Raw genomic sequence first — 576716 nt, forward strand, 5'->3', positions numbered from 1 at the left:
AAGAGGGTTTTACTTCAATAATAACATATTGAATATATTATTTAGAGTATTCTTCATCGGCATTTGGAACTTTTTTGAATTTTTGAATTATTTATGAATAACATAAAAAAATGTATACTTGCTTAGAAGATGAAGCAAAGCATAATCCGTTAAGAGTATTCCACTGATGTCAGAAAAAGTTGAATTTAGATACAACATCATGAAGTGTAGAGCTTCAGATATGATACTATAAGATTGGGAACTGTCATAATGGAAAATTAATGTCTTACGTAGGACAAAAAATATGGAAAATTCGCCCGTTCTTAATTATGATGTTCTTGCTTCCTCAGTGAGTATATAATTTCTCCGTCCTTTTTCGCTTAAAATATGCTTTTTTGTCATCAGTAACAGATTCAAAATCGCCTTTCAACATTTCTCGTGTTCAATTCATGCGGAGTCAATTTATTTGGCTCTTGAATCCTTTGAAAAGTTTTGAAGCATCCAAAAATAATTAACCATCACTTAACATGACTAGGATAGCAACCATTATTTATAAAATAATATATTCTATTTTTATCCAATCAACATGTTTTATCTAGCGACCATCAAACCAGTGATTTCTTACCAAAATAGAATACTGGCACACTGAGAACTTCGTGAACCAACTGTCATAGAGGAAACTAAGGAATTCGAAACAAGACATGAAGAAATATTCTATTCTCATGTAAACGATGACGCGATATAACATTGACACAACTCTGAAATAGGTCGCAACCAAGAGAACAAAACCATCTTATGAGTTGTAAAGTTCCAGTAACTCTTATATTATTATAGATTAAGTAAGAGCCAATGGGTTTTCCTAGATAAGTACTTAGTTTTAGTCACCGAAACAAACTGTAAGTTACTCAGCAACCTCTAATAATTATATATGAATTACCTTTAAAAAATGTATTGCTCTCGCATCAAAATATTCCAAATAATATATCAAATCTAATAAATATTATGTCAAATAATAATCTAACTGAAATGACAATTTTAAAAAATATTTGTGTACGTTATATACGTGTAAAATACGACAATTTGCCATATACACAGTTAATACGCACCAAGTAGTTCCCCTCTATTGCAAAACCAACCATACGTTGAACAACCTACTCAACAGAAATTAAATTACTTTGAAATTAAGTTCGGAAACTTTATGTCTTCCTCAGACAACAGATTTTTTGCTCGTCGACAATCACTTCTCCCAAACTTTCTGTACGAGAAAAATCCTAAAATTCGAACGGATGCCAAAACGATTTTTAACGAATTTGTAGCCTTTCGAACTAGTATGCTGTTGGAATAAGCAATTCATTCTTGATAAAAGAAATGTGATTTTAACAAGCAATGTTCATATTAGGTGTTGGAGTTGATTCCTAGAATTTTATAGAATGTGTCATAAGTAAGGCTTTTTAAATGGTTAAAAATCAAACAACTAATATATGTTAGATTTTCTATAAGCACTATTTCACTATTAGCTGAGGAGTGCACTATTTTTAAAAACATATAACATTAGGCCACCGTTGGCAAAACCCTAAAAAAGAGTGTAAAGGCAATAAAAGTTAACGGAAAAAAATAGAAATTAGAATAATGTTTGATTAGGTTTTGTAATTCATATTTTTTAATTATACAATGCTATATTAGATAGATATATTGTTCGTCATACTACAAATATAAATTCAACAAAATATCCCTACAGTAGTTCTGATGGCTGAGCAATATGGCCACAAAGTGTAACGTCTTTTTCTCTATCACAGCTTATTCTATACTGAACAACAAACTATCAAATTGTGGAATTGTAATCTAGTATTATATTGGAAATATCAGTATTGGTATACCAATACCAATACCAAGACAGGGCGATGAAAGAGGAAACAACTGTAGGTCAGTATACAATTAATATACTTTAATTGTAGGAAATTGTATTATAGAGTATGAAAGCTTTATGAGCATATATATATATATATATATATATATATATATATATATATATATATATATATATATATATATATATATATATATATATATATATATATATATATATATATATATATATATATATATATATAATTAAATTTGTGCAGTAATGAAATCTAATTTTCTCAAGAAAAATATACATGGGTAATAGCAGAAGAAATTAAGGAGAAATGGAGGGACAAGGAAACACAACAACAAGGAAAGCAGCAGTTAAAAAAGGTTTAAGGCTATTTAATATGGCTAGGTCAATGGAGGTTAAACAAAGTGAATCAATCAGCAATGATTTACACAACAACAAGGAAAGCAGCAGCTAAAAAAGGTTTAATGCGCGTCTGAGCTGCACGGTCTTCAGCAAAAACTGAACAACTCAGAAAACCCTTCTATAATATCCCAGATAAACGCCTCAGAATTGCCAAGATCTTCGTTATCGTTTACTGGACGTCGCTGCTGACATCCCGGACATATTCAACACCTGAAATAATATTTCTTTATATTGTAGACCGTTACTTTGTAGACGTAAAATTCGACATGCCTCAAGGTCTCTACAATGGTGAAAGGGAAAATTATAATAGTCATATTGGTATGTCACAATTGTGTACCAAATTGACTGTTTGACTATTTGATGTGACAAATTTTTACAAAAAAACGCTATGAATTAACTCTAACACTTAATAAGTACAACAACTAAAATTATCATTATCATAACATAACAAATCACAGTTACACAGATAGACAAATAGATCTATATTTCACCCCATAATGTATTCTGTGTTTCCAATACAACACAAAACAATATCCTTGTATAATAGAATGCATTGATATCCACATCTGAATGGAAGCCTTTAACATATATCAGGGGGAACAGTAGCGTTGGTGGTCCCGTTAGACAAACACAAGAAATCATAAATTATATTTTGTTTGTTATGATGCGAGATGGAATAAAGCATTTAAGATTTTATTGATTCCGAAATGAAGGCAATACGATGTAAGACGGGCTAGTAAAATCAGTAGTAGAACACATAGGATATTAAAAATGATTTATTTTCTAGTATAGTTAATAACAAGTAGTAGTTTCTAGTTAGTTAATATAAATTCTTATAATTCATAAATTATTTTTTATTGGTTAAATTCTACTTATTAAGGTGTCTATAAATAGCAAAATAGGAACAAAAATAATAAAAATTAATAGAAATTAGTACATTACTATTAACAGTATAGTGTAACTTAATTTTTTTTACTGAAGTGACTAACCAGGTCTTTAGCTCAGTATGGAATCAGATCTTACTGAAGAGTGGGTCCAAAAACCGACCGCGAAAACCGCTAGAAGTAGCATCTATAATCTATAATATTAGTAATTTTGGAATTGAGGAAAAGTAATTTTAAGGTAGGACTAGGAAACCAAATGATTTCTAGAGCCTCTTTTGAGGTCAGCTTTACATCAATAGAGCTTTATAAAGACAAGTGATAGTCAGGAGGAATACTGAGTGGATCTAGTTAACGCGATGAATGAGACATGGCCCCATCCTTCACTCCGAAGTCCATCGACAGTCATTAGAGTGGACTGCACACGATGAACTCGCTCCAAAGCGTGGGAAAACGCAATAGTCGGCTGGCAAAGTTATGACATCTGTATTTTGGGATGCGCATGGAATAATTTTCATTGACTGCCTTGAAAAAGGAAGGACCATCAACAGTGACCATTACAAAGCGTTATTGGACTGCCTGAAGGACGAAATCGCCAAAAAACGGCAGCATTTGAAGAAAAAGAATGTTCTGCTTCATCAAGACAATGCACCCTGTCACAAGTCAGTAAAAACGATGGCAAAATGGCTTCGAATTGCTTCCTCATCCACCGTATTCCAGACCTGGCTCCCATCGACTATTTCCTGTTCTCATATCTCAAAGAATGCTGAAGAATGGGAAGAAATTTTCGTCAAATGAAGAGGTAATCGCCGAAACTGAGGCCTATTTTAAAGCAAAGGACAAATCGTGCTACAAAAATAATATTGAAAAGTTGAAGGGGTCGCTGTAATCAGTGTATCACCCTTGAAGAGAATTATGTTGAATAAAATAACCTAATTTTGTCAAGAAAATTTCTTTTACAATGGTAATCCGGGGACTTTTCAATTCACCTGCTGTATGGAGAGATCAGAAATATCTAAATGCATTATCAGATGCTAAAAGCAAATGAAATTGTTGCTATAGAGGACTATCGAACAAATTAAATAACGAAAACGGTTGCAAAAAATGATGACATATCGAATTACATATTGTACCAATTTCTTTCAATAAATACGTTTTTGAACTGAACAGTGATTAGAATCACCAAATCAAGCACCAAATGATAGATCAAAACTGAGAGTGACGGTGACTGTAATATTGAAACAAAATACCAGTGAAAATAATAAAATATTTATTTTTCAAAGTAAAATGTCTCTAAAACTGTCTCTATTCAAAAATATATCAAATTGTATGCATATAAGTCTGCGTTTGTGTATATTATTTTATTCATCTTGCATGATACATTTCTGGTGCATTTCTTATTACAATTATCTTCGAAAATATTTCTAAGAAAACAAAACGAGAAAATATTCCCAACGCGAGCGTGGCGCTAGATTTTATTTTCCTCAGTAACAAATCACATTTACTTGCTAAGACATGCGTAGGCTACCGTATAAAAAGTTTACACGTGATGTCGTTTCATCTGTACGTATGCCGTTGATCTATGTTCCCCATATTATATATCTGTATCCATTTTGACTTATGTTGAATAGTAAATTTACATTTATGAATTACTTAATACCTTATTATGTAATACATAGAACTGATATCCTACTATAACGGTTTATTTTGTGCTGTTTTGTATCACCAATAAATGCTGAAATGTGTGAAGTAATTTTCACATCTACCATACTACAGTATTCATTATAAAATAACTCAACAATGTATATTAACATATGCTGTTGGCAATACAATCTGTTTTTGAAATAATTTATAATACTACAGCTGTTCGACAATACGGTATAAATATTTACACGAGGGTTGCTATTTACATTTTTAGTAATATATTTTGCTATTTGTAGAATGTATTATTTTGCTCTAATATCAGTGCATATTCCTTGTATTGGAACTAATTTTCGTAATAATTTTTCCGCTACGCTTTAGGCACCTCTAAAACAGGAGATTTTTTCAAGTTACTGTAAATTACAAAATGTGCCAAAGAAAGCTTTTGTCAATGAAAATCGCCTAACAAAGCTTAGTGCTACCCAGGCTAGATATATAATAGCAACTTTCGCACTAGGTTATTCAATAAGTTCCCAAAAATTAAACATAAGTGTTCAGAAAAGAAGATGAAAATTAATTATGTTATAGTTTTAAAAGTTACTCTATTTTAAAGCGAAATCTCCCACAATATGAATCTCTTTTCATAAAACGTATTTCAAGGATCCTCCTATTTATGATAACCATCATCGGAGAAAGCAGGATTGGTTGGAGTAGAGTACAAGGCCACGGGACGGGTGCTCCTACTGTTGCGATAGTCGCGGATTGAAATCCTGCTGGTACATGGTTGTAAATTTATGTTTGTGTTTATCCAAGAGTGCCAAATCCGAAAACGAAAATCATCTCAGTCACGCCAGTAACCAGGCAGGGTAAGACCGTATGTCTACTGACTTAATGTAGGGGAACGTGGTTTAGAGCTCGTGTTAAGCAGTAGGTCCGGTCCTGATAAACCCTAGTTAGCAAAAAGAAAATATACATTTCTGTACATCGATGATTCCACTAGATCGGGCCAATGCTGAAGTAACCTGCACCTTATCTAAATTCTCACAGCCCAAGTCGTTGACTGTTTTGCAGTTATATTGAACTCGGTGAAGCTACTAAATTAATTAATAACATTCTGAAGCAAGGACATAATATTGAAGGCTAAATGAACAACCCCTTAAAAGAGTAGAATGCAAGAAGTAAAAGAAATTTAATCCTAGGTCTAATCTTGCTAACATCTCCAGTAACAGAGTGTTATAAATTGTCATAAAACATAACACACACCCTATTTATGACTTTTCTATTTGCAATACGAAACTAATCAGTAAAACATATTTTAATAGCATATAGTATATATGGGTTTATAAAAATTAAATATTCGGCAAATGTCTCGCTGCTTCAACTATTAGATTTCGAGTTTGGAGTCTGCTGTAACATTAATATGTGTGTTTGTCTACAGACAATAATATATAATTATAATAATCAACCTTGATTATACAGCGAAGCAAGAGGAGTAATGTATGCTTCTGAATAAATGTTAAGAGCGATCATTTCATTATAGCTAAAGTTCAGAAATTCAGCAGAATTTAAAACCTCATGAAGTTTTTTTTAAATCTTTCTGACAGCATATCCACAGTGACAGACCACGTTAGAGAAATGTTTTAACTTCAGAACGTTCAAACAAGTCAATTTAATGATGACATCTTCAGATGAAAGAGATAATGTTCTTTCAGTTAGCTTTACCCTATTTCCAGATCTCCTTAAACTGAAGAAATTTCTTGCAAATTATGTTTATTAAAGTCAATAGCTGAAAGGAATTAAAAAAAAACATACACTGATATAAATTTCTAAAAAGTTTTGTTAGTAAGAGATGCCCATTGTTATATAGGGCATCATAAGTCGATTAAAATAATTTTAACAGAATTTACCTCTTAATTTTTAGAATAACTCAACGTTTACAACAGGAATTTTTTCTTGTTTAATACATACTATGGGGCAACTAACAAAATCCAAAATGTAGGTTTGCAGAGATTCTGATAGAATGAGTAGGTTCCGAATTTCAATATCTTGTGTAACAATTTTATTTCTCGAGGGAATATCAGTCAGGTAGAGATTGAACAATGCCGATCCTGTGTAGCCCTAAAAGGAAACCCAATCAATTTATCCTTTTCCAGGAAGGGATCTTATCTTCTCTCATAATGCTCTCCCTTTCCAGGCTACAACTTATTATTCAATGTCGCATACACAAAAAGTTAACACAGCAGCCAAGAGATAGTAAAATAGCATGTATGTCTTTTTCCCAAGTATATTCTTATTGTAAAATTGCATATTAATATGATATTAGTTGCACTATAGCAAAAACTCTAGTCCCAGTTACGCTTTCATATCTGATTTAATAAATATATATGTATAGTGTATTTTTGTAGGATAATAAATGATAAAATATCCAATGATAAAAAAAGCAAAATCGTCGCCCTGTAATGGGGACTTTTTATGCCTCGGGAGAAAAGAAATCTAGCAGAAAATTTTCCCAAGAATGATGATCCAATTATCTGGTGCTAACATGATCATCTTATATCCTAAACTAACATAAAACATACCTGAAAATACTCTTATAAAACATATTTTTTGCTATATATTTTGATAATTTGAAGGTTCGGATAAGTTATTTTAATAGCTTTAAAGTTACGTACCTCTAAAAATACTTTCTTTCGTCCTTCTACTGCGTAGCCGAAGGTATATAAAAAGCATTTGAACATATTGAACAATAGAAATAAAGACAGCCTCATTAATTTTTTCACTCAAAAGTTTAAAAGTAACACACTATTGTTTCAAAATCAGTATTGCATTATTTTTCGTTCTAGAAATTTCTGTATTAATGATGAACTTCGCTTAGGTTCTCCAAAAAGGACAATAAAATCTTCAAAAGTCTCTTCGCGATATCACCAAAGAATTAAAAATCGGTCATATAACAATTTGAAGTAAGAGTTTTGATTCATTTAAATGAGACTGAAAAGGAAAAGAAGATTTCATATGAATTAACAGTGAAGAATGTAATGTTTCCTTTTATGAATTACTACTAAAAATGAAACGAAATTGGCTCTCTTCTGTCATACTCTCTATTGATTAGAATTGATCAACAAAAAAAGGCCTTTTAACACGACAATGCTTTATTGCATCCATCTTAATGTCTCGGCAAAAATTGATAGAGATTTTCTGGAAAGTTATGAATGATTTTATGGAAAGTTGTTGGAACCACATATCCAATGCTGAGACCTAGTCCTGTTCGACAACCATTTATTACTGTTTCCGCAAAACTCTTTTAATGGTGTGAAGTGGGCTTTAGAATGACGGATGGTTTTACCAGAGAAATGGTAAAAGGTTATCCATCAAAACGGAACTACTTATTATTCCAAACATATAAGAATGTATATATATTATTACACGTATGTTATTACTTCATATGAAATTACTTTTTCCTCTAAACGATATGATTTTTCCTTTGTACAATATACACTTATATACTTTTGTATGTGTTTTTGTTTTCCCATGCAAGTATCACTGCCACTTGCACCAATGTATCACTGTCACAATTGAGCGACAATTTTGTTTCATTGTCAAATATTTATGGGTGCGTTCGGAAATATATTTTGCAACTGAAAATTCTAAACACTGCTTAAATCTACAAGCCACTGTTATTGAACTGCGATTACAATATATATTATATTAAACATTGAAGATAATTTCTCGGCATTGACCGTTTTATACTTTACCATCATTTATGTTTCAAAATAATCTAGACATTCTTTGATAGGTCCAGCGATTCGATATGTAAAAATCAACTGAAAAATAATTACATATATATGAAGCACGTTATGACTAACTACTAACGGTAATTTGGAATAGTTTTCTCATTACAGTCGAGTATATATTTACAATTACCATTTTTTTATTATTATTTAATTTTTTCACTCAAAAGTTTAAAAGTAACACACTATTGTTTCAAAATCATAATTACCATTAATGTTGAACTTCGCTTAGGTTCTCCAAAAACAATATTTCCAGAAATTTATCAGTTACTACCAGCTCTTAGGCAAAAGCAATATTTTCTTAGCTTGTTATTCTGGAATTTTGTTAATCTATATTAGGATGTTGCCCGATTTCTCAAGCAGAATCAGCTAAATTCGTCGAAATAATTTCGATGGTAGGTTAAATTGGAAACATCATGTTGGACAAAAAGCAGAGCAGATTAGACACAAAGTCAATCAACTGTACTGTTTAGTCGTAAGATCCTCTCAACTTGACCTAAAATGAAAGAGATTGGTTTATCAGTCAATCATAACCTATTTGAATGTATGGGGTGCAAATATAGAGTTGCACTAAAATATCAAACTAACCAGTAATCCACTGAGAGAGATCCAACGCACCCAAAACACAATTCTACGATAAATTACCAATACTTATCACTGCGTAACCAACGAATGGCTGCACGATGACTTCAAAATCAAATGAATACACAAAGTTATCCAAGATTTAAAACCTGGAAGGCCTAAAACATGAAAAAAGGTTGCTAAATCGCGGCAACGTGGAAGCAATACAGCTACTGGACAATACGCATATCAGATTATTGAAGGTATCCAAACCACACAAACTTAACTCTAGCTTAAGTTAACTAATAAACTTTATTTTAATTTGGAAATATATACAGATATATTAATCCCGTACACGCCTTGCTTGTGTATTAGTACGTAATTTGTAAATTAAGTTTATACTAAGCATATCTAATGTATGTAATTAGTAATATATATATATATATATATATATATATATATATATATATATATATATATATATATATATATATATAAATGTAACTAAAATGTAACTTTATATGATCATGTCTTTCTAAATTGAAAAATTATAGCCACCATAACACTTTAATAGTTCCAACAATACGGGAATAACCACAAGTACAAACAAAACATAAAAACCTTAAACAACACTCCATAAAATTCAATTAAATAATTTAATAATATCTTAATTCATTCACTTTCCGTTTTAATATCGTTTCAAATACAAAACTTATAGACTTTAAGGACAAATTTATGTTAAAACATAAAATTACACGTCTGAAGTCTATTTATATACAACAGAAATGGCGTATAATCTGTCGTATTAGAATTGAAACAAGCAGCGTATCGGCAAGGTCTAATGAAAATAGAGCCTAAATTATTTGTTTATATATAATGCGGGGCAAAAGTCCCGCTACCATTTTGATTGCGCGGTATCTTGGCTATGTGATGTTTAGCTCAGTTTCGCTTTATCCATTGTGTTGTGTAGACCTCTAAATTGTATTACGGATAAGTATACGTCACAAAAACGAGCAGAAATATGTCTGGTAAAATTGAAGATTTTTCATCTAAATTAATAATGAGCGATGAAGCCCAATTTCTTCTCAATGGCAACGCCAATAAACAGAACAGTCACTTTTGGGAAACCCAGAATGCTCAATTAATTCATGAAACATCATTGCATCCACTAACAACAACTGTATGGTGTGGTATTCATGCTAGAAACATCATTGATCTCTATTTTTTTGAAAATGACCAAGGTGTTGCAGTTACTGCTGTACCAGGATATGATTCGAAATTTTCTTGTGCCTGAAATGGAAGTGCAAGGACTAGAGAACATGTGGTTTCAGTAAGATGAGGCCACAGCACACATTTTTAAAACCAAAAGTTTATGTGAATAAGCCAGAAACGATTCAACATCTTAAAGACAATATTCTTCACGAAATTGAAGAAATTCAGCCTCAGATGTTGCAAGACGTCATGAAAAATGCCTTAAAGAGTCTAAAAAAGGAAAAAAAATGTCTAAATACACTTTTTATGAAAACCAAACTTACTTATCTTTTCAGTATCTTTGAGTAAAGTTATAAGTAATTAAAATGGCAGCGGGACTTTTGCCCCGCGTTGTATTTTGTGTCGCCCATCTGACAAATTTTCCTGTTTTGTTTGATTTGGGCGTATTACGTTTTGTTTCTTATTTGTAGCGCATATTACACAAAAATTTTGGATCTAGATATTCTTCCTTCGTATAACCTTTAAGCGTTCCAAATTCATCCCTCCTGGTGCTTTCGTTTCACTCAAAAAATGAAGAAAAATTTTCGCTAAGCCGATTAATATATAGCTATCGACCCCAAATAAATTATAAGAAGCTGATTACATTCACAGAACTACTTACCAGATAATTGAAATATAATCCCGCATTATTAGAAAATAATAACTGCCTGCATAATCGAGCCGAATAATTGGAACGTCAGAAACGTCTTCAGATTATCGGACGATCGCTTCAGATAGCGGCACCGTGAAGGGGACCATCTCGGCCTAATAATACCGAAGATAAAACGAAAATTGAATTGAAATCATACGAATTTTCAATTAACTGCCAATCGATTTAGGCTATTTTATTGCCACGGAAAAAGGAACGTTTTTTTTTCTGTCGCCCCTCCTTGCACCATCCCCCTTTCGCGGGAGTTCCATTCTTTCGGGCTCCCGACTATCTCAGACGACGAAATTGATTTGGAAGATGGCAATTTTACTGCGGAAAGTTTCCTAGCGATCGCTGCAAAGGTTTTCCGAGTGGATGCAGACATTTTTCAGTGGGATTTAGGGAAGATATAAAGCGGGGGAAAGTTCGGATGCACCGAAGGAAACTTACGGATACGGATCATGACGATGGCAGAAAATATGAACATCAAATTTTTGTACTTATTGTACTGGCGAAGCTTTAAATATACACGCTGACAGTGAAACGTGTCTAGCGTTATATATGAGTGACTGATTTCAATTTTAAGTGTTAGGATAACACCGTATTAACCGCAATATAGAAGTATTTGGATGTTATATATATTCAATAATAAAATACTGTCACTGTAGCAATCTATATTTTCTTGCAGAACCATTACAACTAATTTGATCTTGTGATGCAAGTTGACCTCAGATTGACCATAAGATCAAATGTGCTCAAACTATGATATTGGATAAATTATATTACTCAAGATTGATGAGATCGAACCACAACAGTCAGATGCCGATTTAGTAAGTTTTATAATATACGCGGACTTTCATGGCTCGTAACTTAAAGAAATTATGAAAAAAATAATACACCGGCAGGCCTAACAAGAGTATCACACGGAAAGAATTGAGGCAACAAACACTGAAAATGTAATTAATACGAAACCAACAGGCGCATATATATATATATATATATATATATATATATATATATATATATATATATATATATATATATATATATATTCACAATTAAAAAAATCGCAACTTAGAAGTATTTGAATGTTATGTATATTCAATAATAAAATATTTTTTAATAAAAAAATTGAACGGACTTCAAAAAATAAATAAGGAACTCACTAAAAATTAATAACTTAATAAATTTTAAAATGAAACATGTACATAATAATCGTTGTAATAACTAAAAAAAAATAAACAAAAACCTTATTTAACCTATCTACTACACGTATTTTCTATTCTACTATATTCACAGAATTTAGCTTAATACCTATCTAAACCTATTTATCTATTTACAATATTATTTTAACTACTACCAACTGATCACCAATCACCAACCAAATTGATACTTGTTGATACCAACTTGAAGTAGGCGACGTGGCCAAATAATAGAAAAATGATGATATAATTTAGTGTTAGTAAACATTTGTCAGATTACCTAGACTACGTACGGGACCCCCGGGCCTGAAGCCCTCCTTATTTTCAATCATTTTTAACTAACTAGACCAGAAAAACCAAACATATTATTCTGACAGGAATCGAATCAGCGACCTCTTATTTGGAGTTGAAAACTTTAACAATTACACCATAAAAGCAATAGTACAGAATATTTCTACAATATCTTATATATTAGAGATAGTGCTTAAACGAACGACTTCCGATTTTTCATCACATCAGCTCAGCAATAACATTATATCCAAATATCTTATTATTTTAGATAAAAAGTATGTGAGAGAGTTCTACGTGCGTTTGAAATTTGAGTAGTTCCATCGATTCCCCCCCTTCCCCCAGCAGATCCTAACTTGGTTCCAATGGGACTACCTCGGAAGTGCACTCTTTCGAATGAAAATAGAAATGTGAAAATCGATCCACAATTGACGAAGAAAACAACGATAAAAAAATAAATAATCGTTTACCATCAAAATTAGTACACGAAATGTTCCATAAATAACAATTCAATCAAGATTAGGAATGTGACACAACCCAACGTAAAAACAATAAATAAAAACTCCGGTCTCCAATCGATTGAACGATAATTAAAATGCATCAAACAAAATAACTAATAAATCTAATACGTTAGTTAATTCAATTGCTTAATCAATATCCTTTCACAACTCGGTTGGAATTCAGTTCACGTCTATTACATAGACATGGGAGATATGATGAGTTGATTTAACAAGGATGTAACATCTCTATAAAAAATGACATTGTGGGCAATATCGAAGCCTTTTATCAGATAATGTCAGTGATTTTGTTTAAAAAATAACGTCAATACCCAAACGCGCAGTCGGATCAGTGTATAGATAAGGGAATCTTAAATAGAAATCATCGATATTAATATTGTATATAGACTATTCATTGATATTAATAAATATACGTTATGGTATAAAAAAATTTTACATTATAGAAGGTAAAAAGATATGTTAATTTAGATCTGAAGTTAACGCATTTACCTATAAATATTTTTTTTTCATTTTATTCTTTATCGTAAAATATCGCTTATAATAATATTTTATTCAAAATAATGTCCATCGATAGCAGCTACTTTTTTCCATATTTCACATAATTTATTCAGGATTTTACCTCGGAAAAACAATGTATCTCCTTAGGCTATTCATTAAACAACCCTTTTTTCGTATTTTCATAAGTGAAGCGCTGATCAGACAACTTACCATATATTGGAACAAGTAGTAATTAGAATGAGCAAAGTCTGGAGAATATGGCGGCTGGAGTAGCTCTTCCGAGTTTAATGTTTTCAAGCGAGTTTTTACCGGTTGTGCAACATGTGGTCGAACATTGTCGACTTTTTGAAATTGGAATTATAGATCCAGTTTTCATCGTCAGTCACAATAGGCCACAGAAAACTGTTCTTTTTTACTTAAAGTGAAACCGCAGTGTCGAAACGATTTGAAATCGATTTTTTAGTGAATTCATTTGGTAATATAAACGTTTTAAAACATTTGATTTATCAACCGCCGACATCTCTGAAAGTTTTTTTGATGGTTTGAGCTGAGTTCTCGTCCAATATTTTCAAGTTTTCAATGTTTCGCCAGTTTCCGCAATTGGGATATAACAAAGCAGCATCACCCTAAGCTTCTAAAAGCTCGATAGACTTCGACGGCAGATTTCTTCAAATAAAATAATAAAATATAAATCTATATTATATACTAAAAATTAAAACCATCCAATTTAACAGGTGTGTTACTATTAGGAAAGGAAAGTGTATAATCCTAGTTAATATATAGTTTTAGTTTAATTATAGAAACAAACTAAATAAATAATTCATTATGTACCAAGCAAATAAATTATATTTAAATTAGAGTAATGAGGTTGTAGCGAAATATATAATATTAGACGTGAATCTAAACGAAATCGACCATGCAATTTTAATTTCGAAGAAAAATCGGATATTCACGGAAGTGTAAAATTGAGAAAACTTCAACATCAGAAAATTAATTGAACATTATATTGAATCAACGAAGTACTGTTACCGTTACACAATATTAATAATATTATATAGTATGTAATTTTAATTTTATTTGTTGATCTCCCTAAAAGGTAATAATATTTCCTTATCGGGTGTCTGAAAATTGAAAAGACATTAATAGAAAATAAAGGTTTTTAACTAAAAAATATAATCATTTAATTCATTAGTAAAGTACCACAGAGGTAGAGCGATACTGTTATTAAAATATCTGTTTTCCGGTAATGACAAAAAAGTGATGCGCGACTTTAACACCATAGTCAAGCGTTATATATTTATAGAACAGAATTAGAAAAAAAGTATTTTAATAAAACAGTAACATTTAAATCAAGCGTTCATTCGCAATCAAGAACAAACGGAATTCAGTTATGGGGATGTTCCGTGAAAACTAATATGAATAAAATACAAGTTTTCCAAAACAAGGTCCTATACAATGCAAGGTACAAGAAGTATTATATGTACATCGAGATACTACCGAAGTGATTATTTACACGGAAACCTTCACATACCGTTCGTCACTCAGGAGGTCAAGTCGCAAGGAGACGTGAGGAGAAACTCCATTCTCATATCAATATCGAACTAATACAACTCTTGTATAATAACATAACAGGCCACAGGCTCAAAAGAATCAAGCCATTTGACATTATCTGCTGTAGTCTAGTACACCAGAGACTAGGATAGATATCCTATCACCTCGCAAGTCAAACTTGAATGGCAGTTTTCAGTCAAGACAATGGCATAAAAGTAAAGCAAAAATTCCCACAATATATACAACGACACTTTTTAATACATATATCGATCACAATAAACTTTCTTCGATATTTTCAGCCAGTTAACACTCGAAATAAATTTAGTAATTCACTTTTAAAAATAAATTATTTGTTCAGTGTTTTTATTCGTTGTAAAAATCGCAAAACCCACTTGAGATTGTACAACACTCTATGAAAAAAAAACAAAAGGCAAAGATGAGAGATATCGTTCATAGTTACAAAACAGTTAAAACAGTTTATTCAAATGATCAATTGTGCGTAGTTATTTAATCACTACATAGTATAAAACAAAGTCGCCTTTTCTGTCCCTATATCCCTATGTGCGCTTAAATCTTTAAAACTACGCAACGGATTTTGATGCGGTTTTTTCAATAGATGGAATGATTCAAGAGGAAGGTTTATATGTATAATACATGCATAATATACTAAGGCAACATTGCTAATTTTAGAGGTTTCTAACGTGATGTCGTAAATTAACCTATTTTTTTAGGCTTATTTAGCAATTAGCAAAAACGCTGCCTAAACCTACGAGTTAGATCAAATTAATGTACTACAGTATTGTACACCATAAAAAGGTCTACAAAAAAGTCCGCGATGGTATATGTTTATCTTTTAGGGATAACCCACATTAACCATTTTTATTGTTTACTTTTTACGTGAGAAAATGGCTTATTTACGAAGCTATTTTAAGCAATACGGCATTAATCCTTATCGAATTAAGTACCTTAAATATAGTGTGCAATTAATATAGATCAATATGGTTCCTTACAGCATGTAAATTAAACAAATATTTTCGGAGATATTACAAATTTAAAATTTGCGTTTAAAAATGTGTAATGTAATAAAAATTGTATGAATTTAGATATTCCAAAGATAGCAGGAAATCTTCATAGTAAGTATAGGGGAAGAGGAATTGTTTTACTCCAAATTTAATGCGTGCAGGCCAAGGGCAGTAATGAATGAACCAAAAATACTGGATCGATTTTAATCATGTTTTCATTGAGTGACATAGGCATATATATTTTATTCCCCATGCAAAGTCGGAGCGGGCCGCTATGTTTTTATATACAACGTTCATATTTTTTCTGTAGTGTATTTAATTTAGTATCAGCATTGCATCCGTGCGAAGCCGGGGAGGGTCGCTAGTTATTTAATAATTTATAAACTCTAAAGAGGCTATTTAATAACTTATGTAGTATTTGTAAAAAAAGTGAATTTTTTAAAACATGTCAAGACTAATTATAAAATATCTAAAGAAGTGTTTAAGAACCATTTACTATTTAGATTTAAATATAAATTTTCGTTATATATTAATAATATGAACTAATTTATATGGAATAACTTATAGAGACAGATTAATAATCAACACGGTTTGATATTATTGAAATTGTGTTGCCATTCAAGTACTTTGCTAATGAAGAATGTTCCCAACAAAGCACTATGATAATGAATAAACCTTTATTGTTACTGAAATGGGGTTGGGTTCAAATGTTTCCTAAAGTTTTGGGTTATGTTGAAAGTAGAAGGGCGGAAAATCAGTTTCGAAACTTTATTATTAGGGTATAATTAAGACATATGGTATTGTGGTTGGGACTTCGATGACGTTATCATTAAATACAGCTTTCAGCTTGTTTTGTTTCAAGTAATGACATGGCTAAATAAACGAATAATTTCCATGAATTAATTAAAATTTCGTACCATAAATGTTATAACCTATCTTTATAATATTTACAAATTTTGAAAATATTAAAAAAGAAACATATTTTCCTGAAAAGTCCCCGGCCTACCATAGAAAAACACTTTTTTTTTGGCAAAATTAGTTCAACATAATTCCCTTCAAGGGTGATACACTGATTTTAGCGACCCTCCAACTTTTAAATAATATTCTTGTAGTACGATTTGTCCTTTGCCTCAAAATAGGCCTCAGTTTCGGCGATCATCTCTTCATTCCAAGAAAATGTCTGCACAGCGAGCATTATTTTGAGATTTGAGAACAAGAAATAGCCGCTGGGGGCCAGATCTGAAGAATACGGTTGATGAGGAACCAATTCGAAGCCATTTTTGCCATCGTTTTCACTCATTTGTGACATTGACTTGGTGAAGCAGCACATTTTCTTCAAATGCGGTAGTTTTTCGTCGATTTCGTCATTCAAACGGTCTAATAACGCTATGTAATAGTCGCTGTTGATAGTCCTTCCTTTTTCAAGATAGTAAATGAAAATTATTAAATGCACATCCCCAAAATACAGACTCCATAACCTTTCCAGCCGACTGTTGCGTTTTCCCACGCTTTGGAACGGGTTCATCGTGTGTAGTCCACTCGAATGACTGTCGATTGGACTTTGAAGTGAAATTATTGAGGCATGTTTCATCCATTGTCACATATCGATGCAAAAACTCAGGTTTATTAGGCTTGATCATCTTCAAACAGTGCTCCGAATCAACAACTCGTCGTTGTTTTTGTTCAAAAGAGAGCACCCACTTTGCACAGAGCCTTCTGATACCCAAATATTCGTGAATGATATGATGTACACGTTCAGTTGATATCTTTGGAGTGTCTGCTATTTCATTCAATTTCAATTTACGGTCATTCAAAATCATTTTGTGGATTTTTTAAATGTTTTCGTCGGTAACAACCTCTTTTGGGCTTCCACTACGTTCACCGTCTTGCTTGATGGTTGATTTTCCTGTCGGCAGACAGCTTTTGCTTCAACTGTATTTTTTCCCTTCAAAAAGCAATATTTTATCAACATGCGAAATTCCTTTTTATCCATTTTTTTCGCAATAACAAAAGTTGCTTCACTCAAAATGCTATAATTCACAAACTAATGGTCCGACAGCTGTCAAATTTATACACGCATATTTTGAGGGTTAGGGCTAACCAATAACATACGGATTTAATGCTAGTGGCGCCATCTATTATTTACATTATTTATTCATTTTTGTTGGGAATAAAAATTTGATCGCTCTTTTCTTATCACATAATTAAAATATTTTTGGTGAAAGTCTAAAACCATCAGTTTTATTCGGAGTATTATAATTTTTTAAGTTCTCCCACTTTTTTTCCACCTTTCTGGAAGCATACCATTACCAAATGGCTTCCCATATTTTATATTTTAAATATATACACAAAAGGACTTAATTTTTGACATGTTCATACTATGCGAAGTGTTGCTTATGCCTCTCATTCACATTCGTTCTAAAGAAGTAGTGATCACAAGAAACCATCTCCTATAAATTCGAAAGAAATGTGGGAAGATTCTATTTAAGCATTTGTGTGCTTTTAATAACATTTTTAATAACCTATCATCGTGATATATTCCAATGTATTTGGTTAATATGGTTAGCTTTCTGTAATTTCCCCGCAAAACTATCATGGATAGATTTGGAGCTATTAAATTAATGTAATTGAATTAAGAGAACTTAACCTAAAAATACTACATAATAGTATTTTCAAAACGATGTCAACGCAATAGGTATGCTGCACTTTTAACTAATCACAATCTAATTGAGTAGATTTTGTGACGACCTTTTTGCCTATTTTGTTATTATTAGATCAACATATACTTTTCATGTCAGTAATAATAATTTTTTAATATTATTTACTAATTTATGAATGGTAATAAAAAATGTCCGCCTATGCTGTCGGTAATTGTAATACTACATCATCTATATAATGTATTATATGAAACTTTTATTATGCTCACTTTTATAGTAACATTTGAAGTAACCATAATTTTTGTTTCGTCGCTCCGAAAATATATTACGTACTAAAACTGTAACAAATTTGATGATTCTATAGGCAATAAATTATTTTGTAGCCAATATACCAGTATATATATTTCTGCTTCATATAAGTTTCCGTATCATAGCCAACTTATAACCGTAATAGGATATATTGTAGTGGTACAGTAAAATATTCCACGGATTCAATAAAACCAGTCGCAATCCAGATTTCTATAAATCATAGCGCATTTGAATTTTATAAATGTTATAATGTATTGATCGAATTATTGAATTAAACGACTTATTATGCTTCAATAAATAATTGATTTACATTTTTGAATACACATGATACATAATTGTTAATTCATTCTATTTATACATATATTTTATATTTATAAGTGTATATTAGTGCACTTTCACTAAAATATTCCTTTTTATATTGCTAATTATTATTTTTGTCTTTTTTTGTTCGTTTTTACTCTTTTTTATCACATGTCTACTGCTTAACATGGGTTTAGAATCACGGTCCTCGGTTTTATGAACTTAGATACTATTCCTGAGGACGTTTGCTCTTCTTCAGCCTGGTTAAAATTGCATGACTGAGATGGTTGTTCATTTTGTTCTTATTTTAATTTTTTACATATGTTTCTTTGCTATAGAAGTTTAATTAAATATGTTGGTAAAAATGCGAAATATCTATGCAAACAAGTGTAAAACAACCTAATTTGTTAAATTCGATAGTATTGACTTATCTCTACCTAATATAACATTTCTCTCCTCTCTCTCTCTCTCTCTCTCTCTCTATCTCTATCTCTCTCTCTCTCTCTCTCTCTCTCTATATATATATATATATATATATATATATATATATATATATATATATAAAATTGGTAAAATATATGACAGGGATGACTCATATATCCGAATAAGTAGAAGTCAGAAGGAGCAAAGTAGCATTTTAATTTTTCTCAGTATATTTTCACCGGTTTTTCAACGTGTGGTCAAGCGTTGTCATGCTGAAGAATAGCATTATTATGTCTTTTCTTATAATATATTCATTAGGTTTCAGCAGCTCATAATATTACTTAGCTATTTAGAACATTATTTGTCTTTAGTGTGATAATTACCATTTTTCAAAAGTTGAAACCAGTATTCACATGTTGAAATCGACATCATGAACATCGTTACTATAAGCTTCACAGGGCATTCGATGACCTACAACAACCTTTTTCTTCAAATAGAAGTAAGTAGAACGTCCCGCAAATACGATCTACTCGGTACAAATTCAGATATTTACAACGCATTGAAAATATGTTTGGTTCACGCTTTGACGAAATGGCGGTTCAACATGAAGTTTGTTACGAATGTACCCAATGCGATTTAATACACAATAACATCATCACTCAAAAAATCATATAAAACTATTTTATAGGACTGATCAACTTAATACATTGATCAAAATTTAGTTTCCAAAACTTTTATTTTAGACATAATTTTAATCGCGAGTCTTGTAAGGATTTACGCAAACCAATAAAAGGACTTTAAAATACCATTGCAATGTCATATGAGCTGTTAAGAGTGTAAAACTATTCTGCAAAGCCACCTATAAAGTGATATCTGTATTTATTCTTATTACCTTTATATATAGCACATTTCGACAAACTAAAATGTAGTGACAAATATATTTGTGATTGCTGTCTTTCAAACCTTCGCAGTCTTCTCGAACTTCATAACATTGGAAACATTTATTACTAATGCCAGATTATAAATTAATTCAATATCACACCCAACTATTAGTAATTGTTTTCAACAAAATTTCATCCCAAATACCAAAATCTAAGTTGTGTTAGAGAAAGAAATAAGAAAGAAATTTGGAGGGTTTAAAACTACACAACAAAACTTAAAACAACAACAAATATTTCTTGTCCCAATATCCTGGAATCATCATTCGCAGGTTATAATTATTGTCCTCGTTGAATCAGAGGATGTCCGATTGTCAATAAGTGGAAAAATGTTATAAACATTAAATAATTTTTTGTTGTTGAAGAAAGCTGGCAGAGTTTCCGAAAATACCTGCCAAAACAGTCCACAATTATCTTTGTCTTCTGTTGAGTAGTTAACAATGTTTTTGGAGATTGTAAGTCGGTTTCGTAATATATATATATATATATATATATATATATATATATATATATATATATTGCAAAAAACGTCAAGCAATTTCATGGTGTTAACACATTGCATCAGGCATTCAAGCGTAGTTGCAGATTTGCATATCGAAAAGTCGTTATGATCGTAATGTAGTACAGAAATCAGCCAGCGTGACTAAAAATTTGGCATTTAAATATAATTTATGAGCTCGAATTATTCGATATCAGTATCTTGGCGCCGCGGCAATTAATACGTCCATTTAAATAATCCGCGTTGGATATTCGGCGCGTGAATTTACGAAAAAAAAAAGTTTATTTATGAGGCATTTTATTCATTATCTAAAGCTGGATACGATATTTTAATTTTGCGTTGATGTGCTGGGATTGATGTATTTTTATATAAGTAATCAAATTTTATTTACAAATCAATATGCATTATTCATTCATTTCAAACTATATATTACATACGTTAATTTGTCTACTGGTTTTATATTTTTGACTGATGAACATATCAGCAATAAATAAAGCAATAGAAGAAGAAATTGTAATATCGTCGACATTCTTTTTATATAGAAACTAGCGACCCGCCCCGGCTTCGCACGGGTGCAATGCTGATACTAAATTAAATACACTACAGAAAAAATATGAACGTTGTATATAAAAACATAGCGGCCCGCTCCGACTTTGCACGGGCATAAAATATATATGCCTATGTCACTCAATGAAAACATGATTAAAATCGATCCAGTATTTTTGGTTCTTTCATTACTGCCCTTGGCCTGCACGAATTAAATTTGGAGTAAAACAATTCCTCTTCCCCTATACTTACTATGAAGATTTCCTGCTATCTTTGGAATATCTAAATTCATACAATTTTTATTACATTACACATTTTTAAACGCAAATTTTAAATTTGTAATCTCCGAAAATATTTGTTTAATTTACATGTTGTAAGGAACCATATTGATCTATATTAATTGCACACTGTATTTAAGGTACTTAATTCGATAAGGATTAATGCCGTATTGCTTAAAATAGCTTCGTAAATAAGCCATTTTCTCACGTAAAAAGTAAACAATAAAAATGGTTAATGTGGGTTATCCCTAAAAGATAAACATATACCATCGTGGACTTTTTTGTAGACCTTTTTATGGTGTACAATACTGTAGTACATTAATTTGATCTAACTCGTAGGGTTAGGCAGCGTTTTTGCTAATTGCTAAATAAGCCTAAAAAAATAGGTTAATTTACGACATCACGTTAGAAACCTCTAAAATTAGCAATATTGCCTTAGTATATTATGCATGTATTATACATATAAACTTTCCTCTTGAATCACTCTATCTATTGAAAAAAACCAAATCAAAATCCGTTGCGTAGTTTTAAAGATTTAAGCGCACATAGGGATATAGGGACAGAAAAGGCGACTTTGTTTTATACTATGTAGTGATACATAAAACGCAGTAACTAAAGCTCTGCTGAAATAAATTATCACGGAAGATCGTAAAAAAAAATTTCAACGGGATCCAGTTAGAGAAAGTACAGGAATTCAAACATTTGGAATCAATAACATAGGAGATGAAAATGACCGATTCTACTAAAGTAATAAGCTGAATGGGTCAGGCTGTTGCCGGTATTAAGACTGTGTGTGTGGAAGACCTAAAAATTACTAAAATTTATATCTCTCGAAACTCCGAACAGTGTTAGGTCTGTAAGCTAAAGGTTTCTCAAATGTTTAAGGCAAAATCTGCTGGTAAAATTGACCGAGACCGGAATGTTTGCAGTCCTCTGGCACTAACACCAACGTGTTTGGTTGAAAGTAGACACTCTAGCTGAGTACCTGCTAAAAGGAATAATACAACAGTATTTTCAGTGGAAGCAAATCGTAGTAAAACTAAGTAACATTCGATGATTTTATTTTGATTATGTCAACGATCCGATCACTTAATCAACCAGAGGAAACTACTGACCGCAATCGGGCATTTTGAATGCACTATAATTCGTTAGCTATTTTCCAAATTGCTTTATAATATATTTGAAAATATTCTTAAGGTATTCTTCAGGCTTATTTATCACATATCCATACAAGTTTGAGATTTTGTTTATTGAGAATTTTTGTTTATACATTTAAAATTATGCTAAAGTAATGAATTAAAATGTAAATTAAATTAACATTAAGAATTTAGGCGCCAACCAGCTAACCACAAAGAGATTCATAAATATTAAATCATGCATGCCATTGATTTGAATTGACACAATATAAATTATTTTATCTCGCATAATTAATAAAAATATAATAGTGTAACACTTAATGAACTAGTGCTATAATAATCTACTGTTGATTGGCTTATTAATATTTATAAATGTGTAGGTATGATTAAAAAAAATTAAAAAACTGTTATTAAAAACAACATTTTTAGGCGGTAATTATCGAATGATATTTAATTTTTAATTTCATGTAATTTTAAATATTTGAATTTAATCAATACTAACGTTAGGACTAAGAAATATTTTAAATTTAACTTTAATTATTGCAACTTTAAATTATAGATAAAAAAATATCTTACAGATTTCATAAGCTGTTTGCCCCCATGTATTTAAACAGATTGGGATATCTCATTCTAAATCTATGTCATATAGGAATACTAATACAGCACTAAAAAATGGCAAAAATACTTTTTCTAAGTTTTTTGTCGGCAAATAGTTTTAAAATAGTTTTATTTTTTATTTAAATCTTTTATAGAATGTTCCAAACTAAATTAAACTTAGACACAAAAATCGTTATCAATATCAAGGCATTTAAGCAAATTATTACTTTCCCATCTACTTGATTATTTACTGATGATTTTTCGTCTTCAGTACCTCAAACTTTAGTTTTTATTTATCTGTTTCTTTATTACATCGTTGCCGACTAAGCTACAATTCAGTCTAACAATAATAAAACGTAACAATAGCTAAAATCTAAGTATATCTAGGAGGACCTATTGGACATACTTAAGAGTACCGGTAGCTGAAGATGTCGGTGTAAGTATTCAGTCCTGTAGTATCTGGGTGTACCTACAATACTTCTCAGGACCTTTATATTACTTTTCGCACATGCAGGTGCCGATGTCCATGCAGGTTTCAATATTTGCTTGTAGAATAGGAATTTATTATGCACTGATAATTATGTTCTTGTTTCAATTAACCAACATATTTTCATATATTTAAACTCCAGTTCTTTCCTTGTCTTTTTTACATGTTCATTACAAGGACCTTGAGTTTTACTACCTTTATACTACTTTTGGAGACAATAGTGGACAAGCAACCTAAAAACTGCAGCACGCAACTAATATTATAAATAAGTGAACTTAGACATGGAGAATAAAAGTCAACGAGAGTATACCAGTATAACAAAACATTGGATAGAGAAAATATTACAAGTTAGTCGACAACGACCAGTAATAATATATTAATAAATAAACAAATTTACCAGACTTATCAGTATATGGAAGACAATCTAAATTATTTGTACATAATAATTTTCTGTTATTCAAGCAGATACTAAAACCTAAACGGACCTATTGAATTTCGTAAAGATATACACGAAGTGATTCAACATAATAAAGTGTTTCAGAACAAAATCCTAAGCAGTATTGTGGAAGCACTCAAATAATATAGGGACAGTCACATACACCAACACCTTCGGATCCCAACTGAAACCAAACTCTGTGATTTTGTGTAGTTGTCTAGTCAAGTGTACTAAATGGTAATAACACTGAAAAGGACTATTAGCTTTTATTTTATTAGACACTGTGAAATTAGAAACAGTGTTATTAGAAACTCAGAAAAGAGCTAACAGGTCTTCCTAGATAAGTACCTAATTTCAAACCATTGTATAGACAAATTATTACAAGTTAGTCGACAACGACCAGTAATAATATATTAATAAATAAACAAATTTACCAGACTTATCAGATATACCTACAATCGTAATTAATATCTTTATATTTATAATAACGTTTCAAGTGCTGTATGTTAATATTAATATCAACCTAATGGATTTTTATTTACGTATTTTACATTCAAAGGAACTTGATACTGTGTAATTGGCAATGAAATACATGTACTTTTGTAGAAGACCTTGCGAAACGGCAAAACATCTCCATACGTATATACAGCGTCTTATCGATGTTTTTAGATTAAATTCGTTCCAGAACATCTCCTAAGGCATCCGATATTCGTTCATATCTAAAATGGATCCGTATATTTTCTTTTCGCAAACATATATTTCCGCGTTGTTTTTTATTAGCAGTTATGTTCTTCCCGAGGCTGATGTTTTATTCAGAGGCCGATCTGCGGGAAAAAAATGCTTTCCCAGATGTCTCGGCCAGTTGTTTAGTCTGGAATGGACGGTTGATTAGTCTGTCGCTACGAGATACGGAGAAAATGAGGGATTTTCGTCGGTTTTACGCCGATAGCCGGCATGTTTAATGTCGAAAACAAAGTAAATGGGGATGTTTTTTCTGTTTGTGTTTCTTAATGGAAATCGATTAACTTACTGATTTCACTCGACAGGATATTTTTATTATGCTTCGGTGCGTTTGATTCTTTTATTTTTAAATATGAGTTCTGTAGAAATACACGGTAGAAAACAGATAAATTAAATTTTGTTTTTGACTAGCTTTCAGGAAAAAATCTATTTTTATATTTGTATTTTCCAGAGAGCCTTATTTATTATACATATTACCATTGGGGAATTATAAACCAAACCAAACTTAGATGCAGTTTGTAATTGAACAGATTTAAAATAAAATGCATGATATTGTATGTAATATCATGAATTTTATCCAAGACGAAAATTTTCTCTAACGCTAGGTAAAAACTAATTTCAGTTTTGCTAAAGCTTTAAAGTTGTATATGTTTGCAAGTGTTTGCTCATCAAACTGTATTAAAAAAGCGTTTGAAAGCTAACAGTTCATAATACATTATAGGTACAACTAATTCATTCACTCACTCATAAATTATTGAGCTTTAAAAAATGAAGATTGGAGAAGGTTATTTTCCTTATATATTTTAATATTCTACATGCACAGACTCATAGAAAAAGTGGTTATTAAGTGAAGACCATTGTCAGAATTGTTTTCTCGTTTTAGTTTGAACAGCGACCTGGACTGGTTCAATTCTTGGGTTTCATATGAAATAAGAGTGAAAAATAAATGAAACTAGTTTCCATTTGGGTATCGTTGCTTAAACTACGCTAATTACGGGAAACTCAGAGATGTTTCACAAGAGAAACTACAGCAATAATTAGTTAGCTTTATTATTAGTATTAAGAGCCAAAAGACTCAAGTTCAGAGGAATCTAAAGAATATCGATAATTATTAACAATATTCATTAATTCAAAGTAGCTACACATAAAGAGATATTTAATATTTACTTTATTGTCTTAACAGTAATGGGAAAACTGAACTTGTATGTCTCTTACAAACAAATCATATTTAGGTGTATATTCTGGCAACGATAATAATAACGAATCTTCAGTATAATAATTAGAATTCAGTCAGGACATAACGTCACTTAATCTTCGTATTTGTCGATAATTTATTCATATTTCTATGTTGGTGTAATGCCATATGTGGAAAATTGTTCAGATTATTTTGTTGAAAATCTTCTGGCTGTCAAAATTTTAAAAATATATGGCATTGACAAATTCCCAGAATGCATTAAACTATTGCTTTTTGAAAGAAAGAAATGTTTGTTTTCCAAAATCGCTTGTTACTAACAAAAGAAATATTCTATTAGAAAGATACTGGACCCATTTATTTCAACATTCTCCTCTTGAAGAACCTCTCGCAATATCAATTTTTCAGCACTTCTATTTCATATATCCAATAGATACCGCTGAAATTAATATTGGATATATTGTTCATTCTTTTGTATTACTTTGCCCCATCTCTCAGATTAGATCATATGAATCCATAAAAGAATAGAATATTATTATACTTGCGGATATAATTGTTTTCTTTTTTTTAAATAAAGATCCTTGATCCTATATATGTCATGTATTTGCTTCGGAAAAACTACACCCTGAAGTTCAAAAACTAATAAATAAAGGAGATTACCACATCTTTTACATAATAATTATATCAAAAATATCGATTAGAAATAATATAAGTAAAGTTAAACTAGACATTGGTATATATTATATGGCTTAAATGCATATTTATCTTCATTGTATACTGGTTTAACAAAGTGCAAATTATATGCTATTGAACCTATATAAACTATTATTTATCTGCACATAACTACAATTTTACTACGCATACCATTATCAAATAGGTAGTTTTGTTATGTAAATAAACGCAACATAGATACCTCTGAAAGTACCAATTATCCATATATCAATGTAGTCTCCTTCTTGTTTAATTGACATATCTGATAAAATACTGACCTAGAATATTCATTATCCATGAAGGGGTATCAAGAACGTTTTCTATTAAAAATCTATGTAAAGATTGTATATTTATGTAACAGTAAAATGCTTAATTACAACTAAGCATCGCATCATTCATTTTACGAAAGGACTGTAAGTTCGAAATCTACCCAGACAATGACATAATAAGTATATGTTTCCAATATTAATTTTTTTAGAATCGGTCTATTCTATATTGTAGTTAGACACCGTATGAACCCTAGTCATTTTTTCACTTTAAAATGGCATGTATGAAGAAAAATTAGTAAAATATATATTATTAAAATTATCCATTATTTTCTGCGGATTTTTCCATATTTTTGGCAATATTCTGTGTCGAAAAAACAATGCTCGTTTAGCAGTAATCCAGTTATCTATAAATTTGTACATTTCTTCGTCATTTTGAACAGGTTGTAATCATAAAGCTCTATGTAAGGTGAGTACGCTGGATGAGGCAGAAGTTACCATTCGAGATGCAACAATGTATAATTTACAACTCTTGCAACGTTATTGCTACTTTTTTTGATGTTAGCAACTAATAGTACACTACACCTTGCTGACTATCAATATCTGTATGGTCATGAATATACAGCTTCGATGTTGGTGCGTTGTGTTTTGCGCTTAGAATTTTCATAGTAGACCCATTTACCATTTCCGGAATTTCTATATATTATGTTGAAATCGATATAGCGATATTTTTCTTCGCTGTCGACCTCCTTACTTAATTCCCATAACATGTATATATTCATCCGGCTTTACAGAATTTTTGCCCTTTCTTGAAATATAGTGTATATTAGATTATATAGTGCGAATTACTTTAAAGTAATATATCGAGTGCTAAAAATACCATTGCCAATTGGTAATATTTTGAAATATTGTTGTACTTTTATATAAAATTCGTAAATAAAATTCTTGCTTACAACTGACATCACACGGAGTAACAAAATTCGTTCAGAATGAGGATTGTCGTAATTATGAATCAACATTCAGGATCAAGTATATCATCATATTGTGATGTGATAACTCGTGATCGCATTCAAGTGGTCGAAGTTCGACCACGATTGGTTAAGTTAATAATATGTCTCAGATAATAAAGAGAATCATTTTTAGTGACAACTGTTTTGACATTACTTTCAACACAAGATTAGAAATATATTTGATATATAATATTAATTAAAGTAATACATATCTGTATATTAAAATTACTATTACAAGTCACTAACCACTTTTAGATTGCATTTTATTAAATCTAATTTCTATTAAGTTTCAATAATCAACAAAGTATCGATAGCTATAAATTACAACAGGACTAATCATTGTTATAAAACTATCGTAACATTATCTTCAGAATTGTAAAAACTTCAGAGCGTCAAATATAAGTAAGTATATATGATATTTCTTATACATTATACATTACAATTATGTAATAACGTTTTAACTGCTGACTTTTCAAAGCTTAGGTCTGGAAATCTTATTACATTAACCATTAAATATGTTATTACTTTTCAATGCTTTAAAACGTTTATAAAATTACTGTTAATAATTCATAGTTTCTTCTATTTGTCTCATGTGCTCCATCTATCTAACTTATTTAGTTCATTTTAACTGCTTATTGCTTATTTTATTACTTTATGTATTGATATAATCTTTATATTTTACCCATATTTATCACCTAATTATATATATATATATATATATATATATATATATATATATATATATATATATATATATATATATATATATATATATAGGGAGTAAATTCTATTTTAAGCAGTTCCCATTATTATTGGTAAATGTTCATGTGAATTTTAAATATTTTCTACCCCTTTTACGCTTCGAATTCTTCTATATGGCTATATGCTACCCCCATTTCAGCAAATGCAAATAAAGATATCCATTACTACCCTTGAAATCATCCAGCATATTGAATTTTATTCGATTTGGGTCTCCGTGAGACCCGATCCATATCAGAAAACAACTCGAAGACCGACCCACAGATACGTCGCAACCGTAAAGGGCGTCATTTGTCCTGTATCTAAACGGACCCCAAACCCGAGACCGAAACCTCAAATAACCGGGAATAGTTCGCAATTAAAGTTCCCCCACCCGCAAGGTAATAAAGCGAAAATTGCCGATGAATTCGACTAACAGCCCGGCCGGCAGGAATGTCGTAAATTCGCGGGAATAGGGGCAACGGTCGCGCGAGAAACGGATATGGGAGACCGGTCTGCCCACTATGGGCGCTAGCGGTCGTATGGGAAGTTTGACACCGACATGGGTGGGTTCGGTCGTCGAGAACGGCGACTGTATCGACATAGAGTAGGGAGCGAAAAGTTCAATTATTTGGATTCTTTGTCCGGTTAATGGTTCGAGGATCGGGTAAATTGAGTGAAAATGTCGCAGATTATAGCACGTACTGGGTGACGACTTATTATTGTTCGTAACGTGGGTCATATATACAATTTTATACTAAAATGCGACAACATTTCAGTCAGTTCGCAAATAGGGTAGACAAATTAAAAGAAAACCAATACAAGATATCATGTCGGAGAATCATTATTTAAAAAAAAATACATTAAAATATGAGGCTATGATGCATACTGGCCACTACACCCTAGTAAACGTGCTCGAGGCGGAACAGCTCTAATAATACGATGGTAACTATTTATATTTCGGAAATTGGCAACACTGTTGTCATGTGAGTACAGCTGGAAAGTACAGTTCAATAGCTCCAAATCTGTCCTTATTAATTTTGCGTTGCGGCGAAATGACAAAACCCTAATCATATCACTTGACGGATGCCGGATTTCTCATGCAGAATCACATAAATACTCCGGAATATATCTCGATGGTAGGTTATATCGGAACCACCATGTTAAACAAGAAGCAGAGCAGATTAGACTCAAGGTCAACTAATTGTACTGGTTAGTCGAAAGATACTCTCAACTTGACCTAAAATCATGAAAATTGGTTTATCAATTTGGACCCATGGAGTGAAAATATGGGGTTGCGTTAATACTTCAAATCAACTAGTAATCTTAGTAAGGGCATGCTTAATGTAAAGAAGTAGCAATAAAGCATTATGTGGGTTCACAAGTGGTCCAAAGCCCACGTTCTATTGTTCTGGCTCATAATGGGTACGGCTCTGCTACACCTTTGTCCCCTAATGATAATCAATTGGCCCCACAAAAACAGTAAAATATCGTTAATTCAGATTGCATCCTAATCAATAAACCTATAACCTGTAATGAATGTATAAATCAATTAATATTTCAAGATGTTTGAATTCCTGCAAGCGTGATGCAAGCAAGTCTGCTTTTTGCTTCAATAAATTCAAATCGCAAAAGAAATCACTCAGTTCACTTTGCGAAATTAAAATAAAATGTTGCTCTTATATCCGAACACATACGCAATAGATCACTATCCCTATGTGGAATTTGTTTCAACAGTGGTAATTTTATACCGTGCTATTATTTGCATTTATAACGACGATACTCATCGAGCAAAAGTAGCAATAATCTATAAGAATTTTATAGTTGACTCTATAACATTGGCAATGAAAATCAAAAGTACATATTTTCAACAAGTGATCACTAGCACAGCATTTTTAACATATTTTTAATTTTGTACCCATGGCTTCTCAAAGTTTACTACCGCAGCATCAAATTATTGCAAATACAAAGTGGTTTGAGTGCATTTGTGATAGCTATTCCACGTTTACTGAGCATATAATATACACAAACGTAACAAGAACAGTTTGAATCGACTTAGCGACATTGTCTCCGCATTTTCACACCTCTCAAAGCACAAAAATTCAGCTGGTCCGCTGGCAGCCAATATAAAAGCACAGTGCTACCTCCAAATGCGAACTCGAAAACTAGAACTAATTTTGACATATGGATTGAAGATGTGAGTTGATGGCATCAAATAACGATAACAATAATTTTCACCTGCGAATTTGTAAACTTGCGTAATCGAACATATGCCACCATATCTCCGGTGGTTAGTGTTATGTCGGCATGTACAGAAATTGAGAATTATCTGTTCCTATAAATATAAAAAGTCGTTTCGTAAAATAATTGTTGAAATTAGGAAAGAAAAGAATGGTCATTTAGGAATTAACACTATGTATCACATTTCCAACAAACTTATGGCAACCATAGGTTAGTCAAATCACAAAGCTGTCCAAAATAGCTCAAGTGTTATATTAGCAGCTAAAAACAGTTATAGTTTATTCTAAGTTATTTTGTACATACGTCATCAAAATTTGTGAAGTCAAAACGTCGTAATGTTGACGCATCAATTCTGAGTTTTAGTGAATTTTGTACATCTAAAAGCTACAGTTAATTACACAGTCACAATAGTTTATAGGTTAGAGCCATAACCTCTATTTAGAATTTAGAAGAATTTAAAATACGTCTGACAACAGGACGACTTTGGCAGGCCCATTCGTTTACGTGTTCGAACCAATAAGACAGCATTGTGTCTCTTTTTAACTAGAATAAAGTGAGAGGGAAAATATTGTCTGATTCTAAAACGAATTTAAAAACTGCGACAGGCAATACATTAACTATCTCGGTGCCCTATCTAAAAAAGAACTTTGAATAAACCATATGTCAATGCTGTTATACTATTTATTTACATAAAATTATTATACTTTTTATACAAAACTTAATAAAAAACTAGAGAATTTATATATCAATACTGTAATGAAACAAGAGAAAGTGGTAAACTATTCGAATGAACTTTGAAATTCTTTTAATTTTCCAGTCATGATACCGCTTATTTCTTATAATAATTTTTTCCCGAAATATCAAGCACGACTTTCAAGTCCCCCTAACATTTAATAAGGCACAGCAACAAACATCAACAAGGTGAGAAAATCACTACAAGTGAGTGGACTAAATTTGAGAAACCTAATATTCTTTTTCAAGTTTTTTTTAACACTTTAAAGTCTCGTTTCTACCAACAAGGATTTATCTGGTCTGGACCTACAATTTAACGTGGACTCCGAACCACGGTCCTCGGCATAAAGCTTACTGACGGACGAGTGACCAAGTTTAGAAATCATCCCAAGAAACATCCGGTCTTACCCAGCCTGGTCACCGGCGTGACTGGGATGATTATTCCTTGTCGGATTTTCCACTGTTGTCTTTAGACATTTACGATTAAAATCATAACCATAATATACATTCGTGTCCCAGCAGGACTCGATCCCACGACTATGGCAACACTAGGACGACCGTTCTGTCGCCTTGACCATATGACTTAATTGTGTATACCCCATATGGAAAAGGTAAGAACTGTGCAGAGTTTTATTAAAGAATAATAAAGAATATATAGTATTAAAGAAAGTTATTTTTAACTCCTTTATTTTCAGGATATATTTTACTAGTTTGGAAAAACAAATAACGTATTAGGCAAATGTTTCTATATATGTTCGCAAAATAATTGTTTAAAAGCAAACCCAAGCGACAACGTAACACAGTTAATTTATATTGTACACATTGGTACGTGTCTAAATTAATATACCGCACGGTGGAAATGATATTTCCTAAACGGAAATGGTAGAAACCAGTCAGGTGTTCAGCTCATCTTACTGACGGTGTATGCATTCAAAATATTTTCCTTACGCATCTAAGTAAGAAATATTTCCTACTAAGTGGTTAAGCAAGCAATTTTTAAGAGGCCATGTTCGTAATATCTAAGATGATACTCCGTTAGTTTTAGTGTGCCTTAAATCTTCGAATGCTATCAAGTGCGCTGGGAAATGTTGTCAAGTACGCATGTACAGTAATGTATATATGGGGAGGTCCTCGATCAATAATAATGATAAAATAATTAGCGCTTAAAGAAGTTAAGAGATTTATTATTTTGAAATTATAAAATAATAGGAAATACTAGTCGTTTTTTAGGTCATAATTATTTTGCACTGGACGAATACCGCAACAGTATTTTTATTGACAGTCATGAATTATTTAATTAATTTAAATGATATATACCAGGTGTAATGGAAAGTCATTACCTATTTTTCAAACAGACGTCGCTAGGTTTAAGTATGTAACTTTAAGTTGACAAACATGTCATTTTATTCTACTGACCTAATCATATTTATATCCTGTATATAATATATATATATATATATATATATATATATATATATATATATATATATATATATATATACACACACATATATATATATATATATATATATATATATACACACACATATATATATATATATATATATATATATACACACACATATATATATATATATATATATATATATATATATATATATATACATATTATAGCCAAGAAACGATTAACGGTGGATTGAAAAAATGGGGAAAATCCAAAAGATGGGAAAATGGATGACACATTCACTGAACGACAGGCAAATAAAAAATCGAAAAATCGTCTGTGAAATACTGTTTCAAAAGTATCACCGGAAGTAATTTCTGCATGGAATAGTGACAGCGTAAGCGTAAAAAATCATGGTTATTACCTGGCGAAGCCAGCCGATCGACTTCAAGAGCAAATCGTTTTAGTTGCAAGACAGTGCTCTGCGCTTGGTGGTGCATTGCGAACTGTTCAAACTTGAGACAATTCATAGTGACTGCTACAAACAACAAATAATCAATTTGAATACTGCATTGATCAAATAGCGCCCAGAATGGACCCGAAGTACCAGTAAAGTGAATTTACAGCACAATCACGCACCGTATCCTAAAGCAAAACCAGCCAAGAAAGCATTAAAAATACTTGGATCGGACATATTATCGAACCCGCCGTACTTTCCAGACCTGGTCCCATTCGAGTATCACCTTTTCGCATCAATAGGACATGCGCTTGCAGAGCAGCACTTTGCCAATTTGAAGTGAAGCGAACAAGTTAAGAAAACAAGTGAAGAAAACTACCCATTTAACCTTATTATAATTTAAACGAAAGCCTTATGTCTAAGCACCTTACTCTTTATACTTCGAAGCCTGACACTAGCGTATTGTGTTTTTTGTAACTTCTCTAGATGAAAGAGTTTCATTTACATACAGAACAAATATCAATATCGTCAAATTTAACCAAGTAATTAACCATTATTTCTCTCTATGCCGTGGATTTTATTGTATTCAATATAAAAACGATGAAAATCTATATAGCCAAACATAGTATTTTATATTATTATCATATAATCATGATGTATCATTCAATGGTAACCATAATCCGAAACCGAAATAACAGTACGATTTAGTAATCTTCTTTCGTGTTTTAAGTGGAAATCTTGGATAACTTCGCAAATCCATTTGATTTCCAGGTCATCGTGCAGTCTAGTCAATGAAAATCAATGTTTTTGGCATAAATCATCTAAAAAATCCAAGCTCTCTGTTCTCTATAACCAGTCTTAACAATAGCGTTTATTTACTATATAACAACATTTACTAAACTGTCAAAAGCAGCATAACTCACATTCAATTAAATGTTTCATAAGGTTAATTTAAGTAGAAGTGTCTCTATGATCATAAAATACGATTATCTATAATCGTGAAATTGTGAATCTGTAAATTCCTTCCAGGGGGCCAACATATCGACAAGAATTATTACGGGAGTATTATGCATCATTTCCGTGAATTGAATTGTCTCAAGCTGTTGGTAACACAAAATATTGTGTTGATATTTGAGGACCAATAGGTCCTCAAATCTATTCATATCATTCTGAAACCACCCTATTCGCATGGTTTAGCTCCTGGCTATTTCCTAACAGTAATTTCAAAGAATAGAAAAAATTTAAAAGTGAATAAAGTAATTTTATCTCAGTCAACTTTAATACTTATTTTTTATATATCTTTAAAACAATTTTTTGATAACATCTTCATTAGATGTGCTTAGTACAATCTTAATTACAAATTAATTTATTATTGCATTTCATTTATACTTGGATTAATTCACAAGCACAACGAGTGCGAGATAAATACATCAATATGTATTTCTCAATTATAAAATTATAATAACTTAAATTATAGTTTACACTAAAGGTATGCACTTTATATAAATTCTTATGGTTTGATTCGCTTCAATCTTCTGATATCCTGAGCATTGTCCAGTAGCTGTATTGCTTCCACGTTATTATGATTTAGTAATCTTCTTTTGTGTTTCAAGGCGAAATCTTGGATAACTTCACAAATCCATTAGATTTCCTGGTCATCGCGCAGTTCTTCGTTCGAATATCGGATACCTACCGATAGGCATTAGTAATTAATCGAAGAATTTTGTTTTGACAGCGTTGGATGACTAGTTGATTTAAATTTTTAGTGCAGCCCCATATTAGGATCCCTTTGATCCAAAGTGGCTTTATCATTGTCTGATAAATCAACCTCTTTGATCTTAGATCAAGTTGAGAATATCTTCCAACTAACCATTATAATTGTTTTTATTTTGGTTCTAATATGTTTTGCTTTCTGTCTAACATGATGTTATATATCTCTAAATATCTAAAATTTAGTAATAGTAATAAGTAAGCAATTTATTGTTCAGTTTTAATTGTCTTTAAAACCTAACATTATACCAAATTCGTAAATGACAGAGAGCGAAATTTATTCAAAAATAATACAACCAGCAGGTATCCGCTTAGAAATAACATTATTTCCATACAATAACGACGGCAGTCAAGATACTAAATAATTCAATTTTGAACCAATTCACTGAAAATAGCAATCATTGTTCGATGGTATCACGAACTAAAGCCGTTGTATATTTCAAATTGACGTATAATTATCATGCCAATTTCTTTATCGTTATTGAAATAGATTTTTATTCGATTGAGGATACCTGCCGTGTTCAAAAATAGGTTAAGTATATTTAAATGACTTTATAGATCCTAAAAGAATGTGAAAAATAATGGAAAATGTTTTAAAGTTGATGGTAGTAGTAGTAAAGTTGAAGGATATATCTATATCGACGCGTGCGCTAACTCATGTTATTCTAAAAGTATATTTTGAAAAGTTTTTAATACTATTTCGAAACTGATATCAATCTCAAGCAACTGGAGCCTTTAAAATCATCGGTGTTCGTCCAGTGATGTTTTGAAACAGCAAATTTTGCGTTTGTACTTCCGACAAGAAAAAAAATGCTTAAATAATTTTTTAAAAATTAATTATATCGTACATTAGATATGCTTAGTTTTGATTTGATGATCTTTTTGATCTTTGGTCAAGATGGGAGTATCCTCCGATTAACCAATACAGCGCTTTGACTTAGTCTGATCTGCTCTATTTCTTGTCTAACTTGAGGTTTCCTGTCATTGAGATGCATGCCAATTGATAAAATTAGGTTTAAATTATTTCACAACTATGCAAAATTGACATACTCGGCTATGTTTTTCAATCTTAGTCCATTTGTGGATCTTGTTAACTGTTTTGCCTTTTTCTATTTATAAATTTCGATGTAAAAAATGAATTTCATCCTGGCCGGTTAATCTTTGATGAAAACATGGTTGAAATTTTATCAAATATAGAAGTAGAATGCCCGTTAAACAGATTTTACCCATTTATGTAACACGGAATACCAAAAGAAGCTCGCTAATGGAGTTTCACATAACCTAAACTTAAACTTATACTTAAAATAATTTAAAGAAAACATAATGAACTCGTTTTCCCTTTGTAAACGAAATAGAGCGAAATATTACGGGCGATGAAAAGCGAACCACGGAGAATTGACGAAAGCACGCATTGCTAAGTGCTCGGCGGTAGTAGAAAAGAACTGCTCAAACTCTACTTTATACTATGAATAACTAATGATATTAAAACAGACAATTAGAAAAAAGGGAATCTACAAGAAATACGTTGTCTCTAATTGACCACTATATTTGTTGTTTCGCCAACATTTGAGATAAATTGTCAGTCGTCCGAGTAGCATTTGTTTCGATTGTTATAAATATTGATATTGTAAATCGCTGGTTTCAAAAGTGGCCTGTGAAAATCACTTAGATCCGTTTTTTTCACTCAGAAGGGTGAGTGAGAAGGTGGGTGTCTATTGAAATGCTCAAACTCTTATACGGTGGATTATTCGTCGATTCTATTCTACGTAAATCAATAACGGACGTGTAACAAAACAACAGAAAATGAGTGTGTTGAAACATTGATAAACAAAGCTATTTAATTTTAAGCAGTGTTAAAATTTTGTGTTATTTTCGGTTATTCCCGTATTGCTAGAACTATAAAAGAGTTTATGGAAGTTTGGATAAATCAAGATTAAGAATAGTATGATCACGTAAAATTACATTTTAAATATTTTATAGAGAGAATAATTTAATGCATCCGCTTGAACGGAAGGTATATACAGCCGTGAAATAAAAATTCAACCTATGCGAAAATTTTATTCCAGCATAGGTTAAAAATTACTTACTAAAATTACTTTAATTTTACTTTATAAACCTAAGATTTGAAAAAGTAATAGTTAATTTAATGATAGTAAACACATTCCTTTAAAACAATTTCTAAATTTTATAAAATAAATTAAAATATAACTGTGTTCCTTATTCTTTTATTATTCAGGCTAGTCAAATATCAATTTTTTATTATTTTTTAATTCATATGTTCTCTGTTTTAATATACAAATTTATAATTAAATATATTTATATTATGATAATTTTTTAATAGACAGACATTTATTATTTTAATCAATGCTATATATCAAATAAATTTCGGATCTTATATTAAAAATACTGTGAAAACAAGTCTTAGAAAATATAATTTTTAAATTATTCCCTTTATTCTATTATTGGAGAAACATGTTTTAGGTAATAAATTGTGGTCGAATTTCAACCACAGGGTGGCCACTAATATGAGTAAAATCGTTTTGGAAAAAACTCATTGTTATAAGCTTAACAAGTATTGTTCGATTTATATATAACATTTATTTTCTTTGACATATATATTCATTATGTAGAATAATTAAACTAAAAATTATTAATAAAACGGATGTATATATATATGCATAAACATAAAGAAAAAGAACTCGAAATATATTAAACTTGTGTTATTTCCATACAATAACTGAAGCGCCCGAGACAATAAATAATTCAGTTGTGACTCAATCCTCAGCATATAGGCAATTACTGTTCGATAATATCAAGAATTTAGGCCCTAGAGTAACAACAAACATTATTATCCGATCAATTTTTGTATAATTATCACAATAAACTTCATTAAATGAATTATACAGATTACAAACTAGGTTACAAATCTTATTTAACACACGTTAGCTAATCTAGATTTATAAATATAAACAACGTTAATAATATTTATAATAAGGGACTATATCTGTTTGGAGTCAATGTAAAGCTTAGATATTCTAAGAGAAAATATTTTCAAAGAATGCATATTAAAACACACAGAAAACCCATAACTTCTCTACCAAGAACAGAAAGAATAAACGAAGAAGAGAAGCTTTACGATATAAAGTTAATCAATTATAATTTGTTATTATATAGTTATAATTTTGATAGCAAACTTGGCCAATGAGTTTACTATTCAATATAGTTTACCTTTCAAATATTTATACTTTCTCTTTACAATAACTAATAGTTAAATTTTTATGAGTTTTCGATTTTGTTATTTTTAGACATAAGATTTTAATTTTCTTAATTAACATTGCTGAGTTATGTCTAACTATAATGGGTGTGTATATTAAACAATTTACAAAATTTCCGGCTTGTTTGGCGCAGTGGTAAAGGCGACAGGATGGTCATTCTACTGTTGAGATAGTCGCGGGTTCGAATCCTGTTGGGGCATGGTCGTTAATTTATGTTTGTGATTGTTTAATACGTGTGGTTAACCTTAGGCAAGAGTGTAAAATCCAACAAAAATGATCCCATTCACGGCAGTAACCGAGCTGGGTAAGACCGGATGCCTTCTGGGGTGATTTCTAAGTTGGTCACTCGCTAGTCACTAGGCTTAATACCGAGCACGGTGGTTCGGAGCCCACATAAAGCTGTAGGTCCAGTCCAAATAAACCGCCGTTGGTAAAAGGAGACTTTAAAATATACAAAAAAACATAATCTAGAATATATCAATATTTAAAATCAAATAAATATAACCACTTAAAACATCAGGCGCAAAATTAATTATTTAATTAATTATAAAAAATTATTTTCACGAAAGAAAAATAACCTTATGGTTTTTCCAATTTCTGTTTTACTCATTTTTCAATTTAACAAAATATTCTGCTTAATTTCGAAAGATATTTTGAACTTCGACTGTCTTGCTTTATTTTAAAACAACATATGGTCAAAATTTTGACAACGTCTTAAAACAATATAACAAAAACAATGTAATTAAAACCAATTCTACGGTTTGCATACCATATATAAGGACTGGCTTAGATTAAAACTGATTTAAAATCGATTTAACGAGATACATCGACTAATTAGTAATCATTATATTACTAATGCATGATAATACCCGTACACAAGTCATTGACTTGAATGTAACATACCAAACCTTACCGAACATGTTACTACAATTATTTCTGCTTTATTGTTTCACCAATGGGAAATATTTTACTTTGTTATAATACAATGTTTTTTATTATACATTATACCGTTCATAGAAATGAAAATATTTAAAATTTACATTATTTTATAATTAAAGCAATAAAATATATTGGTTTTTATTAACATTTTTATAACATAAAATCTCGGGCTCAGTACCGACTTCCAAGTGATCAATTGCTAATAATTAAAATAATATTGTAGATAGATAAACAGATGTAGGTAGGTATTAAGCTAAATTTTGTGTATATAGTAGATGTACAGGTATATAAAATACGTTTAGTAGATAAGTGAAATAAAGTTTTTGTTTATTTTTATTTAGTTATTACTATTATTATGTTAATATTTTATTTTAAAATGTTTTTTTTGTGTTCAAAATCTAAGCTTGATTATTTCGTAATTTTTAGTCTATACTTTATTCATTTTTTGAAGTCGGTTGAATTTTTTTATTAAAAATATTTTATTTTTCTCTTTTTAGTATTATATATTTACTCAATAAACCACGTAGTTATTTTATTTAATATTACAGTGGGTAGGCCAAGTAAAGGTGCAGCCCGAATGAGGAAAAATTGGAATAGAGAAACAATGATAGAGAATAAGGAGCGCTTCAGGCCCTGAGGTCCGCTACCTAGCCTAGATGATTTGATAAATGTTCTAACTAAACAACAATAGAAAGTAATTGTCGACGCTGGGAATCGAACCCGAGATCTCTGTTAGGGAGCTTTAGTCATTACACCATAGAAACTAATGCCTACAGTATTTCTACGAGGTATTATATGCTATGGTTAATGCTTAAAAAGCAAACTGAAAGCCTCTTGTACTCAGCAGTAACTTTATTCACAAAAATATAAGAAAAGTTTGTACATATCTTCGGAATTTGAGCTTTTCCCTCGATTTCCCCTTTATTCAACAGATCATGATTTAGTTCCTATGAACCACCTCGGAAGTGCACTATTTCGAATGAAAAAAGAATTTTGAAAATCGGCGGACAATTGACGGAGAAATCGACGAACATACATTAGCCTACCTACTCCTTTTCTACTAAAATACATCGTACAAATTTCACAATAAAGCTTTACATTTTTAAAAATACTTTAAAACGAAGTTATTTAAGTAAATAATTTAACGCGATTTATAGAATAGAATAATACAAAAATATCTGTTTTAAGAATGTTACTTTACTATTTTCGTTCTTATTTATTCCAAATTAGAAACCTATTACTAATAAAATATATTGATAATATTAAAACTTCGACACTCACATATAACAATATATTATTTACATGCTTAATATTGAAGAACATTGTCCCATGTTCAAACATTTCCTTTTATACAAGTTGATGATATTGAAAACTTTCGTTAAAAATCATATCGCAAGTAAAAAAATCATTCTATTATTTCAGATTAAGAATCAACTGTTATCAAAATATATTAACAATATTTATTAAAAATTTAAATATTCATATGTCTACCGATTACAGCAGAACTTGTGTCATAAATTCAATCAACATTTTATACCTGTGATTTTTTACAATCATCCTGCCTACATAGTATGCGATCAATAATGCCATGTGCTATTGAACTTCATCAACGAAGGGGATATAAATTATTTCGGACGTAACAGATGTTCAAAATACTTTTCAACGAATACGTGATGTGATGAATTAGCTTAATTTTAAATTTGTCAAATTTATTAAAAGTCCTGATAGATTAATATTAGCAACATATTTTCGAGTCATCTGCAGACTCTCTACGAGAATATATTACTGTACAAAAGACGTATGGAAACGGTTTGTACATATTTTGTTGGAACGAACATATAACACAATACCAGAAATTCTTTTTATCAAGAGTTGATAACTTTATTATTAATTTCGAAACAATGTTTAATTAAAAAGAACTTGAAAAGATCTATTTTCAAAAATATTGTCTAATTACTATATTTCCATACAGACATTAGAAGAACCACATCAAAAAATTCCTCCTCTTGTTAAGAAGTTAACTTTGACACCTTGACAAATCATGACTTCTTGGCTGAAAATCCAATCCATGTTCTGGAAAAATTTTCAGACAGTTTAACAGTTGATGTTAAATAAGTCCTTCCAGATGTTTACATTCAATGTGAAATATTCAAAAGGAGGGGAATCAAATTTACATTTGATCATCTAAAAGATTACATTTTTAGGTAATATTTTCTCTTTTATTTTTTTTTTCTATTTCCGATAATTTCTTATTTTTATTTCGATATTATTCGATTTATTTCGATATTTATTAAATATATTACATACTCTTCTTAGATTCAGAGCACATTAACAAGTGATTAAAATTACAAAAACAAAATTACAATTAATGTGTATGTTATTGTATCGTTAAGAGAAGATGATCTCAACACCAATCGTTAACATACAGTAACCGACATCTGCAAGTCACGAAACCATATGTCACTGACTTAATAAGATTCGAAAGGAAGGAACCATGTTGTGTTGAACTGTGACAGTGCTAAAACTCAAGTAAGTGACTATGTTAATGGACAGGAAAACGCCCCACTGGAGTAGGAACGAGAAAAAAAGATATAAAAATGAAAGACTGACGTCTCAGCATCCTATAATTCAATGAGTATATATATTATATTATTTATGATAGGATTTTTCAACTGCATTAAGTCAATAATTCAACTGGACGATTTAGTTTGAGCGACAACTGTTTAATTACTCCATTATTATTCAGTAACTAATTGAACAGCACATTTAAACAATAAAGTTGTATTGTCAAAATGAGTGGAAGTATTGTACCGGTTCCAAGTCAACTCAATAACGTTCGATGACCAAGTTTGGAAAGACCAGTTCAGTAAACGGTCATCCAGCATCCGTATGTAAGAGAGACGATACTAAAATATCGACATCGACCGTGATAGTGTGCGAAATTACTCCACACAATCAATTTTTACCGCGGTGCCTACACAGTTTGATGAATTTTACATAATTGCAAAATGGCCCTTAAGATAACTTAACCATAGATAATGTCTATAGAACAGGACTCCAAATCATTTTTGAAGAATCTACTCCTTGAAATGCATCTACAAAAAGTTGCTATAGATATCGAACGACGTATATATAAGTTATAATTTATAAAAAGGTTTAAAACTGAAAAACTATGATTTTAATTAAAAACTGGCGATACACGATGACACTGAGGGTAAAAACAGATTAATCCGTCTCACTCGTTCACCAGTCAGGTAGTTAAAAAAAACAGATTGCAGTATAATCTCGCCCATATTAGATAATATATCCATCCTAAAGAAATGGCCACAAGGATGTGCGTGGTCGATATTCCGTCTAGATAGCTTACAGTTGTTACAATAATTGTTGCTGAGTATCGATTGTACCTTCGTCTGCCAGTTTTCCTTTGAAGATATTCGAAATGGCACTGTTTCTACCAAATTTTCCATGATGTCCTTCTACGGAATGGTTTTCAAAATTTTGGTGATTCCAGATTTCAATAGTCTACGGCTAAGAGGCTAAGCTACTGCCATCAGTCTTTAGTGGCCATTTTCCCTAAACTGTAAGCTTCTGTTCAAATTTCAGTAGACTTCGCTAACTTGAAGCAAAGTCTTTGGCGGCTTTACACCTTGAGCTGAGCGGCATGTACCTGGAATCCACGGACTACGAGTGTTCTTCAAAGAAATATTCAAAGTTTCTTATTTGAACTAGTTTACAGATAGCGATCGCTGAACATTGCGATACTTTTGTCCGAAATCCACTTAACTACACCAAAGAACGCTTCGAATAAGTTCGGAACGATTGCCAATCCAACGTTATACTGTCTTCTTTTCTTGATAATTAATTCGACACCGGTTAATTGAATGCATTCAAAAAATAATACAATTATCTATGATGAACAGGTTTTTAACAAAAAAAACTATTATTTTACTTAAAAACTGATTTATTTAAGAAATGAAGAGGGGACTGGTTGTATGGTGATATAAAGCGACACTGAGGGTAAAAACAGACCAAGCCACCTGACTCAGTCACCAGTCAGGTAGTTAGAAAAGAGCACTTAAACTTAAAACCAATTCTTCAATACAATATTTCAAATAATCTCATCAGCAGCTCAACAGATATAAATTAAAAAACTGGTGCCAGTGTTGAAGCGATTTCCAGTGATTCATAAAGCTGTCATTGTACACATTAGATGCCAAATGGTAAGCTCATGCTATGTTAGATTTTCATTAACATGGATTTGAACTTCAGGAAAATAACGTCTTTAGTCAATACAACTATACAAATTGTGATATCCTTACTGATGATACTAATTAAAAATATACTGATTACTGCTGATTAAAAATTTAAAAACAGAGAACCGCATAGAATTTTTAGTGTTAACAAGAGAGGGGATTAAGAAATTGTGCGGCAGTGTCAAGTTTAGTCCATTGTAGCGACCGCTACAACCTTTTAGGCCACTACTATTACATCTACAATAAGTTCAAAGGTTGATAAAGCTGATGGATTGGTACCATGCGGTTCCCGGTTATAAAAGACCACCACGATGACGTCTCTCTATCCCAATTCATTTTCTCCCGCCCAGAAAGCGACTCTGTATAAATTTCTAGTCCGTTCAGTCTGCCTTTTCGGAACATAGGAGTGGTACAGGTACATAGGTGTTAAAATCCAAAAAAGCCCGCGCGTTTCTCAGTGCCCCATGGTTTATGAGGAACGTCAACACTCAACACGAATCAGGCATCCTCAGTGTAAGGTTCTTTCTAAGCTCCTTAGAACAGGATAACAACTTGATAAAATCCCTACCCATAGGTCTAACTACGACAATCCCAGTCGTAACCCAGGGTCTCTGTCGCCCGCAAAACACTTCTCTATCCAAAAACCTGAAGCGACATCAGAAAAAGACCATTTGGTTCTAGCTGATCACTCTGGAGTAAGAAAAAAAACACGTATCTCTCTCTTTCTTTTTATCTATCCTTTGTAACAAAACCACTTCCATAGCGCTTCCGTACTTCCTTAACCTAACCTTTTATCCTGTGCATGCTCCCATCGAACACATGCAGTATTCAACACATGAAATAAACAAGTTTTCATTCAGCCGGTGTTTTCCGTTCCCGTGCGAATTCCTTCCACAAAAATAGTAGTGAGTGTTAGATAGACGATAGACGACCGCGTCGACAGCCACATATTCCGACCGACAAGACGAACATTCCTACATCATCAAGAAAAAAGATTGCTAGAAGAATATCGAAAAAAGTGTAACGTCATAAGTTAATTCATAACATTACAATATATTGCATATTATGACAAGATATAATGTAAATATTATTGAAACGATTGAATCTGTTTCCATTTCTTAAAATAATTTACAGGGTAATCAGTAACTTTTTCCCCAATTTGGGAAATTTGATTTGGATTGTTGGGGAATTCGATAAATTAACAATGGCCACGATAGATCTTCTGTATGATTACTATTGGCAGATAATTTTTTGAAATCGCAAATCATAGCCAATAAGACGCAGAGTGAGTTAAAATTCAGTCATATATACGAGACAGGGTCATTAAATGATTTGAATGATATTATATTATAACATAAATCGTTTCAATAAAAAACAAATTCATTAATACCTCACAAAAACTCAATTTCAATATCAACCCGCTCTTGTTGAAAACCCCAATATAATTGGTTGTGATATTTAAATAATAACATGCTGTGTTATTCAGCCAACATCATTTAATAACAGTATTAATTATATGTTAGACTACATAAATTCAAATAATAATTACATGATTAATTAATTATTTGAACCAGTAATTAAAAATATCCCGTCTACAGAAAGATTATAGTTTATTAGACTAAATGATTTGGACAACGTTTTAGTTGTAGGTTATGTTATTTCAGATAATGTATGTGATTAATTAGTTTGTTAAATGGAATTGAAAATATTTCCGTGCTAAGAAGCGATAAAATAATTATTTTATGTCCAGCACTAATTGAAGTAATAAATTAGCTCTCCTCTACTTATAATATTATTATTAATACTATTATTGTGAGAATATATTCTTAAAGGCTCATATTTTACTACTGCAATTGTTCTAAGTTTTCAAAAAGAATATAAGACGCTGTTCGAACATATAATATCATTATGCGAATTTACTTTAAACGGCCAATGAGTATATTACTTCATTTATTTCATTTTAAAGCACTTTCAACTACTTTTTTTGATTACTCTTCGTGAGTCCACAATCTGCCCTATTGGCAATAAGTATTTCTTATGTCTATATTATATATACATGGTATGTAGAAAATCACTTCATTAAGCAATCCTCTGTATAAAATATTATCTTAATTAATTAGTCTTATTCTAAAGCTTATTCTAAAGTCTACATATATCCAGTAATCAGATCAGGTGGTGTTAAACGTTTTAGTCTACGCACTTCACTATCACGTCGCATATTTAGCTGATTAGAGAGTACACTGACACTCTTTCAAAGTACTTCACACAAACACGTTGAATTACACTCGTTATAGGTTCTAGAGGAATATCGCGTTGTATCACTTTATTTGAAATATAGTATGGAGGATCAACAGTGGCACGCAACACCTTATTTTGGAACCGTTGAATGATGGATATATTAGATTTGCTAGCGGTACCCCATAGTTAGATTACATATGCCCAAATGGGCTTGAGTATAGACTCATACAGCAATACCTTGTTATCTAATGATAACTAGGATTTGCGCCCGATGAGCCAATACATTTGATATAATTTTAGTCCCAGTTGTTTACGTTTAGAGAGTATGTGCTTCTTCCAGGTTGGCCATGTCTTCAACCATAATTGCATTTTCTCCAGGTGGGTTTGTAGGTTTATTGATGCTGTGATTGGATCTTCATGGGATGCTAAGTTTGCTGTATCGTCTGCATATGTTGCAACAGTAGTTATTTTTGTTGTGGGCAGATCAGCCGTATACAGAAGATACAATACTGGACCCAGTACACTACCTTGCGGAACTCCTGAATATATGGGATTTAATTCGGTATGTTCATCGCCTTGATTTACAATAAAATGTCTATCAGTGAGATGTGATTTTAGTAACTGATAGTCCGGATGAGGGAGAAGTTTCTTTAGTTTGACCTGCAAGTCCGTATGCCATACTTTGTCAAAAGCCTGAGATATGTCTAGAAAAGCAGCCACTTTCAACTACTGAAGACACACAGACAGGCATTTTATTGTGAAAGAGGGAGACGAATACCCAATATATTCCGGTGTTCCGCAGAGCACTGTTCTTGGCACATTGTTATATCTATTGTATACAGCTGACCTACCGACCTCAACAAACACTACTATTGCAACATATGCTGACGATATAACAGTTTTATCATCACATGAGGATCCAATATCAGCCATAAAAAACCTCCACCTTCATCTTAACAAAATCGAATGTTGGTTATAAAACGTGGCGTATCAAACAAATCAGACAAAATGTACCCATGTGACATTCGCCCTCTGTAGAAGAACTTGTCCCTCAGTAAAAATGAACAATTACGAATTCCCGCAACCAAATAACGTTAAATATCTGGGAGTGCATTTTGATCAAGGTCTGACATGAAAAAAATATATAGTCACAAAACACTAACAGCTTGTGCTTAATTCAGCGCGATACCCCCATAGAACCCATAACGAGTGTGATTCGAAGTGTTAGCGTGAAGTACTCTGAAACACTGTTAGTGCATCCCAATGCACTCCGAACTGCTATGCTGCCGAACAGTTAAACGTGCGTCACGACAGTGAAGGGCGTAGGCTCAAACACAAACTACCATACGAACTGAATAATAGACACATAGACTGAGATATAATAACCCCTAGAATAAGTTATAATAGCCTTTAGAATAAGTTAGGATAGACTTTAAAACAAATTATAAAAGTATCTAGAATAAGATTTAGATTGTAAGTTGTACAGAAGTTGTAAGAAGTGGTCTTCTACATGTCATGATAGTTATATTATATAACGGAAATTATATAACAGGTCAATTAAAAAGTCCCCGGTCTGACACATACATGGTGCTACTAGAATTAAATCCATATGTTTATAAGTTAGACATTGCCTTCAAAAAATGCGGGTATAAATTTGACAGCTGACGGACTATTAATTTGTGAATTATAGCATTTTGTGTGAAGCAACATTTGTTGTAATGGAAAAAATAGATAAAAAAAAATTTCGCATGTTGAATTGTACTGAACCTGTACATCATATTATTCACGAATATTTGGGTAGGAGAAAGCTCTGTGCAGTGGGTGCCGCGCGAGCTCACATTTGACCAAAAACAACAAGTTGATAACTCGGAGCAGTGTTTTAATATGATCAAGCGTAATAAACTCGAGTTTTTGCATCCATGTGTCACAATGGACGAAACATTGCTCCATCATATCACTCTGAAGTCCAATTGACAGTCGTCCGAGTGGACTGCACACGATAAACCCGCCCCTAAAGCGTGGGAAAACGCAACAGTCGGCTGGCAAGGTTATGGCGTCTGTATTTTGAGATGTGCATGGAATAATTTTCATTGACTACCTTTAAAGAGGAAGGACTATCAACAGCGCGCCATTCTGAGGCTGCAACACTTTCCATCCACATGGAAACATGCATTCATCGCAGTTATCCCCAAAAAAGGAGCTAAGTCATCACCTTCTGACTACAGACCTATCAGCCTACTAAGTTCCATTTCCAAGCTGGCTGAAAGAGCAATTCTTTATACCCTCAATGATTTTACGAAGACAAACAATATCATTCCAGATGAGCAATTCGGGTTCCGCGCTAAACATTCAGCCGTTCATCAGGCCCATCGGCTGGCCGCAAAAATCAACTGTGCTTTTAACCGACGTGAAAGACTTGGAGCGGTCTTCTTGGACCTAACCAAAGCCTTTGACAAGGTTTGGCACGAAGGCTTAGTGGCGAAATGCATCCGATTAGGTCTACCTGATGACCTAACAGCTCTTATCAAATCATTTCTGTCAGGACGATCGTTCCAGGTGAAGATTAAAGATATTCTCTCTAGCCGGAAAACCATCGACGCAGGAGTTCCACAAGGCTCCCCACTGGCACCCGCTCTATTTAATATCTTTCTTTCAGATATCCCTAGGAGACCACAAGTTGAGGCTGCTTTTTACGCAGACGACACTGCTTACTTTGCTTCTTCAAGAGTAGCACCGCACATCCGAAGCAGACTCCAAAAACAACTCGATGAGACGGTCCAGTGGTTACATTTCTGGAGGTTGCAGGTCAACCCACAGAAAACCCAGGCCATCTTCTTCCACAAGAAGCGTTTTGCACCGAGCATTTCGCGTCTTAAAATCGAGAACGCAGAAATCCCATGGTCAGAAGAAGCCACCTATCTCGGTCTTGTCTTCCATCGCAAATTTAGGTTTAATTCCCACATTCAAAAGTCCCTCCAAAGGTCAAGGTATTGTAAATTTGCTGTTCCCGCTTATCAACAGAGCCAGCAGGCTTCCTCTATCTATAAAATCTCTCCTGTACAAGATGCTGGTTCGATCAGTCGTCCTATACGGCTCCAGTGTCTATCTAAAATACGTCTCCCCTAGCCAGGTGGAACGTCTCCAAGTGTTTCAAAACAAAATTCTCAGGAGAATTATCAATGCCCCATGGTTCGTCAGGAACAATCAAATTCATAGAGAAACAGACGTCCCCCAAGTTCACGATTTTATATCCGAGGTTTATTCGAGATATTTCTCCACTCTTCGTCTCTCGGACAATAGATGTATTACCGAGCTGGCCGATATTTCAGGCCAATAACTCATTCCGCTCTTCGTAGCCTTATTCTATCACAGCCGACACTACCCCGTCGTGCTCTAACTCCAAATTGTCTCGACCTTCTCCGGCGAGCGATTAACTCATGTACCGCAAGCTGCGTGGTGTGATAACGACGCCACGTCCTTGCCTGGCCCTTGTGCCTCTTAACGGTGTTACCGGTTACGGGCACCCTCCTTACTAACAGTAAGAAGTATCAGTTAGGGTCATTGGATCAGCTGATAGGGTGGGGTTTAGTGGGTAGCCCAGAGGCAGTCTCCACATAACCAGTCCAATTCGCTTATTCCTGCGGGTTTTCCCGACCAGGTATCCGTAACAGGATTCCCCTACCCGGTTCCAGGCCAAAAAAAAAAACTATCAACAGTGACTATTACATAGAGTTATTGTATCATTTGAGGACGAAATAGCCGAAAAACGACCGCTTTTCTAGAAAAAAAGAAAGTGCTGTTTCACCAGGACAATGTAACGTGTCACAAGTTAGTGAAAACCATGACAAAAATCCATAAATTGGGCTTCGAAGTGCTTCCGCATCCACCGTGTTCTCCAGATCTGGCCACCAGCGACTATTCCCTGTTCTCAAATCACAAAAGAATGTTCGCTGAAAAGAAATTTTCGTCGAATGAAGAAGCGATCACCGAAACTGAGGCCTATTTTAAAGCAAAAAAAATTATTCCATTTTTATAATATTTGTAACAGTATATATATTCATATAGAATTCGTCACTGAACACTGACAGAATTCGCTCTCTTTGATGCTCAAATTATTATGGCGGATTATGGCATTTTCTGATAATATTTTAATAAATTCGTTATCAATATTAATCTTAATACGAAAATACAGATATTTTTATAAATACGTTAATCCATTTTAATTAGATTGATTCATGATTAGTGTGACAATCCATTTACCTTTGGCTTGTGGCAACCTGATATCTTTTTATTAACTTATAGTATTGTTAGTAAGTTTCACTGTAAATTTGTGACAAATACAAAGATTTCTATCTCCACATTAGAGTGCATCATTGGCCGAAAATTTATGTTTGTGATTGTTTACAAATGGGATTGGTCAGAACGATTGTTCAATCTCCGGCAAAGAAAATGATTTCTGTCGGGTGAGATGATCTCTAAAGTTGATCAATTGCCAGTCCGTAGGTATAATACCCAGGACCATGGTTCAGAGTCCAAGTTAAGCAGTAACCGAATAACCTACAATTTGTCTTTACAATAACTTAAATCTAGGTATATATCTAGGTATCTTAGTGTCTAATGAAATAATATGTATGTGTAACACTGCTATTTTTCTATTATATGTACCTTACTACACAAGATCAAATGAATTAATACTTCAGAGTATGTGTTCTCTCCAGGTATTATACTTAGATATTGAAATTAGAATGGAACCCGCCTTCATGTCTGCTTGCAATTCTCTTGATTTCCTGAAAGACAGTCCTATAGTATCTGGGTACACTTACAACACTATTCAGGACTTTGTAAGTTTCAACACTTGCTTGTATAATAGAAATATATTAATACTGATTATTATGATTTTCATCCAATTAACCAGTATATTATCGTATATATTTAACTCCAGTTTTTCCTTTTATTTTTTACATATTTCTTCCAATGAAGTTTTGCATCAAGATAGCGTTATTGCTATGTGGAATTATATTATTATTTATAGTTATTAGTGCTTACTTTATACGATTATACAGCACAAATTTACTTTCGTTAATTTTAATTTTCCAGATTTGGGTTCAATTATTTACATTTTCACTTGCCTATTGTAATTTTCGTATGGCTTCTTCGTTATTGTCTCTGACAACAAGAATTGCTGTGTCAGCTGCAAATATAGCCACCGTAATATATTCCATTCATGGTATATCACACGTATAGAGTAGGTAAAGACTATTCGACTGTTTGGCTCTAACCATTCTGGCTGTAATGTAAGATTTTAGTAGTTCAGTGTGTTCTTTTGGTAACATTTTCTGTAGCTTATGAACGAGGCAATCATGTCACTATGGAAGGATTATGCTACATCTAAAAATATAGCTTTTTACCTTAAATATTTAAATAAACGACAATACTTATTATCATATATAATTTGATAAATATAATATAACAGTTTACTGTATATTATAACAATATGACAATAATATATTATTGAAAATATAATAAATATTTATTCAAAATTCATCGGTTGCAGTATATACGTGTACAGTTTCTCAATCGAATATAAGTCCAATCGCAAAATATCTTCAAATACCGTATATGTAATCTCATAATCTAAATCTTCAAAAAAAAAACTTGTTCCATGACTATATGTTATTGTTATGTCAATTCCGTTAACCAAGTTATAACATGTCAAGATTAACCTCGTACAATACAGACATCTAATAACGATCGAACCTTCGATAAAACCGTGATATTTGCATCATAAAACATTTTATTAATATTGTAGCCCAAAAATATTTTAAAAAAAAGTTTCCGTTAAAAGACGTCCCATTTTTTTCATAAAGCAGCGATACAGTATATATATAGTAGTGCAATACAGCAATACAGTATATATATATATATATATATATATATATATATATATATATATATATATATATATATATATATAGTGTAGGTTAGAGAGAGAGAGGGGGGGGAAGAGAGAGAAGTCGAAATATTTTATTTATGTTTATGTTTATGATATATTTACATTTTTTTTCTTATGTTTTGTAATTGTACTATTAAATTTTATATTAATATTTAGAATTATATTTGAATCTCTAATATATCATATAAATAATTCTGAAGTTGCTATATGTAGTATTAAATAGACTGGGTTATTTAATATCTTTATTTATATTATATTGTCATCATTTCTGGGTTACCTCTAAATAATGAATAAGATGAAGGGGAATGGGGAATAAAATAAATTAATAAAGCCATAGGAGTACTGATTCCTGTTCTTTAAATGGGCGATTGTAACACAAGTGACAAACAATGAGGCTAAGGCTCAATAAAGTTTGAAGACACTGAGCTGGAGGCGTTCTTTGATCAAGATTCATGCCAAAGTCAAAAGGAGCTCACCAAAAATCTTGAAAAGAATTTATATTAATAAGGATTTGATATTTCCAAACTTTTCTATACTTATAAATATGCATTTGAAGCCATAATTACATCTGTTCTTGTGCATGATTTTTATTTATAAACAATTCATTCATAAGCAATGTCAAAAATACTTTGAACTAAAGTTTCTACTTTGTAAATAAAGACAAGACAAAAGATGAAAATGTACTCATCTTTTTATATATTTCCATAATAATAATGGTAATGATAAGGATTATGATTTAAATATAGTATATTACATCATATTTTCAATAAGACAAATTGATAATATAGATAGTTTCATTATTTTAATATTTCATTATTTCTAATCTCATTATATGTGAAGTAAATTCTTTTGGCCATGAATATTCCGCTTTGGTCTCCATGTGAATGGGTCTCTTGAACCAACCCATGAAATTATTCGTTTTTAAATGAACCTCACTACACTACACTACACAAGAACAAATGGTTTGATTCTTTAGAGTCAATGTCTTGTTCTAGTATTATCCAAAAATTGTATTACTTCAATATTAACATGAGAATGGAGTCTGTCCTCATGTCCCTTTGAAATTCTCTTGATTTCTGGAGTTATAGTCGGTCGGTGGGCAGCACTTTTTTTTTCTTCAAATGCGGGCGTTTTTCGGCGATTTCGTCCTTCAAATGGTCCAATAACATTATGTAATAGTCGCTGTTGATGGTCCTTCCTTTTTCAAGGTAGTCAATGAGAATTATTCCATGCGCATCTCAAAATACAGACGCCATAACATTGCCAGCCGACTATTGCGTTTTCCCACGCTTTGGAGCGGGTTCATCGTGTGCAGTGCATTTGGATGACTGTCGACTTCGGAGTGAAATGATGGGGCTATATTCATCCGTTGTCAAATATCGACGCCAGAACTCGGGTTAATTATGCTTGATCATCCTCAGACACTGCTCCGAATCATCAACTCGTCGTTGTTTCTGGTACAAAATGAGCTAGCGCGGCACCCACTTTGCATAGAGCTTTCTCATACCCAAATATTCGTGAATAATATAATGTACACGTTCTGTTAATATCTTTAAAGTGTCTGCTATTTCATTCAATTTTAATTTACGGTCATTCGAAATCATTTCGTCGATGTTTTTAATGTTTGCGTTGGTAACAATCTCTTTTGGGCGTCCACTGCGTTCACCGTCTTCGGTACTCATTTCACCACGTCTAAACTTTGCACACCAATCCTTGATGGTTGATTTTCCTGGGTCAGTGTCCGGAAACTCTGCATTAAGCCAAGTTTTTGCTTCAACTGTATTTTTCCCTTAAAAAAGCACTATTTTATCAACACGCGAAACTCCTTTTTATCCATTTTTTTCACAATAACAAAAGTTGCTTCACTGAAAATGCTATAATTCACAAACTAATGATCCGACAGCTGTCAGATTTATACACGCATCTTTTGAGGGTTAGGGCTAACCAAAAAACATATGGATTTAATTCTAGTAGCGCCATCTATGTGTCAGGCCGGGGACTTTTCAATTGTTAGTTTTCAATTTGTATAATTGCAGTATTATTATGTACTGATAAATGTGATTATCTTTCATTAACAAATACATTTTCCTATATTTTAAATCCAGTTCTTTCTTTCTCTTTTTTACATATTCCTTCCAGCGAAGTTTTGCATCAATATTCTTTCCGAGATACAACGTTCTCACTATATATAATGATATGAATGAACTAAATAGCTCACTAATAAATAAAAACTGTTCTTTTATCTAAAGTGTCACTTCTACCAAAATTTCAACGAACCCATCGCATGTAACAGTTAGATTAGATTGCTTAATTGTTATTTATATTGATACTTCCTATTTTCACTAATAAATATCACTTATCAAAATCGCCTAATATGCTGAAAAAATGCTTTTTGAAAAAATCATGTTTTTTCTAATAACAATAATGTTGACTGTCATGTAATATTATCATGAATTATGATTTTAGTTCAGCAGTTTGTTTTTCTCGGAAGCGACTATATTAGAAATTAAGCTTTATTTTTAACATAATTTCTTTTTCCCATAAAACCCATTGTAATTTCTATAATTACCCCACTCCTCAATAAAAGTAAATGTCTCTGATCTTTAAAACGGTAGTCACCCCGCTTAAAAAAACAAAAACTACACGTCGGTATTTTTAAAATACATTTTTTCCCGAAGCCCATGTTTTAGTTTGAACCATTCGAAGGCGAAGAACCTCATAAACCAAACGGTGTTGTTTGCTTTACATTTCTCCGATTTCCAAACAATGTTGTCAAACGTAGAAACTACCGATAGTCGTAGTCGTTAAAATTTCTTACTCTTCAGACGGGACTAATTTTATTTTTCTATTTTCGTATCGGAATGAGTTCATTATCCCGTCGATTTTCGAGCGATTTTGGTTTCGTGACATTGGTACCACAAAAGCTCCTCCCGTGACATTGTGACGAATGACAATTACCGAACTATAAATACACAAGTTGGGCAGAATTCTTCCCTTATTTTACAGTAGCATTAGGCTAAGTTATAGTTTAATTTTCCAAATATTTTAATTTCAAAATCGTGTACAATTATTTTGCATGGATCTGTTATTAAATACACATAGTAAAATCTTCCTTATACTTTTCATTTGTAGTTCACGGGCAAGATGAGTATTGAACAAATGCATCAATGTGTATCTCCCAAATCTAAATTAAGTTAGATTAACGTAATCTAAAGTTCATTTTAACACTTATATTTCATACAAGTTCGTTTGGTTTGGTATAATCTTCTGTTTGTCTTATTCTCCTCTTATTTCCTACGCGTTGTCCAGTAGTTGAATTGCTTACTACTTAGTGTGATTAGAAATGAATGAATAGATTGAAATATTTGTTAATTTCGATGTGACATTAATATCCAATAAAAATATACATATATTATATATACAAAACACATGTTTTCTTTAAATTACAATGCTTTTTTTTATTAAAAATAACTGTTATATATTTCCTGGAGTATACTATAAATAACAATGTTAATTTGTTCTAAAGAGTGAATATGTAGGATTTAAAATGTCATAAAATAAAGCTACAGGATAGATTGGATACGGTAATTTTTTTTGATAACATCTTTATTAGATATGCTTAGTACAATCTTAATTACAAATTAATATATTACTACATTTTATTTGCACTTGAATTAATATACAAGCAAGACCAGTGCGAGATTCATAAATCAATATGTATTCCTCAATTATAAAATTATAATAACTTAAGCTATAATTTACACTATAGGTATACACTTTATATAAGTTCGTGCGGTTTAGTTCGCTTCAATCTTCTGATATCCCGCGCGTTGTCCAGTAGTTGTATTGCTTTCACGTTAGTCTGATTTAGTAATCTTCTTTCGTGTTTTAAGGCGAAATCTTGGATAACTTCGCAAATCCATTTGATTTCCAGATCATCGTGCAGTTCTTCGTTGGTTACGCAGCTATAGGCATTGGTAATTAATCAAAGAATTTTGTTTTGACACCGTTGGATGACTAGTTGATTTGAATTTTTAGTGTAAGCCCATATTTTCACCCCATAGATCCAAATTGGCTTTATGATTGTCTGATAAATCAATCTCTTTAATTTTTGTTTGCGCATTGTCTAACAAGATTTGATAATGGAGAATTTCGATGTCTTTGAAGGATTATTTTGCACCGTTTTGTTGTAACGTATATTTTGTAACCGTATCCAGCACTATACTATTTTTTACAAGTTGTTTTTGGTATCATAGTAATATCTCTTTGATTAGTTAATGATCGGTATTAGATATCTAAATTAATATTAATAAAGATAAAATATTTTTTATTGTTACTTTTGGCCTATAAGCTAGATTCTTCCTTTTATCAATGTTATACAGTTTCTGGTTGAAAATTATCCTTTTATTTATTTAATTTTCCTTATCTTATATTATAAAGTTTCCTTTTCTTTATTTATTTTATATTTAACTTATGCTATTTAATTAAATTGGAAAAGAGGAATACTGAAAATTAAAAACAAATCCATAAACACAAACTTCACAAAAATTCACACAAAGCTTAAAATACAATGTTACCAATTTATTCCAATCACTTTCTATTAAATACACCTTATATTTATACTTTGCTGAAAATGCATGATACTTCGTTAGCTTTTAGCTTCGTTATAGATTTTTTCTTCTGTTGAAATATCTGTAAAATCAGAAAGACATAAGTATAATAACAAATAGACAGAGAACGTATACAAACATAACCATATTTCATTCTTACTATAATGTTCAAATAAGTTCTGTTTCAATATTATTTAACATAAAAATATATCCTTTGTTCCATAGCAACCTACAAAATTTGTGTTATAAAATGATATTTTATTAATAATTCATACCTTATACCAATGTTTTCGCATTATCTGCCGCTAATTTTATGAATGAAATAATTATTTGACCTCAACAAAAAATATGAGTACAAAATTAACCTAGAAATGACCATATCCTCTGTTCCATAACAATCTACAAAATTATAGAGTTATAAAATGATAATATTTTACTAATAATTCATATCTTATACACTTATTTTCGCATTATCAACTGCTAATTTTTTCTATGAAATAATTATATTACCTCAACAAAATTTAAATACAAAATTAACCTAAAAATGAAATCTAACCACAACTAGGACTGTGGTACGGAAGGCGTGGTAGAAAAGGACGCGAGTTATGAAAACTGTCAGGTTAGATTAGAACACGTGCGCATATGCAGTCCTAGCCAATAGAAACTTGTATAGTCACGGATTGCGAGGTCTTTTACTGTCGTCTCTGTGTTACCAGCTAATATGATCTTCTGTTAAAGTTAACATTACAACAAAAAGTCGTCTATCGCCCCATTTAATTTATTGATCGAGCTTACGTGCTAAGTTATAAATTCTCCAACCTCTATTTTCAAACTTTATAATTTCCCACGCGAAAAATACGCCAATGAGAATTTCTAATTTCGTCTGCAGCACGCCCGACCGAAGCAATATTAATATAATTATATGCCCTGTTTCATTAACTATTTTACGCGTAAAATATAGCGTCGGTTTCCATAATTGATTGGTGTGTTGCGGGCTTTATATGAATTATTGCACCAGTTCCTGCTTTCAACTGTAACCCAACTGACGCGGCGATGATGAACTGGTCAGTCCTTTTTTTTGCGAAATAATATCAATCTGCATATTATTAACGCTTGATTTAGAAAGTGGGCAGTAATCGATACCACCGACCGGCAGGTGATTGTAAGTGTTGAATAAGGCGAGATAAAAAAGGAAATCCGCTTTGTTGAATACTGCCGACAGATTTCCTAAAAAAAGTTGTGTGAAGTAGATTAGATTCGAGATCAAATATAACGGTTATACGAAATAAGCTCGTCAGTGAAATTACAGTTTTCACACTCTGAATAATATTCTATACCATAACCAAGTCAATTTTTGGCCGCCCAAATTAAAACAAGCTTACTTATTACTTAACTACTTTTTTTTTTACTAACTCATGCGGTTTAACAAGCTTTAATATACTTGTTATTTACTGGATATCCTCGGCTTTATTTGATTTTAAAACCTGTAATCTGTAACAATATTCACTGTATGGAGATGTTCAATAACACCGCATAAATTAAATGGAAATTGAAGTTTTTTAATAATTTATATATTACAGTGTTACTAGTCTTTGGCAACTAGCCTACAATTTGTCTTAAATCGACAATAGCTTAAATCTGGATATATATCTAAGAGGACACATCGGCCCTATCATAGTCTCTGGTGTAAAAATGATTATGTATTAAGACTGCAGTTTTTTTATTAAATGCACCTCATCACACTACACTACACAAAATGAAGTGGTTTGATTATTCTGTCCTGTTCTGGTGTTATCCAATCTACACATGTCTTCTTGCGATTCTCTTCATTTCTTGAGTAGCAGTCGATTTCTGAAGATCTCGGTGTAAATAATCAGTCCTGTAGTATCTGGGTACACCTATAATACTTCTCAGGACTTTGTTCTGGAAAACTTGTATTGTATTTATGTTACTTTTCGCGGAATATCCCCATAATGGAATTCCCAATGTCAATAAAGGTTTCAATACTTTCTAGTATAAGAGCAATTTCTTATGTATTGATAATTTTAATTTTTGTCCAATTAACCATTACATTTTCATATATTTGAATTCCAGTTCTTCCCTATTGTTTTTAAGTTGTTATTTCCAGTGATGTTTTTTAACAAGATTCGAGATTTGAAATACGTTGCTGCTATATGGAATGATGGTGTTATTTATTATGATTGGTACTTGTGTGGTCTAATTATCCGTGAATCGCACAGCCAAAGATTGACCTTCATTAATTTTTATTATTCAGGTTTAGTTTCTACTATGCAGTACCGCTAGCAAGTCTAATATAGTCATCACACAACGATTCCAAAACAAAGTGTTTCGTACCATTCTCGGTGCTCGTAACCAGTGTAATTCAAAATGTTTTTGTTAGGTACTTTAGAAAAGTGTTAGTGCATTCCAATGTGTTCACTAATCAGCTAAATGTTCGACGTAATAGTGAGGTGCGTATGCAAAAACATTTAACACCGTCCGATTTGGTTATAGGACATATATTGACTTCAGAATAACATTTAGAATAGGATTAGCTAATTAAGATAATATTTTACACAGAAGATCACTTAATGAAGTGATCATAAGAAATGTTGATTGCCCACTAGCCTGATTGTTAACAACAACAACAACAAAAAGTGCTATTATCGTAACTACCGAAAATATATATTTTTTAGGAATATGAGTATTGTTTCTTTATTTCGAATAATGAATAGAAAAGCCATAAAAAATTACAAACACAAAAGGTTTTGTAAAATTGTGTTATGCGGTATTTATAGTGGTGATCACAAGTTAACCACATAATGCCTTGACAAAAACTGAGAGACATTAGCTAAAAAGACCTACCTGTACGCGTGAGGTGAATATATTGGTCTGGTTCCAAAGTGCATTGTTAGAGTTAATTAATTTCTGATTTTCTACGTTCTAATGTCTTGTAAACAAAAGTGGTGAAAGCAGTTTGCAAACATATTTTTTTCAAAAATCATTCATCCTTATAGTGTTGTACTACCAGAATTTGAAAGAACTAATTACCTGGTTTCAATAATAAAACACATCAAACGATATTCAATATAATATAAAGGTTTTCTTGCCAAATATGAGCATAATACATTGTTTTCGTTTAAAATGCAAGTATACAAATTATTAGTTATATTAGAATGTAATTCACAAAACTTTAGTTAATAAAACCTACTACTACTTAAGTCATGAAACCATTTATAAACACGGGCATTAACAGGGGATGTTTCCATAAAACTCCCATAAAAATAAAGATGTGTCTTTCGTTGTTGAGAAGGGTCTCTTTTCGGAAGCTGAAGAATTTTTAATTCGTCGTATCAGATGGAAAAAGGATAACCATTATTTACGACAGGAAAACGTAATTATATACACTTAAAAATAGGGTAGTTATATAATATAGAGAAAGCATTATCCTGCTACAGGATAAAATAGCATACAGACAGTGTTAACAGCATTAAAATTATATTAAACATTTCTTAAATAATAATGTTTCAGTGCTTAGTTTCATCCTTATATGTTTATAACAACAAAAACAACACTACTTGTGAATTAATCACAGTAGTTCAATTCAATTCATCAATTTTTCGTCGTTTCTCCTGAAGCTATCCTTGACAAGTGCCAAGTTTCCATAACAAATTTCATTTCTCAGTAAGATTAAATATTTTTATTTTTATACATATTTTTATGGATTTTATTTAGTTTTATTCATTTATTTGTATTTGTTGATTTTAAAATCATTTTACTAAGCATCCATTATCTGAAGGTCTGTTACAATGGAATTATAAAAGATAAATCCTAATACATGTATATAACCTGAGAATTATAAACAAGCATTTAACAATTAGTATAGGTGCATATATTCACTGGAAAAGCTTACTAAGTCTACTTAAGTATGTTTTTAGAAATCCTTCAAAAAAAGATATGGAAACAATATATCCTTAAACTCCAAACATATTTCTCCAAAGCCAAAATGTTTGTAATCAAACAAGAGAAAATATATTTTACACTAAAACAAAATGAAGAAGTATATTGGGGCTAATTGATTATATATTCCACACCTGTGACATATTTGCTCATGATACTTCTCAGTATATAGCAAGCTACATCACGTTAGACTAAAAGCAAATCAGATTAAATCAGACTCAACATCAAAGCACTATCCTGGTTAGTCGGAAGATACCCCCAACCTGACATAAGATGGCAGTTTTGGTTCTGAAGATCAAGGATTGCTTTATCAGACAATTATAAAAAATATTTGGGTTTATTAAGCTTAAATAAGGAGTTCCACTAAAACAGCAAACCGACTAATAATCAAACCAATTCAAGGTTGAAGCGAACCTAACCTCCAGCATCTATTCTGTATAAATGTTGCTTGCTTATATTGATGCAAGTGTAACAGAACAATAGTAAATTAATTTGTAAGTTAAGACTATACTAAGCATATCTAATTTAATATGTAATAAAAAAAAGTAAGCGACCATATAATATCTATGTATGTTTTTGTTGTTGCATGTTGCAAACTAGCTTTATATGGTAAATAACTAGATTCAAACAAAGGGAATTAAAGTTAATGAAACTAAAGCATGCATACAGTTATGTATAGTAAATCGTTGTATTCATATGTAATGTATATTGGGATGAATCCTGGGATGAAAAAATCCCAAGTGCATTGGTTATATTGATTAATTACATTGCTTAATTTGAAAGGGATATGGATCAATGGAGAATTTTCTGGAAGTAATATAACTGACACCAGCATCCAGGATTCCGGCGGTCATTTATGAAATCGCATTGAATTATCATAAATAGACTCACATGTTAACAATGAAGTGATGCAACTCAGATGATTTTAGAGAACTTAGATGATTTTGGAGTAGGGCGCACACTCAAAAGGATGAAATTTTTTAATTTTGTAATAAATCAATTGAAAAGTCCCCAACCTGACACATAGATGGCGCTACTAGAACTAAATCCATATGTTTTTTAGTTAGCCCTAAACCTCAAAAGATGTGTGTATAAATTTGACACCTGTCTGATTATTAGTTTGTGAATTGTAGCATTTTGAGTGAAACAACTATTGATATTGTGAAACAAACGGATAAAAAGGAATTTTGCATGTTCAAGGATTGGTATGTTAAGTTTAGACGTGATGAAGTGAGCACCGACGACGATGAACGCAGTGTACGCCCAAAAGAGGTTGTTACCGACAAAATCATTTAAAAATACGACAAAATGATTTTAAAAGACCATAAATTGAAATTGAATGAAAACGCAGACACTCTAAATATCAACTGAACCTGTACATCATATCATTTACGAATATTTGGGTATGAGAAAACTTTGTGTAAAGAGGGTGCCGCGTAAGCTCACTTTTAACCAAAACCAACGACGAGTTGATGAATCAGAGCAGTGTTTGAAGATGATCAAGCGTAATAAACCCGAGTTTTTGCATCAGAATATGACAATGGATGATCATTGCTCCATCATTTCACTCCGAAGTCCAATCGACAGTCATCCGAGTGGACTGCACACGATGAACCCGCTGCAAAGCGTGGGAACACGCAACAGTCGGCTGGCAAGGTTATGGCGTCTTTATTTTAGAATGCGCATGGAATAATTTTCATTGACTGCCTTGAAAAAGGAAGGACTATCAACAGCGACTATTATATAGCGTTATTGGACCGTTTGAAGGACGAAATCGCCCAAAAACCGCCGCATTTGAAAAGATAGTGCTACTTCAGCACGACAATGCACCGTGTCACAACTCATTAACGCATAACATTAATCTATCCATCCATCCATTAATCCATCCAATTATAAGTAACCATGTAATTTCCAAAAATACAACAATTTTTATTTAAATATATCAAAATATAACTCATTGTGTATAAAAATTATTCTAACCAACGTATGTTACCATATCCAACAAAATACACAATGACCAAGACTTCACTATATTAAATATATAAAGGAAGATTAAAAATTCAAGAAACGAAACAATAAGCTAAACCAGCACATTTAAAATCATGAATATATATCTAAGCATACGTATTATTACAGTTTAGAATGTCTTCATAAAATTCCCATAAAAATACAGACGTGATTCAGGCTGTTTGGGGTTGGTTGGTTCTTTTTCTGAAGTTTAATAATTTTACAATTGATATTTCAAACAATGCGTAATCATTACACAAAAACTTATACAAAATAATATTTGATTTTTGCTAAATCGGTATTAGAGTAAAATGCTAAGAAGCAATTGGGGACGTTTGATATAAAGATTACAATTAAAATTTTAGATTATTTTGAACTTTATACTTACACATGTCCTCATTGGTTTCTATTTTTGAAGCCAATATCCAGACGTATTTTTAGATCATTACTTCGGTAACCATTTGTATTATAATACAAATTGCGGTAAATTTAAAAGATGTTTTTGGTATTTTGGAATTCTTACCAGATGTGTGAGATAGCTTACCTTCAAATCGTTTACGCACAATGTTCATTGTCCTTACCCAGCCACGTCCTTGTTAAAAATGAGTCAAAAAATTTTTATTATGGTTTTGTGGCGCTAGTCATTAGCAGTATGAAAAAATACGTATGAAAATCCACTCCAAAACAGTAGATTTTTGTCGATTCATTAATACTTGAAATAATGGTCATCACAGGCTGCCAATGCTGACCTATCCTAGGTGAAAAATCTTATATATGATGAGATGCCCGTTTATATCTCGCAATTATGGAGACGACAGTAAAAGGGCATAGCTTCTCGTGCTGATATTAGCCAGAGCAGCACATACGCATTTATTCCAAACTAGGTTTATAGATTTCACAGCCACGTGATGTTGTTTACGGAAATTGTGGTTAGGAAGTAATTTCCAGGTTAATTTTATGGCTTCGTTATTTTAAGTTTATTGAGGTAATACAATTATTTATGATTTAACAGAAAAAATTAGCAGCAGACAATGCGAGAATAAGGGTACAAGGTATACGTTATTAGTAAAAGATTATAATTTTGTAATGTTGGGCTATTTATGTTAAATAATATGAAAACAGAATTTGTTTAAAGATTATACTAAATGTAAGAACGAAAAATGGTCATATTTGTATAGTTTACACCTAAAACACTGATTTTGCAGATGTTTCAAAAGATTAACAAAAAGTAGATGTTTAAATGAAATGTCATGCATTTTTAGGATAATTTAAATATAACATCTAGTTAATAGGTTTTTTCAGCTTATACAACTTTTCAGAGCAAATAACAAATTTTATTGCAATAAATGGAATAAAATAAACAAATATATAACAATAAAAGTAGTACTTTTTACGTTGAAGCTATGTTCATAGAGTAGAATTATTATTGAACTAGCGACCCGCCCCGGCTTCGCACGGGTGCAATGCTGATACTAAATTAAATACACTACAGAAAAAATATGAACGTTGTATATAAAAACATAGCGGCCCGCTCCGACTTTGCACGGGCATAAAATATATATGCCTATGTCACTCAATGAAAACATGATTAAAATCGATCCAGTATTTTTGGTTCATTCATTACTGCCCTTGGCCTGCACGCATTAAATTTGGAGTAAAACAATTCCTCTTCCCCTATTCTTAGTATGAAGATTTCCTGCTATCTTTGGAATATCTAAATTCATACAATTTTTATTACATTACACATTTTTAAACGCAAATTTTAAATTTGTAATATCTCCGAAAATATTTGTTTAATGGACATGCTGTAAGGAACCATATTGATCTATATTAATTGCACACTGTATTTAAGGTACTTAATTCGATAAGGATCAATGCCGTATTGCTTAAAATAGCTTCGTAAATAAGCCATTTTCTCACGTAAAAAGTAAACAATAAAAATGGTTAATGTGGGTTATCCCTAAAAGATAAACATATACCATCGCGGACTTTTTTGTAGACCTTTTTATGGTGTACAATACTGTAGTACATTAATTTGATCTAACTCGTAGGGTTAGGCAGCGTTTTTGCTAATTGCTAAATAAGCTTAAAAAATAGGTTAATTTACGACATCACGTTAGAAACTTCTAAAATTAGCAATGTTGCCTTAGTATATTATGCATGTATTATACATATAAACCTTCCTCTTGAATCACTCTATCTATTGAAAAAAACTGCATCAAAATCCGTTGCGTAGTTTTAAACATTTAAGCGCACATAGGGATATCGGGACAGAAAAGGCGACTTTGTTTTATACTATGTAGTGAAGAATAAAACGATAAAAAATATCAAGATATTAATATATTTTAGAAACACGTATCGACAATGTTTCTGGAAAATGATTTTTTTTATGAGAGCGGCATTTTTACTTGCTTTTTAATGCAATAAACCTAAAAAATATTAACATCTCTTAAAATAATGTTCATGCATTGTTCCTAATATTGTTCAAAGGAAAATATATATCTCGACTCATACAATCTTTTTTTTAAACGTATGGTTATTTTTGGCGGATATATCGATATTTTCCATATTTTTTTAAAAATGTTAAAGATATTATTTTATAAAATATCGTTACACCTAATGCATCTTTAAAATTATCCTTTTGGTGCTTAATTTTAAAGCTTATTTTAATATAAATATTTATCCTTGATGTTGCAGAAAAATATTGATATTTTTTCTTTCCGATATATCGATATATTTCTCTGCGGTCGACATGCCTAGAACAGATATTATTATTATTTAACATGGGCTCTGAACCACGGTCCTCAGCATTAAGCCTCTCGACTGCCGAGTGACCAACTTAGAAATCATCCCATAAGACATCCGGTCTTATCCAGCTTGGTTTCTGTCGTGACTGCGATGGTTATTCTTTGTCGGACTTTCCACTGTTGCCTAAAACATTTAAAATTATAATCCCAAACATAAAGTACATCCATGCCTCAGCAGGATTCGAACCAACAACTATCGCAACAGTATAACGACGGTTCTATCGCCTTGATCACTGCGCCAACAAAACCATTATTATTTTATTTATTTTTTTATTTAAGACATTATTATTTTAATCACAAATTATACAATTTAAAAAATATATATATATAAACCATGAATTACCAATTAAATCAAATATTAAACCACGGATCGATACCCGGTCTTGTAGTTGAAGCTGAATTTTTCATTGTACACTTTTCGTACATTTTTTATTTACAACAAAAGTCGCCCGACATAAATCCACGTCGGTCGCACACCCAACACATCGCCATCGAAAAATTAAAAGACAATTCAATCTCGTCCGCAAACCGAGGGCGCAAAACAAACAAACAGAAAATAAAGCAAAACGTCAGGAGTCGCTCTCGCATCGTCCCCCCAGGAAAACCCCATTACCATATCGATCAGGAATAATGGCCCTTTCCCTAAAACATAGGAATAACGGCGAGGAGGCGGCAACGGCGCGACCATTTACGGCAGGTAGCCGACGCGCTGGGCCCCCCTTTGCTTCGGATGGATTCTCGAGCGCTTCAGTGTACAAAAGTCCGTCGTGATGAGTGTGTCGTCAACGCCACTGTACTGACGCGCGTTTCGGATCCTGACGAAAATTTTCGCGAAAGAAGTCTCGGCTCTGTGACATGGTGCGTTGTGTTATTGTGCTCTTGCAGTGAGGATTTTTAACATTTGTATCAGAACGGATTTGAACATGATGGGTTGCTGGACGAACCTGTTGATTATTGGGTGTTGGTGGTCCAGTGTAATTGCTGGAGGAGGTTCTTCGGGAAGTTTTTACGGTAAGAATCGCGTTCTGCGACGGCGGTGCATGACGGAGGACTCGATGAGTATATTTGCCGCGGTTCTTTGTCTTATCCTTTTCGGAATATATTGTCCGTTGATGTTCGCAGAAGCTTTTATAACTTTGTTAGAGTTTTACAAACTATTTCATAATATAATAATAAGAATGTACAATTTGCGGAAGTAAGAATTTTTAATATATTTTATACTCTCCTTTTACCAACTATGGGTTTATCTGGACTGGGATTAAAGTTTAAAGTGGGCTCTGAACCACGATCCTCAGCATTAAGCCTACCGACTGGCGAGTGACCAACTTTAGAAATCATCCGGTCTTACCCAGCCTGGTTACTGATCACCGCACTGGGATCATTATCCTTGTCGGATTTTGCACTTTTGCCTAAAAACATAAATTTACGACCATACCCAAGCAGGATTCGAATCCACGGCTATCGCAACAGTAGGCGGACCGTCCTATCGCTTTTACCACTGCGCCAGCAAGCCGGCGGAAGTAAGATTGATTTATTTATTGGTGACTTCATTTAGCGTTTGTTGTTAATTGTCGGATTTTATTTTAATTAATGTCTAAAATTAACAATTTATTAATATTGATTAATGTTTGTAAATAACTATAATTGTTTTAGTAAGTTATTATTTTTCGGTAAATAAAATTGGAGGATTTTTTTATCTAAATTAAAAGAAATGTGTAGCTATCTAGAACGATACTAATTAATTCGGAATATTTATAATTGAAAATTTGATTGTTCATTTGTCTAACTGTTAATAACCCGATTTTTATAATTTCTTATTACATTTAATTAATTCACAATCATTTTTTTTGTTATATCTATTTATTTTATCTATTTAATAATATTATTAAGTATTATTTATATTATATAAGTAATAAAATATCAAAAGGGTAATATGTTTAAACCCAGTTAAGGAAATGCTTCTCTTCATTGCTATTTTTTTATTATATCTTACATATGCTTAGTACATCTCAACGTGGGCTCCGAACCACGGTCCTCAGCATTAAGCCTACCGACTGGCGAGTAACCAACTTTAGAAATCATCCCAGAAGACATCCGGTCTTACCCAGCCTGGCGTGACTGCGATCATTTTCTTGTCGGATTTTACACTCTTGCCTAGACAATTACAAACATAAATTTACGACCATGCCCTATCGCAACAGTAGGAGGATCGTCCTATCGCCTTTATCACTGCACCACCAAGCCGGCTAAGGCGAAATCTTGGATCACTTCGTATATCGCTGCGTAGCAACAAGCTTTGCCAATTAATCCCAGAACTTAGCTATGTAGGATTGCTAGCTGGTTTGATCTTTTAGTGCAAACTCATATTTGCGGCTCATAGGTCCAAATCGGCTTTATGATTGACTGATAAACCAATGTCTTTGATTTTAGGCCAAGTTGAGAATATCTGCCGACTAACTAATACAGTTGCTTGACTTTGAATCAATTTTGTTCTGCTTTTTGTCGTGAATGTCATGTTTACAATTTAACCTACTATCGAGATGTATGCCGAGGTATTTAGATGATTCTTCTTGTGGAATTGAACATCTATCAAGTGTTATAATTAGGTTCTTATAATTTCGCTATAACCTGTATTTCCTAGTCTCTAGTCCATTTGTAGACCTTGTTGACTGCTACTTGTACTTTTTCTACAACCTTAGCCAGAGATATATCTTTTGCCATGATCACTCTGTCATCGGCAAATGTTCAAAGTACTATTTTTTTGTTGTTTGGAAAATTTCTAATATATATAACCAATATTACAATATGTTTAACAAAAACAAATCCTCTAATCTGTAGAATGTTGTTAATCATAAAGAAAAAAATTCGTACAATATCTGTAATATTTTATAAGAATATAAAAATATTTTAACAACAAACGAATAATCTAATTTCGAAAAAATAACAAACCTAAAAACTAAACGTTCGCTTTCCTTCTTCGTTCCACGTTATTTGCCACAAGTTTTTCGCTAATATTCAAATTTTAAAACTGAATATTCAGATTGGCTAATGCTTAAAAATATGTATTCACTACATTGACAGTAAATGCATCTACTATCCTAATGCTGTTAAAGTGTTCGTTATCGGTGCGTTATTAACTGAGTTTCCTTTTTACCAACAAGTATTTATCTGAACTGGGTCTACTGATTAACAGGGGCCCCGAATCACGATCCTTGGTGTGAAGACTATCGACTGTCCAGTGATTAACTTTGTCCAACCATCACAAAAGGCATCCGGTTTTACCCAGTCTCGATACTGGCGGGACTGAGGTGGTTATTCTTGTCAGATTTTACAGTGTTGACTGTACACAAACATATAGAGTACATACATGCTTTGCGGGATTCGAACCCTTGACAATCGCAGCAGTCTCCTTAACCTTCACCACTGCGACATCTTGATTTTATTCTGTACCTGTTAATATAGGACTTTATGTCGTGAGAAAAGAATCCCAGCATCAATCTAGTATGACCATCATGTGTTTTCTGCAAGATTACGAGCAGAAATAGATATTTAACAGATGTTACAAGTCAATGTTCGTTTAGCTTTTGATAATTGAATGTTACTTTTTTACATAAAGGAACATATTCTAAATAATTCATTCAACAAATATTATATAGCTCAGTTTATTATGCTTGTGCTTAAATGTATTAAACCACCAATATAATTTGATTTAAATGAGATTCATTGAACTGAGAAATTGATTTACCAGTTAGTTAATGTCACCCGTTAGAATTTCAACTTATCAAAAGAGCATCAAATGCTAGTTTTTTTGATATTCCTGTTAGGTGTCAGTTTGATTTTTATCTGTTCAATATGATTTGGCGCGTTTAGAGCATCGACTTCTTAGTTGGTAATAAAAAACTATTTAATTCATAAATAATAAATTGAATTAAATAAAGTTATATATATTTCTATCAATCATTAATAGTCAATTATAATTATGAATAGAAATATTTATAAATACACACACACGGGCAGATATTTTAAAATTATTAGACCAAATTCATGACGTAATTCACTATACGACAATACAAAATAACTAGATGCCTTCATGAATTACTTTTTGTTAAAATGTGGCAGCTGGTGCCATTCGGAATCTTTTCGGCGAGTGTGAAGCTTTAACAAAGAGGTGATCCAATTACTACTTCATAAAAACTACACAAAAGGTGCAGAAACACATTTTTTCGGAAATATGATTCTTTTCGTGCATAATTTATTTTATTTATTATTCAACATTTCCTATATTTTTTATAAAGAATTTAGTAAGTTTTTAATGATAACAACTTACGTTAACATACGTTCATTCAACCTTCTATTTTTCTTTTCGTTATCCGACAGCTGATGACTCTACCATTCAGGAGCATTCTGGTGGAAAGAGATATATGATGAATGGATTTCGCAGATAGGTCTTTTTATAAAAAGGGATACAGTTTACCCAAAGCAATGTTTGAAATAGAATTTTCAACTAAACCGTTTCGGCGAGTTTATACATGTAATTGTTGTCGACTATTTCTCTCTATTAAAATAAACTAATACTAATTTAGTTAATAGTATCTTTTTGTTAAAATTTCACGACGATTGTTTTGAAAAACATTTTCTCCGTTCTATTTCCGTCATGTAGATGCATGAATTCACGAATAATTTATGGCAGTACGGAGTAGACATTTAGTTATTGGTTCTGAATAAATCATCGGATATTGATAGGACAACGACTATGGGAAATGAGTTTTTTACGCAAAACAGATAGGTCCCGTCGAAAATTGAAATCGATTGATACTGGACAGTTTTTCAGTGAGGGAATAAATTGCATATCATAAATATTGGTAAAAATAGTGCACAATGTCCGGATTGCATGTATTTTATACAGTGTCACTGATGAATTTGTTCTCCCTTCTGTTAACATGAAGAATATTCTATTTTTAAGCTTTTTTAAGCTACTTTTAAGGTTTTAAAATTGCCAGAGATAAATTTATATAGCTCCATCATCATCGTTTGCATCTTATTCCGAACATCGCCGAGTTAATCCGGCAAAGGTCGATTGTTGTTTACTTATCAAGTCGATAATATATACTACAGGGAAATGAACAAGATGTAGTGTATCATTGGTTCGTTTTGTGTATGCGCATATCAATGATCTGCATCAGGTTATGTTTATTATGTGCTACTTATAAGGTTATGTTTTTACGGACCTGTTAATTTATTACATATGGTTGTGAAAATTTGATGAAATTCAAAAGAAATGAATATGAAATGACAATTTTCGGCTCTGATGTCTAAATTCGGTTTTTCATTAATTTTTTTCAAATCAACCAAGTTTTACATCTATGATATTATACATCTCGCTATATAAGTGTAGTTCAATCGCTTGTAAAGTTATTAATATTATTACTTCCGTTCTCATACATTCACTAATGCTGAGTTGACACAGCATCGGATCAGTCAAAATAAAATCAGCAGTAAATACCTGAATATGGTGTGATAAGCTCTTGGGAATCGAATTTGCAATTTGATTGATAATACACCGCCAATTTATTGCATACTACACATAATAAAATGCAATAAAGATGTTTTTTAAATGGTGTGAATAATTTTTTAATTTTTTTTTTTTTGGAATAAATATGTTAATTAAATTTTATTAATGGTCTATAATGCTACTACTCAATCCTAGAAATTTTTGGGTTCAAGCCGGGAGATTAGATAATAAAACAACAACTTTTAATCAAGATCCAAGTACAATACATTCAATTCAGCTTTCCTCTAATTTTTATACTTTTTTCGTAGTACAATTTGTTTTTATTTTCAAAATAAGCTTCAATTCCAACAATTAATTCTTCATTTGAGCCAACACTCTTTTGTTGAAGCATTGTTTTCGCTGAACCTGAAAACAGAGTGTAGACATTGGAAGTTATCTTCATTCAATAACTTTTGGTCACTTTACCGAAGTACATATTACAAAAATTTCTGTATATCCTAATTTTTGGTCGTTTGCAAGTCTTTCTTTTGATTCAGTCGTGGAGTAATGGATCCATATTTCATATATTGTCGCACATCGATGCAAAAATACTATTTATTGGCTTTAAATTGCATCGTTATCTTTAGTTTTGAAGATAACAAAAGAAACTATTTTACGCAAACTACTGCATTTTAAAATTAAATTAATTACGATATTGTCATGAAACCCAACACAAGAGTCATTATAGGCTAGGTTCGGATATATTGAGGTAGCACCTTCTATATGCCAGCCATGGGATTTATTGAGTGATGTGTTATTTGTACACTCGTGTTTCAAGAATATGCTTCCAATAGCATTTGATGACGTTCAATGGAACTTTCCTTAAACAACAAATATGCCCACAAAGGGAGTTTAACATCACGTTAGCCAAAAACAAAAAAAACAGATAAGACTCAAAATCAAAGAGATTGGTTTATCGGTCTGTTATAAAACCTATTTGTAGTTATGGAATTCAAATGTGGGGCTGCACTAAAACATCAGGCCAACTTACGGTATAACCCACCGATGACAAAGCAGACTTATTTGGTTAATTTCCAATGCTATCGCTACGTAACCAGCGAAGAACTATCCGAACTCCTCGAAGTCACGTGGATTTACAAAGTTATCAAAGATTTCACCTTTAAACATGAAATAGGGGTACTAAATTAAAGCAACAAAGAAAAAACATACTGATGTATTTGTCACCCATTCATCCTGCTTGTATATTAATGTAAATATAAGTGAGCAATAATAACAGACTATTAATTTTATAAATTAATATTGTCTAATGATACCTAATGTAGGATGTAACTAATGAAGAAACATTGAGGTTCGGTTAACTTTTAATTTGACATCTTCAAAGTTGAGGAAGAATACACTTTACCAAACCAAACCCAATCCCTCAAAATTAATTCACGTTCAATCTATATACAGTTAGAATTTTTCTCATTTTCTCATTGAAACAACTTTAGCATTCAAGAGATATTAATCCAAATATGTTACTTATTCTAATCTGATAATCCTTAAGAGTAATGTTTACAAATATGAACGCCATATTGAGAATACATATTAGTTATGATCAACACCTAGCTGACAGAGCCCTACCACTTCACAGAGAGGATTATATGGAAAATACCGGTCATGAATAGTAAGTGTATTGTTATGAGAAAAGGATAATATCTCTAATCTAAATAAGTTCTTTTTTGTATCAACGATAGATAGCGCACAAAGGAAAATTGATTTTTTTATTCTCATAATTATTCATGAACAGGAGATCATGATTTGGTCAGTGACATTATTATGTTGATATATGTTGTTGTTTTTGTGGTTATTTTCAGTTTACATTTAAAATAGTTTTATCTCTTAGATAGTGTTTGTGTTATTTTTTATGACCACATGCTCGTTCTTGCAAATATCACAATATCTTTTGTTATTTTACTATAAATTCAATACAGCGTTATAGTATCATTTTTTTAGACTTCTTATAAAGTAATATGAAAAAAAAATATATAAAATAGTTAATTAGTATCTATTAAATTAAAAGTTAGTAGCAATTTTCAGTATATTTATTGTTTTGTGAAGTTCACTAAATATACAAGGTCACACGATTTGGATTTTTTGAGCCTGCGTCTTAGTCCAGTGTTATACAAGAGTTGCAGCACTGGCAGCAAAGTCTTTCCTCATGTCTTATTGCGAAACTCTTAATTTCTTCAATGACATAATCAAATATTAAAGGGATTTTGCGCACAACTTTATTACTATATATCTAAGTTAGCCATGATGATTTAGAATCAAAGCGAAAAATATAGAAAAAAAAAAAAGAAAATCGACGAAGAAATTGTTAGGGTCAGTTTGTTAATAGGCAAACGAATTTTCTTCTTGTGTTAACCTCAAAACTAGTAAAACATTAAACATAGATTATTACTGCACCGTTTGAGTGGAAAAAGTACCCAAGTTGCAAAAGAATACAAGACAAGAAAAGGAGTTAAAAATAAATCACTCTTCCCTGGCTCTTTTCGTGCTTCAAAAAATTAAATTATTTTTGGATTATTCTGTTTAATTTTCGCAGACTTATTGAACTACTAATATTTTTGTTACAGTATCATAAAGAAAAAACAAAACAAATTATATATATTTTGCTAAACACTCTATATATTTTAATACACCATAATATAATTTAAGGTATTAATAAAATGTTAAAATAATAGTTTAGGTTTAAATTTTTAACATTCAATTTCTTATTCGGTATTTAATTACAATACATTCATATATAATTAAATATTACATGAATAATTGTTTATATGTAATTTTAAACTAATTTATTATATGTGAAACTTAATAAATTATACCAAAAAAATAATTGAAGTGAAACTACTTGTATTAAATTATTAAATACCACCTGTTAGTTTTTAAATTACTTTATTAGCTATACCATTATGGTATTAGCTCGTTGCAATTTACTAAATGAATTTTATTTATAAATAAGCGCATATCATTACAACGATGGTCACATTACAAATTCATAATAACAAAAACTGACATAACTAGTATTAATTTAGATGTTTCATTATTCAGACTGACTAATATCACAGATGTGATGATCAAAATGATGGTTATATTATACAAAAATTAATTAAGACATTAAGATTAATGATAACATCTGATTATGCCAGAACGTAGCGATAAAAATCAGACTAACAAGGTTCAGAAAGGGCTGAACTTATTTTTTAAGGGTAATAGCACTACCCAAACTACCTATTACTATCTGATAAATCGTTAAAAGTACTGTTTACAAATATGGTGAATACATTATACAAAATTATTATGTATGGTTATGTATCTATATACCCACAGAAGGATTCTTACCGAAAAACAACCCTGATGAATAATAATAAGGTTTGTCATTGATGGACAAAGGATAATATTGACCAATCTAAACGAGACTTTATGGTGGCATTGATGGAAATTGGAAAGGAATGTGAAAAATTGAAAGTTTTCTTATCTCATATTTATTCATGAATCGTGTCTGTATTGTAGATGTTTGACGGTCTGGGTTTGACTAAAATTTCCTTATTGATTTTGAATAAATACTCTTTGAATATAAATCGGTGATTCTTCGGTAGGTATACTAATTGATGTTGGGTTTTGTTAGGTTTTTATAGATGGTCAAATTATTATTAGTTGTTTTTTTTTCCTGTAAAATATAGATAAAATGATTAGTGTATTATTTCTGAATTATTTATGGTGAATACTTCAGAAAATTCCAAAAACTGTATGTCTTCAAAATGTTGCAAGTATAGAAATGTCTTGAACATTTGTTAAGATATAGGAACAGTGTATCATTAATATATAGATTAACGTTTTTTTTAAGAAATCTTTTTTTTTTCTTTCTTTTGTACTGTATTTTTTTGTAAGTATTTATTTTTAGTACACATATTTATTCTTCTTGCTATGATAAATTTAGATTTTTCTGTTAATAGGGTAGGTGTAATAGAAAATAACAAAAATATTGAATAATAATAATATACTATAAAGAGTTTATTAAAAATAAATTTATTTTAAATTGGGATTACTAAGATTTTACCAGAAATAATTGTTAAGTCACCATGTTAAGTCAAAGACCAATCAGAAACGCTACGAAACATTGACGCCACCTACTGTCCTACAACACTTTTTAACGCTTTTCAATTTTATTTAGATTATTTATCCCATATTTCACAATTAAAACATTGATTTTGTGGTACCAACTGTAAGAAAAGATAAATGAAAAAAAAACTGATTGTCAAGGCAAATAGCCCATAATTTCCAATAATCGATTAGTCGATAATAACTGTACTGTGTGACGGTAATTGAAATAATGATTTTAGAAGAATAATAGAACGATTATTGAATTGAAGTGAGTGAGTATTCCAGACACACTAACCATGGAACGTGGTAGTGTATTGAAGAATATTAAGTAAAAATACTCTCTATATACTAAAAACACTTGGTAAGAAAATTAATAATATTAATTATTAATAAGAAAATGAATAAGTTCACGTAATAACTCTAAAAAGTGTCCAATAATAGCTCAATGGTCATTTGGGAACTGTGAAAATACTATTATTGAAATGCCAATTATCATGTGCACTGTATTTGCTAAAATAAAAATGAAAAGATTTTGAAGAGAATTTGAAGATACAGATGCAAATCTATTTGACAGGGCTATCAAAATATTCATGTTATATAATTGAGAGTAACCACAATGCACAAGGTTCAAATTATATACATTTGATGATGGGTGTTTGATTTTCATAAAAACTAGTAGCTCTATATAATGAAAAGGTGTATCCAGTATAATCCAGTAACAAAATGCACAAAATGTAATTTTGAAGTTCTCTAATAGCCCATTTTAATAATAGCGTTACAATGTTATAAGCATGTGCAACTACAACACTTAAATACTTTATAAAATCCGTGTTTAGATATGCTTTAATATATTAGGTTTTTCTATGAATTATTAAACTAGATCTCTGCTTAGTTTTTCTTTTACTTTACTTGACTTCAGTGATAACATTTGGGTTCATACAACATCTGTATGTAAGTATTGTTCGAATATATTAGAAAATTCTGTTTGCCATAACACACATATCAGGCTTCAAAATCTTGACAAAATCACATTATTCAATCAAATATGTGTCACTTATCTTTAACCTGGTGATGTATAGCTCATGGAACTATTTGAAGTTCAAAAAACCATATATTGGTTCTTCGTAATCGAACCATAGTGGGATTTGATTGACACTTGTTGAAGGCTTGGATTTAATTAACATTATTCTTTCTATTTTGGGAATGGATGGCCGTCCAGTATTGAACAGCAGTGAACGTTCCATAAGTTCAGTTAGAAGCCTATTTTCTTCTGTGTAGTTGGTATTTTAATCGTGTAGAAACATATACTGACTTCATGCACATTTGTAGTAAATCAATCACAGTATATTATATTTTCCATATTATTTGGTAACTGTAAAAAGAACAACATTACTAGGGACTCATATATACAATAAACAAAACAATTGAAACCTAACCTCTAATGTTATAAATAGTGTTATTTACCTCTATATTACCATATTTACACTTAATTAATACATTAATAATTAAGACATAATTAAAAGTATTTAAAATAGTAAATACTTACATTACAATGATCTTATTGCTATGAATAAACTTCCAATGTTCAAAATATACTGGCTAGTTCCCACCTTGTAAGATTTAAACACATTTTTCCGCTTGGAACGAAAATACACAATTTTTTGGAATTTTTACCGATGAATAATAGTATTAGGGGCTCTCACAGCATCGATACACATTAGAATATCTTGTTATAACGCACAAGTATTAAATTAATATATAAATAAAACCTATACCCATGAAAACCGTCGGGTGGAACTAAAACAACTACGTCACACGCAGATTTGGAACGTTTTAGCGCGCATTTAAAATCACAGTATATCAAACGTCAATTTTTGTATCAAATCCTTTTTTTGCAGGAATAACTTTTATTCCGGGTAATGTAAATACATAGAATTGTCATAGAGTAGTTTTTCAAAACTAGTCATCAAAGACTTACTGTAAGTATGACATCTATCCATATTATACAAGTGTTTGATAGCTTGTAAGAAAATATCATTACGAGGTTCTTAAAAATCCCCGTAATCATTGTTAATATCATAGAGTTCGCTGAAAAACAATGGTGGTTCTTTGTGGGGTTAAAATGTTTATTATTTTTAGATTTGTATTGAATATAACGAGCTATGCAGCTGAAAATGTTTGGCAGCCCATTTTATATATTCTCAACGGTTGCCCTTGATTTATACGTTTCGAGTTTCTTTCAGCCCGCTCAAACATCTGGAGGTTTTATTCGTATGCAGCGTACCAAAACAAGGGCTGGAGAGTCTTAAAATGTGAAGTACCCGGTTCCGATAAAGAACCGTTTTATGGTTAGGTCGAAAAGAAAAGGAAAAAAACAATATATTTTAGTGTATTCGGCGATAATAAATCTTATTTCTATTGTTCGGTACGAAAGTGCACATGAATAGCTGATTAGAATCAAGTATATTGAGTGGGGAATATTAAATAGGTGTTTATTATTTTTTAAGGATATTATTTGATATAACCGACATGGCAAATTAATTTTTATGTTGTTTGGGATGTGAGATATTTGCAAATAAGTTGGAGAATAATAGGTAGTTTTCGAGAAGCTGTTAATATTCTTCAGTCATATTTAATATTGTTCAAATTTGATTAATCTTGATATGAATTGATTTAAACATTCCAAGTATTTCTGCACGCCTAATTCTCAGATAATTTATTTTTACCTCTTATCTTAGTTCAACCTGTTCGAACTTGGAGCAAAAATAGGATTGATTCATTAACACTTGAAAAGGTTGTACGTTCCTCAGAAAAATGGGATTTATTTATTTTCTAATTTTTTTACCCTATTTATTATTAAAAAGGGAGACTTATTAGTAGCAGCAATAATAGCAAGTAATGAGTGAACCTTTGACTTTTTAATGGTTGATGTGTATGAATTTTAAAAAACCCTTTTTTTCTATCGCATTTTCGAAGCTTAACCCTTTAACAATTTGCTCTTAAGGAGATTTTTTTTTAATTTAAGTTATTTTCATATTTCATATAAACAATACGTTTTAATTCATATAGTGAACGTATGGTTTTCATATATGTGACGGTGCTATAAAAGCAATATCGCTGATCGATATCATCAGCGTGAAGTGTGGGGGAATTAGAGCTGAGTAATTTATATCGCAGGGGTATTACCTTAAAACACAATTAATCTTGAGAGTAATTGCAAGATATTTTGAGATAATTACTTAGCGGTAATTTATGTGAATGGGTTTTGATAAATAGGTCACCTAGAAACTATAGCGTGTTTAATATTTATCGATCCAAAATTTCAGCCAGACCGAAAATTGTTTTTACGACCTAGTCTTAAAAAGTCATAAATTAATTTGATGACTGTTATTAAATTTTCGAAATTATATTGCAGTCAACTGAAAGAATGAGTTAAATTAAATTACAAAAGTGTACCTATAATACCGAGCGATAGTAATTCAATAATATATCATTATTAACATGCAAATAATATTCATGTTCGTATTATTAACGGTCACGGCAGTGGCGCTTTTATTAATTCTTTTTTAATCCCCGCTAATCTTGATTACTTTGTCAATATTTATACAATTCAATTATACCTGACTAAACTCAAACAATAATTAGCTGAGAAATTAATATTCGCTGCGCGAATAACGATGCTAAATATAGATTATTACAAATATTTATCATTTCTACATAACTAATTTAAAGGTATTTGTGAAATAATCCATAAAAATCTGAAAAAAGTTTTTTTAATGCAATTTATGTTATTTGCAACAATAGAAGGTAAGATCGTTGGAATTTCTACAGTATTCAGCAAATTCTTTTGTGTTAGAGCTGATGTTCCTAAAATAACTGCTGAACTCACTTGAAAATAACTGGTGAAATTGTTCCCAATTCAGCGATTTCTATCGGAATTACTCTACTACTCGGAATTACTACTCTGTTTCGTATGGTACACTATGAGCTGCTAAAAATCGCTTAGACTGGTTAGTTTGATCGGTAGTTAGTTTGGTTATTTTATACCTTTTTGTGAGTTTCTTATTTATATTTTGAAGTCGGTTCAATTTTTTTGTTAAAAAATATTTTATCTGTAGTTACATAGTGAAATATAATTTATCGAAAAGGTGCAGTAAACAGTGTAACATATAAACAAAGTATTATTTCTTTACAAACTAATTAAGCAACAAAATATCCTTCATACAAGCATTGATGACACTAAATTTTAATAAAAAATTAATGTAAAAAATGTAAAATGTATCATCAATTTATATCAAGACTCTAAAACAAGGTAGTGCGAGGTATTGTTAATGCTCCATGGTACATTTTCAACGACAACTGCATAAACCCCTGAAGCATAAGATACAAACTGTCGGTACGTTATGAAGAACTATACTCAAAGACATGAAGACAGGCTCCATCAGAACATCTATGTTAAAGTTGTCCAGTTCCTAGATAGTGATGTTTAGAATATTAAGAAGAGTAAAAATATTTCATCCAGTTCAGTGAAGTTACGCTCAGTGCACGTTAAAAACAAAACAGATGATCAACCCAAAGTGTCTATCGTAGTACTCTGTAATTTTAAAACTGTGGCATTTTAGAATAAAAACAATTAGATTGCCACTAGATTGCTATAATAAATAATAATAAAAAATATGTAAAAATATATCAAAAAAATTGTATTTTATAAACATATCATCACTATTTTATTCAGAGAATTAATATCATATATTAATACGTATCACAGGACAGACCTTCACATGAACGTACGAAAACCATTTTTCTTACGCACCGAATGAATGTGAAAACTAAATTTAGCCACCAAACATCGTTTTCTTCGACTCTTTTTTCTCATTAATCTTAGTTGAACGTAACAGTCACGAATGGTGCAATTCGATTTATCAAGTTAGATATAATTACTTTTTGTTTTTCTTCAAATAACAATAGTAATAACGGTAAAAATACATTTCTCAGAGGCAAGGGCGTCCAACTGAATTATAAAAAACCTATTGATTGGTTTTTCTCTTAGAGAAGCATCCGGTCTAAGTGGTGATGTGTTAGTTTTGATTGGTGATTTCCGACTTCTTTCTGAGAATTAGTACGTGAGTGTTAAACGATAAAGATAGAAATCATTGATTATAGTTCGTGTCTTTGCATTGGTCTACGTATTAGTTTTGTACATAAATATAATATAGTAATATATTGAGTAGTTGATATTTATCAAAAATGATATCATTTTGTTATTCTAGATTTAGGTATGTATCTTAAAGTAATTGAAGTTGCTTTTTAAGTTGTTGTGTCTTTATATTTAAAGATGGTGTTGTTTGTAGTATATACGTCGATGGACAGGCAATATTTATCTCTTCTTTAACCGACTTCAAAGAAGGAAGAGGTTCTATGTTCGACTGTATATATTTTTTTAAATGTATGTTCGCCGATTTCTCCGTCGATTATGGACCGATTTTCAAAATTGTTATTTTATTCGAAAGAGTGCACTTCCGGGGTGGTCCCATTGGAACCAAGTCAGGATCTGTTGGGGGATGGGGGGAAATTTGAAATGTTGTAAGAATTTGAAAGGAACGTACAAAGTTTTCACATATTTTTTTTTAAAAATATTCAGATGTTTGTGTATAATGTCATTGCTGAACTTCGTATAAATACCGTTCACTTTGCTTCTTAGCCACTAACCAGATTATATGAGACGCAGTAGAAATATTGCTGTTTCTGCAGTGTAGTGGTTAGAGCGTTCCGCTGACATGCAGAGATCGTGGGTAGGATTCGCGGCAATGACAGCGACATTTGAACTGAAGCGTTCCTCATTTTCAGTCATTGTTTTTTTATTCCTATTTTTCCTCATACGGACTGCAGCTTTACTTGACCTACCTATTGTAATACTTACTAAAATAGCTGCGTAATTTATTAGCTAAATATATAACACTAAAAAGAGAAAAATGATATATTTTTAAGAAAAGAATTGAATCGACATCAAAAAATAAATAAAGAACTCTCTAAAAGGTAAACAATAATGAAACTTAGATTTTTTACACAAAGAAAATCGTTTTAAACTAAAATATGTACATAATAATCGTTGTAATCACTAAATAAAAATAAACAAACCTTTATTTAACCTATCTACTACACGTATTTTATATTCTACTATATACACACAATTTAGCTTAATACCTACCTAAACTCAACTTAAAATCACCATTTTTAAATGATTGTTTATTAATTTAACCGTTAATTGGGATAAGATATAACAGCATCACCATGAGTAGTTCAAATCAATCGAATTTAACAATTAGGTTATTTATGCGTTTTTTATATTAATATATAGCATTTTTATCAATATTTGCGGACCAATGTACGTGTAAGCTCCTAATATATTTAAAATGCCTAAATTTATTTCTTTTTATTATAATGACTATAACTTAATTTTTAAGAAGGGAAAGGATTGAATATTACTAACGAAAGAAGAACGGACAAAATTAAAATCAATCCATTTACTCATATAACACCTAAATTACAATTAAGGCTTAAATGCTATTTACTTTACTCACATTATTTCTTAACAATACCATTTTCCGCACTAAAAAGAGATTTTATGTATTCAGTCAATAACGTTTTAAACAATTTTTCATTCAATATAGTTACCTAAATAAAATATAATCATGAGATTTCTTCGGAAAATATCACATTTACGTTCCAGAATATATAAAATTATAAATTCATAATTTATTTCATCGTAAACATGGGGTTGAAGCTGACGGTGGCTTTTTGTTATTTTAGAGTCACTGTATTTATTACCGGGACTCAAATAAAATGTGGTGACATCATTGAGCCGTAAATAAAACGATGAATATTGAGGAGGATAAAAGGAAATGTAAAAATTACAAGATAAGAGATATATTGATTCGTTTTATATGTTTACGATGGTGATAAATACACGATTGTAAAATTTTATTATATTTATTATTATTGCTATTACTCTGTTGGTATGGGCACCAAGCTGTCGAGGTTTTTTGTCAAAGTTGTTATCATTATCGATATTTTTCGACAAATATAGACCAATAAAATCGTACAATTGTATTAATACAAGTTTACAGATTGAAAACCGTTCGTATAAATATACTTAACAAAACATGTATCGATATTATTTTATTTAACTAATTTGAATATCTTTTCTCCACAATATTTCTTTAAACTCGAAATATAATCAATTACACATCACCAAATCTGGCGATTAAGAAGGATACCCTATAACATTGTGTATTTTCAGCTAAATACTGAAGAATTGTTGCTTTTTGTATGATACCAGGTAGGGATGCCGAAGAAATATCGATATATCGACATTTTTTGAAAAAAATCGATATTTTTTGACTAATATATCTATATATTTGTAAGCCGATATTTTTTCAAAAAAATTAATTATATTTCTTAAAAATTATGAAAAACCATTCAGTAATTTTTTATAAATTGTTTATATCGGTTATTAAAAATACCAATATATTTTACGAAAAAATATCAATATTTTTTAAAATATCGAAATATCGACATTTTTCTCGATGGCCAATACCCCTAATACTAGGGTTCTTTGCACTTTTAACTTGCCTGTAATTACCAGGTCCATATTTGTATTATTGTTGTCTTTTTTTTGTGTGTTTGAAAGTCTAATGAGAAGATATAACATTGGTACGATATATGGGTCCCATCACTCTTAGGCAGTTATTACCTCTTCTTTTAATGAACATCGTTTTTGATGAACGAATTTTTATCATCAGTTATCAGAAAATCATGAAAATAGAGGTAACACTATTACGAATAAACCCGATGTTAAAAGAATTCAAAATTATATTATTTTCTGTATAATTTTAACTCTATATTGCAGAATTCAGGGGGAGCTATGACCTTAAATCAATTCGTAGTTTAACATACTTTTAGCTATGCGGTTTAGCTATATGAACTGTTGCATTACCTTTGTTGAAACAAAAAAATATTTTGTCTACAACGCGTCCCTTCATAACACAAGAATAAAATTACTTTTGATTCCAACAAACTAACGCTAATAGTTTCTTGACCCATTTCTGGAACCACCTAGTAATTTTTGCAAATATGCCGGCTAATGGAGTATAAACCAATTTACAATTTTTTTAAATTAAATAATCATGTTATATAAATGTTCGTCTATAAATGTTCTTTCTCACACTCATATGCGTTCATCTCTATGTTGAAATCATTTTTTCAGACATTTTTTATTTTTTTAATATCTAGATAATCAATAAGTTAATATAATTTCCACATGATTTTCTCCGAATGTCACAAATTTGTCACAAAAGACAGATAAAACACTTAATTTTTTATTGAATAAATAACTGTGTGTTTTTCGTGCTAACGTAAATTATTCTATTTTTAATAGTTACAATTACAAGTTCCTTTGGCCATAGTATAATTGCATCTTAAATACATTACTATTTTATTTATATTATTTAAAAAAAAGGTTATTATCGATTGTTATTTAATTTGCAATTTAATTAAAAATATGTTTATCTCCATCAAACATAAGTAACAATAATTAAAGGTATTTTAATCCGAATTAGCTACGCTGTAATTACCTATAATGGAAACCCGAATATTCTTCAAAACAGACCTGGCAAATTGATTTTGAATTACTTCCTGGGAATGGACGGTCTCTCGTCGACAACATTAGTTATGGGGCTAAAACTAGTTTGTTAGAGCACCCCCTAATTTGAATGGTTCCAGTTTCTTTTTGTACGAGGCACAACAGATGTGCTCCGTGTTCGGGCATATTGTGTTCGAACAAAGCCGTGTTGTGCCGCCCAAGATCGGAAATACCTAATCATTGAATATTTAACGGCGATGCAAACCAAACAGAACGATATTTTTTTAAGTCTGATGCGACAGTGTGCATATGAATGATTTATTGTGTGTTGGTTAAGCGTTCCGTTAACAAAGATCTGTTTATTTTAGTCACATATGTTATATCATCAGCCTCTTCGGCTCGAAGATATGAGTTAAAACTAATGCTATATTTCTAGATTTATTTCATCCCCTTTGAGAAGCAAATGGCAAAGTTTTTGACACGTTTCTCTAATTCGTTAATGAAATTTTTTTTATAAAATTACTGTAAACAATCAACGCTTTTATTAATGAACTGCCGTAGACAAAGTACCAAAATAAAATGGCTAAAATGGTCCTAAGTGGATAGACAGCATGACATTAGGTTTAATGTTGCCCAGTTTCTTAAAGTGAAGCCTGTAGTATCCTGCTTTAGGGGTTTTTAAAAATATGGAGATACAGATTTTGGTATTAAAATTATCTTTTTGCAAGAGATAGGAACATATCCATATTGTATAAAGGACTTATCGGTCTTTTTAAGAAAACATATTGTTATATCAGTTTAATTTTTGAAATGCGGAAACTATTATGTCGGAAATACCTTATTGATTACGTCTGATATCTAAAAAATTAAAATTTTCTATACAAAAATTATTTACTGGATTTCGAAACAGAGATGAACACGCATGAGTGTGAGGAGACTTTTAGTATAACTAATTTTAATTGATTATTGAATGAACGCAGGTAACATGAATATTACACGCCTATTTGATTAAAGAAGATTGTAAGTTGGTTTGTACCCCATTAGCTTGAATATTTGAAAGAATTAGAGGACATTAGAGCGTTGTTTTCCAAAAAACTAAACAGAATCACCAAATGTGGCCTGAGTCTAGAAATAGGTCAAGAAACTATTAGCATTAGTTTGTTGAAATCAAAAAGAAATTTGTTCTTGTGTTATGAAAGAAGACCTTGTATACAAATTATTTTATGTTTCAATAACGGTAACTCAACTGTTCATACTGCTAATTTATGCTAATCATGTTAAAGCACGGATTATTTTAAGACCATAGCTCCCCCTGAATTCTATACTGCAGAATATTCTATAATGTGATAAAATTATACTGAAAATAAAATAATTTAGTAATAAAGTGTAATTTTGAATTAAAAATCCAGATGTTTATTCGTAAAAGCGTTGGCACCATATATTGTACCCATGTTTAATGACTTCTCATTGAGCTTTCGAACAAAAAAAAAACATATACTATGATGTAGAAATCTGCTAATTTCAGCTAATTTAGAAGTGCAAAAAATCCTGGTATCGTACAAAAGAGATCATTATTTAGCTGAAAATACAATAAGCTATAGGGTAACCTACTTATTTGCCAGATTTAGCAACGTGTAATTGACAATCTTTCGGATTTAAATGAATATTTTCCAGAAAAGTTATTCAAATTAGTTAAATGGAATGTTAGACAATTGTTAGACATTATTTATTGATTTAGTAGTATAGTTTGAGTAGTTACCAGAAAAATACACTGTAATTTTATACTCTGTTGAAACATATTTTAAACCAAGTTATGTCACATTGTAGGAGAAAGCAATCAATTTGTTGGAACACTAGATACGGTTTTCCTGAACCTATAAGGGCTGTAAATGTGAACTGACAAAGAAGAGATAAAAAAATTACAAAAAAGTACTACCGAAATATTCAACTTAATTTATATAAACTTAATATAGTTACTATTAATGTGCGTGATATAGTAAAATTTAATACTAAAAATTAATTTGGGAAAACCAAAACAATGCTAATTTAATTATGGTTTATATTTACATATATGGTAATTAATATTAGAATTACATGTTTTATTTATTTAAATTAAAAATATATATCGGTATTCTGATATAGTGCGTATAAACTAGTTGTGGGTTATATTTTTAATTAATATTTCTTCTGATTCTACCTGTTTCTTCTGCCTGTGATATAATACTTTTCATATTACGTTTATTTAGGTTTTATGTACACCGATAAAAATGCATAACATGTATAAAATTGACATTCATTATTTTTATTATTTGATGTGAAGAAATCGGCGACTTTATATCCCAATTGTCAGTTTTGGTTTTAGTGATTTAAAAATGTAAATTTTAGGTAGATAAAGTTCCTATTCCCTGACTCCAGAAAGTATCATACCTTGGTCTCCAGTTCGACCGCAGGTTGCAATGGTCAGCCCAAATCCAGCACGTTATCTGTAAAGGCAATGGCGTCTACAGTCTACTCTTCCCTCTCCTCTGCAGAAAAAGGAAAAGTCCGTCCATTCTGCGACATCAGCAAAAGACCATTTGGTTCTAGCTGGTCATTCTGAAATAAGAAAGAAAAACTATTTGTAAACTAAAAAATATTTATTGTACCAAATTTCTCAACAACTATATTTTTAATGCGATAAAATTTCATTCAAATAATTGCGAGTTATTAGCTATTTTTCCCATCTTCCAGGCTGCATACTTATTCACCATTTCAATGTTAATTTCCATGTCTTTATTCATTTTTGTTTTCCAAGTTCTTTTTCTGCAACACCAAATTCACCATCCTTAATCTTCTGAACTCACTCCCGACAACTTTTTTCTCTTAAGTCAACAGATCCATTAATTTTTATTATACTATGTATGTACTATATATTACTAATTTTAATAAAATAGTATTATAAGATTTCTCAACGTTATAACGATTTCCTTGTGACTGATTAATTATACCAAAGTATATTTTATACGGTGGCATAAAATGAATTATTCTATGTACTTATCTATGTCTATTATAGTTAAGATAAGCTATTCGGCCGGTGTGGACCACCCTGTGAAGACTAATTATTTTTCGTGGCAAGTTCCTTTTTATCTTTTGTTACCTTGACAAGTATTCATTATATCGAATCAGATTATGACGCCTATAATATTTTAACCCTATTAAAGGCGATGTAATCTGTTTATGGCCATCTTTATTAGAGCAATATTCGAATTATTTATCGTTGCTGTCTTTTCGTCAAATTTAAATAATATTAGGCATTAATTTGTAACAATTCAATTTTTGTTTTACTACGCCTTTATTGGTAGTAAGTGTTCAGACGAGTGAATTTTAGGTTTTGTTTTTACTATTTACATAATTCACAGGCAGTTTATATTAGTTCTTTTCTGCTGATCATTAGTGTTACAAAAGCGATTATAAGATAATGGTTTATAAATTAAGATTATTGATTAATATTTTTTTTATTACTCTTCGTGAGTCCTCAATCTGCCCTATTGGCAATAAGTATTTCTTCTGTCTATACTATATATACATGGCATGTAGAAAATCACTTCATTAAGCAATCTTCTGTATAAAATATATCTTAATTAATTAGTCTTATTCTAATGCTTATTCTAAAGTCTACATATGTCCAGTAATCAGATCAGGTACATTGGGATGCACTGACACTCTTTCGAAGTACTTCACACAAACACGTTGAATTACACTTGTTATAGGTTCTAGAGATATTCCTCTAGAACTATTCTCCGCGTTGTATCAGTTTATTTGAAATATAGTACGGAGCATCAACAATGGCACGCAACACCTTATTTTGGAACCGTTGAATGATGGATATATTAGATTTGCTAGCGGTACCCCATAGTTGAATTCCATATGTCCAAATGGGCTTGAGTATAGACTCATAGAGCAATACCTTGTTATCTAATGATAAGTTGGATTTGCGCCCAATGAGCCAATACATTTGATATAATTTTAGTCCCAGTTGTTCCGTTTAGAGAGTATGTGCTTCTTCCAGGTTAGGCGTCGATCTAAATGCATACCAAGATATTTAACATGCTCTGCTTGGGGGAGTTTACGATGATTGATATTCACTGGTGGACATGTTCTTCTACGCAGGGTAAACGTTATATGCGTGGATTATGATTCATTGGCTTTAATGCGCCATGTCTTCAACCATAATTGTATTTGCTCCGGGTGGGTTTGTAGGTTTATTGATGCTGTGACTGGATCTTCATGGGATGCTAAGATTGCTGTATCGTCTGCATATGTTGCCACAGTAGTTATTTTTGTGGTGGGCAGATCGGCCGTATACAGAAGATACAGTACTAGACCCAGTACACTACCTTGCGGAACTCCTGAATATATGGGATTTAATTCGATATGTTCATCGCCTTGATTTACAATAAAATGTCTGTCAGTGAGATACGATTTTAGTAGCTGATAGTCTATGATGATATGAGGGAGAAGTTTCTTTAGTTTAACCTGCAAGCCCGTATGCCATACTTTGTCAAAAGCCTGAGATATGTCTAGGAAAGCAGCCGAACAATATCTTTTGGCATTTAGGTCAGCGTTTATTTTGTTTACAAGTCTATGCACTTGTGATTAATATTTGTTGCACTATTATTAATTCCAAACCGAGATGTCAATCATTTAAGTTGATTGGAAACTCCATATCAATTTCGAATTCATTTTAAATAATATTATATATAATAAAAATACCTAAAAACAACTATGATATCCATTAATTATTAGCAAAGCAAAACTTATTTGAAGACTATAGCAAAGGTTTTAGTATTATCATACTTGCATATATATCAATTGTTTTATTTACAGATGTTTAGATAATAGATGCATAAATAATACCAGATATTTCTTATAAATCAATAGCTTATTATAAAGTATCTATATTTGCTTTTAACATTTTTAAGCGAAAATGGGCCATGAAGACATATGGAGACAAAGCGAAACAACAAAATGTATTTAGAGTATAAGCATATACTTGATAAAAATTTACTTTACTTTAATTTAATATACATGTTCTTACTGTATGTTGTTTAAAATATATCATATACATGTTATATTAAAATACATTATATTAGATACATTACAATCTCAACTGTTTTCAATAAATCCTACCAACTACTAGTTCTAGTTTGACAAAATATTGAAATTCCATGTATGAATTAATATGCAGTGATAAGACACAATATTCTGTAGCCATATCGTTCAGCTATCGGTTTACAGTTAGCCTCTTTCAGTCCCATTTCTAAAAAAATAAGTTACATAAGGTACAATTAAACATTTCATTTATATTTACTGATTAACAATTTGAAGTTCTTCACTGTTTAACACGGTATATTCAAAACTTAATTTAAGTTTGATTACAGCTTTTATCGATCTACTTGTTGTGATTTTAACCACCAGTGTGCTAGATTCCGAAGTACAGTTCATAACAATAATTGATGGTTTCTCCAAGTTCTTTAACAACACATTTTCAAACCAGAGCAAAAACATGTTATGATTAATTTCTCCATGTAGTCGTCCTTTGAATTGGAAAACACTAACTCTGTTTCAGGAATAAAACAATTCCTGTTTCTAGAATTAAAAGCAATATATCTGCAACTAATTATTGAAAAATATTATGCCTAACAAAACCTAATTAAATGTTATTCTATCACCTATTTCCGTCAACTTTTGGTCTATGTTCCTTTACACTCTTTTTATTAGGGTCTTGCCAAGAATGGTCCAATGTACCATTTTGAAACATCCAGATAGATAGATATACATATTGGACCTTTTCGTGGGTTATCTTTACACCATTTAAATATTTTCTTTCTTAACAGTGTATGCAGGGATAACATACATCCCTCAAGGGACTACATATCCCTAAGTTTTCTATTGATACTTTTCAGAGTTACGGTTTTCCGTGAAATAATTTTATTTAGTTATGTTCATATCGAAAAAACTACTCAGTGCTTTTGTACATTTCATGAATTTGATCTCGAATAGAGCTAACAATATAGTGATCTTGATTCGTCACCCGCTCTTACGTGGATGCCTCATTTTCGATGTTACAACCTCTAATTATTATTAGTATATTGAAGAATTTTATAGGCTAGTGTGGTTACATGTTCGGGCGCATCAGATAGCATTATATCACTTTTTAACTAGAATTTTTTTTTATTTATTACTCTTCGTGAGTCCACAATCTGCCCTATTGGCAATAAGTATTTCTTCTGTTTATATTATATATATATATATATATATATACATGGCATGTAGAAAATCACTTCATTAAGCAATCATCTGTATAAAATATTATCTTAATTAATTAGACTTATTCTAATGCTTATTCTAAACTCTACATATGTCCAGTAATCAGATCAGGTGGTGTTAAACGTTTTAGTCTACGCACTTCACTATCACGTCGCATATTTAGCTGATTAGCGAGTACATTGGGATGCACTGACACTCTTTCGAAGTACTTCACACAAACACGTTGGATTACACTCGTTATAGGTTCTAGAGGAATATCGCGTTGTATCACTTTATTTGAAATATAGTACGGAGCATCAACAATGGCACGCAACACCTTATTTTGGAACCGTTGAATGATGGATATATTAGATTTGCTAGCGGTACCCCATAGTTGAATTCCATATGTCCAAATGGGCTTGAGTATAGACTCATACAGCAATACCTTGTTATCTAATGATAACTTGGATTTGCGCCCAATGAGCCAATACATTTGATATAATTTTAGTCCTAGTTGTTTCCGTTTAGAAAGTATGTGCTTCTTCCAGGTTAGGCGTCGATCTAAATGCATACCAAGATATTTAACATGCTCTGCTTGGGGGAGTTGACGATGATTGATATTTACTGGTGGACATGTTCTTCTACGCAGGGTAAACGTTATATGCGTGGATTTTGATTCATTGGCTTTAATGCGCCATGTCTTCAACCATAATTGAATTTGCTCCAGGTGGGTTTGTAGGTTTATTGATGCTGTGACTGGATCTTCATGGGATGCTAAGATTGCTGTATCGTCTGCATATGTTGCCACAGTAGTTATTTTTGTGGTGGGCAGATCAGCCGTATACAGAAGATACAGTACTGGTTAACTAGAATAAAATAAGAAGGAAGGATACTGTCTGATTTATAAACTGCAATATGCAATACATTCGACATCGCAATGACATGAATTGATTTTGGAGGTATAAAAATGAATTTAAACTGTTTTAACGTAACAGACTCTTCATAAACCATCATATTATTTACAGTCTACTTCAGTTGAATTATTTCACATTAAATATCCTTCCGTCTTCATTTACGGATATTATTACAAGTCACTTTAGATCGTTTAAACACTGCATTAAAGTATCAAGACTTGATAGCTTAATTACTAAATGTAAATTCGGAATAACGAACGATATAATTGATATAATAAGCTTCCTTTGCATCTTGTAACATGCCGACACCGATGCGAGTTGTTTGTTGCGTTCGCTTAGTTGGTGTAGATGATTGCGCGAACTTTGAGCTTTTTTATTAGGTTAAATCTAATTATTTGTTGTTGTATGTGAAACGTGTGCTACAAGTCATTTTTAGTTAGTGGTTTGTTATAATGTTATTATATTCTAGTGGTAGCTATTTTTTAAATATATTTTTGGTTTTAATTGGGTATATATATATATATATATATATATTTGTCGCTGATATTCGTACACATAGATATCATTAGATTGAGTATTCTCTCTGCTTTTTTTTAAATGAGACAGTCTAAGATATCTTTCCGGAATATAATACCAATGTCACATAACTATTCACATGTAATAAAACTATTCACATAACTAATATCATAGAGAGAAAAAACGTAATACTTACACAACAGTTTGGGTTTATTAACAAGCACTCAACATTTGACCAGGCCAATTACAGAATAACAGATGTTATTGAAAAAGTCTACGAAAGTAAAAAAGTATGCTCATCTATATTCTTAGATGTAGGACAAGCCTTCGATAAGGTTTAGCATGAACGCCTTGTTCATAAACTACAGAAAATACTACCAAAACAACACATCGAACTATTAAAATCATACATTACAACCAGAATGTTTAGAGTCAAACAAGAAGAAGCTTACTCTACAATAAAAGAAACTAAAGTAGGTATACCACAAGGAAGTGTACTGGGACCAACGCTTTAACTACTCTACACTTGCGATATACCACAAATGAAGAATATTACGATGCTATTACGATATGCGACGATAGCTGTCGGAGACAATAGTGAAGACGCCTCACGAAAATTACAAAAGGCAAGTGACAATATAAATAATTGGACACAAGCTTGGAAAATAAGAATTAATGAAAGTAAATCTGTACATGTGCAGTTCACCTATAAACATACCGTACAATCACCAATACCATTAAATAACACTCCATAACCTATCATTCCATATAGCAACAACGCTAAATTACTCATAATGAACCTAGATGCAAAATTTCGCTGGAAGAAACATATAAAGAAGAAAAGAAAAGAACTGGAATTTAAATATAGGAAAATGTACTGGCCAATTGAAGGAAAATCGTAATTATCAGTACATAATAAATTGCTGCTATATATATAAGCAAATACTGAAACCTATATGGACATACGGAGTTCAATTATGGGGATGTTCTGCAAAGAGTAACATAAATAAAATACAAATTTTTCATAACTAAGTCCTGAGAGGTATTGCGGGGGTACCCAAATACTACAGGCTGACCTACATCCAAACCCTCAGATACCCACAGTCAGTCAAGGAATCAAGAGAATTGCAAGGGGGCATGAGGAAAAACTCCATTCTTATGAGAATATTGAAATATTGCAGCTCTTGGATACCACCAAAACAGGACATAAACTCAAAGAATCAAACCAGCTGATCTTGTGTAGTGCTGTGTAGTGAGGTGCATATAATAAAAAAATACAGCAGTGACATGTATAAACATTATTTCAGCAGAGACTGAGATAGGGCCGATGGGTTCTCTTAGTTATATACCTAGATTTAAGTTATCATAAAGACAAATTGTAGGTTAGACTGAAACGACTAGTAAAAAAGTAATAATTAAATAATAAAAAAACATAATTAATAATTAGTTTATGATAGTCCTTTACTGTTGGTAATACTAAATTAACCATTCAATTAGACTTATACAATTATACAACAATAAATACTTTAATGAACAAATAAAATAGTTTATAGATAAAAGTCATTTTAAAATTAAACTATGTACAAGGTAAAGTTATATTTTAAGATAATAACGGTTTCCATAGATCAAATAATTTGGGCCGATTTTGAGGCAAGAAAACACATCCCACAATGAATCAGACAATCCCTGAATTCTTCTAATAATTATTTAGTTTCTATATTTTGTTAAAATATGGGAGACCGGCATTGGTTCCTCACAATTGGGACATAGAAGTCTCTTAATTCAAGCCATTATGAAGGAATAGGTAAATTAACAGTGACCAATCAGCAGCCTGTTTAACTTCAGTGATTCGATAATAATAATAACTTTCTAATAATAAGGAACCGATAGTTTTTAGCATAAAGAAACAGTGTTGGATAACAGATATATAAGAGTCTAAATCTGGACAACCATGGCATGGATTTAAATTTGCAACGTTGCCACTTCTTGCAAATTATACGTACATTTGAAGCGTATAATACAAATGGAATCAATTATCTTCATTCATTATTGAAACTCAAGTTAAATTTTTTGGTACTTTTAGGTACTTTTGGTAAAATTTGATATGAAGAACCTTTTATAAACATCTTTCATTTTAGACTAATTTTTAAAAGCAAAAATAGAAAATAAAACAATATCTTATTATTTATCAATATATAGACGTTACAATAACAAACCAAAGTTATAGTTCGTGTAAATTTTTTGTATCTTTGAACAATATAATATATGTTATATATCTAAGTTTACTGTCTATTATTTTAAATTTGTATATCATGTCTAAGTTATTTAACCTTTTATAAACATATTTAATTTTAAGTGACAAAAATAGAAAATAAAACAACATTTAAGATAACAAATGTAACTTATTTACGAAGTTGTTAAATAATGAATATGTTAGAACACAAGCATTAATTCATCTTTAAAATTACTCGATAATATATCTTGCATGCCACTAAAAAAAGTACTAAATAAAAACATAAAATCATTTTCCTTTAAAGCAGAGTAGGTGTCGAGAAACTAAGACTAGTGAAAACAGAGGCTTATATTAACTGTGTCCTGTGTTTTTGACATCATGCTTCAAAATTTGTAGTTGTAATGTTCATATTCATGAATTCAATTTTCCAAAAACAACAATTTAAAATGGTCTTAATATGGCAGATATACTAGATCCCTACAATGTAATTACAACATCAAGGCTTTTAAGAAATTTATGTAAAAGAAATCTAGAAAAATGCAACAGGAAGACCACTGTGTTTACCATTTGTTTACCCCACAGCGCCTGGTTTGGACATTACATCGATTTATTGTTATAAGGATGTTTGTTATTTACTACTATTATTACAAAACCCTCGTCAAAGTTGTGGGGACATAATTTAAAGCTGCACATTTGGTGTTAGAGGTTGTAAATATAAGGGCGCCCCTATAAAACTTTAAAATTATGATTTTAGTTACTATTTGATGGAGATTACTATCAAACGTACGATATACGAGCACTTAAACGTGACAGTTTTATATCTGGTGGTTTGTAAACAATTTATGCTGGCGTATATTGATGATACGTGCAATCTGATTGAATTGTCGGTTGAAATTGTCCATTTACAGGCAGAGAGCTTCGGATTGACCGTAAAATCACAGTCTCATCTGTAAATGCAAACATTGTAGGTACTTAGTTGGAAAATTAAGGCAGCGCCATTTCAAATTGAAGCTACCGACATTTGACGGTTAAATCATGGATGGTTTGATAACTGATTAAGTAGTATTTATGTAAAAGTGAAAGCATATATCTATTAAATAACTAATAAACAATCGAAGAAATGCATTTCATGCTATGGGATAATTATAGTTTAATACAGCTGTGTTAGATTCATTTATTTTATAACCATTACATTCATGAGACTAAGAGTAATATATATATATATATATATATATATATATATATATATATATATATATATATTGCATACGCTTAAAAACATTCAAACAGTTTCTTCGGGCGATAAAAATCGTTGACCACGCAGTTTATTCTTCACGGACGGGAACAAAAAAAAATCATAGGGTGCCAAATCAGGGCCAAACGGCGGATGACCCATCGATTTGATGTTTTGAGTACTCTAATAGTCTCTTGTTTAAGAGCTCGCATTGTCATGATGAAGAACAATCTGGTGTCTCTTGTTTGTTTTCCTTATTTCACCGATTTCTGGCAAACAAATGGTTGTGTACCAATCAGAATTTACTGTGCTACGATCCTCTAGAGGCACTGTTGCAATATGACCAGTTTTCCCGAAGAAACAGGACACCATTTTCTTTGAAGTGCTTCGTACGCGAACAACTTTTGTTGGATTTGGTTCATCTTGGAACCAAACAATAGAACCCATACAATCGACTACTGCTTACTTTCGGGCTCATGTCCGTGATTTGTCGCCTGTCATGATTTTATAAACGTCTTTCGAAGCACCGCGATTAAATTTCTTAAGCATTTCTTGGCACCAATCGACACGAGCCTTTTTTTAAGCGATTGTCAAACTGCGTGGGATCCAACGCGAACATAAGTGTCGCACAGCTAAGTGTTCATGTAAAGTCGTATATATGTTTTCTGGCACAACAGCCGATTTTGGACGACCTTCACGAAACTCGTCGGACAGCGAACTACGACCATGATTGAATTCACTAAACCAGCGATTCACGGTGCCTTGTGATAGAGTTTTATCGCCAAAAGTCAAATTAAGTTGATTGATGCACTCTTGTTGTGATAAACCATGTCAAAATTCGTAAAAAATCATCGCACGAAAATGTTCACGATTCAGTTCCATATATACGATGGTCACTATTTATACAAATTAATTAATATTTATATAAATCATAATAGAAGATTGTTATCGATTGTAATTGTTGCGTTACTGTTAGGTAAATTATAAACTTCTTCTTCAAATTTTTTGTCACGAGTTTAACTAGTAAAAATTGTACCCAATTCTGAATACCCTGAATATTCGAACAAATAAAAGAGCTATATCCGTTGCACTATCATTCGTATAATACCACACGACTAGCGGTTAAATAAACAAGATGGAGGATTCAAGTTGTTTATTTTGGCGAACTAAGAAAACGAGTTCTTATAAGGAGCACATATTTAACATGCTAAATATCCTATTAACTTCATTGCAAATGAGTGTGTATAGATAACATGCGACACCATATCCCTGAAGAATGTTTGATGAAAATAAGCATGCTAAAACCGACCAAAGACGAACTTGTTTATCAGTTGACTCTCACTACTTGGAAGTTTTTTCTTGGCTATCGGTGACTCACATCTCCAGACAGTAAACATTTCAATTACTGCTAATTAACTTTCATAGTCATTAGACAAACGGTGTCAGTTTCTCATCGAAAAAGTAATATATCAATATTTTTGCGAGCTATTTCTCTACTGTCAATTTACAACAGGTTAAAAAAAAGCAGACCAACTCAAATATAACTCAAAATCAAAAAGCTTTACTGGACAGTCGGAAGATACTACCAACGTAATCTAAATTCAAAGAGATTGAGCTATAGTTCTTCGGCTAACTATCAATTCTTATCGCCATGTAACTAACGAAGAACTGCTCTATGACCTCAAAATCAAATGTATCTACGAAGTTGTTCAAGATGTCGTCATAAAACATGAGGGAGGCTAAACAAACCACACCTAATTGTCAATTTTATTTTAATTTGGAAAATACTTACTGATCCCGCACTCGTCTTGCTATGTATTGATGTAAGTACAACAGAATAATAGTGACAAACTAATTTGCAAATTAATATTGTACTAAATATAACAGGTTAATTGAAAAGTTCCCGGCCTGACACATAGATGGCTAGAAGACTAGAATAAATCCATTAGTTAGTTAGCCCTAACTCTGTGTATAAGTTTAACAGCTATCGAATCATTAGTTTGTTAATTATAGCAGTTTAAGTGAAGCATCTTTTGTTATTGTGAAAAAAATGGATAAAAAGGAATTTCGCGTGTTGATAAAATATTGCTTTTTGAAGGGAAAAAACACAGTTGAAGCAAAAACTTGGTTTGACGCCGAGTCTCCGGACACCTCTCCAGGAAAATCAACCATCAAGGATTGGTATGCTAAGTTTAGACGTGGTGAAATGAGCACCGAAGGCGGTGAACGCTGTGGACACCCAAAAGAGGTTGTTACCGACGTAAACATTAAAATAATCTACAAAATGATTTTGAATGACCGTAAATAGAAATTGAATGAAATAGCAGACACTATAAAGATATCAACTGAACATGTACATCATATCATTCACGAATATTTGGGTATGAGATAGCTCTGTGCAAAGTGGGTGCCGCGCCAGCTCACTTTTGACCAAAAACAACGGCGAGTTGATCATTCGGAGCAGTGTTTGAAGATGATGAAGATAAACCCGAGCTTTTGCGTCGATACGAGATGATCGCCGAAATTGAGACCTATTTTGAAGCAAAGGACAAATCATACTACAAAATGATATCGAAAAATCGGAGGGTCGCTATAATCAGTGTGTCGCCCTTGAATTGACTTGTTATAATGTAAGATGTAATCAAAATAAAATACATTTTAATAATTGGTGCATTACCTGACGATTATTTCAAGTGTTTTTTTTATACTATCCACATGTTCCTTAATATGTAACACGGAATTATTAGATAATATATAAAACATACAAAGAAACCTAAATATTACACAAGCTAAAAGCATTATTCGAATGTGTTGCTAATGTATTCTTTCACATTTTGCTTCTCACATTTGTAAATAATTTTACCCTAGATATCGAACTATTAAAGAATTCATGTTATACTAACCTACAGGAAGTTAAATAAGGAGAATAAATAAATATGGGATCTCTACGAACGGTATTGAACGAACCCAACTGCAGATCAACGAGCAAATACAAACTGTGCATTTTTGCCCAAACGTTTTTCTTGAAAACAAACATTAAACCGGTCTGAGGTGAGAAGTTGTTTGTTCCGAACTCATAAATAAACGTTAGATTTCATGGTTTTATTGCCTTTAGTGGCTTGATTTCATCTTTCGCATTTAAGTGATAGTTTTGGATGTAATAGTAATATGATGGAATTTTTAAAAAATTACTATCCTTAATATACTATCTTTAATATCTTAAAGCTTATAAAAAACATTTCAATTATTTTTAATAAACCTTTAAAACTGGTACTTAATTTTAAATATTTATTAAAAATATTTAGAGAACATTTTTTAAGCCCATGTATCAATATTTTTAATTTTTCTTAGAAACATCGATATTTTTCTGAGCGGCCATAATTCAACGTAATCTGAACCTGAAGTCCTAGATTTGGCGAACAGGGCGAATTTTTAACAGTTAGTACTTTCATTCCATGATAATTTAAATGTTTTATTTTTGTTTTGTGTGGGTAATATCGTGCTAATGATAAATATTTTGGATTAATGTATGAGACAAATATAATTTCTAGATTATTAATATACTTCATTTTTACTAAGGGTAAAATTAAAAAAAAAATCCTTATCAATAAGAATTTTTTTATACAAAATTACAACTGAGGACGATGTATTTCCGACCCTTTCTTTTAAATTTAATTATTTAGAATAGTGGAGAAATAAATCTAATATAAAAATAAATCTAATAAAAGTGAATACAAAAATGCTAGGAATATTGAAATTCCTAAATCCGTTTAAATATTTTTTTTTGTTTTTACCGATTTGAGTAATCAGATAATCAGTCAGTGTCTAAATCAGCTATATATAATAAATATTTTAATTAGTTTAATTATATATTTTTTAAAGTCTCCTTTTTAACAACGATTTTTTATCTGGACTGGACCTACTTGTTTAACGTAGCCTCCGAACCACGGTCCTCGACATTAAACCTACCGACTGACGAGTGGCCAACTTAGAGATCATCCCAGAAAAACATATGGTCTTACACAGCCTGGTTATTGGCTGTTATTGTCGAATTTTACACTCTTGCCTAGGACAATCACAAACATAAATTTACGACCATATCCCAGCAAGAACTGGCGAGTATCCCAACAGTAGGTGGACCATCCTGTAGCCTTTACCACTGCGTCAAGCAAACCAAGCTTTATTTTATTATTCAATAATAATAACCCTAAAATTTAAAATATTTTCAGTGATTTTCCATAGACAAGAGTGTGAAATCCTGCAAAAAACAACCAGATAACTTCTTATTAAAGAATTAGTGTATTAGTGTTAGTGCAATGACGCTGTCAAAACAAGGTTCTTCGAATGATTACCAATGCCTATCGCTATGTAACCATTGAAGAACTGCATGATGGCTTGGAAATCAAATGGATTTGTGAAGTTATCCAAGATTTCGCCTTGAAACACGAAAGAGGATTACTAAATCATACTAACGTGGAAGCAATACAACTGATGAATAGCACGCAATATGTCAGGAGATTGAAGTGAACAAAACCATACGAACTTATATAAAGTGTATACATTTAGTGTAAACTATAGCTATAAGTTAATAATTAATAAATAATTTTAATTTTATAATTGAGGAATACATATTGATGTATTTCCTCGCACTCGTCTTGCTTGTTAATTAATCCAAGTACATAGGAAAAGTAATAATAAATTAATTGTAAATTAAGATTGTACTAAGAGTATCTAATAAAGATCTTATAAAAATAATTTACTCCAGTCCATTAACAAATATTTCGAAAATATTAACGAATTCTAGAAATTAAATATATTTCCTTGTGAACGCCTATACAATAGATCCCATCCAAAAACGTCTAGATTCATTTCATTTTGTTATAAAGCAACAGCTGAGCTTCTATTCAGAAAATTCCGCATCGGATAAAAGTTGGCTGCCGAGTTTCAGAGACAGTATTCGACGATCTAATGGGGGATTGTAATAGTTTCTTTCCTTCCTTTTCAAAACGGAAAAGGGTCGTTCAGGAAACGATACGTGAAATAGGTTTCAAACCTATAGCGAGCTTGGAGAATCAATTTTCTAGCTTTGTCGATAATTCCATAACCGATATGGAATTTTTAAATTAAAGTTATTACGACGGGTTAATGAAAATGTACCAAGCTACGATTTAATAACAGGAAAATTACTGCAAAAACTACCTAGAAAGGGATTTATAAAACTCACCAACTTGATCAATACAGCATTTAGATTAAAACATATCCATTATATATGATCCCAAAACCTGGGAAGTCACCAAACGAAATAAAAGCCTGTAGACTTATATCACTGCTGCCAGTAATATTTAAGGTTTTTAAACACTCCTGTTGAAAAGAATAAAACCAATCATAGAGAGATAAAACCTAATACCAACACATCACTTTGAGTTTATTAACAAGCACTCAATAATTGACTAGGTCCACAGAATAACAGATGTTATTGAAAAAGTCTACGAAATTAAAAAAGTATGCTCAGTTATATTCTTAGATGTATCACAAGCCTTCGGTAAGGTTTGGCTTGAAGGCCTTGTTCATAAACTACAGAAAATGCTACCAAAGCTACACACCGAACTATTGAAATCATACATTACAACCAGAATGTTTAGAGTCAAACAAGAAGAAGCTTACTCTACAATAAAAGAAGCTAAAGCAGGTGTACCACAAGGAAGTGTACTGGACCAATGTTTTATCTACTCCACACTTGTGATTTACCACAAATGGAGAATATTACTATGGATACATTTGCTGATGATACTGAGATTATAGCTGTCGGAGACAATAGTGAAGAAGCCTCACGAAAATTACAACAGGCAAGTGACAATATGAATAATTGGACACAAACTTGGAAAATAAGAATTAATGAAAGTAAATCTGTACATGTGTAGTTCACCTATAAACAAGCCGTACAAGCACCAATAACATTAAATAATACTATCATTCTATATAACAACAACGCTAAATATCTCGGAATGAATCTAGATGCAAAACTTCGCCGTAAGGAACATACAAAGAAGAAAAGAGAAGAACTGGAATTGAAATATAGGAAAATGTACTGGCTAACTGGAAGAAAATCGCAATTATCAGTACATAATAAATTGCTATTATATAAGCAAATACTGAAACCTATGTGGACATACAGAATTCAATTATGGAGATGTTCTGCAAAGAGTTAACATAAATAAAATACAAATTTTTCAGAACAAAGTCCTGAGAGGTATTGTGGGCACACCTAAATACCTGCATTGGGACCTTCAGGTACCTCAGTCAGTCAAGAAATCAAGAGAATTCCAAGGGGGCATGAGGAAAAACTCTCATGAAAATATTGAAATATTGCAGCTTTTGGATACCACCAGAGCAGGACATAGACTCAAAATAATCAAACCATCTGATCTTGTGTAGTGTTGTGTAGTGAGGTGCATATAATAAAAAATACAGCAGCGACATGTATAAACATTATTTCACCAGAGACCGAAATAGGGTCTATGGATCCTCCTAGTTATATACCTAGATTTAAGTTATCATAAAGACAAATTGTAGATTAGACGGAAACGGCCAATAATAGTGTATTAGTTAAATAATAAAAATATATTAGAATAACGCTAGTGTCGCTAAAAAGACAATATAGGAACCATTGTAAAGAATCATCAAACCCCGCAGTCACTCCTGTTTGAATTATGCAACGTCAAATGGTTTCGATGCATTTTGTTGGCGTGTATCGACAAAACGAAGAAAAACATCTGCGGAGGGATATCCTTCGGACTCGGCATGTTCGACGACCGATCGATATTTGAATTAAATTGTACATCAAACGATGCACGTTCGCTGGCAACTCGCAGTAAAATTACAGAGATGGAAATGCGTAGCGTCAGATATTTACAAGGAGTGGCGCTATATTAACGGTTACATGAAAACTTATTTGCTCGTAATCTAAATTGAACCTTTACGTTTTTTTTTTCTCTCTCTCTCGTCCAAGTCGGTTTCCGCTATTAGATTATCTAAATATGTATTCGACTTAACAGGGCTGGAGATTAGATACTAATCTTGTAGCCTTTGTTATTTTTATTTGTAGCAGTTGAACAGCTTTGGTTCGAGATGCTATCAGTCTGGTTTACAATGACAAAGAATCGACCGTATCTCTGTCTACAATTCTTCATTGACTTGACATTTACCAAAATAACCATTTTGTAGATGTTTTGTATTTGATTATCAAAAATTGATGGAATATAACATTTGAGAACATTCAGAATTTCATACCAAAAGTTTTTCGTTATGTCACGCTACAACTTGACAACTTTTTCTTAAATTTTCTAATATTTCGAAGAACTAAATTGCGCAGAATATAGAAAAATATATGAATACTTAACAATTATTTAAACTTCACGTGTTCAACATTCTGATAGTGATAAATAGTTTGATACAAATCGTATTGCTCGCAAGACAATAGGGATATCGATATATCGATATATTTGGCCGATATTTTTTTGATCGATATATCGATATTTTCGTTGGCCGATATTTTATTAAAATAATTAAATATATTTTTAAACATTATAAAAAAACCTTTTAGTTATTCTTACTAAATCTTTTAAATTAGTACTTAATTTTATAGGTTTATTAAAAATATCACTATTAGGCTTGATGGCGCAATAGTAAAGGCGACAGGGCGGTCCTCATGCTGTTGAGATAGTAGTGAGTTCGAAACATGCTGGGACAAGAGATCCGAGCAAAATGGTTCCAGACAGATCTGCAACCAGTCATCGCATATTATCCCACCCGCCGTACTCTCCTTGTCCGTACATTGTCCCGTTAGATTTTCATCTTTTCGCAACAATAGGATACGCGCTTGCAGAACAACACTTCGCTAATTTCAAAGATGTTAGAAAATGGCTGGATGAATGGTTTTACTTAAAATACAAACAGTGTTTTTTGGGATAGTATCTATAAATTGCCTGAGAGATGTGTAAGATGAGTAGAATCAAATGGCCTATACTTTGAATAAATACATTTTTCCATTTTCTTGAAAATCATCTAGTTTTTCCTGAAAAAACCGGTAATGACTTTCCAGTACGCCTGGTATTTATTAATTTCTTAGTACATTGACCATTTGATCTTAACTTTTATCCAGTTTTGAGTTTGTTGAGCAAATTTTTTATTCATCGTAGTAAGTTTACCGCAATCACGCCTTTTGTTAAAAGAGCCACTACTACACCTACAACCACTACATTCATTGGTTTCTAGAAATTGATTTGTTTATGAATTTTCTGTTAAAATTTCATTACTCTATGTGATAAAAAATAATTTTATATAAATGTTTATTTCAGTTCGGATTTAATATACATAGCTCAGACTGGACAACTTCTGTCGGGTCAGCTACTATGTTATAATTTTGGAAGTGATTTTTTTGATAAAAAATAACATGAGTTACGCCATTTTTACTATACATAACCATTAAGTTAGTACAGATCACTCAGATCAATCTAACGATTCCTTATCCACCTTCATATATCGACGAAAAGGATTCGTTATTCAGTCTTTTATAGGCAACACAAAAGAGGTTTTTAACATTTACTATATGGGTACCACCAGGCATCGATATAACTATTAAGATAAGAAAACTGCTATTAGGAAAAAGAATTCTTCACTATAGATCGCACCTTAGGTAGGCTCGCAAAGGAAACTGTTACTAATTTTACGCTTTTGACTACCTAACTTTCGTTTATTAATTTCTTGTATTATTATTTTGATTTATACTTTATACTATATCTATTGGAGAAAAAACGAAGTATTAATGTAATCTACTTCTCTACATAGTATTGTTTTATTGAATTATTCAACGTTATTCGGTACATCATATACTTTCTTTGGAAACTTATGATTTTCCCAATTGTCGTTTTTGGTTTCAATAAAGTAAAAGTGATTTTTATATCTATGAGAAAAAATCATCTTGCTAGAAATATGGGTAGGAAAGTACGGAAAAGTATAGACAATGATAGGAATGATTAATATATATTGTATACAGTTTTCTCAATAGATGTCTTGTTAAAGTGAAAATGTTATCAAAATGTATGCAAGAAAGAAAACATAAATGTAGTCTCTTAAAAGTTTTTTTTGTAAATACGTCATCAAGATGTTTAATATATTGCCTGCCGCATATTGTAAATTCGTTTTAGAATCAGACAATATTTTCCTTCTCATTTTATTCTAGTTAAAAAGAGACAGAAATGTTATCAAAATATATGCAAAAAAGAAAACATAAATATAGTCTATTAAAAGTTTTTTTGTAAATACGTTATCAAGATGTTTAATATATTGCCTGCCGCATATTGTAAATTCGTTTTAGACTCAGACAATCTTTCCTTCTCATTTTATACTAGTTAAAAAGGGACATATTGCTGTGTTTTATTAGTTCGAACGCGTAAACGAATGAGCCTATCAAGGTCGTCCGGTTTTCAGACGTTTGCAAAATTCTTGAAAGCAATAGTGACAAGAAGTTATAACCCTAACCTATAAACTATTGCGGCTGTATAATTAAGTGTAGTTTTTAGCTATACTATATTATTTTATTTATTATTATTTTTATTTAGATTAGAATTTTGTTGTACGTCAAAGCCAAAGTGAACTATAGAGTTGATGCGATAACATTGCGACGTTTTGACGTCACACATTTAAATGACCTTTGTACAAAATAACTTTAAATAGATTATATATATATATATATATATATATATATATATATATATATATATATATATATATAACCATTCTACCTGAAACATATAGTTATGTAACGTACATGATTTTCTTCAGTCAATTCTCTAGAACTTTCACAATATATATTCCATATTACAACGTAATACAATATAACGTGTATTTTTGTACGTAGCGGTTTTTCTGTATATCAGATAAGCCCGCTGCAATTTTCTGCAACATAATATTATAGAAAACAATGCCGCAAGCGGCAAACTTTAATAAGATTATGTGTAACATGATTAAAGAACATAAAAGTATATTACCGTACATGCTACGTTTAGACTTTATCTAGGAATTCACTATTAACACAATAAAATCATGATTTTTATTTTAAGTTCTTTTAGTTTAATATGTCAAATTATTATTTGCAAATTATGCTACATATATAACAGTAAATATGGATGGCTAGACATTTCCTGGATGAATATTTACGATTTTTAGGCGCTGCTATCAATGATTTCAACAGGATGGTGACTTTTTTATTTCGGCATTTTCAGATTCGAACGTTCGAAAGAATCAGGCAGTATTATGTCTATTTTTAACCAGAATAAAATGAGAAGGAAAATATCGTCTGATTCTGAAACGAATTTACAATATACGGCAGGCAATACATTAAACGTTTTAATGGCGTATGTACAAAAAAAGTTTGAATGAACTATATGTAATATGCGCTACAAATCAGTAAACTTCAGTAAAACCAAATCGAGTAACCATAAATAGCTATCAGATCAATGACCCAAAATACATACGCAAATATTTTAGACCCCGTTCTCATTGAACATGGCCGACGTACTGTCAGCTCCAATTTTAATACGGTAGTTTATTTCGCCGTGTAATTTTACGTTGTGACGTAAAATCTGGCAGCGCTGTACCGCATTTTTAAATCGAAATCGGAGAAATTCTTACTTTTTGTATTTCCAAAGGTATTAGAATGAAACGTGGGGAAGTTAAAATATTATTAAACGATTGTATTTAATTTTTAGCAGTGTTGTTAAGCAGCTAAGTTAAACAGTTAAGTTTTGTTAAATTTTTAGTTAAATTTTATTAGGGTTCTGGCATTCGGCTCAACAAATTATAATTCATCTTTCTGCCTACTCCAATCTAGAGAAGATATACACAAACAGCTTATGTATTCATTTGTTTTATATCAGTAACAATGTTTTAGTAACGCTTAGTCAACGTCAAGTGGAATTTGATTTGTGTAGGTAGGCCGTGTAACAAATGATAAAAAAAATGCGGGGGAGTCTCTCTTCGACGGCCTTTTAACCAATTGTCCAAGCTCTATGACAACCGGAGATCTCGAAATATAGAAACGCGACACGTTAGAAACAAACGAGGCGTGGTAGGACATTAACGGTTATTCGAGCTTAATCTAAATTGAACGAGATCGGTCTGTTTGTCTTCTATCTCAAAATTGGCCGGGTATCTATCCGGCTTAAGACCGCCGAAGATAAGAAAACTCCTTTCTCACCAATTTCTATTTAAACGTCGAAAAATGTTTGTTATAGATTAACATCTGAAAATACTATCAGCGTCGGACGCTGTTGATTCAAGGGTTACGACAGACTCAAGGGCGTTGTAAATATTTTGATAGTTTTAGAAAGAAATATATATATATATATATATATATATATATATATATATATATATAAATAATATAAATAATTCCCAATGAACTGTCGAAATAATATAATTAGAATGAAATAATATTTGTAAGGGGGTATGGTGTCAAGGAAGGTTTTTTGTGTGTACTTTTTCAAATAAAGCGATTCTACCAAAGTATTGATGCTTGCATGTATTCTGATCATTTTTTTACTAACAGTACCATCTTTATCAACTGCTAAGATGCCTGATAATTCTTTAATAGATTCAGCTGGATTCTCGTCTAATTAGTTATTATATTCGAACTTTTTAGATTTTTCAGATCGTTCTTTGCAACTGACGTCAGTATCACAATTTTTAAATCTTTGAAAACCAAACTGATGGTTGGGATATTTATATAACGGAGAAACGCCATATATAAGTAATTTAAAAATTATGGTAGAAAAATGTTTTCAAATTAATTTTACTAAAACTTTTTTTTGACAATATTTTCAATATAACTTCAGAAATATATTTAATTTGTAACATTAATTACAGTATATGCAAACTATCTTTTTTTTGGTTTTTATGTTTTAAAAGATATATAATTAAATTTAATTTCCATTAAGTTTTAATAACTAACAAAGTATGAATAAATTTAAACTATTACATCACTGAAAATTATAATAAGAGTATCATGAGTAAAATTATTTTCAGAACTGCAATAATGTATTGATAATCATTAAATGAACTATTGACTGTTCAAAACCTAGCTCTATAAAGTAAATAACTTAAATAATTGATAAAGATATTAAAAGGTGTTTAAAATACTACATATAACCATCAAATAATTGCCCTTCCAGTATTGTATGTTGCTCTTTCAGCATTTTGATAGATGCTCTAGCCTTTTTTACGACATTGGAAATATGATTGTGCTATTTTTAAATACTGCAAATAATTGTCAGGATATTTCTGAGCTTTATTTTTTTAATATTCACTTAGATATCACATGAGCATGGACATTTTAAAAAATATACTTTTAATAAAAAATATGTTTCCAAATTTTCTAGAAAATATGTTAAGTTATTGATTAATTAACTACTGCTACGACTTATTTAATATTGCTACTGTTACTATTAGTAGGACTACTGGGAAAATCATTATAATGTTGCGAATTATTGAGCAACTGGTGTTAAACTTTACCACTATTGGCTGCCAAAATCTATTCAGTTTTATCTTCATACGATGTTTTTTTAAAAATATTTGTTCAAATGTCGTACGGATGTGAGTAAACAGTGTGGCTATTTTTCTTATCCACAACACACATCGTTTGGATAGCCTATCGCTGACGATGTCAATATTATGTCACTTCATCAAATAAATTATGCAACATAAAGGAAAACTGTATTTAATTTAAATTTCTTGAAAAAAATGTGTGACTTTGTGTTTGCAATGAATGAATGAATATTTAGAAGGATAGCAATAGAAACAAGATTGTTTGATTCAACGAGCAGAGTAGTTAGTAGTTAATTCTTAAGAGAAACTTAAAACTGATAAAGAAAGATAGAAGTTTATATGGGATTCCTACGTCATCCTAAGAATATTTAGAAAACCAATTGCTTCTGAAAATTGTTATTACATTAATAAACATTTCTACAATTAAATTTGTTCTACAGTCATTTGAAATTTTATAAATAAAACATACTAAATATTAAAATAATGTTGTGCTTTGTTTCACTACTATGAAGAAGCTGGCGAAATAGACCGTGAAAGTATTAGTGATGTTTTTAAGATGTAAAAGGAATGTTGTTCATAGATTACCTTCAAACTAATAAAACAATACAAAGTATTGCCTCTATTTCTGCTCGTTCTTGTGACGTATATTTATCCATAACAAAATTTGGACTTGTACACAACACGATGGTTAAAGCGAAACTAGGCAAACGTCACATAATCAAGATGGCGCGCAATAAAAATGGTAGCGGGACTTTTGCCTCACCTTATCTCTATTAATAATCTTCATCATGTTTTATCTACTGTTAATGAACAGTAGTTAATAAATTGTTTAAGTTTCTACCTTCCCATCGTTCGTAATTGTTCCCCAATTTCCACTCTGTTCACATTCAACTTTTTTGCCAATTGTTTTCGAGATTGTGATGGATTTTCACCTAACTCCTGCTAGTTTGAGTATTCAAACGTGTTCGGCCTACGAGAACATTTGTTCAATGTTAGAACCAATACATTAAAACCTCACACTTAAAAAGATATTAAACTATTTTCATTAAGTGAAGAGGTAAAAGCCCTCAGAAAACCACTACAATGATAAGATTTACAAACTGGAGAGTCATTGAATAAAACTATTGAAATTGAGAGAACCTATACTGAAAATTTCATTTTTATAACTATAAAATCGTTTCTTCGTTTGTGTTTCCATATATATATATATATATATATATATATATATATATACAAAATATTTAATAACCTTAACTTGTAACCAAAATATAATCGATGTCAAATAATATAAATGATTAATATAATTAAAATATTTAACTTTACGTCAAATTTAATAAGGTATTACAACAAACGATGCCATATTGTTTTATTTTATCATTTAATGCCATTCCATAATTCCAACGGTCTACAATCGAATGAGCTTTTAATGTTAATATGATTATTAAATAGTTCAAAGCATCATGGGCCGTATTTACCCCAATTAATTACTAATTATTACATTCGTTATGCCGAGCAGAACTCTCAATGAAATTTATTTAACATCATAACACTGCGTTATGATGATATTTCAAACTAACGAGCGCCAGCTAGTATTTTAAAAAGGTAAAACCGCTTATAATGCAGTTGGTAAATTCACCTGCCGTTTGAACATTGTTTTCAAATATGTTATTACTGGTTATGCGGTGGGTGGTACTGATCTGGATTAAAATCTGAATGGAATCAAATAGATTCATCGACATAAAGAATAATAGTTTGATGGTCTAATTGGCTTACAAATTTATTCAAAGTCGGTCTTGTTGAAGCCCCATGAGGTCTGAACAAAAGGGATTACCGAGATTAATTTAATTTCTCATACCTTTTAACTGTTGGTAATTGAATATATTATCGAATAAAATCAAATAACTGCTTGCGTCCCAAGTGATAAGTACTTTGAGTATATGGTTCTCTTGTAGTGTTGTGGTATCGATACCAATCTAAAAAATAGTCTAGCTGTCAATTATATAACTATGTTAGTTTTAATATCTTGGTTCATCACGATTTGTCTATCAAAAATTTATGTTCAGTTATTTTATTAAAAATAAAAGCGTTTAAAACTACATTTTTTTCTCTGGATATTTTTAGAATATTCACACTTCCTCATAAGAGATATATCCATCTTAGAGCACATTGTATCTAGGTACATATTAGGTTATTATTATCCCAAATCTATGTTTTTATCAGAAGTCCTACTGGAAATTAAATTGAGACATTGGTTTAAAATGCAATCGTTGATTTTTTGTTTATTGACAGTTCTGTGAGTCATTAGTTCTGTATTAAATCACGTAGAAGACAGATAAATGATCTACGACCAATCAAACACAGTTTTGGTTTCATTGATTCTGTTCTAATAATTTCGATGTCAAAGATGTACCGAACCCTGGGAGATCAATTGTCGAAAATGTGGATAATGTTATTCGACTATTATATTAGCACTATTTTTATTGTATATGAGCTAACAATTATATAAAAAAATTTTTGGAAATCCCCCTCCAAAAAAAAAAATAGCCGAATGTATGGGTGCCACAATAGTTTGACCAAAAAACCTCATGGGCCAAATTTCCCTCGGCTTATCACTGCAAAATTACAATAAAATTGATCCAATTTTGAAGGGAATGTTGACTGGCGACGAAAAATGGATCACTTACATCCAGCAAAAATGGTAGCTAAGCCGGAATTATCTGGTAAGAATGATTGCTGAGTATTTAATAGAATTTGTATTTGTGTCTCCTGTCTTAATTCAAGCTTGTACTATCAAAAATTGGATCACTTAAAAAAATAGTAGTCCAGAAATATAGCCATCAAGCGACTGTTCAGATGTTCCGGCAGCTTGGTTGAAAGATATCTTATGAATACACCTTATAGTCCAGACCCATTACCACCTATTTGCTGGTAAACTAGCCTTAACATCGACTTGTAATTATGACAAGCTTTTATGACATATCACAAGTTATCGAACAAAACGGAGCATATTGTATATATTGTTATCCAAAACTAATATATTCGCATTAGTATACGCCTGCTTTATTTCTGTTTAATTAAAAAACAGTTGAATGTGTCATATTTGGACGTTTTTAAAATATCGATATTAATATAGTTGACAACAAGCACTCTGGTGTAAAAATGTAATGGAAGAAAATAAATAAAGAAAATAAAACAGCGTCATAGGATAGATCGGTATCATCGCCTATCGATTATAATTAATGCATCTGTACTTAACATTAAAAAAAACAGTCATTGCAAACTGAAACTCAAAATTATTGAAGAGTTACATTGAAGCCTCCGTATTCACCAGACACTTCTCCTTCAGATTATAGCTTACTCCGATCAATGTTCATTCTGACTGAGCTACACTTTCATTTTTATGGAGATATCTTATAAAAAATAATTAGATAATATATTATATAATAAATAATTAATAAAAATAGAAAACAATTCAGTAATCTCAAAGAACGTATCATTTTTCAGATACTGAAATTAAATATAGCTAACAATATTCATAACATTCTTTAAATATAGTATTATTAAATACTATATTAAATATAGTATAACAATAATTTAAAACGATTTCACATTTGTATATTTTACAATTAAAATTTATAGACAACAATAAAGCAAATAAATACTAATAGCCACAACATTTACAAATACCGTTACATAATTTTTTAATGCGGAAAGATGAATTGAGACAAGGCAGATTAGCTCGGAAACAAGTTTTGATGTCATCTTCGAAGTTCGCGTCGATAAATAAATCGGAGAATCTGTAAAAACCATGAGAGCTTTTAATGGCGTCTATTAATCTAGGCGTTTTCCTCAAAGATCTCGACTGTCAAAATCGAAACTAAGCCCTGAATAAATGGGATGAAGAAGCTCGCAGGAAATCGTTGTTATAAATCAATCAACTACCTCGCTACGGTTTAAAATAGCTACAGGTTTAAAAAGTTGTAATTATAGAATAAAAATGTTAAACAACGCTTCTTTTGAATTGTTCTAATTTTTATTCCTAATAAATTTCTATTTAGTGATATGTCTATGTATATTTTGTAAATACCTTTGATTATTTTAAAAATAAATTTATACTTCTGTAGGAATGTTCGTCGGGTCGGTCAGTCGGTCGAAATGTGTGGCTGCCGCTGCGATTATTTGTCAAAACACTCACTACTATTTTTGGAAGGAATTTGCACGAGAACTGAAAGCACTGGTTGAAGAAATACTGTTTATTTTTGATATTAAATTATACATGTGGTCGACGGGAGAATTGATAGGATATTAGGTTAGGTAGAGGAAGTACGGTAGCGCTGTGGAAGTAGTACTATTACAAGGGGGAGAAAAGAAAAGAGAACGAGACGTCGTCGTGATGGTCTTTTATAGCCTGGAACTGCATGGTACCAATCCACTGGCGTTGCCAACATTTGTACTTGATGAATTGATGGTGGCCTAAAGGGTCGTGGCGGTCCCCACACTTTCATTAATATAAGGGTTTCGGTATTTTTATGCTGGAAATTAAGATGCACTATTAGAACATAAGGTTAATCAAATGAAACCAAATGCATTTTTTATTTGTATATTTAAATACGTATATGCCTATTATAGTGGGGTACATCCCAAAATAGTATAACTATAGATATAAAAAAGACAGCTATGCTGAAGCACAAGATTCATATGTTATATAAGGTGGACTATTATAATTTTTTTTTGCATGGCTATTGTTTATGTATAAGATTACCAAACAAAATAGGAAGTCTCATATAGTGTCAGAAACTAGTAGAGAGTGACAAAATTTTTATATTATGTTTAAAAGTAAAATAATATAAACTATAGATGGTCCACCCTATACATATTATGTTCAATAACTTCAATCTTCATAAGCTACTTTAAACATTAGGAATTAATTAGTTCTTTTTTCTTTTACAGGTAATTATACATTCAAGAGACTCTGGTCATAAGTTTAGTCAACGAATTGTAAGTAAAGACACAAACTCAGACACAAAGAGTAAGTTCTAAAAATGAATTAGTTTTTCTAAAAATACTATATTAATACTATATTATAATACTATATAGGATTTTTTTCCATTGATATTACGGAAGTTTGGACTATTTTAGTTGAACAACAATGTTGTCTTTAATCCATGTTCTATATGATTAGGGATGTTGCCCAAGAAGGTGTCTTGAATATTATGTAGTTGACTTGATTCAATATACCCAAAGCAACAATACCCAATCATCAAGAATGAAGTATTTTTTATTTAAAAAATCCAAACTTTTTTAAATTAAATGTATATAATGTTGGTAATAAATAAAGAAGTTGAAATATAACTTCTTTTAGATAATTAATCTAGGTTCTTTAATTAACATATACATAATATAACATAATAACAATAGGAGGGGAATAAAGAGATATAAAAATAACAATGAAGAAATATTCAAAATATAATCATTCTTGCAATATTACCACATGTACAATTACTTCTTGGTCTAGTTAGTGTTGTAAAGCCTGAATCATATTTACCACAAGTGGAAGGCAAAAATTCGTTTGTTTCTAATGAATATGTAGAAAAACGCATATATAATTTTTAGTTCAATTAGGAAACATCCAAATTTACTTCTTTTGATCATATTTTCCTTTTCAATAGATAAAATTAAAGCATCTGCGATTAAACATGTTTTGTATGTCAATTTAGTTATGCCTACTGACCATAATGAAAGATTTACTGTTTAAATTACAATTAGGAATTGCATCTTGATTAAGGAATGCTCTTCCACATTTGGGTCCATAATTATCTGGTCTAAAATTCAAAGAAACTTAAGAACTTAAGTTCATCATTCCTTACTTTTAAAGTAATTTCTAGGCTAAATTAAGTTCCTTTGGAAAGCCACAACACGGAGCGGGACCTTTTTTGTTCCATTTTCACATTTAAATAAATTTTACCCCGTAACAACTCTGATAATAACGCCATAATAATAAATATGAATAAATTGATCACCATAAATTTTGAAACAATTGTACACAAAAACACAAAGCCGAATATCACCACATTTATCATAGTCTGAGCAAAAACGATAAATTTGTCCATAGTTCTTGCTTTATTACCTTCATCCCTCTAGCAAAGTTTAAACATGGTTACGTCTCCACACATTACAGCTTCCTCTGAATCATCTTGTCATCTTGCGATTATAAGTGCCGAGTTGTTTAGACACAGATGCATACTGCTCTCAATACTTATCTTCTACCTCAAAAGAATTTTTCGATATTCTTCAAGTCATATAGTCATATCATAGTTGTTATCCGTCCTATTTCTAGCACTTTTCGTGTTTGCTCGCAAACCTCATTACCATTTATCTTCAGCCATAGACCTCTTGAAAATACGATGTTAATAATACGATACGATCTATCGACATCTTTTTGGGTCAACAAAATATTTTGTGTAACTTTTAGCAAACATCAGATTAACATCCGAAAAAGTTAAGCAATAGTTTTTTCCATCTTAGGACTTCAAATCCTGGATTTAATAGAGCCAATATCTTCGGAATTACTTCGAGGTAATCTAGCTTGATAATCAAAGTAAGTGACTCAATTTTCACGAGTCATTACCTTTTTCTATCACTAGTTATCGGAAATAGTGTCGGTGCAACGACCAGAAAAAAATGTTTCAATATCGCGTATCCAAATTCCCAGATAAATGTCGATAAAAAATTGGGTAGGGGGTAGAATTAAATCGTGCATCAAACGACCCTGAAAGCCTGATTGTTCTATGGTCGTAAAGCCGAGGACAGACTTTATCAATGATGGAAATGCAACGCGTCTGGCCTAGGTGGGGTTTGGTCAGACGGCATTAACGGTTATATTTGAATTTGTAGGCGCATAATCTAAATTGGATGTTGGTTTTTGGATTTAGGATTAAAATTCTTCTCCACAATCCTGTAAATATACATTGGCGTGTCGCCGCTACAGTGATTTTTAAAAATTGTGAAAGAATACGTTGATTCTTGACTTTCTCGCCTGGCTTAGGTTTCGGTTATTTATTTTCAGATTAATATTTATTATATCAAGCGATAATGCCTGCTGGTATTAATATTAGGTATAAACCTAAGTAACTCTTTATCTGATTTTGATTAATATAATGATTGATTAATATTTTCAAAACGTTTAAAAATTTTATTAATTACTTAAATAGAGTTCGAAAAGTATGAATAAATCAATATAAGTTAAAAATTAACCGACTTCGATTTGAGAAATATATATCTAAATTAAAAATAGAAATTATATAATTATATATTTTGTATAATTATATTTTACATTATATAACTGACTGATACTGGCGTTTTACAAACCTAAACAAAAAAAATATCGTATAAAAATTCGAAAACAAGATACTTTGAGTTATTGTTGATGCTTCACGGTATATTTGTGTGCACAATCTACTTAAGGACCTGAAGGTAGAATTGTTGATAATATTATCAAGTTCTATACCCAAGGACATGAACAGAGGTTCTATCAGCACATTAATTTAAGGTTCTCCAGCTCTTAGATAATAATGGAATAGTCACAAGATTAAGGAGAGTAAAGCCATTTTGATCTAGTTCAGTGCTGATATAAGTAGAAAGAGTGACATAGATGTTAAGTCCAAAGTGTCTGTCGTACAATACGTACATTAGATATGCTAAGTGCTATCTTACTGCTGTACGTGAACTATCAATATATAAGTAAGGCGAGAACAAAAACATCAAAGCGTCTATTCCAGTTAAAAATAAATTAGATTACTTAAGCTAAAGTTAAAAACGTTCCTTATGCATTATATATTTTCGTGTGGTTTGGTTCCTCTTATTCTTCTGAGTTTCTGAGCGTTGTCCAGCAGTTGTGTTGATTCCATATTGCTTTACATAGTGATAAGCTTTAGTAATTAATCTTAAAACTTTGTTTTTCCAGTTTTAAACTGCCACTCTAACGAAAATACTAACCAGAGAAACTCCTCTATATAACTGAAGGCATCCGAAGTCATGACTCAAAGAAGTGTCGATTTATTGAACCAATTTCACAAACGACACTGCTGAAGCCGTTATAATGTAAATATTTATATCTAGGTAAATCATACCTAGACTGTTTCTAGGTAAATATTTCGGAATTGTTATATCTTAGAAAAAAAGTAAAATTTCATGAAATTATTAATCAAACTCCTTCTAATTTCCAATATTAACCAATGCTAGACCGTTCAGTATTGTATCATTTATCTTTAATTAATTAGCATATACATATTAATTCATGTTCAGTGTTGCGTATATTTGTTACATGTGACTGCTTGGGATTGTCTTATTAATTAGTGTAATCAACTGTGTATTGTATGTGCATGTAAGCTTACAGGTACTGCATACTGCATACAGAACAAGCTTCAGAGAAAGATTTGATCCGTGTTCTGATAATCTTTTAAGAAGTATATGTTTAGAAAATATAGAGAAATATATAAAAGGTCTGCATATTTTACATTATATTTAATCTTTAGTATTATAGCATTTTGTTAAGAAGCAGTTAAACATAAAAAACATGTTGCTGTTGATTATAAATGTTTTCTACCAGGCAAATTGTCAACAAGGAATATTATGAACATTATCTAGCTGACCGATAAATCTGGGGTTTTCATAAGGATAAAATCTTCTCAGACGGTACTTGTTTCGACTTTTAATAATTAAAGTAGTAAAATTTCGCAATCACTTTACTCATATTACTCATTTCCGTTGAATTTTTGTCTATACAATAATTCATAGCTAAGTTAGGAAAATATAGTTTATAATTACTGAAATAGTCATTATATTATAGATTAAAGAATTATAATTGCAATACAACTTGACCTAAAGTTAAGGAAATTGATTTCTCAGTAATTTATAAAGCCTTTTTGGACTTACAATGTTTCAATATGGGTTTGCACTAAAACATCAAATCAACTAGTAATCCAGGGATGACAAAAGAAAAGTTCTTAGGCTAATTACCAATACTTAACCCTTCGAATTCAAATGGAAATGCGAAGTTATTCAATTATTCGCCCTAAAATATGAAATAAAGTTACTAAATCAAAACAGCCTAGGAGCAACACAGCTACTTGTTTTGATAAATCGATATTTTTTAGCCGATATTTTTCGATATTTTTTTAGTCGATTCTTTTTCGATATATTTTTCAGTAAAAATTAAATATAATTTTTAATAAACCTTTAAAATTGGTACTTATTATTAATATTTCAGTATATTTATTTTTTCTTAAAAATATATTATCGATATATTTTTTTAACGAAACGAAACGTAAGTAATATTTTTTGAAATATCGATAAATCAAAATATCGATTTTTTTTTCTATGGCCAACACCTCTAGCTTGTAGTAATATATAATAATAAATAATTTTTATAAATTAATTGTAATAAGAATATCTAGTGTAAGATGTAAATTAAACAATCTAAAAACTGTGGTAACAATAGATGGAGAAGTTGTTAATAATAAGAATTTTTTAATCTAAATATATCCCAAGATTTTCAATAATTGGGAATATTTAAGACCTTTACCAATGTGATTTCTTTTCTAAAAAGGGGTAGGACCTGACATGTGGTTATTTATATTCGGTTGATTAATACTCCGTTGAGGGTAATTTATCCACGGCTAATCCCCATTAGAAAATATATATTCGCCGATGAACGTTACATAAAATACTATTTTTAATCCCTGACACTTTTTTTATTTATGGTTTCCTAATTATTCTTAATCAGAAAGGGAACGCAATAATTTTCGTTTTATTAAGGTCTCGATATAGGAGGTTTGTTGTTCACCTCCACTAAAATACCCTAAAAGATTGTTAGTGATATGAGTAGTTATAAAAGGGAACAAAAAACCACGAAAGCTTTGTCTATTAAAAACAGATTTATTAGAACATAATTTATATAATAAGATCATAAAAATGAATGTTATTGCAGCTGCACTTCGGTTTATATTCAAGTTTAATTTTCGGATCTCTTTTCTACAATTATACTATAAAATCTTAAAGTGAGAGAAATTATAGATAACTATAAAATTATTTTAAAAAAATTATAATAATCGGACAATTATAAGATTTAAATTATTTTCTTAATTTTGTAAGTTTGATTTTGTAAAATAATTGAGTTAAAGTTGTTATATTCAACTTAATAGCTCCAAATCTGTCCACGTTAATTTTGCATTGCGACGAAATAATAAAAACTTAATTATATCACTCAATGGATGCCCAATTCCTCAAGTAGAATCAGCTAAATAACTTAAAATCCATCTTGACGGTAGATTAAATTGGAAACAGACAAAAAGCAAAACACATTAGAACCAAAATAAAACGACTATACTGGTTAGTCGCAAGATGCTCTCAACTTGATGTAAAATCAAAGAGGTTGATCTATAATACAATTATAAAGCCAACTCAAAAAAATTCAAATCAACTAGTCACACAACGCTGTCAAAACTAGGTTCTTCGATTGATTACCAATGGCTATCAGTACGTAACCAACGAAGAATTGCACGATGACCTGGAAACCAAATTGATTTCCGAAGTTATCCAAGATTTCGCCTTGAAACACGAAAGAAGATTACTAAATCATACTAACGTGGAAACAATACAACTGCTGGACAGCGCGCAGGATGTCAGGAGATTGAAACGAACAAAACCATACGAACTTATATACAGTGTATACCTTTAGTTTAAACTATAGCTATAAGTTATTATAATTTTATAATTGACGAATACATATTGATGTATTTTCCCGCACTCTTGCTTATGAATTAATCCAATTACATAGGAAAAGTAATAATAAATTAATTGTAAATTAAGATTGTACTAAGCATCTAATAAAGATGTTATAAAAAAGTTGTTACAATTAATTGTTTTTAATACTAAAGTTGCTCATATTTTCTTGAGGTATAGACATAACATTTTTGTTAAAATAACAAATATACCTTTCCCCACTTTCTATTTTTCGCCACCTTGTAGGTTTTATTTAGTAGTATCTTAGTTTCTCCCTAGTTTAATTTTGTTTTGTGCGTGATCCAGATAGACTCTGGAGGCTTAAAATGTTGTCGAAGGTATCCTATATTCGTTTTTTCCTTAAGTTATCATTTGACAAAACCCAGATGTTACGGATTAAGAATGAAATACAAAAAATAATTCAGTTCTAAAGTCTCACTACATCTCAGGTTTTAGTAATCTATAATTACAGATTATAAAATATTCAAAAACAATGCCTCAAAAAATATTTTCTTTATACCACCAACGTTACGTAATTTTTTTCAGTATTACGAAAAATTTTTCTGCTTTTATAAAACGACGCATATTTTTATAACTTTATCTTATTAACATATAACTTTTATCTTATCTATTTATTCGCATCTACACTATCTACAAAGCTTTAATTATATTCGACAGACGACCATTCGAATCTTTCGAATTGTCTGCCATTTTCTGGAACGCCTGGAATTATTTATCTACATTTGTCATCTATATTTAAAAGCTGTTCTTTAGAACTTTTAACTGTCAGAGTTCTTTTTTCCTATTTTTATTGATTAAGCTCAGGAATACAAAACACACGCATAAAATGTAGAAAATACTAATGCCTTAAAGGTTTCTTTAACTATTATGAAATAAATTTATATATAATATAGAATACTCTATATATAATACATAATCTATATATTTATACTAAACCTACTGCTTAACGTCGGTGTCAATGTGGAGAGCTCTTCTAGACCATTGTGATTTAAATTGTACTAGTACATCACATCACTTAACATAACCATCAGTAATAGTAGGCGACGGAAAGCTACTGTTTGTTACCTAGCAATCGAGGAACGATTCGTATGAACGTTCGGCAATTATGAATGTTCCATGATAAGTAATAAACTATTATCTTATGTAAAGAAATATCAAAACAGTTGTTTACATTTATAACTCTCATTTTCAGAAATAGGTATCGCTGATAAATGCAATCATCTAATCTATGTAATATAAAATGACAAATCTTACTGCCATGATATAATCAAAAGGAAAAATAAGCTAGATGGCTGTAATAAAAAATGGTTAGTATGGTTATTAATATGTTACCGGAAATAAAAACAAAAAATTTAGCGCTACGAAACATTGACGTCATTTACGCATTTAAACATTTTACTTGGATCTTATATTTGCATGCAATTAAAAAGAAGTTATGCAACATAAAAAAGTTTTAAATTATATACATTTAATGATGGATGTTTGATTTTCTAAAATTTTTAGCAGCTTTGTAAAACGAAAATCTGTATGTGGTATTATATAAAACTTCCTTGCAATATTTGGGTAGATAAAATGAGCAAATTGTAATTTTAATAATAACAATACAATCTTATATGCATGTACAATTACAATAATTCATCAAGTACTTTGCAAAATATATGTTTAGATATACTTTAACATATTAACTTCTCCTATAAATTCTTAAACTAGATCTCTGCATAGTGTCTTTTACTTTAATTGACTTTTTAGGGTATCTTATATGGCTCGGTGAATGGTCGTAAAAACGAAATGAAACAGTGTTGTTTACATTATGTGACCGTTGTTTATTGAAATTATATAAAAAATTAAAAGTACAAAATAGATGAAACGGATCCAGCGGTGTTATCTGGAGGCGAGGCTTGGGCAGTCGATGGTGGCACCTCTAAACTCAGATACTGAATGATCGAAAATGCCTTTCAATAACATCCCAGATATACGTCTCGGGGTTGCCAGATAATCCTTATCATTTCATAGTTGGCGCTGCCAGCACCTCGTCCGTGTTCAACATCTGGGATTATATTTCTGGGTATTTTGTAGGCAGTTATTCCACGATGTAAAATTCGACATGCGTCAAGGTCGCTACACATGTTTACTCAATAAATTAGGCAGTTATTTTATTTAATATTACATTTTTTTGCAGAAATAACTTTTATTCCAGGTAAAGTAAATACATAGAATTGTTATAAAGTAGTTCTTCTTATATAGTCATCTATCCTATTCAAATATATTCATGTTAATCAACAGTCTGTCTGTCACGGATCTGTCTTGTGTATCGACTTGTAAATAAAGTCACCCCGTCAGTAACATCACCCCCGAACTAGACAAACCCCTTTTCTCCTCGACGATTTTCGCCAGAGAAAAGCTAAAATTACCAAACAAACCTCCGCGCCGGCATAAACACCCGATCCCCGCGGGCGTTCCTCCACGTCCTCGCGTCGACGTGTTTTTAATGGCCCCCCGAATATTTTTACTTCTTTCCTTTCGGGCGTCTGCTACGTGTCAAATACGCCCACGTAGCCGATCCGGCCGATATCCTATCGCCTGGTAGGACCTGGATGTCGTCTTCGTAGATTCTCTCCCGATAAGTGACGGGCCCGCGTGTTATCGGTTGGAGAGAATTTTTTTTGTCTTGAAATGCGACACGGTACCGATTTGGTAGTGTCATTTTTGTCAGAAAGCTGATGCGGAACAGACTAGGAACCTAGTCGACAGTTGAAACGATTTACTGTGGGTTTAATAAAAGAGAATTAAAACCATTTTACAGATAGCAGTAAAAACATATAAGTAATATATTCTATCCAACAAAACGGCCAATGCATATATATATATATATATATATATATATATATATATATATAAATTTTGCTGTTACTATTCTTTGCGCAAACTAATTAGCAAAAAAATATTAGACCTATAAATTAGTTTTAAGGGATTTACAACAGATGATGTTACTGTGTATTAATGGCATTGGGTACCACTTCATATTGAAGGCTTTCGCTTTCAATATGTGTCATCTCATCGAAGTGTGAACAAAATATTTTTTAGTGCGCTGAAAATGTCTGAGTTTGTACAAAATAAATAACATTTGCAATTTGAAGAAATAGGTCATGCTCCATCGATTTCATCATTGGAATACTGATTTCTACAATTTAAAAGTAGTGATTTTGACACCGAAGACATAGAGTGTTCTGAACATCCAACCACATATTGGAAAACCGGTAAAAACTTTAAAATGGAAGTACCTGTTCCAACATATAAATCGTGATTTGTCTGATCAACACTTCACTTCTTATGAAGATACCAAAAAATGGGTTAGTTCGTGGATAGCCTCAAAATATACATAGTTCTTTCAAGATGAAATCCACAAATTGCCTGAGAGATTGAATAGGTAGCTGCTATGGATAGACAATACTTTGAATTAAATGAACAACTTGCGCTTGTTGGATTCTTGCAGATTCGGATATGTAAGGTCTTTATTGCTTATTATTTTACTCAATTAAGAATTTCCACCTATATAAGTAGATAAATAAATCTATATGCTATTAACAATAGCGGAGCTTTTCTAGAATTTGTAAGATTTATTTTATTCTAAGTATTATGAGTCTTGTCGGTACTTAATATAATCTTTACAATCACATTCTATGGATATAAACTTATATGGATATAATTAAAAATATATATTTTTAGATACAAAACTATATATAAAGATATAAGATTTAGCAGTTAACAAAATACTGTTGCAACACTAACCAACCCAACAATACAAACGTTACATTTTTTCCATGATCCTTATTTTTATCTAAAATAATGTTTGTCTTATCTTGCCTTTTATTTAAAATGTATATGACCTGAGAAAAGACATCCGAGTAGTCATATGTTTTTTATGTTTTAATTTCAGTTGCTTCTTCATGTATATATTTCATGTTAGATTAATATCATATTTAATGTGAATTTAAATATGCTTAATTGGACCTATAGGTGTCCACAACCCACACAATTTCTGATCAGTTGTTTTTAGTGAACGTTACCGTCTGTAGCTAACAACGATTTTTCATTAGCATCTAGTAAAATAATTTCAGCTGCATATGTTGTCAAGTATACCTATTGCGGTATGAGATCCGAAGACATTTTATTTGTGTTAAAACCACCTGACCACCGACCATGCAACATTTAACTAAAATACTATCTAAATATATATTTCAAGCTACTTATTAATTTCTTTTAAGTTGTATATATGTTTTAACAGCGTTTTTGTATTCGGTTTTCTTAAGTTCAGTTCGATTCTCTTTCAAATTCTTCATTCCTTCATATATTTTTTTTTCATATAAAAACGTTTTTTTATATTTCATTTTATATGTTATTTTTGCATCATTTTTTAGTTAAGTTTTAGTTGTGTTAAAATGCTAAAGAACTAAAATAAGAAATGAAGATATTTCTTAATTATCAATCGATATATCATTTATATTAGAGTGTATTACACGGTGCATTACAGATAGCAGAGCAGAAATGGATGGAATAGTTCTTTTTATGAAGTTTTCCGTGATAGTTTGTGATCACAGATACTAACGGCATTCCTGTTTCTCATTCAAGATCTTATTTTGTAACCCGTGCAGCTTTTTGATCTTGATCGGTTTGTCGAAATGAGACTATACTTACGAACTGTATAGAAAAATGGAAGATAGCCGGATACACAAAAAATTGAGTCCGTTCATTTACTTGATCTGCATAGAAGAAGGAACAGGGCCGTCCATTTGCCATAACCCTTGGCGGTAGATTGCTGAATTTGATCTGACCATCTTAAATGGTAAAAATAATGTCCAATGTTTGAACTTTTTGTAGCCCAGGAATGAGAATTGTTTCATATAGTAAATTGGTTTCAATAGGGAGTGTGCTTACCGCGGGACATTATCGCTTGGGTTTTTTGTTGATTAATTAGCGGCTTCCAGAAATCATTAAGCAGTATCATCTGCCGTAATCGCGTATTTGTATCTTGAGGTTTATTAGATCAGTAGGAATAGCAAATTTTAATTCCTTGGAAAATAGACCCACAGGTAAAAAGTACGTGCGTATGAAAATGTATCTGTAAAGAAATCATAGTTTAGCCAAAACCATCAAAAATGTAAATTTAGGAGAAGATAAACCCTTAAAATTATTACGCAGCCTGTCCATTAAAAAATTAAGCCCTCAATATCACATAATGTTTAGGTATTTGAGATAACTCGGATACATATTGCTACTAAAAATAGGTTTCTCTAGTTCTCTCGTAAAGAGCGATAAAATACATTTTTTTTGGGTTGGCCCCCATTTTAAAATGCCTCGCAGCGGAAGTTCTCATTTTCAGGTCATCCAATTTATGTTCTCACTAGTTTATTTAACACTTGTAACATATAAAAAGCCGGGAAAGTCAATTAGGTGAGAAACGATCGCATGGTGTCTGGGACATTGACATAAAGAAGTAGGGACGAAATATGAAAGCTTTCAACAGCGGTGCTAACTGAACTCAATATCGGTCCCAAAAGCCCCATATAGAACACAGACTGTTCTAAAAAAACTTACTACGAGTTAAAATTAGCACTGTAAATTTTCATCATTTCATAAATTTTTCGTAATTTGTTGTCAAATAAACTTTAACGTAATGTTATTGTAAAGTTCTGCAGTTAAAAAGCAACTCAAACTAATAACTAGTTCATTATATTTAAGAAGTATACTTGTATTTTAAACATGGCGTTCCTGAAAATATTACGCAACCATTTGAACAAAACTGTTGCAACGAATTAAAATCAGTCTTCTTTAATTAACTTTTCAAGTGTGGTCTACATTTAATACTCGAACCTGATAGCGCTTTGATTACCACACATTATTACTCTTAGAACATCAAAGAGTTTATTTAGTACTATTTAAGCTGGCATATTCAGAATGTCAAAATTAAGACTGATTATGCGTAAAATATATCATAATGTTTCTTTACTGTTTAAAATAATTAATTATGTTCTTGCAAGGAAAATTGTAAGCTATGTTTTTTAATTAAGTTATAATAAGTTAATCAGTTTAATAAGTTAATAAGTCTAAGTTATATAAATACACATAGTACATATATTACAGCTATTTATAATTGCAACTATCCATTCGTTTTTCCTTCATATTGTTAGTCTAGATCTAACATTTCAGACCTACACATAATTCGCATTTGATAGATTAGACGTGAAATCCCACTGTTGTACTCCACATAAAAGCATATTAGTTCACTACTGTTGTGGAGCAGCTGTAGTACATGAGCTAAAAGTTATTTGCTATGAAGTAGCTGTAGACCCACAATGACTTCAACATTGTGGAATGTTGACCATATTTGTCTTCCAAGCAACCCTCGCATTTTGCTGAGACTTCTACAAGGTTCTAGTCGTTTCTTTTAACATGCACTTATACATTTATTATTAAAAATCAACATAATGCGATATTTTAAAAAAGCAATTAAATTCAATATTCTAAAATACTGTTGAAATTATTTCAAAAAGATATGGAAATATGTAGACGAACAAAAACAACTTTTTTAAGCCGTAGACAAATTCAAACAAATCCTACCTTAATGCCTGAAAGCTTGTAAATCTGTCAAGTTGAAATATATTATATCTTCCAAGAGGTTACGAATTTAAAATATATAATAATATAGTTGTTATTAGGAAACTAACTAATGATTAATTAGTTAGAAGGATGTTTGGTAAATGCATACAAACGTAGCGCTTCCTTATTATTCTTTATCTTAGACATAACATGATTTTGGAGAAGTTCAGAGTATTTTGTATTAATTTAATAATGTTTACTTTTTATTTTTTCTATTTCTTGATGGATATTGTGTCGGAAATAGTTCGTTTAGAGAAGATAATTAATTCCATGGCTAAGATGATATGCGTAGAAGAAGAAAAATGTTACAATTAAGCCGGAGTTCTTCCGAAAGCTGATTTTAGCTAATCTCTCTGTATAGCTCCAAAACTTGGACACTGATTATAGTATTCAAGTTTAGGTTCAGGATATTTTATGTCTGTGATGCGACAATTCAGATTATTCACAGATTCGTGAGGCAATATTGGATTGGATTAAGACCATGGAGAGTGACACGAAGAATATATTCGCATTATCTGAGAATTATTGCAACCAATCGTCAGTAATGGACTTGGTTTATAATACTAGAAACAAAATGATAACAACAGCTTGTTGACTGAGGACATATAAATCCTAAAACTTATCAATTACTTATAAGTTTTAGGATTTATTTTGTACAAGATAGTAGTGGCATCTATTAAAAAAATAGAAAAAATTTATACAAAACATACACATATGTATGTATATATATATATATATATATATATATATATATATATATATATATATAGTAAATAGTACTGATAACAAAAATATACATAGGTAATCTGGGTATCGCCTTAATCAATCTAATCATTGAATTTAGTAGCAGGCGTTTATTTCCATATACGCCTATTTTTAAATTGATATTCCATTATTTAAGTTATATTTAGCAACACGACATATCTCTTTCTTGCTACCGTTCCACAAATCGGTATAACAATTTTTAGGGAACGGTATCCATTAGAGAAGCGGAAGTTCTCTTTTTCAATTAGGTGAAAAACGAACTGTACTATTGCTGAGTGAGATCGTAAAAACGCCAGAGGTATATATAAAATATGACGCCTTTTAGATACCCTTCAACAGCTTGAAAACGGAACCTTTTTAATTGATTTCACTGCATTCCTTTACTGAATTCTGTTCGGTATTATGCAGATGTCGGTAAAAATTCTCACGATGCGGACAATAGCACTTAAGGCTAGTAAAAATTAGACGAAAAAACGAGAAGGTGGCGTCAAACTGTATCCCGAAGAGATACTTAAGAAGTGATATATCGGCGTACCCCTCTTATCAGTTTCTAGAATTTTTTTGCGATAAATGAAAAACAAGGAGGTGTAAAAATCTTAAGAGCTTTACAACGTCCATTAATTTGGTTATCTTCATCGTGCTTTTCTACCTGCAGCGTTGGAGCTGACATCAAATGGCGTCAGTATAAATATAACGTATATTAGCGGTTGACAGTAACAGCGCATACTTAGTATTCCCTAGTTGAACTCCTCGCTAAATTTGATAAGCATGCCACCATAGAGATTAGCATCAGCTGTGAAACGGGTACCAACATCTACCTGCCTATTGTCAAAATGTAGGTTTGTAATTAGGATTCTAATCATGAAACAAGACTTAATTAGACTGGCGAAAATTATGTAACTTGCTCGATAATTTCCATAATATTCCTATTTCATGTCTCGTGTATTATGATTTCTAATGAGGTTTTTTTAAAATTCAGAAACATTTTAGAGAAAATAAGAGGTCTGTTAAAAAAAACAAAGGACGGGGAAAATTATAACAAAATTTTATAGTGAAAATCTGTTTTATTTTGGGATAATTTGCATGTTATTCCTACTTCAGACTTCATGTATTATATTTTCTTATTAGGTTTTTTTAAATTTAGAAAATTTATGCGAATAAAGAAAATTATTTTGTGTGAAAATTTTTATAGTGCAAACCTTTTATGTTTTTGTATTCTTACCGTTATTTTTTTATAATATTTATTTTATTCTTTTAATAATTTTTTGGTGTTCCTATTTCTATTACTGTACGTGCAAATTATTTTTAAAAGTTTATTTTGTAAATTTCAATCTGTTCAAATTAACTTACACAATATATTTTTTTCAAAATATTGTCCATCGTTAGTATTTTCTTCGCCTATTCACACAGCAAATGAATTCCGATTCAAGAGTAGAACTTTTTTTAGCCATTTGTGGCAATGTCTGGTGAATACTACAGGTAACACAAAGCTCTTCCTTTCAGCATTTCTACGTGGGATTTTTACATATTTTGAAGCATGTTACAATAAATAACACTTGCAAAACTCACTTAATTTAACTATATAATATTGTAATCCTTACAGAAAATTGTTAATATCTATATATTATAACTAAATTATCAAGGATGCGATGGGATGTTTTAACTTAAGAAATCTTACATTAGTTAGCTAGTGGCATCTTCTTTTGTTGAATTTAAGAAACGTAATGGTACACCTAATATACTAAGTGTAACGAAGAAATCAAAAGATGGAGAGGTATTGAACTAAAGAACTTGCAAAAATAGTCAATAAAACGATTATAATAAAATTTTCTAGAATGAAATAAAAAAACTCGAAACAATCAAGACAGTCAAAAGTGTATTTTTGTAAACAAAACTAAGAAAATAGAGAATTTATTAGAATATATTTAAAATTCTATTACTGATTTTTAGGTTTCATTCTATGAAATTATTTAATATACGAAATAAAAGCAGAACAACGTTCAAAATGACATCATATATTTCCCGCAGTATGCCAATTAGTTATTATAAAAGCTTTCCAACCCTTAATACTCCATTAAATCATAACAGGTAAATTGTTTATTGTAACAACTCCAACTATTTCATCGTATCCCATTTGCAATAGTGCAACTATGAATTTTTCTCTATTTACCATAATAGTGGATCATTAATTACAAATTATCAATAAATTAATTGGCTTCATCACATCTTGGCTACACAGACAAATGAGCAAGTGCATTTTATGTAGCCAACAGAGTTGACCAAGTAAAATGTTTCATTGCCGGCTTGGTTGACGCAGTAGTAAAGGCGACAGGACGGTCCTCCTACTGTTGCGATTGCCACAGGTTCAAATCCTGCTGGGGCATGGTCGTAAATATAGGTTTGTGATTGTTTAATTTTTGTGAAGCTGGTCACTCGCTAGTCGGTAGGCTTAATGCCGAAGACCGTGGTTCGGAGCCCACATTAAACTGTCGGTGCAGTGCAGATAAACTCGTTGGTAAAAAGAAGACTTTTTATAGGATGACTATAAAAAAAGTTTTATTTTCAAATCAACACAAATCGGTAGTATATGTATATTTTTTGCAGAATTGTTTATTTATTTAATATTTAATACTTTTATGACATCAGTGTAAAGAAAGAGGAGTACAAACATTTAATAATAATTTGATTTCTAAAGAAAGAGCCAGACTTTGAAAAACCAAAGAAAATTCAGTATATTCATGACTATATTCCGAAAATTTGAACTGTGAAAATAAAGAAATCTGTACAGATATCCAGAACAACAAGGTTTTATTGTTGAGTGAAGTAATTGATATTGAGCATAACTGCATATTTTTCAACCCATACATATTTTATCTCAAAAAGATCTCCTAGTCTGTTTCCAGGCAGCTGTGCAAAGGCGACCTGATAAGACCCACTAGGAAAATCAATTAAGAGAGGACGGATCTGCTGATAAAACTGCTTCGGCGTCGGCTTGAAAGATTGCACCAATAAATAAAACCAAAGACGTGTAAAACCATGAGAAGTTTTAATAGCCTTCATTAATCTAGTCACCTTCCTCAAAGTCGTACCGTTGTCAAAAAAAAAGTGAACCGACCTAATGAAGAAGAAAAAAGTCGATAGGAATCGACCGAAATAAATCCATCAGTGGGTGCCCCGATACTTCCTAACAAATGGACCGTTTACAGCGCCAGACTCGAATATCTAGACTTGTTTATCGGTCGCAAGTATCTCGCACATGGCGACGGAACTTTCCCTTCGAGGATCAGGATCGAAGTGCTCATAAATACGGGACCAATAAATAATGTCTCGCATTCTGTTAACCAGTTGCTCGCTTCCCTTTAGGCAAAAAGCAACAAATTATGTCTACGGCCCGCGGAGAACTATGGGGCCAGAGCGAGATAGTAGCGAGAGGCCAGAGAAAGACACCCTTCGACGCCTTTAGATCGAGCAGCTGCCGACGCACGTCGGAAAATGCCGACGCATCTATTTTCACTTTTCCACCGCGAGGAAAGATAAATTTCAACTTCGCTTTTCGAGAATTTAATGCTGAGTGCGCTAGTGAAAACCACGTATCGATTACCAGTAGTTATTTTCGCCGAAATTTATGCGGTCTTCGTGCGTCGGCGAAAATGTAAATTTAGTTTTCCGTGGTTCATTCAAGAGTAAAGTAACAGAAACTGACAATAACAACTCCGGTCTAGACACGAAAACAAAATAAGTTTACAAAACATTTATTGAACAAAAAAAATATTGAACTGACTTTAAAAAATAAGGAACTCTAAACTAACTAAAAATTGAAAAATAATCAATGTTAGATTTTTAATACAAAAAAAAATTTTAAAATAAAATATGTGCATAATAATCGTTGTAATAACTAAATAAAAATAAACAGAAAACTTATTTAACCTACCTACTAACATACACTCACAATTTAGCTTAATACCTACCTATACTTATTTATATACTAGCGACCCGCCCCGGCTTCGCACGGGTGCAATGCTGATACTAAATTAAATACACTACAGAAAAAATATGAACGTTGTATATAAAAACATAGCGGCCCGCTCCGACTTTGCACGGGCATAAAATATATATGCCTATGTCACTCAATGAAAACATGATTAAAATTGATCCAGTATTTTTGGTTCATTCATTACTGCCCATGGCCTGCACGCATTAAATTTGGAGTAAAACAATTCCTCTTCCCCTATACTTACTATCAAGATTTCCTGCTATCTTTGGAATATCTAAATTCATACAATTTTTATTACATTACACATTTTTAAACGCAAATTTTAAATTTGTAATATCTCCGAAAATATTTGTTTAATTTACATGCTGTAAGGAACCATAATGATCTATATTAATTGCACACTGTATTTAAGGTACTTAATTCGATAAGGATTAATGCCGTATTGCTTAAAATAGCTTCGTAAATAAGCCATTTTCTCACGTAAAAAGTAAACAATAAAAATGGTTAATGTGGGTTATCCCTAAAAGATAAACATATACCATCGCGGACTTTTTTGTAGACCTTTTTATGGTGTACAATACTGTAGTACATTAATTTGATCTAACTCGTAGGGTTAGGCAGCGTTTTTGCTAATTGCTAAATAAGCCTAAAAAAATTGGTTAATTTACGACATCACGCTAGAAACCTATAAAATTAGCAATGTTGCCTTAGTATATTATGCATGTATTATACATATAAACCTTCCTCTTAAATCACTCTATCTATTCAAAAAAAACCGCATCAAAATCCGTTGCGTAATTTTAAGGATTTAAGCGCACATAGGGATATAGGGACAGAAAAGGCGACTTTGTTTTATACTATGTAGTGATTTACAATATTATTTTAACTACTAGCTACTGAATATTTTAAATTCGGTACCAACCAACTTATCATTTGGTAGTAGTTAAAATATAATAGAAGGCGATAGGTATGGAAAGTACTCTGGGTGCAGCGGAACCCACCATTTGAGATGCAACATTGCATCCTTCATAACTTTTACAACCTGTCGCTGAGCATTCTTATGAAAGAATATGAATTTAAGTTTGTTATCCCTTATTGCTGGTTTTCAGTAGACATCTGAAGTAACGTTTTATTCGATTTTAAAACCTGATGATATTCTAAACCTTTGCTGATCTAACCACATGTACAGCAAAATTGTATGGCCATGAATATTCCACTTCTCTGTTGATATGGATGGTTCTTCTGGACTAACCCATGACTTTTTGCGCTTGGTATTGTCGCAATAGATCCACTTTTCATCGCCAGTTACAATACACCACCGAAAACAATCAATCACCTCACAATACATGTCATTACTTTTTGCATTTTTTCATCGTACATTGGCGGCTGCAAATAAGTGATTAATTAATTGCCAAGCTGTCTAAAAGTTCTTTGAGAAATTGAACTGGATTTTCGCCCATTAAGTCTTGCCAAATCTTATATTGCTCTTATCACCAAAAACCATAATTCATTAGTTTTGCCGCAGTGGGCTTCGGCAGTAGATTTCTTCAAGTCAAACAAAAGGGCTAATTAATATTGAAAATGCAATTTTAACCTTTCGATGACTAGCGTCTGTATACACTGAATAACTCAATATTACCAAATGAAAAACTGTTATTTTATTTAGATAAACCCCAAAACTATCAAATTTAACAGTTAGGTTAGGTTGTTTAACAATTGTTTTTACTCATATTTCCAATTTTTACTGATAGATATAGCGCTACACAAAATATAGGCAAATACCTAATATTTAGGGTCTCTTATCCAAAATCAAATCATTCTTACCCTTAGGAGTGGACATTTTGTTTGTAATTCATTTTTGTGTTCAAAATTGGCACGTTATATCGGAGAAATGCTATCCATAAATTCATCCAATATGAACTATGACTTTTAATTAATTTTGGTACAATTTATTTCAGTTTAAACTCCCATCTATCCTATGTCTGGATATACTCTCGAACTTTTGGAACTGATATACCCTCGATCTTGGAGCCTAATTTCACTAACCTTAATAAATGATAATGAAAATAAAATGAAAATTTTCCACTAATAAATGCTTACCGCCATACTTAATGACCAATCGTGGAATACGATAATTGTCGTCATTTTTATACTAACCTCAAGTAAATGTCTGTTGGTCTGATTCGTATTACGTTATTTCAGAATAGTGTCGAAAGAAATCCATAATATACATAAAAAATTAGAAAAACTAACTATATAAATCACTAATAACAGGTAGTTCTATAATCGTTCATTACTTCTTCACCGTTGAACAATTCACCATTATTTGAATCATATTTATTCGCCACAATATCTTCTTCATATTGTGAGCCACTTTGCGAACATTATATTTCTGCTCATCCAGAGATTCATCTCCTAGTTATACGAAATTCTTGTAGTCTTATGTTTTTTTTTACTTATATTTTTATTTTATTATAATAATTAATTTTCTTAGATCATTTATTTCTTATATTTCAAATTTCTTCTATATACTAAATTCTAAATTTCAATTTTTTATTAAAAAATGGCATCTGGCAATTGGTAGATTAAATTGAAAACTAGTTCTATCAGAACCTGAACAGATCAAACTGAAATTTAAAAAACTGTAACGGGTTGTTGCAAAATACCTCGACTTGACCTGATGCTAAAAAGGTCAATTTATCAGCCAATGTAAGCTTATTTGGACTTATGGTGTCTAAATATATAGTTGCACTAAGTCATCAAACCGACTGGTAATTAAACGCTGCCAAAACAAAGTTCTTCAATTAATTACCCATATTTATCGCTATGTAACTAAGAGTTTAATAAAATATGAAAGAAACCTATTAAGTAATATCGCTGGGATTATTTCAAGCTCAGAAGAAATAACTCAAAAATAATATAACATAAATAAATTGAAGCGTTATGTTTCTAACATGATTTAGCATAAATCACTCAAAATTAGTGTACAGTCCAGTAGTATAAAATCTAAAATCTGATCTTTATCACAGTTAATTGCAGTGACCAATACGACAACAGTTATGTAACAAGTACTCGTTCAACTTTGAGTCTCGGTAGCAGCACCAGTTCGTGTCGTATGGTTCTGAAGAAAGAAAAATGACCGAACCCAAACAACAGTTGAACTAGCGGGAGCGTATGCACCGATTGGAACAAACCGCGATGTGTATCGACGTAATAAATAATTATTTATAATGCAATAGTGTTGTTCCGGAATATTCGGATTAAATTATCGGCGCCATTGACGGTTATTGCTCGCCGTTGCCTCGGGTTCGTATTGGAAACAGCGGGAAACAAATCACTTAGTTAACAAAATCGCTCGGTAATTCTGCGTACACCCACAATGATCTTTAAGAACAAGATCACTACCAGTATTAATCAAAAATCGTTTTCACTTGTTAAGCTTCCTTTTTCATACTACAATTTTGTTCATTCAAATAGTAATTTCTTGCGAATAAACATTTTCCAGTCTTCAGAGAGTATACAGAACAGTATACAGAAAGTAATGTTTATCTTTACGGTTATCAATGAGTTCAATCAATTTATACACAACTTCGTATGATGTAAAAGATTACTTACAAAATCTATTAGTTTTAAAGAATGTTTTTATTTGAAACTTTATTGTGAAAATCGGTACAATGTATGTTGTTTATTGTCCATCTATAGCCACTACTTTTTCTCATCCTTCAGAAAATTTATGGATTCCATCTCGAAAGAACGATGTATCTTTAGAGGTTATCCAGTGTCTGAGAAGAGCTTCACTTCTTATGTCACGATTCATATCAATTAATAATCAGATGGAGGAAGGTCTGAAAATACAGCAGGCGGGGTAACACTTCCAATTTTAAGGTTTCCATGTACATTTTCGCAGGTCTTGCACCATGTAATCAAACGTTGTCATGCTGAAGAATAAAATTATTGTATCTTTTCTCGTATTCGGGCCGTTTTGGCGCATTACTCAGCTCAAACGCATCAATTGAAGTAACATGTTAATTTAAAAGTCCTCGGCCTGACACATAGATAGCGCTACTAAAATTAAATCCATATGTTTTTTTCTCAAAAGATGCGTGGATAAATTTGACAGTTGTCGGATCATTAGTTTGTAAATTATGGCATTTTGAGTGAAGAAATTTTTGTTATTGCGAAAAAAATGGCTAAAAAGGAATTTTGCGAGATGATAAAATATTGCTTTTTGAAGGAAAAAAAATACAGTTGAAGCAAAAATTTGCCTTGATGCCGAGTTTTCGGACACTGTCCCAGGAAAATCAAACATCAAGGCCTGGTATGCTAAGTTTAGACGTGGTACAATGAGCACTCAAAAACAGTGAACGCAGTGGACGCCCAAAAGAGGTTGTTGCCAACTAAAACATTAAAGAAATCCACAATATGATTTTGAATGGCCGTAAATTCAAACTGAATGAAATAGCAGACACTCTAAAGATATCAACTGAACTGAATGTGTATCATATTCACGAATATTTGGGTATGAGAAAGCTCTGTGCCAAGTTTGTGCCGCGCGAGCTCACTTTGAACAAAAAACAACGCAGAGTTAATGATTCGGAGCAGTGTTTGAAGGTGATCAAGCGCAATAAACCCGAGTTTATTGTTGTTGCTTTCCATAACGAATAGTCTGTAGCCTCAGTTGATGTCAAATTCTCTAGGTATTCTTGAATGCCTTGGTTTTGTTCATTTTGAATTAGTTCTTTCAGATCTTTTATTGCCCTATTAAATTTTCTTTTATTCTCTTCAGTCCTTTGCTGTTGCCAATTCCGTCGTAACTTTCTTTTTTCTGCTATCTTTTTCTGTATTGTACATGATATATGTATATTTTTTCTTGGAAATGTTTCATTGTTAGGAGTTGCTGCTTCCTGTATATTTTTTGTAATGTTTATTGCTGCCATTTCTATGTCAGTTTCAGTTTGTAACGGTTAGTTTAGAGAGATGTTTCGGTCCAAGTTTTCTCCAAATGAGGACCAGTTAGTTCTATTATTGCACAGAGAAGGGGGTTTATCTTTGATGGTAATTTTTAAAAAAGTGTTACTATTGTTGATGAATGATCAGAAGACAGGTCACAACATGATTCTGCATGACACTTTTTTGTATCAATATTTTTTGTAATACAGAAATCTATAGTATCTGGCTTTTTATTTCTGTCTGAAGGCCAATGTGTTGGTCCACCAGTAGAGATTTGTAGTAAATTATCTGTCTTTATTGCTTTTAGTAGTTATTTACGTTTTGCGGTTATTATTCTTGAACCCCTCTTTAAATGTTTTGCATTGTAATCTCCTCCGGCTATAAATCTATTACCTAGCGTATTGAATAATTCTTGAAAGTGTTCTGCCTTGTTGTTATGTTGGGGTGGGCAATAAATCGCAGACATTGTTAATGTTCCATGGACTTCCTCTATGGTTATACTGGTGGCTTGCAGATAGTCTTTGCGGAATTTTTCTTTTTCAAAATGCTTTATATCATCTCGAATGATTAAGGCAGTACCTCCATGTGCTTTATCATCAGGGTGATTTGTATGATAAAGTTCATATTTGGGAATTTTCAAATAATGTTTGTCCGTAAAATGTGTTTCGGAAACCATCATAACGTCAATATTTTATTCAGTTACGAATATTTTTAGTTCCCTGGCGTGTTGTTGCAGCCCATTGTTATTCCTACTATTTTCAGTCGCTAGTTTTGTGACTATCAACTGTTTCGACTATTTTCAATCGACAGTTTTCAACGCTAGTATATATATATATATATATATATATATATATATATATATATATATATATATATATATATATTAGAAATATTTACAATATTTTTTGTAATGCAGAAATCTATAGTATCTGAACGCCAATGTGTTGGTTCACCAGTAGAGATATGTTGTAAATTATCTGTCTTTATTGCTTTTAGTAGCTCTCTACTTTTTGCGGTTATTCTTTATTATTTTATATTTTTATTTTATTATATTGCGGACAGTTTTCACCGCTAGTATATATATGTATATATATATATATATATATATATATATATATATATATATATATATATATATATATATATATATATATATATATATATATATATATTAGAAAATGTTATAAAGGTGAAAGCTGACATGTTCTCATTAAGAGCGACATTATTTCACCAATAAACATCAACGTAAATATGTGCCAACCTTAATAATAAATATCATTGTCCAAAAGGCCCCAAACCGTAACCGCGCTCTCCGTATTACCGCCGCCGATGAATAATTGAAGTCATTCGTTAAGAACCCCGTCGCCTCGATGTCAACCCCCTCGTTCCAGACCAGGTAACTTCCAAAAACACGCTTAATCCCGAATGAAAAACGTCCCTACAAGACGTTTCCTGTATCAGCGCGGGCTGATCCCGCCAAATTACCGCTATATTTCCTGTCCGGATTAGAAGGCGGCCGTAGCGTTCCCTCGAAAAGGGATCCCACCGTTGGGAAACGGCATGCGCGCCGAGCGGTAGTCCTTAAACGCGTCATGCTCGAAGGTAATTAAAAGATAACGGTAGAATTTATCTCAACGCCCCACTTTTCAAAAGTTTATGGCTTTTACACTATTTACAGCACTGTTCTTTCCTGTTGCGATGGTTAGCAAACATATATAGTACAAGAAATTGATTATATACTTCCGTTTTAATTATACACATTTGGTTTTATCTCTATATTTGTGTATCATGAAATTATTAAGTGCTTACACGTATTGGGATCTTTTTATCACATTTAATTTTATTGAGGAAGAATGGTACTATACATATTAATCAAAATATTTTCCATCATTTTCCACGTTTCTGGCAACATGTTAGTTTAGACGCGACCCAATAGCGATCCTTTTTGTCACTTAAAACAAATGGTAATTAGAAGCCATGTTTAGTGAGTACACGGGGTTTAACAGAACTTTAAATTCTAGCTGCAACAGTATATCCTTCACCACTCTTGTAATATGTGACCGAACACTGCCATGAGAAGATATTACTTTGCGTCTGTTACTGGCTATTGTTGGTCTTTTATGCAACAAGTATTCACTTTACATCGGTAGATATCTATAGCAACAGTTTCGTTTGGTTTTAAAAGTTCATAATATACTGCACTTCAAAGATGATTAGTGAAATAATCGTAATCACTTTGCGAAAGAAAGTTGCAACAATACTCTTATCAGCCATGTTATGTGAAATAACGATTTGAACACTAATCCTAACCCAAATTTCAAGCTACTACACCTATTAAGCTTGAACCGATGACTGGTTGATGTCACAATATGTTAGTGTTTAAAATATATGAAAAAAGAGAGAAATCCAGCATTCAATATATATATATATATATATATATATATATATATATATATAGAATGTCTAGAATATTATAGCAACGTAGAAGCTCGGAGAAATATTTCTACGAGCTCTTATATTCTGTAGTTAGTGGTTAAAAAGCAAACTGAATGGCTCTTGCCATTCAGCAAATATATATATATATATATATATATATATATATATATATATATATATATATATATATATATATATATATATTCCCGATATATATATATACACTATACTTTACTAGATGAGAAGACTTCACGAGAAGACTTTACTAGGTGATATACAGTGAACATCAATGATCAATTAAGTTTTTTGAGTAATAATCTGTAGGTACACCATTGTACTGTTTCAAAAAAGTCTTCCTAGCTTTTTAATGGCATTTTAATGTACATATAAGAATTTCTGTTATGACTAATATTAATTCTGCATAATAAAGTTCTGTTTACTATTACTTTAGTGAAAAAGTAAATTAATCATTGGGAATTTTAATTCATTTTTAGTATCGGAAATACATTTGGTTTTGTAAATAATCTTCATTATCATTATTTACGTAGTTTTGAGTGAATATTTATTAATTTATACTAGATACTTATATTTTTTAAATTCGAAGTCCATTGTTATTGAAACCGATTAAAATATTGTTATTCAAAGTAGCAATGCCATTTTGCTTGACTACCACTTTTCTGGTACAACTATAATTCCGTTATCTTCTAACATTTCTGAAGGAAATGTTACTTTCACAAGTTTTATATGAAGTCAGCTTTACACATATCATACAAGCGTTGTTCGTGCACTTGCCTCAAGCAGCTATTAGTAGCTGCAGTAAAGTGTCGAATCACTAACTAGAGTAAAACGAGATTTTGTAAGGCTTCTTCACTCAACCAAATTTTTCGCACATTATCATTATTTGTAATATAATTTTCATTGTTTCCAATCATTCGTTTCACAAAGAACTCCATTTCGTTTCATGTGGAACCTAAATATCTAGCTTATATTGATATTCAGTCTTATGTTTTATGATCGATATTTAGATCTGCAGCGATGTAGTGTGATTGAATGAATCATTTGTTCAAATTTCAGAAGTGCAAAAAAAGCAGAATATGATACGACACCAAAGGACTTTTATATCTAACAGATTTATAAGTATTACTAAATATAGGCGACTTCAAAATTATCTATTAAGAAAAAATTAAATTATTTTTGTTTTTATTTATTTATTGAAACAAAGAAACTGAAAAATTAAACAACAGCTATTCGTATTGTTTCAACAAGAATGTTTAAAAATGTAGTGGAACTTGTGTTCCAGTTTTTACATCTTGATAAGATCTACGAAATGATAGGCAGGCATCGAAAACATTAAAGGTAGCCTGATTAAAATTCTGACAAGGAAATGCTGCTGCAACCCAAAAAAGCCGCATGGGAGGAGAATGTTAATGAAACTGTCAAAAAGAGACACCACCGTCTAATCCAATTTATCACCGTATTCATTTGGTAAGCTACACCTTTTTCCACGTGAATTTCCGATTAGCCCCGATACTAATGACTGGTAGTTAGGCCCCATTCAAATTTAAATTTCTACTCGTGTCTTATAAACATAACAGGTCTTATTAAATTTACGGACAACTTTAACGTTGATTGTCCTCATAAATGTTGTTATAGAGGCTCGTAAATTTTTTTCACGCATCTTAGCGGAAAGAGTCAGTCGAGAGACAATATAATTCGACGATCAAACGATGAAGAACTCATTCGCCTAACAGCCCAATAAAAAATTTATGGCCAATAATAAAAGGGCAAGTGCTACAAAGAGTAATTCGAAATATTTGCGGAAGAGTGTTTTTTATGCTGCTCAAAATTCAAACGTTTGTTTTTATATTTTTTCATATAAAAACCAAATCGTTATTCAGACGATAATTTTACTGGTTTTGCGATAATGCTGTTATATTAATTGATGGTTTCAGGTTATTAAACATAATTGGAGGCTGTTAAATATTGATGTGGTTGATTTATTTTTATGATTATCGATAATTGATGAAATTATTACATGGTATAATTAAGTGTCAATAATTTGTAGATGTTAGATGCTTAACGAATTTGTATATAATGGAATAAATACAAATCGTAAAACCACAATATCTACGGGTCTATGGTTCTTAGAATCGAATGTGATTTCGAGATATTCAAAATAGCCAGAAATCTGAAAACAGGACGTCGTAGAACCAAAAAAGAAAGTGATAAAGATTTATTTTGCAATAAACTTTATTAGTTAAGTTAGTTAGTTAACTCTGCACTAATCTATCGATACATGGGTGTAAGCATAAACTCAAAAACTAATGAAAACGCGGCCCAGCACCGTATTCCATCCCACAAGTACAGAACGGAAACCAAATAGCATACTGCTAACGACTTTGAGCACGCCTCACACCTCGGGAAAAGTTCGATAAGACCATAGTTCCCAACAATCGTTCATCATGACTTCGAACCTCGAACTTTTAGAAGGACCCAGGGTCTTCTAAAGAATTATCGGTTAATCTGGAACAAATATTTATCAACCTAGCCTGAGCCAGTAGTTTTTGATTTTGTCAATCAGCCTAGCCCAAAGCTAGTAGTTTTGTCTTGTCAATTAGCCTAGCCTGGACCTGGTAAATTTTCTTTTGTCAATCAGCATAGCTTGGAGCTAGCAAAGCCGATAAAACCATAGTTCGTTCCCGACAGCATATTAAGTTATATGTTTGAAATGTTAATATTAATTAATTTCAAAGAGCATTAATGCGCTCCAATGTACTGGCCAATTAATACTTGCCAATAAATCAGTTAAAAGTGAAACGTTTACCACTATCAGATCTGATTAATAGCAAGTTATAGAATAACATTATAGTAAAATGGTAATAAAAATAGTTGTACGTTAAGAGGACTGTTGCTATAACACCATTTCAGCAGAATAAAATCTAGTATCTTCAGGTCGTTTGCTTCTCGTTAAACTAGCAGAACCATATTATCTTTGTCACTTCTTGTGTTAAAGATTGGTCTGAGTCTGAGCCTGAGTGGAACAACTTCCTTATATAAATTTATTCACATTCTCTTAAAATTAACTCGTGAAGCTTTGAAGTTAATTCTTTCTTACATAACAAATGAAAGTTTATATTTGAGTTTCATGACTACGATTGTATTTCAACCGCAACCTAGAATAGACTATAATAGTAGAACTACTATAATACTATAATAGTATAGTATAGAAGTAGAACTATAATATCTATTTACTTTTATTGTTTTTTTTTTTGAATAAGGGTTTATTGAATTTTAATCCTACTAGCTACTCTTTGTCATTGACATCACCACTTGAAAAATCACTGAAACGCAAATCGACAATTAGAAAACAAAAACAAACAATTAAAAAAGAAACATTTTCAACTTATTTTAAAAACGGCCACAAAACCTTCAAGAATCAGAATATGTCAATGAATTTCAAAAATTTACAGTAGATAATATAAACCAACTCATAATAAACATAACTCCATTTCCATTTAAATTTGATTTTTAATCTCGGTGTATTTTAAACATTTTAATCTCTTTTCTATGTTTATCTTTCGTGGGTATTGAGCGTAGTTGCCTAGGCTATAATTTTTAATCCTTTTCAATTTTTATCTAAACTTCACAAAAATATCAAAATAATGTTCGATTCATTTTCAGAAAGAGTTCAAGTTAGACTGACTTCACTGACTGCTTTTCGACTTTTGCAAGCACAAATACGAATATACGATTCGTAATTGTAATTTCTTCCTTAACGACGCCTAACGTGACACCGATTACCATGGTAACCATTTTCGTAGGAACTTAACGAAATAGAAAAGTATATATTTGTTTCTTGGCTATTTTTCTACCACATATTCTTATTTATAAATCAGCTAGTGATGGACAATAATATATAATAATGTATGTAGTTTCTTATGTAAGTTTTAATTTAAAAAATTTTCTGAACATTAAATCACAATCTTTGGAAATTTTACATTATTCCAATTGGTAATCCAATAGTAAATCTATTATGACAACCCAGTGTTCAAAGGGTCATGGGGACTAGATACGCATCAGTTTCAGCAACAGCCAAAATTAAATACTAATTTCTAACGATATGGATTGTTTTTAATAGGTCATATTAATTGAAATAAAGTATGCCAAAAGAAAAAATTCGGTGTACTTTTGAATCAATCCTAATGATAAAGAATACCTTGCTTTCTCTGAATACAACATTTTAGACAAAGCAGAGCAGATTAAAACATACAAACTAGTATTATTCTTAACTCTAGTTTAAATAGTTTAATATTATTTTAATTTTGGAAATATACACTTATGTATTTGTCATATAGTTTTCTTGCTTGCGATTTGATGCAAAGACAACAGAACAGTAGTAATACATTATTTTGTAAATTAAGATTGGACTAAACTTATTTAATGTATGATATAATTAATTTTTAAAAAATCTCTAAATAAGTTACCACAGTTAGAAAAAACGGTAAAAGTTTATTTTATTTGCATACCCTATATATCAGAGATTTAAGTGACCAAATTAATTTATTGGTCAATCAAACATCTTTACATTATTTATTATAAATATAGAGCTGCATGAAACTATCAAAACGACTTATAACCCAACGTTGCCAAAATAAATTTCTTCAAAATCATACCTTAACTTATAAAACTAGATATAAGATAGAAGAACCAAGCTAAGCTTAAGCTAGCTTTTTTTGCAAATTCATACTTTTGCCAACTTCCTTTGTAGTAAAGGAATATTAAATTTAAATAAATAAAAATGTGTAAATATAAATCAAAATTTAAACAATTAAAATAATCTCTATATATAATATCACCCTATAAAATGAATTAGATATACGTATATAGAAAATACATTCTTAAACTGATTATTATTATAAAGCACTAGACAAGATTCATCCATTAACTGAACAAATAATAATTCACGCTCGAATTTAAATGAAGCCAAATGCGAACGATTCATGTTCAGATTCAAGTAAGTGCAAACATTGGCTTCGCCTTCGAACCAATGTTATATCAAATTTCTAGTCAAAATTGAGTCGAATGTAACGGCTCTATCTGATACTGTAATTCTCTCTGAAATTAATTGAAATATTATTGGAGACGGTGGAAAATTAAACACTAATTGGTGTCGTACCAATCCGTTGCTAAATTGTCGGGAACCAGATGGCATTCAAGTTCAGCTCAAAATCAATTTCAGATTGAAAATTACAGTTCTGTAGCGAATAGCGGATAAATAGCAGTATGACAGATAAATAACTTGTTAGCATTATATTATCCCGCTTGTTATAAACATATATCGTATACAAGTCTGGAAACACTTTATTTTTAGTTGACAAGTTTATTATTTTTACGACCATGCTTATGACAATAAACAACAAAAACATTATTTTGTTATCAATTTTCCCTTCATTTGAATAAAACCAACATACCTTTTTATGATCACAAAGGATTTTCTGTTATTATGTAATTATTACGTTGTTACTAGTCGTTTCCGACAAACCTACAATTTGTCTTTATGATAACGTAAATCTAAGTATATAGCTAGGAGGATCCATCGGTCCTATATCAGTCTCTAGGGATATAATGTTTCTATATGTCACCGCTGTATTTTTTATTATATACACCTCACTACACAAGATCTGATGGTTTCATTCTTTTGAGTCTGTGTCCTGTTCTGGTGGTATTCAAAAGCTGCAATATTTCAATATTATCATGAGAATGAAATCTTTCCTCATGTCCCCTTGCAATTCTCTTGATTTCTTGACTGAATGTGGGTATCTGAATGTTGTTAGTCAGTCCTGTAGTATTTGGGTACTCACGATACTTCTCAGGACTTTGTACTGAAAATTTTGTATATTGTATATGTTACTCATTGCAGAACATCCCCATAATTGAACTCTGTATGTCCATATAGATCTCAGTATTTGCTTAACATATATCATAGCAATTTATGTACTGATATTTATGTACTGATAATTGTGATTTTCTTCAAATTAGCGAATACATTTTCCTATATTTCAATTCCAGTTCTTTTCTTTTCTTCTTTAGATGTTCCTTCCAGCGAAGTTTTGCATCAAGATAGATCAAGATATACATTCCGAGATATTTAGCGTCGTTGCTATATATAATGATAGTATTATTTAATTTTATTGGTTCTTGTATGGTCTGATTGTGGCTGAACTGCATATGCACAGATTTACTTTCTTTAATTTTTATTTGCCAAGCTTGTGTCCGATTATTTATATTGTCACTTGCCTGCTGTAATTTTCGTGTGGCTTATTCACTATTGTCCCGACATTTATAATCACAGTATCATCAGCAAATGTAGCCATCGTAATATTCTCCATTTGGGGTATATCACAAGTGTATATCTTTCATTTATGTTTATTTACCAAGCGTAACCAAAAAAGAACATGATATATTATGTCGATAAAAAACATTTAATTGGTCTGTTTGTCAAATTATTCAAGCATGTTCAACTAATTATATCTGTGCAGTCTATTAATTCCTATTTTCACGCAACTATTGATTATTGATTAATGTATGGTATTATTTGCAGCCATGGAAATCTAATCCAGACATTTGGATCGGCGTACAGGTCCCGAACAAGCGGCATCAAATTAAATTATATATTCCAAATAAATACGGCCACGTTAATAAAACAATTTCAAAGAATTATTGCAGTATACTAACATGATTATTTTGAAACGAAATATTCGAAAATTATTTATTTGAAACTATTAAAATGAGTTCGATAGAGTTTATATTTTTGAAACGGAAAATAATTTTTGTTATCAATAACGCAAGCAATATCAAAGGAATAATCATTGAAGTGAATGATATATTCATTCGAGCAATATATTTCATTATAAGTATGAACATATGTTATGTCTTCCTATATGTTATCCATATCATATATTTATTTTCTTTAAATATTAATATCAGGCCTATACATTAATTTAAAATGATTGTTGTTACTGTATAATAAACGCATCGTGTATATTTGTAACCAACTTCATGTTGAAACCTCTTTGACAGGCGTCACTTTTCAGTTTTTGTCATTTGGTTCAAGTACGAACGAAAAGGTTTTTCAGTGCGTTGAAAATGTTTAAATTTGTACCGAGAAAATGGCATTTACAAGAAGTTTTGCTTTGTAACTTCAATTTAATGAAATGCTTATATGCTTATGTGAAGCAACAACCATGCTCCATTGATTTGAACGTGTGAATACTACTTTCAACGTTTTCAAAGTAGTGGAATTCGGTACCAATGACAAAGAGCATTCTGGACAGCCAAAACAAAATTGACGATGAGAATTTAAAGACATTACTAGATGAAACCATCAATGTAAATCGCTAACGACTATAATAATACGAGCAAAGACACAACAATGTTACTCCTCAGCATAACAACATCAAACAATATAGAGTAAAACCGTTGAAAACATGCTTGGAAACATTAAAATTTGTAACCATCGTATTTTCCAGACCTTGCTCCTTCTAATTACTAATATTTCTAACATGAGTTGTAACTTGTCTGAGCAACGCTTCTCTTCTTATGAAGATACCAAAATTGGGTGAATTCGCTGAAAATATGATAGTTTTTTTCGATGGATTCCGTAAATGCAAATTCCTTCCAAAAAATCGCAGCGGCAGCAACACATTTCGACCGACTGACCGACCCGACGAACATTCCTACAATACTTTTAATTAAATAAACTTCACAATTAAGTAAAGCTTTAAATTTTAAAAAACGCTATAAAACTATTTTATAGCCCTAATATAAGGAGTCAGTACTTATTATTTGTCAGTCTTTTGACTTGTGTCTCCTACCATCGGATGCTAATCACGATATAACTATGTTCTATTTGCTCACCGTTCATACTAAAATAAATCTTATTTAATAGTACAAAAGTATATCAAACATGTATAATCGATAAGTACTCTTGTTTTTCTTTATGTTCGCTATCTCTGTATCATATTCACTATCTATGGATCTATAGATCTTCCCTAGAAGAGAATGTGATTTGGAGGTATTCAAAGTACCCAGAGATATAACGTCGTAATACCAAGAAAAGAAATGATAAAGATTTACTTTGCAATAAACTTTATTGATATCCTTGTGTTTTTAAAACAGTTAAACAGCTATTATTATATATATTAAAGTTATATGTTCAAAAGTGTTAAGTATTTCGAAAGAGTGTTTGTTTGTATGTTTAAGAGGTTTTAGAAGGTTTACTACCATCTCATCTAACTAAGGCCATATGTAGATTTTAGAGTAAGATTTAGAGTAGTATATTTTACACAGGTGGTCCATTTTTTAAGTAATTTTATATATGTCATTTACATTATAGTTACGACAAGAAAGATTTATAGCTCACTGGATAGTTTGTCGAACGACTAAGGATAATAAAGAAGATATAATAGAGTTGTTGCTATAACAACGTTTCGATAAAATAATATATACATCTTCAGGTTTTCCCATTTTTGCTTCTCGTTAAATGAGTAGAACTTTCTGGTATGTTCACTATCACTCTGTAACATTCACTATAGTTGCAATAAGTATCTTGGTAAAAATTGGTTGGAGTTATTCCAACCATCTCTATATATTTTTGAAGACGCTTTATAGCTTTACGTACACGCACATACTGAAATTCAGCGATTCCTTTTTTAGTTTAATTACTATTATAACATCACGCTAGAAAAAAAAAGTAGAGCAGATCAGAGTCAAAAATCAAAGAATTGTACTGGTTAGTCGGAAAATACTCCCAACTTGATCTGAGATTATAGAGGTTGGTTTATCAAACAATTATAAAGCCTATTTAGGCTTATGGGGTAAAAATATAGAGTGGAACGATAACATCAAACCGACACTACAATCCAGCGCTGTCGAAGCAAATGTTCTTTGATTAATTATTAATGCTTATCGCGATGTAACAAACGAAGAATTACAAGATGACATCGAAGATCTTATATTCTTCTTTTGCAAATACTTACTCGGTGGTTTACTCATACGGAACATTTACGATATGTTTTATCGTATTTTGTTTTAAACGATGCAGATTACTTTTTCTAGTAGAACCCTGGGTGGAACACAGCGTATAATGCTTGGCTGGTACATTCTTAGATGTTTTGATTTAATACTTTTTTAAGTTTATTGGTGTTATCGTTGTTACTAAAAGTTAAATGAACTGATTAAGGCAAATGTGGTTCTTCCTAAGTATTCTCACTGCAAATACGGTGTTTTTACGGGCCACACGTAGATGAAACCACGGAAAAGCATTATTATTTTATTAATCGAATAACTGTTTTCTATCTGTACAATCCGTAGTAATGCATTCGAGACGTTTATAACTGATATTTATATGTGGGATGGGGATATTTCCATTATTTGATTAAATAATATCTCACTTGCTTTTATCAAGATAACCTTAAAATTAGCTACTTAAGCCTACAGTTGTGTCTTCACTTAAAAGCTTTCTCTTGTTGTGGCTATTTTTGTTCACTTTTTTTTACAGATAAATATACGGTTATGTTCATTTTTAATCTTCTTTGCAATGGATATATATATATATATATATATATATATATATATATATATATATATATATATATTATATAACTTATATAATTCATATATTTTTAAATGTTGTGGAATTACGATGGTTTTACTGATTATGATATAGTTTTAAGATTTTCCACAGAGTGGTATGTTATTTAGCTAAAAACTAATAACTACTTAAAGAACTGTTGCTTTATCTCAATCCTCACTACAATAAAATGATAAAAATCAATGTAGTTATTTTACATCGATAATGTGAGTAAAAAACATGTTTCATTGTCAAACTCTTTTGATTTCAATTGTAAAAAGATATATTAATGTTTCGCACTTGCTGGTGTCCTGATTCCAGCTTGTCTCTCCGGCAGTTACGTATAAACATTTACGAGACGCTGTCTTTAATAGTTTTCCTTTGTACTTTACGCGCCATTGTAATTCCTTGAACTGATAATAACAGTCGTAATAAGAAAACCCAAGACCGTTGGACACTAATTAAAATATACGGTTGTCGAGCTTAAAAGTCTTTTACACAATAATAAATGATAAGTTGCTTGTAGTGTTGCCAAATCTTTTGTCTTTTCGTTAATCTTTCATAATTAAGCAAAAATGCGATTATATTTAAAACCATATTGTCACTTGGTTTTTATGTCTATAAAACTATTATTTCAAATATTTGAACGTGAATTTCTAGTTTATCTAGTTTTCCTACCAGTAATATTTTCTAACATCGGAATTGCAACAGTAGTATAAGCTGTAATGTTGCCAGATTGGTTGTTTTTTCGTAAATCTTGGTAAAATTGGTAAAAACAAAATGTGGTCATATTTAAAATCATATTGTCCTTTGTCCTTTATTAACCTCTGCGTTAATACAGCTATTATTTCATATTTTTTACGTGTATTGATAGTCTCTCCTAGTATTCCTACTATTTTTTATCATCTGAATTGCGAAGTACTATATAAATTTAAAGAATATTTTATATATAGAATACTAACTGATATGATTACAGAATAGTCTAAATGCGGAAAATATTATTGTAGTAAATAACTAGTAGCAACCTCTCAAAATTGAATTCATTCTTATAAAGCTAAATATTATGAAGCACATGGCTATGTTTCAAAATCACCTCTCAAAATAAAGACGAATGAAAGGTGTTACGGGAAATGGCCAGAAATTTGTTTTACTTACGTATGTTGAAAAGGATTTATGTCGAACCACTGCATAAGCCTCACTAAAAGAAACAAGTGACATTTTTGGCCGTAAAAATATAGTTGAAGCTTTGTCTAGAATATTTTAAGTAAAAGTTTCAGTAAGAATATATTTTACAACAAATATTCGAATACAACTTTACACAAAATATATTTTTTGTTGTATTTAAGCACAATTCACAGAAAATAGATAATTAAAATCTTAAAATACTTTGAAAATGCAAATGTTTTATATGACTAAATTTTCAGTAGTTTTACATAATATGTATATTAATGCTTTTGATAGTTCTTCTAAATATTGATTTGCTTATATGATATACATACAATTATATACAATAATGATATATATACAATTTATATATATATATATATATATATATATATATATATATATAAATCAAAAATTTAATATATTTAAGTAGCAAATGTACATTATATTTCACCAATTATGAAACACAATACCCTTCAATTGACTCCCCTTGATTCCCTTCCATGACACTGGCTCATTTTACCTAATTTACCACTATCCCTATAATTTAGAGCCGATATTGGTGTAAGAGTCCCCGGTATTATATTTCATGCTTCCAATGGTCATGGTATTATCACATATCAGTCTTAATTTTACGTGATACTGTCAGTGAATCAATTTAGAGGAGCGTGCATCCCAGACATATATAATATTATTTGTGGTATTATGATTCTTCTAATTAATATAAATAGATATATTTAATTCTATTAATACAATTTAAATATATAATTTGATCATTGTCTGCTTAATACATAATAGTTTTCCAATAAATATCTCAGAGAAAGTTTTTTTAATTAAGTATATTTTACATTATATATGCGCACCTCAATTTATAAATTAATTTATTATTATTGTTCTGTTATAACAGGTCAGTTTAAAAGTCCCCGGCGGGACACATAGATGGCGCTACTAGAATTAAATCCATATGTTTTTTAGTTAGCCCTAACCTTCAAAAGATGCGTGTATAAATTTGACAGCTTTCGGATCATTATTTTGTGAATTATAGCATTTTGAGTGAAGCAGATTTTGTTATTGTGAAAAAAATGAATGAATTTCGCGAGTTGATAAAATATTGCTTTTTGAAGGGAAAAAATACAGTTGAAGCAAAAACTTGGCTTGATGTCGAATTTCCGGACACTGCCCCAGGAAAATCAACCATCAAGGATTAGTATGTTAAGTTTAGTTGGTGAAACGAGCACCGAAGACGGTGAACACAGTGGACGCCCAAAAGTGATTGTTACCGACGAAAACATTAAAAAAATCAACAAAATGATTTTGAATGACCGTAAATTGAAATTGAATGAAATAGCAGACGCTCTAAAGATATCAACTGAACGTGTATATCATATCATTCACGAATATTTGGGTATTCCAATCCAATCGAATCGACAGTCATCCGAGTGGACTTCACACTATAAACCCTCTTCAAAGCGTGGGAAAAAGCAAAAGTCGGCTGGCAAGGAATAATGTTCATTATCTACCTTGAAAAAGGAAGGACCATCAACAGATATATTGCATATTGTTATTGGACCGCTTGAAGCACGAAATTGCCGAAAAACGGCCGTATTTGAGAAAAGAAAGTACTGCTTCGCCAAGACCCCCCAAAGACTGCAAGTCAGTGAAAACGATGGAAAAAATCCATCCATCCACCATTCTCCAGATCTGACTCCCAGCGACTATTTCCTGTTCTCAGGTCTCAAAAGAATACTCGCTGGGAAGAAATTTTCGTCGAATGAAGAGGTGATCGCCGAAACTGAAGCCTACATTGAAACAAAGGACAAATCGTACTACAAAAATTGTATCGAAAAGTTGGAATTATGTTGAATAAAAAAAAACTAATTTTGCTAAAAAAATGTGTTTTACTATAGTAGGTTATTTAGAATTTGAATGCTCATGATACAAATATAAAGCTCTATTGGTATTTCAATCAGAGTAGAGAAATGTTCTATTAAACGTCCAATCGAGATCTGTTTTTATCGCCGTTAAATCTAATCGGATCGCGTAATTTTTCGATCGTAACAATAGTGCAATTAGTTTTGAAATCCAGACCGATTTTATTACGAACGGTAACGGGCTCACCGTAGCTCTAAAAGGGACAAAAATCTCATTAATTCAAATTTGCCACGTTGCCAAATCGACCGAAACGTCCGGGGCGCGGGGATGACGTACCACCCGGTTCGCAGTCGGTCCTGCAGACTCCTGTAATGGAGTTACCGGCGGTAATGCAGCAATAAATGCCGGCGACTAATGAATTTACGATTGGACAGGTCAATTGGGGCTCCGGCCCCGCCCCGTTGCAGTCGCTAATAAACACGTAGCCGGATGGTAACGAGGCCCTAATGGCGTCCAAGCATGCGAAACGTTGCTGGCGGCAGTTTAATGGACAAAACGGACGAAAAAAAATGTCGCCGAATGCGCGTCGCGACGGTAGTCTATCCACCGGCAAAATGGAAAATCGAAAATAACTACTACTCTGTTTGCACATACATTTTTTTGTTTATGTGGTTTACCTATTTCTGTTAACGTTCAAATTTACATTACATTCATAAATTATTTTTACAATGTTAATAATTTTCTTTTTTATTTTTCAGGTAAGGGGACGGAATTAATATGACAAACCATTACGAGTTGAGTAAGTCTTTTTTCATGATAATTTGTATGGAAATAGAAATAAATCGCCGAAATGTATTTACAGATCTGCTGTACCAAATTGGATAATTCTTTTTCGTTTTGTTCGGTATTGTCAGGACAAGGTTTCTACAAAAGAATTTTTAACAAATTAAAAAAACAATTTTTAATTAGAAATAATTAAAGAAAATAAACAGAAAAGTTTTTACTTTTAAATCTTATAATATGAAGGGATGTTTTAAAATTTAACATGTGCTACTAACTAAATTAAGACACTCAATCAAAGGCAAAAAGAGAAGGAAGAGATTTACAAGTGCAGGAATAAATATTTTAAACAAGTTTATCCATATATACATAAATTAATTTCTATTGAACCTTATAATTTGAGTTTTTCAATACATTATAAAAGGTTCTTGCGGGAAAAAAATTAAGCAAATTGCGCAGAAAATAGGAAAATTTAAACTTCGCGCGTTTGATATTTTTACAGTGACAGTCTGACAAATGTCGTTTAACAGCTGTATCAGTCGGCATGTATGGATGAAAAATATATTTATTAGCTTCCATAGAATAAAGAAACTTAGAGGGGTATCTCCTATATCCCGTGTGAGGGCGCTTACGCATGCGCCGTATGACAGTTAGTTACGGCGGGAAATTTAAAAATGTTTAGCGGGAATTTAAAAAATTTGAGCGGAAAATTTAAAAATGTATAGTAAAAAATTTTAGCAGGAAATTCTTGAAAAATTCTTTTAATTTTACTGGTAAAATAAAAAAATAAATGTATTTAAATATATTTTATTGATATATTACAATTACATTAATTATAATCATAGAGATATCTCCACTACCCAAAACACGTAGTCTACTGATATTATCTTCTCTCTAATATTTAAACCAACATTAAAATAAGATAATATAACTATTAATGGTTCTATTGTGTTATTTTCTAAAATCAACTAAATTAACAACCTACCTAAATTGAGGTACATTTTATCAAATATGACAACTGCAGTTCGGTCTATACAGTCAAGTTTCTGAACTAACCACCAAAATTAGAGGTTACTACTCCATCAGCAAAAAGGAACCTTATTCAATATCTACATTAATGTTCTTCTACAAGGCAAGCAGAAGATCTTCGATAACAGTTTATATCCTCTGCAACTGCATTTTAATAAGGATAAAGCCATTAGTTTTTCATCCAACCTGAAACGACGCTATCAGCCTCAAAAAACTTATGGGATTGTAATATTGCCATTGGGGGCATATTTTCCTTGTCTTGTAGTAAAGGTAAAGAATCTCAATAAATATTGCTTAATTATTTCAATGCAGTAAATCATTACTATTTAACAAAATACTTACTATTTAAATTACAAGTAGGAATCCCCTTTTTCATTACACTAATAAATTAAAATACATAGAATAATCTGAAGTAATTGTCAAATATATATAAAAACACATACCGAAAAACTTGACGTAAATAAACAACACAAATTATATCACCTAAAAATGGCCGTTAACTACTTCTGTTAGAATTCATAATACCGGGGCCCAACGAGAGAGAAACACACATATAGCTGTTGCATTTTTCATTTACATTTGGCCGCGTAACGGGGATTCCGAAAAGCTTAAACGTGGGACCCGGTTTTTCCTTATAACTTTCACTTCTAAATTTCTTTATTCTATGTTAGCTTCTTAGTGTATAGATCATTAAATCTAAACGTTTATCCAGTTTTGAGTTTGTTTGTAAGGGTGAGTTTTTGTTCACACCTTATATTAAACGGTATTCATGGTTATATAGAAACATTAAGGAAATCAATGTTTTTCTTCACTTAAATTTGGTTCTTCAAAATACTGCCATTTAGATGTACCAACTTGGATTGCAGATATATACGAGCAAGCCAAAGTGACGAATCGAAATGTAGTTGAACGGAATCGATGTTAAATGAATAACGCAGAAATGTTGCGCTAAATCCCCATTGCAAGATATTTAGGTTGAAGCCCGTGGATTAATTTGCGCTAGTTGCCAAGTTAGATTCGTGTCTTTGGTAAAACCTCCCGAGCCATTACATTCAGGACTTTCTGGAAATTGTTTTTTCTAATTAATTCTAAGTAAGTCTAGTTTCCTAGCACAACCATTAATTTATTCTAAACACCTATTATTATATGAATTGTAGTATAAAAACGTCTAGGTCTACATTTGGCTATGCCTCCAAAAAGGTTTGTTGGTATTAAGCTGTATTTTCCAGTCTGTAGTCCATTTGTAGATTATGTTGACTGCTATTTGTACTTATTTTACAGCTTTAAACAGAGATAAGGATTTTGTTGTTGAAATATCAGCACTATAGAGCATATACAGGAGTGCTTCCAAGTTACTACCCTGAGGAACTTCAGCCGAAATAGGTTTAAGTGTTGCAAATAGAGACTAAATATTATTGCGAAAAGATATGATTCCAGCAGTCGACAGTAATTCCGCGGTAGAAATTTGCTCATTTTGTAGATTAATCCCAAATGTCATACCCGGTCCTAAAAGCATTTGAGACGTCCAGGAATATTGCAGTACTGTTTCCAGTCTTCGAATGCATTTTCGGCAACCACTGAAGTCATCTATGAAGCACATTGGCTGTTTTATTCGAAGGGCTATATAATATAAAATATTATTATATTATATTATGATATTATTCAGTATGAGTACTTTCCTGTCGACCTATTATGGTGATTTATGTATCATACGAAAAAAACCTGTCCTCCACCCTCCATATAATCAGAACGAATTGACTTAAGGACGAAAATGCTTCATCGCGTCGTGTATATTGAAAATAAATATAATGGCTTTTTGATCAATTTGCCCTCGGTGCTGAATTATCATCCACCCCAATGTTGTGACCTCGTTCTCCCGCACCCGCTCACGCTAGCCGTCTCTCCTCGGGGTAGGTGGAAAATTTGATACGTCGCGTCACGTGTCCCCGACGCGTGACACGTGACGAAAACGAACAAACGGCATTTTGGGGCGATTAAATTCGGCTGCCGTCCCGACCGTTGTCGGGTAATTTATGGATCCCGCGTCTTTTCATCAATCTCCGGTGCCGCTCTTCCAAATTAGCACCGGCGGATTTTGTTCTTCCACCGGTCCCGTCCCAACAAACGTTAATTAATATATCACTTGGGGGGTTTCCGCTGGTGGGAAACATCGATTTCCACATTAAAAGCCCGCGTGTCTCCTTTTCTGTTATTACAACATTCTGCAAACTGTGTTCGGTGTTTCGCAACGTAATCACCTCCCCTCCGTTCCCCCGTTTAATTACGAAATTATAAACGGTAACCCAGTTCGGTGGATGAATTTAACTTTTTTAATTAATTTTTGGGATTGCATCAAATAAATATCAAGCAACCGTTTATCTTGGAGGAGATAAGGGAACCGAAGTTAAGGAATAATAAAAGAAAAATAATGTTGACTTTTCTTTTCACAACTTTCACGATTTCAAAAAAAAAACTGAAAAAACTGAAGATGAATGCAAAAGTTCTCCCTGACTTCTTTTGGAAACATAAGTTTTCAGGTAAAGTATTGTCAATAACGAACTCTTTCGGACAGCTTTTTATTACCATACCATCACGCAACCTAACCTAACTATTAAATTCGATGACTATGACATTTCTCTACATAAAATGACAGTTTAATTTAGTGTATTAGGACTTTAATCATGACACGTTTATTGTATTTTCAACATTAATTACTTTTCTTGATTGATTTGAAGAAACGCGTTACCGAAGTCCATCGAATACTCTTAGAAACTTATGGGGAAGCCGCTCCGTCATATTCAAATTGTCGGCTATGGTTTCGATTATTTAATAATTGTGGTACTGATCAATCAAATGGTCAAAACAAATCAAAAACATTGAATAACAAGAGTTCTCAGACGAAAAGGCAGCTCAAATTCTCAATGAACTTTCAGACGTCTGTATGCGATGGGGATTATTTAAAAGGAAATAAAATGGCTACAACATGAATTGATTGAATCATCGTCGTTTCATTACTTTCCAACACGTGATCATTATTAAGCCAACATAATTATTTCACGACGGTATCGTCATATTGCAAGACAGATGGGAAATAAAACTGAAGAAAAATATTTTGATTAATATAACATGTCAATTGAGTCCCCGGCCTACACATTTTTTTGGCAAAATTAGTTTTTTTTATTCAACATACTTCCCGTCAAGAGTAATACATTCATTATAGCGACCCTCCAATTTTTTGATATTATTTTTATAGTACGATTTATCATTTGCTTCAAAATAGGCCTTAGTTTAGTCAATCACCTCTTCATTCGATGAAAATTTCTTCCCAGCAAGCATTCTTTTGAGATCTAAGGACAGGAAATAGTCGCTGGGGGCAGATCTATATAGACCAATTCATGGATTTTTGACACGGTGCATTATCTTGGTGAAACATTACTTTCTTTTTATTCAAATGCAGCCGTTTTTCGACGATTTCGTCCTTCAAACGGTCCAATAACGCAATGTAATAGTCGCTATTGATGGTTCTTCCTTTTTCAAGTTAGTCAATGAAAATTATTCCATGCGCATCCCAAAATACAGACGCCATAACCTTGCCAGCCGACTGTTGCATTTTCCCACGCTTTGGAGCGCGTTCATCGTGTGCAGTCCACTCAGATGACTGTCGATTGGACTACGGAGTGAAATGATGGGGCCATGTTTCATCCATTGTCACATATCAACGCAAAAACCGGGGTTAATTACGCTTGATCATCTTCAAACACTGCTCCGAATCATCAACTCGTCGTTGTTTTTGGTGAAAAGTGAGTTCTCGCAGTGAATTTGCACAGAGCTTTATCATACCCAAATATTCGTGAATGATATGATGTACACGTTTAGTTGATATATTTAGAAAGTCTGCTATTTCATTCAATTTCAATTTACGGTCATTTAAAATAACTTGGTGGATATTTTTAATGTTTTCGTCGATAACAATCACTTTTGGGCGTCCACTGCGCGACGGTGAGTCTTCGGTGCTCATATCACCAACTAAACTTAACATACTAATCCTTGATGGTTGATTTTCCTGGGGCAGTATCCGGAAACTCGATACCAAGCCAAGTTTTTGCTTCAACTTTATTTTTTCCCTTCAAAAAGCAATATTTTATCAATACACGAAATTTCTTTTTATCCATTTTTTCACAATAACAAAAGTTGCTTCACTCAAAATATTATAATTCACAAACTAATGATCCGAAAACTGTCAAATTTATACACGCATCTTTTGAGGCTTATGGCTAACTAAAAGACATGGATTTAATTCTAGTAGCGCCATCTATGTGTCAGGCCGGGGACTTTTCTATTGACCTGTTATATTGTACCAATTTTAAATCGAATTCAAATCAAATCAAGTCAATAAATGACTTAAAAATGAACAAATGATCAGAATACAGGTAAGCATCTAATAAGAAACTTCTCGTTCCAATCCCCTTTAAACATTTGGATTTTGTTTGGTATAGATAATCCACAACCAAATGAAAGTCTCCATTTCAGTTTTTATTAATCAAAAATGTAAAGTTCATCATTGTTGGAAAAATGAAACAATCTCTTCAAAATTATCATACACACATAGAATATTTCCTATAACTCCCACAAGATTGAAAGATCCCAGATGATTTGAAAATGTTATATTCATAAATTACCCAAAATTTTTCATGTAGCAAGAACCTATTTATTTCTGAAAAACGACAAACTATTTAAACTTGCAACAGTATGTAGCCAAGTGTCAGTATATTGTTATATGATTAACATATCGACTTTATTGTATTGCCTTATGATTAGAATGTATATAACCATAGTGGCATAACAGAGACACATTTTTTCAACAAGATTGAGCCACTTCACTTCCCGCTGGTCATCAATTAATGACCTTCGTAAATTATTTCAGGCCACCAAGTTGTCCAAATTTAATATACACTTGACTTTACTTAAAACTAATACTATTAATTAATATTTTTTATAATCGCATTTTTCAAAAATTTGCTGCATTCAACTTTTTCTTTAATACACTCTTATTCAAGATACGTTACAATATTCCGGTGGAAAGATTTATTTTTGGTCACCTTCTCTGAATGACTTATCAACTATTGCCCACTCAGCTGACGATTTGAATATACATTCAGACGTACAGTAGGAAATAATTTTTAATTTGTTTCAGTTGCTCTAAATATACTTCCGAAAAAAAAAAATTAAACATGATTTTTTTCATTGTTCTTCTAAACTATTTGCGAACATTTTTATATACAACGAAAAAACTGTCGATCTTCGCGTTCATCGCTATAGTACGAAAGTATAACCGATGTTTTAATAGCGCTTATCAAGCCGCTATAAATCTTCAACAATGTTTGCCGCAACAACATTTTTTTCATTATTGCACAATATTACAATTTATTCATTATTCTGAAAATAACAAGCAGTTTCATTAAAAGCATTTACAGTATAAACTAACACTGGGAATACCATGAATTAGTCTTATCATATTGAAATCAGAACGTTTCGAAAAATCACAAATCATACCTAGAAACTGTTATACTATAAAAACTGCATATATGCATATACATTGCTGTTGTCGAAAATACCAACCATATCAAGCTAAAGGTATGAATTTCGAATATTTCGCAGTATTTACTATGTTTTATTCAACAGCTCTCATTGAATTTATAAATATTTACATAACATTATCTAATATAATGTTTTCATTTGAAAAGTCTCAATTTAACCAATACGATGATCGAATTATTGCATATTTCCGACAAAATGTTAAGGAATTCTACAGAAATCAACCCCAAGAAAGGCAAAAGAGTTCTATTAGCAACCTATGATGTTTTGGCTTAATATGATTATAAAATGAGGTAAAAACAGATAATAGCATGTACAAAATTGCAACATTAAGAAAACAAAGCAATGTTAAAATAATATATTTATAATAAAAGCTGTTATTAAAAATTATAGATCGATTCACAGATGGAAAAGTAAGTTTTTGCATTATCTTCGAACTAGACCTTTAAGTATTCCATTAACTCCAAAGGTTTTCATCATCAATCTCTGCTAAGAGTGACTTTTATGAAACTGTAGTTCTCAAAGTTCTTAATAAAGATGATAAATAGAACTCTACTTTATTAAATGTTGAGGCAACTGCGCCTCCGAAGTTAGAAGTGATCAGAAAAGGACTGTAAAGAACTATTAAAAGCAAACTAAATTTCAATTAAAAAATTATACTATATATCAATTAAATTAGTTAAGTCTGCTGAAAAATATTGATGATAATTTAAGATACCGACGCAAATATATTTGATAGTACTACCAAAATATTAATTTTACATAGTTACAAGACAAAAGAATTTAAATTTGATGATGGATGTGATTTTCTTAAACTTGTAGCAGCTCTGTGGAACAAAAAAATGTATACGGTATTGTACCATATTTCCTTTCCGTAAATAAATTGGACAAAATGAAATTTTAAAATTATATTTTAACATTTATACACATGCAATTGCAATCTTTGATCAGGTACTTTACAAAATATATGTTTAAAAGTGTTCTATAAATTAACATATTAAAATCCTACTATGAATTCCTGAAACTAGATTTCTGCTTAGTTCCTTTTATTTTACTGAATTTCATTGACATTTGGTCACTTCATTATCTAAACATAAGTATTGTTTGAAAACTAAATATTTGAAACTTCTGTCTGCCATAACATATATGTACCAATCTGCAAAGACTTGAAAAAATCACATTGTTCAATCAAAATTGTATCACTTATCCTTAACCTTGTTAAATAAGGCTCATCGAGCTATTTGACATACAAGAAACCAGATATTTAATATCAGCTATTTGTAATCTAACCTTGATGGGATTTGATTGCCACTTGTTGAAGACAATATTTAATTAATATTTTTCTTTGTATTTTGAAAATATAAGGTCAGTAGTGGACAGTAGTGAATATTCAGTTAGGAGCCCATTTTTTCCATCTGGTTAGCATGCAAATCTTGCAGGAATATAGGCTGACTTCATGTACATTTCTACGAAATCTATCACATTATATTGAATATAATTTTCCACGTTATTTGGTAACTGGAAAAAGAATAAAATTATTAAGTCTAATACACAATAAACTAAACAAATGATTTCTAACCTTAAATTTTAAAAATAATGGTATTTATGTTGATACAACGTTTAAAAATCATTTTAGACATAATTAAAGATAGCTACAATAATAAATACTTACATTAGGACGATCTTCACAGCAATCAATTACCGATGCTCAAACTAAACCGACTGGTTCGTACCTTTCGTAGATTAAATAAATTTTCTTCTCATTTTTCTGCCTTTATTCTGAAAATACACAACTGGATTGGAGTTTTTACCGATTTATAATTACTTTAGGGAACCTCAAACCATGTCTCTACGTATAACACAAAGTTATTAAAATAATGTATAAACAACACCTGTACCCATACAAAGCACCCATCACTACCAAAATAACTGTCACGCAGAGATTGGAGAGTTTTAGCACGCATTTAATATACATACTAGTTTAAAGGTAAATGTTTTACTAAAATCTATTTTTTCAGAAATAACTTTTATTCCGAGTAAATAATTGTCATAAAACATACATTCAAATTTAATCATCAAGCCTATCCTAAATATTAAAAATAACATATTAATTTATAATATGACATATGAATAATATAACATTTTTATACTTATAAAATTATTGTTTTTGTTGGGAGAACATTGTTGAACTCACTGTAATTATTTTTATCAAGAGTTGAGCGTTTATTATTAAGGAACTGAATATTACATTTTACTTTAAATGTTATTAATCGATAGGCATTATTTTATATATTTCTGGCATCATATGGTTTCTGCATCAGCCGAATGTATTTATTTAAGGCAATATATAATTTGTCTTGTGTTTTGATATGTTCATGTAATATGATATAAGAAACAAGTGGTAATTAAAAGAAATAATATCCAGTGAACATAGGTGGTAGAGCAGGTGAAGACTTGGAACCCTAACCTAAAAACGTCAAAACTTATTTTCACACTTGATATTTTAATTTTTAATCAAAACCCAGCAAAATTCAAATGGAACTTAGAGAAAAATAACCCGAAATAGGGAGTATATTTTTCGGACATAAATTGAAATATATCAGCTCTTGTAAACCCTTTTAAACGGTATTTCTTTCCAAGTCATTCGCACGTTGCCCTAATTTACCGCTTTCACTACCAAATCTAGTTATAATTTCCGTCGTAAAACAGCAACATAATTGCCATATTTTTCCGATGAAATAAAGGAGAAGCGGGATATTTCCGTTAAAGACCAGCCAGAGCCGGCGGAAAATCGCTACCGAACACGGGAAAATCCACGTGGATCGCGGGAATAGCATCCAATTAACGGCAGAGCCGGACTATAAATTTTCGCGAAAATTTAATTACCTCTCGTACTGGTTTCTAATAAGTTCGCCGAGCATCCCTGTTCTTTATCTGGCTACCTAATGGCAGTTTTCATGCTTTGTTTCGGCAAATTTTCATTAGGTATGCGCGCCGAGCCTTTGTAAACGTCGATGTTTTCTACTGATACTGGCCTTGCCGTGCAACTTACGACAATAGAGTAGGAGAGGAATTTATACCACTGTACACTGCGTAATTTAAATATATTTTTAATTTTATTAGTTATTGTTTGAAATTACCTTACATATTATTTTATATTTGCATTACAACAGGTCAATTGAAAAGTCCCCGGCCTACCATAGTAAAACACATTTTTTTTGGCAAAATTAGTTTTTTATTCAACATAATTCCCTTCAAGGATGATACACTGATTCTAGCGACCCTCGTTGCTTCAAAATATGCCTCTGTTTCGGCTATCACCTCTTCATTCGACGAAAATTTCTTCCCAGCGAACATTCTATTGAGATCTGAGAACAGGAAATAGTCGCTGGGGACCAGATCTATAGAATACGGTGGATGAGGAAGCAATTCGAAGCCCAATTCATGGATTTTTGCCATCGTTTTCACTGACTTGTGACACGGTGTATTGTCTTAGTGAAGCGGCTTTCTTTTTCATGAAATGCAGCTGTTTTTCGGCGATTTTGTCACTGAAACGTTTCTATAACACTATATAATAGTCGCTGTTGATGGCCCTTCCTTTTTTAAGGTAGTCAATGAAAATTATTCCATTCGTATCCCAAAATACAGACGCCATAACATTGCCACCCGACTGTTGCGTTTTCCCACGCTTTGGAGTCGGTTCATCGTGTGCAGTCCACTCGGATGACTGTCGATTGGACTTCGGAGTGAAATTATGGAGCCATGATCATCCATTGTCACATATCGACGCAAAAACTCTGGTTTAATACGCTTGATCATCTTCAAACACTGCTACGAATCATCAACTAGTCGTGAGTTTTCTCACACCCAAATATTCGTGAATGATATGGTTACATGTTCAGTTGATATCTTTAGAGTATCTGCAATTTTATTCAATTACGATCATTCAAAATCATTTTGTGGATTTTTTTAATGTGTTCGTCGCTAACAATCTCTTTTGGACGTCCACTGTGCTCATTTCACCACGTCTAAACTTAACATACCAATCTTTGATGGTTGATTTTCCTGGGGCAGGAAACTCGGCATCAAGCCAGGTTTTTGCTTCAACTATATTTTTTCCCTTCAAGAAACAATATTTTATTTAATTAATTAATTTAGTTTTTTATAAGCAACACGCGAAGTTCCTTTTCATCCATTTTTTTCACAATAACAAAAGTTCCTTCACTCAAAATGCTATAATTCACAAATTAATAATCCGACAGCTGTCAAATTTATACACGCATCTTTTTAGCCTTAGGTCTAGCTAAAAAACATATGGATTTAATTCAAGTAGGGCCATCTTATGGTATTAGAATGAGAATAGAAAAAGATAATAAAAAATATAAGTTGTAGTATAAAAAAATGTATTGGTTATACAAAAAGAACTATTCACTATAATCCAAATAAAACACAAATTTTTCAAAACAAAATTAGTGGTGAATCTGGCAGTTAACAAAAGATTTTGAAAGACCTAGACGACAGAAAAGACTTTCAGTATTTCTTAGAAACGAAATTAATACGATAAACTTTACGAAAAAATAAAATTAATCCAATTTAGATCTCACTATTTCTTGATCACATTTTTCTTGAATTTAACTAATGTAAAGTACATAAGTTAAGAATATATTGCAATAGCGTTAAACCATCAAGTCGGCGGTGTCGGCCATACGATAAAAAGAGTATGACGCATGAGTGATCATAGCCACAGTATTATACAAAGTGGCTCTTATTTTTATTAAAAACGCTATTTTACCGCAGAAAAAAGTTGCCTGATACAGTTGCGTGTCGTCGATATATTAAAGTGTTATAATCGTTGTTATTTGTCGCCGTAATGGTTTGTCTCGTTGACACCAGGAGTTGTTTACGTGTCGGAATGTTCCAACTACACCTGAATAATGGAAGGAAACGGTACGGAGCGTTTGTAGTTCTTTTTTTGTTTTGAATGTTACTTTTATCAAAATCATCCTCCGGGGACGCTATTAAGCTCTAATCCTGATCATTTTAACTCGTTTACTTTGTCCGGCTTGTAAACAGACTTTTCTCTGTTAGGTAATACTGGATGTTGCCGAAGTAATAAAATGCTTTAAGTGGTGGTACGTCTCGCTTTGATGGCCTTTGTAATTCTAGTCGGTCTGCACGATGCCATGTAGAAAAGCTGTTTTATATAAACTAAACGCGTGCTATTTACGGTTTGTGTTTCTACATATAAATAAGTTTGTAAAAGGGCATTTAATAAGTTCGCAGAAGTGAAACGAAAATGGAAAAAGAAATTTATATTTGCGATAATATATTATTTCATTATTTATTATAGCAATTTAGTACAATTGACACTAATAAGATATTTATCATGTAGATCAAACGGTTTTACTCTTTTTAATCTTGAGACAAAGCCATCATTATCTAGGAGCTGGAAAATCTCAACATTGATGTGGTGAAGGAGCTCCTATTCATGTCTTTGAGCATAATCCTTGATAATGTTATCGACAACTTCTACCTTCAGGTCCTTATGCAGATTGTCGTTACGAATGTACCATGGAGCATCAACAATACCTCATATAATCTTGTTTTGGAATATTTGTGTGTTAGTTCTATCGCTTTTGCTGGTAAAACCTCAGAGTTGAAGACCGTACGTCTATATTGGTTTCAAGACTTATTCGTAAAGAAAAAGCTTGTTATATACTAATAGGGCTGAGTATCTACCAGTACCTTTTTTTGTTTTAGCTTGAGCTCTTCACATTTTTTCTTAACCCTGTGTCTTCCACCTGAATTTAACATCAAATGTCATGCCAAGATATTTGACTATATTTCCGTACGGAGCCCCATGTTGTTTTTTATAAAGTGGCTTGTGCTTGTTTCAGTTGTTGATTAAATCAATATATACTGCTTCATTTTGATTTATTTTGATGCGCCACTTATCTGTACAGCATCGTATTTCGGCAATAGCTGTTTGTAATTTTCGGTCGATTCAGTGTTGTTATCCCCAATGGCTGGGATTGTACTGTAATCTATAAATGTAGCAACAACATTTTCATTATGTGTAAGCAAGTCCCGAGTGTATAGCAGATAAAGGACTGGTACCAATACATTTCTCTGTGGCACACTTGCTTTTATTTTCATCATGTTAGAAGATATTTGTAAAATTTAATATATATATTTTTAGTTTTATTTTTTCTATTTCTGTTCTTTCAATTTCTACTGAACGTTTTCCATATATAATATATACCGTAAAAATGTCTCTATTTTTGAGTACAATTTAATTGATCTTCAGTATATTTAGTTCAACGATCCTCCAATTCATGCATCTCGGCTGTGATTTTCTCAAAAATCAAAGCTACAGAAACCGGGAAATGTCCAGCAATTTCCGGTTATTAGGCACGAGGACTCGGCGACATAACAGATAGTGAAACTAACTTGAGTTAACACACGACTGGCTGCGGTAGTATAGGGCAAAAGTTATGACTGCAGCGACGGATGAGGTCGTACAGCCAGGGAAAAGGGGAGATTATCGGTGACGCGTTGCTAAGCTCCCAGCATGTCGACCATATCGAGAACAAGCGCATTTTCAGAGAAACTTGAACCGAGTCATTGTTTGTGGAAGGATTGTGGTATGAAGTGTTTGATTTTTGGAGTGTGAGTTTTATATGAATTAATATTTTCGTGAGGAGCTTATTATGGAAAACTTGAAGCCGTTTTACCTGGTTGGGTCAAACAAACTTGAAGTAGACAGTGGATACATAGTACGGACTGGATTAACATCTTGTAAAATGAGTATTTCTTGGAAATGGGGAACCTGCTATTAGGGCAGATCAAAGAAGAAAGCAGGTTTGATGTCCCCTAAATTTTCTGGATTGCTTTCTGGATTTGGGAATGCCTACCGAAACGTCGGTCCAAGTGGAGACCTAGGTGTCTGGATGGTCCTTGTCGGATTTTACACTATTGCCTAGAGATATTTATAGTTACAGTTCCAACATATGGTACATCCATACATTGCGATTCGAACTCATAAGTAAGAATTTAAGGCACTTCCAGTTGCCTTAAACACTGTCAGTTGTATTTTTTCTGACTTATCTACCGAAGACGATTGATATATTTGCAAAAATAATAACATGTGTTTTTTGATCGATTCTTTTTTGAGTAATAAATAATGTGTACAATATATGCAAAATTAAAAACATTTTTCATTACAAAAAATGTGACAGAAACCATCTGAATATGAAATAATTTAACGGGGTTTCTCGTGTCGTTATTTCAACCGAAAATCGGCCTTTCCGAGCGACTATTGTTTAACTGATACCAGCGCGCCTTCAGTCAGGTTGTTTGTCCATTCCAGCCGCAAAAAGCAATTAATTAGCGGGAATTGCGGCGGGCGTAGACGCTTTATTAATTAAAGGTAAGTTTACGGTCGCTGATCTTATCGGCTGTTGATTTAGATTTTTAATTACGGCGCCTATAGCGCTTTTTTTCTCGTGCAGTTTTTCCTCTCCCTGCTATTCGAGTTTATCGATTATTTTGTTTCCAGATTTGTTACTTGATATCCTTTGATATTTTTATATTATAATTATGTATTGTCTAATTTGCTAAACATATTTTAACAGCTTAAGGCTAAGATAAAACTACCTAGCGTAGATTTTTATTGAAAACATTGTATTGAAAATTACGTAGGGACTTGCATGGATGGGTATAAATCATATATGCGCGCTGCACAGACCTATTCATTAAATTATGCTGGTGAAAATCGATTTTCTCAGAATCTCTTGGGATTTACTATAAGCTTTTAGATGGATTACCAATTGTAAACACAGCAATAAAAACTACCGTCAAGAACAAGTAGCAAAACATAACATTTACCAGATCGTAAATATATTTTTACTAAAACACTTTTTTATTAGTTACGCTTAGTACAATCTTAATTATAAATTAATTTGTTACTACTTTTCATTTGTACTCGGATCAATAAACAAGTAAAATGAATGCGTGATAAATCAGCATGTTTTTTGTAAAGGTATTTTAATATAATAACATTATTCCCTTCAAGGGTGATTATTATTCAACATTAATTATAGCGACTCTTCGTCGATCGATTTTTGCCGTCGTTTTCACTAACTTGTGACACGGTGCATTGTCTTGGTGAAGCAGCACTATGTTTCCAAAGGCGGCCGTTTTTCGACGATTTCGTCCTTCAAACGGTCCAGTAACGCTATATAATAGTCGCTGTTGATGGTCCTTCATTTTCAAGGTAGTTAATGAATTTATTCCATGCGCATCCCAAAATACAGACGCTATAACCTTGCCAGCCGATTGTTGCGTTTTCCCACGCTTTGGAGCGGGTTTATCGTGTTCAGTCCACTCGGATGATTATCAATTGGATTTCGGAGTGAAATGCTGGAGCCATGTTTCATCCATTGTCACATATCGACGCAAAAACTCGGGTTTACTACGCTTAATCATCTTCAAACGCCGCTCCGAATCATCAATTCGTCGTTGTTGTTAGTTAAAAGTGAGCTCGCGCGGCACCCACTTTGCACAGAGGTTTCTCATACCCAAATATTCGCGAATGATATGATGTACAGGTTCACTTAATATGTTTAGAGTGTCTGCTATTACATTCAATTTCAATTTACGGTCATTCAAAATCATTTTGTGGATTTTTAAAATGTTTTCGTCGGTAACAGCCTCTTTTGGGCATCCACTGCGTTCACCGTCTTTGGTGCTTATTTCACCACATCTAAACTTAGCATGCCAATCTTAGATGGTTGATTTTCCTATGGCAGTGTGCGGAAACTCGGCGTCATGGCAAGTTTTCGCTTCAACTGTATTTCTCCCTTCAGAAATCAATATTTTATCAACACGCAAAATTAATTATTATCCATTTTTTTCACTATAACGAAAAATTAGCTTCACTCAAAATGTTATAATTCACAAATTAATGATGCGAAAGCTGTATTTTTTGAGGGGTAGGGCTAACTAAAAAACAAGTGGATTTAATTCTAGTAGCGCCATCTATGTGTCAGGCCGGAGACTTTTCAATTGACCTGTTAATTAATAGATCTTTGTTTTGGCAGCTTTAGGTTGCTCGTGCAATTGCTTTTTGATTTTTGGGCAGCCGGTAGAATTGATTAATTTTGAGTCTAGTGTCTTTAAATTCTTGTTTAATGTTATATTCCTAATTTAATCTACCATCGAGATAGATGCTGAAATATTTCTCTGATTCGGTCTGATAAATTGAACCTCTCTGAAGTAATATAATAAGGTATACCTTTTCTTAAAGTTAAGTTTCTTAAATAATTTAGTTAAGGCAGGTACTTTACGCCATCTAAAGAAAGTTTTGGGAAGGAGTTCAATACTACTACGTACATTTTTACTTGCACAATGCAATGATTCTAAACACAGAGCCTATAAATTTATAGATGGAAATTTTCATAGTTCAGATTTAAAATCAATAAAAAATGTATAGAATTAAATGGAACGATATTATCCATTTGACAAAATAGAGATAATAAATTCACGCGTAATAAATAGAGCTAGATATATTAATATTCAAATTGAGGATGTACAAATAGAACATGTAGTGCATTCAAATATCTAAGTATAGAAATCGAAAATAATAGAAGCCTGAAAATGAACAAGTCAAAATTACAAATTCATTACTAAAAAGGAAGTATTAAGTTTCTTAAATTAATTACATCTTAAAAGAGATATACTTAGTAAAATCGTAATTTAAAAATTGATATATTACTACTATTCTGTTGTACTTGCATCAATATACCAGCAAGTGTGGTATACAAATACTTCAGTATGTATTTCTGTTCTATATGTTACATAAGTTCGCGTGGTTTGGTTCGCTTCAATTTTCTGATTTTTTGCGTCTTGCCCAGTAACATAAAGAAAAATGCTTCCACGATGCTATGATTTAGTAAACTTATTTCATGTTTTAAGGCAAAATCCTAGATGAGTTCATAAATCCTTCTGATTTCGAGATCGGTCATTATATAGCTTTTCATTGGTTACGTACCGATAAGCAGTGTTAATTAGTTGAAGAAATTTGTTTTGACAGCGTTGAATAACTACTATTTTATTTTTACTTGATTTTTACATCATGTCATACAAAGAGTAGAGTAGATTAGACTCAAAATCGAGCAAGTGTACCAATTAATTGAAAGATACTTTAAACCTGACCTAAAATCAAAGAGTAGGGTTTGTCTGGCAATCATAAAGCCAATTTATACCTGTGCAAGGCAATTTATAGACCAGCCCTAACATTTGGTTTTGTAAAATAGAGTGTTGTAAAAGCTAAATAAAGTCACAGGTGTAATAAATGTGGGCAGAATGCGAAGTAAAGAAATAAGAAGTTACATCAGTATTGTATCAGAGGAAGAGCTCATAGAATGGAGATAATTCAGTTGGTGCGGACACTTACAGTTCATGAAAGACACAATATAATGAAAAATATAATACATCAATATTGTATCACACGAAGAAATTCATGAAAGACACAAGCCACGCAAGAAAAATAAGGAAATCATTTCTGAGGAGTGGTAAAGCGAAAGAGAGTTTCAGAGAACGTAGTACAAAATTTGTTTTTTTTTTGCAAAGTTATGATATATATATATAAATTCGAACAAAACAATCTGGATATATCTTGTACTCATATATTTATTAATCAAATCCAATTATATAAATTGCTTAAATTGCGTTTATGACTGATACGGTAGTAATTTGGTATTTCTATGAGGACACATTGCAAATGTTCGGTGATAACACCCTTAAATTATGTGAAAACTAGTCTATAAAGCTTCTTTTTTTATGGCCATAGGGAACTGTAATCTCTTAACTACTCTCATCTCTTTTGATTTAATTTCATCTGTCTCCTCTTCGATTTTGCAACATGTGGTTGCCTCGAAGAATTACTTTTGACCGGTTACTGCCGATATTGATGGTCCTTTTACGCTCGATTTTAACAACGGTTGTTTATAGCGGTTAGGAGTAACTGTTTTATTCGGTTGTAATTGCTGATAATAAACTACTCCTTCCTGATACCGCTAAATAGAATGCCTCCAAGGTCTATCGTAAAAATCACTGATTGGTTTGTCGGTCGTTACCGAGACATTTAAGTACTGGAAATTAAAGTTGAGTTAGTTAAATGCGAAAATGGATGGTTTTCACGTAATTGCGATGAAATGTAATTGTCCTAAAATGGATATTTTGAAATATTGCTGTGTGTTTTTCTCAAATTTAGTATAGTAGTATCTGGAATCGCTTTTAAAACCTTCTTCTGTTCGATTTCATTTACGTAATTGACTCAAAAAGTTTGTTCTTGAACTAGTTTATTGAGTTTTGCAGAATAGTTAGAATGGAAACCGCTCTGACCACTATCTATTGGGAAGTGTGTAAAATCTGACTGATGAATCATTTCGGTACAATCACGTCGGTGACCAAACCACGTAGTACCAAAAGCGTCTTGGTCGGTGTTTAGTAGATTTCATGATTTGCCAATCGATAACTGAAGTTCGTGGTTCTGAATCTTAACGTGGATTATTAGTAGCTTCAATTAATTCAAATATTCAGAGTCGACCAGTACTAACACAGTTGGCCTGGTTGGCGCAGTGGTAAAGGCGACAGGACGGGTTCGAATCCTGCTGGGGTATGATCGTAAATTTATGTTTTTTTTATGAAAATGATCCCAATCACGCCATTAACCAGGCTGGTTAAGACCAGATGTCGTCTGTCGGTAGGCTTAATGCCGAGGACCGTGGTTCGGAGCCCACGTTAAACAGTAGGTCCAGTCCAGATAAACCCTCGTTGATAAAAAGGAGACTTTAAAATATTTCAAGTACTGACACAAATCGAATATTGTAGAATCCGGTTCGAGTTTAAAACGAATTTTAGATCTTTACAAAATACATTTGCCAGATTAATGAAAGGACTTTACATAACTTAAATTCACCATATATAATGTTAAACCCAGCAATATCCCACTTGACAAAGAAATTATAAAGGAAGGTGAAATATATTTTTTTGTGCTAAATTAATTCAAATATTCAGAATCGACCAGTACTAACACAGTTGGCCTGGTTGGCGCAGTGGTAAAGGCGATAGTTGTCTGCATGTATTTTGATCAGCGGTATTAATTGGTGGAAATGGTAAGTATCTGCCTGAACAACCTGTTACTACATATATGACAAATTTGATTTTTTAAATATATAATGAATCGAAATCTAACATATACGATGTTAAAAGTGGTAAAGAAACCAGGAAAAAAATCCGAATATCTCATGTCTCATTTTTAACCGACTTCGAAAAAGGAGGAGGTTCTATGTTCGGTTGTGTATTTTTTTTAATGTACATTCGCCAATTTCTCCGTCAATTATGGGCCGAGTTTGAAAATTCTTTTTTTATTCAAATAGTGCCCTTCTGAGATGGTCCCATTGGAAAAGGATCTGTTGGGGGGAAGGGGGGAAATCAAAAGAAAAGCTCAAGTTTCAAAGGCACATAAAAAGTTTTCACATATCTTTTACCTAAAATAATCAGATATTTGGGTATAATGTGATTGCTGAGCTTATGTGATGGAAAATTGGAAGTCGTTCAGCGCAAAAACCATTCAGTTTGCTTTTTATTTTATTTAAAAATTTTTTTTCATGTTAAAAATCAATGTTTGATTATTTTTTTAATTTTTAGTAAATTCCTTATTTATTGTTTGAAGTCGGTTCAATTTTTTTATTAAAAATATTTTATACCTCTATACACTTTTCTCTGTAATATTAATTTGTTTAACAAAATTCTAGCAAAAGTTTGAAATTCCTGTTGGCGTCGTTTACCTCCAGACATACTAATATAAGAAAATATCGTCAAAGAAAACATCTTTCCGTTATAATACGATCCTTGTCTGACGGTAAAAGTATGTCTTTATGACAAGACAGCAATATTTAATCTTTATTACCTCCTAAAATGGTATCGTAAACATTATCGTATTGTTTTCTCGGCTCGTTACGCGTGCTGAGTGTGAAATCTGTCTAGGATGCGCCGAGCTACATAAAGCGAAAACTTCAGCCATTAAACTTAGATGTAAAATAGAAACTAAAGATCTTATAATAATGACTGTATACCATTAAAGGTTGATTTCAAATACCCTTTAAGATTTTACGTTGATGGTTCTATCTTCTTAACCATTTTTCGGATAAAGCCATTATTCTATCGACGTATAACTTGATTTTTTTTGGTGCAAATATCTGTTGACCCCGGTTGACGTCAATTTTAATGCATTACTGTAATTTGGCGAAGACCGAAGCAAATGATGGTACTACGGTACCTATAATAAGTGTTATTATAAAATGTGTTTTTGTAAAAATATTTTTGATAAAAATACTCACTGAAGAATTGATTTCATGCTCGAATAGATAACTTAATTTGTTGGATATATTTTTTAGTGTATTTTGTTGACTGCGGGATTCTACATGTTAAGATTTATAACATATAAGAGCGAAAAAGGGAATGACATTGTAATTTATAATAGAATTTTATGCTGTTCGCTTTTTAGTAAATATCAATTGAGGATTATAGAAAATAGGTGCGTAGGATTGAGTGTAAATGTGAAAATAAGTTTTTGTACATCGGAACATAGAATTGCATGTCAATGACCTTTGTTAAAATATAAACTGAAGCGATTGAAAAAGAATAATGATTCATGAGATCACAATAAATAATTTTAAACTAAAGCTAACAATTATTAAAATTTTATACTGAGTTTATTCAGTTATTTATATAGGATTAAAGAATTTGATAGGGAGCAGAAATTAATTCGGTTCGTTTGTTTGTGATTCGCCATACGTTTACAATATTTAATAAGACGAATGAGCGGATTTTCATTCTTGCCATCGCTGTCTATTATTTTTTCCATTTCTTAGACAATTTTCGAGTCCGTTTTGAGTAAATTTTTAATTTTTACGAAAGAAATAAACCAATGAGGAATATTCCACTTGAAGTGTTGAGTCCGATGTCAACAATTAATCGGTTATAAAATATTTTTTTCTGCTTGGAGCTGTCGTATAATAGCCTAATAATCTTTCTATTTTATCACTTAGCTAGCTACCAGCAGGTTCCTTTTCGACTTCTGTTTTAGTCCATAAGGCACCCAACTGTCTTATTTTGTGAAAAACTCCTACTAACTATAGAGGTACAAAAGCGACTTGTTGCATGCCAAACAATTTTTCAAACTCATCCGGAATCTTCATCGTTTTTGACTTGGATCCTTGATATTTTGATCCTCGAATTCCTCATTTGTAAATTATTTTGGCTTTGTACAAGCAGACTTGTCTTCAGCAATTTTTGGAATCTAATATCGCGTACCAGTTGGAGTGTTGTCATTATTAAACTTTACAAACATTAGTCCTTCAACTGCTCTTGTTTTTGAAACTGAAGTTTTAGCAGCTTTCTAGTCAAACCAAACAGCTATACGTTCCACAAAACGCACAAAATTGACTGAACTGAACCAAACAGCTTCCACAGCATTTTTGATGGAAGTACCATCAATAGATTTTCGCAGAAAACAACGCCTTTTCTGTTGATCTATTTTTAATAAAATGTCGCATTAGTTGAGACTTGAGCAAACGCTTTAGTTGAGAATAGAGTTGAATTCATGATTTGTATAGCTTTGAGCAGCTCATGATAAACAATTCCTTTCTAATCCCGTCAAACACTAAACATAACCTCCATTCGCATCAATGCGGGCTCATGAAGTTTCTCTGAGCTTCGATCGTGACCTTTTTTTATACATTGTTTCTCTACTTGATCCAGTTTTCCTCAGTGGTTTCAGAAATGGCCCGATTTCGTTTGGCTTGAGCAGCGACTCACAAATAGAAACGGACAATATTCCACTTTGCAACTCAAGTATGGAACTTCTTTTTTATCCGGGCCTATATAAAAGGTTCAAAAATGTTATGGCTGATGTCACGATATAAAATAGCCAATCTGACTCCAGATAATTTTAAGTCTTTATTAACTTTATCACCAGTTTTTGGCAAAGGCAAGGTTCATCTTGAATATCGAAATTTCTGAAATGAAAACAAGCAAATATATATTACCTTCAAGAATACTACACAATTTCCAATAAGCTTGTGCTACATTTTTCTCTTTTGAGAAGTAAAAATATAAAATATGACGGAAATCATTTTCTGGAGCAGTATTTCACTATAATATTCGATAATACAGAGCAGTATAATAGAGAATTTTCTATGGAATAAGTGTGACTAGAAGTACATTACTTTAAAACTACATATCAAGAAAAATCGGAAATATTTTTCCTAACCTCATAATTTTTACAGTATCAGCACATTGTGAAATAATCCTAATTACTAATAATTAGATTTGTTTCATTGTATCATATAATTTCGAACTGTTATTTGATCTTTTATACTTACTATTTGTTAGGGACGACATATTAAAGTCTTCTTTAACATATAAAATATCGTATTTGTGACATTGATAGTTTATTGGATTAAAACAAGATGTTGCGCTATATATAGTACATGATAAAACAAATAATCAATGATTTAGATAGGATTGTCTTGTATTGTTATAATATATATTGAAACATACTTTGTTTATATAAATTTTGCATAAGTTCTACATAGACCAAATAGATTCTTGCCTTTTTTATATTATTAATTATTAGGCCTATAAATTAAATTATAAATTTTAATGATGCCATATCGAAAAAGCAATGTATCTTTTGAAGTTAACCACGAATTCGTCCACTTTTTTTTGGTATCTTCATAAGAAGGATTTGTATATGTAGACTTATAAATTGGTTTTAAAAAATAACGTTTATTGTGAAAAATCGGTACACCGTATTTTATTGAAAGTATTGCCCATCGACAGCCGCTACATTTTTCTATCTTTCAGGTAATTTACAGATTACATCTCGATGGAATGACATATATTTTAGGCTATTATTTTAAGACAAATCGACCCATTTTTTTGGTATTTTCATAACTGAAGCGCTGCTAAGATAGGTCGGAAGAAATAGTAATCAGGAGAAGGAACGTTTGGAGACTACGCCGGATGGGTTAACACTTTCTATTTTGAACCGACGTCGAAAAAGGAGGAGGTTCTATATTCGGCTATATATTTTTTTAATGTATGCTCACCGATTCCTCCGTCAATTGTGGGCCGATTTTCAAAATTCATTTTTTATTCGAAAGAGTGCACTTCCGAGGTGGCCCCATTGGAATCAAATCAGAATCTGTTGAGGAGATTGGGTCTCTTAAATCGAGGGAAATTCTCAAATTTCAAAGGCACGTACAAAGTTTCCACATATTTTATATCTAAAATAATCAGATATTTATGTATAATTTTATTGCTGAGCTGATGTGACGGAAAATCTGAAGTCGTTCTGTGCAAAATCCATTCAGTTTACTCTTTAAGCAATAACTAACTATAGCATATAATAACTCGTAGTAATATTGTAAGCAGCTGCTTCTATAATGTAATGGTTAAAGCGTTTAGCTCCTAAAGGGAGGTTGCAGGTTCGATTCCCGTCGGGGACAACTTTTTGTTGTTGTTCAGTTAAAATATTTGTCAAATCTCCTAGGCTATGTAGCGGACCCCGAGGCCTGAAGCGTTACTTATTTTCAATCATTGTTCCTTTCTTCCTGTTTTTCCTCATAAGAGCTGCACCTTTACTTGGTGTACCCATTGCAATATTAAATAAAAAAACTGCGCAATTTATTGAATACACACACTTTAACACTAAAAAGAGGAAAATAAAATATTTTTAACACCATGGAGCACTAGGCAAAAAATTTAACTGACTTCAAAAAATAAATAAGGAGCTCACTAAAACTTATAATCAAACTTAGACTTTTAACACGAGAAAAAACGTTTTAATGTCAGATATATGCACAATAATCGTTGTAATAACTATATAAAAATAAACACAAACTTATTTAGCCTAACTACAAAGAGTAACAAATTAGATTTGTTTGGTTCCTAATTTAATTTTGTGTATATGTCACAAAATTATATTACTATTTATTTTTATTGTTATTATTATTTTTTTATATATATTTTAAAGTCTCATTTTACCAAATATGGGTTTATCTGGACTGGACCTAAAGTTTAACGTGGGCTCCGAACCACGGTCATCAGCATTAAGCCTACCGACTGGCGAGTGACCAACTTTAGAAATCATCCCAGAGGACATCCGGTCTTACCCAGTCTGGTTACTGGCGTGACAGGGATCATTTTCCTTGTCGGATTTTACACTCTTGCCTAGAACATTCACAAATTTTAAACAAACACAAACATAAATTTACGACCATGCCACAGCAGGATTCGAACCCGCGGCTATCGCAACAGTAGGATTACAGTCCCATCGCCTTTACCACTACGCCACCAAGCCGGCTATTACTATTATTGTTTGGACTCGGCACCGACTTCAAAGTCATCAGTTGATAGTAGTTAAAATAACATTGTAAATAGATAAATAGGTTTAGGTAGGTATTAAGCTAGATTGTGTATATATAGTAGAATATAAAATACGTGTAGTAGATAGTTTAAATAAGGTTTTGTGTTTATTTTTATATAGTTATTGCACCGATTATTATGCATATATCTTATATTAAAACGTTTTTTTCTGTGTAAAAAGTCTAAGTTTGATTACCTTTTAAAATTTAGTAAGCTCCTTATTTATTTTTTGTCGGTTCAATTTTTTGTTAAAAATATTTTTCATGTTATATTTTCACCAGTTATTTATTGAATCTTCGGCTTTATGATTGACGTTAATATTCATGCATGACCAGGTGGTATGGTTATAATTTTTTTCGCCTTGAATTATCGTAACAGATCTTCAAAATAATTTATAGGTCTAATAATTTCCATTATTTTCGACATATCGTTTATTTAAAAGGTTATGTAAACAAGCAAAATTGCAAATATTGGACCGAAGTTAATCCAAAAGAGAATCGTCAAAGATTGTAAACTAATTGTAAAAAGCAGTAACTGTTTAATGGGCTTTATTTATTGTCACGTTTTCTTTCAAAATATTTTACATTTGAAAGGTTCTTAAAATCGAAATTATGAACATTTTAATGTATAAATACTTTTCAATAATTATTTTGTTTTATACGCCCATTGACACATTATGACCTCGGATTAAAAATCAACTAATTTGGAAAATATCGATTAGAAATCTTAGTCTCCTTTAAATTGAAGTAATTTATCAATTGAAATTATTCAGGTAGCGTTTCCTCTATTAACATAAATGATGAAAACGGCTTAACTAAATAATTAACGATAACGGTTGTTAATCAATATAAATGAATAAGTAGATCCTGCTCACAATATAATTATGGTGGAAATCAAGTATGTCATTGTATTTTTAATCAGAAAATAAAGCCATTATAGTTAATTAACGTCAGTTTAACATTATCAGAACAAAATGTTCCCGTTGCATTATTTACAATTTTATCAGTCGTTTTTCAACTTTATCATATATTCTCTCGTGAAAGTATGTTGAGGTGACTTTAAAAGCTTACCTGATTTAATGCCATAAAAATACGCGCCGTTAACAATTCCCTCACAATAACGAAACAATTTACGAAGATATTCGTGTTTATTCCGGAAATATGGACACTTGTTTTTTTTCTTTTGATAAAGGCGTTAATAGCGACATAATTCACATCGGTAAACAAATAATAACCGATAAATGATCAATAAGGTCTAATCGGAAAAGATAATGATGTGTTTTTAGATAGTAGTGGTCGTAATTTTGATGTATTTATCGACGAAAAAAATGGGTTCACGTTTTTATTTCAATAAAACAAATTAACTGATAACTGGTTTTATTGCTGTTAAGAAATAATCAGCATTTCTTCGAAAATTAATTAATGATATTTCGAAATTATCGTTATTAAACATTGAATTCTGGAAAATATATATGGAATTTTGTCTTTAAATTTTAGCCCGTCCATTAAAACACTCAATGTAATGTAAAATTAATTTTAAACTTGTTTTCCCTCCTCATTTTATCGTAGTTAAATAGATATAGATTGTTTTCTGATGTGTTGGAAAATGTAACTGATTCAGTAGATTTCGGTTGGTATAGGTGAGCCATGTTGCCAAATGTCGGCAAAATTCTTTAAACCTTGGTAATTATAATAACTCCACAAACGTTTTTTTTTTATAACATGCATGACAGGTCTTATTGAACGATCTATATAACATTAGTTTGTATACTAAGTTCATGGTTGTTCATGAAAATTTAATTTATAGTTATAAAGTTGACTGTATTTTTCATTATATTTGTTTCAACTTCATTTCTTTTCTATTCTTCCTTCCCAAACATTTTTTTCATCAGAAACGTCTTGCAAGTAAGAACAACAAAATTCATACAGAGTTTAATCTTAGAAAAAATCTGGATGTTGAAACAATTAGTATTTTAATTCACAGGTTTTATATATGTGTTTTGGACTCTGTTAGTAGATAGGTTACATTAATAGAGATGGAGATGGAGATATTCTATAAACGGGGTATTTTTTTTCACGAAGAGTATTGTATTCAATTGGCCCAAACGGTTTTTCTTCTACAAATATCTTTTGCATACCGAAAAATTCCCTTTTTTGTTTAGAGTTATGGCTACGGTCAAGTCGCATACAAAAGTGTGAATACGATACCCATTGTGGCAAAATATATCTTAGTGTATCCTCAGGCATGGACTTTTGTTTTATCAAACTTTGGATAAACTCAACATGGTAGTTTTGCTTGTTGATTCCTTCTGATCATCTGTTTACACTTAAATATTTTACATATATTACATAGCGGCGACTAATATCTCTCTTGATATTTTAAGAAATCGGTGTTGTTGCTGACAACAAGATGTGATGTAATGTGATATCATAAGGATTTGTGATATTAGAATAGGATTGACAAGAATAGTACAGTCATTACAAAAATTTATCACTTCTTTTTTTGATATAACCAAATAGTTTTTGATTAAGTTTTTTTTTCATAACTGATGCAGTCGCTAGGATATCGACATCATAAGGCAGTTTCCTTTTGATTTCATTCAATTTACTCGGAACCAATTTATCTACTTTGAAAGGAAGCAATTTATTAAGAAAAGAAGGCAGGTATATGCTGCTGGTAATCATTCCATAGTTACTCGAATCTTTCCTTGATATAAAGGGATCGCAGTTCAGACTGTAAGGTTACCGTGGTTGCATTGAAGGTGCTCAAAGTTTGAACCATTTATATTATGAAACTTTTTATTGTTAGTCTATAAGTACATTATTTCTTATTCTTGAAGACATTGATATGTTTATTGGTTATACAGTTTATTTGACGAAAATCTACTCACCAAACCTTTCGAAATATTGAAAAACATTTTTTTGGAAACCAAATATATAGTTTATTAATATACTTTTGGTAGTTGTTCTAGTAGTTTTTAATTTTAAACTTCCTATGATGTATCTGCATAGATACAAATGACATACAAGCTATGTCTTTAAGACAAGTAATTTACGAGGTACAAGAATATTCATTTCACTAAAACGATGTGTTTTTATTATTAATCAAGACTGAAATCAAACCATTTAGAAAAGTTCTTTAAATATTTTCAATATTGTATGAATGGAATCATAGGCAGCGATTAGAAAACTTGAAGATCTAGATGTATATCGATAAGAATATATAATGAAGTGTTTTGCTGAACTAACAGCAAGGAATTGGTGGTTAATGATTAATTATGGATTGATACTAATATAAATCAGGAATATTTTCAGTGTAGTACTAATATTTTGAGCCCATTACTTCGATTATTAATATACTTGGCAGAAAAATGGTATTTCATCATCAACTATATGAACCTTTTATCATTTAGGGATTCATTAACGCCTAAAGGACACGCAAATATATTTTGCTCTGAAACCTCTTAAAAATATAACGTTCCAGTTACACTTATCATGACTATTAACCTCATTATTTTCTAACTTACTAGCAAAATTAGATTTTTCCTTATTTAAGGTTGTGTTATTTATATCCCGTATTCTTGTCTGTCCTATATAAATAAGTAAGAATTCAACCAAAAAACAAATACCTTTTAATTCAGGAAACTCAATTAACACCTACAGCTTTTGCTGTAACTAAACTAAACGCAAAGCACACCTATAAATTACAAATGTACTGGAGACCATAAATTTATAACAATGCAATGAAAAACGCTTTGGTTTGCGGATAATCCAGTATTACCATTCACTATGCGTGTTTTTAATGTTGTGATTATAACCGCATTGCAAATCAATTACAGATGTCTTTTGGCCAGTTTGTATGGAAACTGGTTTCAAAACTGAACTAATCGCTCTGTTACATAAATAATGCAGCCAGCGATTATGTCAAGAGAGAAACTAATAGCTCGAATTTTCGATATATTTTATCCTAAAAAAACGGTTAATCAATTTTTCCCGATATAAATCAATAAAACATATGAATTAAGAGAACCCGCTACATGATATACGGCAGCTTCATCATATAAATCAACGATTAATGTTGATTATTACCAATATATTTTATCGGATATAAAACTACCGAATAATCTTTCAAGGCTAGCTGTTATAGGTTTACGAGCTGACGTAAATGAGTATAATGACGATAACTAACTAGGGAAAGAATTTAATGAAGTTATAAAGTGAACTAATATAAATTGTGCATTAAAGAAACAAAGACAGAGAATATTTATTACCCAAGGAATACATTTACTCATAAGATCACATCGGAATGTATAGTTCAATATTTTTTCTCTATCTAAATCTAAAAAGTACTAACGAAATCATTTAGACCATTAATCATTACAATAATTTTAATAAAATTTCTTTTATTGTTTTTAAAACCAGAGAAATCACGTGTGTTTTTATGAAGGTTACCAATCGAGCAAGTAATGTATAATGAGTAATATACATTAATGTAATGCAATAGTGTAACTTATATTTTTCACAATTTCTTTATAACAGAGATTTTTGGTTCTTTTGTATTCAATCAAAAATAGATTGAGAGATTTTATATTATATTTGGTGTTCTTTTCGTAGAATAAAGTTGAATGACCAGTATATGTATTGAAATCTTCAAGAATAAGAAAAAATACATATTAAAATTGTACAAAATACAAGTTCGCAAGTATAAGTGATATCTGATTCCATAATAAAGTTATGTAGATTTCGTTGCACGGCTGATTGCCATTAAAGTAAGCCATTGAAAGTAATAACGTCAAGTGTCTGTCACTATAGTCTTTGGTTTTCCCCATAGAGTTGATTGATACATTTAAATGTTTCTTTTCTCTGTCCAAAAAGCCCTCATATTATCATCAAAGCTAAGTTTTTCGATATATTAGCTTTATCATTTGAAATAATTTTCATGCATAGATGGGGGAAGGTGATTGAGTAATCATAAGTAAACAAAGAAGATTTCCCACGTTTCTAGAATCGTGAAAAGTCGACTCAGTTGTCCACTGATCATATTTTCTGATATAAATCGCCAAATGTGTTATTTTGCAAATTTTCAACAAATCGAAATATCAAGGCTCTTTAAAAATTGTAAAAATATGAGTAAATTATGGCTAATACTAATGTATCAATTATGATTACTAGTCAATTTACTATATTTAAGCACAAAACCATTGTATCCCTTTTTGAATTTGAATGAAATTTACATATAGTGAGTTAACAATTTTATGTCATAGATTTCTCAAAACTTTTCAGCTTTCCGAAATACATAGGTCCAAATATGGCCAATGTAATATTGAAGATAATTACAACTGATTTATCAGGTATATATATGGTAAACTAAATTTAAACAAAAACTTTGTTTTGTATTAAAGTTTGATCGTACTTAATGAATTTAACTCGGAGCAATTTATTTCATTATATATTTAAAGAAAAGTTCAAGAAAACATGTTAATCTCAAAAGATCAGTTTGAAATACAAATATGAATTGTTCTACCAACAAATAAATGAAATGGCGTTGGTGTACTTGTATTTCTTTTAAACTAAGCCGCGTTGAAGAATAAATTGATATTCTATTATTTGAGCTAATGGAATTTCCATCCAATGCGTCAGTTTAACATCATAAAAACTATCGATATGAATTGATTCGTTGATTCCTCATCAAGTACCATTTTATTTACAAATCGAATACAAAAGTAATTAAGCTTGAATTCTTAGTAAAATATTTTTAAAACGTATACGCTGTAAAATTCAACGGTGCGACTTTGTTATAACCCGAGTTTAAAAAACACCCACTTTTCACGACTGGTTTAGAGGCCCTGCTGTGTTCAGACAAACAATATAAAAACATATATAGGTAGAATCATGTCTAAGAGACACCTTCATTTACAATTTTAAATAAGCCCAAAGACTCATCAGATAATTCTAACAGTAACTAAAATGGTCGATATTAAAACAAAGTAGGCATAGTAAAATTTGGGAGAATTATACAAATTTATGGAGTTTTGGTTTAACTAAATTAGTATAATTAGTTCTTTTTATGTAATAAATGTGTCTAATGTGTGTTTCTTTTGAAAAATACTGAATTAGATTAAGCTATCATTAGTGTGATCGTGAGTCATGATTAACGAACATATTTAACTTGGTTAACAACACATAGCTAACTTTAACGAAAGTTTCTTATACAATATCATAAAAATAAAGTCAGCGTTTCATCCCCATCAGCAGTCTATTCAATTACAGAGTTTTACTAATACATTTGTTATGTTCTTTCTGTTTCTCATTGCTGCATATCTGTCTTTTTCGTGTCTATATATTTATTTCTAAGTTTTTTTATTATAACCTTTCTCTAAAAATGTTTGAATTATTCTAATATTGCCTAATAACCGCAAATGATTGCAAATATGGTTATTTATTTGATTTTTTTAAATAGTATCTTACAATAAATATGCTTAGTACAATTTTTGTTTATAAACTTAATTTATTTCTATTATTTTAATATACTTGCATCAATATACAGACAGGACGAATGTGGGATAACTACATCAGTATGTATTTCACAAATAAAAATATGAATAAAATAAGTGTTAAGATTAAACACTTATGCAATATACAAGTTCATGAGGCTTGATATATTTCAATATTCTGATTTCCTGTTTTTTACTAACCTATTTTCATGTTTAAAAGCTCAATCTTGGAATTTCGAGCGCAATAGTTATATACAACTAATTAAACAAAGAATTTTGTTTCTTTTTTTCTTTGATTTTAGGTCAAGTCGGGACTAACTAACCAGTAATGTTTTAAGATTTTGAGTCTGATTTTCTCTGCTTGTATATCTGCTAAATATTTACAAAAGACGGAATATTTCAATTAATCTTAATAACTCCATTTTGATAGCTCATGATATTTCAGATATAAAATACTGAATACACTGAATTATTTTGATATTATGGTGATTTCAGATGCAGGCAGAAAATATATCGATATTTTTTAGGCGTATTCTACTTAAGAACAAAATGTTATTGGTTCAAAAAAATGTATAAATCGGAAAAATATCGATGTTTCCTGGATTTATTCTCCAAAGAAAGTCGGTGGACCCGAAAACATACAAGTTTAATAAAAAAAATAACGATATGTTGGAAATATATCAATATTTATCGGATTTAGTGTACCGAAGAACAGAAAAATGGTAGAAAATGAAATTTTATAGTAAATTGTGTGTTAGCACCACCTTCCCTGGCATCATTGTGGACGCTGATTTTTGTGACAATTCTTCAAGATAGGACCACCTCAAAAATTGTTACGTTTCAAAAGAAATTAATTTTCCCCATATTGTATCATAACAAATTTGATATCATACCCTCCCTCATAATGTAAAACTTCCAAATTATATTAATTTTAAATTTTTTTTATTACATTGTTAATAGTTATTGCCAACCAACCTACAATTTGTCTTTATATTAACTTAAATCTAGGTATATATCTAGGAGGACCCCTTATCTCAGAATCTGGTATATATTAACACAGCTGTTTTTCTGTTAAATGCACCTCACTACACTACACAAGATTGATTCTTTTGAGCCTGTATCATGTTCTAGTGTTATCCAATAGTTGTATTACTTCGCTATTGACATGAGAATGGAGTCTATCATCATGTCTCCTTGTAGTTCTCTTGATTCCCTGAGTGAAAGTCGGTATCTGAAGATGTAAATAATCACTCCAGTAGTATCTGGACCCACCTACGATACTTCCCACGACTTTATTCTGAAAAACTCGTACTGCATTTGTATTGTTTATCGCGGAACATCCTCATAATTGAATTTTATATGTCTATATAGGTTTTAACACTTGTTTGTATAATAGCAATTTATTATGTACTGAGAACTGTGATTTTTTTCACATTATCCTATCTTTTAACTCCAATTATTTCCTTTTATTTTTTGACTGTATTAAATAAAAACATTTTTCTGGACCTAATTAAGTTTATGAATAAATTAATACCGAAATTAGAACGACTAAATTCAACCCGATCCTCCAATGTCTTTACTTAATACGCATTGTCGCATGATATTTCCACTATAACGTTTCACGCCAGCCTTCTCAGCATAAACCACCTCCTGATTCCTACGATACATTATTACTATATCAGTGCTACGCCATACATGCCCCATTACCCCCTACCGCTCGATTCTTTCCGCCCCAGTTCCCCTTACAAGTGACGTAGCTCCTTCCCCGGGGGAAAACCCTTTCGGGCCCCTCGCGACTCGAGAGTTCGTGTGGCGCCATCTGCGGCGACATTAACATTCTCGCGTCGTTTCCCTATGACAGATTTCATTTTAATTCGAAGACCGCACCAGTCATTCAGTCCAGACCGGAGCCAGGCACGTATCCAGATTTGCTCGTTAAAAAGAACGACCGTTTCTCGCTAATTAAAATCTAATGGGCCACTTCATATTTCCGATTTTAATCGCGGCACCGCATGACGGCCTCATTTGTTTCAAACGCTGAATGGGCTCGTTGCCGGATTTGAAAATGAAAAGGAGAAAAAAAGATCGGAGGGAACGAATGAATGGGGGGAGGGCGACGGAGACAAAGGAATAATGGAGATTTCATTTGTTTGGCGTTGGACAGATTTATAAAGATGAAGTGGGCACTTTTTACTGCGAGTGTTTTATATGGGCATGAAGTACGTGGTTCAATAAAACATATGTATGGAAGTGTTACTGAATACTTGAAATCCTCATTATCATGCAAAATGGCTTTTCTTAATGTTCGTCTTTGATCGCTACCTGAAGTTCCTTCTAAACATAAATATTCACACATTCATTGACTCTCAGAGCATGCTATCATGAATGACGTTCTATTAATATTTTTGTTCGATTTGTAAAAAAATTGCTGTTCATCAAATACTTTCAAAAACTTATCATGATGTCGGTTTTGGTGATAAAGAACGGACTATAGTACCTAAGAAGTTCAAAGACAATGAACTGCAGGGCTGCAACTACTAAAGAGTTATTGAAAGTTTGGATATAAAACGATTAAGAATAGTACAATCACAAATTAATGTGATCCTTTTATCGAAAGGTATATCTGATGTATATATGAGAAAATTTCATCCATATATAGATTAACAAATTTCGACAACAACAAGAATCGTCTCTCTTCTTTGTTTACAAGATATTTAGACTTTCGGCCTTAGATGAAACTCCTTATCAAACTCACAAGGACTTACTTCGAGACAGCTTAACAGTTGAGGGATCAATTGTTTTCGGACGTTTACACACAATGACAATGGTCCCAAAGTAAGAAAAATAGCTACCACTTTGATTAAAAGTGTAATTTCGAACCGTTCCAATCTAGCAGTTTCATTGCTCGCAAAAAAAGAAATATTGTATTTGGCGATAAAGAGAGAATATACTATGACAATCTCAAGATATCAAATGAAACTTGTTGAAGATATCTACCAACGTCAATCAGACAGACTGCAGAAGCAAGTAACACGTAAAATTATGCTTTTGCATGACAACGCATGCAGCTGGAATGGCAAGTTCTGCGAACCCCGTTTTGCGCATTGTACCCACATCATACTTACCAGACATATCTCCTTTTGATTGCTACTTGTTATGCAGCATGACCTGTACGCACAGTTTCGAAATGCTGAAAAAGGATCATTCCAAGATAGATCTCTATTAAACCAACATCATTCTTTGGACACGGCATCGAAACGTTGCGAGAGGGATGGGAAGAAGTTATATAAAGTGATGGAAAATATTTTGATTAGTATATTATATCAGCTTTGTTGTTCATTTAAAGTAACAAGAGATAAGAGTGCCTGTAAAAAGTAAAAATAAGTATATATAACACTTCGATAACTGATCCTACTACGTCTTGTCTTGTTTCAATTCCTTTTTCTGGAGATTTCAGCTTTGTACAGATTAGCTCTTATATCAGATTAAATCTCAGTCTTGGAATCTTCAAACGTACGTAATTGTTCAAAGCCTTTTCCGTGCTAAATTCGTAGAATATTCACTCAAAATGATTTATCAAAGTTGAAAAATGGTTATATACACATGGACTAATCTATTAAAGTTTTAAATTCAAGAACTTTGACATATCCTGCAGCAAAGGTGTTCCCATGTAAGTCCAGCATAATTCTTTTATAATAATATTATAAGAGTTATAAAGCCAATTATTTAGCAGGAAATTGAAATAAAACTCATACAAGGTGGCGAAAAATCATCCTCATTCTATAGCCGGCGCTCGGGAAGACTGTTAACTTCTCAACCAACGCTGCTGTTAGTACTTTGAACATTTTTCAATCTCTCTCCACACTTGACAGTCGGCCTCATCTTGATTCATATCTTTTTCGAAGCTGTAATGGTTGCATCTTGACTCTTGAGGAATTCGATCTTCTTTCATATTTCATTTCCAAACTATTCTAATCTGTGTTATATGAATGTATCTCTCGACTGTGCATTTCATTTCTAACGGGATCTCGTAGAGAAACATGTAGTAGAATTGGATTTAAATATCGCATTTGAAAATTTTCAATTTGACTGTAACAATGCTCAAATCTCGGACCCATGCAGAAAATTTGGCAAGAAAGAAAAAACCTCCTGCATCTTGGCCGATTCGTCTTATTATTTCAGCAGTAGATAATACATTCTTCTCAGGTTTTATTCATACTTACTTTTATACGTACTTAAACTCCTTTACTTGCTCCAACTGGGACCTTATGGTTAATACTTTCGTCTTTTCTTCATTAACTCTCAAGCCATGTGGCTCTAACAGGTCAATTGAAAAGTATCCAGCCTGACACATAGATGGCGCTACTAGAATTAAATCCATATGTTTTTTAATTAGCCCTAACCCTCAAAAGATGCGTGTATAAATTTGAAAGCTGTCTTGAAGCAACTTTTGTTATTGTGAAAAAAATTGATAAAAAGGAATTTCGTGTGTTGATAAAATATTGCTTTTTGAAGAGAAAAAATAGAGTTGAAGCAAAAACTTAGCTTAATGCCGACTTTCCGGGTACTGCTTCAGGAAAATCAACCATCAAGGATTTGTATGGTATGTTTAGACGTGTTGAAATGAGCACCGAAGACAGTGAACGCAGTGGACGCCCAAAAGAGGTTGTTACCGACGAAAACATTTAAAAAATTCACAAAATGATTTCGAATGACCGTAAATTGAAACTGAATGAAATATCAGACACTCTAAAGATATCAACTGAACATGTATATCATATCATTCACGAACATTTGGGTATGAGAAAGCTCTGTGGAAAGTGGGTGCCGCGCGAGCTCACTTTTGACCAAAACCAACGACAAGTTGATGACTCGGAACAGTGTTTGAAGATGATCAAGCGTAATAAACCCGAGTTTTTGCATCGATATGTAACAGCGGATGAAACATCGCTCCATTATTTCACTCCGACGTCCATTCAACAGTCATCCGGGTGGACTGCACACGATGAACCCGCTCCAAAACGTGGGAAAACGCAACAGTCGGCTGGTAAGGTTATGGTCTGTAATTTGGGATGCGCATGGAATAATTTTCATTGACTATCTTGAAAAAGGAGGGACCATCAACAGCGACTATTACATAGCATTATTGGACTGTTTGACGGACGAAATCACCGAAAAACGGTCGCATTTAAGAAAGAGAAAGTGCTGCTGCACCTAGACAATTCACCGTGTCAATAATCCATGAATTGGGCTTCGAATTGCTTCCTCATCCACCGTATTCTCCAGATCTGGTCCTGTCAGGATATTTCCTGTTCTCAGATCTCAAAAGAATGCTCACTGGGAAGAATTTTTCGTCGAATGAAGAGGTGATCGCAGAAACTGACGCCTATTTCCAAGAAAAGGACAAATCGTACTACAAAAATGGTATCGAAAAGTTGGAGGGTCGCTATAATCGGTGTATCGCCCTTGAAAGGAATTATGTTGAATCAAAAAAAAACTAATTTTGCCAAGAAAAAACAATGTTTTACTATGGTAGGCCGGGGGCTTTTCAATTGATTTGTTACAATGCGAACTATTATGAAAACTCTTTCCAGAATATTTGTGATTCAAAAGATATGATAATATTTAATCAACTGTGAGTTAGTGTAGTATATAAATTAAATGCTTCTAGATATAACAGTATTTTATTTAGTTTCTTTGCTGTTTATTCTGAATCATTGCTTACAAAACATTGAATATGCATCAAACTATTTAACGAAAGACAGCTATTTAAAACTTTGTAGTCACTAATCTAAAGCAAACTGTAGTGCGGATCTTGATCATTATAAAAGAAAAACGAAGTATTTCTTTTAGATAGAGTTTTATAATGGACCAGACAATATTTATCGCAAGTTCAATTAAAAAATATCGTCGCCCGAAGTGAACTTTTTATTTATAGCTCTCGCCGAGTCTATACATAAGCAAAGGTAAACGGCATTCGGTAGTTTAGAATTGTGTGCCTCAAGAAACTTGGGTTTGACCCAAACTAGCTCCTATAATTATCTGAGTTTATAATTAACGGTTACTATAAATTATCTTCTATGAATAGTGTGCTATAGTTACCGATACTTCTTCGAAGTTAAACTAATCTAATGTACGTCTGTTTTAATTAACATTTTAAAAGTTTTTCTACCGTAGTATTAGATCCATTATCTGCTCCCTGTTATATACCGCGGAAGGTCTATTTATGGTATAGTGTGTTGAACCGTGTTAGTTAACTTAAATTAAACAATTTAAAATATATACTGGTTTATTGTTCATTAAGTCTTGTCATTCTCTAAGAAAACAGTTTTATGGTTTGAAATAGATTATAAAATACATTAATTAGATCGGGGATTATGTTCGTAACATTTTTTTAGTAATATTCGACTTATTTCCTTACAATGTGGTAATAAATGTATTTAACACAGCTTAATTAAAGATATTTTTTTATTAATCTCTTAGAACTACAACAATCTACCCGTGGGTAATAAGTATTATTATATGATTTCCGTTATATAATATAACTATCCTGACATGTATAAGATCGCTTCAGTAAGTGATCTGCTGTACAATTTATAATCTAAATCTTATTCTAGATAATATTCTAACTTATTGTAAAGTCTGTCTTAACTTATTCTAAAAACGATTCTAATTTATTCTAGAGATTATAAAATCTCACTCTATGTGTCTATTAATCAATTCGTATAGTTTGCCTTTGAGCTTGTACACTACACTGTCATCACGCACATTTAACTGTTTGGCGAGTGCATTGGGATGCACTAAAAGTCTTTCAGAGTACTTCGCACTAACACTTGACAATCACACACGTTATGGGTTCTAAGGGGATATCGCGGTGAATCAACCTCGACGATATCTAACAAAACTTTATTCTGGAACCTCTGGAGGATAGCGATGTTAGATTTGTTAGATGTACCCCATAGTTCAATACCATAGGTCCAAATGGGCCTAAGTATTGACTTATACAGCAAAACCTTGTTATATAATAATAATTTAGATTTTCGCCCTATCAGACAATATATTTGGTTTAGTTTAAGTCCAAGCTGTTTGCGTTTTGTCACTATATGTTTTTTCCATGCCAAACGTCGATCGAAATACATTCCAAGATATTTAACGTTGTATGCTTGCGGAAGTTCATGGTTATTCAATTTTACTAAAGGACATGTTCTTCTACAAAGGGTGAATGTCTGTCATTTGCTTTGATACGCTACGTTCTCAACTATAATTCGACTTTGTTAAGATGAAGTTGGAGGTTCCTTGTCGCTGATATTGGATCCTCGTGTGATGATAAAACCAGTAGTTCGTCAGCATATGTTGCAACAATAGTGTTTCTTGAGGTCGGTGGGTCAGCTGTATACAATAGATAATTAAAGAGATAAAAAACAGAATAAGTTGCAATTATTCAAAGGATGCTATATCTCAGCTATATGGTGAATTTTGGCGTGACAAATCAACCGAAATAGTTAATATGATGGACAACACATATATTTAAAACATCTTTTATACCTTTTATTAAATTCCTTAACGTAATCTATGTCAGTCTCACCATATACGCCTTTTTCTACGTTAATACCAACTTCGCTAGCGCTTATAATGGTTCACCATCACTTCTCACCACCTTCGTTCTGATTATCGTACGTGATGATTTTTCATTACAACATGGTTAAAAACATTTTTATATTAAATAATTAGCTACATAAGAGTATAAGCATTACTTATATACTTATCTTTAGAACGATTTTCAAGAGTTTCTTCATCTTTTTCAGTTATTGGATGACCAGACGTAATTCCTTTTGATCAAAATTACCAAAGCTAAACCAGCGAATTACCAAACCATTTTGTATAGAGCAAATGTAGATAACATGTATTACCCGTAAACAACAATATTTTTTACAAGCCTCCATATCATTATTTCTTTTGTCGTTACCAATGTTGCCAAAAATAGTCCCATTTTGAAATATTCTGCTCTATGAATTTCTCTATTATATGTAAAATAAATACTAAAATAAGGAAACATAAATAAATCTGGTAAAAAAGATTGCTGTTACAATAATTCCTAAATTGTTCAGTGATTTTCACAATAATTTTTGAACTTCACGTATGGATCCTTGATATTTTAATGAAAAAATATATCTTGTTTTGTAAATATTTTTTTTGTCAATATTTACGTACAGTAGATCTTCATGTATTGGCAATCATATAGATTATTGATGAAAATGGAACTGCAAATGTAAACAACATCTAAACAGCGTAATGTAACTGCTAATACACGGTGTTGACATCTCTTTTAAATAAGAATTTACCATTATTAAATAGGTTTCAACAATTTAAAAGTTGCCAGTTTGGTTGGCGCAGTGGTAAAGACGACAGTACGGTACTACTTCTGTTGCGATAGTTGCGGATTCGAATCCTGCTGGGACATGGTTGTACATTTATTTTTGTGATTATTTAATATTGGTGATTGTTCTTAGAAAAGAGTGCAAAAAGTGAAGTATAAAATAATAAAATGAAATAATATAATGAGAATATTGTTGAGAAAGCTTAAAAACAGTAACAAAACTTTTTTGAACCAATATACTAAGTAATTGTATATAACTAAAGTGAATTTATATACATAATGTTAATACAATATTGTATTTCGTAAAACTACTTGTTAAAAGCAACAACATAATAATAAAATAAAGTTCGGTGCTTTCCAATCCTGCCCTGTCAGAGCCAGACACTATTTTATATCTTTTTCAGTGTCTAGTTCACAAGCAATAGAAAAGGTTTTGCCTCGAATTCTGAAGCGTTAGCCAGCCGCAAACCGAATGTCGAATAACTTTATTTCAATGGCTAAATTGAGAATTGGAAATGGCGCTTTTCTTTTAAAATTACTGTTTTTGACTTTTCCATTATATAAAAAACGGATTGTATGCTTTTTCTTTATATTTTCTATTAACATGTGTATTATTTCCAGACATATACATTTTATATTCAATATATTATAGAGCATGTAAATAGGTTTTAAGTTTTAATTAAAATTTAAGCTATTCCATGTATATTTTTTATTGCCACATACATCAATGTTATCACCCACATTTAACTGATTTGCAAGTATATTGGAAGCACTAATGCTTTTTCGATGTAATTAACTATAACACTTTGTTTTAGAGCGGTATCACGCTCTATTACCCATTGGAGACGTAATACGGAGCATATAAGCTCTAGCACATAGCTCTTTGTTTTCGAACCTTTGAATCATAGCTATATAGACTTACTAGAAGTTCCCTGTAGTTCTATTCATGTAATATTTAACGAAATCAGTGCGTAAAATTCTATTTGTTTTTGTACTGGTCGACACTGTTGTCAAGATTGCTGTCTTCTTTGAGTTGCCATATTAGTGATTTCAGTAGTCATTAGGTCAGCAATCAGCTACAAGATACTCGACGTAGAACATTGTGTTCCTAATTTGTTTTAGAGTAAACTGTCTGTAAGATAAATAAGAGTTCTGTAGTTGAATGCGGATGAGGTAGAATATTTTAGAGTTTAACCTGCTTGTGCCATGTATATCATAATTTATAAACCAATTATTATTGTGAAAAAAATGGATAAAAAGGAAAATCAACCACCAAGGATTGATATGTTAAGTTTAGATGTGGTGAAATGAGCACCGAAGACGGTGAACGCAGTGGACGCCCAAAAGAGGTTGTTGTAAATTGAAACTGAATGAAATAGCAGACACTATAAAGATATCAATTGAATGTGTACATCATATCATTCACGAATATTTGGGTATGAGAAAGCTCTGTGAAAAGTGGGTGCCGCACGAGCTCACTTTTGCCCAAAAACAACGACGAGTTGATGATTCGGAGCAGTGTTAAGTATTTGAAGATGATCAAGCGTAAACCTGAGTTTTTGCGTCGATATGTGATAATGGATGAAGTCAAGATTATGGCGCCTGTATTTTGGGGTGCGCATGGAATAATTTTCATTGACTACCTTGAAAAAGGAAGGATCATCATTTGTTTATATATATATATATATATATATATATATATATATATATATATATATATTATTAATATTATACCCTTTTATAGTAGTTCTTGTAGAATTTAACCTACTCCTGTTATTACGTCACAGCCAGAAGCTTTGCGCTTTTTTTGCGCTTAATTTCCCTGATTATTATTTAGTTAAGTTCATTGGGAGTATTTTTTTAGTGTGTTGGTATTTTTACTTTCATCTGTAGATATCTCGGAATTATCAAATAATTAGAGATGATTGAAGGATTTTTATCGCCTAAAAATGTTTATTTCTATATTATATTCAGTGGACTAACGTATAGTGTATTCTCGTAATGCGGACGATTTAGATATACACATGTACGACCTTTATATGTATATCACTATAATAATGACTTTTTTTTGTTTCAGGTAATTATCTTTCATTCTACTTAATAATAACGATACGATCAACAAGCCGTAAGGTAAGTTCCATGATCCGCGCTAAAACACCAATAAAAATAATTGGCAGCGAAACATAGAGAGCGCATATAAAAAATTATGTAATGGCCTTCGCCAGACGATGTTGCTGACCAAGTTCGATACAATCATCGCTTTTTGTTGACCATAAAGGACACCACTAACTTAATCACTCAATTACCAACGTAAACTATGTAGTTTCATATCGGTACCAGTATCAATTTTTTTATACGATCACATTTAATAGCTGTAAATAAGCGTCAATTTGTTTAAATAACATTGGAACGACAAGGAAAACGATAAAATATGGCTGTGTTGAGAGAAAATATGTTTTTATTTAGTTTCTTTAACAGTTTTCGTTATATATCACGATATTTAACTAATAACAGGTACATTTATTGAAGAACTGTAATGGATAGTCGAAGGATACTTCCAACTTGATCTAAGTAAGCTAATGAAGTATGGCGTGCAAATATGGGGCTGCAGTTAAACATCAAACGATCTAGTAATCCAACGCTGCTAAAACAAATATCTTCGATTAATTAACAAATGCATCTGTAAAACTATCCAGAATTTTCGTTATCTTGTTCAATACATTGTTTGTTATTAATTTGCTATTTATATCGACATATGAGCAACAAATCAATCAAATAATAAACTCTCTTCTAGTTTTCAATACTTCTTTATTTGAACGATTTTTTGTTGGCCACTTTGTGCGAATTTCAGGAGAAACCAGTGTCTGTTGGTATATAAATTCAACATATCGGTCAATATTGTAGAATCTTTTAACCCGCGATTTTGTTTCTCAAATATGTTTAACATTTTTTAACAAATCATAACATATATCAAAAATAACTTAAAGTAATTATTTAATTTAAAGAACACACGGCAAGGTATGTCGGTAATTCCTTTCCGGTATATGTATTGGTTATTTAATTTAATAATTGGAAAGTACTGCTGGTCTTATGTTTTGAGGTTGATTTCAGCAGACTAAAATGAGATATCTATCAAATTATAACATTGCGCATTTATAGCTGGACATCTGTCCTAAAAACCATAAGATTATAAGCTGGTAAATAGTGTGCTAAACTATTCAATTTTTATAGATTTCTCAGAACATGTTACTTTAGATTATTTCTTCTTGTTAATTATTAACCTTACTTTAAGACAACCATATTGAAATTTATTTCCAAAATTAGGAAGAATATCTAAATTTCCTTCTAAACTAACGAGATAAAAATATTGTGAATAAACACATGTCGTAACGAATACAATAATAATGATCCTTTTATATCTAAAGGCTAGAAATTAAAAAATAATAAAACTTAGATTGTTAACACAAAAAAAAACACATTTTAAAGTAAAATATTATATTAATTACTACCAAGTGATTACTTTGGAGTCGGTGCCGGGCAACACATTAGGTTTGTTTTGTTCGTAATTTAATTTTGTGTATATTTCACAAAATTTTATTATTATTGTTGTATTGTTTGGTCTTGGCACCGAGTTCAAACTGATCAGTTGGTAATAGCTAAAATAATACTGTAAATAGATTAATAGGTTTAAGTATGTATTTAGTTTTTAAGTATGTAAACTAAATTGTGTGTATTTAGTAGAATATAAAATACGTGCAGTAGATAGGTTAAATATATTTTTTAATTAATTATTAAAATAATTATTTAAAACTTTTTTTTTGTGTTTAAAATCTAAGTTTGATAATTTTTAAATTTTTAGTGAGTCCCTTATTTATTTTTTGAAGTCGGTTCAACTTTTCTCTTGAAAATATTTTATTTTTCTCTTTTTATTGTTAGATATTCACTCAGTCTATTACGCAATTATTTTACTAAGTATTACAATAGATAGGAATAAAAAAACCGTGATTGAAAATAAGGAACGCCCTGGAGTCCGCTATCTAGTCTAGGTGATTTAACACATTTTCCAACCAGACTAGGACAAAAACAGTTGCTGTCACCGTTGGGAATCGAATCCGCGACCTCCGCATAAGAGCATAACGTTCTAACCGTTACACCATACAACTAGCTGCCTGTTTGTTTCTATGACGTCTTAAAAGCAAACTGAATGGCTTTTACACTGAACTACTTCCGATTTTCGGTCACATTAATTCAGCAATAACATTATAAACAAATATCTAATTATTTTGGACAAAAAATGTATGAAAACTGTATATGAATACATGAAAATGCGCCTTTGAAATTTGAGGGTTTCCTTCGATTTTCCCCCTTCTCCCCATCAGATCCTGATTTGGTTCCAATGAGACTAACTCAGAAGTGCGCTCTTTCGAATAAAAAAAAGAATTTTGAAAATCGGCGTACATATATTAAAAAGATATATATTCAGCCAAACAAAAAACCTCATTCTTTTTTGAAGTCGGCTAAGAAACTAAATTATTTACATTAATAAAGAAACATTAATAACATGAATAATATGATATTATTAACATGAATCAGACCGGAAACTGATTAAAGATGTATGAGTATGTATATATAGGGTTTATAGTATACATATAGGCAAAATCAATCTTCCTACAGGGTGATTTCGTTACCACATGTATTAATTCAGAATCAGTATAGTGCTACGTAATTTTTAGATCATACAGACTAAAAAAGAATCAAAACTGAGCGCTGACTATTATCAGGATTTAAATAATATAATAACAATACAAAGATTTAATAGACCTTTTTTTCAAATATTTAATTATTATATTGTTACTAGTCGTTTCCGTCTAACCTACAGTTTGTCTTTATGATAACTTAAATCTAGATATATAACTAGGAGGATCCATCGGCCCTATCTCAGTCTCTAATGAAATAATGTTTATACATGTCACTGTTGTGTTTTTTATTATATGCACCTCATTACACAACACTACAGAAGATCATATGGTTTGATTCTTTTGAGTTTGTATCCTGTTCTGGTGGTATCCAAAAGCTGCGATAGTTCAATATTCTCATGAGAATGGAGTTTTTCCTCATGACCCCTTGCAATTCTCTTGATTTCTTGAGTGACTCTGGGTATTTGAAGGTCTCGATGTAGGTAATCAATCCTATAGTATTTGGGTGCGCCCACAATATCTCTCAGGACTTTGTTCTGAAAAATTTGTATTTTATTTATGTTACTCTTTGCAGAAACATCCCCATAATTGAACTCCGTATGTCCATATCGGTTTCAGTATTTGCTTATATAACAGCAATTTATTATGTACTGATAATTGCGATTTTCTTCCAATTAGCCAGTACATTTTCCTTCATTTCAATTCCAGTTCTCTTCTTTTCTTCTTTATATGTTCCTTCCAACGAAGTTTTGCATCAAAATTCATTCCGAGATATTTAGCGTTGTTGCTATATGGAATAATAGTATTATTTAATTTTATTGTTGCTTATATGGCCTTTTTATCTGCGAACTGAACATGTACAGATTTACTTTCATTATTTCATTTCATTCATTATATTTCATTTTATTCATTATATTTCATTGCGTGTTGTAATTTTCGTGAGGCTTCTTCACTATAGTCTCCGACAGCTATAATCGCAGTATCATCAGCAAATGTAGCCATCGTAATATTCTTCATTTGTGGTATATCACAAGTGTAGAGTAGATAAAGCATTGGTCTCAGTACACTTCCTTGTGGTACACCTGCTTTAGTTTTTTTTATTGTAGAGCTTCTTCTTGTTTGACTCTAAATATTCTCGTTGTAATGTACGATTTTAATAGTTCGGTGTGTTGTTTTGGTAACATTTTCTATAGTTTATGAACAAGGCCTTCATGCCAGACCTTATCTAAGCCTTGTGCTACATCTAAGAATATAGCTAAGCATACTTTTTTACTTTGATAGGCTTTTTCAATAACATTTACACACTTTATTTAACACTGTTAGTCTGTGGACCTGGTCAATTATTAAATGTTTATTAATAAACCCAAACTGGTGTATTGGTATTAGGTTATTTTTCCTCTATATTTAATATACATATACATAATCGTAATTATTTAGATTTACAGAGATCTATCACTAAAATATAGAAAAAATTCATTAAAATTGGCCATTTAAATGTCATATATTCTATTAGGGTGATTTTGGTAGATAGCTTTAACCGAATCATCCTTTAAACATAAGCCGCACAAAGCTCGTACATATATAGCGTCAACAATAAGCGGAAAACTGGTTCGTATCCATTTTCGAACGCTTTCGGAATCCGTTTGCATTTTATAAAATGCAGCTTTATATGACTATTCGAAGTGGAATACTGCTGGTAAATATCAATCGCATTCGCGATTGAACTGCTTATACGTATACACATAGGAAATAAAGACTTTTATTGACGATTATGCAATTCTATTGTTATATGTATCGATATATCAAATGAGGCGATAATATCAATAAATTATTATTATTTTCTAATTAGAAGTGTATTATATGTTCAAATATGTTTAGTATGTTTCTGATGACGTCATCTCAGTCAGGAAAATAAGCTTACTGAAGGAGATACTGATGAAACGACAATGTTAGTTTGGTGGAGATCCATTTTAGCAGTTTTTCAGCACTTCAAAACCGTACTCCAGTCAAGAGACGCTGCATCGATCAAAATAAGTGGTAATCAAACGACGCTATGCCATTATGATTACACTAAGTGTAGCAGAATGTCCTATTTGAGCTGCAATAATATTTTCTTCACAATTCTTGCAACGTGTGGCATGACAACACTCTGCCGTGTAGAAAGATGACTTTGAGTCTGTTACTCGATATTGCTGGTCTTATTTGAAACAGTGCGTCGCTCATTTTGTCCAAATATCATCGCTAGAGATCTGCACTATTAGTTCGAGTATAGCAACTTACAACTTAGTAGTACAATATACCGCCGGTCCGTACGTTTTCTGTTATAGCGTAAAAATATTCATTTTTGAACCGTTAGAATTAATATCTCTATTCCTATTTCTATGTGGCAATAATGAAACAGAATACCCTGAGGATGCATTTTGTGAATAACAAAACTTAATATTTTTAATATGACATAAACATTTTTAACTATTAACTATATGTTGTGGTATGTCTAACCTATTTATAGTAAGGAGATAGCTCTCACTCTAAACTATGTTGTTTATTACATATAGATCTTTATATTGTCATGTGAAGAAATATGTATGCAACCAGTATAACTACTGAATCTAAATCAATTTAAAAAAATCGTTTATCAAATAATATCCCACAGAAACCAATTGCAAGCAAATTGAAAAATCAGAATGTCAATAAACGCTCACAAAACCTCTATTATTTTTAGTGTTAAAGCATCCTAGCATCTATAATAGGACATGTTTCACTACGCGTCAAAGGCAAAATAATGCATTTAGGGGCAGAGGGGTTCATCCCCATTTCCACTTTTTATTCATACATAATCCTATAAGCATTTTTATTTTTTATTGTAGTTGTTTTATCTTCAAATATAACATATAACTGACTAAATAGAATGTATTTATAGAATGCTTATATTTAGCACAAATAAGAGATGTTAATTGTGTTTCAACACAAGCTAATTACTATAAGTTATTTACTAAACTGTTGATAAATAAATTCATAGAAATATATGCAAATATTTTACAAAATAAATATAATTTAAAGTATAAAAAATTATTATTTAAGACTGTAGTTTTAACCTCCCATAAAATTGTTCTATTACATACAATGATTAGATATGGTTAGTACAATCTGAATTTACAAATTAATTTATTATTATTGTTCTATTTTATTCGTTCTCGAATAAAAATTTCATTAAACTAATTAATTAAATTAAGTTCAATAACAATTATACACAAGTTCGTGTACAAATCGTCGCTGTTGGGGGTACTAAGTAACTGCTTTTTGAATAATGTGATGTCATTTAAAGTTATAAACAACCAATTTTCTATTTAGTTTTCACATTAGATTAATTAATTAACAGCGAACAATCTCAGAAGCTGAAATATTATGCTTTTACAAGAAATTCCCAAATAGGCGATAACAATAAGCGATTATTTTTTAAATTTATCTAAACTATGCCTACCGATGATCGTGACAATGTTAAATACAATCACAGAATAGATCTAGCTAGCTTGGTTGACTTGCTCAGTGTTGAGAGGTAATTACACTTATTTATATTTAAGAACATTATTTAATTTTAAGTTTACGAATTATAATTTAAGGTAGGACATAAAGTGCACTTAAATACAATCGAACTTCTATACCTAATATAGAACGACATTAGAAAAAAATGTATCAAAAAAATAATCCCGAATGCTTACGAACCAATTTCCGCCGATTGTTGACAAGGCGACGACGCAAACGTTCCAGGAGATCCCGATCCGACGTCTGGCGATGTCGCGTCGCGGCGCTCGGCGTCGCCACTTAAAAATACACCATCAAAGAACATCATTAAGTTGTTAAAGATCCATTTCCGATTCGTGTATCCGCCACCGACAGCAGCAAATACCCGTCGCCACAATTTTCGTTCCTGCTCTTATAAGAAGAAAAATAATAATAATAAAAAGCGAGTTCTTCCGATCGTTCATCCGAAATCCACTTCGGAATAATAAACGTTATTCCGTAAAGAGTTTATTGCGCAATAAACTCAACAGATCGTAAAATAAATCACTTCAAAGATAATATTAAACAATCGATATGATGTTTAAACTTTCAATACGACAAATTTTATTGGTTAAAAATTTGAATAAATATAATAGTATTAGCCATATAACACTCCTCTCAATCAGTCTGCAGCCCTATACATAAATGACACCAATAACTACAACCCTTTAGGCCACCACTATTACACCTACATCAAGTTCAGAGGTTGGCAACGCTGATGGCTTGGTACCATGTAGTTCCCGGCTATAAAAGACCATCACGCCGATGTCTCTTTCTCTTTCCACTTTTACCTACGCCTTGTAACAGTGCCATTTCCTTAGCGCTTCCGTACTTCCTTAACCTAACCTTATACTCTATCCATCCTCCCGTCGACCACATGTAGTAATTAAAATCGAAATAAACAAACGCCTGCCCTGTTTAAACTTTGCATGGCTGATTTCCCACTCCACAAGCTTTCCCTCCAGAGTATTTTATGCTCATGATACAGCTTTCTTTACCACCGGTGACAGTCCCGACGCCATCCACGATAGACTTCAAGTCCAACTGAACTAAGCGATTACGTGGTAGAAATTATGGTGGCTGCAGATAAACCCGAGAAAAACTCGGGCTATGATGTTTCACCGCAAGAAGGTGTTCCGCGCTTGTCGCCTCGAAATCGACAAAGTGCCTCTCCCCTGGCTTCCAATGGTCAGTCCAAATCCAGCACGCTATCTGCAAAGGCAATGGCGTGTCCTGTCTAGTCTTCCCACTCCTCTGCAGAAAAAGTAAACTTCCAATCTCCCAGAAAGCGACTCTGTATAAAATGCTAGTTCGTCCAGTCTGCCTCTACGGAGCACAGGTGTGGTACAGGTATGCCTCTGAGAGGAACTTGCACTACTCCAAGTGCTCCAATCCAAAAAAAAATAGCGCATTACTCATGCGCCATGGTTTATGAGGAACGTCAACACTCACCTCGAATCAGGCATCCCATTCGTGAAGAGTTTCACAAACATGCCCAGTGTAAGGCTCTCCCTAGGCGCCTTAGAACACGACAACATCTTGATAAAATCCGTACTTATCCACAAACCTCGCTAGATAACTAACTACAACAATCCCAGCCGTAACCCAGGGTCTCTGTCGCCCGCAAAACACTTCACTATCCCGAATCCGAAGAGACATCAGCAAAAGACCATTTGCTTCTAGCTGGTTATTTTGGAACAAAAAAACGTCTCTCTCTTTTCTCTACCCCCTTGTAGCAGTACCATTTTCATAGCGCTTCCGCACTTCCTTTACCTAACCTAATATCCTGCCCATTCTCCCGTTGAACACATGTATCATTTAAGATAGAAATAAACAAGTTTTTATTCAGCCGGTGTTTCTGTTTCCGTGCGAATTCCTTCCGCAAAAATAGTAGTGAGTGTTCCGATGAACGACTGCGTCGACAGCTACACATTCCAACCGACCAGGCGAATAAAATATAATAATAGTAAAAAAGGGAAAGAGGACACAATATAACCAAATTAGAACACGTGATAATCACAAGGAACAAGATTTGGTTATTAAGAGAAGTAAAGTGACTCTGACTCGCCAATGTAATATTTTAAATTATAGCCAACCGCTTTCACGCAATATCACTCCTTTACTGTTTAAGTTACCAAAATGTATCAATTTGTCATCGTGAATCATTGCAAATAGTTTTAGGACTAACTCTTCAGCTTGTGCTTGATACCAATCTTCATGAATTGGTGTTTAATTGTATTAACAGTATTTCTTAAAATGTTTTCAATAAACCAAAGCGTCTATTATCATGGTTTAACATAATAATCATTATATCAAGCACCTAAGTCTCACATCTTACAACAATAATATTAGGAGCTTCAACGACATATATTTTTAAATCCTTTTTTAAAATTTAATGTAAGTATCCTTTTTTTTTAACATCAAAATACACTCATTCAATGATAATGACGTATTTTTAAATAATGTAATTTAGACAATCTCATATGTAATAAATGCATTGTTTTTAGTATTCAATTATTTGGAATGTATAAATGTTAATATTTAATGTTTGAATTAAAATACGGTTTTTGTTCTCTATTTTGAGCATTAAACACTATTTCACCTATACGCTGATTTAGTTGTAAATTTTAACGGAAATAAATACAAACAAAACCGGAATAAAGCCCGCAAGTATTCAAAATCGACAAATTTGCTTTGTTAAACCAAATGCGATTCTATACGACCGTATAACGCATACGAGAAATTCAACCACAAATGTTGCCTTGTTGGTTTACCTAGTAATCGAATATCATATTGTGTACGGTATTGGGCTTGATATCATTCAGTTATCGATAGCAAAAATGACCATCGTACTTTATTTATTGTGTTAGAATACGTTACTGAATTAACCGTTTCCTTTGATACGTGTTCTAGATGATTTAATATGCATACTTACATTTAAGTTGTATAAGATTTTCAATTAATTGACCGATAAATGTATTTTGTATGATTAGTCTCATTTTGAATCCAAGAAAAACGCGATTTTACAGTACTTATGAAAGATACTGATCATTTTGCCACTTTAAAAAGGCATTTGCTGAGAAAAATCAAACTATACTTATTAATAAAAATATTTTCCATAATTTTCTACGACTTTTTCATGTTGCATCGATTTTATTATGCAATAGGATGACTGCGTCTATTACTCGATCTCCCTGGACTTTTTGACAATACTTCGTTCTAATATCACTCAGTATAGCATATATATCACATATTTGAAAGTATTGAAATATATCTCAGATTTTTTTTTGTTATTTAATTATTACATTGTTACTAGTCGTTTCCGTCTAACCTACAATTTGTCTTTATGCTAACTTAAATCTAGGTATATAACTAGGAGGACCCATCGGCCCTATCTCAGTCTCTGGTGAAATAATGTTTATACATGTCACTGCTGTATTTTTTATTATATGCAGCTCACTACACAACACTACACAAGATCAGATGGTTTGATTCTTTTGAGTCTGTGTCCTGTTTTGGTGGTATCCAGAAGCTGCAATACTTTAATATTGTCTTGGGAATGGAGCTTCATGCCCCCTTGCAATTCTTTTGGCTTGTGGGTATCTGAAGGTCTCGATGTAGGTAATCAGTCCTATAGTATTTGGGCGCGCCTTTTTCAGTATTTGCTCATATAATAGCAATTTATCTCAGAAAATAAACTGTGTATTGATACCCCAAAACAGATTTTGAATGATGAATCGAGAAAAATATGGAAAGATAATAAGATAAATTTAAAAGTACCAGTTAAAATAATTCCTTAAAGAGAAATAAATCTACCGTAAGTTTAAACATTATGTTTATACCCAATTATCCGAAACTAAACGTATTAGTGATCCGCAAACTTTCCGACGAACTAATAAGTGGCGAACTAATCCATTCCTTGTTAGGGAAAATCGTCCATCCGAAAATATAGAAAAGCAAAGAGAGAAAAACCGTTCAACTTATAACCGGAAGGCTTATCCGATTAAACGACCTGACCCATATCCAAAACGGAGACTGGTGCTCTTGCCGAACTTTAATTAATCCAGATCAGGAGACCGGTTTCTTGCCCCATATTCCGAACTGCCGAAGAAACTCTGCGATAAATCACCAAGAATTGCCGCGGGCCGACACGCGCGACTACTCTATATTAATGATTTGTCTCCCTGGGGATTTTCTTTTCTAATTGATGGAGGACAGCTCGCAAAACTCCGCCCATCGAACGCCCGCCGATTTCCTTCACGGTGGCAGTTTAATCGCCCTTCTGACAAATATATCGCATTAATTATATATTTACCGTCTTGTTTTCTCTTGCTGTTGACTCAAAATATCGATACATATCTACTGATCTATAAATTCTGATAGTAGAACGTATTTTGCCGTTATTATTGTCTATAGCAAAATTGTCCTCGTTTATCATTCGATTATTATCCACTTCCTTTTCTCTGTAGAAAACAGTAGAAAATATAAATAGTAAACACTTAGCTTTCAATTTTAATGTTTTATAAAAACTAGTGATCGCCTTGTGGACGATATTCGATGCAAAATGTATTAATTTAATAATATTTCTCTCATAATAAAGAGAATAATTTAAATTTTGATAATGTTACTAAGACTTGTTTTCACAATATTTGTATATTAAAATATATGCAAACTATCTCAAGAACTAAAACTTGGTGAGTTCTTTCAAATAGCATTTAATTAATCTAATTTCTATTAAGTTTCAATCGTCAACAAATACTTTGATAAATTTAAATTACCACGCCACTAAACATTATAACAAGAGTTAGGGGTGTTGACCACCGAGAAAAGTATCGATATTTTAGATGTATTTTAATCAACCAATCTAGCTTTCAATTTTAAGGTTTTATAAGAACTAATGATCCCGTTGTGTAAAGAGAATAATTTAAATTATTATTATGTTACTAAGACTTGTTTTTACATAAGTTTTATATTAAAATATATGCGAATTATCTGAAGAAGTAACACTTGGTGAGTTCTTTCAAATAGCATTTAATTAATCTAATTTCTATTAAGTTTCAATAGTCAACAAATACGATAAATTTAAATTACTACGCCACTAAACATTATAATAAGAGTTAGGGGTGTTGTCCACCGAGAAAATTATCGATATTTCAGATATATTTTAATCAACTAATCCAGCTTTCGATTTTAAGATTTTATAAGAACTAATGATCCCATTGTCTAAGGAGAATAATTTAAATTATTATTATGTTACTAAGACTTGTTTTTACACAAGTTTTATATTAAAATATATGCGAATTATCTCAAGAAGTAACACTTGGTGAGTTCTTTCAAATAGCATTTAATTAATCTAATTTCTATTAAGTTTTTTGATTTTTTGATATTTTTAGAATTGAATCGTGAAAAATTAAATGTTTTTTTATAATGTTCAAATGTCTCATGCATAAGCATCAAATATAAGTGTATGTATAATTACGACAAAAGTATTAAGGACTGAAATGCAAAATGCAAAGACATTTTGAGCGTTCCATAATTAGGCTTCTGTACTCCCTGAATAATACTAATGTTCTATTATTATTTATTATAGTAATCTAGAAAATTTACATTAATAAGCTACGGTTTAATATTGCAAAGTACTTATTTTACGATAGATACTTTCGGCTTATACATTTGGTTTAGTTTAAGCCCAAGCTGTTTGCGTTTTGTCACTGTTTTTTTTCCATGTTAAACGTCGATCAAAACGCATTCCCTGATACCTTCCTTTATTCTTCTCACACTAAGTACTAATTAATTACAATACAATAAAAGTTGCAATAGAAAATTTCGAAATAAAACAAGGTTAATATATTTCATGGAAAGAAGAGCTAACCGTCTAAAAAACACCACCATAATTAATGAAATCAAGAACTTAAGTACCTAAAAACTCAATTATGTTAATATTTTGTGTTCAATTTTAGTATATATATATATATATATATATATATATATATATATATATATATATATGCTATTTGAAAGAACTCACCAAGTTTAGTTCTTAAGATAGTTTGCATATATTTTAATATACAAATATTGTGAAAACAAGTCTTAGTAACATTATCATAATTTAAATTATTCTTATTATTATGAAAGTAATATTATTAAATTAATACATTTTGCATTGAATATCGTCCTCAAGGCGATCACTAGTTTTTATAAAACATTAAAAAAATTGGAAGCTAGGTGTTTAGTTATTTATTATTTATATTTTCTACTGTTTTCTACAGAGAAAAGGAAGTGGATAATAATCGAATGATAAACGAGGACAATTCGCTATAGACAATAATAACGACAAAATACGTTCTACTATCAGAATTATATATATATATATATATATATATATGTGTATATATATATATATATATGTATATATATATATATGTATATATATATATATATATATATATATATATATATATATATATATATATACTTTTCAACTCTTTTCTTTTATTTCTGCTTAGTTCTGCTTTTCTCTTCTTTAATATTTTGGTTTAATTTGGAATTAATTCTCTTCTTTTAATATCAACAAATTATACAGCTGTAGCAAGAATCCTTTTCTAAATAGCTACCGTTTCAGGATTAATGGTTGCAATATTTTCCTGCACTTCTGCAAAGCCTATAAACTGGATGTTTAATTGAAATTACTTAAATATATAATTCCCTATTACCTTGTCAAAATTCAATTGCCGAATATTATTCTGAGATTCATATTAGCTACTTGTATTTGCTTCAATATTGAGTCCTATAACTTTCTTAACAAAAAAAAACTTCTATAGACAGACTCAAATTAATTTTTTGCCTGTAACCTTGTTTGACTTATCGTACCCTACCTAAAATTAATTCATAAGATAATAATCATATCGATAGTTTTACGGAAAATACTGCCTTGATTATAGCTCCTTATACTGTGATATATAAGCTTCTTGACTTCTTGTTTTCTAAGAATTTCTTTAAGTAACATTTTTTTCTTTATCATCCTGTGGCTTCCAACTTTCAAAGCCTTATAAATTCTTAAAATACAGATTAAGTTGTTTAACATTGTTTAACAAGATCCGACAAAGATGCTGCCGAAATTCAGTATGTATGGATACTAAAATCGTTAAATTGAAGACACAGAGAAGGCAGATGATCCTTCTTGTTATCGGCTTTAGTTGTGCAGCAAGCTCATGGTGAAATCTTTCTTTCTCTTGCTACCAAGTATGTCATATTACAAACTTGACATATTAATTTAATTTCACTGCAAAATTTAAGTAATTTAATTAATTTAAGGGCAAGACTAAGTATTGTACTAAATACTAAAAAAACGTATCTACTCTATTTTTTTTTTCAAAACAAAATATAAAATTTAACGTCAGAAAGTCTTGTAAAATATATTATTTTTCTAAAATAAAATACATCCATAAAGCAAATAGCCTAGCTGTAAATTTGGCAACATTGACTTTTAGCATTTCGGCTTGCGGCGAATAGATTGCATCGACGAATATACGAATAGTTCCGAAAGTAGCCGAATCTTGGGACCACGATGATTTTTAATGCATACTCACACCTTGTTGAAAGCCTGAGAAATATCGAGAAATTCAGCGGTGCAATATTTTTTATCGTTCAAGTTTTTGATAATTTGGTTCACTAATCTATGTATTTGTTTTGTTGTTCCGTCGTTTTGTCTGGAATAACATTTCTCTCCTCTGAAATTATTTTGTGTCTCTTAATATATAGTTTTTCGAAAATTTTAGAGATCACAGGTAATAAGCTTCTAGGACGATAAGAGACGTCTTCTGATTTTTTTTCCCAGATTTAAGAATCATAATGATTTGAGCCACTTTCCAAGTACTAGGAAAGTAATTAAGTTTTAGCATGGCAAATTAACACTACATAAAATAAAAATATTAATACGTACAGATAGCGAATTGATAGTCATAAATCGGTGCCGATTTTCTAACTAATTGACAGCCAACTGTTCGACCAATTCAGAAACATAAAATGTAGGATTTTATAAAGTAATTTATTTCATTTATTTGACATAGATTTCTAAATGGAAAGTTAAATGTTAACGTTTTGTTACATTCATACATTGACATGTTGAGTGACATATAAATCTGAACGCTACAAATTATTTATTAGCTTTATATAAAGTTTTGCGTTGGAAATTAATAACAAGCGTTTCTAATAATATTCTCGTGATAAAAGGCACTTTGAAGGCTATTCAATATATAATTTTAAATATTCGAACGTTACAATCTATTACTTCGGTAATTTCCCCAACAATGAATTGATTTTATGGTTTAAAATATTTTTAAAATACATTTTTTGTCCAATATAACATCCCTGAACGTCAATACACTTATTGAACATATTGTCCTGACGATAAATTATTTTTCATGTCTCTTCTGTCGCGTCGTGTCATCCAACTGATGAAACGTAACAACGACAGTTTTAACTGTATAACAGTTTATTGTTGTGCTAGTCTGAAACTTTATAAATTGCTTCGTAATCGATGTACCGTATTCGTACCACTTTGTAAGCCTCAATTTTTGAGCCGTAGTGTTGAAACAAGGCACAAAATCATTTTAGTTATATTGGAAGTTTATTTTAGAAGCAATATTTTATCAACACATAATCACAAACTAATGATCCGACAGCTGTCAAATTTATACACACATCTTTTGAGGGTTAGGGCTAACTAAAAAACATATAGATTTAACTCTAGTAACGCCATCTGAGTGTCAGGCCGAGGACTTTTCAATTGACCTGTTATGAAATAAATAAATTATAAGGGATTAGGAAATAACTACATAATTAATTGTTAATTCAAAACTAAAACAGAAACCGTTAGGAAAACATCCTGTTATTTGCATATATCAGTGTTATCTTAGGGAGATATATCTTTGGAATTATATTTGGTTAGGCCCTATTCTGCAGATTAACCCCATACTAAACAATTAGACCAAAGTAAACTTTCCTGATATTAACTAAACCTTATTTAAAGTATAGTTTCGGTTTTTACCCTAAAACCTAAATATAATAATTTTTATCTGCTTCAATTTCGAACCCCTGTTTACTATAAAATTATTAATAGAATTAGATAAAGTTTAAAAAAAATTTAGAATTCATTGGCAGTGACCTTAACTAATAAGGTCGTAAAAATTGTATATAATGTAATGTCTCGTAACTGTCCGGGATACTAATTATGTCTAATGATTCCCTAATGATGTCAACATCTTAAACAAAACGTGAGTTGTGTTACTAAAGATTAGGAGCTATGAAAAACGATATTCGGATGTAATAGACTATGAATTTAGTAATACCATTACTTATAAAAGTATATTGGGTATTTGTAGTCAAATTTAAAATAAATCAGCTTAAATTAATATATATTTATTTATTTTTATGTTATATCGTTTTAAAAATTGTGTCCAAATTTCAATGTGTTAATATAAGGAATTGATATACTGAGATATCAGTTAAGAAATCTATGGAAAATAAACGAAATTATAGATTTTTAAAATTATAGAATTCGAAACATAGTTAATCATTGTCTTACCAATTATTCGAATATCAACATAAATTTAACACTAAGTTCCAAATACAAATTCTATTAAAGATTATTTTTTCATTACTTATTTTCATTATTATTACGATTTATATAATTAATTATATCGATTCACTTTTCATTATTCTTATAATATACGATAATATATAGAATATAAAGGCTTTATAAAACAAATCAGTTACAATTTTTGCAAATTTGTTATTTTATTACAATATTGCTTTTGTTGGCTTCTTTATTCATATATCTATCAACTGCTATATATTGAAAGTGAAATAGTTAAAAAAAATCACAATAACCAAAAGTGTACTAACAAGGTGGTATTCAATTCTTATCAGACTATTTCTCTAGTATTGTTGAACTGTCAAAACTAAAACATCTTCTAAAATCGGGACGTTTTAACTTCACTACTTGATTTAATGTGATTAATTACTTGTGAGACTATGCAATAATGGTTAGAGTATATCACATTATTCAATATATTCTAATTTCTCCAAATACAATGACATAACTTTAACAGTATTAGTATGTTATTTTGTTATTTATATTAACATCGATAGTTTTACGTCGTGCTATTTTTATTTTGTAAAAAACAGATATTTTATCACAATTTAATACAAAGTGGCTATATTGTTTGATCTTAAGTAAAATTTCGCATACAGTTTATTTTTGCCATGGCTCCTAAATATTTACCTTCGCGTGTCTGTATTTACAATTACGTGTCTGATTTAGATCTTTTGATAATAATATACGCTTCTTACCTTTCGCATCAAAGTAATCACTTCTAAATATTATAACATATATCAAAATTGGCATAATTTTTTCACTGTAAATTTCAAGAAACAAGCAATAGCTCTCTGCGATATTTTCTATTGTTATTGATATTGCTATTGGTATTGAACTACATCTTAATATTTCTGAATTTAGATCGAGTTTATCGATTTCATTAATCTTTTTTAAGTTTTCAGATATTTCGTAGAAGGTTGTTGCAGAAACAAAAATTAAAAAAAAACAGTATTTAAACTTCACTTGCTTGATAATTTGACAGTCATAATAAATAATGAGCTTGACTTAGCCTCCCTCCAACAGGACAGCTGCAATGCGTGATGAAGCAAGTACTTCCCAAAATCATTGATATTAAAAACGTTTTTATAGTTACACCAGAAGCATCTAAGAAAAAAATTCCGCCACTTTCATGGTTCATTGCATATGAACATATCGAACAGATATTTTTGTTGCTGATTAAAAAGGGGAAATTCCTTTGAAAAGTTTCTGTCCATGTCTCGGAGTCGTATAGGGTTTCGCGTCTCATTGTATCAATCTTTTGTTGGTAAGCATGAAACATATGTCCTCCATTAGAACTAATGCTTTATTGTGATATCAAAAAGCATTTTAATAAACATTATGTCTGTGAAATATTTTTTATGCGATTTATTCCAGTTCGAATAATTGAATATTCATAGCTCAGACAGGACAACGTTTGTCGGGACGGATAGTTGATATAACAGATCACAGAAAAGTCTCCGGTCTAACACATAGATGGTGCTACTAGAATTAAATCCATATGTTTTTTAGTTAGCCCTAACCCTCAAAAGATGCGTGTATAAATTCACTGCTGTCTGATCATTAGTTTGTGAATTATAGCATTTTGAGTGAAGTAACTTTTGTTATTGTAAAACAAATGGATAAAAAGGAATTTCGCATGTTGATAAAATATTGCTTTTTGAAGGGCAAAAATACAGTTGACGCTAAAACTTGGCTTGATGCTGAGTTTCCGGACACCGTCCCAGGAAATTCAACCGTCAAGAATTGGTATGCTAAGTTTAGACGTGGTGAAATGAGCACCGAAGACGGTGAAAGCAGCGGACGCCCAAAAGAGGTTGCTACCGACGAAAACCTTTAAAAAATCCACAAAATAATTCTGAACGGCCGTACATTGAAATCGAATGAAATAGCAGACACTCTAAAGATATCAACTGAGCGTTTACATCATATCATTCACGAATATTTGGGTATGAGAAAGCTCTGTGCAAAGTGGGTGCCGCGCGAGCTCATTTTTGTCGTCGAAACATGGCTCCAAGTAATGCTTTCTTTTTCTTCAATGCACCGTGTCACAAGTCGATGGCAAAATTACATGAATTGTGCTTCGAATTGTTTCCTCATCCATCGTATTCTCCAGATCTGGCCCCCAGTGACTAGTTCCTGTTCTCAGATCTTAAAAGAATGCTTGCTGGGAAGAAATTTTCATCGAATGAAGAGGTGATCGCCGACACCGAGGCCTATTTTGAAGCAAATGACAAATCGTACTACAAAAATGGTATCGAAAATTTGGAGGGTCGCTTTAATCAGTGTATTACCCTTGAAGGGAATTATGTTGAATAAAAAAAACTAATTTTGCCAAAAAAATGTATTTTACTATGATAGGCCGAGGACTTTTCAATTGACCTATTATAATTTTGTGAACAAAATACTATTGAGTTGACTTTTTTAATTAAATGTAATAAGTTATAAAAGCGTAACATTGAAAACGAAACTATGTAACTACCGAAAATAAGCAATATAACAATATATAAAGCTCATATATGGTATGAGTGTATTTCATGATGAAACGTCCAATATCACCACCCTAACATCCCCATTACACGACGTAATTACTTTCAGCGCCAACACAGTATAATCTCTTCTTTCAGTCGCGTTATTAAAACAGTTGAACCGTCGTTTTTCATTTACAAGGAAAAATGGAAACACGCCTCTTGTAAGGCGCTTTCGTTGACGACGAAAAATGAAAACCGTAACGAAGATTAAGAAGGAAAAACGGCACCTCGTTTCGATAACTCAACGCCCCCTTGTCCACCCCGTACGGCCCCGTCCGTCCCCCACCTCCTCCACCCGGCTCCCGTTCCCCATTCTGGTTTCTGTCGCATCTAATTCCGTCTCTGGCGCTCTTAATGAACGAACGCCATAAATTTGCCGGTTTTTATCCGCTCCTCAAGATACATCAACGCTCCTAATCCGTCTAATGGGCGCCTTTCTGTCAGCCCGTCGGCCAACAAAAGCGAAAAACTACACTGTGGAAACTTTGGATTATTCTTTTGCGCACGGGACGACCCAGTTTATTCTTTGCGTTTTCGAAATCCGCCATTTTTCCTAATTGCTCCGAAATTGTTTCAATGTTCTCCATTCTTAACATGATGATTCTCTTTGTGCGTTCCTAATAATTATTTTGATTAGCACATTACACGCTCGTTAGTTATTTTCTTGTTTAAGAATAATTCCTAATTCAAGTCCATTGAATTAACTTGAGTATTTGATAATTTATTAAAATTGTTTAATTATAAAATTTACAAATGAATAATGCAAGCCTTTTATCACAATTCCAGAAAAGAATCAGTATTTTCTTTCAGTGTTTTTAATATTTTTTTAGACCTGTAAATTAGTTTTAAATTTGAAGCTTTACTGTGAAAAATTGGTACAATATATTTTACTTAAAGTATTGCCCATCAAGAGCCGCTACTTTTTTCCATGTTTCAGATAATTTACGCTTTCCATCTCGAAAAAACTATGTATTTTTTGGGGCTATCCACCAATCGATACATTTTTTTTGGTGTCTCCATAAGAAGTGAAGCACTACTCGGTGAGGCCACGACTCGTATGGTCGGAACAGGTGGTAAACAGAAGGAACAAAGTCTTGAGAATAGGGTGGGTGGGGTAGTACTACTCATTTTAATGTTTCCATGTATGTTTTCACCGCTTTTACAACATGTGGTCAAGCATTATCATGATGAAGTATAACATACTCAATACTCAGGCCGCTACGCATCAATTGTAGTTGATATTATTGATTGATGGTTTCGTCGAGTAATACATTCAAATCATCGTCTTCAGATTTGTTGGCTGTCCAAAATGCTCTTTGTCTTCAGTATCAAAATCACCATTTTTAAAATGTCAGTATTCATCAAACCAGTATCATGAAACCAGTATTCACATGTTGAAATCGATGCAGCATAAAAAAAGAAAAAGCAAAGTCAATAAATAATAACGCACATAAATTATATTTTTCCCAAATTATCAATATTTTTCTGTTAACAACAACTGTCATGACACTACTTCCATGTTTATATGCTAAAAGTTTTAAATATTTTAGCAGCTGTTCGTGATATTAAGCTACCCAATTTTTTTAACAAAAATAAATACGCACAAGATACCATTATTCGAAAATCCAGGATGTATATCGTAGACATCCGACGTAATCATTAACACAACGGCGATTAGTACTTAATGAAATGTCAAAAAACTCAAATCCAAACAAAGCAAGACTTACGAAACCAGCAGATTTAAACAAAACACCAGTACGATTTACATTATGTCAGAGCGAGTAACGTTGATGTATACATTTGGCATTTTCTATTAATTTAAAGACGATGGCATAAATAATAATTAATCATGAACAGAAAAATGTCAAAAAGTTTTTGAAGGAAGACAGTCCTACGACCGGTAAACATTCTCATAAATATTTATCTTTCTTGAATAAACAGAGTGATTAGAGGGGCTTTTTTAAAATTTCGAAACCTGTATTCACATGTTGAAATCGAGGCAGCATGGCTGCCATACGCTTCACACAGCATTCGGTGAAATTTAAGTAAAAAGGCAAAACACTCAATACAGATAAATTCAGATTCGTATTGAAAAATTATTTGTTCAAATTTTATTTATGGTTGCAAGTGTACCCGATACGATTTAATACATAGCACGATCATTTGATGTAAATCCAATTAATTTATAGGCCTGATAACAAAAATATACCGATATTATATGTAATCCTTAATCCCTCTAACATTTTGAGAAATCAGTCAAATCATTCAAGTTTGTTTTATATCTTTTCCTTGACTTAACTAATATAACACTCTTATATTAATAGTACTAAAGGTGAATTACAACAATTTAATATTTATAATGAACAGAATCTTATTTCATTTAATTCCAATTGTTTTTCCTATCTCTCTGGCGGCATATGTTTATCACGAATGATATCGCTTATAATGATTGCTTATTTCAGCGTTTTCTGTATATTTCCCTATTCTTTGAAATATTTGGCAAAATGTTGTCATGTTTGATTTGATTCATGTTGAAAATAAAAATTGTTGTTTTAAAATTTTGAAATCGAAAAAGATTTCGTTGAATTTTGTTTGTCCAGTTTGAGCTACCCAAAACAACTTTATAGACAAGTCAGCTTTAACATACATTTCTACAAATACTCGATGATCATGACCTACATATTTCCTCCAGTGTATATCTAAAATGACCATATTTAGTACAGATAATTGTATTGGCTTTTTTTATCCAAAACTAACCTCTTAGCGAAATTTATGTTTACTACTATTAGTATGTATTTTATAGAACTTTTAAATTTTTAAATGAAAACTTCTCACCAACCTATCAAAGAGATAATACTGCCTCTTCTCATTAGAATAGCGAAAAATAATCGGCTGTAGTGTATTGATATGGTAAAGATTATAAAAAAACTTTACTTTTGTGCAATAAAGATGAGAACGAATGAGTAAAAGGAATCAGGACTCTTGGTGATTAATTTTTCCATGATAAATCGTTACCCGCTGTAATTTTTGTTCTAATTATAGTTTAAAACATTTCTGAAACGCCCACGTACTTATTCAGAAAAGCGACGTTACTCCACGACGATACGGGATTTTGATTTATATCATGAGGGAATCGAATTCTTCACGAATGTTCTTGGTCAATTAAAGACCGCATACAACCAATCTGTCATGTTTTTACCGCACGCTCATGCATTTATCTCTAATGGACGTACCGCACATAAATCATAAAGACCAACGCTTTCACCCGCCCGATTCACAATTAAATTATCTACAAATCGAGCTGGAACCTTCTACATCGCCTTAAAAATTTCAAACTACCTCTAACGCTAATATCTAACATTTCTACATAATTTCTACATTTATCTAATTATTTTTTATTATTATTTAATTAAAACATTTTTACTAATCGTTTCCGTCTAACCTACAATTTGTCTTTATGCTAACTTAAATCTAGGTATATAACTAGTAGGACCCATCGGACCTAACTCAGTCTCTGGTGAAACAATGTTTATACATGTCACTGCTGAATTTTTTAAAATATGCACCTCACTACACAACACTACACAAGATCAGATGGTTTGATGCTTTTGAGTCTGTGTCCTGTTCTGATGGCATCCAAAAGTTGCAATGTTTCAATATTCTTATGAGAATGGAGTTTTTCCTCATGCCCCCTTGCAATTCTCTTGATTTCTTGACTGACTGTGAGTATCTGAAGGTCTCGATGTAGGTAATCAGTCCTATAGTATTTGGGTGCACCCACAATACCTCTCAGGACCTTGTTCTGAAAAATTTGTATATTATTTATGTTATTCTTTGCAGAACATCCCCATAATTGAACTCCGTATGTCCATATAGGTTTTAATATTTGCTTATATAATAGCAATTTATTATGTACTGATAATTGTGATTTTCTTTTCTTCTTTATATGTTCCTTCCAGCGAAGTTTTGGAATGATAGTGTTATTTAATGTTATTGGTGCTTGTACGATCTGTTTATAGGTGAACAGCACATGTAGAGATTTGCTTTCATTAATTCTTATTTTCCAAGCTTGTGTCCAATTATTTATACTGTCACTTGTCTGTTGTAATTTTCGTGAAATTTCTTCACTATTGTCTCCGACAGCTATAAACGCAGTATCATCAGCAAATGTAACCATCGTGATATTTTCCATTTGTGGTATATCACAAGTGTAAAGTAGATAAAGCATTAGTCCCAGTACACTTCATTGTGGTACACCTGCTTTAGCTTCTTTTATTGTAGTGTAAGCTTCTTCTTGTTTGACCCTAAACATTCTGGTTGTAATGTATGATTGTAATAGTTCGGTGTGTTTATTTTGGTAGCATTTTCTGTAGTTTATGAACAAGGCCTTCATGCCAAACCTTATCGAAGGCTTGTGCTACATCTAAGAATATAGCTGAGTATACTTTTTGACTTTCGTAGGCGTTTTCAATAACATCTGTTATTCTGTGGACCTGGTCAATTGTTGAGTGCTTGTTAATAATCCCAAACTGGTGTGTTGGTATTAGGTTTTTTTTTCTCTATGATCGGTTTTATTCTTTTCAACAGGAGTTTTTCAAAAACCTTAGATATTACTGGCAGCAGTAATATAGGTCTATAGGATTTTATTTCGTTTGGTGACTTCCTAGGTTTTCGGATCATTATAATATCCGCCATCGTCCAAATGTCTCGGACATGTTTTAATCTAAATGCTGTATTGATCAAGTTGGTGAGTTTTATAATTCCCTTTGTCGGTAGTTTTTGCAGTAATACTCGTGTTATTATATCGTAGCCTGGTGATTTCCTGAGGTTACGGTCAGTTTTAATAATTTTGGTCAACTCTTTCGCCGTGACTAATTCAAGCATCGAATTTTCAGCTTCTAAGTCCGGAAAATTATGTTTAATATTAGTTTTGTTTGGTTTGAAAGTTTTTTCTAGATATTCAGCAAATGCAAACCATTATTACTCTTAATGGTTCATGAATCTACTCAATGAACAATAAACATTTCTTATTACTATATTATATACATGGCATGTAGAAAATCAGTTCATTAAGTATTATCCTCTGTAAAATATTATTTTAATTAGTTAGTCTTATTCTAAAGTCTATATATGTCTTATGATGAGATCGATTGCTGTTAGACGTTTTTAAGTTTACGCACTTCACTATCACGTGGCACATTTAGCTAACAAGCGAGCACATTGGGGTACTCTAACACTCCTTTAGTACTTAACATAAACATTTTGATACTACACTCGTTATGGGTTCTAGAGGGATATCACGTTGTTTCACTTCATCAGAGATAATGTCATGCAATATTTTGTTTTGGCTCCGTTGAATGATGGCTATATTGGACTTTCTAGCAGTACCCATAGTTGTATTCGATATAACCAAATAGGGTTAAGTATTAATTCGTATACCAATATCTTATGTAATGGTAACTAGGATTTGTGTCCCATAAACCAACATATTTGATATAGTTTATGACAAAGTTCTTTACATTTAGCAACTATGTGCTTCTTCCAGTTTAAGTGACTTCGTTAGATGCTAGGATGTTAAATTTTCTGCATATGTTACCACCGTAGTGATTTTTGTGGTTGGTAGATCGGATGTATATAGGAGATACAGTATCGAATTCGGTACACTGCCTTGTCGAAGTGCTGAGTATATTGGATGTAATTTAGTGAATTTATCATCTTGTTTTTTAGTGAAATATTTATCTGTGAAATGAGATTTTAGTATCTGAAAATGTGGATGAGTGAGGAGTTCTGCTGCTAATGATAGAAAATGTAACTCTATGTAACCGATTAAAAACTGCATGATGACCTCAAAATCAAATGGATCCATGAAATTATCGAAGATTTCGTCGTAAAACATAATATTATATTATCATCATCACATTACAATATCATCAACGTGGAATCACTATCATCAAAATATTGAAGATTTTTACAAGGCTAGTTTTAAAAATATGATATATGTTCATCAAAAACCCAATTCCAAGAAAACAATTTCAACTTATTTTTCTTTTTATACAATACACATTTCAAAATGTTCGTTTTTTAAAAGAAAAATTAATTTTGTTTCGTTCCAAAGTTTGGTTTTGTTTTCTTTTAAAGCCCCTCTAATCACTCTGTTTACTAAAGGAAGCTAAATATTTATAAGAATTTTTAACCGATCGTAGGATTGTCTTCCATCAAAAACTTTTTTGACATTTTTCTGTTCATGATTAACGATTATTTATGCCATCGTCCTTACATTGATAAGAAATGCCAAATGTATACATCAACGTTACTCGCTGTGACATAATGTAAATCGTACTGATGTTTTGTTTAAATCTGCTGGTTTCGTAAGTCTTGCTTTGTTTGGATTGGTGTTTTTTGACATTTCATTAAGTACTAATAATTTAATGTTGTCGTGTTAATGATTACTACACCGTGTTTTTAAGATATACATCCTGGATTTTCTAATAATGGTGGCTTGTACATATTTATTTTTGTTAAAAAAATTGTGTAGCTTAATATTACGAATGGCTGCTCAAATATTTAAAACCTTTAGCATATAGACATGGAAGTAGTGTTATGACAGTTGTTGTTAACAGAAAAATATTAACAATTTGGGAAAAATATGATTTATGTACGTTATTATTTATTGACTTTGCTTTTCCTTTTTTCTTTTCATTTTTATTATAACTATAACACTTCCTTTGATTATTCTTTATTATATATTTATATATATATATATATATATATATATATATATATATATATATATATATATAAATATATGTATATATATATATATATATATATATATGTATATATATATATATATATATATATATATATATGTCGCCTTTATCACCGCGCCAACCAAGCCGGCGCCTAATATTTTATTAATAGATGTACAAGAATGTGTTATTGAAAATATGTTCGATATTGGTGAAGAATCAATAAATATTTAAGTAAACAAAAAATATCGAATTGTACATGCAGAACATTTACTAGTGAGTTTTATACCGCTATTAAAAATGAAGACAATATATGAAAAAAAGCAGGAAGAATTCATCAATTTATACCGGTATTAAACATGAAGAAACCGTATAAAAAAGAAAAGATAGACAAATTCGTCAATTATCAATAAATAAAAGTAAAAAGAAATGATGGATTTTTTTGTTAACAGAACCACATCGAAACTTTTCGGCCAGACTAATACATTTTTTATTCGATAGAAAATTTGTTCTCGTACATGATTGATAAGGGCCGTTTGCTTAAAAGAAATAAAGTCAGATCGATCGGTAGACGACTCGTTTAATCTCGTATCGTATAAAATAATAAAACTATATCGATAAAAAGGGGATTAGGACTAAACCCGGTGAATCTCTCGGGGATTATAATAAATTATTTAGGAACAGTTTGCGTCGGTGCGAGCAGATTCGAAGGCTCGAGATAGATCCTCGTTTTTTTTTTTCGTTCTTTTTTTTCCCTCTTTTGTCGTGAAGCTGGATTTTCTCTCTGCACGGACTATCCACCCGGGTAAATTTGTCAGGTGTAGGTTTTTATTCTTAATTAAACGGTGCAAATTAAATACGATTTCATTTGTTCAGTTTCAGGAACGACTCTTGATTAGATTGATTTTAAATATTAAAATAGAAAGAAGAAACGTTAGTACTTATTCTTTTTTTGTTTTGGATAACTAGACCTTTTGAATGTATTCATATTTTTATATGATCGAAATTAATGGGTTCGACCCAACGATGAAAAAGCTGAATTGTTCGCATAATACTTAGCTAACATATTTCAATCTAATGATAAAGAATCTACCATGGATACATTTCATGTCAACATGGATACGTCATCAACCCAATATAGATCTAAATCTCATTTATCTATTGGAAGTTGCCACTGATATTGATAACCTCAGTCTAAATAGGCACCTGGTGTAGATGACATTTCACCTGGATTATTGAAAGAACTGCCACGAAAAGCAATCATCATGTTGACATATATATTTAATGCCTGTTTAAGAGTGAAGTTAGATAATTAGGTGTTTGTCATTTCGTCGCAATACAAATCTAACATGGACAAATTTGGAGTTATTGAGCTGTATTTTTAACCTCTAATATATTTGTAGACAACCGCTTGTACATTTTACCGCCTTAGAGAGAAAATATTCCAAGTATTGTTTATTTTCTTGTGGGGATATCAGCGTTTTAAGACAGATACCGAAGTTGTCCAAAGGCATTACCTTGGGAAACTACCGAAATAGGCTTAAAAATTGAGAATGCAACTTCACACTAGACTCTTTTCTACTTTTTTTTCGAAAAAATATGACTCCAGCAGTTAACAATATTTTAGCGGTAGCAGTGTGCTCATCTGGTAGATTAGTCTCAAATGCCAAACCTGGTCAAACGCTTGTGAAACGTCCAGGAATATTGCAGGGCTGTATTTCTTTTCTTCAAACGCCTTATCGATAAATGCTGCCACTCTGTGCCATTGATCGATATGTTTTAATACCAGGTTTTCAAACAATTTTGATGTAAGATCCGACTTGTTCTGCTAGTTTTCAGGTTTTTTTAAGCATACTTATTTGTGCCACCTTAAAACATTTCGGAAGATTCAGCCTCAAACACATATTAAATATGTTTGTCGATATGATGATGTTCGTAAATGTAGAGAAATATATCTGTGTGCACATATTTTAACATATCTTTTTTCTGAATTGTATGAAGCTGCGTTGCTATTTATATTTTAAGCTTTGGCAATACTGTAAGTGTTGTTAGGCTCTATCTGACGTTTCTAAATGGAAGTTTGGCCGTTATAACCATAACTTTCTTATGAAAGTCATTTTAGTTAATAAATTACTGTCTCTTCATTATTAGGCTCAAAATGTAAATGGCAACTATTCTAGATAACATTTACGACAAGTCTATGATTGGAAAATGATGAGCCTATGAATGACCGAGTGATTGGAAATTGGAAACAATGATCAATCAATGAAACAATAAGCCGATTTTTGGATGTTCTGATAGTGCAACACTGAATTTTTCAAATACTGCAAAAATGTAATGATTTCTAATAATTAAAAATGTATATAATTGTTCACGAAACATCCTTGAATTTACAACATAAGTTATTTCATGGTCCTTATACATAAAAAATATCCTCTTCCCGTCTGTCTACTGAACTATTCAGATAAACTTATTAGCTGTGACTTTTTTTCTTCCTTATTTGTTACAAAATTAAATGCGGACCCATTTCACCGGTTCAATTTAGTGTTTGGTGACAGAACAATTTAAAAATATTAAAGTAAGAAAAGATTAGTTATCAGTCCTTTATTATTATTTAAGTGAACTAAAGTTGTGTCATCTACGTCCCTTTCTTTTTTATATAAAGCACAAAACTCCATTAAGAATAGTTCTAGAGTATGTTGAATTATACAGTACTGATAAAAATCACAACATGACCAAGATAAAACCGATAAAAATGTATAGATCCACGATTTGATAATTATTTTATTTTAACTAAACTTTTTAAACTTTTGACCCACCTGAACTACGTCCACGTACAATAAACTTTTCAATTCATTCACCACAAATGTGAAATTGATCCAAGTTTACAGAATTGTATCAGACAATTGTTTTAGTCACCGTATACTGATAGTCATTTTCAGTTGTAACAGGATGTCGATGAACTCTGACCTTGTCCATAAGTGGTCGACGATATTTATTTACGCAAACGTTTCTTTATTATCTACATTTATATTTAAATTGCGTACAATATATAGCAGTTTTTTGTAGTTGTCTAAAACTAAATGGTGAAATTATTAATATTTATTATTAATTTTCATTAAATCATCTTTATTTAATGGTAAGCTAAATATTGATTTGTCAGTGAATCATTTCACACGAATTATTATTATTCTGAAGTTTTGACGCATTTGGCATATTATATCTAAATATTGATGATGTATTTCTTAAGTGGGAATGATGAACTGTTAATATGTTTTAGCAATTAGGATTTATTTTATATCTATTGTAAAGAAGGCCTCCAAGTGTCCAAATTACAGACCATCCCAGAAAATACTTTTGCCTATAGACAGTCAACAGAAACCATCGTAACAATAGGATGACCATCGCATGGTCTTCAGTATTTTCATTGACATTAACAATATGTTGTACCTTTATTAACTAAAATTGAGTTTCTAATTACATTACTACCTTCTTTGTATGTTCATTGTTTTCTTTGTTACAAATTGTAAAGTTAGACACAACAGATAATTGTAATGGAAATTCATTCTTCAGGGTATAAAAACAATTCCTTTTTATTGTAAGTGAAATGTATCTCCGAGGACCTAATTAAGCTTTCAGAGTACGGAAAACATTGAATTCGTGAATTCGTGATCACGGAATGGCATACACAAAAAATGTAACGAACATCTATAATGAGACACTTCGTTATCTTTATAATTAGTACGTTGTTATAGTTACATTGAAAACGAGAGTTTATTGTTTGTAGTCCGTAATTAATGTAATCGGACCGTCAATCTTTTACACGCCCATTACTAACATTATATATTGAATTACCATTACATATCCATTATATAGAATAAGTACGATTATATATTATATATAGAATTAATTGTCATGAAACTGTAACACTTGCATATGCATCTTCAGGTAACTGTTGGCAATTGTCTTGTTTTTTTTTAACTGTATCTTACTTCTGTATCTGTATCTTTTTAAACTTATCTGTCATTTTTACCAACTACGATTTATATCTCCGAATAATAGTTCTAATTAAGCCAATCTACTGGCTAGTGACCAACTTGGAGATCATTCCGGAAGACATCCGGTCTTACCCAGCCAGGTTACCGGCGCGACTGAGATAATCTTTATTGTCGGATTTTGCAATCTTGCTTTTTAGTCAATCATAAACAAAAATTTAATAAATTATTAACTTTGACCACACCAATGCATGGGTGATCCGTTCTGAATCACTTGGTGGAGTTAAAGGCTGTACGTTCTTACAGAGCAGGACTCTTCCCCGGATTGATTCTTATTTTGTTAACTCTATTCTTACTGAACACTGAATATTCGTTGAATATTGAATTGGAACTGATACAAAGTAAGTCAAACTGTAAGGAGTGTTTTTAGTTTATTCCAGTTAGTGACATTAGGTTAGTTAATAGGATATCTTCTTCTCTCGCTCAATATTAATATGAATCAAGATTATATTAACTACCCCGTGTCTACCTGTTTAATTTTCCGGAAACACCTCGACTTGTTATTTTGGACATCTACGTGTTACCTTTGTCTTCGTCTTTGTTATTCTAACCTATTAAGTAAAACAAAATAAGCACAATTGACAAGACTTAAACATATAATTTTACATTATTATATTTTTAACTATAATATAGTACTATTACTGGACAATTATGTTGTAATACGTGCTGGTACAAAATTACAGTACTTAAGGCATTTTAAGTTTGTTAAACTTGTTTAAATAACTGAAAGTATGGTAAATGACATAGTAGCGTAGTAATGAAGATATCAATATGACAGGGGTACTCTTGATAAAAATATATACATCAGAATGAAAGTATGATAATTAAGTGAGCTTGAAGTAGGACAACGAAATTTTCATTATAGTTTTTTTTAATTGTCAACGTTAAAATTACTTATTATTTTACTGTATGGTAAAAAATAATAAAATATGTAGTTTCAAAGACGGTCTACCAAATACTACGAAATACTGGATTGTTTAAAAAAACACATTAATTTCATATTTTATAAAGGAATATATATTTATGTATTTACTACTCATGTCGTTATACTAACTCGTCGTAACACATCAATTACTATTGATTACGATTTTTTATAATTATTTCATTTAGTATTTTTGATGAAACAACTTCGAAATTAACCAATTACTATCCTAATTAAATCTTGAAAGCATCGAAACTTTTATTTTGCGGTAATTATCTTTATGAATAATTGAAATATCCAACAGATGTCGACAATGTTAGGGCTTTCCATTAAATTAAACATTAAAATAAAACTTTTCGAAAATCGTATACCTCATATATCAGCATATTCTATCAATTATTATTATGTATATTATATCAATATAGCACAAAATTATAAATAAAATACAAAATGTAATTAGTTATCATATATATTTCAGAATTCAGTTTCAGGGATTTTCAATATAATGCACGTAAATAAACATATTAAAATATTCATAGGGATGAAAGCACACTTTTTTATTGTTTTTTCAAAGCAAGGAAATGCCGTATCATTAGATCAGACGTGGAACAATCGTGTGCCAATACAAATGAAAACTTATACTGCATACACTTGTTCTCTTGAATGAATGACTGTCATACAAATTTGATCGAAATAGCGTAGCAGAATGATAAAGTTACATCATTGCGTGAATAAATTCTCACCATATACCAAATATGTAAAAAGAAACAATATTGACCGTCGTTTAACTCTAGTACCCTATTAACGTACAACTGATTGTGGCTCTATTAAGAATTCGGTGTGTTGGAAAATACGGATATATACAGACACATGTAATACTACTCTTAGTGGATCAATATATAAAAAAACAAAGCTACACATTGTTTATAGCGTTTTTTCAACGGACTGAAGCAGAAAAAGTTAAGTAATAAAAATAAATAAACGCTTTTACTAATAGTTCTCGATAACAGTTTACGATAATATTTACAGTTAAGCCGTCTATAATTAAGATTAAATATAGCCATGTGGAGAAATCAACAATTAATTTTTTAATCAAGAATTAATTGAATACATAATGAAATATTTTAAACAGCTTTAAGGTTATTAATTATTATATTTTAACAGATATACTAATACATTATTGTTGAAGATATTCCAGATCTTTTTTCAAAATAAAAAAAGACTATTTTTTATTGAAGTGTACTACTGCTCTAAAAATGTTATGCCAAATATGTCAATCATTTTATGGCATTAACTTGTCAATGACAAAACAATTTTCTTCTGATACGATTGAGTAAGATATATTTGATAGTTATTTCTATCCGTAGACCGTAAATGTTTTGCTAATTTCAGTAAGAATTAATATATTTTCCTGCTGTCTATTGTAAGCCACTTTTATTAATTATTATCTTCTATTGTATGCTATTAATTTCTATTATTTACTTTATTAATTATTATATTTTTATATTATTAAAAATAATGAAACATTTGAAATATATTGAAACATTTTTCTAACAGCAAACTAGAAGTAAAGCAATGAAAATTAAGGAAACAATCAATCGTATGTAAAAGCTTGGTGTTGGTGATAGGAAATCGACGTTTAAATAGATAATTTAACTATTGGAACACATAAAGATGGCGGAGAGGCCATGGGAAAGAAAAAAAACACGTAAAATTTACAATTCTTTAAGCGTGCCGCTATTTGGTGTGCATGTATATTGTCTTTTTTGTATGCAAGCGATTAGTTTCCAATGTAATCAATCGATTCGATTAATTTACGCGAATACAAATACTGACTGTATACAGTATTTTTACTTAAACCTAAAACATTTATAAAATATTTGGTAAGTTTTATAAATTTATTACTCCTATAGATTTTAAAAGATTTTCTTTCAATTTGGAGCTTTGTTGTGAAAACTGGCTACAATATAATTTATTCAGGGTATTGTATATCGATAGGCGCTATTATGCCCCATTTTCAGGCAATTTGCGGATTCTATCTCGAAAGAATTATGTATCTTTTGAGGCTATCCACGAGTCGACTGAAGCGCTATCGCATTGACAAGCCAGGGTTCATATATCTGAACAAGTAGTAATCAGAAAGAGCAAAGTCTGGAGAATATGGTGGATAGGGTAGCACTTCTTATTTTAATGTTTCCATGTGTATTTTCACTCTTTTGCAACATGTAGTCATCCATTTTCAACGCCCGCCAGTGAGGCCTCAACATGAAGTTTGCTTCGAATGTACCCGAGGCTATTAATACTCAGTACCACCATCTGTTGTAAATTCTTTAACACATTACAACATTAACACACAACACGAAATTAATTTAAAGGCCTGATATATATTGTACTTCTAGATTCTTAAAAATACAAATATTTTGAAACAATAATTGGCTGTCCTGGCACTAATTTTAAAGATACTAACTAGAATATCTTTTATTATGAATATGAATATTAGGCAAGTGTATGTATGTGTTTTTGTTAAATATTGCTTTTTTTATTATAAGAAAAATATGAATGGATGTATGCTAATTAATTAATTTGCATAATATATTTCTTTATTACAGCGTATAGAGTTTGAATGAACACTGGGGGAATGCTTGTTGCTATATCTAGTTCAATAGTTGAGGTTCTACCCAAACCACCAGGCTATTTTGAAACTAAACATCAAGAGGATTTTTAGATTCATAGAAACCATAGTAATATAAGACAAACTTCATCGTACGTCCGTATTTTTCGTTATTGCAATGCTTAATCCTGAAGAATCCAATCCGGAAGCTAAAAATAGTTCAAATTATTTGTTAATTAGAGTGGTGCTTTTTTTTATCAGTACCTTAAAACCTACATATTTCAATTCTCAGTTTTGATGTTTTATTTACAACATACTTTTTATCAGTCGTTCCTAAATTCCCCTTTCAAATCGCTGTCAAATTGTTCGGAATATGTCGACAGCGAACATCACAAAAGAGACAATATTGAAAATTTCCAGGATTTTTTTATATATATAATATACCGTCATTCCCAGCACGTGTTCCCCCTTTTTTATTATTTCAAATGTCCTTTTGAAACGCTCCCCGCGCCATCAAATCCTATCAGAACAAGTCAATTCATACAAACAAAATTTTCCAAACGTTCCTGACGATTTACACCGAAAACATCGCTTCCGCCTCCATACGCTGCGGCGAATTCCGACTCCCAAAAGTGCGAAAGTTGTAAAAATCCAAGCGAAAAAATACGGAAAACAAAAGCCCATCGGCAACCAGCATTTTAATCAACATCTCCCTCGACGATAAAACCGTATTTCTCAATCTACTCCCACCTTTCTCCCTCACTCTCTCCCGGCAACGACAAAACAGCAAAAAATAAAGGAATATCGTAAATCGCGCGGAAAAGAATCAACGAGAATTATTTCCATTTTCATTTCGTCTCGCCATGTTTTCCGAAAAAAAAACCGAGGGTGGGGGGGATTATTTATGTGCCCTCATCCCCCCACCGTTTATCCCCCCCTCGGTACGTCATCGATTTTCTTCCCCTCCACCGCCGTTGAACATCCCCAAGGGTCGAGGTGGAGGGGGGGCTGGGGGTGCAGCGGTTGAAAGTTGCAAGGTGGGCTCAGTCCCTCCTAACGGATAATAAAACGCAAAAGGGGTGAGCTTATAATGGTCTCGGAAAGTTTCCGAGCTGGAGACCGCTCTGTTTTACTGCGAATTCTGGCAAAAAGACCCCCTACCCCTTCCCCCCGTCCGTGAACAACTACAATGGACGATGTATCGCACCGGATGACTCGAAGGGCGGGAGGGGAGTCTGGATGTGCGCGAGACGGGTAGAGGGGTGTTTTTGCGGGACCGATGTGGAGTTTTGTTATCTGGGCATTATCATCTTTGGAGAGGTGTTTAAATCGAGTGTTATTGAAGATATCAAAGGGTGCGACGATAGAGGTGAAGGGGCGATGTTAAGATATTATTTTGTTTTCATAACCTGTTGGGGATTAAATTAGAAACGATTCTGAATAATAGATCGCATTTTATTTATTTAATTAATCTTGAGGGTTGATACTAACGAAAATGTAGGTTCATTCGTGAATTATTGGGAATTTGTATATAAGGATGTTTTAATAAAAATTGTAATAAACCTCTATTTTGGAATTAAATAATGTTTTTCTTATTAAGTACATCTTAAATTAAATATGCTTGATACAATCTTAATTTACAAATGAATTTATTACTACTGTTCTCTAGCACTTCATTAATATGCAAGCAAAACAAGTACGGGATTAATACATCAGTATATACATCCCAGTAAATTGAATGAATGAAACAAAAATATTAGCATATTATACAAGTACCATATCATGATACAGTTTGCCTTTGCTTATCTTCTGAATGACACTGTTTCTATGCAAATTTCCAGGACATCCCTTTATGGAATGATTATGGAAAAGTTGTGGTCATTGTTGATTCTAATAATCTACGGCTGAGCTACTACAAACCGCTTATGGGGACGGTTCAGCCAGAACTGGAAGCTTCTGTTTCAATTCGAGTAGACTGTATTAGTTGACAGCACCTTCAGCCCATCTTTGGTAGTCTTACAAACTAAACAACGTACTAAGAATCTACGAACTAGGGGTGTATTTCAAACCTTAAATATTTCCTAATTGGAATAGTTTATGGTTAGGAACCTTTGAGTATCAGTCTATCCACCACTAGTCCATCCAACTTTTGTAACCTTATCGGTTCAACTACGATACTTTTGCCTAAACTCCATTTAACTACACCAAGGAATTGTTCGATTTCTTGATATGTTGATTTCTTCTTGATAATTAATTTGATTCCGATTAATGGAATTAATTCAAAAAAGAATAGCTCTAGCCTTATCTTCCCATATGTGAAATGATTTTAAAACAATAATATTTTAAATTTACTTCAAAATACTATTTTAGTTAAGCTTCTTAGTTAAGTTTATTTAAGTTAAGTTTATTTTAGAATTTTGTCCCATTCAAAAATAGATTCAGTGATGTTGAAGGTTGAAAGTTATATATCACCCTCTGCTCCAAAACTCATAATAATTTAGTCAAACATTTGATTGAACATTTTGGGCTTTGTATGGACGCATTAGTCTTGAAAAAATTAACTGTTTGGCAGCACAACGTCAGAATTGAAAATATAATTGAAGATAAGATCAAAATATTCATTTGCGGTAATTCGACCAGTGATGTGAATGAGAGGACCAGCTGAATATCACGATATTGCCACCCAAATCATAACCAAGCCATACAGCCAACTTCGTAGCTTAACTAGTTGACGTTGACCATTAAAGAAGTTTAAACAATCGCAGCCTTTCCATTAATGTTAACGTGGGGCTCTCACCGTATTGTTTCTATAAAAATAGTATTACTCAAGCGAGTGTTAAGTTCTGCTGTCACGTGATCGTGAATACCCAGACGTTTTATTTGGATCATAAATTAACTTGGTACGAACACATCTGTACCAAGCGGAAACAATTTGACAGCAGGCTCCGTAGTCTGTATTGGTTAACAGACCGATACTCCCATTTAACCAACGAGAACAAAATAATGGTACACAAAACCATCATAAAACCAATCTGGACATACGGCATCCAACTATGGCACACAGCAAACAATAACAATATTTAAATATTAGAAAGGTTCCAGAGCAAGACTTTAAGGGACGTGATTAGCATTCCTCAATAACATAAAGTATCAGAAAAGACTTCATTTATAGGTATGGGAGCTGTACCCACAGATTAAAGCTCTCACATTAGAAATAAAAACAATAACAAACAGTTTACAAGATGGACAATGTAGTAATTCATTGTTCCAAAACATATTGCAATGGAGCAGAACACATAGGGAAGAAAACTTGATCGTGGAAGGTTAAACAACATTTAACCATCGTAGACCGTCGCATTATTTACACTTAAGAAATGTTGACAACGTACAGTTTATCGCTTGTATATTAAAACTGTTGTAGTCGGTGGCTGAGATATGTGGTTCGAAGCCTACGTTAAGCAACAGTTAATGTAAATACATACGTAAATTTAATCAAATAAAAACAACCTCATGATCAAAATTGTTTTTAAATTTAAACTGTTAGGAAACGTCACTTCATAAATGTTGACATAAAAGAGAAGTTGTTGACATAACGTTAATATCGAATGTCACTAAAATTCAAGCAATCCCGGACATGTTAACAACACTAGACTTATTAAAGCATCAGCCAACCTCTCATCTGTTTCCCATATTCGGCTCGAATCCATAAATGTCCGGTAATGTTTACTATTCATAGTAGTAACAACTGCGTTTAGTAGCGGAGCTGTCGTCGAGTATCGAAGCTGTCATTTTCGAGAAGGAGTAGATATTAAACCAACGACAACAGTCTGCTGTAAGTGTTTCAATATGTTCCCGTGTTGTTTACTCGTTCTGCCACTGTTTTAAACCAACACTTGAGGAAAATACATCATTTTCAGTAATAAAAAAAGAATATTTCACACACCAATTTATTGTGATATTGATTTACATATCATGTATCACTTATACATTAATTACCTTAATATTAGAAAGAAGAAAAACAATATAAGAAGTGAAGAAGTAATTAAGACACAGTATCAGTGATTAGTCATTGTGAACAAACAAATATAAGCAAGTTTTGTATTATATAAAATATCCATTCATTCTTTTTACTGAATTTGTTCAATGTTTTTTATATGTTAGAGTCCCGTCTTTACCAATTAGAGTTTGGATCTATTGCCTAATGTGGGCTCCGAATCACAGTCCTCGCCTTTAAAGAATCCTAGAATATAGACATCCGGTCATAGCCAGCCAGGTTACCGGCGTGACTGATTTACCTTATGGACAACAATCAGACACTTACATGTGCAGTCGTACAGTATATCGAATATTCGTACGCTAGATGAAAAATTAACAAAAGTAGCCAGTGGCAATATATTATAGTAGTCATCCAAACACCAATCTAGTTTGCAAAATAAATATTTGGCGACTGAAAGCACTTATTAACATGTCCAAAACTCATGAAATATCATTAGATGATAGGTCTGATTTGAACAATATCACTAACATTATGTTTTAATGGCATTAATGAAGAAGTTGGAGCATAAGAGTGTTTTGTTGGTACAATTGTATAAGACCTTGATATAAAGCTAGTATTGCTAATGCAAATTGAGGTACCCATACCAGAATTTTAAATTGTATTTCTCGAACAATTTTCAATCCTCTGAATTGCCACAATTTGTATCTAATAACAGCCACTGCTTCTATAACTAGCTAATACTGCTAAGATATCCATTAATTCAGCTCCTTTATTGGGATTTCGACAAAAAATTCGAATCTCTTTAGCTTCGCTAATATTCTTCGACTTTCTCAATTTTCATGAAGAAACATATGACTCACCTACAGCATCGAAGCCTTGTCGTTAATTCAGTACCCGAGGCAATATGAGACCATACTTGTAACTATTATTATTATGATAAATATAGAAGCTCATTTGTAAAAAATGCTGACGGGTTTAAAATTAATTGAAAAACTTAAGAGCTTGAACTCATTATTAGAAGATACTCAATTAATTGACCCAACAGGTCAATTAACACTACTTAAAGTTATACAACTTATTAAAAAGGCTGATTGGCAGGATGTTTTCCCGACTGTGTGGAAAGCACTTAGTGTCAAAAATTCAGCGTACAAGCCATAAAGTTTGTCGTTTATGCTTTTTATTAAACTGTCTGCAGTAAAACAATTTGAATAAATATTGCCAAACAAGGTTATTTACTGTTAATATTCAGTCATTAGTCGCTACAGTCAAGTCAAATATCTTCTTTAATACCACTTAAAGTGTGAACAGAAAAATTACTATGTTATTTGATCGATCGATATACGAATGATCGATAATCTCAAAAGACATTTTTACACTCCTATCTATAGATCACAGACATATATTACGAACACCTCTGCCTTGAAAAGAATTCGGACTAGATTGCATTGGACTGTGGCGACCGCCACGACCCTTTAGGCCAGCACGAATTCACCAACAAGTACAAAGGTTGGCAACACCGGTGGATTGGTACCATGCAGTTCCAGGCTATAAAAGACCATCACGACGACGTCTCGCTCTGTTTTCTTTTCTCCATCCCCTTGTAATAGTACCACTTCCACAGCGCTACCGTACTTCCTCTACCTAACCTAATATCCTGTCAATTCTCCCGTCGACCACATGTATAATTTAATATTAAAAATAAACAGTATTTCTTCAACCAGTGTTTTCAGTTCTCGTGCAAATTCCTTCCAAAAATAGTAGTGAGTGTTCTGACAAATAATCGCAGCGGCAGCCACACATTTCGACCGACTGACCGACCGGAGAACATTCCTACAGGACTACCAAGCCAGATTTTAAATAATTGGAATGTATAATTGATAATATTCAATGTATAGTACATACTTATCAATTAATGTTAATGAAAAACAAGTAATTTTGCGGTAAATTGATACAGACATAGCTACGTATATGAAAATTAGCCTTTTACTGTTTACAGAAACTTAATTAACTTAATTTGCTACGACTGACACAACACCGTGTCAATTATCGATCAACAAATTAAAACGAGCCAAACTACTACGCCAGCGTACACAGATTCGAACGTATGTTTCCCATATTGAAATTAATCCCATAACGGCCGACCGATGTTTATTGTTGGTAAAAGAGTAAATACATTAAAAGTTGGCGTCCAACCATTCGGTAAAAAGGTTTTCGAGCGGACGGCTCGAGCTTGCTGCTTCGCTGTGTTCCTAATTACTGGGTCAGTCACCTTCAGCGAAAGACCAGACGTGTTACGGACTCGACTTCTAATTAAAATTGCGGTCGGATTGTCAAAGATCTTGCTTCCTACGGGAACCGTGTTCGCTATTATGGCGGTCCGCAGGTAGGACAATGAAGCACCGCTGCCGATTTGAGTGTTTTTGTGCTCGCGTCCTTTGTCTTCGCATCCGTATTGGATGTTGTTTAGGAAAATGAGAAAAGTACGCAACTTAAACACATCGTGTCGCTGACGGGAATATTTATTTTATGTCTCATCGCTATGCATGATACGTGATATGCTTGTTGTGTGATAATTAATTAAAATTAAAAACTCTCCTTTGTTCTTGTAAAATATCATGAGCCAAAATGCATTTAAAGACAGATTTATCTAAAATAATTATCGCCATCTAATGTTATATAATATCTAAAATAGTAATAAGCAATTCATATTGCCGACATCAAGCTTAAAAGCCATATATGCTACATTTTTGTGAAAGTAACATCGTTATATTTTTTTTTATTACTCTTCGTGAGTCCACAATCTGCCCTATTGGCAATAAGTATTTCTTCTGTTTATATTATATATACATGGCATGTAGAAAATCACTTCATTAAGCAATCTTCTGTATAAAATATTATATTAATTAATTAGTCTTATTCTAATGCTTATTCTAAACTCTACATATGTCCAGTAATCAGATCAGGTGGTGTTAAACGTTTTAGTCTACGCACTTCACTATCACGTCGCATATTTAGCTGATTAGCGAGTACATTGGGATGCACTGACACTCTTTCGAAGTACTTCACACAAACACTTTGGATTACACTCATTATAGGTTCTAGAGGAATATCGCGTTGTATCAATTTATTTGAAATATAGTATGGAGCATCAACAATGGCACGCAACACCTTATTTTGGAACCGTTGAATGATGGATATATTAGATTTGCTAGCGGTACCCCATAGTTGAATTCCATATGTCCAAATGGGCTTGAGTATAGACTCATACAGCAATACCTTGTTATCTAATGATAACTTGGATTTGTGCCCAATGAGCCAATACATTTGATATAATTTTAGTCCTAGTTGTTTCCGTTTAGAGAGTATGTGCTTCTGCCAGGTTAGGCGTCGATCTAAATGCATACCAAGATATTTAACATGCTCTGCTTGGGGGAGTTGACGATGATTGATATTTACTGGTGGACATGTTCTTCTACGCAGGGTAAACGTTATATGCGTGGATTTTGATTCATTGGCTTTAACGCGCCATGTCTTCAACCATAATTGTATTTGCTCCAGGTGGGTTTGTAGGTTTATTGATGCTGTGACTGGATCTTCATGGGATGCTAAGATTGCTGTATCGTCTGCATATGTTGCCACAGTAGTTATTTTTGTGGTGGGCAGATCAGCCGTATACAGAAGATACAGTACTTGACCCAGTACACTACCTCGAGAAGTTTCGTGCCTGAAAACGTGCATTTACGGTACGCATTACGTTTCTTATTCAACCAAAACAAAAAAAATAGCTTAAAATCATGGTTTGCTGATAAATACTTACGGTCAGGGTGCTCTAACCTTAAAACACGCGAGGCGTGGTTTCCAAAAACTCAAAAATTGTAATTTCGATGTGCAAAGAACGTTCTAATAGACAGAAGTATTTGAAGATGCGAAACTACAAGAGTTATTGGATGAAAACCCAAACCAAACTAAAAAATAATTGGCAGAAGTGTTAAATGTGGCCTAAGAAATGATTACCGACAGATAGTGGGGATAATATAAAAGATGGGAAGACGGATGCCATATCGTCGATGAAATGATGCTTCAAAGCTATTGTAGAAATGTTCGTCGGGTCGGTCAGTCGGTTGAAATGTGTGGCTGGCGCTGCGATTATTTGTCAGAACACTCACTACTATTTTTGGCAGGAATTTGCACGAGAACTGAAAAACTCTGGTTCAATTATCACTTGTTTATTTCGATATTGAGTGATACATGTGGTCGACGGGAGAATTGACAGGATATTAGGTTAGGTAAAGGAAGTACGGTAGCGTTGTGGAAGTGGTACTATTACAGGGGTATGGAGAAAAGCGGCGTTGCCAACCTTTGTACTTGTTGATGTATTCGTGGTGGCCTAAAGGGTCGTGGCGATCGCCACACTATGATAGGAAGTCATATCAGCATGGAATAGTAACGGGTGATGAGAAATGGATTTAGTTTCAAAACCCTAAGCGCAAGGAATTATGGTTATCAGCTGGCGAAGCCAGCCGATCGACTCCAAGGCGAAATCAGTTTGGTCGCAAGACAATGCTCTATGTTTGGTAGGACCAGAGTGGCGTACTGTATTACAAACTGTTGAAACCTGGTGAAATAGTTAATAGTAATTACCAACGACATCAAATAATCAATTTGAACAATGCATTGATTGAGAATAGTAATTTTTCAGCAGGATAACTTGTCGCCTTATAAAGCAAAACTTGCAGAGCAGCGCGGCCAATTTCAAAACTATTAGAAAATGACTCGATGAATGGTTTTGCTCAAAAGACAAAAGGTTTTTTTCGAATATCATCGATAAATTGCTTTACAGATGGGCAAGATATATAAAATCAAATGGCCAATACTTGAAAAATATGTAGTTTTCCTCCGAAAAAAAATTGTAATGACTTTCCGGTACCCCTGGTATATTATCATTGACCATTGTATTCCGAAATATTAACTGGAAATAATTAATGTGTTTAGGATCTTGAAATTATATGTATTCTAATTTTAGTAGTATTAATTTTGAAAAATATATTAATAAAAAGAATTAGATTAGTGTGTTTTGAATAACATTAGGTTAGTTAGATTTTCTCAGCAACGACATCATCAGCTTAATTCAGTTGATTATCATAATTGCCTAATGGCATAGTATATGTTTTGACGGTATATTTAAATTAGTTAGTGCGGGGACTTTTTGAAACCATCAATTATTACTAATAAATTGATAATGAAATTTGATGGAAGATTTCGACGGAAGAAACACGTAAAATAGAAAAAGAAGAACTGGAGTTCAATTATAGGAAAGTGTATTGGTAAATTAGCACCAAATCACAATTACCAATACATAATAAATTGCTATTATACAAGCAAATATTGAAACCTATATGAATATTCGGAATTCAGTTATAGGGATGTTCTGCGAAAAGTAACCCCAGAAACTACAGGACTGATTACTTACACCGAAACCTTCAAATACCGACAGCGGATACCATTTTCATATCAATATCGAATTAACGCAACTCTTGGATAACACCAGAACGAGAGACAGACTTAAAAGCATTTGATCTTGTGGGGAATACTGTAGTAAGGTGCATTTAATAAAAAAAAACAGCAGTCTTAATATATAAACATTATTAGAGACTAAGATGGGAACGATGGATCCTCCTAGATGTATAACGATGAAAAGAACGATGGATCCTCCTACCTAGATTTAAGTTATTATAACAGGTCAACTGAAAACTCCCCGGCCTGACACATAGATGGCGCTACTATAAGTCCATATGTTTTTCTTAGTTTCTTAGTTTTCTTAGTTTCTTAGTTTTCTCAGTTAGCCATAACCCTCAAAAGATGCGTGTATAAGTTTGACAGCTGTCGGATCATTACTTTGTGAATTGTAGCATTTTGAGTGAAGCAACTTTTGTTACTGTGAAAAAAAATGGATAAAAAGGAATTTCGCGTGTTGATAAAATTTTGCTTTTGAAGGGAAAAATTACAGTTGAAGCAAAAACTGGGCTTGATGCCGAGTTTCCGGACACTGCCCCAGGAAAATCAACTATCAAGGATTGGTATGCTAAGTTTAGACTTGGTGAAATGAGCACCGAATACGATGAACGCAGTGGGATGTCCAAAAGTGGTTGTTGCCGACAAAAATCCACAAAATGATTTTGAATGACCGTAAATTGAAATTGAATAAAATAGCAGACCCTCTAAAAATATCAGCTGAACGTGTACATCATATCATTTACAAATATTTGGGTATGAAGCTCTGTGCAAAGTGGGTGCCGCGCTAGCTCACTTTTGACCAAAAATAACGACGAGTTTATGATTCAGAGCAGTGTTTGAAAATGATCAAGCGAAATAAACCCGAGTTTTTGCGTCGATATGTGACAATGGATGAAACATGGCTCCATCATTTCATTCCGAAGTCCATTCGACAGTCGATCGAGTGGATTACACACGATGAATCCGCTTCAAAGCGTGGGAAAACGCAACAGTCGGCAAGGTTATGGCGTTTGTATTTCAGGATGCCAATGGAATAATTTTCATTGACTACCCTGAAAAGGAAGGACCATCAACAGCGACTATTACATAGCGTTATTGGGCCCTTTGCAGCGATGGCAAAAATCCATGAATTGGGCTTCGAATTGCTTCCTTATCCACTATATTCTCCTGATTTGGCCACCAGCGACTATTTCCTGTTCTCAGATCTCAAAAGAATGCTCGCTGGGAAGAAATGTTCGTCGAATGAAGAGGTGATCGCCGAAACTGAGGCCTATTTTGAAGCAAAGGACAAATCGTACTACAAAAATGGTATCGAAAAGTTATAGGGTCGCTATAATCAGTGTATCACCCTTGAAGGCAATTATGTTGAATAAAAAAACAAATTTTGCTAAAAAAATGTGTTTTACTATTGTAGGCCGGGGACTTTTCAATTGACCTGTTAAAGATAAATTGTAGATTAATCGTCAATGAATGGTAAAAATATAATATTAACTATTATCATTTAAAAAACTAATAAATGATATCTTATTTAGTCATTTTGATATAGTTTAATAAATATTGAAATGGAATATTTTATTAACTGAGTTAAGCTGTTTATTTTCATATTTATTCCAAAATAAGTCATTATTTTAGCAGATATTATATGAAATGCATTTATAAGACTAACTGAGGTTTTCCTGAGTTCGTGTTTGACACGCCAGGAATACAATAATTCGAGTAGTAAATTCCAGTATTCGTCATTAAGACTATTAAACCAAAACAGTCATAAATATTCAACTGTTTACAGTAGCCCAAGTATAAATACGAACGAAGAAAGTCGAGAGCTTTTAATTTTGTTTCGGGACCGAAAACTTCTTTTTTTCCAAAAACAAACCAAATCGGCGCGCGAGAGACACTTTAAGCATGACGCTACAAGTGGTGTCACCGATGCAGTTGTTTATTTTGGACCACCCATCATGACTCGAAACATCTGATAAAGTATTTCGCCCGAAGACATCCCGCCTGTATTTAGCGTCAATTTTAATTTATGGTTTATTTGTGTTATTGCTTTGATAATGACGAGAAAAACAGACCCGCAATTGTTTACTAAATGTTATTTTTGTTTTGTTACTTTTAATGCGGACTCCCGGACTGCAAACAAAGCAGTCAGTTAAGATTTTTTACTTTGTTTTGTATATTTCAAGAACATATAGTGTATTGATACATAAGTATAACCAATAAAACAATTTCCATCATCTTTTTCATAAACAGGGTATCCTTCAAAATTGATATTACTTATCAAGTATTAATACATAAGTCAATAACTATTAAACTAAACGATCTACCCATTATTTTTTTTAAATCTTTTTCTTCGTCAACATACTGTCTTACAAAATTGATATATTTATTTCAGTGTTTAAAATAGTGTTGAGTTCCAACCAAACTATATTTGAGGCATGTTTCAATATATTTTGTTATAACATAATATGAAAAATCCCCTGAAAGCTATTGAGATTATATTACCTTCAACATGTAAATAATGGTTTGGGATTATCTAATAATGTTTGAAGTTGCAGCTTTAGTGTGGAAAATTAAAATCGTAGGTGAGCTATTTATTGAACAAAGATCGAAGTTTCTGGTCTTCCCTAGTGTCAGTCAAATATCAATAGCATTAGTAACCATCTAATTTAAAACTAGAAAAAATATTAAAGCAGAGTTTATAAGTTTATAGATCTCACCAGATGAGCAGCAATAATTTATATGCATTGAGAACTTCCAGACTAGCTCAACTCTTTGCACTGGGATTATCGTAGTATAGATCTATGTTTCATCGTCAATTAGAATAAGCCAGAAAATTCTTCTTTTTTGTGTCACAAGCGATAAAACCATAATGTATAAAGGTCCAAAACGGCATTTTCAATCAATTCGTATAGTAGTAATTTGCTCTTTTTTTGGATCTTTCCTTACTCATGTAAATGCCTGGAAACAGTTAAGTCATCAAATACTAAGCTGTTCACAAATTCTTGGAGAATATGAGGTGGATTTTTGTCGAACAAATCTTGCTATAGAACTTTTATGGTCCTCTAAACTATTCCTTATCATTGACACCAAAATCATCACGTTTAAAACGTTGAGACTAAAATTGATAATTAGAATATGACTGAGTAAAATCGTCGTTCTTAAAATGTTTGAGGGGCTTTTCTTCCAACTTCAGAATCCAACAATAAAAGTCTCGAACACGCAGTTTCGGAAATTCTATGATATACCCTATATACACTAAACAAGTGAATAATAATAAATATATATTTTTTTTATATAGAAAAATATCAAATCTATCGAATTTTACAAACAAATAGTTGAACGTAACAGATTTGGACGAACTAAACATTTAAAAACATACATAACTTCTTTTATATATATTTTAAAGTCTCCTTTTTACCAAGGAGGGCTTATCTGGACTGGACCTACTGTTTAACGTGGGTACAGAGCCACGGTTCTCGGCAATAAGTCTACCGACTGGCGAATGACCAACTTTGAAGATCATCCCAGAAGTCATCCGGTCTTACGCTTGGTTACTGTCCTTATCGGATGTTACACTCTTGCCTAGGACAAACAGAAATGCTAAACAATTACAAACATAATTTTACGACTGTCCTGTCGCCTTTATCACTGCGCCTAATAAGCCAGCTCCCAACTTTTGTTAATAAAAACTTTACAAGAAGATGCCACTTCTATGCAGTATCAATAGGAATAAACTCTCCTAAAGAACACAGTTAAGCGGACTAATACTAAAACACCTTTAATTCCCATGAAAGTAGATAAGGAAGAACAAAAGAAGCCTGAAAGAATAAATCCCTTTTTTAATTAACCTGATATAAGGACTTCCCAAGAAAATAGTCGTAGTTAGAAAAAATCTAATGATGCTTAAAGAAAGTTTTATTTATTGATTTCTATCGCGAGTTATTTTATTTCATGAAAGTAACCAAACTAAATTTTAAACTATATTTGGACATCTTTTAACGCCTTTTTATACCCGTCGCCGTTTTCAATTTAGTACTGACTCATTTCGCCCGCTATAAAAAGTCTGAAACTAGGTCGAGCCATAGATGGTCTCTTCAGATAACTTTTCCAATAAAGATAAATTGTTTCGCTCATCTAACGAACTTCGCCGCGAAATGAGTTTAGGTTCTTGTTGTTTTTTTTTTAGGAATTGAAACGAGTCATCGCAGAGAATAAATACTCGACCGACTCTTGAGGGCGTTGAAGTTCCTCTGTTGTACAAGAACGGAGCTACGTATTGACTTAAGAAACAATTGATTGACTTTTATTTATTATTTACTGTTCATTGAGAATTAGTCGGAATGCAAATTAGTTTATTTCCATGTTTTTAAGTCAAAATTGTCATATCGTAAGATTTGACATCTGCCAACCATATAATCTTCAAGTAACGATTTTGTATCAACATTGTCTGTTTTTTCTATTTGATTTTAAGTCAATTTGCGAGGAACTCTTGTTTTAGTTCTTTATGCTGAATAAGTCCACACATGTAACTCAATAATTGTTTTTAAAAAGACTTATGAAAAATTGTTAAAATGCAAAAAAATAGTTAATTTAACCCCAAAGACCTAGTGTAATAGCTAAGATGTATGAAGAGGTGAAATAAAAAGCATAAACCAAGCTAAGTCATTATGGGGGATTGCTATAAATTGACATGTTTGACATAACTACGACAATCCCAGTCGTAACCCAGGGTATCTGTCGCCCGCAAAACACTTCTCTATCCCGGACCCGAAGCGACATCAGCAAGAGACCATTTGGTTCTAGCTGGTCATTCTGGAATAAGGTAAAAAAGGTTACAGGTGAAAAATTGTCCTTAAAAAATAATAAGACGATAGAGTAATTTAACAACATGACAAAGTTCAAAAATTTCGTAACTAACCACATAAAAACGTTTGGATAGATATCACTACATAAATCCTACTGATTATGCACGTTTAACATGGTTAAACAGTACTTTATATCATTATAAAGGTAGCAAAAACTTAATGGATTCGTAAATCCCTTCAATAGATGTAGCATCAATTCGACAGGTTGCCGGAAATACAGAATTAGTTTTTAATTGAAATTAGTGTTTTTAATAAATGAGAAAGTGCTTGGACGCTAAATTTCGTAAATAAAGTTGACGGATATGAATTTAAACACCTCCGTATGTAAACTCGTTTTGCAAACTTGTGAACTCCGTTTGACCTCATCTATTATTTTGGTATAATATCAAAACAACAGCTGCTGTTATAATGTCTTAATTTAGATGGTCTGTAAACCCAATAATAGTCTAGGAAAAATGTATTCTCCGTAACGATTAACTGGCATTTGTTAAAATCAAAGACAAAATCGTTTTCAAACAAAACTTTCTCGTACATTAGAAATGCCATCAGAAAATTAACTTATAATTTAACTAAACTTATACACAGTTTTTGAACAATCAGGCCTATGCGCTACTTCAGGAAATGGCACATCATAAATAATGAAGATATGTATCAAATCTAGTTACAAAAGTATCTGAAATAAAAGGTCTCAAACAAATCTGTCAATACTTATTTCTATAATATTACTGATTCTTGATGATGATGCATTATTATGAAAGATGATACAGTTCTGAACATATCAATTATTTCTATCGATACAAAAACACCTTATTCCTACAATAATAAACGGAACGAAGAGGGATAAAACGGGAGACAGAAGGGCCGAGGAGCCGTATAAATCGAAAGCTTCAACAAGAGGAATCCTAATGAGATATAACGAAGGCAGCCGGACCAACCAACTAATCCCGATGAAAGCGAGCGGAAATATCAAGAAGTGCCCGTTTCCTCAGCTCTAGTGCTTCCTGTTTTAGATATCTGCGCTATTTCACAAGCAATTTCGATGGAACTGGGTTCTAAATTAGCCATTTTATATGCGAGCGGTGGCTGAAGCGGTATCCTCTTTGTTTTTTTTTTCGTGTGCGAGTACGCCGTATCGTTATTTTCTTTCTGTCGCCCGATTCGTACTTAAATGAAGTTGTTCCATCTCCGTAACTAATAAAAACAGCATGGGAATTAAAGTTATATTACGCTATTAAATATATATGTTATATTTATTGGGACTCTAAATGAAATTTTCCTAATTTCTGAGAAATAGCATTAAAATTATTGTGCTCTTAATTTGCTGTTAATGTATTTTGAAAACATGGTTTATATCAAACAGGTAGCCACTCATTTTACTGAACTACTTCATTAAAAAATTGCTTTATTGAAAACAATATGCAAAAAATATTTGTCTTGCGGGAATTACAGAACTTAACGGTCATCTCTTCCCTTAACGGCAATCTAAGTCATTGCTAATTTATTTTGAATGACTTTCAGCTTTTGCTATGCAGCTTGTGTGTTGCTTACAAGAGCAACTACAGCAAATAGTTTATACGATATATTTGTCATTATATTTTCATATAAAGATACTTCAATTTTCCAATAATGTATAAATAAAATAGGGCACGTTTTAATTAAATTACCTTGACCCTCAGAAAACAGAAAAAGGAAAGAGGAACTAAAGAACTAAATTGTAAACACAGAAAAAATATACATACCCATAATTTTAAGATCTTTCAGTGTTTTCGATATACATAATAATAAGTTATATTGGATAATATCATATTAAAATGTCACAAGTAGATCTAGAAGGACCACCCTTAAAATGCACTGTTCAAGCCTCATAAATTTAGTTATACTTAGCCCTAAACGTTGACAGACGAGTGGTTAGTTTGTTATGTTAGAATGTTTTGTTTAGATTTGTTTAAGAATCTACCAAATACTAAGTAAAAATAGAAAAACAACATCTCGGAAAATAAACAAATAGACTTTTTTTAAATAATTACTCTTAGTAGTACAGCAAATTGCCCAGTGGGTAACAAACATCTTTTATGTTTTTAATATATACATGACATATAGAAAATCACTTCATTAAATGGTCTTCTGTGTACAATATTATCTTAATTAGTTAGTTTTATTATAAGTCTTATTGTAAAGTTTATAGATGTCCTACAATAAGATGTGTTAATAAGGTCTTAAACCTATTACGTTGCACATTTAGTAGGCATCATCTACAATGGCACGCAACACTGTTTTGGAACCGTTGTATGATAGATGTACTTGCTGGCAATACCCCACAGTCGGATTCCGTTTGACTAAATAGGCTTGCATATTGATTCGTATAAAGCAGTACGTATGAAGCAGTACCTTATTATCTAATAATAAATAAAATTTGTGACTGATAAGCCAATACATTTCATATAGTTTAAGTGCCAGTTGTTTCCGTTTAGCAAGTATGTGCTTCCTCAGCTTGGCATAGTTGACAATTGTTGAGAACTCCTGAATATATAAATAATATACGATATTTCAATTTTATTTTAAAATCAATAACATTTTGCCAGTTGTTGTTTTAAAAACTGTGTCCTGTGAAAAATGACAATAAGCTGGTAAGTTCCAAAGCATTTATTAAGGTCCCCAAGTCACTACTTCTTCGGATATCGCCAATCAAATCACTAGTAAAAGTAAAAGTAAATCATTTTGTGAAATTATTCGACACCGAATTCCACAAATAATGCGACGTGTGTTTTTTTATAAAATTGAACGATGTATACCCTTATTTTTATTAAATTAAAAATCCTAATTTTGGTTCCTATAAAAAGTCAGAAACTGGGTCGAAGTATAGGATACTTCACAAAACTTTTTCAGTAATGATAAATTATTCCACTAGATGAGCTTTAACTTTTAAAACTTAAACCGATTAAACCGAGTATTAAATATAAGTAATTCACGAAAACGTTGAAGTTATTTTCCTCTCTATTAATGTAATTGAAGCGTATAGTTACCGGATTGATTGCGTAGTGTCCAAGACAACGTGGTAGTCACCTTACCCATATTTTGTTATTAATTTACCTTTACTATATGAAAATATCAGCCATTATATTTAGATTGTATTCACGACCAAGATACTTTACATACTTTACAATGGAACTAAGACAAAACAAGATCAATAAATAACAAATAAATGGTTACTATTAGGATTAACCGCAATGCATTTTCCATGCATTACAATTGCTTTTTAATAAAATATGCAATGAATCTATTAATACATTAATTATATACCAATTTTATCTATTTTGTCTTTTTTCATTATTAAGTACGCTTTTTAAAGCAGTTTAAAAGGCCTTCACAAAACCTTTATAGAAATAATTAATGTGATCAGAAACAATTAATAATTTAATGGATTTAAGTTTTTAGAAATTGTAATTCACAATATTAGGTGTATACATATCTACACCCTTTAACAAAAGAGAACAGCAATAAAATACATTAATGTCTAATTTAAAACAGGATTCGTAATATCACTTACATATTTGTCAAAACATAACTTTGAAAAGTAAACACTTCTTCGTTCTTTTTATTCCTTCTGTAATTTTCAAGAAAGTTGTAGAAGAAGTATGCGGAAAAATAGAAAAACAAAAACTCAAAATTCTTTAAGCGTACGAAGAAAAAAAGTTAAAAATGAAACCAAACAAAACCATTATGAAAGAGGTCTATACACTAAAACTAATGCATTAGGCATTAAAGACAACTAAATAACATAACAACTATTCTTAAGAGAAATGTGATCATGTAATCTTGCAACACTTTGAAAACAGCCGACTACAAAATTCCTGAAGGTTTACAAAAAAAACGCTTAAATAAACTACCATGATTTACTCTCTGCCCTTTTTGTACATTTTTGCTTCTAATTACTTAATACTATGAAAGATGCAACACAATTTAGCAGGGTACCAGTTCACTTATTTCACAGTCGAAGATTGTGTCATCAAGTCGAAAATTGACTTGTAATATTTACATATTTTTACATGGAGAAAGTTCCGATATTAGGGCAGTAATATCGTGGTACTCAGCTGCTACTCACATTCACATCTCGACATACTGAATGATGAAGTATTTACTATGTCTAGTATATTGCTGGTTGACACTGTCAGATTCTAAGGTGATAATGCGTCCATAGACACGGCCAAAAAGGTTCAGACTTGATTTGTGCAGCATCAGAACATCACCAAACATCTTCCCTGGCTTGAATCATTATGGAAAGTTTTAGACAAGAGAACGAGGAATGATTTTCCATCTCCAACATCACTAAAGCAATTGACGAATGCCAAGAATGGGATAACATTCCGTTGAAATATGTTATGAAGAAGTTTTGGCACATGGTGGCACACTAATAAATAAATATTGTGTAAATGTCATTATTTCGTCCATCCCCTGTATATTAAATCTATAGCATCACAGCTAATAAGGTTCAACTTTCCATAACTCTCTATTTCAAGCATTTAAACAGTCCATTTTTCACCCTAATGAGATTTCTTTAGACATAATCCTTACCATAAATAGACTAAAACACTACAATGGCATTACAATAACAACAATAACAAGAAAACGAGATGACGAAATAAGACAGGCCCGATTAAAAGAAAAAATATAGTTAACATTCATCCGACAACAATGACCGGCTACTTAACCGATGTTTTTATTTTGATTGCGAAGCCGTATAAGGCAGAGGAACATCGAAAAACGCCTCCCGTTCTGGTGAGAAAATGAATTTGGACCCGTATTAGCATAATAGGCTATCGGACGGACAAAAAGAAAACAACAAACGAGAATCGATCCGAACAAAAACGTCGTTGATTGCGCAAAGGTTTACCGATACGACCCATATATATAAGCGAAGCGAAATCATCGCCTCGCATGATTGACAGGCAACAAGCTGAAACCGATGGGCGCCGACATCGCCGAATGCCTTAACAAATTCCCCAACAAATCGTTGACGCCGCGCTGCCAAGGAGGAACCCTCGTCTTTTCGTCGGCCTGTCGTTTATAATTCCGTCTCCCTTGCAGTTTTCCACCCCAACGCAATTTCCTTTTGTGGGGCCGACAAAGCAAATATACGTTTATACCTTCTAGGCGCATTTTTGTATCACTTATGTGCGCGTATAAACTTAAGCCGCGATATTAAAAGCTCCGAAAGGAATTTTGCTTATTTCAACAATGGAAATGCAATAGGTCTGTGCTGTTCTTTCTGCGGCCTCCGATTGTCACGATTTGACTTCGTAATTCTATTATTATACAACTCAGCACTATTTTGTTATATCCACGTTTTAAATAAAGTAATATAATATTGACCACAAGTGAATCATGTTTCCCTCATAACAGAAAGGGAACAATTTAAAAATATGTTATTAAAATATATATAATTATTAGCGTTGGGAACTATCGACTAAAAACAATCGAAACAGTCGATACTCGCAAAACAGTCAAAACAGTCGATAGACAAAAAAAACTAATAATTACTATTTTCCGTCAAATGCACCATTCGACTGTTTTCTTTTTATTCGAGATGTCAGACGAAGTTGTACGAATCCTTTACAGTATAAATTGCGAGAGTGAGAAAGACGAAGATAATTGCTTGAAACAATTAATTTTATTTGTACTTATATGTTCAACGGTAGTATAAGCGAGACGGAGATGTATATAATCCTTCACGTACTAACTTTAAAAAAGAAAACAATAATTACTGATGCAATGCAATGAATGATTTTATTTTAAAGGAAGTAGAATTACTTTTATATTTGAATGTTCTGTGAATCTAAACAAGAATAGAGTAGAAAAGGAATCCCACAAATCATACCCCAATTATCATAGTTTAATATGTTAATTACTATTTTTAAATAACATACTATAATAAATATAGACATTACAATAGAACTTAAACAACACCTAAATACTGAACAAAAACAAAGATGTACGATAACCATAAATACTAAATAAAAATTAAACATATACCTAATAATAGAAAAAAGCTAATCTATGACATAATTAAAAATGATCCCACAATAACTAGAGTATTGAACGGAAATATTTTTAAATCACTATTCAAAAATATAATATACATGTTCAGCTTTTCTCCCGTGATGAGATTTCTTCGATTGTTAATAATTTGGACAGACTTTGAAAAAAAAATTATTCCAATTATATTATATTATATTTTAAATGTAACTGATATACATCAAGTAATATCATTTTATGAGCGTGCCAAAATTCTAATAGGTTTTCTAAACGCCCAATAAGCTGCTTAATTTGTAAAGTTGTTGTAGCTGGCGTAATTATTTCTTTTATACTACCTAGTTTTTTATCCAAATGTCTTGAGATGAAATACAATCTTCGTCTGTATTTGTATCTTGAATTTTGAGTTCATTCTCTTTCAAAATATTCCCAAACCATGGAATGCTTAGCTAAATGCATCACTCTACTGAAAAGTCATAAAATAATAACAATAGATTGTAAAAAAATTATCTGCCTTACCTGCTGATAAAATAAATCTTAACTAAAAATTGTCGCGACCACTATTATTCTTGTATTTTTTAATAGTCAAGAAAATAAATTGTTGAATATTAAAGAAGAGTTTTCCTATCAGAAAATCAATGTATTAGACATACTAAGTATAAAAATTGAATATAGTTTATCACCTCTTTACGGTTAATATTTCTTACGAAATTTAACTACCACTGTAATATTTTCTTCAAATCTTTCCAAATCGATTGAATTTCTGGAACATTTCGAATCTAAATTTTGTCTTCAAGATTTTAGGAAAGAAGTTTTGACAATCAAAAAACGAACAAAATCGAGAGAGTTCGATCTAAACAAAAAAGTCAATAAAAAAACGTATTATTGTCTTAAAAATAGTCAAAAGTATTTTACCATTTATCATTCACAATTTTAATCTTTTTACCTGATTATATTAACAATCTTGAAAAATATCGCTGTATTGTTATTTACAAGCTAAGTACCAAAAAATTATAAAACTATATATTTTACATAAAAATCTATATAAGCCTAAATTCGGCATATTTTTGTTAAGGTTCTGGCTAGGAGGACGGCCGGAATGTCAAAAATCACTCAAATGAAACTAGTCGACCCGAAAATAGCGACTGAAAGTACAGTCGCTAGTAAAAAGTAGTAAAATAAAAAGAACCAAAAATAGCGACTAGAACAGTCGATAGTCAATTTCAGTCAAGTTTCTAACGCTAATATTTTTTATATAAGATCAGAAATGTATTTATCTCAAAATAACTCAAGAAACCGACACTCACTAACTTTTCGTAAATGGCATTTAATTAAATCTGTTTTTTTATTTGTGGTCTAATTCTCATTAAGTTCATTAAATTACTACGTCACTGAAAATCATAACAAAGTATCATAAGTAAAATTGTTTTCAGAACTGTAACAACTTCAGAATATCAACTATAAGTATATATGATATAAAGGTGTATTAAACAACGATGTTTTTAATCATTACATTAATTATTAATTTTTAGCTTAAACTGAAATAATTATAATATTTAATACAAAATTCAAATAATCAAAAAGTCATTTAGTCACATATCTTATTACTTTAATCGTTAAACCCCTTAATATTTATCAATGTTTTCAAATGTTTTCAAATTTACTTATTACTCGTAATACTATTTTAACGCACTCACTTTTCTACAATCTTATAGCTATTCCCTGTTGCGTTTTCCTCAGAAAGGGATAAAAAATGTTTTCTAAACTAATTAAAAAGAATTATGCGTTTTGTGTAGAAATTCAATTTAACATCAAGTTCATACTCATGCTTGCAAGGTAGGAATAATTAATAAATCGAAGCCAGTGAATCAGTTTACAGCGTCAGTTATCTAATTATACATTTGATAGAGTCAAATTTTATCGCTTACGTTTAAAAGTATAATTAATTCTACATTATTACAATAATCAGCTTTGAACACACATTTAGAACCATATATAGTTTTACGAATGAATAACATAGTCCGATATTTTATATCCAATAAATTTTATGATATTTGGTCACAGAATGTGTGTTTTATTACAGCTACAACCAGATGGATCACTTTATATTATTTGTTTTTCAGGTCCCCACGTTTTATATCCTCCTTTCATCTCAACAGTTTTATCTTTGTATTATATTATATGTTTTCATTGCTTTGTACTCAAGTTTATTTGTGTACCCCATTTTATATCAAGCCAGCTTGTTTAATTTCGTATCAAACTAAAATAGATACTCGAACCACAACAAATCCCAAGCCCCGGCAATCATTGCATAAAATAAATATAAAAGAAATCGGCCGGTAACAATCTTGTTCGTTGTTGTTTCCAGTCCGCTTATTTTGTAACTTGGGAAATGCGAGAATACGAGTTTGTAAAGCGGCCATTTACTATATCTGTCTGCGAAAAGAAATTGCTAAAAGGCAGGATCGTCGAAATTGTATGGTCGTAGATTGACGTGGAGAATAGGGCTTTATTCTTGTCGCAATTAAAATTGTTTTCGATCAAATGTCCGCAGCGGAAGATTTCCTTTCACCGCGTTAAGAGAGGAAGAATTTCGTTTTCCGGGTTTCCAAATTATATATCTTTTCAGTTTTTAGTTTTCTTTATTTCGCTATAATTTTTTGTCATTTTACGAAGTAGAATATGGCGAATTCCTTTTAAACTATCACAAATTTATATTAAATTCCTTCTAGATATTTTCTGGTATCATAACGTTCATGTCAGTCTAAGAGCATGTCTGTTAAACTTTCAATTAAGTTGTTCTCTTTATTTATGTAAGTGTCAGCAGCATTTTTACAAAAAGTTTCGAGATTCGGCTTTGTTCAACACCGTCATCTTTCCTGTCTATCATATACATGATACTGTAGGAGCCATTAACTGTTTTAAACGGCGAAAAATATCGATATATTCATATGTCCTATTTATTTAATATATTTTCAGTTTACTATAGTGACGATCAAAATGAGATTGATCTGGAAGAAACGAAATTTTGTTGAAAAAAATCGTTGTTGATATATTTTCTATATTCAAAGATAAATATAAATTGATTTCTTGGAATTGTATAGATATATCCATATTCTTTCAGCAAGTCTAAGATGCAAATATCATTTTGTTCTGTGTGAACTTCTGCAATTTCCTTTTTTTTCACGGTTTGATAGTTTTATCTGAATTTCTATAGTTCATAATTAATATATTAACGTCAAATAATGTAGGTGAGCGTTTTGTCGTGAATTTAAATATCATATTAAAAAAAGCGTTTTCCCCTGAAAATCTTTTCCTGCAGAAATTAATATTAAAAAAATTAAATACATTAGAACATTACAGAATGGTTTTTCAAAATTGGCCATCAATCTAAATCTTTACGAGAATGGTATTGATTTAAATTTATTACAAAAACAGATATTCGATTTGGTAAATTAATGTAATAATTTATCAAATATGCTTCTTTGCTCAACATATTTATAACATTAAAATTGATATTATGATTTGACGCTCTTTATGTATTAAATCTTATACAAAGTCTTCAATATTTTGTATATATATTTTATTATTATTTTAGATTTTATATATATTGTAGTGACCTTTTCTAAAGTCTAATTAAGAAAATTGAATAATTTTTAACAACATTTTGATAAAAATATAAATATACATTTTTTATTAACGGGAAGTTCATATTAACTTTATTAAGCTTAGTTACTGTTAGAATTAGTTTATTCACAAATATATGTTATCGCACTCTTGATATAGCCGAAATATTGACCAGTCTAGGTTAGTAATAATTTGACAAGTTTTGGTATACTGTTTTAGTCATAAAGGTATACTAACGATTAGTTTCACACAAAATTATAATTTTTAGTTTATTTGTAGTCAAACCGCTATAATGTTAAATAAGCAATTTTATTTTGAATGAAGAATACCAGATTTTCTAGGTGTTCCTTAAGTCCAATGTAAAAAGTCCAAGGATAGAAGGGAAAAGGCATTTTTCAGTGCACGCTATATTATCCGAAATTTAAAGGCATTATACCGGGTATCATATCTCTTATTTACCGACCACAAAAAATCACTACCGTGGCACTAGATGTTGACGACACGGCAATCTTAAAATCCCACCCAAAGATACCAAGGAGTCTCCAAAGACACCTTAATAAAATACAACTATTGCTGAAAACTTGACGTAGTAAAGTCAATAATACAACATTTACCCATGCTTCTGCGTACAAGCGAATATTAATAAATTCACCAGACGTAGGATGCTAAACTTCGAACACTAACTTCGAAGAAGCACATACTTCTTAAACAAATTCAAATTGGCTTTATAATTGTATTATAGATCAACCTCTTTGATTTTAGATCAAGTTGAGAACTTCGGGAAATTCGTGTAATAATTTATCAAATATACTTCTTTGCTCAACATATTTATAACATTAAAATTGATATTATGATTTGACGCTCTTTATGTATTAAATCTTATACAAAGTCTTCAATATTTTGTATATATTTTATTATTATTTTAGATTTTATATATATTGTAGTGACCTTTTCTAAAGTCTGATTAAAAAAATTGAATAATTTTTTAACAACTGTTTGAAAAAATATAAATATACATTCTTTATTAACGAGAAGTTCCTATTAACTTTATTAAGCTTAGTTACTGTTAGAATTAGTTTATTCACAAATATATATTATCGCACTCTTGATATAGCCGAAATATTGACCAGTCTAGGTTAGTAATAATTTGGCAAGTTTTGGTATACTGTTTGAGTCATAAAGGTATACTAACGATTAGTTTCACACAAAATTGTAATTTTTAGTTTATTTGTCGTCAAATTGCTGTAATGTTAAATAAGCAATTTTATTTTGAATGAAGAATACCAGATTTTCTAGGTGTTCCTTAAGTCCAGTGTAAAAAGTCCAAGGATAGAAGGGAAAAGGCATTTTTCAGTGCACGCTATATTATCCGAAATTTAAAGGCATTATACCGGGTATCGTATCTCTTATTTACCGACCACAAAAAATCACTACCGTGGAACTAGATGTTGACGACACGGCAATCTTAAAATCCCACCCAAAGATACCAAGGAGTCTCCAAAGACACCTTAATAAAATACAACTATTGCTGAAAACTTGACGTAGTAAAGTCAATAATACAACATTTACCCATGCTTCTGCGTACAAGCGAATATTAATAAATTCACCAGACGTAGGATGCTAAACTTCGAACACTAACTTCGAAGAAGCACATACTTCTTAAACAAATTCAAATTGACTTTATAATTGTATTATAGATCAACCTCTTTGATTTTAGATCAAGTTGAGAGCTTCTTCCGACTAACCAGTATAGTTGTTTTATTTTGGTTTTAATGTGTTTTCCTTCTTGTCTAACGTGATGTTAGTTAAACATGAATGACAGCAGCGAAGTACGTAGACTAAAGCTTTTATTATCATTTAAAATGATTTTTTAACATATAGATTTCAGAGCAAGATCTTGAATAAAATATTTTACACAGAAAATCATTTACTGAAGTTATCTTCTGCTTGTAAGAATCACTTATTGCTCAGTGGATATATTTACTATAACGACCCCTCCTTTTGGTCGTAAACCTTCTAATTCATAAAAGAAAATATCAATTAATTTTAAACGAGAACTATCCGGAACGACACTCCTAATAAACTCAATAAAGCGACGAATATTATTAAACTCGCCATAAAAATAAAACGAACTATTGCTTTCAATCGAATTGGTTTCGGAGCCAATCGCTCGGAAAAAGACCCACCAAAGCCGAAACTGCACGGACCTAACTAATAATAAATCGTCTAGCGCGGACTCATAAAACCCGAAGAAGAGGACAAACAGTCTAACCCAACTTTTCCGCGTCGCTCGTAAACTTATCGATCAAACGGCCGAACACACTGCGTAAAATGGGGGGTTGTCATTACCGGCAGAGAGCCCCGCGCGCTTGCCGCCGCTCTCGTTTTAATAAACATTTTAATCCACGGGTCGGCCGAAAATAAGTCGTAAATGTTTATGAAAATACGATGGAGCCCAAATTGAACTTGTTACGTTAGAGAGAGGAAAGATAAATTTAATTAATGAAAGCCAAAGGAGAACGGAACTTTGTTAATCAAAAACGATCTTTTTCAGACGTGTTAAATATTAAAGGCGATTTTTTTTTTAAGTTTTGGTTCTACTTTATTATAAGAGCGAGTCCATTCAACTCTGCCATCCATCTCCATTGAATAATAAACATTGGTTATAATAGCTTGAAAACATAAACAACATGGTCATAAGAAGCACACAAAAATTGATCTACTTCAAATGATCTGGAATGTCATTTTCCTTCATTTTCATTAATTAACGTGTCCTCTTTCGTCCTATAAGCCTGTTACCTGTGATGTCTAAAATTTTTGAAAAACTATACATTAAGAGACAAAGTAATCACAGAAGAGAAAAATATTATTCCAGACCATCAATTTGGCTTCCGTAATAAACACGAAACAACAGAACAAATAAATAGATTAGTCAACCAAATTAACAAAAACTTATTAATCATTATTATTAGTCAACTGAATTTCTCGATATATCTCAAGCTTTTGGACAAGGGTGCCACAACACTAGACTGCATGTTAAATTGAAAAAGCTTTTGCCCTATACACACTTTCAACTATTGAAATCATCCGTCACAGACAGGTATTTTATTGTGAAACAGGGAAACCAACACACTGTCCTACATCCAATATATTCGGGTGTTCCTCAGGGCAGTGTTCTTGACCCATTATTATATCTGTTATATACAGTTGACCTACCGACCTCAAAAAACACTACTGCTGATCCAATATCAGCCACAAGAGACCTCTAACTTCCTCTTAACAAAGTCGAATTGTAGTTGAAGACGTGGTGTATCAAAACAAATGAAACAAAATCTACCCATGAGATATTTACCCTTTGTAGAAGAACATGTCCCTCAGTAAAACTGAATAATCACGAACTCCCGCAAGCAGACAACGTTAAATATTTGGGAATACATTTTGATCGACGTTTGACATGGAAAAAATATATAGTGACAAAATGCAAACTGTTTGTAAACTAAACCAAATGTATTGGCTGGTAAATCTAAATTATCTTTAGATAACAAGGTTTTGCTGTATAAGTCAATACTTTGGCCCATTTGGACCTATGGTTTGGAACTGTGGGGTACTACTAGCAAATCTAACATAGCTATCCTCCAGAGGTTCCAGAATAATGTGTTGCGAGTCATCGTCGAAGCCCCATATTACGTCTCCAACAAACTGATTCAGTGCGATGTCCCTTTGAAACCCATAGCGAGTGTTATTCGGAGTGTTAGTGCATCCCAATGCACTCGCCAAAGCAGTTAAATGTGCGTCATGACAGTGCGTAGGCTCAAACGCAAACGACCATACGAACTGATAAATAGACACATAGATTGACATATAATAGTATTAGAATAAGTTAGGATAGACTTTAGAATAAGTTAGAATAGTATCTAGAATAAGATTGAGATTATAAGTTTGTACAGCAGATTACTTACTGAAGAGATCTTCTGCATGTCAGGATAGTTATATTGTATAACAGAAATCATATAGTAGTACTTAGAAGAGGTTAATAAAAAAATTAATTTACTGATTGTTATAAGTAATTAATAAGTAATATGATATAAGATCAATTTATTAAATGATCCTTTATTTCTATTAAGTTCTGTAATGAGGATCATTGCTGCATTCTAGATATTTTAGCGTAGGCTATTGCTTCATTGACATTGCGTACGATTTGCTGATTGATTTAGCAGTAACACGATAAATGCGTTTCCTGATGGTAAAGATTGATGAGACTATGACATTGCAATTCTCATTAATAATATTTTGTAAAAGTTCAATTATGTGTAAAATCGAAACGACTTGATACTTCATTGTCTAAGAATAATTAGATAAATGTATGTTTCATTTATGATAAATTTGCAAATCACCAAAGATTATGTAACAACATTTAGTAATATTAATATAATATTAACAGTAAGATTGATAATAATAATTTTTCTCCAAAATAAATCAGTTAAAATTGTATAAGAATCAAGAATCAAGAAAATGTTCTGTAAACTATGGAGAGTGTTTCTGAACACTTTCTGTAAAATTCCGACACCTGGACTTGTATTGTAGTAGTATAACTAGTAAAACTACTTTTTAACGAATTCCAACTTTTTCCATCAAAATACTTTTATTCAAGCGTGATACATTCATTCCAGCTCTTTTTTAGTTGTGTATACATTTTCGTAGAATAAATTGTCTTTATGTTTTTCTTTTGATTTGTCGTGTGAGCCAAACTTTTTTTTTAAACAGCCAGTACTCACTGGGGCCGGATCTGTATTATATAGCGGCTAGCAAATCAAGTCAAAAGGCAAAACATTTTTTTCACTGATACCATTGTAGCTTAAATTAAACTCAAAACAGACGTGTTATTTAAAGATATTGAAGATAACTAAGAATATATCGTTGGTAAATTGGTCAAAATGAATATGATGACAAGAAAGCGTAAAAAATTATTTGCTATAGAGACGTGCTTATGTTATTTCACCTTATTGTAAAATTTTTATTTTATTTTCATATTCAATCTATAATACTCTAAAGACGTTACTTATTTACATATTTCTTCGACTCTACAATGCCTCTTAGTCACTAAGAACATATTATAGTGACTTATATTCAATTATATAAATGGTAGTTTACTGGCATGTAGTAGGATTCGAACCCGTGACTGACGTAAAAGTACGACGACCGAAGCGAAGTTATTTTAATTAGTCACTAACAGTAACAACGACGCTATATTTCACATTCCGAAGTATCCTAAAAACAAATCCATTTGAAGTAAGTTATAAAAAATAATTTAAAGTGAATAATAAAAATTATTTTAAATGTATAGTTTACGCATTATTTATTATCTCAACCCATGCATCAGCCTCTTGTTATTGTTTGTATCTTTTACGTTTATTTTAGATAAAAGTTATAAGCTTCTTTATGCCGTCTTCGTGATTTTAGAAGCTATTAAGCATCAAAGTATCATGCATGAGGTAAACATTTTTAAGTTTTACGTCTATTTTGATTATATTAATTTTAATATCATAAACGTAATAAACTGATTACTAAATTAGTACTAAAAAGTCATAATAAGCATATTATGTCAAAAAGCATTACTCATAAATTAATATAATGTATGAGGATTAAAATAAAACGTTTTGCTTCCCATGGAACGAGAATCGAAAGAAATAAGGCGGAAAATGACTGCTGTAACCGAATCTACGACGACAAAGCTAATGAACGTTGCCTGGCTTCGTAAATAGAGACAAATAAGAGGACAAACAGACTAACCAAACTTTTCCGTACGGTTAATAAAGTTCATTATCGATCAAACCAGGGACAGTTGGGAATGGAATTGTTAGGGTGCTATCGTTACTCATGTTCATTGCTCCTTCAATAAATATTTTAATTATCCGTTAATTGGAAGTACGGGGAATGGCTAAGGAAATTAATGTAAACACCGGACATATACACAATATTTATTTATTAATAAGTTGTTTCATAGTCACTATTTGCTTTTAAAACAGCTGGTTTTCTTCGCGGAATATTGTTTGAATTGTTTCCAACAGAATGTTGTCCCATTCTTGGTATCACAACATCCGCTAATTGCTTCAATGGTGTTACAGAGGGAAATCTACTCCTCACTTTCTGCTCTAAAAATCCCTATAACTGTTCAATTATATTAAGGCAAATATGATTCTTTTTTATCTGTTTGTATGTATGTATGGTCACATTATCACCTAAGGATGTGATGTTTGGCAGCAACATGCTAATCAGAGTAAGAGCTTTATCATTGAAGATTTCGAAATATTTATTCACAGTAATCTTGCCAGAGATATGAAGGAAAGAACCAGCTGAAAAAAATCATAACAGAACCTCCTTCAGGTTTAACTGTAGAAACCAAGCAGTTCGGATCGTAAGCTTTTTTGGGAGTTCTCGTACATAAACTCGGTTGTTTGTAGAAATCAGTGTAAACTATAATCCATAGAACCTTACCACATTCTTCCAATCATTAATAGTTCAGGTTTTCTGATCGCTGCAATGCTTCTTTCGCATCTAAGCCTGGGCTTCCGTTATAAAGAGTTTTGCAATCGCCATTCCTCCATGAATATTAGCTTTGTGGGGGTCCCGCCGTGCTGTTTTCGTCGAAGCAGTAATTTGCAAGTGAGTTTTGAATTCTGCGGTAACTTTTTCCGCGATAGTTTTATATAATCTGGCCGCTTTTTTAATATTCATCGATCTCTGTCAGCCAACATTGGTTTTCGCCCACGATTACCTTTTGCCAATGATGTTTTACCACGTTTTGGGTCTACAAGACTTAGCATGTAAACTGAGTAATACATAGGTATCGTATTATTTACGCGGAAACAATGTTCCCTACATGCAACTAGATAGTAGTACTATATTACATAGCGTATAACCTTTAAATGATCTCTTTCAAATAGTATTTTAATATGTTTTAATACCAGTAGTGTTTTAGGAGTTTTCGAAACTTACGAATGATAACAGTATTTGTGTTATACTTAATTGTCTATGATTTTTAGATGTTTTACTACAAACGTATATAATATTTGTGTTAATCAGGTAACCAAACAATAAATATAATTTCGATCATGTTGATATAGTGTTACGTTATCAGTAAAATTTTCTATTGACCAAATAGTTTCAAAAAGTGAGATGTTTAATAAAAGTAAACAGATTAGATAGATCAATATTTTTTCAACAAACTGTACTGGAGAAATACGTAATTCTCGATTTATATTTAAAATAATTTATTGCGCCTATAGGTTCAATATTGTATTATAGTTTTATTAGACCATTCACTAATATAAATTCGACAATTTGGAGGGGATGAGATAAAATTAGAGAAAAGAAAAATCTATTCTCGTTTTAATGTTTAATTCTCGTTATTTTTACAGTAGGATTTTCTACATATATCACGTTATATTTTTGGTCAGTCTTCATAGTAAAATTTTAAAAATTGAAACGAATTACTTACCTTAGCACTCACCTTAGCAAACATAGACCCTCCAAAATAAAATTGAATTACGCAATGACCCAATTTAAAAATATTTACGTTAGGGGGGAAGTTTGAGTTAAAATTTTGACAAAAACGAAAACCCAACGGGAACACAGGCATCCTGCGGCATGGAAAATTTGATGAGGTATTTTAACTGGGAGCTCCGCCTTGAATATGCATCAGAAATATTTTTCTCGTTCATGTATATAACCTGCATCATTTCCTCCATTGTGAATTTTTAAATAAACGAGGGGAACGTTTTTGTATAACGCGTCTTAAAATACATTTGCATTTGGTATATAATTCTTAAATTTCAATACCAGATCTCATCTTTTTTTATACTGGTGTTATTTTCTCTTCGCATACAAGTCGCCTGAAATATTATTACGGCGGTTGTCATTTATTTATTTGGCATCAACAATCTTAAAATAAAGAGAATGTTCCATATATAGAGTTATAACCTAGTTTTAGTTTTGATTTTAACAAAATATTTTATTTAAGTATTAGTTATTAAGTTAAAACGTAATTTTAAATAGAATTGTACTGAGATTTTTAAATCTGTAAATCATATACCCTTCATTCAACCTTAATAAAAAAATTTCACTTTTACATTTTTTTTTGATAACATGTTTATTAGATATGCTTAGTACAATCTTAATTATAAATTAATTTATTACTGCATATCATTTGTAATTAAATTAATTCACAAACAAGACGAATACGAGATAAATACATCAATATGTACTCCTCTGCCGTTATAACATTATAATAACTGAAGCTATAGTTTACACTAAAGGTATACACTTTATATAAGTTCGTATGGTTTGGTTCGCTTCAATCTTCTGATATCCTGCGCGGTGTCCAATAGTTGTATCACTACTGTTCTGTTGTACTTGCATTAATACGCAAGCAATGCGACTACGGGATTAAAATATCAGTATGTATTTCCCAAATTAAAATAAAACTTAACTATTTGAGCTTTCGTCAGAAGGGCTTCATGAGAGGATACTCTACACTTGATCACTTGATCGGCTTTCAGGAGGACCTTTGTGAGGCCTTTAATTCGGGACAACATCTGACTGCAGTCTTTCTTGACTTAGAAAAGATCTTTGACTCCATCAATATCGATTAATATCGATAGTTTTTGTCATTTATCCGTCACGCAAATTCAACATGTATACCATTTATCGACTACCATGTGAAACTCCAGCCGAAATAAGTTTAAGCGTTGACAGTGCCCCAACTGGAAATCTGGTATTTCTATAAATGATTTGATAGATTTTAACAGTAGTTTCTCAAGTAATTTTGATATTCCATATAGTAGTGAAATAGGCATGTAAGATCCTACTTATTCTTCCAATTTGTCAGGTGTTTTAAGCTCAATTACTCTAGCAATCTTAAAACATCCCGAAGCATGCTTCAGTCTCAAAGAAGCATTGAATATGTATGTCAACATGATGATTGCTTTTCGTAGCAGCTCTTTCATTAACCCAGGTAAAATATCATCAATTCCAGGAGCTTTTTTAAGATTAAGGTTGTTATCAATTCCTGCGACAACTTCCATTGGAGAAATCAGGCTTACAGCTAGCTCAGGTTCACAAACAGGATTTGTATCCATTGTAGATTCTATATCATTCGGTTGGAATACGTTACCTCAATATTCTACGAATAAATCTGTTTACTAATTCTACTAAATATTATTTTGTCTACAGCATTTCTGGTTTTGTGCCATACTCTTTCTTTTATCTTTCTTTTATCAATTCCCTAATTTCAAGGGGGTAATTTACCTCATATTCCGATTTCTCTCTTGTCGGCGTAGCCACGCTTGCAGCCGACCAAATTTGTTCAATTATATTTCGGGTTTGCTGCTCAAGATCGTCTATACTTTTGGGTCTTACGTTTAAACTGAAAATTTGTTAGCAATATTAGGCTTCTTTTTTTTCAGAATTGTCACGCCTAGTGTTAACGTTATGGAACTGGGATCAGATGATAGCTTGTAGAAGCTCCCGATTCCCCAGAAAAATCACTTTATTTTTGTCGGATTTGCCAGTAACTGGGTTCGCGACGTTCAATATGAAAATATATTTAAAATGGTCATTTGAAATTTTATTGACCTATTTTGAAAATATTTCACTAATGATTTGAAATATAATCTTGATACACTTAAATAATATTTAGATGATATAACATAATAACAATAGCAAAATAATTAAAATATATAACAATTCTTATTCATATTAACATATATTTAGTTCGTAGTGTTGTGCTGTCTGGTTCCTATCTCCATCAAGCTAAAACCGTCTATTTCAGAATCAATCTGCGGAGAAATACATTTTATAATTTCCAATCATGAAATATCTCAATTTACTTATTTTGAAGATTCTGATATGGAATAAATAGCTGCCAATTCGATTGTTAAACTTGTAGCTATATTTTCCTAGTCGATAAGTTAAGTCAAAAGATGAAGAATGAATTTAAGTTTAACTATTGATGTAGACTTTAAAGAAAGACGTACTATTTAAATTACATTTACAATGTTATAAAATGTTTTTCCATATTTCTCTCTATAATCACTTATCTTAAATGCAAAGAGCCAACATTCTTATTTACTTTATTAGCATAATTTACTTCCAAATCCATTTCTAGCTTAGAGCGAAATATTTTGGAAAACAATTCACTCTGATTATAACTAAATGTTGAAGTGTTTTGATCAAAGTACACAAATTAAATGTTTCAGTAAGATAGCCTACCTCAGCTACCATACCCACCAAACTTTCCTTTTGACTAGAAACGCAGTCATCAAGTGTCATTTAAGCATATCCACTAATAATTTTGATCAAATGTTGTATTCTTTGAAGTTCTTGGGACACGCATCATCCATTAGATATGGCTCGCTCAACGAAAATGTAAGCCTGTAAAAATAGTTACTATATGAATGGGTACTGTAAAAAGTAAGTTTATTTATTAACGCTTAAGTTCTGTTAACTCAGTAATATAATCTGGTGCTCATAGTTTTTATAAAACTGCTTATTAAAATAATAAATACTATATATATTATACTTTGTATGGGCCAAGATATATAATGATGTATGTTAATATATATATATATATATATATATATATATATATATATATATATATATATATATATATATATATATATATATATATGTACCATATAGCTCAAATAAAAAATAATTAGATAGATGTGACATATTATAATTACAATACACATAATTTAAATGTTATTAATTTTAATGTTAATGGTCTAGTCAGTGAAACACTGACACATCTAACAAGGAAATAGCTTCGATCATTACTTACGGCTAGACCGAAATTAGAAAGACCGAGATAACAGAAGCAATTTAAATTCAGATGAACTTCCCTTTGATTAATGTTATATATGTTAATTACCAACCGTATTATTCAATTTGTTTTAATTAAAAAGAATACGGTTTCTTTGGCGTTTTCACACCACCATCAAATTAGAATACACTTCAAGAGCTGGAGGATATTCCGACATGATAATATAAGCTGAGATAGACTTATCAGATTATCAGTATCGATCAGGAACTGTCAACTTGTCATCATCAATCAGGTTTAGTCGAATATAGCGTAAGACATAATGGAGCAAAATTACCATATGAATTAATCGGAAGTAGAGTTTTGAAGAATATTTTTTTAAAATTGGATTGTGTGAGATTCGTCAAATTTCATTATTTAATGAATACATCGGCTAAAATGCCATTATGGTCGGAGAAAATGGCTTTGTGAATTGATTAAGTATTACATTTTTGATTGACGAAAATACTGTTGGCTTGATAAGAATGATTTTAATTGTTGGAGAAGATAGTTTAGCCGATTTTTAAAATAACCAGATGTACAGGGATGATGCTCGTTGATTGAAAAGGCCAGTTTAATTACTTATTTATAAATTACACAAAAATAGAGAACGATTAGATATAGAAAACAGCAAGTATTGAGTGTAAAAATAAGTTTTGACGCTGTTTGGAAATGATGATGACGATGATGATGGTGAACTTTGGAGACGTATTCGCCTTTTTCTTTGTGCATTTCTTGTCTAGTAAATTCTTGTCTTGGGTGGAATACGCTTTCTGCAAGAACTGACAAAATATTCATATATCTCTCGTGATTATTTACTTCCACATTTACCTACCATTTCTTCAATTGGCCTTGCAACATGGTTTTGCCTTCCACGTTAAATTGACCGTCACTATAAAACTATTTAACGTACTAAGTACAATTTAACACATGTGAAATATTTTCAATGTTCTGATGTTTACGATGTCTATTCTTGTATTTTTAATAACCGAAAGAATATATTTACAACCAAAGTTTTTATTTTTATTAACTGAGGAAAAACTATCCATCCGATAAAACAAAACCAAATTTTTATGTTTGGATATAAACTATGTTCGTTCTTTTTAACTAAGAAATATATAATTCCTACAAGACTATATTTACTATGGCATGATTCATAACATCTATAATAATAACTTACGCTAAATCTGGGAGATGGTAAAACTTTTGCTTTTTATGGAATTGGATTCGTAACTGATCACACGGAAAATTAGTCTCCAAAGCTGAAACGACAAGTCTGATAACGTATCTCCTAATCATAAAAACGGGGGAGTAGATAAACTGACTAGCCTAACTTTTCGTAAGAGCCGTAAAGTTCATTATCGGTTAGGGGTTGGTTGCTGATGAAGTCAGGAACTTCATATTTATAACATACTGGCTTCACTTTCAGTATGTGTGATTTCATTGAAGCGTGAATAAAAAATGTTTTCAGTTCATTGAAAAGGTCAGTTGTACCGAGTAAATCGCATTTGAAATTTTGCTTTTTTACTGAAGGAAGCAGGTTAAAGAAATAGTCGACTGGAGGGCGTCAAATGCTATACAAAGCTTATGGTAACTATGATTTAAAGATATCAGCATTTGAATATTCCTTTCGACGTTTTAGAAGTAGTGATTTTGACGACAAAAGTCAGGATTTGAATTTATTGTTCGATGAAACCTTCAATAGGGATCACTGTCGACTACAGTTTATCTGAACATTTCTTGAAATACAGTCGAAATACGAACAAAAAAACAACAACCGTATTCCAGTTGACAATGTTAAAACATAGTTGGAAACATTAAAACGAGAAGTGTTATCCTACCCACCGTGATTTTCAAACCTTGGTCTTTCTGATTATTACTTGTTTCGACATATGAGTCGTGACCTGCCTGAGCAAAACTTCACTTCCCATGAAGATACCAAAAATGGTTCGATTCGTGGATAGACTCAAAAGATACATTATTCTTTCGAAATGGAACTCGTAAATTGTCTGAATAATGAGAAAAGTACCGGCGTTCTATTGACAACAATTATATAATAAAATACATACCAATTTGTCACTATAAAGCTTTAATTTTAAAAAATTCCAATTAAAAACAATTATAATAAATCTGTCATATAAATCATATATCCTCCTTGGTAACCACAGGACAGGGATATATCGATACTTTCTTAAAAATATATCAATATTTTGGCCGATTTATCGATATTTTTTAGCCGATATTTTTTCAGAATAAATTAAATATAATTTTAAATAAACCTTTAAAATTGGTAAAAAAAAATTTCCCCCGATATATCCATATTTATTCAAAATAACGAAAACGATATATCGATTTATCGAAATATCAATATTTTTTTCGGTGGCCAACATCCCTACCACAGGACGTATTCTAAAATATAATCTGAAATCAAAGGTTCATATTCGAGTTTGTTCATTTGTTTTCAATTGAGTGGTTTCCTAAACTCTGGTGTTCCGAAATGGCGATTATCCACGGTCAAAGATGTTTCTAACAATTTTATTTTGTTGTACTTGGTGACCTTATACCTTAGACTGCGATACCTAAACTATAGCAAGTTAGGATAAAGGGTGTTTTCGCAACATCATAATTTTCAAGTAGTAGTTCATGGTTAGGGGGTTTTGAGCAACTTAAATCTAGCGTTAAAGCTAGAGTTGTCACCAACCACGGACAAAAAATTAAAAAATCTAAATAATTTTCAGAACACAGAAATACCAACAACTTCAGTTATTTTTTAACCTTACACTATGAACTGCAATGTTCTTGTCCGATTTCGAATAAACTATATTAAATTATTGTTAGTTAAACTATGTTAAAGAATGCTTCGCACAGCTACAGATTGTTAATTCATCTAACATTAACATGTTTTCTTTCCTTGTTAAAGAGATTTATGATCTCCCCGGTATTTTACAGACTACGGCAGTTATAAAATTAATAAAAATAAAAAATATATTTTTAATTTACTTCTAAACTATTATATTTTAATATAAATTATAGTAGTACTTATAATTAGTTAGCGACTTGTTACATCGACGATACGGATGATTCTGGTATTCAGATCTGATTCTAATGAGAAAATACCTATATCGTTAAGGATTGATATTAAAGGAAATCATTTGAATATAAGTATAGTCAGCCATAAGTAACCTCTAACCTCATATGACGTTCACTCTGAGTAATAGGATTCCCCTAAATCAATTAATAATTTACTCTCGTAAGCAGAGAATATGAAATATCTGGGAATATATTTGGATCGACGCTTTATTTAAAATAACGTAAGTTGTGCTTTATCTGAGCTAGATGTTTTGGCTTATAGGACTTAAATCGATATGGTATTTCCACAACAAGCTATTAGCAACGGTAAAACGTTAATATCACGAATATAATTATGGCCACAGTTTGCTCGGGGACAAGAGTTTGTTGAGCGATTGCTGGACGATCATTTGTTGTGGTATTGCAAGATCATCATGATCATCATCTGATTTAGCTCCGAGAAAACGTGTGCACGTAGGATCTGGCTTAATGTGATAAAATCTCTAAAAGCGTGCTCGTGTCTATTGGTGCAAAGAAATGTTCAAGAAATAATGGATTTCTAATACTGGATCTATGCGTATGAGCGCTAAACAAAACAATAATTCACGGTATGGACCTTCCAAGACGAGTCATATCCGACAAAACTTAATAAAAGCCTTCGAAATAACTAACATATGACAACCCTGCGATTAAAGCACTGCAGGACAGTGAATTCTGAACGGTACACAATATTTGCCTAAGTGCTACTTGAAATACTGCATACAGACCGAGCCAACGAAAGCCAACGAATAGGTATATTGGGACACTTCGAGTTCTCTTTGGGCCGTTTTACGACGGCCAAAGAAGGTTTCTAAGAAGAAGAAGGTTGATATTCGCTTGCACTCCGTAGAGTGTCGGTAACACCAAAAGAAATAAATGGTATCGACGAATGCGGTGTGGACGGTATGTATATACACTATAATCGCCGTCGTCGTTGAAAAATACGGTTTCACGTACAACGAACGTTTGCTCATAACAACAAATGCAATATGTACGTTACATCGTAGACCAACGAATGTTCGATATCCAACGCCGAATCTCAGTCGTTGTCCTTCGTTGGGTCGGTCTATACGCAGCAAAATACGAACAAACTCAAAGACTCTCAAAGTCGACTTAAACCTATTTGACAGGCCGAGTTGATAGGTTATGCTGCATACATTTCCGACCAAATAACTTCGCATATCAAAAATAAATTTTGCGGCTAAAGTTTTTTGGCCATGTTTTGGAGGTACCTTAATTATAGTGTAATAAATATCAAGATTAGTACAAGCGCATGCAAAATGTATTGATCGTCATGGAAAATACTTTGAAAGCCAATAAAGCTATTTTCGTTAATAAATTACTGTGTTTTCATTACTAGACTAAAAATTCTAAATAGCAACCCCTAAATATATATGATTTAATTACGTTACTAGTAATTGTTTATATTAACGAATAATCTATAGTGGGTAGAAAACGATCTCAAATACTTTTTTGTTGAAGATAAATCGAAAGTATAAATAAACTAGGGATAAGAACGCCGTCACGCACTTGACAAAACCCTCCGTATAAGGTTGTAAAAAGCATAAATTCTGCCGTACTATTTCTGAACGGCAATAGATACTGCCGATATATTTCTACGGGGAAAAAAATCTCGATCAAGGAGCGGTTAACCTTTCTGGTTTTATTATTCTGTCGCGGCGACCGGAATAAAAGAGGACAGGACGAGATGTCGAGGCATGTGTCGAGTTTAATAAAAAAAAATGCGAAAGCGTCTCGGGGACCCTGCTTGGCTGGGCAGTTTTTCTCGCAGCATATTCAAAAAAAAATGACCGGCCATCCTGCAATAAAACAGCTTTCCCGGCGTTTTTCGTCGCTCGTAAAGCCCACGTCGTCGCCCGAAACGACAAAAACGGCCTATATTAAATTTCTTTCACGTCGAGGGTGAGTTTTCGAGGATAACCCGTCGACCCCGCCTTCCCCCTTCCCGCGGACCCGGACGCACGACGTGTGCGTTTGTGTTGTGTGCGCTCGCGATCAAAGTTGAGTCGGTAATTAGGGCCATCAATTACCGAAAGTCGGGGCGAGTCTTGGACACGTGGAGGTTTACCCACGTTCCGGATATTCCCCCGTTACTCTCTATCCTTTAGGTCTCACGACCATTACGCGCTCTCCCTCTCTCTCTCTCTCTCTCTCTGTGTCTCTCTCTGTCTTTGTCCTTTTCGATTTATTTTTTATTGCATCTATTAGGCAATGAATTTGGAAGCAGCTGCTTGTGCTTGTATTTACTGTGTCTAATCGAGGGTGAAAATTTAGAACTTAGATTTCACCAGTGACTGTTCGAAAACTCGTAGATGCTCAACACAGAATAATATACGCGAATTTTAATTTAGCACCTAAAATTTGCTATATTTTTTTCTGGTTTTTTAAATATTTGTAATAATTACCTGAAACCAACTGAAATCAAAACCCGTAACGAAAATTAGACCAAATTACTTAGCTTAATAGTTTTCTTATTATTAGTTTTTTTTATTGATTATGTATTAATATTTTATAATTATTTTTATAAATTCTTCGTTCATAATTACTGCACGATTAAAAAACATTAACGTTAAACAGAAACAGAGCAGATCAGATTCAGAATCGAGGAACTGTAGTGGTCAGTCGGAATATACTCCCAACTTGACCTAAAATCAAAGAGATTGCTTTATTAGTCAATTATAACGCGTATTTTGACTTATCGTTACTTAATCAACGAAGAACTTCGCGATAGCCTGGAGATCAAGTGGATTTACGAACTTATCCACGATTTCAAGTTAAAACATGAAATAAGGTTACTAAACCACAACAACCTCGAGCTTGCATAGTGTACAAGTGTTATTTTTTTACATCTAGTAATTTTTGCTTCATATTGTTCTTAAAGTCCAGCTCTAATATAGCTGAAATTTACCCAAACTGAATTAGCCTTTACCATAGAGAGTTAACAATTCTACGAGGAACCTTAGTAAGTTTGAATCATGTTAATATTAGATTTCTTTGTGCAGCCCCATGATTGCACACCATAGATTCACACTGACTTCAAGAATTTCTTGCATAGTAACTATTCATTATGGTGTGTTAATTCATCTAAACAATTACCGCACTTTTTTAGTCTTATACAAGTTTCACTAGTTTCTTTTTAACATGCCCAAGATTATATTAAGCATATCTAATGTAAAATACAATAAAAAAAATTGAAGAGTTATTCTTTATTATTCTTTGAATTTATTAACTGTAAGAATAGGTATATTAATTCATTAGTTTCATTATTTGCTTGTATTGTTTACTACAATAACTATTCAAATTAAAAAAAATTGATTGTAGATTAAAACACAATTATCATATCTTATTTGTATTTATTTATTGGTACATTCTATCTTTGCCGTGTCTGAGATCTGTGTATAAAATTTTTCATTACTTGTTAAATACACCTGATACGCTGGCTCCATTGTACTCTGAAATATAAAATCCGAATACTGAAGATGCTTTGTTATTAATTTAATTGTTGATAAACCAATAATTAAAATAATAATTAAGTTAATTTGGAGAAATGTATTGATATGATGTTATAATATTGAGTGATTATCGTTAACAGTGGTATAAAAATATCTATTTACTTAAAGAACAACAAAATTATTAATTGTAAAAACTCACTCACAATACACAATCATTAAAATATGCATTCTACGTTGTTTGACGCATTGTACCTTCATTGATCTCTAACTGCTGTGTTTCTCACTCTCAATATTTTGAATAGATTGTTACATGCAAACTGCAATCAAGCTTCCTTGGTATTTTTTATTTTTATATTTAAAGGAACAAAGTGGATGAGTAGTTGGTTAAATTGGTTTTAAATGAAGAATAACCACACAATTTGTAGCGTAAATTAAACGCTTTCCAGAATACAATTCATTATATTTAATTTGTATTTAACACGTCATGATTTTACACTTCTTGTGTTGTTGGTTTAGAGTTATATTTTAGACCTCAAAAACATTTTTGTACCAATTAAAATAAATTTTAGGTGTAAAATGTTTACTGGAGCATTATAGAAGTTTTAATTCCATTTTCATTGATGATAAAATATTTTAACATACTTTCAATGTTACTATGATTGTAGCACCTTAAAAAATAAAAATACCGTTTTTCCTGTAGATACTGTGTATTATTTCAAATTAAATACTCCATCCCATCCAAGTTACTGTTCTTTTTAAATTACACACCTTTAATAGCCCTTTGCTGTGCTCTCTAACTTTATCCCCCAGTATTTCCGTGTGTATCCTTCCCCTAGCCATTACGTCTCTCCCTCTGTATGCTTAAGTTATACTTTTGTACAAATATACACGTCAAAATAGACAAGGGGAGCATAAACCCGGACTTGTTGTCTCATGACCTCCCCAGAAATTACCGGGGCTGTCTGATAAGTTCATCCAAAGTAACAATATAACCTAAAATAACAATTTATTTTCTATTCCAGGTTCTTTTCGATCTCCGAGAATCACTGAACATCCCTCCGATATCATAGTGGCCAAAAACGAACCGGTAACGTTAAACTGCAAGGCCGAAGGCAGACCAGATCCAGTAATTGAATGGTACAAGGATGGGGAGCCGGTGAAAACGTCGCCGACCGACAATAAATCGCACCGAGTCCTCTTGCCGGCTGGATCTCTTTTTTTCTTACGGACGATGAACAGTAAAAAGGAGCAGGACGCTGGAGTGTATTGGTGCGTGGCGAAGAATAAAGCGGGAACGGTGACCAGTAGAAATGCGACGCTTCAAGTAGCAGGTTAGTCATCTTAATAAGAATGTGTAGAGGAAAAAATAGTTTCGTGTTTTTGAAAATTCTGTAAAACACTCTGTGTCTTTGGACAAAAGCTGAATCAAGTGACTTTCAGAAGTCTGTATTGAAACCTTTGTTAGATTATTGAGAGAGCTTTACAGAGACGGGAACAAACGACAGTTGCATAAGGTAATGTTCGATGACATATTGCTCCACTGTCCATTCATTCATTCCATTCGCACTGTATTTTTTGAATAACCGAATGACGTTACATTATCTATATGCGCAGTATGGCTTCAGTAAATAAGTGTTATTAATAAGATGCGGAAATAAATATATTATAATATAAGTATATCAACTCACTAAAGCCTTGAACCGACTTTATTCCAAATAAAAAAGATATGCTACTTTAGAGCCATCAGATAGAATAAACCGAATTTACTTTTTCTATTAGATTATGTATATTTAAACATATTATGCTAAGAAATAAAAATCTATACAGAGAATAGAGAATCCATACAGAAAATAGAACATCTATCGAATAAATCATCTCTCGATAAATATTAATTTTTTTCGTTGCTACTTTCCTCTTTCATTTTTTCTTTTCTCTCTGTTCTTTTTTTTTTTCTTATTCTTATGCTCATTAAAACTCTTATAACTATCAAATTCTTTGGAATTTCACTTTGAAGTTTTTAAAGTATATTCTTGAACAGTTGTTCTATCGATTTATGAAACATAAAAATGATTTTTATGAAGCATCTACACCCCCCTAATGCATAATAATGTCCCCATTTTGCACCAAAACATCCTCTAATTGATTCAGTAATGATGAAGATGGACATCAACTCCTCACGCTCTGTTTTACAACTCGCCATAACGATTCAATTACTTTGAGGTCTGGTGATTAGACTGGACAAGATGTTTGATGACATTCTGATGTACCTCGAACCAAAACTAAACCTCTTTGGCCATGTGCATCAACAGCATCGCATTATTTCAATATTGCCAACATGCAATAAGATATACTATATTGCATGGTGTCCATATTACTTTGTCTATACCCTATATGTACGTCTATATAATCTAAAATAATATATAACACATAACAAAAAATTGACATTTGTATTTATTAAATTAAAAAATCGAATAGCATTTTATTCAATTCCTCAATTCATATTGAATGGACGAAAAAATATTTTCCGCCCATATTTGCACTGTAAAATACAATATACCAACGTCATAAACAGACTACAGGAAATAATGGCTACTAAAAACAAATTGTGTTCGACGAACCACCGATGCATTCATTGTAATTTCCCTGATCGTATAGATCTAGAGTTAATTAACAAATACAGCCCGCCGTTATTTATTATTCAATTTATTTCATATATCAACAACATTTATATATATAAAGCAAGTAATTGTAACAATTAGTCATTTTAATAACCCTTATAATTTTATATGGGCTTGATGATGCGTAAACATTTTCGAAGTTGTGATGACACAATTTTTGTATAATTTGGCTTTTAGTAGTTTTTTAATTAAGACTTTAAAATAACATGATTAAAGTATTCTGTAAATTATTTATAAAGCAACTCCTATAAAATAACAATTTTGATGATAAATTAAATTTTATTCAACAGGATTAATATAATGAATTCAAAAATTTGTCACTTTTTAACTGAACGATTTATATGTTCAGGTTTCGGTTCTTCATTTGAGCCAAACTTTCTTTCAACCCTGCAAACAGCCAGGAGTTTATGGGGGCTACAGCTGAATAATATATTGCAAGACATCTTGAATTTAGTCATCATTTTTTCATAATTTCATCATAATTTTGTTACTGCAGCTATAATAACATTAGCATGAACCTCACCCTATTAACCGACACAGGTTATTCCAAAATATCCCCTTAAATTAAAATATAATTAAAATTTTGATAAGCTTATTGGCATAAATGTAATCAGCCACAATGTACCAACAAGGTGCCCATAACCTTGCTGTTCTGTCAATATTATCTTTCAATATTTTAAAATCTTCAATTTTCTCACTCAGATATTTCTGTACTGTGTATGTGTATCAGTACTGATATTTTACTTTCATAGGCTCAATCTTATCTAAATATAATTATTTCACTATAGAGTTGAATATATCTACCTTACATTTGCAAAATTAAAATATATAATAGAACATATACTAATCTGGACAAAATTTCCCCAATATCTATACCTATTCACAACTAAGTGACTGATCCATTATTACCTACTAGTTAAAACCTGAAAGGTACAAGTAAGAATATAATACTTAATTCTCTACGTAATATAAGTGAATAAAAACAATAGGAATCGTATATCCAAATCAATAATCACATATAGAAGGTAAAAATTAATCAAGAAACTCGAGCAAAATATTGATATTCTGTAAATATTTTAAAAAGTAGCGATAGTTTACAAAGCTATGATATTAAGCACCAAAATTCACTATACCTTTAAAATTGGTTATTAATATAAAAAATAATTAAAAGGATTTTTATAATGTTTTTAAATAAATAATTTTAGAAAGTATATTTAACTGTTTTGAAAAAATATCCAAAAATATCGATATTTTTTCGACATCCCTAGTCTAGATCGTTCGAATGTCACACAATGAAGTGAAAACCGTCGATATTAAACGAATACAGACAATCTCTAAACCGTGGTTGAAGTTTTATTTAACTTTATATACTGAGAAGGAGTGAACTAGCATTGTTCTTCACTTGTGACGTTTTATTTAATTACATTTTGATCGTTATGAATAATGAACGATGCTATTTTTAATATCGGCTTCTAAATTTCCATATAAAACGTGTCGTTCCTTTATTTATTTTGATTAATTAGCGCGAAAGCCGCCGTAATTAAAAGAATATAAATATAACGTGCTAATCTGATCGTCGGAGGCCTTGCCATTTCTAATCAAATCATTTTCGTGTTACATGGAACATAAGTCCGACGCAGCCCCGGAAAATTCGTTGGAGGTTTTTGCTATCGCCATCCATTTCTTTCCCCAAAACCGGTACAAAATTACTTACGGGCAAACTTTAATTAAAGGTATACGTTCGCCCTCGAGCCATTAATTTCAAATTGACACTCCCCCATATTGCGGAAGCCCACATCACGCACGGCCCGTAAAACTAAACCTAACTGCCCCCCTCCCACCAGCGAAGCCCCCCAGGTGCAACTTTGCCATGTAATCATTTTTTTCAAAAATTTCGACTTTCTATAAATTCTCATTTTTAGTGTTTTTTATGTTTTGGAAAGACTGTCGAAATGCTTTGAAAATTAAAACCAAATTAAATGTCTTTAGTTCTGTCTTGAACTCATACTGCTACCACGTGATTAGACATTCTACATCATTTCACTGACATTTTGATATTTTTTTGTAAATGAGACCTAAACTCATTCCTAATAATTAATATACCAAGGCGCTTTAACAATGCTCCAGGTCTTGAATGGTTCTTGCCGAATTACCAATATTCAGGGTTGGTTAGTATTTCAATTATTTTTTAAAACGTAATATGAAATTGGTATTTCAAATACTGAGACATTTTGCGATTAGTATTTCAAATACTTACGGCTCCAAAATATATTTGAACATTAATACAATTAGCAATCTTATTAATAGGTGTGTTCGGCAAGAAATAAGGCTTAAAGCAAAATAAAAAAAACAAAATAACTGTTAAGTGTAAAACTACTACCAAATTAATATTTTTGAAGATTTAATATATATAATTTTTTGAAGATTTAATAAGGTTTTTAACTATAACTATATATAATAAGGTCACGTGAAGTAAATGAAGCCATACTGATGTAGTAGCATCACCCTATCTACAAAATGCACTGATTGCTGCATCACAGCAAATGAGAAGCAAAGCATTAATGAATAATGAAATCTATAATTGAAAAAATCAAATTAGCAAAATATATGAAAAGCTGTTTTTGTGAGACTTTTCGTATTCTCTTTATATTTGTTGTTTTACGAAATATGTCAAGTGGTTGATAGAAATATTTAGACATATATAACTTACACAGGTCACATCTTCTGGTATTTTTCCTGCTTTAAGACTCATTAATATTTTAGCTACTTTCCAGATACCAGGGAAGTAATTAATTCGTAGCAAAGCATTGAATATAAATGTTAATAGTTTTATATCCTTTTCTGATAGTTCTTTTAAAATTTTGCCAGTAATTAAGTCATAAAGCAAAATAAAAAAAAAACAAAATAACTGCTAAGTGTAAAACTACCACCAAAGATAATTTTTTGAAGGTTTAATAAGGTTTTTAACTATAACTATATAATAAGGTCACGTGAAGTAAATGAAGCCATACTGACGTAGTAGCATCACCCTATTTACAAAATGCACTGGTTGAAAGCATCGCAGCAAATGAGAAGCAAAGCATTAATGAATAATGAAATGTATAATTGAAAGAATCAAATTAACAAAATATATGAAAAGCTGTTTTTGTGAGACTTTTCGTATTCTCTTTATATTTGTTGTTTTACGAAAGATCTCAAGTGGTAGATAGAAATATTTAGACATATATTACTTACACAGGTCACATCTTCTGGTATTTTTCCTGGTTTAAGAATCATTAATATTTTAGCTATTTTCCAGATACCAGGGAAGTAATTAATTCGTAGCATAGCATTAAATATAAATGTTAATAGTTTTATACCCTTTTCTGATAGTTCTTTTAAAATTTTGCCAGTAATTAAGTCATAAAGCAAAATAAAAAAAAAACAAAATAACTGCTAAGTGTAAAACTACCACCAAAGATAATTTTTTGAAGGTTTAATAAGGTTTTTAACTATAACTATATAATAAGGTCACGTGAAGTAAATGAAGCCATACTGACGTAGTAGCATCACCCTATCTACAAAATGCACTGGTTGCTGCATCACAGCAAATGAGAAGCAAAGCATTAATGAATAATGAAATGTATAATTGAAAAAATCAAATTAGCAAAATATATGAAAAGCTGTTTTTGTGAGACTTTTCGTATTCTCTTTATATTTGTTATTTTGCAAAAGATCTCAAGTGGTAGATAGAAATATTTAGACATATATAACTTACATTTTAGAGTTTCATTCTTACCAACTAAGGTTCACTGGGCTGATTGAGAGACCAATTCAGAAGTATTTGGGCAGATTGAATAAGACCTATCTGAGAATCCAATAGGTCTGCGTAGCCTTCAGTTTTTTCTTATAGAGCAATTTTTTGGTTATTGGTAATAGAAAATGAACAACCAGAACAATTTGGTCAATTTCTCACATTTCTTCTTCTTCTTCATTTCCATTTCCCGTCTAAACCTGGCATTGAAAAACTACGGTCAAAATATTTGGTACGTTTATTATTTAGCATCGTCTACTTGATTATAATTACTAATATTTCTCAAATTAGTATATTTCTTAGCTTAAAGGTTGTCACTAATATGTTCGATGTTAAGTTACTGTTTAATTTCCTTATAATAATATATTTTACTTTATTTACTTATACTTTCTTTTCGTAAACTTTTATTTATATTTTTTTAACATTCCAGTGCAGAAGAACGGAGCAAATAAAATTAATTCAATATCTTGGTATTTCATATTTTGTTTGCTTATTGGAAAATATATGAATTAATTAAATTCTTTAAACTGAGATCCCTTGAAGCCGCCATTTTTTATTAAGAAATATTTTGGTAATACTTCATATTCTGAAAATAAATTATAAAATTACTTAAATAATTTAAATTATTACAACTTATAAATATATTTAGTTGAATTAATCACCACTTTAGTTAAGATAAAAAATCGATGCTCTTCAGGCTTTCTATTACTGATATTTTTTTTAAATATATTTTTAAATCACCAAAAGGAGATGAGAGACCAACTATGGGTTTATCTGGACTGGACCTACAGTCAAACGTGGGCTCCGAACCACGATCCTCAGCACTAAGCCTACCGACTGGCGAGTGACCAATTTTAGAAATCATCCCAGAGGACATCCGGTCTTACCCAGCCTGGTTACTGGCGTGACTGGGATCATATTCCTTGTCGGAATTTTACACTCTTGCCTAGAACATTCACAAATTTTAAACAATCATAAATATAAATTTTCGACCCATGCCCCAGCAAGATTCGAACCCACGGCTATCGCAATAGTAGGAAGACCGTCCTATCGCCTTTATCACTGCGCCACCAAGCACTTTACTTATATTTTAAGTTGTTACGATCTTACCACTCACTCACCATATTCCCGTGGTATTTATATTTTTCAAAATACAATATTGATATACTGATAACTTTCATTAAAAAAATAAATATCCATTTATATAATACAATTTGTATATATTTTGAATATAAACGTTTTAGCTTAAGCAAATAAAATGTTGATAAATATAATATTGAAAACCAGTTTATTTAGTAAAGTGAATGAATGTTTTTGAATAATTTTGATGAAATATTAAATAAACTATATTTGATGTGGTATTTTGTTTGTTTATTAATATAGAATCAATATTATGTGTTAACATTATTTAAACTGGGCCCACTACTTAACGTACGCTTTCAAACAATGAGGTATGTGGTATTACTCGGCCTAATTACCAACAGGACTGAAATAATTATTTCATCATTTCATGTCAAATCCTCAACAATGTCCAGATTAAGAATCCAACCCACAATGTTGTCACCAAGAAAGACAACGCTTATCTGAAAAAGTAATTCACATTGCCAGCTGTTAACATATAATAATTTTGTATTATAGTGAAGTCCTAGAAGTTTAATTTGTTATAATCTTCTTGAACCTCATGGGAGATGTCTTCAGCTTCCTAACATATCTAACATAAATAACACCCTAAAAAAGAATAATCAATATATATGAAAATGAATATGTATTTCTCTTCGTCACACCCAAATTTAAAAACGACTTTGCCGATTTCATTTATCTTTTCAAGTAGTATTCAAGTTTTCTAATACTCCGTAGAAAGTTCTTAAGGAAAATTGAAGAGTTTAAGGAAACTTAATGATTATTTAAACTACGCGCGTTTGATAAATTGACAAATGTTTCATTGATAAATGATTATACTACCTGGTATCGACCGACAATAAAACTAACAATCAAAAGTATGTATGAAAAAGCATTACAAAAAACACCATGTCTTTTTAAACTACTTATTCTAGTTCAAATCCTGTTCATAGCTCTAAAAGGACCAATGTCTGTGGGATCAGCTGGTTCTCAATAAAAACTTGAAAAACAAAACCGATGTCAATTTTATAATGTTTGCCTCTGATGACAATTACAATATAAGCTTGGCCCCAATTTTACATATAGTTTTACTTCTATAAAATGTATATTTTATGAGATGGACCTTGTGCAAATAGGCGATAAATTGAGTACCTAGGGTTCTCCTGCACAATTAACGTTTCTTTGATGTACATACATTAACAGATTGTCTATAATATTGTTTAAAAAATGCAACATCCGGCTTGGTGGCGCAGTGGTAAAGGCGATGGGACGGCCCTCCTACTGTTACGATAGCCGCGGGTTAGAATCCTGCTGGGGCAATGTCGTAAATTTATGTTTGTGATTGTTTAAAATGTGTGAATGTTCTAGGAAAGAGTGTAAAATCCGACAAGGAAAATGATTCCAGTTACGTCAGTAACCAGGCTGGGTAAGACCGAATGTCTTCTGGGATGATTTCGAAAGGGGGTCACTAGCCAGTCGGTAGGCTTAATGCTGAGGACCATGGTTCGGAGCCCACGTTAAACTTTAGGTCCAATCCAGATAAACTCATAGTTCGTAAAAGGAGACTTTAAAATATATAAAAAAAATGCAACTTAGGCAAAAGGCCTCAATACAACCCTTTAAAATGCTGTTGAGGCTGTAATTTTACACTTCTGGAATGTTATTGAACAAGAGCTTTCAATACCAATAACATTCATGGCGGTATTTGACATTCCTCATTCTCAATGCGAATTTTGAAACATGATACAGGGCTTAAAAACATAAGAAAAGAACTATTAAAATTGAATAAATGCTGATAAGGCAGTATTAGGAAGTATTAATTTGATAAGAAAATCTGCTATATAAATCTATACCTTCCAAGAGTTCTCAACACCAATAAGATTGGTGGCGATACTTAACATTCTTCAACATTCTGAATGCAAATTTTGTAACATGAAACGAAATAACTGTCATTTTGCACTTCTTCTTCTGGGATGATCTATAAGTTGGTCACTGGCCAGTCGGTAGGCTTAATGCCGAGGACAGTGGTTCGGAACCCACGTTAAACAGTAGGACTAGTCCAGATAAACCTTTGTTGATAAAAATCAGACTTTATAATGAATAAAAAAATGCGTTTCTAGAATATTATTACAAAATATAGATTTCATAAAAAAATATGCTACATAAAATCGCGCTTCAAGAGTTCTCAATACCAATAAGATTGATGACGGTACTTTAAATTCTTCAATATTCTCAATGAGACTTTTGAAACATGAAACAGGACTCTAAAAGAAAAATAAGAAAAGAACTAACAAAATTGAATAATTTATCCGGCAATAAATTTCCGAAAATTAATGCGGGATATCTCGAGCGTTTCTCCATTATTCAGGAAGTCGCTTCCCCGTTGGAGACGACCGAAGGGGGGGCGGCGACGGCGACGTTATCAATTTGGCGGCCCCCCTCCAGGCTTTATCGCCTCATCATCGGAAGCCCGTAAGTCAAGCGAGCTTCAGACGGGGGAGGCTTTTAAGGAAACTGTCAATAGTAATGAGGATGGTTTCCGATAGGGGGAGAGAGCTGTGTCATTATTTATGTGCCGTTTTCAGGTGAGCGAGGTGAATTGTCGTTTGGTGTTCACGATTTTGTTTCCATCGTTTCTGAAGTGCTCGCTGTCGGTTTTAACGCGTCGCCGAATCGTGCTCGTTCAGTTTCATTCCCATGGTGCAATTAACTCATTAAGGGTGATATTTCGAACAGGAAGCGCTTTGTTTAAGGCCCAGATCATTTCGGTTTGATGCCGGGTACTTGATTAAACGTAAATTACGTTTGTGCCGTGGTTATGATGGTTGCTCTGTCTTAATTATATCTGTAATTTTATTGTGTTTTGCGACAACCGCTTCTATTGGATCATATTTTCTATTACAACATTTTATTTTAGTCAAATATCGTATTTTTTACGGCCCACAGACTAATAAAAATAGATGGGAGTCATATCTGAAAATATAGTGAATAAATAATTGTTATTAAAATTAAGGGTTTGTTGACTCCATTTCGGTCGTTCTTTTTACCAGCAATTTTAGTTTATATCAGATTGAAATATTTAAAAAATATAATTTTATAATATCTATAAATTCAAGAAACCAATCCTTTTCAGCTATTAACCGTAAAATCTACATAATATCCTGGAAAACTATCATTGGAGCATCCTAAGTTCCAACTACCCATTGTTCGAATGTTATTCCTTCTAAAATCCAAAAAGTAAATTAAAGCAAGAAACTTTTAATTATGTTTTTAATATTTATATTATCTTTAAAAAAAAACACGAACAGCCTACGAATGTAAAAACATTACTCAGCTATATTTCCCGACCACTCCACAAGGTATATCATAGAAGACTCATCCACAAACTTCACAAAATATTACCATAGCAACAAGCAACTTTTACATTTAAATTACAACACTTAAATTTCAGCCAGAGTGTTTAGATCCAAAGGAAAAAGTCAAGAATAAGCCTATTCTACAATAAAAGACTATTGGGAGGAAAACATTAAGAAGAAAAAAAGAAGTGGAATTGAATGTGGAATTATCCGTCTGTAATAAGTTGGTGTTGTACAAGCAAGTTCTTAAACCTAATGGGCTTATGGAATTCATTTATCACAATTTTCTACGAAATATGTTTTAAAATTATTATTCATTCATTGTTATTAGTCATTGCTGACTAACCTACAATTTGTCTTTACAATAACTTTAATCTATGTATGTATCTAGGAGGGCGCATCGACCTTCCTATTGCTTTTATATGAAATGCTCCTCACTAACATACAATACGCTACACGAAGTGAAATTATATTATTCTTTTAAGTGTGTCTTATCCTGGTGTTACCCAAGAGTTGTATTGCTTCAATATTAACATCAGAATGAACTCTGTCCTCATGTCTGCTTGTGATTTTCTTGATTTCCTGAATGACAGTCGGTATCTGAAGGTCTCGGTGTAAGTAATCTGTCCTATAGTACCTGGGTGCAACTACAATACTTCTCACAACTTTGTTCTGGAAAACTTCCATAATATTTATATTAGTTTTCGCGGAATATCCCCATAATTGACTTCTCGATGTATCGATAATTATGATTTTCTTCCAATTAACCAATACATTTTCCTCTATTTGATCCCAGTTTCATAAGCTTCTTCAATTACATCTGTTGTTTTAGGCGCCTACTCAATTGTTGAATGTTTGTTAACAAATCTACAGTAATGTGTAGATATTAGATTATTTCCCCCTATAATCGGTTTTATTCTTTTCAACAGGAGTTTTTATATACCTAAGATATTACCGGTAGTAGTGATTTCATTTGGTGATTTTCCATGTTTTGGGATCCTGTTAATTTCAGCCATTTTCTAAACGCCTGGGAAATGTTTTAATTGAAAGGCTACATTGATTGATTTGGTTGGTGAACTAAATCCGTTTCCTAGTAGATTTTGTAGAAATTGTCGTTATTAAGTCATAACCTGGTGTTTTCTTTGGAATAATATCAACTTTGATAACTTTGGTTACTTCTTTCGACGTACAAATAGTATAATTACAAAATTATACTCAATAACACTTTGATTTGGTTTGAAGGTTTCTCTAGATAGTCGGAAAATGCTTGCGCTTGTTTTTGATTGCGTGTCCCCAATTTTCACGTAGGCCTCTAATAGGTAGACTGTATGGACATGATCGTTTTGGATGTTTGGTGGCTTTCTAGAGCGAGTAATGTATTAATAAAAAATCTTATGTAAATACAATGAAGATGAAACAATAAATAATTTAGCAATTTTATATATTAATAAGGAAATACAAAGAACACTTTCATATTTTGTAACTATAGAACCGTTACCAAACTTATGACAATATTGATTGTTTATTACGATTTCCTTATCCTTCTGCTTACCAAATATGAACGCCGAAAAATAAACACATACGTTTACCTTATAAATGTCGTGTTTTACAACGCGAACGACACAGTGACTGGAATTCTTCTTATCTGTGGCATTTTCGACAAAAGCTGGTTTTTCGTAAATACGACAAAGCGCGCGATACATTTGACAGATGATTTCCTTTGATATCGCCGAAAAACCAACAATTTCAAATCTGTGCCCGGATTATAGACTGCGGCACCATTCATAAATCTGCGATTATTATCTGTTACAAAGGTCCCGCCGTGGCGTTTTAGCATTCGAGGTGTAACAGCATCAACGTTTTACAATGTTTACTCGGGGTTGGTGCTGAATATTAAGCGACGTTCTTCGTCTCTGCGCGATTCCTTGCGCCGCTTAAGTGGTCGTGATGTCATATGTGGAAGGCGAATTTTTGGATTTATGCCGTCGTTTTTTATATTATGAAATTTGTATGTAAAGTATCGGTTGTTCGAAGAAGCAGGTACTTTCTTGGATTAGATTGTATCATTTTAAATATTTTATATTAATGCTTATTTCTTTTATTTAATACGTTTTTGCTTTAATATTGTTTTTACTTACAAAGAGGATTTATTGAGAAATATAGTTGCAATGAAAATTAGTTAAAATATTTTTCCCTTCAATTTTTTTGCCAACATGGTAAAACTGCACCGAAAGAAGGATGTTGGTTTCAGCAATCTTCGGGCTTTCGAAGCCATGGGCCATCCTATCAATCAAGTGATAATCAGAAGACGATATGTTTAGTGAACACGCAGAGTTCGGCAAAACTTCCTATTAGAACTGGAATAGTGTATCCTTCACAACTCTTGCAACATGTGGTCTAGCATTGTCATGCAGGAAGATGACTCTGTTACTCTATATTGTTATTCATTTGTTACACTATTGCTGCATTGAGTTTGTATTTGAATTGTTTCAGTAGATCATAATAGACTACACCGTTCTGATTCCTCCAATATACACAGCAAGACATGATGGCCATGAATATTCTGCTTTGGTGTTAAGTGGATAGTTGTTCGCTTTTCATCGCCAATCACAATACCCTATAGAAAACTCTTCGTCCAACAGGATTTTTCAATAGCATTTTCCTTTCAACAGGGGGTAAATATAAATTATCATTAGATAAAAAGGTTTTGCTTTATAAGTCAATACTTTGCCCCATTTGAACCTATGGTATTGAGCTGTAGGGTACTACTAGCAAATCTAACATAGATATCCTCCAGAAGTTCCAGAATAAAGTATTAGGAACCCATAACGAGTGTGATTCGGAGTGTTAGTGCGAAGTACTCTAAAAGACTATTAGTGTATCCCAATGCACTCGCCAAACAGTTAAATGTTCGCGATGATAGTGAAGTGCATACGAACTGATTAATAGATACATTGAGTGAGATTTAATAATCTCTAGAATAAGCTAGAATAGTTTTTAGAATAAGTTAGGATAGACTTTAAAATAAGTTAGAATAGTATCTAGAATAAGATTTAGATTATAAGTTGCACAGTAGATCACTTTCTGAAGATACCAAATGGCAGGATAGTTATATTATATTACATAACTGAAATCACATAATAATAGTTATTGCCTACGGGTAGTTGTCGATGCTCTAGGAGATTAATTGTTAAAAAATCCTTCAAATGATACGTATGAATGTTTACGTCATTCCAATTAAGTCTTTACAAGTTTAAGTGATTATAATGAAGCACTTTACATTATTTTAAAAACAATAACAGTTCGTGTTTTGATTTAGCGTTGCTTTTTGATCGGAAGAAATACAGTTGAAGCTAATCAGAGGTTTTATAAGCATATATGTGGATTCTTCAATAGAAAAGTCAACACTTATTCTAAAACTAAACATAGTGCCACAAATACCCATGATTCTGAACGTTCTGGTTACCCAAAACTGCTAGTTTTTTTTTCGGAAAATATAGAAATTCTATAGCATCTACCAGGTTTCAAGGACCACAAAGCAAAATCTCCAGTTTTTGCTGTCATAAAGTAATTTAGAATAGAGTTTTATTGAATTTCTAAAAAGAATTACTGTTCTCTGTACTTTGCTTATGTTAAAATGATCTGTATATCTTAATTTAATTGAAGTTTAAACAATATGGAATTCAGTCTATAATTATTAGTTAAAATAAAACTAATAACTTATCCAGGTACATAAGTTTAAATCACAGTTTAATCGTTCATATATATTTTTAAAATAATATTTCAAGTCCGCTTTCTCTGATCTCAATGTTTAAATATGTTTTATAGTTATGAGACATTATTATTTAAATTTCATTAATATATTCGATGTGCTACCGTGATAATATATTATGGAGTGATAATAACGCACAATGATAACTTTATTTATTACAAAACTTCTTTTGTTAGTTAATGTCTCATCTAAACATTTTAGTTGACTTCAATCAGCTGTAAAAAGCCATTTGTGAATGTGGATTTAATCAAGCTTAACTTTATTTATAAAAACATGAAGAATTATCTGTCATATTTAATAAAACTAGATATTTTCTAAACTTCTCACATATGTGCATCGTTAGTCCAGATATATTTTTAATGGAAAATAAGAATATATAAGGAGAATTTTCGTAGTTTATCATGGTCATCAATCAAAATCCGTTCAGGTGAATATGATGGATGTGTTTGCGCATCCGACTTGCGTTATTACTGATTTTGACCGTTTGCCAGAATTGCGATATGCCAATATGAAGCTTGCAAAAATTGAATTTACTGTTATTAAATTAAATATCATAAAATGTTTTCAATTCTATAACAGGTCAATTGAAAAGTCCCCGGCCTACCATAGTAAAACACATTTCTTTAGCAAAATTAGTTTTTTTTATTCAACATAATTCCCTTCAAGGGTGATACATTGCTTATAGCGACCCTCGTCGCTGGAGGCCAGATCTGGAGAATACGATGGGTAAGGAAGCAATTCGAAGCCCAATTCATGGATTTTTGCCATCGTTTTCACTGACTTGTGACACGGTGCATTGTCTTCGTGAAGCAGCACTTTCTTTTACTTCAAATGCGTACGTTTTTTGGCGATTTCGTCCTTCAAACGGTCAAATAATGCAATGTAATAGTCGCTGTTGATGGCCTTTCCTTTTTCAAGATAGTCAATGAAAATTATTCCATGCGCATCCCAAAATACAGACGCCATAACCTTGCCAGCCGACAGATCGCTTTCCCACGCTTTGGAGCGGGTTCATCGTGTACAGTCCGCTCGAATAACTGTCAATTGGACTTCGGAGTGAAATGATGGAGCCATGTTTCATCCATTGTCACATATCAACGCAAAAACTCGGGTTTATTACGCTTGATCAACTTCAAACACTGCTCCGAATCATCAACTGGTCGTTGTTTTTGGTCAAAAGTGAACTCGCGCGGCATCCACTTTGCACAGAGATTTCTCATACTCAAATATTCGTGAATGATATGATGTACACCTTCAGTTGATATATTTAGAGTGTCTGCTATTTCTTTCACTTTCAATTTACTTGTTAATGTTTTCGTCGGTAACTTCTTTTGAGCATCCACTGCGTTCACTGTCTTCGGTGCTCATTTCACCACGTCCAAACTTAGCATACCAATCCTAGATGGTTGATTTTCCTGAGGCAGTGTCCGGAAACTCGGCATCAAGCCAAGTTTTTGTTTCAACTGTATTTTTTCCCTTCAAAAAGCAATATTTTATCAACACGCGACATTCCTTTTTATCAATTTTTTTCACAATAACAGTCACAATAAAGTTGCTTCACTCAAAATGGTATAATTTACAAATTAATGATCCGACAGCTGTCAAATTTATACACGCATCTTTTGAGGGTTAGAACTAAGTAAAGACATATATATTTATTTCTAGTAGCGCCATCTATGTGTCAGATCGGAGACTTTTGAATTGACCTGTCATAGCAACTTTTAATATTAACAAATTTGACGACAATCTCATAATAATTTCAAATTATTTTTTTTTAATTATGATTCAAATGGAATATAAAAAGGAACCACATAGTTTAAAAACAATGCTTCACCAGTTATAAATTTATTCGACATTAACATGTTTCAACAATAACTTGATATGTCTCAAGATACATTTTAAAAACTTAAAAGGCTAACAAAGCTATTAGTTAATATAAATTCAGACAGCATAGACTTTTATATATCCCGAAAAGAATATTTTCTTTAAACCTAATTTATAAAAAAAATGAAAATAATTGGTAGGAATAGTCTACAGTTATACAAAATAAGAGCTGCCTTTTATATTACAAGATTGTGCAGAATTAATACAACTAACTGGGATATATTTATGGATAAGGTATATTTACATCATTTAATATTCTATTGTTAAATAAATATTAAATTAAATAAAAACATTTAACAATTCAAAACTGTTAAAAGTAATTTCTAACGAGTTACTTTTAAGCACTATAAAAGTAAATTTGATTAATTATCCACCATACGGTCCTGATTTAGCATCCAATTATCTTTTATTCCCTTTTAATAAAAAATATTATGGATGTTTTTGATTTTGAAAATATGCCAATGTACTATGGTAGATTTACAAGAAATTATGAATTATTAACAGTAAACGATTAGTGTTATAGGATATGTGACTATATGACATTTTATTGTTTGAACTTTGTATCAAATATTTTGATTATTTAATTTATAGGACTAAGTTTTGAAAAAATCAATAGCTAATATACGATTGTAAATATATTCCGTCATATACATTTCTAAATTGTAAAAATAAATAACTTAATTGTTTTCATAAACATCTAATGTGAAATATCAATTTCAAAATTGTTTTAATCATATATACTTTGTTTTCATATACAAACATGTAATACTTCATTTATAAGATAAAAGCAAAGAAAGGTCATACATACTTATATTTGATGCACTGAATTTTACAGTTCTGAAAATAATCTTATAATTTTCTGAAAATTATCTTTGTTCACTGATGTATTAATTTACACTTACCAATACTTTGTTGATTATGGAAACTTAATGGAAATTAGATTTAATTAAATTCAACTTAAGAAAGATTAGTAAATATTAGTTCTTAAGATTCCCTTTCAATAGGACGAGCACTAGTTTTTTTATAATTTTTTTTGTTACAACATGAAACTATGAATGATATTATAATTTAAATTATATTTGTTGAATAATCACTCTATCGTTAAGGATAATCAAGGTTTAATGCGATGCTAACAGTGGCATTGCTTAACTTACCAACATTTGAATAACTTCTTCGGTGACGGACGTTGTGTGCGGTCTGACATTGTCAAGTGTGTAACAAGATAGTATGCAAATTGTGTTGCAGGGTTTCCTTTCAAAGAGACTCTTTAAAATTCCCCGGCTTTGTCACATATTTCTCATAGTTAATTGTAATAACTAACACGAACACAAAAAGGAGCCGCACGTATCGCAGCGAAAACACAAGTTATGATCAATTAAATGCTTTGTTACCTGAAAAAATATAACTTAAGTGTACGATAACTCACCAGATGTTCGACTGGATTAACTGAAACGTTTGTCCTTTGACGTTAAATCGCTTTTTTTTTCTTCTTTATGCGTGGATTTATTTGCCAAGAAACATATTTACCAACAAGTTTACGACTGCTTTTGATTAGAGCGTAAAACTGTACATATGTAGTAAAATTTATGGGCTGTGTGGAAGTGTTAGTTTAGGCACTTTTGTTCGTTTAATGAAAAACAGACGAAAAGGGATCTGTTGAAACATTTTATTGCCTTGACAAATATAGTTATAACATAAAGTAAAGATTGATGTTAAGCCTTGTTAAAATATAAATACTCTGAATATTCCAAGATAATAGGGAATAAAGTCCAAACATTTAACGTAATTTTAAGAAACTGAAGCCACTGTAATTTAAAATTGCTTTAATTATTTGGTGCTTAGATGGTAATCTAATAATTTTGTTTTGCTTTAAAAGGGCTTTATTGATAAATAGTTGCAGAATATATATATATATATATATATATATATATATTAATCTCTTAGAACTTCAACAATCTGCCCATGGACAATAAGTATTATTATATGAGTTTCGTTATATAATATGACTATCCTGACATATAGAAGATCGCTACAGTAAGTGATTTGCTGTACAACTTATGATCTAAATCGTATTCTAGATACTATTCTAACTTATTTTAAAGTCTATCCTAACTTATTCTAAAGACTATACTAACTTATTATAGAGATTATTAAATCTCACTCCATGTGTCTATTAATCAGTTCGAATGGTAGTTTGCGTTTGAGCCTATGCACTACCTAAATGACCGATTAGAGACAAATAAGAAAGTTACAGGAAGAAAGTTTTAATATGAAATCAAAATTTATGTTGATTTGATTTTGAATGAATATCCAGAATTTTTTGGTGACAAACACCCACAGCCAATTCCCTCCGATAGAGACTCATTATCATATTATTATTAATATAACCGGCCAGTTGCTATTATTAATATTATCTAGCGTTGGGAACTATCGACTGAAACCAATCAAAACACTCGATAGTCAAAAAACTAGCGACAGAAAATAGTAATTACTATTTTTAGTCAAATACACTGTTCGACTGTTTATTTCAATTAGTGGTATCAGACGAAGATGTACGAATCCTTTCCTGTATCAATTGTGAGACAGGAAAGGACGGAGATAATTACTTGGACCAGTTAATTTTATATGTGCTTATACTTTCCAATGTTAGTATAAGCGAGACAGAGATGTATAAACTTCTTCACGAACTAACTTTAACATAGAAAAGGAAAAACATCATTACTGAATACTATAATAATAATAATAATACATAACATGCAACTTATAATTTAATTTTAAACGAAGTGAATTACTTTATATTTGAATGTTCTGTGGTTGTATAAAAAGGAATGGAATTTTTCTATGGGATGGAATAATACCCCAAAAATATTTTATTGTATTTTAATGTGTTAATTGTTATTTTTAAATAATATACTATAATAAATATAGAGAATACAACTTAAAAAAACCTAAAAAACTAAAGATGTACAATAACCATAAATACTATATAAAAATTAAACATATACCTAATCTATGACAGTTAAAAATGATCACATAATAACTACTAGAGTTTTTTAAAATAAAGTCATAGAAGTCATACACAGTCATTTAAAATCATAGAAAAAAACTAATCCATGACATAATTAAAAATGATATGAATGAAATGATATAAATGCTTTATTTATAATTGAACGAAAATATTTTTTTTTTAAATCCTGAGAGTAATCGACATATTACCTATTATTGCCATGAAAACAGTCAAAATATTTTACTACTTATCATTCACAATTTTAATCTTTTTACCCTATTAATTAACAATCTTGAAAAATATCCTACCAAAATGCTATAATATTAATATACAATATATTGTTATTTACAAATCAAAACAACTACCAAGAAAATCATAAAACTACACATATTACATATAAATCTATGTAAGCATAAATTGGGTACATTTTTGTCAAGGTCGCGGCTAGGACGACAAAGCCAGAACGTTAAAAATCAATCGAATGAAACAAGTAGAACCAAAAATAGTAACTAAATGTACGACTGAAACATTCGATAGTAAATAGTAACAAAATCAGTCGGACCGAAAATAGCGACTGAAAACAGTCGATGGTAAAAAGTAGTCAATTACTAAACAGTCGATAGTCAGTTTCAGTCGATGGTTCCCAACACTTTTATTATGACGGAAGGCAACTGGGAGCTGACGTTTATAATGGCATATCTTGCTTTCAATCCATTACGTATATTTTTAAACATCAAATAATTTAAATTCGATATTTCGCCAGTACGTTATCATCAATAGACATTTTATTACCATAAATTAAGCTTTTGGCGGCACATTAAAGACGTCAACGCCATCGGTCATATATCTGAAAATGATATGCCCATACCGAAATAGTTGTATTCCAAAATAGATCACCATCGAAACCAAAAAGACACAAAAAAAGTATAAATGGCGCCAGGCTTACATCGATATATCGAAAATCTATGAAGCGTTCTAACTTTGGAATATTCTTTTAAAATAAACACTCTTAAATTTACTATCTGCAAAGAATGGTTAGTAATACGTAGCACCTGGCGCACCTTTTTCAATAATGCACAGTTAAAAATACCGTCCATGATGTATGACTGTCCTCTTTTTCTGGTATTGATTTACCATCCGCAAATGGGGCATACTCATTTTATTTTTATAAAGCGAATTGTTTCACGTATAACTTTCACGTTTTAACAAAATGTAAAGGGACTTTTATAATTTTTGTACAAACATTAAATGTTTGAGATTTGGTTTACAGGTCTCATATATACCTGTCAAAAATCAATCTTAGACTACTTCCCTGTAAGTAATCGGAGTCATTTGTCATGATCCGTCTCATCCTCATCATTGAAAGATTGTTTAAAGTCAAGTTTTATTGTACTGAATAAAGCATGATATGATATGAAACCACGGCCATATTACTAAAACTTTTATAAATTATTAATGGTTTTGATATATTACATTAATTAAAACAATAAATGTCCGTATATTAAAACATATTAAAATATATGGAAACTATTTCAAGAATTTATACTTATTAACCGTTTTTAAATGGTATTTAAATAAATCTCATTTCTGTTAAGTACCACTGAACATTATAGCAAAGTGTCATAAGTAAGATTATATTCAGAACTGTAACAACTTCAGGGCACCAAAAATAACTTTACACGATCTTCCTTTACTTTTAAGTTATAAGCATAAATATGGAATAATAAATGAAGTAATATATGTTCGTATATTAAAACAGAGAATATATGTATTTAGAGATGTATATTAAAAGAATGCGTGATTTTTGAAAACGTAGGCCTATAAAGTAAATAATCATAATAATTGATACAAAGTTCAAACAATAAAATGTCACATACAGTCACATATCTTATAACATTAATTATTAAATACCTTAATATTTCAATCGATACTGAATGCTTAATAATTCATAACTTTTGTGTTTGTCCTATGTGTTCCATCTACGCAAATTATCTAGTTTTATTTTAACCGCTGCATATTTTCATTGTTTAATTCATGTATTCATGTACTATTTATGTATTATCCATATTTCTCACCGAAAATATATATTGTAAAAACAATAAACACACCAGGCTGATTAAAACAATAATTTTTGTGAAATGTGAAACTGTGATATATTTATAACAAAACTTTCGTTGAGAAATTACGTTCTTACAGTAATTTACAATGTATTTAAAAAACTGTTATCACCAACAATAAATTCACTATTACTATGTAATAACGCGAACATTAATTAATTTTATCCTTATCTTGTTAATACGCTAGTTCTTAAAAACCATTTCTGTAGTTCTTAGAAGAAAATGATATTCTTAATTGTCATTAGAATATTATGCGACGTAGACGTGGATATATTAAACACATTTGAACATATTTTCGTAGGACTCTCTTAAAAATAACCATATTAGGTAGACGACAATTAAGTAGATTTAAAAAAAAGTATTTCAGAAGATTTATCTATCTCTGAAAAGGTGAATAATTTTGATATTATTTCAAACAATATTATTGTAATTTTTCTCTCATTGAACGTTCTTATATTGAAAACACTCTTATATATAAATGCAATAAAATATAAATGATGCCGACTTATTATGTTTTGTTATAGTTTAGAGTTTATCTGGACTGGACCTACTGCTTAACGTACTGCTATCGACTAAGTGACTAACTTGGAGATCATCCCAGAAGACATGCGGTCTTACCCAGCCTAGTTACTGGCGTGACTAGGATCATTATCCTTGGCGGATTTTATGCTCTTGTCTTTTGGACAATCACAATTATAAACAATCACAAACATGCCCTAGCTAAAGGCGAATCCTCGACTACAGCGACCATCTAGCAATAGAAGGACCGTTCTGTCGCCTTGACCACTGTGTCAACCAAACCGACTCGTGTTATTTTGAATATCAATTTTCTTTCAACTTTTCTTAAAATTAAACGAAATTTCTAAAATTATCTATTATTATTATGCATGTTAGTATCGACTGTTCATTCAATATACTTGGAGCTAAAAACATGTTTATATATGTTTACACTATACGCGAGATCGTGAATCCCTAAAACAGGAGATTTCATAAAAGATTTATTGAGAAAAATATTTTCCTTCATTGTGTTTGGCATCTATCAATTTTCGTACTTCGATATTTCGAAGCCAGTAAGAGAGATTCAGGACATTCTGGTTCAATCTTCTTCAATCTGGAATCAGAATTACGGATGGTTCTCCTACACTAACCCACGACTTTTTGCGCTTTAGATAGTCGTAGTATATTAACTTTTCATGGCCACTCACAAGCCGCCACAGAAAACTCTTCTTTTTGTCTGACAAGCAATAAAATCTCGATGTTGAAACGAGTCGAAATGGTATTATCAATTATTTTCTGTGGTAATAATTTTCCGTTATTTTTCATCTTTCTTATCGCATGTAAACGTATGGAAATAGTAGTTATTTTAACTGCTAAGCTGTCTGAAAGTTGGAAGTTTGGCTTTGGGAGTTTGAACGGAACAACATTACCAATAAGTATTTAAAAATGTTTGATGAATGTCGAAAACGCATTTTGAGCATTTTAAGAATTAATACCAGATGCTACACTGTTACTGTATGCAGAGAAATGTGAAAACCAACGTTAGATTAATTGATAGATAGTAGTATAGTGGTACACATCGCAACTGTAGTAATTGAACAAGATTAAATCTGCTTCGTCGGATATATATTCTAATATAAACAGAGTCTGTTCGTTTAGAAGCCATACTGTGCGTCATTATCCAATAGTGTTTCCCTTATATCATTGTAATAGTCTCCTCACAACTTAATTTCATTACCAAATCCATAAAGTTTCGACCCCGAAACTAATGGACACCAGTATCCGAATCTAATAGCCCCGGGAGGCGACTACACCCCCAAAAACCACCATCGCCGCCCACCGGCGACAACAGCCCCACCGGCCAGAGCGCGCATTTAGATGCACTCGACCTCCCCGTCATCAATTAGCGCCATCTGGCGCTTAGATCCCCCGTTACCCGGTCCGGTCCTGTCTAATCGCCCGCTGTTGTCCTCCACGCAGAGCCGTATCGGGGCCTTAAGTGTTTTTTCGGTCGTAAACGACGAAAAAATTAAACAAATAATAAACGGACGTCAGCGGTGATTGATGGTGGGACGACCGTAGCCGTAAAAGACCTTTTAAAATCACGGAACGAGAATTAATGGGTTCCGGGGCGGTTATTAAATAGGCGGTGCGTGGCGGCGGGATTGAAGTGGGGATGTTGGATGCTCGGCTCTTTATCGATGTATTAACGGACGAAGTACATGCAGTGCCGAGTGTAATGAATATTTATTGCGAAATCTGTTTAAAAAGCGAAGTTGCCGACGGGGCACAATATAACAAATTCTTCGAAAATAAGGGTAAACGTTAAACGTTAAAGTTTCCTTTTGAACGCTCGAATTCTAAAAGTAACTTTGTTTGTATCTACCTAGCATCGAGCGATAGCAGCATTACAACATTTCTCTTTTATCTTTTACTTTGACTACAAAAGGAAAGGACGACCAATGGTCGTATTTGTATTTTCATATCTCTATTTTAATTAAATATTAGTCAGTACCTGATACTAATGAAGATTACTTGATGCCCTAAACAGCCTCACCTCTGTGGGCTGCCCTATCTTATGAATAGAGTCACTAGTACAAAAATATTGATTTATAATAATGGTAAACTATCTAGAAATCGATATATTTACCTTTAAATTAAAAATAGGATGCCTAAGATTTTATCATAAATACAATCACAACATTTCCAATCACAAGAAACCTTTCCTAACCAACATTTCCACATTTCAACGTTTGAAATTTTAGCGTGCTTCGATTTTATTTGGATTATTCATCTCATATATCGCAGTTAAACAATTGGTTTTATTGCTTAAAATTGTTCTAAAGAAGAAAAAAAAGAACTGGAATTGAAATATAGGAAAATGTACTGGCTAATTGGAAGAAAATCTCAATTATCGGTACATAATAAATAAGCAAATACTGAAACCTAGATGGACATACGGAGTTCAATTATGGAGATGTTCCGCATAGAGTAACATGAAGAAAATACAAATTTTTCAGAACAAAGTCCTGAGAGGTATTATAGGCGCACCCAAATACTATAGGACTGACCTACATACCTACATCGAGACCTCCACATACCCACAGTAAGTTAAGAAATCAAGAGAATTGCAAGGAGCATGAGAAAAAACTCCATTCTCATGAGAATATTGAAGTATTGCAGGTTTTGGATACCACCAGAACAAGACACAGACTCAAAAGAATCAAACTATCTGATCTTGTGAAGTATTGTGTAGTGAGGTGCATATAATAAAAAATACAGCAGTGACGCGTATAAACATTATATCACCAGAGACTGAGATAGGGCCGATGAGTCCTTCTAGGACATAGTAAACGTCTAGTAACAATGTAATAATTAAATTAAAAAAAAATGCTACCAACGAAAAGCACTGCTTAAGTGAAAAAATTTAACTGCAAATAACCTACATTTGCCCTGAATCTATTCGTCGATTATGGCTATACTGTGTGACTGTAATTGAAATCATAATTTTAAAAAAAACTAGAATTGAAGTGAGTCCAGACATACTAACCATGAAATATGGTAGAATATCAAAGAACATTAAATAAAAAAATACCATCAGTTATTAAACATGGTAAGAAAACCAGGCAAGACCCTAAGTACCCAATAATGACACAATCGCCAATTGGGAACTCTGAGAATAGTATTATTGAAAACAAGTGTCCTATATTTGCTAAGACAAATCATACTTTTATCGATGGCAAACCTACTGGAAAATGTTATGATGATAATTCAAAGATACCTTTTGACATTGCTACTAAAATATTAATTTTACATGGTTGTACTAACACTACAACACAAAAAAGGCTTAAAAGATATACATTTGGTCATAGATGTATGAACCTATACTAACAAGCCTGTTGAAAAGTACCCGGCCTATCTAGATTAAATGTGTTTTACTATATTTTTTTGGAATTTTTTTTCATTCAACATAATTCCCTTAATTACCCTTAATAATCTTCAAACACGACTCCGAATGATCAACTCGTCATTGTTTTTAGTCAAAAGTGAGCTCGCGCGGCACCCACTTTGCACAAAGCTTTCTCATACTCAAATATTCGTGAATTATATAATGTACACGTTCAGTTGATATATTTAGAGTGTCTGCTATTTTACTCAATTTCAATTTACGGTCATCCAAAATCATTTTGTGGAGTTTTTTAATGTTTTCTTCGGTAACTACCTCTTTTGGGCGTCCACTGCGTTCACCGTCTTCGGTGCTCATTTCACTACGTCTAGACTTAGCATACCAATCCTTGATGGTTGATTTTCCTGGGTCAGTGTCCGGAAACTCGACATCCGGCCAAGTTTTTGCTTCAACTGTATTTTTTCCCTTCAATAAGCAATATTTTATCAACACGCGAAATTCCTTTTTTTCCTTTTTTTTTTCACAATAACAAAAGTTGCTTCACTGAAAATGCTATAATTCACAAACTAATGATCAGACAGCTATCAAATTTATACAGGTATCTTTTGAGGGTTAGGGCTAACGAAAAAACATATGGATTTAATACTAGTAGCTCCATCTATATGTCAAGCCGGGGACTTTTCAATTGATCTGTTATACTCGATACACGATAGAAAGTCTAATTATGACACAAAATTAATAAAATAATGCATAAGTGAGACCTGCATGCATACACACCGTCCATTGAGACCAGAACGCACGGCTAAACCCATCATTTAAGATTTCACTATCTCAAACGCCATTTTTTGTTTCAAATTGATTTATTTTTAAGAAATAATTTTTGTTTCGGGTGAACTAAACCGACTGAAGTTACATTTTCATTCGATTTAAAAAACTCATAATATTCTGAACTAACGCATGACAACATTCTTCTTTATTCTTTTTTTATTGTTTGGAAAGTCATAAAACTTCGATTTTGAAGCTTGAACGATTTCAACATTGGAAATCTCTTACTTCTTCTCTGCAAAAGTCTTGGAACAGTTCTGTCTCAAAGTTTGGGTTGGATTGTCGTAATTATAAATCTTGCAATTAATTACCTTCGAACTTTTTTAGTGCTCTAGATCGTTCTTTGTTATTGTTAACAAAATAGCTACTTTTGAATTGTTAAAACCAAAACTGACAATTGATAAATTACACAAATCTGTTAAATAACTAAGACCCGGCTTGCTAGGCGCAGTGGTAAAGGCGACAGGACGGTCCACCGGCTGTTTCACCGGGTTCGAATCCTGTTGAGAAATGTTCGGAAATGTATGTTTGTGATTGTCCTAGACAGGAATCTAAAATCCGACAAAGAAAATGATTCCAATCACGACAGTAACCAGGCTGTGTAAGACCGGATGTCTTCTGGGATAATCTCTAAGTTGGTTATTCGCCAGTCAGTAGACTTAATGCCGATGACCGTGGTTCGGAGCCCACGTTAAACTATGGGTCCAGTCTAGATAAACACTCGTTGGTAAAAAGGAGACTTTAAAATATATACAGAAAAATAATAATAACTAAGAAAATACATTTCTAATATAATACATATTTTTTTAATTAAAATTTCTAAATATATTATATTCGAAATACAAGTACCTATTGCTGTCCAATAATTCCGATATATTCTTTATAAGAAAGATAAATTAAAATATAACCGCAATATAACCAGTGATGACTATAAAAATCAGCAGCACTCGAAATGGAATTTAATGATTCTGAGCCCATTTTATCTAATTAATATTGATTACTTTTTGCTCTTAAATCATTAATTATTTAACGGGTTATTAGAGAGGGGCAAGGGATATTTTGATTCATCCCCATTATTACTTATCTCCATCATTACTGAAAGCCATTTGGAAAATTTTTAAGCAAAATAATATTTTCTTTAAAACCTAAAACATTTTGAAAGCTTCTTTAGGCTTTTAAATAACAATTGTGCCGAGTCTAACCCCTAGTTGCATTCAAATTTATAAACAACTTAACCACAAACAATTACATTATACAGATTTCCAAAGATTTCAAAGTTATGTTACTGACAGATATCTTAATATTGCAGTCTGGTGTCTTCATTTGACAATCGACAAAACGACTTATTTGTAGATCTAACAAAAAAAACATTTTTATTGGAATAAACGCGTTTGAAAGTTAAATAAAACACTTTTTTTAGTACAAGGGATTGTTTTGCTAAAAACTTTAGATTAAAGAAATTATAGATTACTTTTACTTAGTTCTTCGAAAATGTCCCGATAGTTTGCAATTTTGATGGCCTGAGAAGAAAAGTTTTCTATTTACAATCAGTCTGAAAACTTTTGAAATAAAACAAAAAATCGAGAAGGTTTTTTAGGTTGAATTTTGTCAATTTCGTCTGCCCTTACTAATTAAATTATTGATTGGATTTAACGAGGTAGCTTTAATTTAGCGACTTGGTCCTTTAGGAAGCAATTTATTTCACATCGTTAACGTTGACCAGTCGGTTTTCTTTTGTTAATGGTTGTTATTGTTCTCCGAAAAACGGTAAAACTGGATTTAATGCCAATTGTGTTTTTTTTTTCGGTACATGCTTAAGCCATATTCTCCATCTCGGAATGTCACCGTAAATAACAATAAACCCACACAAAGTGATAGTACTTTCCCACACATTTCAATGCTTTAATTTAAATGTACATTCTCACAAATGCATTCCTCTTGAAATATATTCGGTAGATAGTTTTCTTTGATTCGCATTCTTCGAATTTAATCTTTTTGTGCAAGTATACATAATGTGTTACACTATGGTATAGTTGAAACGAAATACTGTAGTTTAATAAATAATAAGAAAAAAATACGAATTTATGGTTAGAAATTTATTTTTTTTACTTAATATTATATCCAATAGCTTTGATATTCTTTTACATGTGCTATTGTCATCCACGTATATAAGCCATAATTTGTGAAAATGTTTTTAAATATAGAAAATCTCTAGAAGAGTCAATTTGTTGGTGATACAAAGCGACACTGAGGGTTTTTATCTATTAGAAAACAGACCCATCCGTCTCACTCGTTCATCATAGGTAGTTTTTTAAACAGATAGCCGGATAGTAAGGCCTCTATTATATACCGTATATCCATCACGCTCTTGACCAACGTAAAAAGCTTGGAGCAGTTCTTCTGGACCTAACCAAAGCCTTCGACAAGGTCTGGCACGACGGATTGATCGTAAAGTGCGTGTGGTTAGGCCTCCCGGAAGATCTTCAATTCTCTCATCAAGTCCTATCTCTCGGACAGATCTTTCCAGGTCAAGATCAGAGAATCACTTTCCAGTCGTAAATAAATCAATGCTGGCGTACCTCAAGGTTTCCCGCTGGCCCCAGCCTTATTCTGCCGAGAAAAGAGCACATTGACGTCGCGTTTTACGCTGACGACACTGCTTTCTTCACGGCCGCCAGGTTTGAAGTTACAATTTATGAACGTTTTCAGAAGCAGCTCGATTATGCGTTCAAGTGGTTCAAATTCTGGAGGTTGCAAATCAACCCCCTAAAAACCGCAAGACAACACCCACCCACAAGATCGACACCGCAATAATTCCATGGCTGGATAACGTCACGTACCTAGGTCTCCACTTCGACCGGCGGTTCGGTTGGCATTCCCAAATCCAGAAAGCAATCCAAAAAGGTTCAGGGATAGCAAACCTGCTATATTCGCTGATCGGCCCTTCTAGCAGACTTCCCATCGTACTCCTCTACGGATCTAATGTCTACTTCAAGTTTGTTACACCCAACCAGGTCAAACGGCTTCAAGTCTTCCAAAATAAGCCCCTCAGGAGAATATTAAACGCTCCATGGTTTGTCAGAAATAATTAAATTCATAGGAAAACTGACACTCCAGAAATCAAGCATTTCATTTCTCACTCATTCCACAAACAACAACTCAGCTTCAGTTCTTCTGAAAACGCACTTGTTGGCGAGCTGGTCGACATGCCGGGAGCTTAGCACCGCGTCACCGCTAAGCTCCCCCCGTTTTCCAGGCTGAAACGGCCTCATCCGTCGCTACAGTCATAACTTTTGCCTCCATACAACAGTATCCAGTTGTGTGTTAACTCAAGTTCGCGAATCAATAGAATCGCCGGGGCCCTCGTGTCCAATAACGGCTGCCCGATCAGCGGGTGCCATATCTCCAAATTTAATGCAGTAGCAGTAGCGATCCACAGGGGTCAACTGTGAGGCGATTTCGGTTTAGTGTATTGGTAAGCCCAAAGGCAGTCCCACATAACCTGGTCCAACTTGTCACTTCAGGGCAAGTTTCCGCGACCAGATAAGCGTCATGCATTCGACCGCCTGGTTATAGCCCAGAACAAAAAAAAAATAACATATATCTTTTTCATATTTTAGAAATCACGGTAATCTAAATCTGAGATATTTTAATAGGTGTTTCGGTAATTCCTATCCTAGTTTTTTTGTTCGCTAAATAAAATAAAATGAACAGTTAAAATTAATTAATTAAAAATATAGGTCATTAATTTTGCATACATTTTGCTCCATTTTTGGCCATTTATGAATACATTTCTAATTCTTACAGTTTTGAAAAGTGTCTTCTTTGAGCTAAATTATTCATCGAGGCATTTAAATCAAAATCAGCCGCTCTGCAAGTGATGCGAAAAGGTAGTCGGCTGGAACCAGATCTAGAGAGTATGGTGGATGCTATAAAACATCCCATCCAAGTGACTCTTCGGCTGTTTTTGCTGTGTGCGACGGTTGTCATGTTGTAATATCACCCTATCATGTTTTAGAGCGTATTGTGAAGGTTTTTCGATGTACAGTTCAAATATATCAATTGTTGTAGTCTTAGCGATCAGTATTGAACGATTCATCCAGGTTTTAACAGTTCTTAATATACGGCACCAACCTGGTCTCACCAGACACAGAGCAAAGCGATTTGGTCATTCAAAAACTCTGTAATTCCGCATCTTTAAGAGTTTTCTGCTTACCAAGACGTTTTTTTCTCCTGAACGTTGAAATTACCACATTTGAATTGACGATCATGACATTTGATTCACCAGCAAACGACGTCTTTCAATGGAATTTTTATTTTGATGAAAATTTTGAGAACCATCTAATTGTGTTAAAGGTACCAACTGCAACAGATAGCAAGTAATCCTCCATGTTGGTTTAGTTTAGATTATGCTTCAATTCCATTAAATAAAAATTATATTGACGATTTTTTGGAGAGTTATGTTCATTTGAACAGAGGACAAGTTGACACCCGATGATTTAAATAATTCTTGAAGCCTTTGGCATTATAGTTCACCGAACAACTCAGAATTTTATTTCATCAACTCTTGAAAGTTAAAATCATCATAATATGGTTATTTTTGAAAGTATTGTTTTGATTTAAAATAATAATAAACCTTCCTTAAAAACATTTTATTCGGCACTCTTTAACGGTTTACACTCTAACCAAACAGACTTGTTAGTATGAATGTTTTGTAAATTATTGAAAAGTTTGCACTTAAAAATGTAACAAGTAAAGGATGATAAAAGATTAAGTAGACAATAATCCAACTGTCTGTATTTCAAAATAATGTATAATATTAGGCCTATAAGTTAGTTTTAAGGGATTTTTTTATTAGAAATTTGCGTATTTTATTCAAAGTATCGTCCATCAATAGCTGCCACTTTTTTCCATCTCTCAGATAATTTACGGATTGCATCTTGAAAGACCGATATATCTTTTCAGGCTATCTACGAATCGACCTATTTTTGCTCGGACAGGTCACCGCTCATAAGTCGGAACAGGTAGTAATCAGAAGGAGCAAGTTCTGGAGAATACGGTGGATCCCTATTGATGGTTCCATCGGCTAATGCCTTCAAATCATCACCTTCTTTTTTTGCCTATCCAAAACGCGCTTTGTCTTCGATGATGCCTTTGAATGTCGCAAATGCGATTTACCCGGTACAAGTTCAAGTTCAGACATTTTTAACGCACTGAAAAACGTTTCTGTTCACACTTCGTCGAAATGACATATACTGAAAAGTGAAGCCTGTCAATGAAGTTTGAACAAGTTTGTTACAAATGTAACAGATACGATTTAATACACAGTAACCCCTTTTCTTATAAATCTTTTAAAAATTGAGTTATAGGCGTGATATTTTATTTATAGTAATATAACCTCTTACGTAAACATTCTTATGTAAATATAATCTTAACATAACATAATTAATAACATATTAATTACAATCAATAAAATATTAAGTAGATACGTAATTATAAATAGAAGTTGTCGTTACAAGAAAAGCGTTCGCATTTTTGATGTTTTACATGGCAAATTCCTGCGACCATATAATTAACCAATAAGCAAGAATAAGTCAAACGGGATGAAACGTAATTAAAGCCAAAATGGAAATACGCCTGTTTGCCATAAATTATTTTATAAATATTTTCACTTAACGGCGGCAATATGTAGGTTGGCGAACTCGACCAGTTCGTGTTTATTTTGCCTCGAAACTTTATGCATCTACTTGATGATAATTCCGTGACATTGATTAGTCCACAGCTACGTGTCACCTTGACTCTTGAATGCACTCTTTAAGATAAAATAAAGCGTGCTTGCTATTGACTAATTATTACTAAAAACGTAATAATTCTTTGTTCAGAAATATATTAATAGATATGCAATACTATATTCACATTCATCATTTTTACGAACTAAAGTTTATCTCACTGACTAGCATAAAATATATTCATTTTACTGTTACTTAGCCTTTAGCCGCAATCAATTTTTGCGCGGTCTTTCTAGATCTATCCAAAGCCTGGCACTATGGTTTTATATACAAGGCCATCCAAGGTTCCGTACAAGTCCCAGCCCTTTTCAACCTATACATACCTAGTATTTACCTACATTTTATTCAATACCGCGGTCAAGTGGTTAAAATTATGAGGGTTGCAAATCAACCCAGAGAAATCCCAGACCGTTATATACCATAGAAAAAAATATACATTCACGCTATCCAGTTGGGACTGGAAATAGTTTCAGTCCCATGGCGACAACAGACCACAACCATTTGATACTTCCGAACGTTATGTTTCGGCAAATGGTGTACAAAAACTTTTATTTTTCTAAACATACGATAATTATATTTTATTTAAGACAAGTTTTGTACTGGCCGAAATAAATAATAGTTTAATGGGCAAAGGGGTAGCAACTTCTCAGCTCATCATACCTTCGTCCTAAAATCCTTGGTATCGCCTTTCGATTTTTACTATATTTTGGTGTAGCCCTTCTCTTTGCGCATCACTGGTATCGCCCAAGTTTTGCTTTAAGAAATCAAGATGTCAATGCGGAAAACGTATTTTAAGAGACATTCAAACTCCAGTTTGGGGTAATTTTGCAACAAATTATCGATTACATACTTATCATTCAGTAATTTGTGGATACTTCATCAGGCATTAAATATTTTGTATAAATTAAAAGCTTTTCTTCCAAAGAAATCGCTTTCATTGCCCGGTGAAGACGAAGTTCTTAAGGCATTTTTGCACTTGTAGCTGGTCAAATTGTTGTCTCTTAATTTACTGTCGCACGTTCCGAAGCAAAATCGCAACAACAAAAAGTGCCAAATGTTTATCCATGCGCGAACTAGCACCAACGTTGACACGTAAAACCGCAAGTAAATCAAAACTCAAGTAAAAACGCAAAATATGACGAGAATTACCTTCTGATATGTTCAAAACTCAAACAAAATAACTTTTGGCTGAGTAAGCAAATGAATCTAACTTTATATCAAAAATGTTCGATGGATCTTTCAATCTCATCATAGTATGGCTTCATTGATATTTATTATGATAAACCGGCATTGTGTATAAGGATGGTGGCTTAAATGACTTAATTACTTAATAATAGTCAATTTGAATACAAGTCTGAAAACTTCTGTAACAGACAAAATATGTCAAGGACATATAATAAAATGCGTAATAAATTACAAGGCGTTGGAACTCCACCACTGTCTTCCACCCCATTTTCAAGTCAATAAAGAAATAATATTCTTCCGCAAAGTAATTTGCATACGCGCCGGGGGGATTTTTTTTCTTCGTCCGTCAAAGAGCCGTAATTAATTTTTTGTGTGTCAAATTTCGGGATAACTTTAAAATTTTTCAATTCTGACGCAAATGTCTCTTTTGTGTTCGACCTCACAACAGATTTAATTAACGTAACTCTCGAAAATGCATAATAAAAGTGTCAGTTTTTATGTTAACATGGATGTTCTGAATTGATGAACTAATTTGAAGCATAATTAATTCTATTTTTTTTAATATCATATAGACTAGTGTTCAAAATCTTGAAAATAATAGGGTAATTAAAAAATGACAATAAAACATATAGTCTATCCAAAGTTATTGTGTACATACGTCGTCCTAATTTATAACGTCAAAGTGGCCGAATCAATTCCCGAGTTTTAGTGCGGTTTGGTCTTGAAATTCAATAAAATTCTAATCTAAATAAAATTATTAAACATAGCACTGTTATCAAATATAATTTATTTTAACATTATAGTAATTCTAATGCATATATTATCAAAGGACATAAAACTATAATTAAGAACACAGCTATAATAGTTTGTAGGTTAGGGTTTTGCTTGATTATATTTACATTAAACTCTTTTCCATATCGCCTATGAGTTAGAGTTCTAAGCGCGTTAGTAGTTGTATTCCCTGGAAGCCTAATCCACCTAATTAGCAATTGTATATCCAAGTAATACATTTTACTTTCGTTAGAGAACATATTTACCTTATGAGGACGGTTGCATTGCGGTGAATTCAAGATTATATTTTTCATAACAGTAAAAATGTTTACCTCTCTAACGAATTTTACTGTATAATTGTATATTGTTTTGAAGATTTGATTTTGTATACGATTGACAACCAGACGACTTTGACAGACTCAGAGTTCGGTTACTCGTTCGAGCTTATCAGAAAGGATTTGTTGTTGTCTCTTTTTAACTAGAATAAAATGAGAAGTGAAAATATTGTACAAATGGCGCCAGGCAATACATTAAACGTCTTGATGATGTTCGTAATGGTCTATAAGATATAGTTAGACTAACATAAAGTTAAAGTTAGTTAAATATATTTATTGTTATTATTTTCTGCTCTAGGAACTCCTGATATAACATTTCTTCTTTACTTCAAGTCAATGTCCTGCTGAAAAACAAGATTCACTCTGGAAGGAATCACATTTTCTTGGAGTATTTTATTATTATCTTCTTTACGGTTTATGCACATGTTTATTTGAAGATTTATTACTGTATTAGATTTTTCTCTCAATTTTAACATCGAATAAATCTTCAGATATTTTGATGAAATACGGTCAAACAAACACGTCAAATATCATAAATAAATTAAATAATAGTCAACAAAAATGATAAATAATGTCTCAATGTGTTACAGATCTCCATTGGAGAGAAAATAATTTTTATTGGATTACTTGGGTTGGTAACACGTATAGGTTTCATATAAATCACGTTCAGCAGGAATTATTGTTGTTCGTGATGGAGTGGACGGGAAGGAAAACGTATTAATTCCTAGTCGATTCCAATATATAGATGTTAGATTGTACTGCTTCCTATCATTATCAATCATATTAGTACACGAATCTGTAATCGAATTTGAATTATGTTAATGACAGTCACTATTATGTAATTATTGGAGCTTGTAACCCGTAATTTTTACCCAAATATTTTAAACACTTAGGACTTTAGGGCTATTATCAAATTGGAATATAAGCCGGCTTGTCCTAGGCAAGAGTGCAAAATTCGACAAGGAAAATGTTCCCAGTCACGCCAATAACCAAGCTGGGTAAGACCGGATGTCTTCTGGAACGAAATATGAGGCTTAATGCCGAAGACCGTGGTTCGGAGCCCACATTAAACTGTAGGCCCAGTCCAGATAAACCCTCGAAAATATATTTAAAATAAAATACTTTTAACGGATATCATATCCTCAAAACTAAATAATTATTACGGGCATAACATGTATATAAAATTGCAAAAAAAAATCTTTTGTTTATCAAAAACTACGAACAAAATACGTCTCGTTTCCTGTTCACTGCAAAGACCAGATAACAGAGTCTTTAAAATTACTTTTTATCATTCGCCATGCTGCCGAGAAGAACTGCAGCCAGCGTTGCTGTTGTGACCTCAATGGCGGTCTATTAATAAACTTTTATGAATGCTCGCCGTTCCTTTTTGTTTGTTAGCTCGCTGGAAAGGTTCCTTTACAATAAACTCTGCTCAAATATTTAAACGTTTTTGTCTTTATTAATATTATTTCCTTTAAATGGCCCCATTCCTGCTGTTATATTGTCTTCTGTACGGAGTTTAATTATATTTTAAGGCTTATATTATTTTCACTTTGGGCAAAAGAAGCTGATACAAATTCAGTATCACGTATGACTTCTCTTTGTTCTTTTTAAGTGTCTAAGATGCACGATGTAATTATTGAAAAAAAAACTCTCATTTTGTGGATGAAGACAAAAATATTTTCGGTTATATTTCAATTTTTCAATATATAAAAACGTCCACTAAGTTTATTAACATCATTTATATATAGTCTTCCAATGTTGCCGCATGAGTTTGAGTTTTAGTTCATATTGTCTTTGACCTATAACAAAATTCTAATCACAGTCTGAATACCACATTATACGTCGATATACCGAAGGGAAAATCAAAAAGAAATAATTATTTATTTTATTTAAAAATATTCTCATCAATCCTGTACAAAACCACATACACATACATTAACATCTATGGCTACATTCATTACGCCAATTAACTATCTAGTAATTTCTTTTTAACTAAAAACTAACCGATATTTTCGATATATGCGCGGATTCGTTATAATAATTTTCAGCAGCTAAGCAGCAGTTCAACTATTTTAACTACAATGTTCTCCAGCATAGCCACTTAAAACTCATGACCATTCTTGTAATAATATATGATATTATCTTCCAAGAGCAGCGATAGAAAGCTGTAAGCCTATAGCAAGTTAGCCCATCTAATAACGATTAAACCACGCACAGTAATCCTTTGACTGGCTTTGATATTGGCAACATCGAATACACTGTTCTATTCGAGTCATTGATTCAGTAAATTTTTTTATAAGACATATTTAGTTTTTATTAATCATTGAATACATTCATAGTCGTTCAACACTTCGACATTTGTTGTAAAGTTCTACAACTCATCATAGATACTTTTAAGTGAAAATTCGCTTTGAATATACTATATTATATGTACTTGAAGGTGCTATGTTTAAAGATGTTCATTCAAACAAAATCATTGCACTGCAAGGGAGATGAAATAATACAATAATAGTACCCAATTCTCGACAATGCCTGTGTTAAAACAGAACATTGTGCTCATTAGTTTTATACAATATTTTTAGAAAAATTAATATAAAACGATTGCTAATAAACCATTTCACTGGTATATTATACTCTTTACTTCTTATACAGAATACTATTTGCCTATGTATGAGTACATAATTTGACTGACTTAGAAAGCAATTTTTCTAACTCAAAACTCTGCATTCAAAAGCTAGTTCTACACCTAGTCAAACGATTCATACATATTTGATTAAACTAGATTTTTATAGACATTGAAGATTGTATTATAATATTCTTGCATTCTGATACATAACAACATTGAATAAATTATTCTTTATAACAATTCTTCTTAGTACTGCTGCAGTTAATGCAAGAACCAGGTGGAGTAAATTTTATATTGGTCACTCGCTAGTCAATAGAGAAATCAGGATAGAATAAAAGGATAAGATCTACCACCATGACCAAGAACAAAACTATGATTTGGGTCCCAGGTTAAATAATATATTTAGTCTGAATAAAATATAATTGGTAAGAAAAAACTCTCATCATCATCAGTCCATTGCTGATGCTCGGAAAGACTATCTATTTCTCAATTAATACTCTGCTGTTCGTGCCGCAGGACTTCTCAGGACGAATATTCTTCGCTGAATCTCGGTCAATATTAATCATCTTGTCAGATTTCATTCTATGATCTTGATCTATATCTTTTTTCGGAGTTGTTCTCTGCGTCTTCCATCCAAAGAATTGATTTCGTAATACAAGCCTGTGAGGAATACAAGCTGACCTTTCATTCGACGGACATGTCCAAGCCGTTGGAATCTGCATCTGTGAATTTATTCCTCAACTGTGCAAAGATTTTCGCAACGTAAACTGAAGTAAAAAAATATTATCTCAGATGTTGAACATATGCGGGATGCCAGCAGCACTGACCAATAAATGATAACGAAGACCTGGCAACCCCGAGACCGTTAATCTCGGATGTTATTGGAGGGTGCTTTGGATCTTCCATTCACTGAGCCATATGATTCAAAAACAATAACGCCAGATAATTAACATGTACAAGAATCTTTTCAAGAACTTGTACTTCTTGTATATTTATATATGGTTGTATTATTTATATATGTGTCATCTCAAAATAAATTACCTTATTGTGTTCATAAGATTCATCGTGAGGGATTCAGTTTTCAATAAATGATAAAATCCAAGTAATCCATTTGCTCAGGCCGTGTTTATAATTATTTATTTCATAAAATAATAAATAAAACATAGCAGCCGATATACGCCGATAAACTATTTATGTTAACATTTATTAGCGACGTGGAGGAATGTCGTGCCAGATTTACCAACACCGGGCTGTTCTAGATTCCTGAACGAATCTAATGTTTATGTAATAGAACCGATGTTATCAAAACATTTCTCATAAAATCCTTCCGCGTCATTTATTCCCGACAGAAAAACTAAACAAAGACCGACCGGAAAAGAATTCGTATTACGCCACAATAACCGAAGAAAATGGCCCGCGCGTTTTCGCCGATGTATTTTTTCGTCTAGACTTATCTTGGAAGTTTCATTACGACTGTATCGAGTTGGGGAGATCCGTTCGGGATGATTACGGTGAAATACGTAGGAGATTTTCTGGGATCTTTACCGGAGGACGTTTAATTTTTCGGGTTTTTGATGAAAACTTCCGTCCAATATCCGAGGCGAGAAAAAGGATCCCGAAATGTTTTTCCTTTCAATTAACGGATCGTGTTACCGCTCGCTCCATCTACTGTTGAAAAAACAAAATGCGAAAACACTTGACGCTAGCACATTCTTTCTCTCACTGGGCTGGGAAATATTTGCAGAAGACTCAAACCAATATAATAAACTTAGAAGAATTTCTGAATACTGTGGATATCAACATTATCAATTTAACATAAACATTTTAACGAAATCATACTGTCATAATAGAAAGTAATCAGTAATTAAAAATTTGACATGAAAGGGAATTCTCAGTATTTAAACCTATTTCGGCTGGAGTTCCCCATAGTAGTGCTTTAGGATCACACCTGTATCTGATCTACAGTGCTCTGATATCCCAATAAATAAAAGAAATAGTACTCTGCCGACAACACAGTCATAGATAATAGCGCTATAGGAAATGTAGAAATGCCAGTCAAAGAAATCAAAAAAAAACTTAATCTAATCTATCTTATCTAATTATATCACTTGAGGGATGTCTGATTCCTCAAGGACAATCAGCGAATTATACGTTAGTTCGGTCTGAAAATTCAAAGAACTACACTGGTTGGTCAGTAAGATATTTCCGATTTCATCAAATATCAAAAAAAATTAACTAACAATAACTTGCACATTGATATTATTTTTAAGAAAATAATCGCTAGAGTATAGAGTTATCAGCCCGTAATGTCGGCCACATGATGCAATTAAATTCACTCAAATGACACATAACACAAATACTTTACAAAAACAACTCATAGTGAACAATATGAACCACGATTTTTACATCCGCAAACTCCTCCAAAGCTATTATACCAATCTTGTTAATAATTTACCTTATATTCTATGTTCAGTGTACAGAGTAATAATTATATAATTAAAGAATATAACATAATTAAAAAATTAATTATTAGATGCTTCTTCCTGACTTTTATCAATAGTTCGATCATCAATATTCTTAACTCAACAACAGAAACCAGAATAGCCCTAATAATATGCAATATAACCGAAAGTATTAAAAATGTATTTAAGTAGTCAAAATGTCAGGAAATATGAAACATCAATTATTTATATCTATTAGTTTATTAATTGTTTTACAGAGCATAATCAAAAATATTGTAATTATTAACATGTCTTTATGTGATGTGGTAAACATTGATTGAAAATTTGATGTGAAGTTTTTACAATTTAAGTCATTATACACATTTATTTAATCTTAGCTACTTGTTTTAGTTAAATATTGAATAAATATTACCTACAATGATTAAAGCTAATACACATATCCAAATTACTATGATTTGTCACAGCTTGAAACCAATACATTATATATGCAAATAAAAGAGAGTGGATTATAGGGCTTTAGTGTTAACAATTCAAACCTTCATCACAAGATGGGTGATCCTTTGACTATGCTTATATAAGCCAGATAATATTTCTATTTATATAGATTGTTATACCTAAAACAGAAAAACCTTATATAGTCATAAATTTACAAGATGAACTCACTCTTCCAAGAATTATATATGACTATTAAATACATTTGTTTAACCCCCAATAAAAAAACTTAATAGAATAAAGAATAATAAAAACAAAAACCTCTTTAATTATCTACTTATGGCACATGTAAGTGAAGTGAGTGTAAATATTTCTTTCTGCTCCTCAACAAAGATTAACTTCAACTTCAAGTCTAGTATCACTTATTTTTACAAAATCTTCAAGACCTATTTGAAAATAGTAAATATTGTGTAACTTTTTACCACTTCACTTCAAATCGATAGCAACCAACGTCAAATAAATTATACAACGGCTGGAATAAGAAACACATGTATACAAAACGTCTTTAAATTTCCATACAAGAAAGTATGTTTACAATTTCAGAGAACCCCGCTGATACATCAGCTTGTTTATTACACACAATTCACAAGGTGGAATTTGAAATAACCAGCAAAACAAAAATATTTGAATCAATTTACATGTACCTGTAATATACCCATCAGTAATTCTATCAATCGGTGTCATCACAAACCGTAAAAAACATACGATCTTTATCAAATGACGGTTTTATGTAAATCAGATAAACAGAAAATATCTGGCTAGATTTATGATTTTCTTTATTCCTGGGCAAACGTTCTAAACAAACCAGACAGTCAGAACGATCATAACAGAACCGTAAATGACAAAGGAACGTCAATTAGACGATGGACCGCGAGATAAATCTTCCACCAGTGCCGTAAAAGTGTCGGGGCCGACAAAGATTGTCGGCGTGGCTAAAGATCGGCAGTAAACGTGTCGACACAAAACGTAAATACAGCAAGAAAGTTTCCTGTACATCTGGATTCGACCGATAGAAATCTGTTTATTCGTTTGAATCGTGTCAACGGTCTATTTTTATCATCTATCTATAACCAGAAAAACTCTCTATAAAAAAGCGTGCTATAACTTTATTAACACAGCCGTTATGTACGAAGGTATTTCGTGGAATATCCGATTTAGAACTACAGGGAAAAAATTAAATACGCACTTGATGTTATCAGTATGTAAACCTCGAAATAGATCAATATAATCCAAATAATCGTTCTAAATAATCAAATTAAACTAAATATAATAACTCACAAATATAAATACTTTTGGCCGTGAAATTAGTACACAGTGAGTAGATAATTAACAAGAAAATATAGATATAAAATTTGATCTGTCAATACTTGACATCTCTATAAAATTATATTATCTCGGTCTCGAAAATACGAAATTGAGAAAACCGTCAGTGTCAGTTGTTTATTCAACAGAGTTTTATTTTAAATATTTTTGAAATACTGTTTAAATATTACTAATAAATAGCACCGACCAATCCAAGACAAGTGCGGCAAGTGACCAATAAGTAGTTTCTACATTGTATTAAACTATTGTATTAGAGGTACGTTCATTTGTACACATAGGATAGATGACATTTTTTGATAGCTTATGTTCATTATATATTAGTATTATTATTTTGTTTATAATTTTTATATTGAATATGAACTAATAATATCCTCAATCAATGATCATCAATTATAATATTTAAATACCTACCTTTAACAAATAAATACAAAATTGTCAAAATTATTAATTAAATTGACCTGAAAAAAAAATGTGACGTATGACTTTTATTGAACGGCAAATCAGTATACAGTTTAAAAAAACGGTATTAAAGTTTATTGAAAGTTCTATTTAGTTAATTTTATGATGTCGTAGTTGATATATTATAATTGATATAGTTTAATGAACCTCATTATATAACATAAAACATAAAGAAACATCAGAAGGATCAAAGTCTGTATAGTGTACGTATTTATATCGTAAAATGCAAATAAAAATTTTTTGACGTTGAAAGTCGTTCTAATGACCATCATTTAACGAACCGCAATAACGGTATTGAAATGTATAAGATTAATCGTAATTAATTAAATTTAAATAGGCTTCCGTGGAGCTAATATATTTCACCTCGGCCCACACACCGGCTTTTCACGGTTCCAATCTTGAAGTTAACATACATACATGCATGTGATATTTTAATTCGTAACATTCATGTCGTTTCTAACGATTTTCCTTTTTTATTAGGCGTGCTTTGGAACAACTAATTAATTATTTAACTCTAACTACAACATTTATAGTACCTGTTAGATATAAACATTAACATAACAATTAAAATACAAACGACTATTGATTTTTATTGATCCAAGTATTCCTTCCAAGTATTCCTTGTTGTATAAGTAAAACACCCAAAAGATATTTCATAAAAACCTGAAAAAAAAGTGAAGGAAACAATTCGTTAAATTTAGTTTTCCTTGCAAATCGTGAGTATTGAAATTATAGTATTACACTGTTCAAATAATTTCATGATATTCAAAAACACTTTAAAGAATAAATTAAGGCGAACTTTTAATTATTTGCGAACAATAACATTTAGAAATATCAAGGATCTTTAGCTGTTGTAGGAAAACAACTACTTTTAGTGGAATGTTATATTATGAAGATGGTTCACCCACAAAGAATCAATATTTTTTCGTCAATAAATATTTCCTTAAAAAAAATCTGAAATTCCTTGCGCATGAGTTGTATTTAATACATTCTGAATTATATATAAGCAAAATTATATGAAAAGTGTGATTGGCCATCGAAAATATTTGCTTTCGAAAAAGTTTTAGCGATTTGACTGTCGATATTTTTTTTGCGCGCTGTCACTGTCGATGTGGGGGGGGGGGTAGTAGTAGTGTTTCTAGCGTCGCTAATATGTACTTGTATAAGAGTCTGTATTTACGTATTGCCGATACATAACGTGTATTACATATTTTTTACCAGTTCAAAATAGCTTCGTTTGAAAACGAAACGCTGACTCGTTTTGCTATATTTGCGAAGAATTTATTAAAGTAAGAGAAAAAAAGTACGATTTAAGTACAAATTTAAAGATGTACGGAGCCTATCAAGCTTACTTCAATCTGGCAGTTAAAAATCAAGACAACAAATGGGTTGTGTCATGCAACTCTTGCATATTTGTTCTGGAGGGTGAATTTATTTTATTTTCTTTTATTAAATTAAGTTATGTGTTACGACTTACTGTAGACTGACAAAGAGGTAAAAAAGAGCAATGAAGTTTGCAGTGCCAAGAATTTGTGAACCAAGTCACACAGATTAATATTTGTATAATACCTCATATTAATTTATAATATATTTCTTAATACCCTAATCGCCGGCTTGGTTGCCGCAGTTGTAAAGGCGACAAGTCGGTCCACCTACTGTTGCGATAGCTACGGGTTCGAATCCTGCTGGGGCATGGTCGTAACTTTATGTTTGTGATTGTTTAATATTTGTGATTGTCCTAGGCAAGAGTGTAAAATCCGATAAGGAAAATGATTCCAGTAACGCCAGTATCCAGGCTGGGTAAGACCGGATGCCTTTTGGGATGATTTCTCTTTCTTTCTCATTAAACTGTAGGTCCAATCCAGAAACCCTTGTTGAACAATTGTATATTATTTTAAACATTTTCTAGTTATAATATTAAGATTTTAATAGATACATAAGAAAATGACGAATTAAAAAAAATGTTTCAGAGCAAATAAAATACAATTGAATATTTATTAAACTGTAGGAATGTTCGTCGGGTCGGTCGGTCGGTCGAAACGTGTGGCTGCCGCTGCGGTTATCAGAACACTCACTACTATATTTGGAAGGAATTTGCACGGGAACTAAAAACACTGGTTGAATCAAAGTTGTTTTTTCTAACTTACGATTGATGCATGTGGTCGATGGGAGAATGGACAGGATATTAGGTTAAGGTGAAGGAAGTACGGTAGCGCTGTGGAAGTGGTACTGTTACAGGGGGACGGTGATAAGAAAAGAGGGCGAGACGTCGTCGTGATGGCCTTTTATACTCCAGAACTTCATGGTACCAATCCACCGGCGTTGCCAACCTTTGTAGTTGTTGATGGTGAATTGGTGGTGGCCTAAAGGGTCGTGGCGGTCGCCACATAACTCCCCTCCTAGTGGAACAGCCGTGGAACGTACCTATATGTGATGCAAGTTCCGGAAGGCACCCGCAATCACGCAAACAAACGCCCGGGGACTGCTGATGAGATGAGGATCCCAACCTGAGCGAGGAGTTTTGCGGGATCAGCTGCCATCGGAGTTGTAGCAGGACGTCGTTCGTCTTGAGGCGTTTAGCTTTGTTTGAGGGTACCTGTAAATGTGTTACGTGTCCCGTTTCGTGATGCGAGGGTGCTCATGTGTTGCTGGTATACATGATGGGCTTCTGTGGTTTTCGTCCATCAGGCTAGTCTCGTGGGATGTCGTCGACCACGTGATGTTGATGAGTTCCATTCCTCGTGCTATCCTTCCATGCACGTGTCAAGCACCTGTCGAGTGGCTTATGTTGAGTTGATTTACCTGTTAGGCACTTTGATCACGTCGGGGTCACCAATTGTAGGAATGTTCGTCGGGTCGGTCGGTCGGTCGAAACGTGTGGCTGCCGCTGCGGTTATCTATCAGAACACTCACTACTATATTTGGAAGGAATTTGCACGGGAACTAAAAACACTGGTTGAATCAAAGTTGTTTTTTCTAACTTACGATTGATGCATGTGGTCGATGGGAGAATGGACAGGATATTAGGTTAAGGTGAAGGAAGTACGGTAGCGCTGTGGAAGTGGTACTGTTACAGGGGGACGGTGATAAAAAAAGAGGGCGAGACGTCGTCGTGATGGCCTTTTATACTCCAGAACTTCATGGTACCAATCCACCGGCGTTGCCAACCTTTGTAGTTGTTGATGGTGAATTGGTGGTGGTCTAATTTATAACCAGTTTATAGTATATTTAGAACTATTTATTAGTCATAAATATCTATTTATCCTTTTAAATATGTCTTTAAAAGCAATTTTTTCAACATAATCTAAAAATAGCTCTTCACATTATGAAATCAGGCTATAAAGCATCCATTATAAACTGAGTATTATTCTTATTAATATTGTGGGAAGATACTAAATCCGAAGAAAAATACATGTGAAAATATCCCACACGGGATCAACAGTATATGTGTTTATGCGTCATAAATTTAATTTGCCATAAAATAAATAATAGGCCCAATAGTGTTATTTAAGAAAAACAAAAGCTATGTTGGTTCAGTGCTATTGTTTGAGATTTGTAGAAGTAGTAGCTGCGTTTTATGAATATTTAGCGTTTGTGTAAATTGGCAACTAAAATAATATTTTTCTTAAATATAATTCTGATGAGAAGTACTTTGTAAAAATTATTCAGTGTTTTTGTTTCTCATTAATTAAATTACTCTTAACATGGTACATTATTACGTATTTTAAATTTATTTGAAAACTATTTTATTTCAATAGAAAGAAATCGCGACTTGAAGCTACTGAACAGGACTGACCTGAACTTGAAGAAGCCACATTTGTGTTCCTGTGATTTGTAATGGTGCACGCTAAAACAATTGATATATAGTTAATAAAACCATATTTGTGTAACATAACGTCTAATAATTAATCTATGAAGTATTTTAAAATTTGATTTTTCAGTTTCTGATTTTTTACATTTTCAATTTTTTAAGGGTTGTTTACATTTTAGGGTAAAATGATGTGGCTCGGTGAATGGAGGTAAAACGAAATAAAACAGTGGTGTTTACATAATGTGACCGTTATTTATTGGCAATATAAAAAAATGTGAAAATACAAATAATAAAACGGATGGCAGCGGAGTTACCTGAAGACGAGGCTTGGGCAGTCGATGTTGGCACGTCTTAACCAAACGAGGGTTGAGCACTGAAATGACCGAAATACCCTTCAATAATATCCCAGATAAACGTCTCGGGGTTGCCGCCAGCTATTCGTTGTCGGGTTCCAGTTGGCACCCCGCCCGTGTTCAACATCTGGGATTATATTTCTGGGTATTTTGTAGACCTTTATTCCACGATGTAAAATTCGACATGCTCAAGATCGCTACAACATTAAAGTTTTAACATTTCTCCGTTCTGCTAAGAAAGTATTTATTTAAGACCAGAAACTCCCCCAGACATTACAAACTTGCTATGATTTTAATGATTTTCGCAGTTCAAATCAACCATCAACATCGGCTTGCAAGGGTTTCCATGTTTATTTTGAGCCTGGTAGTGAAAATGTAATAGATTCTCAACGAAAATGGCCTTATGTTTTTGAAGTAACATTTTTGCAGGCGTCTGAACCAATCTCCTATGGTTTTTGAATTCATTCATGGTTTCTTCAGGCACTGAAAACCATTGGTCACGCAATTTGTTCTTACTCGTAATATGCGTGAATATAAAAATGTCATTGAGTGCTAAATCAGGGTTATACGGAGGATATCGCATAGAATGGGCCCTTTGGTAAGTTAAACAAGTGGTTGAGTTGTTTTAGCTGATGTGTGATTTAGGTTGCATTGTCATGATGAAGAATGATCCTTCTAGTAAACAAATGGTTGTATACTATTCAGAATTCGCCGCTCTATCTTGCTAACGGCAAGGTTGCCACATATCTAATTATTCCGAAGAAGCTTCTGATTAGTTGCTTCAAAATGCTTCGCATACGAATCACTTATCGGGTTTGGTTCATCTTGGAAAACCCATGGAATGGATTGTTGTTCTGTTTGTCGTCGTTTATGTAGACGTTATACACAGCTTTTAATACACCGCGATATTATTTCTTCGTCATTAATTTACATCTCAAAAAGTTAACTCAAAGTGTTGTAGTCAAATAACAAAACTTTCTGAGGAATGTTATAATTCCAGGCTAAGGTCAAACTTCTAGTTGGAAACGTTGGAAACTAACGTTCTAGTTGAAAAAAAAACATAAAACCTACTAACAGAGTATTTCCAAGTCTCAAAATATAATTACCATCATCACCTCATTCATATGAAAATAAATACATTTTTCTAAATCCTTAGTTCTGTTTCATTAGATAAATACATTATTTTAATTATTATTTAGCACTGCTTATTAATTATATAAATAATATTATATATTATATAGTTAATACCACATAATTCAAAATTTGAACTAGTAAAAGTTTCTATTTGTCTGTTTGATAATAAAAAAAGTCTTAAAGTTAGGTGTTATTGTATTTTAAATCCCATGGGGTACATTTGTAATCAATTCATGTCATATAGCTGTCAAAGTGAAGCCTGTCATCACTTTTCAGTATGTACCATTCAGGGGTGTGCAACTCCAATGGTAAGTAGTGGGGCAAAGTTTTGCTTAGTTCAATCACTGGCGGCGCTGACAACGTGAATTTGATTGGTTAGTTTAAAATAGTTATGTAGAAACCTGTAAGGAAAATACTTTGCTTTGATTGGTCTGCCATTTCGCCTGATTATTTTGTGACGTCACATTTATTGGCCAATAGTATTTAAACGAAAATCAAATTTAATTTTTAAAATTAATTTATTAAAATAAAATCTTATACAAATATACGTAAGTGTAAATAATATAAATATATATGAAGAAAAAACAATTATGAACTCTATTCTAGGCAAAATTAAAATATCTATAGTTCTTCTATAACTCCTTCCCATATTTGTTTAGTGCAATCAATTTTATGGGATCTATTAGAGTTCTAACTTATCTTGATATATTAAAGATAAACTTTAAATCCTTCCCTGTTGATATTGCATTAACTTCATTAAACCAAAAATACAATCACACCTCATAATAACTTAAAATTTGGTCTTGAAAATCATTACGAATTGGATAGTTGAAACACTAAAAATGTATGACTCTTGTTTTTCTCAGAGCAAAGTTCTCTGGAACTGAAAATATAGATTCAACTGGTGATTTAACAACCTCAAGTGGTACTAGACCTCCCGTTAAAAAAGAATATAAGTTATCTAACATGTTCATCTTCTGTACAATTTTCTCCGGGGGAATGATGTGAAAAAATTGAAGTGATGATGTGCTCTTTTAAAGATTTCTCGAACATACTAGGTGAAGGGTGCAGTTTTTACCTCCATGACCTCTAATGGATCCAACAAAATTCTTTAAGCAATCTTGGTTAAGATTTGTTAAACAAATGTAGTTATTTGTAAATTTAGACAAAATAGATTTCTTTAAGGTAATAAATTCCCTAAAAGTAGCAATTAAATGTTTAATTGATGGAACCCTAACAAATATTTTCTTCAAGACAATCAAATTTAAATATACAATACCTCTACTATAAAATTATTGAACACTGATTGTTCTAGAAAGTTAAAGTATTACAAATATTTTGGGGATATTTTACAATTAAAGTAGTATATATTACTACTAATTATCCAGTTATATTAATTATTACCTTCTTGTAAGATTTATTTATGTAGAGACTGACAGCATACGAACAACTTGGTAGATTAATTGAATTTCATTACTACTAACATCTTCATAAGTAGGTTATGATTTTCTGTAAACAAACAATTTAAAAACAGACATGTAGTAGATATATAATTTTATATGTACCTGATAAAAACAATGTTGGATATGCATTTACCCTAATACAGTTCGTGAACGAAGGGTAATTCTAAATGTTTCACTAAAATGACCATGACAGACACCATGACGTTCATATATTTGCATTGTGGCTTATCCAGGTAACTCACTACTATTTACTTAATCAACCCATTTTTGGAAAGGAGAGAGATCATTCTTTGGGAAACGATTTCTAATTTCAGTAGAAGATTTTTACCCCGGTATACTACATCTTTTACTACACTAACACATGGTCATCAATTTTTATATTATTACTCCATAATAATTAATATAAAACAGAAAATATGCACAACGTAAAACGAAAATTTCTTGATCTAAACAAAAACCAAAACCTACAAACAACAAACTTAAAATTGGACGCTCATAGAAAATGCTGACTTCACACAATTTGATCGACCAATCACGTTTCATGTTAGTGGCGGCACCAGGAATTTAAACTAGCCAATCACAATTTGCGATCGCAGCGCTACCGTTGATTGAACTAAACAAAACATTTCCCCAAGGTCACCTATACCGTGAAATTTCTATTTTTTCTATGGTACCATTTCGCCGAAGTATGAATACAAAAACTTTTCAGTGCGTTGAAAGTGCCTAAATTTATACTGAGTATTTGCAGAGAGTTTTACTCTTTAGTTCGTTTTGAAAGCTTATGGTAACCAAGCTCCATTGATTTTAACATGTGAATACTAGTTTCGACAAAAAGCGTTCTGGATGGGCATAAAATTAAGACGAGGATTTGAGATCGTTATTCGATGAAACCATCAATGGGGATCACTATCGAGTACACTTGATGTGTTTGAGTCCGAGCACTGCACAAAAAAACGGTCAGAATAAGAGCATAGCAAATAAAACACAACGTTATGCTTCAGCATGGCAACGCTCGACGACATGTTGCAAAATCGATGAAAATATAGTTGGAAACATTAAAATGGGAAGTGGTATGCCACCCGGATCTTGCCCTTATTCCGGCTTCGAGTCGAGACCTGTCTGAGCAGAGTAATATAACATTGCAGCAACATCTGCAATAATCCAAAAATTATTAGAAAGCCAAAAATCAAATGCATTGTACCAATTTTTCAGAACAATGCTTCTAATACTTAAATAATATATATTTAAATTTTATATCATTTCTAATAACTCTAGTAGGAAGACTGAATTTACTCTAATCTAAATACTAAGTTAGGTCTGATGATTTCAAATAGAATATAAACATTCCGAGTTTAATTTAATCAATTCAATTTAATACATTCTGCCTTGAGAAATATTCCAATATACTTAGCATATAACGTTACCATAGACACGACTTTTTTCCTTTGAAATTCTCCGTTTCTCTTTTTATTCTCGCCCTCCTCGCCAAATAAATAAACTCGCACTTTCTCCACCTTTCTTTTCGCCAACTATTCGCTCCTTCTACCCTTTTCAAACGTCGTAAGTATAAAAAAACATCCCCGTAAAGCTTTGTCTACGCGCCCGATCTCCCGCGGGCCGCTATAATGACACCTGGAGGTGCGCGACGGACTACGAGACGGTCGTCCTAATAAATTTTTTCCGTCCCCCGTTCTACCTGGACCTGGCGCGCTCTTCCGTCGTAGTCGAGCCTCTTTCTCCCGGGAGTGCTTCCGGAAGCGACTGTCGGAATTCTCCCCGCCGTTGTCGTTGGTGAGTTATCGCGAAAAATAGTCGAAAATGGTGGCAATTTAATTCCGACCGTTCGTAATATTCCCGCACTAGCTCTCCCAAGTCCATAAACATGTCATTTTCCAGCCGGATTCTGCGTTTTTATCCGCCGGCGGGGGCGAACGTTTCGGAGGTAACGCGCGGGGGGTGAAGGGGGAAGCGAGGCACCGGCTGCGTATATCCCTTCCCCTAAATTCTCCCATATTACCGCAGTAACTGTCGCACACCATGCTATAAAAACTATTTAGCTCGCTGGGGTCTCGCGTCATTTATGATAATACCTCATAAAGTGAAAATATCACACAAACTGAATGGGACTCTTATAATTTTCTTCATATCTATAAAGAAACTTATGTTAAATTGGCTTTTCCGTTAAATAATTTAGATGTATTAAATCGGTTAATTAAATTAGATATGACACTGAGGTGAAATGAGACTGTCTAGTCAATTTATTAAGTATTAGTAGGTATAAATGTCAGATATCACGAATTTCGAGGCTTAAGCAGATGGATATACGTCATTTTGACGTTCTATCATATCAAGAATATTTCCCTTATTTTGTTAATGATATGAGATCATATATTATTAAACAACCAATTCTTATATATAAATATAAGTTATTAAACATAAGATTCTCAACAAAAACTATTTTATTATTATTAAGAAGTGACGATAAGTTTTTTATGTATCTTAATGGCTCCGAACCACGGTCCTCGGCATTGAGCCTACCGACTAACTTAGAAATCATCCCAGATGACATCCGGTCTTACCCAGCCTGGTTACTGACGTTACTGATATGATTTTCGGTACCGGATTTACCTTATGTACAATTATAATTATAAACAATCATAAGGGGAAGGGATTACAACCATGGAGCAGCATTGGAACCCGCGTCTGTCGCAACAGTAAGAAGATAATCATGTTTAAAAAGTTTTATATATAATTTTGTTTGATGCAGATATGAAGTATTACCGAAGATTATTATATTTATAACACTATTCAAAAGAAAAGAATGTAAAATCATTATTAATATAAATGATAAAACAGGCTGGCATAAAATTCAGATATATTACTGTTTATAAATATAAATTCCACTCGAAACGTCACCAAGGGTGTGTGAACACGTGTGTTTTGAAGTAAAAAACGTCGATCCGTTATAAAACCATATGATAACTAGCGATGAAAACTTTTTTCATTTGTCAACCAACTTTATGAAAAGGACGAAAAAACGAAATGTGGTTAATATATAGAAGGGGAGATAAAGTAAGTTCGATTTTGCTCTAAAAATCCAAAATAATGGAGGCGATGAAAGATATGTAACCAAAAAAACGACCTGAACTGAGTGTTTTTACACAACTTGTTTAAAATACCGTATTAGTAAAATATCATGTAACAGTATATGATTTCGAGTTTCTGGACACTGCCGCAGGAAAATCAACCATCAAGGATTGGTATGCTAAACTTAGCATACGTGGTGAAATGAGCATCGAAGGCGGTGAACGCAGTGGGCGCCCAAAAGTTATTGTCACCGACGAAATCATTTAAAAAATCCACAAAATGATTTTGAATTACCGTAAATTGAAATTGAATGAAATAGCAGACACTCCAAAGATATCGACTGAATGTGTACATCATATCATTCACGAATATTTGGGAATGAGAAAGCTCTGTGCAAAGTGGGTGCCGCGCGAGCTCACTTTTGTGTTTGAAGCAGTGTTTGAAGATGATCAAGGGTAATAAACCCGAGTTTTTGCGTCGATATGTGACAAAGGAAGAAACATGGCTTCATCATTTCACTCCAAAGTCCAATAGACAAAGTCATTCAAGTGGACTGTACACGATGAACCCGCTCCAAAGCGTGGCAACAGTCGGCTGGCAAGGTTATGTCGTCTGTATTTTCGGATACACATGGAATAATTTTCATTGACTACCTTGAAAAAGAAAGGACCATCAACAGCGACTATTACATAGCGTAATTGGACCATTTGAAGGACGAAATCGGCGAAAACGGCCTCATTCGAAGAAAAAAAAAGTGCTGCTTCACCAAGACAATGCACCGTGTCACAAGTGAGTGAAAACGACGGCAAAAATCCACGAATTGGCTTGGAATTGCTTCCTCATCCACCGTAGTCTCCAGATCTGGCCTCCAGCGACTATTTCCTGTTCTCAGACCTCAAAAGAATTCTCGTTGAGAAGAAATTTTTATCGAATGAAGAGCTGATCGCCGACAATGAGGCCTATTTTGAAGCAAAGGTCAAATCGTACTACAAAAATGGTATCGAAAAGTTGTAGGGTCGCTATAATCAGTGTATCATCTTTGAAGGGAATTATATTGAATTAAAAAACTAATTTTGCCAAAAAAATGTGTTTTACTATGGTAGGCCGGGGACTTTTCAATTGACCTGTTAGGTAAGAACATCTAAAAGTCAGATTGGACACATCGGTCGAATGAGCTGTATATTGAAAAAAAGTCTACTCTACTTTACTATTTTCAGCAATGATTTTATTGTGAATTGTATTAGCAGGCTGTTTTCTGACTATTTTTTTCAATCTTAAAACGTAATTTCTCTCTTCTATAGGACCACTTTCTTAACTTGTGGAATTGACATATGGATATGATTTTTTTATGTTCATATAATAAAAAACAGATATTAAAATGTTGCTGAACTTATTGAACAACCTAGTATTTGCACATTTTTCCATAAAATCATTACAAATATAATAAATCAAGTTTGATATATAATTTTCTGCACAATCTGCGCATTGGTACTATTAGATAGAGCATATATATAAAAGAATTTATGATGGCTGGGTGTTGTAGCCACATCCAATTTACAGGTAATTACATTTCATCTCGTTTCACTTGTATTACCTACGCGTTAATTATATTTACGGAAATTTATCATTGAATATTTTAGTTTTTTCATGTCTCTTAGGCGCTCTTTTGCTATGCGGTATAAAATGCATTTGAATAATTAGTATAATATATAAAGTTGATTTTTAATATTAACGCATACTTAAATAGCCGCAGAGAGTTCATAAATAATATTTTATTATTTAGCTGTTGATCTTCACAGTTACAATCTGTCATGCCATTTAATAAATGACACGCTAATGAATAAATGATAGAGGAATAGAAAATAATTATATATAAGTTGTGAAACGTAAAAACAAAAAAGACGCTTTTATCTTTACTCTAAACTATTTTATTTTAACGAAGAAACATATAAATCTTGTAATGAATGATTAAATATAATTATACTTTTATTTTTAAGAAAAAATATCATTCACTTAGACAAACTAAGGAGGAAGAAGGTATCTAGTTTTCGTTGTTTTTCGTTAATTTTCATAATGATTTTCAAAAGGAATTTATAATACTCCTTTAAGGATTTATAAGACTAAAGTCAGGGAATAATTTTTATACTGCTCACTAATTCTCACTAGTTCTTTTAATTAAGCTAAAACATATTGAATCTGATGTATCCCTTGGAATTAGTTTTAAAGATTTCGATTTCGAAAGATTTTTTTTAAAGATTGAATATTGTCGAAATACATACAAGAGATTTTCTGCAAAAACGTAGTCTAGGTTTCCTATCAGAATAAGTTCCTTATCATAGATTAACAGAGTAACAAATACATAATACCACAAAGAGATCAGCAAATATTTTATGTATATCCTAAATTAAAATATTTTTTAATAATGCATTTTGAAATTAAAAAAGGGCGTCTCGTAATCTATCAAACTAATCTGCAATAGCCAAATATGGTAATTCCACCTTAATGTATTTACACATCTTACAACTAACTATTAACTACAACAATTATTGTTTTTAAAGCCCAGATATAACATTTCAGAACTCAACTTAATTAATGGATGTATCCTCTCCCAGTGCTGCACTCCACAGGGCACAGTTTTCATACATCTTTTAACTATATTAATTCCAAAGTTTTTTGTCTATTCAACTTCCTGGTAAGTTGATTGTTGTCGAGCAGTTATAGTATTTCGATGTTCTTGTGATCACGAAATCTTGATGTTTTTTCCCAAACATTTTTATTTTTTCGCTGGCCGACCTTCGATACCCTTAGATTTTCTGTGGATGTCCTCTTTTCTAATGTACCATGAGTCGTTAATAATGCTGCCGAAACCTTTGTTTGGGTAAGTTGGGATTATGTTAAAAAATTTTTGTTCAACAACATAATTCCACACCGTGGGTCCACACTGTCAATTAGGTTGTCGTTTCAGCAATCAGCCATCTGTTTTTGAGCCTCATACAGAGTTTTACACAATTCGTTACTCCTGACTGATTATTCTATTAATCTTTGGAATCCTAAAATCTTCATAATATTAAAGAGCAAAGTTGGAAGGGAGGTTTGAAAAGTTATTAGTTAACCTTTGTTTCGGACACACAAGAAATTTCTTTTTTTCCTTGGAAAACGTTTTGTATTTTCATAATAAAAAGTGTTATTGTCAATTCTAATCCAAAGACGAAATATATATGCTTAATTATGTAATTAAATATGTCCATATCACTCTATTTTGTTTATTGTATCTGCTGTATTAAAGCATTTAACAACAATTCATTTCATATAATGTTAGGTGTAGAAATGTCTCTTATTTTCAATAAAAGAAGACGCTACCAGTTTAGTGATGAAAAGTGTCTGATATATATTTTAATTTCTGTAATAATAATAATCATTTTATATTAGTATCATTTTTTTAAAATTGTTTTCCTGATTTTAAAATCTTAAAGTGGAGGAATCTGACCTCGAAGAAACACATAAGAAGGAACATCGAAAGTGTATGTGTACACTGAATTGAAAGTTTACCAACATGAGCATTAAAAGAAATATATATATATATATATATATATATATATATATATATATATATATATATATCATAACTATACATAGACGTTGCTTTGAATAAAGTACATAAATTAACATAATATATAAGAATACGGAAATATATCCCTTCCCTTGTACAGAATAGTTAAAAGTTTTCAATATAATTTGGAAAGTTTTTATTCGAACAACAAAACAGTTTGAAAAGTTTTCGTTTTAATCCACTTAAAACAGCTCAAATATAAAATCGTCTAGTATAGCCATGGACGGTCTAAAATAACCGAAGGCCGTCTCACATAGCTGAAGAATCCCCGGCTTTCGTAGTTTCGCAATACTCACTCACCCCCACTAAGATCATTAAGGGAGATCCAGGAACAAATTAGACCTCGCCCACATCGGAATTACAGGATTTCCTTTTTGCAACCCCGGGGAGCCATTAGACCTGTGGCGAATGGAAAAAAAAAGAACTACTCCACTTACCACAACAAAAGACCGTTATGGGGCCTTTCTCTAATTATACCGAATGGGGTTTTCGTTTGATACAAATCTTGAAACTGTTTATGCTCTTGTTACTCGTCGGACGTGTTTCTTTTCTTGTTTTATCCAAATATATTAATTTCGCTATGTCGATAAAAATATTTATAAGGTCCTATATTTCCTCCTAATTTGAGTTTTAATTGATCTTGTCTTTTATTTGAGGAAGAATTATTTTTTAACCTGCTATCATGACCACTTCCATCTTTACAAGAGAGGCAACTCAAGGGCGACCAACAACCGACAACGACCAAGTTAGAGAAGCACTCCAAGAAATGGGATTCCATCCATCCCTCGTAAAAAGATGGCGGACAAAAGCCGGAGTCGGCATTCCTCTAAATTAGGTCATAGTGCCCAGAGACGAGCACCACCTATTCAACATTAAATACCGGCCTGACCAGAGAGTAACAGTTGAACCCCAATGAGGCAGCCAGCAAATTGGTTGTTGATATTTTTAAATTTCAATAATTAAAGTTTGTTATTTATTAATAACCCACGATTTTTTATAATTTTAAGGTCAATTTAATATAAGTACCATATAAATATTATTTGTAATAGACAAATTTCAATAATTTTTGCATCTTCAGAAACGAAAAGCCCCTTTTTTCCTGTTTCCCAAACGCCATCTACAACTGTTAAGTTTCTTCATTCTAGAACGATAAATTGGCTGGTGTACCCTCAGACTTGGAATGTCAGAGACCCATCTTCTAAATTTGTTAAAACGTAAACAGCATACTTTTTCTGAACTATGAATTTATCCAATTGTTAGAAATTTCATGTTTTTGTTATCTTTTGCTGCTCAAAATTCATCGAATACCACTGTAAACTTCTTCTAAGCACTCTAACCTCAACGTTCTTTGACAGTATATTACAGACAAATTCCCACTTTTAAAGTGCTTAAACCAAAACTACAATTAGAATATTCTGGAGCAGCATCACTATAAGTTTCTAGAAGCATTTCATAGTGTTGAAGAATGTGTTGAAGATGCTATTTTGAATGCTCTATGATTCGCAACCGTTCACACTAAATAACTCTAAAGTACCAAATGAAAAACTCATTTCAGATAGAGAATGTTACTTAGGTTGTTAAACAGTGGTTTACATTGATAAAACATATGCAAGTACCTAATACAATTATTAACAATAAGATTCTAAATTTACAAAAGAAACCTCTTAAAGTTAATTCCTTTATGGTCGTTAGAAATTATTTACAACCCTTATATTTTTCCCCGATGAAGAAACATTAATTGAAATTAAAATTAAAATAAACCAATCTCAAGTTTTTAAAATACTGGGATATGCTATTAGAACGAAATTGATATGTATGGTAAAAGCGGAATCTATATCAACGTCTCCGAAATATATTCATATATAAAGATAATAGCGTAGGTATCATTGATCATTCTTATCAAAACCTACCCCCTTAAATAAACTTCACCGTCAACCTTTTGACGAACAACTATCATTTATAGTTGTCGAGATCAAAATCCAATATTGCGGTTATTAATCATCGATAGCTTCCCAGTCGAAAACAGATACATATACCGAGAAAGTATCATTCATTTTCCGGGAAGAAGATGGAAACGCCGACCTATATACTTGCCAATCTATTCCCATTTTCATTAAAATGCCTTTTAAAATTTTCATCGCCAATTAAAAATCGCCATCCATCTATCATCGTTACGGGTGGCGGTGAACGGTCTAATTAGAGGAATCTAATGAAAAATGTCCTGGCAAGAGATGAGAGAGGAAATAAAAAAAGGGACGGAATTTGCTGAGATTAAAGTGAATGCTTAAGGTCGGTAAAGGCCTATTTGCATGGCTCCTTTTTAAAAATCATTTTTAATGACGAGTTTTAGCAGAGGCAAAAAAAAAACAGACGAGATGATCTTTTCCGTGGCCGGAAATTGGGGAGAAGCTCGCGAGAAAAACAACCGATCAAAAGGGAGATTAACAATTTAGATTGTAAATAATTGTGAACAATGATGTATTTTTAATGCTCGTTACTATTGTCTTCTGTTTTAATTGTTCAGAAATATGTTATTTTCTAAAGCTTTAACACGTTGATTAATTATTTATGAAAAATTGTAAAATAAACAATTATACGTATAGTGCTGCTTGTCTGTTTGGTAGAGTTCTTTCTTCTGACATTACAGTTACGAGTAGGGGCGCTGAAAAAATATATATACTTTTGCAAAAGAGAAAATTGAAGATTTTTTTTTTTTAATTTAGAAAAGTATCGATATTTTTAATATAACTTTTATATTATGTACGAAAAAATAATTTTAAAGGTTTTTTTTTAAATATCGATACTTTTTAAAAATTGTAAAATAACAGGTCAATTAAAAAGTCCCCAGCATGACAAATTAAAAAGTCCCCAGCATGACACATAGATGCCGCTATTAGAATTAAATCCATATGTTTTTTAGTTAGCCCTAACCCTCAAAAGATACGTGTATAAATTTGACAGCTGTCGGATCATTAGTTTGTGAATTATAGCATTTTGAGTGAAGTAACTTTTGTTATTGTGAAAAAAAATGGATAAAAAGGAATTTCGCGTGTTGATAAAATGTTGCTTTTTGAATGGAAAAAATACAGTTGAAGCAAAAACTTGGCTTGGTGCCGAGTTTCCTGACATTGCCCCAGGAAGATCAACCATCAAGGATTGGTATGCTAAGTTTAGACGTGGTGAAATGAGCACCGAAGACGGTGAACGCTGTGGATGCCCAAAAGAGATTGTTACTCGGTCATGGGAAAAAATACCGTTCAAAAGAAAGTAATGGTTTGAAACAACAATAAAACGTTGGTTTGCTGAATTTAACATACGTGTCCGTAGAGATACCGATGATGCAGAACGCAGTGGAGGTCCAAATGAGGCGGTAACACCAGAAAACAAAATCGATTCGAATGATCGAAAAGTGAAGGTGCGTGAGTTAGATAACATCATAAAGATATCATAACAATGTGTTGTGATAGCATCTGGCTATGAGAAAGCTCTGCTCAAAGTTGATGCCGTGTTTGCTCACTGTTGACCAAAAACAAAAACGTGGGTTTGGCCATGTATAACAAACCGGAATTTTTGCGTCGATATTTGACAATGGATGAAACGTGAATTCATCACTTCACTCGCGAATCAAAACGATGGTCATCTGAGTGGACAGCAACTGGTGAACCTCGTCCAAAGCGCCCGAAAGCTCAACAATCGGCTGGAAAGGTTATGGCCTCGGTATTTTGAAATTTTCGTGGTCATCGACTATCTTGAGAAGGGAAATACCATCAACAGTGAATATTATATAGCGTTATTGGAGCGTGCGATGGCCGAAATTGAAAAGAAACAACCGCATATGGCAAAGAAGAAATTTTGTTTCATCAAGACAACGCACCGTGTCGCAAGTCAATCAAAACAATGGCATAACAACGCACCGTGTCGCAAGTCAATCAAAACAATGGCATAACTACATGAATTGAACTTCGAGTTGCTCCCAGATCCACCATATTCGCCACATTTGGCTCCCAGCGACTAGTCGTTCGAAGGTCATGAAAACTCGGCATATTATTTTCAAGGTAAAGATGGCACAGTCAGTACATAACAATTAGTTGATATAAAACCAATTGTATGAAATAAATGAAAATAGTAACAAATAAAAGATGTACTAATCGACTGAAAGTAGTCAAATGAAACACTTGATGGTAAAAAGTAGTCGATTACTAAACAGTCGATAGTTCCCAACGCTAAAGCTTTTTTTCCCCAATCTTATACATCATACCTGATATATTTTCGCTATAATCGATATATTTTAATTATATAATTCATAATTGAACAACAGTACGGAAGTATAATCGAACTAAATATACCAGATGTTTAGACCAATTTTAAATATCGATATTTTTTACACATCTGACTTTTGTTTACCGTCTACCATTCTTTTTATTTTCAAGGGAATAACCATAATTAGATAATTATACTAGATAAACATGTTGGAACTAATTTAAAAATCTAGCGGAAATAAATAAAATTATCAAAATAGACCTGAATCCCTTTTAAACCTCGTTTCTTAAAAAACAGGGGGGATAATCACCCCTTCGCCGTTCCTAACGATAATCTCGTCGAAAATCTGGTCCTATTTTGTCGTTTTTGCGACATCAACAACGAATCTCATCACCTCCGCCCGATACTGAAACAACAAAATGCATTTTACGAGCGTTCCGAGCTCCTTTTATTCGTCAGATGAGACCGTACGTCCTCTCCGGCTCGTCTTCGACAACGGCGATTCGCTATTACAGGTACCTAATCCCGTTTTATGGAGTCCAGGACCGGCCTCTGTCGGTCTCGACGATCGAGAATGGAAAAAAATGGGGATCGCCCATCTCGTCATGGTTGTTAAGCCCGTTAGGAGTTACGGCGGGTTGTGCTTTATTAGCTGTAAATCGAGATAAGCCCCTTGTTTATCGTTTGTTTCCCCTTTTTTTATTCCTAGGTCCTGGCTTGGACTGGTATTTTGAAAAATGTCTAATGTTCTTGCAAAATGACCCCATTTGTTCGAGAGGAAGTCACTTAAAACGAGTCGTCTCGGTTTTTATTTGTGTTGTTTCTTGTTGGCGAAGTTTTACCGGCATGGGAACACAGTTTACGTCATTTTTGGGAAAAATAAAAATATATAGTTGCAGAGGATGGACAAAATAATATATATACAATATTTATTTAAGCATCTTCAGTTATTTACGGAATATTATCTGAATCGTTTGCACAGAATGTTGCCCCTTTCTTGTACTAGAAGGTCCGCCAATTGCTTCAGTAATGATGGAAATCTTCTCCCCACTCTCTGCTCTAAAAATCTTCATAATAATTATGTTGAGGTCAGGCGATTGTGCTGGTCAAGGAAAATGTTTGATGATATTTGAAAGCTTATCAACTCATGAATGTACTTTTAGGCTTTGTGTTTCGGCTCATTATACCATTCATAGTAAGAATCTCATCGAGGATATCGAGATATTCATTCGTAGTAATCCTGCCAATGTTGGGAGTGATAAAACAAGACGAATAGAACGGTACTTCGGATCGTTGGCTTCTTTTGAGATTCTCCATATATAAACCATATAAAAGAGATAATTTAATTTGGCAAACCACAACGCAATTAGCATGCCGAATATTACTTGGAATGTGAATTGGAACGAAATCTATAATTCATAAGACCATTTTACAATATTGGCCTATATGAAAAAAAAACCTAAAATGTAAAATTTCGATAGCCTATATGAAAAAAAAAACTAAAATGTAAAATTTCGATAGAAACTATAAGAGATAATTCAATTTGGCAGACAACGTAATTAGCATGCCGAATATTATTTGGAATGTGAATTGGAACGAAATCCGTAATTCGTAAGACCATTTCACAATATTGGCCTATATGGAAAAACAAAGCCTAAAATGTAAAATTTGTATAGCATATATCTCGGAAACTATAAGAAATAATTCAATTTGGCAGATAACGTAATTAGCATGCCGAATGTTATTTGGAGTATGAAGTGGAACGAAATCCGCAATTGATAAGACTATTTTACAATTTTGGCCTATATGAAAAAACAGAGCGAAAAAGGTAATATTTGGATAGCCTGTATCTCAGAAACTAGCAAACGACTACGTAATCAGCATGCCTAATATTACTCGGAATGTGAATTGGTTTGTAGAGAACATTGTAATCGAAGATTCATGGGAGCATACCACATTCTTCCTATTATCAAGTGTCCAGGTTTTAACATCGTTGCATTAGTTCATTCGCAACTGAAGCCTCTTTTTGTTTAAGCAAAATTTTTCAGCATATTTCTAAATCATTAAAATATATTTGGTATAAAGTGGTTGTGAATGAAGACGGCGCTTTTTCTATTAATAAATTCTGGCTGTTTTTAAATCGTCTATTTCAATTACATTAGTTCTTGACGAGCAACAAAACTAAAATATAATAAAATTGGTCCTCGAATCTCAATTTTTAAAGCGTTATATACATAGTGGCTGAATAAACAAACAATGCTACTAGATACAATATTATGTGGACTTTCTCCTTTCAAGCGCACTATAGTTTGGCTTCATTGAATAAGTATTACCAAACATATGCAGTTTTAAAACCTTTAACGAATATTGTGGTCATATAATCCAAAAATGTTTAAATGATAAAATAATATTCTGGAACCCTATCGCAGTGCCACCTACCGGATCTGGTTAAAAAAATCTAAACCATTGAATCTCGGGTTATATATTCAAATAAAAATGATAATTCAAAATTGTTTTTGGCAAACAATTGGAGTTATGAAGAAAATATACTTTAGAGAATAAAATCATTTTAGAAAAATGAGATATAACATCAAACATATGTTGAATGTTATTAAAATATTTGAATGCAAAACCAAAATACATATAAATTACATTATAATTTTAACCAATAAAAACTTTGAATATAATGAATATATTGAAAATATATTCTTATTCAAAAAATGTTTCTAAATTATGAATGCTGTTTCTATAATATGAATTGAAAATTGTAATTGTTGATTATTTCCGAGATCATATTAGAAATTAATTCATTCGATTTAGATGTGACAGTCAGTGCGACATGTGATGTGATATCGAACGACAAGTGAACGAATTCCTCACAGACTTCTATGGCAAAGTCGAAATTCTGAAAGGATCAAGAATATAGAGACCGATCTGAAAATACGAATCTAGCATAACGCACGTCAAAGTAGATTTTCCTTCTTTATTTTCATCTGAATTATTTCAGTTTCCGTTTGAAAATGCCACGATTTAATCTAGCATGACAGGCCATTTCTTAAATTTCTCAAGGGTATTTTAAGGTCATGGTACTGATCATGAACTATATTCTACATAAATATCATGCTGTGCCCTTAACGTGTTTCTAACGTTTCCGATGATATCTCCATAAATTGACACTCGTTGGCTGATTACATTACTATCTCAATCTCATGAATATTGTTATATTATTACTCTAAATTATATATAGCTTTATGATAATATTGTCGACTTTTTAAAAAAATTCATATCTCGAAGAAGCATCTTTTTTTTCGGTATTCCCAAATGTATTACTAGGCGTTCGCACGAAACCCTTTCTGACTGACAGATGCAGTTACGAGCAGTTAACATTAAAATAACCCACTCATATCATTTACATTTTTATTGAGTCAGCACCTGAGGCGTCGAGATTTAAATTTAAAACATATTATTTTATTTTTTTCTGTAATTACCATCATATATTATTATAATGATACGTTTTTTATGGGGGCATTTCGAATAGTAGTTTCTTATATGGGCAAGGAGGTCGAAGTAAAAAGTGCAGATTCAGTTTATTGGATAAGTTTCAGTAATTACGTTCAAGTAATTGCTTAAGTATCATCGATGACTGTCGTGTTTTTATAATGGAAGTTCATACATATGAAAATATGCCAAATGAGCTTTTTCGACCGACATTTAAATAACAAGCATTTATAACAATTTTTTGAACTCGGAAACAAAATTTAAGTCAAGACTATTTTCTTGTGAGACACAGAAAACACCTTTAACTATATACCGTTGTATATCTAAACTAGGGATGCCCAAAAAATATATAACATACATATCTATATACAGATATTTTTTGGTCAATATATCGATATTTTTTTGACCGTAATTTTTTCAAAAATATTATACATAATACATTTATGTTTACGGGCGGTTTTGGTGCTTAATTTTAAATGTTTTTAGGGTGAGATTTTAAAGGTGACATTTTAAAGATTGTATTTTTTTTTAGTTATATTTTATGTGTTGACATATTTTTTATTTTGTTTCAGGTAAAATTTGTTCATATATGATATCATCATGTAGCTGTAAGTTAAAATAGTATTTGAAAAATATGATCAGAAACAAGGTAAGTCAACGTGAACAGTTTTAAACAGCTTTTTATAAATTCAGGATTTATCGTTACACACTATGTAAATCATTATTTTGCACATCGTCTCCTGAGCACTCTTAGATCTGTCGAAGAACACAAATCTTATGCGTTTTTTAGATGCTGAAACTATATTTGTATTTGTATCACGCACTATTTTATCAGTATCAAACATAGGGAATATTTCTATATCATGTTAGTATTCTATTATCCCTAGTAAAGCTTCTCCGCTCACATCACTCATTTTCAGAAAAAAATTTGAGTTTTCAATCTCATTACACAACCAACCGTTTTGAACTTGTCTGTGTTAGTTATGATAAATTACAATTATAGTTATATAATTATTAATTATATACAAACCTTCTTTTGTTTAGTACTACAACAACAATTTATGAATATCAGTACCAATGAGTCCTTTTTTACGGTTTAACTTCTGATAAATGAAAATTATCCTGGGTCTATGCTAAAATTGTATGCAAATTCTTACCGAGATAGACAATAGGCCAATGTTAATCCCTTTCTCTGCTATCCTACCTACATATGGAAACTTTGTAAATATCTTTTGTTGACCAAGGAAAATAGAGACAACGTTTCACCAATCTCTACCCAGCATCATATATCATTCATCATAGGTTTTAACTTGCTGATATTGAAATTTTAACATGTAAAATATTAATGGGTGATACTACGTTTTTGTTGTTCCCTAGTGATGTGGTCGAATTCCACTAAGGCATTGAAGCTATTTAATTAATATTTATCATGGTATAAGAAATACAAAAAAGTATTATTTGAAGAAACAACCATATCTGTAAAGCTAGTACGGATGTGTTATACGGATACGGTTATGTCTTTGGAGATTGTACCTAATTTGGTCACTTCCTAATCGAGCTTTAATGCTGAGAAATCAGTGGGTCCGATTCAAATAAGCCCTAGTTGGCAAAAACTGAACTCCAAATTTATAATAAACAATAAAAAAAGCTTTCAAACTTTCCAAAATTTGAATGTCCTGAAAATTAATGAAAAACAGAATATAAGATGTTTTAATTTCAGAAATTAAACTCGACCAATTATTGTTTGATGAAGGGGGCGGGGGCCTCAACTCCCTCTAGATGAATATCAAAATAAGCGATGTCAGAAAGTTCGCCAATTATCAGGCAAAATTTAATACACGAAATTTAGAAATTTCTCCCGAAAGTTACGACATTAAAGAAAATGTAAACTCAATTAAGATAATTAAATTGTTTATCAGTTTCCCGAAATTTCATCGAAGACGAAATGAATACATCATTCGGGTTTTGGAACTTTCGAATTCTGCCGATTGTTTGATGAGCAAACAAACAAACAGCCAGCGCTAAATTGAAAAGTCATTAAATCGATGCCTATAAATCAAAACTGTTGCTTTGGCAGCGGCAGGACGGGGCGACGGTGGCGCCAAGGGAGGAGGAGGAGGACCAACCGTCTGCGTAGAATTATTAATAATCGATTCGGGATTAACCAGGAAATTCGACGGGAGTTATCTTGTTAATGTCCCGTTCATCATTAGCCTTAATAGCTTTTCGAAAAAGGATATTTCCAAACGATAAACGACAGACTAAAGGGTTGAAATGGTTGATGGGGTTTGATTTTATCGATTCCATTCCAAAGGGAAAGCGTCGATAGCAATTTTACTATAAATGGCGTATTGAAATATATTCCGTCAAACTTCAACACATTGATTTATTTTTTTATATATATATTTCAAAGTCTCTTTTTACCAACTACAGGTTTATCTGGACTGGGCCTAAAGTTTAACGTGGGCTCCGAACCACGGTCCTCATCATTAAGCCTACCGACTGGAGAGTAACCAACTTTAGAAATCATCCCAGAACACATCCGGTCTTACCCAGCCTGGTTACTGGCGTGACTGGGATCATTTTCCTTGTCGGATTTTACACTCTTGTCTAGAACATTCACAAATATTAAACAATTACAAACATAAATTTACGACCATGCCCCAGCAGGATTCGAACCCGCGGCTATCGCAACAGTAGGAGGACCGTCCCACCGCCTTTACCACTGCGCCACCAAGCCGGCTTTTTAATTTATTAAAGTGATGTTTTAGGTGTATAAAATCAAATTTAATGTAACCTTCTATATATTAATCGGTTTAGCGAAAATGTTGCCTCCCTTTTTGACGAAAATGGAATCATCTGGAGATGTGAAATTTGGCATAGTTTCCTGGATAAGCTTATAGCTTATAGAATTTATAGGTCTAAAATTTTCGTGTAATATGTCCAATAAATCCAATAAAAAAAATACGCCCAAATCAACCAATCAGGAACAGCCGTCACATCGTTACATTCCTTGTAGTGGGAAAAAATGAACATGTTCGCTTTATCAGAAGGTGTATGTGTAGATGTAAAAAAAACCCGATATATCTGAACATTTCATCCCAGCATAGATTAACAAAATTCGAGAGCAACAAGAATCGTCCGTTCTCTTTTTTTACAGGGTATTTAGAATTTCGAAATGATCATTTGATTTAATTTAATGTCTGGTAAACAGAAAACAGTTACGAAAAATTAATCTTGCTTTAGGATTGATAGTAATCAATATAGTTCTGGAGATGTAATATATCATTGTACTAACAAAGCACTAACCGAATATTGCAGGAAATAAATACGTTAATTTCTGCATCAAGAGTTGAATTTTTTCCATCTAACCTACAATTTGTCTTTATGATAACTTTTTTTTTATTACTCTTCGTGAGTCCACAATCTGCCCTATTGGCAATAAGTATTTCTTATGTCTATATTATATATACATGGCATGTAGAAAATCACTTCATTAATATTCTGTCTTATTCTAAAGCTTATTCTAAAGTCTACATATGTCCAGTAATCAGATCAGGTGTTGTTAAACGTTTTAGTCTATTTAAATCTAGCTATATAACTAAGAGGACCCATCGACCCTAACTGAGTCTCTGGTGAAATAATGTTTCTACATGTTACTGCTGTATTTTTTATGATATGCACCTCACTACACAACACTACACAAGATCAGATGGTTTCATTATTTTTAGTTTGTGTCTTGTTCTGGTGGTATCCAAAAGCTGCAATATTTCAATATTCTCATAAGAGTTGAAATGATTGTTAAAAAGAATATTTACATTTATAGAACAGCTCTATAGAATTTTATTTCCTATGTAGGACATACGACAAGGTAGAAAGCAGTAGATAGACGAAAGCCATAGAAGGCTGTCTGCAAGACTGAGATCGAAGAGTATGAACAATGAACAATGCAATATTATTGAAAAATTCTCGTAAAAAAAATTATTCATTTAATCAGCCTGGTGTATTTATTGTTTTTACAATATATATTTTAGGTGAGATACATGAATAATAGATAAATATCATATGAATACATAAATGAAGTAATGTAAGTATGCAGCAATTAAAATGAATCTAACTATATAGTTTTCATAAATAAAATATATAGCATAAATAGAAGAAACTATGAATTATTAACAGTAAATTTGTAATACCCATTTGTGTTCGCTATTGTTTTAATATACATGCTAAAGTTTGTAGCGACCTTGAGGCATGTCGAATTTTACATCGTGGAATAACGGTCTTCAAAATACCCAGAAATATAATCCCAGATGTTGAACACGGGCGAGGTGCCAGCAGCGCCAACTAGACCCCGATAACGAATAGCTGGCAACCCCGAGACGTTTGTCTGGGATGTGCTCAACCATCGTTTGGTTTAGACGTGCCACCATCGACTGCCCAAGCCTCGTCTCCAGGTAACACCGCTGCCATCCGTTTTATCTAGTTGTATTTTTCACTTTTTTTTTATATAACCAATAAATTTACATTTCGTTACACATTACATTCAATTACACATTTCGTTTTACCTCCATTCACCGAGCCATATAATTTACCCTAAAAGTTAAATATCAATTAAAAAATTGTTTTATTCATATATTCTCCGTTTTAATATACAAACATGCATTACTTCATTTATTATTCCATATTTATGTTTATAACAAAAAAGTAAAAAAGATCATGTATGCTTATATTTCATGCTCTGAAGTTGTTACAGTTGTTGTGCAAAATATGCGCTTCTAAATGCACAAAATTTGACTAGTCGCTAAGGGCTCTTATCTTCTTCTTTGGAATTACCTCCATAATTTCGCGATTAAGACATAATACTATTTCTACTTGCTTTTGTGTGAATTTTAAGTATTAATGCATATTAAAATCTACACAGTTTGATCATCTTTGACTTCAAACAAATTATTTATTAACTATAAAACTTTTCTCCCCCTTAGTTTTAATATATAGAATCTACATACTAAGTTTTGCTGTGAGCTTAGGGAAAAGTTGGAAATCCAACAGCACTAAATCAGAAGGGTAGGGCGATTGCAAAATAAACATCTTGAGAAAGTCAAGGAACCGTTTTAAAACAATTTTCAAGAGTATACGTAATAATAAAACACAGTGGAATTTTTATTATATATAATTTTGATTCAAGAATAAACACACGGTTAAACTGATATTTATCGGTTGTTTGCTCTTAACCCTATAATTTGTTTTGCGTACCTTTTATATCATCATATTTGAGAACATCTAAACATCAATAAAAAATAACAAGGTGGCATAAAAATCATCTGTTTTGATATACAAGGTGTTGGTTAGTTTATTTTAGGTACTGAATATTAATTTAAGAAATATTCTCAGAATATGTATGGATTTTAATAAAATATTTTATTCGTCTAACTCCTTTAAATCATAAACTTTTAAAGATATTTATAAACATTACTCATGTTTACATGCATAATCTATTGTTAGCTGATAAGCACTAAAGCAGAAATATCTAAAAAAAGTCGTAAAATGTTCAAAGGCAATTACTCATCTTTGAAAATAGTCATGTAGTAACTGAACAAACAATATTTCCTCTGAATATATCCCTGCAGGATATTAGTGTTGACTTAGACCATTAAGAAATTAAATTAAAAATATTGTAAAGAAAATATACAATACTTCAAGTAGCGTACAATCAGTCACTAAAACAGATGAAATTTAAATTTCAAATTTCAGTTTCGCGTCTCCATGATTCTTTATCTCAAAGTATTTTTCCATTAACATTGTCTTACATGATGGTTAATGTTAATTGATTTAATATTCAGTTCATGTAGAACAAAATATTTCAGAATAAAAATTTAATTTTTTAGAACGTATTTGTAATAAATATATGTAGAAAAAAATATGGTGCCGGCTTGGTTGACGCATTGGTAAAGGCGACAGAATGGTCCTCCTACTATTGCAATAGTCGCGGGTTCAAAGCGTAAATTTATGTTTGTGATTGTTTAAGATTTGTGTTTGTTCTTAGGATGGAGTACAAAATTCGACAAGGAAAATGATTCCAGTCACGCCAGTAAGCAGAGTGGCTAAGACCGGATGTCTTCTGGGATGATTTCTAAATTGGTCACTCGCCATTCGGTAGGGTTAATGCTGAAGACCGTGGTTCGGATCGTGATAATCGCTCAAAAAAAGGCTCGTGTCGATTGGTGCAAAGAAATGCTTAAAAAATTCAATCACGGTGCTTCGAAAGACGTTTATAAAATCGTGACAGGTGACGAATGATGGATATATTCCTATGAGCCCGAAAGTAAGCAGCAGTCGACTGTATGGGTGTTCCAAGATGAACCAAATCCAACAAAAGTTGTTCGCGCACGAAGCACTTCAAAGAAAATGGTGGCCTGTTTCTTCTGGAAAACTGGTCATATTTCAACGGTGCCTCTAGATTCGTAGAACAGTACTTTCTTGGTCGATTTTCAGCACTTGTGCGACTATTAAGTCATTAAGTTAAGGTGATTTGCTTGCTTGATTTAGTTTGAAGCTTTACATGGGAATTAAAGCTCATCTAATTGTATTAGACGTTCTAGCGAAAAAAAGAAAATGTGTATTTAATTGGTATTAGTGTTAGGCTTAGTTGTTATTGTTGAAGACAATAACTAAAGTACACAAAATGTGAATCTTGCTCTTGAATTGCATTGAAACGTAAACAGTTTTAGTTATAATTCTGTGTACAAAAATTGCCACCAAAGAATGTAGTTATAGCTTAGTAATATTAATAAATAATAATAATCCAATTAAACATGCAAAAGAAATAACTGTTTATAACAATGTAACTTTTTTAAGTAGACAGTTCAATTTAGTTTAGTTATTATTCAATTTGAAATAGTGTAATATCAACGAAACTAAAATCATAACAAATTATTTCATTCAATTTTAGATGCCCCAGTAAGCCGCTTAAAAAAATGGCCTTATTTCTTAACATATAGTTTGTTCTGATCAGAAAAAAATAATGATAAATATTTCCTTAGATCAGAATGTTTAGATTGGATCATCAAATCAGTTTCAGATGAGATATATTAGATAAAGGAATCGAGACTATTAAAACAACAATGAATCCTAAGTTATTGTATATCTTAAGGTAGATCTCCAACGAGACGATTTAGTTACATGTTTTTTGGTTGTTCTCCAACAGTTCCGTAACAATTAAGAGACAATTTGGTAAGTTTCTGTTTGTATTTTCGTGCACGAGCACGTTAGACGATAAATATCCGCCCCCCAGGTACCTCGTTAAAACTATCGGAGCCCTTTCGGAGTACGGAGTCGCGAGGAGAACGGCATTGTCTCGGGCTGTAACGGGGAGCCGACCGAAATATCGTAAATTCCGCCGAAATTATCGTATTAATTCCGTCTGAGTGCTGGAATTAAATCCCTAGCTCGGTCGTAAAGATAAATATCCCACGTAACAATGTAAACGGCGGCCGGAGAGCGTCTTAATACCGACCGACGGCGCCGTTACGCGCACAATTCCTTTGATGTCGCTTTGTTTTCATATTAAAATTAGTTGTTGCGGTATTTTTAGTTGTCGAACGAAGGCGACTTCGACCGCGCGGCTTCTCTTCTGCCCTTTTCGGCCGGGCTTTATGGGACGGAACAATGAGAATGTTTCGGGCGGCTAACTCCGAAAAATGACGATTTTGACATTAACTGCATGTCGAGGTAGGCGTTTCCGAGATCGTATTTTATTAATGAAGGATATAAGCTATCACGAATATGAATGAATCCACAAGAAGTTACCATAATCAAAAATATATTGTCTGGATGTTTTTATAGGGAAATGTAGTCAAGAACTTGACGACATAATAATGCAAATGTTAGGGAATTTGTTCAGCAGTCATATTGTTGCGAAGAAGTTAAAATTTTAAATTTAAATTCATTCTTATGAAGATCAAATTCCTTTTAAAAGACTGTTATATAGTCGAAAAAGGTGACTAAATTATTGACTACTAAATTCAACAAATACCGTCAGACTGAAATTTTTTTGAAATATTTCTTAGTTATCTATGGGTATTTGTTGAATTTAGTAGTCAAATATTCAGTCACCTTTTTCGATTTGAATTGATATAATGATTGACATCAACACATTCGATATATTAGCATTCCTTTCAGTTGATGGCGTTGATGGTCAAGTAGAATAAGGTAAAATTTCAAAGAAATTTCAGCTACTTTTCAGTAACTCTACCACTCAGTTTATCTCTGTCGGTTCTACCCACTATCGAAATCTAAATTTTATTTCAATAATTAACAAACATTAAAGATTTTATAGTTAATTTACGTTATAACTAGATCACTATTTAGTTTTCGTCCTAACTCCTGTTTAAACGAAATAATATTATATCGTTTGTTAGTAGAACATACCTTATCCAAGTAAAACGAATATTTTGTTTACTTTTTTCTTAATATTTTAGCTTTTGTACTACTCCTAATTATTTCAGTGTTGACATAACCATTAGTCATGAAAGAACCAAGGCAAGTTCGAATCAAAAACCATTATAAATAAGAGACAGTAATATATAGTAAAGAGAGTAATAATAAGAGTATGAGAACTATATGGAGACATTTATTGTAATGACAACAATTAACATGGGCACTTTATGAAAGTTTTGCCAACACTTTATCGTATTTTATAATTTTTATTATAAAATAATTTGCACAATTATAAAATAATTGTCATTTCCATTGCCGTCAAGATCTTTTTCAGATCCATAATATAAATGTCAAGGGATCCGATTATAATTTAAGGAAATTTGATAAATTGAATAAAACAATAGAGAAAAAGTGTTCTTGCTGAAGAAATTATGGTAATAGAAATGGTTCAGATGACACAATATAACATTTTATTATAGGTAATAAAAAACGTTATTGTTTCAGATGTTTCTGTATATTTTTAGGATTAACTTCAAATGAATCCATCTCAAGTCTCGTAAGTTGGTAAATGCTGAAAGCACCAACCAAATATTATAAGACTACAGAAACTGTTACCAAAACAATACACCGAACTACTAAAATTGTACATTACAGCCAGAATGTAGAGTTAAACAAGAAGAAGCTTACTCTATAATATGTAGGAATGTTCGTGGATTCGGTCGATCGGGATGAATAGCTGTCGATGCGATTGCTTGTCTAAACTCTCACTACTATATTTGGAAGCAAATTACATAAGAACTAAAAACACTGGATGAAGAAATACTTGTTTATTTCGTTTATAATTGATACGTTTATATGTGGTCGACGGGAGAATTGACAGGGTATTAGGTTAAGGTGAAGGAAGTACGGTAGCGCTGTGGATGTGGTACAAGGGGGTGGAGAAAAGAAAAGAGAGCGAGACGTCGTCGTAATGGTCTTTTATATCATTCCATATAGCAACAACGTTAAATATCTCGAAATGAATCTTGATGCAAAACTTCGCTGGAAGGAACATATAAAGAATAAAAGAAAAGAACTGGAATTGAAATATAGCAAAATGTATTGGCTAATTGGAAGAAAATTGCAATTATCAGTACATAATAAATTGCTACTATATAAGCAAGTTCAATTATGGGGATGTGCAAAGAGTAACATAAACAAAATACAAATTTTTCAGGACAAAGTCTTGAGTGGTATTGTGGACGCACCAAATACTACACTCCCACCCACTTATTTCACCAGAGACTGAGATAGGACTGATGGGTCCTCCTAGTTATATACCTAGATTTAATTTATCATAAAGACAAATTGTAGGTTAGTCGGAAACGACTAGTAACAATGTAATAATTAAAAAAAATTACCAGTAGTAAATATAGCCCTTCAAATAAAACCAATGCACGTTATAATTATGACGTCAGCAAGTTGCTTTGTTGCCGCATCAACTAAAAGTTTTTGTTTAGAACATGTACCGATTTAGAACCTATTAATATTTTCACTAATGTTTTGAAATATTTTATAAACATTTGTCAAATCGATTATAGGCTGATTCGGTTAGACGGTTAATGTCGACACATCAGAGAACATCCTTTCTCTCAAATTCCATCTAAAACCATCAGTTCGTTCAAAACTAATTTTAAATTTTTAAAAACTACAATTAGAAATGTATTTGACGTCATATATGACGTGCATTTGCTGTTTTATTGGATGAGCTATACATCCATTACATATTGATCCAATAATAATGTCAAAAAATATAAATAAGAACTGACAATTGTAATTTTTCAACTGTTTATTTATCTTTTTAATATGATAGGTATCACAAGATACAACAACACAAGTTAACAACATATTGGTTGCCAAGGACCTTATTATATAGAATATATAATATATCTGTGTTCTAAGGCAATAGATCCAATTTTGAAAAATATATACAGTGATTATTACTTTCTTACAAAATAAACATAATTAACTTAATGCATTAGGGTGGAATTTCGACTACTACACGATCACTAGTAATAATAAACGCGCCATCTGAAACGTGTTAACTCGTGTTTTACTAATCTAAAGTAAAAGTTATTTTTGTTTCAGCTAATGAATATTTATTGACTACAAGTATGGCTATTGAAATTCGAATACAAATTACCGTAATAATTAAATAGAAGCTGTCACAAATATGATTGCTCTTACAAATACGAAATAATATATTATGTCGGCGTTTAAGTCTACATCATATGCTACAAAACTTTCAAAGGGCTCTATAAATAATTCTCTTTCGCTTGTAATATTTCATCATATATATTACGAACTTCAAAGACCGTCTTTTACCTGTACTTCCTATACGTTATATTGTCATGTTTACGCTGTATATTATTTCAACGATATATATGAAGTTCTGGCTGACAAGCTTGTGATTTATACTACCTCTTAGTTACGTGAAACTAGTCCTCATTAAAATATTTAACAATATACTGCATAGAGATAGTGGCTTATATATTCTCATTAAATCTAAACGAGAAAAAACCTTTATAGTGGATACCTTAACTAGTTCTACCTTAATGACCTTTTTTTATATGGATAACAACCTAGATTTATTTTTTTGAATAAAGCATCTTTCAAGAGTAGCATAATGTACGATCTATTTTTTTTGTAGTTAAATAAAATGTTACTATGTTTGATATCTAAATTAAACATATATATCTACACAATAGCTATTAAATGAGCAATATTCTATATTCATAGTTAAAAATATTGTTTCTTTAAATTATGGAATAATAAAATTTAACTATTTATCAATTTTATATTCAAATCTAATATACATTTAGATGTAATGGAGTAGAGCGGAATAGGAAAATCAAAATAGGGTATGGAACTAGGATTCAAGATAAGTAATAGTTATTTAAAGTAATACTATATACGAAGCTTACTTGAAATTATATGTTACGGATATAGAAAATCGTACATTCACATAGGAAATAAATGGAATAAATAGTTCTTTCTATTTAAATTATTCTAAATATTCATTTAGTATCTTTTAGCTCCAACTTAGTCAAAATAACAGATATACTGGAAGAACCAATGGTATTTTATTTATATCGTATTATGTATGTATGTATACATATATATATATATACATATATATATATATATACATATATATATATATATATATATATATATATATATATATATATATATGTATGTATGTATGTATATGTATGTATGTATATGTATGTATAGATAGTCACGTGTTCGAATCCTGCTGAGGCATGGCAAATTTATGTTTGTGATTGTTTAACATTTGTAGTTATCCTTAGACAAGAATGCAAAATCGGATAAGGAAAATGATCCCAGTTACGCCAGTAACCAGGCTTAGTAAGACCGGATGTCTTCTGGGATGATTTCTAAGTTGGTCACTCGCCACTCGGCAGGCTTAATGCCGAAGACCGTGGTTCGAAGCCCACGTTAAACTGTAGATCCAGTTCAGATAAACCCTCGTTGACAAGAAGAAGACTTTAAAATATTTTAAAAAAGAATTTCTTTCTATTAACCAATACTATATATAATATTATATTTTCTTATAATTCATTTCGATTTATTACCTTTACTTTATAATGTGCTGCAGAATGAATAGAGATACTAATAGAAATAAAAATATCAATAATATAGGTTACATAATAAAATAAATGAGAAAAATAAATAATAAATAATTTATAGAATGAAATAAATAAATAGAAAAAGCAAAATAAACCTGTTGAATGTTGAAAAAAAGCATCAAAATAAAAACCTGATGAAGTTACAAACTGATTTATAAACAAGTTAAGCGAGTCATTCTATTCCAATATATACTCAACAGGTTAATTAAAAAGTTCCCGGCCTACCATAGTAAAACACATTTTTTGGCAAAATTAAATTTTTTTATTCAACATAATTCCCTTCAATGGTTATACAGTGAGTATCGCCATACTCTTTCAACTTTTCGATACTATTTTTGTAGTACGATTTGTCCTTTGCTTCCAAATAGGCCTTAGTTTCAGCGATCACCTCTTCATTCGACGAACATTTCATCCGAGCGAGGTTTCTTTTGACATCTGAGAACAGGAAATAGTCGCTCGGAGCCAGATCTGGAGGTGATTGGAGCCCGTTGGTGAATTAGTACTTTCTTTTTCTTCAAATGCGGCCTTTTTTCGGCAATTTCATCCTTCAAACAGTCCAATGACGCTATGTAATAGTCGCTGTTGATGGTCCTTCCTTTTTCAAGGTAGTCATTGAAAATTATTCCATGCGCATCCCAAAATACAGACGCCATAACCTTTCCATCCGACTGTTGCGTTTTCCCACGATTTGGAGCAGGTTCATCGAATGCAACCTACTCACATGACTGTCGATTGGACTTCGGAGTGAAATGATGGAGTCATGTTTCATCCATTGTCACATATCGACGCAAAGACTCGGGTTTATTACGCTTGATCATCTCCAAACACTGCTCCGAATTATCAACTCGTTGTTTTTGGTCAAAAGTGAGCTCGCGCGGCACCCACTTTACACAGAGCTTCCTCATACCCAAATATTCGTGAATGATATTATGTACACGTTCAGTTGATATCTTTAGAGTGTCTGCTATTTCATTCAATTTGAATTTACGGTCATTCAAGATCATTTTGTGGATTTTTTTAATGTTTTCGTCGCTAACAACCTCTTTTGGGCGTCCACTGCATTCACCGTCTTCGGTACTCATTTCACCACGTCTAAACTTAGCATACTAATCCTCGATGGTTGATCTTCCTGGGGCAATGTCCGGAAACTCGGCACCAAGCCAAGTTTTTGCTTCAACTGTTTTTTCCTTCAAAAAGCAATATTTTCTCAACAGGCAAGTTTCCTTTTTATCCAGTTTTTTCACAATAACAAAAGTTGCTTCTCTCAAAATGCTATAATTCACAAACTAATGGTCCGACAGCTGTCAAATTTATACGCGCATGTTCTGAGGGTTTGGGCTAACTAAAAACATATGGATTTAATTCTAGTAGCGCCATCTATGTGTCAGGCCGGGAACTTTACAAATGACCTGTTAATTTCAATAAAAACCGCGGCGATTTGAAATTTATTAAAACAAAGTGTCAAAACAACGTTTGCTGGTTTATTACCCATAATTATAATATTTTGAAAAATTTTGCAGACGTTTGACAAACGGTAGACTTTTGCAGACTCATTCGGTTACAAATTCGAACTTGCCAAACAGCACTCTATCTCTTTTTAAATAGAATAAAATGAGAAGGAAAATATTGTCCGCCTGTGAAACGAATTACAACTTTCGACAGGAACATCACTACTGTTTTGAAAGGACTATAGATATATTTGGGTCTTCAGGTACAAACATAACGGTCGCAAAACGGTTAAAAATTAATAATAAATTAACACCCTGAATATTTCACATAAAAAACCTTGATGATTAGGATGACTGAGAACATTTTAAGCAGAATTTCGATATCAATATATCATTAAATCGATTTAGGTATGTATTATAAGCCCTCTCAATAAGACCCAGCTTTAGTTCCATCTCCGCCGAGGAAGCAAATATACGATTGTACGATGCCAAATCTCCTTGGCAAACAGCGCTCAGGCAACAAACGCCATTCCGTAGCAGATTAATCAACTGAGGGATGTCGGCTTGATGTATGAGCCGAGATAAGGAACCGTTCGCAGATATCCCGAAGGATCCCGGGGAGAAGGAGAAGTGTTTTTATCTCGGCGCGGCATTAGGCAACAAATTCGGTCCACGTGCCGGGCACGTGATCGAGATCCGGGCGCGACGTTGCGATAACCGCGAAGGTTTGCGGTGCAGTGCCGATATGAGGGGCGGTAGCTGATGAATTTACCGTCCCGAATGAGATTTTCTGATCCGTTATGACCGGCTGGGGTGTCGGGACATCGAAAAACTTTCAACAACGGTCGCAAATCTGGATTTATGGTCTTTATGGGGTGGTGTATTTCTTTTTAACGACGGCAAGGAAAACGGTTTTTTCGGTCCCGGGTCCTGCGAACTTCTTAGCTCCGCAGCCGCTTACCGAATAGCCCCTGACCCTAAATATTTATTTTTTCTTCGCCGTTCGTGATTAAGTTTTATTCTCTGAAAGTCCATTGATTCTTTTAAAGACCGGAATGGGATCCGGTCTCTCGATATAAAGCTCCTTTGGTCGGATTTATGGGTGTGATCGGACTGAAACTGGAATATTTTTGTTATTTCCGCTATAAGACTTTGAGTTCTTTTTAGTATGAAACATTATCCCTCTTTTTCTTTCATTTTTGAGCCGGATAATAATATAGGTGAGGAAAATATAGCCAATTTATGGTTTAACTTTATCGCCTTGACAAAAGAAAGTTTAAGTTTTGTGGTGTATTATATACAAGAAAAATATTTTTCTCTGTTTTATATTGCTGACCATTAGCTCGTGAGGACCTCCAATAACAGCGTCAAAGAACCTCCAAACACACCTTGATAAAATACAACTGTGGCTGAAGACGTGACCTGTTAAAGTAAATTAAACGAAAACTAAATGCATAGAGCAATATGCCCACTAGTAAATATCAACTTCCTCAAGCCCAGGATGCTAAATATCTTGGTATGCATCTGGACCAACTCCTAATTTGAAAGAAGCACATACATATTTCCAAACTAAAACAACTTAGACTTGGACAAATCCAAGTTATCATTAGAAAATAAAATATTGCTATATGAATCAATACTTAAAAAAAGCCTATTTGGTCATATGGAATTCAACTATGGCGTACTGCTAACTAGCTGAGATGAATTTGAAATAGATACTGGAGCCGTATAGAACGACTGATCGAACTAGCATCTTGTACAGGAAAGATTTTCGGACGAAACTGGGAAAGGTAGCTTCTATCCATCGATCTAGTTTTTAAGACGCGAAATGCTCGGTGCAAAACGCCTCTTGTGGAAACTCCAGAAATGTAAACACTGGAAGTCCCATCAAGTCTGCCGTGGCTATGCGATGCTACTCTTGAAGAAGTAAAGTAAGCAGTGTCGTCCGCGTAAAAAGCCTGCCCAACTTGTGGTTTCCTAGGAATATTTTATTAAATAAAGCGGGTGCTATACGGAATCTTGTTTTCCGGCTGAAAAGAGGATCTTTAATTTTCACCGGGAACGATCGTCCTGACGGAAATTATTTGATAAGAGCGGTAGTAGTTACGAGTAGACGTAACTGAATTCATTTCGCCACTAAGCCTTCGTGTCATACCTTGTCAAAGGCTTTGGTTAAGTCCAAGAGGACAGCCCCAAGTCTTTCACGTCATCTTACTTCGTTGACCAATATGAAATGCTGGTATAACAAATTTAATCATGACCGCAATTCGTTCAGGTGATGGTTCAATTCGAAAGTGGTGAAGGTCACCCTAAATCAATTGTTGTACCAGAAAACGTTGATACTCTGCGCGGAATGATGTTGAAAGATCATCATGTGACTTTCCATGAGATTGAGTTACCATTGGACGTTAGTGTAACGAGCATCAATAAGATATTGCATGAACATATTGAGGTGTGAAGAAGATTTGTTCATGTATCTCGCATAATTTGAGAAAAGTTACCTCAGTCATGATGGAAAAGTGTTACGAAGACTGGTTCAAGCGCATGTAGAAATGTATTGATCCTCATTGAGAATACTTGGAAAAACATAAAGCGTTTTCGTTAATAAATTACTGCATTTTTATTATTAATCTCAAAATATAAATAGTAATCCTCGTATGAGAAAACTGGAATTAAAAGTAATTTAACGACAAGCAATCAATTTTATCCTCTTTTAGAGAAACTCTTTTCTTGAAACAATAAAAAAAATCTAATACGACTACAAGCGAATTTTGGCGTAACGGATGGCCAAGAAAAAAAACATTTTCCCCATCATCGTTTTCGTGTCAAAACTGTTTTTCCAAACTATTTTATGGACGACATAGTTTTTTTCCTTACGGACAAAAAAGCCCTCGATAAATTCCCATTCCGGCAAACGAATTTGGTCGTCAAAACAGCATATCGGACAGGAACGAGGAAAAAACACACAAATTTATCATCGCCGTTCCTTACCCCTTACCTTCCGCATCGATCGTCCATCGAAGCTTTCAGAATCATCCCCGAAAACCGTCAATAAACCGGGATTAACGTTCGGTTATTCGGTCGAATATTTGACAAACGGTGATGTATCGATGGTGTTAAATGCAGGCAGCTTCATCCGTCCAAAGAAGCTAAACTGACCAAAAAAACAAATTTAATGTTCATTTAATTGCATACTTGAATTCTTAATATTTCTTAATTATCCGTTTTTTTTTAAATTACATGATTTTCAATAAAAAAAATAGAAAAACCTATTTATTCAAAGTATTGGCCGTTTGATTCTAAACGTCTTGCCCATCACTCAGGCACTTTATGGATGTGTAGCGACCGGTACGACCCTTTAGGCCACCACGCATTCACCTACACCAAGTTCAAAGGTTGGCAACGCCGGTGAATTGGTACCATACGGTTCCCGGCTATACAAGTTCACCACGACGACGGCTCGCTTTCTTTTCTTTTCTCCACCCCCTTATAACAGTACCACACTGTAGATTGGGCTTCGAATTGCTTCCTCATCCACCGTATTCTCCAGATCTGGCCCTCAGCGACTATTTCCTTCTTATGCGATCTGAGACGGATCTGACAGGAAATAGTCGCTGAGGACCAGATCTGGAGAATACGGTGGATGAGGAAGCAATTCGAAGCCCAATTGTCAACATGTCAATTGACCCCCGGCCTATCATAGTAAAACATATTTTTTTGGCAAAATTAGTTTTTCAACTCAGTTTCGTCGATTACCTCTTCATTCGATGAAAATTTCTTCCCAACGAGCGTTCTTATGCGATCTGAGAAGGATCTGACAGGAAATAGTCGCTGAGGGCCAGATCTGGAGTATATATATATATATATATATATATATATATATATATATATATACATAACATGTCAATTAACCCCCGGCCTATCATAGTAAAACACATTTTTATATATTATATATATATATATATATATATATATATATATATATATATATAATAAAATATTTAAACAAATCATAATATTATGTACATAATAATTTTAATAAAGGATAAAAATATAGGAATTATTTTATAGTTTCAGACGATAACAATCTCTGCACCTATATTTTTATCTGTAATACATCGTTAGGAAGCAAAGAACATGGTGATGCTAACATGTCTGCAGACACAGGAGGTGCAACAATTTAAAGAGTACTATGCACTAACTGGTACATGTACTGGCTACTAATTAGTACTATATACTAAAATGTCAAACGGACAAGTAATCTAACGCTGCCAAAATAAAGTTTTTCTATTAATTACAAATGCTTATCGCTACGTAATCAACGAAAGACTGCACGGTTACCTCGAAATAAAGTGGATTTGCTAAGCTATCCAAGATTATGTCATAAAATATGAAAGAAGGTAACTAAATCACAAAAACTTAGAAGCAAACGGAGCTACTAGACAACGCGCAGAACTTCTTAACTTTAAGCATTCTTAACATTAAGTAGTTTCATTTAATTTTAATTTGAGAAAAACATATTGATGTATTTACTTCAAACTCGTGTGGCTTCTGTCGAGCAAGTACAATAGAATGGTTAATAAGAATGTAGAATAAGATCGTACTAAGCTGTATATAAGTAAAATATAATAAAAAATCAATATTTAAAAGAGACAAATAACACTCGGTGATTTTCTTGAAAATACTACGAGATTTTTTTATTGAACGGGAAATAAAGCCTTTTTTCTTTTTCTGTTGGAAAGCTGTTAACTGTTAATCACTGAATTATTCTAATATCTAAATAAAAATAGAGCGATACATTATCTTTTTAATGGAAAAAATCTTCATCATTTAATCAACACAGTGGTGGCTAGGCGATATTATTTTCAAAACGTATAGTTGAATACCTTGGACAGAGAAATACATGTACAAAGAAACACCTCATGAGCCATTTAAATGATTAATTAATTTGATACCGATGTCGAGAGAATATCTCGAATGTATCGGACCATTATGGAATAATAAAAGAATTAAAATTGGTTCCACTAGGAGAAAAGGTTACGACAACGATCTCCTGGGTATAAGCGAGACCTTCGAACGGTTCCGGAAAATCGTTGATAAACAAGGATTAACGTCTCATCGACCCGATCGATTCTTTGACAAACGGCGATGAATCGGCAGCTTTTAATCTAGACCCGAACACTGACTTCGTTCTTCAAGCGATCGAAGTTGTTTGGTGAGCTCACCGAGTACCGCCGGTACTGCACCACTAAACCCGTCCCTCGGCGTTCTCCTCGTATTCCGAGCTCTCCTTATCGCGGGCTAAAAAGAGCCTTTGTTGCGTTTCGGCTGGGAACTGAGTTGTGGAAGATTTACACCGACAACGGTTGTCAGTTTTTTTCATGGGGCACGTTATATGGTCGTCATTGAGCACAAAATCCACGTATATGTGGGGGATTTCGGTTTTTGGACGTGATGATAGATTTTCGAGCTTAGCATAAATCGAGTCATACAAAGGGCTAAATGTGAACGGATGTTGCGTGAAGAGATATTGTTTATATTAGTGTTAACAGCGCGCTGCACATTATATCGTGTAATATATTTATTATGAACAATCTTCTTAGCTTATATCACAGCTGTCATTGTTATCAAAGCATATATTTTTAAAATCTTACATAATACAATACAAACTAAACATTATTTAGTTATTTTAATGTAAATACACAATTTTTTCAATATATGTTTTTATTGCAATATACATAGAAAATTATTAGGATTCCATCTCGAAATACGACGATAGATCTTTTTAGGCTATCCATATGGAGCTATTTTTTGGTATCTTCATAAGAAGTGAAGTGTCACTCAGACAGTTCATGATTCACATATCGGAACAAGTAGTAATCAGAAGGAGCAAAGTCTGAAGAATACGGCGGGTCAGGTAGCACTTGCCATTTTAATAATTCCATGTATATTTTCATCGGTTGCAAAATGCGTCGAGTGTTGTCATGCTGAGGAACATTGCTGTGTCTTTACTCGTTTTCATGCCATTTTCGCGCGGTTCTCATATCAAAGGCATCAATTATAATAGATAGCTATACCAATTGACGATTTCTTTAGGTTTTAGCAGCTCATTAGCCTGGAACTATAGATATTCAGCTATGCTGTTGATGTTGATGCTTGACCAGGTGGTTCTCATGATTTTTTCACTTTATATTATCTTAATGGATCCACCAGTAACAATAATATGCAAAAAACCTCTCCTATTTTGCCGTTGAAACAGCATTTTACACACGACCAAACTTTCATTCAGACATTTCAATGTCAGTTGGCTGCAATTCATATGGCGTAAAGTCTAGAAGCTTATAGATCATTCCCGTGTTCTTCAAACGATTGGAAATGGTTTCTTGTGTTACTCCCAACAATTCTGCATAACCTTGATTGAACATTGATGCCTTCAAAGCCTTGTTTTCGGTGTCAAAATCGACACTTTTAAAACATCAAAACCTACACGTGTTGAAATCGATGGAGCCATAAGCTTCACACATCGTTCGTTGTGGAGGTCGTCAGCCGCCTTTTTCTTTAAATTTAAGTAAAGAGTATAACTTCTCACAAATGCAATTTACATTGTACAAATTCAAACATGTGTTTGTTCACTTAGACTGCGTCTCAAAAGTGAAGAATAAAACCTGCCAGTGAGTCTTCAACACCAAGTTGGTTACAGTTGTAACCAATGCGATTTAATACATGAGAACACCATCTGTTGTAAATCCTTTAAAATTAATTTATAGGCCATATATAATATGACGCGAGTTATTAGCAACTCTAAAATATTAAACAAAATTATCGTTATTGTTTAAAACTATATTATAGAGCTTTTTGTAGGTTATCATGGTCCTTTTCTGAAACTGGCTATAAACCATTAAGAGAGTTTTATAGAAACTGAAAAAAATATGACGTAGCAAAGTCCAGACTATACAGTGGACGAATTCGAAGTTCCAAGCTTAATCAAAATGTCTATATGATCTTACGTTGTTGTGATGGAAGACAACTTTGTTATTGACCAATTCTGGCCATTTCTAATCGCCAACTTCAATCCTATTAGTTGTTGACAATATGTATGGATAGTGTATGGACAATACAACTTTTGGTGCCATTATAATATAAAACTATTAAATAAGAACTTAACTTACATAAACTTAAACTTTAGTCATTTATTCGCACAAAATAAAATATTTTTTAAAACCTACAACCATAGATTTCAAATATAAATTTTCTTTTTATATAAATTAACATTTTATTCAAATTGTCTCATAAATAAGAGTTAGCAATCCATTTTGTAGATCATGTTTATCGTTAACAATTTAAAGTTATTAAAAACAGCCATCTGATATCCAAAATAGTTCCTATTATAGAGTACTAGTCATACTAGTGTTGTTACAAATAAGTATTTTACATTCAACAAGTGGAAAGAGTTTAAGACGCGAAATTGACAGTTCAAACTGGAAATAAATCATTATGGAAGATCACTAATAAATTGGAAAAAATATATTAGAAGCAAACTTTAACTACAAAGCGTTGATATACTTTTATTCTTATTTGAAAAATTCGTAAAAATCCGTATAAAAATGTTTAAATTCCTATCCCACAGGATATATTCACCAAACGTTACTCCTTCCGAGGATGACTTGGTCCAGTCGATGACTCATAGTCTGACCGAGCAACATTTCTTACAAAAAAACCAAAAATTGTATCGGTTCTTGGATAACCAAGCAAAAAAATATTTAACCAGAAATCAGCCTCAAAGTTACAAAAAAGACGTTTAAAACTTATCTGTACATATATAAACATACATTATTATTTTTACACAGAAAAACGAAGAAAAAAGAAGTAATTTGTCAAAACAAACTCGTTTACATATAAACCAAATAACAATAGCAATAATGTATCTAATAATAGATGTTTCAGTTAGTTGACATTATGTAAATTCTCATGCATCATCAATAATATTATTTAAACAAGCTAGTAATTAAATCGGTTATGTAATTAAAATCATTTTTCTTAATTTAATACATACACCAAATTTTCAGCGCGGAGTGATAAATATAATATAGCGAGGTTCAATGAATTCATAATTGGTATTATTTCCTTCCTTAATATTATACAGTGATGCTATCGCTGTATAAACAGTTGCGCATATTAATTACTCTGTAGCTTATTAATTCGTTTAGTGTAAACTGATTAAGAACGCCAGAAATGATATTTATAATTAACGGTTATTGTTAATTATTGAGTATTTCGTAGTGGAAATATGCATATAGTATCGTAAACTATATGGGAAACATGTGAATATAACAGTTCAATGAGAGGTCACGTATAGTTCCAAATCAATTGATAATCTCCAATTACTTCCGTTTTATCGATTTTTCTAGGAATATATTTAAAATATTATGCTTCATTAATTTATAATTAATCAGCTTTGTTATTAGGTGTTCGAATTAATTCGTAGCGTTCTTTTTTTTATATGATAATAATCCATCGCCAGCTACTACTTTCCCTATCTTTTTGGCTTATTTTTACAATCTCCATAAGAAACTCCTCTCCAGAACAAGTAGTAATCGCATTTAATTGTTTCCAAGTATTTTTTAACTAAGTTTGCCAGGTTTTTTCGTTGAAATAAATAATAAAACACCTTTCAATATCACCCAACAATATTTGTAGGAATCAGTTTTCTTCACTGTTTATAATTTCCAAGACTTGTAAGCCTTACCTGCTATTAATAAATCAATGATTTTGATAAAATTTGGAAGATCTATAACTGTTAAAATACTTCTAATTCCTTGTAACTTAATTCTGTTGATTGTCCGAAACATTTCATATCTTGCAAATTCATATAATCAAGCCACATAAGCACAAATAAAAATAAATAATACTATCATTCCATCAGCAACGCTAAGTATCTTGGAATGAATCTTGATGCAACAATTCGCTTGGAAGGAACATATAAAAAAGAAAAGGAAAGAAGTAGAGTTAAAATATAGGAAAATGTGTTTGACACAATGATCAGTACATAATAAGTTGCTATTATGCAAGCAAATGTTGAAACCTATATAAACACGAAATTCAATTATGGGAATTTAATATAAATACAGTACAAGTTTTCCAATGAAAAGTCCTGAGAAGTATTGTACGTGCACTAAGATACTGCAGGAATGATTACTTACACTGATACCTTCAGATACCGACTGTCACTCAGGAATTAAAGTGAATTGCAAGGAGACATGAGGACAGACTCCATTCTTATGTCAATATCGAGGGAATATAACTCTTGAATAACACCAGAATAGGACACAGGCTCAAAAATATCACACCATTTAATGGTGAAAGAAAGATTAAATTATCGTAAAGACAAATTGTAGGTTAGTCGCCAACGGCTAGTAACAATGTAATCTAAACATATATCTTGCAAATCTTTAACCAGTTCTTTTAAAAACCATTTTGATTAGTTAGATAAAATCCCTAAACTACAATGATCTTTGATAAAACTTTTTTCATATTAAAATCGTAGAATAAAATTCCAGAAAAAATATTTTATTCCACATATTTGATAAAAAATTACATTATGGTTATTTACTTTTTAATCCAATAAAATACATTAAGAGGGACGCTTAATAACAGCTATTTCCGGGGGAATAGATTATTGGAGGGAAAAACAAAATGCTGTATTACCTATTTTGTAATATAACAAACAATTATTCTTAAATAAAACTAGACTATTTAAGAAGGTTGGGGAAATTTAATTTCGTTTTTTTAAATACGTTCTTCAATCCCACGAGTTATTGACAATATAGTTGCTCATGATGAGTAATTCCTTTCCAATGTCTTCCATGACTACGAAGACTTTAATTGTAACTTCAATTAGTTGACCAATTAGTCACAAAAATCCAAGTATTGACACTGTATAAAAACTAATAATACAAAATTATCAGATTGAGATAAATGGGAATTAGTTTAGTCGAATTATGTTAAAACACCGGATAATCATTTAATTACTAGTGTTATTCTCGATGGTCACACATAATTTAAGGAAAACATTTAAAAAACTATTTTTCAATGATTAATTAATATTTTTTATTATATAAGGTTTGTATACGCGCTAATATAACAACTACATAAATAGATTCCCATTAAGGATACCGATCGAATGATTTTAAACAATAAAAAACAAAGAAAAATCGTTAGTTAACTTAGATCTCAAGCTGTAGGGGTCCAGACCTCACTAAGGTACCCACAATATAACATATAGAATTATAAAGATTCCCATTAAAACTCATCTAACCTTGATCGCTACAGATGGTCCAAAAGATGTGTCAATTTCGGGTATCCTTAAAAAAAAATCAAGGCCTGCTCAGTCGGGCTAGTGTCTGGTGAATACGTCGAGTTAGTTAAGAAATTTAAGTGCTTGCAGATACGTTTGTAGAGATGACATAATATAACACGGAATTTTCAAGCATATATATCCAAGCACACACGCATATTTCATTCCATTTTTACCCGACTTGAAAAAAGGAGGAGGTTCTATGTTCGACAGTATATTTTTTATAATGTATATTCACCGATTTCTCCGTCAATTATGGACTGGTTTTCAAAATTCCTTTTTTATTCGAAAGAGTGCACTTCCGAGGTGGTCCCATTAGAACCAAGTGAGGATCTGATGGTAAAATCCGAGTAAATCGAGGGAAACCCCAAATTTCAAAAGCACGTACAAAGTTTTCACATATTTTTTTTATCTAAAATAGTCAGATATTTGTGAACATTGTTATTGCTGAACTGATGTGACGGAAAATCGGAAGTCGTTCACTGCAAAATCCATTCAGTTTTCTTTTTGAACACTAACCATATCATAAGGGAATTCGCAGAAATGCCGCAGGCAACTGCTTCTATGGTTAGAGCGTTCAGACATCACGCGGTGGTCAGGTCAGTCAGGTCGCGGGTTCGATTCCCGGCGGCGGTAGCAACTTTTTTGTTGTTGTTCTAATTTGGTTAGAAGATTTGTGAAATCACCTAGGTTAGGTAGGGGACACCGGGGCCTGAAGCCTTCCTTATTTTCAAACATTGTTTCTTAATTCCTATTTTTACTCATAGGGGCTGTACCTTTACTAGGCTTACCCATTGCAATACTTAATAAAATAACTGCGTAATTTATTGAGTAAATATCTAACGCTAAAAAGAGAAAAATAAAGTATTTTTAACAAAAGAATTGAAACGACTTCAAAATATAAATAAGGAACTCACTAAAAAGTAAAAAATAATCAAACATATTTTTAATACAAACAAGCATTATAAAAAGTAGATAAAAATAAACAGAAACCTTATTTAACCTATCTACCACACGTATTTTATATTCTACTATATACACACAATTTAGCTTAATACCTACCTAAATTTATTTATCTATTTACAATTTTATTTTAACTGTTATCAGCTGATTACTAAGTCGGTGCCGAGCTCAAACAATTGAAAAATAATGGTGTAAAAATGGTAAATAATATTATTTTGTGATGTATACACCAAATTACGAACAAAACAAATATAATTTGTTACTCCTAAAAATTATAAATGTGTTAAAATTTTATAAAATAACAAGTCATTTAAACATTCCTGTCGAATATAGTCCAAGTATGAATAGAAATAAAAAAAATATTAATTTTCTATCATTATTTACATATACGTATATATATATATATATATATATATATATATATATATATATAAAAGTCTCCTTTTACCAACTATGGGTTTATCTGGATTGGGCCTAAAGTTTAACGTGGACTCCGAACCACGGTCCTCAGCATTAAGTCTACCGACTGGTGAGTGACCAACTTTAGAAGACATCCGGTCTTACCCAGCCTGGTTACTAGCGTGACTGGGATCATTTTCCCTTGTCGGATTTTACACTCTTGCCTAGAACATTCACAAATTTTAAACAATCACAAATATAAATTTACGACCATGCCCCAGCAGAATTCGAACCCGCGGCTATCGCAACAGTAGGACCGTCCCATCGCCTTTACCACTGCGCCACCTAGCCTGCTTTCTATCGTCTTTAAAATTAGAATAAAATTTATTCATTTATATTAAACCTCTTTCCACAGCACCCTATGATTTAATTAGAGTAGTTCCTCAATTAATTGTTGACACACTTGACTATTGACTATATTATGAACAATTTTTTTTTTAATTTTAGTAAATACGTACTCAAGTATTAATCTCCTACTCGACTTGCTTGTGTATTCATGCAAATACAATAGAACAGTTGTAATAAATTAATTTATAAATAAAGATGGTACTAAGCATATCTAATGTAAAATTTACTTAATAATAAAAAAATGTTTCAGCATTTAGTAAATACGTACTCAAGTATTAATCTCCTACTCGACTTGCTTGTGTATTCATGCAAATACAATAGAACAGTTATAATAAATTAATTTATAAATAAAGATTGTACTAAGCATATCTAATGTAAAATTTACTTAATAATAAAAAATGTTTCAGCATTCTCTAACTGAGAGTTGTTTTGCGAATAGTTTTTATATTGCTTTTTAGTAATTAAGGAAAAGGAAGCCTAAATAATAAGATAGCGAAAAAATACGGTAGTTTTTGTACTGTCTCAACATTAATTATAAATTATGAACGATTTGTTTCATTGCAGAATTTGGCTTTGAAATCTCAATGGCCCGTTAACAATCGTTCGCGACAAAACGATTCTTCCCGAGCGTTTCCAGTTTGTCGGGCGGACAACAAAAGACCGACTCTTATTTAATAAACTCCCGACTTAATCAAGACAATAAATTAGCCGGGAACAAAACTTCGTCCGGAGTAATTAAACGGGATTAGAAATCTCCATTTCCGAGACGGTTCCGACGCCCGGGATTCGTTTCTATCAATCTTTCGTTCCGGTTCTTTCGTTTGCCGGTGCTGGCGATGTCTTGATTGATTAAGGTTCGGCCGGTTTTTCGGAAGTCGCGAACGTCCATTAATAAACGACATTTTAAGATCATTTGAGTCTCCCTCTCTCTCTCCCTCTCTCTCGTCTCTTATTTTGGTTCGGTATCTTTTTAGTTCAAAAACTTTAAATCCTCCCGACAGTGATATATAAGTTCGTCCCCTGCTTACTGTAAGTATGCGGCAGGGGTACATCGATATTGAACTTAAATTTATTTAAAGAGGTTAAGTTTGTATCCTCGTTTTCGGAAACTCAGTTGAATTATAAGGTATTCGAATATTTGGAAATATCGGGTTTTGGTTTGGTTTATTATAAGTTATGAAATATGAAGGGTTTAAAATAACAAACATTTTTATTTTACCTTAAAAACTGCTTTATTTCACAGAAATAAATGACGGCTTGTTGAACCAGAGCTGGGCAAAACATCTTTAAAATATAATATATATATTTTAAGTTATTTGTTATAAATACAAATCTCAATTGATTTCTAAACGTATTATCAGATGAACAGTTAAAGAAAACAATCTTTCAACAGGTCTTGATGACCAAAAACTTATTATTTTAACTGTTATTTTTTTTATTCTAACTGCATATTTTTTATGTATGTGGTTTATCACTATTCCTGTTCGCAAAAGCAATAAAATCACCTTGTTTACTAGTACTACTATTCCTGTTACTGCCTGGCATTATATCATGCTATGTAGAGTTTAAAAACTGTTAAAGTTTAATAAGAAACTGCTGTTACAACATATTAAACCATAATCACAAAGTTTTTCAGTCGCTATTTTCGGTCCGACTGATTTTGTTACTATTTACTATCAACTGTTTGAGTCATGTACTTTTAGCTACTACTTTTTGGTTCTACTAGTTTTATTCGACTGATTTTTAACGTTCTGGCTCTGTCGTCCAACCCGTGACTTTGACAATAATATACCCAATTTATGCTTACATAGATTTATATGTAATATGTATAATTTTATGATTTTTTGGTAGTTTGCTTGTAAATAACAATATATTGTATATTAATAAAGCAGTATTTTGGAACGCTATTTTTCAAGGTTGTTAATGTAATAGGGTAAAAAGATTAAAACTGTGACTGATAAATAGTAAAATACTTTTAACTGTTTTTATGGCAATAATAGGTAATATTTCGATTACTCTCTCGATTTTTGTTAAAAAATATTTCCGTTCAATAATAAATAAAACATTTAAAAAACTCTAGTAGTTATTGTGCGATCATTTTTAACTGTCATAGATTAGTTTTTTTCTACGACGAACATATGTTTAATTTTTGTTTAGTTTTTATGGTTATTGTACAACTTTAGTTTTTAGGTTTTGTTTAAGTTCTATTGTATTGTCTAAGTTAATACGTAAAGGAATATATATGTACATCTCCCTCTCGCTTTGGAAAATATCAGCACATAAAAATTGAACACCTCCTAGCAATTATCTCCGTCCTTTTCTCCCTCACAATTTATATAGGAAAGGATTCGTACATCTTCGTCTGAGATTGACGTCGAATCGTGCATTTGACTTAAAATAGTAATTATTATTTTCAGTCGCTAGTTTTTTGACTATCGACTGTTTTGCTACTATCGACTGTTTTGCTACTATCGACTATTTTCAGTCGATAGTTCCCAATGCTAATTAATAATAATGCTTTCCTCTAGTAAGCTTTTTAGTTTTTTTTTCTGAAACTGAAAAAACTGGCGACAAATTGCCCGAGTGTTGATAGTGTCAAAAATACTATGAATCAATGAAAAATAATCCGAATTTATTGTTCTATCAGTTTGGAGATCTCAAAAACTGATGCTAGTTCACTTTTAATATCATTTATAAGCAATTTTAACTTATAGAGAATATTTATAGCAATTTATTGTTGCACTTTTATAACTAGAAACTAATATTCGATATTTATTTTCAGTATTGCGAGATGAATTCAAAACTTTACCAACCAATACACGAGTCGCCGTGGGGGAAACTGCTCTGCTCCAATGCGGACCCCCGAGAGGATTTCCTGAGCCGACGCTGGCGTGGAAAAAGGACGACGAGGATCTAGACATCGACGGAAAACGAATTAGAATAGTGGATGGCGGGAATTTATTAATAGCGGACGTTCGACATCACGACGAGGGCAAGTACCAGTGCACAGCCCACAATCTGGTTGGGTATCGGAAATCACCCGAGGCTACGTTAAGAGTATTCGGTAAGTAAGACAAATACCTTAACACGCTTATTTACTATTGAATAAAATTGAAAAAAAAATGTACAGTTTTTCTAGGTATTTCCCCTCACTAGTTACGCATTTTGTCCATCTTTTCGGAAGTTTTTTGATGCCGGTATCGAAGAAAATTCCTTGGGCAACTCGGACAGCCATAAAATCTGGGTATATAACTAGGACGACCCATCGGCCTTATCTCAGACTCTGGTGAAATAATGTTTATACATGTCACTGCTCTATTTTTTATTAAATTCACCTCACTAGACAACACTACACAAAATCAGATGGTTTGATTCTTTTGAATCTGTATCCTGCTCTGGTGGTATCCAAAAGTTGCAATTCTTTTGATTTCTTGGCTGACTGTGGTTATCTGAAGTTCTCGATGTAGATAGTTAGCCCTGTAATCTTTGGGTGTGCCCACAATACTTCTCAGGACTTTGTTTATATTACTCTTTGCAGAACGTCCCCATAATTGAACTTCGTATGTCCATATAGGTTTCAGTATTTGCTTATATAGTAACAATTTGTTATGTACTGATAATTGTGATTTTCTTCCAATTAAACAATACATTTTCCTATATTTCAATTCCAGTTATTTTCTTCTTTATATGTTCCTTACAAGTTTTGAAGTTTTGCATCAAGATTCATTCCGAGATATTTAGCGTTGTTGCTATAGGGAATGATAGTATTATTTAATGTTATTGGTGCTTGTACGGTCTGATTGTAAATGAACTGTCCATGCACAGATTTACTTTCATTAATTTTTATTTTCCAAGCTGGTCCACTTATTTATATTGTCACTTGCCTGTTATAATTTTCATGTGGCTTCTTCACTATTGTCTCTGACAGCTATAATCGCAGTATCATCAGCAAATGTAGCCATCGTAATATTCTCCGTTTGTGATATATCACAAGTGTAGAGTAGATAAAGTATTGGGCTCAGTACACTTCCTTGTGGTACAGCTGCTTCAGCTTCTTTTATTGTAGAGTAAGCTTCTTCTTGTTTAACTCTAAATATTTTGGCTGCAATGTACGATTTTAGTAGTTCGGTGTGTTTTTTCGGTAACATTTTCTGTAGTTTATGAACAAGGTCTTCATGCAAAACCTATAGCTGCATATTTTTTTACTTTTTTAGGCTTTTTCAATAACATCTGTTATTCTGTAGACCTGATCAATTGTTGAATGCTTGTAAATAAACCTAAACTGGTGTGTTGGTAGTATAAAGCAGTACTGCTTAATACTAAAGAGCAGCGTTGTGAAAAATATAGGTTAAGGAAATAATTAAAATCATTAGAACTCCATAATACATTTTAAATATCGTTTTTTATTGTGTGATAGTTGCTTGAATAGTTAAACAAATGAATTTGTAATTAATACAATATAATGTTTTGTAAAGCAACGTGGCAACATTATCTCTTAATTATTTGCCTCATAAAAAATAAAAGTTCCAATGATAATATGAACAAAATTACTAATGTTTATCTTTATTTCAACAGTGAAACCAATATTCAACAAAGAACCCCAGGACGTTGAAGCTTTAGCTGGCCAGAAGGTCATCTTCAAATGCTCAGTCGGTGGTGATCCGATACCCAGCGTTGCCTGGGAACGATATGATGGGAAAATGCCATTGGGACGGGCCTCCATCCTGGAAGATAAATCTCTTCAAATAGAAAATGTTCAACCAGGTGATGAAGGCTTCTACGTTTGCAAGGCCGAGAACGAAGTTGGTAGCATTACAGCTAAAGCATCTCTAGTAGTAAATTGTAAGTAGAGATATATCTATATATAGAGTGCTAAAATAGAAAATACACAACCTAAGTAATTTCTTATCAAAGTACATTATTATTTGTACTTTATATATAACAAATTTAAATTTAATATTAGCACCAATAAATAAGTCAACTAATAATAGTTTTAAAAATAATTTTTAGCTCATTTGCTTATTGCGTTCAGTATAATTATTTATACTACTATTATTTAATATATATTACAATATTAATTATCATTTATATATCAGGCTTTGAGATCAAAAATAATTATTTGAGGTACATGGGAGAGGTTAATGTGTTAAATTATACATTTAGATGGTCCTATAAAACAGCCAATGCACGTTATATATATATATATATATATATATATATATATATATATATATATATATATATTATACACAAGTAAAATATATATGTGTTAAAACTACATTTGATAATAATTAAAAGCATATAAATATATAAATAAATAAATAATTTAATGGTTATAAAAGAGATAAAATATCAACAAAAGCCACAGTTTGTATCCTTCGTATCGATTTGGAATTTATGTTAAATATATTTCTTTTGAATTTTTAAAAAATCTCTTTACTAAAATTTTAACTCAGATTTTGGAAGCTGAAATACCTGCTGGTTTCTTGAAATACCTTGACAGAAAAACTTGGAAAATTAATAAATGCAGTGACCTTTTCACCTACAATAAAAGTTATTATTATGCCAAAACAATATTTGTTGAGGCCTGTTATACTGGCTTTTTGGTTTTAATATAAAATATATCATCTGAATTATTTAAATTATATATATTTTTAAGGAACAATTACTTATTGTATACCATTACGTTCTAATAATTGCAGTTTGCATTATATTAATATAAAATAATTAAGAAATATTCTTATAATGTGCATTGTCGCTTGCATACACCAAGCAATCGAATTACATATAGATTACTAAAGACGGTTTATTAACTTTTTTATAATTGTTTTCAGCTCCACCCATTTTTGTCGAGCGACCCAAAGATCAAAAAGCTTCACTCAATGGCGTCGTTGAATTCCATTGCTCAGCCACTGGCAACCCGAAACCGTCAGTGTTCTGGAGCAAAGAAGGTTCCCAGATGCTGATGTTCAGCGACAATTCTAACGGTAAGTCATTCGATCCTTTGCAGACTTAACGCAAATATGATCATGTTTAAATTCCAGGTCATATGCACGTAAATGCACATGGAACATTGAGAATTCAAGGAGTTCAAAGAGAAGATGCCGGATGGTTGGTTTGTAATGCTTTGAGTGTAGCCGGTTCCAGTAGCGTCCGTGCTTTTCTTCAGGTAAATATAATTTTTTATAAAATATTATAACGAAATCAATCAGAACTCGTCAAGATGTAATAAAGCCATAAAACGATTATAAGAAAAAGCTCTTAAATGTTAAGAGGCCGTAACCTCTAGTTGACGCCAAGTGGCACTTTTAACGGTACAACTTGCGTTTTTTCAGTCGCGCAGTTTAATTGCTAGTCGATGTACTATTTTTACATACTAAAGAACTATGCATCAGTCAACCATAAAATTCTAAGTATTTCACATCCAAGCATTTATATCTAGAATTTGCATGCATAATAAGGAACTAATTACTAAATATGAAGGGAAAAATTCTTTAATCGGTTTTCTTGTAATATCGTCAAATATTTTTAATTCAAATTAATAATTTTTTAATAGGCCTGTTATTTTTAACACACCCGATATATATCACATCAGAGATATAATTAATCAATAGATTAATCAAGCGCTATCAATAAAACATTTCAGCACCAATTAATTCTTGAATAAATGATGAAGGTTATAAATAATGTATTATAACAAAACATAATAAATTAGGAAGATTTTTATATGTTAATTTGAATTAAATGATGGATTAGGTATATTATTGTAAAATATTTAATTGTATCTAATCTGTCAAATATTTTGATGAACTAACTGGGTATCGAAAGTTATAGAATAGGTTTGTTTGTTAGTAGATCTGATTACAATTTTTTTTTGTAAAAAGTTGCACTTTTTTAAGTATTGGTCTTTTGGTTTATGTCGTGTTAACAAAACATTATTCAATAAATCTCCTAGGGACTGTTAGTGAAGTCTAGGAAAAATTCGACATTGAAAACTCAAATTGAGCTGATCTGAAATAATGATCAAGAAATTTGTATCAATGAGACGCTGAAGTTTCCAGCCATGTTTACCTGCTGTATTTATTGGACATTGCCTTTCTTTGTTTTGCAATCCATTCAAAGTAACAAGGTACAGTGATTAACATAATTTGTTTGTAAAAAAGATTATGGAAATTCTTATAAAAGTGGATTGTATCAGATGTATCTGTTTTTCAAAAAATATGATTTGTTAGTGGACTGGGTCATATATTAAAGGCATTTTATTAGAAGCTTTAGACATTTCACTAGGTATAGCAAGCACTGTTCTAATTCGAATACAATTGTAAATATAATTTAAAAGACATTTATGGGTAGTTCTATCACTATGAGTGACTATTGAAATTATCATAATGACTCTGAATCAAAACAAGAGGCTAGAGGGTGATGTGGGAAGTCTGCGAGAGACCTCCGTATTAAAAAGAGTTTGAGTTTAATATTTTGTGTTCACCAAGGAGGTGTTGTCTCTCCAGTGCTTTCCAATATCGTAGCAGGTGCAGTTATGTATCATAATGCTACAAACCCCTTGATCGATTTGATATTCTCTGATGATAGCGCTATATTCGACCACACAGATGCTGAAGCTTTTAACATTTTTCATGATATAATTCGCATCGTAAAACCATATGGTTTAAAAATTAATGAAGAAAAGATCCAAGTATTAATAACTAATGGTTCCCCTGCTATTGTAAATCTCAATGACATCTAGTTAGAGCAAGTGTAGAAATTCAAGTACTGCGGGTCAGTAATAGAGAAAAAGAAAGTGACAATGGAGATCGTATTAGAAATGAAGTAATTTGTTTAAGATGCGACAATCAGTGTCCAGTTGTGAATAAATTTAGAAACCCAGATCGCAATGGAATTCCTCGCAGACTTTCTGTGGTGAAATCTGCCTTTTGGATGGAAGATACAGCAAACAGTTATAAAACAGACATATAGCAAGATCATAGAAAGCAATCTGAAAAATAAAAGAGTAACATTATCCAAAGCTAGAGCAGTTGTGGCTGATCGCCAACTATGGCACGATATAGTGAAGAATATTCGAAGATCTGAAGTACCAATATCAAAGTTTTGGCTGAGAAGTAGACACTCTCTCCCAGCGCCGGCTATTTTTTGATAATGATCGTGAATTTTCTAACTTAAAAAATTATTTTTTTATTTCCACTTTCGGACAATTTCCAACATTGTCACGAACTTTATGGCTGTTTAACATTTGTGATTACCCTTAGGCAAGAGTATAAAATTCGACAAAGAAAATGATTCCAGTCACGCCAGTAACCAGACTGGATGAGACCGGATATATTCTAAGTTGGTCAATCGCCAGTTTACTTACGGCTTAATGCTGAGGACCGTGGTTCGGAGCCCACGTTAAACAGTAGGTCCAGTTCAGATAAACCCTCATTGATGGTATAATATCAAATGATAGCCCATTTAATCATCTGCTTCAATATGATTTTGATGAATTGGAATACCAATTATAAATGTAATAACACAGTAACATTTTAGAGACAAAAAACACACTAAGAACTCTTTTATAATTATAGAAGGGAATCCACTAAAATTTAAATACATAATAATATAATAGTAAAACCAAAACATGACTACATCAGAATTATGTGAACATCGTTTGCTTCTTTATGGTCCTTTTTAATTAAATGAATTATGTAAATTATAAGTCCACGTTATAAAAAAGCCGCTGCGGGCTCGACTCGGGAGGGGAAACAACAAAATGCACCAGGAATCTCCAGCTGCAGCCGAAGCCCCGAGACCCGGAGGGCCGCCGGCGCCGAGGTAGTACTGTTAACGGTCCGGCCCACGTCCCGAAACCTCGCGGCTCGATCGCCATGCGATGGACTGATAACAGACAGCCGGTGCGCCGTTGCGCAGTGTATCGGGGGCCCCCAGGGCCCCCCTGTTACAGTTGAGCGCACCCTAATTGTTTTAATTACGTTCGCGAGCTGGCTTTACCGGTTCGCGACCTCCAGGAGTCGTTGTTGGCGACGGCGACGTCGTTGCTATTGCGGTTTGGTCGTCGCGCGTACAAAGACCACCTGGAGGCTCGTACTTTGTCGGGACGCTTTAATTATTATTTGTATCTCGGAGTAATATCTGCGCTGGGCGATGCTGGGAGACAACGGGGATTACAACAAAGCCGAATGAATAACTTTCTTGTCCGGATGGCATGATTCATACACCGAAAGAGATCCTTATCATCGAACAACATCTCTATTAGATATTTCGGATTAGAAATTGGCTGTTTAATGTTATTTAATTAGAAACGTTCGTAGAATGGTCAATTCCACCCACATAAAAGCATAATCGATGGCATTTAATTGAAATTGACACCAACAATTGGATAAACATCGGATGATTCATCACTAAGGGTAAAAACTAAGCTTTACATGATTAAGTGAAACTTTTTCAGGTATGTTTAAAAGTAAAATGATCAATTTTACAGCAGATAACCAACTCTTATGGATGTATTACCCAACCAGGTGGAAGGCATCAAATATACTTCAAAAATAAATTAAACAAATCTTAATATATATCTTTTACTATAGCGGGCCCTATAATTCGAAATTTCGAAAAAAATAATTTAAAATAGTTTCAAAACCATAGTGCTTATGGTAATGTTTTTTAATGCACAACGTTATTAGTTTTGCTTCCTAAATAATGCGGCAAGGAAATAAATAATGTTGTTGGTTATCTATTTTTTGGATTTTTAATATAAGGCTTGATTGCGATTAACAAAAACTCATTCAGCAAACTAAAAACTGAAGAAACGTTCAGATCGAATAGACTGTGGACTAATAACTAATAAATATATTTTTTTGATGGGTATATGAAAACCGAAAAGTTAAATACCCATAAGAACCTTCTACCAAAAGGTTAAAAAACTTTAAAAAAAGATATGTTCAAGTTATGATGTGATCGGCTGGAACACTATTTCAAAAAGCGAAAATGGATCGATGATTGGATTATGTTGCCAGAAAGATGAGACATGTTATCTCAATAAGTGCCGTTTTAAACTGAAAAAATGATCGGAATACATGCAAACAGCTAACATTATGATAACCGCTTTTCATTAAAGAAAATGATATTAATAAACCGACCCAATACACAACATTATCCTTATTAAACTAACCGAAGCACCACATTTCCTGAAGATGACGTCCGATCTCCGCCGACAAACAATGTCTCGCGTGCTGCCTCTTCTTAATAACGACATAAATACCAAACTCGGAATCATTACTCCGGTAATTACGCGACTATCGACTCATTAAAACCCAACTCGTCGAAGACGACGTCCACGAACACCGGAGCGGGCCCGATTTCGTGCCCGCGTCCCGTCACGCCGACCACCTGGACGACGATGGCGACGGTAGAACGACGTCCAGTCGCACGCTAGAAACCCATTTCGTCGGAAACGACGGCGATTTCCACGATCGCGTGCTGGAAATCCCGATTTCCTAGGTGGTTAACACGACGTCGGCCGTCAATCCATCACCGTTTGAAAATTAGAAGGGTATTTATACGGAGTTTATCGCGAAATTTGTTTGATTGGCGATCTGCCTCTAAAAACTATTGTGTCTACAAATATTGAGATGTTTTAGAAAAAAGTCGTCATCTTTCATGATTCAAATGATATTTAATTTCAATAACACCGATCTCCCATGATGATTTAATTTAGTTTAAATTTCCAATTCAGTATCTCATTCTCGGTACTCCACTACGTTTTATGACTTAGCCTATATATTTCACAATTAAAAAAATGGTTTTGTGTAACCAACGGAGGGAAAAGATAAATGAAAAAGTGAACTGGTACTTTTCAAAGCAAATAACCTAAATTTCTAAATAACCTAAAATAATAACTGTACTCTGTGACCATAACCAAAAAAATAATTTTAAAAGGAATACTACAACTTTTATATATAGAATTAAAGTGATTGAGTATACCAGACACACTATCCATGAGATGTGGTAGATTATTGAAGAATAATAAGTAAAAATACTATCAGTATAACAGTTGAGAAGAAAGTTAATAAATGCAGGTAATAACTACAAAGAGTACCGAGTAGTAACACAATCACCTGGGAACTGAGAGAATAATATTAAAATCAAGTGCCCTATATGTGCGAAGCCATATCAAAATTGTGAATGTGATGGCAAATCTACTGAAAAATTTTAGGATAATTTGAAGTTATAGATGCAAATGTATTTGACAGTGCTACCAAAATATTCATTTTACATAGTTGAGTAAGTATAACAAAAAAAAAATTAAATAATATACATTTGATCATAGATGTTTAATTCTTATAAACTTTCAGCAGCTCTGTATTGTATCAAATTACCTTGGAATATTTGCGCAAAGAAAATCCACAAATTGTAATTTTAAGTTATTGTATTTTAATAACAGCTTTACAATTTTAGTCATGTGCAACTAGAATATTTCGTTAGAGTGATGTTATTCCACAGTTTTATATCATATAGCCAGTCCAATAAAAAGTGCACGTCATAGATAACGGATATATTGCCAATTACAGTTTGTAAAAATATAAAATTCGTTTTAAAACTAGATTTTTCTCATTTAATTTTAGTTAAAAAGTGATAGAAAGCTCTCCTGCATCGGAACATGTAACCGAAACAGCTTATAAAATTCTATTTGCGCTGGTACTGGTTGACAACATCAGTGATAGTAGTTAGAGGTTATAAACGTTGTTAACCAAAATTTTAAATTGACGTAAATCAATAATATCTTTTATTATTTTTAGGTGACATCTGTGGCTGATCTTCCGCCGCCCATCATCCAGGTGGGACCCGCGAATCAGACGTTACCCCTGAAAAGCGACGTCACTCTGCACTGTAGGGCATCGAGTCCCGAGGGTGAGCCGCCCATTGTGCGCTGGCTGAAAGACGGACGACAATTAACAAAAGACACGGTCCCTGGGCGGTACAGCCTGAAAAACGACGGCACACTCGTGATTGACGGTGAGGGCATTTAATTACTTTTTAATGGGGAAAAGAAACACTAGCAAAAAATTACGGTTTTTTTTCGCCCACTCTCGTTTTCGTAATTTTTTTACTTTACTTGAGGTTATATAATTTTTTACACGCTTCTTTATTATGTCCTTTCTTCAAAATTGTTCCATTCAATTGTTGATACAACGTTATCAAACTTAAATAATGGCATTTTCCGATAGAACTGTTAAACGACTTAACCTGACTGTTAAATTCAATGATTTTATCACTTCTCTATATAAAATCAGTCTATTTCATGAAACGCCTGGCACGCGACGTGGCCAGTTCTTGTAAATTATACTTGAATTATATAATTATATTTGAAGAATATAATACAAATAGAGTAAATTATTGTGAATTTACAAAATAAATTTAGCACAATTTTCATCTTCTACAATATAGTATATTTAATTGGTAGTACCTTCTATAAACATATTTAATTTTAAAATAATTTTGAACAATCCAAGATTATACTTCTATAAAAATATGCGATACTTATATAATAGATGTAGTTTTTTATGGTGTCCCCTTTAAGTCTAGTCCAAAAGCATCTAGTTATCTTTACAGTTACATAATACTATATCTATACAATTATAATTATAAAGCGTTGTCCCTGTCAAAATTCCCATTTCTATTTTCTTCCATAGAAGACTTTTCTTTTTAGTGGAAAAATCTAATTTAATCCTTACTTGGAGTTTTTAATGCTTCTCACCCTTTGATACATTTTTATACATTCCTGATCAATTATACTAGAATTCAGAAGCAATATTTTTACCAAATATAGGAGCCTACAATCTTAACAAATGAGGATTTAGTTGTTCTTTCTATATTATCTTTTCACACCCCTAAAATCTTCAAACTACTCAAACTTGAATGTTTCTTTTTAGCAATATCACAAAATTACTCTATATGACCAACGACCTATGATTTTGATGAGGTATGCTCACATAAAAGACATCGAATCGTGATTATCTGAACTTTTACTTTGGCAGGGTCAATTATGCCTAAAATATGATGAATTTTGTATAGATTTGAAGCCAATTTGCAAAATTTAAATAAAAATCGAATAGATACGCACCTGGATAGAATTTACTCATGCGTCTCTTCACATTACAATTGTTACAAAAACTTTTTTTATTACTGCCTACTATTTATAAACAAAATATGAACAGTATAAGAAGAAATTTGTGTAAATTCTTATCTGTTCATTTAATTCTATTCGATCTGACTTAATTAATAAAGAACAAATTGGCCACATCTGTAAATATTTCTAGGATAAGACCATCGTAGTATGGAATATCTTTAAAGATCTAGTCGTCGTAAAGATAGTGTCGTCCAGCAAGTAGGCTTTTTAAAGTTCCATTATTATTCGTCATATTCCACTCCCAAAAAATCAAACTGATAATGACCGGATATTTTTATTTATTACTTCGGCCTCAATTTTGCTTGCTGTATCCAAGCACTGTTGCAATCATCACCAAATCAATGTCAATATATTTCTCATCTAACATCATCACAAGTTTAATCGAGTTGGTGCATTTGAATAATGTTCGAATATTATTTTTATATAAGTACAGTTAAAAGGTATTAAAATATTTTAAAACATTGCCATTAAATACTTTAAGGAGCTTGTTCTGTATATAATATTTTTTATTAAATCCTTGATATGATTTCTCGATAAATAACATAACCAAACATAACAAATACAATTGTTTTCAACAGATGATATTAGAAATAACAAACCAAAAAAAGAAATTGGGCAAAAACATGTGCTGTAAACATCGTTTTTTTTCTGCTTTATTTACCGTTCTTATTAGCAAGGCAGCTCTCTCTCTACATTTTGTTTATCCATTAACCAAAGCCACACAGCATAAATAAACGCATGTTTATTTTTCCTAATGTCGAACATTTTCCATTTTAAAACAGAACCGTACCGATCGCCAATAAAAACAAACAAACAACAAACCCCTAATTTGATACAATCGAAATTGCGGTTCGTTATTTTGATTTCGAATCGAAGAGAAAAATCGGAAAGGGATTTACGCCGTTTTTTATGACTTTTTGTTTTTGCGCGACGATTTTTCAATCTGTCCAATTTTCCGTTCGGAATTATTACCCGACGGGGATGAGCGAAAGCCCACCGACATTATAAATTGCCGATTTCATTAGTCTAATCAGTTCAACCCCATTTTTTTATCGTTCGCTTTTCCACCCTCCAAAAATCAGATTATTGTCGATTAGAGTCGGTCGTTTGCTGCACGTGGCAACGTCGCCCATTAAAAAAGATGTTTTCTGTTATCGTATCTTTTTTTCCCTTTTTTTATATTGAACCAATATTCAAATGTAAACATTTAAAATGCATATTTAAAAATTCAGTAAAAACCTTTGTGAAGCGGATAGTATCCGATATTATTTTTAATTCATATTCATAACAATATTAACATGAATGTAACGCAAATATACCAATGAACAAAATAAAATTTCCTGTTTTTCTAATTTTTTGTCAATTGTCACACAAGACGTCATATAACAGAGGATACATATTAAGTAATATAAATTAAAGCATCAAAATATTTCATATATTTAATTATTCTGAATGGCTTTTATTTTTGTGTCTGATAGAAATAACATCGAAAATATTTAAATATTTACAATTGTCACAGTCGAAAGTTGCCGCTGTCGTTTATAGAGTAGACCCTAAAAATATATTTTTAATGGAATATTAACTTTACAAGTGAACCGAAACGAGGATGACTTTTATTAAATTAAAATAGACATTCTAACAGTATTGTTTGACATCACACTCCCTGTATATTTTTGCTTTTGTGTAGAGATAAACTGGCAATGAACTGTGTTAAAATTAATTCATCCACAAATGAAATTAACTATTAAGCAAACAAACAATTTCTTGCTATTATAAACCTTTTTTTAGTAATTCATACAATGTTTTCCGGATACATTTTTAATAAAATGAGTTAAGTTAGTAGCAAAAAGTTGAAAACAGCAAAAAAAGTTCTGATATATACAATAATTTAACAACTTAAACTATCACTAAAATAGTCAGTGTCTAAATACGTAACTTGAGAACATCTCGAAAGAGTTTTTAAGGATAACATCTCAACTAAATAAACTAAAATTAGATGATTGGTGCCTGAAGTGAGTATATCTTATATGTAATGTTACAGCTCCCTAAGTCAATATATTATTGTTGGATATCTTGAATGAATTTTAAAGCAAAAAATGAATGATATTAAATATTGACGAAACTGTAATGATTTGACGGAAGAAACTCCATTTTTACGACAACGATGCAGGAAAAGAGAGAGTATTTCATGTGTTCATCGAGAATTTCCGCTGATCCACAGTACTATTTTACGACGATTAGCTTACTATAATTTTACGGATCGTAAAATGAAGCGAGGGCAGACGACGAAGTATCAGTCGTAAAAGTAGCGGCGTCTGGACGGTCGAAAATGACTTTTACGATCACTCGAGATTAATTGTTTCACATTTCTTTTTGACGAAAAATCAGATCGGCCGTGAAAAATCGACGATTCACGCCGCAAAGGTCATTACTTTGTGTCACATAGTAAGAACACCGCGTATACATATTTTAATGTTATTAATGTATATATTTTATTTCAGATACTTTTCGTAGTTGGTCTAACTGTCGAATAGCATTTGATAAGCTGAACGAAATGATTTTACAGTTGTTTTTTAGAATCGATTCCGTCAAATCTTCGAAAACTCAACTTGTTAAGTCGTTTATATCGCTTAAATAAGCTTAGTTTGTCATTATTTGATTATATTTATTTTTCATACTTAATATAAACGTTCCTACAAATATTCTAACGCGTAATAGTCAAGTAATAATATATTTCGAATGACATAAATTAATTCACGTAATAATAATCTTAATATACTTTTAGATCTACGACTGGATGACTCTGGTTTGTACACTTGCTCGGCAACATCCATCAGTGGTGAAAGCTCATGGTCTGCATCGCTCAATGTAGTAGAAGGGACTGGAATACCCCTCCATCGTAGCCCAGATCCCTCAACTTTTCCGCAGGTGAGTAAATCGTGTTTTTTACATCAATATTAACTAAGTAATCTATTAACTATTTTTACGTAGGCTCCATCATCGCCTGTCATACTAAACTCTACCGAATCCAGTATAGCTCTTTCATGGAGTGGAGGGGATGCTGATGCCGATTTGGTGGGCTATACAGTTGAATATTGGAGTCCGGATTTACAAACGGGATGGGTCATAGCCGCTCATAGAGTTCAAGCAACTTATATGGTGGTTAGAGAGCTGAAACCAGATAGTTCTTATGTCTTTATCGGTAAATATACCATTATTTGTATGTTTTTAACATATAACATAAATGAATAATGTGTTATTAGTTTCAAATTATAAAAATAAATTATGTCAATTTATTTTTACATAAAATAGTAATTCTAACATTGTATAGATTGGCTTTATAAATCATTTTATAATGTTGTCATATAAACAAGGTTTTGGAACATAATTTAATTCATTCAGTGATTCCGAATTACTTAAGTTATATTCCCTATGCATCCATATATGAAAAATTTATTAATCAAGTAATTAGACGTTTACATTTTAAATATTCTAACCCAATTATGATTGAACTATGCGACCGAAACCTATAAAAAAAACTTTTAAAAACTTATGATGATGCTACGTCGTCATATACTAAATGTCGGTGTTAGTTTCAACGATGTAAAATGGAGGACCAAACCAATTCGATGACAATAAATTGCAAGATTTATTAGATGAAAACCTTATTGGAGCTCAAGATTCTCAAAGAACTTTCACACTGCTTAGCAGTTGGTGAATCAACTGTTTACGGACGTTTTGTCCGGACGTTCACAAATTGGCTGAAAATAAATGTAAAATTTTCTGTGACGTAGTGTAACGATGAAACGCGGATCTATTTAAGACAATCCCAAGCGAAAAATGTTAGCAAAACAATCAGACCAGGAGAACTATCTATATTGACTCCAATGCGAAATATTCACGACCATAAAGTCTTACTGTGTCTAGGGTGGTATCGCCATGATGTACTGTCTTACGAGCTATTAAAACCTAATGAAACTGTTACTGGAAATATCTATCGACGTCAATTGAACTAATTGAACGTCGTATTGTTACAAAAAAAACAGCTTCATAAAAACGCCCAGCCGCAGCCACGCTTTCTTCCTTCGCTAGCCCACGGCTTCGAAATGAGAAAGAAGTGTCAAAACGGATCAATGATTGAATTGCTGTCAAACCAACGTCGTCCTTTCGATACCAATCGACACAGTGTTGCCAAAAAAAGATGGGAAAACACAAAATAAAATTACGAAACAAATCTAATTTGTTGCTCGACACAGATTTCAAAGTGATCAGTGGGTTTTTAGTGTTAGATATTTACTCAATAAAATACGTAGTTATTGCAATGGATAGCTCAAGTAAAAATACAGCCCGTTTGAGAAAAGATAGAAAATAAGGAACATTTGATGCCCTGGGGTCCACAACCCAGTCTAGGTGATTTGACAAGTGTTCTAATCAAACTAGAATAAAAAGAAACTGCTGTCCTGTTGGAAATCGAAATCCGCGACGTCCGCGTATGAACTCAACGTTCTAACCATTACACCAAAGAAGCAATTGTTTAGAATGTCTCTACGACGTCTCATATATGATTAGTGACTGACTTTTACACTGAACTACATCCGATTTTTCGTCACATCAGTTCAGCAATAATATTATACACCAATATCTGATTGTTTTAGGTAAAAAATATGTGAAAAAATTGTATGTGTAAATTTGAGGTTTTCCATCGATTTCCTCCCCTTCCCCCCATCAGATCGTAGCTTGGTTCAAATGGGACCATCTTGGAAGTGAAGTCTATCGGATAAAAAAAGGATTTTGAAAGTCGGTCCATAATTGACGGAGAAATCGGCGAATATATATTAAAAAAATATACAGGCGAACATAGAACCTCCTCCTTTTTGAAGTCGGTTAAAAAATTGTAAGAATGTTGACGTAAACATGTTTGGTTAATATTGTACTAACTTTTTCAATAAATTCCATTTAAAAGTTAAAAAGGATCATTGTACATGCAAGCGCTTAATAAATAGTGACTAAATACTTTGACTAATAATAATACATAGAATTTTAATAAAATGTATTACAAAAGAACTTACGACAAAAATGCTTTAAAATTAATTCAATCGCTATAAACAAAAAGCACTAAAAAAATTAGTATAAACTTATAACAAATCCAATTATACTGTATTTATTTGTATATACATCATCGAAATTTGTGACGTCGAAACGTCGCAATGTTGCCGCATCAATTCTGAGTTTTAGTTCAGTTTGGCTTTGGCATACAACAAAATTCTAATCTAAATAAAATAATTGAACAACACTGTTATTAAATATAATTTATTTTAACATTCTAGTATATCTAAAAAACTACAGTTAATTATACAACCACAATAATTTATAGATTAGAGTTATAACCTCTTATCACTATTGCTTTCAAGCATTTTGAATACGCAACCGACAGGCTCATTCGTTTACGTGTTTCAATCAGACTGCATTATGTCTCTTTTTAATTAGAATAAAATGAGAAGGAAAATATTGTCTGATTCTAAAACAAATTGCGACAGGCAATATATTAAACATCTTGATAACGCATATACAAATAATCTTTGAATAGACATTAATATTTTCTTCTTTTTTACAGTTCGTGCTGAAAATGCCCATGGTATATCTCCCGCTAGCAAGGTATCGTCATCAGTACGAACCCTTGCCAATTCTCGAACACTACCTGGATCTGAATTAGACACCGCTAGGGAAGCTTTAAGTACCAAGCTTATCGATCTTCGAGATGCCCGACCACAAAGCTCCAGTTCAGTGCGCTTAGTTTGGCTACTATCTGCCGTAGATTATGTGGAAGGGTTTTATATCCGTTTTAGAGAATTATCTGGCGGATCACATAACTATAACATCCTTACTGTATTAAATATTGAAACGACATTCTACACTGTCACAAATCTGAAAAAATTCACCAAATATGAATTTTTTATATCGCCGTTTTATAAATCGGTGGAAGGTCAACCGTCAAATTCTCGTATGGCTCAAACTTTAGAAGATATACCTTCAGCTCCACCCGAAACTGTCTCTGGGGGTATGTTTAACGAGAGTACCGGTTGGGTACGATGGGCACCACCGCCACCACAACACTGCAATGGCGTTATAATTGGATATAAAATAGAAATAAAAGGAAGTATAACACGAGTTATTCCAGTGAACACATCCTCCACATCCCTCCTCATCAGCAACCTCACAACTGGAGAACTGTATAGTGCTAGAATATCCGCTCTTACCTCAGCAGGTCAAGGTATAACTGCAAGTACATATGAATACATACAGTATTTTTGATTTTTTTTATATTCATAGGTCCTTATTCTAATTATATTTCGCTAAGTACATTTAGATCACAAAGTCCAAGAACATTAGGACCATTAGTTCCATTAACACAACAGCCATGGTTTTTTGTGGTAGTAATATGCCTTCTAGGGGTAGTAATAGCAATAGTCTCCATTTACTTTTATATGAAGAAGAAAAGGTCTCCTAGTAAGGATGTGAGTCACTTAGATGGACAAGTGGTTAGTGCATCTCAATTAAATGCTAAGGAAAGTCTTTGGATTGATAGAGGGTGAGTAATTGTATCAATGTATTAATTTAATAAATATGGAGTATATCATTAATATATTAATATATTGTATTGTTTATTTTAGCTGGAAAGCTACTGACTGTGATAAAGATTCATCTGTACCATTAGCACAACCTACAGATTATGCAGAAGTGGACACAAAAAATTTATCTACATTCTATAATTCTAAAAAAGACTTGGATAATCCAACCCCATATGCTACCACGGTAATTTTACCTCCACCCAATTGGTCGGAGCTAATTCCACCTCCACCAGACCACCCACCCCCAGATTGTCCCAGGGAACCACCTCCTTGCCCACCATCACGTAGCGGTGGCGGTGGTAGTAGCTGTAGTAGCGCAGGATACACATGTTACGCCTTGCATTTGTCGAATCCATACAGTAAGGTATGTTCGGTTTTACGTTTTTTACATACATCTGAATTTATTCACAATTCTTATATTTACAGCCTATATTTCCAAGAACTCCATCATGCAATAATTGTTCGGTAGCTAGTGGAAGCTCGGGTAGACCTTCAAGAGGTGGTCATTGTTCTCCAGATTCCATCCCGATCAGAAATTGTGATACTAAGGTCTGGTATAATCAGCCTATGGCCAATTGGGAAGATGGCGGTGGTGATGCAGATTGTGAATTAGATAGGTGAGACAAATATTATAACTATATTATATATATTGGCTACATCAGTTATCATCATAAAATTTATTTTTAGACATTCTTATTCCAGTAGCCATGATACCACATGTTCCTGTAGCGAATCGTCCTGCTTATATGCCGAAGCCATAAATACAAGCAGGCCAGTTCCATTTCCACAATCGTATAGTAAACGACAAGCCAAATGAGAAAGAAGATCGGATTTATTTCATATTTACCTCCCAGTGTACTGATCTGTGCTGGATTAGGTGACTCGAATTGTGATCTCGTCCATAATAATTATTAGGAAAGTTCCAGAAGACGATTATAACCACGCAACTGTACAATCAAAAATAAAACAAGAAAAAACATACGTAAACGTTGACTATGTAGAAGTAATATGTCTTAGTAGATGTGTAGGTAACATTTTTATTCCTTCTGTAATTGATGATAGCGATCGGTAAGAGGGTGTTCAAGTATACGAATCGGTTGGCCCTTTCTTTCTAGTGCGATTATCAAATAACGTAATGATTTTTTCATGTAAGTTTGTTTTCTTAATTGTATACAGTAGACTGACGACTGAATTCCTATTATGATTATCATTAGCAATATATTATAGCAAAACGTATGTAGACAGGTAATATTATATAGTAATCACGAACTATGATAAAATAAGAAATAGTTGTTTGTAATGAACCAGTCCAGCAGCTAGAGACAACGGTTATGTATTTAGAAACGTCCTTGTACATATGTAAAGCTTGTAAATAATGTAACATTTTTGTAAAAGACTTTGTAACGATTTTTTGTAGAAGTGTATCGGTAAGAGATCCAGACGTTGGATATACCGTAGCTACACTTCATTTTTGTTATTATTTTAAATAAATAGTTTTTGGAATAATATTTATGACTTTCATTTTTTCATCATTCATACACCTATAGACAGGAGGTCACAAAATAAAATTTGTGTTTTTTTCGAAAGTTGAGGTGTTAAGTTGGTTTATATACTGCACCAAGCATTCTTCTCATTCAAAAATAGCCAAGAGTTATGGTTAGGATTGGTACAAGACTGAAAACGTAAAAGATGTTAATCACTTTGTTCATATACAAACGTCAAACTCCTCACTATACGAACTTTCCAATTAAGAAGCTTTTCAACCGTTAGAAATATATTGATTATCTTAAAAGAATTACAAATAAACATAATTGCCGCTAAAGCTCAGAGTATTTTCCATAGAATTCGTTTTCTCAGTTCACTGAATTTTATTAACTGGCCCTATTTATTATTTAGTAGCTGCAGTGGTGGCTCTTGATAAAAATGTTAAGGTCTGCAGTTTTTATGTTGTTTATAAATTAAGTCAATCCTACGTTCTTTTCTGTTTGCCAGTTTGGCAATAAAATTGTCTATTTCGGAGATATACTCTTTTACTGTAAAAAAAAGTTTTGATGCACTTTGTTTTTGAGAAACACCTTTGGGCTTCTGATATTATCATGGAAATTGTTACTACGATTTCTAATAATTGTCTAATATTCTTTAACATGTCTCATAGATTGTTTGTTATTAAAAATTTTTGAATGGGTTATGGAATTATTTCTTGAATAAATAGTTGACAGTTCATTTCATAATCGTTCTTTATCAAGTAATCTAATTTACTTTTGCCTGAAGAGTTGCGTTTATTTTCTGGTAGCTCATGAGTTATTATATCAGATACTTCACTAATGACATTGTCAATATTATTTCAAGCTTGAATAAGACTGCATTTAAAAAGCCAAAAAAGCTCGAATCGGAAAAATTCAAGTTTAGAGGAAACACTACAACGCATTTTTTGTTACATTCACAAATTCATTCTTTTTAAAATAAATATTTCTATTCGATTTATGGGTATTTATGGCTGTAACTTTTTCCTCTATTTGCATCAGATTTCTTTCAGATTCAGATTTTCTTGAACATTCAAAAAATATCTTCTGATTAATTAATTTAAAGACCACTTCCTTAGGTACAGTTTTTAATTTTGTTACTATCAACTGGCTAAAAGTCGCGTAAGATTCCGATATAGATAATCGATAATATACGGGCCAATGGCGCTATATTAAATATCGAAACCTTCATTTAAATAACGGCCTTGTTTTGATAAACGGAGTACCACGAGCATGTTTGAAGGAGCTCGTAAAGCACGAAAGTGTGGCCCAGATAAATAATAGCGAAAGCGTGAGACGCATTCTTCTACAGTAGATTATTCCACTGGTCCACTTTACTTTCATAGCTCCCATTTCCATTGTAGTTTTTTTATCATATATTACAACAAGTATTCGCGGATTCTAAGTGGGATTTGCTTTTTGGTAAGTAATAGAAAATATTTTAGTGAGATTACATAATTATTTTTTGGGAGCTTTGCAGCATTGCATCCCTTATGCACCAGCTTCCATTGGCTGATATTAAATAGCAAGTTACACGACTGAGCAGAATCAATAGTTATTACCAAGATATATTATCAATTTTGGTCGAAATTAGGTGGTTAACCATGCACTGTCTAATGGATCCTGTTGAGATTTACAATAGCAGGCGATCCATCAGTTGTTAACACTATGGTATTTTTTTATTCCTCAAGATCCTTCATAATCATGAAGAATGTTGGAAGCTTCAACATCTGTATCAGCGATCATATCAGTCAAGGTATCCGTAGCACCATATCCAAGGCCTATTTTTAAAAACTTTTCACATAAATTGCATCTAGTACTATGTTCAAAAACAGCGGAGACATATCGACTAGGATTTCAAATTAATTTGCCAAATCATTTGGCACACATATACCTAATGAAACCATTGTAAGATGCCTGAAGAAGTATAATATATTATTTTTTAGGGATATATGTTTCGCTCCCAAAATGAATCTTGGTGCATGCCGTTAAAAGCGTAGCGGAAATCAATAAATACGACATAACATGCTTTCCACATCTAATACGTTCATAGACTGGCAGAGTGCGAAAATTTTATCCACACAACCGCAAGTGGATTTTAATGACTGATCTTTGCGATCTTATTTGTATTTTTCTCATAAATTCTTTTCCGACAATTAATATGAAAAATTCTCATAATTTTTACAGTGATAACTTTTTAGTTTTAGTCGCTTAACACTTTTAAGTTGTGGCATCTTTCGAGGTCGGTGTCTCCCTTTCATTCTACCGTCAGTAAACATTCGTTGGATATCCAGGACCGTGTTTTATATCGAGCTAGTTAACATATTTTAGTGACACTCAACAATTTTTTCATACACTTGCTTTTCTATTGCCTAATCATTTAGTAGATGTTCTCCTGCCTGATATTTATGTCATCTGATTAGAATTTTTGAAAAATCGTAAAAAGTTTACTGCAAACTTCAAGGATACAAGTGTAAATAAAAAAACAATTATATGTTTAAAAGTATTTTATTATAATAAATCAATCATATAATTTTGCTGCTAATATAAACTCAACAAAATAATTACAAAAACCATTATTAAATAATAATAAAAAACCAAAAGGCATCAGTCATTTTGCTACACCAAACAACTGTAATCAGTGAGCTAGACATACAACAAAAAAAAAATAAATCACTTAGAATCTGAATTAGGATTATTTCTAAGTATGGGATTTCCACCCATTTGGTTCTGTTGGTGCTCTAAAAGTTGAGCTAAACTTTGAGGTCCATGTCCACCAAATAATGAATGTTGTGGTCCATTAAATGGTGAGTTGTCAGGTATACTAGTATTTCCTCTAAATGATCCAGGTAAATTTGGAGTCCAACTATTATTAAATAATGAATAACCACCCATTTGTTGAGAATCTCCACTTAAAGATCGAGATGCTGGTAGAGGGGCTTCCTTCAACATCGCTTGGCGCATGGACATTGAAGACTGTGCTGTATCATCCATCCCAAAACTATTTCCTCTATTAACATTGCTCCAAGAAGACCCCAAAAAGTCAAACTGACTATTATTTGTAGAATTTCTTTGATACTGTGGGTTAAATTGAGTAAAAGGCATTCCACCAAAGGCTGGGTTCTCTGGTGGTCTCTGCTGCATATAATTCTGATTTGGCTGGGGATGATTTGGATAAAATCCTTGGGACTGCACTGGTGGATTTGGGCCCCACCAAGAGTTCTGATTATTTCCTGAACTAAATTTTACATCATCTCTTCCCCAGCTATTGTATGACATATTATACTTATTGTGGAAATTTTGCATTTTGTTTATTGCTTGACTGACTTGGGCATTTGTATTTGTTGCAATACTTGGAGGCGGTAAATTTGAAAAAGGAGTGTTCTTAGAAAATTGTGGCATCATAGAGTTCTCCGCTCCCTTGCCTAAATTTCTTAAACTAGTTAAATAATCGGTAGGCACCTGATTTGGTGTTGGCGGGGGTGGTTGAACTGGTTGTGCTGGAAACGCAGGATGGTTTTGATTGAAACTTTGAGTTCTTAGTGCAGGTGGAGGATTTGAAAATTGGTTATTTTGAACAGGTGGCAATAACGCAGCTGATTGAGGAACTTTCAGAGGTGGAGGTTGTTCAAATTTAACAGACTTATCTTTTTCCGACGATTCTTCTATACTAAATTTAACCTAACAATTAAAAAAGTGAATATAATAGAAAGTAATATAAGAAATAAATATACGAAATGTACCTGTTTATTCTCCTCCATTTTCTTAAATATACTTTGCAATGCAACATTTTGCTTAGGCCTTTTATTTTTAATCAAATCTATATTTTTCTGTGAGCCATCTGTAATACTATTTTCAATAACAGAAATCTTCACTTCTCTCTCCTCTCGCGCTTTTTCCAAAGAGCCTTGTGGCTTGAGTATACCTGCTTTTTTTTCTAAGAACAATTATGTTATTATTACGAGTAACTGACCACAATAAAAATTTTACCTATTTTAAATTTACTTTCAATAACGTCTTGTATGGTAAATGACTTCATTTCTTCTAAAAGATCTTTAGTTGGGTCTGGTTGTGACAGAGAAGGTTCAAAACAAGTGATACCTTTATTTTCAGTCCTAAGTAATTATTTTTTAAAAATGATTAAATACTGAAATTAAAATTACTTACTTTGTTATCAATTTGACACCATCCAATTCCAACCCACTTAGCCAATCTGCAAAATCAATAATTCTTCTCATTCGTATCATATTTTCCAATTTTGTATCTTCCAATTCCTCTTTACAGTCTAAATTTTTTAAATTATCATTTAACGGCAAGAACCCTTCCAAATCCTTATCCTCTTTCAAAGAATATGTTCGAACTAAAATTTTATCTTCATTTGATAATGAATAGCATATATATAAATTCCCTGGGCAGTACCTTACATGCATTTTGCCAAAAACTATTTTTGATAAAATTCTAACTGAAACTTTAGTAGTAAGCATTTAATTAACAGTAAAGTACTTTCCAGAATACTTTAAAAATCTTACATACATTTACAATAATTAAATGTTTTTAGATACTGCTGAGCTCTGTTTACCAATTTACATAAGCTTGGCCAAATTTGCATTCTTTCTTTAAATGTCTGACATTTGAGATATTCCGAATTGTTGAAAATAAAATACATTAGAAACTTAACTAAAAGTGTAAACATTATAATAACAATCTATCTAACATTGATTTAATATACCTGCTGGTAAAGCATAGTATTCCAATAAACTTTCGTCATTCTTTAAAGTATAAACAGGCATTAAAAAGGCACTCAGAGATCCTGCTATTAATTCCAAAATTAATTCTTTGACAATAACTTCATCTTCAGTAAGCTCATCCTCTTTATTTAGATGGACTATAGCATATAAATTAATTACTGTTATCTTTATAAGTTCCTCTTTTTTAAAACTTTGTGTAGCTACCAACGCAGTCATAACAGAATTCAAACTTTTTACTGCCAATTGTGCTTGTTTAATATCCGTAACAGTGTGAAAATATCCATGAGTACAAAGAAATAATTGTATATACTCATTTACAGTCATTTTTGTTTGAATCTTTTCAAATGGGCTGGAATTAAAAATTATCTTAACTAAGACTAACTCTACTTTCAAATGATTACCACTAATTAAAATACCTCTCTTTATCTATAGCAGCTGTTAAAATACTCATCAAGTTTGTTGTTGAAGCTGGAAAAGGATTTTTTACACAGATACCCCTAATATAATAAAATACGGTGGATAATTTATCTCCTTGACTTGCTTCTAATAGAGCCAATTGATTATATGGATGACCACTACTCGGTGACACTAAAATTGCTTGCCTGTAATATTAAACCATGGAACATTATAATTACAATAATATTTCTTAAATACTACTTGTAAAAACTCTCAGCTTGTCTTCTTTGACTTCTGTACCTTGCAATATCACCTAAATGTACTAAGCAATACTGACAAATGTAAGAGCATGAGGCAAACTGGGGCACATTGTTTTGTTCATTAGGAGTGGTTATTTGACCATAAACAATTCCACTGCGTCTATAAATTAAGTTTATTATTATTGTCAAAAGAAAATATCATCATTACCTGAAAGGTAAATCTATATCAAAAGTGTTGCATAATTCTTGAAGCAAAGTTAAATAAAATCCAGAGGCTGATTCCAAAGCCCATGTTAAAAGTGCTTGAAAATCTGATCTTCTAGAATTCTGGAGTACAAAACTGTTATTACTGAAACTTAAATACATAAGTTAAGAATACCTTTTTGTCCCTTGCATTTTCTTGTAAGTCAGCTATGTGATTCTTAAATCCAACATTCCATAAATCTTGCTCAACCTTTTTATCCAAAGCATATTCCAAATCTAGCACCAATACTTGATGGTAAATATTTTGCAATTTCTGTTGATTAGTCCATGCCTCAGAATCACTTAATAAATCACTTTTTTTAAGTACTTTTGGTTTTAAATCATCTGCTTGTCTAAAACATTTTTAAATACTTATATAGAAAAATTACAAAACTCAAATTTTATTTTAATCATGAAGAATAAATACTATTAAGTAACTGTAAAAACTACAGTATTCAACGACTTTTTATTTACTTTAACACTTGCATCGCAGCTTTGTATCCCATATTCAACTTTTATCAAGTAATCGTTTAAGATTGGTATACCTACAATCCATAATAATATTATGTTAATAAAAATAAATAGCATTTAATATATCTTATATTGTTTTAAATACTTGCATCATAACTAAATAGAACTTTAAAGAGAGTTTCTCCCCAGCGCTCATTATTTCTCCGTCATGTTGATATTTACGTCAAATTGACAGATATAAATGTCAGTTTAATAATTGGGACTAATTTGTATTAAGGTGTCTACTTATTTAATTATATTATCTATCGAACAATCATATCAAACAATATGTAATACAAATAAAATATTAACAAAACTTGAAAGATATATAATTATGTATTTTATATTTATTTAGGGACTTTTGTGTATCAAAACTTTTTTCTGGTATCAATTTAACTACCACTGCCGTTATAAATGTCACTGACAAGAAACAGAAAGTCTTTAGAGTCTCTTGGACTGAGCTATATTTGTAAGAATGGCGTCCAACGAAAATAATATGACTACCGGACAGCCCAATTTGCAGAAGCAAGATTTATCAAAATTGGTACGTATAATTTTCATTCAACTTTACGTGACGTAACGTAATTTTTTGTTTGTTATATTCACATGGCATACATAACCTAGTAATTTTAGTACAGTTGGCGCTAATGTGATGTGATTTGTTAGAGTAGAAACACAATTATTCTGTTACTTATGTGAATTAATTATTTTTAGGATGTAACAAAACTAACTGCCTTGTCACCCGAAGTTATTAGTAGACAAGCTACAATTAATATCGGTACCATTGGGCATGTAGCTCATGGCAAATCTACTGTAGTTAAAGCTATATCAGGCGTCCAAACCGTACGTTTTAAAAATGAACTGGAAAGAAACATTACTATTAAATTAGGTAAGTAATGTTTTTCTTAAGTAGTATTTTTTTATTTACCATATGTACTACATATGGTTAAATGTTTAGTTAGTTTTAAATATAAATAGGTATTTTAAGATACTTTTAAGTATTTTTCACTTTGAAAATACCCATTTTATAACAAAATTTAATATTAATTGGGTTCATTTAAATTTCCCATTATATGTGGCTTATGCATAAGCTATTGTGTCCTTAAAATACCTAGATTGTTTACTTACCTCCATATTTACCTTTCCACCATATGGGTATATTCAAATGTTGTCTTTGACTGTAACTTGTCTATAATTCATTAAAAGTATCTTGAAACTTTTTTTAATAATTTAAAATACTCATGTTGTCTTTTTTCTTTGCTTATAGACAAGCTACAGTACAATGACAAAGGCATAATAACGTGGCCACCAAATCTAAAAAACCAAAAAGTACATATAAATATAGAAATGGATAACAAAACACATCAGGAACAAAGAGGCCTTAAACGGAAATTACAATTTTTCAGTAATAAATCTGTATATAAACAAAAATATGTTGTTGAATCTATAGAAAAAATGGAATATGATATAAAAAGGAAAGACTATAAATATTATGTTAAATGGCATGGCTATCATGAAGAATGTAACACCTGGGAACCTATTGAACATCTTAGTGGTGCTGAAAAAATATTAGAAACTTTTTTCAACCTGTTTTTTAATGATACTTTAATAAAAGAATTTGGGCAAAAGTTTAATTTAGATGTTGATTTAGTTAATAATGAAATGTTATTACAAGTAGCGCCTGAAAGAAGTTTATTAAAGCTCCCAAGTAGGTTGGAAGCTCAAAAAAAACTGTTGAAATTTCTAAATGATCCTGTGTATCCACACTATACTAAGAAAATTGAAGAAGGTAGAAATGCCTTATTAATGTATTTGTTAATAATAAAAAGGGAAAATCAGCTAACAAAACTAAAAAGATGGGAAGACATTATTAATCGTATGGACAAATCTGACGCACCAATATCTATAATTAATGATGTTGATTTAGAATTTCCTCCAGAAAATTTTAGTTATATCAATGACTATGTCCCTACTGGAAATATTGAAATTCCAACATTTCCCGATGTACATTGTGAATGTACTGAATGTGGACCTGGAATCAAGTCTTGTTGTGGAAAACAAGTGAATCGTTCATTTAATTATACATTAAATGGTAAAATGAATGTAAATCCTGGTAACGCTATCTTTGAATGTAATAAGCTGTGCAAGTGCCCCCCAAATTGTAGAAATCGTGTAGTGCAGCAAGGTCGCCGAGTACCTTTGTGTATTTTTCGTACAGATAATGGTTGTGGTTGGGGTGTAAAGGTAATGCGAAGAATTTTTTGTGGCACTTTTCTCTGCGAGTATGTTGGTGAAGTGATAGATCACGAAGAAGCAGAACGACGAGGTAAAGAATATGATGCTGAAGGTCGTACATACCTTTTCGATTTGGATTATAATACTCGGGATAATTTATACACTGTTGACGCTGCCAAATATGGAAACGTGTCACACTTTATAAATCATTCCTGTGATCCTAACTTGGGTGTATATGCAACCTGGATTAACTGTCAAGATCCTAATATTCCAAGACTGGCCTTGTTTGCCTTAAGAGAAATTGCTAAAGGAGAAGAGCTTACATTTGATTATATGATGAATATAGATGAATTGTCTGAGGTCAGAACACCAGAAAAGGGCAGAACTAAATTAGACACTCCTGAAAAAGTTGGACCATCAACTAACCGACCCTCCTGCAAGTGTGCTTCTGATTCTTGTCGTAGATATTTGTTTTAATTTAATTCTCAACATGCTATATATCCCTGTCATGCAGAGCAAGATATATAGAAAATAATTAGGTTACTAACTTAATTATAATATTTAGTATATTATTATATTGTTATTCTCATTTAAGACAGTAACCTAGAATCTACAATAACTATTACATCTAATGTGTTCCATTTAGATCGATATTGAACTTGATTTGTATTTTGTTGAACCAACAAGTAAATGAATCAAATAGAAATGTATTATATTAATATACGTTAGTATATTCCTACTTTTACAAAAATTAGTAATCTAAGATTCAGCCGATTGTTGTATTTTTATATAGATTGTTCAAAATTTATATATAGATATTGTTTTAGTTATCTTTTTGTCTTGGTACTGCTGAATCTGGCAATACCAAGATTTAGGGGTTTTTTATTTGATTACTATTTGTTCAAGATTATTCTATTGAAGTGTTTTTAGAGAAATTTAAATTAATTCATATTTTAAGTAAATTCAACAAAAGGTTATTTGTTTAAAAGTAAGATTTTGTCTTTGTTATACACTTTTTAATATATATTATGCCTTAATTTGATTAATCGTTTTGCATGGGCTGTATCAATTACGCATTAAAAAACTTGGTTCTATTTTCCAATGATCATTTAAAATTCGATATATTTTATATGTAAATTATATTTTACATTCTTAGTAAATAAGAATAATGAAGGTCGTGTCATGTCATTAATCGTGTAGTTATAATTTTGTAATGACTAAAATAATTTCTTTATGCCTGAAAATCAAAACTTAAATTTGTTTGACATTGTATATTTTATTTGTAATAACTATTGGATGAGTTAATTACTAGGTGAATTTATAATACATTAATTTTTGGTGATATTTACTTATGTTAATTTCCTGTTTAACTTGGGTTCGTTATAATGGCGATAGATATACATTTAGTTATTACTTAAGTAATATTTATCAAGTTGCATCGCTTTCCATTCTTATATTTTCCATTATATATAGAGGACCACAATTAGTTTAAGTTACATGTATTACAGTTTTTAGCTGTATTTTTTATACTTAGTATTAAGGATAATACAATAAAAACAGTAGAACATATTTTTGAAATCAATTTATTTTATTATTTATATTTTATACATTGCAGAATATTTAATATAATCAAGCTGTCAGGCTAGGGTCAATACGTGACTTTGGTACTTTCTATACAAAATATGTATGTTAACATTTTTAGGTATTAATAAACTACAGTACGTTCAATTATCTAAACAAAAAATGTTCTGTTTGAAATTATCTTTTTTTAGTTATTATATTTGTATTGAATTTTTATCTTATCTGAATTTATATTTTACGTGTTTTTAATTGATATATTAATGATGCTAAATACCGGCCTTCTAATTTTCATTAGCTTGAAATATAACCCGATGAGTTAGAAAAATATTGGTATAGATATAATTTTTGCTGGTGTGACGCTTATACAGTACTGACGGTACTGTAGGGAACGTTTGAATTTCGCTCTGGACATGGACATTGACTACAAAATAGCCGTCATATTTATCTCGACAAACAATTATTAGCAATTGCAAGACTATTCAATAATGGATCAATAATCAACGTGGATAATTTTCTTCAGGTTATGCTAATGCGAAAATTTATAAATGTGACAATGAAAAATGTCCCAGACCTACTTGTTACATCTCTGGTTCTTCCTCGAAAGACGACAGTTTTCCCTGCCTTCGTCCTGCTTGTTCGGGAAGATTCCAATTGGTACGGCACGTAAGTTTCGTCGACTGTCCCGGTCACGACATTCTTATGGCAACCATGTTGAACGGAGCTGCGGTTATGGATGCAGCCTTACTTTTGATCGCTGGTAAAGTCAACATTTCATATAAATAAGAAAACATCCTAATTTATCTGTTTGTAGGAAACGAATCGTGTCCCCAGCCTCAAACCAGCGAACATTTAGCAGCCATTGAAATAATGAAATTGAAGCACATAATTATACTACAGAATAAAATTGATTTAGTAAAAGAAGCTCAAGCCAAGGAGCAATATGAACAGATCGTGAAGTTTGTTCAAGGTACCGTTGCGGAGGGTGCACCAATTATCCCCATATCTGCACAGCTGAAATATAATATTGAGGTAATATTAATTTATGTTACATGTATTAAATATATTTTTCAAATACTTAATTCAAAAGATGAATTATATACGTTTGAAGTACTTATTCAAGACACATATATTGAGAATGAAAAAACTCAAAAATAGTTGTTCAATAACACATGAAAGACTGAAACGTCCCGGGCCTAACACATAGAAGGCGCTAGTTTTATTGCATTCACCGCTTTTTCAGTTAGTATTAACCTTCAAAAGAAAGCTGATAAAATTTCATGATATTCTACTCATAAGTTTGTGAGTTATTGCTAAGATCGACACTACTTTTGTTATTTCCAAAACAATAGATCAAAAACAATTTCGTGTTTTAAGGTTACACTGCTTCTTGATTGGAAAAATACTGTTCAAGCCAAGCAATGACTCGAAAAGTGTTACTCCGTTCTTATATATCAGATACAACAATAAGACATCGGTTTGCTGACTTCAAATGTGGTCGTAGAGACACAGTTTTCAAGACACAGAATTCCAAGTTATTTAGCATTATTAATTTTATTATTTATATGCAGTTGATTATTTGTAAACTCAATATGCACTTTATGCCTGAGCCTAGTCATGTATGTCACTGCTTGCGTGTGGCAATTTTCTGGTTGCTTCTTCACTTTATTCTCCAATCATCGGCAAATGTTTGTAAATAATTAATAAATAATTAATCCCAATACACTATCTTCTGGTACACTTGCTTTAATTTCTTTTATTGTAGAGGAGGTTTCTTCTTGTTTGACCTACTGCTATACCTAAGATTTGAATAATTAATTGTATTGTTTTGTATATATTTTCTGTGAGTTGTGGATAAGTCACAAGTGTCTAACCTTGTCACACTATTGGATTTTTCAAGGATGTCTGTGATTTTTTGCAAGAGTTGTGTAATAATAAAATTGATGTTTTTTCTTTTTATAATCAGTTTTAGCTTTTTCTACAGGACTTTTTTCAAGCTTATTTTGGCGGTTTTTCAAGTTTTGGGCCAATTATTGGGTTATTTATTGGTTCGCTTTTGATCTCCAAAATTTCCCTCTTCAATCTATATATTGTATTATTTGATTTATTTTTATTTTCAGGCGTTCACGTGGTTTTCTTTTTTCACCTATCGTTTTCTCGATTTTGTCACGAATTTATTCAAGTTTAATTTTCTAGTTGCCTTAAGTGGCACATTTAACTCTATGCGGTTGCTTAGATATCGTTTAAATCCTTCTTAGTCTGTTTTGTCGGATTTTTTCCCTAGTTTATACATCTTATTAGCTTTAGTTGTCATTTTAATAACTTTGCTTTTTTATTGTAACTTCTAGGACAGTAAATTGTCGGTAGTGTAGTTAAAGTTAAACAATTGTTACAAAACAATTACCTTAGTTAATTGCTACCGCTGCTACTTTTTTTCTGTTTTTTGATGTATTAGCTCTACATTTAATGAAATAATTTGTCAATGGATTTTCAGATATGAGGCAAATCTGAAATTTTTTTGTCAGCCGAAGAATTAATTTAGAACGAGTTTGCTGCTGTTGAAATCGTTAGCATTTGAAATAGTGATCCTAACATTTCATTTACTAGTTCTGATAGTTGAGATCGCTGTCATATTGCGGTATTCTACTGTTTGCCTTCTTATTCTTAGACATGCTTTTAAAACTATAAACATTCATATGAAGGCGTTTAACTACAGTCACGCATTCAATATAGTATTTTGACACTGGTTAAGATACTGTAGAAATATCAGAGACAAAAAATGCAAATATATGTCAAAGATTTAGTACTTCAGTGTCCAAAAAGACCCTACGCATTAAAAGACCCTACGCATTGAATTTGGAGGTCCATGCATTGAACATTTGTCATGTGAACATATATTTACACTGAAAACAAAATTACGGTACATATTTATTTTCTCATCAAATTTATCAATCTGGTTATTTGTTATGAGTGTGTGGACTGTTTAAGATTATTAACGCATTTAAATTATAAATGGAGAGATTAGTTAAGTATGATCATTGTTGGCGGCAGTTACTTTGAAGGTAATTCATGTAATATAGAACTTCATTCAAATTTACTATCTTAAATAATTGAGGTATCATCCTTGTATAACTTTTGTGGAATAAATAGTGTATTAATTATTATTACAGCCATAACAGAACTTTTAGGTTGGGGCAAAGTATTTTCGGTTTTTCCTAATATTCTTATTATTGTTTTAAATTATAATAGTAAGTTTAATGTTTAGACAAATCCTTGTTCATACATGTCAATGAGGTCATACTATAGGCGTTTGAAAGGTAATACCCTGGATATAAAGGTAACGTTATCCGTTTACTCAGTCAAAAGTCATTGCGCTTTGAAAATAGAGATTCCAGAGAAACATTTTCATAGATTTTGTTTCTTACTTCCGAAATATATAGCGCAGGCTGATTGGACATGGTGTAGTGTTTATGGTGATGAATAGAAAATTAGTTCAACGATGAACTGGTAACTAACTCGGCTAAACTATTAATCTCGTTAACACTACTGTTAACAACTATGGCTATTGAAGCAAGCGATGGCCACAACTGATCACTGGGATAGCTGTTTTCTCTCATGACAATTTTAGACTACACACATCCTTGGAGAGATTAACTGGGATGTTTGATGATGAGAAAATGACGTATACAGTTACGGTATACCATCGATTAGTGAAAAAACTGAAATTATTTTTCCTCAATTTTATACAATGCATATTTGAATGTTTACATTGTGTATAACACCATTTCATTAATAACATTAACATCATTAATTACAATGCGTCTGTTTGTAGGTTTTGTGTGAGTATATCACCAAGAAAATTCCCATACCACAACGAGATTTTACTTCGCAGCCACGTTTAATCGTTATTCGATCATTCGATGTTAATAAACCAGGTTGTGAGGTTAACGATCTGAAGGGTGGTGTAGCGGGAGGCAGTATTTTAAGAGGTGTTCTCAAGGTTGGGCAGGAGATTGAAGTTAGACCTGGTCTAGTCAGTAAAGATTCTGAGGGAAATATTACCTGCCGACCTATATTCTCAAGGTACATAGTAATATAATTCCGTCAACATTCAATAATTTTTATATTTTTTAGAATCGTTTCTCTTTATACCGAACAAAATAAGCTCCAGTTCGCCGTTCCCGGAGGCCTGATTGGTGTGGGTACCAAAATCGAACCTACGCTCTGCAGAGCTGATCGGTTGGTGGGTCAAGTTCTCGGAGCTGTCGGCGCGTTGCCAAGTATTTTCATTGAATTGGAAGTAAATTATTACCTCCTTAAACGTCTGTTGGGGGTACGTACAGAAGGTGATAAAAAAGGTGCAAAAGTGCAGCGTCTAACAAGAGGCGAGATGTTGCTGGTCAATATTGGTTCTCTTAGTACGGGTGGGAGGGTAGTGGCTACGAAAGCCGATTTAGGTAAAATAGCCTTATCTAATCCTGTTTGTACGGAGATTGGCGAAAAGATTGCTCTAAGTAGAAGAGTGGAGAATCATTGGCGTCTCATCGGTTGGGGACAGATTACCAGAGGAGCCACCATTCAACAATCAGTAACTAAATAATAGAACCCAAATTGATCATCTTTTATTTCTTTGATTTATTTATACCTAGAAAACTGTTACTAATCTTTACGTCTTAAATTAATTCAATATGTTCTGTTTATTGAGCTTTAGTTTATATAAGAGGTGTTATAATTTGAACTGTATACATAAGTTTTCTAATATATATAACATATACAGAATTTGATTTTATTTGCCCAATCCTACTTTATTACCATGTCAACAATTTCTTTTAATTACATTTTTTATAGAGTTGAATAATTATTGAAGTATTTCCATTATGAAACTATGGGTTAAATAATTCATTCCACTGTTATCTCTAACTGTTGTATTATCTTTGCATTGATATTTGAAGTCATTTAATCCCAAAAACCTCATTAAAGGAAACATTTAAGAGCACTTTGATGCTTTTGTGATTCATTGTCCTTATAAGCAACTACTTATTTGACTACTTTCAAATTAACGTTAAATAAGTTCAAGTGTTAAACAACGTGATGATCCTTTAATTTATATATCACTGGTGCTCCTGTTATTAAGTAATTTAAAAATTATCAATATGGTATATTAACAGTTGCAAGAATGCAAAGATTATTACCTTGATACTACAAATGTTAAGCAGATATAATTTCTGTATTTTTATATGTTCCTTACTTTTTAGGTTTGCTATGATAACATTTAAAATTGTTTTGCATTCTAAATATTAATACAATAACATTATATTTTACTTAATGATAAACTACCGAAAAAATAGAGGTTGAGTTAAAAATATAAATATAATGAAGGTAAATGGCTTTTCTATTCGAGAGAAAAATGGCTTAAAGCAAAGCAAAATTCAAAGTACAACATGCACTTAAATAATTACACTAAGAAAGAAATGTTATCCAAAGAATTCCACTTAAATATAATTTATTTTCTTCAATATAGGCTTCGTTTTATTTACATATATCATTATGTATGACATATATTCCTTTATCCCTATAAACATTAAAAAAAGAATATTATTCTTAATTACTTGGAAAAGCAGCTCTTTTATTATCTGAAGGTTTAAAGTATTATACATTAAATTACATAGAACAAAAACTAAAATGGTCAGTCATATCCAATAAATATTAAAAAAGTTGCATGGAATATCCTTTGATGCTTTTATAAAATATATATGGAATAGAAATATTAAGAAAAAAAAACTATGAAAATAATGATCAATCTATTTAACTATTTATACAACAGTATGGTTTAATTGTAACATAAAATTATCCTACAATAAAAGAAATAACATGACTTTAATTTACATATATTTTAATTATAAGTTTGTTTGCCAATGTACTCACATATTTTCACTTTGAAATTACCAGCGTTTTTAATTTTATTGAGATTTAAAGTGTAACTGAAAAGAAAAAAATAAAAAAAGATGCTTAAAATAGCAATAAAATTAAAACCGTTGTCTATGTTACTTATTCAGTAATAAAACTGTACCCGACTGAAAACTAAACACCATCTAATCAGCTGATAAATACCTGGTGAAAATTCCATTAAAACAACACAGTTTTATTTTTAGTTATTATAAAAGAGTAATTTCAAATTCCTAACGTTTTCCATTGTTGTAATTTAAAGTTCTTGATGGTGTTTTAAAATTAGAAGCAGCTTGTTGCTGAAGTTGATACGCTAGAGGATGAATTTTAAAGCCAAATAATCTAAAAGGGAAATAAAAACATGTAAATCAATTGAGATACAGCTATTATTGACATTATACCTAGGAACGAATTGGTTTGTGGGGCGCTTTGGTCTATATTCAGGGTGAACCATAAAAAGCATATGTGGAAAACCAGTACCAAAATATGCACCATCTGTGTGATGGTGCCTTGAAGATTTTGGGGTGTATACATCCATACATTTAGGGCAGTAAGATTTTACCATAGCTTCACCTACAAATTCACTTTAATTATTTTGTTAAAATATATTAACTAGTACTCACCTGGTACATCGGATAAACCTAATGGTAACATTGGTTGGGACTCACAATATACCCTTGGACAATATCCAAAATCACCAACTTGATATTTTTCAATCATCTGTGCAATGCCTCTATTAGTAAGAATATATCTTGCGTGAATGAGGCCATAAAGCATTTCAGCAGCTTGTTCAATGAGGTCTGATTGGTTAGGATTATCATCCAATTCATCATCTATAAACAACTCATAATATTATTGTTTTTTAACTTATTTGTGAACAATAGGATACCTGGTTCTAGGTCTAATATCATGTCCAATGCCTGCCTGTAATGCGGAACCTGCTCGTTCAAACCAGTCAAATTAAATTTGTCTTGAATATAATCTTCATCCACCTAAAATATAGTATGTTTAGACTGCTCCTGTAAACATATCCTACCTTATGTTACCTCACAAAAAAATTCGTTTCCTCTAAGCCCACAAAACCATGAAATCCATGATACTTCCTCTGAACTGCTCATTTTTCTGAAAATAACAGAGTGGAAAAAGGCTTCCTCAGACAAGAAATTTATTAATGTCACTGTCAACCGAATTTTAAGGTTCGGTTTGTTCGCTTGGCGGCAGTCTTATTGCTTGGTACCCCTCTAAGATAACTACGGTCTAATGATAGAGCGAGATGGAGAAACAAATTATGTGCTCTTGTCAAGTGCCAACCCACGTTTACTTGTCGTTTTTACGACCATTTTGTCGCCTAGTGTTATCACTGAGTATACCCAAAAAATATTTTTGACAAACCAAACTCAAATAATGCTCTTGGTAGCTTTCCTTAATAAAAAAAATACATTTTTTTTTAAATATTTACCTTTTTGTACCTTGATTAGCCACGCTTACGACAGCTTCATCTACACGATGTAGAAACCGACGATAGCGCCGCCTAACAAGCTTTTGTCAAAATAGGAAACATTACAAGGGTTAGGCAAATATTGGAATTATTTACGTTACAAGTTATCGTTTAATAATTATGCCGAAGCCTTAAAAATTTCAACATTTTATTTATTTGTTTATTAAAATTAACAGGATTATTAAATAAACTAATTTCTTCTTTTTATGGGGTGATGCCATATAGGTTTTATAGCACTAACTAAATTTCTATCTTTTATAATAATTATCCTTATTGGTGCTTTATAAGGGTGATCATGGTGTAAATGCTTCCTTTTCTTTTTGTGGTCTAAAGACAAATTAAAACGGAATTATAAATATTGATATAATTTTCATCAATTAACCTTACCTGATATTTGATTGCTTTCTGTGCTGCCATTCAAAAATTCGGATATTGTTGAATCATTATTAGCCAAATCGTGTAAAAAATCTACGTCAAACTGACTCTTTTCTCTTATCCAATCTCGATATTGTGATACATCTGTGTATAATCCAAGATATCCAGGAACTGCACAATGAAATCCGAAAGATACTATGCCTTGAAGAACAATAAACAGTAATATTGAACAATTATAATATTTTTTACGTAACCATTTGGTTGTTTATATGTATATGATTGATTTTAAAATGTTAATCTTAAAATGGCGAAGGTGCCAGTTCAAAGGAAATTTTAAATAGGTAGCATCGAAAATAAGGTGAAATTTCATGGTTACTATTATATAAAACTTAATAGATAATTACCAATTAAGACATAGTTGCCATTTTCGTCTAATGCTTGCAGTGGGCCACCGCTATCACCCTTAAACATAAAATAATTTGCTTTAATAAATAAATCTAATAATATTTTCATTTTTTTTTTAAATTTATAATTATTTGGTTATACTTGAAACTGGGTTTTGGATCGTAGTCCAATGTTAATTCCAATATAACACATTTACATACCTGACAAGTATCAATACCTCCTGTTAAATAGCCAGCACAAAAAGCATTTTTTACTGCTTTTTCATCATTTCCAGTATCCTTAATCATCTTCTTACATACATCATCAGTATAAATCAATAAACGTGCTTCATGTAGAGTGCATGGCAGGGGACCTTGGTACTTCAAGGTACCCATACCTGGCACAGTCCCTTCTTTTGGCTTTAAACTTATCACTGAAAGAAGTTAAATATATTAAGTTATAGTTGACTCAAATAGTTACTGGGGACTTTGTTAATAATTCAGTAATATCTTTACAGGTTAATGTTTGTTGGAATATTTAATATGTATTTTTAACATATAGGGATATATATACCTTTCGGTGGCAAACATATGGGATGATATAAGTCTGTTTTATTGGCTAGTGTTAGCAGACAAATATCATAATAGGGTTTCATACTCATATAAAGCTCATGAAGTTGTACTTTTTCTACTTTGTATTCAGTTACAGTGTTTTCAGTTGAACAAATGTTATACATGCCAAGTCTTACTGTATAGACATCTTCTAATTTGATTCCTGTCTTACTAAAAATTAAATTTGGCGTACTTATATAGGACCAGACTTGATATTAATGTATACTCACTTTGCCGTTTCAACGTACTCTCGATAGCAATGTGCTGCTGTTAGAATAGTCCTGGGCCCTATCAAGGCGCCTCCGCAGCTCACTTGTTTTTGTCTTATAAGGGCTGCATACCATGGGTATCTGTAATATCCAACATCGTATCCGGCAACTACCCTATAGTTTTGAAGAACAAATTCAGTACCTAGAGGACGTCCACAGGGACGGTCTACAACATAACGTAACATTAATATGAAAGCTAATGAGAGCGTTGTGAAATTACCACGCAGTATTTTCTCTAATAAAATGTGAGAGACGTTTGTGACTAAAATCCATATTTGTATCTCAAACGCAAGAACGAGTTTCATTATTATTACCGGTAAAATGACTAGAGCACGGTACAATTGACAGTAACATTTAAAATTTTTGCATAACTTTGTAGATAATGTAAAGTTATTCCAATGCCACTAATTTTACTATCTGTAAAAGTTAAACAATATAAAGCGAAGTCAGTCAAGGCTTCTAGGCTCATTACTGATCTGATTTATCATGTTTCACAGGAATAGTATATTACTAAACCTAACTATATAACACATGGACTGAAAAGTCCCAGATCTGACACATAGATGGCGCTAGTTTTACTTCAATCACCGGTTTTCAGTTAGTACTAACCTTCAAAAGAAAGCTGTTAAATTTCATGATCTTCTACTCATACATTTGTGATGCAATCCATCTCTTGGCCCACCTCAACAGACATTATCCATCATAAATGACATTATCCCCTCTCTAAAGGGGAAAGACTTCCAGTCAGTTCATCTTCTGAAGAGCGCAGTCTCTCCCAGAGACCTACAGCTGTCCATGAAACGTCTGTCTTCTAAAAAAGCTCCAGGTATAACAGCAAACCATCTGAAAAACCTCACTAGCAAGCAGCTATCAGAACTTGCTAACATTATCAATTCCATCCAGAGGTTAAAATATTTTCCAAGGAACTGGAAACGTGCGCTTATCGCCGCCGTTCCTAAAAAGGGTACCAAGTCCAGTCCATCAGACTGCAGGCCCATCAGCCTGATTAGTTCGCTTTCCAAGCTTGCCGAAAAAGCGATACTACACGCTTTAAACAACTTCACAGACGGATACGGCATAATTCCGAACGAACAATTCGGTTTCCGTGCCAAACATTCAAGCTGCCCGCGTCACAGCTATAATCCACCAGTCATTAAGAAGAGGTCGAAAAATTGGAGCCGTCTTTTTAGATGTTTCTAAAGCTTTCGATCAAGTATGGCACCATGGTCTAGTATTCAAAGCCAAACAACTATGTCTACCCAATGACCTAATACCCTAATAGATTCATACTTGGATGGTCCTTTCAAGTGAGAATCGGTGACGCAGTCTCATGTCATAAAGAGATTTCCGCAGGAGTCCCTCAAGGTGCTCCACTAGCCCCAGTTCTATTTAATCTCTATATGACTGACTTCCTACTCCACAAACTTTCCCACGCAGCATTTTATGCAGATGATACCGCTTTTTTCACAATCGGTTATAATACCGATACTATTCGCAACAGACTCCAAGTCCAGCTAAACCAAGCGATAGCGTGGTACAGATTCTGGCGGCTACAGATAAACCCGAGCAAAACTCAGGCGATTCTGTTTCACCGCAAGAAAAACCATTTGGTGTGATAGCTCCTAGCTAGTGAGATATTGTGCTAAAAGAGACACCATTTTTGTCATTTTCAAAACAATGACGACAAACAATTTCGTGTTTACACTGTTTCTTGATGGGAAACAATACCATTCAGGCGAAGCAATGGCTTGAAAAATGGGTTGGTTTCCACAAAAATCCATAAAATCGTACTAAAAAGGAAAAATCGTACTACAAAAATGGCGTCGAAAAGTTGGAGGGTCGCTATAATCAGTGTATCACCCTTGAAGGGAATTATGTTGAATAAAAAAAACTAATTTTGCCAAAAAATGTATTTTGCCATGGTAGTCCGGGGACTTTTCAATTGACCGTAAGGCATAAAAACGACGGGTAAAATATTTCTGTTTAAATTAGATAAAAATATGATTTGCAGCCAAACTATCTCCTAGAAGTCCACATCTCAGATAATCTGGCTATAAAATGGCAATTTTGAAGGACTAGATTTATTGACTCGTAATGATCTATATAATATTCAGCAAATAAACCGATTGATTTCCATAATATTTAAAATAAATTATATTTGTTATCTTTCATACTATTAGTTTTCCTCTTAAAAAATTAAATATGTTTATTAAAGATCCTTCATAATACATTTATTACATTGCAGAAGGTGAATTTTATCTCAACAAACTTAGTCAAGTTTCAACTTGAGTTTCAAGTGAAATTTTAAGTTAAATGTGAATTTGAGAATATATATTATACTATTAATATATAAGAATACTATATAAGAACTATAACTTGGGATTGTTAATATAATGCTTATATATTGATGAATAATTACATATTGTCTTATTTTTTCTATTTCCTTTTTAAAAATATTTTAAAATGAAACATGTTTATAAAAGGTTCCTCATATCACATATTTAATATTATAGAAGATGAAGAATGTACCATGAAATTTTGGAACTTGAAACAATGGAACTATTAGATCAATTTGTGAATTCAAGATAATATATTATATTTATACTATATTCCTCAAATATACGTATAATTTGCAAGAAATGACAACGGTGCAAATTTAAATCCTGACACGCATGCCGTGATCCACCAGAATTAGATTATATCTGCTCGTACTACAACTAAAATTAAACGTTCCTCCATTATAACGAGTAATATATTATATATTTACAAATATACGATATATATGAAATAATAAAAACTATACAGTTTACGATGTGTTGCTGGTGTGCCAAAATTTCCAGACCATCATTTCATACATTCGATCTATTCGTGTAAACAAACCAAATGGATATGAAATATGTTATATATTTACTATCATGGTTTTATCGAGTACTATTTTTAAAGAACATTTGAAAGCGGTTTTCTAATTTTACACCGATACTTCTTACGCTCTTGCTAGAGTTGTGTCCTCGCCATCTCCATCTCTCAGAAAAAAAAACCAAAACACCGTTGAAATACTTTTATTGCCAAGCGTTTTATACATTTTATTCAGTCATTGGTTGTGCTTTGGGTTCTGGTAGGAAGAATGTGAAAATAAAGAAACCTAAAAATAAAAGAGATCTAGAAAATAGGTGTACTATGCCTAAGCTAAATTTAAATCTTTTTATAAATATAAGTGTACAAATATAATTCCGCCTTTTTTCTAGATAAATAAAATACAATGACAATGACTTGATGATATGACAATTGAAAATTAAATATAATCTTATTCAAAGCATATTTTTGGGTTGGGACCAAATGAGATATAGTTGTTCTTCCAAATTTCCTTATTACGACCTATAAATGAATTTTAAACGATTTTTTTTATTTGAAGTTTCATTACGAAAAATCGGTACTTTGTACCTGTACTCTACTGAAGTATTATCCATCGATAGCCGTTACTTTTTCCATCTTTCAGGCATTGTATGGACTCCATCTTGAAAGAACGATATATCTTTTGCGGCATTTTTTCGCATCTTCATAAGAAGTGAAATGCTTCTCAGACTGGTCACTGGTCTGGAGAATATGGCGGGTGGTTTTGAAACTTCCTATTTTAAGGTATGCAAGTATGGTTTCATTGGTTTTCATTGGCAACATGTGGTCGAGCGTTGTCGTGATTAAGAACAATAATGTTGAGTGTTGACTGTTTTTTCGCCCAGTATCTGGCTCAAAGGCATCAATTGTAATTTCATCGAGTAATGCTTTTAAATCCTCGTCTTCAGTTTTATTTGCTACGCACGTTGCTCTTTGTTTCTTGTCTATTCACAACCAGTATTCATATATTATCAATGGAATAATGTTCGCATGTGCCATTTTTGTTGCCATTTCGACGAACTTCACTCGATTACGTCTCTTCCCCTTTCATTTTATTATTTCCATTTATGTTCTCCTACAAATTCCTTTGAGTTCCAGTGAACACCAGTACAATTTAACACACAGTAAAACCATCTGTTAGAAATCTTGTATAATTAATTTATAGGCCCATATTTTCAGTGTTTATGATTCTAATTTTTTTATTATCAGTGAAGATTGTGTAAAAAACTAAGCTTCAAAGAATATTCACAAATAATTTTGGGATGTTCTTAACACCTACAATTGTGTAAGATACAATATTATTTTTTAAAATAGTTTCTTGGCATGGCATTAGCGAAGTCTACTTCGAATTGAATTGAATTATGTTTGTATATCTAATGTCTGACTGGTAAGTTGTATTTTATTTATATTATATTCAATTGATATTGAAAATTCAATAAAATATTTAAGATAATATTAAGCGTTAGTTACAGAACGTACTGAATATAATTTATCTTCAATATTTTAAATATTGGATTAATTGTGATAGTAGATTTTGTTTTCCGAAACTAGTGTCAACTAAAGCTCTTAATTATTCGTTGCTAATAAATTACCCAGCTCTGAGATTTATCAGATAGCGATGAAGATGAATGATATGGTTGAAGAAAAACCAAATTTCAATATCCAGCATCAGTACTGCACAATTAAATGATTTAGTAAAATAAATAACCATCATAACAGGCATTAGCCTGTCTTTGGATGTCTTAAACTACGTCTTGCTTGATATTGGAAAATATCGGTCATTTTTAAACGTATTTACTGAATATAAATAGTATCAGACATCAGAGCAGAACTCAGTTTTGAACTGTTTTAGTGTTAAACCTCTTAAATATAACTATCTTTAATTGCTAATATTTGTTGTTTACAGTTTTTGTAATTTAGTTTTGAGTGTTTTCATGTATTCTGATAATGTTTTACTTTAAAACCATATTTATTGAGGACATTTGGTACAATATATAACCAATATTTTCCATCGCTTTCTACACCTTTTTCTCATCTTTCTGGCGACAATACGATAGTGTGTCGAAAGAACGATATTGGTTTGGCAACGGTCCAATCATCGATTCAATTTCGTGCTTCTTGAGAATTTCGAAGCCGTGTGTCAGTCAAGTCAAGCTGCATCGATCTGAACAAGTGGTAATTAGAGGACTCTATGTGTAATAGTTATGTTGGGTGAGAAAGAACTTCCTATTCAAGCTGTAACAGTGTATAATTCACAATTATTGTAATATATGTACGAGCTTTGCACTTGTTACTAGTTATTGCTGGTCTTTTTACAATAATATGTGGTTCAAATTGATCAAATGACGTCGGTAGACATATGCAATATGTTTAATCCGGGTTTATCAGCTGAATGGCAATGCATATTCCGCTTTGATGACGATTTGGAGGGCTCTCCTGCTCCTGGCCTCTTGGATTAACTCATGATGAGATTCAGACACATTATGATATAGACAAACTCGGTCATGTCTTTCTTGAAATTACAGCATCTGACCTTTCATGACAATTTTTCATACAACAGAAACATATTGAATTAGTTATTTCTTAAATGTTTAGCATAGATGTTTAACATTTTTTGTTCTGGCCTAAAACCATGACGCATACTTTATCGTGGAGACTTGCCCTGGAGTGACAAATTGGACCGGGTTATGTGGCACAGCCTCTGAGTTTGCCAATACATTAAACCGAGACCGAGTTAACACACGGATGCTGTCATATAGGAACAACAGTAATGACTGCAGCAACGGATGAGGTTGTTTCTGCCTGGAAAGGTAGAGGTTAGCGGAAACGCGGTGCTAAGCTTCCAGCATGTCTTCAGAAAAACTTGAGCAGAGTTGTTTTTTGTGGAAGGATTGAGATATGAAGTTCATGATATCTGGAGTGTCAGTATCCCTGTGAATTTGATTATTTCTGACTAACCATGGACCGATTAAGATTCTCCTGAGGAGCTTAATTTTGAAAAACTTAAAGCCGCTTCACCTGGTTAGGTGTAACAAACTTGAAGTAGACAATAGATCCGGAGAGGAGTATGGACCGATGGATTATCATCTTGTAAAATAAGTATTTGATGGAGATACGAAGTCTACAAGAAAGGCAGATCAGAGAAGAAAGCAGGTTTGCTATCCCTGAGCCTTTTTGGATTTGGGAATGCCAATCGAATCGTCGGTCGAAGTGGAGACCTAGGTACGTGATGTTATCCAGCCATGGAATTATTGCGGTGTCGATGTTAATTTGCGAGACGCTTCTTATGGAAAATAATGGCCTGTGTTTTCAGGGGGATTGAGATGTTTAAGGTTATATTATGTGTTATAATAACAATCATTTGTTTTGCATGAGTAACTTTTATTTAGAATAAAAAGTGTATCGATGGTCTATTTTATAAGCCTTTTATCATTCATCCAAGGAAAACAATCAAGATTGTAAATATAATTCCAAGTCAACATCACAATGTGGAATTTAGTTGCAACCTAGTAGTTTTTACATCAACGGCGAATATATGAATATTGCTTCCGAAAAAAATCGATTACACTCAGTGTAAATACAAGCGTTTAGATATCATAAATAAAAATGTTAAAGAACCAGGAAAAAAGTTTCAAGCTTACACACCGTTAAATTACTTTGACAACATATTTCGGCCATATACGCTTGTTGCATAAACTTTTTTGTATTACTTTGGGAGACGATAATTTTTATAACGCATATTATAACTTTGATTTGATATAAAAGGTTCGTGTTTCGAACTCTAGGTATCAGTTATCATTCGAATCAAATAGAATCAACAATATAAACATGAACAGATTAATGGTAAGTTAAAAATTAGTAGAAATCAAATAATTAATTAAGAGTAGATTATGTGTAAAATATTATATAATATTAAACTAAAAATGATAAATCTTAAATGATATTCAACTGTTTAGAACAAATATTGATATTTTATCTGATAAGAAGTAATTTATTTATGTGTTGACACGAGGATTGTTTTTTAATTGATTTCCTTGTGTGAGAACATTTTGAAAAATAATAAATTCAATTTCAATCATCAATTTTGTTCAGGGCGTGAGATAAATAAATTAGTAAAATTGTTAATTATGAAATCCTTCCGAAAAAACCTTTTTTATAGTATCTGCGTTTGTATAGCTCTGTGGCGGTATTTTGGGTCTCTCTGGCTAATTGTTGATTAGTGTTTGATCACATTTTATTGTCGCTGCCTGATCTCTAGCCTACTTGGAACAGGGAAAATAAATTTATGATTGTCTATTGTCTATTCTGGAACGAAATGTAATTGGCAAATACTTTATGTTTTCAGAGTAGACGTGACATACATGCCACTTTCAATAGGGCGAACCAAGAGGTTCGCATCTAAAGTTATTCCCTAGCTGCAGAAAGTTTCATACCTCGGTCTCGAATTCGACCGAAACCTGCAAATTTCAACACGCTACCTGCAAATGCTATGGCGTGTATAGCCTACTATATCTACTACTCGGTAGAAAATGCAAAAGTTCAATTCCACATAAAGTGACCTTGGTTATAATCATATCTGATTAACCTTTTTGGAGTACAGGTGTGGTACGTCCTTGAGAGACAACTTGCACGAATATAGGGCCAGGCGCAAAAACGGACGCAGCATGGTGAGGGTGACGCAGTGAGGGTCACGGCGAGTGTACGCGGGATACAACTACCAAGCGACGAAACCGCGCAAATACGATTGCATTTCTCGCGGTAGTAGGTTTGCTTTAAGGGCCATTGACATTACACTAATAACGACTGAACTGGAATTTAGTTTGCTGGAATCTGATTCGGAAGACGAATTTGAATCTGAAATGATAATGTTTACCTACCAGATGGCTAGTGAAAGGTAACTGAGAAGTTGTATCTAAAAAGAAGAAAGACTCATGGAGAATTCACGTTAATTAAAAAGTTTAGTGAATAATTTCAATTAAAGAATATAATCCTCATGTAGTCTACATGACTTGTATAGTACAAAGCTTGTCGAATCCACACAGATTCTATTAATTCTTCTTTCATTTAAAACACTCACCGCGAAGGACTGCGTTCCGCAGTATCACGTTAGCTAAAGCTACGCTACAGCACGCTGCGAACCAATATTGCGCGGTAACTATCAATCTTTAAATCCACAAAATGTCGCCGTGACTCACGCTGCGTCCAGTTTTGCACCTGGCCTAAGTGTTCCAATCCAAAAAGAGTCCGCGCGTTACCCAATGCCCCATAATCCGTGAGGAACGTGAATGCCCATATCGAATAACGCATCTCGTTCGTGAATGGCTTCACGAATATTCCCAGTGTGCGTCTCCCTTGGCACCTTGCAACATTCCATCAGCTGATTAAAGCTCTACCCGCGGTTTCAGTCATATCTCAGGGTATTTGTCGCCCGCAAAAGGGGAGCATCCATTCGCAATCTATTCACGCCAAGTTATTATTGAAGTAAGATCGATTTTCGGATCGGTATTACAATGTAACTTACGAATTATTATAATTATAATAACTGTAATTATACTATAAATATGTAAATATATATATATATATATATATATATATATATATATATATATATATATATATATATATATATATATATATATATATATATAGACAATGCTAATCCATATGTTTTTAGTTAGTCCTAACGTTAGAAGCAACTTTTATTATTGTGAATAAAAAGGAATTTCGCGTGTTGATAAGATATTGCTTTTTGAAAGGAAAAATACAGCTGAAGCAAAAACTTGGCTTGATGCCGAGTTTCCAGACACTGCCCCAGGAAAATCAACCATCAAGGATTGGTATGCTAAGTTTAGACGTGAAGAAATGAGACGGTGAACGAAGACGAAGGCGCCCAAAAGAGGTTGTTACCGACGAAAACATTAAAAAACCACAAAATGATTTTGAAAGACCGTAAATTGAAATTGAATGAAATAGCACTCTAAAGATATCAACTGAACATGTACATCATATCATTTATGAATATTTGGGTATGAGAAACCTCTTTGCAAAGTGGGTGCCGCGCGAGCTGTATTTTGGGATGCGCATGAAATAATTTTCATTGACTACCTTGAAAAAGGAAGGACCATCAAGAGCGACTACTACATAGCCTTATTGGATTGTGTAAAGGACGAAATCGACGAAAAATGGCGGCATTTGAAGAAAAAGAAAGTGCTGCTTCACTAAGACAATGCACCGTGTCATAAGTCAGTGAAAACGATGGTAAAAATCCGAAGCATTGGGCTTCGAATTGCTTCCTCATCCACCGTATTCTCGAGATCTGGCCACTAGCAACTATTTCCTGTCAGATCTCAAATGGATGCTCGCTGGGAAGAAATTTTCGTCGAATAAAGTGGTGATCGCCGAAACTGAGGCCTATTTTAAAAAGGACAAATTGTAGTACAAAAATGGCATCGAAAAGTTGGAGGGTCGCTATAATCAGTGTATCATCCTTGAAGGGAATTATGTTGAATAAAAAAAAACTAATTTTGCCAAGAAAATTTGTTTTACTATGGTAGGCCGGGGACTTTTTAATTGACCTGTTATAATAGTAAACACCCAAGGAATTAGTTTATATCAGTTTCGTGAATTATTGCTATCGTTCAGGACGACTTATTAACCCTACTAAACCACTGTCTGATTATTGTTTTATGAATCACATAAAGTAATTCAATGTGGTCCTTCAATATGGATAGAATTGACAGATAAAAGGAATATCCATGGTCTTTCAAACTGTATACGCACGTTATGACTTATTTATTAATTCTATTGAACTTCTATAAATTGGTTAAATTACACCAAGTAATTCAATAAAATATTTAGTTGTATATTATTATAGGTCAGTAATATAAATGAACAAACTCTCGTATATTTTACATATACAATACTTTTAATTTTTTTAGTCTTATTTATGTTCCTTTTAACTGTTTTCTTTTTTATTTAGTTGAGTTAAATAAAATAACTGGTATAATTATTTTTATTTTCAGATCTGTATTTTTACACTGTTTGCCACAAGTTTAGCAGTAGCTCATCATGAGGAGCATCAGGTAATATTTTAAGTTTTATTGTTGAAATTTATTTTTAAAGTCAATCATTTTAAGGTACCACATTATCATTTCAAATATGGTGTTCACGACCCACACACGCACGACGTCAAGGATCAGTATGAACACCGCGACCATGACCATGTGAAGGGTGGTTATGTCATGAAGGAAGCTGACGGCACTAAAAGAATTGTTGAATATACTTCTGGTCCACACAGTGGGTTCCAAGCTATTGTGAGACGGGTTGGACACGCTCAACATCCGGCTTATTATGGAAAACATGGTCATGGTGGAGTTGGCGGTACGAGTTATGTTGGAGTGACTCATTGGGGTCATGGATCAGGCAGATAGTGGTTTTATAATAATGTTAATAATTCGTTAAGAACATTTGTATTTTATTTATAAAGAAATATCATTATTTATATATATTTCGGAATATTTAATAAAGTTGATCATAAATTTAATTTCCTAATCATTTTCTTATATATATTAATGGGCTTGACAGACTGGATCAATATAAAGAAAGGGCACATAAGTCCTTCATCAGTCTTCCAGAGGATATCAATCAAATGATGATTACGATCCCAGATGCGAACAGTAGACTCACCACCATGGTAGTTCCCAAAAATACACTCAGACTTCTCTATGAGAGATCTACATAAGGAAACAACTAGTCCCTCTACAATAAAAAGGCTTTTCGACAGATCATTGAAGGGAACTATCCGAATCATCTTATCATCTACACAGATGGTTCAAAACGAGAAAACTTTGTGGGTGCCGCCTACTTGAGAGAAACTTTTGGCTTCCATCACTAACTAGCGTTTTCTCCGCGGAGCTGCTGGCTATCTATATGGCCCTATCTGCCTTGGAAGAATCACGGATTAGCGAATCCATACTAGTAGTATCGGATTCTATGAGGTCCCTAGAACGCCTAAGATTGATAAGGATAGTCCACCCTCTGGTCACATACATTAGAGAGTTGCAGACAAAGCTACAATATAGGGGAGCAAGAATTAGCTACCTTTGGGTCCCCTCTCATAGGGGAATACCCGGTAATGAAAGAGCCGACCACCTGGCAAGCAAGGAAGAGGAGTCAATCAAATTAAATAAACTATTTAGCAAAACAGATGTCAAAATTTACATGAATGACCTCTATAGGTAGTTAACCCAACTGGATTGGGACCTTCTCACAAGAAATAACAAATTATGGGAAATCAAGAAAATCTTTAATCAGTCCATCAATTATAATAACATCAGTAGATATAAGTCAAGTATCATCGCACGACTACGAATAGGGCACTCTAAACTAACTAATGAATATTTGTTCAAGGGGCGGAGCCCACCCCTGTGTGATCTATGCCTGACTCAGCTTAGCGTCAGGCACATTCTTCTGGATTGTCAGAGACATAGTGATCTGAGGAGACAACTAAAAATAATGAGAACATTGAAGAAATTGGTCCAACCTGAGCAGCTGAACCTGCTTATTAGCTACCTGAAGACCGCAGACCTGCTTCAGCATTTGTAACACTCATTAAGAAAATGACTATTTTAAATATTTTATTATGTAATTTATATATGCTGTTAATGTTCCTATAGCCCTTAATGTCTCATAACACATTGTAATCCACCCTAAATAGCCCAAGAGGCTGACGGGTTAAATAAACAAATAATAATAATCGGCTTAATGAAAATTTTGCCTCGCTTTTTAAGGAAAATGGGGGCACCTGGAGACGTGAAATTTGGTATGGTTAAATCGTATGTCGAGGAAGAATCTTTAAGCTTAACACTTTTGTGTAATATGACCTACAAGTAAATAAATTGCAATAAAACGAAATACGCCTAAATCAAATGAAAAAAATGATGAAAAAAAATATGAACAAACATATTAGGCTTTGGTCGACGTGCTGACAGCTCTAACTTTTATACTATAGATTATTTGTCTTTTCTGTAGTACGTAAATCGACCATAGACGCCTAATTTTTAAAATCAAAATTTGGCAACTTTGCACCAGAAAATGCCGGCAGACAATTTTGGCAGACACAAAACGTGTATTTAACTTTAAGCAGCGTTATTTAAGATGTTGTTCCATTTTGAGTTATAGTAGGTTTTGAGGAAAAACGATTAAGAATAGTATGATCAAGTGAAACTATATATTATATTTTTTGGTAAAGAATACAAATTAATATGTTCTCTTTATGGGAAAGTATATACGGCAGTGAAAGAAAAACCCGACAAATGCGAAAATGTCGTCTCACATGCAGCTTTTGATTTGTTTTGAAACCTGGTGAACTCAGAACAGCTAAGAAAAATTGTTCTTGCTTAAGGACTGATAGTATTTGATCTGTTTCTGGAGATAGGATATCATTGTACTGGAGGTAATTCTAAAGTTTATTAAGGCTTTTTGTAAATTTTAGTCGTATTAACTTCTGATTCATTTTAGGTTTGAATATAATCTTAAAATATTTAGAAAACTGAACGCCAACTGATGCAACGGAATATTAACTCTGGAAAATAACAAAAAATATTAAAAACCTTCAAACATAATCCACCTATTGATATCAATTCTTGGGCTAGGAATGATAAAGATAAAGCGGAATTTTCTCTAAACACTTTTTCTTAAAACAGTATTTAATCCGTACCCGCTTGAAATATCCACAACAGAAGAAAATAACATAGTTGAGGCAGCTTTTTACGAAGACGACACTGCTTACTTTGCTTCTTCAAGAGTAGCACCGCACATCCGAAGCAGACTCCAAAAACAACTCGATGAGACGGTCCAGTGGTTACTTTTCTGGAGGTTGCAGGTCAACCCACAGAAAACCCAGGCGATCTTCTTCCACAAGAAGCGTTTTGCATCGAGCATTTCGCGTCTTAAAATCGAGAACGCCGAAATCCCATGGTCATAAGAAGCCACCTATTTCGGTTTTGTCTTCGATCGCAAATTTAGGTGGAATTCCCACCTTTAAAAGTCCCTCCATAAAGGTCAAGGTATTGTTAATTTGCTGTTCCCGCTTATCAACTGGGCCAGCAGGCTTCCTCTATCCATAAAACCTCTCCTGTACAAGATGTTGGTTCGATCAGTCGTTCTATACGGTTCCAGTGTCTATCTAAAATACGTCTCACCTAGCCAGGTGGAACGTCTTCAAGTCTTTCAAAACAACATTCTTAGGAGAATAATCAATAAGCCCCCTGGTTCGTCAGGAACAATCAAATTCATAGAGAAACAGACGTCCCCCAAGTTTACGATTTTATATCCGAGGTTTACTCGAGATATTTCTCCACTCTTCGTCTCTCGGACAATAGATGTGTGGCGACCGCTACGACCCTTTAGGCCACCACCAATTCACCATTAACAACTACAAAGGTTGGCAACGCCGGTGGATTGGTACCATGCAGTTCTGGAGTATAAAAGGCCATCACGACGACGTCTCGCTCTCTTTTTTTATCACCGTCCCCCTGTAACAGTACCACTTCCACAGCGCTACCGTACTTCCTTCACCTTAACCTAATATCCTGTCAATCCTCCCATCGACCACATGTATCAATCGCAAGTTGAAACAAACAACTTTGATTCAACCAGTGTTTTTAGTTCCCGTGCAAATTCCTTCCAAAAATAGTAGTGAGTGTTCTGATAGATAACCGCAGCGGCAGCCACACGTTTCGACCGACAGACCGACCCGACGAACATTCCTACAATTTTTGGAAGGAATTTGCAAGGGAACTAAAAACACTGGTTGAATCAAAGTTGTTTATTTCAACTTGCGATTGATACATGTGGTCGATGGGAGGATTGACAGGATATTAGGTTAAGGTGAAGGAAGTACGGTAGCGCTGTGGAAGTGGTACTGTTACAGGGGGACGGTGATAAGAAAAGAGAGCGAGACGTCGTCGTGATGGCCTTTTATACTCCAGAACTGCATGGTACCAATCCACCGGCGTTGCCAACCTTTGTAGTTGTTAATGGTGAATTGGTGGTGGCCTAAAGGGTCGTAGCGGTCGCCACAGATGTATTACCGAGCTGGCCGATATTTTAGGCCAATAACTCATTCGGCTCTTCGTAGCCTTATTCTATCACAGCCGACACTACCCCGTCGTGCTCTAACTCCAAATTGTTGCGACCTTCTCCGGCGAGCGATTAACTCATGTACCACAAGCTGCGTGGTGTGTTAACGACGCTACGTCCTTGCCTGGCCCTTGTGCCTCTTAACGGTGTTATCGGTTACGGGCACCCTCCTTACTAATAGTAAGAAGTATCAGTTAGGGTCATTGGATCAGCTGATAGGGTGAGGTTTAGTGGGTAGCCCAGAGGCAGTCTCCACATAACCAGTCCAACTCGCTTATTCCTGCGGGTATTCCCGACCAGGTATCCGTAACAGGATTCCCCAGAGCTCTCAGAAAAGTGTTTCAAATTAATAACGTTCATATTTAATGCCTTGTAAAGATTTAATTACTTTCCTAGCACATGGAAAATGGCTCAATTCAAAATTATGGATCACTAGGAATTAATTCCAACTCCTAAATAATAAATTATATCACTGATAGTCATGAATGATTTAGAATAAGACAAATTAAAAATTAAATACCGTCAGATGTCAATATAGGAAATAATTTAAATTTATATTGATTGATATCAAATTGATGATGTTAAGGTAAAGTAGATTATACATTATTTATACTTACAGAAACATAATAAACTCATTATTAAGTTTAGTACCTTCATATCAGCAATTGCAAAAACAACAATAAATAAAGATAGAAAATTTCCCAAAAAACTGGTGAGGCCCCATGCATTGCCCCTGTAAAGGAAAATAACCAGATAAATAAAATATAATTTTATTATTTAAAGTGTTTTTTATTATTTACCTGATAGCTGTTGGATACGACTCAATTCCAATCAAAGAAATTGTTGATCTGATTGCAGGAAATGCGAACGCAATAAGGCAGCAGCACAACAGTTTGAATAGGTTTAGTCGCAGATAATCGAATAACAAAAAACAGCATGTGGAAATAAGAAATCCTGAAACTAAAGGCAACAATGGAAAAATAATGTCGTTAATTGCTTGATTTGTTCGTATTAAACGCAAAAACTGCTTTGTTGCTATATATTTAGATACGTGCAGATCAATTTAATTAATTCAATACTGTCATCATTGTTCGAAACAGTTCTATTTTTTAATATTTAAAGTCACCTTTTTATCAACGAGGATTATCTGGACTGGACCTACAATTTAACGTGGGCTCCGAACCACGGTTCTCGGCATTAAACCTACCAACTGGCGAGTGACCAACTTTAAAATCATCCCAGAAGATATCCGGTCTTACCCAGCTTGGTTACTGGCGTGACTGGGATCATTTTCCTTGTAGGATTTTACACTCTTGCGTAGGACAGTCACAAATATTAAACAATCACAAACATAAATTTACGACCATATCCTAGAAGTTATCGCAACAGCAGGAGGACCGTCCTGTCGCCTTTACCACTGCGCCAACCAAGCCGACGAAAATAGTTGTTAAATTTTATCTTTGGCATGATTTTTAATTATCTGTGCTCAATTCTCATGTCCTGTAACGTTAGTATTTCCAGTTGTTTTGAAGGAAGAAGAATCGAAGAATCAACATCAATATTACTACAAATTAAATGGTATTTTTTGCTCTGTGATGAAAAAAAAACGTGTTGACAGTCAACAAAGTATATGTCAGCAAGCAGGATTTTCTTTCTGTTTTTTTATATACCCAATAAAAAATTACAATTAAAGTAACTTTATTTTGTGTTTAGTTGAAACCTTGTGTAAAGTTAGTGACTAATCACCCAATCCCAAATGTGGGAAACCACGGGTTCAGCAAGATGATACATGAACAATACATTGAAAGAACAAGGTCACAGTGATATCAAATTATAAACAGCTTGCAAAGTATGGCAAGGAAAATGATCCCTCCTGGGATGAGTTCTAAGTGTTGGTCACTTGCCAGTCGGTAGGTTTAATAGCGAGGAGCGTGGTTCGGAACCCATGTAAAGCAGTAGATCCAATCCAAATAAACCCTACTCCATGAAAAGGACTCTTTAAAATATAACAAAAATATCAGAAATATAATTCACGATATCCAACTTACTAACGTTTCTTAATGAAGTATTGCCAAAACTCTATAACGTAAGACAGTCGGGTGTAATGACAGTAGGAAATAAAATCGGGTTAATGTTCTGATCAATCGTTAAAAACAAACGACAATCGACTGGAAAACATATAGGAGCGACCGTAAAAAACTGTTTTAACTACGGCGCTACCGTTTTATAGGTTTCCGTCTCGTGTTTGCAGAAAAACGACATGGAAAGCAGCATTTTTCCGTTTGATTGTTGGTCGGAGATTTAAGTGGAGTGTAAACAACGAAATTCGAAGCGTACGCTAAAATATTTAAACGTGTATATGTTGAGGGTTATAAATAACCGTAGCCAAATAAACCACAATCCGAACTAGTTTTACTGTGTGGAAAAATAAATGCGCTTCCTAGTGTTGGGCATAATCGATATAATTTTAATAATCGATGTGATCGAAATAATCGAATGATCACGAACTTATTTAATTATGAATGAACAAACCCCCTTAAAACAAAACATGCTGTGACGATCATAAATATCTTTGATAACTGTTCCAGTCAGTGTGGGGTTTTTAACATTACCAACCATTTTTTGAAGACAGCCAAATACTTCACGAAGTAAAACGATTCTGAATTTCTTTACTATCTGTGCGTCCGGGTAAACAACACTTCCTAGATCTAGAATTCATTTTCTATCTTCATCTAAACGCAGAATTCTTTATGTCAGGTATACTGAAAATGGCGGCCATAGAGGATATATAGAGGTTTTACTTAGGCAAAATTGAGGAAATGTTTTGCGTTGTTCCTTCAATAGTGGCTATGACACCACTTTTTTGAATGGTTCATTTGAATTAGCCTACAAAAGCATTTGATTCGCTCAATTCTATGACGCGATTGTTTGCTTCAGTTTATTTACTACGCCACTTTTGTGTGTCTGACATAAAGTACGATCAGCATTCTTGTGTCTTAAATATAATCGTTATAATTTGATTTTAATGTTTCTTCATTCTCAAAAGAGTTGTGTATCCAGTGTATGTACGGAAATAAAATCCAACACCCCAAGGTTAAGGATATATATTGTGCATAGCTTCTATTTGGTACGTGTACAATTATTTATATAAAGCATTTGTATTCATATATATGATTATTTACAAGAATACCACAGAAGAACTCATGAAAATATTGCCAACACTTTAAAACCAATTTGTGTCCAAACTGGGCGATGGTAAAATTACCTTGAAGGTAAATGTAAATTGTCATCAAATAAAAACCTAATTATTTTCAAAGGGTTCATTTACTTGAAACAATTGAATATTGGTTAAGATACTTATAATTAATATTAAGGTGTAAGGCTCCTTAACCGTGATAACCTTTTCAACAAGGATGTTAATAAAATACATTAATATAAAATAATATAATACAATTTACAAACCAACAAAATGAGCTTGATTTTATATACATTTGATTTTGATACACTCTATTTTACCATAATAAGAGCACAGCAGTAATTTTAAAATATATCATATGCTTTAATGTTTTGTTGCTGTTCTTTAAAGTATTACTTTTTGGTATGTTTTCTCCATTTTGATATATATTATACGATTTAACTGTTGTTAATTATCCGTTCCATAATTTTCGCAATAACATTGTAAAAATAATAATAACTTGCCTCAATATATTTTTGTGTTGAACAAGTAAGTAAAATATTAACAGCTGTGCTACTCTGCTTTCAGTATGAGGGAACAAAAATATAGAAACTTTAATACAATTTATTTGAATTGATATCACTAAAAAATATAAAAAAGGGAAAAAGAGCTATAGACAATTTTGATTATATTTGCCACTAGATATGTTATGTTTTCAATTAGATTGCTGCCATTTATATTTATATTTCATTAATATATATATATATATATATATATATATATATATATATATATATATATATATATTCATATGTTTTAGCTTTTTAATATAGTATAATATTTGTATCTATATAGAACTTTATATTAATACACGGTTTTAAAAAACTACATTTTGATTTTATTTGAAATTTTATTGGTCATGTGACGTCAGAGGTTAGTCACGTGATGCGTGTGAAATTGTCGACCAATGAAATGCTCTCCTTATAAAATACTTTCATTACAGGTGCCTGTAATGATAATTTAAACTAACCAATGAAATTCAGCGAAATGACGTCCTTAGCGCATTCCTGCTGAGACCACGCAAAACAATTCTTAAATTATTTGTATTAAGTTAACACTCTATATATTACTCTATAATGGTGCCCGAAAACAGTAATCGCACCATAGAAACGAAGTGAGCCAATCAGGTTCCGATAACTTAAAAGCGACATCTACATGTTGGACGTTGTGAGACATTTCCCCAAAACTTCCTATATAGTTTAATATCTATTTCTCTGTGTACAAAATCGATATATTTCGATCACTTCGATCATCACCGTAATACGATCAACACTACTACATTATTACTAGACCATACCGCGATAGTTCTCCACAGAGAACAAAACTTACATAATATCGTCTTTCTTCCCAGGGTGTCCACGGCCAACATGCACAGCAAGATGCCCGGCAACATCGTACTGGTAAACAAAAGAATATTCTCGTAGTAAATTCGATTCTCTCGGTGGGCGCTGCACATGTTTCTCTTCATGTTTTCCTTGTCGAACATATGATTGCGATAGGTGACGACATCGTAAACGGGATACACGAAATTCAGGCCGGTTATTTTATTTTCCGATTGTCCCGCTATTTTGGAGGTGAGATTTTTGGATAGGATGGTGTTGAGCTGGAAACATCTGAAAACATTCCTACGTTTACTTAGTTATCATATTTTATTTGTCACTTTTTGATTAATATATCTTAACTAGGTTTCATTATCAATTTTGTATCTCTTATATATTTGTTTTAAGAAAACATATTAGGTGAATTTATTATATTAAATATAATAATCCAATCTTAATTTGGAAATAGATTTTAGGGTTCATTTAGAAAGTTCACGCTTGTAAAAGAAAGGTCAGGAAATGGAATTACTAAACTAAAAAAAGTTAATTTACTTTTATTGTTACACTTAATCCCGCATATTCAGGCGTTACTCATCATTTGCTATTCTTATTTTTAAGAGTGACTCAGTGTCATTAAAAAACATATGTCCTACTTTATTATATAGTTTTATAGCTTACACTATATCCAGTTTCTATTTATATCTTCTTTTTTACCAATTCAAAACCACATAGTCATTTAACTATGTATTATACTAATAATTATAATATTGCTTAATACCAATATTACAATTATTAATTTGATAACCTAACTAAAATGTGAGATCAGGATTTTAAGTAAAAAGATATTTAGAATGAAATTGGACGAATCATTCGTTGAAATGTCGATCTTGTTAAAGACTTTTAATAAAAATCATACTATTGTGATTAAGTTATCAATCCTAGTACGTCCATAATTTCTTTGTGCACTGATATATAAATATACCAAGTTTTTTAATATAATATAACATGATTCACATTCAATACACTTGTTCTAGTGATGTTAGTTTCTGATATTCTAGTGATTTTCCAATATAAGTTTCTTAACACCTGAATATTTAATATATAGATATTTTTAGAGTGGTCCTTTGTCTTGATAAAGCATTATCATACAACTTATTACATCCATTTTACCTAAAAGGTCATTAGTTATTAGTCTCTTGTTTTGATTCTATATTAATATGATAGATCCAAGTCTTTTTTACAATGATTGAATGAGGTACAAAATATTAGCTGCTTGCATTTATTCTTACCACTTTTCACTATCACTATTACTATTAATCAGAATATTTTGCATCATTTTCTACACCATTTTCCATATATCTGACAACATGACATGACTGTGTCGAAAGAATGATATTGGTTTATCAACGATCCAATCATCGATCCAACAAGTGGTAATCAGAAGGCTCTGTGTTATGTCTGATGAGTACGCTGGGTGTAGCAGCGTTCCCCAGTTGTGTTGCAATAATGTATCATTCGCAAATCTAGTAACCTGCGGTCTAGCGTTGTCATGCAAGAGGACGTATTTGAGATTATCGTAGTGAGCCAATTTTTGGCCAGTTAAAATACGTCGCAAAAAACCATTATATTTTTCCGTCAACAGTAGTAGTCAATTCGTGGGTAGCCATTTTCTCTCATTTTGGGTTTTTGTCGCTGTATGGAAACAGTTGATTCAAGGTTAATTAAGTTAGCTGCAAACCTCTCTGAAATTTCTTTGAACGTTGAGCTAGGTTTTCATTCAATAAGTCTTGCAATTTATTGTTTTAGAACTTGTTTGGTTTGTGGCGATCGCCACGACCCTTTAGGCCACCACGAATACATCAACAGTACAAAGGATGGCAACGCCGGTGGATTGGTACCATGCAGTTCCAGGGTATATAAGACCACCACAACGACGTCTCGCTCTCTTCTATTTTCTCCATCCCCCTGTAATAGTACCACTTCCACAGCGCTACTGTACTTCCTCTACCTAACCTAATATCCTGTCAATTCTCCCGTCGACCACATGCATCACTCAATATCTAAATAAACAAGTGGTTATTAAACCAGTGTTTTTCAGTTCTCGTGCAAATTCCTTTCAAAAATAGTAGTGAGTGTTCTGACAAATAATCGCAGCGGCAGCCACACATTTCGACCGACTGACCGACCCGACGAACATTCCTACAGGTTACTCTGGCATTAAAATCGCCACTTAAAACCAATAATTAGGAAAACCGTTTGTTATATTTGTTTGAATAAATAATTTTGTTTTTGTGAAATGGCAACACACCATATGCGCGTAATTTGTTAATTTTGGGACGTTTCTTCTCATTCTTTGCAGTATTGTTGTTGTGTTGTGTATATATTATAATTTGATATTATGTTTTTCTATTATATATTATATTTTATTTTTCTATTATATTATTATGATATATTATATTTTGTCTACGAATTTTCATTTTTTTAATGGTTTGACGCGTTTACCTCGAATTTTCAGGATGGGTAAAACTTTGTACACGTTTCCAAGAAAATGTAGAGGGATACAAACGTTTTTACTGTACTACACACATTCCTAGAGAGATGTAGCAGCTATTGCTGGAGTTTCAGTCTGTTGTCAATTGAGTTAACATTAAAATTGATAATTAAAAGCTCCTTGAGGTAAATCGCATTGGTAAACGTGACAGGAAAAGAGTTACCACACTTCGTACCGATCGAAAAATCAGAAACATCTGACTACTATAATAAATGACGAGAGAACAATGCGTAGGTTGTTGGTTGAAGATAATCTAATAGGACGACTTCCAAAAAATCACATCTAACCGACATCATGACAAAGAAACGACTCCAATGGGCTAGACAATAACCAATTATTACTGTTGCAGACTGAAGTTGAGTAAGTATAACTTTTTGAATAGTACAATTGGCCAATAACGATTCTCTAATATTACTTCTGTTAATTTACAGGTTTGGACGAATCAACCTTTCAAATTTTGATTGACAAAAGTTTTTTTGTAAGACGACGCCCTGCTGATCATTTTTACGCATATTGCCTTGTAGAGAAGGTTAAACAGCCGGACACTGGTGTCATGGTGTGGTCTGTTATCTCAGACCACCATGTGTCAAAGGCATAGAATGCCTATACATTGTAGAAGAGGCAATGAGACTGGACCAATACAATCGAGTACTAGAAAGAAGCCCGGTTACTACCGCAGATCAATGAATGGTTCCCTAACGATGACAATTACATTTTTGTGCATGATTCGATACCATGTCACAAAACCAGAAAATTTACTGTCTATTTGGTGAAAAAATCACTGTTTTTCCTTGGCTAGGCAATTCACCAGATATGAATCCCATAGAAAACATGAGAGAATTCCCAAACTGGAGACTGCAACGAAGTGATAACCACCAAGCAGTATTCCCTCATCCGAGAGTAGCATCACAACTCTAAACTTCACGAAGATGCGAAAATATGTATTGAGAGCATGTTCCGATGCATGTTATTGTGGAAAAAAATGGAGAAAATAGAATTTCGCGTGTTGATAAAATACAGCTTTTTGAAGGGAAAAAATACAGTTGAAGCAAAACTTTGGCTTGATGCCGAGTTTTCGGACACTGCCCCGGGAAAATCAACCATCAAGGATTGGTAGGCTAAGTTTAGACGTGGTGAAATGTGCACCGAAGACGGTGAACGCAGTGGACGCCTAAAAGAGGTTGTTACCGACGAAAACATTTGAAAAATTATTTTGAATGGTCGTAAATTGAAACTGATTGAAACAGCAGACACTAACGATATACACTGAACGTGTACATCATATCATTCACGAATATTTGGTTATGAGAAAGCTTTGTACACAGTAGGTGCCGCGCAAGCTCGCTCAAAAACATCGACGTGTTGATGATTCGGAGCGGTGTTTGATGATGATCAAGCGTAATAATCCCGAGTTTTTACGTCGATATGTGACAATGGATGAAACATGGCTCCATCAATTCACACCGAAGTCAAATCGACAGTCATTCGACTGGATTTCACACGATGAACCTGCTCCAAAGCGTGGGAAAACGCAACAGTTGGCTGGAAAATTTATGGCGTCTGTATTTTGGGATGCGCCTGGAATAACTTTTATTGACTACTTTGAAAAGGAAAGGACCATCAACAGCGACTCATCACATAGTATTACTAGACCGTTTGAAGGACGAAATCGCCGAAAAGTGCTGAGTCACCAAGACAATGCACCGTGTCAAAAATCCATGAATTGGGCTTTGAATTGCTTCCTTATCCACCGTAATGTCCAGATCTGACCCCCACTGACTATTTCCTGTTATCAGATCTCAAAAGAATGCTCGCTGGGAAGAAATTTTCGTCGAATGAAGAGGTGATCGCCGAAATTGAAGCCTATTTTAAACAAAGTACAAATCGTACTACAAAATTGGTATCGAAAAGTTGGTGGGTCGCTATAATCAGTGCATCACCCTTGAAGGGAATTATGTTGATTAAAAGAATCTAATTTTGCCAAAAATTGTGTTTTACTATGGTAGGCCAGGGACTTGTGATCTGGCTATGTGATGCCAAATAGTGTTGTCGCATTAAATACTAAAATTAATTATATTATTTTTTAATAATATTAAAATTACTAAAACTAATATTATAAAACTGTTTTGTATTTTTTTTGTAGTTATTATAATCCCAATGGATTACAGATATAAACAAAAAAATATATAAAAGATCCACAACTAAACATTCCTTACAGAAATTCAATTAAACTAAAAAATTAAATAATCTCAATATTGTCCCTAATAATTTGGCCAGCCATATTACGCATCGAAATACATGCCAGCTCATAATATTTATAATGACAAAATAAGGAATTTAGAAATTGCATATTTACCCAAATATGATAACAAACGTTTTCATCAGCACTAACACAACTGTAATATTTCGAAATCTACTGGAAAGCATCAGCTTCATTGCCATCCACCATCGCCAACATAATTTCGTGAACGTGTCCAGTATACTCATGGGTTCTATGTAGTTCATGTTGTAACCCTTGATCAAACCCTTCATCTCTTCTTCCGTTACCTAGAATGGCCACAATATAAAACAATTATCTTACTTACCAATTATCTGACACCTACTTCGAAATAATCGGCGAAGCTAGATTTGTTGATGGCGTAGGTTTGTTTCAGGATGAGAAACGCCAAGTAGTTCCTGTTCATGTGGAGAAAGTAGCGAGGGCTTTCTTCGAGAAGGGCGCAGGCGCACGCTAGCACCAGATTCATTCCCCCGCAAACCGCCAGGATAATTCGCCAACTTGATAGGCTATGAGGGTGATTCTTTCCGCCCAGAACTGTGGGCGTTTCCAATAGTATCACCAAAACTAAAAACAGAATTTAACTGTTAATTAAGCTGTGTAGGTTTTGTGAAGTCATCTTAAAGTTTTTGGGTGTGCCGAATCCTGAATAAAGATCAAGTATAAAAATATTTTTAATAAAAAAATTGAACCGACTTTAAAAAATAAATGAGGAACTCACTAAATTTAAAAAATAATCAAACTTAGATTTTAACCTATCTACTACACGTATTTTATATTCTCCTATATACATTTTTAAGCCACAATTTAGCTTAGTACATAAGATAAACATGTATATATATATATATATATATATATATGTATATATATATATATATATATATATATATATATATATATATATGTATATATATATATATATATATATATATATATATATATATATATATATATGTATATATATATATATACGATTTTCCGTCACATCGGCTCAGCAATAACATTATACATAAATATTCGATTATTTTAGATAAAAATATATGAAAATTTTGTATGAATATGTCTCTTCCCCCAACAGATCCTGATTTGGTTAATAATAATTTTGCTGATACGTTATGGTCATAATGAATTGTGGGTCAGTCATCTTTGCTTTTGAGAGGTCTGGAGACTTTAGAACTATGTATTTGAAGCAATTTCTGTATTTGAGAAGTAATTTTACAAATGATCAATTATAACTTTATGTGCAGTGGCGGCAAAAGAACATTTTCTGGAGGAACCAATGTTTCTTGGAGGACGTTTTTTTCACCAACTTGAAACCTCTTTGCGAAGAACTGTTTTTAGCCTTTAGGGTAATAGGGACCGTTATTTATTGGCAATATAAAAGAATGTAGAAAATACAAAATAGATAAAGCGGATGGCAGCGGTGTTACCTGGAGACGAGGCTTGGGCAGTAGATGGTGGCACGTCTAAACTTAACGGTGGTCAGATACTGAATGATTGGAAATACCCTTCAATAACATCCCAGATGAACGTCTCGGAGTTGCCAGCTATTCGTTATCGTGTTCTAGTTGTCGCTGCTGTCACCCCGCCCGTGTTCAACATATGGGATTATATTTCTGAGTACTTTGTTGACCGTTATTCCACGATGTAAAATTCGACATGCCTCAAGGTCGCTACAAGCCCAATGATTTTCTCGGTCTCTGCCATCTCATAGACACAAAAGGCAAGAGAATTTGATAAACTCAGCTTTTGCACACAACTTCAAAATCGATGTAAACCTGCCAACCATGGTCCTCATATTTTATTTTAGCAAGAATCAATTTCAGGTTTATAGGTTTCTTTGAGACCTACAGAAATACTTTTAAAAACAGTCGTTGTTATCTGTTTTAGAATTATTTTCGATAAGTCTATGAAAAGACACTATAGTGCTGTATTGTACTCGATGGTAACAAAGTTCTTGCATCCTGGAATATTTTATTACGATTATTTTATTTTTCAGCATACCAAAATGTATAGAAATCGCTTAAATAGACACAAACACCTTTTGTCTTGCAGAACTGTCTAATTATTTAAATTTGTAGTAAGTTTAAAGGTATGTATTATTCTTAACTAATTTTATTTTAATTCAATGTAATATTGTTTTAAAAATAATGTTTTTAAATTTAAGAATAGAACATTTTTTTACAATTAAAGTTGCATTAAATGGATTCCTAACCAAGTTATAAATTATCATGTTTACGATGATAGTGCTACAGGAATATCTGAGGGAATATACATAAATAAACTTTTCAGAATATTCGAATTCCTTAGTGGTTAGATAGCTTAGAGATGACTCGTTCGGAGGCCATAAACTAACGAGACATCTCGATTTAGACTCTTAGATTTTTAATAAAATTAATTCAGAGGATTTTTCCAAAGTGTGACAGATAATAGCTATATATAAATTTAGGTTCTATTGTATTGGAGATCTCTGTAACGTGAAGCTGATTTAATCTGATATATAAAACGATGAAACGTTGTCTTGAGAGAACATTGTTTTGCCTAGGTATTTTTGCACGAATTTTTACATGCAAAAGTTTTCAGTAATAATTTGTGATCGTTATTTTACTATTTTGGGGAAAATATTCGAACAAAATTTCTTTTACACTCTAAAAACACATTTTTGATCGATTTTTGGAGATTATAGAGGTGTTGATTTTATTCTGGATTAAAATGGTAAACCCAGGCATTTTTAATAGTGATAAAATAAAATGCAAACTGATTTCCCACGTCTTTCGCATATATTACCTTGAAGATTTATACGTTCACTTTGTAATTCAGTATCACCAACTATCATTTCATCATCCGAAAGACGTGATATAAAATACAACTATGGGGTACCGCTAGCAAATCTAATATATCCATCATTCAACGGTTTCAAAATAAAGTGTTGCGAGCCATTGTTGATGCTCTGTACTATATTTCAAATAAAGTGATACAACGCGATATTCCTCTAGAAGCTATAACTTCGAAAGAGTGTCGGTGCATCCCAATGTACCCGCTAATCAGCTAAATATGCGACGTGATAGTGAAGTGCGTGGACTAAAACGTTTAATACTGGACATATGTAGACTTTAGAATAAGCTTTAGAAGATCGCTTAATGGAGTGATTTTCTGCATGCCATGTAAATATAATATAGACATAAGAAATACTTATTGCCTATAGGGCAGATTGTGGAATCACTAATAGTAAAAAAAAGACGTGATTGAAACGATTAATTGTGTACATCTTGATACATCACACATCTTGTGATCTTGTAAGGTAATGTAATAAGTAAAATAATAATTAAATGTTGTTTGTTTTGATACATGAAAAAAAATTGTAAGGTAAAAATTAATTTTTTTGCATGGCTACATGTAATATGGATATTGCCAAAATACCTAGGTACCTAGGTAAAAAATATAAAAGAGAAAAGGAGGTTTGGTAATCAAAATTGTAACATGTAATCAGTATATTTAGTAAATTCAAATATTGTATTTTTAACATATTTTGGACAAATGATTTTTTAATTTACATTTTTTTACTTTATAATATTTAAGCCAATAATAATATATATTTAGAAAATAAGTTATCAGTTGTCAGATTAGATATTGTTTAAAGTTTTAATTTCTCCTGCAATATAAATATTTTTAATCGTATTATTTAAGGGAGATCGCATTCTATATACTATTTTAAAATATGACACTATGTTGCATTTTCTGTGTTTAACTTACCTGTCGCTAAGACATAACCGAAAATTCCGATAGCATCATACAGTACTAAATAGAAACCTCTTCGCTCTTTTGGCAGCAACTCTCCTAATAGTAATTTGGAAGTCAATCTAGATGTTTCTAATCTGGAAATCAAACATTATATTAAACTATGATTCGATATTAATTTAATAAATTATTAATTAATGAAAAATATTAACACAATGAATATTAGGTATGGTAGTTAAGGGATATTTATATTGTATGTATTTTTATTTCCAACCAATTGACTGGCACATTTATTATTATGTATACTTCATTTTACAATAGAAAAAAACTTATGGCATTCACTTTTTTCTTTCTACAATATTCTATGACTTTTAGTTTCCCTATAGGAGATGGATAAAATAATATACATAACACTCGACGTATACACAATATTTGTTTGTATAACAGGTCAATCGAAAAGTCTCCGACCTGACACATAGATGGTACTACTAGAATTAAATCCCTATGTTTCTTAGTTACCCCTAACCATCAAAAGATGCGTGTATAAATTTGAAAGCTGTCGGATCATCAGTTTGTGAATTATAGCATTTTGGGTGAACCAACTTTTGTTATTGTGAACAAAATGGATGAAAAGGAATTACTCGTGTTGATAAATATTGCTTTTTGTCATTTGCAAAACTTGGCTTGATGCCGAGTTTCCGGACACAGCCTCAGGAAAATCAACCATCAAGGATTGGTATGCTAAGTTTAGACGTGGTGAAATGTGCACCGAAGACGGTGAACGCAGTGGACGCGTAAAAGAGGTTGTTACCGACGAAAACATTAAAGCAATCCACAAAATGATTTTGAATGACCGTAAATTGAAATTTAATGAACGTGTACATCATATCATTCACGAATATTTGGGTATAAGGAAACTCTGTGAAAAGTGGGTGCCGCGCGAGCTCACTTTCGACCAAAAACAACAACGATTTGATGATTCGGAGCAGTGTTTGAAGATGATCAAGCTTAGTAAACCCGAGTTTTTGCGTCGATATATGACAATGGATGAAACATAGCTGCATCATTTCACTCCGAAGTCCAATCGTCAGTCGAGTGAACTGCACACGATGAACCCGCTTGAAGGCGTGGGAAAGCGCAACAGTCGGCTGACAAGATCATGACGCCTGTATTTTGGGCCCAAGCGACTTGCTGTTCTCAGATCTCAAAAGAATGCTCGCTGGGAAGAAATTTTTGTCGAATGAAAGGTGATCGCCGAAGCTGAGGCCTATTTTGAAGCAAAGGACAAATCGTACTACAAAAATGGTATCGAAGAGTTGGAAGGTCGCTATAACCAGTGTATCACCCTTGAAGGAAATAATGTTGAATAAAAAAATTGCCAAAAAACTGTGTTTTACTATGATAGGCCGAGGACTTTTCAATTGACCTGTCATTAATAAGGTGTTGAGCTACCATTTGTTTTTAAAATAGCTTCAATTTTTCAAGGAGTAGTGTCCCGAATTATTTCCAAAGGAATGTTGTCCCATTCTTGTACCAAAACATCCACCAAATGCTTCAATCATAGAAATGTACTCTTAACTCTTCGCTCTAAAACTCCTCATAAAGGTTTAATCCTGATAAAGGTTATGTTGAGGTCGATTATGATGGCTAAGAAAAATATTTAACGATATTTTGATGTTCCTCAAACCAAGACTGAACCTTTTTGGCGCTATGAATGGGCGCAATATCAACTTGGGATATGGCAGGGTTTGACAGCAATATGCTAGTTATAGTAAGAACTTCATCATTGAGGATACCGAGATATTAGTTCGCAGGAATCCTATCAGTAATGTGAGTGAGAGTACCAGTTGAATACAACGATAGTACCGTTCAAATTGTAAAGAAATCCTCCATGCTTAAATGTAGAAAGTTGACAGTCCGGCTTCATATGCTTCTTTTGGGGCTCTCAATATTATTCTCCAGTTAATACAACCCAACCGTTTGTAGGAAGTAGTGTAAATGATGAATCATCTGACTATACAATATTATATTAATCATCAAGGGTCCAGGTTTTACGATTATTGCACCGCTTTTTTCGTAGCTTATTGTAACGCATGATAGTACAATAGTTAAAATGCGCAACATTTTAAACGTACCTGAGTAAAAAAGAGAGAAAAGTAAAAATTAAATACCACACCTAATATAGATGATTGAAATATTGTATATTGAAAGTATTTTAATGCTTATATCACCCTACTCCCAAGAAGATGGCAGCAATATTGATGATGTATAAACTGTACGCAAACGCAGAAGCAAAGGTAGACATGAACGTGCAGATCAGCCCGTAAATCAGGTACTTCTTCCTCCCGTATCTGTCGCACAACGAAGCCATAATGATACTACCAAAAGCACTTCCTAAAATAAAAAATTAATCAACCTTTCCCCGACATAATCCATTTAAAATCGTTAATTACCAAAATAGAAGGTCGCGAATATTTTCAAAATAAATGGTTTTGGAATGCTTAACGGCTCGCAGCTGGATAATGCCAAGGAAAGTGGAAACGATACAAATGTTATCGAGTTAATTAGGGAACAGATACATGTCATCGATAATATAATCTTGTTATAAAAGCCCCAGCCTAAAATTTAAATAATGGCATCGAATTGTTTGTAGTGTTACGGTAAGTATACCTGCATTTTTTAGATACGTTTCGAAATTTCGATTCTCGACACTAATTTCCATGTTTATTTTGGAATATCTTTGACAAATTTCTGTCACTTTTTGGTGATAATGTGACACGTACTTTTGTGTCAATTTAAAACTGAAACAACCTTTACGAGAACAATTGTGGGCAATTTTAATATATAGACTTGTTACATGATTGTTGAATAAAAACCAAATACTGTAAATATATTTATGGTGTGGTTAATACGAGATTGACTTGAATTTAATTATTTTTTAATAATTATTTTTTACTTCATTTTATAATTGTTTTTGGCCAAAGAAATTATATTTCTAAAATACAATTCCATATAATATGATTATCATAGTACATTACGCCAGTGTTGAGTGTTGAGACAGATGCTATAGTATTGTTTGAAACGACATTATTTAAAAAATTATATATTATAAAAGTATTATAAGATTTAGAAGACCAATTAGAGTACCACGTATTAAAATTTATCGAAATTAATAGGCTCGACGTAACGACGAAAAAACTTAATAACTGCTATGGGTTTCTCCAATGTAAGTTCATAACGGAAATTCATAATAACCTCAATCCTAAAACGGGCCCTCAGAATTGATGATATTCACTTTCATTTGTTTCGGAATGTTTTAAAGTGACGCAAGTAATTATGCTTGAAAAACAGATGAACTGGAAATAAAACGTTTTAAATCTTTTATAAATATACCAGATTTCAATTTTTTCTATCCATGACCGGACACCATTTGGCATTAATCTATAAGATGAGCAAATTGCAGCTACGAGAGACGAGTTTTATCAATTGCTGAAGTCATATTGGTTCAAGATAAAATTTCTCGCATGAACGAGCATTCCCATCCCTTAAACTTCTTCGCTCCATTCCTGTATAATATTCCAACAACAAAATAAACACGAACTTGGAATATTTACCGATAACCAGTTATTATGGCAAAAGGTTGGTTCAACAAGATATACAGATGGACTAGGTCCTGACATAAGCTTAATAGCTTCAAATATGTCCATGTTAAATTTGCATTGCGGCAAAATAACAAAAGCCTAATTATGTCACTTGACTTTATGATACTAACCAATTCCTTAAGCTAAATACTCTGGCATCCATTTTGGTGTTAAATTGTAAACATCACGTTAGCCAAAAAGCAGAGTAGATCAGACTCAAAATGAAGCAACTGTATTGATTGGTCGGAAGATACTCTCAACTTGACTTAAATCAATGATATTGGTATATCAGCCAATATAATATATGAATGAAATATGAATTTATGAGATGCAAATATCGGGTTATATTAAAACATCAACCCAATGCTGCCAAAACAAAGGTTTTTTCAATATAAACATAATTTAATACAATTATTTCAGAGGAAACTGTTTGAAATGTATTGAGGAGGTCTAATGGAACTTCCAGGCTTTGATTTTAAAATAATACAATTTCTAAAGTATATAAGAAAATCAAAAAACTTAGTAATTCAATTTGTGTTTTTAGATGAGACAGGGATATTTTTGAATGCGGCAATATACCTAATAGTTACTCATGGCAATATGATAATAATAATAGTGTTAAGACAACTAAAGTTGATGGAAAAAGGTAGACGTTGGAATAACAATTGATATTTTTTTGAAATTATATTAGTCATAACATTTATTAATAATTAATTGCAGATATATTGTGATTCATGCTGGAAATAGGAATGGTTAATAGCACCTTTGTTTGGATGATCTCGATCAGCAATCATTTTAACACGAATTTAAATCTTAAAACACTGACAACTTTTAGTTTAAGAGCTATTATGACTGTTTTAAGATTGTCCAGTTCAGTTGTTAAAAACTTTTTTTCAATGAACTGGTGACACATGAATGCCTGATGATTTATTCGTGTGCTTGATGTCATAGTCGTAAACTATACAATCACTACTCGTTTGAAAAATGACCTTGTCAGATAAAAAGAAATAGTTCCAAGTAAATTATATCTATATTATTTATAATTTATCCATTAAAATGCCCGATAAAATATAGAAGTTATAATTAGATACATCGTATTTTTATTTAGCTTTGCTTCTGTTTAATAGTTATTTTTAAGATTACATTTTGATGAATCAAGATATCTTTTTGTTGCTGAGTTGATTTTGTAAAGGTTGTTGTTGTTGATTAATTTTGAGTATGGAGAACATTATCTCTTATTATAAGAAAGCGGAGAACACATTGTTATTTCTAGTTTTAACTATATTACTGTAAAATAAGGACAATAGTTTTAATTTTTAGTTCATACATACATTGCTGTTATATGTTAATGTTAAGAAATGTAATAAAATAACAATAGTAGTACATAAATGACTAGGTTTTTAACAATATCTCTCTGTTTATATATTAACCAGTTTTTGAAGTTTTAAGTGGTATATTGGTTATGAAGCATTCAATGTTTAAAATATTTTTTTTTAATTTATTTCAAAATTATTTTGTTTTAATGGAATTAACTGCGATAAACACAAACAATACTCCTATTTTGTTATAAACCTTTAATTCTAAATACTTTAGTCATCACATCTCACAGATAGACATAAAAACATATTTTTTCCGAATAACCATTGTCTTATTGGTCGTGCTATATGTAGTAGCTGTAAAGTGCTTTGTACGCTTTCATTCATTTTATTTCATTTCATACTTCACCATTACTGTAATTTCAATTTTATTCATTATCATTCCGTATTCTCTTAATATCATACTCCACTTGTTTTAAATTTTCTGTAGGTGCTATTTGGCGTTTCTTTATTAACATATGTACATATCTCCCATAAATGCATCTTTATAAAGTTATATATTTTATAGATGACTGTAAAAGAATCTTGGCTTGCATGTGGATGAGCTAGAATTGCTCATGCTCATTTACTCTAAAAGACTTTGACAGGTTTCACAGCCACGCTTTGTTGTTTACGAAAGTTGTAGTGAGGAAGTCATTTTTAGGTTAATTTTATACTTACAAAAGTTTGTTTAGGGAACATAATTATTTATTATTTAATTTTATATATTATTTATTAGCAACAAACAATGCGAAAATAAGTGTATGAGGTATAAATAATTATTAAAATGTTATGAAAAAATTTTGTAACGATAATTTAGTAGGTTACTATGGAATAAGGATTGTTATATTAAATAATATGAAAATAGGGTTTGTATGAAAAATGATCATATTTGTATACGTTTTTTTTGTCTATTTGTTATTATGCTTTTTGATTTTACATATTTTCAAGAATTGGCTAAATTTATTTTAAAAAATCAGTGTCATTTTTACAATAATTGTTGGCCATTAAAGAACAATTATGTTACGTCTTAGTTCATATATTAACCTCTTGTAGTGTACATTTTACACAGGCTGATTACAAATCGAAATATGGAAGAGCACTGCTTCACAGGGATGCGGTTTCCAGTTGTTATTTAAATTGTAAGTTTTTTGTAATGTTTACTGTGTGTAACTGATTTGAAAACAATGAAGTTATTGAAGCCCGGCGGTACGACACAGTCATTTGTACTGGGCATTCTCAACGAGACATGATTAGAAAGAAAATAGTTAGGTGTTGTTTGTTTTGGTGGATGAGAAAAGTGAACAGAATAGCAAAAGTCAAAAATGGAAAAAAAAATAAATAAATAATCTTCAAGATATATATTGTACTGTGCTTTGTATTTGGCCGAGTTATATTTAAGATAATATAAAATGTTCCATATTCAATAGTTTATTAAACTTTGTATATTTAAAAGTATAAGTTTTGTGTTAAATTTGTTATATCACATTTAATGTATTGTTAATATAATATTGTTTTGTAGTATTGTCATTAAACATTGAAAATTCTATGAATTCTTCTTTGGAATAATATTTGCAATCTAAAATTTTACATGTATTTAAATAAAATATATCTCTAGACTTTTATTGCATTTTTATTTTTATTACTGCTATTATTTTTAATAAAATATTTTAAATTTCCCGCTAGTCATATTGTCAGTTGTGCCATCTGGTGGCAAATTAACGCTAAACTTGTTCACAAGTAATACATGGGAGACACGTTTCTAATTCCTCTATATTTTGTGCTACCAAGTTTTTATAATCATAACCAATCGACTACTCAGACCATAAGCATAGAATTATTGCCTGAACAACACATTGTCTCCTTATTTTGTTGAATTGGCTACATTTATTTTAAAAAATCAGTGTAATTTTTACAATAATTGTTGGCCATTAAAGAACAATTATGTTACGTCTTAGTTCATATATTAACCTCTTGTAACCGTACCAAAACAAACACCGTAATTACTTTACTAACTCAAAACAAAATCTATTTTGCCGTCGACTAAAGATAAACTTTTTACGTACATTTGCTTTTTAATGTGGTATTTAAACAAGTTAATGATAATGTACTTTCGCGTAAAGAGCCTTCGCCCACAATTTAAGATTATAACAGATGAAGATTTATACGGCGATAAGAAGTATCGATTCAATAAACCGTAAACAACTCGTCGGGTCCGATTAGTCATTCGAAAGCGGTATTGTTAAAATAGATCGTTTTAAGTGAAAACCGATACATATGTGTATTTTTAAAAATGGCAAAAATTGATTTCCGTGCAGTTAAAAACGGTATGTGGGTCGCAGATATTCGTCCGATATGAAAAAATATTTCGGATGGCTTCGTGTTTAAAACGTTTTCGAAGTGGCCGGTGAGAGGCTTCGGGTCCGTTTTATTGGGGACGACGGAAAAATATATTTTCTCCGATCGAATGAACGTTGCAGTAATCCCGATATTTATAAAAAGATATACAGTGTAGTAACTATCCTCGCGTTTGCTTCATAACATTAAATTCGATGTTTATTTTAATAATTTATTTAAATGTTATCCGACGACATACATTTCGGAATTCTTTATAAATAATAATATAATTTGTTTATAAAATTGTATATATTAGATTTATTTTGTTTATTAAAATTTGTATAATTAAAAGTATAAGTTTTGTGTTAAATTTGTTATATCACATTTAATGTATTGTTAGTATAATATTGTATTGTAGTACTGTCATTAAACATAGAAAATTCTACGAATTCTTCTTTGACATTATACTTGCAATCTAAGATTTTACATATATTTAAATAAAATGTATTTCTAGACTTTTATTGCATTTTTTATTTTTATTACTACTATTATTTTTAATAAAATATTTTAAATTTCCCTCTAGTCATATTGTCAGTCGTGCCATCTGGTGGCAAATGAACGCTAAACTTGTTCATAGGTAATGCATGGGAGATACCTTTCTAATTCCTCTATATTTTTATAAATAATAATATAATTTGTTTATAAAATTGTATATATTGGATTTATTCGAAAGTTTTCGATAATTTTTCTATAAATATTACTTTATTTGACCTTTTTCTTTTATATTCTTATCTTTAATAACTTTGGTAAACTCTTTGGGCGTGACTAATTCAATCATCGAATTTTCAGCTTCTATGTCCGGCCAATTATGTTCAATATTAGTTTCGTTTGGTTTGAAAGTTTTTTCTAGATATTCAGCAAATGCTTCTGGTTTTTGGCGATTGTCACGTGCCCAATTCCCACATAGGTCTTTTATAGGTGGACTGTGTAGAGCGCTTTAGATATTTTGTGGCTTTCCAGAGTGAATAATCAGTTTCTTTATCATCTGTTAAATTTCTGAGATAGTCATTTATGGTTTTGTTTTTTATTTCCAGTATTTCTCTTTTCACTCTTTGGGTTATATTGTTTAAACTATTTTTATTTTCAGGTGTTCTGTTTTGTTGCCATTTTTTTCGTAACTTACGTTTTTCAGATACCATTGCCTTCAATTCTTTTGGATAATTAATTCCTTTAGTTGTACTCTTAATTTCTGGAGTATTATTCCAAGCAGCTTTTTGAATATCTACTACGAATTTTTCTGTTTCAAGATTTAATTGTTCAGTTGTCTTGAGGGGTACATTTAGTTGAATTCGTTTATGCAATTCTTCAGCAAATCCTTCCCAGTCTGTTTACTTGTTTGTTAACGTTGGGTTTCTTTCTTTTCTTATTATATTTTCGCTCAACGTCAGAATCACTGGCGTATGATCTGAACTTAGCTCAAAATTTTCCTCGACTTTTATATAGTTGGATGTCATGTTTCTTACTATGAAGAAATCTAAGAGGTGTGGGGTTTTCTCTTGATCAGTCGGCCAGTAAGTTGGTTTTCCAGTTGACATGTAACTACATCTTAGTTCAGTAGCTGCTTTATGCAGTTCATTGCCTTTAGTTGTTATCATTCTGGATCCCCATCTAGTATTTTTTGCATTAAAAACACCCCCAATTATAAATTTTTCTCACAAGTTGCTTAGGATATTCAAATAATTTTCCTTTTTTTGATTTTATCTTGGAGGACAATAAATTGCGGCTATTATAGCCTTGTATCTGCTTAATTTAATAATTACTGCTATTACCTGATTTTCTGCTGTACTGAGCCGGGGTTCTTGATGGTGGGAAATGTTCTTTTTTATTATTATTGCACTTCCTCCTCTTGCTCATTTCGGAATTCTTTATAAATAATAATATAATTTGTTTATAAAATTGTATATATTCGATGTATTCGAAAGTTTTCCATAATTTTTCTAAAAATATTGCTTTATTTGACATTTTTCTTTTTTATTCTTATCTTTCAGATAGTATATGAATGTAATACTAAAAATGTGCGTTTTAATTAGTTTTTTATGTCTTAAAGTCTTCTTTTTACCAACGAGGGTTTATTTGGACTGGACCTACAGGTTAACGTTGGCTCCGAACCACGGTCCTCGGTATTAACCTACCGACTGGCTAGTGACCAACTTAGAAATTATTGCAGAAGCCATCAGATCTTAACCAGTCTTGTTACTGACGTAACTGGAATCATTTTCCTTATGGGATTTTGTACTCTTGTCTAGGACAATCACATATATTAAACAGCAACATACATAAATTTACGACCATGTCCCAGCAGGATTCGAACCGTCGAAGTATCGCAACTGTAGGAGGACTATCCTGTCGCTTTTACCACTGCGCCAACCAAGTCGCCAATTAGTTGTTTTGTCTGCTTTAATACCCCACGTCACAACATATACTAAATTGTCGTTTTCTCATGCTTCATTCTGAAGGAGATTAACAAAATCTGAAAGTAAGAACTAACTACTCACAGTCCAAAAGTGAAGATTTTCCTGATCTAATTGAACATCTGCAAACATCTTTTTCTGGTGACATAAATGAGATTAATAATACAAATATTAAGAAGTATTAATCATATTTGTGAATTTGACATGTGAAACTATGACAGCAAAGAAAAATGGGTCTGGAAACAATGTATTATTTTGTTACTACGATTTTTCAGTAAATTTTATTTGTATTAATTTTAAATTATCTCAGGTTTGATAAGCAAATATAAAAAGCACCAACAAAATGTTTCAAGTAGATGTAGTTTTGTACATCAGGAGTAGAAGAGAATATGCAAAGATTGTTTATTGTTAACTATTAATAAAGTTTAGTACTAATTCCTGTTTTGTAGATGAAGTACTAGTTCATTTATTGGAATATGAGGGCTATGAAGACAGTAGTGAGAAATGAGAATGTCCAAATATATTACAATATAATAATAATTTTATTGATTATTTATCAACTTCGAATAAATTTACTAACAGAATTGGATTTGAAATACTCAATAATAATATAATACAGAGAATCAACGATATCCTGACAATATGACAGATATTGCGTTATTATTTTTTAGATAAATAAGCTATTGTTTATCGTAAAGAAGCTAATATATTGAGTGTTATTCATATTTGTGTAATTCATGCAAAAAAAAAGTAAATCAAAGAATAATTATTTCATAGTGTATGAAAGAAGCAATAAAACTATGATAATTTGCAGTGATTGAACATATGTGAAAATAAATTATTTATCTAATAAGGTCTTAGTTCTTCGTATTCAAATATTCCTGTTAGAATGTTCTCTGACTTTTATGCTGATATCATTAACCTTAAGTAGTAATATAGTGGCTTACTGATTTTAGAACTTATTTTGTTCTGAACTGTTCATGAAATATATTATGCAAATTTGTATCGATTCGACATACAATTCTTATTGTCGATTTCACATCGATATTATTAGTTACATATTAATATGAATTATTATTAATCTGCTGTTGATGTATTGTAACTATTATAATTAGAAACGTTAATTAAAAAGGGAAAATAGACATGATTGTCTAAATAGAAATATTGGAAATTAAGGAGTGTTCACGTTTATACGGAATTAAAATTAATCAGTTTATAAGTTCAGTTGTTTAAATATGTTTCCCAATGGACTGCTGACACATGATTTATTGGTGTGTTTGATGTCATAGCCGTAAATTATATAAATACTAAATTTTTGATAAATAACACTGTCAGATCAAAAAGAATTAGTCTCAGGTAAATTAGATGTATATTATTTATAATGTATCTTCTAATAATCCTGAGAAAATATTGCTTAAATTTAATAGATCTTTAGATTTAGTAGATGTCAAAAATTGGTGTTATTATAAGAGCTTGTTTTATTGTAGATGGCCTTTTTTTGTTCTGACCTAAAACCAGGCGGTGGAATTCATGACGCATATCTGGTCGCGGAGACTTGCCCTGGAGTGACAAGTTGGACCGGGTTATGTGTTACCAATACACTAAACCGAAACCGCCTCACAGTTGACCCCTGTGGATCGCTACTGCTACTGCATTAAATTTGGGGATATGGCACCCGATGATCCGGCAGCCGTTGTTGGGAACGAGGACCCGGAGATTCTATTGATTCGCGAACCTGAGTTAACACGCAATTGGATACTGTTGTATGGGGGCAAAAGTTGTGACTGTAGCGACGGATGGGGCCGTTTCAGCCTGGAAAAGGGAGAAAGCTTAGCGGTGACGCGGTGTTATGCTTCCAGCATGTCGACCAGATCGCGAACAAGCGCGTTCACCTGGTTAGAGGAATGATTGAGATATGGAGTGTAACAAACTTGATTATTTCTGAATCCATGGAGTAGATATTAGATCCGTTTCACCTGGTTGTGTGTAACAAACTTGAAGAGAAGTGCGGACTGAATTAACATCTTGTAAAATAAGCATTTGATGAAGATGGGCTTCGCTAGCGGATTTCTTCAGCAGAAAATGTAATATTGACCTTAAAATGTTATAGATTAGAATATCTACTAAAGTTTCTTGTTAGTTACCAGTCTGATTAGATGCCGCTACACAAACACAGCAATATTTCCGAAATTAATGAAAATTTTGGAAAATCCTCTATATAAGGCATAGTCTTAAAGGGTTAAGCTTTGAAAATAAGAAAAAAAAGCTTTTTCCAAATTTTTGGATTATAATATTACATTGACTACCGGTAAGTGTACATTCCTTTGAAAACATTTTAAATATGAATCATATCCGCGCCGATATCGCAACATGGAATTATTTTCAACAAATATGCCCGAGACGCCGATTTAAAATTTTCGGACGACGAGAATCGGTTCCAGAATCCAGGAAGTGAAAAATTCCCTCAACACAGCGGCATTTTCTCCAAATCGCGTCTATTATTACCGACGCGCTATCGTTCGGTGCGGTGTTCGGGAACGGCGTCGGCGACGTCCCGCGTCGGTTAGTCACAGGCGAGCCGTGCGCCACGACGCCTCCCGCAACCGTCACGACACACTCCGACATGTAGATCCCCGCGTCGGCCGGTTAAAAAGAAAAACTAAATAATAGCAATAACAATCATTCAAAGTCAATTCGATTCAACACGGCTAACACAGAGTCAAGTCGCATCCAAGTGATACCAACGAAGAAAACAGTGGTCAGTTTGTCAGTGAAGTTCTCGTCTGGTAGGACCCAGTTTGAATACTTTTCCGCAATTTGTCTCCGAACGTAAACAACTGTCGAGAAAGCGTTTGTTTTCGTTCTAACCTCAAAACCAGTGGCGTAGACATACAGAACACAGTAAATGAAATTGTAATACCATACATTATAAAATATTTTTAAAAAATTGAACCGACGTCAACAAATAAATAAGGAACTCACTACAAAGTAAAAATAATCAAACTGAGATTTTTAACACAAACAAATAATTTAAAATAAAAAATATGTACATAATAATGGTTGTAATAACTAAATAAAAACAAACAAAAACCTTATTTTACCTATCTAGTACACGTATTTTATACTCAACTATATAGACACAATAATATATAGGCTAGAGTTGTTTTATCACATTAACATTGAACTCTTTTTCCACACTACCCATGAGGTAGAGTTCTAGGCGTGTTTTTTATGTAATGGTATCCCTCTGGAGGCCTAATCTACCGAATTAACAATTGTATATCTAAGTAATGTATTTTACTTTCATTAGAGAGTATATTTACCTTTTTACGTTTAGTTCTTTTTTCCTTCGATGGTGTGTTTCGTTGTCAAATTATTATCACTGTATTTTTATTTCTTCTGCTACTACCTGTGTACACTCTTCTTAATAATATATATATATATATATATATATATATATATATATATATATATATATATATATATATATGATATTCTGAATTTTCCCTAATGCCTTTACCACCTTTGCAAAACAGTTGGTAGTTTTTCTTTCCTCGCAAATTTTAATCAAACACTCCTGTGTATTCTGAACAATTAAACACATATTTAATGGACATATATTTTTCAGATCAGAAAATTATTGTATATTAATTATGTACAGACCTTTAGTTGTTTCCACTCTTATCACCCTGTCTTAGAATGGATCGAGGTCATCCAAATGAAGGTCCTGTTACCAGAAAGAAGGGCAATATATCTGTAATGAATTATTAATAAATGTAATCAATTGTTATTCCAACGTCTACCTGTTTCCATTAACTTTATTTCTCTTACTCAACACTATTTTTATTATCAACTTTCCATGAGTGACCTTTTGGTATATTTGTCCCATTATGAAATATCCATGTCTCATCAAAAAACAGAAATTGAAATAAAAAATTGTATTCTTTTAACAGCAATGCCTGGACGTTCCATTAAATCTTTTCTATATTCTTTCCTTTGATTCTTTTCAGACTAACAGTTTCCTCTGACATAATTGTATTAAATTATGCTTGTATTGAAAAACTACTCACTCTTTTTATATATTTCATATTTTTAATATCTGAGATGAGCTAACATCAAGCTGATCTTGATTCGTCGCCCACTTCGTATGAGGACAACTGTTATCGGTGAAATCGAAATTATATTTTTATGTTTTTGAGATATCTCAGTGACCGTGTCCATACTAATATTCAAATTAATATTTAACAGTAAGAGGGAGCCTCGATCATCTAGTCCCTGTTCAAAGTAACTGATTAGAGAGGCAAGTTGTTCTGTCTGAAACCGGCCTTTTTTAATCAGAGTAAAAATAAGCAGCGATTTGAAATTTATCAAAACAAGCAAACCATTATGACCACATTTGGCGGTTTATAACCTCTTATCATTATTGTTTTGAAGAATTGTGTGTACGTTTGACAACCGGACGACTTTGACAGGCTGGTTCGGTTTCGTGCTCGAACGCATCAGACAGCATTGTATCTCTTTTTAACTAGAGTAAAATGAGAAGGAAAATATTGTGTGATTCTAAAATGAAGTATGTACAAAAAAGCTTGGAATAGACTATATATAGAATCATTACTTATAAGAATTCAACTTAAAAACTGCTAGTTAAGCTTAGTTGTTTATAATAGTTCTCTAGTTTAACAGATGTTAATATAAACGCGATATCAATATGTGAAAACATTTGTACAATGACCGACTCTCTTGATTTGTTAGTTTTACCTATCAAGGTCTGTGTATAAATTAAAAAGCATATATTAAATCATTTATCACATGAATAAGACTGTCTGCATTAATTGATTATTTTGCATCAAACGTATATTAGATTTAACTAGAAAATTATTAGATATATTTTAAGAGGTGGCTTTAAGCTGAATAAAGACGTTAAGGGAACAGCACAATTACTTAATGATAATTATCAAACTAATGAAACAAATGAAGTATAGATTGTAGAAATTATTTGGAATAGAAAATCTTATTTAACCGCGCAATAAAAATAACTCTTAATTAAATAATACAGTATTTAATAGTTTTTCAATTGATTATTTTCGAACTTTTCTCGAGATCATATAAAATCACCACTTTTAAATAATATAAACCAAAAATGACGATTGAGACATGATGGAGTAGCATAATCACAAGTCTCTAGAAGTGTTTGACGGATTTTTTAGCAGATTTCGTCGAATAAAACAATAAAATTAATCAAAATCAAAAACGAAATATTAAGCGTTCGATAATTAGCGTCTGTGTACATTAACTAACTCAATAATACTAAATGGAAAACTTATTTTAAGTAGAGAAATGTCAAAACCATCTAATTTAACAGTTAGGTTAGGTTGTTTAACAGTTGTTTACATTGTTACTTCTCATTTTCACTAGTAAACATATCTGATCAAAATATATGCAAGCATCTAATATGAATAGCGATACATTGTAAATTATTTCGAAATTATTTCAGAAAAAATATCAGAAAACCTCGATTTCTGGATAATTGTAGTTTGACTCTCGTATTAGGGAAGTCCTTGTTATATTTGAAAAATCGCTGATTAAAAAGACTGAAAACATATTGAAACAAGCAAAATTTGACACATAACAACAACCAAAAAACATCAAAAGAAGTATTTAGCATCGAAATAAACACAGACCGTGAAATATAGCGATGAAATAATAAACTACAAATACTTTTTTGCTTATTTACTGTACCGTTTTTTGTGTACGATGATTGGATAACATAAACCAAATTTGTTTTTGAATTCTTTTTGTGATATTTTAATTCGTTATATTTCATTTTTAATTTCTAGACTTATCAGAGAGATGAAACATTATCTTCACGAACTTTTTTTTATTATTAGTAATAGAATGTGATGCGTACATGTATTCAAACTACTGTAATTCTTATAAAATTTTGTGGAGAGCATCTTGAATAACTTAGAAGAAGTACAGGCTGCTGGAAAGTTGATGATATGTAATCACATTAATATTAATTAGCTGGTTTCGAATCATGGAATCATCAAGGGAATCAGCTTTACATCTGTTAAACATATTTATTTAAACGGAATAACTGTCAAGTACGACATGTGCCCTTGTTGCTTTAGCTATGTTAAAATACTTCTTTTTATTTTAATTATTTTATAATACATTATTAGGATACGATACTTGACGTGTTACAGAATTGTTAATCTAGATATGGCATTAATAACGTAAGGTATAGTGTTTTTATTAATTTTATTTTTCTCTTTTTAGTGTTAGATATTTATTCAATAAATTATTATTTATTTTGTTAACTATCATAATGGATAGTCCAAGTAAAGGTGTAACCCTATGAAGAAAAATAGGAATAAAGAAACAATAATTGAAAATAGGGAACGTTTCAGGTTGTGCGGTCCGCTACCTAGCTTAAGAGATTTGAGAAATGTTCTAACCAAATTAGAACAACAACAAAACGCTGTTGTCCCTCCCGACCTCCGCATGTGAGCTAAACGCCCTAACCTTTACACTGTAGAAGTAGTTGTCATATGCAAGTGTACGCCATAAGTCATATTGCCTTTCGGTTTTAGACTGGCCTTTCAAACCAACATTTGGCTACGTCAAAGCGACAAAAACCCTCCGGTTTTACAAGTCGGCCAAGTATCTCCTTCGCAAGATTTGAATGCTGCCACCTAAGTCTTCTCTCTCTCGTCTCCTTTCCCTCGCTCATTCCTTCCAACGAAAAAAGGGGAATGTCCCTAAGGACGCTCCCTAATTCTCTTTAAATCACCTTAACAGTCAACAAGGTGTTTCCTCATCATCTACTACTTGCATTGATCACCGCTCAGTTATTTGCCTGAGATTAGATACCTGGTGGTGACTACCGATTTCTGTCCTAACGGACAGTTTTTTCCCTCGAAGCTAGCTAGCTAGCTTGTTTCCAGTTGACTGGGTCTTAAGGTTTGTTCCTCGCGTGCGATCGCATGTAGTAGATACCCTTATGCCTCTTTCGACTTCTTCAGGCAATTTATACACTAAAGTTTAATTTATCGCAATTTATTACTTATGTCCCCTATTTATTTTATGTTGTGTTAAAGAAAAAAAACACGCTTTCCAAAGTGACTATTCCCCTAATTTAGTCAGTAGAGATTTCTATCAGGCCCTACTGAAGGCAGGACACTTCTTCGCCTGCGGTGCCAGAGATATCTATCAGTACCAGTTGTCTTTTAACTCCCCCTTTGTAGGAGGGCCCTTGCACCCCAGCAGTTGCCTACAGTGTTTCTACGACTCCTCATATGATATGTTTAATGTTTAAAAAGCAAACAATGACTTCCGAACTGAACGACTTCCGTTTTTCCATATCATCAGCTCAGAAATAACATTATACCCAAATACCTGATTATTTTAGATAACAAATATTTGAAAACTTTGTGCCTTTGAAATTTGAGGATTTCCCTTGATTTACTCATTCTTCCTCCCAACAATTGTACATGTATCAATTGTACATTGGAGTTGTTACAATCCGACCACGTCGGAAATGCATACTTGCGTATAAAAAAATAATTTTGAAAATCGGCCCATAATTGATGGAGAATTCGGCGAACAAAGAAATATATACAGTCAAGCATAAAACCTCCTCCTTTTTTGAAGTCGGTTAAAAATGAAATTAAATTGTGACTATTCTGGAAGCCATTATGTTTTTATATGTATTACATTACTCATCATATACATCGCATTGCTGATCGCATAAACTGATGTCAGAAAATGACGAAGTGACTTATCATGAGACAATAAAATGGTCTAATAGTTCTTAATTACCTCTTTTCATTCTCGCATGTACATTATTATAAATCAGAAAGAATGATATTAAAATATATGATGTGCATCCCGATGATCCATAATATTTAAAAATTGATTCGAATAAAAGAGTACAATGATTTTCATGAATAATAATGTTAAAATGTTCAATAATAATGTGTTTGATGATTGTCAAAGAAAACATTCATTGTAGAATCGCCGTTACAGAAGAGAAAATGGAAAATTTAGTTCCCGTTTTAGATGTAGTTTGAAAAATCGATCCCATCTAAATATACTCTCGTTGTATAATTTTTCTTAATCCTTTTAATTTCTTAATCTTTAGTCGTTTCGAAACCATCGACACCAAAAATACACACACACACACACACACACACACATATATATATATATATATATATATATATATATATATATATATATATATATATAAATAATAACTTTTTAATATCTTGATAAAGTTTTTTGTTTTACAGGTTATGATATTATGTTATTTAACAGATGATGTAACGCATATTGTATACTATTTTTCATATCTATGTATTATTCAGTATATCCGTTTTATATGTGTAAAACGATGGATTCTGTTCTAATGGTGGTTTATGTTCGTGAACAATAAATCAATGGGTATGCACCCCATAAGTGATCAACAGTACTTTCAGCAGCGGCAATTTTTTAAAACCTAAACAAGAAAAGTAAAATTTCCCAAAGATTGTATATTTTTGGATCATATCGATTCTCAGTTTGATATAATCGGTGGTGAGAAAAATACGTCCAGAAGAAATTGTTTATATTTTCGCATTATCACACGTAATAAAATATGAAGTTTAATAATTTAATAAAACATGTTTTTAACACAACTCAAAACCAAGCCTTAATAGAAATGTTGAAATGTACGATGCGATATATCATAAGTTAAAAGATTTCAGTTCAATTCTCTGGTTAATACGGTTGGTGGTGTAGTGCTTTGTTCAAATATTTTCATATAGATTGTCACTGATATTTCCCGAAATTTGTGATGTTGCAGTAGTGTGGTTTCATGATAAATTCGTTTAGTGTGATGATGAATATATATTGTCTTTATATCGTTTCAGTTGTTTTCTTTAATATTAAATTTATTATATATTCAATTAGTCAATTAATCATATATGCCTTACTATATATTAGGTGCTTGCATGTATTTTGATAAGTGATATATATTGGCGAAAATGTAGACAACTTTGAAAGAACATTATTCATTTTAAAACAACTTCATTTTATTTGTTTTGTGGTTTTGATATTCTTTTACACAAATTACAGATTTTCATTTAGTATTATTGCGTTCTTCAGGCTATATAGACGCTAATCATGGACGCTTACTTTGTATTATCGTTTTTTTATTTAAAGGAAGCTGCTGCCAAACCTCATCAAACCATTTTAGAAGTATTTGAGATTTCGTTTCGTCATATCCCGATTGTCGGTTTTTGTTGATGACTAAGAATGGTCTGGAGGACTAACCAAGTTTGATTATAATGACTTGCCGGACTTACAGATGGAAAGCTCAACTCAAACTCTCAAAAATTTTTCAAATTACTTAGCGGTTGATTACTCAGCAGTTTCCAAACTGAACCGGTTTACATGCAATGCAAAGATCTAAAAGGAGGGGAAATGGCTACCATCGGAATTGATTGAAAATATTATTTAGAACCGTTTAAAGATCGTGGTTTTATAGTTTGTCAGACAAAAAATTGTGAAAAAAAAGTTGATCTACTATGACAGTCTCAAGGACAAAAATTCCTGTGTTTATCCAGATATCATCCACATCGACACAGAAAAGAAGTCTTGCTTTTTTGGAATTTGCAATGCTTTACGACAAAAATAGTATCAAATAAAAATTTTCGTAAGTTTTGAGATACCAGTTTTTATCATTGAACACAGTTGTTATCGTGGAGGTGTTTCAAAAGACTCGCATCTTTCTTTTTAGATTTGCTAGTCGTTATACAAGTAGAAACGGCTTCCTGAAGTAGAAGAAGAAGGTATTAATTCTTGTATTTTTCTTATAGTATTTGTTTATTTTGTAGTGCCTGTTTTTAGTATTTGAAAGCCCTACGTTCATCTGTTGTATTTACTTTTTATATTTTTCTAAATCGTTTTGCTTCTTACATATTTATATTTATTTTACTCCTCACATTTCTTTCTTGACGTGTTTCTAGATATTTTTACAGCTGTAGTATTTTTACAGTTTTTTTCGAAATGGGAGCATGATATCTATGTAAAAGTCGTTTCTGTCTTGCGTTTCTTGATTCTTACAATTATTTTGAAAAAGCAAATAGATTTTTCAGAGAAATACATTCCAATGACCGCCTCTATAAAAAAAAAACACCAAATTCTAAATTTTCTATGTTCTGATTTCAACATAAGAAATTCTTTAATTATCTTGTTTTATTTTTTTAATTTAAAATAAGCATTTTTCCAGTGTATATATGCGAGATCTGATGCTTAGTCCGAAAGCATGCTGAACCTTTAAGTTGCGCCGTTTATGCGCCTTTTTTTTCGCCGAAAATAACTTAACAGACACTTAAAACAAAACGTATTTTTACTTAACAGCTGGACGAAAATAGATTTTACCACCTAGACGCGGTCAAGCAACAAAAGGTGTGTGTTTATCGTTGAACCAGACGCACTTTCTGGAAAAATATGCCTGCTACTAAAACGTTATTGCCAGGTAGACCGTCAGTCTCGCGACTTGAACTTACGTAAACTCACATCGATCGATTTTGTAATTTCGACATATATGATTGATATTTAGAAAAACATTTAGGATACCGCACGACGTAATTAGAATATAAACTGTTAGAAGAGAATACACATAACCTATTAAATTGAGATTTAATTTGATTTTATTTGTATATAATAGCGAGTCAGATAGATCAGCTTCACTATAGAAACTAAACGATAGATAAATTATTATATTATAGTATTTCATTGGCTTATACCAGGTGTGTTAAGAAAACACGTTTTAGTCTATTCAATAGAACACTGAATACACGTCATCTAAATTTATGACGTCAAAACGTCGCAAAGTTGTATTTAACTTTGACTTTTAGTTTATTTTGGCTTAAATATATAACAACATTCTAATGCAAATAAAATAATGAAACAAAAATGTTATCAAATATAATTTATTTTAACATTATAGTACATCTAATTATCGGAGGACTCCAACTACAATTAATTACTCGTATATAGTCTCAATAGTTTGTATGTTGTTTTATTATATTTACACTGAACTTTTTTCCAAAGCGTCTAATCCACCTAATTACTAGTTGTATTTCCAAGTAATGTATATTACTTTCATTAGGTAGCATATTTACCTTTTCATGTTTAGTTTTTGTTTTCTCCGTTGTTGTGTTTGTTTATCAAGTTATTCTATATAATATTACTGTATTTCTATTTAGTTTCTTCTGTTACTACATCTTTATTAATAAAATCAGATTTAATCACTGCATTCTCCCTAGTACATTTTGCATACCTTTAAACAGTTAGTATTAGTTCTCTCCTCAATCACTTTAATTAAAAATTATACACACATCTATGCACATCTATATCTATACAATACGATCTCTACAATACGATTTTCTACAGTTACCCTGTGTTAATTATTCATTAACCTTTAGTTGTTGTTACTTTAATCACTCTGCCTTGGTAATTGTCAGTAATGAATCATAATCCCAACTCCACATAGTTTTATTCAGTTACCGTCGCTTCTTGAGCATCTATTCAACTTTTATGCCAATTCCTTTTGAGTTTGTATTGGGTCTTCCTCGAATAATTTCTGCAGTTGTGCACGTTCAATACTTTTTGGTCTACCAGGACGTTATTTATTTTGAATGTTGAAATCATCACATTTAAATTATCAAATTTGCATTTGACATAACAGGTCAACTGAAAAGTCCCCGGTCTACCATAGTAAAGCACATTTTTTTGGAAAAATTAGTTTTTTTATTCAGGGGTGATACATTGATTATAGCGACCCTCCAACTTTTCAATACCATTTTTGTAGTACGATTTGTTCCTAGCTTCAAGATAGGCCTCAGTTTTGTCGATCACCTCTTTATTAGATGAACATTTCTTCCCAACTAGCATTCTTTTGAGATCTGAGAGCAGGAAGTCATCGCTGAAGGCCAGATCTGGAGAATACGGTGGATGAGGAAGCAATTCGAAGCCCAATTCGTAGTTTTTTGCCATCGTTTTTACTGACTTGTAATACGGCACATGGTCTTGGTGAAGCAGCACTTTCTTTTTCTTCAAATGCGGCCGTTTCTCGGCGATTTCGTCCTTCAAACAGTCCAATAATGCTATCTAATAGTCGCTGTTGATGGTCCTTCCTTTTTCAAGGTAGTCAATTAAAAATATTCCATGCGCATCCCAAAATACAGACGCCATAACCTTGCCAGCCGACTGATGGGTTTTCCCACGCTTTGGAGCGGGTTCATCGTGTGCAGTCCACTCGGATGACTGTCTATTGGACTTCGGAGTGAAATGATGGAGCCATGTTTCATCCATTGTCACATATCAACGCAAAAAATCGAGCTTATTACGCTTGATCATCTTTAAACATTGCTCCGAATCATCAACTCGTCGTTGTTTTTTGGTCAAAAGTGAGCTCGCGCGGTACCCACTTTGAATAGAGCTTTCTCATACCCAAATATTCGTGAATGATATGATATACACGTTGAGTTGATATTTTAGAGTGTCTACTATTTCATTCAATTTCAATTTACGGTCATTCAGAATCATTTTGTGGTTTTTTTGAAATGTTTTCGTCGGTAACAACTTCTTTCGGACGTCCAATGCGTTCCCCGTCTTCGGTGCTCATTTCACCACGTCTAAACTTAGTATACCAATCCTTGATGGATGATTTTCCTGGGCAGTTTCCGAAAACTAGGCATCAAGTCAAGTTTTTGTTGCAATAACAAAAGTTGTTTCACTGAAAATGTTATTATTCACAAACTAATGATCCGACAGCTGTCAAATTTATACAAGCATCTTTTGAGGGTTAGAGCTAATATATTGATTTAATTCTAGTAGCGCCATCTGTGTCTCAGACCGAGAACTTTCCAATTCACCTGTTATTCTTATGGTTGGTACATGCTCTTTAGCAAGTCTCTATCAGCAAACAAGAATAACACAAAAAAAATAAAACTCGACGTTAAAAAAAATATAATTCTACAATGCTGTTGTTTTGGCGTAACATAGATTGTGTAGTTTTGATTTTATAGTTAATGTCAGTGTCAGAATAAACTACTGGTACTTTAACGTATTTTCTACATCATCTGGCTCAAGGCAACGTTTTCCGTAAATAACATAGTTTTTTTTGTTGGAGTATTTAAGGCTTTTTTAGTAATTTTTTAGTTTACAGAAAAATGCGTTAATATTTGAAAGTTAATTTACTATATATAAAATGCAAACCGTAGACTTACTTTTTTTAATTGTCATGAATTTTGCTAATTCTTTTTCCTTCCGTTTAATTCTGTTCCAATTCCATTTCTTTCTTCAGTACCTTTCTTAAGCGATTGCTTTACTGAGATTGTGCTTTACAGTATTTTTAATAAGGTGTAGGACAAATGATTCAAGTCCCAATTTCTAGTCTTTTATAAGTCAGTCTGTATCTATCTACCTAGTATCTATCTTTCTTCCCTTTCAAATAAGTATCTTCTTAAAGCTCGATAGGAGAGCTGCTGTTTTCTTTTGGTTTAAGAAATATATCATCATAGAGATTTAACTTTATAGATGACCTTGTTTAATTGTTCAAAGCCCGCGAAGGCTTCTGATTTTTAAATTTTATTACTATAGCATACTTTCCTATGTTTTGTAACTAAGTTATATTTGATATTAATTGATTTTACCAGATCCTCGATCTGAAAAATCTTAAGTATCCTCATATAAATATGCAGAAATTCTAAATTCGAGATCAAGTCAAGAATTCTAAATTGTCTGGAGTTACAAGCTGATATTAATATGCCCACAATAAAAATTTCAAGCATTAACGATTTTGTAACAGCATCATATTTTTTTTTCTATTCGTTTTTAATTTTGATTTCATTTATAAAAATATTTTCAGTTTGGGCACATCGAATATTTTTAGGAACAAATGGTAATGCTTAAGGAATTAAGTAAAATAAGTCGTCATTAAGTTGATATGCTGCTTGGAACATGTTGTTTGGTGAATAGCTTTAGATGATAGATGGATGTCCTTTATCAACTTATCTGAATAAAGCTCTAATATTACATAAAAACACAAGAGTTTTTATCACAAAAACTATTAATTTACTTGAAAGAACTGTTTTATTTTACTGATTGAACGACGATACAAAGCGACACTAAGGATCTATTAGAAAACAAACTCGTCTCACTCGTTCACCATTCAGGTAGATAAAAAACAAATAGCTGGATAGTCAGAGCCATATTACATAACGCCTCCTTCCTAAAAAACGGCTTCAGGGATGTACGTGGTCGTTATTCCATCTAGACAACTTATAGTTGTTATAGAAATTGTTTTTGAGCATTTATTCTACCTTTGTCCAACAGTTTGCCTTTGACGATCTTCAGAATGGCATTCTCTATACCCAAATTTTCATGGTACCGCTCTAGGGAATGGTTGATTTTTGAAATTTTGGTGACTCCATTTAGCAATAGCCTAAGGCTAAGAAATTGGGCTACTGCAATCTGCCTTTGATGGCTGTTTACCCTGAATTGCAAGCTTCTGTAAAACTAATTCCACTAGACTATCCTGAACTGTGACATATGAGTCGGGAATCGACGTACTAGGGATGTTTTTAAAAGCTTGAAAGAACGACTATCAATCTAATTTCTTTCCAGACTTCTTTTCTAGATAATGAATTTGTTTCCGGTTAATTTAATGAATTCAAAAGAGAACAACCTTATGAGTTTTTTCAATATTGTTGTTTCATTGTTTATCATGCAACAGAGAAAAATGTTTAGGGCATATTGTGACTGGTGATGAAAAGTGGATCTTCTATGACAATTCTAAATAATAAAAATTATGTGCTATGCCTGGGAAAAAATAAATTTTATTAATCATAATTATAATTGAAAAAAATTCCAAATTATTTAAATAACTCATATAATTACTCTATAGTATCGTTTAAATTAAAAGATACAGAAACGACTGCTACCGAGGAAAAAACAAGTTCTTGTTACAATATTTAGTATAAATACACCTTTCTTTATGCACTGAAAAGGGAACTCCACATCGTTTTTAAACCGTACTTCAGGTAAATAAAAATGTATTTACGAATTTACCACCTGGACTTTCTGGAAAACATATCGGTTCGGTTAATTTACTACGTGGGCCGATGACCTTGCAAACAACTTTTGATTATTTGTTCAAAATACAAAATACAGACCAAATTTACATACGAAATTCCCAACTGCAGATTAATTATTATTAAAAAGTACGCCGTTGAATATAAATTTTATGAAGTGATAATCATAAAAATGAATATTAAACCAATAAAGATATGAAATAGACACATGTGAAAGTGATTTTTAGAGATATTTTCTCTGTGTATTTACGCATAAGGTTGCAAACATTCGGAAATTAGTTCTTTAATCGTTGTAAAACAAAGATTTGTTTACCAAAATACCAGTTGGATTTTTTGAAATAACATACTTGTTTAATTTTTTGTAATTTTAGCTGTTAGTCGGCCAGTTTTTTAAAAACGATTTTGTTTGTTTCTTTAGTACACATATGCTTTTTCATTATACAGAAAATGCTATTTCAAAGATTTAAATTCTTAAGATTATTGATGCGGTTTTTTTATTTAAAAGAAAACGTTTAATACAAAACTAGAAAACGTACATAAACAAAAATTGAACTAAAATAAAAGCATAGTTATTATATGATATATTTTATTACTTTCTCAAGCAGATTATAATTTTTATTTCATTAATAAATTTTTGGTGACTTATACAATATATTTTTTTAGATCTTTGTAACACAAAAACATTCAACAATTTAAACTAGAGCTAGCGTGTCTGTTCTTCTGTCATATACAACAATTGCATATGTTATTGTTCTTTCTTGCTCATTGCTTGAATACTGTTAAGCCCCTATATTTGTGCTTGTTTTGATTTTTTCTGAATTATACCTTAAAGAACGCTCAGTATATGTATCAGCTAATATTGCCGTTTTAGCAGCCAATATTAGATTGTTTAAAAAATTTGTATCATCAAACTGAGTGTCATATCTATTGTTAAATACTTTTCATATAATTAAATCCACTGTCATAAAAGCAGCGGAGAGAGTAAATATGGTCTGCCTGGACATGCTAGAACTGTGATTCATCCGGTATCTGAGCTCCTTTGTTTTGAACTTTTTGTATAATATTCGTCAACCGTTTTCTATCAAATGACCTTGTTTTGTGATGTCTGTTACTTGAATTGATCTTTGATCATTGTTTTTTGACAATTTTTATAATCTTGACTGTGTGTGTCTGTTCCTTCCGTGCTTGCACTGGGCTAAGAAGGATCTCTGGACAAGATCCGGTCATGAAATCAATCGGCTTCGGCAGGTGATAAAAGCGATTATTAAAAATATATTCATTGTATATCATTAAATACATATCCATAAAAATCACAGTTACTATTCGATGCAGAAATGACTTCCGATCCTTCCGGTCATTCAATTGATGTGGCACCTATCTTTCTATCTTTTAGATTTTCCCCATTGCTCGATTGAGCGATTAGCTCGTTATTAGGCCACTTTTAACACTTCTACTAATTGTTTTTGAGTTTGGGTTAGATCTTCATCCAATAACACTTGCAGTTTCGCATCTTTTTTGGTTTACCAGAAGGCTCTTTGTCTTGCACTTTTGAATTTTAGAAACCACGTCTCATAGATTTTTAAGGTTAGAGTATACTCATCGTGAGTTTCAACCAATCAACGATGACTTTCAGTGGCTTTTATCCTTTGATGGGTACGGAACTAGAGATTTTCAACGAGATATAAATCTATGACGGTGTTATATTCGCAAAATATTACATATATAGCTTTGAACCTTGATGTCAGTAGAATAAAATAATGTATGTGTCAAATCATAATATCGCATATTTAAGCCTACGGACATCTGTTAGAAAAACCTGTGGTATTTGAATGATTTGATATTTAGACTTGCGTCTTGGCTCATTTGCAATTGATGGTTTTTAGGTTTTGACAATTTTTTTTATAGTCGAATTGAACGAATTGCGATTTGAATTATTTTTAACCATAGAATAAAGAAACTTAGAAGCGCATCTGCTATGTTAAAATTGATACTAAATTACGCTCGGAATCCCCGGAGGAGGAGTGTGTGAGGACGCGACAGTTAGTTACGGCGGGAAATTTAAAAATATTTAGCGGGTAATTTAAATAAATTCTTTTAATTTTATTGTAATAGCAAAAAAATAAATATATTTATATATATTTTATTAATATATTACAATTACATTAGTTTTCCTTGACCATAAAGACATTGATATAATCACTGAGAATCTCCACTACCCAAAACACGTAATCCACTGATATTATCTTCTCTCTAATATTTAAAACAAAACTAAAAGAAACATTAAAATATGATGATATAACTATTATCTTATCTATTATCTATTATTTTTTAGAATAAACTATATTGACAACCTACCTAAATTGAGGTATATTTTATCAAATATGACAACTACAGTTCGGCCTATACAGTCAAGTTTCTGAACTAACGACCAAAATTAGAGGTTACTACTCCAGCAGCAAAAAGGAACCTTATCCAGTATCTGTCTTTATGTTCTTCTAGAAGGCAAGCAGAATATCTTCGATAACAGTTTATATCCTCTGCCACTGCATTTCAATAAGGATAAAGCCATTAGTTTTTCATCCAACCTGAAACGAAGATGATGGAGTCTGTAAATGGACATATAAATTTCAAGTTGGATTCTTATTCCATTCTATAATAATAAACATAAGTTTTTTATTACTTACTTACTTCTGGGTCTTGTTGGGGTAGAAGAATCTCCTATATATCTATCAGCATCAAAAAACTTATGTGATTGTAATATTGCCATTGGGGCATATTTTCCTTGTCTTGTAGTAAAGGTAAAGAATCTCAATAAATATTGCTTAATTATTTGAATGCAATAAATCATTACTATTTAACAAAATACTTAGTATTTTAATTACTGGTAGGAATTACATCTTGTTTCAGCCTGGACAACAAACAGCAAACATACCTGGACCTACATAGGAGATCATAAGAGATCCCCTTAAGGTTTTCTTTTTATTACACTAATAAATTAAAATACACAGAATAATCTAAAGTAATTGTCAAATATATATAAAACACATACCGAAAACATGAGGTAAATAAACAACACAAAATATATCACATAAAAATGGCCGTTAACGGCTTAGGTTAGAATTATTAATACCGAAGCAGAACGAGAGAGAAACAGCTGTTGCATTTTTCATTTTAATTTGGCCACGTAACGGGGATTCCGAAAAGTTTAAAAGTGGGACCCAATTTTTCCATATAACTTTCACTTCTAAATTTCTTTATTATATGTTTTTAACCGACTTCAAAAAAGGAGGAGGTTTTATGTTCGGTTGTATATACATATTTTTTTAATGTATGCTCGCCGATTTGTCCGACAATTATGGAAAATCAAATTTTTTTTTTGTTCGAAAGACTGCACTTCCGATATGGTTGCAACCAATTTAGGATCTGAACGGGGGAAGGGGTGGAAATCAAGGGAAAAATTCAAATTTCAAAGGCACGTACAATGTTTCACATATATTTTATCTAACATAATCAAATATTTGGGTGTAATGTTATTGCTGAACTGATGTGACGAATACTCGGAAGTAGTTCTTGTTTCTTTATACCTATTTCTCATCATATTGGCTGTAATTTTATTAGGGCTATCCATTGTACTACTTAATAAAATAACTACGTAATTTATTGAGTAAATATCTGACACTAAAAAGAGAAAAATAAACTAATTTTACAAAAAAAATTGAAATAATTTCACAAAAAAAACATTTTAAAATAAAATATATATGTAATAATCTTTGTAATAACTAAATAAAAATCAGTTGGAAGTCGGTGTCGAGCCTTCAAAAAACACAAAAGTAATACAATTTTATGCCATAAAGGCAAAATAAAATTAGGAATAAAGCAAATCCTATTTAATCTAAACTGTTTGGTTTGTGTTAACAGTTTAAGTTTAATTATTTCTTACTTTTTAGTGATTTCCTTATGTATTTTTTTGATGTTCAATTTTTTGTCTTGGGTTCTGACATTACTGTGTGAGTTTTGGTTTTCAGGAAATATTCGTTTGAGTTGCCTTTAATGAGTTGATATTCTGATAATTTAAAGAATGTGGTTTAATATAAATGAAAACATCAGACCTTAATATATAGGTCAACAGAATTGCGGGAATTTTAATTCAATAAACGAGCCCTATCAGATCGATTTACTCTATAATCTCATTTATATATCCCTTACCCTCTCGCAGTGGAACGCGGTCCCGTTTCTCATAATTTATACTGAAGGAAACCGTTTAACCATCGATGAATTGTCCTCGACAAGATGATCAACTAACCCATAAAACGTAGTAACAATGTAATACTAATCAATAATGAGTGAGAACGCAACAAGCGACGTAGCGAGGAAGCCTCCCAAAAAACCGAAGTTGGAGCGCGGGTACAAGCTTCCCACGCCACCGCCGGATCCTTGGGAGGCCGTACCATCTACGTGCAGGAGCTCTCAAACGAACAAAAGCGAATCGGTCGAAGATGGCAACGAGAAAGACAAGGAAAAGGAACGAGAAGTGCTCGATTATATCGAGTTGCTGCATAAGAGGTTGTATTCGAGATCGTGCTCAACATTTGGCCCCGCAGTGGTGACCGAAGAAGCGTTCGATCATCTGGAGAAGCTGTACAAGCTGATGGAACAGATGCTGGAATTGAGAGAACAAAATGTGAGATTTCATAGAAGGTAAGTATCATAGCAGTTAATATCAGACCGTCCAATAAGATTTCCAATGCACGTCATCAAAATTTAAGACATTAGCACTTCCCAATATTGCCGTATCAATTCTGATTTTTGATTTGGATCGTTGGTTAATTTATAGCTTGTAACTATTATCACTTCTGTTTAGAAGAATTTTGCGAACATTTGGAAACATACGCCAACAGTACCAGCTCAAACCGAATTTTATTGGCTGATTCGGTTACTTTAGAGTTGGGGACTATCTACTCTCTAGTAATTTCTGTTTAGTAGATTAATAATTGACTACAGTCGCTATTTTCCTTCCGACTAGTTTCAATCCTGATTATTAACTGGTTCATTCGACTGGTTCTCAACATTCTGGTCTTGTCGTCCTAACCGCGAACAAGAAAATAATATGCCAATTTTATGCTTATATGTAATGTTGGGAACTATCGACTAAAAACGACTATCGACTGTTTAGTAATTGACTACTTTTTACTATCGATTGTTTCAGTCGTTATTTTCGGGCGGACTGATTTTGTTAGTATTTACTATCGAACGTTTCAGTCGTGTACTTTTAGTTATTATTTTCAGTTCTACTAGTTTCATTCGACTGATTTTTAACGTTCTGGCTTCCTATTTACAGATTACAGACACAAAATATTCATAAAACATAAAAATTATTCTACTTCATTTAAAATAAAATTATTCATGGCAAGGTAATAGCATTTAGTGATTATTTCTTTCCCTTTCTTTTTTAATATTAGTACGAGAAAGAATATATACATCTCCGTCTCACTTATAGTACGATTGGAAAAAATAAGCACATTAGAATTAAATATAACAATCAATTCAATTATATTCATTATATTATGCTTTCATTACTTTCCAATAATAAAATTATAGATAGAAATAAAAGTTATAGATATTTAGTACAACTGTTTAGTAACACTGCCAATTGACTATTTAAATTCATTCAAAATAAATTGATCCAAGCAATTATCCCATCTCATCTGATCCTCCCTCAAAATGTATACGGAAAGGAATTTGAATATTTTCGTCTATCACGAATGGAAGAGACAGTCCAACAGTGCATTTAAATGAAAATAGTAGTTACTATTTGCAGTCTCTAGTTTTTTGACTATCGACTGTTTGGACTGTTTTGCGACTATCGACTGTTTCGACTACTTTCAGTCGGTAGTCGTTCATCATGTAGTACGAGGGTGGTTTAAATATGATGAATGAGACAAACACTGTAGATGGAGCGCATATATGTTTCGAAGGTCGTGGCTTGAGTATATGATAGCTGGGTCTCTTACAAACATTGTGGCATAGTTTTCGTCGGGAGCGTATTGTCATTCTTTTTTTAGTGAAGAGAGGTGAAATCAGTCCGGTAGTGAGTGCCTGAGTAGGGCTGCGGTGTTTAAATGGACCAAAGCATTCAAGGATTGCCGCGAAACCGTCGAGAATGAACCGTAGCGACGTCGACCGTGAACCAGCATCACGTTAGTTAATATTCTCCACGTAGAACAACTCATATTGGAGGACCGTAGTATGAATGTTCGAGATATTTCGGCTGAACTCGTCATCAATAGTGGTAGTATAGACTCCAGCATCCACGAACACCTTAATAACGTCGCAAAATAACGGCACGATGGGTTTCTAAATTGTTGAACTTCGAGCAAAAATTTACGCGATTGAAAGTTTGTTGTCGCTTGTTGGCGCGATAAGTGGCGGAGGGGGGCAGTTTTTGACACGAATCTTCACTACAGACGAGACATGGGCATACTGTTGCATTCCCGAAAACAAGATGTCGTCTAAAGAGCGGAGGAAGAAGGAGGAAGGGGCGCCAATCAAAGCAAAGACAACCAGGTCCGCGGGTAAGGTTCTGTGTACCGTGTTCTGGGACTGGCGGGGCGTGCTGTACGTCGATTTCCTGCGCACCCAACGCACAATTAATGCGATTCTTAATTAACTCGCGCCCTTATACAACAGGTCTGACGCTCGATACAATATCGGAAATAAGGTTGGATTTATCATCCTGCGACTACCACATGTTTGGACCACTGAAAGTCTCGGAGGTCAAAGATTTAACACCGATGACGAGGTAGAGGAGTTCGTGCGTATACGGCTGCCCGAGTTTTCCAAGGAACTCAAGGACAAAATGCTTAACTACTTGGGGGAAATACAAGTTTCAATGTGGTGTCATGTCGATTTTTGATGAGCCATACTAGGATTAAATGACAGGAATCCACAATCTCGTATTAACATACCGTCGATTCAAGGTGCGCGAGATAGCATCTCAAAAGACCGCGTGGATCACATCCTTTATGACATTTCGGACATGAGAAAGCTGTCAGGTTATCGGTTTACTCACTTTAAACAACAAACGTAACCGCGAGACCACTTAAGAGCAGAGCTTGACGATGTTCATGCGTAATCCGAGTTCATGAGATGCTTCGCGACCGTCGACGACATATGAATCCACTGGTAAACGTACTGAGACCAAGGAACAATTGAAACAGTGTACTTCACGCGGCGAACGTGCTCCGAAGAAGGCGAAAACTGTTTTATAGTCGGAAAGGGGATTGCCACTGCTCTGGGATTCACAAGGTGTGATCTACTTACAGAGAGGTATAATGAATTGGGGTATGAACTAAGTACTTATCGGACAACCCTCGTATAAGAAGATACTAAAAATCTCTTGGACAGATAGGATAACCAATATCCAAGTCTTGAATCACATGCACATTGGCTAAGAACTCCTGAAGACTGTTAGGAAGGAAAAATAAGAGATCACCTACAAGAAGAGATCAAATTTGATGGTTAACATAGAGAATTGGAATAACATGACACAAATAGATAGAGACAGTGATAAACCAAGATAGAGAAAGATATAAACAGATAGTTGCAGATGCCATATGGCAGCTTTAAAAGAAGAAAATTAAATTCTTATTGACGCAACAAGATCAGAAACAAATACGTAGGTGTAATATGACACCGAAGAACAATTTCTTTATGTAAAAATGTTAAGAATAGGTTCACTCCAACGATCAACAAATTATTTGTTTACTTAAGGAAGCTATCCGTGATATCCATTACTATAAAAAATCGATAATGGAGAAAGCAAAAGTATGTTGAGATAGCATTAAGTCAGCTGATTATTTTCTATGACTATTCGAAGATTGGGTATATTGTATTTAAAAAAGTTCATTAGAATTATCCAGAATAAATCAAAATATGATATAGCTAACGTTTTTTAACATAACTCCTTTGTATAATATTATATTTAATCAGTTCTTTATGTTCTTTATATTTAATATGTTCTTTATAAACAAAAAAGCATTTTCAAAGTGCTAGGGAAATAGAATGTTATGCAATACACAATTTAATACATTACACTGTATGGAGGACTAAAAACATTTTGACATGAACATATTGTATCTAAGAAAGATCAGTTAGGAAAATAATCGTGAAAAAATAAATGTAGTAATAAAAGTAATTTTATCCCAAAAGTGTACATTACGATCCAAAAATGGAGATCCAAGAAGATTTAAAATATTTTAGGAAGATTGCTTTTATTGCATAAAAACAAACCTTGCAACGTTGAAAATATTTTATTAGTTTAGAGAATGAAAGCCATTTAATTTGAATAAATTCGGAAGGATAAAGTTACAGCCGGCAAGTCTGAGATCTGAAAATAACTTTGAAGAAGAGCCAATTTTGTTCAATTAATCTATTAAATCACCTGGGTCATATTATTTAGATGTATATCATATGGTACTAGAAAAATTTAAAGTAGGCCGACAGAACTGTTTAGAACTATAAATATATCTGAAAAAACTCGTATTAGTATTAACTAGATCATTTTGTTTTTGATTATATCAACTACGAGTCCGCAATGTAGATAATAATCATATAAATAAATCACAACATTTGATTCCCTCTTGAATCTCCCTCATTATTTATTACCGTCAATTATTTTACCCATTTCTTTATTGATAAATTATCATCTAATAGTTTAACTAGTTCCTGAAGTATTTGAGATGAGTGTTTATTGAATAATTGCTTCAAATCTTCATAATTTTATTGTACTCTCTGGGTGGTTCCTCGATTTGTAAATCGAAATCGTTATTCTTGAACGTTCATGTGCAGACGTTAAATTAAGATATTCGTACTACAGTACTTTCGGCGAAAAATCTGATATATACAAATTATCGTTTTTTATAGTTTTATACCATTTTCTTAAAACGCTACGAATTAATCCGCATTACGAATTCAAACACACCTAATACTTGATTAATTAAAGCTAATTTTTAGGATTCGAGACCTGGAACACTTAAATAATCTAGAAAGGATCCATATTAATCCCGCGGCGGTCGAAGAAGAGTATCCAGACCTGGAGAAAGATACCGTTTTTGCCGAAGCGTTACTAGAATCGATATTGCAGGATCCGAAAAACAAGGTATATTTTACTCGGGTCCATACAATTTTTTTACCTAGTCTGACCTGAAAATTATTTGTAGGATCTGAGTCGACCGAAAACCCGTTCGTCCTTGTTAAGAAGGCATCGAAGCGTTTCTGCAACTGAAAGACCTAACCTAATCGAAGCTGCAAGAGACGAAGTGGGCGAAAAGGACGATGCCATGAAAAAGGATAAACAGTCAAAAGTATCCAAATGGACCAAAGTTAAAGCAGCCTTTAGGTATTTCGACTATTATAATATATTAAAATTAGTATTAGAACCCCAATTAAGTTCAATACCATATCAAGACTTCTAATTTGACATTCATATCGGATTAAATTCACATCCAACACAGTAGCATTCAGCTGTGACACCCTCAACATTTCAGCTAGTAATTTTTTCATTTGTTATGTAGTTGCAAATAAATAAAAACTAACAGGTCAATTTAAAAGTCCCCGGCCTACCATTGTAAAATACATTTTTTTGGCAAAATTAGTTCGGTAACATAATTCCCTTCAAGGGTTTTTCAATATCATTTTTGTACTACGATTTGTCCTTCGTACGAGTACCAGCGTTCTTCTGAGATCTGAGAACAGGAAATAGTCGCTCGGTGCTAGATCTGGAGAATACGGTGGATGAGGAAGCAATTCGAAGCCCAATGCATGGATTTTTGCCGTCGTTTTTACTGACTTGTGACGCGGTTCATTTTCTTGGTGAAGCAGCAGTTTGTTTTTTTAATGTGCCCGTTTTTCGCGGATTTCGTACTTCAAATGGTCCAATAACGCTATGTAATAGTCGCTGTTGATGGTCCTTCCTTTCTCAGGCTAGTTAATTAAAATTATTCCATGCGCATCCAAAAATACAAACTCCATAACCTTGCCAGCCGACTGTTGCATTTTCGCACGTTTTGGAACGGTTTTTTCGTATGCAGTCCACTGAAATGACTGTCGATTGGACTTCAGAGTGAAATGGTGGATCCATGTTTCATCCATTGTCATATATTAATGCAAAATCTCGGGTTTATTACGCTTGATCATCTTCAAACACTGCTCCGAATCATCAACTCGTCGTTGTTTTTGGTCAAAGGTGAGCTTGCGCGGTACCCATTTTGCACGCAGCTTTCTGAGACCCAAATATTCATGAATGATATGATGTACACGCTCAGTTGATATCTTTAGAGTGTATCATTTAAAATCATTTTGTGGATTTTTAAAATGTTTTCGTCAGTAACAACCTCTTTTGGGCGTCCACTGCGTTCACCGTCTTCGGTGCTCATTTTACCACGTCTAAACTTAGCATACCAATCCTTGATGGTTGATTTTCCTGCGGTAGTGTCCGCCATCTATAATGGAAGGCTGGGGAATGTTCAATTTTCGCTGGAGTGTGGTTATTTTGTCATATCTATTTCTAAACATAACATACCGAGTATAAATAGGAATATTGATAACTGGGACATGTTTAGTCCTGTAGTCCATCATTTCTTAGATAATTTTGCAACAATAGGCACAACTAAACTATTCTGGCGACCCATACATTTTTTTGAATAGTACTCTGTTCAAAAGTTCAAAGTTGAGATTTTCTATGATTGGATGTAAAAAATATTTTCCAGTTGTTGGTTCCATCTTTATGAAAACATGTTGTCTGTTGTCTTCTCACTTTGTTTTCCGTATTTGAATGCATATTAACATTTTTCGTTGCTATTTCGACACACTGTCATATTGTATTAAATGAAAAATACGTAAAGAAAATGTAAATGTTATGGTTTTGTATATATTCTGATCATTTTTGGAGCCGAAATTATATGCCAATAAATCTTCATTTTTGAATCACAATGCAGTACTAATTTTTCGCAACTTTTTCATAAAATATTTTGTTCCCTAACCACTTTGTTTTTCACCAAATGTTTAAATGTCATTTCATACATTCCAGAAACTGTTGCCAGAACTATAAAAATATTGTCAAAGATCCATTGTACCGAAGCAATTACTCAAGGGGGACAAAAATAGTTTTGATCTAGTTACTTTTAACGAATAATTATAAATTGACGTTAATAAATACAAAACTAGATGCTAATATTAAAATATAGTAGGTAAAATATTTCATGTTTTTGTTTAGATGGGAGAAAGCTTCCAACGTAGGAGATACCAAATCGCAAGATAGTGGTATACATGTACCTGTAAATTACGAAATAGCCCGATATCTTCGTGTACCATCAACCAGCGATGAAATGGGACACAGTGCTGGTGATTCGGGAGCGGGCATATCTACTCCTGGCTCCATCAGTTCAGCATCATCAAACGACGATTTCCAACGTATTGGTAAGTTTATCAACACTAAATATATTTAGCGCAAATTAATTTTCTTATTTTTACTGACTGAATATTTTATAGTGATATATAATTAGGTTTTTTTTTAATGGTCAAAGAAATTTCGTGTATATCGGTTTAAATTTTATAGAAAATTATTATTTTTTACTCTGTTGAATATGTTTTATTATGTGTTAATCATGTGGTATTCTACAGAAGGCTTTCTTTTTTGCTTTAATTGTTAATTGTATGTTATAACGACTGTTATAATATGAATCCAATTGCTAAAACAAGTAGGTAATGGTATCGACGAACACAAGTTTCGTTCTGAGTAAACAAAAAAATCTAAACCAAAGAATTGGAGTTGTTACTCCATGAAGATCCGAGTGAATGGCAAGAGTAATTGGGAGTTATTGAGAGAATTATTGGGAATTAGTGAAATGAGATCAAGTACATGACACACGCGAGACTAGAGTTAGACTAGAGTAGGCCTCGCTAGGATAAAGTCAGAATGTTACATAAATAAATAAACAATACTTTTGCTCTTGTGTAGTCACTTCTCCTAACTCCGGCTATAATGTACGTGTAATACGCACAAGGGAAACCAAAGCCAAAGGCAAACACGTTAAATATCAAGTCCCAGCAAGTACAACTTTCGGCGGTGTCATATGCTTCATGCTTCAAATTATCAATAATTCATAACGATACATTAGTTAGTTTGCCCACTTTGGCATCAGTTTCTGGCTTATAAAATTTGTAGTAACAGGTAACAGTAACTTAAAAATTATGATAAAGTTACAAATAAATTATAATATAAATAAATATGGATCAATAGATAAATAAATAAATAACAAAATTGAAAATTATAAATGAAATAAATAAAATGCAAAGAAATTAAGAAGAGAAAACGAGAATACTTTGTAATCAAACTCATCATTCTGGTAGGGCAGCACAAAACATAGTAAAACTAACAGAATTAAAAAGGTAGTGACTCTGAACTAGGGATGACTGTTATGTCAATATATCGATATTTTTTTCAATAAATATCTAATGTTTATCGATATTTTTTCAAAGAAAATAATTATAAACATTATAAAAAATCATTTAATAAATTTTTATAAAATAAAAAATATCGACATTTTTTTTCTTCGAAAGCGAAACTATCAGAAGAACCAGATAACAGATAACGAACCAGATCAATATCGATATTTATCTCGATAGTCAACACCCCTACTCTGAACGTCGCGTATTCACAAATGAATGAAGATATCACATGTGGTAATAACAGCCCTAGTAAAGTAACAAACATTTTCCTATTCATGGCAATTGTTTTATTGCTGGGTATTCTCAAGGCCCCAAAGTTAAAAAAGGTCGAATAAATATCGAATTATCAAACGGAATCCTAAGTACCATAAATATTCGAAACGATTTGTGATTTCCTTGGATGGTACGTGGTCAAAAAAAAAATATCGAAAAAATATAAGCAAATAAAATTCGCTTTTACACGAGTAAATTTCACATCTGATCACAAACAAAGTGATCAAATTAATTTGTACTCCTATATTTTGATCGTAACAAAGTAAGTTAGGCGTTACGTATGGTAAAAGAATTTTGTTATTATTTTTTTCGATCGAAATTAATGCGAAATCGCTTAACGTAAATTCGTCCGTCCAGTTTTCTGAAAACTGTATTATAGAATATCAGATGTCCGCTGCTTTAGAACACGCAACACTTGCATTGTAAATATTTTGGAAATCTAATTCGGTACACCAAAGAAGCGAATATAAATAATCGCCAGTTTCTAAATTATCGATTTCCTTGAGCCAATTCGCCCGTTGTTTATTAAATTATCCGATATTGTTTTGTATATAGGGGGCAAATTTCTTCGTATAGGGAGACTAGCTAGGCAAATATTTTTTTCGCGATTTTTGCTGGATTAGTAATCGTTCTAGTGAAATGTATGTAGATAATAATTCTAACGTGTTTTTATTACAAAAACAGACAATTTATTTCCAAGGAATTGACTAATTTGTTTCTATTAACTACAGATTATTTGACCAAAAAAAGATATAAAAATTTTTCAGCATTTATATATATATATATATATATATAATTTAGGGTTTATCTGGACTGGACCTACAGTTTAACGTTGACCCCAAATCACGGTCTTCGCCATTAAGCCTACCGACTGGTGAGTGACCAACTTAGTCATCCCATAAGACATTCGATCTTACCCAGCCTGGTTACTGGCATGACTGGGATTATTTTCCTTGTCGAATTTTGCACACTTGTCTACGAAAATTACAATTATTAAACTATCACAAACATAAATTTACGACCATGCCCCAGCAGGATTCGAACCCGCGACTATCGCAACAGTAGGTGGACCGACCTGTCGTCTTTACCACAACGTCAAACAAGCCGGCTTTTCAGAATCTATCGAAGATTTGAATTCGTTGTCATATGCGCGGTCACCCACATAGTTGAAATAATTACCGATTTGGATTGGCAGGCTAATGTTCATTAAAATCGAAGCAATGGGTATGAGTGTTTTTGAAAGTTCAGGAATATCAATTCGGCATCATCTACAAGATACTAACTGCAAGAAGCTCTATTGTCGGACCTAAGAGCAGAAGTTTAACGATCGTACACGGCGTAGACAGTTCATTGAATGGATTCATTAAAAAATGGATGGTGACAGAACAGCAATATGATTCTGTAGCTTGAGACATGTCGAATTTTACATCGTGGAATAACTGTCTATAAAATACCCAGAAATAAAATTCCAGATGTTGAACAGGTACGGAGTGCTAGCAGCACCAACTATAAAATGATAACAATTATCTAGCAACCCCGAGAAATTTATCTGGGATGTTATAGAAGGGTACTATCGCTTATTCAGTCACTGTCCAGAGTTCAGTTCAGACGTGCCACCATCGACTGCCCAAGCCTCGTCAACAGCTAAACCCAGCGCCGATGCCTTTCATTTATTTGTATTTCCTTAATATTTTATATCATCAATAAATAACGGTCACATAATGTGAACACCACTGTTTCATTTCGTGTTATCTCCATAGACCGAAACCCTAAAATTCTAAACGCTGAAATTAATTTTCTCAGTTAATTTCCCCTTTTTGGGGTTAAGGAACTCTCATATGATTGTCAAAAGTCATTTATAACGTAACACTGACGGATGCGGGTTTAGGCCATTGCACATTTGCCTCCTCGAAAATGAAGTTGGTCGAACTTGATGATTGTTAATGGTATTCGACTTCGTATAATAAAAATATAAATCAAATATTACAAAATCCACCGCCTTCGCCGTATTTGACACCCAACGGATTTTAGTTATTTTCAAACTTAAGAACGGATATTTAATTTGATATAATGGTAAGTTGCTTCTGTTTTATACAGATCCCATATAATGATGACATACGAATGTAGTTTTTTTAGTTTATTATTTTTAATGTGTATATTTTATCATATTATAGTTTAATTTAATCGATTGTAATATTTATGAACAATCTATAAAATGTATGTTGATGTTTACTGTTTTAATTCTTAACGACTGTTAATGATGGGAATGATTTGGTAGTATAAGATGCTTTACAAGAAAAAACATTGGCTTATGCTTTTATTAGCCACAAGTAAATATGATGACAAGTTTTCTATACATTAAAAAAGTCCACATTCGCTTTGTAATTATCTATAGTAAAATTTTCTTCACGAAACGCATTTGGTTAGTTAAAAAAGTTATGGATAATTATGTTTTTTAAGCTTATTTAATTACCCAAAACATAAGCGTTTTCAAACGTTTTTGATGTCAGGGAAAGCCACTGTTGTCGGGCCGCTGCAGTACTTCAACATTTTTATGATCACGCAATCTATTTTGGTATTTTTTCTCAATTCGTTTAATTTCTTCACTGACTTTATACGACCTGATATATGTTGGGGTGATATACCGTGGGTTGTTAACAATCCTGGATCATGTTTACATTAAATTTCTTTCTGCAGCCCCATAATTGCACTCTGTAGATCCTCACTGGCTTCAAGATTTGCTGTAGCTCTTTGTTTGCTCGCCAAAGCAACCATCATATTTTTGAACCTCAACATTTATTATGGCATCTATAAAGTGGAGCTATATTGTTTATAACAATTTTTTGGATCGGATAATTTCGGAGACCAAACCAAAAATTAAATTTGAAATGACGAGATGAATCGGGGCATATTAGTTACACCAAAAGCAAATCCTTTAAGATTAATTAACAATCGAAGTCGATGTATCCAACCACACCCTTTTCAAAACAAATCCTGTGACCGCTTAAAACATATAGTAAAATTTATATGAAACCTGGGAACACAAAAATAAATACTCCCTTGATCTTTTACAAGGTCCGATGTACCCATTGACTGGACTATGATGCTATTTATACGAAATTATTTTAATATCGTATTTGCAGTCTTGCTATAAGAGAACGCGTCAAACAAACAACCTTATTATTATTAGACTCTTTGGCTGTAAAACCTCTATCTCTCTCCCGATAGCCATTTAATCAAGTGTTCAAAGCGGCCGACCGAGTATTTTTAGACCTGGATATGTTCGTTTTATGTCCACTTCAACTCTATTGTAGAATTTTTAGTCCGGTTAAATAAGTCTACTTTTCTTGTAGAAGACAATATATAATAAAATTTTATGTCGTGGTAATGAGCATATCTTTAAGATAGTTTCTGTTAATTAGTTATAGTAAGATATTGTTGTAACAATTATAAATTGTGAAGGAAGTGGGCCTATCCTAGTAGAGCAGACAAATTTCTATAGTCTATCCAAAGTAGTAGTGAACAGTCAACCTATAATGTACAAGACAGTATATTATGAAATTTTATGTCATGATAACTAGCATCGGTTTAATATCTTTTATTTTAATTAATTATAGTAGGATATGGTTGTAATAATTATGGATTGTAGAGGAGGTGGACTATTATTTTTGTTGATTTATAGTGATTTAATCAAAGAAAGTAAAGACGACTTGTTGAATGGCGTTACAAAGCAACAATAGAGGTTATTATGTGTTAGGAAAACCGAGACCGTCTCACTCATTTACTATTCACATTGTTTTTTTACACACATGGCAGGATATTCAGGCCCATATTACATAAGACCTCCCTGCTAAAGAAATGGCCACAGTAATGTACGTAATCGGTGGAGACCCTATGGAGAGCTTATAGATTACAATACTATAAGATTACTTATAGACTAGTTACAAAAGACGTTTTGAATATCTTCTTTCGCTAGTTTGCCTTTGAAGATCTTCGAAATGGTACTCTTTTTAGTCAAATTTCTATGGACCACTTCTACAGAATGGTTTTTCAAATTTTGGTGACTATATTTCAATAGTCTACGGTTAAAAAACTGAGCTTCTAAATTCGCCTTTGGTGGCCGTTCACATGAATTGCAAACTTCTGTCGAAATTTGGGTGGACTATGTTAATTCACACCAACTTTAGTTCGCCTTTGATGGCCTTACATCTTGAACTGTTATGCATGTGCTGGGAATCCACGAATTAGGGGTATTTTTTAAAGCTTGAATGTTTCTTACCTGGAACAGTTTATGGCTAGTGGTCTTTGAGCGCTTTCAATCCACCTTTTGTTACCTTACAGCTTTAGCTGCTGTACTGTTGCCCGAACTTCCTTTAACTATACCAAGAAACGCCTTGAGTAACTGCAAAACGATTGCCAATACAAAGTCAACCTGTCTTCGTTTCATATTTGATTAATTTGATTTAATTTTATTCCGGTTAATTGAATGAATTCAAAAGAGAACAGCCTTATGATCTCTCCGGAATCCTACCGACTGCGCCAGTAATATTTAGCCAAAGGGTATTAAACCAACAAAATTTATTTTACTTAAAAATTGATTTATTTAAAGAAAGAAGATGTGATTTATTGAACAGCGATACAACGTGACACAGGGGATTCTTATCTATGAGAAAACAGAACCTTCAGTCTCACTCATTCACCATTCATTACATAACACATATATTGAAAATACCTCAGTAATTCAATAATAACTTATATGAACAAATTATATAGGAATGAATAAATGAGGCAATGGAATCTAGTATCTGGGGCGAAGATTTGTTATTTAATTCATCTCATTGTTCACTGAAACCTTAAATATAATACCCATCAGAAAATGGTTAATCTCTTATTTGTTTTTATAATTAGGAATTCATTTAATATCGACTTTATTTAATATTATTATTATTTAGGATTATGGTTTCAAGAATAGAGTTAGGATTAAATTAAAGACTACAGAGTGATAGAACATTATTTCTTTGTGAAATAAGATGATCATGGAGCTGTGAGGATAGACCTAGATGGTCTTAAAAAGCTTTAAAAATATCATAGCTTAATAAGGTTTTCTTTTGTTGTTATATATTATAATTGTCACTTCCGGTGGTAGTAAGGAAATAGCAACCGACAGTATTACCATCTCATTGTTCACTAACTTGAAGAACATTTAATATTTTTTGCTACTCTGTAGATTTGTATAATTTGAAATGGTCTTCTTAATATTGAATAATTTTTTTAGGTTCTGCTTTACTTTTACTATTAAATATTCTCTTTCGAACCGACTAAATTTTAGGAATGTAGATATCTATTTCGGCTTTAACTTATCATTCATTTTAACGTATATTCTCATATACAACATATGTAGAGAATATATATTTCTGTTCCAGAATAATTTAGGTGACATTTAAGGCGTGGAACAATATGTTACGTTAAAATTCAACTCGTTGTTTATCCGCTAAAAATAATCATTTCGTTGTTTTGAAAACTTGATTAAATCAGTCGAAAATGTTGTTTTATTCCCAAAATATATCAAACAATATATAAGAATGTTTATAGATTTCTAAAACAAATAACTAAACAGTGGATTTATTTTTGCTGTTTGTGATTTCGTTTTAGCTATTACAGCGAGTGATTACGGAGATCATGTAATTGTTTCCGATAATATTTTTAGGGCTCTAATTTAATTATAATATTATATAAGTATTATAATAAAAAAAGAGTATTTCTTATGGTAATTAAAAAATCTGTTTTCTAATCGATAAGAACCTTCAGATTCGCCTTTCAACCAGTGGCCTCTTCTTTTCTTGAATAAATCTGTTTTTAAGTAAAATAACAGATTTTTTTGTTTAAAAATGTTTCTAATAGGTGGGGACAAAAGTCCCGCTACGAATTTGATTGCCTATAACATTGTTCAAAGAAAAGATAACTAAGTTTGGTTTTCATAAAAAGTGTATTTAGTTTTTACATTTTGTCGTTATGATTGGAAAATTATATCGGCTAAATGGTGATCGTGATTCGCTATGCAACTTTCGGTTATGCAAGTTTTCGTGGAAAAACGTCAATCAATAATTGAATTGTTGAACGAGCTGTGTGTGCTCTAGCCCCACCTTACTGAAACCATATGGCCTATTTTCCTTGCTCTTCCATTTCAGGTACAAGAAAATTTCGAATCATGTTTTGGTAACCTTCAGCAGTAACAATAATTGCAACATCTCATTTGCATTTTCAAAAAAATATTGACCAATGTTGTTTTCAGCATGAATACCACACCACAGAGTTGTTTTTAGTGGATGCAATGATATTTCATGAACTAATTGAGGATTATGTGTTTCTCAAAACCGACCGTTCTGTTGATTGACCTGGCCACTGAGAAGAAAATCATAACTTTCACCAGACAGCCTTAGGATTGCATTATTATACTCAATGCGTTTATCAGGATCTCTCGGTAGCAATTTATGAACTTATGGAATTTTGCACGGGAATCTTTTTGGAATCAGTTTTCAAAATTCGCCTTAAATTGCGTGCAGAAATGCGTAACTGAGAACCACCTGTCCAAATTGATATTTCGGGAAACTCTGCAACACTATCGCATACCAGAGCCATATTTTCAGCGTTACAAGACGTCCGTTGTCTTCCAGATCAAGGCCTGTCTGCTGTCGTACCGTACTGTCGAAAATTCGCATGTAAAAGATAAATTGTGGTTTTGTGAGCTTTGTTTATCTTCTGGTTCTCTTTCTGATTCTATTTTATTGGGGTTATTGTCATTGCAATTTACTGACTTTCTCTATGGTTATCTTGGTTTGTTAACTGCAGTTTCTCCTAGCACTGATTTCCAAAATGCTGGTAGACGTTGTATACCATCTTTCTGTGTTAAGGTTTCTGGAATGTTTTTCGATCTATATCACCTCCCGTATAATTTTTTCGGCTGTTTATTGACTAAGATAAATATCAAGAAGAGCAGTACACCAATACTACACATTGAATCGTTAAATAAATGTAGCTATCAAATCCTTATGCTTATGCAAATCCTAATCCTTAGCTATTATTCCTTAATTATGAAAGATATTTGAATGGAATAACGTACAAAAGCTTGATTAGAAAAATGCGAACTTTTGCCTAAATTTCTTGTTTATTTTTGTTTCTGTTCAATAGTAGAATATTGAAAATATATTTCATTTCATATTGCATATTTCTCATATCATAATATTTCTTTCAATTTCTTGAATTATAAAAGTCTAAAAGACAAATAAATCACTATTATTTACGGATTTAATTAGTGAAATAAGCAATTAAACTGATTTATTTCACTCGAGTGATGCAACTCTTGTGTTTTATGACTGCGATTTAATGCATTTTTTATTGCAAACATTTCAAGATTGTTTTTGATTTTGTTATCGATTTATGGCTACTTTATATTTATTAGTATTTTCGTTTTACGTTGGGTATGATTGAAGTTCTCGTAAAACAAAAAATGTGTTTTAACATTTGCGAGTTTTGATCTTAGTCTATCCAGTAAATTATATTATTAAAATAAAATAAATCTAAGTAATGCAATCTTATAATTTGACACATATGTTATTTTCTTCTACTGACATAAAGGGTCAAAGCAATGCATGTTATATTTTACGAAAGTAACACCATCATAGATTTATACCTCCTTGAAAATACAATGTTTCGTGCCTGAAAACGTGCACTTGCGGCTCGCATTACTTTTATTATTTAATAAAAAGAAAAAAATCGCTGAAAGCATGGAAAGTACTTGGATGGGATATATTTTCGCATTTGCCATACTGTCCAGACCTTGCCCCATCCGACTATCAACTTTTTGCAACCATCGACCACGTGTTTGCAGATTAGCACTTCGCCAATTTCGAAGAAGTTAGAACATGGTTTGATGAATGGTTTTGCTCAAAGGAAAAACGTATTTTTGCTATTGCTGTTAATATATTCAATCCAACTTGTTCATATTCTTTATTTAGTTCCATATATTTACCCATCAGTTTTCATATGTTCTAAGTTCTTATTTTCTATTTTTATGTTCATTTTAGCCAATTTATGCAATTTTCACTTTTTTCCCCTCCTCTCTCACCACTTTTCTCCTCTCTTCACCTTGCTGATCTTATTTGTATTATATTTTCTTTGTGCCGATTGAATTGGGATTGCGAAAAATTACATATATAGTTATAATTAAATTAAATTTACAAGAGGCTACTAAAACTACCTCATATATTAACTTCACTTTTTAAATTCACTTTCACAATCTTCCCTACTATTTTAACAGGCAGATTGATCAATAAACAAACGAAATAAATGACTTGACATGTATAATTTTAGATGTTTTAACAGAATCGAATACGCGCTGATATATTGTTATGTTTCTCTCTGAAAAAAGGTCCCTCTTTCGATACACATTTAATCAAAGTTCTCAAAACAACGTGCCGATTATTTTTAACTCTCAATATTACACCTTAACATCGACTTCAAACCCGCCGTAACATATTGTTTCCACGCCTTACGTGTCATCTAAATGGCTTTCGGGGCACTCGGGGTAACGGCGGGAAAAGAAAACGTTTTTTTTTGTACTGGGAAATAAAAATGAGTATTTTATTTTTTACATATGTTATATCAGCGCGTACAAATTAAAATTAGAGCTACGCTAAATTTGAAATAGATATTCGAGATGTTGAAAATATCCAGATTTCGTTCTAGGAATGGCGGATCGATTGAAGCCAACTATGAAAAACTTGAGTGTAATGTGTTCAAGTGTCAAAACGTGTCCAACTGTAATTTATCTTCGTCGTCTAATTTAATCTAACGAATTTGATTTCATCCAAACTAAGATATAATTTTTATCCGACTTTAACTTCTTTCGTTCAGTTGAGACTTATTTAAATTACTATCGTGATGTAGAAATGGTGGTGTTCATTATGAATGATTTCCAACTTTTCAAGACGACAACAATAAAATTGTTTGAGTGTTAAGCTCTTTGACGAAAAAAAGCAATTAATTACTAACATAATTTTTAATAAAAATTTACTATATATTAAAAAATTGAATACAACAACTTACACCAACACTTCAAACATCAACAATAAATTTAACCGTATCCAACCAGTTCTTTTTGGGCCTTTTCTTCTGCTTCATCCTATTTCCAACATCTTCTTGGCTTATTATATTCCATTCTTTTGTTATTTCTTAACTATACTCATTTTATGTTCATTCCCTTCAGATTCTATGTTCCCATTCATTTAGTTTGGCTTATAAATTAATTATAAATTATTTACAACAGATGGTATTACTGTGCATTAAATACACTTGTAACCAACTTCAAGGAAGGTGGAAGCTTCACTCAAGTATCATTTCGTCTAAGCAAAAACTAGCTAAACTTGTAATGGAATGGAATAAATCGCATTTGCGAGAAAGTTTACCTTTTTACTTACATTTGAACAAAAAGCACTACTACTAGTGCTATTGCGCCAACCAAGCCAGCAGTTTATGTTATTATATAGAATAATTTGGTATACCATTTTAGTAATGCAAAAGCAGATTAAATATTGGGGATAAACAAAATAATATGTATACGGTGCATTTTAGTAGATCTTGATGTACTATATTGTCAGAACTGCTTTTGTGTAAGTAATATATTATTGTGTCTGTCGCTCAGTAATTTAATCTGCCACGTTTGATAAGTTAATCGGTGAAATGTGTGATCTCTCAGACCTTTCAAGACGTTTCATGAGTGGCAGTATCCAAAGTTATAACGGCATTCACAAAATATTGTAAAACATCATTGGCGAATAGAATAATAGGCGAAACTCATAGTTAATTGAATTATATCGACGAACAGTAAAAATTTTTGTAACCTGACAACATAAAACTACTGCAGAAAAAATGACAATACAATTCAACATTAAGCTAACACCAAGCTGATACACCAAGTAGTGCAATGATAATAAAATCAGAATATTCGATGATTCGAAGAATGTGATATGGTATGATGAATCATCGTTTACATTGTTTCTTACAACTGATTTATGTATGCAGTGCCCCAAAAGAAGCTTACGGGTCCGGAGATCCTAAATGATAAAGTTCTTACAATGACTAATATATTACTGCCAAACACTGCTATATGCCAACGAAATGTGTGGAGTGATTTCCATCTCCATGATAAATTGGCGGATGTTTTGATACAAGAATGGGGCATTACGTTAGAAACTATTTGGACACTATCTACGAATCTAATTCATGGAAACTATCTAAGAATCTATTCCGCGAAGAAATGCAACTATTTTAAAAGCTAAATATTGTGTATTTGTTGGTGGTTTGTATTTTTAAATCGAACTATGTACCTCCATAACATCTTTTCGATCAGTATTTCATTTACTAGTCAAGATTGGTGACTAACCATCCACTGTATGAGTGATCATTTTATTTTGTGATTTTATCAACAAATTTGTCATATCGGAGCTACAAAGTTCTTACATCGAAATCAATGCCCAATGAATGTTGTAACACGTGATGTACAAAAATTGTATTGTTATGTTTCATCAGTTATTGTCACACTATTATCCCTTATTTTATTGTATAAATTGTTAAATGAGAATCTTATTAGACGAACCATAGAGCTTATCCAATATAAGTTGCCAATCATATTTAAAACAATTGTGAATGTTAAAAATATTAAACTCAACTTCAAACGTTCAAACTTCAAAGCTTAGTCCTATATAATAAATAATGTCACGTATAACAAGTTAATTTTTAAAATACTAATAGATTATTTGTAACTAATATATTAACTAAATAATATATCTAACTAATATAATATATTTCACTGATTAAGAGAATTAAATACTGCTAGTCATTTCATACTTTATGTTTGTGATATTAATTTTTAATTATTTACTGTTGTTAATTACTGAAGTTCTAAGTGTTCAACTATACAAACAACTGAATAGTATAGAAGAAGAAGAAGAGGAAGTAGAAAACTAGAAGAGCGAGGGTAGTATGTTTAACTAATTTCGAATACATCATCTAGAATTATTAATAAAAAAAATTTTAATTTGACAAGTGCTTTGTTATAAATTATAGTTAGTATATCATTTTAAAGTATATTTTTTTGCAAAACTAAAAATTGACGACTAAATATACAAATAAGTTTAAAATTTTTACTATTATATAAATTCTTTTTTAAGCCTTTATCCATTTAATATTTTACGATGTCTTGCAAGGTTTCGCTTTTGAAATTTCGCTAATTTAAATATAAAAAATGTATTATTTTGCAAAGGTCAAATGTAAATGTTATTTAGAAGAAAATCTAAATTACCCTTAAATGATAAGTTGCTGCTGTACAAGCAAATACTAAAGCCCATACTTACCTAGAATTCAGTTATGTATTGAGGGATGTTCAGAAAGAAGTAACATAACATAGTTGAGTAAGAAAACTCAACATAATACAAGTATTTCAGTATAAAATCCTGAGAAATATTGTAGATGTACCTATAGCCTATTCGAAGTTTTTTTGTACCTACGTGATCAAGATGTTTAATGTATTGTCTACCGCAAATTGTAGATTCGCTTCAGAATCAGACAATATTTTCCTTCTCGTTTTATCCTAGTTAAAAAGAGACACAATGCAGTCTGATTAGTCCCAACACGTAAACGAATGAGCCTGTCAAATTCGTCCGGTTGTCAGACGTATGCAAAATTATTGAAAGCAATGGCGATAAGAAGTTCTAACCCTAATCTACAAACTATTGTGGCTGTATAATTAACTGTAGTTTTTAGTTGTATTATCATGTTAAAATAAATTATATTTGATAACATTTTTGTTCAATTATATTATTTAGATAAGAATTTTGTTGTATGTCAAAGTCAAACCGAACTAAAACTCAGAGTTGATGCAGCAACATTGCGACGTTTCGATATCACAAATTTAGATGAGATGACACGAAGAGAAAATGAAGCAAGATTCCACTTTCAACACCAAAATGTTGCAACTCTTAAATAACACTGAATTAGCACGCAGACTGAAAAGAATGAAACTGTGTGGTCTTGCGTAATTGTATGGTGAAGTGCAAAAACAGTAAAAAGTCCTCTTAATATTTATAGAGAATAAGTAATGCAGGTGGGTCACTCAGAACCAAATTGTAGGTTAGTCGACAATGACTAGTGTTTATATATTAATAAAAAATATATAACTAAACACACTATGAATGCATAATATATTGAAAGAAAATAAATATGAGATGATAAAAGTTGTAAAAGTTATAACACATAATAAACCATAATAGAAAATTTAAATCTGAACTGCGTATATCTATCCACTTCCATAAAGCGGCGTAGATAAAAATTAATAATCAAATCGTTAAAAAAGAATCGTAATTTACGAACTCGCCAAAATGTTTTACTTAATATCTGGTAGTGCGTCCGACTCCATCAACCATTCTTAGAACGAAATCTGGAACTTTTCATCGCTCACTCGAAATATTTATTTCGGATTTAGCGAAGCTCTAATTTTAATTTCTACGCATATAAATAACCGTTAAATTCGCTTCCGAATGTGAAACGGAATAAACCGATTCGAATATCCTGATCTGGACTGCACTTAAGTGTTTTTCGTGTGCATCCTAGTTAAACATTTACCGGAATGGTAAGTGATTGAAAAGCAGGAAATATTTCTGGTGATTTATGTTGATTTTTATTTCGCTTTGCGGTTTTATTTTATTGCCGTTATTCTTAATGTGACATTTATAAGACTTAACTATATAGTTCAGTAAAGTTCAGTCAAGATATTAGTAAAATTCAGTGTACATTAAAAACAGTAACATAAATAATAACAAGCCCAAAGTGTCTATCGTAGAATAAGTATATATAAGTTGTATTTTTAAAAGAGTAACAAATTTTTTAAACAAATAGTTTATAAGTATGACAGGTCAATTGAAAAGTCCCCGACCTGACACATAGATGGCGCGACTAGAATTAAATCGATATGTTTTTTAGTTAGCCCTAACGCTCAAGAGATGCGTGTATAAATTTGACAGCTGTCGGATTATTAGTTTGTGAATGATAGCATTTTGAGTGAAACAACTTTTGTTATTGAGAAAAAAATGGATAAAAACGAATTTCGCGTGTTGATAAAATATTGGTTTTTGAAGGGAAAAAATACAGTTGAAGCAAAAACTTGGCTTGATAAAGGATTGGCATGCTAAGTTTAGACCTGATGAAATGAGCACCGAAGACGGTGAACGCAGTGGACGCCCAAAAGAGGTTGTTTCCGAAAAAAACATTTAAAAAATCTACAAAATGATTTTGAATGACCATTAATTGAAATTGAATGAAATAGCAGACACTCTAAAGATATCAAATCGTTCTTCAAAATGCCACTAATTAGACTTACCTATGTCGCAGATATAAATTAATGGAATCGAAATGAATAACGTAGAAAAGTTGCGCTTAATCACCATCGAGTTACACCAGAAGCATCCAAAAAAATTGCGTCAGCTCCATCGTTCACTACCTGCGTTAGTGTATCGTAGGCTTATTTTTGTTATTGATTTGAAAGGGAACGTTTCTTTGCTAGTGCCTATGCCTAGTATTTGTTATTGAATTGTATATGCATTCACACCTCAACAATTGATCAAATACATTGTACGTTGGATGATTATTCTTTTTATAGTCGTTCTCAACACTGTTGTGTTATTTAGCGAATTTCAACACACTCACTTAATTTATTCAAACATTACACTTTTTTAAACGACCCTTATTCTCTAGATACGATCATAGTAAGTTATTGTCAGCGAGCTAAATTCTCAGCCCGCATAGCCACCCGCTACGTCGTTGTCAATCTTAATTCATCATCAGCATCAACAATAGCACATGTCCCCAATTAAAACAAGTGATTCATTACGATTGTATTTGTTCGAAAAGTAGAAAACCATCAACATTATATATTTCCACGCCAGAAAACAAAATTAATAATATTTTATATTAAAAAGTATTAGGACAGGACATATGTAGTCAGCTAGTATGCTGAAACCAAAAAAAAGTAAAAATGTCTACAGTCAAGAAAGAAATTAAGATGTTCGCTGGGAAATACCATGCCACTTACATGCTACACTTTCGTCAAAGCCTAGAGGTTCTTCAGCTACTGCAGATAAGAGACCCAGACCTACGGAGACTGTGTAATAGTACAAAATAATGTAAGACAATAGAACAGATATTTGAATTGTACTCAATAATTTAATATAAAATTAAATAAAAAATTCGGGAAGCAACCTATTGAGATATCAAATAAAACTGGACTAATAATGAAATAAATATGTCAAGCGGTCGTTGAGTTAAACCAGATTTTGTTCCAAGAAATGGCGAATGGAGTTAAACGAGCCACGAAATTTTGTCTAACAAATTAATGTAGTAGTAAATTACGATAAACCAAGGTCGCCGTTATTTGTTTTAGTATAGATAGGTGCCAAATAGTCAAAGAATCATCATTTCATGCAATGTGATTAACATTACCGATATAACAATTATAATAGGTCAGTTATACAATTTCTAATAAATGTATCGTTTTTCATATCCAAAAAATATATAATTGTATTAATTACACTGCCCAACAAAATAATAAAATTTAATGTTTCGTCCATTTAATAACTTCGTATTTCTTTCCTTAATAATTTTGGGTTAATAAAAATCATTACGGTCAAGGAAAAAGATTATAGCTTTAGTGTTTGTGATTTGGAATAAAGCAAAATTATAAATATAAGTAATTAATATTTATTATAATTAATATTAGTAAATGTGTTAGTGGATTATATCTGAGTTCCAGCACATACTGGCAGCTCCAGTCAGGTGGAAAAACTATAAAAGAGAATGGATATTTAAAGACATATTTTAGAAGTTGTTTTGTTACCTAACGTTGATTAATACCATATTGTTTTTCCATCGCGTTATTATATCAATTAATATACAAGTTCGTGTGATATGGTTAGCTTCAATCTTCGGATTTTCTGCAGGTTATCCAATAGCGGATTTAGCAACCTTTTTCATGTTTCAATGCGAAATCTTGGATCATAAAAGTGTTTTGGTAGCGTTGGATTATTAGTTGATGTTTTAGTGCAACCTCATATTTGTACTCCATAGATCCAAATTCTCTTTATGATTGACAATTAGAACAAATAAAATATGTTTCAACTAGTAACGAACAACTAGTATTTGTGATTGTGATTTGTGTGTTTTTTTTTCTAAGAGCAACAAACTTATTCTATAATATATAATAACTGTGTAATTGTTTTATTTTTTAGGTCGAACAGCATGTGAGGATGCGAGAAGTTCTGATGACGAAAACCCAAATCAATACATTCCACATCCAAAGGTACCATAGATGCAGTTTAATTAAATAGTCAAGTTTTGTAAAATTTGTTATTTATCATATAGGAGTATCGACATAAATCTCAGATACACAAATCACAGCTACGAAATCCTTGGGCCAAAATGAAGGATATCATCCATCATCCGAGAAGTAGTTTAAAGAAGAAACATCGCCTGTCGGCAGCCAGTGACGATATCCAGATCGATGTGGAATTCTGCAGTGACAACGAGGATGTTTTCGAAAGTGATGATCCAATAAGCAAAAGTAATTATTTCCTAAATACCTTCTATATTATTTTAAGTTCATGCTCTACTCACCGTTTTATGATTACTGAATGAACTCTTATTTGCATCCTAGCATATTTACTTGGTGTAAGAATTTTAGGACACTACTACTTACAATCATTTCATAGTTTTACTGGCTTAGAATTTGATTACTTTTTTTTTCTAATAGCAACAAACTTATTCTATAATATATAATAACTATGTAATTTTTGTTTTACTTTCTAATTTTATTTGGTTATTGTTATGTGTTATAGTAATATGTCATATTTAAACTAATGTGGAGTGAAATACCGTATATTAACATTTCGGAGAGACTATTGGGTCTATAAATTAGTTTTAAATGATTTTTTTTTAATTTGAAGCTATATTGGGAAAATCGATACAATGTATTTTATTCAAAGTATTATCCATCGATAGCCACTACTCTTTCTCATCTTTCAGGTAATTAACAGAACTCGAAAGAACCCATTTATTGGTATCGTCATAACAAATAAAGTACTAGTCAGACAGGTCAGCACTTATGTGCTGGAGTAATTAATTATCAGAAGGAGCAAGGTCAGGAGAATACGGCACTTTTAAAATGTAAAGACCAAAGAAGCATGACCCTCAGCCATTTTTATCTGCGAACTGAAGTAATTGAGTGAATCTTTCCGCAAATGCAATTTATTCGGTACAAATCATCATTACTTTCATTTTGAACGCACTGGAAACTGAAGCTTGTGACCGAAGCTTCAATAAGTTAGTTACAAATGTATAGGATGCAATTTATACCCAATAACACCATCTGTTGTAAATCCATTGAAATTAATTTATAGGCCTGATATAATTAATAGAACTGCGATAATCACCTTTCATATACTTTCTGGTTTATTCGTCTCATTCTAGTGGATATCAGTCTACTTAAATTCTATGTACCTTTATGTGACCTTGGTCTGTCTCAATGTGTGGTATGTTTTAACTTGTTCTTGGTTTTGTCAATTGTTTATTTCAATATAAGTTTAGATATTTCTCAATCTTTCCTAACTTACCAGGAATATTCACTATGGCAATGTTTTAATAGTTTATTTTTGATGGTTGAAATTAGCTACCATAGAAGTGGATTTATAACCCATATTTGATGAAATATATATAGTTCAAATAAAATTATATATATATATATATATATATATATATATATATATATATATATATATATATATATATATATATATTAGATAACATTTTTGCCGTACAATTATTGATTCTTTATCAAAATATCTATGTACGTCAGTTATGTGTAATTTACTTTCTCTCAAGAGAGTTTTGGAAATTGGTGTACAAAACACAAAATGTTTATTGTTTATTCAAATTTAATATATAGCCTTCAAAGTAGAGCTCTTCTAAAATTATACACATGCTAACAAATAATTTATTTGTAAAAATATTATTAAATGCAGTTTTTGGAATCCACTTCAGCTCTTGCCGCAATTTGTATATTTAAACTGGTTTATTGAAGTGGTAATATTTGTTTTAGAAAGAGAAAGTAGTCGGTAGGAGGCATCTTATATGAGAACGGGTGATGAGTTTTTGGCAAAAAAATAATAGTTAAATAAATAGTTTTTCGAAATATTAACTTTACAAGTGTACTGTCTTCATTAATGATGTTAACTTCAACTGAATGCGATGATGGACGATCAGATCTAATACTTCTGAATGCATTATAATACTCAAAAGTATATGCTTTTGAAGTTTCACAAGAAATTTATAATGCAAAATGAAAGACAAGTTCCTTGTTCAAAGTGTATTATATTCATTATAAAAATGTAAATCTTACATGACATGAACTAAATCGATAAACCAATTCAAACTCCACGTCTAGAGGCCATTTTAGCCATAAAACTAAATTTTGGAATTCCTTTAAGCGGACTTTTCAAATAATAACTTTCCGAACATTTTTGACAGAACATATTTTCTTTTCATATTTAGGCACGCACTTGTCACTGTCGCCATCACCAAATGTATGTAGTACTCCCAGCACTAGTCCATGTTGCAGCGATATCCCACCAGAGGTTGTTGAACGTTATCAAAGAGTTTTAGCCGAGGATAGTACAGTAAGTTATCAGACGGCTTTTAATATTTTGTATCATTTTTATAAAAACTAACATTTTTTAATATTGTTGGTCCATTAGACTTGTGAATTATACGGGGACTGTGAGTTAATATTGATATATTTAAAATATATCATGAAACTTACAACATAACATCAGCTATTTGTAACTGATATTTATGTCATAAGTTGATTTTATTAAGTATGCTCAACATTCGATTCCTACCACCAAATCGATAGAAAAACAATTATGTAATTTGAATTCACGAAAACTCCCGCAAAATTAATTCACAGATCTTATAAGTCATTTTAATATTTAACTCAGGTTGTATTTTCAGTGTTACTGATATTAGCATTCAGTGTAAAATGCTATATATTTCTTAACGCTTATTTTAATTGTTAATAAATAAATTATCAAATATTAGGTATATGACTTGGTTTCTCAAGATTTTTTTGAGCATTTTGAAAATAAAATTTAAAATAGAAATAATCTCGCGATACTTTATAGTTTTCAAATAATAGCATACATAACGTTTCGGGAGCATGCAATAGATAGAAGACAATTTTTTGACTCTATGCATATGTTCATTCACTATAATCATATTCATTTCATAATCGCTATTTTCAATTTTGTGGATGAGCTAGCAGAAATCAAACATGTTTTTCAACACATAAAAACAGATATCTGACGATTTTTATAGTATAACAAGTATCAACATTTTCAACAATATAATTTTGAATGGAAATAGACAAAGATATTTATACTCTGACGTTAAATATGATGTAAATCATATCCCCTTCATTTTACCTATATGAAAAATTTTTCATTTTTACAATCTCTGCCTAGGGCAATAGAAAAAGTGTAAGTGGCAGTCAACAAATTGTACAAATGGACGAAAGATTGGAAAATTCAGCTTAATAGCTCCAAATCTGTCCACGTTAATTTTGCATTAAGGCGAAATAATAAAAACTTAATTATATCACTCAATGGATGCCCGATTCCTGAAGTAGAATCAGCAAAATACCTTGGAATCCATCTTGACGGTAGATTAAATTGGAAGCATCACGTTAAACAAAAAGCAAAACACATTAGAACCAAAATAAAACAACTATACTGGTTAGTCGGACGATACTCTCAACTTGATCTAAAATCAAAGAGGTTGATCCATAATACAATTATAAAGCTAATTTGGACCTATAGGGTGCAAATATGGGGTTGCACTAAAAATTCAAATCTACTAGTCATACAACGCTTTCAAAACAAGGTTCTTCGATTGATTACCAATGGCTATCGCTATGTAACCAATAAAGAACTGCACGATGACCTGGAAATCAAATGGATTTGCGAAGTTGTGCAGGATTTCGCTTTAAAACATGAAGGAAGATTACTAAATCATACTAACGTGGAAGCAATACAATTGCTGGACAGCACGCAGGATTTCAGGAGATTAAAACGAACAAAATCATACGAACTTGTGTGAACATTTAGTGTGTAATATTAGTGTAAACTATAGCTATAAGTTAATAATTAATAAATAATTATAATTTTATAATTGAGGAATACTTACTGATGTATTTTCTCTCACTCGTCTTGCTTATTAATTAATTCAAGTACATAGGAAAAGTAGTAATAAATTAATTGTAAATTAAGATTGTACTAAGCGTATCTAATAAAGATGTTATAAAAAAAAATTTAGAATAACAAATAACATCAAAATAGATGTTTTTTTTTCTGAAAATATATATTTCATATTTGTACATTGTTATGGTCAATACACAATATAATAAATTACATTAAATTACTAACATTTCAACTCAATATTTCCAACATACATTGAGAAATGAAATGTAATATTTATTTTTGTACAACGTGGGGCAAAAGTCTTCCTACCATTTTGATTGCCTATATCTTTGCTTAAATAAAAGATAAGTAACTTTACTTTTTTTTTAATGTATTTGGTCTTTACGTTTTTTTTTATTGAAAATAATCGTTCCATTATTGCCACTCAGCAGAAATTGTGTCAAAAATATCCCAATCGTCCAGTGCCTCACAAAACCATCATTTATCGTTTACATGCGAATTTTCGGCAGTACGGTACGACAGCAGACAGGCCTCGATCTGGAAGATAACGGAAGTCTCGTAATGCTGAAAATGTAGCTCTGGTGCGCGATAGTGTTGCAAAATCTCCAGAAACATCAATTACAATTACACATTTTAGCACGCAGTTTAAGGCAAATTTTGAAAATGTTCCCATAGAAAATTCAATTAGTCCAAAAATTGCTACCGAGAGATCATGATCAACGAGTTGAGTACAATAATGCAATCCTAAGAATGTCTGGCGAAATTTTTCGTCTAATTTGATAATGAGCGACCAAGCCCATTTTCTTCTCAGTGCCCAGGCAATTAACAAAACAGTCGGTTTAGGGGAACACAGAAACCTCAATTAATTCATGAAACATTATTGTATCCACTAGAAACAACTGTATGGTGTGGTATTCATGCAGGAAACATCTTTGGTACTTATTTTTTTGAAAATGACCGTTGCAGTTATTATTACTGCTGAACGGTACCAAGACATGATTCGATTTTTTTTTTGTGCCTGAAATTGAAGAGCAATAACTAGAGGACATGTGGTTTCAGCAAGATTGGGCCACACCACACACAGCTCGTTCAACAATTCAATTATTGAATGACATTTTTCCACGAAGACTAATTTCGCGAAGTGGCGATTTAGCATGGCCAGCCAGATCTCCAGATTTAAGAGCATTAGACTTTTTTTTATGGAGTTTTTTGAATCAAAAGTTTATGTGTCTTACCGCCAAACGATTTAACATCTTAAAGACAATATTCGTCATGAAATTGAAGAAATTCAGCCTCAGATGTTGTGGAATGTTATGAAGAATGTCTCAAAAAGAGCATAGCGAATCATGCGAGCATTCAATGCCTGCAAGTCTCTTTCTTTATGGCATACTTACGTTATTTGATGACGCAAGACCATAAGAAATAATACATGATGTTCTCAAGGAAAAAAAATTCTCACAAACTTGTAAAAATTAAATTATGCACCTAATATTTAAATAACAGTAATCATTAACAATTTCAGACGTGTTATTTATAATTTATAAAATTTTCGAAGATACTTTTTAAGAACTCTTATTAATATTTTCCCTCATTAAGTCTGATTCAGAAACCAAATCGTCCAGATGGGTTCGTGTACGAAGGGCATTTTTAACTAAAGACCGTAATCGCACGCCTAAAAGCTCGCAATCATCGCAAAATAAAGACAGGCCCGACGACGGTAATATCGAGGAGGAGATTAAAAAGAACTATGCTAAACTACAAAAGAAAATCAGTTTGGAGTTCCAAGATAAGCTGAGCGAATGGGAGCGCTTGAAACAAGTAAAGTTGAACCCGAGTTGCAGCATTGTTAAATTATTGCTATGTTTCTTTTGCAGAAATCTCCAGGTGCATCGACTCCAACGTCAACGGGGCCGTTATGTGACGAAAATAAGGATCCGGCGTTTGCGAAGAAGATGGAAGAGTGGCAAAAAATAAAGAGTCAATCAACTAGTAGCCGACAAAGGTACTATATTAATTAAATTATTTGAAAATCCATTTATAAAAATGAAACGATTTTGTTTCAGATTATCACAGGTTACAAGAGAAACTGATCTTCCGCCAGAGTTTAAGAAGAAACTGGAAGAATGGGAAAAGATTAAAAAAACTAGTGCTGGTCCGAAGAAGAAACTTGGTGAAGTACCCAGATGGAAAAGTCTCGGCGGTCCAAGGTTAGTATTAATAATGAATCTCTTCTCTATAATTTTTATACCTGTTTAATTGTTTTCTAACTATTTTTTTTGTAAAATTATAGTTGTTAGTAATTCAAAGTGTTTAGTGTCGATTAACCTCTATAATTATTTAAAACTAGTTTCTACGATCTGTTATTTACAAATAGCTATATTCTACAGGATATCAAATAGTTTAATTAGTTTGAGTCCGCATTCTACTTTAGTTTTGTCTTAGATTTATCATATGTTTTTTGATTTTTTCCATTTATCCATAATAGTTCTTAGGACTTTATACAGAAATATGGACCATCTATAGTTTCTTTCATTGTTGAATAGGATTTCTTGAATAGTGGTTGAATATTGCTTCATCATATTTCCATTGTCAGTTTTGGTTTGAAATATATAAAAGTGGTGTTTTTGGGTTTTTTTTGTTATGGCCTAAAACCAGAAGGTGGAATGCATGACATACCTGATCACGGAGACTTGACCTGGTGTGAAACGTTGAACCGGGTTATGTGGAACTGCCTCGGGGCTTACCAATACACTAAACTGAAATCGCCTCACAGTTGACCCCTGTGGGTCGCTACTGCATTAAATTTGGGGATATGGCACTCGCTGATTGGGCACCCGTTATTGGACACGAGGACCCAGCGATTCTATTGATTCGCGAACTTAAGCTAGCAGACGACTGGATGCTGTCGCATGCGGGCCAAAGTTATGACTGCAAAGGAAAAGGAAACTGGAAAAGGGGAGGTTAGCGGTGACGCAGTGCTAAGCTCCCAGCATGGCGACCAGCTCGCGACCAGCTCGCGCTTTCAGAAGAACTTGAGCTGAGTTGCTGTTTGTGGAAGGATTGAGATATGAAGTCTTTGATTTATGGAGTGTCAGTTTCCCTGTGAATTTGATTATTTCTGACAAACCATGGAACGTTTCTCAGATTCTCAGATTTTCCTGAGGAGCTTATTTTAGAAAAATTGAAGCTATTTGACCTGGTTGAGTGTAACAAATTTGAAGTAGACTATCAGATCCGTAGAGGAGAACGGACCGAATTAACATCTTGTAAAATGAGCATTTGATGGAGATCGTACGTATGCCAGAACGGCAGATGAGAGAGGGATAGCAGGTTTGCTATGCCTAAACCTTTCTGGATGACTTTCAGGATTTGGAAATGACAACTGAACTGATGATCGAAGTGGAGACGTACGTGACGTTATCCAGCCCTGGAAATGTTGCGGTGTCGATCTTAAGTTGCGAGGCGCGCAGTGCGTAAGGCTTCATATAGAAAATAATGGCCTGAGATTTCAGGGAGTTGATTTGCAATCCCCAGAATTTAAACCACTTGACCGCTTGATCGAGATTGGGGTTCTGATAATGGTTATGAAGAATATATTGTTAATTAAAGGAAATAACACTGTTGTATCTCAAAAGAAACTTTCTTTCGTACAAAGAGTACTCATCAATTATCGCACTTTCTGATTACTCTTATTCAGATCGATGCAACATAGCTTAGCCAGAAATGTGGGAAGAGGTTGTAAAAAATATTACAGACATTGGATAGGCTTTTTCCTCTTGGTAAGCTTTTCAAGTCATTTTAATGAATCTGTGCTCAGTTGTTAACGTTACTCAACTAGAAATAAACATTATGTGTAGGTAATAAGATTTTTCTCTTATTCTCCTCAGTTTTTCAGTAGAAATGTTTAAAATACTCTCTTCTGGTAGATCTGTGATTGATGAAATATTTGTTGAAGATATTTTTCAATTTTTGGAACTCTTTGGTCTAGTATTGATGAAAACATGAACGCTTCGGTTTGACCAGATCTAATACACTAAATAACAAAATAATAAAAATTACAACAATAAATTAAAACGTCACTGTTTAATGAACATTCTTATCTAATTATCGATGGTTGTAGCAAATCATCTGATCATACTGTAAAGGAATTCCCTATTATGTCTGAAGATTTCCGGAAAAAACTTGAAGAATGGAAACAAATTAAAGCTCTCGGTGGACCATCTGCCTTTGCCGACCACAAGAGATTCAAGGATAAAACTCCCAGTCCAAAACTTAGCAGGTATATAGCCATCAATAGTAAGTAACAGATATAATATCCAATATTTATAGGAAAAATTCATCGCCGAAACAAAGTAAAAAGTCGAAGGACCAAAATAAAGAACTCCACTGGTTCGAGAAAGAATTGGGTAAGATCGAGAAGGAAAAACAGAGATTAGAGAGAGAAAAACAAAAATTTCTAGAAAGAGAAGAAAGGTAAACATGATGTAGCGCATTAATGATTTATCTAATATTTCTGTTATAATTAGATTATCTAAATTGAGAAAATCTGTATTATTACCATCAAAGAAAGAAGTCCTCATTCATACACCTTCTGGTTTCCATAGATTTGAGGGAATTTCGAGGAAATTTACCCAAAAATTATACGAATGGGAGAAATCACAAGGCATTGCACCGGAAGCATCTACTTTTGCCTTGCTTTCTTCATCCAACGTGGCGCCAAATATAAGACCAACCTATATTAAAAACAAGTCAACATCCTTGTACCATTCGGCGTCATTAACTCGATCAAAATCCGCAGATAGTATAGCAGTATCGGCACTAAACCTTACGTGTCCCCTGTTATCTGGACATCCATCATCATTATCCCTGAACGATATGGAGGAATTGGAGAAGGAAAGCCTGGCTGATTCCAAAGCTTCATCTTTGGGAAGCACGGATTTATTCTTGGACGAACCGGAAGCGGTATTAGTGGAAGTCGAAGATTATGAAGAAGAAACCGCCGAACCTCTGCATTTGAGTTGTGTGGAAGGCCAACAGTTACCTGTTTATCAGAGGCAGGAATTTAAGCCATTATGGTAAGATTTTCATTACATACTTTTGCGGGTGTATTTGTGAAGTAGTTAAGTTCTTTAAGTACTTGAGTATTGTCAATTATTTACAATATGCAATAATGCCAATATTTAGAAAAAACTTTCAAACCAAACGAAACTAATATTGAATATAATTTGCCGGACAAAGGAGCAGAAAATTCGATGACTAATTAGTCACGCCGAAAGAGCTAACCAAAGTAATTAAAACTGACATTAACCCCAGGAAATCGCCAGGATACAATTTAATAATAGGAGAATTACTATAAAACTACCAAGAAAGGGAGTTATAAAACTCACCAACTTGATCAACACAGCATTTAAATTAAAACATGCCCCAGGAATTTGGAAGATGGCGGAAATTATAATGATCCCAAAATTAATCGAAATAAAAGCCTATAGACCTATATCACTGTTGCCAGTAATATTTAAGGTTTTTGAAAATCTCCTGTTGATAACAATAAAACCGATCATAGAGAGAAAAAAACTAATACCAACACACCAGTTTGGGTTTATTAACTTTTTTACTGGTTTTACTTGTTTTTTACCTGTTTACTAACAAACATTCAACAATTGACCAGGTCCACATAATAACAAATGTTATTGAAAAAGCTTACGAAAGTAAAAAATGCTCAGCTTTATTCTTAGATGTAGCACAAGCCCTCGATAAGATTTGGCATAAAGACTTTGTTCATAAACTACAGAAAATGTCACCAAAACAACACACCAAACTATTAAAATCGTACATTACAACCAGAATGTTTAGAGTCAAACAAGAAGAAGCTTACTCTACAATAAAAGAAGCTAAAGCAGGTGTACCACAAGGAAATATACTGGAACCAATGCTTTATATACTCTACCCTTGTGATATACCACAAATGTATAATATTACAATGGCTACGTTTGCTGATGATACTGCGATTACAGCTGTCGGAGACAATAGTGAAGCCTCACAAAAATTACAGCAAGCAAGTAATAATATAAATAATTGAACACAAGCTTGGAAAATAAAAATTAATGAAAGTAAATCTGTGCAGGAGCAGTTCAACTACAACCAGACCGTACAAGTACCAATAACATTAAATAATAATTCCATATAGCAACAACCCTAAATATCTCAAAATGAATCTTGATGCAAAACTTCTCTGGAAGGAATATATAAAGAAGAAAAGAAAAGAACTGGAATTGAAATATAGGAAAATGTACTGGCTAATTGGAATAAAATCACAAATATCGGTACATAATAAATTGCTGTTATATAAGCAAATACTGGAACCTATATGGACATACGGAGTTCAATTATGGGGATGCTGCAAAGGGCAAAATAAATAAAATACAAATTTTTCAGAAAAAAGTTCTGAGAGGTATTGTGGGCGCACCAAAATACTATACAACTCATTACCTACATCGAGACCTTCAGATACCCACAGTCAGTCAAGAAATCAAGAGAAATGCATGAGGCATGAGGAAATACTTCATTCTCATGAGAATATTGAAGTATGCAGCTTTTGGATACCACCAGAACAGGACACAGACTCAAAAGAATCAAACCAACTGATCTTGTGTAGTGTTGTGTAGTGAGGCGCATATAATAAAAATACAACAGTGACATGTATAAACATTATTTTACCAGAGACTGAGCTGTGGCCGATTGGTCCTTCTGGTTATATACCTAGATTTAAGTTATTATAAAAACAAATTGTAGGTTAGTCGGAGACGAGTGATAACAATGTAATAATTAGATAATAAAAAAAAGTAATGCTTGAGTAGTTCCTAAATATAGTGTACTGTCTGTAGTTACCTTTTACCGTTAATAGGTCATCTGAGAGAATTTTCAACTAGGCCACTTCATTTATTACACAATAAGAAATTGATTTATATAAATGATAATCTATATTAATTATATTTCTTCCACTTTGTATATTCCCAATATTGTTCAATGTTGCATTTATAAAAACCTCTATTTATATATTATATTTCAGTGAAAGTGAAACAATTGCTGTACCAAAAATTAGGAGGTCAGAGTCTACGCAAGCTCAAATTAATTACGATTTAATGGAAGGAATAGTAAAATTATTAACGGAGTTACAAGTTACTGAAGATGAAATAAGGTAAATTTTACTTAAGAACTTGAAATTTAGCAAATGTTATATGTCAACATACACATTTATATTATACAAGTATGTATACATACACTTACATATGTACAATAATTATTTTTAATAACTATTTTCACAAATATAAGTTTAAGTGTTAATATAAATATATATTAATATTATTTCGGTTATTCGAGATCATTCAAGTTATTATGTTTTTTCATTTAATTGCTGAATTGCTTGTTAAGAAAAGTGGAAAGAAGGAACCTGCTAGCTATGATTAAAAATTAAAATTTTAGCGGCACATGTTATATAGTCTATTCAAAGTTAGTCGTCATTCATAGCAATTAGTAAATTCGTTTCAGAATCAGACAATATTTTCTTTCTCATTTTATTCTAGTTAAAAAGAGACATAAAGCTGTTTCTTGAAAAATTCTTGAAAGCAATAGTGATAATAGTGAATCTTTTACTCTTTGTGATTCCACAATCTGTCCTATGGGCAATAAGTATTTCTTATGTCTATATTATATCTACATGGCATGTAGAAAATCACATCATTAAGCGATCTTCTGTGTAAAATATTATCTTAATTAATTAGTCTTATTCTAAAGCTTATTCTAAAGTCTATATACGTCCAGTAATCAGATCAGGTGGTGTTAAACGTTTCAGTCTACGCACTTCAATATCACGTCGCATATTTAGCTGGTTAGCGAGTATGTTGGGATGCGCTGATACTCTTTTGAAGTACTTCAGACAAACACGTTGAATTACACTCGCTATAGGTTCAAGAGGATATCGCGTTGTATCACTTTATCTGAAATATAGTATTGAGCATCAACAATGGCACGCAACACATTATTTTGGAACCGTTGAATGATGGATATGTTAGATTTGCTAGCGGTACCCCATAGTTGGATTCCATATGACCAAATAGGCTTGAGTATAGACTCATACAACAACACCTTGTCATCTAATGATAACTAGAATTTGCGCCCGATGAGCCAATACCTTTAATATAATTTAAGTCCAAGTTGTTTTCGTTTAGACAGTATGTGCTTCTTCCAGATTAGGCGTCGATTTAAGTGCATACCAAGATATTTAACATGCTCTGCTTGTTGACCAGTTGACGATGATTTATATTCTCTGTGGACACGCAGGGTAAACGTTACATGGGTGGGTTTTGTTTCATTGGATTTAATGCGCCATGTCTTCAACCATAATTGTATTTGCTCTAGGTGGGTTTGTAAGTATTTTGATGCTGTGACTGTATATGCATGGGATGCTAAGATTGCTGTGTTGTCTGCATATGTTGCCACGGTATTTATTTTTGTGGTGGACAGATCGGCCGTATACAGAAGATACAGTACTGGACCCAGTACACTGCCTTGCGAAACTCCTGAATATATGGGATTTAATCCGGCATCAGTGAGATGTGATAAAAGGTTATAACTCTATTGATTGTTATAAACTATTGTGGTTATTAACTGTAATTTTTAGATGTACTACAATGTTAAAATAAATTATTTTTTATAACATTTTTGTTCAATTATTTTATTTAGATTAGAATCTTGTATTTCAAAGCCAAACTGAACAGAAACTCAGGGTTGATGCGGCAACGTTGCGACGTTTTGATGTCACAAATTTAGATGACGTATGTTCAAAATAACTTTGAATAGACTATAGGTTAATATACGAATGTATATTAAATACGTGATAATGTAATTGTGTACGTAGAAATAATTAATAATTAATTCTAACTGTAAGTTTAATTGTTAGTATAAAGGTATTAAAATTGTATTATTTTGATTATGCAAGAAAAAATTAGAAGTTTGTTTTTATAAACCTTATTTCTCAGATGGCTATTAAAATTGGTATCTGTTGTATCAATCATGTCGAATTTTAATGTTGAAAAACTTGCAAAATTGTAAAGAATAGTATTAAAATAATATACATTTGTTTTCTATGTTTTCTAAGAACTTAACAAAATACCCTTATATTTACTGTTACAAAATTATATAACGCTGGGTAAAAGTAATTTCGGTTCTTCCTAATATATTACTTTCAAATCGCATATATTTAGTAAAACTTATTCAATAAAGCCCAGAGAAAAATCTGGAACATTATCAATCATTTACTCGCCCAAAAAGTTAAAGCGCTTTAAAAATTGATATTCCGGAAAGTCATTTTTGTCATTTCTTTTTATTTCTGAAAAAAAGAGCAATACAGCGTAGGTTCGTCCAAAACTAGACCAACAGTTTTTAAAATATTTATATAAGACTGGATAACCAAAGATGCTTAATACTTAGATTCCACGTGAGTTAATAGAGAAAAAGTACCAAATTCCTATTTTTGAAAACGAAATAAAACGTCCAGTAATTCTTGAAACGAATGATTGTAGGCATGATAAAAACTAAAACACGTATTATAATAAATGCAAAATGTGCGAAAAAAAATTCCAGAAACGCTTTAAAAGGTCAATATTTAACACACATTTTTAATATCAACATTCGATTTACACTTGTTACAATTATATTTAACTAAAGTAGTTTAAAATACCGTAAACTTTAGTTTTTCTTTTGTTAGATGCCTGGTGGAAAATAAAAATTTGGAAGAGAATCAAAACAAGAGAACATATAAGGTACTTTTACTTACAAAAATCGAATAATTACTAGCAACCTACAAGTTTTAGTTTTTAAATGAACTTCAAAGACAATCAATAAAGAAATTGATGGATAAATTGTTACAACTACAAGAAGCTAATCATGCTGTTATTGATAAAATGGCTGAAAATGAGGAGAAGCCATCGCAAGCAAATACGGAAGCAAATTTGGAAGCTTTAAAAGTTGTTTCTACAACAATGATCCAAGTGGTATGATGATTACTTCTATTTATGACACCAACTTAAATACGATCTTTTTAAGGTGGATAGGATGGACAAAACGACATCAGCTCGTTTGCAAAGTTCAGATATAACTTACCCAGCTACTTTGTTTGAAAACATCAAAGAAATAAGAACCAAAATCGCGGAACTGAGAAGATGTTTATGCTGTATATGTTCCAACAACGAAGCAAACAAACTTTCTCGGAAATCATCAGTTGAGCATAAAGTAGTGAAGAAAACTTGCTCCAACGAAAGCAAAGAAACTGAAGATTCTCAGGTAGCGAGTCCCAGAAAAAATAGCGAAAAGGGAGGACGATTTCAGAAAATGGAGAGTGCTAGTGGTAACATTGTTGTATCTTTTATAAATGTTTTTGTGAGAAGTTCTGTAATTTCTAGGTCAAGTAAATATATCAGCTAGTCAAGGAGCGGTGAAGAAGCGTATTCGAAGACAGAAAACACTACAGAAAAGTTTTATGGATACTGATGACGAGGAGGCCGAAGTTCACAGTGTTGTACGACAACATAAGAAGTTAACCAGGACAAGATCAATATCTGACGGCAATTTGCCACCGATTTTTGATCAAAACCTCCTTAGTCCCAGTACTCCATATCCGGAAACATCGACGTCAGAATCGCGATTGGATTCATCACCCTCCGAATCTGCGGTTACATTATTCGTTAAAACCACAAGAAAATTATTTACACCATTGGTAGAAACGTCATTAGCTAAAACTGCATCAGAACCAATCAACACAGGTATTTAACAATTTATTATGCAGGTAATACCGGTTAAAATTTATGAAAAAAAAACTTTTGGTTTTGTATCTGAAGCAATATTTTTGTAATTATTAAATTTATGCTTATTTTATTTTATTATATTCTTATATAAAGGGTTATTTACTAGAGATTAACTTTATTAGAAAGTTAATAATCTGCCTAAACCTATATTTGTTCTTTGTTGTCCCTAAATTAACTTCATAACTTTATTGTAAAATATTTGCTCTTGTCGTTGATTAGTGCTTTCATATATTAAAAGGTGTTTTTTTAAGTTTCAACAAGCCGGAAAATATTTCAGCTTTTTTCTAGGCCTTTTGTGTAGACAAAATAATATAAATATTTGCCATATACATAAAATAATGTATTACTGAATGTTTAATATTATTAAGGCAATAAACTACCAGTATCTTATGAAACACTAATTATTTGTGGAATATTTCAGCGGAATATTTCTGATTCATAAATACAAGCATCTGGCCATGGAAATGCTAGAGATGGAGATGTCAATGTGAATTGTGCATTTGTGCTCTCTACATATATATATATATATATATATATATATATATATATATATATATATATATATATATATATATATATATATATATATATATATATATATATATATATATATATATATATATATATATATATATATTAATCATCAAATATTCATGTTTTGGGAAAGTGGCACCATTTATCAATACTTTTCTATTTTAACGTTTTGTAAAGCAGATTAAAGAATGAATTGGAAAAAAGTTCGATTTTTTCAGATATATAGTCAAGCTATATGGTCAGATATATGGTCAGCTATAAATAAATCAATAACTTTAAAATATCGAAATTGGTGGTATGGCAAGAAAATGACAAAGATAAATAACAAGAAATTACCTCATATTTTGCAATATTATTACGAAAAAGGTGCCCATGTCTGTGAACAATTTTTTTATATAAAGTGACTTTTTACGTAAAATAGTTACGCTCTCATTATTTAATCTCTGAAAAAGAAAACGAAATTTTTGATAGGCAGCGAAATAAGTATACCAGCAGAGCCTGATATTGTCTGGGTAAGCCTTCACTGAAAGCTGTAAGTGTATACACCTTCAAAAATTGTATGAAGCCAGGATTTACGACGAGAAATCCGATGCTGCGTGTCTATGTGATAGAACTGAAGAAAAGTCAATCAACATGGGCTCTGTTCAGTGGATTTGGCAATTGATTCTAAATCAAGCTAATGAAATGACGTGCAAGACGAACATACAATGAGGACGGTACATCATTCAATTAGAAGAAAACGTCTTCTGTTGAATACAAGAAGGGTGTTATCTTCGACGATTGGAATGAGGGCCCACCTCAACTTTCTTTCGTGATACCTTATAACATTTTGGTTGTAATAATTGTTATAATTTTTTTAAATCTCTTAATACCTTTAACAGTAACTTTATTATTTCTTTAAAACAAGCCTGTTGGTATCACATGACTAAGTTTTCTACCAAGTTTTGTACTGTCTGGTCACAGTTCTCTTCGTTGTGTATAGCGTCATTACTGTTGATCCTAAAACCCGTAGTATATGTTAATAGCCCAACTTTTTCGTCAGGAATGCTTCTACTATACAAGTACAAATTATCTTACCTATTTCATTGCTCTAGATTCAGATATTGCTTTGTTCAAATCTCACAGAATAGAACGTTTAACATACTAGAAGCTAGAGATGTGATGTAACTAACCCACGGAAACAGTTTTGCTAACATGAAACAAGATATTGAAGGGATAATACATGGTGTTCGAATTATTTTCTTTTCCGTAAATTAAAATTCGTTTCTAAAGTTATTTGTTTCTGCTGTACCAAAATGTTATTACATTTTAGATCAGCATAAGGACGATGAAAAGAAACCGGTAGACAAGATTCCAACAGAAGAAAAAGTTGTTGTTCCGGAATCCCCAACTCCCCAAAGGAAGGTTTACAAAGAGGTATCACCAAGTATAAAATTAATGATGGCAAAATTTAATCAAAGCGCCAAACAAGCTGAAAACGTCAAATCGGGGGGTTCCAGCGGATCCACTTCTCCGGCATGGATATCACCCGTATCGGAACGACGTGTTAAGGCGCAAACGGAGAAATATCAGGAGGAAATTAGGAAAATGTCTCCTTTATTAGGTGAATGATTTTCATAAACCCTCTTTTCAGATTATCGGAGTACAAGAATGAAGAATTTTGTTATAGGCGGGCGAAATGAGGTGGAAAAATCATCGAGTACAACTGTTCTGACAAACGCTGGTAAACAGGTCACGATACCAGCGAGAAAAACATCTCTAAATGCTGTGACCTCTTCAGGACATAATAGTAGCACACTCGAAGATATAACAGCTTTGAAGAAGAGTTTAACCCTAGATATATCGCTAGCGAATCAGAATCCTCGTCCCACCAGTTTCTCTGCAGAGACGAGGATGAGGAAGATCCAACAAGCCAAGGAAGAATTTCTAAGGACCCCGGTGTCAGCACCTTCTTTTATTAGCGAAGAAGCATTACAATATCCCTCGAGAAATAGGTATACACTAAATTCAAATATATTTTATTTTAGATAGATACACACCTTAGATACATTGCGGTTATCAAAATCGTTGTATGATGTAAAAACATGATATTTTTAATGTGAATTCTTTTCACTGAACCAAATTACAAAAGAGGAATATCATTTGAGTCTTTTTTGTGTAGCTGTGTTAATTAAGAGTTATAATTTCGCCGGACATTTACCAGCTGCCTAAACTCAAAAGAGTCATTCAACAAAACTAATTAACAGCTGAAAAGAAAACCTTGACATACATCTGATTGTATCCAAGAGTGATAATTTTTATTCAAAAAACTTATTGCCCATTAAGGCGAATTTCCGATATACTTATTTTTAATATTTTTTCTCTTAGATTGAGTCAAGTGAGCGTTGAAAGTGAGTCTAGTTGTGAACAGGGTTCGCTACCGGGTGCCTTAATCAAGTCTGCCTCTGCAGGGATGATCAATATTGATCCTGATGTATATAAACGTATTAATCCCGAATATAGAGCAGGTTAGTAATCAAAATTAATGTAATATCAAGTTTAACGCTTATAAGCAGGTCATAAATCGTAATATTAAATTATTAATAACTACTTAGCGGCGTAATTTTTGCTATATAACACAAACATGCTTATTTTTAAGGCATACAATAAGCATTCTATGTTCTCTTGTCTGGTCAGGCCACTCTTCAAGATATCGTCTAAATTTCACCTGTTTTTCCTTGTAATTCAGTGGTGTTACTTATAGAAAAAAGCATTTTCTTGGTAGAAAAACATTTTAGTGTTTTTTAGGAAAAATAAGTTACCAAGGATAAATTTAGATTTTGTTATTTTTCACTTAAGAAATAAAGGAAACATGCAAACAATAATTTTAGTTATATTCAAACATAAGCTAATAAATATTGCAATTTTGTGTTCAAATTCAATTTTATAATCCACTGATTATACAATAGTAAACCTTTAAAATGTTCCCACCAGAGCAAATTTAGTATTATACTCATATACTACCTCTTATTAGATACAGAACTGCCCTCTACGGACCGGTAGCTACATTATACAGTAGTGGTACTTTCCAAAACACTAATGACTAAGCGGAAATTATTAAGTAGATACTGTTTCGGCAACAAACCGACAGATGGCAGTTAAATTCAAACTCTCTAAATATTAAATATGTATATATTATATAAATACATAAACGAATTATAAGCAAACAATAAAATTATATAAGCATTTTCCTGGTAATGAGCAATAGCATAGGGTGGAAAGGAATTTTATATAAGTTTTATTTATTAGAAAACAATAAAAAAAATTAGGGCAAATACTATTATATAAACCGCAATAGTTATAGTCTTTATAACCGTTTTTTATAATGTTTATTTTAATGTATCAAGTTAATAATTGGTTATTTATATATATTTTTTAACTAAAGCAAGATTAAGTTCAAATACTGTAGAATTTCGATATGTTTTAAAAATACTAATAAAAACATGCCACAGCTATTGATACACATTTTGGATATAACCCAGTGTTTACAAAACGGCAATCTATGATTTTGTAATTGTTTGCAAGAACCCTTTGAAGCAGAAAAATGTTGTTTGTGGCCATTCATTGATAGATAATTTGATTGGAAATTAAATAAAAATGGGTTTTCTTAAATATTATATTTTGAAAGATTTTTTGCTGCTTGTCAGTGAACATTAGGGACAGAAAAATTGTAAAATTATTATTTCTTAAAATTATTAGAACTATTGAAATTTTTATTCAAAACTGTATTATTTACAATAAAAATAATTTAAATTATGCAAAATAATTATTTGCTATTATTAAGTTTGTGGGTAAAATTGTGCTGAAAATCATCAAGTAACTCTAAATATGTAATTTCAAAAATATTGGTAGGATATTTTAAAACAACATTCTAAAGTAATTATGAAATTTATTACAAACATTTTGATCTTATTAAATGTTAGCTTTAATAGTTTTTTTACTTCCAAAAATAGAAGTATTTAATAACCTTTTAAGAACCTTATAGTTCTCTTAGTTTTACCTCAATGGAATATTCAATAAGTTCATGTTAATTTTATGCCATTTTAATTATAGAATTAAATTTAGGTCGAATTTTAAAGACTCATTCAATTGCAGGAAGTATTAGTTGAAGTCGAAAGTTATATAGGAGTTTTGAGTACCTTATAGAACAGAGAAACGCCTGGCATGCGATGTTGCCAGTTCGATTTACGAGTTCTGATAAATTATAAGTATATTTCAAGAATATAATGTAATAAATTACTTTGAATTCACAAATTAATCTAAAATTTCTCTTGAAATTGATGTTAACATTTTTTGTTATAATTTTTGAATGATTAATGAATTTGGTGTAGATTCGAATCCAATTTTCAAAATAAAAATAAAAATTTCATAGAACCTAGATGAAATTTCCTTATATCTCTTCACATTTGAACAAAAACTTTTTTGACAATATTCAGGAGTCGACGCAAAAATGGCTGCCTAACTTCATTGGATTCTACATCTTGATTACTTGTGAATGGCAAAGTCGTAAAATCAGGCGGAAACGGCCGAGCTTTACCGAATGCCGGCTGGGGCCAGTAGTGGCTTAACTAAGTTATACTACACTGTTGAATAAGTATGTTGACCTTCAGGGAAACTTTATTATAAATGAAAGTTACTTATGCAATTAAAAGTTTTTTCGATCTATTTGAACAATTTTTACAACTAATACAACATATTTACCTTATACAGATCATTTAAAATTGTTTTTAATATTACAGAAGGATACGTATCACTTCCAAGACAACGCAAAAAATCCAAAGACGGTTTTCTACCAGCCAAATCAGCATTCTCCTCAATCGCTTCGAAGTTCCGTAAAGTGAAAATGAGAAGAGGTAAGGACAAGGATAAAGACAAAGACCAACCCCGACAAGCCGTCGCTACACTATGCAGGCAAAGTCTAGTCGTCGATATAAGTCCCAGCGATCCTCCAGGAGACGACTTTAATGCGGTGGCCAACGACGTTACCAATAATGGAGACGTACGGAGGAGTAGTAAAGACAGCAAAGACGAAACTGCAGCCACTTCGAGTGTGACGAAGAGCAATTCTTGGATCAGGCGGTCGCTGTTCAAGAAGTGAACACGAATACAACTAAAACGGAATACATTTTTTGGTGCTATTGTCGTTACTAACTGTTTAGGGTTTAAGGATCGATGTGAAAATAATAATTTTATTATTGTTTTTGTTGTTTTTTTAACGAATAAAAATATACAATGTTTTTATTAAATGTATTTCTAATTTTTTCGTTACCATTCTTCTGTTTTTAATTGAGTTCAAAAAAGGGAGGAGATTCTATGTATGGCTGTATATTTTTTTAATGTATGTTCTCTGATTTCTGTGTTAATTTTGGACCGTTTTTCAAAGTTCTTTTTTTATTCGAAAGAGTGCCCTTCCGAATTCGAGGACAGACTTCAAATTTCAAAGATATGTATAAAGTTTTCACATATTTTTTTATGTAAAATAATCAGATATTTAGCCATTCTGTTTGCTTTTTAAGCACTAGCCATATCATATGAAAAGGCGTAGAAATACCACAGGTAAGAGATTCTATGATGTAATGGGTAGAGCGTTTAGCTCAAATGCGGAGGTGGCGAGTTCGATTCCCGACAAGGGCGCAATAAATTTTTGTTCTAGTTTGATGAGAATATTTGTTAAATCACCTAGACTAGGTAGCAGATACTGGGGCCTGAAGCGTTCCTTATTTTCAATCATTGTTTCTTTATTCTTATTTTTCCTCATAAGCCCGCGCCTTTAATTGTAACACTTGTATTGTAATACTTAATAAAAATAACTGCGTAATTTATTGAGTAAATATATTATACTAAAAAGAGAAAATTCAAATGTGTTTAACAAAAAAAATTGAACCGACTTGAAAAAATGAAGAACTCACTCAAAACAGAATACTAAAGACACAACATTTAGTTAAAAACCTACCTAAACCTATTTATCTATTTACAATAATATTTTAACTACTACCAACTGACCAGTTTGAAGTATTAAGCTAAACTGCGTGTATATAGTAGAATATAAAATAGGCGTAGTAGATAGGTTAAATAAGGATTTTGTTAATTTTTATTTAGTTATTACGATTAATATGGATATATTTTACTTTAAAACATTTTTCTTGTGCTAAAAATCAAAGATTGATTATTTTTGACATTTTAGTCAGTTCCTTATTTATTTTTTTGAAGTCGGTATAATTTTTTTGTTAAGAACATTTTATGTTTTTAATGGTCCTAAAAATATAAAAGATGCCTTCAAATAGTTTTGGCTACTTTATCGGTTTCAACTATAAAATCCTGGATACTTTTTCCGATACCGAAGTTAATTTTGATATAATGTATATAGTTTGATATAATAATATATATTTGTGATAAAGTACATTGCAATAATAGCTAAGACTACCCAAATTCTTAGTTTTCAATGGATTTCGCTATTAATATGAACTAGTGATCATCCTGTTACCAAAATTCGAGTACAATGTAGTAAAGTAATCATGTGTTAGAAAAGAGAATAATAGAGTAAAAGATAAAAATCAAAATAATCCATACAAAGTTTAAAGAATAAAATGTCATATAGTTACATAACTTATTACATTAGTCATTAAACACCTCAATATTTATCACTGCTTTTAAATATTTACAAATGTACTGTTAATAATTCAGAATTTTTTATATTTGTCCTATGTGTTCCATCTATGCAAATTATGTAGTTTCACTTTAACTCCTGCATATTTTCATTACTTCATTTATATATTATTATCTTTTGTCCATATTTTTTACCTAAAATATATATTACAAAAACAATAAATATACCAGGCTGATTGAAAGATTAACTTATTTATCTAAATTGTTAAATAAAATTGCATTATCTTTTGCTTATTTATTAAAAATATAGGTTAACTTTCTAAAAAACAATATATATATATATATATATATATATATATATATATATATATATATATATATATTGTAATATATATATATTACATATATATAAACAGGTAAAAACAATACTGAATAACACACCACACATGCTTAATGCATGTAGTTTGGATTTTTTTACAAGACCTACCTATTTCTTAAATAAGAATCGAAAACTTGAAGAAAACGTGTTTCATATTTTGATTTTGGTACACTCGGTTACACTTCTTAGAACGAATGTGCATTATAAGGAATTCATTTTTATTATAATTTAGTAACAAAAATGTAGAACAACTCTAAAAATACCGTTCTTTATTTCTGTACTCAGAAAATAGCATCCAAAATAAAAAGCAACCATAGAATCCAAATGAACCAATTAAATTAAATGAACCAATTGGCGGCTCTTAGCATAACGATCAAACAAGTAGTAAGTTCAAAATATAGTATACTGATTATGTATTATATAATATACTGATTTGGAAATAGTTAGTTAGGATCTTTTTGGTTATGTTAACCAATACATATAGAGTGCATTCTTTAGAATTATAAATAGTCTATTCAAAGTGTATTTGTATATGCCTCATCGAAATTTGTGACGTCAAAACATCGCAATGTTGCCGGACCCACTGTGAGTTTTATTTTAGTTTGGCTTTGATATATAAAAAATTCTAATCTAAATAAAATAATTGAACAAAAATGTTATCAAATAAAATGTATTTTAACATTATAGTACATCTAAAAACTACACTTAATTATATGGCCACAACACTTAGCTAAGATAATATAAGTTAGAGTTATAACCTCTTATCACTATTGCTTTCAAGAATTTTGCACACATCTGACAAGTGTACGACTTTGACAGGCTTATTCGTTTACGTGCCATAACTATTCAGACATCATTGTGTCTCTTATTAACTAGAATAAAAGGAGAAGGAAAATATTGTCTGATTCTAAAGCGAATTTATAAATTGCGGTAGGAAATACATTAAACATCTTGATGACGCATATATAAATAAACTTTGAATAGACTATAAATATAGATGATTGTAAGTTCCCTATATACTACTCCAATAAACTAGGAACGGTAGAAAAAGGGACACAGTTTGGGAAAGATTGTTTAAAAAAATCAAATTCTCACAGAGAAATAGATTTTTTCATAACCACAAAAATTGAAAATCATTCATTTCGACTGAAAAATGAATATGATTTTTTGATGGAAAAAATTATTCACGCCTTATTCGACACCATAACGAGATAATATCGAAAGGGGTGAGTCGTTAACAAGCACTGATCGATTACAGCCTATGGGGTGTGGAAAATCGTGAAAACCTAAACCTAATTTTATCGAAAAATTTTAATAACTCCACAACGGACACGGTCTGAAAGGGTTGGTTGGTCGGCTAATCTAATTTACCCTCTAGCTTGAACTTGCCCAGTAAGTGGGCGGCTGGTCATGATACCCCTTTGTGTAGCCGTCATCGTAGTTCGACAATGTCAGGGGGTGACATTTTTGTTTGACGTTTTATTCATTTGTCAATTGATCTAGTACATATTTGATGGGTTGTACATGCATGAAGTGGATATATTTGTTATACCCCTTTTTGTGTCCCCTATTAGATTGGAGGTAAAATTTCCAAATTGTTTCATCATAAGTAAATTTACAACCAAGTTATTCCATTTAATATATCCATTCTAGTTACTACTTCCATAAGATAATTTAGGTTACATTAAAACATAATTAAACACATTATATTCTTCAAAATTTATTAGATAATTTTAGAGTAGAATCTAAAATAATATATTAGGCCTATATATTAGATTCTTTAAAATATGAAGCCGTATTGTGAAAAATCTGTATAATGTATTTTCCATGTAATGTGTAGACTACTTGTGAAAACGATGTGTCTTTGGAGGCTACGCTATCTAAGAAGTTATGCGCTACTAAGACCGGTTTCCTCTCTGATTAATATATCTTAAGTAATAATAGCACTTTCCATTTTAATGTTTCCAGGTACGTTATTGCTAGCGTTGGGAACTATCGAATGAAAACGACTATCGACTGTTTAGTAATTGACTACTTTTTACTATCGACTGTTTCAGTCGCCATTTTCGGTCCAACTGATTTTGTTACTATTTACTATCGACTGTTATATCAGTCTATCAGTCGTGAACTTTCAGTTACTAATATATATAGTTTGATGATTTTTTAGTAGTTTTCTTGTAAATAACAATATACAAATAACAATATATAAATAACAATATATCGTATATTAATATAGCATCATTTTGGAACGGTATCTTTCAAGATTGTTAGGGTTCGTACATAAGGTAAAAATTGTTAAATTGTGAATGATAAATAGTAAAATACTTTTGACTGTTTTTATGGCAATAATATTTCGATTACTCTTTCTATTTTTGTTAAAAAATATTTCCTTTCAATAATAAAAACTTTACTTTATTTAAAAAAGCTTTAGTAGTTATTGTGCAATCATATTTAATTACGTCATAGATTAGTTTTTCTTTTTCTATGATTAGGTATATGTTTAACTTTTATTTAGTATTTTTGGTTATTGTATATCTTTAGTTTTTAGGTTTTGTTTAAGTTCTCTTGTATTGTTTATATTTATTATATTAAGGGTACTATTCCATTCGATAGAAAAATTCCATTCTTTTTTACAGATTCACAGAACATTCAAATATAAAAGTAATTCTACTTCGCTTACAATGAAGTTACTAAAGGCATGTTAATTGTATTCAGTAATTGATTCCTTTTCTTTTAAAAAGTTAGTAAGTTTCCTCCCTCACAGTTTACACAGGAAAGGGTTCGTATAGTAATTACTATTTTCAGTGGATATTTTTTTGACTACAGACTGTCGATAGTTCCCAATGCTTGTTTTACCGGAGTTGCAACAAGTGGTTGAGCATTGTCATACGCAAGAATAACATTGTTGTGTCTTTGGTCATATTCTAGCCGTGTTCGTGCAGTGCCCGACTCAAACGCATGCGTTGTAGTCGATAGCGACCCCTGTTGGTGGTTTCATTGAGTAATACCTTCAAATGCTTCTTTTAACAATTTTCAGAAGTTCAGAATGGTCTTTGTCTTCGGTTTCAAAATCACCACTATTAAAACCTCGAAATCAGTATTCACTTGTTAAAATCGATGATCTTTCGCAGGCTTTTTCTTCAAATTGAAGTAAAAGACATTTTCAACGCACTGAAAAAATGTTGTTCACACTTCCGCGAACATATATTGAAAAGTGAAGCCTGTGAGAGTAGTTTCTATAAGTTAAAAGTTTACCCAATATGATTTAACGCACAGTAACATCATCTGTTGTATATAATACATTAATGTATAGGCCTTATAGTATAGTTTTTGTTGGGCTTTTGAAATAAAGTCCAAACGGATCATTTTCCAAAATTATTTCATGCATTTCCATCTAACCCCTTTTGGAGACAACACATTTAAGCCTACATTTTTTTCCAGTCTTTGATGCAGTTTGTGAATGGTCTTCGAAAGTTAATGGCTCATAACTCCGCCATCTTGAGAGGATTAGCTTCATATAACGTCCAAAATAATAATGCTCTTTGATAATTTGGCACGGTTGAAATTCATTGGTAATGTCACTTTTTTATGCCTTAATGTTTTTTTTAGAACATTAAATTAAGAAATACGATATATATTTTTGAACCTTTTTAGAAGATTTATATGATAATCGAGAACAATTTCTTCTAATAATTGACCGTAATTCAATTTCCGTTTCATTACAGGTAAAGAGGTCTAAAAAAGCCATCCGGCAAACGTAGAATGTGACATTTCACGTAATTCGAGACCCTAAATGATGTTAAAACATTAATCGTATACGTTTAGAATGATATTCCGAAAAAAGGCAGCGTTTTTTGTTCACGGTTCCTTCCTATTTTTTACCAGTGATTTTTTCCCATCGGCCAAAGCGCCCCATTAACATAAAAAATAATTAATTCAGGACCCGGGCCTCGCGAGATAACAATATAGTTAATTGCATGTATCTGTTGCTATAAAGAGAAGAAAAAATGAGTTGGGACCTCCTCGAGACACATGTGGCCGCCAAAGGGTCGTGGTACCGCCACCCCTTCCGGTGTTTTCAGGATGGTACCACATTTATCTCCTCTAATAGATGCTATATACGTTTCTTCCGTATTTTGTATAAAAAACGTATATAAAGGATCCTAACCTTTTATTTTTAAATAATATTTTCCACAAAATACAGACCTTGGATATGATTTTGAAATATTAAAAAAGAATTATGAGGAGTGAAAGTGATGTGTATTGATATTTTCTCTTTTGGTTACCACTATTATTAGATCAAACTATAATTATTGAGAAATATAACGTCTTGTTAACGATAGAAAACAATTGTATGTTTACTAAATAGTACAGTTACTTTTAGCGCCCATTTTTTTTACTAAGTTGAGGTATCGGTAAGTCATTACTACATAAATTTCAAGAAAATGGAAAAATTTGTCGTCCCAAAAAACCCTTTATCGAGATATTTCTATTGACTTACTAGCGAACCGCCCCGGCTTCGCACGGGTGCAATGCTGATAATAAATTAAATACACTACAGAAAAAATATGAACATTGTATATAAAAACATAGCGGCCCGCTCCGACTTTGCACGGGCATAAAATATATATGCCTATGTCACTCAATGAAAACATGATTAAAATCGATCCAGTATTTTTGGTTCATTCATTACTGCCCTTGGCCTGCACGCATTAAATTTGGAGTAAAACAATTCCTCTTCCCCTATACTTACTATGAAGATTTCCTGCTATCTTTGGAATATCTAAATTCATACAATTTTTATTACATTACACATTTTTAAACGCAAATTTTAAATTTGTAATATCTCCGAAAATATTTGTTTAATTTACATGCTGTAAGGAACCATATTGATCTATGTATTTAAGGTACTTAATTCGATAAGGATTAATGCCGTTAATTGCTTAAAATAGCTTCGTAAATAAGCCATTTTCTCACGTAAAAAGTAAACAATAAAAATGGTTAATGTGGGTTATCCCCAAAAGATAAACATATACCATCGCGGACTTTTTTGTAGACCTTTTTATGGTGTACAATACTGTAGTACATTAATTTGATCTAACTCGTAGGGTTAGGCAGCGCTTTTGATAATTGCTAAATAAGCCTAAAAAAATAGTTTAATTTACGACATCACGTTAGAAACTTCTAAAATTGGCAATGTTGCCTTAGTATATTATGCATGTATTATACATATAAACCTTCCTCTTGAATCACTCTATCTATTGAAAAAAACCGCATCAAAATCCGTTGCGTAGTTTTAAAGATTTAAGCGCACATAGGGATATAGGGACAGAAAAGGGGATTTTGTTTTATACTATGTAGTGATTAGGAATTGGAGAAGTGCTGCTCTGCAAGCCCGTCTACTATTGATGCAAAAAGTTTATAATCGATCGGGTAAGGTCTGGAGAGTAAGGCGGATGCGATTATATGTTTCATCCAAGTGCATTGAAGGCTTCTTTGACCGGTTTTACTTTATGAGACTGCGCGTTATCATGCTCTAAAATTACATTGCCGTGTCTTCGGGCCCATTCTGGACGTTTCTCGATCAATGTATGGCTCAAATTGATCATTTGTTATCGGTAGTGGTCACTATTAACTGTTTCATCAGGTTTCAATAGTTTGTAATACACCACGCACCCCTCCCCATAGGAATGTCTTAAGACCAAAACGATTTGGCTTTGGAGTCGATCGGCTGGAGTATTAACGGCCTCCGCCAGGCAATAACCATGATTTTTTGCTAGGTTTTTTAGGGTTTTCAAAATATATCCACTTTTTATCACCCGTCACTATTGCAAACATGAGTTCGGATACCATTTCCCCATTTTTTTCAATTTTCCATTACTCGTAATCGGTCGCTAATCGTTTCTTGGGTCACATTTAAAGCTTCTGTCAATTATTTTTGAGCTTGAGTTGGGTCTTCATTCAATAACAACAACAGACACAACAAGATTATTGTTCAGCATGGCGACGCTCGATTACATGTTGCAAGACCGGTGAAAACATACTTGAAACAAGTGCTACACCACCCGCTGTATTTTCCAGACTTTGCTCCTTCTGATTACTACTTGTTCTGATATGAGTTGTAATCTGGCTTACCCTGCTTCACTTCTTATAAAGATACTAAAAAATGGGTCGATTAGTGGATAGATTCAAAAGATACAACGTTCTTTCGAGACAATACTTTGTTTAAAATACATTATACCTATTTTTCATAATAAATCTTGTAGTATTCGAAGCAAATAATTTGAAAAAATAAATAGTTTCTTAAAAATTCAGATTGAAACTAGGCAATAAACCCCACCCTCTAGTACAAAGTTGGCACTTAGCAAAATTTATTGCGTCAAAGTTAGTACATTTTAGATTTAGTAAAACAACAGAACGAAGGTATCTTATATATTAAATATATTTATCATCACAAATTTGAAGTAACTATTTCACTTTTAAACGAAAAAAAAAATAGCGTGAAAATACTGAGAACTTAAGACAAAAAAAGTACTGTTGGAGATAGGCAACAATTAAAAGAATTGCTCTGCGATCGATTTCTCTGTCACAGGCACACGATAAGCCGAAATTAGGCGCTCTCCCACAATTTAATTTGGCGAAAATTATCCAAAATTAAGTAAATTGCCGGGTGTAGGACGGCACTCTCGTACGGACGCGAAACAGAAAAAAGAAACCGATCGAATAAAAGCAAAAACCAGCGAGTGAAACCGTTTCGACAAAGGGTAGAATCAGTTTTCTTCGTTGGAGCTGCGAGACAAACTCGATTCAAATGAAACCGGCCAATACAATACGGTTTTCGGATCATTACGGTAAAGTGGGATATAATCGGGATGCGGTGGGTTCAAACTAAACAATGCTTGTTAGCGGCCAATTTTTGTTTTGTTCGGCCTGTAATTTTTAATAATCAGGTATAAAAAAAAACAATATAACCGATATCCGGCTTTCAGACTTTTCCCATATTTTTCTCTGTCTCTAACTAGGTACTGTGCTGAGGTTTTGTATTAAATCACGCAAATCTTTATACAAAATAGATGTAAAACCGCAAATGTCACAAGGACTGAATATAATTGGTCAAAATTATATATTTGTTTTGACAAGGGTTAACTTAACTGGGGTTTAACTGAAGTTATTAATTTTAAGGATATTGAGGAAGATATTCATCACGTGATTATATTTATTATGCTAATTAAAAATAAGATATTATAGTTTTAAAGATTTTTCATTTGATGCTTTATTATGAATAATTCGTACGATATATTTTATTCAAAATATTGTCTATCGATAGCCGCTACTTTTCCAATCTTTCAGGCAATTTACGAATTCCATCTCGAAATAACGATGTGTCTTTTAAAGTTATCCACGAATCGAACCATTTTTTCGTATCTTTATAAGAAGTGAAACGCTGCTAAAATAATTTACGACTCATATCAGAACAAGTAACAATCAGAAGGAGCAAAGGAGAACCTGCCGTAGGTGGGGTAGCACCTCCCATTTCAATGTTTCCAAGTGTGTTTTCACCGGTCTTGCAACATATAGTCGAGATACTTAAATAAAAAGCAATCACATATAAGTACGAGTGTCACTATTTATATTTCGGGAATTGGCAACACTGTTGTCATCGTAAAGTTTGAGATTTTTGACTATGTACGTACTCAGAACATATTCTCGACAATACTTCGTTCGATGATTTTTTACAATTTTCGACGTGGATTATCCCAACAACAGTGTATCAATCAACTTAATTTGACTTTTGGCGATGAAACTCAATCAAAAACCACCGTGTATCAATGATTTAGTTCGCTGTCCGACGAGTTTCATGAAGGTCGTCCAAAATCGGCTGTTGTGCTAGAAAACATCGATGCTGCATGCGAAATGATGAAGCAAGCGTCATGTCACCTATTGTGAGATTAAGGCATCCCTAAGCATTAGTTCCACCAGCATATATGCGATTTTACATGAACATTTGAACACAATTTGACAATCGCTCAAATCAAAAAATGGCTCGTGCCTTGGTTGGTTTGGTGCAAAGAAATGCTTAAGAAATTCAATGGCGGTGCTTCGAAAGATGTTTATAAAATCGTGACAGGTGACGAATCATGGATATATTCGTATGAGCCCGAAAGTAAGCAGCAGTCGTCTGTATGGGTGTTCCAAGATGAACCAAATCCAACAAAAGTTGTTCGCGCACGAAGCACCTCAAAGAAAATGGTGGCCTATTTCTTCGGGAAAACTGGTCATATTGCAACAACGCCTCTAGAGGATCGTATAACAGTAAATTCTGATTCAGCCCTAAAACAAGCACATGACTCCTTTACACCTCTCTCTTAAGAAACATCTAAAGGGATTTGCGTGGTCGTTGCCCTGTCTGGACATCTTATAATTGTAATAAAATTATATTTGAATGTACCTTCGTCCGCCAATGTCCTTTTAATGATCGTCAAAATAACACTAGTTCTTTCCAAGTTTTTTATTTATATACGTTATATGGATTATTTTCCGAGATTTTAGAATGTAATTCCTATAGTCTATGTCGGAATTACTGCAACCCGCCTTTGTACACCCTGAACTGCAATCTTCTATCCAACAAACTAGTAAACTATATTAATTTACAGTAATTTTAGTCAGCCATGGGTTGTGACATATGAACTGTGATGTTTGTAATGAGAATTCACGGACTAGAGGTACTTTTCAAAGCCTGTATGCATCCTAAATCGAATAGAATTAGCGGTTTTTGGGCAACTTCAGTCAAAATTTGGGACCTGCTGTAATTCAGCTGCGGTACTTCTTGCCAAATTCAATTTAACTACACCAAAGCATACTTCAAACAATTGCTGAACGATTTAAAATCCAATGCCAACCTGTCTTGTTTTCTTAATAATTAATTTGATACCGATTAACTGAATGAATTCCAGAGAGAAGAGTCTTATGCTTCTCGGAATCATACCGTCTACTTTAGTTATGAGATTTTAACAACACTAATGATTTTTATCTATAACAAAACAAACCAAACCCTTAAAACATTTCTTTGAATATTTCGTAGCCAGTGCCGTAGCAGTTACGCAATTATATTATCTCCCTCCTAAAAAATATGCAGACCACGTCTACCTACATATCTGTGGTTGTTGTCCTAACAGCTTATTGTTGTAACAAAATTACCTTTGAATATCGCCTATACCTAGGAAAATTGCCACCAAAAACTAAATAACAAAAAAAATTTAATTTTTTAGAATAAAATGATTGATGGAACTTTTACCCAACTCTAAACACATTAGATTATAAATCTAACAATTAGCTGATTTAGCTGATGCTCGCTGTTTATTTTCGAGAATAAAATGCATTTTCGCCTTAGGGCAAACAATTTATCGCGTGCTGACCCGAAGCTAGAGCGGCCTAACTTTATTAGAACTTTTGCCTTTATTTTAATATCGATCGAATTTTCATAATTACGGAATGGTGGAGGCTGTTAACGTCACCGTTTAGGATATGACCGATTGGAATATTAACCCTCTAATCAAAGGCGTAGTGCGGGCTATCGGAATAGATTAAAGTACTTTACGAGGTGTCGGGATAGTAATGCAGTCACGCGACTTGATTGGTTGATCTTCGGTGCCCTGGGCGAGCCATTTCATCATCATAACCATGTTACATTAACCGTGTGTATACGCAATTTAAAAATAGTATTTAACTGAGATGATTAAAATACATATAATAATTAATGTCTAGTCTGTCAAATTCAATAGAATAAATAACCAGATAGTTTAATTTGTCTATTATAATTGGCTAGTTACTTGGTATCCTAAGCAATAAAAGCCTGTGGGCACCCCTTTAAAATAATTAGTGCTATTTGTGGCGCCCTCAAGATCTGAGACCATAAGAAATTGCTTAATTTGCTTATGGTCTAATCCACACTGATCACCCATTATTACTATTTTATTAATTGATAATACACGCCTAAAGCTGAAAACTCAATGTTCAATATCTTTATATAATAGATAATTTTTTATTTTCACCGCTTTATTTGAAAAAGTTCACTATAGAAGCACATAAAATGCTGCTGCATCATACTCCAGCTGTCAAGTTTCGTTTAAACAGTTTAAAATATTTGATTTGATTAATTATTTTGCAAACAAAAAACGTCTGGGCAATCAAAAAACCTTTAAAAGATAACCAATTTTGAAAACATTATTGAAAACCTAGCTTAAGGCGTAAAGACTTTGCAAAAGCTCATGGATCAATAGTTGGAAAACTCCGTTCTGAGGTTTTAAAGAAAGGAAAATGACTATTGCATGAATTAACTTATAACTATTCTAGTTTAATTTCAAAAAAAACTTCAGGTCGTCGGAATATCGCAATTGTCGTTTTTGATTTCAACAGATTAAGAGTGGTGATTTCGATATCACTAAGAAAGGACGTGCCAGGCAGACCTAAAACTTAAAAATACCAACCCACTGAAAACATTATTCAACTAATACCTCAGCTCAAATGTGTAATGATGTTGCAGATGTGCCAGGAGTTGATGAATCTACACTTAAAAATGTTTAAATAGCTTTGGGTCGATTGAAAAGAAACTTTAATGGTTGAATATTAGAATGTAAATTACAATTTTTTTGTCAGACGAAAAAAGTGTAGCTGATAATGGTCACTGAGGACAAGGGAGACTATCATAAATTGTATTTAAAACATTCATGGATTGGTTTCGGATAACAACTAGTACAAACAGTATACGGGTACTATGAATCGCTAAAACTTGAAAATCCTGACGTCCACCAATGTCCCACGAAAAATAGTGAGGAAAAACGATGCCGGAAAGGCTAGTAATAATGATTAACACGTGAAAAGTCACCAGCTGATTTATTTGTTTGTTTTGCATTCTACATAAGATAATTATAGTTAGAGCAACTTGAGTTGAATGAGAGATGTAATAACCTTGGCCTATTTTAATGGGCTCTGGGTTTTGATTTTGTTTAATGTGTTTTCTTGGAATTTCTTTCGCTTTTTAATTAAACTCAATTCTTATTAAGCTCTATCACTGAAAGATCTTGGAAGATATCATATTCACTCGAATTCATCTTGATCTTGATTCACTTGAAGAATATTTAGCTACACCACAGATATGAAACACTCATTATAAAAGATTTTTTTTCGATATTGCATATATCATTTTCAAAAGTGTACAATATGATACTATGAAGGGGTACAAAAATGAGCACATGAATAGGCAACCTTAGGACTTACTAATTGTCTTTTTATGGCTAGAAAATAATTATATGTTACCAGAAATATGTTAAATTGTTAAAAGATTTTTAATGAAAACGAACCTAAATTATCACGCCCTTTTTCAAATAACAGAAATAGCAACAATTAATTTCCTGTATATAATTATATTTCAGGATCTACTTTTTGTCAAAAAGGGCTTAAACCACGGTTTTAACCTAAATATTATAATAGAAGATATCCGGCCTTACCCTGTGTGGTTATGGCGCGACTGTGATGATTGTTCGTTGTCGGATTTACTTGCATTATCTTTATTGCCTATATAGACTTACAATCATCATCCTCATCAATCGTTAGATGGTAGTGACGTGTATTAAATTGCGAATTACTTCAACATTCAGTCTTTTCATCAGTTCTAGTATCGTTTGAGTTTTAGTTGTTCCCACATCATTTTTGGTTGATTATTTGCTATAAAATGTTACGAAAAGCTAATAAACTAATACATTTAGTTTTTCATTTCCGTCGTCGGAAACTTCAGTGTAATTTTGCCAGTCTTATAGAATAAACTTCATATACGCTCCTAAATTATAAATACAAATTATTTATCATTTAATCAGTACTGTTTAATACAAATATAATTATTTTAAATTATTATTAAAACTTATTAATTAATTAGGTTATACCTTTAATTTAATAATTTAATTTAACCTAATAAGTAATTAAGTCACTTTCAGAAATTTCAAATTAAAAGTAGTCTAGAACCGTGTAAATATTTCCGAATAGAAATAGTTCCCAAATTCCAAACGAAGGTACAAATTAATACAGAACTATATCGGGCTGACATGAATATTTCATCTAACTTTATTGTGCCTGTTTTCGGATATTTCATTTAGTCGTACCCTTTATCGCGACGAAATTGATACTTTTTGTGGTAAACGAGAATAAAAATATACTAAAACTGTCATCATAAATATTTTGCTATTGTTCAGCTGCATTTCCCAAAGAATCGGGATAACATCGGCCGTTCCACCATTTATGGTAATATGGCTCTGTTGACAACGATGACATTGGGTAATTAGTAACTTTTAAGTCGGACCTTTTCTATAAATTTTATTTTGGTCAGCGGTACAGTTGCCAAATGTATCGTAAAGTATTATGTTTTAAGAAAATTGAATATACTACTGTTGATCGAGATTTGAACCAGGAATATTCTTTGTTACTGGTCTTAAGAGGACGAAATATTGGACCGATAAAGCTTTTGTGCTCATTACAATAAGATAATGTCTTCTTGTATTGGTTCTTCATGATATTTTAAATGAACAACTCAAACAACATCTATTTATTCGCCCGATTTCACTCCTTTGTATTAATAACTATATCTCATATTTAAAAAAAATGCTTCGATGATATTGTCTTAACTCTTTTGAGGAAGTTTTCCTAAGCTTTAAAAGCTTTAAAGGTTAGAAAAATCGACTTGAAATATGAATTCGAATTAATTATCAATTTGAAGAATTTTTATTATTGATTTATTGATATAATTAGCATAGTCTCTCTCTAACTCGTTAGCAATTGTTGACAAGCAGCAGCTTGTTTAATTTCATATGTACATCTCTATTTTGTAAAGAAAATTCAGAAGATAAGTCCCTCTTAATGGGTGAAAGACTGTTTATCTTCTCCAGAAGCTCTCACTCAAGCTACACTAGGCTATCTATCTTATGATCTACAACCGAGGAAATGTAATATCATGTATTTATAATTTGTTGGCTTCTTCCATTCCATCCAAAATTCTAACATATTTCTCATTTCTAGCAGTACCTTACTCGGCAATCCTTTTCGCATATCATACTTACTCCACAAATTGCTCAGTATTTTTATATTATTTAACATAAGTAAACTTTTGTTCCTTAGCAATCGACAAAATTACTAAATTATAACATTAATGTCTATAATTCATAATTTACACACATATTGTATCTTACTAATTTTCTCTGTTAGGTATCAAATAATTATATAAACTAATCCAGAAGAAATGCAAACATAAAATGAAAAAAAAACACCTAATCACTACTCTCATACACAACAACGTGTGGGCACTAGGCACTGAAATATCATTCAAGAATGCAAGAAATTTGGAAACATTTAAGAATGTGCAATCGGAAATCTGTGAATATTACTGAATGCTCGAAAAGATACATCATTCTTTCGAGATGGAATCTGCAAATTGCCTGAAAGATTTTAAAAGGTAGCAACTATCGATGGACAGTACTTTGAATAAAATACATCGTACCAATTTTCCATAATAAAGCTTCAAATTTTAAAAAAAATCCTTTAGAACTAATATATAGGCCTAATGCATTAATGTTACTAGTACAAAATTCTAAGACTTAATGAGTAATGACCAAATGAGACCAAACCTTAAATATATAATAATGAAGAGTTGAAATATTTCATAAAGAATTTGTTTCGTCGAATAATCTAGTAAGTATACTAACAGTAAGATTTCTTATGCGATATGGCAACGTTGTATCAAAGCTGCCAAAAGCGAAGAGACGGGAATAGTGGGTGCTTTTCACCAGGTGAACCGCGGTCGTCGTCACCTGCCCCAGGAGGCCAGAATTCGGCAATAAATCCATTGCATAGATGAATATCTCCTCAAGACAGCATCCGACATATGTAAATATTCGGCCACGGTAAAGGTAAGACTAGCCCCAAATCCCACCGATATCGGTAACAGAATCATTTCTGGGTTTATTTCCACGATTCTTCACGTCCTTATCAATTTTACTACTAGTGTTCGCCAAAGAATTTCACTATATTATGAAAATGTCATGCAGGTTGGACCCTATGATTTTTTAAGTGTCATTTTTGTTCTCAGATTTAGTAAAATATATTTTTAAGTAAACTTCGCAAGTTTATATATATATATATATATATATATATATATATATATATATATATATATATATATATATATATATACACGTACGTTACCGACTAAGTTATAATTTTAAAACTAGATACTTATCAAGGAAAACCCATTAGCCTTTATCTAATAAAAGTTATATAAAGAAAAGAGAAGATTTATATAAAAAGAAAGCGCGAAAATGCATCAATGAATGAATCGTTGTATCATTCTTTCAACACGATATCACTATTTTGCCATAAATATGTAGAAAATGATGGATAATATTTTGATTAACATATGTTGTACCGATTTGTCTCAATAAAAGCCCTTCTAAGGAAAAAAATTATTAGAATTCATGCAAACAGTTAGTATTTTTGAAAATATATTTTAAGAGATTTGAACACTGACAATTAATTTTGAAGAATTTTTTTAAATATAATATTTGCATGTCTGATAAGTTTAAAAAATGTTCTCTACTGCTCATCATTACTTTTTCTGATCTACATCAGTTTTTCTGATCATTAAATTTTATTTCAGAGATACGATGTCATCACTAGGGGATCAAGAAAGAGTAACACTTTTAGAAATATAGACTTTGTTGGTATTTAGTTTTATAAATTTATTCAGTTCAAGGTAATACCAAAGCAGTCATCGAAAGAGTTATTAAATTTTATTTTATCCAATTCTCTTAGAGTAACTTCGATGATTCTTAAATTTCCGTGACTAATAGAAAATTGGATGTAATTAAATTATCCAAACCGAAGGTGTTATGGTAGACAATGTTTCCTTCCACATATCTAAACAGTTTTTGATGGAATATCCGTCTCGACCACCAATATGTCTGCAATGAATTATTAATAAATATGATGACCAACAAAACCTAATCGAATGCTGTGGTAACTTTTACCTTTTTCGATCAGTGTTTATTGTCTTTACACTTTTTTGGTACTGTCTTACCAAGAGTGCCACAATGAACCATTTTGAAATATTCAAGTTTCATCAACATACACATATTCAAATAGTTTATGTTCCTTGTTCTCATTTTATACCTTTAAAAATTGAATTATTTTACGGCAATGTCTGGAAGTCCCATTAAACCTCTCCGAGGGTTATCTTCACACCATTTAAACTCTTTGTGCTGTAAGAGTGCCTAAGAGGATGTCTTACATCACTTAAGAAGCTGTATGACCCTAACTATTTTATGTATACCTTCCAGACAGACAATTTTCTCTAAAATATTTTTATTAAATTATGTTTATATCGATAAAATAGTTTGTATACTTACTGTTCTTATACATTTCGAATATTTGCTCTCGAATATAGCCAATATCAAGATGTATATTTTGTAAGCGATGTTATTCACTGTATCCACACTAATATTTAACTCTAACCCGCTAAAAAACATTTTCAATGAAATTTTAAGGACTTATATTATTTAATATCATCAATAATTACCTCTCTAACAGAAATTATAGGCAAAAGAGGCCTCCATTATCTGGTTACTTTTTGAAATATTGTATTAAAGCCGCAATCAATTTGTGACCCTGACTATCTATTGTTTTCGGCATTCTCAAACGTAATAATATTATACATTACCGAGAGATTTAATCAAAGGGCTAATATAACGTTTGTCGGTTTTTAATCTGTAGTAATAATAATAACTAAGTCAGTTTGTCAGACGTATACAAAATTCTTTAATGCAATAGTATTAACACGTTTTAACTCTTACCTATATATTATTGTGGCATTTATAACATGTTTGTTTAATTATTTTATTTAGATTAGAATTTTCTTGTATGTTAAAGCCATACTGAACTAAAACTCAGAGTTGATGCGGCAACATTGCAATGTTTCGACGTCACAAATATCTATGATGCATTACTAAAAAACTTTGAATAGACTATATATCTTTTTATATGAGTAATAAAACTCTTAATTTCGACTTAAAAAGCATCAGTAACTTTTTCAGATCGTAATATCTTTCCCCTGCCAATCTACTCCTTACATATGTAAAACACGCAGGTGCTTTCGCGCATTTTTTTATCGGTATCTGTTCAAAGGTGAACGCGGAAGATACGTTCAGGTGATTTGGCGCTTTTTTCTTTCTATTGTCCTTGCGGCTAAAACGAGAGGAATCATGTCGATTTGCAAACAATTTTCTCGTCGGATATTTACTGAACGAAAACGATTCCTATCCCAGGGGAACGGCGCACTGTTTACGCAACAAATTAGCCCGATTTTAATCCATTCACATCGAGTGTACATCGACGAAAAACAATACGTAATCGGAAACAAAACCCTATCGGGGTTCTTTTGTTCGTCGCTCGTTTGTTTGCATGCCGCCTATATTTCGATACGATCGGCTGACTGTTTGAAAGAGGAGCTGGTGCATTTTGGCGCTTGTTCAAATATTTTTCTACCATAGCTCTATGGAGATATTAATATTTTCAATTTGTAATAGTTTTGCTTTCAGTATGTTTGCTCTAAATTTAATTTTACGCAAATACAATATGTTATTTAAATCTTTTAAAACGTATTTTAATAAAATAGTAACCTTGGGAAATCGACAATTAATAAATAACTTCACCGTTAACCGTTTCACTTGGTTATACTTAATATTTCCTTTCAAGTAACAATTGGACATTTAAAAATAAGATAAAGTCAGCAAATACTTTTACCAACTAAGGGTTTATTTGGACCTACAGTTTAACGTGCGCTCCGAACCACAGTCCTCAGCATCAAGCCTGCCGACTGGCGAGTGACCAACGTAGAAATCATCCCAGAAGACATCCGGTCTTACCCGGCCTGGTTACTGGCGTGACTGGGATCATTTTCCTTGTCGGATTTTACACTCTTGTCTAGGACAATCACAAATATTAAGCAATCACAAATATAAATTCATGACCAAAGCCCAGCAATCATCAAGAATTTTAGGTATTTCATGCAGGCGTACTAGAAAACATTGATGCTGTAAAATTAAAAAATCATTGGACATCTATTAGAATGACACAAATAAAATTTTACTAACTGATGGATGGACAGAATCTTAATTTGGCATGTTATTATTTTCCTCGATATGAATAAATTACAAATATGTGGAAAATAAAGGTGCTAGCTCATCTGGATCATAGATTATTAATTAACATTATGTAACTGCGGAATAAAGTAATATTTCTGATAATATTGTTGAAATATGTATTATATAGGACATGCAATAGCTTGGTAAAAATTAAATTCATTATCACTAATTATTAAATTCAGAAACACTTATATGTTGGTAGCCTTGCTATTCTTATTACTGCCTCCTCAACAGGATATCATATATCCATATCAGTATAATTAACCACTATATTGAAATAATCCACAAAACCACTTTCTTAAGATATAGAATACAGGTCTAACTTTTAATACGTGTTTCTTTCAAATAAAATATTATAACATGAACAATATAAATATTTTAATACAATCTTAATTTTATGACTTAAATTGTTTTAAATAAAAGAATGCCGTATCAAACTTAGCAAATCAACACATGAAATACATTTTATTATATGCCAACAGAACATAATCTACGAATAAATCTTGATGCCAAGTTTATATGATATCAAAATATTTTTTTTCAATTAATCTCCTAGAACGTCAACAATCTGCCCGTGGATAAGAAGTATTATTATATGATTTCAGTTATATAATATAACTATCCTGGTATGTCAAAGGTCACTTCGGTAAGTGATCTACAGTACAACTTATTATCTTAATCTTATTCTAGATACTATCCTAACTTATTTTAAATTATATCCTAACTTATTCAAAAAATGTTCTGGCTTATTCTAGAGATTATTGAATCTCATTCTATGTGTCTATTAATCAGTTCGTAGGGTAGTTTGCGTTTCCGCATCCGCATATGTAACTGTTTGGCGAGTGCATTGGAATGCACTAATAGTCTTTCAGAGTACTTCGCTACTAACTAACACTCCGAATCACGCTCGTTATGGGTTCTATGAGGATATCGCGCTGAATCAGTTTGTTGGACACGTAATATGGGGCATCGGCGATGACTCGCAACACTTTATTCTGAATATCAAAATAACACCACAAGAAAGATGACGAACTCTAAACAAAATATCAGGCTTGATATAAATAAATTTAAAACTTCCAAAAAATAAAGTGCCTTTATACGTTCGATTATGTGAACATATCAAGAAATTTAAATATTCACGAACATTCAGTACATTTTCTCAGAAAGGACGTCCATATGGAAACATTCAGACTTCTAAATGCTTGGATTCAAAAAATATTTTTATATTTATCGACTGCTTGTTATGTAAATTGTAAATTTATAATTTTTCGATCAGAAATCTCAGTACTACAGTGACGGAATAATGGAGTTATTACAAAAGAAGCAAAAGGTCATCAATTGAAATAGCAATATATCAACGATTAGTATTTGAAATATATATGAATAAATTCGTTTTGAAAATCTTTTTTTTTCATCTTAATTACAAATTACAAGCATTACATTCACAAGCAAGACAAGTGCGAGATAAATAAATCAATATGTATTCCTGAATTATAAAACTATAATAACTTAAGCTATAGTTTAAGCTAAAGGTAAAGGTTTGGTTCGCGTCAATCTTCTGATAGCCTGCGCGTTGTCCAGTAGTTGTATTGCTATCACGTTAGTATTATTTAGTAATCTTCTTTGGTGTTTTAAGGCGAAATCTTGGATAACTTAGCAAATCCATTTGATTTCCAGGTCACCGTGCAGTTCTTTGGTTACGTAGCGATAGACATTGGTAATTAAAGAATTTTGTTTTGACAGCGTTGGATGACTAGTTGATTTGAATTTTAGTGCAACCCCATTTTTGTACCCCATAGGTCCAAATTGGCTTTATGATTGTGTGATAAATTAATCTCGTTGATTTTAGATCAAGTTCAGAGTATCTTCCGATTAACCAGTATAGCTGGTTTACTTTGGTTGTAATGTGTTTAGCTTTTTCTCTAACATGATGTTATTTTGTCAAGCATAAAAAAACGAAGTTAGATTTTCCCGAATTCATTATAAAAAGGAGAACATCGTATGTTTCTATATATTAATTATCATAATATCTTTCAAGCATCAGTGTTAATACCAAAATCAATACAGATACAGTAAACTAAAATGAAAATATATCATGATTTATTAAGACCAAGTCAGGCTTGAAAAATATCTAATTGGAGGTTAGTTAATATGAACTACCGCCTAAATTAAAAATATATTTAATTGCCGTACTTGTTACGCCCTCCTCGGGCCATTTTCAAGGACCTACCGCGGAAAACGTTACCGAAAATTGATCGAAACAGATTTAGATGTTGGTTTTTGCAGATGAATTCCACCCACGGACGTAAATGGGATCGCGGCCGTGGGTGTGGCGGGAGTATTGTAATCGATCACCGTCGCTGACGGTTCCGAAATGGTCAAGCTGAAGGTTTTAAGCGCTGTGTGGGTCAGTTCGGAAGCCCTCCTCGATTTTATAGTCTGGTTGCAATTTAATAAAAGCGCGCACTTTTGTTAATTGTTCATTTTAAGTGGATATTTGAAGAAAAAAGTGAATAAATAGGAATTTCACGTGTTGATAAAATATTGCCTTTTGAAGGGAAAAAATAGAAATTGAAGCAAAAACTTGGCTTGATGCCGAGTTTCCAGACACTGCCACAGGAAAATCAACCACCAAGGATTGTTATGCTTAGTTTAGACGTGGTGAAATGAGCACCGAAGACGGTGAACGCAGCGGACGCCTAAAAGAGATTGGTACCGACGAAAACATAAAAAAAATCCACAAAATGATTTTGAACGACCGTAAATTGAAATTAAATGAAATAGCAGATACTCTAAAGATATAAACTGTATATCATATCATTCACGAATATTTGGGTATTTGAATGATCTGTGCAAAGTGGGTGCCGCGCGAGCTCACTTTTGACCAAAAGCAACGACGAGTTGATGATTCGAAGCAGTGTTTGAAGATGACCAAGCGTAATAAATCCGACTTTTTGCGTCGATATATGACAATGGATGAAACGTGGCTCCATAATTTCACTTCAAATTCTAACCGACAGTTATCCGAGTTAACTGCACACGATGAACCCACTCCAAAATGAAAACACAACAGTCAGCTGGCAAGGTTATGGCGTCTGTATTTTAGGATGCGCTTGGAATAATTTTCATTGACTACCTTGAAAAAGGAAGGACCATCAACAGCGACTATTACATAGCGGTATTGAACCATTTGAAGTACGAAATCGCCGAAAAACGGCTGCATTTGTAGAAAAACAAAGTACTATTTCACCAAGACAATGCACCGTATCACAAGTCAGTGAGAATGATGGTAAAAATCCATGAATTGGTCTTCGAAATGCTTGCTGATCCACCATAATCTCCAGATCTAGTCCCCAGCAGCTATTTATTATTTTCAGATCTCAAAAGAATGCTCGCTGGGAAGAAATTTTCGTCGAATGAAGAGGTGATCGCCGAAACTGAGGCCTATTTTGAAGCAAAGAACAAATCGTACTACAAAAATGATATCGAAAATTTGGAAGGTCGCTATAACCAGTGTATCACCTTCAATTTTATCTGAGTAAATTTGTTAATTGTTTGAGGATATATATATTAATAACAATTAAGAACAAAATTATAAATATAATAATTGCCGTTTTAAAGACGAAACAACAAACAATATTTACAAATTATTATTTTTATTGTGTTTGTACAATGGATCCATACCCTAATAATAATGTAACCAGAAGTATGGCCCCCGCTAATCATTTTCTAACAAGCCCGGTGAAGTCACGTGCCGAAAACAACGGGGGACCCCCGAGTGGTCACGTGTCGGTGTTATGCGATCCATATCGGTGCTGAATGAACTCGCGTTTGGACTACCCTAAATAGTGTTTTTATATATTTACGAGGTTCAATGAGAGACCACTTCATTGTGGGAATTTTATTGCTAGATAACAAGCTTTGCCTATAGTGTTTAGGGGAAAGTATAGCATATTTTTAAAATTCACACATGTTTGTATTTTAAATTGACTTTGTGTAACTAATATGAAGGTAAGGTTTAGTAAATAGTTACGCGAATTACGACAAGGTTTGCAGGCTATTTATTACATAACTGTTAGTATGTTGATGCTACATAATTAATATAGAGCTTTCGTTCAAATTATAACCACATAATCAACCTCACCATATATTGATTTTGACAAAATTTTCATAGATTTTTACTTATTCTTCTATATACTATTTATTTGTAATATAGTATCTACTGGAAGCACAAATTATGTAGGAGTCCTTTTTATTAAAAACTAAAGATTTATTCTAAAACAGCGGAAACTTCAGCTTAATTAAAAAAATCTTTAGAGCAACATATGGTTATCTCATCCAAATATGTTTTTTGCCTTTAAAGCTATACTTTAACGAACTCTATTCTTACTATTTTCATAAGATACGAATTGAAATGCCGCTAAATAACAGTTCTGTGTTGCGGCGCTTATAAAATAATAAATATGTGCTCTTTTACTCGAAGCAAGTAATAACCACAAGGAGCAATATCAGATGAATACAACATGTAAGATGAGACGTCTTATTTAAATATCTTCGTCATTTCCCTTACTTATTCCAACAGTTAAATTCACTGTACTTAAACTTTTTAAATCTCTCACAACAACTTCCCTCGATCCGAGTTCTTCAAATTAACACAAATAACGCTTAATGAGAGTAAAATTAGAAAAAAAATAAGAAAAAGAGAAAAAAACTAGATGCTGATACTATATGTCTGGTATATCGATGTGTATCGGCTTCTAACAAACAGTAGAAGCTTATTTATCATCTAATATTTACCATAGGAATATACATTAATATACTGAGGTATTATCATTTTACTGCTATAATATAATGAGAAATAAAGTTAACTAATAAAATATCCTCTGGAAATAAATAAGTCACATAAATATGAAGTTATTATTAAAACAAAAACCTGTATATTGTTTAGAAAATTAATTTCGAAAAGTAAATATATTTATCCTATTTATATAATTTTTTTAGACTTTATGCAGGTGTCTCCAAGTATTCAACTTCAACAAGATATCAACTTATCTCGCATTTAGTAATTATCTTGTATTTAGGTGTACAAGTCATATTTCTTATTAATCTCTTTCTTATTAATTAATTAATAATGTACTATTGAAAGTCGTATGTATTTAAAATATATAAAATACATTATTTTAACTATTTTTATTTAAAATTCAAAATATAATTTACAAAATACAGCCAGTTGTTATATAAATAAAATACCGAGTTTATTAATTAATAATAGAACAATTTCCATTCTAGAACTAGATTTTTCTACCACTACTACTACCTCTATTTCTAAAAACAACAAAATTATAATCTTCTTTACTGGTACTGCTCCTATTACTTCATACTTCAGACTCAAGGCATTATTTAATATTTTTTTATTTGCCTTTAAATTAAATCATATTTTGTGTTGTTTCCTGGCAACCAACGCCTTTTGTAACTAGGGTAGTACAATGACGCCAATATGGTTCTAATGATTTCAGGTAACCGTTTAAAAACTCATCAATTCTTATTTCTAAGTTCTCTTTTGGTAGTAGACATAAAATAACATAAATAACATAAATAATGAAAGAACTCAAATTGCAATTCTGTAGCCTATCTATTCCATTGATAGGAACAATTGTCTCGAATATGATCTTCAATTAAATATTCTAGTTCTACGATCGAGAAAGTGTCAATCTTGGGTTTTAAAGTTCAGAAGATTGAATCTATCACCATTTATGGTAGAATTCGTTCTTTAATATTTCTGGAGAAGCAAAAATCCCTAATTGTGGAAATCCATTTATAGATGGAGTGTTGATCATAGATCTTAGAGAATATATGATCATTCGACCCTTTTCCATATTCTCGTTAATAATAGAAGAACATATTAATTTTTGACAAATCCATTTCTGTGATTTTTTAAACATGTCATCAATATAACTTTTATATAAGCTAATAGATTATACTCTTAAACAGCCTTAGACTGATACAAAATTACATAGTGAGGAATTTTAACATATAATAAGAAAAATTAGCGCAAAAATTGCGTTGCAACAAAAACCGCTATATTGAGTAAATTATTTCAATTATTTTAAAAATAGGTAGCTATTTTGTTTACGAAAACTATCAAGCGATATATTCTGAAGAACACAACCATCAATAAAATAGCTAAATAAATTTATTTTCAAACATATTTTGAAGCATAAGTATTTAAAATAAAAAGTATTTCAAATACTAACTATAAAATACATCAGCATCAGATATTTGAAATGCAAATTAAAAATTACATTTTTAAGAATTACAGAATATGTATTTTAATACGCATTCTCAATTACGTATACTAATTACAAGTAATTCAAACACTGCCCAATACTAGATGAACTAATATTTTTTATTTTAGCCTAAGTTGGGTGTGTCCTTCGACTAACCATTACGATTCTTTGTTTTTAAGTCTTATCTTCTCTACTATTAACGTGATGTCTGACTTAATTTGGTGCGGGTATAATATTATTAATCAATCCGTATCCACACACAAACTCTAAATGTCCTACCCATAATATCCTTGATTTTTATAAGAATTTTGAAATAGATAGTAATTCTCACAACTGTAAATCCGTTTTTTCCTTTACATTTCTGGAAATTTGCGTTTAATTTTTCGACGGTATATTAAATAAATTAGCAAATGTTACCATATCATTTTCTGTACTTAACATCCGCTAATGTAAACTTAATTTAAGCAATATCAGTTTGTGCTATTTAGTTTTAAAATAATCAATATAACTAACATGCTTAGTGAGAAACCGAAAAACCGACCAGTATATAATAAAATAGCATCAGGGAATTCTAGGAACAGAAAAAAGTTCTATAAAATCTGACCTCAAAGGCTGTCGTCATCGCTCGTCTCATCCCCTGTTTGGGGGTTGGCATGAGCCGCCGCCGCCGTCGCCTGCCAACTGTCAGGCTCCGCCTTCCCCTCGTGGTAGCGCGTGCCCCATAGTCCGTAACGACACACAGGTGGTTGAAAACGAACGTAATACGACTGTAAAGGTATTGTTAAAGCTTTTTGGTCGTCGAGGGTCTGGTTGATGGCATCCGAATTGACATATGACCGCATTACCGGTTAGTTAGAGCGAGATAATCGCCCAATTGCCATCGTTACGTCGTCTGGTAACTTATTCGAGGAGGATTCAATGTCGATTGTGTATCTACAACGCGTATTGCTTCCACTGTAACCGACGTCCAATGAAACGAATACATTGAAACGCCTTTATAACGTTTCATTGAGACTTGCATAATATCTTGATCCGAACATCTGATTTGTTGAATGATCGATGACAGATAATTATGATCTGATATGAAATCAGCTGTTGAAGTTTAATTATAACAATTTATAATTCCGAAGAAAATTGAGAAAATTAACCTGTTATCTAAAATAATAGGACTTGCAAGGCAAGGGAAGCAGATTTAAATTATTGGATAGTGGGACTGAAGAAATAATCTCATAATATGTGAAATTATACTTATAACTGAAGCAACATATGAAAAAATGAGGGAAAGTCTTCCATAATCAGATACAGTATTCAAATTATTAAATATCTGCAAATTAGTCCAAGACATTCTGTTATGAATACTTTATTTTTCTTAATTTTTAATACTACCGAATTAGTGAGATAATTAGTTAGATTTTATTTTAGCATGTGTTTTAGCATAGCTTGCCTTTTTCTGTGTATTTTAATACTTATGTTATGCTATCAACATTTATCGCTTGATCAGCAATATCTATTGACAAAAATGTAATGAAAAATGCGAAATATTAATGCAAATAACTACTAAACAATGAGTATTTCCCAATATAAAATAACAGTTTTTTGTTTAGTATTATTGCTAATCAAGGAACGTTCTAAACTGTATTTCCGACGTACATTACGCACATTTACAAATTAGGGCCAACTCTTAGACCCAAGCAGCTGAGAACGATTTGTAACGTTATTTTTGTTTGGTTATTTGATGCCTTGAACTCAGCTCTTCAATCCGTATGTGTCAAGACTATGCTCTCTTTGCTCTGTCAGCAGACGACCTAGAATTTGTAGCTTGTTTTTGTGCATCGAAACATGTGAAAATGTAGAGATAACATCGCAAAGCGTTTTTGTTTGATGAATGATGAATCATGAATGTTTATCAAAATACTTTTTCGGTATTCACGTCTTGATTTTTTGCCACAGCATTTGAAAGATACAGTGACGAGAAAGGAAAGCGGCTACACGAAGATATAAATAATAATAGTACATAATAAATAATAATAGTATAAATAGTAATAGTAATAGTACAATACAACTTAAACAAAATCTAAAAACTAAAGATTTTCAATAACCATAACTACTAAATAAAATGTAAACTTATACCAAATCATTGAAAAACTAATCCATAATGAACCTAAAAATGATCATACAATAACTACCAGACCCTTTTTAAATAAAGGTTTTTATTTATTTTTGAACGGAAATATTTTTAAATAACTGTAAATTTTATCATGTTCAACTTTTCCCCCGTGAGGCGATTTCTTCGATCGTAATTATTTGCCCAGATTTTGAAAAAACTCGTTCCGAGGGGACTGATGTTGCGGGTATAGAGGAGTAGTTTCAGTGTAACTGATATAATTCACGTAGTGTCATTTTATGGGCTTGCCAAAAATCCAATGGGTTTTCTAAACACCCAATAAATGGCATTTCCAAATACTGCTTAATCTGTAATGTTGCTGCAGTTCTTGGAGTGATTACTTCTTTCATTCTAGACATTTTTTTATCAAAATATCTTCAGATGTCAAGACATTCTTGGTCAGTAGTTGTGTCTTGAATTTCGAGTTGTGGAAAGATATTTGTATTTTTTCAAGTTAGAATGGAAGATACCTCTTTTATAATAACCTTTTGTATCGCCTCAGCATTATTTGCAATACCAAATCTTGCTTTTTAAGTCTAGGATCTAAAAATGGAGATTTCCCGCATATTGTGTTAATTTCCAAAATTGTCAGTCTTTTATTGATGACATCTAATAGACAATTTTGAGATTTTTTTCCCAATTCACTTGTTAAAATCCTGAATTGGAATGTGCTGTCCCCTTATTAACGGTATAATTAAAGACATCGTGGGATATCTTTCACCAGATAACTCGGTGGTTATTATTTCAAGGGGCTAAAAAATGTTGAACACAGTCTGTTAAGATAGTCCATTCGTCAACAAATAAAAATTATGGTGCTATTCTTAATAGCCTTCAAAATAAACAGTTGTTGAATATTAAAGTACAGTTTTCCTATCAGAAAATGTATTTATTACAAAGATTTAATATACTTTATTTACCTCTTCACCGTTAATATTTTTAAAAGAAATTTAATAACTGTTACTGCAAAAACTTCAAATCTTTTGGAATCGATGCAATTTCTGAAACCTTTGGAACCTAATTTTAGTTTTCAATATTTTAGGAAAAAAGGTTTGACAAACAAAAGGCTTGGAAAAAAATCGTAAAAGTTTTACCTATTATGCCAGTCAAAAGTATCTGACTATTTATTATTTACAATTTTATTTTTTTGCCCTCGAAAACTAGCTTTCCAAAATGATGCTATATTAATTTACAATATATAGTTATTCACAAGCAAACTACAAAAAAAGCATAAAACCACATACATTACATATAAATCTATATAAGCATAAATTTGGCGCCGTACTTTCAAGGTCGCGGCTAGGACGGAAGGCCCGAACGTTAAACATCAGTCGAATAAACTAGTAGAACCGAAAATAGTAACTAAAAGTAAACGACTAAAACATAAAATCAGTCGGACCGAAAATAGCGACTGAAAACAGTTACTAGCAAAAACAGTCAAAAGTAGTCAATTACCGAACAGTCGATAGTCGATTTCAGTCAATTGTTCCCAACACTAATATTTACCATACTCAATTTACTCTAAATTTGAAATCAAGGGAGCATAACCCTATTTCCACCTATCAGAAAATTCCCACTAAAGATTCCACGACTTTGAAAGTAAAAAAAAGATACACAAATTTTTTTCAGCTATAATTCATTGAAGTACAAAGTCATTTTGCATTAAAAAATATTTTTGACGAAAATATATCTTCGAAAGCACAAAATTTATATTAAGATTTTACACATTTCTGGAAATAAGTACCAATAGATTTTCCTATCTTAAAAGACGTGGCCTTGAAATTATTTAGTGATTTCGGATCAACATATGTGGATTTATTTAGTTTTTGTTTAGACTTAACGAATTTAACCAGTGGCCAGCCAAAAATATCTAAATCGTTCGTTTAGCCTGACTGATAAATAATAACAAAATATCTCAAATACAGTATATTAGGAAAATAGTAAAAATTACAGAAAAAATAATAAAAGCAAAAATTAAAATAATTGAAAATAAGATAAATTTACTGAAATAAATGCATATAAATTACGGACATATTTATATTGAAAGTTATACTTTCCCCAACTAATTGACATAAACACAAATCATTTTCCCAAATATCCTAAATTACGGGAGTTGTAATAATAATCCTGAACATGTCATTAGGCTTGTTCGAAATTCATTATTTTTCGAAAACAATTCATTAGCATAACATATTTTCTGGGTGGTCCGAAATATTACGAAACGACGATAAAAATCTGGTCTCATTTAGGTTGTCCTTTGGTTGCAAATACTTTGTTTTTATTTGTTTGGATTGAACTGAATTGGATTTATTTTATATATTTTAAAATTTTAATATTTTATAGTTAACTATTATATTACATATATATTCAGAGAAATGGTATTCACCAATATTCACAACTTTGGCCCATAATTCTATAAAATTAATCTTCTTCTTTGATCAAATGTTTGATATTTGCAAAAGAACGAAAATGTTGCTGACTGAGACCGTATGCCATTGATCGAAGTCGATACTCATCCAAAGAAACAATATCTGGAAAATATGGTGGATATTGTAGAATATCCCATTTTTACCTTTGAAGTTTTAACCATGCATATGGCACTGTCATGTAACAACATTACTTTGCCATGCTTTTCCCCATATAGCGACCATTTTACGTTTAATGTCCAATTCAAACACATCCTGCAATGGTGACTGGTCCTACCATATACACAATATAGATTGTTATTATAAACTTTTGGACTATTTGGACCCAAACTTTGCCGAGCTAGACCTTGGCTCTCTGGACTCATATATCAGGAATACCATACAACATATTTGCCAAATTTAGCCCACTCTGATTTTATTTATAAATTAACTTTTTTTAATGAAAAATAATTTTATCTAGCGAAGACTTACCAGCTGCCACATCATCAGATTTTGCAAATAAAACACTGTAAAGATATGTATCCTTGGAACAATCAAACTTTAGAGTCTACAACTATTCTTCTACAACTATAAATACGTTTTTTTTTTTTCGTTTCATTTTCAGTGACTTATTGTACAATCTTTTAAAAAATCAAAGCCACACAACCTAAAATATCTTAAAATGGTATCTTAACTTAATGAGAATTTTAAATAAACTTTTTATCTGTGTAGTATCAAATAATAATATTATTAAATTATTAGGTGTTGGCGTGTATTTTGATCAGCGATACTTAAAATTATTAAGTTATTCGGTATGTACAGAATTGAATCATAGAATATTTGTTTGATTTGAAAAAGTCTGCTGCCGAAGCCTTTCGAACACTTTTAGAATCGCATGGTGAGGCTGCTACTTTTAGTTACTATTTTTGGTTCTACTAGTTTCATTCGACTGATTTTTAACGTTCTGGCTCTGTCATCCGGCATAAATGTACCCAATTTAAGCTTATATCAATTTATAAGTTATTTATAAATAAGTTTATAATAGTTTTATAATTTTTTTAAAATATATTTTAAAGTTTCCTTTTACCAACTATGGGATTACGTGGGGTCCGAACCACGGTTCTCAGCATTGACCAACTTCTCTCACATTGACAACAGAAGACATCCGGTCTTACCCAGTCTGGTTACTGGCATGACTGGGATAATTTTCCTTGTCAGATTTTTCACTCTTGCCTAGAACAATCACAAGTTTCAAGCAGTCACAAGCGTAAATTTACGATCATGCCACAGAAGGATTCGAACCCGCGGCTATCGCAACAGTAGGAGGACCGTCTTATCGCTTTTATCACTGCGCCACCAAGCCGGCTATGATTTTTTTTTTGGTAGTTAGCTTGCAAATAACAATATATTTTATATTAACATAGAAGCATTTTGGAACGATATTTTTCAAGATTGTTAATGTAATTTGGTAAAAAGATTAAAATTGTGAATGATAAATAATAGAATACTTTTGACTGTTTTGACTTTCGATTTTTGTTAAAAAATATTTCCGTTCAATAATAAATAAAGTATTTACTTTATTTAAATAGCTCTAGTAGTTATTGTGCGGTAATTTTTAATTATGCCATAAATTAGTTTTTCTTTCTATGATTAGTTTTATGTTTAATTGTTATTTAGTTTTTATGGTTATTGTACATCTTTAATTTTTAGGTTTTGTTTAACTTCTATTGTATTGTCTATATTTATTATAATATATTATTTGAAAATAGCGATTAATATATTAAAATATGAAAAGACATTTTTGGGGTATTATTCCATTCCATAGGAAAATTCCATTCATTTTTACAGATCCACAGAACATTCAAATATAAAAGTATTAATTATTATTATTAATTGCTTGTTAATAGTATTCAGTATTTTTTTTCATTTTTTTTTAAATTAGTACGTGAAGGAATACGTACATCTCCGTCTCGCTTATACCACCTTTGGAAAATATAAGCACACATTAAATTAACTGCTCAACTAATTATCTCCGTCCTTTCCTCGCTCACAATTTAAACAGCAAAGGGTTTGTACATCTTCGTCTGACATGACGAATTGAACAAAACAGTCAAACCGTGCATTTGACTGAAAATAGTAATTACTAAAAATATTTTTGACATGATAGTAATTACATCATTAATAGTTTCATCTAGTTCGCTAGTTTCGCTACTTTTTTGACTATCGACTGTTTTGCGACTATCGATTTTTCGACTGTTTTCAGTCGATAGTTCCCAACGCTACCACTTTTTCAGATTGTCGCAGCCTGGTTTGACTGGCTCTTCGAAATCCTGAAGTAAGGAAATATGAATCGCTGATAAAATGTATTGCTGTCTTGGCAACATTATTCCTTCGACACGATGTCGTCATGTTGCTAGAAATATGGGAAGAAATTGTAGAAAATTATCTAAAATATTTTTATTTGCATAAGAAATATGAACCCGACCGAACTGTGAGAACATTTTAGCATTAAAAAATGGTCCCGTTATATCAGAACCAATTACCGAAATCGATCACCAAACTTTATCCGGGGTTATGGAGTTACGCGCCCAATCTTCATTACCGGATGTCGATGCTTTAAAAATGTGTCTTCACAGGCGCCTCTCTGATCGTCCCGAAATTCACATCGACGACCCGGTTCCAATAAGCCGGACCTATCATTATTGCAGCTTAATTGGAGCCTGCGCTTTATCCTTGGCGATTAAGCGCGTTTAAAGTAAACAATGGGCGGCCGAAGAAGACCCTTTAACGGTCGCTCCCAATTATTTTTTGCTCTAACTCTGCGATATTGTCGAAAATAAAAAACACTGTTCAGTTGCTGGATAGAGAGATTATCGATTGATTTATTGGCCGCCGTTGACTTTTTTAATACCGGGAACAATCCATTTACTATATTTTTAGAAATTGGATCAATTTTATGTTTCCTTTTGTAAATTATATAATTGTATTAGTAACAAAAAACTATCGGTTGATTGAAATATTATCTTGTAAGTTTGGCAGCAGTCAACTTATTTTTCTTTAATATATTTTAAAAACTGGGTCAGTTTTTCTATTTCCGTTTATAATCTTTGTAACGATTCTGTAATAACTTAAATCTTTAAAAACATAGTGTTTTAAAACCTCTAATCTCTAATGAATTTCTTTATAATAATTTAATAAATCGAAATATTTTTTTAAAAAACAACCACGTGATCTGCCTTTTTCAACATAACTTCAGATTATCCTATTTACATTTTACTAATTAGACAAAAAAATTAAATGAATTTAAAAGGGTTTATTGATAATTATCAAAAAATATAAGGAAGATTATTTAATTCTTCAATACTCTATATTGTGCAAAAATAAAAAATCGTTTAATTCTTTACATATGTGCACAAATCTCAATATATGAGTTCCATAGAGACCGAAGACTTTTCCCATGCGATATAAATATTATCACTAGAGATCGTCCAGTTGTCAAAATTCGACCACTCTATTAAGTTAATTATGTAATTATATTACACTGTTACAAAGTTAGTACTGTTATAAAAAAATCTCAAACACTAACTCACCTTAATATTGTTTTAATTTATTGATTATTATATATAAACATGCTTTTTATTATTATTTTACTACATCTATTAAATATTTTTATAAAATAGTTTCAATTAATGAAAATGTAAGGTAAATTTTTTACCAAATCATCATAATTATCATAACAATATATCAATAAGTTCAAAATATTATTATTATTATGAAAAATTATGGCAATAGTACTATAATTTAGATCATTTTTAAAACTGTAACTTCAGAGTATAAATATAATAATATAAATATATGTGATAAATATTTTTTTAACATATATATTCAATAATAATTGCAACAATAATCACACTTAAGAAAGGTATATTAAAGAAATATTATTATAAACAATCAATAATTATTAGCTTTTAAATAACTATGTTTATCTAGTAAAATAACAATTGATAAAAAGCATATATTATTCTATAAACACCTTAAAATATTAAAAATATTAAGACACTTATTAAATTACTGCCAAAATACATAATTTATTCTAATAGTAGCATCACTCATGGACCATTAACATAAATTATATGTATGGTTTCTTATGTATTATATATTTTTAAAATTATATTACTTTATTCGATAAATGTATCCATTAAGATTTACATTCAAAATATTATATCATCGCTTATTTAATAAAAGAACAATTAACCCATAATAAAAAATTGCGGTAATTCACCCTCAAGGCATTATTCATTGCCTATATTACATTCTTTAAAACATACTGTTCCTCGAATCTGCTCCCATAAGAAAGTGCATTTATTTCAGGTACCACATATATAGTTTACTTTTTGCTTTCGTTACTCCTTTGCTTCCAGCTTTTTACTATCGACTGTTTCAGTCGCTATTTTCTCTCCGACTGATTTTGTTACTGTTTACTATCGACTGTTACACTCGTGTACCTTTAGTTACCATTTTTGATTCAACTAGTTTCATTCGACTGATTTTTAACGTTCTGGCTCTGTCGTCCTAGCCGCAACCTTAATAAAAATGTACCCAATTTATGCCTACATAGATTTATATGTAATATATATTGATTTGTGATTTTTTTGGCAGTTTGTAAATATCAATATATTTATAATTTTGGCATTAGATTTATCATTTAATCAACTTACCATGAAGATCACTGATGCGTTGTTGTTTTCAAAAGTTGACTAAATCAGCTGCAATTTTTAAACGTCATATTCTGAGAAGAAAAGAGAAGAAGATTTTCGTCATAGAAACTTTATTATGTAATTTTTACTTCCGAAATATTAAAATACGATGAAACATATTTGGGATCATTTAAAATTATTCAAGATGGACGGATCTCCAAGACACAGAGATCCAAACAATTATCTGCGTCCTTTTCTCTCTGGAAAATGATATGGGAAGGAATTTAAACATCTCAGTCGAAATCTGCATTTGATTGAAATATTTATTACTTTCTTGACTATGGAGTAGTTCGACTGTTTGGCGATTATCGACTGTTTCGACTGTTTTCAGTCGATAGTTCCTAACACTAGTTAAGAGTATGATCTATATACCATTAACTATATGCGTGAACTTATTGAGGGTTATTAAACTTCAAAATCACTAACGGAATTGATACATTTTTAGAGAACTAACCTTATAACCTTATATTCTTCTCTCTCTCTCTCCTTCTCGTGTTTGAAAACAAATAAAATATATTATATTTAATCATATACGCAAGAAATTATATCTTTCAGCGGTCGGTCATTCATTTCCTCGGATTATCTTTTATTTATATCATTTTAATCGATGTTAAATGTTTAATTTTCTATAATAACTCAATCGTCCGAGAAAAGGGGTAGTTTTTAAAACAAACAGTACGGTCCCGAGGAGTTTTTTTCGTCTTCTCACGATCAACAGTCGGAGATCTTAATCGGCTTTAAATGGTACCACGATGATTTTTTCTCTAATCGGCGTTTAAGAAAATCACAGGGTAATCGAATACAGGGCTTGGGTCTCTAATGGATCATTTTTATGGATCCGGCCAAGTCACTTAGACAGAAATAAAAACACCACTTTATGGAAAAATAAAAATAACATGTTCTTCTAAAAATCAACAAAATTGTACTATTAGAGTGAAGTTTTGGTTAAGTTAAAGTTTTTAAAATAATTATTAATATGTATATTTTTATTTTGCTTCCCATTTTGAGGAAAACGAGCTCATCTGAAGGCGCGGAATTTGTCACGATTAAAGCTTATATGCAGGAAGAACTGAAGAATTTAATCCCAAAATATTTCTGTAATATTCTCTACAAATCAATAAATTCCAATAAAACGAAACACGACTAAATCAAGTAACCAGAAATAGGCGTCAGATCGTTGCCACAAAATATATAAACAATTATTTTAGCATCTATTTTCATAGGACCTGGCCGCCGCCAGCTCCAACCATCCACGGACGTAATTTTTTTCAAAATATGCAGCTAATAAAACGAAACTGACTAAAATAAAAGAAATTATGAATTATTAACAGTAATTTTGTAAATTTTATAAACCTAATAATTTTTTAAGATTGTAAATACATTCGTTAAATATAAATTGTGTTTGTTATTGTGTATTAAGATAGTTTCCAGATATTTTATTATGCTTTAATATCATATATTACACAGAAACATACTACTTTAATTAATATTAATACATTTTAGTAGTATAACATATCATTTTAAAATTATTCTAGTCAGTCTATTATATGAGAAACAAGATTAACTTAACAAATCATGATCGAATTTCGAGCATTGGGCGATTACTAGCAGATATAAAAATAAGTTAAATTAACAAAGTAAACAGGTACAGCCGCTTGATGTTCTTAAAATCTGGTATATTAATAATATTATTATGTTTTCTCTTAGTTTACTTCAAGCTGCTTGTGCATTGCAAATATATGATTTTAATTATTCAAATTAGATTTCAGCCCAGTTATATGTTAAGATATTTAGCATCTTCGAAATAAGGAAGTCGGAAAATATATTTTGTAATGATTAATTGGGTTTGATACGTCAAATGTTACATTTTAACTTGTAGACAATAACAGTCGTAAATTTAAACAGCCTTACCTTCACCACAACAATACCAATTAAGCAATAAATTACTGTCATATACTTTAGATTGCCGTTTATTATAATTATGTTAGTTTAATGAAATAGTATATTTAATTTATTATTGCATTAATTATAAATCTATTATTTTTAAACATGTTTACTTACATAACAATATTTATATTTATATTGTTATTATATAGTACTTTATTCGCCAATCATATATATATGTTATTACAATTTCCGGTTCTAACAAGCTCTAACAACCTATTTTGACCATATAAATCTTCCCGAGACTGCGAACATTTTGACTAAATCATTGTTCTGATAAAATTGAAAAAGTTTATAAAAAAACGTTTGTAATTTTTTGACAATAGTTTGCTTCACTATTGGATTGTGAGCACGATGCCTACAAATTTTCGCAAATATTGGCCATAAAATAATTTTGTGGGTACTGATGATCTGCAATAGTGGTATGTGTTCTACTATTTGTAAACAACTACTATACTTTCGTATATTGGCCTAGAAATGGTTAGAATCATTTCCCACCTCGGAAGCTAATAAATGTAGTGGATCTAATGATGGAACCAATAGTGACAATTTTACTCTTGCACAAGCAAAACCCAGTAAATTTACCACTGTGTTTTAATGCCTTAAAATGTTGACAAGCGATTGTCATTTTCCCAATTTGTTATGTTTTAAAAAATTGTATTATTTTAAAAGCAATCTCTGGAAGTTCCATTAAACCCCATCGTGGGTTATCTTTACACCACTTAAATCCTATATTATCCAACAATGTATGAACGGATGTTCTACATCTCTCAAATAGCTGTATATCTTTTGGATCTTTATGGATACTACCCAAACTAACAATTTTGTCCGAAATGATTGTATTAAATTATGTTTCGATTGAAAAAACTATTTACTGTTTTATACATTTCGTATATTTTATCTCTGAAACACCAAGATTGATTGATTGATTGATTGAATTATAATATTTATATTATAATATTTTGAAGAATTTTCAGACGTTTGATAAACGGACAACTTATATATGTATATATATATATATATATATATATATATATATATATATATATATATATTTATTTATTTATTTATTTTTATATATAGTTTCATATTTAAAAAATGAATGAAAAAATACTATGTACATGAATGTCGGATGTTATAAAAAAATTTCGATCTTTTTTTTAAGTTAATATAGAATTATAGTTAGGACCACTGAAACAAAAACAAGGAAATGAACACGAGATTATAATGACAATATAACCGGCGTCTGCCCTAGGCGTTAATTCACACTCTTCAACCGTTTGCGCTGCTACGCGATGCAAATGGCAGCGTCTGTAAAAAAATCTTTCGGAACCACTCAATGAAGACGTCACGATGAGAAATTAATCGGGCAAGAGAAGGCATTAAGGTCTTTTGCAGGCAATTTGGGTAGCGGAATGGCCCCAGGACGAGCATTACCATTTATATTAGCGGATAAGTTTGGTAATTTTCGGTAATAACACGTCTAGGGCGCGGGTTAGTATTTGTTTTGGTGGGAGCAGATGATCGCTTCATTTCCGATCATGATTTATTGGGGGAAAATGACTGATACCTTATAGACCGCACTGACAATATTGCCTCCGATGAATGATCCAGTTTTGTTTTGTTATTTTCCACTTGGTTCGCAGTTCTAATTAAAGCCTTTTGATAACCTAATAAACAAATAGATTATTCATAAGTCTATTAAATCGACTCATCATGGAAATTAAATGTTTTCGCCAATAAAATTAACTATGTTATATACGAGGTTCAATATTAAATATCCATAATGTATTAAAATTTTCTTAGATACATATTTTATATCTATCAATTATTAGGCGCTTGCATATATTGATATTGATGGAGAGACGAAGTATTAATGAAAACAATTGTTAAATAACCTAACCTAACTGTTAAATTCCATGGATTTTGATATTTGTCTGAATAAAGTGGTGTTCCATTTAGTATTATTATGGTATTCAGTGTACTCAGTATATTACGAAATAATTTATTCATCATTTGTTAAGTAGTTTGTTAAGTAAAAGTTCTTTCAAAGTTTGAGAGGGATTTTCGTCCAATAAGTCTTGCAATTCATTATCTTTGAACTTTTTGGCCTTCCAACAGATCTCTTCCGTCCATATAGGCAAGGTCGTACGGTGCACAACGCAGTTAAAGAGTAAAAGGCGTCTTTAATTTTAATTTAAACATTTTGTATTACAACAAATTTACATAAAACCAAAGATTTTACCAAAAAAAATCAAAATTTTAACACCACGAAAACTTTCATCTTCTCATTCTCGTGTTTTTGTATTTTTGAAAATATTACAATCAAGACTTTTAATTTTTGTAGAAAGGTTGACTAATTTTAATCGACATAGATCGAAACTATAAAAATATAGATGGGACAGAAATTTTACATGAATTACAATTTCTGTGAAATTGCAAGAAAAATATGACTTTGTAGTAAAAACAGTCCATTAGATTATGATAGTTAATTTAACTCATTCATTCCCAAACATTACTATTGCACTTAGTACATTATGAACTATACCAATTTATTAGGTACATCTGAGCAAACATTATCTAAATTAAAATAATTTAAGGATTACTTTTTGTTTTGTTTGTCTTAAATAGAGTATACGCTAAATTTTTACAGTCACCAAATTATTGTATTTTTTCAAATCATGTAAAAAGTTTATAGGCCAACGAGGACAAAATCTTAATGCACCTTAAAATTTAAAGTAATCATACTTTTGGCTCAACATAGCTGCAGAAAATGTTTGTCGCGTCACTGCCTTCTAGCACGTTCTTTGCCCGTGACGTTTAACCAAAACCGGAACAAAAAATTTGGGATAAAACAGTATCTAAAAGTATCTGAACTTGGGTAGTAGATTTCTTCAAATCAAACGATAAAAGTAATAAATGTTGAAAATGCAATATCTAGATATACGGAATAGAACTAAATGAAAAAATATATATAGAGAAATGTCAAAATCATCAAATTTAACAGTTAGGTTAGGTTGTTTAAGAGTTCTTTAAAGTGATACCTTGCATTTTCTCCAATTAATCTCGCTGATTAACATATATATCAGTATTTAATTATTAAACAACTATTTATTATGAATTGCAGTATAATTAACAATAGTGAACTACTTACATATTAATATATTATTACAGTATTCAATGTTAATTTAGGTAGGGGCCTATGAATTACTTTTAATTTTGTTTTAATTTGAAACTTTAATGTAAAAATTCGGTATAATTTATTTTATTCAAAATATAATCAATCGATAGCCCCTACTTTTTCTTATATTCTAGGTAATTTACCGAATCTATTTCCAAAGAGATGTATCTTCTCAGGCTTATGAAGGCTCAGACAGGTCATATGTCGGAACAAACACTAATCAGAAGGGGCAAAATTTGGAGAATACGACAGGTTCGGTAGCACTTCCCATTTTAATATTTCCAAGATGGTTTCACCGGTTTTGCAATATGTGGTCGAACGTTATCATGCTGAAAAATAACATTGTTGTGTCTTTTCTCGAATTTTGGCTGTTTTTGGTGCAATTATCGGTTCAAACTCATCAATTGTAGTCGATAGCGACCACCATTGATGGTTTCATTAAGTTTTGCAGCTCATAATATACCACACCAAGTTGATATCAACAATCCTGTTCATGACCTGGTGGTCCCCATGATTTTTTCCCTTTGGATTATAGTAATGGATCCAGTAATACCTTACAGTAATCCTAACACCAAAAACCTTTCCGATTTTGCATCTGAAGACCTTCAACTCCATTTTCTTCACACTGAAATAAACAAGTAAAATAAATGCGGTTTACTCAGTTAAAATCCAGACATTCTCAAGGCATTGAAAAAAGCATTTTATTCACATATCGGCGAAATGATACATACTGAAAATTGAAGGCTGTCGGTGAGACTTTAATATAAAGTTGGTGACAAATTTACTCTATGCAATTTAACATACAGTAACGACATAGTTTGTAAATCCTTTAAAATTAATTTATAATCCTATAATTAAAAGAAAATTTTATATATTTTAAATTAATGTTTAAAAACTTTGCGATTATAATTATAAATATTTGAGATTAATAAATAGTTTTAATAATGCTGTAGAATAATTAACAATTATTAAAACAAATACTACTCATCCAAGCAATGGCATAATCAATTTCTATTTCTAGAAACAATAGTTATAAGACAATCCATTCATTAATTAAATTAAAATCCAATTTTAAGCCCTTAATGCGGTCAACGAAAACGGCGAGAAATTGAGACAAATGACCCTTATTGTTCTTTGTTTCACGTCTAGACGTCTCCTGCGCTGTTATTTTGACAAATCGCAGGCGATGCATCAGCTCGGGGCCCGATCAAAGTGTAAAATCGATCTCGGAATGTCCGAAAAAATTAAATTGCCCCCGAGATAAGGCCCTTAATGGGTCAGGATAACCCTTATGAGTATCGGGTACATTAAAGGGAAAAAAATTAGCGACGGTATTTGGGTCCAGATTATGATCAATATCCCTAGGCAGAGGGTACAGCTAGCACAATTCCTTTTTAGAGTTTTTTTTTGTGGCATTTAGTATACATTTATATAAATAATAATAATAATCATATTGATAACATCATAATAATAAAAATTTTATTGTTTAATTTAATTTTATTACATTACAGTTTACTTCAATTTAGTTGGAAAAATTTTAACTTGTTGGCTTTTCCAGTACATGCGATTGCAGTAGATATCTTTAAAATCCATTCGATTTTTCTCTTTGTTTTTATCCTTTATTACAAGAAGATCATATTGGATGATTGGAATGAATGAAAACATTACATGAATTTTCCACCATTTTAGCAATAATGGTTTTGGCAAACCAAAATAGAGCAGTTTGACAGCTTTCAGATTAGAATTAGATGAAATAAACCATGACTTTTCATTGAATAGATAGAACATTAAAACAAAAACAGAGAGCAGAAAAACGGATATAACCACAACGTGTCGCTGTTAGAGCTGACGTGTTAGGATAGAGATATCATTGAAACTTTTTTTTTGGCCAGAAACCGGGATGAGGAATCCTGTTACGGATACCTGGTCGGGGAGACCCGCAAGAATAAGTTGGACTGGTTTTGTGGAGACTGCCAATGATCCAATTACCCTAACTGACACTTCTTACTGTTAGTAAGGAGGGTGCCCGTAACCGATATCACCGTTAAGAGGCACAAGGGCCAGGCAAGGACATGGCGTACTATGTACAACTTGCGGTACATGAGTTAATCGCTTGCCGGAGAAGGTTGGGATAATGTGGAGTTAGAGCACGGCGGATTAGTGTCGGCTGTGATATAAGACCACGAAGAATCGAATGAGTTATTAACCTAAAATATCGGCCAGCTCGGTAATACGTATATTGTCCGAGAGACGAAGAGTGGAGTTGATGAGCGGTAACAGCCAATTCACAATACCTTGACCTTTCTGGAGGGACCTTTGAATCTGGACATGGCTGGACTATTCTGACCATGGATCACTGAAACCAATTTTATCAAAAATAAACCCGAGCAAGCACTTATTACTGTTAATGCAATTCAATATCACAATATTACAGGCGAGTTCTTTTTGGAATGAATGATATCGATGTGAAAAGCATGTCGTTTTAGTAAAATAGTAAGACAAAATAAAATTATTACTTGAGATATCCTAGTAATTTACTCTCTTGTTTCAGTAATAAGAACTTGGCTTATATGTAGCATATTTGACATGTAGCATAGAAGATATGTAACAACATCTCATTTAACTTTATGGAGCTAGTTAAAATCAAGTATATTGTTGTCAAAAGCCCAACGTACTTATATGTTGAAGGACGAAGAAGGGACAATTTCAATATAATATCAACAAAACCTTCCTTCATACTTTATTGAATTATTAGATGAATAATTTGAAGTATGATGTTTAGATGATGAACAATTAAAAACAATTTAAAAGTGGCGATTTTGATGTCAATGACAAGAAACGGCCTAGAAGGCCAAAAAGAATTATTGAAGGATAATCCAGCTGAAACACTAAAAAAAAAAAAGTTTAGTTTAGTAGTTGGTGAAACAAATTTAACTGATGCGACTACCATAATTTGTTACTGTGTATATGATAGGATCAGAAAAGTGTAATGTGTTATGATGATGTATATGATTTTGGAGCTAATACTCGAATAGCTCTCCACGAATACGTGTTAGAATAAATATAGGAAAACGTTTAATATGCAGACTAATAAATTAATTGTAAAATGTTCACAATATATGGTATATCTGTATATTAAATCGCATAGGGTACATATGTACCAACTTTCATGCTGAAACCTTACTGATAATCTTCACTATCCAGTATGTGTTATTTCATAGAAGTGTGAACAAAATTGTTATTCATTGCGTTGAAAACATGCCGAGTAAATCGCATTTGAGGGAAATTTCACTTATTTAATTCAATTTTCGCAAAAAGGTTGTATCATCTGAAGGTCATCGACGTTGTATGAGGTTTACGGAAACTGGTTTCGGCTTTTCAAAAGTGGTGATTTTGACACCAATACAAAGGGCGTTCTGGACAGCCAAAACTATTCAAAGATGAGAATTTAAAGGTATCACTCCATAAAACTATAAATAATAATAAAATCGGCCAGAATACGAGAAATTATACAACAATCTTATGCTTCAGCATGACAACGCTCAACTATATGTTGCAAAACCGGTGAAAACAATTTACCACCCGCCGCATTTTTCAAACCTTGCTTCTTCTCATTATTACCTATTCCGATATGAGTAACGGTCCGTATAAGCATCGCTTCACTTCATATGAATATAGCAAAAAATAGGTCGATAACGATGTATCCTTTGAGGATAGCCTCAAAGGATACATCGTTATTTCAAGATGGAATGGAAAAAACTAAGGGCTATCGATGCAAAATATTTTTTATAGACATAATAGTTATCATTGTGTTGAAATAACGTCAGTTATAATTTAGTCACTTTTTGCATTGTCCTAGATCCAATATAATGATTCACGATTAAAATTGTCCCTCTTAGATGACGCAGGAAGTGATACCATAAACTTCCTCATGTGCAATTTCATCCTAAAACGGATGTCTCTCGAAGCCCCACCGTAACCCTTGCCATTTATAAGCGTTTAGTATCAGTTAACGCCCCCGCGGGTATCCCGCTCCGAGCTCCCGAGGACAAGGCGTCACAAGCCAATTTGAAAAGAAATAAAAACATTTGTTGCGTCGCCACGGTCAAACAAATTAACGAAAAGCAGAACACATGTTCGGGAAAATTGCTCTAATTTTTGCTTGTTTCAAGCCAAAACGCCGACCGCAAACCGAAACAAAAATACTGTCATTGCTGGCGGGCGCAAAAATAAAGACATAAAAATTTCGTGGACGATTCTTTCGAAGCGTACACCAAGTCTCGCGCGGCTCAAAAAATGTATACGAGTATAAAGCGTCTGGAATGAAGGAAGTTTCGATAGCGATCCAATTTTCGTGTACGTATTACATGTAGGGAAAATAACCGTTACCAATTTTGTCAATAATTTAATAATTTTACGACGTAATTGGAAAGAGGATCGGTCTATTAAATACAGGAAAAACAAAGAGCCATTCAGTGAAGCTATTGCTCATTATAAATAAGGATAAAAAAGTTAAAGCCGCGACGCGCTTTCAGTTACAATTATTAGCATTCGTATAAAATATATAAAATGGAAGATACATATAAATACCTTAAGATCGAGAGGTAGACATCTGTAAATATATGCAAATGTAAATAAATGCATAGTCACAGGCAAAAACAAAACAGAGGAAGAGGGAGAAAAAGAAAGAGAAGGTACATATATTTTTTTTTCTCTCATTGAGAGAAAATGCTAAAACAAATAATGCATTAAGTGCAATATATAAAACGTTAATGTGAGCCAGATGACCACTAACAATAGAAAAAAGAAAAATAATAAAAACTAGTATTGGGAACTATCGACTGAAATCGACTATCGACTGTTTAGTAATTGATTACGTTCTACTATCGACTGTTTCAGTCACTATTTTTGGTTCGACTAATTTTACTACTCTTTACTAGTGACTGTTTCAGTCGACTGTTTTCAATCGCTATTTTCGGTCCGACTTATTTTGTTACTATCTACTATGGACTGTTTCAGCCGTGTACTTTTAGTTACTATTTTTGGTTCTAGTAGTTTCATTGGACTGATTTTTAACTTTCTGGCTCTATCATCCTAGCCGCGACCTTGACAAAAATGTACCCAATTTATGCTTACATAGATTTATATGTAATATATATAGTTTTATGATTTTTTTGGTAGTTTGCTTGTAAATAACAATATATTGTATATTAATATAGCAGCATTTTGGAACGATATTTTTTAAGATTGTTAATGTAATAGGGTAAAAAGATTAAAATTGTGAATGATAAATGGTAAAATACTTTTGACTGTTTTTATGGCAATAGTAGGTAATATTTTGATTATTCTCTCGATTTTTGTTTAAAAATGTTTCCGTTCATTAATAAATAAAGCATTTACTTTAACGTATTTACAAACGCTCTAGTAGTTATTGTGCGATCATTTTTAGTTATATCAAGAATTAGTTTTTTTTTCTATGGTTCTGTATATGTTTAATTTTTATTTAGTATTTATGCTTATTGTATTCCATAGAAAAATTCCAATCCTTTTTACAGATCCCCAGAACATTCAAATATAAAAGTAATTCTACTTCGTTTAAAATGAAATTATTAATATCGTATGTTAATAGTATTTAGTAATTACTTTTTTCCTTTTCTTTTTTAAAGTTAGTACGTGAAGGAATATGTACATCTCTGTCTCGCTCCAAGCAATTATTTCCGTCCTTTTTCTATCTCACATTTTAAAAAGGAAAAGGTTCGTACTTCTTCGTCTGACATTACGAATTGGAAAAAACAGTCGAACCATTCATTTGACTGAAAACAGTAATTACTATTTTCAGTCGCTAGTTTTTTGACTATCGACTGTTTCGACTGTTTTGCGACTATCGACCGTTTCGACTGATTTCAGTCGATAGTTCCTAATGCTAACAAAAATCATATCTGAGCCGTAAGCTAAAGTAGCTTAAAATGGTTACACAATAAAAATTAACTATGAATTAGAAAAAAAAACATAACATATACCTTCCGATAAAGCGGGCACATTAATTTGTTTCTCTGCAAAAAAATGTAAAATATAACTGTACGTGATCATACCATTCTTAATCGTTTTTTATCCAAAACTTGCTATAACTCTTTAATAATTTCCAAGAATACAGAAATAATCGAAAGTAATACAAAATCTTAAACAACACTGCTCAAAATTAAATGACTTCGTTTAATAATCTTTTAATCATTTATTTTCCTTTTTGATGTCGTTATAAATGTAAAATACAAATATCCAATTAAATTTAAGGAATACTATCCTTTATTTTATTTTATAAACATAAAAAAAACCTTTAACAGCAACAAAATTCGATCCTAGTACATTATTGTCAGCGAGTAAAACTCCTGACCCGCACGACTATCCCTAAAGTTTGTCCGTATATTGTGTATCAATGATCTGACAGCTATTCATGGCTGGCTTGATTTGAGCGCTTTTATTTTTATTAGAATATATGTATTTGTAGCGCATGTTGCATAATTATTAGGCTTAAAAATTCTTTCTCGGTATAAGCTTTTACTATATCGCGCCAAATATGATGCGATTAATACATAGATAAAAAAACTAAGAACTAATGATGTCTTACTATAATCATAAAGTCTTAATTTGATTTCATTACTGATCATTTACTTTCGTATGTTTACGTTTTAATATGAGAGCCAGTTCTCGTTACTAACTGCTCTACATCTCTTAAATTGAACGAATATGACAATTGACAAGAATGACGTAACTTGGTCAGGACGATTACTTCTTAAAAACAACACCAACCACCCAAGTAGCGAACAGTGCAAATTCGTAATCTAACACCCTTCGAGGGTTTTGGGTCGAACTGACGCGATATTCGTGCTATCTTTTTCCTTGTGACAAAATCATTACAGGGTGAGTCTGACGTATCAGCCACGGAATTCGGCGGTGTTCTCGACAACGTCATAACAAGGACCTTTCGCTGGGCCGTCGTGTAGTTAAAAATGAAACTCGATCGGACATGAAAAAATCCTTATTGATTTTGTTTTCGTGGAACCGACGATTTAACAGCAATCCACGCGGAATTAAGTGGTTTTGCAGACAGGCTAGCTGGATTGTTTTTATCTTGTTTTTCTTATCGGAGAAATGTACAGACCTTGTTAGCATTTCTAAATAGATAAGATAATTTTGTTTTTACATTTTTTTCACGCCAGGAAACTACATAAACTTTTAACCTTTTAAACTCGACAGAAAGGAAAAAAATTTAACAAAAAAAAAATGTAGAAAGTTTCTTTGACTCAGAAGGAGATAGGGTTCTTAATGTTTATTATATATAATGTTATTTCCAGTTATCAATAACAATGCTATTGTAGCGACCTTGAGGCATGTCGAATTTTACATAGTGGAATAACGGTCTACAAAATACCCAGATACATAATCCCAGATGTTGATGACGGGCGGGGTGCCAGCAGGGCCAACTAGAACCCGATAACGAATAGCTGGAAACCCCGAGACGTTTATCTGGGATGTTATTGAAGGGTATTTCGAATCATTCAGTACCCGACGATCGTTTGGTTTAGACGTGCCACCTTAGACTGCCCAAGCCTCGTCTCCAGGTAACACCTCTGCCATCCGTTTTATCTATTTTGTATTTTCCATATTTTTATATTACTTCAGTAACAGTCACATAATGTAAACACCACTGCTTCATTTCGTTTTACCTCCATTCACCGAGCCATATAAATTACCCCAAATTATATTATACCAAACAATAAAAATTTGTTTTAAGTTATAGTGTAAATATTTACTATAAGATAATTAAAAAAAAAACAATAAATAATTATAAAATATACTCAAAATGAAAGTAAAGTCAAGTCAAAAGTATTTCGAAACTACAATACGTAATTTTCTCTGATCCTGTCCTTTCTACCTTTAGACTCCTTGTTACCAACTATAGCTTATCTGGCTTGACTGAATCTTCTCCTTAATGTTGGTTCCGAACCATGGTTTTAGGCTTTGGTTGGTTAGTTGGTTGTCTCGGAATCACCAAAGTGGAAACCATCCCAGTTTGATCGCTCGACAAGAATAGTCCCAGTGACAAGAATAGGATATTTACCTATAGACTATATGAAAGTTGACGTGGCACAAACTTTTTTGTAATAGGAAAGTCCAATATCCTGACAAATTATTAAGTTTATATGTCTATAAGGACTCTTGATTTAATTAAATTAATCAATTAAATTGGCTGAAAATGCATTGCTGAATTTAAATGTCAAACAAATCAATAATATTCCAGATGATGGACATTCAAAAAATACATAAGCATTCTATTAAGTAGTGTGAGAAATATTTTGACCGAATTTTTAGATAGTGCTTTTTTTAGATCAAACTCGATGGTTAAATTGAAAACAACATGTTATACAAGATCAGATCGGTCTCAATATCAAGTAACTGTGGTCAGAAATATCAATCTTTTTTATATATTCTGCAACATTGGAATCTGTTTCATAGAAACAATAATTCAATATATTGTCGCATTTTTATCGGTACATATATATTTTTGACTGAGTTGTGCACCCATTGGTTCTATCCTCATCTTCTGTCTGCGACTCCTGATGCTAAGTGTGATATAATACATCTCTTAAGGCGGGGGTATCTTAGACTCCCCACTCCCTGTAGTTTAGCAACTAACTGGTTAATATGTTGGTCTAGAGAGGCTTCATGTTCTTTCTGTATGACCCAATTCCTTCCTTCAGTGTTCAAAGATTTAAATAAAGGTACACATATATATGCACAAAATACGGTGGAATGTTGAACATCGTTTTATTTTGAAATCTTTCTAGTACTTCGATGTTACTGTGGCTGGTTACAATATCTACCAATATATTCAACAACAACGTTAACTTAATTAAATCTTGCCAGAGTTGGTGATCAGCCTAAATATTCCACCCAAAAGGTCAATTTTGCTAGAGAAATATATTAGGAATTCGTTCATCTTTCATTCGACAGACAAACCATTCTAATATATAAATATCTGATTGTAATGATTGTCGCATCTTAAGCAAATTGTTTCATATCGGATACGGATGAATGAATGGATTTCGAAGAGAAACATGTAGAATCTGCCTAAAACATAGCACTTGGAAGACCTCATATTTACAAATGTCATACTGTAACAATATCCGTGCCCTAGTCTAGCTTTATATAGTCGGTCAATGAATATCTAAATATTTGGCGTCATTTAATTGCGGAATCTCTGTATTACCATGTTTCACAGACTCTGTTTATTTTCTAGTTTATTTGAATCGGCTTTAATATGCTCGAGTTATGTATGCGGCCATGTGGTACCCCTGGCTTAATTTCGTGCATTTATGTGTGAACTATATTTTATTTTGTAACATATTTTTCAAGTAGGCTATTATGCCACTTACTACACCTGAATGCTTGGTTAATGTTAAGGAAGGCTGTGCAACAATATTGTTTGTTCTCCAGCGCCCTACCAATGACGCCAACCAACCAATGCACTTACTCGACGATACCATGGTCCTCTGTAAAACCAAATTGGAAAGTTGGTATTATTTCTGCTAAATGTTCTGGCATTCTATTTAGTATAATCGTTTCCAGTAGTTTTCCAACTACCAGAAGGAGACTTATGGGTCTATATGATGCCATCTCTGAGCTGGTTTGTCTGATTTCACTATCATTATTACATGGGCTATTTACCACTGGCTTACATAGAAGAATAATATTAGACATGCATTGAAGATAACAAGTGTGAGGAATAACCCTTTTAGGAAGATGCTTCAAACGCATAGCGTAAATAAGACCGTAACAAGGGTATTTACACTCTTAAAATTTTAGAATTTTCTCGCCTTAGTTTATATGATGTCACATGTTTCAATGGTAGGCACATCTGAGAGGAGGAGGTGAGGTATTTGTCCCGATGTCGTTTCTTCCTAGATGTTGAGACTTCTTAGCAACAGAAGTGGTTCAGAAACTTTATGTAGGCGATTGGCGTACGTGTAAGCTTTTCCACAATTGAATTAAGCGAAAAATATTATTTTTTTCGAACAGCCGTAATTTAACGAAGCGTAAATTACTTTTTTTATTTTTTTATTTGATACGATAGAAGAGTGTATAGAAAAGCCCTGTTTTATGTATACCCTTTCTGTAGATTTTGAGACACCATGTCAAGCATCTCAATCAAAAAAGTTCCGAGCAATTATTTTAGATGCCGCGTTACTGAATGAGCTCTATCTGCAAAAATAATTTAAATTTTAAACATCCTCTTAAGACGTTTTTCTTAAAGTATTACACTTTGAAGATATAAGAAAACAAACACTGTTTTCTAGTTTTGAGAAAATAAATCATATTATATAAATTGTTGAGAACCTAGTACTTTACTTAACGAAAATTTTAAAAAATAATTAAAAAACTTGGTAAAATCAAATTAAGTCCTCTTTCACCCAATATCGAAATTACTTTCTTACCAATACGCCACCAAACTACTTTTACCCAGAATCCATTTTCTAGGGCCGATTTGTAACGAGTTGCGAAACGTCATCGCAACACCCTTTTGTTCCTCAAGATTGATCGAAAAGGGTAGGCCGATTTACCGCAAAAATTCAGTTACACCCCCTACTGACCAGACTGTCGCCGATTTGTTATTTATTCCATTTCAACTCTCGGAGCGAAGGGGGTTGGAAAGGGGTCAGTTCGGGCAGACCTTCCACCGTATTAGGTTATTGTTTTCGTTTGATGGTTTTTCTGCACGGATTTTGGTGAGTTGAAATGGTCATCTAACGTTTTTAATGTTTGGTGATGGAGAAGGGTTGCCAGTTTAGGTAGATTTAATCAAAAACTGTCAAATGGCGAGACCGTATGTATTATATATAATACTAGCCGATTCGACAGACGTTGTACTGTTTAAGTTATGAATATTCATTAAAACTGAAATAAATAATCAAGAAAATTTCAAAACCATCGTGTTTTGAACGTTACTGAACAGTTTGGAATTTTGTTCAGTGAGTATTTTGTTTATCGCACTTAGTTCATCACAATCACGCTTTATATTAAAAGTTTAAAAATTTATATATATATATATATATATATATATATATATATATATATATATATATATATATATATAGATGTTCATAGAGTGTTATAGATCAACCATCTTTTTACGATCAATAAATACTATGATATATAATAGTGAATCATTTTATTTCTGTAGTAACAAACTACAAAGATTACATGTAATCATAACAAAGTAAAATTTTTTTTCTTCTTCATCCACATCCTTGTCCAAAACACAGTTCATCCTCCTCCTGCTGAGGCATGGTCCTACATTTATGTTTGTGATTATCCTTAGGCAAAAGTGTAAAACCCGACAAGGGAAATGATTCCAGTCAGGCCAGCAACCAGGCTGGGTAAGACCGGATCTCTGCTGAGATGGTTTATAAGTTGGTCATTCGCCAGTCGGTAGGCTTAATGCCGAGGAATATGTTTCGGAACCCACTATTTAGTGGGCCCAGTCCAGATAAACCCTCGTTGGTAAAAACGAAACTTGATAATATATAAAAAAAGTAATAAAATAGACCAGTAATAAAACTACAAATACATTTTAATAATATTACAGTCGCAGCCGAATATTCTTGCGTCTAATCTCTTAAAATGTTTCTATTCTTATAATTTAGTTTATGTTGTTAGATTAAGCATTAAAAGAGAGTCAATATTATATTTTAATATTGTCGACGTGCTCTGGAATCCTATCGAACAATCTGGTAACACAGCCAACCTCAAATAGTCCAATAAATCCATTAAAGATCAAAATGTGCGCGCCTTATAATTACAGACGAATCAACGTCGGTAGGGTCACGCGAAATTCCCCTAACCCACCCCCGGGACTGAATTTCAATTTCTCTAGAAAATTTATAACTTATTTTCGGCAAGAAAGGGCGGCACCTTGGTTCTACGTCACGGTCCGTTAGACCTTTTCAAGTTGGGCTGTAGTAAATTTAGCAATTTATCAATATTGATACGGAACGGTACCCGGAGCAGAGCTGGGCAAAATACATGATTTTCCTTAATTAAAATACAGATTGTAAAATATTTTTAAGTCGTTAAAAATTAATTTCATTTCATGAACACTATAACAGGTCAAATGAAAAGTCCCCGGCCTACTATAGTAAAACATATTCTTTTGGCAACATTAGTTTTTATTATTCAACATAATTCCCTTCAAGAATGATACACTGATTATAGCGCCCCTCCAACTTTTCGATACCATTTTTGTAGTACGATTTGTTCTTTGCTTCAAAATAGGCCTCAGATTCGGCGATCACCTCTTCATTCGACGAAAATTGCTTCCCAGCGAGCATTCTTTTGAGATCTGACAACAGGAAATAGTCGATGGGGGCCAGCTCTGGAGAATATGGTGGATGAGGAAGCAATTCGAAACCCAATTCATGGATTTTTGCCATCGTTTTCGCTGACTTGTGACACGGTGCATTGTCTTGGTGAAGCAGCACCTTCTTTTTCTTCAAATGCGTTAGATTTTCGGCAATTTCGTCCTTCAAACGGCCCAATAACGCTATGTAATAGTCGCTGTTGATGGCCCTTCCTTTACCAAGGTAGTCAATGAAAATTATTCCATGCGCATCCCAAAATACAGACTCCATAAACTTTCCAGCCGACTGTAGCATTTTCCCACGCTTTGGAGCGGGTTCATCGTGTGTAGCCCACTCGGGCCATTGTCACATATCGACGCAAAAACTCGAGTTGATTACGCTTCAAACAAAAAATCAAAATCATCTTCAAACATTGCTCCGAATCGTCAACTCGTCGTTGTTTTAGGTCAAAAGTGAGCTCGAGCAGCACCCACTTTGAAAAGAGCTTTCTCATACCCAAATATTCGTGATATACACGTTCAGTTGGTATCTTTAGAGTGTCTGCTATTTCAATCAATTTCAATGTACGGTCATTCAGAATCATTTTGTGGATTTTTTAATGTTTTCGTCGGTAACAACCTCTTTTGGGCGTCCACTTCGTTCTAATGTCAAATTTATACACGCATCTTTTGAGGGTTAGGGGTAACTAAACAATATATGGATTTAATTCTAGTAGCGCCATCTATGTGTCAGGCCGGGGCATTTAACCTTTTACTTCAAAAATCTACTACCAGACTAATAGTTGGGGAACAAATAAAATCTGATACAGGTCAATAGATGACTATTATGCGTTATATAGTATGAACATATTTTTTCATATTCGGATAGCGTTCAACGATGATAAACTTTATGCTTTTATTCTTTAGGAAGCTGACTCTATTTTTAATGTATTTGATTGATAACTGTCCCTGCTCGGAAAAAACATAAAATCATTATCTGCTTAACTACTACTGCTACTTCTGTTACTTCCATGCATTATTTCATGTTTTTCGTAATTTTCGTAAAGGCAAGATTTTGAATTCTTTACCTTTCGTCCATTGTGGTACTTTATGGCAATCAATGCATTTTGTTGCTAGAGTGGTAGCATACCAGGACTATAGCTCAAATAACAGATTTCAGATATTCTCAATTTCTCAAATTTCAAACCTGTAGCCGATCTAATTAATAACAGCTAATAATAATTTATACTAATATACTTAATTAACACATAAATTTCATGAAGTATCCATTTATGAATAAACCTGACAATTCACGAGAGATAATTGGACAACTTAAGCTACAAGTAATTCAAATACTGCTCAATCCTAACCATGAAACTTTTATAATAGAGGATCTCTTGGATAAAATACGAAATATCAATATGTTTAGTTCAGTTTAACTAATAAAAATATATATTTAACCTATGCTCGGAACCTCCTTTTTCGAAGTCGGTAAAAAATAAATACCTACGTTGCTAGTTGATATGAGTTACTGTCTTGGTATGCCAATCATATATGCCTAAAATAAAATTCAAATCCAAATTGCAAAATATAAACTTTATAAAAGAATCAATTTCCATTGTTAACCCCTTTTAGACCTCTGTACCTCTAAAAATACCCCTTGTATTTTTTTTAATTCTACATAAAACAAAATAAGAATAGGTATTCTTTAGGTAAAGGTATGTAAATCTCTAAATAGCAATAATATTTCGATAATAATAATACTTCTTTAATATTTATTTGAATTAGTAATATATTAGATATGTATAAATGGTCGATATGAACAAAGTCCTTATGTCCAAACCATATGTTGCAAAACCGGTAAAACTATATTTAGACACATTAAAATAAGAAGTGTTATCCCACTCTCCATATTCTACAAACCTTGCTCCTTCTGATTACTATTTGTTCCTATATATGAGTCGTGACCAAACCTGAGCAAGGCTGCACTCATTGTGAAGATATCAAAATATAGAGCGATTTGTGGATATCCTCAAAAGACCCATAGCAACAAAGAAAGCAGCTATCGATGAGCAAAAAAAATCATAATAAAGCCTCGAACAAATAAAATCCTTTAAAATTAACTTATAGGTCTAATGAAACAACAACTTATAATGGTTTGGTTGGTCCTCCTATTGTTGTAATGGTCGTTGGTTCGAATCCTATCGGGACTTGATTGTAAATATATGTTTGTGATTGTTTCTAATTGTAATTATCCATAGTCAAGAGTGTAATATCCAACAAGTAAAACCATTTCAGTTACACCAGTAGTCAGGCTCGGTAGACTTAATGCCGAAGACCGTGGTTCGGAGCCCACGTTAAATAGTAGTAGAGATAAACCCTTTGTTGGTAAAAAGAAGACTCTAAAATAATACAAAAAAAAACTTAAAATTTCCCTTGTACTTGTAAAAATATTTGTCGACGCATGTTTTGACATATTTGCCTGATAAGAGATTAATTTTCATATTGACTAAATCATAAAAAATTAATATTTAAGAAACTAAATATATATAACACCAACAAATATTACTTCATCATTCATACCCCTTTTTTTATCTTATTCCGAGACAAGAAGAGACGCATCGAAAATATTTGCAGCCAAGAGAAAAAGCGAAATAAAAAATAAATTCACATCTCAAAACAAGCAATTATTTCATCAAAAGGGTCCAAACATTTATCCTTGCAGGTAAACCGACCTCTTTCATCTAAAAAAAGAAACGGTCCTTACAGACGTGCAATTACATTAAATATCTATCAATAAAATATTAACAACAAAGCAATGGTTGCCATATTATTATAATTAATGAAATAATCGTGAAAAGAGGGCAACAATACTACCGACACCAGTAATAACAGTGAGCCGGGACACGTGAAAAGAACCTAATGACTACTTTGGGCCTGGTTCTTCTGCAAAGACCCATGGAAATGAATATTTACTTTCGGGGAAAATACGGTTTTATCGTGCTGGAGTGTCGATGGAGCTTCCACGGTAGTCCTCCTTTTTTTGTTGTCCCTCGAAACCAACAATGATCGAAACGTTACCATCGTTCTTTTGATTCGTTTGGGAACCGTTTATCGGTTGTTTTTTTTTTTTCGGGGAACGTTCTTTTGCTTATCTCCGCATCAATTATCTAAAATGCGGCCTCGATATTGTGACTGAAGATATAATTGATTGTTAAGAATCAGATCACTAGATATGAGTTCGCAAACTAATGACGTAACGCCGAGAGATAACATCATCTATGCCATCATTAAAGAGATATTCAGCTATCGGTCATTAAAAATGTGTAAATATAGGCGCCACAAATAATAACGTATTAGAAAAGATATAAATAATAATTTATGTATTGTTGATCACTAAAAATAACAAAACAAATGTAAATGTTCATCACCGATTTTCTTATAAATTTTACATAACATTGTAAAATAGTTACATCATATTTTAAATAATTTATTAAGAGAATTTTGTAATTTATACTGTCACTGTTACTGTCATTTTTTAAAACGTTTCAATATTTTAATAGAAAATACATTTATGGTAGTTGCGCGTAGGCACACTTAAATAAAATGATATAATTTCAATTTAGTTCGGTTATGTCTGACGTCTTTATTATATCCATACATAAAGTATCATAAAGAAGATTAAATTGAAGTAGTCCCACCAATGCAGGCTCTGAGACCTATTTTTCGGGGCTTTTTATTGGTTCGTGTAAATTGCCCCATGAAGACTTTTATTTGACTACGACACCATTTTTGTGTGCCTAAAGTAGAGCACGATCAGCATTCTTTAAAGATTTTGTTACTTAATCATAGTCATTATTATTTCACTATAATTTATCTTCGGTCTCAAAAGTGTTGTGTATCCAGTGTATGTGCGGAAATAAAACAAAAACGAGACGACGTTTCCTTGGAATAAATTTCAAGTTCTTTCTCAAAATTGCATTGATCAAGCTAAACACCCCAGTTAGGTAGATTAAAGATACGTGTGTGTAACTTAACATAGTTATATATAATAGAAGAAATCATGAAAATAGGTTTATATGGTAAAATTACACTGATAGTCAAATTTTATTGCCTTTTGAAAAATATATTTGTAAAGTGCCATCGACTAAAAACTTAATTATTTTGAAGGGGTTCATTTACTAATAAATGCATTTTGATTAAAACACTAAGTCAATATGCCTTAAGGCTACAGCCGAGTTAGGCTGTATTTTCTTGTATCTAATTCTAACGAACTAACCAGTCAAATATATTCATTATTCAACAAGTATTTTTTAAAAATAATTTGAAAATGATTTCATAGACAAGGTACCTCATGATTGTTTTATTATATTTTTAATAGATCTTTAAGCTGTCTCTTTGATACATATCGTACATTTTAATTTTTTGTTGCTGTTCTTTAAAACATTATTTTTTGGTATGGTTCCTCCATTTTGACATATACCATACAATTTTACCATTTCTAATTATCTGGTTCACAATTTTCACAACAATATTTAAAAACAGGCACAGACTTTAAAAGACAGGCTATTAGCTCAATTGTGAATAGTTATAAACACACGTATGTATTTAATAATCACAAAAAAAAATATTCCGCTTTTCTGAATCAACAAATTTCTTTTATTTCAATATCCACAATTCAATCCATAAATTTTTATCAAATATAAGCAAAACCATTTTTTATTAGCTCACATTAGACATGATAGTGCAATATTAATTTACAAATGCATTTATTACAATTAACATGTTGTAGGCTACTGACTACTTGTATCAATATATAAGCGTGACATGTACAGGATAAATACATTAGTATATCTATAGTTATACTATATATGTATATATATATATATATATATATATATATATATATATATATATATATATTAAGGAAGGTTCGTCTAATTAAGGGTGTATGCTCATATATATTTAAATCTTCTGTGCTTTATTCAATAGCTCACTCTAGATATCCAAACAGCCGCAGAGAGAGCTACAAAAACATGGAGCACCGAGTCTTTTCAAATTAACCTTCCAAAAGAAATTAAAGAACTAATCAGATACAAGAACCGATTAGCGAGAAGAGATCGTGCCGCACTGGATTCTGAGGACAAAGGTGTAGCGCAGTGGGCAATCACAGAAGTCGGGGACAGAGTTACAACCTGGAACAAGAGGAAATGAGAATCATTTCTTCAAAATCTACGCAGTTTCTTCTCGAAAACAGATCTCCGAAAGATGCTCCACTAACCCCATCCCTATTAAATATTTACATGACTGATTTCCCACTTTACAGATAATGGAGTTTTCTTCACTAGCGGTTACAGTCCCGACGACATCCGCGACAGACTCCAAGTCTAATTGAACCAGGCGATTGCGTGGCGGCTGCAGATTAACCCGAACAAAATTCTGGCTAACGCTATTCTGTTCCACCGTAAGGAGTTCCGCGCTAATCGCCTTCAAATCGAAAACGCCCATATCCAGTGGCTCCAGAAGGTGTCAAACCTTGGTCTCCAGTTAGACCGCAGGGTCACCTCAAATACAGCACTCTACTTACAAAGGCAATTCCGTTTACAGTCTGCTATTTTCACTACTCCGCAGAAAAAGCAAACTCTCAATCTCCCAGAAAACGGCTCTATATAAAATGCTAGTCCGTCCATTCTACATCTACTGAGGACAGGTGTGGTACAGGCAAGTCTCTGAGAGAAAACTTACACAACTCCAAGTGTTCCAGTCCAGAAAAGTCCGCCCGTTACTCATTGCGTAAACACTAACCTCGAATCAAGCATCCCGGTTGAGTTGCATGTTCTCTTTAGGCGCATTAGAACAGGAAAACAACTTGATCAAACCTCTACCCATCCATAAGCTTCGGTAGCTAATCCAACTACGACAATCCCAGTCGTATCCCAAGGTCTCTTTCGCCCGCAAAATATCTCTACTCGAACCCAAAGCGACGAAGCGGAGACCTTTTCGTTCAAGCTTGTCGATCTGGAATAAGAAAAACGTTATCCAGTAGCTGTATTGCTTCCAAAATGCTGTGATTTAGTACCTTATTCCATGTTTTAGAGCAAAATCTTGGATAACTTCGTAGATTCAATATCCAGTTAATCGTACATTATTTGTTGTTTTGATTGATAGGTAAAATTAATCGAAAAATCATCAGAATCATGTCAATCATGAGTTTTAATAAAAACAAACCATTATTGGCCTTTTTAGGGGCTTCTTAAAAAACTACCCCGGTAATATTATCTAATTTCCTTAATTTATATAAAATTCACGATCGATTTTTTATGACGAGATAACAGACTTGAACCGGGAGTCTTATTTCATAACCGATTCGAGTGTTATTTAGCGGAAAACGGCGTTAGTAAAATTCCCGGTTTCATATTTCCCAAAAATATCTATGCGGCAGCGTAGATGTGCATTTCTAGACCTCGAGATCGGACCTATTTCCAAAAAATGAACCCTTTCACAAAAGTAACCCGATCATTCCGACCGGTCAGTAATTTCCACAACATTACACGATCTCGGCGTTGTAAACGGCGATCGAGTTACTGATAGGAGAGACCTCCAACGGCGGGAGCGGGTAATCTAAGACGTTGATCGAGCATTAAAGGCCCGAAATTCTGAACGTTCTCGATCGCTATTCCGGCCAATTCTTACGGGATGTGACATCCCAATCAGAAGGCCGTGAAATATTGATTTGAGATTCGGGTGGGATACACGATCTATTCGTATATCGATTGTTTTCTAGTAGCGATGGTTCTTTCTTTTTTCACAGTTTGAGCGGCGGCTAGAGTATCCCAACCGAATTATTTCCGATGATTTCGATTAATTAATATATTCAAATTATGTCCACAATTAAGGTATATTTATATATATTTACATTAGAAATTTCTGGTACAATCGTAACTTACAAATGATTATATTACTATTGTTATGTTGTTATACTTGCATCAATACACAAGCGAAATATAATAATTTCCCAAATTAGAGTGGTCAAATTAAAATTCCGATTAATACTTCTTCTAATTTGTGGTTTGGTCCGAATTAATATTTAATTTTCCGCGCGTTGTCGGTAGCTGTATTGCTTCTACTTTGCCGTCATTATTTCATGTTTTAAGACGAAATGTTAGGTAACTATTCTTTTTAATTTTTAGACCATCTTGCTGTTTTTCATTGAGTACGTAGCTATAAACATCGGCACCATTGAATTACTAGTCAGTTTGAAGTTTTTCAAGTCAAATTGGGAGTATCTTCCAACTAACCAATATAGTATTTTGAAGCTGATTTCAAAGCTGATTATCACTTATTTCGACCAAGGTGGATGATCAGACCCAGACCCATGGTCTGAGTAAAAGTGTGAATTATTAAAATGTTACATTATAACCAAAATATTTAGAGTTAAACAAGAGCAAGTCTACTCTACAATAAAATATGTTAAAGCAGGTATACCTCAAGCAAGTATATTGGGGCCAATTATTTACCTACTCTACAAATGTGATAAACCACAAATGTAAAATATCACGATGGTTACATTAGCTCATCATACGACGATTCCTGCCGTCGGAGACAATAGCGAGGAAGCAACACGAAAATTACAACAGGCAAGTGACAATATGAATAATTGGATCCAAACCTGGAATATCAAAATTAACGAAAATAAATTTGGACATATGCAGTTCATGTATAATCAGACCACACAAGAACTAATAACAATAAATTCCATGAGTTCCATAATAGTTCATATAATTCTATATAGCAATAACGCTAAGTATACCGGAATGTAATATTTATACTAAACTTCATTGGAAGGAACATGACAAGAAAGTAACTGAAGTTTAAATATAGGTGAATATAGCTGAATTTTAAATATATAACAAAACCATAAAAATGTCTCTAAAAGTAAATGTGAAGCTTCTGGAATATAGCACATACTACAAGGCCGATTACTTATACTGAGACCTTCAGATGCCACTCAGGAAATCAAGAGAATTGTAAGAAGACATAAGAAGAGATTTCTTTCTGGTGTCAAAATAGCATCAGAACTGGACACAGACTCACAAGAATGAAACCATTTGTTCTTCTGTAGCATAATGTAATGAGGTGCATTTAATATAAAAACAGCAATGTTAAAACATAACCATTATTACACTAGAGACTAAGATAGGGCTGATGGGTCCTTTTCATTATAAATATAGATTTAAATTATTGTAAACACAAATTATAGGTTAGTAACAATGCAGTAATGACTAGTGACAATGTAATAAATTAATGATAAGAAGTAATTCTTGACAGAAATTCACTTGCTATATTATAGGTTATAATATTTTTAATAGATGTAATAGAAATATTTTGTTGAATAACAACTGTGGTCCATAGTATTTTTGATACTGTCACTGTCAAACACAATTACCAACAATAATCATTCTTACATACGCGGTCATAAATTTAACCAATATAAAATAATATGGGAAATAAATGGAAAACTAAACTATTTAGTCTATTATAATATTCTAATCATACTTACTCTAATTAACTTAATCGATATACCCTCATCAGTATAATTCCCCAGTTATTACAATATCTTAGATTAGCCACTAAAATGTCCAGTGAAATCTACCTATAATCTGTATATATTTTGATTGGTCAATATTTTTAACAATTTCTGGAGATTTGATTTTATTGGCATGAAATACGTATAAGAATAAAACCACGCATATACTATAGTTAAAAGAATTTATTTTAAATTAGAATCAAGCACACATTAAACCAACCAGTTATAAGTAACAGTATTCACATGTGTCTTACTTCTTCAGAAAAGAACCGACGGTTTTTCGTGGTATTTTGAATATTGAGCAATTATAACAATTTGTTTGTAAGTACCTTCGTCGGCCATACTAACATATTGGAGTATTTCTACTCATGTTTATATGAGATAATGGTTATGTATGCTACTGCAACTAGTATTTTGAGAAAATCTATTTGCCTCTGATAACCTCTGATAACTCGGACTAAAATACGAACTAAAATAAAGTTTATGTATAAATGGGCTAAAAGCTTATTTTCAAAGCTTGCTTGTCCTCCAATTCTTCTTCACTTAATAAAACAGAAGTGTATCAAAATTACAGTTTATTAGCACATAACATGTGAGTGGATATCCAGTATCTAGTAAGCAGTAACAGCAAGAGCAACAAACTAAGAAAATTGGTACATTGTTGAAAATTCTGATCTGATGAAAAAATTTGAAGAACATGAAATAAGGAAAATTAAAAGAATGAATGACGAAAAAAGTATTATCAATAAGAACATATTCAAATTGGGTATTAAAAAAAGCATTTCAAACAGACAAGTATTTCAATCAATATTTTTTATCAATCAATCAATGTAACAAATTGTTAAAATGATGGTTTCCATTATTCTTGATGTTTGATTTGACGAAATATATTGCAGAAACCCATCAAATACTTTTAGAAACTTATGGTGTTGCTCCGTTATATCCCAATTATCACAATCCTAATTATACGACCTGGAAGACCAAACAAATTCGAAGACAATGATTTATTAGACGAAAACCCAACTGAAACTCGCAAAAACAGCTCAGCTCAGACAGCTTAGCAATTTTTCAATGTTAAACTCATTATTGGAGAATATATCTAGAGTTCAGAAAGATACATTTCAAGAAATATAAAACATGTTCAGCTTCCACAGATGCCTAAAGTGGCGACGGCCAGTGGATACAGTCGAAAGCAGAGTAAAAAACAACAACTTAAGAAACTTGCTACATCTAAAACGTTTCTGCATAAAGTAAAAAAATCACCACAAAACGGCCATTTAGTTTAAACCTGCCATAACAAATAAAAAAACTGTTTATTCAAACTTATCATTAGAATGAGCAATTTTCTCATTTTTAGAAAAGGAATCGCCAAAAGAACCAATAAGGAAATGCTTTAATATTACGTAATATTACCAATAATACGATATCATTACAGACCATTCACTCATAAACGTTCCTGGCTCCAGTGCCCATCAACCACTGAGCAAATTGCTCAATTATCCGTTGATTTATTGCCGAATCGGGTATATTGATTTTTAGGGCACCGATAAGCATCGTTTTCGGGGCGATTTTTTTCCTCTATCGGCCCGTGCAGAGAAAGGTAGCGAGAAAAAAAGAGCGATCGTAAAGTTCTTCAAATTATCGCCGATAACATCTGGGAGTAACACTTGCGAGATATTTATGCGAAGAGCTGAAAGTCAAAGGGGGTGATTAGAACCATGTGTCCAGGGATGGGTCTTCGTTAAAGTTCGGCTTCCATCAAAATGGTATCATAAAAATTGTTGCTTTTGTTATTGGATCATATCAAATACCGATAGCGAATAGCTGCATATTAATGTTATTTAATGATGTCTAATACAGGCCAGCCTATTCAGTGAAAAAAGAAATTCCTTTCATGTACACTAAATGTTTAGATATGCTATGACACAGTCTCTTGTTGACGTATGTATAAGACCTGTTATAGACAATAATATTTTTACAGATACTAATAAGCACCAACCTGTGTTATATTATAAAAAGGTCAATTGAAAAGTCCCCGACCTACCATAGCAAAATTAGTTTTTTTTATTCAACATAATTCCCTTCAAGGGTGATACACTGATTACAGCGACCCTCCAACTTTTCGATACCATTTTTGTAGTACGATTTGTCCTTCGCTTCAAAATAGGCCTCAGTTTGCGCGATCACCTCTTTACACGACGAAAATTTCTTCTCAGCGAGCATTCTTTTTGAGATCTGAGAACAGGAAATAGTCCCTGGGGACTAGATCTGTAGGATATATATATATATATATATATATATATATATATATATATGCAAATATACACACATAAATACATACAAACACGCCTATATACAGTTTATAATAAAATACTATCCCAGTAGGACCCGTCTTAGCAGTAGCTATAATATTCCTGAGACCATTATCCCTCAAGAATGACATCAATCTACACAAACTTTACACTCTAAGGCAAGGCTCCAAATTCTTTCAAATCCTGAATCTCAATCTTTCATTTTGTGAGTGCTGAGTTACACTCAGTGGAAACTAAAGGAGGGTCACCCTTGAGAAGAAACTTTATAAATTTTAATCATGAATATAGATAGACTTTTCCTTGGTATGTGCTCTATATATGGATGTTCGTAGTAATTTCCTTTGATCTCCCATTGTTTATGACTTTTGTACAGTTCCAACGTATGAGTATTTAGGTATTTATACCAGAATAAAGAATTCACCATTAGTGATTCCTGCATCCGTCCTGCAAGATGGTCAGCACGCTCATTACCATCTATGTCCGTATGAGATGTTGTCGTCACATGAACGAAACAGATTTTTTATTTAGTGATTTAATTTTATAAATAATGACCTCGGCCATAAGGTGTTTGGGTGTATGGAACTCAAATTCTTGAGGGAGTTGTGTTGTCTTCTTTTTGAATGAATTCTAAATGGCCAATAGTTCCGCAGTCAGAATACCACTAAGGCTAGGCTAAAGTCTTGCTCTTGCACTAAATTCGTAAATGCTGATCTAACGTAATCATCTCCTTTGGAACTATCAACAAATATGGTTCCGGCATTTTCCTTCCCTTATCTGCTCAACAAAATTACGAATGATAGGCGAGTTGATCTCAATCTTGAGGAATATCTTCACAGATAAGTTAAATTATAATATATATATATATATATATATATATATATATATATATATATATATATATATCGCTGAAGCAAATGGCAATCTTGGACAAAACATAACTCAACTGACATTCAACTTTTCTGTCATATCCGAGAACATTCTCCTGAAAGCCTCCAAACCTCCAAAAGCTAAAAACTCCACATTTATATAACTTTGAGCGGCTTCTTTCTTTTATGTAACAAAAAATGAATACTTATGTCTAGTGGCATCTGTTACAAAAGCCAGAAAGTAAATACTGATACACCTGATATAAGGAAATAACTAAATATTTTTATTTATTAAAATCCATAAATTAATTAAAATTAAACAAATATAAGTTATAAGAATAATATTTAATTGCGGTATAATCTGTGTGGCATCAACATTATTACAAAAGAAACAGTTAATAATTTACAATGGACCTACCTACTAGTGGTTTTTATCTTACAAATATGACAGTATAATATGGGTCAAGCAGTACCAAAAAAAAGCTCGCGTCTTTCATCCCAAAATAACAGTAATTTTTTTCTTTACGGGCAATTTCTGTAATTCAATTAGTTAGATGAAATAGGGACATAATGACGCAATGTCGTCTTTTAAAAATTCATTAGAAAACTGAATCTCGATCTCGTTAGGGTAGGAGGGTTCTATTAATTTGAAACAGCGGGGTTAGTAATTCTACGGCATTTCAAAATTTCAAACATCCGGTGGATTCGACTTATTTTGTTTCGTCTTTTTTTTTTAGTTGTTTCATTCATCTCATGTTGAATCGCCATGATTTAATTTGATCTAATTATGTGAAGTTTGCATGACATATTCTATAACAAACTTATAACGTATAATTTATATTTTTAAATATTTTATTTATTATATGTTAGATTTGTTATAATGTAATACATTTAAAAATATCAAACGTGTATATACAAAATATAAAATATGTCATATCATAAGCTATTATTAGCTTTGTTATAAGCTATATAAGTTATATTATATATACTTATAAGCTATTATAAGCTATAATAAGCTATATTATTAGGTTATATTATAACTACGCTATAACTACAGATATATATTTGCATAACACTTACGGATATATTAAACATAAAATATAAAAACTAAGTTATTAAAAGTTATTAATTTACTGAAAATTAACAAAAATGTGTAAGCATGGAAATTGCAGCACCGAAAATAACTTATGTATAATAACAAATAGTTGTTAAGCAAAATAACTGAAAGAAATATCGCGTTAAAGAAAATGCAGAACAAAAAAGATCCTATTCAAAATCAAAGAACTCTGCTGGTTAGTCGGAAGGTACTCTATATTGACAACTATACATATTGGGAATGGCTTCTCAGTCTATATATAAAGCCTTTTGGGCTTCAAATATGTTTAATATATTTAAATATAAGTTGCATTATAACATCGAACCAATTTTCTTTGATTAATTAGCAATCATCAACGAAGAATCACAATGTGTGCAAGATATCGTCTAAAAACATAAAATAAGGTTAGTATAACATATCAACGTATAACCAATACAGCTACTGGATAACACAAAAGAAAAGAAAAAATATTATGAAAGATAACATTATGCATATCTAATGGAAGATTTAATTAAAAAACTGAATAAATAGATATAGATTAAGTGCATTAAAATATTCATATTCATGATATTCTTTTTTTGAAATGGCTAAATTGATCTCTTAGACAATAGTGCTTGGCTCGATTTTAGATCTTTCTTATCTGTTCTTTTGTTTTCTGTGTTCTATTTTTATTTCAGTCATTTGTATGCCAAATAAATGTAGTTAAAATGTTGATACGTTCAAGGGTATGTATCGAAGATATACAGACAGATATACTCCTATAGTTTCCTATCGACTAAAAACTTCTTACTTCTTTGGATTTTCTTGATGAATCAAAAACGTCCTGTGAATCTCATACGATCAGGGTATCATATTAAGAGAGTTCTCGTAACTGAAGAAAGATGAGCCCTCTGTAGTAAGCAGTGTAATGGTAGAGATTTAATCAACAAGATATCTAAGAACGCAAACTGTTCTTGCGTAATGGTGAGTTTGGATGTTCCTGGCAAGCCAGAAGACCTGAAGGATAGCTAGAATATTTTTGGACTGGAATGTTAGTAGTAGTTTAATTGTATTAAAATCTATATACTTGAAGCATACCTGGTATCCATACGGACAAACTGTACCAAAGTAGAAAAAGAATTATGTCCTTCAAAGCCTGCAAAATCCTGAAAATTTGTATTATCTACAATACTTCCATCAAATGAAGGCCCATAAATAAACCAAAATAAATTTCGTCAAACAAATAAATTATTTACCTATATTTAACTTTAATTAACTTTAATTACACTTTAATTGCTTACCTAAGCATTATTAGAATTTTTTCTTGTTGGAATTTAAAGTTTCGCATATACTTTCTGATATACTTACAGTATCTTACAACATGTAGATTAATGAATATATAGTTAATAACAAATGAACTTAACATACTTGAAATTAATGTGCTATATCAATTTCAGTACAATATACTTACCTCACAAGCGAAATTATCGAATTTTCGTTGAGAATAAACTTGAAGCTCATCAAGTATCATTATCATCCATATCGAAAATTTACTGTACTCAATTATTTTACATTTGTTTAAATATTAAAATATTATTGAACATAAAAATGGTAATGAAATAACTTTCTCTTTCAATTAAAAAATATTTCGCTTCAAACATACTTATGTGAAGTGTATGAGGCAATACATGCAAAGCAAAAGCCCCTTAATATCTCAATGCTAGCAAGCTTGACAATGTGTAAACATCTACTACTACTATTCAGAAAACTATCCAAAGCCTATCAAGAAACAAAAAAAGCTAAAAGAATACATTGGTTTTCACTTGGCTTCGTTTACCAATTACTAAAGTTGAACATTTTTTACCTGTTGAAATAAAGATAACGAACCGTGAAAAAAACACCTAATTTTAATTGATCTATTGGTTTAAACTCTGAAAGAATTTCAAATGAAAAATACTAGACTAGTTAGGTAGTACAAGTTCCTGACGCTTCAATGACTAGACAGTGTTACGTCGGTACGTGTTAAACGCCATTAGCCATAAAAAAAAACGAAAGATAACTACCAATAAATTTCACAAAAAGGATCGATAGATGTTATCCCCGACTATTCAACAACTTCAGAGCCTCTTTAAAAATTAAACTGACTTTTTGAAACTGAATTCGTAAAACAAACTCCAAAAAGTCACAGTGTATTTGCAACTATATTAACATGGGAAGTGTCTGAAACTGTTTAAATTTTATTAAATTATTTTATTTGATTATTGCGTTGTTCACTTTTTTTTATTACTTGATTATTCCCGTACTGTTGGAACTATTGAAGAGTTATGGTAGTTATGATCATTGAGATCAAGAATAGTCTGATTATATATAGTTACATTTTACATTATTTACATGGACAACAAATTAATATCTCCATTTTATTAGAAGATATATTCAGTCAGGAAAGAAAAATACGACATACGCGAAAATTTAAACCTAATATAGATGAACCAAATTCCAGAATAACAAGAACCCTCTGTCCCCTTTTTACACTGTATATATAACAGGTCAATTGAAAAGTCCCCGCCTGACACATACATGGCACTACTAGAATTAAATACATATGTTTTTAGTTAGCCCTAATCCCCAAAAGATGCGTGTATAAATTTGACAGCTGTCGGATCATTAGTTTGTGAATTATAGCATTTTGAGAGAATCAACTTTTGTTGTGAAAAAATTGATAAAAAGGAATTTCGCATGTTGATAAAATATTGCTTTTTGAACGGAAAAAATACAGCTGAAGCAAAAACTTTGCTTGATGCCGAGTTTCCGGATACTGCCCCAGGAAAATCAACCATCAAGGATTGGTATGCTATGTTTAGACGTGGTGAAATGAGCACCGAAGACGGTAAATGCACTGGATGCCCAAAAGAGATTGTTACCGACGAAAACATTAAAAAAATTTACAAAATGATTTTGAATAACCATAAATTGAAATTGAATGAAATAGCAGATACTCTAAGGATATCAACTGAACGTGTACATCATATCATTCACGAATATTTGGTTATGAGAAAGCTCTATGCAAAAAGCATGCCGCGCGAGTTCAATTTTGACCATGATGATTCGGGGCAGTGTTTGAAGATGAAGAAGAAGGTTTGAAGTGAATAAACCCTAATTTTGCGTCAATATGTGACAATGACAATTTCATTCCGAAGTCCAATCGACAGTCATTAGAATGGACTGCACACAATGAGCCCGCTCCAAAGCGTGGGAACAATCGACTGGCAAGGTTATGCCGTCTATATTTTGGGATGCGCATGGAATAATTTTCATTGACTACCTTGAAAAAAGAAGGACCATCAACAGCGACTATGACATAGCGTTATTGGACCGTTTGAAGTACGAAATCGCCGAAAAACGGCCGCATTTGAAGGAAAAGAAAGTGCTGCTTCACCAAGACGTTGCACCGTGTCACAAGTCAGTGAAAATGATGGCAAAAATCCATGAATTGGACTTCGAATTGCTTCCTCATCCATCGTAATCTCCAAATCTGGCCCCCAGCGACTATTTCCTGTTCTCAGATCTCAAAAGAATGTCCGCTGAGAGGAAATTTTCGTCGAATGAAGAGGTTATCGCCGAGTCTGAGGCCTATTTTGAATCAATGGGCAAATCGTACTACAAAATTGGTATCCAAAAGTTGGAGGGTCGCTATAACCAGTGTATCACCCTTGAAGGGAATTATGTTGAATAAAAAATAATAATTTTGCCAAAAAAAAAGTTTTACTATGGTAGGCCGGGGACTTTTCAATTGACCTGTTATGTTAGATTTTCGCAAGCAGCTATTTCATATTCATCATTCATCCAACATTAATGGATACATTTTCAATGTTAAGAATTTCATTTAACTTAATGTCCAGCAAACTCAAAACAGCTAAGGAAAATTCTTCTCGCTTGAGAGCTAATAGTAATTAATATGGTTTTGGAGGCATAGTATAATATTATAGTAATGGTAATTGTAAAACTTGTTGAGATTATTCTGTAAATTCCATTGATATTAATATATAATGTATATTAGGTTTCATTAGTAAATATATTTTAAAACAAAGCACTAACCGATTACTGAAGGTAATAAATACATTAATTTGTGCATCAAGTATCAAAATGATTGTTATAAACAATATCAACAATTATAAAATGGCTTTAGGGAAATTTAATTCCTCAGTCGATTGTAGAGTTTCTTGAAAATTTAAGTCAAGAAAATATTCTTTTGTCGAAGTGCTATCTATTGTTTTCCAACGTATATTTTAAGTGAAAAATATACCCAAAGATACAAGATTATATGAATACATCAATGAAATAATGAAAAAATGCGGATAAAATAATTATATAATTTGCATAGATGGAACACATAGGACAAATAGAAGGAATTAAGAATATTTCACAATAATTTGGTAAATATTTTAAATCGTTCATAAATGTCTTAAAGATCTTACAGCGAAATATCATCAAAATAAGTTTTAGTAACACAACATATAATTTTTCAATTATTTTATTTACTCTATTAAGAGATGAAAATAAAAAATTGTGGTCGAATTTCGACCACTGAACGATCACTAGTACATATAATTTTAATATAAATAAAAATAAGTACATTATAGCTACATATTAATATTGTTATTTATTTATATTACATAATATTATTACTATAGGTTGGGAAAAGAATAATGTTCGTTTATTCATATTAATTTCAACACTATTCAATAATACTGATAAAGTCTTACAACAATAGTCACAGTACAGCTTTTAATTAATAATAATACAACTGATAATTTTGGACGAATCCCCTTTTCACCGACTTAGATACTATTCCAGAAGGTATCCAATCTTATCCGATGTATCTAGTTATCACTGATCCAATACGTGATTATACGAGTTCCCATCCTTTTCTTCTGATGCGCAAATCTGGAAAATATGTTTAATGGAGTTACAGTTCATAATTCAATTTACAGATTCTTACCCTGATTACATACCCGTACATTGTCTTGATGCAATAACATTTTTTTCTTCGCTAAATGCGGCCGTTTTAGCTTCAAATCAATATGAGATCTGCCTGAAACCTACAAATAAAATTCGCCTATTATCTTATTACCCTTTTCAAGATGCATAACAAAATATGTGGGCATGGTTTGTTAAAAAATATTAATCGACGTCACTGACTTATCACACTGCCCTCGTAGCAGATTTAAAATATCAAATTTTAGTATTTTAAATTCATCCTCGCCAATATATTCACAGTACATGTTGTTAACATTATTTCTAGTACGTCAACAGTAACTCAACAGGTAATTACAACATTGAATTATCCTCAAATAATATAACGGTTCCATAATACAGGTAGAGAAATAAGGTAGCCTCTCGTAATCATCGATAATAAGGCTTTTTGTGCCACGCTGATAACATCTGAGATTATAAAGTGCGAAGAACGTTCGACAATGTGCTAAAACTAAATCACTTGTTAAATGCGTCGGGATTTATATTACGGTAAGGTCGTAAACTAGTCGGGGTTAACTTTAATAGTCTCTTTAGCGCCACGATTTTGTCAACTTGATTGACACTTATGTCGTGTTTTTTTTACGGTTAATGGTACTTGGCACGTACCGACGTATCGGAGTCTGGTCATTGATGTGCCGGAGACTTGTACTACCCTACTAGTTTTATGTTTTCCTTTAGAAATTCTCGGGTTTAATGAATCAATAGATAAGTTAAAAATGGGTGTGTTTCTTTTACTGTTGGTTAGGACGTTATTGGCTTTTTCAGGTACAAATATTGTTAAATAATTTTAAAAAATACAGCTCTGGCGGCTTTGTAGATGCAGTGATAATGGTAACGTAATATTATCCTTTTGCTATAATAGTCGCAGGTTCGAATCCTACCAGTATATAAATGTAACAGATATTTGTGTTCACTACAATAACTCGGCTGGGTAATACCGAATACCCTGTGAGATAGTTTCTTAGTTGGTCACTCAGTATTGGGTAGGCTTAATTCAGAAAACTATAATTAGTAAATAAGAGACTAAATATATTTTAATTTAAAATAGTGTGTACAATATATTTATAAATGCGGGGATAAATGCAATGTATATATAATATAAATTAGTTTTACAGGATTTCTTAAATTTTAAGCTTTATCGTTTAAAATCGGTACAAAGTACTTTAATCAAAGTATTGTCCATCGATAGTCAGCTACATTGTTAAGACTAATTATTAGGCCTATAAATTAGTTTTAAAGGATGTTGAAAAGGTTACCATAAATTTCACACAACATTCGGATGACCTTCAGCCGCCTTTTCCCTAAATTTATAGTAGAAAATAAATCTTCTGGGAAATGCCATTTAGTGATTACAAATTCAAACATTTTCAATGAACTAATTTGTTTTCTTCAGGAGAATATTAAACGCTCCATGGTTTGTCAGAAATAATCAAATTCATAGGGAAACTGACAGTCCAGAAATCAAGCACTTCATATCTCATTCATTCCACTAACAACAAATCAGCTCAAGTTCTTCTGAAAACGCGCTTGTTCGCGAGCTGGTCGACATGCTGGGAGCTTAGCACCGCGTCACCGCCAAGTCCCCCCCCCCCCCTTTTCCAGGCTGAAACGACCTCATCCGCCGCTACAGTCATAACTTTTGCCCCCATACAACAGTATCCAGTTGTGTGTTAATTCAGGTTCGCGAATCAATAGAATCGCCGGGCCCTCGTGCCCAATAACGGCTGCCGGATCAGCGGGTGCCATATCCCCAAATTTAATGCAGTAGCAGTAGCGATCCACAGGGGTCAACTGTGAGGCGGTTTCGGTTTAGTGTATTGGCAAGCCCAGTCCAACATAACCTGGTCCAACTTGTCACTCCAAGGCAAGTCTGCGCGACCAGATATGCGTCATGCATTCCATCGCCTGGTTTTCAGCCAGAACAAAAAAAAAACTAATTTGTTTTTGTTCAAATGAGGCTTCAGCATCAAATGTGTACCATCTACCCTATACGATTTAATACACAGAACATTTTATATATATATAACTTCGTCAGAATCCATAAATAAAAAATCGACAATAAAGCAAATTTGAACTATTTACATAAGACTGAACATGAATTAACATTGAAAAGTTTAAAATAATGTACGAAAAAGGTCAGGCTTAATATAAAATTTACAAATCATTTGATTCATTTTTTTGGGCAGATATCTCATCAAATTTCTTTCATTAACACGTCATCGGCCGAAGTTTTGTTTTCTAATTGATCAAAACAGCATGAGCATAACTGATCAATAATTAAAATACATAAGAGTGTTAAAAAACGATATTAAAGATGATAGGAGATAATATCTACTTTTCAAGAAATACTCTGCCGTTGATACTGCAGGAGCTTCTTCACCAAATCTCGTTTCAGTTGGTGATCGGCTGTGACCATTCTGGCCTCGGACAACGTATTCTGTTATTGTTTAGACCGCTTTCCATATCTTTTTGAAAGCTGTTCGTAGCGTCTTCCACCTGAGAAGTCGATTTCGCCACCCAGTCTATAAGGAATTCGTTCATCTTTCATTGTGCAGACATGTCCAAACCATTGTTTCCACTTCTCTGGATATATTCCTCAAAGGTACACTGATTTTTGTATCTCAAACGGATGAAACGGAAACATATAGAATTTACAATAAGAATTAACGTACATTAACAGTATTTATATATCTAATAATAACAATACGCCTCTCAAAGAAATTATAGTCAATTTTCTTTCTTGTAAAATTATAAATTTCACAAAACATGGTTTGCAAAGTTAACACAAAACCGCACACGTCATGAATCTACCAGGTAGTATGAAGAAAATGAAGACATCAAACGTATTCTAAATCGTAAGTCCAAACTTGTCCAGTCATTCGCGTTTCTTCAGCGCGAAACCAAAAACTTAAGCGTTTTTTTCGGGATATTAGCTCGTGAATAGCGCGGACCTTTATCGACTTGTGGGGTAAAATTTGAAGAATAGGCATCTATTAAACTCAAAGGTCAGATACAATGGAACCCTAAGCTTCGGGGTAGCCTACAATAAATTTCGGTAATTAAAATTTTAATCGGTAGAAATTGATCTGTTTTGTCAATGGGAAAGATCGGAAATTAATCAGAATGAAGGGTGGAAGCTGGCTGGGCACCTGTATTTCGATACAGCCATCTACGATCTAATGGTACTGTTATAGTATTAATGTGTATTATAGAGAGAGCGATGCCTGCTGCAATAAAATTAATGTATCGTATCTAAATGATTTCCAAGCCACATAAATAAAATTTCCGTCACTGAAATTAAAACAATGGAAATAACATGAAGTTAATACGGTCGAAATATATTTTTAATTGTTTTAAAATTTTAATTCTATATTTGCTTCTATAACAAATGTTGCTGTTAAGGAACTGTAAGGAAGTTGCTGTAAGGAAGAATTTTTAGGTCTATATGACTTACAAATAGGCAAATTTCAATAAAACGAAATTCGCCAAAATCAAGCAACCAGGATTAGCCGTCGTATCGGTGACACTAAATATATAAACAAATATTTTAGGCTATATTTTCATTGGACCAATCAAAATTCAACTTGGAACTATTAAAGAGTTATGGTAGTTTTGATTTAGTGATAAAAAAAGGTATGTTTATAGAAAGCTACACATTACATTATTTGTCGCGAAAACTAATTAATGTGTCCGTTTAATCGGAAGACTTATTCAGATGTGGCAGAAAAAGACCTTGCGCATACGCACTTATATAATCTAGCCTGACAGTTTTCACAACTTCCCTTCTTTTCTCTTTCCTTCCACCACGGTCCTTTTCTACCACGCTTTCCGTACCACAGTCACAGTTGTGGATAGATGTCATTTTTAGGTTAATTTTGTATTTACATTTTGTTGAGGTAATATAGTTATTTCATTCAGGCAAAATTAGCAGCAGATAATACGAAAACAAGTGTATAAGGTATGAATTATTAATAAAATATTATCATTTTATAACACTAATTTTGTAGATTGTTATGGAACAAAGGATGTATTTTTGTGTTAAATAATATGGAGACAGAACTTATTTCAAAATTATAGTAAATGTAAGAATAAAATATGGTTATGTTTGTATACGTTTTCTATCTATTTGTTATTATACTTATATCTTTCTGATTTTACAGATATTTCAAAAGAAAGAAAAAGCTTTAGCGAAGCTAAAAGCTAACGAAGTATCATGAATTTTGCAGCATAGTATAAATATAACGTGTATTTAATAGAAAAGATGGTTGATAATGTCCGAAATTAATTATCAAAGAAAATGTATGATCGTTACAGTATGTTTTATTGTTGTAAGTTGGGATAAGTTTATTCATATATATATAAATATTAATCATGCACAGAACTTATTTGAAAATTATAGTAAATGTAATAATAAAATATGGTTATATTTGTATACGTTTTCTGTCTATTTGTTATTATACTTTCTGATTTTACAGATATTTCAAAAGAGGAAAGAAGATATAACAAAGCCAAAAACTAACGAAGTATCATGAATTTTCAGCATAGTATAAACATAAGATGTATTTAATAGAAAAAATTGTTGATAATGTCCAAAATTATTTATCAAAAAAAATGTATGATCGTTACAGTATGTTTTGTTGTTGTAAGTTGGGTAAGTTTATTCATATATATAAATATTAAATATTTATTTTTTAATTTTAGAAATTAATTCCCTTCCGAAAAACGCTATGCAAATGACTATATAATTTTCTTTCTTGGATCAATAGTTGCAACAGCAATAAAATAATAGCTCCTTTATAATAAGCAAATCTATTAAGATAGTACCGATATCCAATACACGAGGAATTGTGGTGTAAAATTTATTGACCAAGTAAGAATAAATTTATTAAAGTGTCATCAATAACTACCTCGAGGAGTTGATTTCATTCAAGATGAAAAAATGTAATTATTCAAATCAATATATTGGCTTAAGGCTACTTAACCAAAATGGTTTGTTTTGAATCTAGCTCATAGGTACGGGAACATACATCCTCGGCTAGTATGTTTTCGAAATCATTTGAAGAGCTCAACATAAGTTAATTTTTTTCATTTCATTGACCTTTAGGTAATTGTGAAGAAGATGAACATGAGGGCTCTAAATATTTACATTTTATAGTAACCGGGGATGAAACGAAAATACTGTCAGTAGGTCATTAAGCTATCTCTTTTATTTTATTCAGTGATTTTGCCACGTCGATAATATAACAAAATTTTTGTCAAATATTAAAAAAAAACAAATTTAACACCCTTCAATTGTACATTTCATAATGATCTTTCAGATAAAATATCAAAAGTAATAACAAGGTGCGCTATATACTTTTGAGTAAAACAGATGAACAGAATTTCAACATGGGAAGACTCAAACGTTTGCTTTCAGTATAAGAAAACAAAAAGACAGAATTCTTATAGATCCTGTTAAATTGATGGCACTAAACAAATATGAAAAAAGAAAAAGACGGAATAGATAAATTTGATTTGCAATGTACCAAAGTTTCTGTTTATGATTTTATATATATTTATATTTTATTTAATGAATTCATTTCGGAAAAATATTGTTTTTTATTTAAATTTTACTGGTCAATTAAACATAACGTCTATGCTGTCACGTACCAAACATGTCAGTAATGAGCCAATCAAATGTCTTCACAGTAAAATATTTCTCTTACAGGTTCCTATAATAGAGATTTAAATTGACCAATGAAATTAATTGAACGGCCAATTATGGCGCCCTCTGGATGTTGGGCAAAGCAAAACGTTGCGTCAGAGTCCTCTATGGCCTTGCATCTCTGTTACTCTATGAACAAAACTGAGGAAACTCCAGTGGATCACACTCGATTAATCGGAAAATATTGCTCATTAATCTTATACTAGATTACTTCTAATTAAAAATGAATAAATAAAATGCCAAAACTGATTTTTTCCTGATATTTTTGATTAAATATTGCTCTGGCAGATTTGCGAATTAAATTAATAACTTCACAAAAAAACTGACGTAGTGCCTATAATAGTTCCACAACAACCCCAAACCTATCTCTAATTCACATAACAGAACACTGATGGAAACGGGCGATTGCACGAAGGGTGGCCACAAGAACCACCCGCAGTATCAAGCCGCATTTGATTTAATTCAAGCTCGTCGTATATTCAAAGTGGCACCCCCGACGGCTATCGGGTTGACCACGGGGGTTAAAAAACACCCTTTGCTTATCGCCATTCGATTCGTTGTCTAAAGCGTGAAAATCATCGGTATTTTTTCTTAAATTGAGCTTTTAGAAACGCTGCTCTTCCATTAGACACTGTTATTGTTCTCGCTGATATTTTGGCAAGATGAAAAATAAGCCCTGTTTTGAACGGGTAGGTTCAATTTCTGCGATTATATCCGCAAAATTGTGTTTTTATTTTATTTTGTTATGCATAGAAGTATAGAAGATTAAAATTATTGTTATATTTAATATTTTATTATAGGTAATAATTAGCGTTGGGATTGACTGAAAACAATCGAAACAATCGATAGTCGAAAAACTAGAACGGTTTGACTGTTTTTTTCAATTCGTGATGTCAGACGAAGATGTACGAACCGAGAGAGGAAATGACGGAGATGATGGCTTGGAGCAGTTAATTTTAAATGTGTTTATATTTTATATTCCTTCATGTACTAACTTTAAAGAAAGTAAAAGGAAAATGAAAAAGATAATTACTGAATACTATTAACATGCAATTAATAATTTCATATTATTGCCATAGAAAAAATCAAAAGTATTTTACTATTTATCATTCACAATTTTAATACTTTTACCCTATTATATTAACAATGTTAAAAAACATTGTTCCAAGATACTGCTGTATTAATATACAATATGTTATTTACAAGCAAACTACCAAAAAAATCATAAAACTATATATATTAAATATAAATCTATGTAAGCATAAATTGGGTACATTTTCGTCAAGGTCGCGGCTAGGACGACAGAGCCAGAACGTTAAAAATCAGTCCAATGAAACTAGTTGAAACAAAAACAGTAACTAAAAGTACACGACTGAAACAGTCGATAGTATACAGTAACAAAATCAGTCGGACCGAAAATAGCGACTGAAAACAGTCGACTGAAACAGTCACTAGTAAAAAGTATTAAAAGCAGTCGCACCAAAAATAGCGACTGAAGCAGTCGATAGTAAAATGTAGTCAATTACTAAATAGTCGATAGTGGATTTCAGTTCCCAACAATAGTAATAATCATTAGATATCCGGAGTAGTCCCCAAATATTCCCACCAACAATACTTGTATACTAATGGTGGTGGAGTTGTCTGTATAATGAGTTTATATACCTTTTTCGGGAATATCCAATGTGTTTCTTTTGTCTGAGAATTTTAGTGCTCTTAAAACCTAAAATTTTAGATATAAAAGTACCGTTATTAATTTACTCATTAAAAATTATTCGTCACATTTTCTGTGATAACTCATGTTTATGATGATGAGTCAAATAACCGCCACTGTCAAAATTGGTCTGCTCGTTTTCATTCTACTAATTTGAATATTAAATATTAATCCTGCTTAGCCAGTCAATCTTTGAAAAAATCGGTGAAATTCGTAAAAGCATCTATATTGACTGACATAATTCATTCAGTGACATCGCTATTGAATCTAAATATCGACTGTAAAACAATCTTGAAATACTTATATTTTTGTATTACTCTTAGTAGTTCCACAATCTGCTGAGAGAACAATAATAAGTATTTGTTATGGTTATATTATATATACATGGCATGTAGAAAATCACTTCACTAAGTTCCTTTACAAAATACTATTTTAAATAATTAATCTCATTATAGAGCTTATTCTAAAGTCTATATATGTCCAATAATCAGATCGAATGGTGTTACACGTTTTAGTCTACGTACTTCACTGTCACTTCGCATATTTAGCTGATTAGCAAGTATATTGGGATGCACTGACGCTCTTTCGATGTACTTCACAAAAACACGTTGAATTACACTTGTTATTGGTTCTAGAAAGATATCACGTTGTATCACATCATTTGAAACATAGTATGGAGCATCGACAATAGTACGCAACACTTTATTTTGGAATCATTCTTTGATGGATATATTAAACTTGCTATAGGTTCCCCATAGTTGGATTTCATATGTCCAAATAAGTTTGAGTGCACTTATAAAAAACACTTATAATGAACAGTGAAAATGTGATGTATTGAGTTTAAATTTATGAATCGCTACTGAAACGAAACAAAATTGAGCCATTTTTAAACATTTTGGTAACGGACGATGAAAACTGCTTCACGTTCGACAAATATTGAAGACAAGAAATATTTTGGTAGGATTGGAAAGGAATTTTTGATCATGAATGTACTCTCAATAACTAATAAGATTGAACCAGGCGATTATGTCATGAGAAATAGTCAGAATTAATCAATAGAAAGACGATGTTTTACATCATGATAACACTCGAGCACACATATGTTTAGTGATCCGACAAATATTGGAAATGGACTGAGAAATGTTGATGCATACACTTCTACTGCTCGGACCCACCACCGCCCCACCGGCATTTGTTCCGAGTTTTATAAAAACTTTACCTAATTAATTGTTATATAGATTTGATAAAAATTAAGTCACATAAACACTATTTCCAAATAAGTTGGAAATATAATATAACCAAATTGTTATTATTAAAATAACATATAACCATAAAAATATTTAAAAAATAAATATGAAGCTTCTGGGATATAACACATTTTACAGAACTGATTACTACACCGAAGCCTTCAAACAACGACTGTCATCTCGAAAATTAAGAGAATTTCAAGAAGGCATAAGGAGAGACTCCTTTCTGATGTCAATTTGGAAGTATTACAACTCTTGGATGAGACCAGAATAGGATATACACTCAAAATAATCAATCCATTAGATCTTGTGTAATGTAGTGAGATATATTTAATAGAAAAACAGCAGTGTTTATATATAAACATTATTACATCAGAGATTGAGATGACAGAGTCCTGTTAGATATATAGTTAGGTTTAAGTTGTTGTAAAGACCAATTTTAGTTGGTCAGCAACGACTAGTAGCATTGAATACATAAATATTTAAAAAACAAACAACACTAAAACGTTTTAGAAAAGCTAGAAGAGAGTGAATAATTATTAGAAAAGATAGTAATCCATTAATAAACCACAACAATCGTAACATAGCTCGAAGAGGTTTGTTATATCAAACAACTATAATTTCATTTTTTTTATCGAACGACAAAAATTATTGAACAACATATCACAACAAGAGCCATATCCTACACAAAAACTTAACTAGACTTCTCACGCCAAAAAACAGACAAACAGGTATAATACTTGACATATTTCGATCTGTTTGTTATCCTCAGTCAAATTTAATGACACCAAAAATATTTGTAAATCCTCTCACATTATTACTAAAGTATATCCTACACCCAGTTAAACAGGCAGAAGTTTATTTAACATTAGCACCATCTAAACAGTATTTAATTGAGTCTTATGACTAAGTGTTTTTGATACATTTTCATATAAATCCAAACATTTGTCTCGAATAACTACAACACTCATATCCGCTTGAAGAAAAAAGACCCAATCAATTGAAAACGTCAGTTTTTGTTGGTTTTGCACCGGCGGAACATAAATACTTGAATTTTGTTTCTTATTTTCATAGCTGATGGGTGTCCTAAAAGGCTTTAGCTAATATTTTTCTTAGTATTTTATCGATTTTATTACTATATAAAATAGATTGATTAAAAAATGAATAACATAACGAAAAAATAAACATATTTCATTATATATAATATTTTTGGAAAATAATATCTCCATTCAATGATTTTTCGACAATTTCGCTTTTAAAGAACTATATAGCTTTATTTAGCGGGTCTTTCATTTGTAGCCAAAAATATATTTTTTCTATCACCTTTTGAAGTTTACTAATAAATAACCATTGCTAGAACCTATTGGTCTTTGAATGATGCGGCTTGTGGTTAAAGATAAATTAACTCAAGGGTTACAGAGACCCTGAATTTCTATTGAGGACTTCCCAGTAGCAAATACTTACCACGGATTATGTATTGGTAGGGAATTGATCAAAAGGTTGGAATGTTCCAAGCATGTCCC

The 576716-nt window shown here is 32.1% G+C and overlaps 8 protein-coding genes and 1 long non-coding RNA gene across 21 annotated transcripts; 4 read left to right on the top strand and 5 right to left on the bottom strand.

Annotated features, from left to right (window-relative positions):
• The first annotated feature begins 66761 nt into the window (after nt 1-66761).
• robo1 (roundabout guidance receptor 1) lies at nt 66762-376560 on the top strand. 2 transcript variants are annotated; one of them, XM_076404503.1, is made up of 14 exons: nt 66762-67032; nt 267432-267740; nt 358008-358289; nt 359801-360067; nt 361060-361212; nt 361270-361394; nt 367033-367249; nt 371209-371351; nt 371415-371625; nt 374038-374694; nt 374754-375012; nt 375095-375416; nt 375479-375669; nt 375715-376560. In XM_076404503.1, exons 1-14 carry the CDS (start codon nt 66945-66947, stop codon nt 375737-375739), a joined length of 3249 nt encoding a protein of 1082 aa, XP_076260618.1. In that variant the 5' UTR covers nt 66762-66944; the 3' UTR covers nt 375740-376560. The 2 variants fall into 2 exon arrangements, with proteins under 2 accessions (XP_076260618.1, XP_076260617.1); XM_076404502.1 differs by having other exon boundaries at nt 375740-376560.
• On the bottom strand, nt 158678-160805 carry LOC143196695 (uncharacterized). Of its 2 annotated transcripts, XR_013005790.1 has the most exons (4): nt 160671-160805; nt 159457-159633; nt 158999-159302; nt 158678-158940 (listed from the first exon to the last, which is right to left on the bottom strand). It is a non-coding gene; the product is annotated as an uncharacterized LOC143196695 (long non-coding RNA). The 2 variants fall into 2 exon arrangements; XR_013005789.1 differs by having other exon boundaries at nt 158678-159302.
• Nucleotides 376561-379064: 2504 nt separating the features above from the next.
• LOC143195766 (uncharacterized) lies at nt 379065-382981 on the bottom strand. The gene is made up of 12 exons (XM_076403207.1): nt 382843-382981; nt 382697-382767; nt 382359-382575; nt 382188-382306; nt 381981-382139; nt 381740-381925; nt 381305-381672; nt 381109-381252; nt 380743-380935; nt 380566-380690; nt 380319-380512; nt 379065-380256 (listed from the first exon to the last, which is right to left on the bottom strand). The coding sequence occupies exons 2-12, from the start codon at nt 382726-382728 to the stop codon at nt 379249-379251; spliced, it is 2745 nt and encodes a 914-aa protein (XP_076259322.1). The 5' UTR covers nt 382729-382767; nt 382843-382981; the 3' UTR covers nt 379065-379248.
• Nucleotides 382964-391324, top strand: LOC143195767 (eukaryotic translation initiation factor 2 subunit 3). 2 transcript variants are annotated; one of them, XM_076403209.1, is made up of 8 exons: nt 382964-383022; nt 383088-383276; nt 383447-383621; nt 384000-385424; nt 387069-387305; nt 387360-387577; nt 390378-390628; nt 390680-391324. In XM_076403209.1, exons 2-8 carry the CDS (start codon nt 383208-383210, stop codon nt 391143-391145), a joined length of 2841 nt encoding a protein of 946 aa, XP_076259324.1. In that variant the 5' UTR covers nt 382964-383022; nt 383088-383207; the 3' UTR covers nt 391146-391324. The 2 variants fall into 2 exon arrangements, with proteins under 2 accessions (XP_076259324.1, XP_076259323.1); XM_076403208.1 differs by lacking the exon at nt 384000-385424.
• A 1007-nt stretch (nt 391325-392331) lies between these two features.
• CkIIbeta (casein kinase II subunit beta) lies at nt 392332-394050 on the bottom strand. Its single transcript, XM_076403211.1, has 6 exons — nt 393951-394050; nt 393538-393613; nt 393381-393483; nt 393115-393324; nt 392893-393064; nt 392332-392833 (listed from the first exon to the last, which is right to left on the bottom strand). The coding sequence occupies exons 2-6, from the start codon at nt 393607-393609 to the stop codon at nt 392725-392727; spliced, it is 666 nt and encodes a 221-aa protein (XP_076259326.1). The 5' UTR covers nt 393610-393613; nt 393951-394050; the 3' UTR covers nt 392332-392724.
• Nucleotides 394051-394120: 70 nt separating this feature from the next.
• On the bottom strand, nt 394121-395997 carry LOC143195768 (serine protease 33). The gene is made up of 7 exons (XM_076403210.1): nt 395849-395997; nt 395590-395794; nt 395322-395530; nt 394970-395181; nt 394769-394826; nt 394377-394565; nt 394121-394316 (listed from the first exon to the last, which is right to left on the bottom strand). The coding sequence occupies exons 1-7, from the start codon at nt 395931-395933 to the stop codon at nt 394180-394182; spliced, it is 1095 nt and encodes a 364-aa protein (XP_076259325.1). The 5' UTR covers nt 395934-395997; the 3' UTR covers nt 394121-394179.
• Nucleotides 395998-398592: 2595 nt separating this feature from the next.
• LOC143196639 (uncharacterized) lies at nt 398593-425615 on the bottom strand. Its single transcript, XM_076404504.1, has 10 exons — nt 425454-425615; nt 425237-425401; nt 425015-425177; nt 422799-422920; nt 419371-419612; nt 419124-419314; nt 414227-414510; nt 410463-410622; nt 410280-410395; nt 398593-398770 (listed from the first exon to the last, which is right to left on the bottom strand). The coding sequence occupies exons 1-10, from the start codon at nt 425503-425505 to the stop codon at nt 398712-398714; spliced, it is 1554 nt and encodes a 517-aa protein (XP_076260619.1). The 5' UTR covers nt 425506-425615; the 3' UTR covers nt 398593-398711.
• Nucleotides 405513-406042, top strand: LOC143195683 (cuticle protein 19-like; the record flags this gene model as incomplete). The annotated part of the gene is made up of 2 exons (XM_076403077.1): nt 405513-405602; nt 405657-406042. Coding segments are annotated over 2 exons (384 nt in total), but the record flags the coding sequence as incomplete, so codon positions are not given.
• Nucleotides 425616-435107: 9492 nt separating the features above from the next.
• On the top strand, nt 435108-496549 carry LOC143196635 (uncharacterized). 10 transcript variants are annotated; one of them, XM_076404496.1, is made up of 24 exons: nt 435108-435373; nt 451950-452431; nt 456746-456890; nt 456952-457130; nt 459006-459208; nt 475849-475919; nt 475982-476180; nt 478166-478290; nt 481465-481686; nt 481743-481870; nt 481932-482075; nt 483989-484147; nt 484198-484341; nt 484395-484943; nt 486938-487066; nt 489635-489689; nt 489741-489920; nt 489973-490273; nt 490329-490688; nt 492577-492867; nt 492934-492987; nt 493045-493258; nt 493632-493771; nt 496043-496549. In XM_076404496.1, the coding sequence occupies exons 2-24, from the start codon at nt 452073-452075 to the stop codon at nt 496399-496401; spliced, it is 4710 nt and encodes a 1569-aa protein (XP_076260611.1). In that variant the 5' UTR covers nt 435108-435373; nt 451950-452072; the 3' UTR covers nt 496402-496549. The 10 variants fall into 10 exon arrangements, with proteins under 10 accessions (XP_076260611.1, XP_076260606.1, XP_076260609.1 ...); XM_076404491.1 differs by having other exon boundaries at nt 492934-493258; XM_076404494.1 differs by having other exon boundaries at nt 489741-489917; nt 492934-493258.
• Nucleotides 496550-576716: the final 80167 nt, after the last annotated feature.

Source organism: Rhynchophorus ferrugineus, unplaced genomic scaffold (genome assembly GCF_030347505.1).
Source record: "Rhynchophorus ferrugineus isolate W39M unplaced genomic scaffold, kcgeb_rfMv2 rfM4, whole genome shotgun sequence".
Taxonomy (NCBI): Eukaryota; Metazoa; Arthropoda; class Insecta; order Coleoptera; family Curculionidae; genus Rhynchophorus; species Rhynchophorus ferrugineus.

Excerpts from the sequence above, each read along its gene's own strand:
- LOC143195768 (XM_076403210.1), bottom strand. The coding sequence starts at position 395,933 with ATGAAACTCGTTCTTGCGTTTGAGATACAAATATGGATTTTAGTCACA. Across the intron at positions 395,795-395,848 it reads ATTAGAGAAAATACTGCGTG|ACCGTCCCTGTGGACGTCCT; the intron begins GTAATTTCACAA and ends GTTATGTTGTAG. Across the intron at positions 394,317-394,376 it reads AGAAAGCAATCAAATATCAG|ACCACAAAAAGAAAAGGAAG; the intron begins GTAAGGTTAATT and ends ATTTGTCTTTAG.
- robo1 (XM_076404502.1), top strand. The coding sequence starts at position 66,945 with ATGATGGGTTGCTGGACGAACCTGTTGATTATTGGGTGTTGGTGGTCC. Across the intron at positions 267,741-358,007 it reads TGCGACGCTTCAAGTAGCAG|TATTGCGAGATGAATTCAAA; the intron begins GTTAGTCATCTT and ends ATTTATTTTCAG. Across the intron at positions 375,670-375,739 it reads GCAGATTGTGAATTAGATAG|ACATTCTTATTCCAGTAGCC; the intron begins GTGAGACAAATA and ends ATTTATTTTTAG.
- LOC143196639 (XM_076404504.1), bottom strand. The coding sequence starts at position 425,505 with ATGGAAATTAGTGTCGAGAATCGAAATTTCGAAACGTATCTAAAAAAT. Across the intron at positions 410,623-414,226 it reads GGGAAGAAAGACGATATTAT|TTTCAGGATTTCTTATTTCC; the intron begins GTAAGTTTTGTT and ends TGTTGCCTTTAG. Across the intron at positions 410,396-410,462 it reads TCGTATCCAACAGCTATCAG|GGGCAATGCATGGGGCCTCA; the intron begins GTAAATAATAAA and ends TTTCCTTTACAG.
- CkIIbeta (XM_076403211.1), bottom strand. The coding sequence starts at position 393,609 with ATGAGCAGTTCAGAGGAAGTATCATGGATTTCATGGTTTTGTGGGCTT. Across the intron at positions 393,484-393,537 it reads GAAACGAATTTTTTTGTGAG|GTGGATGAAGATTATATTCA; the intron begins GTAACATAAGGT and ends ACTATATTTTAG. Across the intron at positions 393,325-393,380 it reads GATATTAGACCTAGAACCAG|ATGATGAATTGGATGATAAT; the intron begins GTATCCTATTGT and ends AGTTGTTTATAG.
- LOC143196635 (XM_076404491.1), top strand. The coding sequence starts at position 452,073 with ATGAGTGAGAACGCAACAAGCGACGTAGCGAGGAAGCCTCCCAAAAAA. Across the intron at positions 481,871-481,931 it reads TCAACTAGTAGCCGACAAAG|ATTATCACAGGTTACAAGAG; the intron begins GTACTATATTAA and ends ATTTTGTTTCAG. Across the intron at positions 489,690-489,740 it reads AAAACAAGAGAACATATAAG|TTTTTAAATGAACTTCAAAG; the intron begins GTACTTTTACTT and ends TACAAGTTTTAG.
- LOC143195766 (XM_076403207.1), bottom strand. The coding sequence starts at position 382,728 with ATGGGATACAAAGCTGCGATGCAAGTGTTAAA. Across the intron at positions 381,926-381,980 it reads CAAGCTGAGAGTTTTTACAA|GCAAGCAATTTTAGTGTCAC; the intron begins GTAGTATTTAAG and ends TTAATATTACAG. Across the intron at positions 381,253-381,304 it reads ATACTATGCTTTACCAGCAG|TTAAGTTTCTAATGTATTTT; the intron begins GTATATTAAATC and ends TTACACTTTTAG.
- LOC143195767 (XM_076403209.1), top strand. The coding sequence starts at position 383,208 with ATGGCGTCCAACGAAAATAATATGACTACCGGACAGCCCAATTTGCAG. Across the intron at positions 383,622-383,999 it reads AAACATTACTATTAAATTAG|ACAAGCTACAGTACAATGAC; the intron begins GTAAGTAATGTT and ends CTTTGCTTATAG. Across the intron at positions 387,306-387,359 it reads AGCCTTACTTTTGATCGCTG|GAAACGAATCGTGTCCCCAG; the intron begins GTAAAGTCAACA and ends ATCTGTTTGTAG.